At 37.9% G+C, this 576,716-nt stretch overlaps 11 protein-coding genes, 3 long non-coding RNA genes and 2 pseudogenes across 22 annotated transcripts; 9 read left to right on the forward strand and 7 right to left on the reverse strand.

Annotated features, from left to right (window-relative positions):
* The first annotated feature begins 672 nt into the window (after positions 1-672).
* Positions 673-71,974, forward strand: disp3 (dispatched RND transporter family member 3). Its single transcript, XM_051902247.1, has 21 exons — positions 673-996; positions 27,079-28,077; positions 31,789-32,008; positions 33,281-33,417; positions 38,420-38,554; positions 38,639-38,799; positions 39,695-39,834; positions 41,599-41,687; positions 42,269-42,433; positions 47,049-47,210; positions 48,532-48,663; positions 51,259-51,395; positions 56,492-56,665; positions 56,849-56,975; positions 58,721-58,896; positions 60,011-60,137; positions 60,221-60,366; positions 62,786-62,945; positions 63,195-63,308; positions 67,676-67,851; positions 68,800-71,974. Exons 2-21 carry the CDS (start codon positions 27,087-27,089, stop codon positions 69,142-69,144), a joined length of 4,014 nt encoding a protein of 1,337 aa, XP_051758207.1. The 5' UTR covers positions 673-996; positions 27,079-27,086; the 3' UTR covers positions 69,145-71,974.
* An 842-nt stretch (positions 71,975-72,816) lies between these two features.
* bmp1a (bone morphogenetic protein 1a) lies at positions 72,817-176,174 on the reverse strand. The gene is made up of 20 exons (XM_051902249.1): positions 175,962-176,174; positions 140,264-140,377; positions 138,916-139,056; positions 136,375-136,492; positions 130,916-131,094; positions 125,876-125,981; positions 111,666-111,790; positions 103,233-103,348; positions 102,501-102,603; positions 102,282-102,398; positions 100,932-101,077; positions 98,394-98,589; positions 97,887-98,012; positions 91,416-91,576; positions 88,437-88,617; positions 86,664-86,789; positions 84,173-84,300; positions 81,386-81,599; positions 79,262-79,512; positions 72,817-76,300 (listed from the first exon to the last, which is right to left on the reverse strand). Exons 1-20 carry the CDS (start codon positions 176,104-176,106, stop codon positions 76,163-76,165), a joined length of 2,931 nt encoding a protein of 976 aa, XP_051758209.1. The 5' UTR covers positions 176,107-176,174; the 3' UTR covers positions 72,817-76,162.
* Positions 176,175-186,130: 9,956 nt separating this feature from the next.
* kansl3 (KAT8 regulatory NSL complex subunit 3) lies at positions 186,131-216,352 on the reverse strand. 3 transcript variants are annotated; one of them, XM_051902543.1, is made up of 22 exons: positions 216,142-216,352; positions 215,289-215,574; positions 214,030-214,200; positions 213,741-213,831; positions 211,610-211,795; positions 211,378-211,509; positions 211,087-211,203; positions 210,782-210,880; positions 209,220-209,291; positions 209,056-209,130; positions 208,765-208,922; positions 208,619-208,682; positions 208,187-208,375; positions 207,216-207,372; positions 206,620-206,697; positions 203,547-203,726; positions 202,735-202,822; positions 200,369-200,496; positions 197,788-197,876; positions 197,454-197,661; positions 190,731-190,843; positions 186,131-186,736 (listed from the first exon to the last, which is right to left on the reverse strand). In XM_051902543.1, exons 2-22 carry the CDS (start codon positions 215,501-215,503, stop codon positions 186,734-186,736), a joined length of 2,613 nt encoding a protein of 870 aa, XP_051758503.1. In that variant the 5' UTR covers positions 215,504-215,574; positions 216,142-216,352; the 3' UTR covers positions 186,131-186,733. The 3 variants fall into 3 exon arrangements, with proteins under 3 accessions (XP_051758503.1, XP_051758504.1, XP_051758505.1); XM_051902544.1 differs by lacking the exon at positions 206,620-206,697 and having other exon boundaries at positions 216,142-216,351; XM_051902545.1 differs by lacking the exons at positions 213,741-213,831; positions 215,289-215,574; positions 216,142-216,352.
* Positions 216,273-222,243, forward strand: LOC127517223 (uncharacterized). 5 transcript variants are annotated; one of them, XR_007931213.1, is made up of 9 exons: positions 216,273-216,474; positions 217,338-217,472; positions 217,668-217,696; positions 217,790-217,910; positions 218,156-218,203; positions 218,329-218,388; positions 218,477-218,554; positions 221,830-221,864; positions 221,972-222,243. It is a non-coding gene; the product is annotated as an uncharacterized LOC127517223 (long non-coding RNA). The 5 variants fall into 5 exon arrangements; XR_007931214.1 differs by having other exon boundaries at positions 216,326-216,474; positions 217,352-217,472; XR_007931211.1 differs by lacking the exon at positions 216,273-216,474 and having other exon boundaries at positions 216,555-217,472.
* A 345-nt stretch (positions 222,244-222,588) lies between these two features.
* LOC127517224 (uncharacterized) lies at positions 222,589-224,327 on the forward strand. The gene is made up of 2 exons (XR_007931216.1): positions 222,589-222,978; positions 223,430-224,327. It is a non-coding gene; the product is annotated as an uncharacterized LOC127517224 (long non-coding RNA).
* A 1,279-nt stretch (positions 224,328-225,606) lies between these two features.
* On the forward strand, positions 225,607-227,382 carry LOC127517221 (small serum protein 2-like). The gene is made up of 4 exons (XM_051902548.1): positions 225,607-225,774; positions 225,880-225,962; positions 226,247-226,364; positions 226,831-227,382. The coding sequence occupies exons 2-4, from the start codon at positions 225,944-225,946 to the stop codon at positions 226,955-226,957; spliced, it is 264 nt and encodes an 87-aa protein (XP_051758508.1). The 5' UTR covers positions 225,607-225,774; positions 225,880-225,943; the 3' UTR covers positions 226,958-227,382.
* A 7,121-nt stretch (positions 227,383-234,503) lies between these two features.
* Positions 234,504-237,345, forward strand: LOC127517222 (uncharacterized). Its single transcript, XR_007931210.1, has 4 exons — positions 234,504-234,533; positions 234,826-234,910; positions 234,994-235,108; positions 236,690-237,345. It is a non-coding gene; the product is annotated as an uncharacterized LOC127517222 (long non-coding RNA).
* A 1,814-nt stretch (positions 237,346-239,159) lies between these two features.
* Positions 239,160-327,633, forward strand: antxr1a (ANTXR cell adhesion molecule 1a). The gene is made up of 18 exons (XM_051902546.1): positions 239,160-239,681; positions 252,569-252,640; positions 253,714-253,785; positions 260,009-260,090; positions 260,339-260,372; positions 260,817-260,896; positions 263,103-263,171; positions 264,614-264,694; positions 266,373-266,433; positions 268,280-268,378; positions 276,188-276,257; positions 276,402-276,480; positions 278,550-278,645; positions 289,592-289,633; positions 293,470-293,565; positions 298,377-298,544; positions 300,199-300,279; positions 325,173-327,633. Exons 1-18 carry the CDS (start codon positions 239,539-239,541, stop codon positions 325,578-325,580), a joined length of 1,833 nt encoding a protein of 610 aa, XP_051758506.1. The 5' UTR covers positions 239,160-239,538; the 3' UTR covers positions 325,581-327,633.
* Positions 327,634-342,450: 14,817 nt separating this feature from the next.
* On the reverse strand, positions 342,451-380,116 carry gfpt1 (glutamine--fructose-6-phosphate transaminase 1). The gene is made up of 19 exons (XM_051903298.1): positions 379,989-380,116; positions 374,631-374,738; positions 374,387-374,494; positions 372,031-372,156; positions 371,870-371,928; positions 371,650-371,781; positions 371,500-371,561; positions 369,513-369,592; positions 368,828-368,936; positions 368,196-368,359; positions 363,921-364,016; positions 361,835-361,932; positions 360,352-360,472; positions 360,111-360,268; positions 350,581-350,695; positions 348,034-348,161; positions 347,224-347,391; positions 345,321-345,482; positions 342,451-343,547 (listed from the first exon to the last, which is right to left on the reverse strand). Exons 1-19 carry the CDS (start codon positions 379,993-379,995, stop codon positions 343,503-343,505), a joined length of 2,046 nt encoding a protein of 681 aa, XP_051759258.1. The 5' UTR covers positions 379,996-380,116; the 3' UTR covers positions 342,451-343,502.
* Positions 380,117-390,336: 10,220 nt separating this feature from the next.
* LOC127517762 (GTPase IMAP family member 9-like) lies at positions 390,337-476,800 on the reverse strand. The gene is made up of 3 exons (XM_051903849.1): positions 476,733-476,800; positions 390,685-391,520; positions 390,337-390,344 (listed from the first exon to the last, which is right to left on the reverse strand). Exons 2-3 carry the CDS (start codon positions 391,301-391,303, stop codon positions 390,337-390,339), a joined length of 627 nt encoding a protein of 208 aa, XP_051759809.1. The 5' UTR covers positions 391,304-391,520; positions 476,733-476,800.
* LOC127517763 (serine/threonine-protein kinase pim-1-like) lies at positions 393,399-396,604 on the forward strand (annotated as a pseudogene).
* LOC127517948 (GTPase IMAP family member 9-like) lies at positions 409,624-410,466 on the reverse strand. The gene has a single exon (XM_051904186.1). It carries the CDS (start codon positions 410,464-410,466, stop codon positions 409,690-409,692), a length of 777 nt encoding a protein of 258 aa, XP_051760146.1. The 3' UTR covers positions 409,624-409,689.
* Positions 443,119-445,371, reverse strand: LOC127517949 (serine/threonine-protein kinase pim-2-like). Its single transcript, XM_051904187.1, has 8 exons — positions 445,194-445,371; positions 445,006-445,100; positions 444,768-444,818; positions 444,294-444,669; positions 444,029-444,205; positions 443,756-443,844; positions 443,508-443,648; positions 443,119-443,372 (listed from the first exon to the last, which is right to left on the reverse strand). The coding sequence occupies exons 1-6, from the start codon at positions 445,204-445,206 to the stop codon at positions 443,756-443,758; spliced, it is 801 nt and encodes a 266-aa protein (XP_051760147.1). The 5' UTR covers positions 445,207-445,371; the 3' UTR covers positions 443,119-443,372; positions 443,508-443,648.
* A 1,854-nt stretch (positions 476,801-478,654) lies between the features above and the next one.
* LOC127517765 (serine/threonine-protein kinase pim-1-like) lies at positions 478,655-482,535 on the forward strand (annotated as a pseudogene).
* A 6,835-nt stretch (positions 482,536-489,370) lies between these two features.
* On the reverse strand, positions 489,371-509,289 carry naa35 (N-alpha-acetyltransferase 35, NatC auxiliary subunit). Its single transcript, XM_051902814.1, has 23 exons — positions 509,162-509,289; positions 508,234-508,362; positions 506,523-506,556; positions 506,324-506,438; positions 504,942-505,016; positions 503,250-503,417; positions 502,241-502,307; positions 501,748-501,791; positions 501,581-501,631; positions 501,341-501,424; positions 501,132-501,246; positions 500,846-501,024; positions 500,703-500,762; positions 497,393-497,499; positions 496,610-496,676; positions 496,430-496,528; positions 495,882-496,060; positions 493,416-493,552; positions 493,250-493,317; positions 490,981-491,121; positions 490,730-490,852; positions 490,305-490,385; positions 489,371-489,621 (listed from the first exon to the last, which is right to left on the reverse strand). Exons 2-23 carry the CDS (start codon positions 508,352-508,354, stop codon positions 489,562-489,564), a joined length of 2,175 nt encoding a protein of 724 aa, XP_051758774.1. The 5' UTR covers positions 508,355-508,362; positions 509,162-509,289; the 3' UTR covers positions 489,371-489,561.
* agtpbp1 (ATP/GTP binding carboxypeptidase 1) lies at positions 508,835-554,070 on the forward strand. 3 transcript variants are annotated; one of them, XM_051902813.1, is made up of 26 exons: positions 508,835-508,908; positions 510,805-510,871; positions 511,051-511,181; positions 520,172-520,239; positions 520,349-520,412; positions 523,289-523,435; positions 523,623-523,754; positions 523,990-524,083; positions 524,223-524,260; positions 526,557-526,765; positions 526,868-527,045; positions 527,363-527,463; positions 528,347-528,463; positions 531,459-531,949; positions 532,431-532,514; positions 534,584-534,670; positions 534,778-534,926; positions 535,204-535,291; positions 535,393-535,537; positions 536,059-536,209; positions 537,881-538,061; positions 538,418-538,547; positions 538,641-538,772; positions 539,961-540,137; positions 549,885-550,054; positions 552,447-554,070. In XM_051902813.1, the coding sequence occupies exons 2-26, from the start codon at positions 510,840-510,842 to the stop codon at positions 552,619-552,621; spliced, it is 3,471 nt and encodes a 1,156-aa protein (XP_051758773.1). In that variant the 5' UTR covers positions 508,835-508,908; positions 510,805-510,839; the 3' UTR covers positions 552,622-554,070. The 3 variants fall into 3 exon arrangements, with proteins under 3 accessions (XP_051758773.1, XP_051758771.1, XP_051758772.1); XM_051902811.1 differs by lacking the exon at positions 508,835-508,908 and adding an exon at positions 509,597-509,823; XM_051902812.1 differs by lacking the exon at positions 508,835-508,908 and adding an exon at positions 509,652-509,823 and having other exon boundaries at positions 510,808-510,871.
* Positions 554,071-576,716: the final 22,646 nt, after the last annotated feature.

Below are 576,716 nucleotides of genomic sequence, written 5' to 3' on the forward strand. Positions count from 1 at the left end.
AACCAAATGAATTGTTTAAGTTGATTGAAGAAAAGAAAAAAAGTTGTGATAACAAATCATGAACATTATTTTTTTTACAATTTCTACCTGTATGACTCTGTCTCAGTATCTTCTTTTGTGTTCCACAGAAGAAAGCAAGTCATACAGGTCATTTTTTTGGGTGAACTATATTTAATTGTCATGAAAATAATGTTACAAACAATGTAAAGTCTTCCCTTGTGATCCTAAAATATGCCTTGTAAGATTCAATCTATTACTATTATCATGTGATCACATTAAGTTTAAAATGTTCTCAGTTGTTGCTCGTCCAATTATTACCTCATTATTACTTGATAGCTCTTTTCTAGTCTTTCATTATCTTATATATCTCCTCAAGTGTGTGCCCCGAACTGCCTCTCTCTCTCTCTCTCTCTCTTTTTCTCTAGGTAAGACCAAACCATCTTCATCTGTACAGGGGTTCACGTTTTCTTAATACAACAGCATCACATTAGCCACAATTTTTGCGTTTTGAATATACCAAACCATTCACGTATGTTCAAACGAGTAACATCAACCATGTTTTTGTCATTTTATCTTCCCTCCCAACGACGGAATTGTACACGAACATCTCTCCGGTCTCCCCCTCTCTATCTTGCGCTGATGAATCGGCTTGGATGGAGGAATGAACAAAGCCGAGAGAGCGAGCGAGCGGACGAGTACTGCTGAGGAGAGTGGAAGAGCGCGCTCAAGTCAGTGATGCTGTCGCCCGGACAACAACATACAGTTCAGACACACAAAAGAAGCGGTGCAAACAAACAGATGCCAACATAACGCAAAGACAATCCAAAAACCCCTTAGTGACTGAAATATAACGAGTCTTGTGCAATACTAAGATTTGATGAAGTAGTTTGTGGTGTTGTTTACATTAAGAAAAATAAGACAAGTGCAGTTCACTGCAGCGCTGTCTCGCTGGCACAGAGGAAGTGCAAACCTTCACGTCCATCCAGAGTGACTCAGGTAAGACTCTTTTTAATTCACTTCAGCCTTATTCAGTTTAAAAGTAAACAGGTTGGTATGATTGCAATCAGCCAAAACACTGAAATTAGACAAGATAAAAGAGTACAGAAAGTGTTCAGTTGTTCTCAAACCTGGATCACAAAGGTGTGATGTTTTCATCTCATCCAGCATCTCCAAAGCTGCTTCTCATCACTTTCCATATCACTTTTCATTGACTTCTATTATTTTATAGTAAGCTAATGGCATTTTTATTTTCTAAACCTAAAATCTAACCCTTCTAGAAACCTTTCTGCATTTATATATTTTCATAAACATTATATTTAGAATGTTTATCAAGCCTTATTGAAGGGAACCATCCGCTGGCCCCCATTATGCAGGTGATTTCTGGTTTTATGTTTGTGGAGACACTAGGTCTATAGAAAGTTCTTTAAAAACACACACTGCACATCTCCAGATCTGCAAACTCTCTCTCATGCAGAATCATTCATCCAGTGTGATCTAATAGACGCTGTGGACATCCGTAAGCAAGCGCTGGCAGTGTGCTCCAATCGCTTTATCTCTCATTCCCCTGCCACACACACATTCACACTCTCACGCTGCATTCGATAACATTTAATAGACCTACAAGAGGCAGATTTTTCTCTGGCTAGCTTTGTCTCCAGTACGTCTCTGTCATTACGTCTCTTGGAAACAGACGGGTGGTTATTTATACTTGTGAACTTTCCTGATTTGGAGAGAGACTGGTGGAATGAGTCACTGTTGTTCAGTCATAAAAGACGGCCGTTCCAGTCACCGTCAAGATTGATGCTTGTTTAAACTGTGGTGTTGCGCACTTCACACTTCAGTGGGGAAATGGAGAGTGAGATTCATACATGAGGTGGTGAAGGGGGGTGAGGAAAAAGGTGAGCAGAGGCAGGTGAAGAAAGAAAGAAACAAGGAAGGGGAGGGGGGCTCGACTATTTTTAGCTTCCATCTGATGAGAAGGTTATATAGTCTGCCACATAGACGTGAGATTCGGTTTATGTGCACATATAAACACAACACCTTGGAAATGCTTGGGACAGTATTATGATACATTTCGTATAATTTAAAACAATGGGGTTTTTGCATCAGTCTTATTATATTAATATTGATCGTTGCCGCTGCTTTATTGAATTTCCTTTATGAAGGGACTTCACTGTGCAAAAATCAATGTTTAAAACATCAGCATCCATAAACTCTAGTAGCCTACCACTGTGGAAAATGTTCAGGTAGTTGTTCAGATTGATTCTTTTTACACTGAATATATTTTATATGAATGCCTTGAGGGTCATTTCTGATGCGTTATGGATGGTCAGATGGATTGACGGTATATTTGATCATGTGCAAATCCACAAGTTGAAACTTTGACTAAAATGTTATTAATGTTCACAGTGGCATCGTTTCATCTCCCTCGGGAATTTCAGACACGTACATTTAAATCAGTTTGTACTGCAAGTGTGTCCTTTAAAAGGATAGTTCACCCAAAAATGACAATGATCAACAATGATTTATGGCTCAGGTCGTTCCAAACCTTTAGTACTTTCTTTCCTGGAACACAAAAGAAGATGTTTAGAAGAATGTTCCTGCTGCTCTTTTCCATACATGAAAGCATATATTGTAACCAGTGGTTTTCAAGCTCCAAAAATCAGCATGTTATCAGTATTATAATTAAGGCTGGGTAGTGACACAAATTACATGATTCGATTTGATTTTAATTCACAAGTTTGCGATTCAATTAAATTCGATATCAATTACTTTAGATATATATGAGATACAGTATATGACAAATTTTCTCAAGGAAAAAGACAGTGCATTAACAAAATCTCCTAAATCAAAATTAGCCATACAGATTACGGCGGTCACAAGCACTAATCACACGGTCAGCCAGTCCATTCAAAATAACTGCCTTACGCAACCCTAATACACTTGAGGGGAAATACTAGAAACATGGTCATTCTACCATCCACACCAGCAGTAATTAATATCACAGGAAAATATAAATAGTATCCCGGACGAGCCCCCATTAAATGTTACGATCTTTAAAGATCTAGGGAATGGAACATAACATTTAGATATCATACTCTTTTTTTTTTATTATCATGGTAAGGGGCATTACAAAGTTTTGTTCATTCATTACCTGAAAACAGCATAGACTAAAAGATCGATTCTTGGGATTTAAGAATTGATTTCGGTTCATAAAAATGAGAATCGATTAAAATTGAGAAATCAATATTTTTTTAGCCAGCCCTAATTATAATTGTGGTCTATGACTCTAATATGTGGAATTATGACTCTTCTGAAGCTATACAGTAGTTTTTTTCTTTTAAAGGAACCGACTGAGGTAAAGATTTACAGTGAAAAACAGTTTAAAGGGACAGTTCACCCAAAAATGAAAATTGTCATCATTTACGCACCATAATTTCGTTACAAAAACCTGTATGACTTTCTGTCTTCTCTGGAATACAAAAGAAGATATTTTGTGATTTTTTTTTTTTGTCCATGCAAATTATAATGATCACCAAAACTGGTGCCAACATTCTTTAAAATTTGGAAGGTTTTGGAATTTGGAAGGTTTGGAATGACGTGAGGATCAGTAAATGATGGCAGATTTTTTATTTTGGGGTGAACAATCACTTTAAATTTCAGTCTTTTCCTTTTCAGAAGACTTTGCCATTTTAGTGGTGTTCATTTTTGGGAGCTCATATTCCCTTTGACTTTTAATGTATAGTAAAAGGCAGCTTAAACATTTTACAAAATATCTCCTTGTGTGTTCCATGGAAAAAAAAGTCATACAGGTTTGGAACGACATGAGGATGAGTAAAAGATGACAATCTAAATCTCTTTGTGTGGCCCTTTGAGAATTCTGAAGACATTAATCTGTTTCTGCATGAACAGAATTAGAAATACATTCTGTTATATAAAGAGATTTAAAAAAATTATGCTAATGTGGAGAAGTGTTTTAAATTAAAAGTAAACAATAACAGTGTTTCAATACTCTGAGCTAACATCAATTCCAGTAAGTAATCCCACCTCTGTTTCGAAAATGCCAACAAAAACCCTGGTTAATATTTGTTTGCAGACTATAATAGTCACACCTAATCTAAATATCTGCATATTTGTTATTTTAATTCCTAAGGGTGGTTCTGCTGTTCTTGGCCTCCAACCCTGATAGCAATTTAAAAGTGAAATCATCCTGCTTCAGGTGTTTAGTTTAACTGGTTATTGATGATCATCCTGAGGGACATTAGAGGCAAAACAGAAGAAGACAGAATACGGCTTCCCTGATCTAAAAATACCATGTTTTTGAATATGGCAATGTTAATGTATTTGGACTATTGGCAGACTAAATCTGTTATGCTGCTGCTGCTGTAGGTTATTGCTGCTGCAGAGCAAGTATGGACTTGCTGCTGCCAATAGATACACAGACATGCTGCTGCGAGCATGTAAGATATGCTGCTGCTGCATAAATAGACATACATAAATCCCGTAGCAGATCTATGCAGGTGGAGCTGGGGGAGGTGGAGGGTTTCAGGGGAAGTGTGATAGCGTGCTGAAGGACTAGCTTACAGCAATTTCAGCAATAGCTTTTTCACAAGCCAATAAAATCCTGATGGATTCTGCCCACATTACTGCCTTCATAATATTCTGTTCATCTATCAGAATAGCATAATAACATACTATTACTGCAGAATATTATATATAGTATGCACTTTGCAAAATGGAGCACATTGCATTGGGTGCTGTATTGCAAAAGTCATTGCCACTGACTTGACCTTAGCTGCAATTGTTACCTCTTTCTTGCCTCATTATTGATCAGATTAGAAATAGTTAAAACGTTTTTACACAAAAAATAGATTCAAAATGTGTTTTTAAGTCAGAGACAATAACTGCCTCTACTGAGTTAAACAAGCAACATGGCGAGATCATGTGTAGTATCCTACTTTGAAATGTGTATTTTTGTATAATGTATTCTGTTTTGCAAACTTTTTTACATAGCAGTAAGTATACAGTCTACATTTTCATCAGACATCGATCATGTTGCCCTCTCACAATGTTTGATTCAGCAACTCTGTGTCTCTGTTATCTTTGCTTTGCTTTAATTATTTAAAACACTGCAGTAGTGAACAGTGAACTCCCAGATAACCTTAGATATTTCTAAGCCTTTTATCACGTGGAAGAAACTACTCTTCAAAAGCAGAACTTCTGTGATATGAAAGAAAAAATATGCTCGGTCTGTCAATGTAGGGCTCTCTGCGGGGCCGCAACCTTGACAGAGATTTGATTCCACACTATCCATCAGTCTGCTATGGCCTGAGGTTTCTCTCATAATGCTGAAAGATTCATTTTAACCTTTTTGAGAAACGACTAGAGCTCTCAGATCTGAAGCAGTGGGACACTCCAGCAAACTCCTCTGAAAACAGCCTGAGAGTCTTCATCATGAACAGAGAGCAGATACAGCATTGTTAGTCACAGCCTCAGGTGGAAAGCCCACATACTGTCTGATGCATATTCAAAAATGGCAACAGCTGTCTCAAAATGGCACACTCCAGTCTGATTGGCTGGCTGTATGCAAGTTCCAGGAGTTGTTATGCACAGTGTTTATCAGTTCATCGAGAAACAAAAGTTCAGAAGCCGTTACACTGCTTCCAAAAGCCGAACTAGGCCATGCTCAAAATCTAAACCTAACTTCTAAATTTTTTTTTTTTTTTTTAGTGGTACTGTAGTTTTTGTATTTTGATAAAAATGTACTTTAAATTTGACCAGTATTTATTGTCATCATATTCATTCATTTCAGTCGGAATATATTCCTGTCTGCGCTACTTGAGGCCCATATACTTCATTTTCCAGAAGTCCAAAAGTCACTCTTAAAAAAAGTTCAATGGGGTTCAATATAGAACCCTAGAGTTCTTGACTCAATTCTAAAGAACCCCTTATGCCAAAAAGGATCTATAGCTATTTAATTCATAAAATGTAATTACAATTAAAAATTAATTAAAGGGGACCTATTATGCAAAATTCACTTTTGCATGGTGTTTGGGCATAAATGTGTGTTGGCAGTGTGTGTACACAACCACCCTATAGTGATAAAAATCCAACCACTCCTTTTTTTTTTAAATCCCCATAAATCATAAGCAGTGTCTCAGAACAAGCCGTTTCCAGATCCCTGGCAATGTGACATCACATTAGCCACAGGCCCCGCCCACAAATGTTGACAGACACTGCCGTTTTAAAATAGAACCGCCCTGAGCGAGTTCACAGCCAGTTGTACAGTCCACCATTACTGCACTAACAAGAACATCTCCCAAGCATTTTAGGTGTTCTGTAGCTGGATGGATTAATCCAAATAGCTCTCTCCATTTACTCCCGAAATCTGAGCCGCTGAAGACGAGGTGGATTCATTTTGTTTTTTAAGATGATCCACCAAAAAATGCTCTACCGAAATTCGTCTGCGCGAATCATTTCACTGGTTTGTGAACAAATGTCAATACAAAAGGACACAAAACATAGATTCTCCAGAGTGATACTGGATACAGCAGTAATGAAGGTGAGAGCACTTTATTACAGTTCATCGGAGTTGATTTACGGATATAAAGCTTACCAGTTTATTAAGCACCACCCGAAAAGGCATAATGTCTTTATATATTTGTTTACTGTTAGTTGTAACGAGTGTTTCTGTGTACTTCGCTGTGTATGTTGATGATAATGCGAGAGAGAGAGAGTTTATGGATAATATTTTAATACACACTTGCACTGTGTTTTATTAAGCTCTTACAATGATTTTCTAGAGTGAAAATGGTCACTTCATATTTTGTGTGAAGTACAATAAACATTATAAAACTCATCAGTAAACATGCTTGTTCTAATATAGTGGATAAAAACAAGAAGACAATATAAGTTATAACCGTAATTAAACTAAACCATACCTGTTCTATCTCCATGCAGCATATATTCACAATTTCTGACATTATTGTGCGTCCTGACTGAATCCTGACACCGGAGAATCAGCTCTTGAAGCTGCTCTTAGGCCTTAGGCCGAGCACAGCAGCTCATTTGCATTTAAAGGGCACACACTGAAACGGCGCGTTTTTGCTCAACCCCAAAAAGTGGCAATTTTAACATGTTATAAAAAATTGTCTGTGTGGTATTTTGAGCTAAAACTTAACATACACACTCTGGGGACATCAGAGACTTATTTTACATCTTGTAAAATGGGGCATAATAGGTCCCCTTTAAATTAATTAATTACAACTAGATCCATAAAATGATCCTATGATGGGTACCCCTAAAATGTTCTATATACACCAATCAGGCATAACATTATGACCACCTTCCTAATATTGTGTTGGTCCCCCTTTTGCTGCCAAAACAGCCCTGACCTGTCAAGGCATGGGCTCCACTAGACCCCTGAAGGTGTGCTGTGGTATCTGACCCAATCGTCTAGCCATCACAATTTGGCCCTTGTCAAACTCGCTCAAATCCTTACGCTTGCCCGCTTTTCCTGCTTCTAACACATCAACTTTGAGGACAAAATGTTCACTTGCTGTCTAATATATCCCACCCTCTAACAGGTGCTGTGATGAAGAGATAATCAGTGTTATTCACTTCACCTGTCAGTGCTCATAATGTTATGCCTGATTGGTGTATGAAGCACCTGACAGAACCCTTTAAGTTTCTATATAGAACCTTTTCTTCTTATAGTGTATACGTCTGTTTATATGCTAGGTTGTGCATACAGTACACGTGATGTAAATTTCATCATTAGCTTAGTACACATGTACTGTATGCACACAGCCCAGTTTGTTAACCATGTGTACTCTGTATGCACAACTCTCATATGTGCCTTTTTGCGCTAATTAGTTGGTCTACAAGGTGGCAACACTGACCCAGCCCGTTGTTTCACAGTTGAAAAAAAAGTGGAACAACAGTCTACTGAAAACGCAACAACTAGGTGTCTGTTTTGATGAGCGCTTGTGTGAGGAGCTCATAAGATACACACACTTTAAAGGGGCTATATGTAAGAATTTTCATGTATTAATCACTTTTTTATTGCCGATGTGTACAGCTTGTAATGAAACTTAAAGGGGACATATCATGAAAATCTTGAATTTTTTTGTGTTTAAAGTCTCCCTGTAGTCGATAATTTTATCCCTTAAAACTCATCTTTGATCACCAAAATGACATATATAAACGTTTTTTCCTGTTAAAAAAAATTCTTCATGCCTTAAAGGGGGGGGGGGTGAATCACACAGTTTCTGCCAATCTCTTGTTAATCGTAAGTACCTATAGAGTAGTAGTGCATCCTTCATATCGCCGAAAAGTCTTTCGTTTTATCATATTTATAAAAGATACATACGCTGTACCGAGTCTTTCCAAAAATAGCCGAGTGCCTGGAGGCGTGTCGTTGTGGGCGGAGCTAAAGAGTGACGAGCACGCACAGCTTTTGTGTAGAGATCATCTGCAAGCTATCAATGGTCTGCTAAACAAATATATTTAAACGCGCAATACACCATCGCATTATCCCTGGATAACTTTTGAATCACTATAATGAATGTAGCGTATAGTGAATGATGAATAATGAATTTATAAATTCACTTCGTTCGTATTGTTTACATTATATGCACTTAGGCGCCGATTGCCAACAAAATAGACATTTGAAGCAGTTTTACTCACCACCTGCGCTTCCGACTCATGACCGGGATCATTATCGCTGTGACCGCTCCATCTTTCAGTTTCAAATGATCTGTAAATCCAGCGTAGTAGAACTCGGTCTTCCTGAGGTAAACGCTGCACAATGGAATAGCTTTTTACAACATCGGACACATAACGGTAATATGATTAGCATTTTGCTTGACTACGTTATCAAACAGCTAATAATGTGTTGCTAATGTTACTCAAACCATGTTCCCGTTCTTTATCTCAGAGTCAGACAGCTGCCTTCTAACAATCAGCATCCTTACAAATGCTTTGAACAACTTCGAATGTCAGTGGAGAAAGACATATAGTTCATCATAGCATCATAATACACCCACTATATTGCTAAATCTAGCCAATTTTTCATATCAACAGAAAAATATACCTGGATAACCTGGTTTCTTTTGAGACTCCCTTGCGCGGTCAGTTAATGATATGCTAAAGCCCGCCGGCACGTTGACATGATTGGTTACAAGGTAGATTGTGATGTCACAAACACCAACAATTTCAAACTGCGTTTTTGAGACTATCTTTAGATCACTGCAGTTTTAAAGAGAAAATACTCAGCAATGGTGTTGACTTATGAATTTGCAAATGGTTTGTCTTAAAGCATATTAAAAACACAGCATAGACATATAAACAACATCAAAAAATGGATTTTTCACCACGGGGGGGGACTTTAAGTGCTATAATCGGGTCCCCGGTGCATCTACCAACCCAGAAAATTTGAAAAAGGACAACCCAGTAACTTTGTTTTGGTAAGCCTTTCTCTGCTAGCTTGTGAAAAAACTAGCTGCTCAGATTTCTCTCCCCTTGTGACATAGAAAGGGGATCTACATAAATTTATCCACTAACCATTCAGAAACGTCCAGTTTCATTCTAAAAGTTGTAATTTCTTCCTGAGTCTCTCCATCAGTGTCCGACTTCGGTTTGAACAATGTAAGGCTGAACACTGTTACTGACAATCCTCATTTTCTCCAGCTTTGTTGTTGTTGAGCAACTGAAGTGTGAGCTGTTAAAGCTCTGCCCTCTTCTGGAAAGGGGGCCGGGAGCAGCAGCTCATTTGCATTTAAAGGGACAAACACAAAAATGGCATGTTTTTGCTTACACCCAAATAGGGGCAAATTTGAAAAGCTATAATAAATGATCTGTGGGGTATTTTGAGCTGAAACTTCACAGACACATTCTGGGGACACCAGAGACTTATATTACATCTTGTGAAAGGGGGCATAATAGGTTCCCTTTAAAAAATGAGACCTTCCCCGCCTTCCTACGTTGTCTATGAAAGCCTGTACACTGATTTTTATGTGAAGGACTTGGGTCATATTTTGCCAATTACCAATTAATCATTTTAATTACCTCATGTCGACATGATGCCAGTGAGTTGCAGTGCTGGTGCAAATATATTCACATCATTATGATCAGACGCAAGGGTTTCTGAATTCTACATATAGCCCCTTTAAACTCTAGTTTCAATATTTAGTTTTATTTCTCATAACTTCTGGAGAAAAATGGTACAGATACTGGACAAGGAATACATTGTCTAGTGCGCAGGTGTCGACCACCTGTGTTCATGCACACTATTAAATGGAGTATACTTTGAAAGGCTGTACGTTCGGCTGTGCACATATGCTAAGCATTTGCGTCAAAAATTAGATATACTTAGGGATTTACTCTCCATCTTGCACATAGTGTGCAAGCCTTTCAAAGCATACCATGAGTGTGGACATAACATTTGGGCTGCACATGGACTATCCATGGGTTTCAAAGACGTCACTTCCGCTATGCCCGCCGCCATATTTGTGTCCGAGATGGCAACTAACACAGCAGCGCTCTGTTGTACTGATGATCATCTTTAGCTTCAGCGCGAGCGCTCAAACAGCAACGCAAAACATTATCTACAATTGTGGCTGTCATATTAATAACATTTTAATTGTATACACTATTGTATTAAAATGTTGTAAATTCTAGTTGCTGTGTTTCGGCGTGTTGTTACAGGAAGAACGCATCCACAACAGGAGCTATTCTGACTACGTTACTAGTTCAAGTTCATGCGTGCATAATTTTGTGCAAATTTAAGTTGTAATATTATGCAAAGCGCTTCAGTTTATGGGTGTTCATCTCTTCAGCTTCAGTGCGCGTAGCTCAAACAGTAATGTTGTTATCAAAATGAGATGTTTTTAGAAAAAAATCTGTTATTGTTCGTGATCCTTATTTTATTTCTTCCAACTGTGTTTTGTCCCTTAAAGACATTTTTACAGTATGCCACGAGAAACATAGTCCATCGCCATACACCCGAGAAAGTGTTACCAAAAAATATGTTAATATGATGTTATTAACCAAAAAAATACCTAGCCTAAATGCAAACAAGTCATTTGACAACATTATTTAGACTATAAACAAACAAAATGCATGTGCCATGGATAAATAAAATTAAATAGCCTCCGAACGGACAATAAGGAAATTTTTAATAATTTTAATCAAACCATGTGTTGGTGAAAATAATACAAGAACAATATAAATGCTAGTTATTAAAAATAATGCATTAATGTTTTTGAAAAAAAAAAATGAAACAGTTTTAATATTACAGTAGTAGTAAACATTTTTAATGACTGTTAATCATTGACTGTTAATCATTGCTGTTTGAGCTGCGCACGCTGAAGCTGAAGAGAATCAAAACCCGTAAACTGAAGGATAATTAACTCAACGGAACACATCCTATATAAGATAATTCAGATATTTATACAAAATAAAAATAATATTACAACTAGCATGTGCACAAAATCACGCACAGATGAACTTGAACTAAGTAACGTAGTCAGTAATGTAGCTCCTGTTGGATGCGTTCTTCCTGTAACTCCGTAACACAGCAACTAAGCCCAAAGAATTCACAACGTTAAATTACAATAGTATATTATAGTGTCATGCATAAGAAGACAGAGCCAATCATAGTTATTAATGTTTAGCTTTGCTGTTTGAGCGCTCGCGCTGAAGGTATAGATGATCATCAGTACAAAGCTCTGCAGGTTATTTACCTCAACGAAACACATCCTTTATGAGATTAATCAGATATTTATACTACATAAATTAAATATTACGAGTTTTATCTGCGCAAAATGACGCAAATGCACAAGTGAAGCTTGAACTAAGTTATGTGCTAATCAGAATGTTTAACTCCAGACGCGCACTTCCCACAACAACACGCTGAAACAACAACACAGAGAATTCACAACGTTTATTACAATAGTGTTCTCATTATAATGTTATGTAAATGACAGTCCCAGCAGTTATTAATGTTGTGCATTGCTGTTTGGCTGCCAGTGGTGTGGTATGGTCACTTCTGAATGAATCCAACCATTTCTTCCGCCGATCTAACTCCTTTGGGATTGTGGTTCGGGGTTTCTCTGACGACTGTTAAAACAGCTAACAGCACCACATATCCCAGACATATTGTAACCCTTTTGTGAACCTTCTGAGAGTGTTTCGTTGGCCTTCCTCTGGTAGTTGTAGCTGCTAATGACCATAGACTGAAACAGGTCGCGCAGCTGTGACCGGACACAAATATGGCGGCGATAAAGCACAGTGACGTCACATGAAACCCATGAATATGTGCGAAGATCAGCAGACTGCTGATGGCAAAAAATACTGAACCAGACTGGGAAAAAAGTATACAGTACTTTTGTCTCACTGTTTTTTTTTTTTTTTCAGCATTTTGCACATATGCACGGCATTTTTAAGATGCCGTGTAAAGGTAAAATACTTTTTAAAATGTGTCTGTTCTTTTTCATTCATCATCGTCAAATGTACGATTGAGCGGCGTCTCATGTTTTTTTAAGACAAGAATGCATTCTATATGCATGGCCCCTTAATGCTGATAGTCTGGTTATGCAAGAGTCGACAAAACAAAATAGCATCCCTGTTTCACAAAATGACTAAAAAGGCAAATGGACAAGCTTTATGGCATTTTATTAATTGCATTTAGCATTTTCTGCCTACTGTTTGCAGTCAGAACAGACATGGGACTCATTTTATGACCCACCAGTTGTGAATCATTGCCCTATACGACACAAAGCACTGAACACTCCGGGTTAAAAACAACCCAAGTTGGGTTGAAAATGGACAAACCCAGCGATTGGGCTGTTTTAACTCAGCGGTTGGGTTACATGTTTGCCCAACGTGCTGGGTAGTTTTATTTAATCCAACTATTGTTTATATATGGCTGGCTTAAAATGAACCCAAAATAGGTTGGAAATTAAAAATCAGAGGCATAATTACTGAAGGCAACAATAATAATCAAAAGGTGAACATTTATTAATAAGCAGTTTAATAAATGTTTATTGTATTGCATTCATTATTATTCATTAAACTTATTAATAAATGGTCATTTATTAAACATATTAATAAATGTTCATTTAGTTGAGTTAAATAAAACTACCCAGCAGGTTTGGCAAACATTTAACCCAACTGCTGGGTTAAAACAACCCATTCGCCGGGTTTGTCCATTTTCAACCCAACTTGGGTTGTTTTTAACCCAGCATTTTTGAGTGAATGATGCAACAAAATATGACAGAAATGTAGGACTGCTTACTAGACACTTTTAGGGAGCGGCTGTTACCTTAAATATCTAGGTTCATTGTTACCAAAACATCTCAAAATCTGCCAAGCCTCTATCTTTTTCTGTCAATCACGAATGTTAATGTAGTTCTGTGACAGACAGAGAGCATGCTGGGCTTACACAGTGTAGCAAAAATCACAATGCCACGGGAGACGATACCTCACAACCTCACCAAACACAACATTGTGGTCCAGCTGATAACAGCTCATCCCCTCGCTGTCAATCAACAGCTGAATCTATTTAGATATCACCACTTGCACAGCAGCTAGGGAAAAAGAAATAACTAGAATCCCAACTCTCTTAGTATGAAGGCTTTTTATCACTGTATTGAACTACAGCTGTAAGCTACTGCACCATAAATATTACATTCTCTTTATTTCTTAGATGGAGAAGGATATGAAAACAGTTCTGGATGAAACCGTGGACAGTACAGAGTCTTTACTTTTTCGTAATAGTTTAACAAAAGCGCTTTTGGGTCAATTTAGGTCAACTGAGTATTTTCATAGCTGAATAAAGTGGATCATGACTGCGGCATCAAGGCAAATAGCGTAAAATTGAACAGTGACTTTGAATGTTTACTGAAGCATAAAAAATGGACTACTTGCAAAAAGATTCCTTTAGACCAGGCCAGGGTTATTATTGTATACTATAACAAAAACATCATTAACAAACTAAATGAATAGAATTACAAACAGTGGTTGAAAAATGAACTTAAATAAAATAATCATTTGTAAACATTAGTTTAAAACTACAGTATATTAGTTAACATAAACTAACAATGAATAATACTTCTAAAGCATTTATTATTCTTAGTTGATGTTAATCATTTATAATACATTATTAAAACAAAAGTTGTATCTTTTAATATTATTTAATTGACCTAAGCTAACACGAACTAACAGTAAACAAGTGTATTTTTATTAACTTACCTCAACAAGGATTAATAAATAATAAATGACTGCATCATTGAGTCAGTTAGTTGAATTAAGAACCAAATCATTCAGGGCTGCGTTTCCCATACAACAATGTAACTCGCTGCTAAACCACTGTAGTACGATGCATCATTGTAGAAACTAACTAGCTAATAACTGATTCCCAAAACCGTAGTAACATGGTCGCACCTCTGCTGTTTGAATCACGTCAGTTCAACAATATAGGACTGTCAGTAATGACGCCATGCGAAGGTGGTGGAGTAATAACTTCTGCTTGGCTAATTAATTGTTTGGAGAATGCAATTAATGTAATATTTTTATAGTTAATTTCAACAACAGAAAGCCATTCAATTTTTTTAATCACATTTACATGTAATTGGCGTACACTTTATTCCCATATGTATGCGGTTCATTCGGTCAGCAGCTTTCTCCACAATGTAATTTCTCCGAGATGCTGCATACTGAACATGACATCTCCTACTTCACTATTTTTGTTTCTCATCATTTTGCTTTATTTGATGTCATCAACATCAAATAAAGCAATTGGTGCCCTTGCGCATTCATGCACACGCACTGATTGTTGACACCCTAAATCATATCGACTGAAGTATATGTATTTCAATGAAGGAAATAGAATGTACTGCATGTTAGCTTGCTTTTTTGTTCCATCTTTTTAGGTTTGCATGTCATAGGCCTACTAACTGGAAACTATGCTTCCAACCACAGGTGGGAAGCCGTAGTTCCAACCACACAAGTTTGCGAAGCTGTTTGTGAATGTTTGTTGGAAGGTTTCGGAAACACAGAATCGTTAAACTATGCTGGTAACAATGGGAAACGCACCCCAGACTGGGATTATGATCTGGATAAACCAACCATCACTCAAAAGAACTTAAAATTAACAATTAATCAAATTAAAGTTTGGTCTGTTTATCACACCACATGTGGCTTAAAAATGAAATAGAAATCTGTTAATGAAATAAAAATTCAACCTAAATTAACATTGCTGAAAGTAACACTAACTAAACTGAAATTACTAGTATTAACATAATTAAAATAGTATTAAAATACAGACATTTGGAAAAGCAAAACTATCAAAATCTTGCTTTAGACAGCCTTCTGTTTTGTCGTTTCCCAATTTTCTCTGTCTTTCATTTTTTCAAGTCAGGAGGGAGAGAGAAAAAAAACCAAACAGGTAGAAATGAGCAGGTCTGGCCCATTTCTCAGCTGCTACTACAGTCCCAATGTCTTTCACGCATGGGGACCGGCAATGACAGCACAGCAACAGCAGAAGAAGCAACCATAATTAATGTGCTCATGATATGCTATATCTGCCAGTGTTTCAATTCTCAGAGCATGCATGCTTGCAGCAAATGGATGAAGTCTCAGGCGGCATTCAGTGGAAGATTATTAAGGGACTGTTTCCCACCTGATTCAGGCAGTAGAATTAAGCTATTAACCCTTTAACCAGCCACACTCACAGCAGACCATAGCACCATAGAGTTTTAAAATCAACATGAAATCAAAATACACCCTATTAACTAGGGGTGTGTAGCAAAGCTAATATTTGTATATATCCATAGCAATGGCAAAAAATGTTTCATATCCTGTATTTGGATAAAGCCAAATGTGGGTGGGGCTTAAACCAGGCGTTTTTTGCCTTTATTGAGTTAGGATAGCACAGAGGTCTCCAAACTCAGTCCTGAAAGGCCGCTGTCCTGCAAAGTTTAGCTCCAACTAGAGGTCGACCGATATATCAGGTCGGCCGATATATCGGGCCGATATTTGTCTTTTTTTAATATATCGGCATCGGCCGATATCCGTGTTTAGTAGCGCCGATTTAAAGCCAGGCACGACCGCGGGCAGCCCTGTGTTATTGGTGCGGTGGAATGTGCTGCTGCCGCATATGATTTGAAACTTTTGGAAGATTCAACAACAGTACTGGGAGATAAAGGTAGCCTAAGGCTTAAATTCTGATATTTCAAAGTCCTATGGCCATATATTTACTATATATTACTAGTAAACTATGAAGTGTTGCTTCACTTAGTGAAAGAAACAACGGATAGCACAGAACCGTCGGGAACTGGCATAATGCTACAGCTGGTTGAAGGTTCGCTTACTTGTAGTTAACTTTAAGGACTGTAGTCCAAAACTACCAGCAGCTTGCTTGCTAACATATTAGCCCCAATGTTATAAGTTCTGTTTTATTTTTCCTGTATCGCAGTCAGAGAATTTCACTCTGTGCTTGGGGTGGAGAAGGCGGCAGCTCTCACAAACACTGCAGCGTGATTGAGGGCTACGTTACTCCGACAAATATTGGCAATATTAAGAGGATTTGGCATTTCCAATTAATGTAAGCCTGTTACATTCTTCTAGTCTATTATTATTACTATTAGGTAAGCTACTTTTATTATTAAATTAATATTATAATAAATTTGCCCCGCAATAATTTCACAGCGCATTACCGCATAACTGACGTGCGGTGAGGATAATAAAAGATTAGGCAATCAACTCCTCTTTGTAAATGTTTTAAACATTTTTTAGGTCTATTATACAATTAATTAGACCTGTAATTAAAATTATTAACAGTCTATAATATTTCCTAACACTGCAGTCATAAATGAAAATTAAGAGCAGCTTTAGGCTACTTCAAGCACCAACTTTAAAAAAAAAAAAAAGAAAAACAAGCTGTTTAACACGAAATACTATTCTTCTCATTTGTTTCACTATATGTACGGGCAACAAGAGAAATAATGGAATAAATTAAGACAGTTATATACCGTTATCAGCATATTATGTTGAAATTCGTCTCTGAGAGAAAATGCTCCGTTAATGCAGCGTCAGGCAGCTCCGTCACTTTTACTTTCACTTTGAATACTGACCGAGGTTAATCTTTTACCGGCATAACTTTTCCGCAAAGTTTGCACGTTGCTTCTTGTGTGATATCCATTGGCTCCTCTTCTTGGTTGAACCCCGCGGATTTGTGCTACGCCACTGCACAGAAGTGTATGACATTTGTTCGGAAGCATGGGTTGATGCAGACAATAGCCGGGTTTTCATCCAACTTTGCATTAATGAAAATTCAGCGCAAGAATATGCGCATCTGCGTGTGTTTCCATCAACTGTGTAATGCGAAATGGACATCAGCCTAATAAAGTGATGTGTTCCGACCAATGACTATATATATATATATATATATATGTCGCACAGTTATTATCCTCATTAAACCTGTCTAACGTTAACCGTCAAGAATGTCAGAAATCACTAAGAGTTTAGCACTGTCCTTGCATACAAGGCTGTGCAACATGACAAAGTTTTTAATTGATTTTTATTTATAAAGCTGTATTTATTTTATTTAAATGTATATTTAAGTTTACATTTATGTTCCAACAAACTTGAAAAATTCAGCTTGATAAATGCTCTACAACTTTTATGTAAATCAAGTCAGTGTTCAATAAATGATGTTAAGTTTAGAAATGTTGTGCATCCACTTATTATTATTGTGACATTTTAGCATGCAAATGAAGGGGAAAACTTCAAGATATCGGCCCTAAAAATCGGCAGCACATATCGGCCATCGGCTGACCCTGACCTCTAAACATCGGCATCGGTTATAGAAAAACCCATATCGGTCGATCTCTAGCTCCAACCCCAATTAAACACACCTGAACCAGCTAATCAAGGTCTCACTAGGCGTATATGAAACTTTCAAACAGGTGTGTTGGAGCTGGTTGGAGCTAAACTCTGCAAGACAGTGGCCTTCCAGGACCAAGTTTGGAGACCCCTGGGAGAGTAGAACTGACAGAAGGCGAAGTGGGAGAGAGGGGGGGGGGTGAGATCGGGAAAGGTCCCCAAGCCGGGACTTGAACTTGGGTCACCCAAAGCACAACCACGCTACATGTTGGAGCCAGAGGTCGGGTTAGACTTTCTCATTGTCCGTCATTTTGATGGACAGGATCGAAAAATTCTGTCATAATCTATTACCCATCATATTTTAATGATAAGACTTTTAATAGCTTTTGCTTTCATTCACATTTTCATTTTTAATCATGAACTTACAGGATGAGCATGAGGGCAAGATTATGTACTGTATTCATTTATTTAGGCAGAGAACAGATGAACAGAGACTGTGCGTCACTTTTAATGTTCAACACCACATGAAGAGGATGAATGTTTGTTTTTACGCTAGGGGAACACTTTGTGTGAGTCGGTGCCTGAAGCACATGTGATATATGCCAATCTTGATTGGCTACCGCAGTCAGGTGACATCACAGCCATGCCGGCAGGCTATAAAAGGCCACCTAGAGAAAACGTTATCAGCTTCAGATTGTCTGAAGGAAGACGTACAGATATGCCTGAAGTATGGCAGTACAATGCAGCATCTCGTTCCCGTTCTCAGGAAACTGGGTTACATATACCTAGATGTTTCCTTTCAAAGTGGAACTCTTCACTGCATCATGGAGTTGACGCAATGGGAACGTTAATACCCATACTGAACAAATACCTGCTCATTGTGTTGTTGAAAATAACCAGCGACCTAGGCTGTAGCCAAAGATTGCCATACAGCGCACTGCTTGGTGGCACGAAGGGCAAGGTCTGTCGCACGTCTAGAGACAATCCCTCGCCTAAATCGAGATCCTTTAACAAGTCAGCCTGGTAGCCTTGCAACACCGACATAGTGCAAAGCCCCACCAGCCTGGCCCTGCCACCATATAAGCCTTACCAACAAGCCTAGATGTAGTCTGGCACAGCTTCGATGGCAGTGCTGGAGCCTTCCACGAGGATGCCGTACCAGGAGAGAGATCGCAAGCGAATTTTCAACCCAGGGCATACTCAAATACCCGTGCAGACAAACAGCCCCTTCACGTTTGAATAACTGTTACCAAAGGGGCGTGAACACGAGCCGAGTATGACTTCTACCACAATCTCACCACCTCATTATGAAGACTGGGGTGAAATGGAAGGCTCACTGGAGCAACACTCTTATGACCAGCCAGGAATCATCCAGTCTGCCCAGGGCTGATTCCTCTTTTACTGTCGACCAATCTAACTTTAATTTGGCCATGGCATGGGTCATAACATCAACCAGCTCCTCATATGTAGGACGGGGGAGGAGACAGACTCACTCAGCATATCCATCTCAACTCCCATCACATCTAGTTCCTTAGAACTAGATCGGGGCAATAACATGCTCTCTGCCAGATTGGAAGAAGCCGCAGAGCAGGCTTCCCAGTCTGGCCTGGGAGCAGGAGAGCTAGCGAGTGATGCATGAGAAAGAGATAAACCCATCTCAAGCTCCTCATCTAACTCTACCTGCAAACCCCACGACCGCGGGGCGCAGACGCCCTGCTCCCATCCCCCTTAGAAAGAGCCAGGCGACCAGAGAGACAACACACAGCTCATGTGTATCGTTGGGTGTTATAAATCTTTCACATGCTGTGACACATCTCCTAAAACTGCTTTTCATGGTTCTTTTTTTCTCCATAAACCATAAACACACAGCAAGATTTCACATGCACACAAACAAATGACTTCCTGAAGACAAAGAAGCTGATGATGTTTTCATTAGGTGCCCTTTTATACCCTGCCGGTGCAGCTGTGACATCAACTGACTGTGGTAGCCAATCAAGGTTGGAGTGCATTGCACGTGCTTCAGACACCGGCTCACGTGAAGCGCTCCCATAGCGTCAACTCCATGACACAGCGTAGAGTTCCACTTCACTATATAGACTGAATTTGGTGTGACGAGTCACCAACAATAAACAGATGCCCTGTTCTATTTCTTTGACACGTCCAGTCCAGACACAGTGTTACATCATTCGTCTTCTAGCTGGCTCCGAGACCAATTGGTCTGACCAGGTGCGTGAGCCGGCAACGCCGTGGATCACAGAGGGAGTGCTTGTGGCAGAGTCCTGCATGGGTCCTGTTTGATAAACCCGCACCCGCCCCGCACCCGCAGTTATTAACAGCACACCCGACCTGATATCCGACAGAAACACTAATTTTAGCCCGTACCCGACCCGACCCGACCCGTTTAACATAAAAACCACGACCCGACCCTCACCTGCATTAAATCTCCTTCATGACAGGTAGACAAAAATAATTTTCTCATGTAGCCTAACACAAGCAATAAAACCAACATTAGGCATTCTATATGTCGCTGCATTTACTTAAACATTGCATTAAACAACACAAGTAAAATAATAGAACAAAGAATGTTTTAGTAGGGCTATTTAACTGTAAGCTTAAAGCTAGTAAATATTTTAGCAGATTCACTCGGCATTTAAACACGGTTGTCTCTTCTGAAACTAAGCAGTGTTTACCTGGCCACTGATCCTCTTTGTAGCAGCGCGAAAAATATTCTAAAACTTTTTTTCAAATTGTGAATAGCCTATATTAAACACATAAAGTGAGCAAAGCGCGCTCCCTTTAATATAATCATAGCTTTCAATCAGATGCAGCGTGATTGGCTACAATGCTCAGTGCTGCAAATCGTGCTGTAAGCCTTTAACGGTCTTCAGACAGAGCGTGAACACAAATAAGCATGGGACCATTTGAAAGCAGCTGTCAAATGCACCGAATTGAGTTGGAATAGTCTTGGCTATTGGACCTGCAGTCCGCCCATGCCTACCGCGCGTCCGACCCGCACCCGCACCTGCACCGCACCCGACACGTAAATATTATTCCACCCGTTACATAAAAATTGCCGGGTCACGGGTACCCGCCTGCGTGCAGGAGCTTGTGGGCTGGGAGGACCTGCCCAGTGTCTTCAGGCCACCAGCTCCATCCAGCACAGAGGATCCCTTGGCTCCGCCTACAGCCTCTTGGCCCATCGCTCCACCTCGGCTCCGCTTTGGCTTCTCCCTCCCTTGGCTCCACTGGAAACCATCGGCCATATGGCTCCACCGGGCTCCCTCTTTCCGCCAGCGCCGCCTTGGTCGGACATCGTCCTGCCTGCACCTTCAGCTCCATCTGGCTCCGCCCTCCCCATGGCTCCTCTTTCGTCCTCTGTCCCACCATCTCCACCTCTGTCCTCTGGTTATTCGTCTCCATCCCGGACGCTTGTCGTCGCGGCTCCACCTTGGTCTCCTGTACCATCGGTGTCACGTGGGCTCTTCGGCCTGACAGCTCCACCAGTGTCTCCATCTTCGGTGGCTGCATCATGTCTTCCATCAGGTCGACTCCACCATGGCTCCTTCTGCCTTCGACTCCGCCCTGGGGCCACATCCTGGCTGGTCCCTGGTTCACCATCTGGCTCCTCCCATCCTCCACTCCCCCATGAACAGTTTTCAGTGCCCTGGACTATTTTTGTTGTTTCAGTAACACTTTACAGTAAGGTTCATTAGTTAACTACATTAGTTAACATGAACTAATAATGAACTGCACTTCTACAGCATTTATTAATCCTTGTTAATGTTAATTTTAACATTTACTAATACATTATTAAAATCTTGTTAACATTATTTAATGCACTGTGAACTAACATGAACAAACAATAAACAATTGTATTTTCATTAACTAACATTAACAAAGATTAGTAAATACAGTAACACATGTATGGCTCATGGTTAGTTCATGTTAGTTATTACATTAACTAATGTTTAACTAATGGACCTTATTGTAAAGTGTTACCGTTGTTTCTTGTTTTATCCACGCCCTCCTCCAGAGTCCCCTTCCTCTCTCTTCAGTTGGACTATTTACGGCGTGAGGACGTGCCTTTTTGGGAGGGGGTGTACTGTCATAGTTATGTTATGTTTCATTGTGTTTTTTCTCTGTGACCCATTTTCACAGTGTGTCTGATTAATCATTTAGTTCACCTGTTGTCTCATTTAGTTAACTCGTTAGTCCCTGTACATAAATACCCTTTGTTTTCCTGCATTCCTTGTCTGCTCTCGTCAATGTAATGTGTTTCATTTGGTATCCTGTATTATCTCCTGAGCTTTGGCATTAAAGACTAGTCTACTTAATCTTCTTCATTTTCATGAGTTTAACACAACCGAGTTGTGACAATTATCTGCAATAAATACAATACAATTAAGCACACATGTTTTCATAAGGGTTATGGAGAATAAAAAAAAGCTTTTTTTTAGGCCACTGGGACATTTATAACTGACAAAAGTACTATTCATTTCCTTAGGTGTAAAACGTTATTGAAATGTAAAAATACATAGTGCATCTTTAAGGGATGACAAGAGAATGTTTTTGACCTTACCTGCTGTAATTTCTCTTATGTAATTGCACCATGCAGGTTACTTTGATACATATAACACAAATGATAAAAAAAATATAACTGACATGTTGACATTTCAGAATATTTTATGCTGAATGAGTGTCTGCTCAGCTTCAAAATATAGCCCCAGTGAAGCATCATGGCTCTCAACTGTCAAAATGGACATTAACCCGGATTGCGCAAAGCTGCTGTGGTCAGCACCAGGGATGTGTATTGTGGTGAGAATGATAAATTGGTGGATTTGACACTGTAAGAGATATTACCCCCCTCTGATCTGGGGACAACTAATGTTTATTTAAGCGGTAAAGCAAATGTGCAAAGCATGCATAATGGTGCTGTGCTGTAAATAATGGGCTTCATTACCAGAGGTGTCAGAATGCAACATCTTACATTGTCTCTTAAGCTGTTTAGTATCATGGCTGATACAACAAATGGTTTGCAGGTTACATGGGAGTACTGAATTAATCATGACTACTCTCATTCTCTAGGATTTTCTCAACAACCTTAAGCTATATATCTCAGAAAGTTGGGCAACCACATTTTGCATGGTAAGAAAGATTCACAAATCATTTTGTGACAGATCTGGAATAGGAGGTGGATTTTCAAAGCAGGACAGAGTTTGTGGCACTTTTACTGTACATAAAGCTCTGAGATTTGCAGTTGGTCAATTTTTCCTTTGCAAAGGGTCACAGTGCACTGTATTGGTGTAAGAAATAGTGTAGTTTGACAATGAAAGACTAAGAAACAGTGACCATCATTAGCTTGTGAGGAAGATTTTACTCTGTGAAACCACCTGTACAGTCTACACTTATGTTGGAAAAAGCCTTGATATCATGTGGCTGTTTTAATTTGAGAAGAATAGCTACTAAACATAAAGTCCTTATAGAGAGCCCCCCTCAACGGCCGCAACCACAAGCCCCCCAGAGAATTATATTCAATTATCATGTGGTGAGACTTCCCAAAACTTCAAGCGCAAAATTATATTTATGAAAATATATACAGTATATCATATATTTTAAAACCTTTTTTTAAATGATGACAACATCTTCAAGGTTCATTGACTGTGAATGTAGCTCTAGATTTTCTCTTTCTCTCTTCCTCCTATCTGTCTGTCTCTTTCTCCCTTTCCAAAAATTTATTGTCAGCCTAATGAATTTGTGCTCTGCTGAGGCAGATGTTGAGCTCTCTGCCTACTGTGAAGACAGATGTTGGTTCCCATCCTCTTGAGATGTCACCAACCAAATATCCTGCTCAAAATAACCATCTTCTCCTGCGGAGAAACACAATATGCTGTCATGACTGAACTGAAAACTTCAAGACAAAAACCAATTAAAACTTTTTTAATAGTCGTACATTAATGAACATAAAACAGCTAAAATGCACTTATATCACTGATTAATATGTTTAATTAAATCACGTCATCATAGTTCTTGGATTTATTTTGTCCATACATGGAAAATTGAGAGAAGGAATACTGACAGACTTACAATCACCAGAAGATTATTTGCCACATTCAGTATGAATCACAGATGAATATTTCATTTAGATAAATATTTAAGGCATCATAAACCAAGGGAATGAAGGTCTGTCTTTCAATCTCTTTGGATATTTTAAACGGATTTCTTTCCCATTTTTCTAGCACGGCCACCTCCTACCCAGCAAAAATAAAACAATAATAATAATAATAATAAAAATAAATAAATAATTTTTTAATGTGTTTAATATTGTGGAACAAACAAAGGTGAGTAAATGATGACAGAATTTTCATTTCGGGGTGAACTATAACTTTTTGTTAACAATAAGCTGTAAAAAATCTTTTAAGATGACAAACGAATACTTCAAAATGAAGCGTCCATCTCATAAGAGCCCATTGAGCTTACACTAGAGCATACACCTGAGCTTAGCCTGCGGTGTTTGTGCATTGAAAGGTGACTTTTAAATGGCTCCTATCTCAGAATGCTAATTAATACCTCAACGGCTTATCAGTTTTCCAGGAGGGTTTATTTAACGCCTAAATCAAGCATCGATCCACCACAGACCATCTGATCCCAGGAGGAAAATCTTCAGATTCTCTGTGGGGCAGAGATACAGAGATGGAGCATCCGTACCTGTCTGCCTCCCCTCCTTTCTTTCTCGCTCTCTCTCGGTCCCTGGGCTCTATACACTGTGGTGAAAGTCAATGACTTCCTGGCCTTGCACTTGCACGCATGGCTCTGGGAGTAATCTGTTTTGAAAATGAAATGGTACCAGCTCAGTTTCATGCTGCCTCAGGCTGTATTGTACATTAGGCAGGACTTACATTGGACTACTGTCTCTCTCTGTCAGCAATTAGGCAGGCTTAGACGAGTTGAATGATTTAATTTTCAGTGACGCTGCCAACTGTGTGTCAGCTGCTGATAGCATGTTATCTCTGGCTCTCTGTCCCTGTTCTCTCACTCACTAGTTCACTCTGTCCCTCTTTGTGTGTGTGTGTATAAGACAAAGTGGGGTTTTTGACAATATCAGCATAAATTCTTATTTCACAGTGTAAATGCATTAAAATAACTTGCAATTAACACTGATGATTAATGAATTCCAAATTAACGTTAGTAAAACCTTTAGAGATTTTTTTATAAATACCTCTCTTTTAATATGTTGTCAATTAATTTTTTCATCTGATAAAATTGTTCAAAGTTTGTGTTGTCACTTACTGTTACAATTCCTATTTCATGTTCCTCTGTTTTGTTTCTTAGGATACTTATTTCGATATGTAGTTCCTGTTCTTATGGTTCCTGTGTTTGCATTGTTTCCTTAGTCCCTGGTTTGTTTCAATAGTTATCCTCATTAATCTCCTTAACTACTAATCACTTTCACCTGTTACTTGTTCCAGCCCTTGTTATCTTGTGTATTTAAACCCAGTGTTTTCCATGTTTTTATCTGGTGTTGTCCTTTATGGATGCTATGTGTGTGTTTGTTTGAGTTCTGTTTCTGCCCGTGTCTGGAATATTCCAGGAGCATTTCAGAAGCGAAGTGGCTGGATTCGCAAGACTGCGAGATTTGCCTGTCCAATGTTGTTTTCTTTGATTTTTCATGTTTTAAATAGCTAAATGGTTATATTTTGTCTGGTTTAATTGTGTTTATTGCTATGCCCTACTTTGTTTTGCTGTAGCCTACAGACTGAGTTAATACACTTAAAAGTCCAGTTATGGGGGACAAGGATAAAAGATTTTCAAGTTTTTCAACTTCGAATCCCTTGTCGTCAATTTCTGGCCTCCTAGTGATGTGAAATATGAGCGGGAGTCCACACAGGGTGATTATTTTGACTTTATTTTGTATTTCAACTGTGCAGCTTGGATGCGGCGTCCGTCAAAAATAGACTTGGTGTCTATCTTTAGCGAAGCGGCGCGGCTTCTGAAACGTGCTGCGGCTCGGCTGGTGTAAACACAAGCATTTGTTCTGGTGGCCGCGTCGGAGCCGTAATGCGCCGCAGATGGCTTTATACTGTCTGGATTTACTTCTGTTGTGTTTGTTTAAATAAATGTTTCTGCTGCACTTGGATCCATCTCTCCCTTGTTTCTGAAACAGCCACATTACAAGATGACTTAAAAGTATTTAAATTAATCAATTACTATAAATGTACATTAAAAATCTCACTATAAATTTAAAAAAAAATAGAGACAATCAAGGTGTGAAAATGATTTTTTTTTTTTTTTTTTTTTTAACCAGTAACTGTTTTCGTTGAATGCATACAGTTCTTGAAACTTCTGGAATCACAAAAGGAATCATGTTTAATTAATTTAATATATCAACACTCGCAGTTTCAGTTAATACATTTTTTTTTTAAACAAGCTTTGTCATAATTACAGCAGAAATACCAAAAATATCTGGTATATGGTAGGGGAGAGGGGTTTTGAATATTTTGTTGCCTTCAAATCCACTGCATTAGATAATACATTTCAGTTGAGTATCTGTATTCAGATGCTGCTAGATCTTTTCTCAAAGCTTACTTCACTTTTTGCAATAACTACCTTGTGTCAAGGTGATTCTTAGTGGATGCATTTATTATTTTTACAGGAATGAGAATGAGGAATTTTTTTTTAGGATACTGACAACTGGAGGAGAAAGCTTTAAATGTGCTAAATTATGATTAAAATAATATCACAATGCAAAACAACTTTGAATCCTCCCAAAAAGATTCCTGCAGATACATCCATATAGTATTCACAAGGCTCCCCTACTATGAAATCTCCTCACAGTTCAGTGAGAAGAATATATTATCGCACACACGCACATCTGGGTTCAGCATCTCATACCAGAGGCCAAACCATCTGCCAGCCTGATCGCTGGCCTGTGAGACTCGGTTCACTGTTTCCTTCATTTCCTTTCACCACTCACTACCCAGAGGCCAAAACCTTCCACTATTACACTTACAGAATGACAGATTTAACGGCTGTGTCCTTGTCTTAACAGTGTCCATCTGAGAATAACCTGCCACTCTCTATGGATGCTCCGTAAATCAAGTGCACTTTATCGCAGGATTCACCTGTCCGAACACAAACCGGAGCACACACAAGGCCGAAAGGCATTAATTTAAGTGTTTTGTGTCTTTGTTGTAGTGCCTGCCATGGATTCGGAAGATGAACCCTTGTTGCTCCAAGGTACCTGGAACCTAAGCGAGTTTGAAGAGCAAGAGGAGGAGGAGGAAGATGAGGAGGAGGAGGGAGAAGAAGGAACAGAACGAGCAAATGGAGATGAGCAGGTCTGTAAGGGTTTGTGGTGGGCTTTGGGCTGGGTGTACACGCAGCCCTGGGCCAGCGGGCTGGTTCTGGCTGTGGGATTTCTGGTACCCTTCACCCTCTCGGCTTATATGTTCCTTCACTGTGAACCGTTAGACATTGACCTTTCCTACAGCGCATTCGAGGTCAGGAGTCATGCCTCTGCGGAACGTTTTGACGCTCTCGCCATTGCCCTGAAAAGTCAGTTGGGGTCTTGGGACAGGCATAGGCGTGACGCCGAGGGATTTGACCTTGAAGCCAATGCTCTGAGGGACCTTTTGTTGCTCATGGTAAACAGAAAAGGGAAGGACGTCTCTACAATGGCGAATGTCACAGAACCTGCTGGGATCTTGGGGCAGACTGAGATAGGGATACACAATGACAACAGACAGTTTGGAAATGAGAAAAACAACAAGACGAAAGAGGAAAAGACTGACTCGACAAACCCTAAGATAGCGGCAAGCCTCAATTCTAGTGATGCTGATAATCACAGGAAGCCAGACTCACCCTTAATAAGGGAGCGAAGATTTGCAGGCTACTCCTACCTCCAGACCCAGGCCCTGTGGAGGATAGAGCTAGTTTTTGTGGCCCAGGGCGACAAGGATAACAACATTTTCACCCCCGAACGCCTTCACACCATACACCATGTGGAGAGACTTCTAATGCAGCACCCTCAGTTTCAGCAGTTCTGCTGGAAGCCACTGGAGGCATTGCGAGACTTGCCCCTGGGACCTTCCTTTTGCTCCCCTCCAAGCTCCCTCCTGTCCTACCTCTTTCCCAGTGAGCGTGCAGGGAAGATCTACTATGATGGAATGGGACCTGATCTAGCTGATATACATGGTAAGTCATCGGGGGGGCCAAACTATCCCACTCGCTACTAATGATCCAGTAATCCTCATTTATTTTAAATTTGAATATTTTTAAAGGGTTAGTTCACCAAAAAATGAAAGTTCTGTCATTAATTACTCACCCTCATGTTGTTCCACACCTGTAAGACCTTCGTTCATCTTCGGAACACAAATTAAGATATTTTTTGATGAAATCTGAGAGGTATCTGACTCCTCAATAGACAATTTAACCACCACTTTCAAGGTCCAGAAAGGTATTAAAGACATTGTTAAAACAGTTGACGCGACTACAGTGATTCTACCTTAATGTTATGAAGCGACGAGAATACTTTTGTGCGCAAAAACAAAACAAAAATAACGACTTTATTCAACAATATCTTCTCTTCTGTGCAGTGTTAATTTTGGCAGCCATTTTTGATTTAGTCTTAGTCTTTATCTTCAGACAAAAATGCTCCTTAGTCTTAGTCACATTTTAGTCATTTTTGCTTTTCATATTTTAGTCTAGTTTTAGTCAACGAAAAGTCATTGCATTTTTGTCAAGTTTTAGTCATTACTTTTAGTCAAGCTTAGTTACCAACATTAATTTTGATAGCTATTTTATATGTAGTCTTTAGACAAAATAGTCATTATAGTTTTTCTCTTTAGACCAACTCATTTAAGCATATGAAAAATTTGAATCAAGATAACAGGCTGTACTGACATTGCACTCTTAGCAGTAGCACTTGTGCAGTTCTACATATCCTCTTTCAGTGGTTCTCAAACTTTTTCTAGTGTCGTACCCCCTGCGGGATTTAACATCCTTCTGTGCACCCTCTCATATCCACTTACTGCAGTTACACCTTTTCCATTAAGGGACAATATTTGCCCTCTTAAATCGATTTTTCCAGTGCATTTTTTTTACCTTTATAAATACCTTTATAAAATAAATAATGCTTAAAAAATGTCAATAAATACAATGATGATAAAAACGAAGTGATACTTTTAAATATTACATTAAACCGCCAGTAGGTGGCGGTAAGTCACTGTTTTTATGAGTGAATCATCGAGTCATTCATTCTTTCAGTATCAAAGCAAGCGGCTGTTTTTATGAATGAGTCATTGAATCATTGACGATTCGTTCAAAGCCGCAGATTCGTTCACGAAACAGTTTGTGTGCTGCAGTTCTGCTGTGGCTTTTGTTGCAAAATAGAGCAAAAATACTGACAATACTGTTTAAAATGTACATCACTTAATATTACCCTTTTGTTTGTTTAAGTGTTGTATAAAATCAATGTCCCACTTGAAATCGTGTGGATATTCGGGAAACATTGCATTCTTGCTTGTAGCCTATAATATGATCAACGACAACAACAACAACAACAACAAAAACCCACCGAAGGGTATGTGTTTGTATCGAAGAGAGTTTTAATCTTAAATCTCTATGCAGTCTGTGTCTATATTTGTTCTTCATGCTAGTAAGTGCTAAATCCACACTTTTACAAAGGTATATTGTCGACAACAGCAGTAGCGGGATTTGCTGGCGTAGATGCATTCAGTTTTGACCGCGAAAGATGAGGTAATTAGACTGAATGTCGTGTATTTACGGCATTTTACCTGCTAGAAACACATGCTAAGTTTTTATGCTATTTTAAGGTGGAGTAGAATAAAATGTACGGCAAAACTCAGCATTTTGTTCGCGTACGTCAGTTTGAGAGCCACTGCTGTATATCAGCCTACATTTTGGTCACAGATTTAGTCAGCAAACGAGCAGCGCAATATAGACCGACTGAATGACACTTTAATTTAAGTAGAAAATCTGAAATGAAGATCGCTGAACTGCAGCTTACTTGTGTAGTGTAGAGAAAGCGCGTGTGCGTGGTTGCCAGATTGCAAAGATTAAGTAAAACGTGTTCTGTTAACAGAAACTCTGATGGGGGTTTAAATTCTGGAAATCTGGCAACCGTAAGCAAGGACGCTCGCAGTCTGTAATGTTTTGTCTCCTTTATTCGACAAAAACAAAAGGTGATTTCAAAAGAGTGATTTTGGTGAAGTTTTTAGTCCTTTAGCCACATTTCAGTCTCGTCTTTTTTCGTCAACGATATTGCATGTGTTGTTTTAGTCACGTTATCGTTAAACGACATTGGTGTCGTCTCTCATCGTCTAGTAAGTAGTCATGGAAAAAAAGGTCGTCAACGAACATTTTTTCGTCGTAGTTTTCGTTAACGAAATTAACACTGCTTCTGTGTCATTCTCCTACGCTTTTTACGTTTTCATCAAAAATATCTTACTTTGTGATCCAAAGATGACGAAGGTCTTAAGCTCATTGCAACACACTCCATCATTAGAAGAAGAAAAAAGACGGAAGGAAATAAGAGGGTGAGTAATTAATGACAGAAATTTCATTTTTGGGTGAACTAACCCTTTAAATACTGTATAGCAAATAAGCTCAGCTAAACTCTCTAAAACAGTATGTTTTATTTGATTCCCTGTTTACATGGTCTCTGGCTGGTCCAAGCTAATTCTAGTTGGTTTAGGTGGTGAAGATCAGGCTGAGCTGATAGACCACCTTGGACCAGTTTAACCAGGCTAAACTGGAATGGCCTGGTTTTCTAGTAGGGTTAGCCCTGGTTAACATATATCAGGGTTGTCCAATTCTGCTCCTGGAGGGCCAGTGTGAGTGTCTTATAGAGGTTGCCTGGATGTTTCTAGTGATCCTCAAGATCTTGATAAGGTAGTTTAGGCGTGTTTAATTAGAGTTGGAGTTAAAGGGTTAGTTCACCCAAAAATGAAACTTCTGTCATTAATTATGAGTTTACAACCCTCGTGTTGTTTCACACCTGTAAGACCTTCTTTCATCTTCAGAACACAAATTAAGATATTTTTGATGAAATCTGAGAGCTTTCTGACCTCCCTATAGACAGCAACATCATAACCAATTTCAAGGCCCAGAAAGGTTTTAAAAACATTGTTAAAATAGTCTATGTGACTACAGTGGTTCAACCTTAATGTTATGAAGTGAAAAGAATAATTTTTGTGCTCAAAAACAAAACAAAAATAATGACTTTATTCAATAATTTCTTTTTCTTCCCTGCTCAGTATTGGCCGACGCTGTTTATGTGAGCAGCACGATGCATGCATGTGATGCTGACGCAGGAGCCGGCCAATAATGAGACGGCGTTCTGACGTAGAACCCGGAAGCGCTGCACTGTGTTTACAATGTGAACAGCATAGGAGACTGACATGGAAGAGAAGAAATTGTCGAATAAAGTGATTATTTTTGTTTTGTTTTTGCGCACAAAAAGTATTCTTGTCGCTTCATAACATTAAGGTTGAATCACTGTAGTCACATGGACTATTTTAATGATGTCTTTATTAACTTTCTGGACCTTGAAATTGGTTATGACATTGCTGTCAATAGGGAGGTCAGAAAGCTCTTGGATTTCATCAAAAATATCTTCATTTGTGTTCCGAAAATGAACAAAGGTCTTTGGAACGACATGAGGGTGAATAATTAATGACAGAAATTAAATTTTTGGGTGAACTAACCCTTTAAGATCTGCAGAAAAGTGTCCAGGAGCAGAACTGGATACGCTTGACATATATTGTAAAAAGTAACAAATGGTGGTTTGATGTTCAAGGTGTTTCAGATGTTTCACAATTAATCCAACCAGTAACTGAAATGTTTGTCATAAAACACCCTGATTGTAGTATCCTCTATTCTCAGGTGCCCTGAGCTTGGCGATCACCCATCCACAGTTTTACTGGTATGTGGATGAGACTCTCACACCAGACAAGCTTCAGTCCTCTCTTCTTCGCAGTGAGATCCATTTTGGAGCTCCTCTCCACTCTTTCTACTCTCTTCAAGACAGACCTTTAGAACAGAGACGTCTCTTCAGAGACTTTGTGGTGCAGTATGCTGATATCCTTTCACAACAATCCACCAGGTGGGTGTTGAGATTGCAGTTGGTGTTGGTGCAGTAAATAACATAACAAGAAGGCTTTTTGTTTATTTGTCTGGTCTAATACCATGTATGGTTAAAAGCAAATTCAATTTAACAAACACACAAACCAGCGGATTCATCAAGAGATTCATGATGGCTTGTTGGGCATTAAGTATGGTCCTTGAAAACATGCAAAATGAACTTTATTTATCCCAGTTAGCAGAAGCTTTATTTCCCACCCTGTGTTCTTCAATTCTGTTTTTTTTATTATGAATAGCTTCATCTGCATATAATGTTAGGTTTCATAATGCAGTGGATGGGATTATCATTGCAATCAGAGCTACAGTTGAGTGTGATCAACAAACCATTTGTCTGTATAATGTTGTTTATTAAAATACATTTCTGTAATTCCAAACACACACAGATTTTTTTTAATGAGCCCTTCCTGCCATGGGAAATGTCTTCCAAAAGCAATCAGTCATGTAATATTTATATTAAAAAAATTCCTTCTTTTTAGTGCTCAACTTCAGGGCATTTTTGTTCTAAAAGTAATATAATGTATTAAATGAAAATTTAAGTGTGCATGAAAATGGTCATAAGACAGAATTTGCTTTCACAAATTTTATGTCCATATAACGGAGCCATCAACTTACAAGGACGATCTCAGTGACACAATGGTGATGAATCATGTCTCAGTCCTCCCGCTCTTCTGTGTGGCAGCTGGAGATACTGTTCACTTTACTAATGCAAAACTAATGAGTTATATATAAATGATTAAACACAAAATGGGAGTCTATTAAGCCACTAAGTATTCCTTAGTGTCAAAGACAGAAGTCAGTTAGTCAGATGTTTCGATTTTGGTTGTAGTCATTTTTGCAAATCAATCCCAGTTATGAATCACAGACAATGACCCAAAGCTTTATTACATCTGCAAAACACCCCTAATATACTCACAGCTGTCAAGACTGAATGTAGGCAGATGCTCTTCAAATGACAATCATTACTGCTGGTTTGACAATGGTAGGAAACCTAGAAATGAGCCAATGGTCAGGCGTGGAAGAGACGTTCATTGTATCTCTGATACTGTAATAACTCCCTTAAGAGCCCCCCGATGTAATTAAGATAATCTTTTTCCATCTGCTAATGTGTGCTCATTTTCTTTCTCATCCCCCTCATCTTCTCTTGCTACATATCGTCTAATATCAACCATAACCCCTGCTCATCTTGACTACCCTTCTTTCTCATCCAAGTTTCTGTTTTTTATTCTCTCTCTAGTAAAGTGAAGGTGTTGTACGGGGGTACAGAGTTATTTGATGATGAGGTGCGGAAGACCTTCCACAGTGACATGTTGCTGGCGTTGTTCAGTGGAGGATGCATTACTGTCCTTGTGTACGTTCTAACCTCATTTTCTGGTAAGACACTCAACAAGCATTCTAATCGAATAAACCTAAAGACACCATACAGTGATTTTATCCCAGTTAAGGTTGTTGTTGTTCAGTCGACACAGAGTAGAGATGCCTATGTTCATTATATAATTACGTTTACACTTCACTTAACTGCTTCCAGTTATTTTAGCTCAGGGATGGGCAACTTCAGTCCTGGAGGGCCACTGTCCTGTAGAGTTTAGCTCCAACCCTGATAAAAACTCATCTGCCTATAGCTTTTTTTAGCAATCCTGAAGACATTGATTAGCTTGTTCAGGTGTATTTGGTTTGGACTGAAGCTAAACTCTGTAGAACAGTGGCCCTCCAGGTCCGAAGTTGCCCATCGCTGTTTTAGCTGTACAAAAACAGTTTGTTATGTTGCTTGATGGTTTGCAGTGCAAATAGTTTAACTGTTTACTGCATTTTGTTATACATCTAGTTATTCACCCTGTGGCTAATGAATCAGAAGTCTTCAACATTCACAGGAAATACTTACTTCTGCATTGAAAAATAAGGTTAAAGGGTTAGTTGACCCAAAAATGAAAATTCTGTCATTTATTTCTCACCCTCATGTCGTTCCACACCCGTAAGACCTTCATTCATCTTCGGAAGACAAATTAAGATAGTTTTGATAAAATCCGATGGCTCAGTGAGGCCTGCATTGACAGCAAGATAATTAACACTTTCAGATGCCCAGAAAGATACTAAAGAAGTATTTAAAACAGTTCATGTGACTACAGTGATTCAACCTTAATGTTATGAAGCGACGAGAAAACTTTTTGTGCGCCAAAAAAAACTAAATAACGACTTTAGTAAACTATATCTAGTGATGGGCGATTTCAAAACACTGTCAAAAGTCACACCCCCCAGTGGTGAACCATGGAAATTTCGAAACACTTATGACGTAATGAAACCTCGTTTACTGAAATCACGTGACTTCGGCAGTTTGATACATGCTCCGAACCGCTGATTTGAGACAAAAGATTTGTAAAGCTTCGAAGCTTCATGAAGCAGTGTTTTGAAATCGCCCATCACTAGATATTATTGAATAAAGTCGTTATTTTGTTTTTTTTGGCACTCAAAAAGTATTCTCGTTGCTTCATAACATTAAGGTTGAACCACTGTAGTCACATGAACTGTTTTAAATATGTCTTTAGTAGCTTTCTGGGCATCTGAAAGTGTTACTTATCTTGCTGGCAATTGAGGCCTCACTGAGCCATCGGATTTTATCAAAAATATCTTAATTTGTGTTCCGAAGATGAATGAAGGTCATACGGGTGTGGAACGACATGAAGGTGAGTAATTAATGACAGAATTTTCATTTTTGGGTGAACTAACCCTTTAATATGTCAGAAGTTGGCAACAAGTGACTGGCTGCATCTGAACAATCATACTTCCCTACTATATATCAGGTAAAAAACAGTAAATGAAAAGAGTAGTATATCCGAATTCACAGAATAATAAAACAGTAGACAGAAAGTACCTGGATCACCTACTTTTTCCTAAGAGATTCTGAAGTGCGCATCTGATAGACACTTTACTATCCCATGAGGACACGGGAGTGAAGTGATTGCAACTGATGCTGGTAGGCCACATGACAGTGAAAACATAACAAAAGTAGTTAGTCTGGAGTATATTCATACTACACTGTCATTGAATTATTCACTCAACCATTCGTACAAACACACTGATCAATTCAGCAAGGAAACTCCACTTTATGTTGCTCTGGGAGAAACTGTTGGTTCTGCTTTTGACATCATATGGAACTATTGTCGTTGGCAGAGCAAACAGACAGTAAAAAGACAAAGTAACTGGCGATATTGTGTCTAAAATTTGAAAACTTTATTAATGCAGTCACACTTTCAATTGTGCTGTTGGTTTGAATACTGTGTCATGACTTGGAACTGCTCATGTGATTGAATTCTTAAATATTAAATATATATATAATTTCAAGTTGTGTATTATAAAAAAAACAAATTATCAATAACACATTTATAAATAAACATTAAATTAATACATGCTGTAAAATGTTTTAATTGTTAGTTCATTATAACAAATCTATTAATTATATTAACAAATTAAATCTTATTGTAAAGAGTAAAGTGCTAATTAGTTGAGACAGGGTTTCAGTCTTGCTAATGTTACCGGTCCCACATGATGGAACGCTGACTCTGCGTTGTGTGTGTGTGTGTGTAGAACAAATGGACACCGAATTTCTATGACTGGTCTATGGTTGGCTTTTACACTCGTTACACTAAAATATTGTTATAGATATAATGAAAGCCTTGATGTAGCCTTGTTTTTATGACTTGTGTTTTGTCAGAATTGCAACTGGATATATTTTCCTCATCTACAAATAGCCTCAGTATGCTTTGTGTCAACATTTGTGTCAACAGATGAGCTGCAAATTATTTCTGACAGAAAATTTGACTGATGTCTTGAACCTGCACAGACTGAGACCAGGCTGACTACCCACATATTTAGCAGCATGAGTTTACAACTTTGTGCAGTATGACTTAATTAAACACAGCAGTAAACATGTATTTCAGCTATTAGTCTATTAAAAGCACAAGAGGATGCAGACTTGAAGGTGTACTAACTGTGACATTGGTTGTTGAGCAATTCATCAAGTAAATCTTATTGATTTGGCCGTCTCACAGCTCCACAGCTGGTTTTCTTGGTATATTCAGGTCGTTATACTATTTTTGTCAGGACATTCCTAAAATGAGGCTTATTTTCTCACAGCTGCTGCATCAACAACCGTCTGGATAATGGAAAATAGAACACCACTTTTCCATGTGACATTTTTATAAAAACCTCAATGATGTATTTTAAAATGTTACATAACCTGACCTCTGTGCTTTATCTGTATATCATATAACCTTCCCTGAACCTTCTGAATTCATTTACGTGTCAGCTGCACTTGCAATGCACTACCTTGTTAGAGAAACAATAGAGAGCTCTCGAACGCTGTCGTTCCACTCAGCTTGTGCAGCAGTTTGTTACTGTTTGTTACAAAACCTTTAGCACTCTCTGTACACCACAGCACTTTCGGTTAATTCAGGGATAAAAGCTTGAAACCACAGAAAACATCTCCAAGTGCTGCAAAGCATGTGGGCCAAAAATATCTTGGCACTTTTGCGGTTGCTAATGGTAAATTGGTGACAGATATTTCAAATATGACAGAAAGGGCTTGGTGAACTCAAACAGACCTGTCAAGAATTGCCTGTGTTGGAGTAATTAACTTGAAGTATTGATGCTAAGTTTACATTTTTAAATAGCATGTCATCAAAATAGAGTTATGTCAATACTGACGTAATGGGGAGCCCAATCACCTCCAAGTGGTAACTAAATGAGCCAATGGACATTGGCCAGTGAGTTCCCATTCAGTCAGTCACGTTCGACATTCTTACAGTACAAAGCTGTTGTTGTAGTGCTACTGTTGCTACATTGCTGTTTTTTTTTTTTTATAGCAGTTTATTGTGCATGTAGCCATTCATTTTAGTGAATTGCCTAATTTGGATAGCTGATTTAAATAAACTGATCCAAAAGAAAAAGGTTCACTGATTCTTTCGAGTCTGTGCAGCATTTGTAGCAAAATTATGCTAAAGCAAAACAACATTTTGTAAAATTGTGCTGTTCATTACTGTCTTTGTTTTTGAGTTACACCATTGAAATGTTTGGTATCAGTGTGAGATTAAAAGGATTAAAGTGTTAGTTCACCTAAAAACGAAAATTCTGTCATCATTTACTCGCCCTCCTGTCGTTCCAAACCCGTAAGACTTTAGTTCATCTTTAAAAACAAAAATTAAGATCTTTATTAAGAGAGATTTATTATTTTTCTGTCCCTCCATTGACAGTCCACTTTGATGCTTCAAAAAGTTCATAAAGAGATCGTAAAACTAATCCATATGAATTGGGTGGTTTAGTCCAAATTTTCTGAAGAGACTTGATCACTTTATATGATGAACAGACTGAATTTAGGCTTTTATTCACATGTAAACATTTATCAACTCACACATCAGTTGTGGTAAACCGAAGCTCAAGCATGTTTTTTTTTTTTTCATGTGCAAGTACCAATGAGGTTCATCCTTGTGTTACGCAGCACGTTTGAGCTTCCACAAGAACCAATGAGATTAATTCTCATGTTACGCAGCACATTTGAGCTTCGGCAAGAACCAATGAGGTTCATTCTCGTGTGTTACTCAGCACATTTGAGCTTCAGCAAGAACCAATGAGGTCTGTTCTCGCACATCAATCAAGCAAGTATGGTTGAGCTTTTGTTTGTGTTCGCTGATCAATGTTTAAACGTATCATGGTTTCCACAAAAACTGCAGCACAACTGTTTTCAACATTGATAATAATAATAAATGTTTCTTGAGCAAATCAGCATATTAGAAGGATTTCTGAAAGATCATGTGACACTGAAGACTGGAGTAATGATGCTGAAAATTCAGCTTTGATCACAGGAATAAATTACATTTTAAATATATTAAAATAGTTGTTTTAAATTGTAATAATATTTCACAACTTTACTGTATTTTAGATTAAATAAATGCATCCTTGGTGAGCAGACTTTTCACCAAGAGAAACGTCTTTTAAAAACATTAACCCAAACTTTTAAATGGTAGTGCATATAACTTGGGTGTTTAAATTTATTTTAATTTACTTTAAGTGTATATTTTTTTTTATTGGTGGCTATTTTAGGTGTATAAATTTCTCTTTTTCTACTTTCTAGTTTTATTAAATGTGTCCAACTATCCCTTTAATTGTATATAGTGTAAATTTAGAAGTATTAAACACTGTAATAATAAATACTCTTCCGATTACCCATGCAGTTATCAAATTACATATATTTTAAAATAATTTTTTTGTTAGTAGCTTGTAGTGTATAGTTAACTAAAGATTACTGTGCTTGAATACTAAAAGTCACCACAGTGTCATTTCTTGATTTGGCATTATGTGTCATACCTATTTTGTTTCTCCACAGTGTTTCTGACATTCTTTGGCTTGGCCAGTATTGGTCTGAGCTGTCTCGTGGCGCTCTTCTTGTATCATGTGGTGTTTGGAGTGAAATACCTTGGCATTCTCAACGGAGTTGCAGCCTTTGTCATCATTGGCATTGGTGAGAGTAATAAAATATCAAGCCTTGAGCTTTCCACATTATAAATGAACATGTTCTTTACCATGTTCTTTTCTTTCCTTCTAGGTGTGGATGATGTGTTTGTGTTCATAAGTACTTTCAGACAGTCAGACCACCTGACTTGTTCAATGCAGCGTATGATTTACACAGTAAAGACAGCAGGCAGAGCCACGTTCCTCACGTCCTTCACGACGGCAGCAGCATATGCTGCAAACACCTTCTCACAGGTGCAGTCAGCGGAGCAGAATAAACATTTCCAGAAAATCAATTTTCAAAACAAAGATGTGCTAACATTTAGAACATTTTGAAGGCTGGAGTATGCCAGGAATAAAATCTACACTTTCATAGGATTTTATTAAGTTCACTTACAATGCTTGTCAAGTTTTCCTGCACCCAAAACAGTTGTATTTTAGTTTTTCTAAACCGTTTTCCACTTCTTTGGTGATTAGAGTTAAACAATCTATTTTTGCTCCTATACCTTTAAGACATCTCTATGTAAATTACCTCTGTTATGATTGGCTAACTTCGACGTACCAGTGTAATTCGTGCTTATCAGGAGTTGGTTGCTAAATATTACACAGGCATATGTCAATGTTCCCTGACGAATTTTGCTAGGACGGTCAATTTTAGACAATAACGTAATACAATTAATTACAACGAAAAGTATAACAATATAAAAAATAAATGTTTTAATCATGACCTCTGACCCATACATTCTGTATTAAGGGTTTTTCCTGCCATCAAAGCAGTTTAAGCTTTAAATGCGTGATAAAATGAGCCAAAGTTCTGAGTGAACTTGAGGATTCGTATGTGACCTCCTACTTTGAAGCTCAGGATCTAACATCAATCAAAAAATAAACACAAATGATGTAATAAACTGCAAGAACATGTAGAGCAGACAGTCAAACATTTCTTTATCTTTAAAGAAAGGTCTTATTTTATTCATAATAGCTTTTGTACCCATGGGGCTTTTATGTTTCTGTCACCATCTCATGTTTATTCAGTAGCGTATTGGTGTGATGAGAATCCTGCCGGTTAATTTATTTTAAAACATGCAAAGTGAAAAAACAATTCTGACAACACCTGACATGTGACCTTTATCTGTTTTGTATGCATCATTAGATCCCAGCGGTTCATGACTTCGGTCTGTTCATGTCTCTCATTGTGAGCTGCTGCTGGCTTTGGGTTTCCATTCTCATGCCTGCTGCCCTTTGCATCTGGACCCAGTGTGGAGCTGCCCATGGCAACGCCTGTCCCAAATGGTAGAGTTTTTATGTCTTTCCAAATGTCTTTTGAGAAATGTGCATGTTCTTTTCTTAGAATTTTTAAAGTTTTAATTTTAAAGTTAGAATTTTTAAAGTTTTATCACATTATTCATTCATTAAAGGTATAATTGCTGTATGACTTTCCATCTTCTGTGGAATACAAAAGAAGATTTTAAGAAATGTCTGTGTTTTCTTGCCCATACAATGGAAGCCAATGGTCACCAAAACTGTTTGGTTACCAAAATTCTTCAAAATATACTTTATGTTCTGCAGAAGAACCAAAGTCATACAGGTTTGGAATGGCTTGAGGGTGAATAAATGATGACAAAATTGTAATTTTTGGGTAAGCTATGCCTTTAAAATCATAGATCACCAAGAAATGCGAATTCTGTCATCATTAACATCACGTTGTTCCAAACCCGTATGACTTTCTTCCTTCTGCTGAACACAAACACAGAAATTTGAATGTGCTGATCACTCTTTCCCATGCAATTACAGTACAGTACATAAGTGCCCCATTATGCTATTTTAAACATTTGTAATTTTGTTTTGGAGTCTCTCACTGTAGGTTTACACGATCCAGGGTCAAAAAACACTTTCTCATAATATACATTGCAGCATCACCTCTTTTTTCACAGTGTCTGAAATGGTTTAATAAAGGATTCAGTTTCTCTAAACCCCTCCTTTCAGAGAGCCTGCTCTACTCTGATTGGTCAGACTAGAGCATAGTGTTTTGTGATTTGTCTTCCACTAGTGTGTTTCAGAAACCAAATGCTCATTAACATATCTTAATCAGTCCAGATATGACTCATGAGAGAAGTATCAATGTCTGTTTAATGAACAAATTTGTTATTTGTAGTTGTATCTTTTTAATTAATTGACCCTTCGTCGGGAGTTTGACTGACAAGCGATCTAACCAATAATAACGCCGAATCCGCCATTTTGTCCGACAAAGCAGTCAGGAGAAGATTAACCTCAGTGGACTTGAACTTGAAAAATGGTGTGTACTGACGTCTTTCCGCGTTTGAAACAACATTCCTTCTCATGTTCTTTCATGTTTATTTGATGCTATAAATTAACTAGTAGGAAGAGATGATCGGTTCACGAGCCGCTTAAGCTGAAGCGCTACAGTAATCTGTCACGACACATTAAAAAGCCACAAAACGGTTTTTATTGTTCAAATATCTTAAAAAAAAAACAGAATTTGAAAGCTGGGACTTTGTTTAATATCATAAGTATCCTGCTCTGTCTTGTCTGTCGACGTTTTGTCAGTGTCCTCTTTGCTCCGCGATGTATTTTTCACTCTGTGTGGCGTGACAGCGCCATGGCTTGTCGGACAAAGCAACAGTAACTAAGGGGGGCGTGTTTGTGTGATGGGTCATTTGGTTGATTCAATTCACAAAACAGGTCTGAATGATTTGTCCATGAATCAGATTGATCCAGTTCTCAAGCTAAATTCACCGATGTGAATCCTGTAACAGCTTACTGGATGGAAAGATTATTGGTGAATAATATTTTTGCACAAGTCATATCATGGACACTTTTATGATTTAACATTATTTTTGAAGACTGAAAACTTCAGTCCTCATTTATTGCAATTGCATGGAAAAGAGTGACCAGCATCAAAATATCTTCTTTTGTGTTCCACAGAAGTATCAAAGGCATACTGATTTGGAATGACATGAGAGTGAGAAAATGATGACATATATGGGATTTTTGGATAAATTATCCCTTTAACACTGAGATTGTTAACCCTAACAGGTGGACCACTCTAACTAAACTGTCCGCCAGCCCTAGTCCCCTCTCAGATGATGATGATGTTGCTCTAATAACTGTTGAAATGGAACCAGGTAATGATGAATTTATTTTGATAAAAGATTACAAAGACAATTTCTTATTTCTTAAAAATGTCATCAGTCAAATTCATGTTTATTTATTTTGTGTTTTGCTTTCTTTTTTTAGTCAATGAATCACACCTTTGCATACAACAATTACAACCAGGAGAGAGAAAAAGTATTATCAAGTTTATCCTTACGAAATCCTTACAAAAAAAACGAATACCTTAATCTGTTAACTTGCGTCCCCATTTGGAACCTAAATCTAAGAAATGGCATACCCAAATTAGTAGACTTATTTAAAAGAAAATATTTGGCAGCTTGTTGTCATATCATCAGAATTAATTAAATCAATTATAAAATTCAAAAACAGCGCCAGTGATTATATTGGGTTTTGCTTTTGACGTGACGCTCACATCCAGTGTAGGCAAATGTCAGCAAATAAGCGACTGAATCCAGTGGGTGGGGCCTATGGTGAGATGATGTATAAACTATTCATCGATGTCTATGCAAATTTATTTGCCTGTGTGACATCACAGATCCCGCAATATCAAAACAAGCCATTTTTGGAGCCTGATGCTTTGATTTCTGTCCAGGTGTATATGACTCTGAATCGGATGCAGCCCTGCTGTCGCTCTCTGTAGAAGCTCCTTTGTCCGTGTCCACTGAGGGCAACGTGGGAGTTGTCAGTGCCCACCTTCAGAGGCTCCTGAGGCACTGGGTGGCAGAACCTGTTGTCGAAAAACGGAAAACTATTATAGGTGAGTAACATTTGTGATAATTAGCAACATTTGTGATGATTATCTCAAAAGACGTGATGTGCTTTCACAGTACTCACATTAGTTAAGCATCTTTATTCATTTGCTCTCAGCCGTAGACAACGCACTCACAGACCGCCTACAGAGCTTTTATGTACTGTCTGTATGTCACGCTCAAAACTGCCAAGAGCTGACTGGATTCTTCTACTCTGATTGGCTGGTTTCTAAGCTACTTTCTTAAATTGTGGTACACAGGCTTTGAAGCCAAAGTCATGTACAATTAAGGTACAATAAATGCTTCAGCTGAAGAACTAGTTGCTTGATTTGCTAACGTTTTTGAGTTTCATGTAAAATATCATGTAAGAGTTTAATCTAAAACATTTGGTAGCATGTAAATGAGATATCCTTGAGCACACCTCGCTTTGTGTGCAGTGCTACAGTACTTCAGATTTACTCACATCACATAAAAACAAACTTTTGTTACTTTGCCCTTGTGAAAAAGAAGTAAACTTTAGCAATTAAATGCATTTATTTTTTACAAGAGTGGTTACAGTTCCTAAGTGTACAGTTCTTAGCTAAAATTATCTGCATTGTGAACCAGACTGTTGGGAATATACTATTCTGTTTGCTGCATGTATACTCTATACTCTCTAAATATAGTGTGTATGTATAGTATGCAAATTTTCTGTATGCATGGAATGATTGGATGACCTACTACACTTGATGTAAAATGTGCAAAATGTGCAGTGTGCAACAGAGCATGGGATACTGTATACCACAATGTAATGCGCTTGACATGACCTTCCATTTACAGTGTGATGGATGAACCGGTAATATCAGCTGTATCTCTTTCTTGACTCATTATTTGACCAGACTGCCAAATGTGGAGACATTTTTTTATAGGCTGTAATAACTGGATACCATTTATTGAATTACACATGCAATGCAATGAGGTCATGTGACAACAGTGTTGCATACTAGTGTTTGGAATATTTAGTGTAGAATAATGCTTGTACTTATTTGCTTTTTTTTTTTTTTTTTTAATGTTTGCAATATATAATACATACTGTGCAGTATTAATGTAGGCTAGTAACATTCTGCTTGCTGCATACTGCACATACACTGCTGTCTACTGTTTCTTAAAATAGTAGTACATTATTTGACACAGTAAAAAATATTTACAGATAAACTTGGAAATAAACATTAAATGTTTTCTTTTAGCATTTTTAATACAATTTTGTGCAAACCCGTCCTTACTTTTGGCAGTTTGATTAAATTATCAAGTCAAGTGCATTGTATTGTGGGATGCAGTACTGATGAAGTGTTCTCTGGTTGTATACTGCATATATTTGGCTAATTTAGTACATCATCCAGATATTATATGCAGATATTATATCCAGATATTATGGCTAGTATGCTGTAAATAACTTTAACATATTACCAGCAGTGTTGTTATTGTTAACTAAAAGTGAAACTAGAACTAAAACTATTACTTTTTTATTTTGAAAATTGAAATGAAGCTGATATAAAATAAAATATAAATATTATTATTTAAATGAAAAAAGGTGAAATATTGCCTTGGCAACTAACTGAAATAAGTTTGCTGAAGTACTAAATTTACTAAAAAAAAAAAAAAAGCACATGACAAAATGACTAAAACTTAAGCTAAAATAATTAAATTTTAACAAATACTGCAATAGTATAAATAATACTAAAATAACAATGATTACCAGTATTTACTTTGTAACTAAATCAGGATTGTGTCTGTCACAGTTATGTTCAGATTAGTTCAGTTCCTATCATGTCTGTATTAGTTCTCGTTTGATTCTGTGGTAACTAATTTGTTATTCATCACGTTCAGGTGTTTCGTGATTTAGTTCCTCATTTACTCTGTGTATAAATATCACCTGTTATGTTCATTCTGTTACCGGTTCTTGTTATGTTTACACGTTTAGGGTGTTGTTGTTATGATTGAGTTTATTAGTAAATTAGTTCCTGTTTATTCATCTTCGTCATGTGACGTTCACCGTGACCTGATCGATCTGTGGACCATGGATCCTACTCCCACCCAAAGACCCACCCCTGAGTCCTCGCCTTCTTCGCCGATCTTGTGTTGCCATCTTGATTCTCCGGTCCCATCCGAAGGCCTCCATTCTCTGATGTCCTGATCCCTTCTCCTCTGGTCAAGGCCAGTTCCCTGGATCCGTTGGCCCTGCTGCTTTCATCCAGCTCTTTGGCTCTGCTTTTGCCACTGTGTCCGTGTGGCTCGTTTGCACTTCCTCGGGCTTCGCCTCTACCAGCACGGCATGAAGTTGAGGTCTCTGCATCACATCGGGCCTCCTGTCCCAAGTCCCCATCTTGACTCGACAGCCCATCGACCTCGCTTTGGCTTCTTTCCCTCGTTGCCTCCGTGTCCCGACTGCCCTGAGATTCTGCTGGGATAACTCGTCTCTCCAGCTTCCGCCACGGACTTGGCGGTGCCTACACCCTCCACCCCTATGGCATCATCTGGCTCCTCCATTTCTCCGTCCTCCCCGTCATCCTCCCTCACTCCATAGTCGCCCCGGTCAGCCAAGTCCCTGTTGCCGCCTCAGTCCCACGAGCCAGCAGCTCAGCCTCAGGCTTTCAGGCCATCAATGTCACCCTGGTCCGTCAGCCTCTCTGCTCCGCAGGTTCCTCCAGGCATCGTGGTTCCGCCTCCGCTGATTGGTCCTAGGGTTTCCGTCCAGCCCTTCAGTCAGGACTCCGCCTGGATCCTCCCACCATCAGCACCACCCTGGTGCCTGTGGTTAGCAACTCCTCCAGGCTCCTGTTGGAGACTCCACCAGCTCCATGCCCTTCACCGAAGCCTCCACCCTCTTTCCTACTGTTTGACTATTTCTGTTACGGCGCGAGGTCACACCTTCTGGGAGGGGGAGCTTATGTCAGGGTTATGTTCAGTTTAGTTCAGTTCCTGTCATGTCTGTATTAGTTCTTGTTTGTTCCTATGGTAACTAATTTGTTGTTTATCACGTTCAGGTGTTCGAGAGTTATTTCTTCATTTACTGTGCGTATTTATGTTCATTCTGTTTTCAGTTCTCGTTACGTTTACACCTTTAAGATGCTGTTGGTATTACTGAGTTTATTAGTAAAGTCAGTTCTTGTTTATTCATCTTCGTCATGTGAGTTTCTACTACAAAGCCTGCTGGGCTCACTCGTCTCTCCAGGTCGGCCTCTGGTGGTCGTCACTCAGCTTCCGGCACAGACTTCTGGGATTCCGGCAGTGCCTACACCCTCCAGCCATACGCCATCATTTGGCTCCTCCCTTCCTCTGACCTCCCCATCATTCTCCTTCGCTCCACCATCGCCCTGGTCAGCCGAGTCCTCGTCGCCGCCTCAGTCCCACGAGCCAGCAGCTCAGCCTCAGGTTTCTAGGCCATCGATGTCGCCCTGGTCCGTCAGCCTCTCTGCTTCCTCCAGGCATCTTGGTTCCGCCTCCGCCGATCGGTCCCAGGGTTCCGTCCACTCCTTCATTCAGGACTCCGCCCTGGATGGTCCCACTGTCAGCGCCACCCTGGTGCCTGTGGTTAGCAACTCCTCCAGGCTCCTGTCCTTCACCAGCTCCACACCCTCCACCAAAGCCTCCACCCTCTTTCCTTCCGTTGGACTATTTCTATTACGCCGCGAGGTCACACCTTCCAGGAGGGGGAGCTTATGTCACGGTTATGTTCAGTTTAGTTCAGTTCCTGTCATGTCTGTATTAGTTCTTGTTTGCTTCTGTGGTAACTAATTTGTTGTTCATCACATTCAGGTGTTCGTGATTTAGTTCCTCATTTACTGTGTGTATAAATATCCCGTTGTGTTCATTCTGTTGTTGGTTCTCGTTATGTTTACACATTTAAGGTGTTGTTGGTATTATTGAGTTTATTAGTAAAGTCAGTTCCTGTTTATTCATCTTTGTCATGTGAGTTTCTACTACAAAGACTTTGCATTGTGACAGTGTCTAAATAATTGCACCAAAATTTATTTTAAATATATACCTTTATAAGACCTAAAGAATGCTTACACATGTATAAAGGTCTGGTAAATGATTATCCGTAAACGAACAAAGAGTACTGTAGTGAACTCATGCAAGTCACATTTAGATTTTTCTGCTAATGTACACACAATTTGTGCATGAGTAAGATAAAAATTTCCTGGCTGTTTTGTTTCAGACTCCCTGTAATTTGTTTCTTATTCTCAAGGTCAGTCTATTCACAGTTCAAACGAAAGAGCTATGAACTGCATCCCTTATGTGCCTGCGACAATGCAGTTAAGCTTGTATTAGCATGGTAGAGTGTAGCAAGAAATTTCAACAAATGCCTATTGTGTAAATACATATTTATGCAGCTGTATATGCATGTCAATAAGCTAAATTAGAGCCAGGTTTCTCTCAGGCCCCCACTGCTTTTTCCTCTTATTAGGTGAGCAGCCTGAGCAGTGTCGAAACAACGGCGGTATAATTATAGACTTGGAGACAGTTTCAAATAATACAGTCATGCATAATGTAGCAGGATGCATTTAAATCCCAGCATTAGCTTGTTGTGATAAATATCCTCCCCCGTCCACATCGCACATCTAATCCTGTCTGGTTTTTCAGGTGTGTATGTTTTGGTTCTGCTGGGCTCGGTGTGGTGCTGTTGTCTCCTGCGGCCGGCCAGTCACGCGCCTGTGCTGTTCCACAGAGACACCAACCTGCAGAGACTGCTGGACCTGCGCAGTAACCTGAGTGCTCAGGGGATCGCCTGCCATATGTGCTCGGGTGAGCCTTCTAAACAGTGCAGTACACTCTAATGGGTCATTGAAAACAATCGCTTGACTCATTTGTGCTGCATTATTTAATTAGACAACAGATTTTCTGCTCATGGCACAATACAGTAGATGAAGGCAGCGGGCAATGAGCCGAAACATGAGTAGAGACAATATTTGTGTGTCAGGTAATAACTTTAATCAATAAGCCATTACATAAGGGATAATATCTGCTTTGCATCAGGGTCTAGTGTCACCCACAAGGGCTTTATTTTTTGTTGTTATGATCGGGTGACTGTACATTACTCATCATACAGGAGACATGAAACTAGACCAGCTATGTAGAAAATTGTTTATATACTGTTTAGCAAAAATATTCAACCACAAAATGCCATCAATTGACCAGTCAGAATCAAGTTTTCCATGTAACAAAAGTGTTATGTAATGCTTAAAATATAGCAGTTGTTATATATTCAGTCATAAACATATGAAAACATATTAGTATTGAAGTGTTGACATTGAAAATCTGAGATTCAAAATCATGAATTTAACAATATCCTAGGTTTGTGTCAGTATTTTTTTAAAGAAATAAACTCTTTTATTCAGCAAAAATTGCATTAAAAAGACTTTGACATTGTTACAAAAATATATATATTTCACATAAATGTTGTTCTTTTGAACTTTCTTTTCATCGAAAATCTTGAAAAAAGTAACATGGTTTCCACAAAAATATTAAGCAGCACAACTGTTTTCAACATTGATAATAATAAGAAATGATTCTTGAGCAGCAAATCTGCATATTAGAATGATTTCTGAAGGATCATGTGACACTGAAGACTGTAGTAATGATGCTGAAAATTCAGCTTTCCATCACAAGAATAAATTACATTTTAAAATATATTCATATAGAAAACAGTTATTTTAAATTGCAATAATATTTCACAATATTACTGTACTGTATTTTTGATGTAATAAATGCAGCCTTGGTGAGCAGAAGAGACTTTTCAGAAACATTAAAAAACCTTACCGACCCCAAACTTTTGAACAGAAGTGTACATTTTTAGTGTACGTTAAACATTACATACTGCTAATGTTGCTCATGTACAATTATGATATCAAAAGAGAATAGCATGGTGCTATGATAAATACTATGATTAATGTAGTTGTGTGGTACTCTATACTCAGATTCAACGCTAATAATACTAGTACTAATATTAATGCTAATACTACAATGGTACATGCCTAAGAAATTCCACTGACTAGCTCTAAATTTGAGATATAACAAAAAATAAACCAGTACACACTGACATGTCCGACCTCTCTGTGTCTCTCAGGTGTTTTTATGGAGCGACCTCATAATCTGCACAGCACTGCTGATTTCACAAGCTCTACCTCAGGGAACCATCCCACAATTCCCTCAAACCAGTCCAAACCAGCATCCAACAGCACCGCACAGACGCTCGCAGGTTTGTTTCTCTGCTCTGCTGGGAGGAACGGGTGGAAAAACACCGACACCTGTTTTATCAAAACTTAATCAGTCTTTGATGCCTTCCCTGCTGCAAAAACCAGGTCATACCATTGAAAGGTTGTCAAGCTGGTAAACCGGCTTCAGAACATGGGTTAATCAGCTCACCCGGGTCCCCACCAGCTTAGCTAAGGTGTTCTACTAGCTCTAACCACGTTGGCCAAGATGGACATTTTTTTCCAAATGCTCCCATTAAATAAAATGTATCATTATTGTCTTCTGCATATTAATGTTGATTATTTTTCTGTTTATTATTATTGTTAGTAATAATAATAATATATTTATTTTAATATATTTATTACATATGATTTATTTATATTCTTATTTATTATTTATATATATATATATATATATATATATATATATATATATTTATTTATTTATTTATTTATTATATAATTATATATTTATTTTATATCAGTGATATCCGTTTTGATATTATGTCTGTTGCTTTCACTGGAAGTCTGACGGCTGTGCTGCAGAAAGCGGACAAAGAGAAACAAAGAGTCATTGCTATGGAAACTATACACTGTCTCATCTAGTTGCATTTGTGTAAACTGGCAGGTTTTAAGTAATACACTTTAATGTGTCCAAGCCGGGTGCAGACACGGTGTTCAAATGTTGCAGACCTTATTCTTTTACAAGTAGTTACAGCTTGTCTTGTTGTGAATCTTTGGTGTAAATTCACCTTAAACAAATGCACCTCAAGAACACCTCAGCAGTCCCCTTTGAAAAATATGTACATATATACATAGATGCCTCATTAGCAGCTGTTTCTATTGGCTGCTATACGTAAGCCTTATAATTTCCTGATCATTTACTCACCCCCATGTCATCCAAGATGTTTATGTCTTTCTTTCTTCAGTCGAAAAGAAATTAAGGTTTTGGAAGAAAACATTCCAGGATTTTTCTCCATATAGTGGACTTCACTGGGGTTCAACGGGTTGAAGGTCCAAATGTCAGTTTCAGTGCAGCTTCAAAGGGCTCTACATGATCCCGGACGAGGAATAAGGGTCTTATCTTAGGGTGAAAAACTTCATCTGATTTTCTCCTCCAACTTCGAAATCGTCCGATATCATTGTTTTACCTTTTTTTTTTTGTAAAGGGCATTTGGCTTAATCTTTGCACGTTCACTTTGTAGACACTGGATCGGTACTTCCTCCTTCGTCACAGGTGACCTTTCCAACGTGATTACATAATGCGTGGCGGATCGAGCAGTGCAAGACGAGCATTTGTGGTTAAAAACTATATACAATTTTATTTTTTTTAGAAAATGATCGATCGTTTCATTAGATAAGACTCTTATTCCTCGTCTGGGATCGTGTAGAGTCCTTTGAAGCTGCACTGAAACTGACATTTGGACCTTCAACCCAGTGAACCCCAGTGAAGTCCACTATATGGAGAAAAATCCTGGAATGTTTTCCTCAAAAACCTTAATTTCTTTTCGACTGAAGAAAGAAAGACATGAACATCTTGGATGACATGGGGGTGAGTAAATTACCAGGAAATTTTAATTCTGAAGTGAACTAATCCTTTTAACATGACATTAAAAAGTTGCCATAGTAAATGTAAAAACATTAAAAAGTACCATAGTAAAAACTTGTAATACTGAGTTAAAACACAAGCTGCATTTTTCAGGCTAGACCAGCCAATGCGCATGTGCATTCATGAGCGTGCATCTCAGAACACTGACTGTTTCTATAGCAGCCGGAGCTTCTAATGGCAGCTGCAGTCACGCAATGACTTTACAAACTGGTGATTGGCACTTATTCCGCCATATTGTGTGTTGCATTTCTCCCGTTCATAGTACTATGAGTGCACCATCTTTGTATATTTAAAGTGTATATCGCATGACATAATGACCAACTAGAAATCAGTCTGGTTTTAGTTTGACAGTAACTTTAGAAATTGTGTGCATAATATTACAAAGTGCATTTCAATAAATTTCTGGCTATATTCCCACAATTAATTAACCTAATGAACTTAATGTGCTTTGAAAACACAAGTTTTTATGTTCTTTTAACTGCAATGGCTTTTTGAAGACTATAAAGTCTGTTATTATGCAGTCTCTCCTCCCTGAACAGTGGCTGCAGTATCTGATTGAGGATATTTAACTTTGAATCGTCCCCTTACTAGTCATAAAACATCACTGTTATTATGAGGCACACACAGCTCTCACACATACAATTCTTCTCCCGTGAAATCCCAAAATAAAATGCAAACAAATGCACTCCATTATTTATGTACATCCCCTGACATACTGTTGCAATTTTAATTGGTTTATTAAATAATCTATTAAATCCATGTTTTGTGTTCATGTCTATTAGCTTTGAGGTAAAAAATGCTAGTGCAATCCTAAACATTGACAAAATCATGTTTTAACAGAAATACTGTATATGCAAAACATAATGAAGACTCATTCCCATCCTAATGTATACCGCCTAAAGCACAAAGGGTCAAGGGTTGTCAATTGAAGGGTCAAAAAGTTATGATTTTTTTAACGTTTTTGAGAGAAGTCTCTTTTACAATTCTGCAGGTGGTCTCCTTACTGTCTATGTGTTTAAACTGGAGATGGGCTCTGCTGTTCCTCTATATCGCTATTCACTAAGTGCCAGTGTACCTGCACCCTGGCAAGCATCATCGGCTGGGCACGGGGATGTGCCGTTCTTTCAGGTCTGTATGGCCACACACATTCACACAGACACCAATAAACACCAGGACTGCGTTCCATTCAGAAGAGAATTGAGAATGCCTTTAAATTCCATTTCTGTTCCTGAGTATGAGTTAAGTTTGAATTGAGGCAAATAGGATGCACAAATGTATTTGGAATTTAAGAAAGTAGAATTAAATTAACTAGGAATTTAAACATAATAGTGTTATTTTAGTATTATTTAGAATCTAAATATTACTAAAATAACACTGGTATGTTTAAATTCCTCGAAAATTAATTTAATGCTACTTTAAAAGCTAGTAATTTTAAAAGTGCTTTTGTCATTTTTATTAGGGACCAAGCACAGAACGTGCGTAGGCACCTGTTGTATCCATTAGTGTTCTTATTATTAGGGGCAAAGCACCGAATTCACCCTATGCCCTAATTTTCCATCATTACATTTTTTCCACTATTTTGAATTTCATGAAAAACCTACTTTTTCGAGCTCCTCTTAGACCCTTGCTTTGATTTTCATGAAAATCAAATAATATCATCTTCAGACCATGCCAACAAAAAGTAACGGAATTCAAGCTAATTATTGAATAATTTGCAAACAAATTTGACAAAGAGTACACTAAAGACGTGAGGCTTTATCTAAGGCTATTCCTGAGGGTACCTGCACAGTGCCACCTAGTGGTCAGAAGATATGAAAAATGGCTATTTTTGCTTATAACTTCTGAATAGTTTGACCAAAAATCAAGTCTCTTTAGATTTGGGGTGGCATGCCAAGTCAAACAATATCTAATTTTCACCGTGTCAGCCTTTTTGAATTTTGTCGCAAAATGCTATATTTCACGAACGCATTGGCGTAGCATTACAAAACTCGGTATGTGTGTTCGGCATGATGCCTTGAAGGTACTCAAAAAATGTAATGAATGCTTTTGATTTATTTTGCTTATTTTATTGAAAAATATGCAAATTTTCCTGATAGATTCCTTAAAGGCACAGTATGTTTTTTTCGCCGCTAGGGGTCCCTAAACTCTTCAAAACAATAACAAAGGTGTAGATTGATGACGCAGTGAATGAGCGTGGGCTTATAGAACAGTCATCATTCTGATGGATCTAATGTTTATGGCGAAATAATGTTTATGGATGAGTGAATGCATTCATGTTTTTAACATGACTGTGGTATAAAGTGGCCGAGAATCGCGGGCGCGATTGCTAATGAGAGACAGATATCATTGCCGCATGCGAGTCTCGGGATATATCTCTCCAGGACATTCTCGTTCACTGTTCCTTGCTGGTGGAACGATCTTCCTGCCTTTATCCGGAATGCAGAATCCCTGGCAATATTCAAAAGACAGCTGAAAACTCATCTCTTTCGTGAGCACTTAACCTCATCTTAAAAAAAAAAAAAAAAAAAAAAAATTATACCTAAATATTTATACCTATCCTTTCACTTCCTCTAACCCCTCTCTATTGTAGCTTATGATACTCTGAGCATTACCTAAGACTTGTATTGTGAGCACTTTTTGTGTCTATTTGCCTCGTCATGACGACTCGCTTGTTGTATTCCTCACTTGTAAGTCGCTTTGGATAAAAGCGTCTGCCAAATGAATAAATGTAAATGTAAATGTAAATATAAAGGAATGAGGACATTTCATTCTACCGAACTACTTGCAAAGCTGAAATACTACTAATACAGATCAGTTTATTTGATGAGTTAAAATTGTGAGGTAACACAGCACTGTTTCACTTGGTCTCACGTTACACTATCATACTAAACTGCATTGAAAGTTGTAATGTTATTCTATGTATTAGTTTGCTGTATGTGTATGAGACTAACAATAAGCTAGATCAACATTAGAATATCACACTGATGATATTCTAACATTTCATCGTGGTTAGCTATATTAGTCTTATGTAGCCTACATTTGCTTACCTTGTTTAACAACGTGCAAGAGCGGCGTCGGGTTCTGTCAAGTCAAAGTTGTTGCAAAGCTCTCACCATCTCGGAAACACCACGCCAATATTGTTCCTCGTTTTATTTCTCCTTTTGTCCCAAAGTTAGCTTGCCATGGTCCATAGTGTTTGAACGAAACAACAACAGCGTGCCTGTCTGTTGCCCTGGTTACTATGCAGTACAAGGAATCCAGGGATAACGCAGATATTACGTCACTGACAGGCGACAAGTGACAAGGGAGGGACGGGCACTATTTAAAATTGTGAATTTCTCTGAATTTACAAATTCTTGGAAACATTTAGGATGATGAAAGTACACAGCTGAGCGAAATATATAACACTGTGCAAGTGGTTTTTGGATATTTTAATATAAATATCTTACATATTTTCCCTTTAAGTCATACCGAGAACAGTGATATCCATTATGCCATAGTCGGTCGAACTTGCTGTCCGCCATTTTGAATTTACTTGAAAACCTACTTTTTCTAAAAGAAAAACCTACTTAAAACCTACTTTTTCTGAATCAGATCAATGCCAGCAAAAAGTAACAAAGCAACTAAGTTGATGGCATGATGCCAAAATGACTGTTGAGGCTTTATTTCTACAAGGCTTTGTTTGTGTGCATCACTGTCACCCACACTGACCACATCACATCAATTTGGTTACAACGCCACCTATTGGTCGAAAGTGATAAGCAATTAAAGGTGCAATATGTAAGAATTTTGCAGTAAAATATCTAAAAACCACTAGGCCAGTGTTATATATTTTGTTCACTGAGTACTTACAATATCCCAAATGTTTGCAACTATTTGTAAATCATGAGAAAATTGCAATTTTAACCAAAGCTCCGGGACATGTGAGGAGTCTCCTGTCAATTGCGTCATACCTGCGTTACCCTCGGTTTCCGGTTTTATTTTGTAGAAACCATAGAAAGACACTTTAATATTTACATGTTTTAATAGACAAGGGAACAACTGTTTTGATATATTTATAGACAGAAAACTAATTATTGTTATGTAGTTCAACACGTTTAGCCTTATTGTTTAAATCTAATTTTCTTGATTTTTTTGCGAGTACCATGCCTCAGAGAAAATCACTATTTTGTGAAGTAGCTAACATAGCATAATCAGATGCAGCTTTATTTTTAGTAACGGTAATACAGAATTTTCTCCATCATACAATACGTTTTAAAATTAATTGCATGCCATTTATCAACACAAGCCATCCAGCATTTAATATGATATTCTAAAATCGATCTATCTTACTGCAGTGTGCAACAGTGTCTCACAGCAGCCGCCGAGCGAACGCTCAGAGTGACGTTATTACATTTTCAACACACTCAAATGTATCTAATATGATAAACAGAGCTGCGTTACCTCATACTCATGACCGGAAAAACGGAAGCAGCACCGGCGACTGTGTCATAATAAAAGTTTATCTGCTCGCGGCGTGTGTTGCGCAATCGCTCCAGCGGCCTCGTTCAGCTCCCACAAAACTCAGTCCTGCTCTGCTTCATACTACAGTAATGTTAATAATCGCATCCATGAACATGATTTCTTCCCGAGTCCTTTTCCACCGGCCGTTGAGGTGAAGATTCTGCGCTCAAACTTGGCGTCATCAAGCTACGCCTTTGTTTTGAATAGGCCTCTAGCGACCTCTAGCGGACAGAAAATATTACATATTGCACCTTTAAGTCATATTACTACTTAAGATTTTTCAGCCATTTTGACTAAAATCATCTAAAATCATCTAAAATTGCAGTTGGTCTGATGCTCCAGCCATGCTTGCATAACTCATCATGCCTTTTTTGTGCTTGACCCTTTAATTGCTGTTTGCAGCTGTATTTTTAATTTTAAATTTTAAATTTTTATTTAGCTTTAATTTATTTTTATTTCAGTTTTACTTAATTTTATTGCTTAAACTTTTATTTCAGTTGCCAAGGCAACATTTCTTCAAGTTTTTCATCATTTGAAGTTTTTCATTATTTAATTTCAGGTTTATTTCAATTAATGAAAATTATTTTTTATAAGTTTTAGTTTTTAATTAACAATAACAACACTGTACACTCAACATAAGGACTTTCGTTAAAACATTACATTCTTCTGGTAAATAACCAGTGCTTGAAACAAATTTGAATTTGTATTTGTACATATTTATTTTATATTATATTTAATTATAACTTTAATTTTACTAATTTATGTAATATAAACACAGATTCAAATTTTGATATTTTTTTATTAAAAATTTGAATCTGAAAACAATGTGGTGAATATTTTGTGTGGCAAAAACAAAACCTTTTATGGGTTTTATGGGTTTATTTAATATTTTGACAGTATTGAAATAAATCTGATCAGTTGAGAATTGTTTTTTTTTTTTTTTTTTTTTACATAAGGGAATAATTAGCGAAATTAATAATTTTATTTAATAATTATTTAATTGCCCACTGTTTAAAGGCCCGTTCACACCAAGAATGATTACAATATAGATAACTATAATGAAAACTATATTAGCTTATAAGTGATTCCAAGGGTAATGTTCTTTTATATTCAGAAAAACTCTTTATCGTCCTTGCTGTGAACTGGCCTTAACTAATGAAATTTGTCTGTTGTGCAACTGTTGAGTTTCTCTGAATTGCAGTAAATTCTTCTTCCTGTCATTCCAGTTCAACATCCCGTGAGCCGTGATCAATTCAATTCATATTCACATAAATTAATTGGAAAAAAAGCCAACTATTGGTTTTTGCCTTACTCTGGCAAACATTTACACACAGAGGCTCGCATGACTGCCGGTTGAATATTCTCCATTAAGCAAAGAAAAGGAAACAACGGTTTCTACAAGCACAAACAGTTGTGTCGCGAGACAGCTGTGATAAGCCATTTTCTTGAAAACATAATTATGGCTGGCAAATGTGTTTTTCACATTGCTTAATACCTTCACTATACAGACAAAAACCATTACCGTCTGTTTGCTAATGCCTCGGTGACAAAACAAAGCTTTCAATATATACGTAATCTATTGCGACGCCTCAGAATTCCATCATCCTCGGAGGAATTTGCGCAGCCGTGTGTTCGTATCACCTCAGCATGCTTCAATTGCCCTTATAGCCCCATTCCATCTGAGCTGACAAACACTGATCGATGTGTTGTCACGGTAACAGGCCTACAGCAGTCCCCATAGCAACTTCAGCACGCGGATGACCGTGTGTGTGTCTCACGCCTATCACCCCCGCCCTCGCTGGATGCTTACACTGCGGTCATGTGACGGCGGCCGTCGCTGGAGATCAGAGTTTGAGTTCTACGTGGCTTCGGTTGAGCAGCAACACAGCAGGCGAGTGTGAGGGGGGACACGTGATGTTCACAGATGAGCCGTGACTGATTGAAATAATTTTTATTGCTTCTCAACTGTGCAACATTTAACCCTGTGTGTGCCCCATTTGAACAAATGCCTGAAAATGATCAGGGATAATAATAATCCAGTAATTGATCTCCTGTTTGTGTATGTTTTTGACAGGAAGCTCTATTTTGCCCAACACACCATCAGCCCGTACCCCAGTCGTGTGTGTGACGGGCCGCCGGGGTGTGTGTTCAGCTCTGGGCCTGATGGACCCACTCAGGGCAGCTTCTACGCCCCACTTCCTGCTGGTACATGTGTGGCTTTAAATATATTTGAAGTTGTTTGGTTTTACAACTGTAGTTTGTTATACCAGAACATCCCCTTGTGAAAAAGAAGTGCGCTTGCTTAACTGTGCATTTTCATGACACTTATGTATACTTTTAAAAAGTGCACTTTGTAATAATGTCAAGTCTTACCTTAAAGTACATTTTTAATCATGTTTTAATAATGTTTTGTCATGCTTTAAGAAGTACACATATTTTGATGTGTTTACTAACATACTAAAGCACATGTAAAGTACTTGATTATTATTTTAACTGTAGTTTGTTATGCAGTGTTCGGGAAAGTTACTTTTAAAAGTAATGCGTTACAATATCGTGTTACTCCTTAAAGTTACTAATTGTGTTAATTTTTTTTCTGTAGAAAGACAAACATAAATAGTGATGAAAGCCAATATTAAATGTCACAGATTAATATTTACTGACTAATCCACGTTTTGTAGAGGGTGTAAATTGGTAAATTGTCTTGTGTCGCATTAAAGGGGTCATATAATCCCACTTTTACAAGATGTAAAATAAGTCTCTGATGTCCCCAGAGTGTGTATGTGAAGTTTTAGCTCAAAATACCCCACAGATAATTTTTTATAGCATGGTAAATTTGTCACTTTTTAAGGGTAAGCAAACACACTCTGTTTTTGTGTGTGTCCCTTTAAATGCAAATGAGCTGCTGCTCCCAAGAAGAGGGCGGAGTTTCAAGAGCTTGTGTTAGCAGCTCTGATTTCCTCATGCACTTCCTCATTTCCACATTGAAGCGATGTGTTTGTGTAAAAAAAAAATTATCCATATTTAACAAGTTATGAAGTAAAATATCTATCTTCTGCCAGACCGCCTTCCATATTCAAAGTACGCAGAAAGTGTAAAACTCTCGCAGCTTACAAAGCTTACACTACGTCCTATGCCTTCCCTATTCTACTTACGGAAAAAGTATAACTGATGTGACACCAGTTTACACTTTCTTTGTAACTTAAATACAGAAGGCGGTCTGGTGGAAGCTAGATATTTTACTTCATAACTTGTTAAATATGGATATTTTTTACACAAACGCATCGCTTCGCTTCAGAAAGCCTTTATTAACACTCCGGAGCCGTGTGGAGTATGTTTATGATGGATGGATGTGGATGGATGCACTTTCTTCAGCTCATACTCATTGATCCCTATCACTGCCATTTTAAAGCTTGGATGCGTCAGGATATTTATTAATATTTCTGTGATAATATTCATCAGAAAGAAGAAAGCCATATACACCTAGGATGGCTTGAGGGTGAATAAAGCTCGGACTGATTTTTATTTCAAAGTGAACTAATCCTTTAAGTGTCTGAAAACATTACATTTAGTTTGCATTTCAGTATATTCTTTTAAAGTATATTCTTTCTGCAGTAATAACTCTTTTTAAAAGTATGCTAAAGTGTACTTCTTTTTCACAAGGGTCTACACATGAGTGACCTTATAAGTAACCTAAAAATATCTCCTACTGAGATCTGTTTAAAATGGGTAGTTGACAAACAGATGGCAGATATACACATTTAAAATGTACTGTTTTTCTTGCAAAAATATTAGGTTCTCAAAAAAAAGTAGATTCATGGCTGTGAAAGAATCAGTATTCCTTCGATATGCCTCAAACTTCTGCAGAAGATGCTGGATACTTTTCTTTTATGATAGTTTGCCAGTTGTTCTTTCTTTGTAAAGTATCAGATACATCTTCTATATCTGCTCAGCTCCTACCCAGATTAAGATCTCCAGGACATCAGGCTTTAACCCCTGCAGTGGAGGTGAATGTGGGAAACCAGCAGTCCGCCCTCTAGTGGACACTGGTGCCATGGTGTTTGTGGTGTTCGGCATACTGGGGGTCAACCGCACTCAGCGCTCAGACAACCATGTTATTGGAGACCTGGTACGACAGAATTTAACTATTTACACTGAGTGCAGAAATGAAAAATGACTTATTTTATATCAGTCACAAATTTACTAAGGAATTTTTTGATCTAGAACCTTATAAAGCCTACTGTACCATATTTGACGCACAGATTTCTAAGATGTCTTAATTATAAACCCAAAGCTTTGCTGAATAACCTGTTGCACATAATCTACTACATGCCTTCTGTCATCTAATTGATATTTTAGACTTTTTTTAGCAAGTAAAAGGCCTTTTGGTGTAATTTTAAAAACGTCCCCCTTCAGGTCATGGTTCACGTGTCTATGTGCTGTGAAATCTTTACTGATTTTAGTATTGAAGTTAACTTACTGGACTGAAACAACTTAGGTTTACTTGTTTATCCATCTATCTTTTTTTTTTTGTTGTGAATATCAAATATGATACATCAGGCTTTTGAGGAAGGTTTATTTGTTTATCTCTCAGTCATCATTATACATTGCATTATATGTTTTGCCCCCTCAGTACAAACTACATAGCTTTGATCATAAAACGAAGCATTTAATTATGACCTTACTAAGACATATTATTGTGAGATATAGAGTGACAACTAATATTTGTATGCATTTTATATATAAGTAGTCTCTATACTGTTTTGAAGATTTTATTGATTTACATTACAAGCTTTCAGAATGTCATCTTTCTTTTTGGCCATATAAATATCAGCAACTGCACAAAATTGAATATTTAGCTTAGTTTGCTTCTTTTTTTCCTCGAGTCTGAGCTTAATTTTCTCATCATACTATAGGAGCCATAAAATCAAATATGATACTCAACAAAAACTTTTTTTAATAGATTTTTTAAATATTTTGTCTAAAAGTTCATTAAATGGTTCTATTTAAAAAATAGATTTTTAGGACTTTTATTTTGTACGTCAGGATTTACAGGGTTATTTCTTTATCGTTTTAACTCTATCTTTTCAAAATGTTCAAAAAACGTTTTGTTTATTTGCAGGTTTGAATGAAAAACCCCCCTGATTTTTAATGTGGTCTCAGTCTGTACATTGATTGTTTTCCTTTGAAGCTGATTTATGAATTATTAATTGAATGATTGTTGACGTTCCTCCCCCTCAAAGGGCAGTGTGATCTATGATCCAGACTTTGATGTGTTTAATGAGATCGGGCACTTGTGCAAGCTGTGCAAAGCCATCAGTGCCAATACCAAGCTGGTGAAGCCTGGTGGAGCTCAGTGTTTGCCATCAGGTGAGGGAGAATCGTCCGCGAGTTCTTCTGAAATACCCTTTCAATCTGTCACAGTTTTACCACGTCCTGTTTCTCTCTTTCAGGAAACAGCCTCACATCCATTCTGCCCTTACTTCACCCAGAGTGTCACTCTCTTCCTGAGCCCAACCTCTTACCTGGCCAGCTATCCCATGGTGCAGTGGGCATGCAAGGTGGTAGAGTTCACTGGATCTCTATGGCTTTTGAATCAGTGAGTTCACTACTGCATTTCAGTAGTTCACACAAAAATGTTGTTGAGTCAAATGGACTAATTTTATGGTGCTTTTTTGCCCTTAAAAGCCGCTTTTCTACTGCAGGAACTTTCCCCAGGAATTAGGGACTTTGGGGTGGGACCAGGGTCTAAATGAAATTCTGGGTAAAAATTTCCCCCTCACAAAGTCCCTGCTTGCAAGGTAGTACTTTTTCAAAGTTCAGAACCTTTTGGGGGTGGGAATATGCTGATTGGTTGAGTTCATGAAGCATTTTGATTAGTTGACTCCACACAGCATTTTATTTCAACCACCATTTTTTAAAGTCTGTTGCGGTGCATGCAGTAAGAGTTGTTTGCTATTCGAATCAACAATGGAGTGTCAAAAGCACCGACTTCGGTACCAAGTCGGTACTGAAATTTTCATTTTTGTGACGCTTTAAGCGCTGTTGAGTGGATTCATAAACACCTCTGATTGGCCATTGTGTTCACGCACTCATCAGATATGTTTGTGATTGGCTACAATGATCAACGCTTCAAAAACATGTTGTAAATAAACATTAATGACACTCTTCACTGAGCGCTTACACAGATACACATGGCAGCGTTTGAAAGCAGGCCTGCTTTCAAATGCTCCTGCTTTCAAATTCAAACACTTCCGTGTGCTTTCAAACGCTCCCGTGTGTTGATGATTGTAGCCAATCACAGGCATATCTGATGAGCGAGTGAACACAATGGCCAACTAGAGGTCTTTACGAATCTGCTTAACAGCACTCAAAGCATCACATTTTTAAAATTCGGTACCTTTGACATCTCTACAATGGAGTTTAAAAATAAGACCGATGGACAGACAGTGAGGTTCAGGCTTTATTAAGCTTATATGTGGAGGACGAAATCCAGTGGGAACTGGAAAGTCACACGCAGTTCTACATCACCGGACTAATTTCAAGGTACCTTAGACCGCGATGGAAACGCAGACAGCAACAGGTCTGGGGGGAACAAAGTTCCTGGGTAATTTAAGTGGAAAAGCGGCTTTAGAGAGTGTGACAGCCAGTGTTGGGGAAATTTACTTTTAAAGGTAATTTAATTACTTTTTATAAAAAAAAAAGTATTGCGTTCTGCTACTTTTGTGTTACTTTTTAATGTTTTTACACATTTACAATCAGTAATGAGTAGTAACTGATTACATGTAATCCTAGATTACATAATCAGATTTCAAAAATTAATTAATTGTAATTAGATTATATTATATTTAAAAAAAAAAACTTGTAATCAGACTAGTTTTTTTTTTTTTTTTGATTACATGATTACGTTATTCTTACAATAGCAGTAAATTATTCATAATTCATTGATTCCCCCTACTACTTCTTTTTTATCTTTTAAATTTTCTTTTCTAAAAAGCCTGCTGCTTATATACATTCAGAAGGTCTTTCAGGTTTGTGGAATCGCTCACAGACCAGCCGCTAGTCATGTGACTATCACTGAAAACTGAGACCCACACACCATCTGATCACTGCATTTACAGAAATCATTTGACTTCATGTGTTTTCTCAACACTGCAACATTGCATATCTAATCAGCTCCTGACAAACACAAATATTATTTGAATTATTACTCAGTGAGTTATTTAACCAGTATTACTGTCTTTGGAAGGCTTTTGACTTTCAAACACATTAAAATGTACAAATTCACATAATTTATAATAAGAATACGGTCTGAATAATACAAATAAATAATAAAATTAAGTTCATAGTTCTCTGATGACATGCGGGTAAACAAAATATATTTTTAAAATATTTTTTAGTAAGTGTTTATTTTGATTGTTTTTATTTTAAAATTATTTATTATTGATTATTTTATGATATAATTACTTTATAGTTTTACATTAAATTCATGAACCCCCTGCAGCTCTTTCACAAACCCAGTCTGAGAAACCCTGACCTAATGTAATGTTTAATGCACTTCATGTTGCTGATAACAAAGAATGGAATATATTTTCTTTTTCTTTTTATATCAATATGGTACAAGATTATCCTATTCAAATCAATGTGATCAACGAGAGGTCAAAAGTAATCTAAAAGTAATCTAAAGGTAGTCAGATTATATTACCTTAAATGTGTAATGTAATGGATTACATTACTAACTACAATTTTTGCCATTTAATTTTGTAATCAGTAACCGACTACATTTTGTAAGCAATCTACCCAGCACTGTTTAAAATATATTATATTCTGAATAATCAGTTACTTGTTATATCAATGTATATATCAATACTTGTAATGCGTTACCCCCAACACTGGTGGCAGCATCATTTTTATAACTTGACTTCATACTCCAGGTTATTAAGCATTTTTATGCCTCTTTCTCATTCTCATTCCTAATTTTATGCCTCTTACTCTTTCTCATTGTCTCTATGATTCAGACCACCTACAAGGGAAAGTCTTCGTTTCAGACTCACTCTGATTTCCTCCAATGGGAGAGCTTCCTGCAGAAGCAGCTTGCATCACTCCCAGCGTCGTCTGCCTTGAGAAGAGGCTTCCAGACCTGCCAACACTGGAAACAGATCTTCATGGAAATTATAGGCAAGAGAGCAAAAATAGAACATGGCAAAGACAGAAACCAGCTTTGATAAAAATGGCTCTGCTTGAATAAATGAGCAATTTAAGAGCGATTAGTCTGAGGCGCAGACATCATTAACATGAGTGCTCATTAACCTCACTCTCAACAAATGACAATAATGAATCTGCATTCAGATTCTCTATTTATATTTCATTTACCATAGACTGACTCCCTCCCTGATCTCATCTTTATGCACTACCCCTTGACTGTAGGTGTAGAGAGCGCCCTCTACAGTCTCCTGCTGTCACTTGCCATCTGCATCGCATCAGTAGCTGTGTTTACTGCACATCCACTTCTGCTGCTGCCAATCCTGCTGAGCATTCTGGGTATGTCATACCTTTGCAAACATTGTACACTGTACAAATATTAACTATTAATATTATTTCTGTTAGTATATAATTTCAACCCAAAAATCACAGAAAAAAAAAAAATTATATTGCGCACAAAGAAAATTACGTCAAAATTTTACTCCGAAATTAACTTTGTGATGCCAAAAAAAATGTATGGATTATTCAAATTGTAAAATATTTGTACATAAATAAAATGTAACTGAAATAAAATGAAGTTGAAATTCTAAAATCACTAAAATACTCAAATTAAAATACAAATAAATTAAAGCTAAATAGACATATTTTTTTTTTAAAAAACTAATAAAAATGACAAAAGCACATAACAAAATTACTTAAACTAAAATGAAAACTGTAAAATACAAAAATAAAAGCTAATTCAAAATATTAATAAATACTGTAAGAATATATAAATGATTGTAAAATAACACTATTACTGTATATGAGAAACATTGGTAGAACAATTACAAAAAAATTAAATGAAAATAAATAGCTGCAAGCAGCAATTATCGGGGCCAAGCACAAAGAGCACAATAAGCCATGCCAACATGGCTGGAGGCGTCAGACCAGCTGCAACAACAAGCAAGTAACGACATTTTAGGATGATTTTAGGCAAATTGGCATTAGAAATATGATTGAAAGGTTTATCACAGTCGACCAATAGGTGTCGCTGTGACCAAACTGATGTGGTGTGGTTAGAGTAAGGTGACAACGAAACATGCAAAGTTTGGTGTCAATAGGGCAAAGCAGTGCAGAGATACAGCCTCAGAGTCGTTTTGGCATCATGCCTCAAATTTGTTGCTGCACTATACGAAAAAAGTTTTGTGACAAAATCCGTAACTTTTTGCCGGCATAGTCTGAAGATTATCTAACCCAAGGAATCTATTAAGACCAGTGTCATGACAAAAGGTTAAATTAATCAAAAGCTATCAGCATTTTTTAAAATTTCATTATAACATTTGACCAGAAGACTGGTTAATAAGGTCTCACAACCTTTTGAGTACTGTCAGGGCACGCTGATGACACACACCGAGTTTCGTAATAAGTTGACCACACCTAAAGTTATAAGCATTTGAATATTTGATTTTACCACTAGGTGGCGCTGGCTTGAAACTTCTCAGGCTCCTTCAAGACAGCGTGCTGATGACCCATACTGAGTTTCAGACCGATACGCTAATGCATAATCCGATATGGAAACATTGGATATCATTCGACTCATCATGATGCCCTGAATCTAACAAGACAAATTTATGATTTTTGGGCAAACCGATTAGAAGTTAAAGGCAAAAATAGCCATTTTTCATATCTCCGGACCAGTAGGTGGCGAAGTGCAGAAACGCAGCAGTTACCCTCAGGTCATGCTTGTGATGACATGGACCAAGTTTGGTCTGAATACAATAAAGCGTTGAGGAGATACAGCCTTGCATCCATTTCTGCAAGCGTAACATAAAATTCGTTCTTGGTTTTTCGAAAAATGGTTTGACAAATCGACTTGAATTCCATAACTTTGTGTCAGCATGGTCTGAAGATGATCTGGTTCAATTTTTGTGAAAATCAGAGCAACGGATTCATGACGTGCAAAAAATGTGTGAAATCGTCTTGAGCCAAGGATTTAGAGGAAAAAAAGAATTTTGTTTCTAGCCCTTATGGTTAAAAAGTTGGTGGCGCTAGAGGGTTTGAGTTAGATATTTCCTATGGTGACAGTTCAGACTGTACTCTGTCAGTGTGCCAAATTTCATAACTTTCCCGCAAGCGGTTCTATGGGCTGTCATAGACTTCCAGAGCGGAAACAGAAGAAGAACACCAACGATTACAATAGGTGCCTACGCACCTTCGGTGCTTGGCCCCTAAAAAAATCAAATGGACGACACCCAGATGCATTAAAGCAAATGTGCTTATAATAGCAATTAGTTACAATGCAAAAAATCTAAAACGTTTTTCTTTAGAGGATCTTTTTATTTTATTTTTGCATGAAATGTGACCTGGACATGTTTGCGTGAGAGTCGCTCTTTGATTTACTGTATCTCTTTGATATAGTTTACCACCATTTATTACGACCAACTAATTTTCATTGAGGATACTTAAGCCTCCCCCTTTGGACGGTGCCATCAAATGCCTGTTTCTTCCATTCTGTTGAATTTAATTGACTCATGTAATATGTACTGATGGTGAAAATCATTGCCTTTGAAATGTGCAGCTCTATTCCCATCTCATTTATATGTTAATTCAATATGCCAGACATGACCGTAATTTAACTTGCTTTCAGCCGGGAATATTATCACTACAAGTGATTACTCAGACTGAACGAATATACAAATTATGTGAAATGAAAAGAGACTCGGAAAATCATCCCACTTCGATGTGTCCAACTAAACAAGGAAATAGATTTCAAAAATGTGCAATGATGCTTGAATTCAAGTAGAGGAAGGAATAAAAACAGTGAAAAGGGAGAACAGAACCAGAGTGTTTTTGAGCAGTTTAAAGAGGACCTATTATGCTTTTTTACATTTTTAGTGTGTAACGTTCCTGTTTGAACACGAAAACGTTCTGTAAAGTTACAAAGTGCAAAGTCACTTCAAAGAGAGTTATTCTGTATGTCATTAAGCACTGACCTCCCTGAAACGCCTCCATTGTAGTCTTGAGTTTTCACAATATACTCATGGTTATGGTAAGGGGCGTGACATTTCCGTAACACGCTCGAAGCAGTTGACCAATCACAACACACTGGTCCAGCCGACCAATCAGAGCACATTGCACTTTTCGTAAGGTGGGGCTTCATAGAGACAGGAACTAGCTGTTGTTAAAGGATTAGTCCACTTTAAAATAAAAATTTCCTGATAATTTACTCACCCTCATCCCTAACAATAAGTATATAACAGTTAGTTCAAACTTTGACCTGTGGAGGGCAGTAATACACTTATCACCGTCTACACTGCCGGAATTCTAATAGAGAAGAAGAAGAGAGCTAGTTCAAGATGAGCGTCTATGGTTAAAACGTATATAATTTTTTATTTTTTTTAGAAAATGGCAGATCATTTCGCTAGATAAGACCCTTATTCCTCGTCTGGTATCGTTTAAAGCCCTTTGAAGCTGCACTGAAACTGTCATTTTGACCTTTAACCGTTTGGGGCCAATTGAAGTCCATTATAAGGAGAAAAATCCTGGAATGTTTTCATCAAAAACCTTAATTTCTTTTCGACTGAAGAAAGAAGGACATGGACATCTTGGATGACATAAGGGTGAGTAGATTATCAGGAAATTTTAATTTGAAAGTGGACTAATCCTTTAATGATGTCACGTGCAGGTGGATAACTTCTGCTAGATCTCCGCTTTTGTCGTAAGTTGAATAGGAGGCGTAGGACGTAGTGTAAGCGTTTAGAACTGCGAGTGGCGTTACACTTTCTTGCTAAGTTGAATATGGAAGGCAGTCTGGCGGAGGCTTGATATTTTACTTTATAAGTTGTTAAATATGGATATTTTTCTTATACAATCGCTTCGCTGCAGAAGGCCTTTATTAACCCCCCGGAGCCGTGTGGAGTATGTTTATGATGGATGGAAGCACTTTCTTGAGCTTCATACTGGTTGGTCTCGTTCACTGCCATTATAAAGCTTGGTTGCGTCAGGATATTTATTAATATAACTCCGATTGTGTTCATCAGAAAGAAGAAAGTCATATACACCTAGGATTGCTTGAGGGTGAGTAAAGCTTGGGCTAATTTTAATTTTAAAGTGAACTAATCCTAAAACTATTTTGGTGCGCCAAAAAAACAAAATAACGACTTATATAGTGATGGCCGATTTCAAAACACTGCTTCAGGAAGCTTCGGAGCGTTATGAATCAGCGTATCGAATCATGATTCGGATTGCTTGTCAAACCGCCAAACTGCTGAAATCACATGACTTTGGCGCTCCGAACCGCTGATTCGACACGCTGATTCATAACACTCCGATTGTCTTAGGTAACGAAACGAAGGTCTTACGGGTGTGGAACGGCATGAGGGTGAGTAATAAATGACATTATTTTCATTTTTGGGTGAACTCTAACCCTTTAAGTTGCTTATTGTGCCCAAGAACATGATCTATTTAAGTCCATATGTCATTTAACAAGAAACTGTGTTTCTAACCACAGCCCGAGCGCTGTAGTTCCAACCACACAAGTTTGAGATACTGTTTGCGAATTTTCATGGAACTATGGTTTCGAGAAACGCAAAACCATTGAACTATGTTGGTAACGACGGAACTTGCGACCATAGTTGGCTAATGATGCTTCAGGAAATGCAGTCCTCTTTTAGGTCCTCTATATATCTTGAAATGACTTAATAACGTGTGTGTGTTGGCACTGGCAGGTATGGTGTGTCTGGTGGTGGCGGTGATGTATTGGCTCGGGTGGGAGATGGGTGCAGTTGAAGCCATTTCTCTCTCCATATTGGTGGGCTCTTCGGTGGACTATTGCCTGCATCTTGTGGAAGGCTATCTACTGGCGGGGGACCCTGAAACTTCAGGACTGGCTAATCAAAGTTCGGTATGATTTACACTTTACTCCATTACTCAACAAATGTGTCAAAACATCTCCTGTGATGTTGAAATGGAACTGTTTTATGATATATTCACATCCCTAACCTTTTTATTGGTAGTGATCTGGGCACGTAACACCAAAGCTTGGTTGGATCCCAGTTTGGGACATCACTTCAGCTGTTAAGATGCTGGGATTTCCTCCCACCATTGTGCCCTAGAGCAAGGCACTGAACCCTGGCATGCTCCAGGGAAGTCATTTAAATTGGTGTAGTATAAGCTAGCCTGGATAATACAACATCTCCTACATTAAAAGCAAAATGTTTGCAGTCGTACGTGCCATTCTATATGGCATTATAAATAATAGCAGACAGAGAACTTAATGAAGCCCTGTTTAAAAAATGGATTATGACGGTATACTTGATGCATTATATTATAACACAGTAATAAAGCATTTATTATCATTAGATTTATAGCTACCTTTAGGTGTGGTTGTGCCTTGACGTTTTTACCGTGTCTACTATATGACTACCCGGATCTTTTACTCACATCCGTTTAACTCAAGACAAAAACTAAAACACACTGATTCATTCTGACTGCAGTATTATGGAGAAATCCTGCTGTTACTGAGCACAAACCCAGTGACTAGGAGAAATGTCAGCATACTGATGAGATAAACACGTCTGATCCTATATTCTGCTCTGTTCCCACCATTCCTTTCCTCAAGCTTCACATCTCTCTAGTATTGTGAATTTAATTGCCGACAGATTTACAAAACAGCTAAACATGATGATTCACACTTCTTGATTTAAAAGATAGTAAGTCTATCAGACATGACACCAAAGCAAGAGTCATGAAACAGAAAGAAAAAGACAAGGTGAGAGTGTTTTTTTTGCGTGAGGGGAATGTTAATACGAAGAGTTTTCACAAGTGTCATTCCTTCTGCTTTGGCTTACAGGACTCCTCCATCAAACGGCAGCTACGGACCCTTGAAGCAGCCAATCACGTGGGTGTTGCCATAGTTTCTAGTGCCGTCACTACGGTGATTTCAACCATTCCACTCTTTTTTTGTGTCATCGTGCCTTTCGCCAAGTTTGGTCAGATTGTGGCCATCAACACGGCAATTTCCATCGCGTTCACTCTCACGGTCACTACCGCGCTACTGGCGACAATGGGACCCGCCGACTTCACTCGGCCCCCCAGAGCCGTGCTCAAAGCTGCTCTGGCGGTCCTGATCATGGGTGTCTGCGGAGGTCTGCTTTGGTGGACCGGATCACAGTTTGCTCCTGACACACTGATCTAAATCACACGGCGAATCCCTCCTGCACCCGTTTCAGACCGAGGAACCTCATTCCAGGTGGATTTCAAGTGTGCAACTGTGATTTGTTTGTGAGTTGAGACAACATACGTGAACAAGAACTCATTAGGAAGCAAGTCGGGAAAAAATGAAGTATTTAACATATGTGGCACACTGTTAGAAATTAGGAAACCCTGTGTGTGAATAGTGAACAGTCTGCATGAAGGTAGCGAGCCCTGATAGACGTGGGAAATGATGTCGGGCACATTTAGGCGAATAACTCTTTGCTATCATAAATCGATCTGTCAGGGATTTGCATTAATGTACGACCAAAAGAGTTGATTATTCCTTGATGTTTTGTTTTTTATTCACAACCTGAACTGAAGTGACCGAAGTGATGTGAGGACATGTCTTACATTGGTTCAAGCGTGATGAAGCCCTGAAGTCCCTGAAGAGAAGAACATGAATTCTGTGAATTCATCTCGCGTGCGGGAGCAGGACAACACTGAAGGAGAAAGAAAGTCAAAGACGAAGCTACTTTTTCACCGTCCTTGAGGGATGTTGTGACAGCGTTGGTGTTTAACTCGAAAGTGAATTAATTGAACCCCAGATGTAGATGTCCCTACTGTACATTTTGGTTAAAGTCAACAAGAAATGATTCACAAGCCGTTTTAATTTTGCAATGGAACATATTTCTGAGTCATACAGGATATTAGGAAACACAGTAGGGCGGGATTTGGTGCACGTCCTGATTTTGCCGAGTTAGATGCCTTTCTGGGTCAACATATTTTGTTGATCCTGGAACAACATTCCTGTCTGAAAATTTAGTCCCTATCCCTAACCATACCCATAACTTATCCCTAAAATCAGAGGGAAATGATAGGTGAATAGCACAGATGTAAGAGCACCAAACCCTGGTTTTAAGCCTAATCTTGACATAAAGCTGTAAACTTGTCCCTCAAATCTGATTGGTTGATTGGAATTGCAACGTTGATCCAGGAACATGTTCCATCAGAAATCGATTGGATGGTGAAAAGTGAAAGTTTACCCTCCAGTTTATTTCACCCTATCGCAATGCTAAATTGCTAATTGGCTATCGTATAGTCCAAAAAGCCTTGGTTATGGTGGCTGAAACGGAAGAGGAAGGAAACTTATTTAACTAAAACTAAAAGTTAAAAATTAAAATGTTTATTTTATAGCTAAAATAAAATAAAATATGATTAGATGAAAAACTTCACTTTAAAAAACTTAAATGAAAATTAGAAATGTTGAAGTACTAAAATTACTAAAACTAAAATAAATAGAAATTAAAGCTAACAACAATAAAAATGACTATAAGTATGAATAATGAATAAAAGTATTAAAAATATTAAATACTATAATAGCATATGTAATACTATTATATTAATACTACATAATACTATATAATAAATTATAATACTGGAAGAAAAGGAACGTTTTTTTGTTTTGTTTTTTTCCAACTCAGTCTCATGAGAAAACAGCTGTTATACAGTTTGGTGAATTGGTGTTGAATTCATACAGTTTGAATTGTATGAAAACCTACAATTTTTAGAAAAAAGCATGAAGGTCCACCCCTAAGCCTAACCCTCAGAGGGGCGGAAGCAGATCATATGAAAATGTCTGAATAAGATTCATATAAAGTTGCCACCAATGCACCAAAACATAAAATAGTTATGAATTTTCATGAGTGCGTTGGTTTCTTCTTCGTATAACATGCTCAATAAGGCCAGGAATGTAAATAGGATCCATTCTGATTTTATGTTGACTTTAAGGAACAGAAACAAGGGGCCTTATTTATAAAATGTTGTGTAGAAACCATCCAACATTTGATCTTACGATCATTTCTAAAACGTGCATACGTGCGATTCAGAAAACGAACGTACGCACAAAAAAAAAAAACATGCTGTCTGCCACAAGGACTCTTTTCCATGTCAAAAACAGTTTTTATAAATATAAACGTAGGAGTGGATTTTAGCGTACGCACACTCTTCAAGTTCAAAGCTGTGCGTACGCATGTTTTATAAATGAGGTCCCAGGTCTCTGTTCCTCATAACAACCAACATTTTCCTACCTTAATGTAAGAGGTTACTGTATATTGTTTTGTATTTGTCAGAAAACCGTTGAGGAGAGTTGCAGTGCCGATCATATTTCAAAGTAAACATGATAAAAGTTGTTTTTTTGTGTCTGGACTTTTGATAAAAGTGTAAAATCATGGTGAATTTCATGCTGGCTTTTGTAAGATTCTGGTTAAACATTGAGTTCTGCAGAGTAATGCTGTGCTTCTGATGTGTTTTGTTAAAATTCCCAGTGAAACCACTGTTCGTATTCGTGTTTCTGCACACCAAACGGATCCACTTACCCTGATGTCTTTATCTGTTTTGATTGTTACCATTGATCTGTCTTTCAAAACATATAGACACACAAAGTCATTCAATCAACAGACCTTCAATCAGCCTGATCATTTGACCTCCTAACCGGCAGTCTGGAAATAATACAGCACTTCAGAAGAAATCCACAGACACTCGCTGTCCTCCTAAAAGCTCTCCACTGCGCTCCAGTGCCCTCTGCGTGCAGGAATTTACAAACCGCAAAGAGTTTATCTTCACAACACTATCTGCTTAACTTGGGTGGTTTTCTGCGACACCTTTTCAGGATAAAGGATTATTGTAGAGAAATATTCACATATTTAGACTTGCACACCATACAGTACATTCTGACAGTGAATCTCACAAAGAAATGTGCAGATACATTTTCATCTTAAAATTATGTAGAAAATCATTTTGCATCAAGAAAATAAAACCTATTTAGGATATTTTTTTTTTTTTTTTTTTGCCAAATTGTCATAAGCTAAGCTATGGAAGCTTGTTTCCGCCACTGAATAAAAAATAAAAAAAGGTAATTGTGACTTTTTATCTCACAATTACGAGTTTACATCACGACTCTTTTCTCGTAATTGTGAGTTTATATCTCACAATTCTAAGAAAAGTCAGAATTGTGAGATATAAACACAATTGCGAGAAAAAAGTCAGAATTGCGAGATGTAAACTCGTAATTGTGAGAAATAAAAAGATAAAAAGTCGCAGTTATCTTTTAAATTGTTTTAATCCGTGGCAGAAACAAGCTTCCATACTAAAGCACATTCCTTCACCAAATTCTATAATACAAAAATCCTGTGTGGACACAATAACAAAAATTAATTAAAAGATCATTTTAGTACAATAAGCATGATGTTTGATTACAATAGTAATATATACTGACAATGGTTGCATGGTTGGTTACATGTGCTTCATTTTCTTTATGCAAAATATATTACCTTAGCATACTTTTTTTTTTTTCCATTTGATTTCGGGGTGAAATGTGTCCCCTGAAATTTCCTGAGTCTCTACAAGATTCTCCACAAAAAGGCATGTGATGGAGCTAACATCAGTCTTTTATGGATACATCACAGAACATCATATTCCCATTACAACAGTAAAAAGTTTTTCACTATATTTCTAAATCACACATTTTCATTTGTAAGGGTTTTCGAACCAATCCCTGACTTTATTTAGCTCTTCCCATCAATTCTGCTTAATTTTTAATGTTGGAAATGGTAGATAGACATTAATAATGCACTGTGGTGACCATTCATAATTGATGATCTGTTATTTCACAAAGTCAATACTGATATGTGGTTTATTTAGAAATCCACAGTCATCAAGACAAGCAGGAAGCCAAACTTCATCCTCAATGTGAGCTCAAGACCTTGAAACCATTAGAAAATAATGAAATGCTTTTAAAACACGTAGGACTTTTCCCTTCAGTGTTCAGCTTATATTTGAAAAACCAGTTATATTACAAAAAGAAATCATTGAAAGCATTCAAAATTACAATAGAGTGCTTAGCCGAGTGTTTTCCTTTAATTTGCTTTCATACATAGTGCTAACTACTGTGATTTAATCTGTATATTTGGGCTTTTATTCAGTTAATTAAACGGTCAATCCACAATTCCTGAGTCTACAAGACAAAATGTGACATGAAGCATTTCAAAATGAAAATAACATTTTATGAAATAGATGCACTTGTTAACACTATGTGCAATACATAGGTGAAAATTAGCTATACAATATAAATAAATTGCATCTTTTGTCTGCAATTACACATAGCCTTACTTCTCATCAAGTTATCTATGGTTTAGTGTACTTTGAATACATTAATACATATTTACATACATACATATGATAAAATGCATAAACATGTACCAAGTCTTGTGTGGGAAGGCCGGTCAGGGTGAACAGATCAAGCATACACTATTATGCTGAGGTAACGTTTCATAATCAAACAGATCATTTGAAGCCCGCATTCGGCCACAAAACACTATTTCTAACAGGAAATAACATGGGCATTTAAAACATTAATAATGCTTAGGAGAATGTGCTTTGCTTAGCAAAATGTACAAGTGCTCCACTACTCTACAAAGCTATGCTAGGAAGCATATTCAAATACAGAGATGCGAAATTGGATATAGACGTTCTCTTGGACACACAAAATAAAATCCATTTGAAGAACTAGGATATAAGTTAGTTGATCTTGAGCGTAAGCGTAACCATCCTTAGCTTGCAAGAACATATATTGAGAGGCTTGAGGTGAACACGTGGCTTGAGGTGAACTGATTCAAAGTTCAAATGGAAGGCATTGGCAGAAACGTCTAAAACCTTTTAAAACCCCGAAATGTTTCCTCTAAAAACCATAATCCTCATCATTTGCCTTCCTGGATTTCATACACCAAAGTCAAACAGTAACCAAGTCCTGAAACGATTAAAATCTAGTGTCTTGAAATGATTCGGTTGGGGAACAACAATCAGATATCCTGAACCTGAGATTTAAAGGAGCTTTAGGTAAATCCACAAAGGCAAACAGGTGTGAAATGATATCATATGATGAAAAGAGCTGTTGAAACGGAGGAGACAAAGTCAACAGCCTTTGAAGGAGCTCTGCAGGAGAGAGAGGGAGAGGTAGGGAGCAGTGATGTCGACTGCATACTTGGAAACGGAGTGCGGGAACACTTCAGATAAAAAAAATCAACCCCGGGGACCAGACTATTCGGCACTATTCCGCACAGACTTGACATCTAACGTCCTCTTTTCCCAACTGACATTGGACGTCAATTGAGAAAGAGCCATTTCAGGTGACCGACATGACCGGGGTTGCAGGGCTCATTTGAAATAGCACCATCCCACCACTCTCCCACACGCTGAGGTACGTTATTGGTACAAATTAACATTTTACAACAGTTTTAACAGTTTTTCCCATAGTCAACAATGTAAGAAAAACACCTATCTAGCAATGGGGCACCTTAAGACTGCTAAAAAGGACAATTCTTTCAGGTTTTAACTCGAATCGTATTGCTGCACACACAACGGACCTTAGTCGGAGTAGACGCCATATTTAACCTGACGTGAATGAAAACAAGACTGTGAGGGACACTTGTGCGGATTGTTCAATAGTTTTTACTCTCTAAAAATCATTTACTCACCCTCAAGTCATTCCAGACACTTCTTTGTTCTGCAGAACACAAAAGAACATACAATCTTTGTCCATACAATGAAAGTCAATGCTGTCCAATGTTATGTTGTTTTGGACCATTATATGGACAAAACAGTTCTTCCAAATGGCTTCACAGAAGAAAGAATGCCATACAAGAGTAAATGATGACAGAATCTTCATTTTTTGGTTGAACTACCTCTTTAAAGTCATAGATCACGTCTATTTTCAAGTTTTTAGAAGTCTTCCCTGACTAAGGTCCATATACGCAGCTTTCACACTATGACATTTGTTACGAAAACAACTAAGAATTGTGAAATTTCCTGTCATATGGACTGCAAGGAAAGAGCCTGAGAAAGAGGAAAAAGGCTAGTAAGTGTTATTAGAAAACAGCGTTGGGGTGTCAGGACACAAGAGTGCCCACCAATTCTCATGTGATTGTGCCTAATTTGTTCATGATTGGCAAAGCACAGAATGAGCGTTACGAGGACAGAAGCATATTATCAGGACCTTGGGAAAGATGTGTGCTTAAACTAAGGACAACTGAAGCGAATTTTGAATTTTCCACCTTTCTGTTTTTATGCAAAAGCAATTAACAGCCATCAGACATGGGCCACGTTTCGTTTATTAGTCTTTTAATATGATAACTGTTTCTGGAAAACCTCCTGGAGAGTGATAATATCGGGCAGGGAACCTTCTGGACTACTGGCCAGGAAAAAGCGAGTTATTACAAATGCTGGTGCCATCACGTCCACATTTCCTTCTAGCTGTACCACATGCATCTCTTTGACATACAGTGTCATTTGCTCAAGTAACGACAAAGAAACCGGCCCACAATGGCCAACAAGACTCTTTATGAACAAGCAATGCCAATAATGTCAAGAAGAGACGGTTGTTTCCCCACAGTGCAGCGGTAAATCTCACGTTTCAAGGTTGGAAAACCTGTGAGGAACCCCGTCCCGAATGCCCTGCTCCACTCATTTCTCACTTCCTCTATCCAACTGTTGCACAGATGACTGGTTTGGTTGACTGCTCGGTTCTCCTGCAGGAGTTCCTCAGTGTATTTGTGTTTTTCAAACGCACTCTTGGCTCATGAAAGATGAAAAAAGGGGGGGTTTCCAGTAGCCGATCAACTACACCCACCCTCCCATACAATAATCCCTTTCGATTTCGCCCCTATATTGGTATCCAGCAACTGAATACATTCCACCCCCCTCCCCCCTCCACATCTTGCCCTCAATGTAATAATTAAAAAAAGGTAAAAACAAGGTCTACTGCGGAATGGCTTTACTCCTCACAGTCAGTAGGGGATGCCAGAACCCCTGTGAACTACTGAGGTGCGGTTGGCGTTCTTGCGGCTGGTCCGTCGAGTCTGGGTGTTCTTGGCGGCCGGGGGGCTCCGAGCAATAGGCGAGGCCCTCCCCCTGGGGCCCTTTCGCTTCCCCCTAGGCCCTGCACGGCCCCTCCCGGCCACTAGGGGTCACTTCTTACGGGAGTGGAGTGTGTCCTGAAACTTGGTGCTGGTGTAACGCACGTGGAAGCCCTTCTTATTGATGGTGTCATCTGAGCGGAATTTGATGACGATGGAGTCGCCAGCAGAATAGATCTCCTCTGGAGGCTGGAAACACAAAGACGGTGGCAGATGTCAACATTTGAGCACACTGGATAGAACTAATTCCCTTTTATTACATCAAACCAACCTCATCATTAGCAAATACTTTAAAATGTCAATTAACAGGATTGTTTTTAGTGTACTTCAGTGCCCCGGAGTAAGTCAACATTGAGTCAACAAGAGCCGGATAAACCATGAGCCGGAACTTGAACTCAGGTTGTCTGGTCACTGCCTACAAAGTACTGGCTCTGACAAACTCATATAAATGTTTAACATTTTAACCTAAATTCTTAATGTTGAGCAAATTTTTTGCAGGCTGAACGAGTTGAGCTAGTTGCTGAAAATCAGAGCCAGTCTACAGATTTGGGCCGGTCGGAGTTGACAGATTTCACAAAAAAATGATGGGCACAGACTCCGATTTTTCAGCTTCAGACTATGATTGCATCCAGTCTGAGGATAACAAACACGTCTGACATTTTGAGCCAATTTTAGAACGCATATTGTTTCCATTCATCTCTTAGCAACAAGGAGCATGATTCTGCACAAGACTGTTTTACAGATTGACTTGTAAAGTCTGGTAGTGTGTGATCCTCAGTCGTTTAGTGTAGAATGCCCTGTTTTTCTACGTGACCATTTACAAATTCAGCAAGTGTATGAAGCCTAGTATTTTAAAAAATCTGTTCCGATGTAGCTTAGCAATATGCTAGCATCAGAATATTTTGGAACCATGAGTTCCAGTTGAATATTTTCTGGGTTATTTGTGTGGCACAAAGTATTTTTGTGAGGATGCCTTCTTAAGTCCAAATTACACTTCAGTTTTGGTGCGAATGCTTAGAGTATGCGTACATTGGAACGGCAGGTCTTTCAAAAATTTGATGTGCGCAAACACGTATGCACACTACAAAGTTGCCATCATCTAATGCTATTTCTCTCCAGAAGTTCTGTCTGATAAAAATGTCTTTGTACTTGTTTAAACTAGAGCTGTGTGGATCTCTTCATCCCCTCACACAAGTGCTCAACAACACTGGTACAGTATCTGTTGTTGTTGCAGTCAGGAGTAGTTTGATGTTGTTGTTCCAAAACTTGATTGAGTCTCATCCGTTTATTTTTTGACTGTGAAACAACAAGCTGGGAAAGTGTTGCCACCTTGTGGACAAACTAAACTACTTCATGGAAAGTAATGTGTTGCATTACATTTGCGTTACTTTTTCTCACCCGGGCTGGGCTTGCTTGTTTGTTTTTATATCAACAAAAAAGTTCTATTTTTGGCAAATGAAAGGTCCTTTCACACCAAAAGTGAAATGAATAAGCCTCAGGCTGAGGGAAATGCAATTTCACGCCTGTACAATAGAGGGTGCAGCTCAAACAAACAAGCCTTTCAGCTGTGCTGCCATTCTGGAATACAGAAGAATAGGATGCAGGAGAACAAGTAAATGAGTAAATTTATGCTCACATTTAGTCTACAAGTAGTCTAGAATAAGCAACATGTTTACACAGCGCACACAACGCTTCTGTACTCACTCCTGATTTCTCTCAACATGGGGACAGGAGAGCTGTCAGTCAATAAATGGAAAACAAAGTAACTTGTGTTGCTTATTTGAAAAAGTAACTCCGATATTTTGTTGTAAATTTAAAAGTAATGCGTTACTTTACCAATTACTTGAAAAAAGTAATCTGATTACGTAACTTGCGTTACTTGTAATGTGTTACCCCCAACACTGCATACAGAGTTCGCACGGTTTGAAAAATCAGGTATTTGTGTACTCTGCTGATGATGAAACTTACATCATGCACACTGTACGAGTACCTTAGCTTACTCATAAAGACCGAAGTATATGTTGAGCTTTAGAAGGTAGCTGCCTATGTGAACAGTGGATAGTGAGACTGAAACTGTATCAGTTCCTTTGGGGTTTAAGCCCTAGTGCACAGAGTAGTTTCTACTGTGTAATGAACGGTCTGGAAGACGTTAAGAGCTTGAGCGTGTGATTCTTCTCTGAACAAGCCTAATGGGTTATTTTGGGCTGTGAAAGCCTAATGTGGCAGCACACTTAAGCTCATGTTGCTCGAGGGACATATTCCCTGCTGTTAGTAAATTGTCAGTTGCTTTGGATTAAAAGCATGTGCTAAATGGCAAGTTACCAAAACCTGATTGAGACAAATGCGCACTGTTTAACATCCTCTCGGTTCAAGTCAAACACATCTCTCAGTCGATAAGCAGGTTGCACCCAATGCCGGTGGCAGTATCAGAATATCACCTGATATACCCTGTCTAAAGTCCGTGTCGGACCTTCTCATAATTTCTCATTGAACCAAAGTAAATGTAATCATGCTGTTCTGTGACCTACGTGCACTGACGTTTTATTGCTCCTGAGATTTTGTATGTAACATACAGCTCTTATTAACTTCTGGATTGTGTCCCAAAAACGGGTCACAGGTCTGTTCTGTTGTAATAGGGTCATGGACAGCAGGGTAAATTGGGACTGTAAGGCCCAGTGAACAAAATGTCCAACAGCTCATAGAAACCAATCAAGCATAACTAAGTCATTAGAGTGAGAGAAGGCAAAGAAATGTGGTTCTGCATTTAGCTGGATTCATTTACACAGGGTACTGCTGGTGCTGTGTGACTGGTCACTGGAATTTTTTTAAAAGCTTCCCTATGGAAAGTTTGCATTTAGAAGTTTTGATAGTGTGGGCTAAAACTACTAAAGGAATATTTCACCTCAAAATTTACATTTTCTCATCATTTACTCACCATCATGCATTTTAAACCCATAAGACTCTTGACATGAAAGTGAGTAATTGATGACAGAATTGGTTTTTTTTTGTTTTTTTGGGGGGGCGGGGAGACTATCCCTTTATAGGTAACTTTTACTACAAGCTTGGATGTTGCCACAACTCTTGACATAAAATGTAGAAGCATTTTGATGTTTGTAGATTTTATATTGTAAATCTAGATCTGTGCTTTACCCCTGATCCACAGTAGCGGCCTAGTCTGGGTGATTTGGTGTCCGCCCCATCAAACAGCTCCATGTAATCATAGCCACAGTCGGCCTCCTCCTCAATTTCGAAGGTCTGGAAGATGAGCTCCACACCGTAGCCCTTCTCTGCTGTGATCACCCACTGACAGTCTGACGCCCCGGGGTAGTTATTATCACCAAACTGGGCATGAGAGTAGAGGTCTTTAGTTTTCACCTCCGCTTTCAGACGGCCTCCACACTCTGGAGAAGAGAGGAAAATGAACATGTGAGGTAATTCACAGGTAAGTCTGACTTTACAATCTCAGCATATCACTGTATATCAATAGTCTTGTGTAGCACCCAATAATATAAACATAGTCCTGCAGCTTAGAAACTAACTTACATTGTTATATTGAGATGCAACACATAGTGCTCTAATACATGCTATACATTTGGGATTCCCAAACTTTTTTGTCAGTCAAACATCTTTGACCTAAAATATTAGTTAAGGCCAGTTCACACCAAGAATGATAACTCTAAGATAAAGATACAGTTTTAAAAATCGCTCTACATTTAAAATAATAACGGAGTTATTCCACACCACAACTGTAATGATAACGGCACAGAGAAACAATATAGTTGAAATCACTGGACAATTTGTTCCAGCTAATGTACAATAAAAACATTGACAGACAATCAGAATCTACCTGACTTTAAAGAGCACTAGCATTTAAAGCGGCAGACGACAAAACTGCAGTGTGTGCTTATAGTAAACAGAACTTTAACGTGCGTTGGTGTGGACGCTAACAGAGTTATCATTATAGTTTATCTTGGTGTGAACAGGCCTTTACTCTTGACATGTTAAGATATTTAGATTTTAAGATAATAAACATAATAAACAACATATTTCATCAAGTGTTTTATTTGAGCTTTTATTTTAAAATTATTTATTTATTCTATTTTTTTATATAGTTTAATTAATTATTAGCTTTTTATCAACCTCCTGCAGTTCCCTCACGAACGAAGGGTTTGCGAACCCAGTTTGGAAATCTCTGCAATAATATAAAAGGTAAAGTATAAATTTAATAGGTTTAGCTCTAAAATATGACGTATGAATATATTAAAATACATTGAATATGAAATATAAATTTGAAAATATGAACTTATAATGTGTTACAAAAGATGAAATGTCCAGAAAGTCATTTTAAAATCTTTAACAATCATATTGATCATTACGAGTTTCACTATTTATGGTATGATCTTAAATCGCTTAAAAATGGTAGTCATAAACAGTCTATATCATGGCTGATGAACTATATTGCTTAATGGGAAAATTGTTTAGTTATTATTAATATTAGAAAATATCATTATTTATTGATCAATGCATCTTAAGCATCTTAACTCTTTCTCCACCATTGATGGAATTTTCTGTCATTTATGACAACGTTTCCCCACCATTGACGGAAATCCATGTTTTCACTGTTATACAGTAGGGGGCGCTATTACACATCTTCTGAAAGAGTACAGAATCTCCAGATCAAAACACAGGCAAAAAAGAAGCAGAAACAAGCGATAGAAGCACTGCTTATTCACATGTAAAATAACGCGATCATCAAACATTCAACAGCATATAAATCAAAACTGCCTCACGTTACTGAATGAAATGTCGAACCCACGACGAGGTACAGGACTGTGAAGCTTTGGAAATTGGGGGTGTTGATGGACTTGATCTACTCGATCTATGTTTTGATCATCGTTCTGAATCTAATCCAGATGTAGTCCAGATGAAGTCTAATCCAGATGAACTCCCCCATATTCAAGTGTTGATAAAAAAAGAATGCATGAAGCTAGATTTTTTTTTTTTTTTTTTTTTTAAATCAGAGGCTCTGTTCTTTCTTTTGATATATTCCATGTTCAGATATTCATACAACTAAATATTCTGGGGGCCATGAAATTTTTGTGAAAATGATCAAAAATTCTGGCGGTGATTTGCAACTTTTTTTTAAAAAGAAAAAAAAAATGCTGGCAGGGAATTTGGGAAAGAGTTAAAAAGCAATAAGCCATTTAACCCCTGTGGTTCAGTGATTTTAGGAATGACACAAAGCACTGCACAGCCTCTTATAGATGTGCTTACCTGCAGTATGGGAAGCCTCAAAGCCTTTCTTCTGCACTGAGTTGTCAGAAAAGAAGCGGATGAACATCTTGTTTCCAGTGGATATGATTGGTTGAGGTTTCTTGGCGCCGCAGTAGCGTCCGAGGCTTGGTGCTTTCCCATCCCGACCGTCGTAAATCTCAATGTGGTCATAGGCACATTCCAGATGAGGCTCCATGTCGATTTCATTGAAAGCCTGAAATATGTGGCTCAAGTCAAAGTTTGAACAGCAGACAGACACTCTATATAGTATTACTGAACAGGGAAACATCAGATTTTCAAGAATTATACAGCTGCTTGGTACAAGATTTCCGGATCGAGTGCCCGTGAGACATGAGCATAATTGTCACAAACACAAGGCAATGTAAGGAAAAAAACGCAAGGTCTAGAGATGTTTTTTAAATGTCGAACTACTTTCAACATGAGTGCTGTGTTTTTAGGACAGTGTGTCATCATTGTGCGAGATGCTGCAGTAGATACTAGACGTAAGCACAATGGTCAAACGCGTCCAGCACAAGTTTACATTAAAAAAACCTACGGAAAAGCAGCGCAGTGGAACGTGAAAATACGTTGAGTTTAAAAACATGAGACTCTCCAAAAAAGCTGCGAATGCTCTGCATACCCAAGACATTTTTTGAGAAAACGAGTTCAGGGACTGGCTAATTAATATTAACATCACTATAAATTCCCTTGTCATTTGAGGTGTAACATAAAGCTTACAAAATAAATGGTTGGAAATACATATGTAACTGTCCGTAAATTATTTATTTGCCAAATTTTCTGCAAATCTGTGCCAGTTACAGAGAAATTCGGATGAGCGGATCCATAAGAGTTTTGGCGTCTATGTTCTATTGTTATGAATTGTTCCAGATTCTCATTTGTTTGTTGGCATACGAGTATTTTCATGTGCAAGAAAAGCTGTGCGCGAATTGCTTGTCAAAGCAAAAAAAAATTTGCTGTTGCTGCCAGATCTCGATTACAGAAAATCGTATTGTATTTGAGGCAAAACTAACTCAACAAAATCAAATGTTTAGGTGTGTTCACGCCATGTCGTCATTAAGAGATTCCAACTCGTAAAAAGCATTCACGTCCTCGTAGAGCTCGTAATTACAGCTTGTAAACTGGGGATTTTCTGAGAGCTCCAACTTGTACCATGTGACCACTCTACCACCTGAGCGCTGCAGATTCATTTAGGTGTTGATAGTGTTGCCATAGAAACACATACACTGTAATTCCCAGTACGAGGACGTGAACAGCTTCGAGTAGAACAATCACAAAGGGACATGGTGGTGGAAAAAATTTGGAATGGGAGGAAAAAATATTTTTCAAAGCTTTTGCGTTCTCTCGCAAAACTTTTGTGTTCCCCTGAGAAACTTTGCGTTCTCTCGCAAAGATATTTGTGTTCTTTTGCAAAAATTTTCTCTCACAAAAAAATTAAAATCTGTGAATATGTTGCCAACTTTACCAAACTTGTCCAGTTCAGGTGTCTTTCACTTACGTCAAAACCATGCCTTGAACTAAGCACTGAACATATTTCTTTATAGTCCAAGTTCAAAATAAAACTATTAACCGCTCCATTGTTAACTTACAGAGCTGTCTAAACCACTGCCAGAGGGAAATTAAACAGGAAGTGTTTGTCCGAACTCACAACAGGTTTTGCGAGCGCACGCAAATATCTTTGCGAGAGAACACAAAAGTTAGCGAGAGGATGCAAAGTTTCTCAGGGGAATGCAAAAGTTTTGCAAAGAACGCAAAAACTTTGAAAACATTTTTTTCCTCCCATCCCAAATTTTTTCCACCACAATGTCCCTTAAGGGGCTCTGTAGGAATCGAGAGGTGGAGTCTATTCAAAAAACAAACAGATTCAAGCAACCCTATCACATATAGGGCTTTCCCATCACATAGTTTAGTCATCATAATAAATTAGGTATCATTCAAAAGCTTCATCCTATGAAAACCATTTTGAAACTGGACATAGCTTTATCATGGAAACAATACTTCAAAACATTTTAGCAGGCTCCTCCCCCTAGTGGGCGGTGTCAAGTTTAAAATTTTACAAAATTTACTGCACTATTTTATAATCAAATTTTTCCATAATCTTGACAAAACACATAGGTTTGAGAATCAAGGTTTCATATTTGGCCACTGTTTTGTGAAATCTATTAAGCGCCCAAACAAAATCTCACAGGAACCTCAATTTTGTGATACCAACTTCAAATTTGGAACCAACTTGGTTAGGCATATGACTTTGATTTCCAGCAATTTTGGAATCTAAATTATTTAGTAAAATATATATTTTGTATAAAATTAAAATGATTGGTTAAGTACATTTGCTTTACAGTAAATGTAAAGTTCTATAACTTTTTTCACACTTTCATTTTTTTTTTTTAAGTGCTTCTGCATTAATCTGCTGACCAACCTTAGGTCTGTATTTGTAAAGCATTCATGAATAACAACCATTTAAGTTCAGTGCTTTTTCAGCGGTAGGAAAGGGGGTGACAGTTAACTTGAAAATTTGGAAGATCAGAGAATGAATTTAATTTACTAATAAGGAAGGAAAATGGGCATACTTTTAAATCGAAACCTGCCATGATGTGTCTTTGTTGTCATCTCTGATTATGATCTGTGTCTTTGAGTGTGTCCTAAGCCAATTCAGCATACCGTTTATCTACTCTGTTTGGTTACGTCATGGGGAAAAATGGTAATGGGGGGCCACTGCTGTACATTACCCAACTCCTGTAAATATAGATGGAAAGAGATTGCACATACTATTTTGATCCGATGTCCTGGAGTGGTGGACAGGGCCCAGGTGCAGGCCTTCTTACTGGGGTATTTATCTGGCCAGTTGGGGCTGGTGATGGTCCCACTCACGCTGTTCACAACGTGATCACAACCGGCTGCAAGAGATACCAAGAACACGTGACGTCCAACACCGAATACACACACAAACAGTCTCATCCTCTTGCTCATCATATGAGCAACGTTCAAACTTCAAACGCTGAGAATCATTGTTGTTTTCGGCACAAAGAGCCCTGCATTTCCTAACCTTCTCAAACTACCTTTCTCCGCCATTTTCTTTCTTTTCTCCCAAGCATTACCACTCTCTTTCTATTTCTGCCCGCAAGAGGAAGGCGTTCTCTAAAAATATCCAGATGCTAGTTAGTGTAAGTGAGCTGAAATCAATGGTGAAGGTTTCTGAGCAGTCTTGTGCTAATAGGGGAAATAAAACAACCAGACTGCTGTTTGTTTGTCATACAGAAAACACAGTGATCCTCCAGACATACAGCATGTAATTCTGCTAGATTTGGTGAAACTCTTGCCAAAACCTTACCTAAACCAATTTCCAATCCTAATCTAGGGTTCTGGTTTATCTTTATATTATAAAATAGATAGTTTCAGCTCTGACTGGACCACACATCAGTTCTATATTGAAAGTAAAGGGATATTTCAGTCAAGAATGACAATCCTGTGCACATTTACTCGCCTCGTATTGATCAAAGCTCTCAAATCTTATAATGCCGATGATCTTGTGTGCATCATAATCGAATGTGCTGCAGCTTGAATATGTGGAATAAAGAATAAGATTTGAGAGCTATGACAAAGAGGACTATTTGTAATGAAAAACAGACTACATTTCAGTCCGTTCCTCACAAAGCTATCGTATCTCTTCAGAAGAAGCTCGGAATATAGCGCACAAGTATATTGACCATGATTACGGTAGTTTTATGGTGCTTATCTGTCCTTTTTAGCACTTGAGAGCTATGATCAGCTGTCATTGTATGAAGAAAAAAAGCATGAACATTCTTCAAAATATCTTTTGTGTCCCACAAAAGAGAAATGTCATACAGGTTTGGAACAACATGAGGGTGAGTACTGAACATTGGTGTATTTTATCATTTAGTCAGGGGTGCACATAACTTTTTTGGTCTGGTTCTCAAGGGAGCACCTGGAGATGTTGCTTGGTACTCACTATCTTCTTTTCTCTCGAACATGGTAGATGATGATAATGATTTTTTTTTTTTTTTTATTAACATTAATGACACAGACAACAGCAAGAATATTAAGGCAGGAACACACCAAGCCGACGCCGATGAACTAGTGGCGACGAAAGCAGACTGCGGGGTTGGCTCACGTCAGCAGCGTCTGGGTCCAAAGTTGCCCTGACACACCAAACCGACGCTCGACAGCCGACGGCCAAGTAGCACTTCCATTCTGCACCTGCGTAAGATGAAATGCCTTTCCGTACCAGCAGGTGGCAGTAGCTGAACAGCCAATCAGAACGATCAGATGGCCCAACTGACCGACGAGTTCCGACACCGACTCAACATGTCGAATCAGCCGAAAAAAAGCAGACGAGGACCAACTTCAGCCAGCGGTGCGGAACACACTGAGAAAACTTAGCCGTCCGACGGACAAAAACTGCCCGACGGCCGACCGTCGGCTTGGTGTGTTCCTGCCTTTAGGCTGCTGTCACTTTAAGATGGAATGCATGCACGGATTGAATATACTGACACACATCCAGTTTCTTTCTCAACTGTTCACTAATGACATAACCAAGAGAATACTTGCAGAGTTTTTTGACATAATTTTGTGTGTATGTGTCCGTTCAAGCGAAAGTAAACGCGAAAGAGGAATCAATTCGGTGTTCGAGCGCTGTCTGAAACGCCTCTCTCTCTCTCTCTCTCTGCGTGTGTGCGCTTCCGGTGTTGCACAAATAACATCTCGCGAGTCCCGATTTTTACCTCTTCTTCCGCTTTTAAAATCGTATGAATGTGTTAATTGGTGAGACAAAACACGTCCAAATCATAAACTTTCACTCTATGATGGTTAAACTTAGCAGTTAATCCGCGAATCACATGAGTGACGAACCGTTGGACCTTATACGTACGGATCATGGATTAACTGCGATCCGTTGCACCCCTAATAATTAAAGAACACACTTATCATCATGATTGCTATCTTACAAGAGATGGAGAAAAATCCTACTCCAGTAAGTAAACGTATCCCTGTGAGCCGGTCCCCAAAAATGTTGGTACTCAAAAGCACTTCCCTCCATGTTTTCTGGTGCGCATCGTTTATTTTTACCATGAACACGCACCTGCGTACCACTTATGTGCACCCCTGCATATAGTTGTTGCTACCATTTTATAAAACAAAACACTATGATTATACATGGCCTCTCATGACTTATTGCTTCAAAGCAACACTACCTCTGTGTGTATCCACTTATAAGATAAGTGTGTGTTTGTGTGTTTCACACCTTCCTTGCAGTCATGTTTATTCTCATGAAGTACGAAGCCACTTCTGCACTGACAACTGTAGCTGCCGAAGGTGTTCACACATTCATGCTGACATCCACCGTTCTCCTTAGAGCACTCGTCTTTATCTGTGAGAACAAATAACCAGATCTCAGTAAAACACACTCAGAAATTTTTTTTTTTTTTTTGTCCCCTAGGATGATTTAAAAAAATAATTATTTTAACAAGAATTTATAATAGCATTACAGTTTTTATTGTACTTCTTTAACAACATTTTCCTCAATTTTAAAATGTTGAAATGATAAATTTGCCAAAATATTACTATTCTGGGCTTGTCTCTAACACAGTGTGTTTAACTTCCCCTCTATAATAAATAAAAACAGACAATAAATCAAGAAAATTCTACTTTACACTTTTTTCATAAGAACTGTAAACAATCATTTAAAATTCATTTAGTATGTGTATAATTTGAATCAATCAGTGCTACTAAAGGCAGCAATTCTTTGCTATATATACACACTTTTATATACACATATTATATATACTACCTGTCAAAAGTTTGGAATAATATATATATTTATATATATATATGTATGTATTTTTTAAAGAAGTCTCTTATACTCACCAAGGCTGCATATATTTGATCAAAATGCAGTAATATTGTAAAAATTTTCATTTAAATAATTTTCATTTAAAACAACTGTTTTCTATTCGAATATATTTTAAAATGTAATTGAATTCTTGGATGGCAAAGCTGAATTTTCAGCATCATTACTCCAGTCTTCAATGTCACATGATCCATTTTTTTGTTTTATCAAATAAATGCAGACTACTTATAAAAACGTTAAAAAAATCTTAATGGCACCAAACTTTTGACTGGTAGTGTGTATACACACAGTATTTAAAAGAAACACCGTTATTAGAGGGTTAGTTCTGCCAAAAATGAAAATTCTGTCATTAATTACTCACCCTCATGTCGTTCCACACCCATAAGACCTTCATTCATCTTCAGAACACAAATTAAGATATTTTTGATAACCACTGATTCGAAACAAATGATTCGTAAAGCTTCAAGGCTTCATGAAGCAGTGTTTTGAAATCGGCCATCACTAGATATTGTGGAATAAAGTCACTATTTTGTTATTTTTGGCGCACAAAAAGTATTCTCGTTGCTTCATAATATTAAGGTTGAACCACTGTAGTCACATGAACGTTTTAAATATGTCTTTAGTTGCTTTCTGGGCATTGAAAAAGGGAGTGTTATTGCTGGCGATGCAGGCCTTACTGAGCCATCGGATTTGATCAAAAATATCTTAATTTGTGTTCTGAAGATGAACGAAGGTCTTACGGGTGTGGAACGACATGAGGGTGAGTAATTAATAACAGAAATTTCATTTTTGGTTGAACTAACCCTTTAAAAGTGTTGTCATCAATTCAAATTGTACAAATTTGCACAAGCATTTTAGAGATTGTCTGGCACTCAAAAATATTATTAACAAAGCAAATTAAACAAAAATAATTTTTATTTGTATGTTTTATTTGTAAGTAACACCTTACATAGCATAACACCTTATATTAATAAGTCGAAGACTTATCCAAGCTTTTCTCCAAAAAGTGAAATATGTCATTTCTATCACACATAATATCAAAAACCCACATCGCACGCTATACCAAAATGCACTTTTGAAAACAGCTACAATCAGATGCTGTTTTTTCCAGGTCATGCTATGTTTTGTTTGACATTTTGTTTTTTAAACTTCATAGCAGGCACTCACCTGAGAAGAACTGGGCCTTGAAGCCCTTCTTGGAGACAGTGTTGTCAGATTTAAACTCTATGCGCATGTTGTTGTACTGAGAGGTGATGGCCTCCGGTTTCTCAGCTCCGCAGAATTTCCCGTGCAGTCTGGAGTCGGCAGACAGTCCGCTCCTCACCTCAACAAAGTCATACTTGCACACCTGCACAAGAGAGAGCAAACCGGAGTCATACAGCAGCCTGCAGTTCACCTTTCAACCACTGCTGGTCAACAGAATAGTCCTTCTTGTCCAGCTGGTTGAGCTAAGTAACCCAAAACGCCTGTCTTTTCAGCAGGGTAATATAATAGTGGCATTACTTGCATTGTTTTCTGCTCTGCATTAATGTTTCTGCATTTCTGTATTAATGTTTATTAATGAATGTATTATTAGATAAAAGTGTCTGATAAATATAAAGTGTAAACGTTTAAATCAAAAATAGAGAGGGAAAAGAAGTGTGAAATGTTTGTTTTGTAAGAAACTGGATCGATCCTCCATTTAAGTGGCACAAAATGCTCCAAATAATCTATTGATGATCACAGCTTTTCATTGTGGTTCACAGCAAATGTTGTCAGTAATGGTTCACAAGCTGACTGTACAGTCGTTTCTGGAACAAATGTTGTTTTTGGCAATCAATAAAGCTGAGAGCATTCACACCTTTCACTGTTAAACCAGTGCCAGAACACTGAAGGAATGTTCCTGTTCAGTTCTACTGACAGCATTACCACAGACAATATCCACCCAACAAACAAAAAAACAATGGATGTCTACATTCCTGAGGGTTTAAAAGCAGAAACATGCAGCTTGTATTTTAGAAGCGCTTGTTTCCATTCTTACATACAAAAACGTGTGTTTTTGAGCATGAAAATCATCCTTTTAATGGTGGGGCAACTATTGTAAGTGGATGAACATCTGGTTAACTGTTATCACAGTAACTCCTGCGGATGGAGTTTGCTCCATGCAAACAGTACTTTGCAGATAGTTACATAACAATGATTTCTGGTATCCTTTTACATTTTAGTGCAGTCTCTTGCCCTATAGACTTTCAATATACAGCGATCAGGCATAACATTCTGAGCACTGACAGATGAAGTGAATAACACTGATTATCTCTTCATCACGGCACCTGTTAGTGGGTGGGATATATTAGGCAGCAAGCGAACATTTTGTCCTCAAAGTTGATGTGTTAGAAGCAGGAAAAATGGGCAAGCATAAGGATTTGAGCAAGTTTGACAAGGGCCAAATTGTGATGGCTAGACGAATGGGTCAGAGCATCTCCAAAACTGCAGCTCTTGTGGGGTGTTCCCGGTCTGCAGTGGTCAGTATCTATCAAAAGTGGTCCAAGGAAGGAACAGTGGTGAACCGGTGACAGGGTCATGGGCGGCCAAGGCTCATTGATGCACGTGGAGAGCGAAGGCTGGCCCGTGTGGTCCGACAGACGAGCTACTGTAGCTCAAATTGTTTAAGAAGTTAATGCTGGTTCTGATAGAAAGGTGTCAGAATACACAGTGCATCGCAATTTGCTGTGTATGGGGCTGCATAGCCACAGACTAGTCAGGGTGCCCATGCTGACCCCTGTCCACCACCGAAAGCGCTAACAGTGGGCACGAGAGCATCAGAACTGGACCACGGAGCAATGGAAGAAGGTGGACTGGTCTGATGAATCATGTTTTCTTTTACATCACGTGGATGGCCGGGTACGTGTGTGTCGCTTACCTGGGGAACACATGGCACCAGGATTCACTATGTGAGGAAGGCAAGCCGGCGGAGGCAGTGTGATGCTTTGGGGAATGTTCTGCTGGGAAACCTTGGGTCCTGCCATCCATGTGGATGTTACTTTGACACGTACCACCTACCTAAGCATTGTTGCAGACCATGTACACCCTTTCATGGAAACGGTATTCCCTGGTGGCTGTGGCCTCTTTCAGCAGGATAATGCGCCCTGCCACAAAGCAAAAATGGTTCAGGAATGATTTGAGGAGCACAACAACGAGATTGAGGTGTTGACTTGGCCTCCAAATTCCCCAGATCTCAATCCAATCGAGCATCTGTGGGATGTGCTGAACAAACAAGTCTAATCCATGGAGGTCCCACCTCACAACTTACAGGACTTAAAGGATCTGCTGCTAACATCTTGGTGCAGATACCACAGCACACCTTCAGGGGTCTAGTGGAGTCCATGCCTCGACGCGTCAGGGCTGTTTTGGCAGCAAAAGTGGGACCAACACAATATTAGGAACGTGGTCATAATTTTATGCCTGATCGGTGTAAGTCCATTATTGCAAACAGATTTGTTTTTGTGGTTATAATTACTTTCTGTGGTAATTGAGAACATGTCACTGATTGAACCTGTATGGACCCAAAACGTAGCTTTAATTTATCCAGCAATTATATAGTAGGCTGTTAATTTAAAGCTGTAAAAAGCTAAGGAAATCTTGCAGCTAATTTAAATATGTTTTAGTTGGTCGTCTAATTCAACAGACTAATAGCTATTTAAAAAACCCAGCCTGAGCCAACTGCCTCATTTTCTTTCTTAAAATCACTATTTTACTTTAGCACTAATGTAATGATTTTACTGTTATATTAAAGCAATGTTAGTGGCATCTATTAAAATCTGTGAAACATAAAATAATGAAATATAAAAACAGGCTGGAAGCCAGACGGTAACCCTTTAGCAGAATAGCTCTGTTATAAACCACCTGAGGCTTTTGGATAAAAATACATGAAACCAGAAAACTACCCTTCATCTTAACAGACACAAGCTTAGCAAACAAATCATGAGTCCATTCGTCATGTGAGCTGCACCAGGCAAAATTGCTGTAAGCTATCAGCAATGAACAAGTGAGAAAGCATGAAGGCAATTTGGAGAAGTTAGTCCCTAAAGCCCTGTGGTGATTCACACTATCGAGCTGAAATGAACCAGACAAACCCACCCCACGCTGAGGCAAAAACCTAGTGCTCACATCGTTCCCCTCAGTCTCGAAGACGTCAAAGAGCAGGGTGATGCGGTACTGCGTGGGCGCCACCAGCTGCCAGATGCAGTTCTTGTTGGGCGGATACTCCTTGGGCCAGCCTGGACTGGTGATGGACCCATTCAGCTTGGTGATGAAACCACCACAGGCAGCTAGAGAAAAAGACAACAGAAAAACGTCTATAAGACAAATGGCCAAAACAAATTTCAACAGGATTTTTCTTGCTCTTTTGAAACAGGACCAGGGGTCTCCAACCCTGCTCCTGGAGAGCCAATCGAACACTCCTGAACCAGCTAATCAAGCTCTTCATGTTTACTTGAAAAATACAGGAATATGAAATTCCCCTCATGCTGTTTATATAGTTTTTTTATGTAGAATGTTAGTTGGATGTTTTCTTTAAAAAGTCTTTTTATCCTTGGCTTTAAACTTCATCTGAAGGCACCCATGTGTGTTTATTTTGAGTTTCTGTTGATCGATCAAGAATCTTTTGAGAAGGAATCATGATGCATCGACAAGTTGACTTTTCCCCCTCTACCACTGTTTATATATTTAAAGGAAAAGTTTAAAAGATCAAAAGATCCAAAACTTCCAAACAACACTGAACCTCACTGACATATTTTAAAATATATTTTGTGTTTCGCAGAAGAAAGAAAGATATACAGATTTGGAACAACATGAGGGTGAGTGAATTCATTTTTGGGTGAACTATCCCTTTAAAGGGGTCATGACATGGATTTTCAATATGTTCCTTGAGGTTCACTTATAATTTCAACAAAGTTTTTGCATAAAAAAACAAATATATATGCAGAAAAACTACTTCCAACCTTCATTCTGACCCTCTGTATGAATTAATTCATTTTTAAGAAGCAGCTCCTTTAAGGGTCAGTAAACGGCCACTGTTATAATTGGCTAACGTCACTGCATAGGAAACAGTAGCAACTCTTGCTACTGAACGCGAGTAAGTGTTTGAAAACATTATCCATATAAAACCATAATTTACACACAAAGCATTAATCATCACTCCGAAACTGAACGGGCTTCAGTATACTGTATCCAGTGTAGACCGCGTCAGTGATTATAATGGCTTCTGTTTGCTTTTGACACAGCGCTCACATCCAGTGTAGGCAAATGTCAGCCGTTAAGCGACTGAACGCCAGTGGGCGGAGCCTATGGTGTGATGATGTATAACTATTTGTCGATGTCTTGCTCTCAAGGCAGTCATATGCAAATGTATTTGCCCATGTGACGTCACAGATCCTGCAATATCGGAATGAGCCATTTTTGGAGCTTGTTTAAAAAAATGCTTTGATGAGGACTTTTTAAGCTCTGAACCTTCCAGGATGTTTTAATGGTTCAAAGACCTCTTATATGTCAAAAGATCAAGGCAAATGTGATTTCTCATGTCATGACCTCTTTAATTAGGGTGACCACCTGTCCCACATTTTGTGGAACAGTACCAAAATTGGGAGCTTTGTCTATTACTTAAGGAATTTTAACCTACTAGCCTGTTACTCAGTTCATTATATTTAACAGACTGAATAGGTCCTATAGAGTAAATCACATTGTATCACTCAAACCTGGCCAAAGTGAGTGCCAGTCACAGAGCCGGTCACAATTAACAAAGCTTATTGGCGATTTAAAACATGTTACTCTGGTTTCACAGACAAGACTTAATCCTAGTCCCAGACTAAAAAGTATGTTTGAACTGTTTTAACTTGCACTGACGTATCTTAAAATATGTCAGTGCCATTGTTTTGTCTGAAGATGCCTACTGGTACTGTTTCTTTCTAAGGCATGTTTATAAGCTACTTAACTGTCCTTACTGAACTAAAGCCTAATCCTGGCTTAATCTAAAACCTGTCTGTGAAACCAGGCCCTTATAATCCAACTTAATGGCAAATAGGCTTTCCAACTCATGTAAGTCAATATTTACATAGTATAATAGTAGTAAATTTATCTCTCTCTCACATGTCCCGTATTGTCTGCATAGAAGTCCTATATGTAAATGAACAAAAATAACCTGGATTTTAATTCAGCTCCTGACTAACATGAAAAATAACACAGCCCCTTAAAAGAGGGTTACATATGGGTGTAAACACCAAACAACTCTTTGGAAACTATTTTTGTAAAAGTATATTATATATTTTATGCACAACACACCTAGATTACAAAGCACTCTTAAACTTTCAATTTATCAAGCTGACCAGCTTGCGGCTCATCTAAACAGGCGCATGCTGCACATAAAATAACAAGAACAGTCCTGTTTAAATTAAAATACACAGAGAACAACCTCAGGGTTCATATTTCATCAAACACGAAACTTTAGTGCAGTACGATCCAAATTAACGAACGGATCCCCTACAGCGATTTCCACTGAACACATGCGCTCGGGGAGAGATGTTTCCATGGCTACCATCATGCCGTTTAGAAGCCTTTGGACAGCCCTTGAAGTTTTAGCTTTGTGTACATTTAAGCTCTATCTGTCTCTATTCCCACAGGACCGTCGTGCAGTAAATCCTTTCTACATTGGCTGTTCTGTGAGAAAGAGTGGCACAGTCATTATGATAATGTTGGGTTTACTACTGATATGATAGCCACCGGGAAGCTGCGCTCAGCCACTCTTTCTTTTATCTAACGGAGAATCATTTTTCGATCGCTCCAGGCTGTCACGATTGAGCTGTTGAGTCATCTCAGTGCATGTCTGAACAAACAGATTTTTGCTCAATATAGCAGCTGCAGGGTACGTGCTGTCCTAGCACCTGCCTCGCGTATCCAGACATTAGTCGACGATATAATACGAGACAACAATTTACCTAAGAATGCTGTGACCTTTAACCCAAACTGTATGTTTTTGTGCTTGTTCAAGAAGAATATGATCCAAACTTCACAATTATTACCAGCCCCTCAGAAACACAGAGCAGCGCTTTGTAAGTGTCGTGCGGAGGAGGGTAAAGAAAGCCAGGCAAGCCTGCTGTCGATATGAGGAAGGTGCTCATAACTTGCTGGCAGCCCCAAGCCAATAGCACAAAACAGATGTCGGCAGTATGTCAACAGCGCAAGCAGGAGTAGTAATTATGAGGATGCAGTAGCACAGACTGTCCACTAGAGGCAGAATGAAGTCACTGCTGCTAGCTGCGTTAAAGTTTCTTAAAGAGGAAATGTACAATTTTTTATGTGTAAATACTTCTCTCATCACAGATTAATATGCATAAATAAGCCTTTTGTGGGTTGATTACCCCAAAAGTGTAAACATGCTATCAAAACTATCAAATTGTTCTGTTTGTTTAAGAAGCCTGAGCAGTTTAACTGCAATTTTCTTCTCATTTTAACAAATTCGTCTGTCCCTTGTCATACTGCTATGCTATTTTCGTTGCAGAGCTTCAGTGTTTATGTCTGAACGGCGGCTTATTATTGGTCGGCTCCTGCGTCAGCATCACACGTATGTGTCGTGCTGCTCACGTGACCAGTCAATACTGAGCCGCCGTTCAGACATAAACACTGAAGCTCTGCAACGAAAATAGCGTAGCAGTATGACAGGGGACAGATGAATTTGTTGAATAAAGTCATTATTTTTGTTTTGTTTTTCTGCACTAAAAGTATTCTCATCGCTTCATAAAATTAAGGTTGAACCACTGTAGTCACATCGACGGTTTTAACAATGTCTTTAGTACCTTTCTGGACCTCAAAAGGTGCAAAAGTCATTGCTGCCTATGTGTGGATTAGATACCCTTGGATTTCATCAAAAATATCTTAATTTGTGTTCTGAAGACAAACGAAGGTCTTATGGGTTTGGGACAACATGAGGGTGAGTACTTAAAGGGTTAGTTCACTCAAAAATAAAAATTCTGTGATTAATTACTCACCCTCATGTCGTTCCACACCCATAAGACCTTCGTTTGTCTTCAGAAACACAAATTAAGATATTTTTGATAAAATCCGGTGGCTCAGTGAGGCCTTCATTGACAGCAAGATAATTAACACTCTCAGATGCCCAGAGAGATACTAAAGACATATTTAAAACAGTTCATGTGACTACAGTGATTCAACCTTAATATTATGAAGCGACGAGAATACTTTTTGTGCGCCAAAAAAGCAAAATAATGATTTTATTCAACAATATCTACTGATGGGCGATTTCAAAACACTGCTTCATGAAGCTTTGAAGCTTTACGAATCTTTTGTTTCGAATCAGTGGTTCGGGGCGTGTATCAAACTGCCAAAGTCATGTGATTTCAGTAAACAAGGCTTCCTTACGTCATAAGTGTTTCGAAACGTTTCGAAATTACAATGGTTCACCACTGGGGGGTGATGATCTCTGTGAACTAATGATGGCCAGAGCGAGGCTTTGTGAAACACTGAAACAGTTGAAGCAAATGAGCCGAATTGTGTCGAGGCTTTGAAACAATCCGACACCCGTCTCCACGGTGACACTGGTCACTTGCACGTGTTGATCTGAAATAACCTTGACAACGATTCAGACAAGCATTGATGAATTGTAACGTACATGTGGTTTTGCAAAACAAGGAAATGTGTGGGGGAGTGGATAGTGTTCTCGACTGGGTTTGAATCCTGGTCAGAACAGTGTTTTGCTATAAAAACTCATGCAAATAAACACCTTTTACAAACCCATTGCAAATGTCTTATTGAAAATAAAATCTATAAATCATATAATAATATTGAATATTAAGTGTATGTATAAAATGCCTGCTTTTATCAATTTTCAGGGTTCTTAAGTAAATATTTAAGAACTTAAGAATTTTTCCAATTCCACTTAGTAAGTCTTATAAATGTCTTATGCCGGGTTCAGACTACACAACATCAACCCGATCAGCCCAGGGTTAACTTTGGGTCGACCCTTGACATTGGGTGTCGCAGTGATTTGTAAATGTCAATGGCCGTCAGGATGAAAAAAATCAATCGTTTCATCTTGTATAGTGTGCCATAGTGGACAACAACCGACGCCGCATCTGTAACACTTCATAACAGAAAGACTAGCATGTTTAATTTTTTTTTCAGTCCTCCATGACGGGTTCGGTCACATCTGTGAAGTTGACCGGTAAGAGCATAGAAGCTCTTCTGTGCACAGCTTTCAAACATGGTGAAACGAAAGAGAGATGATGGTATTGGTGCTGCTAGGTGGTATTATGCAATAGAGGAAATTTCTGTGGAGATATGGCAGCAATGCACCTGCCTTTATGATGTTTCCTCAAGGGACTACCACAATAAATGTGAAAAAAGATAAATGCTAGCGAATGATACCCGGTGAGTACTGGCATTAGCATTAAGCTAGTACAACCATTGTTTACGCTCTTGTTTCCGGTGTCATGAAAAATCGAGTCCCCCCCCCAGGAATCGGGTCTGCTTTAGGACCCAGGTGCCTGATCAAAAGTTATCACAATGTCTTGATGAATTATAACCTATTTAACTATTGTATGATGTTTATTGCATTAAGTGCACAAACAACATGCATGAAATATAAATCGAATGCCTATGTATTGCATAATAAAACAAACTGGAAACACAACCATGCCTAAACATTTTTTTTAATTTTTTTTTTTATAAGGATAAGGATTGTTGCAACATTCTACGTTAGATAATTTAATATTAATTTTACACAAAAATAGCAATGTGGTATAGTATATAATAATACTATAACACATTTTTATTAAATTATTGTCATGCTAAGTACACACAAACATTATTCATTTGAAACGTAACTGAGAACTATACTGGAAGCAAAAAGCATACCTAATATAATATAAGCTAAGCTAGCAGGCTAACCGGGTAGATGTATGCTATGCTATTACATAAGCTAACTAAAAACAGTAAGAATGAGAAATGCTTGATTTCACAGCCTATAGCTTCAGTTATAAGAATCATGAAATTTAAAAGACATTAATGGTCATTATAACGCATTTTAAACAATATAAATCATAACGTGATTTTGCAGGAATTGTAATTAGGCGCTAAAAATACTACCCATTAAAAATCAGTTGAACCAATGTGATCACTCGGGGTCCTAAAAGAGACACGATTCCTGGGGGGACTCCATTTTTCACCACACCGGAAGCTAGTCACTAATTTTGGCTTCTCAAAGACATTACACATATCATTAAAGTTGGCAAACGATGATTGGTCGGGAAGCAACATGTAGTCTGACATGTTTCTTGTCCACAACAAGAATTTATGAGTCATAATCTGAAACAGTGACTATCGTAACAGTCGAAAATACTGTGTAGTCTGAACCCGGCATTAGAATTTATCTTAAGGTATTTCTTAACGACCCCTGATCTGTAAAAAAAGTGATGTATTTGCCCTAAAACTATCACAATTTCAGAATGAATCTTTATCACCACACAGAGTGTTTGTACAGCTTTTCCTCGGTGCTACTGTATAATGGCACCATGAACATTTTAAATATGACACTGGCCTGTATCCAGCATACACTATTCACATACTAACCTTCGCAACTCCGTTTGTCCGCCGCCAGTTCATAACCAGGGTCACAGGCACACTTGTAACTACCGAGCGTGTTGACACAGCGTTGCTCACAGCGACCGTTGTCGGGTCTGGAGCACTCGTCCATTTCTGCAACAACAAAAGCAGCAGAACTTGATGAGTTACAGTATCTTAAAGGAACGATGATAATATCTGAGGAGATATTTAATGCTAATATTGTAGCACTAGCATTAGTGGCATTGTATGATTAAGACAAAACTGGAAATGGATAATATCAGGGCTTAGTTTTTTCTTTCTTTTTAACTCTTTTCTTTTTTCATCATATTGGCTTTTGGTAAAAATGTTGTATATGTGCATTCCTGAAAAGTCACTGGGGGGCTATGATGTAAAATTTCAAGCTATAAAGTAAAGTAAAATTCCGAGCTTTAAAGCTAATCATCAAACCTCTGAAATTTCCAAAGATAAGAGAACAGCAAATGCCAAACCTTACAGCAAAAATATACACCTCACCTTTGAAGAAATTAGCAGCAAATCCAGCTTTGTTGACAGAACCGTCAGACACAAATTTCATCCAGAGCTGGTTGGAACTGGATTTAATATCATCAGGTTTGTCATAACCACAGAATCTGCCCAACAGCGGGCTGCTTTCTGAGTTCCCATCTCGAACCTCCAGGTAGTCGTACGCGCAGTTATCATGCCTCTCAATCTTGAATTGAAAAGACAAAAGATAATGGAGAAAAAGGGAATGGAAAAACAACCTTTAAACCTGAAAGACCTAACATGTATTTATTTTCTTTCAAAGCAAGACATGCCATTTAAATTTGATGGCGACCAGCTGTGACTGTAACCAACCTTTTCATCAAAGTCAAGAATATCTTAAGAAAAGAATGAAGCAAAAACAAAACTGAATGTTTTTCCCATTTTCATTTAAATGGACAGATCTACAACTTAGTTTCTAATTCAAAAATCACAGAGTTTGGGTTTATTTACACCAGCTGGTTAGAGACAATCTAAACCAAACCCAGTGCAATGACATGACATATCAGAATCAGCCAAATGACACAAAAAATGATGCAATTACAGGTTACAATATAAAGCGATTAAAAAACTTCTCACAGCTTGAAAGCAGCTAGCAAGTATCAACAAAAATGGTGATGGACTTCCCATTAAAGTCAATGTTCATAAAAAAAATGTCATTACATTTGATTGACATTCATGCGGACACATGAACAGTGATAATATAATGTGAGCATTTCCATTTTAAAAAGCAGCTTGACCTATCAGCAAGTGAGTGAAAAATGATGCCATCATTTTTAAAATGTAATGAAATGGGGTTTTTTTCATAGAAAAAGTACTGTGCATAGTGCAACTAACTAACAATAAAATGTGTTGTCAGTTATTTAATTTTTTATTATTACTGAGTTGCAGCCCTATTTTCAATCCTATTACATGTTTATTTCTTGTTTAGGACACACTCTTACATTATTCCTAACATTACTCTAACGCACCCCTTTTGTGGGATTAATCGCACACTTGTCATGAAATTAAGCATACACTATTTATCTTGTTTAACACGTTCATTTTGTCATCATTTGCTATATATATGATGCATATACGTATTTGTATGCAGCATTTGGTTATCTGGGGTCCTTTTGGAATCTGCAAGTGTCCCTTTTTGCAAAGACACCTAAATTTACCTTGAAAAAAACCTGCAGAAAACAGTTTTCTGAGAATCACCTGGTTTACTTTGAACGTAATGAGTGTACACTGATCCATTCAGAATTACTAAACATATCGACACACACATGACAAATCATGTGCGATCAGTGCATCAAGAAGGCACATACACGGTTTGTTTGCGCATCAATATAATGGACTCACGCGTGCTTACTGTACGACTCCTGTACTTCACCGCAATCGTCTTTACCATGATTGCAATCCTCATCCATTAAAACTTTACTAGCGAGACGCTGGTTTGCTTTATCCAGCCGAGAAAAGTAGTTTGCGTATCATCTGGCCATACAGCAGTGGGATGTTTTGACGTTCCGTTCAGTCTGTATTTCACACAGCGCGATGCGTGAGGGCTCGCGCTCTTCAGAAACAATCACAGAATATGACAGAGCTCGGGTTAAAGAGCTGAATAGAAATTTCCGCCTACCAGGGTTACAGGAGCTTGAACCATTGTAGATAAACTCCCAACTTCTAAGATCATCTAAACTGTGTGACGTAAATTACGTTAATAACGCAATTTCACATGCTTCAGTAATTTATTTACGTTAAATTATTTTAACGCATTAAAGGATTAGTTCACTTTAAAATAAAAATTACCCCAAGATTTACTCAACCTCAAGCAATCCTAGGTGTATATGACTTTCTTCTTTCTGATGAACACAATCTGAGTTATATTAATAAATATCCTGACACGGCTCCAGGGGGTTAATAAAGGCCTTCTGAAGCGAAGCGATGCATTTGTGAAAGAAAAATATCCATATTTAACAAGTTATGAAGTAAAATATCTAGCTTTTGCCAGACCGCCTTTTTTCGTAAGTTGAACACGGAAGCCGTAGGACGTATCGTAAGCGTTTTGAACTGCAAAAGTTTTACACTTTCTTCGTAAGTTGAATACGGAAGGCAGTCTGGCGTAAGCTAGATATTTTACTTTATAACGTGTTAAATATGGATATTTTTCTTACACAAACGCATCGCTTCACTTCAGAAGGCCTCCGGAGCCGTGTGGAGTACGTTTATGATGGATGGATACACTTTTTTGAGCTTTAAACTCGTAGCCCTCATTCACTGCCATTATAAAGTTAGGAAGTGTCAGGATATTTATTAAAATGACTCAGATTGTGTTTATCAGAAAGAAGAAAATCATATACATCTAGGATAGCTTGAGGGTGAGTAAAGCTTGGGGTAATTGTCATTTTAAAGTATACTAATCCTTTAAGGATTTTGAATTAACCGCATGCATTAACGCGTTAATGTTGACAGCCCTAGCATTAACAATTTATTATGTGCTTATAATGCAGTAATAACAACCAATCATACCTCAAAAGACTGGAAGGTAAGGCCTACATGGTAGCCCTGAGTCACAGTGACCTTCCACACACACACTTTGTTAGGTCTGTAGTCATCTGGGTAGTTCGGAGACTGAATTTGACCATTGTCTTTCTTCACCTCCCCACCGCAAATAGCTGTAAGATAAAAGACAACAGTGTTCACTTTATTGTCTACATTATCATTTCTTTTTTTGTAATATAGACCTATAAGTACCAGAAGGATGCGGAGCCTGCAAGCATGACAGTAAAGCAAGGAAATCCCTTCTTTCACAACAAAAACTACTGGAAACTGATATTGTTAGATGTTCACCTAATGGAAATTCTCAGTATATCAGCTACGGCTGGATTTAGGTCTGCGGGGCAAAACACTTATTACGAATGAATTTGATGTTTTCTGTTGACAAGTTATTCTGAGCACTCTGGACTCGACAGTGACCATGAAATTGCTGTTTGCTTTGGGCTAATTTTGCCCACAACTTGCACCACAAAACTTTTTTGTCTTTAGAAAAAATGATGAGAAATGCAAGACCACTGCCACAGCACAATATTAAATATATGAATTGCATGAAAATGTCAATGGTATGAGCTCAAGGCACAGTTTTTTGATATTGTATATCATTATACTGGCATATCTTAAAGGATTAGTTCACTTCAGAATTAAAATTTCCTGATAATTTTCTCACTACCATGTCATCCAAGATGTTTATGTCTGTCTTTCTTCAGACAAAAAGAAATTAAGGTTTTTGAGGAAAACGGGTTGAAGGTCCAAATTGCAGTTTCAGTGCAGCTTCAAAGGGCTCTACATGATCCCAGACGAGGAATAAGGGAATAAGCATGACCTTTCCAACGTGATTATGCAATGCGTGGCACATCGCAGTGCAAGATGAGCAAGATGGTTAAAAAGTATATAAATTTTTTTTTTTTTAGAAAATGACCGATCGTTTTGCTAGATAAGACTCTTATTCCTCGGCTGTGATCGTGAAGAGCCCTTTGAAGCTGCACTGAAACTGACATTTGGACCTTCAACCCGTTGAACCCCATTGAAGTCCACTATATGGAGAAAAATCCTGGAATGTTTTGTTCAAAAACCTTAATTTCTTTTCGACTGAAGAAAGAAAGACAAAAATATCTTGGATGAGGGGGTGGGGGTGAGTACATTATCAGGAAATTTTAATTCTGAAGTGAACTAATCCTTTAATACATGTTTTCCCAATTGGAACGGTGGCACTTAAGCTGTACTAAACACAAGTACAATAGTGCTTCTTTATAATTTATTCATTGTACAATAGTACATATTTTAGAATATTTGATAGTTGTTGATATGGTTGACTGCTGGTACCTTCATAAACAGCAGAGAAGCCCTTTCCCACCCAGTTGCTGCTACTGCGGAACTCAATCCACAGGCGACTGTCTGTAGAGACGATCGGCTCGGGTAATTTATCCCCACAAAATCGGCCTGCATACAGAGGTACAAGCAAATTATTCAACATTAATTATCAAGCTTTGCTTTGACTTGTTTCATATTCTTCTTCTGAAATGTCAGAGGTTCATCTCAAACCTTTCAATGGTGCTTTCCTCCAATATCCATCTCTGATCTCCACATGATCATACCAGCACAAATGGCTCCGGTATAAATCCATAGATGTAAAGTTCAGAATGATCTTAGGAAATAAAACAAAAATAGTAAATTGTTACTGGATCAAAGTTTAAATCTGTGCAAGTGTAATGATTCCAAGCAGGAAAGAGGCTGATTGTCTATAACTAGGCTTCATAATTCTGAAATCCTCATTTCACCTTATTTTATCCGGCAAGTCAAACTGTGTGGAGGTAGTTATGTCAGATTCATTAAAAAGTCATTATTTTGATCCAGTTCTTTTTAATGATTCAATCAAACCATTCTGTAGAGTGTAAATTACTCCACTTTGAGCAAGACATTTGTTTTGGAGTAAAACTATATGGTGAAAACCATAAATAATCATATATGATCTGATCTTCAATCAGGCCGCTTAAAATTGCACTGATTAAAAACCTGTGAAAAGTGATACTGTATGTGAAAGGTAGTTGAAAAATGGTGTGTGGGGACACAGGTTAAAATAATGACTCAAAGAATCAGTGAATTACTTTTTTGAAGTTTGAAATGCATTCGAACAAACCGAGTAACAGAAATGATTGTGACTTCCCAACTCTATGTGGGACCAATATACAATATTCCATAAACAATCCTTAGGCCTAAAAACATTTCTCACAACAACAAATCAGAGTGATTCATCACAGCTTCTGGTGTCTTCACCTTTTCTCCTGGTGTGACTGAAATTCTCCATATGCAGTGCATATATGCTGAATAACCATTCGGAAAACCAGGAGAAGAGAAGTTCCCACTACTCTCCTGCAAACTGTCTCCACATCCTAAGAAAGAAAGAGAGAGAGAGAGAAAGAAACGTCATTAGCTGTCAATGCTCAAAAGGAGTTGAACAGTTCAATACACAAAAACAAGATGCGATTAGATACAAAACGGCCCACAAAGACAGTATGCTCCCTGTATATGAAACATTGTTGTGCGTCACAGAACACAACAAAGACAAAAGACCATGAAAAAGTCTGGATTGTCTTTCACAGTGTGCGCCTTGAGCACTTTGATGTTATGAAGCACATCTGCTTCTAATGTTACACACCTGCCTAATATACACAGCAAAGAGCAAAAGAAGGAAATAAAAGTGGTGCAAAATTCAAACTAAAAGATTTTTAGCTATATGGTGCTGTGTGCAATTAAAACGAAACAGCCCCACCATGGGCAGCGCGATGTATTAAATGTGTTGGTTAATTAAACGCTCTAGTGGTCACTGGAAATACACATGGCAAAGCAGCATTGCTTCATTAAATGCTAAAATACCAGCAGTTTCATAACATATTCAAATAACTAAACATGTGTAATGGATAATGTACAGTCTGCTTTAAGCTGGGGTCCTGATTACCCTTTCAGGTCATTATTGTGTGTCATAATGAGCAGCTAATGGTACATTACCCTGCTTATTACATGACAACTGACCAATAAATAAATAAATAAATGAAAATAAAAATGAAATGAATGAAAAGAATGAAATGAAATAAAAATAAAATAAAAACATTCGACCCCACATCATTACACTGTGTTCCAAATTATTATGCAAGTTACATATCAGTAAGATTTCAGTACAATAAACATTAAGTAAGATTTTACTTTTTCAAAGAAAGTGTTTGTTTGTTTTATTTTCCATGTCTTTTTAGATAACTGGTATCAATCTCAGACAGGTTTGAGTAGTTTGCCAGGTAAATGGAAACCCTACTTAGAGGTTGTTCCACAGTATTAAGCAAGTCACAGTTCTCATGGGGAGGAAGAAAGATCTTACTGAAGATGAAAAGCATGAAAGAGTGCAAAGTTATGCAAAAGGAATGAAAACATATTATATTGTGTGAAAACTGAATGGAGATTATCGAACTATCATAAGATTTGTAAGTAATTTACAGCACAAGAGAACTCGGTCAGATAATGTAAAGTGCTGGTTGAGAGGGAACACACGACGAAGAAGATAACTCTTAAATAAGTCTTTACTTGATAATCCAACGGGAAAATACAGATCCAGGCAGGAACACAACACAATGAACATACGAGACCCGACAATGAACTAAGGGAAGACAGGAACTTAAATACACAGATGATTAACTCAAATGACAGACAGCTGTGATGATCTGGTTAATGTCCATGGTGACAGATTGTGGCGGGAAAACGGAACAAAGGAGCACATGTGACAGATGACAAACCCAAACAAACAGAACGTGACGGTGACCGTGACAGATAAAGGCTTATTAATGAAAGTTTCTGTCAAAAAAAATTAATTGTATTAAAAAGACAGCTATAAAAAGCCAGTGTTGAGCAGCAAACAGGTATTTGAAGCTGCTGGAGAAGCTCTCCATGCAGGCTGGCAGTTGTGCGTAAAGATGAATTTTAGCCACTCCAAACCAAACCTCACAAAGAGAAACATTTACAGTGGGTGTAGAAATACATTTTCAAACAGTTTTATTGCTGTGGTGTTTTTTTGCAGCATGGGATAGTGCGTTGTCCTTAATGAAAATCTTTTTACTTCACAAGAAATCCTTCTTTTTATGCCATAGCAGAAAATGGCCAGTTTGAACTCCACATATCTTGCAGAAGTCATTTGACACCATCAGAGACCCTAAAGGTACCTTCCATCTCACTTCCCAATATTCCAGCCCAAATCATCACCCGCCAGCTCCTTGCTGACGTCGCAGTCTTGTTGGAACGTGGTGGCCACTCACCAACCATCCAGAAATCCATCCATTTAGACCATCCATTGTAGTACGGCATTAGTCAGTGAATAAAACTATTTAAAAATGAGTCTTCATGTATTTCTACACCCACTGTAGATGTTTCTCTTTGTGAGGTTTGGTTTGGAGTGGCTGAAATGCATCTTTACGGACAACTGCCAGCCTGCATGGAGAGCTTCTTGAGACTCCAGAGACTCCAGCAGCTTCAAATACCTGTTTGCTGCTCAACACTGGCTTTTTTTATAGCTGTCCTTTTAATACAATATAAATACTTTTTTTTGACAGAAACTTTCATTAATATTCCTTTATCTGACAGAGTTATCTTGTGCTCTAAATCACTCACAAATCTTATGATAATTCGATAATCTTCATTCAGTTTTCACACAATATTAGTTGTTTTCATGCCTTTTGCACAACATTGGACCATTTCATGCTTTTCATCTTCAGAAAGATCTTTCTTCCTCCCCATATTGCATGAGAACTGTGACTTGCTTAATAATGTGGAACAACCTCTTTAAGTAGGGTTTCCAAACTACTCAACAAACCCGTCTGAGATTGATACCAGTTATCTAAAAAGATATGGAAAATAAAACAAACACTTTCTTTGAAAAAGTAAAATCTGAATTGTACTGAAATCTTACTGATATGTAACTTGCATAATAATTTGGAACACAGTGTATATATTTATATTATATATATATATATATATATATATATACACACACACACACACACTCTTTACTGACCCTGTTTTTTTGTTTTTTTTACTAAAAATGCATATAAAACAGACTAATAATCACCAATTTAAAAGAGATCTTGGGACAGGGTTTAATGACTGATCATCTAGCAGCCAAGATTCTCCCTCACTTTCCCTCCTGAGGACTTGTAAATTTACCTTGCTTAGCTGTTTACACTTCTTATATTATCCACACGTGCTCTGCACACATGAGTTGTCAGTCATATAAAAGTAGAGTAGCAAGAGCAGAGAATCTTCAGGCCAAGTGTGGAGTGGGCTCAATGTTTAGAACCATTAACAAGCGGTCTGGCAAGCCACAGTATGTGACAGACACAGGCAAGGAATGCTGTGCAAAATATCTGCCACACTTACACCCTTTTTTTCCAGAATGTGATTTTCTGCATCCTACTCTGCATATGGCCACATCGTCCACACATGCTGACTGCATGGATACGTCATGTGACACAGGCTCCTCCACAACAGGCCTCAGTCAGAACTTTAAAAACTGATAGCTGTATTTGTAAATCGAGCAACAGTCCCAGATGAGATTATTTATGGGTTGCCTTTTTTCACTAAAGCCATGCTAAAGACAAATCTCAATATAAAACTGCTAAAAATTCCCATTGCAGTCCTACAATGTGTTTCGCAGGGTATCTGCAGCATTTTTCAAATCAAATTTAAGACTTTTTAAAGACCTTTTTAACATGTAATAAAATTAATGTATGTCCATACAGAACAACTCAAACAATCTCAAAATTAATCATGTCTCTAAGAATTTTTTGCTAGATTAAACAGGCTGCAGCACACTTTTAGTGAGGACTTGCCATCAGAAAAACAGGGTAACTAAGTTTTAAAGACAAGTTGTATATATTCAGTATATACATATGTATTGAAATTGGTTTGTGTATTTAATACTTACAAATACACTTATAAACAGAGATGCACATAACTTTTTTAGTCTGGTTCTCAAGGGAGCACCTGGAGATGTTGCTTGGTACTCACACTTCACGCGACACACTTATCCTAAAATCTGTCCTCATCACTTTCCTCCTGACTGCTCTCCTCACTATCTTCTTTTCTCTCGAACATGGTAGATGATGATAATGATTTTTTTATTTTATTTTACTAACATTAATAACAGACAACAGCAAGAATATTAGGCTGCTGTCAGTTTAAGAAGGAAAGTACGGACCGAGTAACTGACACACATCCGGTTTCTTTCTCAACTGTTCACTTATGACATAACCGAAGCCATTTCTCAATATGCGTTCTTGTCTGTACTTGTGTTCATGTGGACTTGTGAAAAGTCATCAGTCACTGCCCAAGTACTGTTCCAATTCAAAGTTCACATCTAGCCAAGTACAGTTAAAATCCCCAGATGTGTTCTTGATCCGCCCCTTTTATCAAGGATGCATCGAGAGGTGACTTGTGCGGACTTCAGACAGCCAGGTATCCAAGAATGCATCTCGCACTAACCAGCAAGTGTCAATAGTAAAAGAGAAAATGGGCATAATTTAAACATATTACTGTTTTTATTTAATAATATGTAATTTTAAGAGTTTTTAGGCGAGAATGTACTGGTTTAAAGCTCAAATTTGTGGTTTATTGATAAAAAATAGCGCCTATTTCGGAGTTGTGAGATCCAGGCGATCAGCGCTCATGTACCCAGCCAAGAACAGCATTACCTCGGCTAATTCTTCTGACGTTTTCATCTGGCTTTGATGTCTCTGTAGTGGTTAAACATGAGATATAATTCATCTTTTGTATATCTAACAGGCGATCTTTGGTCTTATAAATCTATAATTTGTTCCCTGGCAAATCATTTTGGCTGAGCCAGGCAAAGTGCAGTTTCATAACTTTATTTATTTAGGCTATTTAACTTTACCGTTGTAGCCTAGAGTGCTGACGATTGACTGAATTGTTTGCTTTATTTCTTATTGTATAGCTTCTTATACCTTTTACTTTTATAATGGCTATTATTGTTCATTAAAATTGACATTTAACAAAAAGACAGGGTTGTGTTTTGTTTGATTATCTTCACTGTAATGAAATTAAATATGAGTATGCTCATAATGCCTGAACCGCATATTAATATGTATAATATTTTTTAAAATGTAAACGAAAAGAGGCAAGGTTATGTTTTATATTTCATTTTGTTATATATACATGCAGCGAACATAATCAATGAACGCATTGTCTCAACTACATTTGTGAGGCTATTAATATGTTCAAGATTTTTTTTAAATGAAAATGAAAAGAGGCAGAGTGATGTTTTATAACATATTTCATTTTATTGTTGCCTAAAATATAGGCTACATACAAAGATAACCGGATTACTTGTAACCAGAGCGAGCTGAGTGACGCTATCAAGTATGCTGCTGTGCCATTTGCAAAATCACCAGACTTGCGTCCTCCTGTCCTAGGGAGTCCGTTCTCCTGAGTCGAACTTGCCAAGTCTGAACTACCAAGGACGCAAGTCCGAACTTTGCATACTTGGTATTGAGAAATGGCTTGAGAGAATACTTGCCGAGACAGGTATTTTGACATAATTTTCTGTGTATGTGTCCGTTCAAGTGCAAGTAAACGAGAATTCGGTGTTTGAGCGCTCTCTCTCTCTCTCTCTCTCTGCGTGCACGCGTTTCGGGGGTGTGATGGTGCGTTCACACCAGATGCGAATGAAGCTTTAAGCGCGAGTGATTTACATGTTAAGTCAATGCAAAGACGCGAACAGACATCCTGCGGCGCGATTCGCGTGAATGAGACGGCGCGAAAGATGCGATTCGCGCGAATGACGTGGTGCAAATTGAGTTTTTCGGGCGTTTGATGCGCATAACGCGTGATTCGCGCGAATCGCTCGAGTTGAAAAATCTGAACTTTGGCAAATATTTGCGCCACGTTAACCAATCAGGAGCTTGCTCTAGTAGTGACGTGATTACGAAGTAGCAAGCGGAGGCAGAAATCAGGAACAAAAATGGAGGACAAAATACAATGTATCTTTGTACTTTTATAGAAACAGGAATAAAAAGGATCTTGCTTGGACAAAGTGAGTGAGGAGGTCGTACAATCTAGTAAGTTGTAAAAAATGCTCTTTACTCAATTTGAGCTATATATATATATATATATATATATATATATATATATATATATATATATATATATATATATATACACACACATATTGAGACTACAAGCTAGCTAAAGCCGGCAAATTGAGCTTATTCGCCGTATTTTACAACTACTTTCCCGCTGACGAGTTGATGCGTTTATTCAGAGGAAGTGTGCAGAAAAGAGACGAGCCGCCTGGCAGAAGCCCCTCTCATGGTGCGAATTCGCATCTGTTGTGAAGTGAATTTCACGCGCGAATTAAGCGAGTAAACTCAAAATGTTCAAGCGTCCAACTACGCGCGAATAGCGCGGTTTTTCCGCGCAAGTCGCGTCTGGTGTGAACGCCCCATGAGGCTGTGCGCACAGATAACATCTCGCGAGTCCCGATTTTCGCCTCTTCTTCCACTTTTAAAATCGTTTGAATGTGTTAATTGGCGAGACAAAACACGTCCAAATGATAAACTTTCTCTCTATGATGGTTAAATTTAGCAGTTAATCCGCAAATCACACGCGTGCCGAACCGCTGGACCTTATCCGTACGGATCACGGATTAACTGCGATCCGTTGCACACCTAATAATTAAAGAACACACTTATCATCATGATTGCTATCTTACCAGAGATGGAGAAAAATCCTACTCCAGTAAGTAAACGTATCCCTGTGAACCAGTCCTCAAAAATGTTGGTACTCAAAAGTGCTTCCCTCCATGTTTTCTGGTGCGCGTCGTTTATTTTTACCACGCATGCGCACCTGCGTACCACTTATGTGCACCCCTGCTTATAAATACACTTGAATTAGAGGTTGACTGATACTGGATTTTCCTGATACAATAATAATGTTTAAAGAAGGAAATAAACTATTATTTTTCCATTACCAGTAGATATTAGATATTAATTACTGTAATTACTTTTCCCTTGAAAAAGTAAATTAAGGGATTACTCTTAGTTTTTCTGTAATTTAATTACTTCTGATGTAATTGCATTGAATACTGTATAGACTATTCTATATAAAACAATAGTGGATTTAACATCAAAACTTAACGTCTAATGTTAAAATATATGTTTTTAATGGAACCTTCTCCCTTTAAATACTTTGGTCAGTTCAAGAATAATTTATGCAATTTCATATTATTTATTGGAAAGAATTAAAAAAGCAGTTTCATGTCTATCCTTGTATTGTTCAACTGGTCAAGTTCGATATGGGATTTAGAAAGTAATTAGTAACAAGTAATGCAATTCTTTTTAGAGAGAGTGATTAGTACCGTAATGTAATTACACTGTTGAAGATGTAATTAGTAGCTAGTAATTAATTTTTTTTTTTCTTTTTAGAGTAATTTACCCAACACTGGCCATTACTAGTAAAATCTATATATTAATTGTATTAAATAATGTTCTTAGTCTTTCCTTCCTGTGACGGTGTGGCCCACAAATTTTAACATTGAACTAAATACCAGATACAGTTTATTATGTAACTAAAATATCTATAAAAAGACTTTACACGTAATGCAGGGCTTTTACTAACAAACAATGCTGAAATACAGCAGGACTCTTATTTTGAAATGTCTATGCTTTATTACTTACAGCTGCTTATTTAAAAAGATGAGGGATAAAATATGCACTCTTTCAACATATTACAACATGAACACCACAAAGTAAACATGGTCATAATTCATCAACAGCACTCACTTGGCATAAATGTGAGGTATTTACTGATTGCGAACTGGTCTGAAACTTCAAGCCTATACAACAGTTCTGCATTTTTACTTTAAACTTGTTTTAATTAATCAATTTAATTAAATCATAGCCTTCTAAATCATATTATGCCATGTCACGATTCCTGTTTTTATTTATTAACATTTTTATTTCATTTTACTGATTTATTTTTTATGACTTTAAATGTAATTAAACTGAACCCACAGGGACCCTGGTTTGCATTAAGGTTACACTCAGTGCCTCTCTCTAGTGTGTGTTTGAACATCTCTGTAAAGTTTACATGAAAAATGTCCTTTACTGCATTTAGTTGCTGTATCCTAGAAAGCAACTGTTCTCTTCTCTGTTTTATCAGGGAAAGAAGACAAATTACAAACTTCCTGTGCTTGACCAGTGTTTACTCTGCCTTCCTGAGCCCGGGAGTCACGGAGACCGTCGCCAAGATACCGTACCACATCAATTGTGGATGCTATGTTATTTCCAGATGACATAAACTTAAAGTATCCCACCCTCGTGCTATGAAATGGGGGCAAATGTCACTGAATGATCCAGTGAATGATTTTTGTCTTGTTTTCCAGTTATAGTTTTAAAGCTGTTTAGATATATTTTTAATGGAAAAAATACTAATTTACTTTACATGACATTGCTGCCCAGACCTGAATACTTGTAAAGTCAGAGATGTTTTCATGATGTGCTTCAAGTTTCCAATGACCCAGATTTTCTATCTCCACCATCTTTTATTCTTGTTGAGTATGACAGGAGCTTCACCTTACTTATGCAGAAGGATGTACCGGTTTACCTTTCTGTAATTCTGTACATTTTTATGTTGTAATTCTGTACATTTTCTTACTTGGACACTTGTAAAGTTTGCGTGCCTGTGCGATGTCTCCTTTGCTCAATCTGGTCCTCTGACCGATGGGCGGCCGAACTCCGTTCACATCATATCTTGGCAGAATGGTGTCCAAAAATATCCCTCTGTCAGAAAAACAAAAGGCAGCACTTTAATCAAAAAGAACAAATTGTTCTTGTTATTTTAATCCTCTGTCTATTATTTATTCACCATCTCTTGTTTCCTGGAATGTCTAACAATGCTCTCCACACCCACACACAGAATCATGGGTACTTGTATAAACACAAACGTTATCTCACATTTTAAGATGCAGTGGCAAGTTTCAGCAGATGTACAGAATGCGGCGGTTAGAACTCAACAGGCTGTAAAGTCATTTGTGGAGCAGACAACAATCCAAAGGGAATTCAAGCCAAGCTGCATTATCCATGGAAGCAGTCATGGAAGCTGCGGCCTGTGGCTCGCCTGCTCTTCGGTTATTGTTTTCAAATGTACCACTATGTACAATGTTGAACATACTTAGAGAGCTTTGCCTTGGACTCTGGACATCTTTGACTCCATTTGGTTGTAGGTGCTATAGTATCCGAGCCTCAAAATTAACTTCCAAAAGTACATCACGAATGATCAGACAGCACAGATTGCTGTTTGCATCTGGTGTTAATATGTATCAAATGAGTCTGCGACCACAAATGTGTAGGCTTTTCCAAAAGTTTCCAAAATGACCTAGCTTGTTACACATCAGGACACGTTGTGGACACATGCGTGACCTGTCCGGACCACCTCTGAATGTGGTTTGAGGGAACAGATCGCAAACTTTTCCAACCCAGCAAAACTACAACTGTGTTAACATCCAAACAATCAACAGTAGTCTGGATCATGGTGACTCAAAAACATTATAAAAACTCCAATGGTCTGATGACTTTACCACTGACACAAAAACAATGACCTCTCCTGGGACCGTCACTAAATCCGGTAGGTCTCATAGGCCTGAGACAGTAGCCGCTACACACTGGCAGCCGAAACATGACCTGAATCCACGTTCTATTTGGCATTAATCTCCTGTGTGATATCACTGGACTCTTGATTGGTTGCTCCAGGGTTTAGGCTTCCTTAGAAGTCATGACATCATGAGAACGTGGTTGTAAATATGCTATAAACAAAAGAAAAGTCGAGTAAATATGGATGAAATATGGAGAAGTCACATTCTCCAGTCCTGCTACTGTAACTTGGGCTGAAAAAAAACGTTTGCTCAGTTCAACAAAGAGTGATTCAGTATCAAAAAACCTGTCTCTTTTCTCGCACTTCTTTTCGTAGTTTGACACTCTTTGCTAGTTTATCGTCTAGCTTTTCACTCCACGGTGGCCAGCGAGGGTCTGCTCATTTGTTTGTTCCCATGGGAACCTTCCAGTCAACAGCAGGCATGTTCAAATAGGGAAGGATGGATTTCCAGAGCTCAACTACAAGCTTTATTTGAAAGAAACCAGCAGAGAAAATGCAACCCACATTTCAAGTAAATAAACAGTTTAGTGATTTAAATACGTGCTTTCTTCAGCTTTCTTCAAGTTAAACACATCAAAGATTTTTACAGCTACAAGAGACAGGCTAATTTTAGTCAAAACATGAATATATATCTGTGAATCCCATGAAAGCTTTTAAGATGAATTGCAGGTCATACTGAATGATGAAAATGAACCATAAATTTATTTTACATTTTAATGTATGGTAGACAACAATAATATAATAATTAATATAGTACATGTCATATTTATATGTATGTTTTACAGTATGTATATTACAGTAATAAAACTAAGTAATGAGACTCAATTTTTATAATAATGGGAATTACAAAAAAAGCTTTAAAAAGTATTGAGTTACAGTAAAAATATGGGGGAAATTCTATTTTCAATTGTTACAACGAAAAAAAAACAATGCTCTTAAAACAAGCTTCATTTTATTTATGTAAAATAATATTTTTATCTTTTGATTTTTGGGGTGAGATGTGACCTGGCCATGTTTTTGTAAGCTTCAGCCTTATTGTGGGTCTGTGAGTATAGAGCGGAACAGTAGATGTGTGGGTGAGTGCTAACACTCGGCTGGTGTCATCTCACACTGAAGACATACTGCAAGCTCTTTATTTGCTTTTGGCTCAACTTGCCAGTACCAGTTTCAAGAAGAAAAACCTCCCTGAGTAGGGTGGGTGGAATGGGGGCCAGGAGACAAAGGAGGAGGTCGGAAAACATGCCCCAGACAAAAAGCTAGGAGGGCTCACCCGCTTCTCGGGGAGAAAAGTTTCGAAGAAAAAAAACCTGAGGGAAGGCCATGAAATCCTCCCGATACAAGTGCAATCAAAGAACCTGTCTTCCCACGGAGATTTACAGTACAAGTACTCTCCAAACACAGCAGGGATGATGGGAAAAAGACAACAGGACTGGACAAACACGGCAACCAGTCAGAATGCAGGGACTGTTAGCTTCTCTCAAGTTGCTGTGAAGTTTCTGATGTCCTTCTTGTAAAGTCAAGATTGAATAGAACGATAAATCCATGTGACTTACCCTTTAATTTCTGGAATAACAGACAGAAAATGGAGGTACAGAATAGGAGGAATATATGAAAAGCTCAAAGTAAAATACAACCCAGGGGTTTCAAGTATAGTATCCAGTAATTATTTAATAATTATGGAAAGAAGCCCAGGATGAGTTCTGCATGTAGTCTATATCTGCTCTGTGCTATACTTAACTCTTGGGTTGAGTTTTCCAGCACACTCCCAGAAAATGGTTTACAGTAATCACTAATCAGAAAAAGAAACTAGTCCTTGTAGCACCCAGTCACCCAATCACGGCCCAAAGCACTCTGGGGGACCTCCCCAGGAAAAAAAAAGCTCTGGTGGGTGGGGGAGTAGCTTCAACCCACTGACTAAAAAAACCAACCCGCGACAACGGTGTAAAAGCAGCCCAATTCCGCAGGAAAACAGATTTTTTTTTTTTTTTTGCACGATTTTCAAAGTTGTCGGATCGCTGTTCTTCATGACTGTCTGGGGGACCATTAAGTTGCTGTTGTGCGCACATTACACAACTGATCGGCGATGGGGAGGTCACACATTACACAGCATTTCAATAGGAAGTATCGCTGACAACTCTGCCTACAAACTACATTTCACAACCAAACATATGCAAGAAGTGATAAAGGAAATAACGTGAGATCACGCGTGAGACAGAATTTCTTGAGCTAGACTGGGTTTATTCCTGTTAAAATGATAGCCCGCAAGAAGCTTGCGATCCAAGTTGTCTGTGCACTGATTTGCAGCGAAAAAGAAAAAAGAAGAATATGGAGGAGAGAATGGTTGCTTGCATGCTTGCTGATGTTTGGTTGCAGGTCTATGACTCCTCCCCCTGAACTTTCCCTTGCCCTGCATCTTGCTCTCTCATTGGCTGTAGATCGTTGCCGATGTAATATCCTGTCAAAAAACATTTCACATAGCAGGACTCGCAGACAGGTAAAAAGCAAGCGAAATATTTCATGGTCATCGGCAACGCACCAGCGCTTCTCTCAGATGGCGTCTTTGATCATACACACTACATGATTGTCACTCACGTGAACGAGCACTGATTTTCTGTTGGCGAATGAAAATTGGGGCTAAAATCATGCAAAGTGTACCTAGCATAAGGCAAGCGAGGTTACTAAAAACTTATTTCCACATTTCCTGTCTTTACTCTGAAATGGCTTAAACAGATGGGGTTTACACAAGAACAGTAGAATTTCAAAAGTAACTTCTAGTTAAAAATGATCAGGGCATGTTTTCCACTAAATTAACTTAAAGAAGAACGTTATTTTTATTTTTATTTTTTCCCAATTTTTCATTTAAATTCACCAATAATACAGCATTTAACTGCATATATGTTTACTAAAAAAACATTCCTTGAACAGTGCAAAAGCCATTGAATCGGCTCACAAAAATATACAAAAATGAATGTTAATACCTAAAGGCCCCGATATACTCAGAATATGAGACCAGCGGAATACTGTTAGCGAACATCCTGATGCCGCCCACTTTGCTGAGAGCAGTGTTTAGATGAATATGTAAATATGAGCTGCACACTTTCCTCTCAGTAACAAACTAAAAACACACAACAAAAATGGCAGCGGTGAGAAAACAGCAGTTCAGAAAGCATCTGATTATAGTGATGTGGATAGTGATGTTTGCACCAGCTCTGCAATTCAGCACTCCAGTAAAGTCACGTCATGTTTCTTTATATAGCACTTTATACAATAGATTGTTTAAAAGCAAGCAGCTTTACAGTATTAAACAAGAAAAAACAAGTGTCAGTGTCATTTTAAATTAGAATTACAACTTCAATTTATACAATAAAGCGGCTTTCCAGTGTGTTCATGTTATTACTTGTGGACGTCTGACCTCGATGGACTGAACAGAAGAAATGAAGCAGCGAATATTTCCACGTCAAAGAATGCAAAGCACCAGAGCTACACCTACCTATTATGTAATCACCACGGACTAATGGGAGTTTGAAAGTGTTTACCAGCAGGAGCGAACTTTTTTTGGGAAGTTTGCCTTGGCAACTCCCGAAACAAACTCCAAACTAGTGTTGTCAAAAGTACCGGTAATTAGGTACCAAGTCGGTACTGAAATTTTGAAAACGTGATGATACCAGCATTTCTGTAGTACCGGGAGTACCGAGTATCCGGGTATATTCGTTACCCACTGATAGGACTGTGGCAGTATTTACGTGAATACGACAAGAGTGAAGCACAAAGCTTTGTTTATGAAGAAATAATAGGTTAGCAATTAAATGTGACATCGCAGCCATGGAAACATTTTGGGTCGTGTCGAATGAGAGAGGTATGTGAGTACCTTTAAGCTTTGTCGGGTTTGTATTCTGGCAGCTCAAAATCAAACATAGCCTGAATGTCTTGCCCCTGTAGAGGATAAAACTCGCTCTTCAGACCTTTTAAAACAAGTGTCAGTTGCTTGTAACATCAGGAGATAACATGAAGATATTATAAAAGAGATGGTCTCTTTCCTGCTCGTGTCCCTCATCCCTCTCAAAGCGCAGAGCAGCAGGCTATATGATGCATTTGTGTGAAAATAAAAATTATTAATAAATAATATTTAACTTATTATTTAGGTTTCCATTATTTACTGATATATATTTTATAGTTTTACAGGCTGTAGTGTGTCGTTTCACTGACAGAATAGCTAAAATTAACGCACGTCTATTACAAAACGGATGTTTGAGCATTTATTTATTTCTTTTTTTTTATATTTCATAATTTATTTCATTGAGGTATATATATATATACACACACACACTCCAAATATTTATGTGTATGATTACCATCATATTCAATATGTTTTTAAAATAGGCTAGTTAAATAAAATAGTAAAATAGTTATAACAGATTTTCCTGTGGTACAGAAATTGGTACCAAGAACCATAAAATTTTAATGGTATTGGTACCGACTACTGGAATTTTGGTACCGTGACAACACTACTCCAAACAAACTTTGTTTTGGCCTGATTTTGTTTGAAATGAGCAAGAGGGAGATTTGAAGATAGACTGTAGAAAGAGAGATAGCTGAGAGACATTACAAACAAAGAAAAGGTCAGAGAAATATCACTAAAGGTTTATGATCAGGCAAGAGTTTTAGGACCTGAGTTGATATTAGAAAAGCTTTTCAACGCTGGAGAGACCGAAGCAGAAAGGCCTGAAAACGGATGCCGATATTGTGTTGTTTCTGCTCCATACGCGAGTAACATTGGTTTTGAGTGTATGGAGCTGGTGTGCTGCTGGCGACTAACAGTGAACACTTGCTTATATATACTCATGTACTGCATGTTCATTTTTTGTTTTTCCTTGTCTTCTTTGCATTATTTTTTGCAAAGCTTTATTTTGCTTCGCTTCTGCTATGATAAAGAGACAGCCACTCTTGCAGTGCGTGTTTTTGCATTTTGGGGGCGGAGCAATGAAGGGAGGGGTGTGTTTGTTTTAGTTGATTTCAAATATCAACAGTTCAACAATGATTGTCAAGAAAAATCGCTTACCGCACCTTTAAGGGCCAAATAAAGAGCACATTAAAATCAGCACAATCATTACATTGCTTCATTTTAATTCAGCAGCAAAATGCTTTGTCTGTTTGTAGCTAAATATTTCATATATGATATATAACAGCAGTTTAATATTTAGCAGTAAAACTACTGTATAAACGGGAATAGCAGGAGTTTTATTGGTCAGGAAGTTACGATTAAACCTTTTTGATTTTGATTAGAACTTAAGTGTTTATGCAAAACAGGACTGTTCTAACGTGTCTATCAACGAATATTATCCGCTAAATTTCCCCCTGGGTCAATGAAGTCTCTCCCTCTCTTTCTCTCTATCTAACTAAATGAGAGCATACATGGCTTGACAACAGACTCATTTAATTAAGCAAGGGAGGCAAAAAAAAAAAAAAAAAAAAAAAAACACCTAATAAAATAGCCAAAGAACTTCTAGTTGCATGAAGCTACACAAATATGCTCCTTAATGTATTATTGTAGTTCTTCTTTTCGAAGAAACAACAAATTGCCACTTGGTTTTAATAAATATTATGTTAATATAAAGTCAATTTCATATTCCTAATAACCCTGAAACTATGCGAACATCATATGGGACTGGAACATGAACTTACGTTGGAACCTGTAATCCAACAAGTATTAACAAAACTGCAATCTGTTCAAAAAAGCGATACAGAGGCCAAAAAAGAATAGAAGGGAGTGAGAGGGGGAAAACAAGAACAAAAGGAGAGGAAACAGATGGTTCTCATATAGAGACTGTGTAGACCTGTGTTTGCGTGTGCCTCGACTCATGTTACCCGTACTCTGGGGGAATGTTGGCTGTAGGCTGTCAAAACTAGTCAGGAAAACTTTTGATAAACACATGAAATGGGAATAACATTCTTCAATCCCATTAGCAGATCCTTTTGAGGATGATCCAAGACATCTCAGTCTACAGCTAACATTTCTTTTCCTTCTATATAACATTTTCTATTTTTTTTTCTTCAAGAGAAGATATAGGCTAAATCCCATTATACTGTAGTATGTGAGATGAGGATTAGTGTGTATTAAATTATAGTACTTTAAAAATTGTATGTAAAATGTTACCAATATGGTGTATTTTTGAAAGAAGTCTCTTCTGCTCACCAAGGCTGAATTTGTTTTATCAAAAATACTGTGAAACAGTAATAGTGTGAAATATTATTTCAATTTAAAAGAACAGTTTTCTATTTGAATATATTTTAAAATGCACTTTATTCCTGTGATGCAAAGCTGAATTTTCAGCATCATTACTCCAGTCTTCAGTGTCACATGATCCTTCAGAAATCATTCTAATATGCTGATTTGCTGCTCAAAAAACATTTATTATTATTATCAATGTTGAAAACAGTTGTGCTGCTTCATATTTTTTGTGAAAAAAAAAAAACATGATACAAAAGATTTTTTCAGAATTCTTTGAATAATAGAAAGTTCAAAAGAACAGCATTTATTAGAAATAAAAATCTTTTGTAATAATGTAAGTCTTTACTGTCACTTTTGACCAATTTAATTAATCTTTATAGTATATATGAATTACAATTATTCCCATAATTGTGCCAATTAGTTTGTATCTAAACATTTTAACTATTTAAATATTTTGAATTTTCAGATAAAATACATTTAAAAGTTAAAATCACAGTATAAAGTTACATTTACAGCATGAGGGCTTTGAGTTATCACAACATTGTCAAAACATTTTTACATTTACATTTTTAACATATTAACATGTTAATATGTCTTAAAAGTATGTACTTTCTCAACACCAGTGAAGTACATACTTCTAGTAACTAGTAATTTGCAAACTGAGATTCAGCCATACTTAAAGGTGTACTTCACCACTGGCAAAATGGGCTTTCAAAAAAACTGGGCTGCCTATACAGTGGAAAGGTGAAAAAAATTTAATCGGTGCTACCTGACTAGAGAAAACAGAGAAAAGGCTGTTGTCTTCCATTTTAGTAAATAGGTAGGAAAACTTCAACACCCATAATGCACTGGGCATATTGCCATCCAAGGCCAGTCCCACCAGTCTGCTATGGTTACGCTTACTAGAGTCAAACACCGCCACCTTGCATTATTATGAAATACTTCTTAGCAAACTTTTAGTCATAATGGTGTCGACTTTATTGTTCCCGGGTGAAAGAATTCAGTAAATGTTTAGAGGTAGTGAGTTACTTTTGGTTTCAGTGAAGGATCCAGAGCATTGTAGGCAGTGGCTGAAGGCTGCAAAGAATCGTAAATATGAAGTAAACGGCGTGAGGGAAAATCTGAAAAACCTCTGTATTTGTAGTCAATATTTCAACAAGGATGACTACGAAAACAGGCCAGGTTTCACAGACAGGGCTTAGACTAAGCCAGGATTAGGCCTTAGTTCAATTAGGATATTTAAGTAGTTTTTATAAACGTACCCTAGAAAAAAACATTACTGGTGTGCATCTTAAGACAAAACAATGACACTGACATATTTTAAGACATGTCAGTGCAAGTTGCTTTCAGTTAAAACATGCATTTTAGTCTAGGACTAGCTTAAGCCTTGTCTGTGAAACCGAGTGGACAGTGTTTTAGGTGAAACAGAGTGTGTCATCCGGTGGACTTTTGCTGACAAATAAACGTGAATTTCTCGGTCTAGGTAACATGAAGAACAAGTAAACATTGTTCATTTGCATATACTACCGACATTGTAATAACACAAAGCGGGTTAAAAATGGCGAAGTTACACTTTAAATTGTAGTCTAGATTAGCATTAGCATAACCAAAAGTGTGGTAAAACTTAATCTGGATTAGTTTTTGCTTGAATTTTGCTATATCTGGCAAAAACAATTCCAGAAACAAGTTAACGGGAGAAAGACGATTGAAAATGAAACAAAAATGAAACAAAGTGTCTTAAATAGTGTCTAACATAAAGCTAGCAGTTTTTTAGCTTACAGTCAGAACCACAGTGATAACAGAGTACACTTTGCTAAATGACAGGATAACTCTGTGGTTTTACAGACGTCATCAACAGAAATGAAACGTGTGTGTGTGTGTGTGTGTGTGTGTGTGTGTGTGTGTGTGTGTGTGTTCATCTGAGGATGAAAAATGAGGTCAGTCAGTCCACCGGGGCACAGTTCAGACACAGAGATGATAAAACATTTGGCATTAGTGTCGTTTATAGACAAATACTGTAAAAGCGCTTAAGCTACATTAATAACATCACGATTCAGTTAAATGTCTTAAGATTAATGGCTAAAATACTTTCTCGTGTCATATAGTGCTTAAATGGTGGTAGTAATGTTCTTTTCTGCACACATTTCTGCACAAATCTTTACTGTTATCTGTCTATATTTGTGCTGCTGCTGTGTCAAACTAAATGCTGGACCCTCAAAAACCAAAAACAGTGTGTTCCTCCTTTTCTCTGTGAAACAGTAAATCTGGTGGAAAGCTGAATAAAGCCTAATCTCTAACTGCCTGTCCAAGTTTATTGGCTCGATCACATGGTACTGGCAGTATGGTGGTATCATTCTGTGCGACAGTAGAAATGTGATTAACAGTGTAGAGTTTAATAAATCTATACCACGATACATATCTCAATGTGGCAGTTGGCAGGACTGTTTTACATTATTTACAAATGAGAATGACTAAAAATACGGAGCAAAGTGAAAATACAGAGCAAGATGTGTCCAAACTAGAAAGAACTTGTAAATAATCTAGCATAACAGTATAATATGTTTTTTCTTGTTGTTGTTGTTGTTGTTTTGATTTTTGCACTGGTGCATCAGACTTTCATTTAACACATTTTTTTAAACATTATATTCTCTCTCTCTCTCTCTCTCTCTCTATATATATATAACATTGTGATAAAATTTGGGGGTCAGTGAGAGTTTTTCTTTTGAAAAAAATTGATGCTTTTATTCAGCAAGGACATATTAAATTGATCAAAAGTAAAGACATTTATAATGTTACAAAAGATTTTTAGTGTTTTCAACATTGACAATTTCTTGATCATCAAATCAGCATATGTGAACCTGGACCACAAAACCAGTCATAAGGGGTCAATTTTTTGAAATTTATAATTTTTTTAATTTTTTTTTTATTGATACATAGGGCTTTCCATTGATATATGGTTTGTTAGGAGAGGACAATATTTGGCCAAGATACAACTAGAATCTGAGGGTGCAAAAAAAAAATCAAAATATTGAGAAAATCACCTTTAAAGTCGTCCAAATAAAGTCCTTAGCAATGCATATCCACTCACAAAAAGAATTTTTTGACATATTTAGGGTTGGAAATTTACAAAATATCTTCATGGAACATGATCTTTACTTAATATCCTAATGATTTTTGGCATAAAAAGAAAAATGTATAATTTTGACCCATACAATGTATTGTTGGCTATTGCTACAAATACCCGTGTGACTTGTGACTGGTTTTGTGGTCCAGGGTCACATATTAGAATGATTTCTGAAGGATCATGTGACACTGAAGAAGTAATGATGCTGAAAATTCAGCTTTGCAACACTGGGACAAATTACATTTTTAAATATATTACAATAGAATACAGTAAATTTAAATCATAATAATATTTCATAATATTACTGTTTCACTGTATTTTTTGATCAAATAAATGCAGCCTTGGTGAGCAGAAGAGGCTTTTAGACATGCATATATAGTAGCTGTGAAACAAAATCATTTCACTGCCACAGAGGCATGACAAGAAACAGGAAGTTAATTACATTAAGCTGACATCGAGAGATCGGATCATCAAGCAGAACTGAAGCTAGATGATGTCTGCACCGACCCCTTTCCACACACACGAAAACAGACTGGCTCGGATTACTCTAAGAACAACTGACAGGCACGTGAGAAGCACAATAGCGGGCTTGTGAAAGCTCAGCAGAAAGAGTGTAAGAGGAGAGAGATGCTCAGATAGCCATGCCCGCCTCAAACTGCTGATGCCACATTCAAAGGTCACCCTGAGAAAACTAATAAGTCTGAGTGTGAATAAAACAGAGACCATTTAAAGTGCCCCTATTATGCTTTTTCAAATATAACAGTGTGTAATATAGCTGTTTGTGAATCTAAAAGGTCTGCAAAGTTTTAAAGATCAAAGTTATTGTCTCCTATAAGAAAGAATCAATTGTGAAGTGCCTGAAATGAGTCGTCAGTAATTCCAGTCTCACTTCCTGATATGGAAAATCCGACACCATTGTTCCTTTTTGTATCGTATCACTGTTTTTTCAAGCGCTGAGGAAGATCCAGAGCGTTTAGTTTCCGAAACGCTCTATAAGCAGTGGAACAATCACAACACACCGGGCCACTGACCAATCAGAGCAGAGGAGGCTCTTGGAAAGCAGGGTTTTAGAGAGACTGAATCTTCAAACTAACTGTTTTCAGACACTTTGAGAAATGAGGTGATTTGCGATGTATATTATGAGAATATTAGGGTGTTTTCACACTTGGTCCTTTTCAGGGGTCTGAGCGTGGTTTGCGTGATTTTTGGCCCATATGTAAACACTTCAAACGATCTCAGACCCCTTAGAAACGAACCGAATAGAGACGGTTCGATAAAAATGCATAATCTGAACACAAACCACTCTGGGCTCACTTGATTTTTCCGTTTGTGAATTCCAATGTAGTTTGTCAGCATCAGATGCCTTCATTCAAATCAGCTGTTCATAATGGCTGCTGCTTCTCTCAGATCTCTACAAATTATTCGTTCATAACGTACACTTGTTTGTTGTGATTTTATGCTTCCAAACTGTGTAAGAGAGACGCGCCTGCATACGTATGTACAAAACTGGATTATCTGTAGCGTCTTATTGCGTTTAAAGTGTTAAAACACTCTAGATTCACATAAACAGGCTTTGTCTTAAGTGAATTTATCTGGGAAAGAAATCGTGTATTTAAAGTGACAGCCTAAAAAAAAAAAATCAGTAGAATCAGTATGCGTTTTATTCATAGTGAAGAATATGCAGTTTTATTTTTTCATTTGATTCATTTTCTTACTTCAGTGCTGCTCTTAGGTATACCTACTGTACATGGAAAATTTAAAGCAGTTTATTTCATTTGCATCTTTCTTTTATTGTATTTGTCCTTGTTTTTTTATGCTGATGTTATCATTGCCTTCTGCAATAAAAAAAAACATGATTCAAGGAAAACTATTCAAAATAAATATTATTTACAAAGATGGATGTGTGATATAGTGCAAGATGTATACAGATGTAACAAAATTTATATTTTTGTGCAAAAGATAAACAACTTATGCTCATTCATGTGCATTTGTAGCAATGTCGTTTTACAAAATAATAATAATAATCTTTACAAACAAATTTCTTGGTTAGTGAGGCACATACAATGTAAGTGAATGGGATCAAATTTTGAAGGCCATAGGGTCAAGCTATCAAACACTGAACTGGACTAGATCCAAAAAGCAACAGTATGAACACAAAGAGGTCTGAGACCACATTCCTACTTAAGTGGACCAAAAAAGGATCTGTGTCCTCTTTCAGAGACAGGAACAGTGTGAATGTAAAGAGAACTGGGTCCTTTTTCACTTGGTTCACCTCTTGGTCCACTTAAAGTGGTCTGAGTTTGGTTCTTTTAAAGAGGACCCAAGTGTGAAAACACCCTTAAGGTGTTTTTGACCTTGGATGCATGTAAACCTATTGTAGGAGACCGTCGAAACAAAATTAGGAATGTTTAAAAAAGCATAACAGGGGCACTTTAGTTATTCATGGTGAGGAATAATTGAGGAAAGCGAGGAATCCTCAACAAAAAAATAATTAATATTTAAAATTTTGAACTAAGACTATTACACATATAAAAGACAAAATTATATTTTAGTTTTGTCTGCCCGTGAAAAATTCACTCGAGTGTTATTGGTATTTGCCAGGGTGTTGTTGCACGTTAGCTAAGTGTTTTTGGCATGTTGTTATGTGGTTGCTCGAGTGTTCTGGGTTCATTCTAGGGCGTTTCAAGGTGGTTCCTCCCCCCTAAGGGGCCGTTCACATAGAACATGTTCTTGCATTTAAAAAAGGGAGAGCCGCAGAGCACAGAAATGCAAGGTCTTGAGATCCGTTTTTAACATTTGCAATTCTTTTAACTTAATGTGCCGTAATAAAACTGACAGTTGCATCCGGTCTCGGAGACATCTGTCTAGCGTATCTATGAACAAAACTATTAAAGAGCAGTGCAGTGGAACGCAAAAACACATTCTTTGTGAACCTGCACCAAAAAACAATTAGAACTCAGTGAAGGAATAGTTCACCTAAAAATGAAAATCATTGTTCCAAACCTGTGTGCTAATATTTTTTTGCTTGTGAGCACTAAAGTAGAAATTTTTGAAGAATTGTTACACAGCTCTTGCCATACAGTTCATAGTAACCAGGATTGAAAAAATAGGGGAGAAAACAACCCCAAAAAGCACAAATATAATAGTTCACACAACTGCTATATTCCTGAGCTCATATGATATGTGATTTTATATAGCTGATATAATATTGCCTCCTCCTGAAACTCATGTCCTAGCCCAGATCATGGTCACTATGAACTATTGTAATTTTGAAAGAGTTAATTCGGTTATACTTCATTTTAAGATGTCCGTTACAGTGTAATTCTACATTTAAGTACTGAGTAATATTAATTAACTGCATGTACTACTTACTATAGGGATAGGGTTAGGATTAGAGTTTGGTTTAGGGTTAGCTGCATGTAATTGTACACAATTTATAGTAATTACTATAGTAACTTCATGTAACGTGTAACAAGGTACAATAAAGTGTTACCAAATATTCTTCAAAAGCCTATATTCCATGAAAAAAGCAGCATACAGACTTGGAAGGTAAGTAAATAATGACCAATTGTTCTTCTTTATTTTTACTCTTTTTTCCTTCAGTGGAAGTCAATTGGATTTTTGTCTGTTTTATCATCTGCCAGGTGAAAATTAAAGTATAATTGTGTGGTTAATATATATCTATATATATATATATTATAGATATATAAGTAACATATATATGTATGTATGTATAAGATTTATATCATTTTCATGTCATTTATATTTAGTATATGATTAGTTAAGGAGTGGACATTATAAGTAAAATTATTAAAAAATAAATAAATAAATAGGACAACATTCCTGAGAGCAGATTCTAACCTGGAAAAGGTGTTTCTTGCGTAGTGCATGATGCTGTCGAAGTCATAGACCTCTCCGAGTGAGTCCACCTCACCAGGCTCCATCTTCAGGAAGTTGTACTCCTGTCCTATGAGATGAAACCAAGAATGAGACTGAGACAGGAAGTGATGTGAACTGTAAGAGCTCATACAGTAATTTTCAATAAAAGAGGCTGTCCGCTTTTTTTAAAGATTGTTTTTATGGATTCATCATTATTACATTATCACATTTTATGTATTATTTCATTATTCTCTTTAATACTATTATTATAAACCCAGCAAAAAAAAAAAAAAAAAAAAAAAGTAATGTCACTTTGTCAGGAGAATACTGCATTTTAAGTAAGAGATAATCCACAGCTAGCTGTGCATTAAATGATTTTAATGCACGACGTTGAGGCAAAGAACCACCTGACGCAAAGCGGAGTGCATTAAAATCATTTAATGCACAGCTAGCCATGGATTATCCCACTCATACCATGGTCATTTGCCAGCATTGACAACTTAAAGCTATTGATGTTTGCAGTGCAATATATTGGCGCTATTCCACTGCGTGGTACTACTCAGCTCGGCTTGGTACGGCATGGCTCGGCTCGCTATACTTTCGGTTTGGTTTTCCATTGCAGTTTAGTACCGCTTCAAAGTGGATGGGATAGACTGATCGTATAGTTGTACAGCCTCTACTGCCGTGGATCCGCTCCTCGTCTACCAACAAGTCTGCACCTCGTCTACTGACCACGATACAGCCATTTCTTTTTTCAAGTTGCGTGCGATGGTCGTTTAAAGCAAGTCATTTAAAAAAGTTGAGCAAACAAATGATACTACAGTGCCTGTTACTGACTATTTAAATCTAGCGGGTTTGGTGTCTCGTGTTTCAAATCCAATGACGCTGGTAGTGATGATTCTCTCTGACCAATCAGTGATCTGCAGTGTTTACACGTCACATTTAGTATCGGTACGGCACGCTTGGAACCTCAACCGAGGTGGTACTATTTAAGCGAGCCAAACCGTTCTGTACCAAACCGTACCATGCAGTGGAAAAAAAATTATTTGGGAGCATTTGTGCGAGTGCAAATAATTTTTGAGGTGCGACCTGTTTTCATTACTCTACAAAACGTTCGCTAATTACTGCACAGTATGTGCCTGCTGTGAGCTGATACAGTGACCTGTAAACCATTCTATCACACAACCAATTAAACTTCATCTTTATGTTCTTAAGTTTAAAGCAGATTTTAGGTTGGTTAATATAAGCCGTCAATCACTCCCGTTCAGTGCGCTTCGTTGTCACGTGACAGGGAGCTAGCGCGCAAAATATAGAGCTGAAGAGAGATGATGAAAAGAACAGTTACACAGGGCTCGACATTAATACTTTATTTTTTATATTTAAAACGTATAATACAGTTAAGCAACATTACACGACCAAGAGTCCTGAATAAAACCATCACGATTGAAAATGTAACACTGATTTCATACAACAGTTCATTGAATTGTAAAAACTAGTTAAAATTAAATCACTTACATTTTAGACGCAATAGTGGCTGTTTTTGTTCTGTTTCAGCAGCGAAAATAGCTCCAAACAAAGATCACAGCAGAGCCATCGCACATTTCATGACAACACAATCGTGTTTTCATTACTGAATGATTCAGCATTTTGAACGAATCGGTTGAGTCAAAGAATCAATGACCCATTCAGAAACAACTGCGTCATTATTGAATGAATCATCCGTTTGAACGAACCGTTTGAATGAATGACTCACTGACTCACTCATTAAGACGGCACTTGCCGCCACCTACTGGCGATTTAGTTTCATGACACCGTGTCCTAACCAGACGCGATGCCGCGACAAGCGATAAAAGGTATCTTTTCCATGTTAATCTGAGTTTTTGTCCTAACCAGTCGCGACGGCGACACGCGAATATTCTATTTTGGAAACGGTTTCTATTTCTCTGCGACGTCGCGGCTGGAACAGCAACACAAAGTATGAAAATGATAATATCAGGTACTGTTTAGTGCTTTATTTAATGTTAAAAGCGTCTAACGTGAGTTTGAATATCATTCTGTGTTTCCAGCTTTTTAGCTGTAATGAAAACAACACTGGCTAATTCACCTCAGATCTTGAAAATAAATAAATGGATACAAGAATGTTCAAACTGTCAACTCAATGCGCACAAACAAGTGTATTCTATGACAAAGATTGGTTCAGTCACTCCGTATGTACTTTAAACAATGTTTAAATTGTGTAATATTTATGAATTTTACAACATACGTTACTTGCCCATTTCATCGTGTCTGCTGTGCTCTTGCCGAGAGAGCCCGCCCACACTCTCTTCTGATTGGCTGTGGTTTTTGATTGATTTTATCGCTTCTCATGGTCGCGTCGCGTCTAGTATGGACAGTCAAATTACTCGCTGGAATCTTATCGCATCGCGTCTGGTTAGGACACGGTGTAAAAGTATCATTCTTTCCAACATTTCTTATTTGTATATTCAAAAAAATTAAAACAATCTCGTAACATTATTTAAAGCAGTTGTAATTTTTCAGTGTAAATTATTTAATTTGACTGGTAACAGCCCTATAGTGTCTTATGATTCTAAATGAATTTATTGATCAAATTTAAGAATTTAAAATGAAAGATGTTGCATTTAATAAGATTAGAATAAAAAGCCCTTTATAAAGGTAAAAAAAAATGCCCTTGGGGTAAATACCACAAATATGTAGATTTAAATACATATTGATAAATGAGATTATTGCTTCAGAATAAATTATATTTACAACACAAAAATCCTAATTTTTTCCAGACAAGCAGCTTTTTTATTTGGACAAGCGAATGACAAGGCTTTTTTAGTTGTGGTGCTCCTAAATTTTTGCTGGTGCTCTTACCTTTTTGAAGTTGGGAGCACCAGTGCTACCAAGTAAAAAAGTTAATTTCGAGCCCTGAAGGGTTTTTTTTTTTTTTTGCTTTTTTTTTTATTTTGTTTTATAAATGTGGCATTTCCATCACTCTTTTCTGATGCAATACTTCAAAATGGTGACAGAACGGTGATTAAACTGACTGGGAACCACCTGTACGTTAAACTGTTTTACTGCACACCTTCCAGCCAATCAGAATTGAGTACTCAGACAGACCACGGTGTAAAGATAACTGGAAAACCAGACTGCTACTTTTGATGTTAAAACCCCCCACCCCCCTGTGTGATTTTTGTTCAGTTTATGTCTCAGTTGTTGAATCTTTTTGTTCATACAAATACTTACACAGGAAAAAAGCAGTTTAAAGTGAAAGGACATTTCTTTTCTTTTTTCTTTTTGCTGAGTTTATATTATACTTCATATTTCTTATTATGTCACGGAGTATGTTCAGTAAATCAGAGCATTGTTCGTCCAGTATGCACTGCGAGAATTCCCAAGTATTCCTGGGTGGTTAGCATGGCGACACCACAAACACTGAAGCACAGCTCTTGTTTGCTGGCAATTATTATGAAAGACACTCCAACAATTTGCTTAAAATATTTAATGTAAATAAGAGGGTAAAACATTGTTACAAATAATATTTTTATAAGCTATATCATTAGCTTTCTAAAGCCACATTAATTTCTGAAAACACAGACATTTTTCAAGCAAATGTCTGCTGAGAATTAGTTTGCGCCATATAATGAGGATGTAATGAGATCCATTTCCACAGATGTCTAACGACAGTCATTCTTTCAGGATATCTTGTTCATTAATGCTGCCTAAATGGTGTGAAGAATTTTGGGCTGTACATCAGACAGATCTCTAGGTGCACAGCTGGCCGGATGTCAAAATATGCCACAGCTGAGATATTTCTAGGCATACAGGGACCGCAGAAATATTCGGACATTTAATTCACACGTAATTCAAATACTGAACTTGCATTAGATATAAAATGCCATAAAACAAATGGCTTCTGCAAACAAAATGAACTTTGCTCCATTTTTTGCTCAATTACTATTCATAAGCTGGTGTTTTGGTTATTTGTTGTGGATGTATGACGTCAGTTCTTCTTAAGTTCACACAGATAACCAGTATGCAGAGGAACCACTAACAATCTCACAAAATTTTGTGTGTGTATTGCTTTATCATATAAAGCAGCACAAAAATCATTTTTTGTGAAATGTTCTGCTTTGAAAAGTGTGTTATATAGCAGTGGCCAAAAGTGATTTTATTTTTAATGTCCCTACAAGTTCAATTAAACCATCAAAATATGAGGAATATATTTGATATTTTTTCAATATTTTAAATATGATAGAAAAAACTTGGTTAACTGACAAAATTACTTGGCAAAAAAGGCAAAGTACAGCTACAGGTTTTATTTTACTATGCCAAAAAATGCATAGAAAAACAAAAAGCTCACAGAAAAAAAGCATTCATTGACTATATCAGTTATTAATATTTTGCCTGTTTTCTCTTGTTTTGCCTGGCCAAAAATGAAGTCTGCACAATTTGGCAGGTTTCACTGCGTTATCACAAATAAAACTTTTGACTCCAAGCACAACTATGCAATATGCTTACAAAATCTTTAACACATTTTTGGCCACTACTCTATTTCTTTAAAATAAAAGCCATTTAGTGTGATATTTTGTTATAAAATGCAATTATGTATTTTATGAGTGTCAATACACTTGAGGCTGTATATTAACCATATTGTTGCACTCAACAGCCAGAGGGTTATTAGGTAAAACTAACAAATATTTTGCCCAACATTCATGATAAGAAATGAGTACACAGGTGGATTTTAGCTGAGGTCAGCTGAGAAGAATTTGTCTTATAAAGTGGGCCATGTTGCTCCATGCAAGTGGTGTAATAACTACAGGGAGCCACAATAATCAGGCTGTTTTCTCTGAAAGATGGTACAGAATCGATTTTATGCTTGTCGTTGGAGTGGACCTCACCTCTACAAACTATCATGACAGTATTTAGTTACATAACTGATCTTCGCACAGGCCGCTGAACCTCAAATACAGATCATTTTAGGCAAATGTGAGCAATATTTGACTGTTTTTTCCCTACCTGGCTGAATGTTGTCCCGTATAATACTGACATGATCGTCTCTGTCGGGTCGCGTGTGCTCATGCCAGAATCCGATAACGTGACCGAGCTCATGCACCACAATTCCAAACTTATCACAGTTCTTCCCGATGGATATAGCCTGTGGACCCCCTCCTCTCCGGCCAACATACGAACAGCACCTGCAGAGGTTCATCCACATCACAAACAATATTCCAGTTAATAATTCATGAAGCAAACGAACTGAAATATTAATCATTTCATTGGTTACAAAATGAATTAAATATTAAGAAAGAAAATCGAAATTGATAAACCCTCTTGTTGTCATTATCTTTCAGTCATGTTTGTCATATTGTTTTAGATGTGTATTGTGTGTATCAGGATGATTGGGTGAATATCACACAGATATGTCTGGGTTATATTTCATCCAAAAATTATTATAATTATTATTCATTATAAATTAGTGCTATCAAACGTTTAATTGCGTCCAAAAATAAAAGTTTGCGTTTACATAATATATGTGTGTGTGTACTGTGTATATTTATTATGTATAGCCTATATAAATACACACACATGCATGTATATATTTAACAAAAATATATTATATTTATATATATAATATAAACGATATATAAATATAAATATACATGTAAATATTTCTTAAATAAATACATGTATATGTGTGTATTTATATATACATAATAAATATACACAGTACACACACATATTATGTAAACAAATGTTTATTTTGAATGCGATTAATCGCAAATAATTGTTTGACAGCACTATTATAAATATTAATTAATTGCAAATGTTATTAATATTTATAGAATGAATATTTAGTCAGTATAAATATCAACTAATATTAATATTGTAATTAATATAATATTTAATACTTATTTAGTAATTAATTCACTGTTTTAGATATTAATTATAAATATAACATTTCTCATAAAGAAATGCCACATCGCCATGCCACACTTTTTGCTTCCAACATAATTTGCATTAGTTACCTTTTGTCAAACAAATACAGTAGTACCACAATGTATAAATAATTTATGCAAAAATCATTGTTAAAATACCTATTTTTTCATTTTACACTGAAGCATATGAGCTTTATTTCATTAAAATGTTCCGTTTAGAGTTTGAATTTGAGTGAAATACAGTTCTTATCTTGCATCATGTAACGTTTACGTGAAACTGGCCTGTTTTCGATCTCTTTTCAACAACACAAGCTAGCAAAGTTACAAACTGACAGAACACAAAGTGAACTCGAACAAAATGTCATGCATCGTTTGTTTTGTACGTTTGCTTAGAGCTATGTGTTGCAAAATCCAGAGAGAAACGGGGTGCCTGAGTGCGATGTCACAGCGGTACGACACACAAAACACACAATCAAACAATCCCTTTCTGAAAGCGCTGGGATATGTGGGAGAAAAACTGCTGAGAGCTCGCTTGCCTGCGATCTGCGCACACACATACAAACCCACATGTGCTGCCTGTGTGGGTGCAAAAGATCAGTCTTTAATTATGGAGCACCCAGCGGCTCGCTCCAGAAACTCTGCCTTGAACTTTGCACAGCAGACAGGAATCGCCTGAACACACACACACACACACACACACACACACACACACACACACACACTCAGGGGCTCATCAACTACTGCTGCCTGTAAAGGGGAAAAACTCTTAATGTTTCGGCACCTCCGCACACGCACACACACACACACACACACACACACACACACACACACAGATTGTGTGCCCATCATGGCCTGCAGTGGGACATAAAGGCCCCCTGTACTTCCACAGAACTCAAAATGCCTGGCAAAGTCTGCACAGTGGTATATTTTATAAAGTTTCCCCTCGCTGCCCGACCGCAATGGCATGTCTACTTAAACAGCGAGAAAGCAAACAGTCTGTTACATTTGTCTCTGTCAGTATGACTGACTTTCTTCATTTCTAAACAAGGAAATCATTAATCATTAGTTATGCATTGATCTCACTTTTAAATTTTAGCAGTATGAAGTATTGTATGCTCTTGTGATGCGAAGTGAATGTGACTTCCCAAAGGAAACTTTTTATTGCTCAGAGACGTTGCTCTTTAATACGCTTTCATTTCTGGTATCAAATTTGTTTCTCCTAAAATTCATTAAGAGCAGTAAAAAGGACACCACTGACTGTTATTACACCGTAATATATACATATTAACTAACAGACTAATATATGAATGGCACAGCTCTGATTATTTGTTTTTGAAGGATGATGAGAAATGGTCATATAAAAATCTCTGACTTGTATCTATTATTGTTATCTTGTATATATTATCATTATTATAACCAGTGTTATTTTACTAGTTATAATAATAGTACAAATACTATTACTATTTCAGTTTATACTTGCATGAATCGGTTAAATTTTGCTTTAGAAGTTTATAACGGCATTAACTGTCTATTGATAATTTGCCTTTGTATGCATTTGTCCCTCAACTGTTCTAGGTGTTTTGTTTTGTGTTTTTGTTTGGTTTTGTTTGGTGTTGCTTTGCTTTGCTTTGCGTTGCGTTGCGTTGCTTTGCATGTTTTGTTAGTGCTTTGTAGTTTGGTCTCAGTAGTTCAAATCATAAAAATAATATAATATGAATGCAGAATTTTGTATTTTAGTGAATTTAAAGGATTAGTTCACTTTCAAAAGAAAATTAGCCCAAGCTTTACTCACCCTCAAGCCATCGTAGGTGTATATGACTTTCTTCTTTCTGATGAACACAATCTGAGTTATATTAATAAATATCCTGACGCATCCGAGCTTTATAATGGCAGTGAATGGGATCAACCAGTATGAAGCTCAAGAAAGTGCATCCATCCACTAGTGTTGTAGTCAAGACCACCTAAACCGAGACCAAGTCGAGAGCAAGACCAGACTAGCACTCCTCAAATTCATCTGAAAGATCCACATTTACTGCCTGAGAAATGTCTTTTTTTTAATCAATAATTACAATTACAATAATAAGACACCATATAGAGCTGTTACCAATCAACTGAAATCACTAATAACAAAATTCATCTTTACACTGCAGAGGTGGAACAGAAGTTGCATCTGAATTTGTACAAATACAAATGCATAAATAATGTTGAGATTAATGTTTTAAAAATAAAATGTTGTTTATTGAACATTTGTAAAAAAAAAAAAATTCTATATATATATAAATATACATAAATATAAATATATATATATCACGTTTGCAATTGTGCTCATATTTGTGAAAACAGCCCTCTTTCTTGTGATGTTGCTTAATTATATCATACATTATAATATACATAGCAAGATCTTATCAAGTACTTTTTTGCAATCATATCTTGAATTTTGTGGGCATTTGTATTAATTATAGTGACATTTTTGACACAATCCCTTGTTGATTTCTGACCTGGCAGTAACAAAATAAATGAAATTAGAAATAAGTTATTCATTGCATTTGAAGCAGGAAGTTTTACATCCAATCAAATTAATGATGTTAACAAAAAAATCAGACAATGCAACGGCAATTTAGCGTTATCCCCGCAGTTGTGGTCTTGAAATAAAATCCTGAGTCCTTTTAGTCTGAGACCAAGACCAAGACAAGACCAAGACCTAAAAATGGTCTTAAGACTGGTCTCGAGTACTGCAACACTACCATCCACATCCATCTATCATAAACGTACTCCACACGGCTCCGGGGGGTTAATAAAGGCCTTCTGAAGTAAAGCAATTTTACGTTTGAGACCGCCTTCCGTATTCAACTTACGAAAAAAAGCTTGTTTCCTAAGTTGAATAGGGAAGGTGCAGGACGTAGCATAAGCTTTTTGAACTGCGAGAGTTTTACACTTTCTTCGTAAGTTGAATACAGAGGGCCGTCTGGTGGAAGCTAGATATTTTACTTCATAACATGTTAAATATGGATGTTTTTCTTACACAAATGCATCGCTTTGCTTCAGAAGGCCTTTATTAACCCCCCGGAGCCGTGTGGAGTACGTTTATAATCGATGGATGCACTTTCTTGAGCTTCATACTGGTTGATCCCATTCACTGCCATTATAAAGCTTGGATGCATCAGGATATTTATTAATATAACTCTGATTGTGTTCATCAGAAAGAAGAAAGTCATATACACCTAGGATGGCTTGACGGTGAGTAAATCTTGGGATAATTTGTGAACTAATCCTTTAAGACATTGTTGCTATCTCTTTTGAACCCAGAAATGTGAGATTCCTTTTTTTTTCTGAGCAACATTTTTATATTAAATTTGATCTCCATTTAATCTCATTTCTGTCTATGTTATATATGTTAAAGACTTGCCTTTATAGAAGTCAATAAAGAAAACATTCATTTTTTATTTGTCTATCCAATTAGTGGATTTTTTTTTTTTTTTGTGAAACCACAACACACTTTCCAAAATTAGGTTTTCTTTAACAGTGTTTGTATAATTGTTGTTATTAAAGGGGGGATATTTTTCACTTATGTAATATTTCATTATGTTATGAAGGTCTTGCTGCACCAAAGACATAATTTAGACATTTTGTTTTCATGACCATTTCCACCCTCTTTCTGCCCCTCAGGAAAGTTGCTGTTTTGTGACATAGACCTTTTTATTTTGTAAACAACCTTATAAATGATCAAGATAGTTCATATAATCATTCATCTTGACAGGCCGAGATTGCTGAACACTGAATATGCACTGATACATAGACGCAGACGCAAACTGCGTCTATTGTTGTTCATGATTTCCAAATGACACATTTTCCATAAATGGTCCGTGTGGTCTAGAGAGGGCTTTGAGTTGTGAACCTTCGTCAAACACGTATTTCAGAAGAGCAAAATAAATCCTGTTTTCCAGCAGACAGAAGCAGCTTTAGAGCAAACCCGACGTGCCAACACGGTATCCAGGGGGTTGATTTGTCTCCAGCGGATGTGATTGTCAAGCTGAGGTCTGAACTTCTGCCATGCTATTGAAGCATCTACGGGGAGCCATTGTGTAAGTATAAAACACACATGTTCAGGTGACAGTCCCGTGGCGAACAGTGTGATCCAGACGGCTGGTATTTCCTCAGCGAAGCGTAGAGTAATCGTAAGGTCAAGACATGAGGGCCCACACACACATAAACACACAAATCCGTCTGTTGGCACACAAAGCAGATAAGCAGGAACAGAGGAACAGATCGGATGAAGAGGATGGAAAACCACTTGAGCGATAAATCAGGAAGAGACTGAAAAGAAAGAGCAAAGAAGTGAAAGAAAAGAGTGAAAAGCACACGCTCCACATGAGCGAGAGAAGCAAGCTTGATTCCTTCCTGGAAGAGTCAAAGGTTTCGTCCTCCTGCTGTGGAAACTCTCTCACATTGACACAAGACAAGGACACACAGCAACACATACAGACCCCTGTGAAGCTCGCACACATCCTCTAACAAGCCCATTACGACACGCACACTTACCCACACGGCCGGTAGGTGAAGACGATGTAGCTCTCCTCTGTTGTTCTCTCAATGAACGTCACACATGTGTGTTTTTCCCAGTGTCTCATAGCCTGTCTGAATATGGCTCTCTGGCTACCTGTACAACACACACACACAGACTAGGAGTGAGCAGGGTGAGCCAACTTTTAAGGTGCAGTCACATTTGCAAATGTTCTGCAATTTTTCAGGGGGCAAAAACATTACAAGTTGCAAGTTTGTCACAGCATTAAAGGGTTAGTTCACCCAAAAATTAAAATAATGTCATTAATTGCTCACCCTCATGTCGTTCCAAATCCTGTAACACCTTCGTTCATCTTCAGAACACAAATTAAGATATTTTTGATGAAATCCGATGGCTCAGTGAGGCCTCTATTGCCAGCAAGGATCGTGTGTCAAACTGCTGAAATCACGTGACTTTGGCGCTCCGAACCACTGATTCGAAACAAAAGATTCGAAGCATTGTTTTGAAATCGGCCATCACTAGATATTGTTGAAAAGTCCTTATTTTGTTTTTTTGCCACACAAAAAATATTCTCGTCGCTTTATAATATTAAGGTTGAACCACTGTAGTCACATGAACTATTTTAAATATGTCTTTAGTAGCTTTCTGGGCATTCAAAGTGTTAATTATTTTGCTGGCAATAGAGGCCTCACTGAGCCATCGGATTTCATCAAATATATATATTTGATGAAACATAATATCAGAACACAATATCTTAATTTGTGTTCTGAAGATGAACGAAGGTCTTACGGGTGTGGAACGACATGAGGGCGAGTAATTAATGACAGAATTTTCATTTTTGGGTGAACTAACCCTTTAACTGTCTATTGATAATTTGCCTTTATATGTATTTCAACTCCCTTCAACTGTTCTAGGTGTTTCGTTTTGTGAGAGGAAAAAAAAAAAAAAAAATCACCAAATCACCAAAATAATGTGGAAGAAGTAAAATGTGATTGCATTTTGCATTTGCTCTTCTGAAACTCTTCAGATTACTGATTTCAGGAACAATGAAGACACTAGGAATGAGCAGACGGATTTTTTACTGTCCGCCAAAAGTGTGAAAGTCTAACACAACCTCTGATTATATATATATATATATATATACACACACACACAACCAACCCCCCTCCCCCGGACCCCACCACCGCAACACTGGCAGTTCTTGGTGATTTCCCACCGCGGTAGTAAAAAATTGCCACCGTCACAGCCCTAACTCTCAGAATAACTTCCCCTCCCTCTTGCAGCGACATCTCTGTTCTCTGATGATGTTTTTACTGGAGCGAGGGTGGGACAATCTGTCACTCACATGAGATTGTCCAATAGCAAACCACAACCATCCAATCAATTCAATTCACAACTGTTTCCAACATTGATAATAAATTAGAATGATTTCTGAATGATCATGTGACAGTGAAAACTGTAGTAATAGCTAATGAAAATTCAGATTTGCGTCACAGAAATAAATAATATTTTAAAGTATATTAAAATAGAAAACCATTATTTTGAATTGTAATGATATTTCACAATATTGCTGTTTTTACTGTATTTTTGATCAAATAAATGCAGGCTTGATGAGCAGAAGAGACTTCTTCCAAAAATACTGAAAATTGTAGTGTTTCCAAACATTTGATTATACTGTACACTGCCCGGCCAAAAAAAAAAAAAAGTCGCTGTTTGGATTTAAATAGGCAAATGCTTAAGAGTCTATTATTGCAGTGATTATTATGTTTCTATCTTGACTAAAAATTGATGCACCTCATCATTTTTTCCATCAAAAGGTGCATCAATTTTTGGTCAAGATCTTGAATTGACAATGCAAGAGGTGAGCACTCTGTAAAGTCTTCTCCAGCACATCCCAAACGCTTCAATGAATTTAGGGTCTGGACTGATGATTCTTCATGCTCCCTCCCAACCATTCGTTCACACTTTGAGCCATGATGTGTTTTCCTACATGGTTGTTTAAGAAACGAAAAGCTACACACTTCATTAATTAGGGTTAGAAAAACATACTAGAAACATAATGATCACTGCAATAATGATCCAGTCAGAGATTTTTGAGCATTTAAATCCAAACAGCGACTTTGTTTGGCCGGGCAGTGTACATCACAATAGGGAAGAAATTACTATCACAACTTCTGTTTCATGCCGACTTTAATGTGCAGTCACCATTAACACAATTTCAGCTATTTTTTTGTAGGCAAAAAAGGTCATTGTCTATTGTCAGTAGTGTAGTGATGTATGAAGCACAGCTCACACAGAAGTCCCTTTCAAACCGAGAAGCTGCATGTTGGTCAACGTGGCAAATTCGTGTGACTATCTTGAATTTGTTGCCAAATCTGTGCAGGGAAATAATTTTCAATCTAAAGTAAATTATGTGCATAAGGTCTGACTCGACTGGACTGACCGATTTTAGACATGAAAGTGTGATTTCTTCCACAAAGCCTTTTTACCTACAATGCAATTATCATGCAATCATACACTGTTGTTTTCCACTAGCTGTTTGTGTGTACGTGACTTACCACTGAAGTTCCCACTGATGACATAAGGAATGACACCCTCAGGCCACACCCTCTCAGGTCTGGACGTTGCTGCCCTCTTCCTGCGATGGGATCCCACACTGGATGCCGTATTGTTTGGACTCGTCTCATTGGAAAGTGAACCTACCATTTCCAACATCAAATGAACAGACGGTTGATTATGAAACCGTAAGTCTGGAACATCCTCATCACATCATCACAAGTTTCAAAGAAAGAGAGAGATTACACATCACCATTTTCAACTAAAAACAGAAAAGCTCTTATCCGTTTTGGCCGTTCATTTACATGACAATGGTGTTTTGGGGGCCTAATGAAAACGGGATTCAAAATTTGAGTTTTTGAAAACAATACCGTTATCGTCTCCATGTAAACTACAAAAATGTGAATTTGTGAAAATGGTGGCGTCATGTGCATGCATAGGCACACTGTGTTTCTTTACAAATTGACATCGCCATCTACTGGCCTGGCAGCATAATACAGTGATATTAATTGTTTTTGCGGATCCGTGTGAACAGGGATCATTTTGACATCGTTGTCGTCTGTACACGAAAAACGCAAAATGAAAAACTTTTCAGTTTTTAGTACATTGTTGTTGTGTAAACATACCCTAAATCAGGGGTGTCCAATCCTGTTCCTGGAGATCTGCCTTCCTGCAGAGTTCAGATCCAACCCTGATCAAACACACCTGTCTGTATTTATCAAGTGCTCCTGAAGTTTGATCAGGGTTGGAGCTGAACTTTGCAGGAAGGCAGATCTCCAGGAACAGGATTGGGCACCCCTAACCTAAATCAATGACATTCATAATTTTTAGTGCGGGTCCAAACATTTTTTGGGGCAAATAATTGACTTAAAATTGTCTACTGAGCACAACAGTACACTAATTCATATCTGTTTAAACATTTGCAGAATAGCATGCTTATTTCTACTGTTTTTCAATTTTGAATGCTAACTCCTACACACACACATATCGTACTGGTATACAGCTAAACAGACTTGTCTTATCTGATGTTGAATTCTGTCCCTTGTTCCCATTTTCTTCATCACCTCTCGCATTTTTTCTTTCCGACCTTCTGGGGTGAAAACATGATAAAACTAGAGGCTAATTATGAGAAAAATCGCTGTCATTTTGTCAGATTCCAACAGCAACCTGTTGCTGTATTTGGGAATGTGGGAACTGTTTCTTGACAGGCTTTTCTCTATTGGTTTAATATGACTTCAAGTTCTCTTCCTGAGACTCTGAGTGCCAATTAAGCCTGACACAAAGTTTATATAAACCATTCCCATACACGCAAACACAAACACTCAAACTCACACATACATACACACTTACCCGTATCGGTGTGATTCAGAATTGTGACCGTTCTCTGGGCTAAATTCACAATGCGGTCCACTTTAAACATGCGCATATCTTCCTCATCCAGCGCAATGTCTCCAAGATAAGCCACTGAAACAAACATAAAGATCACTTTTAATTTCAAAAGCAATGATTATATAGAGATTAGGGATTTACCGATACCGATACCAGTATCGGTATCGGGCCCGATACCAAGCTCGTGTACTTGTACTCGTACTCGTACTCGTAAAAATACTCCCGATACCAAAGACCGATACCTCACGTGACGTAACTGACAGCAGAAACAATGTCAGCCTCAGAGGTGTGGAAATACTTCAAAATTAATGATGACAACACACACATTGCGAACTGCATGCTTTCAATCACGGAATCGCGCTGAAAGACAGACCAGAAGCGCGCTCTCTCTCTCGCGTGCGCTCTCTCTCTTTCTTGCGCGCGATCTCAGTTCTCTCAGACAGCGCGCGATCGGTTCTCCTCGCGCCTGAATGGTCAAATGCACACATAGTTGTCAAAATGTCTATTGTGTGGAGTATCTCACGTAAATACAGTCGGTTATGGCTTAAGTGGACGTAAACATTTGGGTGAAAACAGGATATGCGTCAGTAGCCATGGATTCGGTCTTAAAGGGGCCGTAGACTATATTTGTCATTAATGTTAATAAAACAACAAAAGATGTTAAATAAATGGATACATGGTAAATAAACCTACTGTATCTGAAAAACAAGTTTATTTCATTTTTTTGTAAATTTCTTTTTATATAACAACAATTATATATATTGGTAATTATGCCCTTGGAAGGTTATTGGACACTGTGAAATTTTTGTTCTTTAAATTTGTGACAAGCACATAAAAATTATTACTTTTTTCATTAGAATAATAATAAAGAAGCTGTTCTACATTCATTAGTCTCACTGTGGTGTGCTTGGAAAACTGCTACATCACTAAAAAAAAAAAGAGAGAGAGAGAGAAAGAAATTAATAAATGTATAGGCATCGGTATCGGTATCAGTGAGTACCAGAAAAAAAAAGTATCGGTACTCGTACTTGGTCCTTAAAAAAAAAAAAAACGGTATCGGTGCATCCCTAATAGAGATGATTCATTTTTTCAAGTAATGATTATATAGAAAGTTTATGGTATCTATGTCACCAATATGGCATAAAATGGTTTCAAATCAAATCAATAATTGTTATCTAGATTGGTCTTGTTCTTGGTTTGGTGACAGGATCCTGACACTCATGTGTTTGCGTACGGCTTTGGAGTTGTTCTCTGGGCCGTGCGCTCTGAGGATGAGGGTGTTTGTCTGCTATGTTCTCTTCTGTCCTGTGTGTGTGCAGTTTTGTGTGAGCACATGGCTTCTGTCATGTTTTTTTGCCATGTGCTCTTCTGTCGGTCTTGTCTTGTGTTTGTGAGAGCACATGGCTTCTGTCATGTTTGGCTTTTTGTTTGTTTCTGTGTGCCATGTGCTCTTCTGTCAGTCTTTAGTTTTGGCCCCGTCCACTTGTTACCTGGTCATTGGTTCATTTGCCCCACCTGCTCTCTCTCGTTACCCTTCTCATTTCCTTTCCTATTTATACTCCTTTTATTCTCTGTCCTCTGCCAAATCGTTGTCAATGTTCCTTGTGTATGGATGCCTTGCCCGTGTGTCGTGTCAAACTCCAGTCTTGCCACTGTTGCCAAGTCTGCCGTTTTCCCGCGGAATTGGGCTACTTTTACACTGTTGCCGCGGGTTGTTTTTCTAGTCCACGGGTTGAAGCGACCACAACTAACAACAACTAATCCCCCACCCCCCAGTGACTGGGCTAGTTTTGATTAGCAATTGGGTGGGTTCTGTTGTGCAGACCCTGAATCCTGCTGCCTGGACAGTGTTTTCTCCCCATTGGAGTGGTTTAAGTTGTGTTTGGGTGATTTAGTCGGTTAGGCGCAGAAAAAAAATCCTTGTGACAAAGTCACACATTCCATGAGGGACAGATCGATACTCTGTGCCTCATGATCGTTTGGTCATACAGAAAAGAGTAATACCTAATTCGAAACTGGATCTAATTTTATTTGCGTAAACTTACATTAACATCAAAACGTTGCCTTTGTAAAATACAGAAAACACACAGGATGTGCTTTCTGCTGTCTTGGTCTCCCTGAACTGGAGCAAGTCATAAAAATGAACCGAAACTCAGCGTACAGGCTACTTGCCTCACAGACATGAGAACTATATCTATAGAAAACTTGGAATGTCTACTTCCATTTCAAATCGAAAATAAATATTCTTTGCTTATGTAATCCGTATGAAAGTTGTATTTCTCTCTAAAGGCGCATTCACTGTACTGAGATGTGACTCAGCATCGTCAACTTCATTTTAGCAGCTGACACTGACTCAGAAAACACTAGTAACACTAGATATTTTTTCCCGACACGGTCATAATCATTACTTTTGCAGGTGCTTTGCGGCAAGCTTTATGCGTGCACTTGAGCGCAGAATAGGCAATATATTACGCCTGTATATTAAAGGCACAATATGTAAGATTTTTGGATTAAAATATCCAAAAAACCACTAGAACAGTGTTATTTATTTTGTTGACTTGTGTAATTATGTTTTCCCAAATGTTTTCAAGAATGTTTAAATCCAGAGAAATAAGCAATTTTAATCAGGACACGGACCGTGTCTGTGCGTCGCCTATCTATGACATCATATCCGCGTTACCCTCCACTTTGTAGAAACCATGGAAACACCAAAGACGCTTTAACATATTATATGTTTTATTACACAGGTGAGCAACTGTTTGGATACATTCATTGACAGAAAACTAATCACTGTTATATAGCTCAACACAGTAAGTCTTTTTGTTTAAATGTTGTTTTCTTGATTTACCGCGAGTACCATGTTTTACCATGATTAATATCGATCTAGCTTACTGCAGTGTGCAGCAAGTGTCTCATAGCAGCCGCCAAGTGAACGCACAGAGTAGCATTATATCAACTTTCAACACACAAATGTATCTAATATGATAAACAGCACTGCTTTACCCCACATACGCTTGACCGGAAGAATCAGAAGAGCTTGTCTGCAGCATAATAAAAGTTACACTGCTTTCAAGACGTGTCGCGCTTGTCTCTCATTAGCAATCGCTTCAGCGGCCGTGTTCTGCTCCAATGGCTTTCAGCCACACCCTGCTTCATACTACAGTAATGTTAATAAATCTTTTATACATCCATGAATATGATTTCTGCCCGAGCCCTGTCAGATTCTTTTCCACCAGCTATAGACGTTAAGACAACACCTCCCATGATTCTGCGAAATCAAGGCGTCATCAAGCTACGCCTCTGTTTTGAATAAGTGACCTCTAGTGGTGAAAATTACATATTGTATCTTTAAAGGCTCATTAGTTTAGTATTCTCCTCAGTATATACAGTATTTAAGTAATTAAATGAATATAAACGTGCGATTAGTCAACTAACAGCTTAAATGAACGACAACTAGTAGACTAGAAAAATCTTTAGTCAGGGGCAGCCTAATCACTAACCTGAAGTATAACCAATTGTAATACTGATGCTTGCCTTAGTAAACACAACTAATGAATGCTGAATCAATCATTTGTACTTTACATAATTAATTTTGCATGATCTAAAAATGACAGTCTTTTTACAAATGCACATTAATTGTGCATTTATTTTTGTGATCTTATTCATAAGGTTTGTAGCGGATATGTGAAATCTAATTTATCATGTACATATCTTCAAACAGTTATTTAAAAACAACCCCCTACAAGCTTGCAGGGTCCAGTGAGCTGATAGAAACCTCGTTATTTTTTAATGATCATCTACCATACCATTTATAGCTGGGGTCATCACTCGTGCCATGATAAATAAATCATCCGTCAAAAGAGAGAAGCTGATTAGCATTAGGAAGTTAAGCGAGCTATGATGACAACTGTACGTCTCTAATGATCTACACAACAGGACGCTGGTGACCTACATGGAAATGGAGGCATTCGTAGAGTTTAATTAGCTCGTCAGGGACTAATTGCATCTTTGGAAGCATTGAGAGACTCAACTAAATCTTCAGATTCAAGGGCAGCTAATTAACACAAATGTGTGCGATGTTGGAATAAATGAATTATAATTGAATGGAAACATATTCTTCACATTAGTGGCATTTTTTTTTTCCCCTGAAGTCCACTTTTAAAATGCTTTCAGACCAGGGGTTTTGTTGCAGAGTCTGATTGTCATCAGAATTCAGTTTGTTTGGTTGGTCTGAAAGTGTTTTTCTGAATTCGAGTGCACCCCAGTGAAGCTAGACACAATCCTCCTGAAATCCCAACAAATTCCTTGAAATGCCACCCCCAAAAATAATGAAATAAGATATGTCTACTGTAAATTGTTTTGTATACAGAGAAGAGCTGCATGGTTAATTGTTAAAAGATTGCGATCTCGATTCAAATCTTATTCCTAGATGACAACAATTCTCCTGTGTCTATTAAACCTTTGACAAGTACGATCAAAGCATACGTTTAAATCTGCATTTGTTCTGCCACTGACCCAGAGGGAGCAGTTGTCATGTATAGGTATGAAACAACTTCACAAACAGTCTTTTCAACCACACTTTATCTATATTTCTGTCTTACAATAACTCATATTATCACAAAAGTACTGGGATAAAAGTTTATATTTCGGATATAAACACTGATGTCTATGGAAGTGATCAAAATCAAAAGTATAACTTGACGCTTCAAATAACAATTGTTTCGATTACATCGTTACACCACTAGGTGGCGACAAGTGACTGTTAAAAAATATATTTGTCATTGAATCATTCAAGAAATTCAATTCAAATATGCTCCTGATTTTTTTAAAATATTTACTTCAAATTATTTCATTTTTTTCAAATAGTCTGCAGCAATTTTGTTCGAACCTCTAGTATTTATTGATTTACTGATTGATTGATTGTCTATTCAGAATGGTGGGAGAATCATGATCTCTATTTAAAAAAAAAAAAAAAAATGTGATTCTCAATTTATTCAGAATTGTGCAGCTCTAATACAGATCACTTTATAGCGTGATAAAAATTATAAATATGAAGTGTGATATTATAGTCAATGTACTAAAGCCATAATAAATGAATGTTTTATATATATATATATATATATATATATATATATATATATATATATATATATATATATATACATATACATACACACACAAATGTACACACAAACTAAATATTAATATTCACTTTGTATTCAGTTAACATTGTATCTTTTTAACTATTTGAGTTATTAAATACATAATACATGTACCTGAAAAGAAACAATTTAATTCAATAAACTGATTCAAATTTATTTGTATAGCATTTTCGAGCTCACGAATAAATATTCTTTAAAGCGGTTTTACAGAGAACATTGCTTTAAAATCCCCAGTGAGTAAGCTAAGAGTGACAGTATATCTGCCAGTTAAAAGCACTGTGAAAAATACATGAAACCTTTTGAAACATTGAATGGTTTTCCAGAACTGCTCAAGATGTCATTGAAAATGAAAACATCATGCATGAACATACACTACTGTTCAAAAGTTTGGGTCAGTAAAATTTTTGAAGCAGCACAACTGTTTTCAACATTGATAATAATCAGAAATGTTTCTTGAGCAAGAAATCAGCATATTAGAATGATTTCTGAAGGATCATGTGACACTGAAGACTGGAGTAATGATGCTGAAAATTCAGCTTTGATCACATGAATAAATTAGAAACAAATAGAAAGCAGTTATTGTACAGTACATTGTAATAATATTTCACAATATTACTGTTTTTACTGTATTTTTGATTAAATAAAAGCAGCCTTGATGAGTAGAGGAGACATCTTTCAAAAACATTAAAAAATCTTACCAACCCCGAACTTTTGAACAGTAGTGCAAGTGTACATATGCACATTATGCACAAAATATGTCTCCAAGCAACCTTTATAAAAGCTTACCATGGAACCATGGTTTCTGCCAAAACTAGTTACTAATGTAAACACATAATGAATAATAATCCCATATCCTCCAAATACAATAAGAAACTTTCAGAAGTTATCGTTTTTTAGGTAGCAACAGTATGCGAAGTATCCAAGGTACTTCATCCAAAAAACATGGTATTACCATGGTAAGTGTCTAAACACCCAAGGTATTACAATGGTATGATGTCGAAAACAACTTGTATCTTAGTCATAAACACAGTAATGGATAGCCAAATACTGCACTCACTGTATCTTGTTTGGGCAAGAAAACGCTGCACAGTGTATAGTTAGCCAACACCTGGAAAGTAGCACACATTCTTTTACTTAATGGGGGTTGAAAAAAGAAATTACTGAAGAGAAAGACTTTACGAGACTCGTAACACAGGCTATTTGCTTCTATATGAAAAGTGGCTGTGACAGTGTGTGTGTGTGTGTAAGTGTGAGAGAGAGAGAGAGAGAGAGAGAGAGAGAGAGAGAGAGAGAGAGACCTGAGGCTGTTTTTTTTAAAAGCCTATGAACATTAGCATGCTTGCAAGGTTTACCGTCTATTCCAGGAGGCAGTGAGTAAAGAGGTAGGGCAAATAAAGTGTGCGTGTGTGAGAGAGAGACAGATCAAACAGACTCCAGCCACCTCATAACCCGGCCTGAGGCAGGAGGGCAGTAGGGCAGAGACCTGGAGCTTCCTGCACTGCACAATGAAGCCAATTATTCTTTCACCAAACAGCCTGCTGTCTGCCACTGTGTTGTATCAGGGTATTTTGATACTTTATACTTTATTTATTGGTGTCACACATGTAACACTGTATGAAAGTATAAACAACTCTGAAACTCTAGCCTGCCAAGCTATGATCTACTAATACCTTATTTCTAACCCGGTTTCCAAAGACAAGTACTTTGTCTGTCCACACTTACAGTGGGAATGTTGTGCAAATCAACTAAATAAAGGTCAATTAGAAAATATCTGAAGTTTGATACATAACTCTTCAAAAGTTTGGGGATTTTTTTTTAAGGAAATGAATACTTTTATTCAGCAAGGATGCATTAAATTCATAAAAAAGTGATAGTAAAGATTTTCATAATCTTACAAAATGATTCCTATTGTTCTTTCGAACTTTCTATTCATCAAAGAATCCTAAAAATAAAAGTATCATATCTTCCACAAAAATATGAAGCAGCACAACAACACTGATAATAATCAGAAATGTTTCCTGAGCAGCAAATCATCATATTAGAATGATTTCTGAAGGATCATGTGACACTGAAGACTGGAGTAATGATGCTGAAAATTCAGATTTGATCACAGGAATAAATGACATTTTACAATATATTCACATAGAAACAGCTATCTTAAATTGTAATAATAAATGTGGTTTTGATCAAATAAATGCAGCCCTGGTAAGCAGAAGAGACTTCTTTCAAAAACGTTTAAAAAAAATAAATTAAAAAAATCGACCCCAAACTTTTGACCAGTAATATATGTGGAGAAAAAAGAAACTCATACAGGTTTGGAAGAACTTGAGAGTGAGTAAATGATGAGAGAATTTTTGGGTGAACTGTCCCTTTAAGGACAGAGTACTCAATCTGAATCAAGCTGAAGAATCACACTGCTGTCTGCACTCCCCATCACAGCATATCTGCATAAAAGTTCTTATGTGCTCAGCTTTGTCGCATCACCAATCACCAACAGTCTCTGACACTCATGACGCCTCAATTTACTAACTTCCACAGGAAATAAATGACATCCGTTCATTGTGTACAAATCACTGTCAATGTAAATACTCTTTTGAAACATTTAATAAAGCATGACATAAACATCGAAAAAGCATTTTGTTAATATATACTGGTACCGGTTAGAAACATTTCTAATGTGATTTCATTCTGCTCATCACTGCTGAGCTCTCTAGGTCTGCAGACATACTTCACTGAACTCTTGTCTAAAAACAGAGCTAAAAACAGTTGACAAGAGCTGAAATGACAGGGTTTTACTTCTCAAACTCCACATCCACACAGACAACCACAGGCCATGAGAGGCAAAGAGAATCCACAGTGATGCAAATCCAAAGAAAACAGCTGCGAGAAGAACAGTCTGATTTTATCATAAATTGTATTGCATTAACTGGACTGTTTTTTAATTTGATGATTTAAACTGGATGGTTTTCATGACATTTGGTTCCATTAACAGACCAAACAGGCAAAGCGAACCAGATAGGAAACAAATCTTCTCATTGCGATGTCCTCACTAGTTCCACGCAGCATACATTGTGCTCCAAATTATTATGCAAGTTACATATCAGTAAGATTTCAGTACAATAAACATTCAGATTTTAGTTTTTCTAAGAAAGTGTTTGTTGGTTTATTTATCCATGTCTTTTTTAGATAACTGGTATCAATCTCAGACAAGGTTCTCAGGTAAATGGAAACCCTACTTAGAGGTTGTTCCACATTATTAAGCAAGTCACAGTTCTCATGCAATATGGGGAGGAAGAAAGATCTTTCTGAAGATGAAAAGCATGAAATGGTCCAATGTTGTGCAAAAGGCATGAAAACAACTAATATTGTGTGAAAACTGAATGGAGATTATCGAATTATCATAAGATTTGTGAGTGATTTAGAGCAAAGCAGAACTCAGTCAGATAAAGGCTTATTAATGAAAGTTCCTGTCAAAAAAATTAATTGAATTAAAAGGACAGCTATAAAAAAGCCAGTGTTGAGCAGCAAACAGGTATTTGAAGCTGCTGGAGTCTCTGGAGTCTCAAGAAGCTCTCCATGCAGGCTGGCAGTTGTCCGTAAAGATGCATTTCAGCCACTCCAAACCAAACCTCACAAAGAGAAACATTTACAGTGGGTGTAGAAATACATTTTCAAGCAGTTTTATTGCTGTGGTGTTTTTTTTTTTTTTTTTGCAGCATGGGATAGTGCATAGTGCATTGTATTTCAGAAGGCACTATCCTTCTTTTTATACCATAGCTGAAAATGGCTAGTTATGAACTCCACATATCTTGCAAAAGTCATTTTAATACCCTCAGAGACCCTAAAGGGACCTTCCATCTCACTTCCCAATATTCCAGCCCAAACCATCACCCGCCAGCTCCCTGCTGACGTCACAGTCTTGTTGGAACGTGGTGGCCATTCACCAACCATCCAGAAATCCATCCATTTAGACCATCCATTGTAGTACGGCATTAGTCAGTGAATAAAACTATTTAAAAATGAGTCTTCATGTATTTCTAAACCCACTGTAAATGTTTCACTTTGTGAGGTTTGGTTAGTGGTGGCTAAAATGCATCTTTACGGACAACTGCCAGCCTGCATGGAGAGCTTCTTGAGACTCCAGAGACTCCAGCAGCTTCAAATACCTGTTTGCTGTTCAACACTGGCTTTTTTATAGCTGCCCTTTTAATACAATTAATTTTTTTGACAGGAACTTTCATTAATAAGCCTTTATCTGACCGAGTTCTGCTGTGCTCTAAATCACTCACAAATCTTATGATAATTCGATAATCTGCATTCAGTTTTCACACAATATTAGTTGTTTTCATGCCTTTTGCACAACATTGGACCATTTCATGCTTTTCATCTTCAGAAAGATCTTTCTGCCTCCCCATATTGCATGAGAACTGTGACTTGCTTAATAATGTGGAACAACCTCTAAGTAGGGTTTCCATAGACCTGAGAACCTTGTCTGAGATTGATACCAGTTATCTAAAAAAGACATGGATAAATAAACCAACAAACACTTTCTTAGAAAAACTAAAATCTGAATGTTTATTGTACTGAAATCCTACTGAACTGTCACTTGCATAATAATTTGGAACACAGTGTACATACAGTACAACCTGTTTTTTTTTTTTCTAAATTCAATATACTTGAAATATGAATAAAATTTCAATAAAATTCAGATAAATAATGTTAGACGTATGCTTAAAAATAATTTGTTAATAAGGCAGGAAATAATAAATTTAAAATAAAAATAGACTAAACTTAAGATATATTCTCTGAAAACAGGTCTCAATATTTTATGCAATTTTGCTTCTCATGTAAATAATTTTGCTTTTAAGATAATATTAGATATTTGGTCCAATGTATTACGTGTCCTTAATTACTATGTAATAACATTTAAATTAATCTTCTGATACAATGCATTTATTGTATATACATGTTTGTTACACTGTACTTATATTTGGGTCATTGACGAATAAGGTTTTTAAAAGTGTAAAAAAACATAATGGAGATATAATTAATTTTGAAGTTTTATTAAGTGTTAACAAAGAGATTGTGTTTTTTTTTTTGGTTTTTTTTTTTATAAATCAATTAACACTGCTTTTGTCATTTTTTACAAGATGGACAAAATTTGTCACCAAAAAAGGTTTAACCAAAATTTCGGTTTCACCAAATGACACTTTTTGATATTTTCAAACAATGCTAATAGGCTGATTTCTAGCTAGCTAGCAAAAGGACAATCAAACATTTTATATTTAGTACAAGTTTTTGAAATATTACAACATTTTCCATGTTTTATAGCGGTTGTACCGAATGACCTGATGTTTCAGGACATGCATAGGAGCAAGTGAAAACATGAATTTTTCAAATAGTTAAAAGAGAGTTAATTACTTTGCTTCACGACCATGTGGTCCTTTGCAGGTGTCTGAATGATGTCACATCCTGTCACATGATACTGACCGCATGACTTGATCCAAAATAGTCCCTTTATATTGGTTACTCCGAATGACATCAATGAAATGACATAATTTTTCCGGACATTCTTTCTCATAACAAAGCAACAACTTCGCCAGACTAAAAAATATAAACATTTATTACATTTTAAGATATTTTAATCACAAATTAATTGGCTGTATTGGCCTTTGGACAGTTAAACCAAATGACTTTTTGACACTTCAAAATATCTTTATATGTAGCAAAATATAATTAAAACCTTTTGGATTCAGAAGAAGAGATCTAGTCGTACTACCTTACATACTTTAGATGTCATATATTTGTTTTTTTTTATTATTATTATTATTATTATTATTATTAAGGCCTTTGGACAAAAAAAATGACCCATTTAAAAATACCTGCATGTAATTACATCTATAATTACACTGTTAACCCATCCCTTTCACCTTAACCCATCCTTAAACCTACCCATACCACCAAACCTGTCCCTAACCTTACCCGTATCCCGCCTCAACAGCACAAGTGTTTTGCAATACAACATAAATACATTGTACCTAACCAGTATTTTTTATGTAAGTACATATTAGTTAAAAGTACATATTAGTTAAAGACACCTAATATAAAGAGTGACTAGATATTTACTGAAATACTAGAATTTTTTTTGCAATGCAGTTCACTCTCTCTGGGTCCCTTATATGAGAATAATTCTAGCAAATGACTTTATGTGAGGTTGCATTCTAACACTGACCAAAACAAAGGTGTAAATTCTCCCTGACAAGACCAGACAAGCTCAGAAGACAGATCTGGAGAAACATGCCAAGACCAAAAGATCCTCTCGCTAACCTTAACATCCCTCCCAAACACACACACACACACACACACACACACACACACACACACGGATAAAAGAGTGTGGATGAAAGAGAAGGAACTGACAGCGACTGATTACGCCATATAGCGTGGCATTAATAAATCAGACTGCAAAAGAGTGTGAGATCTCCAAATGGTTTCGAAACGTGTTCTAATCAGAGCCAGCTACCAGATGTCAGTGCATGGAGACGCTCCAGAGACCAAATACGCAGGCAGATGTCTTCCACTCTTTACTGCGTAAAATGATGAATAAATCCTTATCTGGCAAATCACAAACAATAGCTGTGTCTCATTTCAGAGGCTGCATCCTCCGGAGGTCGCATTTGAAGGTTGCATACGTCATTGAGGCTGTATCATTTCAGAAAAGTAAGTAGGACTCTCCGAATACGACCTTCGAATGCATCCTTCTTTCACAGGAATTCGGAGGATGCATGAGGTGTATCCTTCGCTGCTGCAGATAGCCCACAATTCTTTACGTCGCTGTTAACCGTCATTTATTTGAAAAAACGAAAATGGCAGCGTCGGCAGATGTACATGTACAAGCGAAAATGTGGTGTTTAAATGGAAGTAGTTTCAAGCTTGTTTTTGTTTTAAACTTCGTTCTTCTTAATATCCTCCTTTGTGTCTGTAACAGATATCTGTTGTAGGCTACATACACTGCAGCTCCTCAAACATTAACCAAAATAAAACAAGTAAATACATTTTCTTTTCTAATTACTTTCCAAATTTATAAATAATTTTCATTCATTCGACTGTTGTGAGAGCGCAATGACACTGCCGTGAACGTGTTGGCATAGCAACGTAATACTTCCTGTTTCCTTTCCTGCCCGTGTGTCCTACAAAGGACGTCTTGTTTAATTCTGGTTAAGGACACTCCATATACTGCATCCTTCACAGGATGCGTCCTCTGGAGGATGCAGCCTTCGAAATGAAATGAAATGAGACACAGCTAATGACTGAGTTTGGTCCATCCTGATCAGCGCTGAGAAAAGTAACAGGTACCACATAACATCTATGTGCTGCCTCAGTAATAATTTACACATGAATCATTTATGAATACATAATTTATCATATTGAAACAATCATATTTACAAGATGAGCACATTATTAACAACCCTTGCATCAAAAGATTATTTACTAACATCATATATGTAATTTTTTTAAGAACTTTATATATTCATACATTCCCTGTTTGTCTAAAATAAAATTATATTATTTACTAACATCATATATGTTCATTTTTTTAACAATTTTATATATTACAACTTTAGATGGTTGCATCAGAATCAGCTTGTGATGGCACAAATAAGCAGAATTACTTTGTTAAAATAAGTTCTTGCAATATATCTGGAAAACAAGTAAACTTTCTTTTCCCTATTTGTCCAAAATAAAATTATGTTTTCAAAACTTGTGAGACAGCAATGTGCTATGTGTATTCAATTCAATTCCTTTTTTTTGTTTCCTTAAAATTGTCTAATTATTTAGAAAAGTAATAGCAAAGTAATATTGTAAAATATTATTACAATTTTTTTTAAACTGTTTTCTGTTTTAATATGTTAAGATTTAAGTTATTCCTGTGATCAAAGCTGAATTTTCAGCATCATTACTCCAGTCTTCAGTGTCACATGATCCTTCAGAAATCATTCTAGATTTAGTGCTTAAGAAAAAAATATACATATTAATATCAATGTTAAAAACGTTGTGCTGCTTAATATTTTTGTGGAAACTGTGATTTTTGGATTCTTTGATGAATGGAAAGTTTAAAAGAACAACATTTATTTAAAACAGAATTTTTTGTAACATTATAAATGTCTTCACTGTCACTTTTGAACAATTTAATGCATAATTACCATATAAAAGTTTAAAAAAAAATAAAAAACGTACTGACACCAAACATACTTACACATTACTTGTGTAAATACATATGACATATTATATGATACATATGGAGAATATATATCACTCTTATAATAAGAGTATTGAAGTGCATTAGGTTGTATAAAGGAACCCAAAACAATCGTACGAGAAAAATCCCCCTTCACTGCCACCACTGAAAACCCAAACAAACAGTTGCTAGGCCACCACCCTCTGTTTGATCTCACAAACCTGGACTCCAAAGGCACCAACACCACCAATGCCAGCGACACATGGCACAAACAGACAAACAGATCGGCCTCCTCCAGTCCGCTAGAGATCCTGAATTCAACCTTCCCGAGGGAGGGATGCAATCCTCCATATCTCTACAAGCCCCTTAATCTAGCGTGTAATTGTGCCCCATCAGATGCCAAGACTAGCGAAAACAAGTGCAGCCCAACCTCCCTGGTTTCATTTCATTTCGACGCAGTTTACCCGTGTGTCCTTGAGGGATTCCCGTTTTAATCATCTCTGTCTCTCTAGCTCAAATTCCTCACCAACGAAATCACAATCCTCATGCTTTCTATAAACCAAAATGAAAAAGAGCTTATCGGAGAGCAAGGTCTAAACAGTCACAGAATCTCATCGCACGAGGCCTAAAAGGCTTTGCATTACAAATCTGGAACACAATGGCCATGAACTAATGAACTTCAGTGAATGTTCCAAAAGAGGGTCTATAAATGACACTGAGAAAAGATGTGGCGTATTTGATGAAGTGGAATAAAGGAGTGCGGTGGCAGATTGGGGTTTGCCGTTGGTCTTTATCCAGACACATTCATTACAGAGACACTCAACAGCTGCAGCAGAACCTCAGAAGCCACTGCATGATCCTGATTTAAGGTGTCAACCTAAAAAAGACAATGAGGAAAAATTTATCGTTGCGACTGTAAACCCTAACGCTCAAAATAATTAATTGGTTTGAGTAGGGCAAACTCAAATGAAACAATTTAGTTCAATCAAATTAACTTTTATGAGTATTTAGAACTTTCTTTTTCTTTTGAGTTCACAAAACTGACACATTTTAAGTAATCTGAATTGTTCATTGTTTTGAGTTTTATGAACTTGTTTCTTTTAATTTAGACAAACTAATTATTTACCTGAATTTACCTATTACCTAATTCACCTGAAACTGGGCTGGGATTTCTATTTCCCAGCATGCTTTGCCATGACACTTGAAAGGGAGAATAAATGCTAAAATTAAGTGTTATATAATTTTTTTGCGTGTGTGTGTGCAAGATTAATGTGAAGTGGGGGATTTAGTAGTGTTTAATGCTTTGCTATCCCAATTTTTTAAGAGTTTCTGTTATGTGGGTTTTTTGGGGGGGTTACCATCATGGTGACGAGTGGAGTATGGGCTTAGTTTGAGAACAGGTATTTCATAAGTGTCCTATAATGCCATACACTTTCAGCAATTGCTATGCTATGCTACTGTTATCAAAGCATTGTTACCAATTAGCCTTGCTGAATTAGCTAGTTATAGCTATCTAAATTTCCACTACTAAAAATATAACTTAAGATGTTGGCGCTGATAGCCTCGTGGGCAGCACACTGACATAACCGGCGACCCGGGTTCGAGTCCCGACTCGCGGTCCTTTCCCAATCCCGTCCCCCCTCTCTCTCTCTCTCTCTCCCACTTTGCTTCCTTTGTTTACGATTTTAAAATCTATTTTTTTTATTCCAGAAACTGTATCGTTTACATTGTTTTGCCACTAGGTGGCAACAAATGACTGTTAAAAATGTGTGCCATTGAATAATTTATTCAAGAGAATTTTCATACTGTAATGTATATGATGCTTCTGAAATAGAACTCAGAAATTGTCAAGTGTAAATATGACTCATCTTATACATCATTTACAGTCTGTACAAGTGTATGATTCAACTTTTTTTCCAAGGTCTAGTGTTAAAAAAAAAAAAAAAACTATTCTTAAAAATCGCAATAAATATCGTATCGACACCAAAGTATCGTGATAGTATCGAATCGGGAGATACATGTATCATAACATATAAGTTAGGACTACATGATAATTTTGTTTTAATTTATGAATTAACTTACTTAAAATTTTCAAGTTAAGAGCAATTACAATGTATGAGTACAAAATTGAAATCTGCCAGTTCTGCTTACTTAAACTTTGAATTTCTTAACTTAAAAAAATGTATATAACTGATTACCCCATTTTTTTTTTAGTTTTGCCAACTTATTTGGGCTTACAGGGATATGTGAGATTCATGTTCTTTTTGGCCTTTAAATATGCTCTTAGTCATTTTTTGTTTATGTTGTGTTGGCTGATATAAAAATCATCTTGGACTATACTGACACCTATTGGCATGGATGACACATCACACAAAAGCAAAGTTTATTTAAAGGGTTAGTTCACCCAAAAATGAAAATTCTGTCATTAATTACTCGCCCTCATGTCGCTCTACACCCGTAAGACCTTCATTCATCTTCGGAACACAAATTAAGATATTTTTGACTAAATCCGATGGCTCAGTGAGGCCTCTATTGAGAGCAAAGCCACCGAACCTCTCAAGATCCATAAAGGTACTAAAAACGTATTTAAAACAGTTCATGCGAGTACATTGGTTCTACCTTAATATTATAAAGCGACGAGAATACTTTTTGTGTGGAAAAAAAACAAAATAAAGACTTTTCAACAATATCTAGTGATGGCCGATTTCAAAACACTGCTTCGGAGCTTTACGAATCGAATCAGTGGTTCGGAGCGCCAAAGTCACGTGATTTCAGCAGTTTAGCCGTTTGATAGGAGATCCAAATCACTGATTTGAAACAAAGATTTGGCTGCATTTATTAGATCAAAATAGAGTAAGCCAGTGATATTGTGATTTCCTATTAAAATTTACTGTAATTGTTTTCTATTTTAATATATTTTAAAACTTAAAGCTGAATTTTCAGCATCATTACTCATTATGATCCTTCAGAAATCATTCTAATATGCTGATTTGCTGCTGAAGAAACATTTATGATTAATTTCTATGTTGAAAAATTATATATGTCTGACTTTATTTTTTACTGACTTTTGATACATTTTAGGCATCCTTGCTGAATAAAAGAATTGATTTATTTCTAAAAAAAAAAAAAAAAAAAAGTCTAGACTGTTTTGAGCTTCAGTTTTGGCCTGATTTTTTGGAAAAAACGTCACACCAGTTCCTTCTTTGAAATTGCTTGAAGTTTATTGGGGCCTTGATGGCCCCTTGGTAATCTGGGTTTTAAAAAACATGCAGTCGCCAAACGAAGACAATCACTGAAATTTAAACTAAAACCATCAGCACTTCCTTTGGCTGAATGAGGATATAGATTTAACTATCTCTACAGATCATCATAGGTAATACACACAATTAATAACAGCAAATTAGATTTACCCAAAATCTCTGAAAGCATTTGAAAAGGACATTTATTTTACAAAATATTTACTCGAATTCTACAAAGGCGTTTATCCACTGACAAAGCTATCAGTAGATTTTGAAATTGAACCAAGGAGTGGTAACACTTCTTTGTTACTCCAAGCCAAGATAGTTATTACCTGATGCCAGTGAAGTCAAAATGGCAGATTTATCAGTCTAAAACTGACACTCAGGAAGCTTAATTTTCCATTTAGGAAGACCTCAATATGTGAAAGGCCTTTTAATCATCGTCTCCTGCACATAATTCAGTGTCTGTCTGCTGTAATCTTCGCAATTATGACTGTCAATCACACTCTTCACCACCCATGGAGAGATATTTGTTGTTGGGACAGAGAGTAAAAGCAACTAAAACAGGACAACAGAAGCTTTACTGTAGATGGATTAGGTTTGAACACTTAGACTTGATACTTTTAATTGTGCCGCAGCACCAGGTCCAGCTGGGTAAACTTTCCTCTCATACGTTTTTCATTGCCTGGCCCCTCTTGACAATCACCTTGGCTCCAAATACAACAGCACTTTCATTAACAAAAGCCAGTTTGGCACCCATTTCACCTAGACTGGTTTCTATTCAAAGTCCTGAGGGCATAATATGTGAGGTCTAGACAGGTCTTAAAGTTACTACCCACAATATCAGAGGTTTCAGCTCTTCAGCATCTTTGAGGTAAACAGTGGGAAAGTCTAGCCTAGGGGTCTTAAGGTAGATGCATGTTAGACTACAAGCCTACTGCGCATGATAATACCTGTCATGGCTACTACTGAAATGTAAACGCACTATTCACATTCATGAAGACCTCGTCTATTAGGCTGCTCTGTGCTCACAATCTGGATTCACTTAATGTCTTCTTTAGGTGTAAAATCAAGCAGATAAAAGATAAAAGACCATAAATATGGTAAAATAATTTTTAAAAAGTAAAAAATATTTTTTTACAATACCACGGTTACATAAAAATTGGTCAATTGTGAGCTGGACATGGACAAGTGAGATTCACCCAGATAAACAATTGTCCAGAGAAATGCTGTTGATTTAGAGTGTCGAGGAAATATTTACAAGCATGTACAAATCCAATAATAAACTGACATTTCCCTGGTGGAAATGGCATCTCTTTTCTTGTAAGACAAATAAATTTCTCCTCTGGACAGACCCAGATGGTGTAAAGCATTAGTGTCAGGATCGTGAGGATGAGGGAATCTTGTAAACACTGCAGCCCCTTTACTCGTCTCTCCTGTAAAAACACTTCCAGCTGTTCTTCCTTAGCAAATGCTTACCTTGACATTTCCTGACACTGCAATTTGGATATCAGGCGACAGAAGCCCACGCGGCTACAGCGTTTGAAATGGCTAATCATAGTTTGTGGTCCTGACTAGACTCCAGCCATGGACTGGGGAATGGGCTTTATTCCCTAACAAGCTGTGTTGCCTCCAGGGATTGTCAGAGGGAGGCCAGGGATGAAGAAAGTGCGATAGAAGGAGGCGACTGTTTTCAGACGGCTAGACTCTCAGACGGCCTGGGGGGAATGATCGTTGACTTCAGAAGACACACGACCAAAGAGATGCCTGCCATTTGGAAAACAAACAGATCGTTCAATGCACTCATAGTCCTTCTTGATCGGCAAGTTAGTCGCAGAGCAGTCACGTGTTTTTATACTTTATCGTTCAAAACTTTTGGGTCAATAAAATGTAAAATCAGTACAATTCTATTTCAAATAAATGCTGTTCTTTTAAATTTTCTATTCATCTAAGAATTTTTGAGCAGCAAATCAGCATATTACAATGATTTCTGATGGATCATGTGGCTGAAGACTGGAGTAATGATGCTGAAAATTCAACTTTGCATCAATGGAATAAATTTATATGACCAGTGTTGGGGAAAGTTACTTTTAAAAGTAATGCATTACAATATTGTGTTTCTCCCTAAAAAAGTAACTTATTGCGTTAGTTACTTTTTATGAAAAGTAATGCATTATTTGCGTTACTTTTTCCCATCTGGGCTGGGCTTGCTTGATTGTTTTTTTAAAGGGTTAGTTCACCCAAAAATGAAATTTCTGTCATTAATTACTCACCCTCACGTCGTTCCACACCCGTAAGACCTTCGTTCATCTTCGGAACACAAATTAAGATATTTTTGATGAAATCCAAGAGGTTTTTTTATCCTCCATAGACAGTAATTTAATTAACACTTTCAAGGTCCAGAAAGGTAGAAAAGACACTGTTAAAATAGTCGACGTGACTAGAGTGGTTCAACCTTAATTTTATGAAGTGCAGAGGACACTTTTTGTGCGCAAAACAAAACAAAAATAACTTTATTCAACAATTCCTTCTATTCTGTGTCATTCTCCTAAGCTGTTTACGTTCAGCGCTTCCAGGTTCTACGTCAGAATGCCGGCTCAGTATTGGCCGACACTGTTCACATGAGCAGTAAGACGCATGTGTGTGATAATGACGCAGGAGCCAATAATGAGTCAGCGTTCTGACGTAGAACCCGGAAGTGCTGCACTGTGTTTACAATGTGAACAGCATAGGAGACTGACAGGGAAGAGACAATTTTTTTGAATAAAATCATTATTTTTGTTTTGTTTTTGCACACAAAAAGTATTCTCATCGCTTCATAAAATTAAGGTTGAACCACTGTAGTCACGTGGACTATTTTAACAATGTTATTTCTACCTTTCTGGGAGTTGAAAGTGGTAATTAATTCGCTGTCAATGGAGAAGTAAGACAGCTCTTGGATTTCAGCAAAAATATCTTAGTTTGTGTTCTGGAGATGAATGAAGGTCTTACAGGTTTGGAATGACATGAGGGTGAGTAATTAGTGACAGAAATTTCATTTTTGGGTGAACTAACCCTTTAATAACAACAATAACAAAAAGAAAAATGAATAAGCCTCAGGCTGAAGGAAATGCAAATTCACACCTTTACAGTAGAGGGCGCAGCTCAAACAAACCTTTCAGCTGTGCTGAAATTCTAGATTCCTGAAGATAGGATGCAGGAGAAGAAAGTTAAACACTCTTACTTCAGCAATAGAAAAAAGAAAGAAACACAAATGTGACGTTTATCTAAAGTCAGGTTTGCTTATTAGTATGGTTGAACTGGATCATCAAAGGTCAGCGGCAAAGACTGGTTAATAAAGTGAGATTAAACACATAAAGTAGGCTATATTTGTGTAATTTAACATATTTAATTATTACAGGTTTGTGTAAAATTCTGAGAATGTATTTCACTGTTCTTATTCATTTTGAGGAATACTGAATGTTTTCATGCAAGTGAGATGAGTAAATGCCTGCTCACATTTAGTCTAGAACTATAATAACATCATGTTTACACAGCGCACACAATGCTTTAGCACTCCCGATTTCTCTCAAAATGGAGACAGGAGAGCTGTCAGTCAATAAATGGGAAAACAAAGTAACTTGAGTTACTTATTTGAAAAAGTAACTCATATTTTGTTTTAAATTTAAATGTAAAGTGTTACTTTACTAGTTACTTGTAGAGTATTGTAAAGTAATCCGATTACGTAACTCGCGTAACTTGTACCCAACACTGCTTATGACAAATATTAACAGTTTTACTAAATTGTTAGTGCCCCAATATCCAATATCTACCTGCAATATATATCCAAAATAACCTATAAGAACATTTTTCTTTTGATTTATCTTTTGAGTAATTATTTGGAAAAGGTTTCAGCATATTCACCAGGTTGGGTCTGTGCGACTGCACGTGCACAATTAAACACACACACAAACATGTGCGTGTCTGTGTTAAATGGAAACAGTTGCTGTAGGGTAGCAGGGGGTCAGAACAGTGGCTGCGGTCTGTCTAACCATAACAAACCAATTACGGTCTACAAAGAGCTATTGATCCAACCATCGGCCAAGCCGCCCTCCTTTTACACACCAATATTAATGACACCTGATGAGCGGAAACAGCAATTAATGTCTTCAAGCAAGGGCTCTATGAGCAATTTTTGTACTAAATTTTCCTTTTTCATTGTATATGCTGCATTGTTTCGATCTGAATGTGTGAATAATGGCTCCTCCAACCATCCAAACACTTAACCACTCATCACATTTGCATTTTTAAAGCCTTAGTACTCTCCAAACAGTTATATGCATGTAAACAATCTACAGTTGACTGAACTACAGTTCAAATACATGCCAAAGGTTACATTATATTTGTTTACCCTCCAAAGTCACTGCTAGATTGATAGGATGAATTATTCTGAGTTATTTAAACGTGGCAGAGGTGTCGCTAGCTTAGTGAGCAAATGAACACCCGCTTTTCATGGTCAGTTTGCGTTTTCATTATTGTGGCTAATTAGGTGTGAAAGAGATGATTGGACAGAGCTCTCCCAAGTTTTTTGTGATTGTTTCACACCAACATCAAAGCATATTGCTCCATCTAATGCATCATACAGGGCTCATCTTTATTTAGAAGACAATGCGCACACTCTTGTGAGGCTAATTAGCTGAAACCTTCAGAGAATGTGGACAGACAAACTCAGGGACAGGAACCACTAGTACCCAAGTGCTAATAGTATGTTGGGAAAGCTATGAAACTGTAGCTAGCCAAGCTACAAGCTATAAACGAAATTGATGGCTTCAATGTGGTTTGCAGCTTGCTAACTAATAAGTTAAAACAACCTGCTAACAAAAAGTGTGGTAAATTACTTTGTAAAACTTGCTTGTAGCTTGGCTAGCTACATTGTCAAAGTTACGCATTTGACAGCTTATGTCGTTAGTAACTTGTAGTGTTGCTACTTCAACTTAAAAACCTCATAAATGTGTTTAAGGGGCAATATCTTTTTGAAAAAGTATGATTTAACTATAATTTATTTTAAAAACTTGTGTGGGAAGCTTCTTTGAAACTGTAGCTAGCGAAGCTACTAGCTACAAGCTGATTTTACAAACTTAAATTATGATCTGCGCATTTGACAGCTTTAGTGTAGTTAGCAACTTTTTGTTATCAACTCAGTGTTGCTAACTGTAAAAAGTTGCGCTTGAACACACCAAAAGGACTAAATGTAAGGAAGGACTGTGCGTAAGGAAATAACTGTCTATATCAGTTTGTACCAATAATCTATATTCATCATTCAAAAGGGGAAAATGAAACTAGGACTGTAGATATATCATCAATCATGCTTTCATCATTCCAGATGGCTAATGTTGTTATGAAAATATTCACGCATTGCAATGCTCAGGCAAGATGATGTAAAATTAACAGCCTTCTGTCTGTTCCATCTTTTGATGCTTTCAGCACTTTCGTTTTTATTCCATGCACCGACTCGCTCCCTAAACTCAACAGCCAATCAGAGTTCTCTCTTACTGATGGCCCGTCGCCGATTCAACATGCTGAATCGGGCGAACTGACGCCGACCTGACTGTGAATCCCAGTGCAAAAACTAACCCGACAGACACTCACCAACAGCACAACATTGGCCAACGGCCGAATGTCGGCTGGGTAACGGCTGTCCGCAAGTCGAGTTCCGGCGGAAGAGTGACCTCTGACCCGATGTATGACATAGGATGTAGGAGTAGCGTAAGCTTAGGTGAGAGTAGACGCCTCTCGCGTTTCAAATAAATAGGGCTGTGCAACAAACTCACGCTCCTCTTCTCTTACATCGATATCCTGACATTTCTCTTTAAAATTTCTCGTTTTCTAATTCATGATCGGTGTTTTGTTTTGTTTTATTCAATGTTCCGCATTTGTCAATACGTCATGCGTCGGGTCAGAGGTCACTCTTCCGCCAGAACTAGACTCACGTGCAGCCATTACCGGAAGCCAACGTTATAAATATGGATATTTTTCTTACAAAAATGCTTTGCTTTGCTTCAGAAGGCATTTATTAACCCACTGGAGCCGTGTGGATTACTTTTACGATGGATGGATGTGCTTTTTTGGGCTTCAAAATCTATGGTACCATTCACTCCCAAAGCTTTTTTAATTTAACTCAGACTGTGTTTGGCTGAAAGAAGAAAGTCATATACACTTAGGATGGCTTGAGATTGAGTAATTTTATTTTTGGGTGAACTAACTCTTCAAAAAGTGGAACTATTGTTATGCTAGTAAAAATGTGCTTAAGATATTACTATCGCTACTTCTAGTTAGATAGTTACTCTACAACACTGTACAGATCCTAATAGTAGAACTTGTAGAAATAAAGGGCACAGTACAGTAGACTACAACGGTAGCGTACTATAATGTTTACATGTAACAACCTAGATGTGTGGGAAGATATCTCCCTGGGATCAACAAAACATTTCTGTAGCATAAAGCTCTGGCTGAGTGCTGAAATTTGCCGAAACTGAAATAAAAGTTGACCTGTGTGACCTTGTGTTACAGAAGGCCAATGAACACACAATGAAATCTGCTTACCGCACGTATAACACCCACATCAGCGAAACGCTCTCAAGCCTGCTTAAACACTTCCCCGAGGAAAACATGCCTTACTCTTCAGATCACTTCATTACTCACTGCCTGCTCACATCAGTGCGGCTCACAAAGCCCTCTTTACACATATATAAACATCCGTACATGCTCATCTCTCTGTATACACACATGCTGAAGACATCTACAGGGCTCGTGTTGTTTGTTGGATCCTGCTGTGTCATTACTTGAACAAATGGTGTGCAATGCCGGAGGTGGCGAACAGGCTCGTACTAGTGAATTATGTGAGGAGCGTCTTGAGGGTGAAGTTTCTCTCTTTTTCATATTCTCTACTCATTTGCTTTAGAAGAAAATTGGAAAAGTGAGTGTTTATTGGCCAATTAATACAAAAACACAATACCAGCCAGACTAGATTTATGTTTCTCATGATCTAAAAAAAGTTCAAGTAAATGAAAAAACTTATTGTTCATGACTAAAAAAAAAAAAAAAAAAAAAAAAAAAATCACTATAACATAGGCTAAAAAATATTTGTAAAAAGTATGTTTAAACTTGGAAATAAACAAAATTTTCTAGAACTTATGATGTAAAATGTATAAGAAATATTTCAGATTCTGCACTGGACAGATTTTTTGCTTTAAATTAAAAACATTAAATTAGAAAAGAGTGCCAAATAGAAGCATTTTCACAGACTTTTGGACCTCACTCTACTTGGCAGGGGAGTTTGTGCTTCCGGGCAATGGATTTTTGTTATAACTCATTCAGCAGAAAGTAGCATAGCTTATATATCCCATCTTGGGACAAGAGAAAAGAAACAGGAAGTTGCTTCTTGGCTTAAAAACAGTATCACAACATATATAGGTTCTTAGAAATGGCAGATGAATGAAAACCAGATGTCCTCCTTCTCCTCCTCCTCCACATGATTGTTCCATGTTCTTCTTACCTCTCTTGACCTTCTCTTATCTGAGTCAAATGTACAAACTCAAGCTGTGTGCTAACATTCAGCTGGGTTTGAAACACTCACGCTAGCATTGTTGCACCACTGGAAGGTTACACCTAAAAGCAGTGACACACATACTTGTATGGACTACATTTATGCAACCTTTATAGTGTTTTTTGTTCTTTTTGAAGCTTGTAATTAAAGAAAATTAAAAAACAAAAATTATCCTCAGAGAAAGAAAGAAAGAAAGAAAGAAAGAAAGAAAGTGAATAACATGAGGGCAAGTAAATGATAACAGAATTTTATTTTTTGGTCAAATATCCCTTTAACTACACATTTGCTGCAGCATTTCAGCCGTTTTTAAAATGGCACAGCTTTTTTCAGTAACAAGCTACTTTTTTTCCAACAAAGAGCAGAGTAGCGTGACAAAAGATTATAGCCTGTCACACTGTATATTACATTATATTGCACAGCCTTACAACAGAGCAACCTGAGGCATTAATCAAACGATGTCTTCTAGAAGATTCCCCTCTCTTTCTTTAGTATAACTATGGGAGGTTTTATTCATTTTAGTGAATCGTTTGGTTTGGACTGTTTGCTTTAGCAAACTGTTTATCAGACATTTAATTTCCAGGAACTGCTAAAAAAAAAAGTATACATTCAAAAAGAAATAGATAGATGGGGAACTTGATGTTCCCATTAGGCCCTGTACAGTATTTTATTTTTATTTGTAGTGAAATAAATATTTAGTTAAATTTGTGCCATTAATCAGTAGGTTTTTAATTCAGTTGGGTAACAAATTTATATTGAGTAGTATATTATCTATTAGTATTAGAGTGTAAATGTGTGTGCAAATTGGTGCTGTTATTCTAATGTAGTAATAAAACTTGAATAACAGCAATAAAAACAGTGAACAGTACATATTTACATATTCATCTAATCATCACTCTCGGCAGCGTGGACGGCGTCTGGATGTTCATTAATGGTATATCGCTCCAAAGGTATTTCTAATTTCTTTTTATTTCTAAGCAAAGCAATAAGTTGCTGGCTGCAGTTCACCAAAAGGCCACTGGTGTCGCTATTAACAAGGGTTTCGGAATTCTACATGTTGCCCCTTTAAGGGGGGACACTACAGTTTTTTCATGCACCTGTCAATTTTGAGATTTTGAGCTTTTCATAAAGTGTTTTTTTTTTTCAGACTGGTGGAAAAAAAACATTCAAAATACACTTTTAAGTGTATCTTTTATAGCACTTTATCTATTTGCGTCTGTAGATTTCAATTACAGTAAATATCTTTAAAGGCCATTTTCTCAAAATGAGTTTTTGCTCCTGCAAAAGTCAGAAATCTCCACTTCAGCAGAACTTACTATACACCAAACTTTACAGTTTTATTCCTATCTATATTCTGAAGGTTTTTACAGAGGGATTCGTTAATATATAATTTGCCTGATTTTATACAACATTTTATTCCTAAAACAAATGGTGAAAATTAATTGTTTTTCTGGCTGTTGATATTTTTTTCTTATTTATGGAGTGATAAAAATAGATATCCAAAATTCCCTCTGTAAAAACCTTTGAATTTAATGTCAAAAAATTTTGAATTTTGAACCTGACTTCATCCAATATTCAGATATTTGTTCTAGAAATGTATGCAAATTAGTGTGTATTTAATTAGATAATGCCTCATTTGCATATTTAAACAACATTTCAGAAAACTTGTAATACAAAAAATGTTCAGCTGGAGAAGTATGGTGATATCTGTTACCCTATTCACCTGGGGTGTCTTGCCTTAAATAACTTTAAAAAAAATGTAGCAAATTTTGACTAAAAAAATGTAGCAAATTAACTAAATACTTTTAGTAAAAGGGTGACTGTACTGTAGTTGAACTACTTTAAATTTTTACTTGGTTAAAAATACTCTCTCCTATCTTAGATTAATATGCAAAAACAATGAATTTATTCCGACTGATGAATCCAAAGTGTTTACATGAACGCTAAATAAAGTGATCAGGTTGATGTGCAAGTTTCTATGTCAAAAGCTCCAAATCGGATTTGATCTTTTGACATGCGCACACTGCACGAATATACACAGTTTTCCGCCGTTGGCGCATACTAGACATCCTCCTTTTCTTTGTTTTAAAATGCAGACTTAATATTTATCTATTTCGGGTCCTGATTAGGAGACGACGAACACATGAAGACTGAATGCACGCTCGCTTTTCGAATTTGCGATAATTTTACAAGATATTTGTCAATGACGCAGCTCATGACCAAATCCTCCGCCATAGTCTTGTCAGTCATCTCTCCTTACCATCTTCATGTGATAAGAGAAATCTGACTCCTGCACTGTGCTGGGATTCTGCTGTATGGAGCAGAGCAGACGCTTTCAGGTTATAATTATAGCGTCTGTTCTCTAATTTAACTAAATGGTTTTTATTTCTATAAAAAAGCTAAACAACAGTGGGGGCAGTGCTGCAGTGGCCAAGTAATGTAATCATGTACACCGTGTAACACCGGTAACACCAACTACCACAGCAAGCCTATCTAACCTCAATCACTTACAAAAGCAGTGTCAGAAATGGGTTCAGACGTGCAGCGGGGTGATGTATGGTTCACGGTTTAGCTGCCAGAGGGGTCTGAATGTGCCACAGTCACATCAGCTGGCAGACAGACGCAGAAACCCGCAGGACTGGGCCATGCTGGCATGCACTGAATGACCTACAGTCTGCAGGCACACTCACCTCATCTCATCTCACTCTCCTATATCTAGCCCTCATTTTCTGTGATCCTTACCCAGAGGGCAAGAGGGAGAGGAAAGAGAGGAAATCTTTGGCGCGGTTACAGTTATAAATGTCCATTGCACACCAGCAGCGACGGGTTCAATGAACCAATGAGTGCAGACAGGAAATAACAGCACTAAGAGAGTTTGGGTGAATCCGGAAGCTTAAATGGTCTTACAAATTAAACTTTCTCATTGTTGTCCTGAGGCTGGATTATTGAAATAATGTTGACAGACAAAAGTTATGCAACACAGCTCTCCAATCCCTTTAGGAAAAAGACACTGCAGTCGGAGAGGCGTACAGTAATTGTGCGTGACTGCTTCTCATTCATTTTTCATTCCATAAACGGGAGAATTTATCTAGATGAACGCTCCAAAAGTTCCCGGGAGGGCTTTCAGGTTAGAAATACAGCCTTATATTTTTAGGCAAACAACTTCACTGTTCAAGTTCCTGAGATTCCTATAACACTGAGAGAGATTTTCCTTGCGGTCAGGCCATGTACATTTGTCACGGTGTCCTGTAAAAGCCATAATTAAGACTCACTGTTTTAGCTGAGATTAGTGGGTTTTTAAAATCACCATCTCAAAGCACTTTGAATTTTTTTACAAATGCAAAAAAGACATGGCATGGATCAAAAACCATTTTATTTTAAGGGAATATTCCAGGTTCAGTAGTTAAAGGGATAGTTCACCCAAAACTGTCACCCAATTATCCTATGATTTACTCACCGTGAAGTTCCCTGAAGTCTGCTGGAATCTAGTTATTATTGTTAATAAAGTTTTAAATATGGATATTTTTCTTACAAAAACCCATCGCCTCACTTCAGAAGGTCTTTATTAACCCCCTGGAGTCGTATGGATTATTTTTATGATGGATGAATTCATTTTTTTGGGCTTCAAAATCTCGCCTCCCATTCACTGCCATTATAAAGCTTGAAAGAGCCAGGAAATGTTTTAATATATCTCCGATTGTGTTCGTCTGAAAGAAGATAGTCATATACACCTAGGACGGCTTGAGGGTGAGTAAATCATGGGATATTTTTCATTATTGGGTGAACTATCCCTTTAAGCTCAATCAAAAGCATTTAATTATATGATAATGTTGATCACCTCAAATAATACATTTTTTAGCAGAAATATTAATGTAGGTGCTTTTATAAAAGTATAAGCTTCACATTTAAGCTTCTTTTCTACTTCCATTGTAAATGCTTCACCAAAAGCTTGGTTTTTATTTAAATCTAAACAATCTTGAACATGGAATATTCCAGGAAGTGTGTTTCCGTGCCACATGCATCACCAAACAGGATTGGTTTAGCCAACCAAATAGTCCCGCCTCCAATTTCACACCATTGGTTGAGCCAGTGTTGCAATGCTGGGCTGGTCGGGATGCTCAAACAAACAGCGCAATGTTTTGATAACAACAGAGAGCCACAAGTGCCTTACCAGTAGCTTACTTGAAGTTGTGCATAATAAGCTATAGGATAAGAAAGAGAATTTTCACTGAAAATATTACATCACCATGCATGAGAGTAGTTTTAACACTCTTTTTCACATACATGCCTAAAACTACTACATTTCACTCATTTTTCCAACAGATTCCGACTGTGAAATTGTTTGGAATTATGCAGAATCACTTGAAAAGTCATTAAATAACCACCAATCCTCCCCAAAAGAAAAATGAACCATGGGAGTGTATGATGTCACCAGCTGTGCATGTATGACAGTCTCTGGGCTCGGCCAGCAGCTCCAGCTGAACTGTCTGTGCTTGTGGTTTTCCACGCCGAGCTATGAGACAGACTCCGAAGACACGAAGAGAAGGAATTCAAGCACTACCACGTTTCTTGGTGAGTGGTGCAACAGGGAATCAGGTCAAAGAGTGCTTTATTAAAACCACGCTGGGGAAAGAGACGGAGAACAACATTTGCCATGTGAGAGCTACAGTCAGCTTTGCGGCCTCTCTGTATATTTGTTGTCTGGTGTATTTCATGGAATTCATAAATTATCACTTTTTACCTCAACAAAATTCATTCTATTTACTTTAAAGGATTAGTTCACTTTAAAATGAAGCTTTACTCACCCTAAAGACATCCTAGGTGTATATGACTTTCTCCTTTCTGATAAACACAATCGGAGAAATATTAATAAATATCCTGACACATCCGAGTTTTATAATGGCAGTGAACGGGACCAACGAGTTTGAAGCTCAAGAAAGTGCATCCATCCATCATAAACGTACTCCACACGGCTTCACGTGCTTCCGCCAGACTGCCTTCCGTATTCAACTTATGAAGAAAGTATAACACCTCTCGCAGTTTAAAATGCTTACGTGACGTCAGTTACACTTTCTTCTTACGGAAGACGGTCTGGCGGAAGTTAATTTTACTTTATAACGTGTTAAATATGAATATTTTTCTTACACAAATGCATCACTTCGCTTCAAAAGGCCTTTATTAACCCCCGGAGCCGTGTGGAGTACGTTTATGATGGATGGATGCACTTCAAACTCGTTGGTCCCGTTCACTGCCATTATAAAACTTCGACGTGTGAGGATATGTTGGTAACCAGACAGTTGATGGTAGCCATTGAAAAAAAAAAAAATCCACAGTATTTTTTTTCCTACTATGGAAGTCAATGGCTACCGTCAACTGTCTGGTTACCAACATTCTTCAAAATATCTTCTTTTGTGTCCAACAGATACTCATACAGGTTTGGAACAACTTGAGGGTGAGTAAATGATGACAGAATAAATCATTATACATGATAATCTTGCCTCCCAGTGAGTGTTAAATTCACCATGAAACAGGAGTAGCGACAGATCTTTTCTTTTATATTGTGATGCAGATTCAAAGAAAATGACAACGACAAAGAAAAATGTAAGGTGGGGACTTGCTTCTATGCATCATTTGTTGGTTGGATGTTGAGATGCGGGTGTGGCACTCAAGAATGGATACAAATGAACGCAGGGAAGTTTGAAGGTTTGAGTTTAAAGGGTTAGTTCACCCAAAAATGAAAATAATGTCATTAATTACTCACCCTCATGTCGTTCTACAGCCTGTAAGACCTTCATTCATCTTCCAAACACAAATTAAGATGTTGTTGTTGAAATCCGATGGCTCAGTGAGGACTCTATTGAGAGCAAAGCCATTCAAACTCTCAAGATCCATAAAGGTACTAAAACATATTTAAAACAGTTCATGTGAGTTCAGTGGTTCTATCTTAATATTATAAAGCGACAAGAATACTTTTTGTGCGCCAAAAAAACAAAATAAAGACTTTTCAACAATATCTATATGGGCCGAGTTCAAAACACTGCTTCAGAGCTTTACAAATCGAATTAGTGAATGTGAGCGCCAAAGTCACATGATTTCAGCAGTTTAGCCATTTGATTTTTTTGTCGTTATTTTGTTTTTTTGGTGCACAAAAAGCATTCTTGTCACTTTATAATATTAAGATAGAACCACTGAACTCACATGAATTGATTCAAATATGTTTTAGTACCTTTATGGATCTTGAGAGTTTGAATGGCTTTGCTCTCAATAGAGGCCTCACTGAGCCATCGGATTTCATCAACAATATCTTAATTTGTGTTCTGAAGATGAACAAAGGTCTTACGGGTGTAGAACGACATGAGGGTCAGTAATAAATTACATTATTTTCATTTTTGCGTGAACTAACCCTTTAAGCGGATTAAATGATTGGAGAATCCTGCATACGCCACCAGAGACATGTCTGTCATTTTCACGAGAAGGTCCAGTTTTTATATTTTAAAAATTTTGACATGGATGAATGGTTCACAAATAGATCTAAAACACACATTTAGAAAATAGATAGCGCGAATTTCCATTTCATGTTGACTTTAAAGCCAAAAGTGCGCTTCATTTTCTTCTACTGCAGTAATTGGTGGGTCCACTAGGTGGCAACGCTCACAGCTTTCAAGATCTAGTGGAAATTGGACAATGCAAATGAAAATAACAGAAGACAAAGGTGGCAATGACAACCATAGGCCCTGTCCTAAATGGCACCCTAAACACTCACGGCCTTCCTACGAGTCCGCACTTTCTTGACGTAACGTCGCTTTGACTGTCGGGAAGAAGTCTGCCGCGGAGCTCGCACCAGTGCGGGCTCAGCAGAAGTGCGCATCGAGGGCGCATATCGGCCGCAAAATTGACAAATGGGACACCCTACAGTCTCGTGGACCCTACAGACACACGCACGCGGCAGCCATTGTAAGTCCACAAGACCAAAAGTGCATAGAAGTGTGCAATTTGGGACAGGGCCATTGATATCTGAGGAGGTCAGAAGACACTCATGATTGTACGACTCCAGTATGAAGACGACAACTTTGTTATTACCATCAACAGGTGAGGTGAAGTATCACAAGTTGCACACATCGACATCAGCTCATGGTCATTTTGAGAATATTTTGAAGGCTTCAACACTAGACTGTGCATGAGACATAATGGCAAGCGAAAAAACTAAGTATACCCCAATTTTATTGGGATAGTATAAAGTATAGTATAAAAAAAAATTCTGTCATCATTTACTCACACTGCATGTCCCAAACCTTTCTTCAGTGGAACACAAAAGAAGAAAATGGGTTTTTTTTGTTTGTTTTTTATTTTTGTCCATACACTGAAAGTCAGCGGGGTCCAACTAGGTTGTTTTGGACACCATTGACTCATTGTACGGACAAAAACAGGTCTTCAAAATATCTTCTCTTGTGTTCCACAGAAGAAAGCCAAACATGATTGAATGAAATGAGGGTGCCAAAATTTTTGGGTCAACTATGCCTAAAATATTTGCAATCAATGCATCGCAATAGAAATGGATTTATAAACGAATAATACATTTTACTAGTGTTAATGTAATGTAATGTAATTCAGATCAGATATGTGGCAAGTTTTAGATGCAACTCTGTTTGACAGCATTAAAGGATTAGTTCACTTCAGAATTAAAATTTCCTGATAATGTACTCACCCCCATGTCATCCAAGATGTTTATGTCTTTCTTTCTTCAGTCGAAAAGAAATTAAGGTTTTTGAGGAAAACATTCCAGGATTTTTCTCCATATAGTGGACTTCACTGGGGTTCAGCGGGTTGAAGGTCCAAATTGCAGTTTCAGTGCAGCTTCAAAGAGCTCTACACGATCCCAGCCGAGTAATAACCACAAATGCTCGTCTTGCACTGCTCTGCGATCCGCCACGCATTACGTAATCACGTTGGAAAGGTCACGCGTGGCTTAGGTGGAAGTACTGCGGTAGGTCTCATTTTCACCTTCAACTTCAAAATCGTCCGACATCGTTGTTTTACCTTTTTTTGTAAAGGCCGTTTGACTTAGTCTTTGCACGTTCGCTTTGTAAACACTTGCTCAGTACTTTCGCCTACGTCACACGTGACCTTTCCAACGTGATTACGTAATGCGTGGCGCATCGAGAGCAGTGCAAGATGAGCATTTGTGGTTAAAAAGTATATAAATTTTTATTTGTTTTACAAAATGACCGATCGTTTCTCTAGATAAGACCCTTATTCCTCGTCTGGGATCGTGTAGAGCCCTTTGAAGCTGCACTGAAACTGACATTTGGACCTTCAACCCGTTGAACCCCACTGAAGTCCACTATATGGAGAAAAATCCTGGAATGTTTTCCTCAAAAACCTTAATTTCTTTTCGACTGAAGAAAGAAAGACATGAATATCTTGGATGACATGGGGGTGAGTAAATTATCAGGAAATTTTTATTCTGAAGTGAACTAATCTTTTAATGTTCTACCGTGTCTCTTTGGATGAAGTGTAAACAAGGTACATTACATCTGTGTTCCTGCTCCTCTCTCGTACACGCAGACCTCTCATCTCACATAATCTCTGCTACAGCTGGGCTGTTTGGGCCCCATCCAGAACCAATCCCAAACCCCGTCCTCTTCTACCACCCAGATCTGAGAGGGTGTGTTGTTTAGAAAGGCGAGCGTTCTCTAAAGTTATAGACATGTTTACTATAGTCCAATCAGGTCAGAGAGCAAGGCACTATGGGTATTGACATCATAGTTAAGGTATTAGGGGGGAAAAAAAGATTGGCTTCCAGTTCTGAGGGACTTTCACAGACAGAAATTAAGGGCATCACTTCCATAATCTGTTTGTTCAGAGATTGTGACATCCAAACCATTTAACATTGAAAACTTGTTTATAAAAAAGGAGATGAACAGCTGTGAATGAACGGATAATTGGTGAATCACATCATAACGGCCACTGAACTCTGACTCACAACAACCCGTGTAAATACATTGCTTCCTTTTTACGAAAAGTTCATGCACAAATTAAACAAACACAAATATGTAGAGAAAGCCAAAATATGGCTACTTCTCTTAGCTAAGCTGACTCAAATGATGCATGAAATGCGATAGCGAGGAGTCACACACCAAAACAGAATCGCTTTGGCTTAACGTCGCTGGAGAGCCTGAATCACAGAGTGACAGAACAATCCGGGAAGTTAATCCTAGTATGAGATCGACAGCCCCCTGAGCCTTTGCGGGTCAACCAGCCTAATCTGCCTGGAATACCAATTTCAGCTGGTGGGCTGCGTTATTGTCCTATAGCCACTTGTTAAGAGAAAAGTCTGTCTCTCAGAGGGGTGAAAATGTAAAAATGAACAGCCAAGGACTCCATTCAGCTGCAAATGAGGACAAGGAAAAAAGCTAGGCCTGAAAGAGTAAAAAAGAGGAAGATGAAAGAGAGGGAGTTGGGAAGGAGGTGGAGAGGAGTAGCAGACAAGTTAATAGAGACCAAGATCCCTGAGATTTTACACGTCTCCGGAGTGACCCCTGTGTGAGCTTTAAGAAACCTGGATTCATTCCAACCCTTCCACTTAACAGCGTAAAAACCAGTCAAATGTCATCCTGCAGGTGGCAAAACAAAGGAAATCCATAACATCCCACCACAAGCTGAAAATTACAGCCAATGTTCTGTAAAACCCTAAAGCTAAATTAAAGTTCTGTTCCTCAATTTCATAGTAGATCAGTTGCAGATCTCTTAAAGCGATAGTCTCATGTCGTTCCAACCCTGTACAGACAGGCAAGCATCTAAAATGTTCAGTTATTGATCACAGCTCTGAGTATAACGTGTAAATTCTACTCTCACAGAATAGCAAAAACAAACTTTCTCAGAAAGCTGTCCTCGTCTGTCATTGGCTGGCCAAAGAGATAACACCGCCCCGATCTCACGCCATTGGTTGAGCCAATTTTGCTCTTTTGAGGGTCAGGACGCTCAAACAAACAGCAATGTATTTGATAGCACCACAGTCACAGTGTTTAGCTACACTTTACAGGGAAATCAACATAGCAGTGGATTACTTAAAGCTGTCTCTGAATATTAAGCTGGGATTGGAGAAAGTACTTTAGCATAAACAAATGAACGCTTGTCACTTAAATATAAAGTTGAGGGAGGCACCTTTAAGAATCAAAAGACGCTTCAAGCACTAGTCAGATGCTGAAAGTTTGGCCATATTTGGGGCCATTCCTTCCTAGTAAACATTTTCAGCTGTGAAACTCAATAACCTCTTCTTGGCTAACAACAAAATAAGGGCGCTTGCCCTGACAACACGACATGTGAAAATAGTCAGTGCTTCTCCTGGGACCCAAAGAATTAATTACCTCCCTAGAGCTACTAAACCGTAATTATATCAGACATAATTGGTTGAATTTAGGTCAAGATAAAGTTATCCGCAGGAATATGTGGGTATACGGTACAAGTCTGGTCTAGCCATGAAATTGGGGACATCAGATAAGCACTTTCTCACTTTTTATAACTTTGGTTGCGTGCAAAAACGCATACAGCTATACTACACTTACTATGTATACCGTGCGCAGTATGTGAATTCTGTGACTGTCCATTTTCATTTGATTTTTACCATTTATTTACCTCAGATCATTTGATTGGTCTGGGTTTTCACATTTATAAATGCAAAATAACCAGATTTATGACACTTACTGAAATAACCAGGCATCTAATAAGGTCATGTGACATAACACTCTTACAGTTTCACATATTTAAAAAAGTATGCAGTATTAACTCTTAGTTTCTAGTGGTGGCACTGGGATCAAACAGATCCCCCATACTTCATAGGGCAACTACTGTGATGGATGACGTAGTGCACCTTGTGGAGGAAAATCGAGCCGGCCGGTCACTACGTCATTCAAAAGAGTGACATGGCAAAGGGGGGATGTTCCTACCCCAAAACTGAGAACACCATCTCGGGAATAAAGATTTAGCTATAGCAACCCAATCTGCAACTTTGTTGCAAACCATCCCGAAATCACAATGAGAAGTTACGTATCACTTGTATTACAATTTACAAAATGTCAAAGTTAAATAGTATACATTTTCAAATTCAAACTTGCGCGAAACTTCTTGTAAACAAACCGAAAAAACAACGAAGAAAAACTTTTCGGCTGTGATTTGACAAACGAAACCACAGCCAGGTAAATATTTTCGTGTCGGATGTCAAAACATCGCGTAATCTTTAAGACAGCGTTGTGTCAACAACATGTAGTTTGCGTAAAGTATTTTGCTGTTTACTGACGCGGTGGATCGCGTGTTTATTTTGCGCGGCTCCGCTGTCATCTACAGTTTTTAGTTCGCACAGTATCACAGCAGCCTTACGTGGCTCGCGCGAAAGCTTGCATCTATCAAAGCAGAGTAAACAAATGTCTTTCATGCTCACCAGCTTTGCAGGGATCTTTATAGTCGATCACATCTGATGGGCTGCTGGTCTCCACATAGTAGCCGGGATCAATCGCGTCCAAATCGAGCGCTGCGAGCACGGCGAAGCTGGAGAGCAGGAACGCACACCTCGCTGCGAGGTCCATGATTGGGCTAGTGGAGCAGGAATAGAGGTACAGACGGAGAGAGATGATCGGCGGAGGGTGGGAGGGAGGGCAGGAGGAAAAATGGGAGGTTTTAGGGGAAATGAGATCCCTCTCGAGGGCGGGTTTAAGCACGGCTCTGCCTCCACACACACACATTGTGTTCTCATAGCGGTGTGGTGATTTGTGCAGCTGGGCTGTGTGCCAGTGCATAGGTTTCAAACTTTGAAGAAGAGAGATGTTTGTGCTTCTCACACTGGTTTGTGACATGCCTCTGTGTATGCAGAGATCCAGGTGTATACTGTACGTTGCTCTATATGTTGTGTTTCCAGTGTGTGTGAAGCTAGTGTTCCCTGTGTAGGCTATATTTTGTTCTCCGTGTGCTGTTCTGTGTTCTCTCCATATATTGCATATGTTGTGTTTTCTGCATAGGAGCTCTCTGTTTGCTGTGAGTGCTGTGTGTATATGCCATCCACATGAACAATACTTTAATGGCTAAACGAAATCAGTATTGGGTACTTTGTGTTCAAATCAAGTCGAGGTTGAGATGCATAGTGTCCATTATCACTTTATCTAGCTCTTTGAACCACAAAATGAGGGTCACTGATTCGCTCACCTCCATAATATCAGTTCACAACATGCTTGGTCAAAATGGAGGATATCAAAAATTTGCAGATTTAGTAATGTATCTTTAATTTTCCCGATAGACTATTTTCCTTTTCAAGAAATCTGCCTTTTTTGTGGAAAAACCAAAGTAATATGGGTTATTTTAATATGAATATTGATTCGCATAGCCTAATGTGAAAAAAAAAAACATTGACTATGGCAGGACATTATCCTAAAATCTCAGATTTGGAGGTTTTTAATAATGGCTGAAATCCCTTTTCACTTCTGAAATTACTTGTAGACACATGCAAAGATGTAGACAATTCAAATATTTTAAATTAATATGTGTTTTGATGTTGAATATTTTCTACATATAAGAAATATAGGCTTTTAGAGCTGCACAATTCTGGATAAATATAGAATTACTTTGAATAGAGATCATGATTCTCCCACGATTCTGAACAGATAAACGAAACAAAATAACATGTAATTTACTAGAGGTTCTGACAAAATGTTAATTGCTACAGTCTATTTAAAAATGTTAAATCAATTTGAATGAATAATTTGAAGAAAATAAAACAGTTTGAATGAATGATTCAATGACTCATAAATACTTGTTTCATTACTGGCTGAATCATGCTGTGTTTGAAATCGCTTCCTATAGCCTCATTCACTATTCCTTACATTAGTCCACTAATATAGTCCACTTGAAGGAATGAATGAAAACGAGTGAGTGAATTCAGACACTGAGTGTGCCAGAATTCAGGGCTGCTGCTTTAACAAACTGGCAGCTCCAGTAGTAAGATATACATTTTTATCTTGAACTCTCTCATGGAAACTGTATAAACCTTAATTAAACAATTTAATAATCACTTAGAAATTCATTTATACATGTATGATATTACGCTGTAGCCACATTGGACCAGCACAGTTTAGAAAATGGATGGATGAATGATTCAGCTGCAGGCGCCATCTTCTGGCGAGACACGGGAATTAATTCGGCACGTAACTCTCACAGTGCATTGTGGATATTCTCTAGCTGTTGAGCATACATCAGCACTGCGTTCCATTCGGAAGGGCTCATGCCCTAATCCCTGCAAAGGGTTTACCTTCTGGAGTGAGAGCTTCGAAGGGATGAAGGGTGTAGGGGTCAAAAACCTTTTTTTGGAACGTACTTCTGCGTCATCTTAACGAGACAATCAAGGAGGAGTAGATTGTGCAAGCTGCGCCTTTTGTTTAACATTAGTTTATTTATTTTTGGTTTATCGCACAATATTGTATATTGTATCTGTGTATTTGAAACATTTGAATGGACTGATAAAGGGAGCTGTAGTAGCTGTCACTGTAGTGTCCATCAGTTGTACCCTTTGAAATCCTTCATTCCGAAGGGCCCTTTGAAGTGGCCAGTTTTGAGCGCTTCGGTTTGGAACGACCCTTCAATATGGCGGACATGATTATTTTAACTCTGAAGTGCCCTTCGGAGGGCGATATATCCCATTTGGAACACACCGCAGTTGTACACTCGTTATTGCAGTGCATTGTGGGATTGAATGAGTGCACTCGATATTAGAGCTGCACGATTCTGGATAAAATGAGAATCATGATTTTTTGGTTTCAAATAGAGATCACGATTCTCCCAAAACTCTGAATATACGACTAAACAAAATAACATGTAATTTACTAGAGGTTCTGACAAAATAATTAATTGCTTAATTGTGAATAAATTCAATGACCCATTAAAATATACTTGTTTCATTACTGGATGAATCAGTGTTTTGAACAAATCTTTTGAATTAATGATTCAATGACAAATACATTTTTAACAGTCACTTGTCGCCACCTAGTGGCGTAAGATGTAATTGATACAACTGTTATTTGAAGCGCCAAGTTAGTTTCAAGGTGGTTTGCTCTATTTTGATCACTATCGTAGACATCAGTGTTTATATAACTTTAATTTTTTTCTCAGTACTTCTGTGATAATAGATTGCGTGGGTGTTTGAATCGAGATCGCGAACTTTTTTACGATTAATCATGCAGCTCTACTCGATATTGTCCACCCCTACAAATGGCTGTCCTATTTAAGGGTATAGGGGGTGATTTCGGACACAGCCTCAGTGTTATTAGCAAATATTTACAAATGACAAACACATGACGAATACATTTTTAACAGTCACTTGTCGCCACCTAGTGGCGTAATGATATAATTGGTACAATCGTCATTTGAAACTGCTTTCTCTAGGTCAGTGGCAGTGCAAATGCAGATTTGATTGTTCCAGTGTGATTTTGTCAAAGGTTTAATAAACAGGCAAATTTATTTCATGTATATCCCTAGGGACAATATCCTGGTCGCAGGGCCATCGCTATTGAGGGGGAGATTATCGGTGACGATTATCGGTAGCGATTTCAACTGACGGGGAACCTCGAAATGCGAAATGTAGAAAGCTCACAGCCGCAATTATTTTTGCAATAACAACCATCTATTTTTTATGCTCATTTCTACATATTTTTAGTCATTTGATTTATTTGTAAATATTGAATTAGCCGATATTAATCATTGCTACAGAGTGATAATATCACATTGCGAATCCATCTCAGTAATGAATGTTATAGGTGGCATCACATTGCATAAACAACACACTGTCATTTGTCACCAGTCAACATACAAACTAACAGCACATTTCATACTGCGGAGGGATGCTTTTCATTGGGTTGGAGCGTCCAAGCATGTAATTTGTTACAGCTGAATGTTGTTCTCAATTACTTAGAATGTCTTTGCCATCAATAATTTTGTTGTTTTGTTGTACAGATATTACATGATCAATTTGTCTAGTTTAGTATTGCCTCTTTGTCTGGGAATACCATTCTTTATTCTGATTCTCTCATCAAACTGTATGGTTTAAGGCGGGTGGAAGTTCAGATACTGTCGCTAAACATAACAGCTTTTCTCACAATGTATGTCACTTATGAATACTTCCAGTATTTCTTCATATCTAATCACAATGCATAATACAGAAACCACCACAATCCAGGTACATAATAAACACTCTGGTTACCATCGATGGTGTTCTTTAAGACTACATTTGTATCTGCTTCTTTTCTTCTTATTAAAGGGGAATTCCATATTTTTTGAACCTCAGACCCTTTGTGAAGTGGAATAGTGGAATTCCCCCTGCATGCATCTGTTGGCATAAGCGCAGTTTCTGTATTTTGTATGTAATGATGTTAACTTCTGCTTAACATCTGACTCACACTGATTCCTCACAGTTCGCACGGATCTGATATAATATGAGATCCCAAATGACATTAAATAAGTCTTTAGTCACTTCCTTTCTTTAGAAAAATTCATCATAATGACACTCAAAGGAGAATCCCTCCTGCATTTGACTCCATGTCAAGAGTGAATGTTAAGTTGGGGTATCTAAGGAGTATTTCCTCCACTCCTTGTTAGCTATATGTTGACATAAATGCTTACAAAAGCAAGGTCATGGTTTCGATACCCGAGGAGCAAACATGTAGCCAGTAGCCTATGATGAAAAAAGCCTCTGCCATCTTAATACATGTACAACGCGTCCAAACCAGACACGACACGCGACAAAAGGTTACGCGAAAACACGAATGAATCAGTGATTTGAAACAACCGGTGAATGAATGATTCAATGACTCGCTCATAATGACAATCCCTTGTTGCCAACTACTGGCGTAAGATGCAGGACACTCAGCCAAACAAATTCAAAGACCTGAACAAACTTTTTTATGATACTATATATATATATATATATATATATATATATATATATATAACGGTTAGTTCCTATCCTTGATTCTAATTGGTCAATAGCTGTGTTTTATTCACGATAAAACACGACTATGATCGCTTCTGTGTATCACTATACAACACCCTTAGCAACCACTCTTAGCAATGTAAACTGTTTGTTCTCAGCTGATATTGTTCATTAAAGCTTACTGTATTATGTAGAAGAGTATTGTGAGAAAAAGATCGAGTGAGTGAGTTTATTACCTGCATTCAGATTTAGCATTTTCCTTCAGGTCAGTCCTATGTTCATAATAAAATATCTGTTTAAATGTCTGATGTATTATCCTGTCCTTTTAACAGTTAAGGGGTTTTCCTGTGACTGACAGCGCTAGTCAAAGCATTTGTCAGTTGCGTCTTGTTCAGTGTTCACAACAATTCAGTCTTTTCAATGTAAAAGTCTTCGCTACTGACTGACACACTCATAAAGACAGTCTTTGCCGCCATCTAATGGTGAAAGAATGTAACTTCTGTTGCTGTTCGTGGTCAGGGACTATTTTTTACAGTGGAAGGAAGGCTTTTAGCATTGATACATATTTTTGGCTTTAATATTTGTATTGTGTGGTAACGGTTTTATAAAAGCAATAAGGTACTCGAGGCTAGTGCTGTATCTTGAATAATTCACGGCTGAAGGGGTTGCAGGCACTCCGCTTTGCATACAGCACAGCCTCTCGTACCTTATTGCTTACATATAGGCCTATATATAATAGTAGAATAAGGAATAAGTAAAACCTGCTGATCATTACTTTCTGTGTGTCTGTCCTCAGTTTAATATATAGTTTATATTAAAACAAGTAACAAGTGAAGGGCTTGAATTCTCGGAAAATAGTGGTCATAATGTGAATACAAGTTCTTGAAAACATTTTATCATGATTTCAATGCGTCACAGAAATGTCACTGACTTTATGTGGAAAGACACTGATTGTAAACTATTTGTGTTTTCTGTGACTTCCCACATTGAGTCAGTGTTTGGACAATAACCAAACTTGAAATAAACTGTTGTTTTTTGTGATTATAGTCAAGTATGTATATCCTGTTTTATATGTGTCAAAGGGGAAAGCAAGGGAATGATCTTTATCCCCCCTCTGAAAGATTGTTATGCAAATCCACCGAGAATGTGCACCTCAAGATTTGATTTAAGTTTCATCTTAATCTTTCAGGTGGAAATGTCATTTCTAGAAAGCTCTGTTAGTCTGCGGCCGATAGATTGTGGAAGGACTGCAACATTTCTGAGATTAAAACCATCTTTGTGTCACATATCAAATTTCATTATGCAAATCCCCCACTGGAAACACGACTGGGAATTCTTTAGAAAGTTTAATCAATTTTTGTATGTACACAATCCTGAACATAATCTTAAAAGAATCACTCCTAGATGTCAAAAGGGATTTATAATGTTTGGAAGAGAAACATTGCAGTTTTGTGCGCTGTCCTGTCCTGCCCTGACCATCAGGAATGCCCCCCTGAACCCTCTAGGCATACTGTTGCAAGACTGGAAATGAAACAATGGCACCATTATATCATATCCTTTCAATTTAGTTAAGAAGAACATGATGGAAAACCAGGACAGGTGGTTTTAATAGTAGCATGCCTACGGGAATTTGTGGACTGAAAACAAGAGATGGAAGGAACAGGGAATATGGAAGACATGAATGCAGGGATGAAGCTGTAGCATTTCTGTAGCTCACACACACACTTCTATCTGAACATCTCTTACCATTCAATACTTAAACTCTTGACCCTTGAGCCAGTAGACAGACATCTAACAACCAGAATACCCTAGCAACCACCTAGGATTTACCCAGATTCATTTGTAACACGAATGTATGAGGCTTCCGATCCGCTTCTACTTATTTTAGCTGTACTGTACAAAAACAGTTTTTGCTGCTCGATATTGCAAACTGGTATTTGTTATCATATTTATATTATCCTAATCATAAACATACTGTTTTGTAGTGCATATAGTTTTACCATTTGGTGCACTTTGTTATTCTTATAGTTACAGTATTTCACAGAAGTGAGTACACCCCTCACATTTTTGTAAATATTTTATTATACCTTTTCATGTGACAACACTGAAGAAATGACACTTTGCTACAATGTAGTAGTGTAGTAGTGAGTGTACAGCTTGTATAACAGTGTAAATTTGCTGTCCCCTCAAAATAACTCAACACACAGCCATTAATGTCTAAACCGCTGGCCACAAAAGTGAGTACACCCCTAAGTGAAAATGTCCAAATTGGGCCCAATTAGCCATTTTCTCTCCCCGGTGTCATTTGACATATTAGTGTTACAAGGTCTCAGGTGTGAATGGGGAGCAGGTGTGTTAAATTTGGTGTTATCACTCTCACTCTCATACTAGTCACTGGAAGTTCAACATGGCACCTCATGGCAAAGAATTGTTGCTCTACATAAAGATGGCGTAGGCTATAAGAAGATTGCCAAGACCCTGAAACTGAGCTGCAGCACGGCGACCAAGACCATACAGCGGTTTAACAGGACAGGTTCCACTCAGAACAGGCCTCGCCATGGTCGACCAAAGAAGTTGAGTGCACGTGCTCAGTGTCATATACAGAGGTTGTGTTTGGGAAATAGACGTATGAGTGCTGCCAGCATTGCTGCAGAGGTTGAAGGGGTGGGGGGGGTCAGCCTGTCAGTGCTCAGACCATACGCCGCACACTGCATCAAATTGGTCTGCATGGCTGTTGTCCCAGAAGGAAGCCTCTTCTAAAGATGATGCACAAGAAAGACCGCAAACAGTTTGCTGAAGACAAGCAGACTAAAGACATGGATTACTGGAATCATGTCCTGTGGTCTGATGAGACCAAGATAAACTTATTTTTATTTTAAGCATGTGTGGCGGCAAACAGGTGAAGAGTACAAAGACAAGTGTGTCTTGCCTACAGTCAAGCATGGTGGTGGGAGTGTCATGGTCTGGGGCTGCATGAGTGCTGCCGGCACTGGGGAGCTACAGTTCATTGAGGGAACCATGAATGCCAACATGTACTGTGACATACTGAAGCAGAGCATGATCCCCTCCCTTCGGAGACCTGGCCACAGGGAAGTATTCCAACATGATAACGACCCCAAACACACCTCTAAGATGACCACTGCCTTGCTAAAGAAGCTGAGGGTACCTTAAACCCTATTGAGCATCTGTGGGGCATCCTCAAACGGAAGGTGGAGGAGCGCAAGGTCTCTAACATCCACCAGCTCCATGATGTTGTCATGGAGGAGTGGAAGAGGACTCCAGTGGCAACCTGTGCAGCTCTGGTGAACTCCATGCCCAAGAGGGTTAAGGCAGTGCTGGAAAATAATGGTGGCCACACAAAATATTGACACTTTGGGCCCAATTTGGACATTTTCACTTAGCGGTGTACTCTCTTTTGTGTCCAGCTGTTTAGACATTAATGGCTGTGTGTTGAGTTATTTTGAGGGGACAGCAAATTTACACTGTTATACAAGCTGTACACTCACTACTTTACATTGTAGAAAAGTATAATTTCTTCAGTGTTGTCACATGAAAAGATATAATAAAATATTTACAAAAATGTGAGGGGTGTACTCACTTCTGTGAGATACTGTATTTACACTAAGAAAAAAATCTGTAGAAAAACAAAAAGGTGGTCATTTTATTCCAGGACATTACCCATTAAATTTACAGACATTTCCTTTAACCCTAAAACACAACACAATGCAATGCATGACTCATAATACAGGTACACTGGCGTGAAAAATTCCTTCAAATTAACACAGAACATTGGACCCTTTGTACAGATTTTTCTTATAGTGTACCCAGGACCTAAAATTTGGCCTCGCCAAGTGCCAAAATGTGAATAGAAATCGGTGTTGACGAGTATATGAATATCAATCGTCAAACATTTTATGAATTCTAACAATGCACTGTTGTGAGAACATGAACGTGAACGTGAACGACTCTCGGGACAGTGATGCATCGTCACGAAATTAGCCATTTAAATGTTCAAGAGCAAGAAGATGCGAAAGGGAACTCACTCCATTACTTGCGCGCTGTTTGGGAAGTTTAAACATCCGAAGCGCGCATCCAGAAAACCGTGTCTCAGGCAGTGCTCGAATACTAAATTGAGCTCTTTTTCACGTTTTCTTGCAATTAAACAGACAAATTCACACAAAATTGTCAAAAAATGCCTGTCTCGATGAGTATCCTAGTAAACATAGTCGGTTATGTCTTAAGTGAACATAAACAATAGAGAAAGAAAATGCATGTGTACAGTATCAGTATATTGAATCCGTACATTAGTTCTTAAAGGGGTGGTTGATTATGATTTCACTTTTTTAACTTTAGTTAGTGTGTAATGTTGCTGTTTGAGCATAAACAACATCTGCAAAGTTACAATGTTCAAAGTTCAATGCAAAGGGAGATATTTTCTTTTACAGAAATCACTTTTTAAGGACTACAACAAACGGCTGGTAGGGACTACAACGAGCTTCTTCCTGGGTTAGTGACATCACTAACCCTAACATGTACATAAACCCCGCCCCCGAGAACACACAACAAAGGGGCTGAGGCCATGTTGGTCTGCTTTAGAGAAGAGGAAGAGCTGTTGTAGTAGAGTGTTGTTACCACGCCGTCATTTTACGCTGAACTGCTTCACAAACGAGGGTCAGATCATGTGAGATTCTCCAGCTTTGTTAAAGGGACACACACAAAAACGGCGTGTTTTTGCTCACACCCAAATAGGGGCAAATTTGACAAGCTATAATAAATGATCTGTGGGGTATTTTGAGCTGAAACTTCACAAACACCAGAGAATTATATCACATCTTGTAAAAGGGGCACTACAGGTCCCCTTTAAAGTGACAGCAACCTAATACTGTTAGACCAACCAGAAAAACACTGTTTATTTAATTTGTATCTTAGTTCTATTGTATTTATTCATGCTAGTGCATGTTATTTGATTATTTGTTCTTATTTTATTACTGACTGTTAACTTGTTTTACTAATAATGTTTATATGTATATTAGTTAGGCTAGTAATTTTAGCTGTGGTATTGACATTGGAATAGAGAATTGTGACTTTTAATTTAGGTGTCATAACTGCCTGTTTTTCATGGTTGGTAAAAGTCACTGACCATTGTGGCAGGTGTGGCAAAAAAGTTATTTTTAGGCCCCTATAGTGTCTAATGAATCGGAAGTCCTGCACACAAAATAGCTTACTTCTGCAATGACAAACATTTTGATAACCTCTGCCCTATGAACCTCCTAAACACCCCAGCAACTAACTAGGAACACCCTCATGTAATCAGTTTGAGTGCTTCACAATCATCTCATGTAATTTCTTCTTCTAAATACATGATGTTTTGAGGACACAAATCGCTGCATTAATCAGCGTCTATTATTCGGTTTCAAGCTTTTCAGCCTCCACTGGTTTCCCTCATAAGGGCAATAAACGCAATCAGCAATCAAAACAATTGTGACTTAATCAGGCAGACACATTATTATCCCTGTTGGCATAATGATAACAGTTATTTGAAGGACAGCCTTATGCTGTCATGAGGAAAACCATGCAAAAAAGCATTGGATGATTGATGCATGATTAATCTAAAAAATCAATTAAAAAACTCTCACATCATCTTTTAAACGTTTTGAGTTTATTATCTTTTTTGACAGTTTAGTGATCCATTTCTCTCAGGCTCTTTATGGCTGTAAGGAATTAAAGCTCAGGCTTTGCTGGGGTTTTGTGCAAAACATTTTAACAACAAACTATTTTTTGCAAAATCAACTGAATCAAATATTCTGTACTGGCAAAACATCTTTTTTTCTTCTGTTTTGGAGAAGAACCTGTTATATCTAAGAACAATAACAGTGATTGTGAATTTTTCCAACAAATCAGTATGTTCACATAAATATTTTGAATTGGTGTATGGAAAAATATATTAAAACGGGGAAAAAACAAATAAAAAATAGAAAATTGCCCATGACACTGCACAGCCAAAGTGCCACAGAAAAAGGAAAATAATACAAATAGACAAATGCATAAGTGTAAAATCAAGTCTTCGGTCCATGTGTGCAAGACAGTGTCTATAGAGGGCGCTCTTGCAGGTTGTAAGGCAAATCACCAGTCTGTAAATCTTTAAACCGGGTTTAAATCCATTTGATTCCTCTGGGTTCATCTGTTTGTGCTGTTGGATTTCAGTGATGGCCATTTCAGCTTCACATATCATCCGTTTCTGGTCACTGCAAGATAAAATATTGATTGAACACGACCATAACATACAATGCAGTTCTCTAGATGAGTGGTGTTCCAAAAGTGCTTATATTTCTTATAATGGCAATGGATTGTTTATTTAACCCTCTCGTGCTGTTTGCGTGGCAGTCAAAAATGGCTGATTTTTTTTTTAGGGTTTCAAGCGCGTAGCGCTGAGACCCTATTGTAACTGTTAAATTTTCCAAGGATCAGCATTCTCCCCTAAAAGTAATTGGGCAGACCAAACCGTAAGTCGTAGAGACTTGAAACTTTGAGGACTGGCAGTACTCTTACCGTCTACAACATCACCAAGGCTCACCCTGATCGGCCTGACGGGGGCGCTACAGCGGTCAAAAGCACAAAATGGCTCATAACTCCTGAACCGTTAGGCCCAGGTTCAAGTGTCTTATATCGTTGGAATCCTTGACTCAAGGTGGACAAGATGCATGTATTAATATCGGGTATTTTGGGTTTTCTTGGTGCAAGGGGGCATGATAGTCTATGAGGACATTGGCGTATCTCAAAAAATATGGCCGCCATCGGCCAATGAAGTTTGAGCACCTATTAGACAAGGTTAACGGAGGCCAACCGGAACGAAACTCAGTGGGCATGTTCGACTCATGGTCCTAGAGGTCTGTAAGAATTTTGAAAGAAATCGGCCACTAGTTGGCGCTAACGAGTTTTACGCCTCAGTAATCACGTGGTGTTTCACAGATTCACACAATATGCATATCATTTTAAAGGGTTAGTTCACCCAAAAATGAAAATTCTGTCATTTATTACTCATGCTCAGGCCGTTCCAGACCCGTAAGACCTTTGTTAATCTTCGGAACGCAAATTGAGATATTTTTGTTTAAATCCGATGGCTCCGTGAGGCCTCCATAGGGAGCAATGACATTTCCTCTCTCAAGAACCATAAAGGTACTAAAAACATATTTAAATCAGTTCATGTGAGTACAGTGGTTCAATATTAATATTATAAAGCGACGAGAATATTTTTGGTGCACCAAAAAAAAACAAAAAAAACAAACAAATTATTTAGTGATGGCCGATTTCAAAACACTGCTTCAGGAAGATTCGGAGCGTAATGAATCAGCCTGTACTCACATGAACTGATTTAAATATGTTTTTAGTACCTTTATGGATCTTGAGAGAGGAAATGTCATTGCTTGCTATGTGGGCCTCAAGGAGCCATCGGATTTAAACAAAAATATCTTAATTTGTGTTCCGAAAATCAACGAAGGTCTTACGGGTGTAAAACGGCACGAGGGTGAGTAATTAATGACAGAATTTTCATTTTTGGGTGAACTAACCCTTTAAAAACGTATGTTTTAATGGTTTTGGCTGAAAATATATATAACTCTGGGTGTGGTTGACTTATTTTTCACGGGACTTATGTCTTTAGTCTCCTGAAACCTTGCCGAGTCCATCGATACCAGACTTGCCAGGTTTTGCCTTATGGTTTGTGCAACGTTGTGATTTAGCGCTTAAAAAACTTTTGCGAATATCTTCGAAACCGTTAGTCCGATCGAGAGGAAACCACTGTAGGAAACACGGAACCTAAGTTGGTTTACAAAAATGTAAATGCCCTAATGTCAAAATTTAGATAGGAAGTGGCAAAAAAAATCCAATCAAAGTCTCTCATGTGTCATTTTTTATGCTCTCATATACATAAGTGTCAAAACGACTTCAAAACTAAATGAGATATTTTCACCAAAATTAACACGTATATGTAAGGGCACACTCTGAGGACACTCAAAAAATGGTGGAGATCGGGCAATAGGTGGCGCTCTAACTGTCAAAAAACCTTTAAAAACCATGTTTTTCCTTACTAAATTGCCTGTATTGGCTGTAAATGGTATTTCCATCTATGATCCAAGTGCTTACATGCTATAATAAAATATAAATATAATACCTTTTTACGCATGTGCTTAAAGGCCTTAAAGTGCTTGAACCCCGATGATTGCTGCTCGCAGCTATATTTTATTTATTTTTTTATTTCAATGAAATAAATGTACTATATTTTAGTTAGATAATGTTTTAATAATTTATATTTTTAGTGGATTTTATGGTACTAAATTATATTTATGGAATAGTTATGATCCATTTATTACCTGTTAACCACTTTTTAAGCATAGACCTGAAAATTAAATTTCCAACTTAAACTGTCTTGCTTTGGAGCACAGACTTAAGTTGGTTTTTTTAAAGACGACACTTGGCAAATTATTGCTGAAGTGAAAAAAAAGTGTAACTCAAAAAAAGTTTATTATTATGAAAAATGCACAAAAATACTATTTTAAAATTTTATATGAAATTTACATTTTCCAAAATGTTTTACTCAAAAACTGTGACAAAATCAAAGCCATAAATCTACAGAAGTTGTTTTCTAAATTTGAAGTTGCAATCTCAAACAATGAGCTTTCAGTAAGATTTTGTTTGGGCGCAGTACCAAACGTTTCCACTAGTAGAAATTCATCTCCCATTAATTTCCAATGCGCTCATTTGTGACAGTTAGGAGTACAAGTGTGACTATTTTTTTCAGGACCATTTAACCTTTTCGAATCATGTCCATGATTTTTTTTTTTACCAATTTCGTACCATTCTGATTAAGTAAAAAAAAAAAAAAAATTAAATTAAATAAAAAAAAAAGGTAACATTTTTCAATCAAAAATGACCGAACAGCACCAGAGGGTTAATACATGCCTACTTAAATTTTAGACAGTGTTTTTACTTTGTTTTTCACTCTGCCAACAAAAAGTTTCAAGTAAAGCCAATGCAATCAACTTTTGCACATCTCAGAGAAACTCACAGTAATGGCGATTCATTTTCAAATGAATCTGTTTTTCGATCAAATCTGTTGAGTGAATGATTCAATGATTGTTCACTAAAAACAGGATTATTTTTATTCAAATGACTCATAAAGATAGTCAGTTGTCACCACCTACTGGTGTAACGATGCAACTTGCAGAAAGAGTAACTTGAAAATAATTCACCACCACTTATGTTTTTAAAAATCTCGTATGATCACCAAGGCTGCATTTATTTGATCATAATACAGTAAAAATAAGAATATTGTGAAATAGTATTACAATTTAAAATAATTATTAGAATATATTTTAAAATGTAATTTATTCCTGTGATCAAAGCTGAATTTTCAGCATCATTACTCCAGTCTTCAGTGTCACATGATCCTTCAGAAATCATTCTGATATGATGATTTGCTGCTCAAGAAACATTTCTTATTATCAGTGTTGAAAACAGTTGTGCTGTTTAATATTTTTGTGGAAAACATGAAACATTTATTTCCAGGATGAACAGAAAGTTCAAAAGAATCTTTGTAACATTATAAATGTCTTTACTGTCACTTTTGATCAATTTAATGAATCTTTGCTGAATAAAAGTATTTATTTCTTTATATATATATATATATATATATATATATATATATATATAATCACTGACACACAAACCTTTGCATTCTTAGTCATGTGATGTTTCTTAAATACGCAGTGAAACATATCTACAAGTAACATTGTGGTCAGACACAATTAGTCAATAGTATTTTCTTATGAATCATAATATTCTTCAATGAACTAAATAATTACTAATACCTAAGTGATCCAGAGCAAAAGCGACAAGCATATAATTATGCTCTTCAGAGTGATTAAGCAAATAATTACACTTCATCTCTCCGCATGATCAATGAGACGGTTACTACAGCAACGCTAATTGCTCACACTGCACAGCACTAAAGCTGCTGATCGAACTGTGGGCTGCGAGTAAACATTATTTAACACAACAAGTAAAAAAAAACCTAAACGGACTAATCAATGTTAATGAAAATCCTGAATGACTCTGATGAGCTGCTCTTCTAATTTGAGATAAAGCAAAAGAAAGCCTAAAGCCAACTGTTCTGGTACTTCAAGCAAATAAAGTGAAAGAACAGACAGCAGTATTTAGGCGTGTAAGCTGCGGGTCACACACCTGGTGCTCAGGTGCGCTGTGAGAGGGCGCTGTCGCCCCCGTGTGGCTGAGAGCGGGAATTCTGCTGGGCTGCCCTCGCAACGTCACTGTGATGGTGGTAGGAGCTTTCAGCCCTGCAGACGACACACACATTACAGACATCGCAAACTTTAAAAAAAATTATTTGAAGACAAGAAATATGTTTGCCTTTTCTTTTCCTGAAATATTATAATTACAGGTTGCTTGGAAACGTATGTAAGATAATTTAAATGAAAATCATTAGGTGATGTAGGCCTAGCTGTTATACATGCAAACATGTTATTCTCTACTTGCTTATTAATTAGAATTAAATACAGCCTGTTATGTTTTGTCCATAATTTATAATGTGATAAATCAGATTTACCATGATAGCCTATTAATAAATGAATGTAGGCCCTGCAGGTGAATGCAACGGTCCCAGAATCATAGATTTTTATTTACTTTCTATATTAAGCCTACAAATAATCAAAAGCACAATTACTGATAACAGCATTAATATTTCTGTTTATTTAAATAGATGCATTTCATAGTTCATTTGCACTTTTATCCTGAGTCGCGACTCTGAACCCAATCTGATGAGAAAAGGTTAGTATTTTACGATTTTTAAAAGAAAAAAAAGTAGGGCAGGTTGGGGTAAGATGCCCTCCGGAGCAAGATGAACCCCCCAACCACCTTCATTTTTTTGTCTCCCACTCAGCACTTTTGATCAATGATTACACAATTTTTAATTTTGTCATTTCATCTGAATATCAACATTTGTGAGATTTAGTCAGTTGAAACAGTTTTGAGGTTAATTGATCAAATTTTGTTTTGTTTTTTTGTGTGTGAGTGTGTGTGTGAGTGTCTATTTGTTAAAGGGATAGTTCACCAAAACATGAAAATTATCCTATGATTTACTCACCCTCAAGCCATCTTAGGTGTATATGACTATCTTCTCTCAGACAAACACAATTTATATAAAAGTATCCTGGCTCTTCCGAGCTTTATAATGGTAGTGTATGGGGGACCCGATTTTGAAGCAAATAAAATGCATCCATCCATCATAAAAAGTAGGGATGCACCGATACCATTTCTTAAGGACCGAGTACGAGTACCAATACTTTTTTTCTGGTACTCACCGATACTGATGCCTATACATTTATTAATTTCTCTCTCTCTCTTTTTTTTTTTTTTTTTTTTGGTGATGTTGCAGTTTTCCAAGCACACCACAGTGAGACTAATGAATGTAGAACAGCTTCTTTATAATTACTCTAATGAAAAAAGTAATAATTTTTATGTGCTTGTCACAAATTTAAAGAACAAAAATTTCACAGTGTCCAATAAACTTCAAAGGGCATAATTACCAATATATATAATTGTTGTTATATAAAAATAAATTTACAAACAATACAACAAATACTATAGAGATACAAATTAAATAAACTTGTTTTTCAGATACGGTTTATTTACCATGTATACATTTATTTAACATCTTTTGTTGTTTTATTAACATTAATGACAAATATAGGCTACGGGCCCTTTAAGACCGAATCCATGGATACTAACACATATCCTGTTTTCACCGAAATGTTTACGTCCACTTAATCCATAACTGACTGTATTTACATGATATACTCCACACGACGGACATTTTGACAACTATGTGTGCATTTAACCATTCAGGCGCGAGGAGAACTGATCGCGCGCTGTCTGAGAGAACTGAGATCGCGCGCAAGAAAGAGAGAGAACGCGCACGCGCGCGAGAGGAAGCGCTTCTGGTCTGTGTCATTCAGTGCGATTCCGCCTATCCCGCCTTCACTAATCGATAACGAATTGTGATTGAAAGCATGCAGTTCGCAATGTGTGTGTTGTCCTCATTAATTTTGAAGTATTTCCACACTCTGAGGCTGACATTGTTTCTGCTGCTGCCGCCGGTGTCTCTGTGCACGGAAAATTCTGTCAGTTACGTCACGTGAGGTATCGGTCTTTGGTATCGGGGGTATTTTTACGAGTACGAGTACGAGTACATGAGCTTGATATCGCCCGATACTGGTATCGGTATCGGTGCATCCCTAATAAAAAGTACTCCACAGGGGGTTAATAAAGGCCTTCTGAAGCAAAGCGATCGGTTTTTGTGGGAAAAAAAAAATCCATATTTAAAACATTATTAACTATAATAACTAGCTTTCAGCAGACGGCCATACGCATCAATTTGCGGCGGAAGTCTGACCTCTGACCCGACGCAACGTCAAACGCGGAAGCTCAGAGGATAGAGCAAAACAAAACACGGGTCACGAATTAGAAGTCTAAAACGATACATTTCAAAGAGAAATGTCTGGAAATGAGAAATGAGGATTTCGATATAAGAGAAGAGGAGCTTCAGTTTGTTTTACAGCCCTATTTGTTTAAACCACGTGAGACGTCTAAACTTACGCTACTCCTACATCCTGCGTCATACATTGCTTCAGGGGTTACTCTTGTGGCGCAAGTCGACTTGTGCAGCATACGGTCGTCTGCCGGAAGCTAGTTATTTTAGATTACAAAGTTTTAAATATGGATATCCCATCACTTCCTTCAGAAGGCCTCTATTAACCCCCTTTAGCTGTATGGATTACTTTTATGATGGATGGATGCATTTTTGGGGGCTTCAAAATCGGGCCCCACATTCACTGCCATTATAAAGCTTGGAAGAGTCAGGATATTTATTAATATATCTCCGATTGTGAAGAAAGAAAGAAGAAAGTCATATACACCTAGAATGGCTTGAGGGTGAGTAAATCATGGGATAATTTTCATTTTTGGGTGAACTATCCCTTTAATGAGGGATTTGTGGACACATTAATGTTTTTAGATTTGCAGATTAAACATTATAGTTTTTATTTTGATGTAAAAAGATAAAATTAGACCCTTGGGGTCTTGGGCTAAGATGATTATTAATATTTCAAAGAATTAGATGTATATTTCAGACATCTTCGCTTTCATTAAAACCTCTAGGTTAGCTGAGTGAAATCATTCAATTTGCATAGTGTTGCTATTATGACACATCGTCAATTAACATATAGGCGATTAAATGTGTGAATATTCATATACCTGTACATAAGTCATAGAATAATTTTACCTTTTAGATGAATCTATTTTACTGGTATTCTGCTTTGTCTTTCATCCGTTATTAAAATATTATCAACTATATTGTCAAAATAAAATTTTAAATACACTACTTTATTTAGTATTTTACATTGTGGGGGGTTGAATTCTTACCCCTCTTTTAATATTTGACATTTTGTTCTATAACAACTAAATTAGCAAATGTTTCTATTTATTTTCTATAATAACACATTGGCTGATGCATCATCATCCTGCATATGCTACAATTAACTTGCTACAATTTAAAAGCAAATCCACATTGTTCTTAAGAGGGGCGTAGATCTTCCCTCATCCTACCCTAATCATAAAGGTCCACCCCTAAATATAACCATCACCAGGAAGTAGATCATATGAAAAAATGTACCAATATGATTGTATGAATTCATATGAATTAGCCACCAAGTGCTTGAGGTCATTTGTTCCTCATTAAAATCCCTTTGAATTAAAAGCATAATAAATAGTGTCCTAAAACATTGAGACACAATGCCACGAATCTTGCAAACTACAAAGGGACCCCGCAAACTCATTTTTCCTCATTAAAGCACTCAACTGTAAATATTGCTATTAGAGTCTACACGCTACGAAAAGATTTTTTTAATTACAAAAAACACGCTATGGCTTAATGACCTTTGTAGTTTTAGCTCCAGCAATACTTAATAATACTTTACTTATTAAAAATAAATCCCAGCTGATGTAGTTATTTAAAGTGTTACAGTCCAAAACTTGATCAAAAGGTGGTCTAAATGGCCACGGACCCCAGAACCGCCCCACTGCGGGTGTGTTGCATAAAAGAAATGCAAATATAAAATAATAAATGTAAAATAATATTTGGCACATCAATGATTTTTTTTACATTACATTGTCTTTTTTTTTTTTCCATGTTATGTATAATAAACCATTTTGTGAAAAACAAAGGCCATGCAAACCAGTAATCTAATGGCAGTAGACTTCTGGGTATGTGACTGCATTGTGTTGAGCTGTCAGCTGGGGGCGCTACAGTTTGAATTATGACTGTACGTTAAGAAATTCTAGGGTACAATCAGGGTTTTCTAAAGGTCAACATGTCAGGGTGAGTAATTAATGACAGAATTTTCATTTTTGGGTGAACTAACCCTTTAACAGTTTTATAAATTTTATGGAAATAACTGCTACTCAAGCTTCTGTCTGATTGCACTGCAAAAAAGTGATGTTCTTCCTCAGTATTTTTGTCTTGTTTTTCAGGGCAATTGTCTAAAGATTCTTAAATGTATCTCAATTTAATTGAGATGCAAAATGATAAAATATTAAGTCTTGTTTTCTGTGAAATTGATCAAAATAAAGTGAGTTTATAATTAAAACAAGAACAAATATCTGCCAACGGGCTCAAAATCAACTTCATTCAAAGGGAAGTTTTCATAACTCATTGACATTTGTTCTTGTTTCAAGTATAAATTCATTTTAATTTTTCAAGACTTAATTTTTTTACATTTGCATCCCACGTAAATGTATCTTGATTTAAAAATGTTTAGATATTTGTATTGGAAAAAATACTTTTTTTTTTGTTGTTTTGCAATGCATGCAACATTTATTCCATGAGTTTATGAATTTAAGACTTTCTGCTCTGATTTAAGAACTACTTTAAGCCCTGCAGAAACCCAGACAATATACTGGATACTACATACTACTAAAATAGTGATTAAGTATGCACAAACTTATTGTGTGCATATTTAAAGGCACAATATGTAATTTTTCACCACTAGAGGTCGCTTATTCAAAACAAAGGTGTAGCTTGATGACGCCTTGATTTCGCGGAATCATGGGAGGTGTTGTCTTCACGTCTACAGCCGGTGGAAAAGAATCAGAATGGGACTTGGGCAGAAATCATATTAATAGATGAGCTAATGTATTAAAGATTTATTAACATTACTGTAGTATGAAGCAGGGTGTGGCTGAAAGCTGTTGGAGCTGAACGAGGCCGCTGAAGCGATTGGTAATGAGAGACGAGTGTGACACACAGCTCGAGAGCAGTGGAGCTTTTATTATGCCACAGTCGCCGCTTCTGCTTCTTCCGGTCAAGCGTATGTGGGATAACACAGCGCTGTTTTATCATATTAGATATATTTGTGTGTTGAAAGCTGATATAATGCTACTCTGCATTCGCTCGGCGGCTACTATGAGACACTTGTTGCACACTGTAGTAAGCTAGATTGATATTAGTCATGGTAAAACAAGGTACTCATGGTAAATCAAGACAATGAGATTTAAATAATAAGATTTACTGTGTTGAGCTATATAACAATTAGTTTTCTGTCGATGAATGTATACAAACAGTTGCTCACCTGTCTAATAAAACACATAATATATTAAAGCGTCTTTGGTGTTTCCATGGTTTCTACAAAAAAAAAAAAACGGAAATTGAGGGTAACGTGTGTATGATGTCATTGATAGGTGTCCTGGTTAAAATTGCTTATTTATCTGGATTTAAACATTTTTGGAAACATTAAGGATTATTTAAGTACACAAGTCAACAAATATATAACATTGTTTTAGTGGTTTTTGGATATTTTAATCTAAAAATCCTACACATTGCGCCTTTAATTCAGTGAGTGCTGTCCATTTAAATACCCCGTTTATTTTGCATTTTGAATCCAATTGTTAAAACGTCTTAAATCAGATTAATCAGTGGCTGTTCAGACCAGAATTCTGCTTAATGCACAGTAGACACTGCCTAACATTTAAAAAAACAAAAAACAAACACAATTTACAGAACATTTGCATACTTGTATACAGTCTACACACTGCAGAAAGTATTCTCAGTATTGCATTTGACTAAACAACTATGGATTAATAATCCATAATTTGTTTTTTGGTGTTGTTTTTTTTTAATTTGCACTGCATTTAAACAACTTCTGCAAACAATAGAGAACACTCATGCATGCGATTTGGGAGAAAATGAAAACAGAAAACAGAATAATAATGACACAAAGAAGAGGTAGGAAAACCCGTTTGCTGTTGGGGATTTAATGAATGTCTTTGTGAGTAGAGCAAGCCTTATGATTTACATACACCTCATCCAACAGAAACTGGTAAACAAATAACAGAAATGAGAAAATAAAATTAAAACAGAAAAATGGAACATAAAACAACAGTGAGATGGTCACATTAAGCACACTGAATGAAGCTGGTGACGTGGGAATTTATCACAGCTGTCATTTCACAGCACTCCCATATAAATATTTTGGTCCTTTGGACATAACAGCAGTTTGAGTAAGAGGTCAACCCCTAGAATGCACTTAAATGAACAACTTATTTAAAAGTAGTTTGCAAGCAGAACTTAATCAGCCCGATAACTGTAGAAGATCACCCAAATAAATCTCTTTACATGCATAAAAAAAAATCTACAAATCTACACAAATGTTTATGGTACATATTTACATGCTCAGCTGGATGTTTATTGCTCTTTCAGAACATTTACCTTCCCAACACTTTTTTTTCTGGTAATCCTTTTCATGGATTCGACCTTTGAGCTTACTGCTACTCTAGCTACTCATCTTGGACGCCTCTGTTTGGAACGCTGTGTCATCAGTGGCGACGAGGACGTACCCGTGCTCTGACTGGAGACGTGAGCCAGTCCTGGCAGACTATTGGCTAGTTTGGCTAGGCCGCCGTTGGTGAGGAGCTGGTGGATCGCTGTGGTTTTGGTCATCCCGGAGCCAGTAGACACGACCGGCACCGCCCGCACTAGCGTCCCGCTGCTCGAGCTGAGAGAGCTCAACACCTGCCCCGGACACTGGGGCTTCCCTCCTGACACCTAAAGAACACGACACACAGACAAGATGGAAATATATGAGCATGTTTATTATAAAGGATGCAAAAACATGCAGATTTTAGACGAAGACATGTGTTTAAGCAGCATGCTGCGTGACTGGGCCGGCACCTGTGTGGTGGAGGGAACGCCTGGTGATTTCGTGTTGATCTCCTGCAGACTGAGGCTGAGGCCCTGCAGAAGACTACTGGCAGAGGGAGCTAAACACACACATACACAGAATCAAAAAGGATTCAAACTAGTGTTACTTTTGTCAGCTTTTTTTTCCATTTAGTCTAATGGCCTGTTCACACCGTGGACAATAATCAAAGATCACTCTTTAAAGCATGATGAATATAATTTTGGATTTTTCATCCAAGAAATAATCAACAAATTAATCAAAGTAATAGTTAGTTGCAGCCCTACTGTATTACACATTCATTTGAGCAGAATATCTCAACAGAGATGGCTGAACTCCAGCTTAAATTTTTGTCAGCGTTTTCAGATCATCTGCGCTTTTTTCCTCAGTGTAAGGAGAGCTTGTGCGCATTGTTGCCATGTTGCGAACATCAAGTAAAAGACGGCAGAAAATGTACCCTCTTAAAGAGATAGTTCTCCCAAAAATGAAAATTACCCTATGATTTACTCACCCTCAAGCCATTCTAGGTGTATATGACTTTCTTCTTTCAGACGAACACAATCAGAGATATATTTAAAAATATCCTGGCTCTTCCAAGCTTTATAATGGCAGTGAATGGGGGGCCCGATTTTGAAGCAAAAAAAGTGCATCCATCCACATCCATCCATCATAAACATACTCCACAAGGCTCCGGGGGTTAATAAAGGCCTTTCTGAGGCAAAATGGGTTTTGATGGGTTTTGTAAGAAAAATATCCATATTTAAAACTTAAAATAACTAGCTTCGGGCAGACAACCGTACGCATTAGGGATGGGCATTTTTGGCAATTTTTCATTTCGATCATCGATAGGTTTCAAAAACGAGTAATCGGGGGGCGGGGCATGGCCGTCATGGAGATAATGAAAATATCTGAAGACTGTTATGAAAATGAATGTTAAAAATAAAAATGCACATGAAAACCTGTCTATGAAAATATGAACACATGATTAGAACACTGTTAGATTATGATTATGATGCAGCAATGTTATTAAGAAGCATCTAAAAGGAATAGCTGTCTGAGGTGAATAGGTGCCATACTGTATTTTACAGTATGAAAATCACTGATTATCATAGGCGACGATTTATGTTTCTGCCACTCTCCATGAGAAAAGCACGTTGAGATTCGTGACAGGACAAAGTTTGAGCGCGTCCAAAAAGAAATCCGCATCCGAGCAGAGAGATTCGTGCTCGTGAATTATATGGATGCGCTCTCACGTGCGTTACAAATGCGCTCTCGACATTAACGAAATAGAAACTGCCTCAAATGGACTATAAAAATGAAAAGAAAGCCATGTCTGAAGGCTTCAAACGATTTTTATTGGTTGAAATGAAATGAGAATATCTTGTGTTTTTCCGTGGGTGCTCGGTGTCTCGGCGCCTATGCTGATGATTATTGTTAAATTAATTATGAATATAATTTAAAGGATATTTTAAGCACAAGATAAAAGCTTGGCGCTGCACAGCTTGCATTGAACTGTATCTTGTCAAAGTGAAGCCAGACATTCTCTCTCACGTGTTTTGACGCATGCTGTGGCAAGCTAAACAATCAGAGCGCCGCCCAAAGTGCTGCTATAACCAATCAGGAGTAGAAGAAACATTTCGATCATCGTTTACATGATCGATCGTCACTGTCACGGTCGAGTACTTGATCGCTGTTGCACATCCCTAGTACGCATACTGCGTAAGTCGACTTGCGCCACAAGAGTAACCCGTGACGCAATGTAGAGTAAGCTTTGACGCCTCTCATGATTTAAACAAACTCAAGCTCCTCTTCTCTTATATCTAAATCCTCCGACATTTCTCTTTAAAATTTCTCGTTTTAGACTTCTAATTCGTGACCGGTGTTTTGTTTTGCTCTCTCCTCTGCGCTTCCGTGTTCATCATTACGTCGTGCGTCAGGTCAGAGGTTACGGTTCCGCCGCAATTATAGATAATGTTTTAAATATGGATTATTATTTTTTTTTACAAGAACACATCGCTTCACTTCAGAAGGCCTTTATTAACTCCCTGTGGATTATTTTTTATAAAGGAAGCATTTTTTTTGCTTCAAAATCAGGCCCCCTATACAGTTTGGAAAAGCCAGGATATTTTTATATTTTTTTATTTTATATTCATATACACCTAGGATGGCTTGAGGGTGAGTAAATCATGGCATAATTTTCTTTTTTGGGTGAACTATCCCTTTAAGAGTAAAGCTCTGATTGGGTGATTTAAACTCTGAAGAATATATAGAGATTTTGATAAAGTGTGTATTTTTGAAAGTGCATTTTAGTGTTGCCTTTCTGGTCAACAATATTGCCGGATGTTCTCCACATACACAGTGAACTTTGCACAAGGCCATTTTTCCATTACAGACTAATTTTAAAAATTGCATGGGAAACTGAGATCTGATAAGTTATCCAGGTAGATAAGCCACTTGATGTTGCCAAGCCCTGATTGGCTGATAATTCAATCTGCTTCATTGGCTCACGGTGATCACATGTTAATGCCAAGTGTAAAAGCAGCCTCTGCAGGCAGAATTCAAAGGTAGTGGTACCTTGTGCAGTGGCGGGGGCCTGAGCCTGGACAGGAGAGGAAGAACCTGACATCACACTCCCCTGAAGGCTGTGAAATGACCCCTCACTGGAACCCAAAACTCCAGACACATCTGCCAAACCTCCAGACCTAAAAGAGCACAGGATATCAGCTCAGAATCAAGCCACCATAAACACAGATGCTGACATGATCTGACGAAAAATATATCTGAAGAAAAAAATATTAAACCGATCACATTCTACACTTTTTTCCCCACAAGTTTACAAGGGTCTATGTACAAGTGAAAAGTTACAAAATATAGTCTGAATGCAGTGTAATGAAGTTATGCAAGTGTGGGCACATTTTCTGATCTGATACAGCATGATGTTGCATAAATCATGCAAATGTCACAATAAAAACACAGATCTAAATCTATCCATTGGGCAGGGCTGCAATCTCATTACACAAGAACAGAAGCAGAACTGATCATTTCTTCAAGATTAAAGGCCTGTCCATACCAAGTTTAAAAGTCAGTGCAAAAATCTGGTTCATTTGAATGAACAAGAATATTTGCATGCCATAAATGCAACAATTTTATTTATGGTTCTAATCTCTTTTCCATCACACTGCGAATAAAGCTGGCTATACAGTAAGATTCATGCTTTTGCTCACCTGCCCAGAGCCACTGCTGTCACAAAAAAAACTATGACTAGGTGGTGTTTGTACAAACCCGATTCCAAAAAAAGTTGGGACACTGTACAAATTGTGAATAAAAAAGGAATGCAATGATGTGGAAGTTTCAAATTTCAATATTTTATTCAGAATACAACATAGATGACATATCAAATGTTTAAACTGAGAAAATGTATCATTTTAAGGGGAAAATAAGTTGATTTTAAATTTCATGGCATCAACACATTTCAAAAAAGTTGGGACAAGGCCATGTTTACCACTGTGTGGCATCCCCTCTTTTTATAACAGTCTGCAAACGTCTGGGGACTGAGGAGACAAGTTGCTCAAGTTTAGGAATAGGAATGTTGTCCCATTCTTGTCTAATACAGGCTTCTAGTTGCTCAACTGTCTTAGGTCTTCTTTGTCACATCTTCCTCTTTATGATGCGCCAAATGTTTTCTATGGGTGAAAGATCTGGACTGCAGGCTGGCCATTTCAGTACCCGGATCCTTCTTCTACGCAGCCATGATGTTGTAATTGATGCAGTATGTGGTCTGGCATTGTCATGTTGGAAAATGCAAGGTCTTCCCTGAAAGAGACAACGTCTGGATGGGAGCATATGTTGTTCTAGAACTTGAATATACCTTTCAGCATTGATGGTGCCTTTCCAGATGTGTAAGCTGCCCATGCCACACGCACTCATGCAACCCCATACCACCAGAGATGCAGGCTTCTGAACTGAGCACTGATAACAACTTGGGTTGTCGTTGTCCTCTTTAGTCTGGATGACATGGCATCCCAGTTTTCCAAAAAGAACTTCAAATTTTGATTCGTCTGACCACAGAACAGTTTTCCACTTTGCCACAGTCCATTTTAAATGAGCCTTGGCCCAGAGAAAACGCCTGCGCTTCTGGATCATGTTTAGATATGGCTTCTTTTTTGACCTATAGAGTTTTAGCCGGCAACGGCGAATGGCACGGTGGATTGTGTTCACCGACAATGTTTTCTGGAAGTATTCCTGAGCCCATGTTGTGATTTCCATTACAGTAGCATTCCTGTATGTGATGCAGTGCCGTCTAAGGGCCCCAAGATCACAGGCATCCAGTATGGTTTTCTGGCCTTGACCCTTACGCACAGAGATTGTTCCAGATTCTCTGAATCTTTGGATGATATTATGCACTGTAGATGATGATAACTTCAAACTCTTTGCAATTTTTCTCTGAGAAACTCCTTTCTGATATTGCTCCACTATTTTTCGCCGCAGCATTGGGGGAATTGGTGATCCTCTGCCCATCTTGACTTCTGAGAGACACTGCCACTCTGAGAGGCTCTTTTTATACCCAATCATGTTGCCAATTGACCTAATAAGTTGCCAATTGGTCCTCCAGCTGTTTCTTATATGTACATTTAACTTTTCTGGCCTCTTATTGCTACCTGTCCCAACTTTTTTGGAATGTGTAGCTCTCATGAAATCCAAAATGAGCCAATATTTGGCATGACATTTCAAAATGTCTCACTTTCAACATTTGATATGTTATCAATATTCTATTGTGAATAAAATATAAGTTTATGAGATTTGTAAATTATTGCATTCCTTTTTTATTCACAATTTGTACAGTGTCCCAACTTTTTTGGAATCGGGTTTGTATGAACAGGCCTTGAGAGTCTTTTTTTTTCTCTTCTGTACAATCTATCTGTTGTGTTAGATAAAGGTACCTTTGTGCACTGAGAAGCTCAGACAGTTCTTTGGCCCCCGACACCGTCTGGCCCACTGTGAGTCCGAGGGGTTTTCCTGACAAACCCACTGCACAGAAAAACAGGAATACAACTGTGAACACCTTGAGGTGGCAAGATACAATCTAAGACGACTTTTTCAAATTTTATGTGGGACTATGTACGACAAGATTTAATTATATAATGGCTTTACTGAAGTAGTACAATAACATTCAAAAATATGGGGTCAGCAAGTTGTTTTTGAAAATGAATACTTTTATTCAGCAAGGATGAATTAAATAATAAAAAAAAAAAGCATCACGGTTTCCACGAAAATATTAAGCAGCACAACTGTTTTCAACATTGGTAAAAATAATAAGAACTGTTACCTGAGTATCAAATCAGCATATTAGAATGATTTCTGAAGGATCATGTGACACTGATGACTGGAGTAATGATGCTAAAAATTCAGCTTTGATCCCAGGAATAAATTACATTTTACAATAAATTCAAACAGAAAACAGTTATATTAAATTGTAATAATATTTTAAAATATTACATTTTTTACTGAATTTTTGATCAAATGAATGCAGCCTTGGTGAGCATAAAATACTTTTTCAAAAACAAAACAAAAAAAACTCACCAACCCCCAACTTTTGAACGGTAGCATGTCAAAGTACTTAACTAATTAAAGTACTCAATCTGGCTGAAAATTGCTAAAATCAAAACTTTCCTCATTCTGCCTGAATGTCAATATGTCACACACTGTTTAATCAGCGGCTCAGTGGGCTGAATGAGGCCTTTGTTTTCATTACCTTCCTGAGCAGTGGAACCAGCCGTGCTTCCTGCCGCGTCTCCATGGGAGACGATGGTGACTTTAATCTTGGCTCTTTTGGAGGCTTTGGTGGGAGTGGGACTGGGAGTTTGTCTTCTCTTGAGGTGGAGTCTCACGTCGTCTCGGTCCAAACCCTCCACCTGCTCACTGGGCACCGGCACTGAAACACATGATGCTGAAGGGTTAAGCTCCAACAGTCTCCCACAGTCTCAAGCTCACTGAGGTGTTCACTAGGTGTTAATACAGACAATATGAAACGCTGCAGAGGTCTTTGGGTACAGATTAAGATGCTTTAAAAAGATTCTGACCCAAAATTAGTTTGGCGTCAGTGTTTTGTTTGCGTGAAAGACGCTTTCTGAACTCTCAAGACTGCTTGACAACAGGGGTAGGGCATACAGTTCATATGGACTAATAAATACACAATTTTAGTATGAAAATAATCTGGCCTTATGTATTTCTCATTGCTGCTTGTCATGACAGAAAAAGCCTTTGATGATGATCTTGTCTGTCTATGCAGTAGAAACCCGAACATTGGTGCAACATGACTAGAGAAAACAAAAAGGGCCAAAAACTTTGGCAAAAATTTCAACACCCATAATGCACTTTTGACTGTGCCACCACACCTCAACAAAAGACCTGGAGCTGAAAAAAATCTGATAGATGACACAAAATGATCATCCAGCAGACGTTGGCTGACAAATAAACGGTGATATCTGAATGCAGGTAACAGAGAGAAAGAGTACACATTGTTCATTTACCTACACTACTGACATTGTAACAATACAAATCTGGTTGAAAAATCAACAATTCATTTAGTATTTGCGCTTCCTAGTTCCTCGTGTAATTCTGCATAATCCCCAGTAAAGAGGCAAATTCTCTTCCTTAGTCTATTATTAAAAAGCCAATATGTGCAATCAAACTAAATCTAATTTCAGCCCAATGTGTCTAACATTAAGTTACGCCAAGAATTTTCATTGGTGCATCAAAGTTAATGTACCACTTATCTGAACCAAATAATACAATGGGAAAGATCTGTGGGGGTAAGGGGAGAGAAGTAAAATTTAACTCCAGTTTCAACATTGCAAATGAACCAATGTGAACGGATATGGACGGATATGGTCGACGTTGATATCTTAAGGCGTGTTCACACTTGGTTCTTTTGGTCCGGACCAAAAAAAAAAGAAAAAAAAAAAGAAGAAAAAAAAAAAAAGATATGTAGTCCTGGTTCGCTTTGCATTCACACTGTCATTTTTAACATTAAACCTAAAGCCCAAAGTATACTTCGGCCGTCCGCATTCGTGCACTGTCCACATGACGTCATTTTTGTCATCCGGAGGGCTCGCGGCAACCGCACACCCTGTCCGCGTGCAGCCCAAATTTCGAGGCCGTGCGAATGGTGCATGTGCAACAGCGCATGTGCAAGCAGGACAGAATAGTCCACTAGGTGGCAATACGCACAATACTGAGCACAGTGTGCAGTCGTCGAAGAAGAGTGTGTAAAGAGCGATTCAAAAACAAGACGAGTAAGCTTAGAAGCATATCCTTCTCCATCGTTTTTGATTCTTGTTCTCTTGGTGTATCTTCTAAACTGTTGCAATGTGGATGCGATTGTATTTTTCTTCTCCAATCCTGCCCAGCGAATGTCCCGTTGATGACACGATGTCTGGTAAGAGTATAGAAAAAAAAAAATGTACTGTGCGTGTGTCGAACTCTGTCATCCGCGCGCATCCGTTGTTAAGCGTACTTTGAAAGATGCGAGGACACGACTGCGCGCGAGACACGTCCGGGCGCGGAAAGTGAAGTATACCCGGTGCTTAAAGATACCAAAAAATAAATAAATAAATAAATACGAGAAAAAAACAGGTTATGCTTGAGCATTCTGTCATTTTTTGGAACTTGTGATGTCCTGTTTTTAGTCCGTGTTGCGTTTATATTTTAGTTGAACCACACCAGAGTTTGTTTGAACCCTGAAACGATTTAGTTCTCGGTCCACTTTCAAACAAACTCTGGTGCGGTTCAACTAAAATATAAATGCAACACGGACCAATAGTGTTGTTTGGTGCGCACCAGGGTTCGGATGGCTGTGTTCACTTATTCAAATGAACCGCACTAACAGAGCAATCGCACCAGAGTTCGTTTTAATCAAACCGAACCTGCCAAGTGTGAACACACCCTTAGAGTGTAGGGTAGCTGATACCACAATATTAAAAAGATAGTAGATTACATATGCATAACTTCTGCAATTAAATTTCACATAAAATGTTTTAAAATAATTACAAATAATTTGCAGATTATTCAATTAAAAAAGTATTTGAACTTCATACAAAAACTTCTTCTGTAATCTTATACATAGTCTATTGCACAGATATAGAAAATGCATACAAAGGAAGTAAACACTGTAACCGTCAGTGCACTCAGTAATCTGGCAAATCTTGTGTGCACTGGTCAGGTAACATCTTAATGAATATGAAATAAATATGACATAGCAGCAAACTAGATATAGGGAAGCACAGTTTGAAATCAAGGATTTAAATATGAGTCTTGGTATAAATTAAGTCTTTGATTGTTAGAAGGATCTGTGCAGGACATTAAACTATTACTCCTGTGAATCGGTGCTCAAGCGCTGGGTCCTCAATGCTTTTATCAGAATGGAAAAACGTGCTTGCCGATGCCAATAATTAAATAAAATATAGGCCCAGGCCCAGGCCCAGGCAGTGTATTGATCCAATAATATATTAAATGAGTTGATGTGTTGAAAGCTAAACAATGCACCTTCTCTGTTAGGGAAAATAAGCAATGACAAATGTTTTTAATATTATTCAGGAAAATGCCTATTTTTACACTTGCCCACCGATTTAAGGTGCATTTTGTCAGGAAGAACAAGCAGTCATTATTTGAAGCATTAACTACTGTTATTACCTTTTGCAAACACAAGCTGGTGAAACATTAAAAGGGACGTATGTGATACAGACATGACAGACAACTTTAAAGAAAGACATGAACAGGGCAGACAGACAAAAGACAGAAGGAAAAAGAGAGGGAGAGATACTCACCAAAGAGACATGAAGGGCTGCCAGGAGGAATGCTTTTCCTCACCAGCATATTATGTTTCATAAAAGCAGCAAACTGAGCTGTAGCGAACGGAAGACAAAGATGGAGAGAGTGAAGAAGGAAAGCAGAGGGGATAGAAAAGAGAGGAATCACACACAACATTACTGCTTGATGGGATCTGGGATTCTCATCAACATAAGGATGATGTTACTGTACATCCCAGATGGTTAACATCAGTTCTCTGATAAGCTTCTCAAGGGTTAACTGCGTAACCCTTGTCATTTAACATGCACAGGCAGAATATCTCAGGGTTAAAAGAGGCCCATCAGGCTTAAACATGATTTAGTGTTCAAGTTATGCAGATACACATAGGACACACTCTTAAAAAACAGAATGGAACAGATCACAGGGATTGTGAGGCAAAATTTTGACTAGTGGTTTTGTTACCAGTTTTATGTGCATTTGTAGCAAACAAGGCAAAAATAAAAGTAGCACCATTAATAATAGCACAGACAAAATGCGAAAATGCATCCAGCATGTAAGCTTTCTTAGGGTTCTGGGGCCGAATCTGTGAATTTGCACCTGGAAAGATACACACCTTGCGCTTGCTTTTGTGTGAGCACAGTTCCTGAGCGCTGCATGTGGGTCTTCAGTAGCTGTGTGGCAGTAATGAGACTGGATTTCTGAGCTGGAGAAAGACCGACGGTCTTGGGTTTGGGACTGGCTGTAGGACTACTGCAGACACTGGACATATCCTGGTGGAGAAACATTATCGCTTAGGATTAACTAAATTATCTACATGTTCTGATTGGTTTTAGGCATATTACTATGCATTTATGAGTTTTCTACGTAGTTACAGATAATCCTTTTACACTAACACTCACATTACACATATCTGCTGCTCTAGAGTGCTGCAGCGATGACGTATTTTTGTAGGACAACCCGGAAGTTAGCTGGTTCCCATGAGAAAAAGCCAATTAGAGTTTTCCAATGGCTGAGACTAACAAAAATTCATGATTCTTACATGTTTCTTTCATTACGATAATCTTCACACATGAACATAATGTTTATGAATTTTGAAGGCAATCATAAAACGTAAGCTATAAACAAACTACACTACAGTTGATCACTTGACTTCAATAAGATGTGAAAATATCATGAGCTTGTGTTAACCACAGATCTTATCTCAGGCATTTAAACCAAAAAGCCATTCACAAAAAAAATGGGGGTTGGCCAACAAAAATGTGTCATCTCTAGGGTTGAGTATCGAGAAGCGGTTCAATTTTTTAAAACCACTTCCAAATTTCCATGAACCGGGGATTCGATAACGATAACGACACGTGCATTTCAATTCTGTTTAATGATTCCTGTGCTCACATACAGATTTCATAGAGTAACGAGTTTCAATGCAAACAAAAAACTCATTCCAAAAAAAACGGGGGGGGGCAATGGAAGCAGAAATGCTAAAATGCCAACTTCATTTCCAGGTTTTAACCAACCAAAATATGTCATCCCTGCAGCACTCTATATCCTACATGTTTTACCACTTTCTTTTGTCTATTTTCTTACCTCTGAACCAGACGGGGAGATGGGTACCCTCACAGCAGGTGAAGAGGGTCTTGACCTCTCAAGGTCAAAGGGTAGCTCACGACGTGGCTTTTTCTTCTTCTCTGCATCCAAATCTCGTGTTTCACCTGATCCATGACCATGACTCTCAGTACGGGTCAAAACTCCTGTCAGAAAATCAACTATCTCGTCCTGAAAACAAAGGGAAAAAAGATTAAGTCTAAAGAGGTCACACAAGACAGAAATTTTTGCATTAAATCAGAGCTAACGTTTAAGGTCAGCTTTCCCTAAAAATAGACTTTGGCTGGTCCTGGCCTTTAGTCTCTCCCTGAATGACTTAAGAAATCTCTCTTGAGGAAGTGATTTTAAATCATGCTTCATTGACTTTGCTTTTAAATGATCATGGTGTAGGGAACACAAATGAAAAGTACTGACTTGAATGCAGCGATCCACCATGGTCTGGGTCAGGCCTTCTGTCTTCATCTTAGTGGAGTTGATCCTGCAAACAAAGCCAAATGTTTTCAACTAACCTATACAGAGTTATTACCCAGAAACATGCTTGAATGTCTGAAAACGCAAACCTCAAGTTGTCATCTGCCCCTCCGACAACTACCATGCTGTTATCAGCTCGAATCTTTTCCCTGAACTCCTCCATGTTCTCAGGACTGCACTGTAATGCGTTCTGACCAACCACAAACAGCACAGGAGTCTTCATATCCAACAGCGGATCATCAACATCCTGACAAACAGAACACAAACATTACAATTCAGCCAGCAATTTTTTAAAAGTATCTGCTAAATGATTTCATGTAGCTCATCATGACAAAGAGCAGTGTACACTGAGTGAGAAACTATGGACTGTGTTTCCTCACCCCTCGTGGCCCACTGACAGTTTGAAGAGGGAAACCCAAACACACAACAGCCGTCATGTACTCCATAAGGGACACCTGGACGCAAAAATAGACATCTATGAATTCATCAATTTTCAGCCAACTATAGATTACAAATTAGAAAAGTAATGTTGAGAGAGACTTACATGACAAGAGATCAATGACCCCACATTCCAGCCCACCAAGATGATTGGTTTATGAGGAAAGTGACTATGAACCTAGAGCAAATACATACAATTTATCTTTAAATATACTTCATTATAAAAAAGAAAGTAATTTATTTTTGCCATGTCAAAGATTATTTCCATGGCAAGAACACGATCATTTAAAATACAAATAACAAATAATAAACAAAAACTTGCAGCACTTTAGACACTACGCAAGATATTTTGATTTGATTCTTCTTAACTTTTTCATTTGAAATTAAAATACTTTTTTTCCTGGCGAGACCTTCTCCAACATTTATTAAAAAAGAAACTTTCTAAATCAAATGTTGTTTTCCCAAGTGATATTAAAAGCAGAACATTCTATTAAAATATGACTCACTTTATTATAAATGATCAAAATAAAACGGCATATTAAACAGCATTATATGAAATATGTCTAGTGTTCTGCTGTGTAAACATTTTTCCATACTTCACAAACTGGTCCAAATTATTTTCTGTGGTACTCGACACCATGTCACAAATAAATGCTCTCCATAGACATTTATTTGTACAAGTGATAAAGTAATATAAGAATACGCCTTTAATTTCATGTAATTACAAATTGCTAAAATAAAACAGATTTTGGACATCTAAATGGACAAGAACACCATTAAATCTATCAGGCATGTGATCAGCCAGGGTCTGAATTTCAACACATCATTTCATGTGTTGAAACATTCCTAAATTATTAGGTAAGATCTTTTGTACAAAGATAGGGCTATGGCTTGCATAATAGCTTACACAGTGCTGATTTCAAACTTTGAATTTAATTTAACTATTTATTTAACAGTAACAAAATAAGAAGAAAAACGCTATTCAGCTTAAAAAATACAAGATAGAAATAAAAAGATGAAATAAACAGTGCTTTAAGTTTTTCAGGTAGGTCTAACAGTAATATTGAGGTACAGAATTACAGAAAGTAATCAAATGTATAACAACACTGCATAGTCTTCAATGTATAAATTAACTACAAAATAATCCTTACGAATAAAGTTAGAAGAGTTATTCAGTCAAGAGAAGTGATTTACGAGTCAGAGAGAAGATGCAGTAGCAGTGAATCTCTCACACTGTTTGTGAAATTACAATCTCACAGAAATTTATCAAATTACTGATTTGATATGATAATCTGTGTGAATTAATTTACCCATTCAACCTGCATGCTATAGTGAATAAATGTTTGTGGGAAATTCCTACATTATAAGCGCGGAACATGTGGGAATTAGTAAAATGATGTGCAATAGCAAAGCCAAAATTCAGGCTCTGTCAGCTAAGGACAAGAGGAAAACCTATTTTCATTTCACATTCAATATAACAACAAACAATAAAGTAATAATTTATTTTACAGAAAAACTGTAAAATTACAATACCAATATTTATGGCTGTCTGATACAGGGAAAAAAAAAAAAAAAAAAAAAAAAAAAAAAAAAAAAAAAATCGCATCCCTGATTTATCTGCAAAGTGAAAGTGGTATTGTTTAGCTAGTGCTGTGTGTCATTTTATACCTCAATGACCTTTCCTCTGACTGTGCCGATCATGTGCTCTAAACACTGCGTGATTCCGATGTTGGCTCCACTGCCCACATGAACGTTAATGGGAATAACCTGAATCACAAAACAAACACAAAGTACAGACTTTAAAAATTACAGTTTTTTTTAAATCAGAAACTGAAGGGACTATGAATGCAAGAATGATAAATGATGCAATAGTTCATTCTCAAAATGACCTTACTCTCAATGTAACCAAGCCAACATCAGAAATTATTGTGGAGAACGCTAAATCAAAGTGTTTCGCTTATGATTTTGCATACCTTCCCTAGACAGGAGAGCTGGGATTGCCAGAATCTCATTCGACGAGAGGTAGAGAAGGCAGGGTTGGTTGGCCCTGATGGAGCTATCAGGATCAGTGGAGATCCAGGAAGTTTACTCTGAAAATATAAACATGAACACTCAGATTAGATTCAGAAAGCAATCAAGCTGTCCATCAGTAGTACAACAGACATTTTTTGTTAAAGACCTTTTTATTATAGAAATTTTCCACAAACATCCCTCTAATTATCAACAGGAATGAATAAACCAACAAAATAAAGCCTGGTACATACTGGTTTGTTGTGTGAGAGTACACCCACAGCAGGGTCCCATGGGCGCTTCAGGAGCAGAGAAAGAGCCTCAGCCCCTGCCGCTCCTGTTTTTACAGACGATGACAGCAACATCCTGTCAATCAGGGATGGTACCTAAAAGGGTAAATGTGGAGAGGTCATAAGAAAAGAATAAAAACAGTCTCCTGCTATGGAATCTACACACACACAGTGGTAATATGATAAGGCATCCCACCTTGCTTTTGAGTGTTTGCAGTACATCAAGGTAAGCCGCCAGCATAGCAAGACTCAAAGACTCCACAAGTGTGTTATGCAGCCACTGTGTCAGCTTTATGTCCCAGCCGACACTGGCCAGAGCATGGCGTACCTTATGAGCACATTTATCCACAGCTATCCTGCGTAGGACAGGTTCATTACAGGCCTGTGGAGAGCAGAGACATAGAGACTGAGAGAGAGCACGACCTGCAAACTTTCACAGAAGAATTTCTTTCTAATAGACTGTCACTGTCACTGCACTAGACTGTCACTAGGCTAGGCTACACAATGATAGAGTGAATTGTCAAACTGGTGGGTTGTGTTGATTGGTTAATGGCCAGCAGGGAGAAACAATGCTTAACTGCAAATAATAAAATCTAGCAATATAGTTATGATAAAAACAGACAGGCTTATCAACAATTAAAAAGGCAAAAAAAAAAAAAAAAAAAGATATTTAAGGTCTCTACGGTTTTCCACCAAAATAAAAGCTCTGATTCAACATTTGAAAGCAAAGAAAATAGGATATCCATAAATAGTAGGATTATAATTTTAAATTAAAATATATATATATATATATATATATATATATATATATATATACTTTAGAATCTAGAGTGACTTTTCCCTCTTTATACTAATGTGGAAATTGACTGTAAATCCACATTTTAGAGCTGATATTTTAAAAGTTTTGGACTCCCCCAGAGAGGTCATGTCTTTGTCATTCTTTATATTGCTGATGAGTTTGCCTTTTAAACTTGATAAGCCTGTCTGTTTTTAGGTTTCTTCGAGCGTTTTGGAGACGTTGCCACAGTTATTCTGGATTTAATCTGTCTCAATTTTTTTCTGTTTCTTCATGTAATCCCAGATGGACTCGATGATTGGTGAGTGTGGAGCATACCAGCTGTGTGTGTGTGTATAATATATATATATATATATATATATATATGTTTATACACACACATATACAGTAGTCAACATTTGAAGTGGATCAAAAAAAGTTAGTCAAAGTTGCCCTAAAACCTTTTTCTTAGGACAACTTAGTGCTTAGGACAACTTTGATTAACTTTTTTGATCCACTTCAAATCAGGCATAACATTATGACCACGTTCCTAATATTGTGTTGGTCCCCTTTTGCTGCCCAAACAGCTCTGACCCGTCGAGGCATGGACTCCACTAGACCCCTGAAGGTGTGCTGTGGTATCTGGCACCAAGATGTTAGCAGCAGATCCTTTAAGTCCTGTAAGTTGCGAGGTGGAGCCTCCATGGATTAGACTTGTTTGTTCAGCACATCCCACACATGCTCGATTGGATTGAGATCTGGGGAATTTGGAGGCCAAGTCAACACCTCAAACTCGTTGTTGTGCTCCTCAAACCATTCCTGAATCATTTTTGCTTTGTGGCAGGGCACATTATCCTGCTGAAAGAGGCCACAGCCACCAGGGAATACTGTTTCCATGAAAAGGTGTACATGGTCTGCAACAATGCTTAGGTAGGTGGTATGTGTCAAAGTAACATCCACATGGATGGCAGGACCCAAGGTTTCCCAGCAGAACATTGCCCAAAGCATCACACTGCCTCCGCCGGCTTGCCTTCTTCCCATAGTGCATCCTGGTGCCATGTGTTCCCCAAGTAAGCGACACACACGCACCCGGCCATCCACGTGATGTAAAAGAAAACATGATTCATCAGACCAGGCCACCTTCTGCCATTGCTCCGTGGTCCAGTTCTGATGCTCACGTGTCAGTTGTCCAGCCATCACAATTAGGCCCTTGTCAAACTCGCTCAATTCCCTACGATTTTTCCTGCTTCTAACACATCAACTTTGAGGACAAAATGTTCACTTGCTGCCTAATATATCCCACCCATTAACAGGTGCCGTGATGAAGAAATAATCAGTGTTATTCACCTTACCTGTCAGTGCTCATAATGTTATGCCTGATCAGTGTATATAAACACACACTTCATATAGGTTGAAGAAGTATACAGTCTAAGACTAGTATCATACAAGTCAGTGATAACATTACTTGGAGCATCTTTAAGAAACAGCATCTCATGGATTTGATTGATTATAAAACAGAGCTTGCGAGATAAACCCAGTTTTGAAAACTCACACCCTCATTGGCCAGTCTGCCAAGTCTTTCTGCCTGTAGGGCTTTTAATACTTTATTGAAGAGCTTGTTTTGAGCCAACGACCAGCCAGCCCTAAAACAGAACAGAACGGTCGTATCAGCAATATCTCAAACACATAAATCTCATGCAACAGTCAGACCATATAAATAACATTCCTGATAAAAACGAATGAACTGGGGTCTGTGTTGCTGAAAGATGCAACAAAAATATGAACGCCCTCATTCCCAAACATCTGTGATCTTGTAGTTAACTGACGGTAGTTTTTCTTACTTGTTGATGTGCTCTTCCCAATCATCAGGAGGAGGTGGTCCATCAGCGACGGTTCGTGCAAACAGAACATGGCGTTCACACTCGTTCATCACACTACGAGCTTTCTGATTGTCATAGAGAGGCATTGGAGTGGGTGTGACCGTCTCTACATCAATGGAAATGTCCGAATCACTGTAGTGGATAACATCACAACCCATTATATATTATCATGTAGTATCCCTTAACTGATAAATAGGTAACTAGCTTTGAAATGTGTAGGGCTCTGTGATTTCTGTATAACCTCTGTTTGCCCAAAAAAAAGGAATTTTCACATTTTCATTCGATTATATTTTATAAGATTCATTCAATTGTCTTAAGCCTTGTTAAAATTTTATGAATTCAATTGACACATTTGAACTCAAGAAGACATATTTGAGATGTACCCATAACAGATGTCAATTCCAAGTGTAAACAAGGTGAAAGGGTTAGTTCACCCAAAAATGAATCTTCGGAACACAAATTAAGATATTTTTGATGAAATCCGAGAGGTATATGACTCGTGCATGGACAGCAATATAATGAACACTTTTAAGAAAGGTACTAAAGACATCGTTAAAATAGTCAACGTGACTGCAGTGGTTCAACCTTAATGTTATGAAGAGACGAGAATACTTTTTGTGTGCAAAAACAAAACAAAAATAACGACTTTATTCAACAATCTCTTCTCTTCCCTGTTATTATCCTTACGCAGGTGCCACAGTAAGCACAGTGAAGGCTTCCGTGTTTATGTCCGAATGCCAGCTCAGTATTGGCCAAAGCTGTTCACGTGAGCAGCACGACATCACATGCGTGTGATGTTGACACAGGAGCCGGCCAATAATGAGTTGGTGTTCTGATGTAGAACACGGAAGCGCTGGACGTAAACAATGTAGAATGACACAGAAGAGAAGATTATTGTTGAATAAAGTCGTTATTTTTGTTTTGTTTTTGTGCACAAAAAGTATTCTCGTCGCTTCATAAAATTGAGGTTGAACCACTGCAGTCACATCGACTGTTTTAACGATGTCTTTAGTACCTTTCTGGACCTTGAAAGTGGTGATTATATTGCTGTCTATGGACGAGTCATATACCTCTCGGATTTCATCAAAAATATCTTAATTTCTGTTTCGAAGATGAACGAAGGTCTTAGGGGTTTAGAACGACATGAAAGTTCATTTTTGGGTGAACTAACCCTTTAAAGATACCCTGCTTCTGACAATCATCTAAAATAAAATACTCACACAGAAGGGTCCGGTTGCCGTCGAGGGGTGACGAACAGCATGCGGGTGGGCCGTGCACTGCTGGCATCCGGGTGGGCATTCCAGGGTTTGGCATAGCTGTGGTCAAGGAACACGAGGTCCAACTCTCGCTCATGAACCGACAGCTGGAAGAGCAGGGACGTTCCCATCCTTCGAGCCGACGTCTGGAAGTCTCTCTCTCCTCCAGGACGGAACATGGTCCCCTAGCCCCACACGGAGGCTCTGTGGTTCCCGCAAAAAAGGGACGCTTGCACCGTAAACATGAACCCTAGCATTAAACAATCCATCAGTATCAAGCAACCTGATAAACAGAACATTTGCACTTATGTGATGTTATTGTTATCAGTAGGTACTTTACAAAATTACAATGTATTAACAATGGAGAAATTATTATGGTAAATTTTTGTAGGTTAAAATTTGTAGGGGACTCTGCCTCTTAAACGTCAAGAAAGCTTCATAAACTGTTAGCAACAGCTTATGAGTCACAGCATACGGAAGATGTAGGTGTTGCAACGCTTAGCTTAGTTAAATGTTCATTTAACGTAGCAGTTTTAGTTGGTGGTTGACGCGCGCGTGCACGGGAAGCGGCGCTAGTCGCGAGGCTTCACGCATGGGCGTGTTTAAGGGCCCGCGCCACACAATCCGTCACATTCATGCCAGTTTGCTCCAGTTGAGCTTTTATGTCACAATAATCTACCTGAAATATCCCCAGTGTTACTTTACCTATGAAGCAATGCGTAGAAAATCTCAAACGTTTACGTGTCGTCATTACTGAGTTATAATATGGTCTGGCAGGCACTTAGCTTTGAGGCTAACTCATTAACTCAATACTCACTGTCCGCTATCACGCTCCTTTCATGTCATTTCGGTCCAAAGAACGATCTTCTGAATAATGTAAATAATACTGAAGAACTCGGGTTTACGAGACGAATAAAACAACAAACACCGACTGAAAATATCCACTCTATCAGTTACGGACGGCTGTCTTTTGTTATACTACCGCGCCACAGCGGATCAACGGAAAACCTGGACTGGAGTACATTCGGCGTCGGTGACTCGGTGTAGCTGATGGGGGCTACGTAAAACCCGGACTGGATTCACACTGTCACAGTGTTACACCACTACAGAGCACCCCCTTTGAAGTTGTTGTTGACCATGTTGAATTCTGGTGATTTGTTGTGATATTTTTCATATTGTTCATATTGCTTCTTTTAGTATATTTGGATTTCACTAAAATGTAATAACTATAATGAGCTATCCATTATTGGTTTAGCTAAAATGCTGGCTGTATAAAGGGGTAGTTCATCCAAAAATGAAAATTCTGTCATTTATTACTCACGCTCATGCCGTTCCAGACCCGTAAGACCTTCGCTAATCTTCGGAACGCAAATTGAGATATTTTTGTTTAAATCCGATGGCTCCGTGAGGCCTACATAGGGAGCAATGACATTTCCTCTCTCAAGATCCATAAAGGTACTAAAAACATATTTAAATCAGTTCATGTGAGTACAATGGTTCAATATTAATATTATAAAGCGACGAGAATATTTTTGGTGCGCCAAAAAAAAAAAAAAAAATAACGAATTATTTAGTGACGGCCGATTTTAAACACTGCTTCAGGAAGCTTCGGAGCGTAATGAATCAGCGTGTCGAATCCGCAGTTCGGAGCGCCAAAGTCACGTGATTTCAGCAGTTTGGCGGTTTGACACGCGATCCGAATCATGATTCGACACGCTGATTCATTATGCTCTGAATCTTCCTGAAGCAGTGTTTTGAAATCGGCCATCACTAAATAAAAAACGGCACGAGGGTGAGTAATTAATGACAGAATTTTTATTTTCGGGTGAACTAACCCTTTAAAGCAGGGATGGGCAACTTCGATAGTGACGACCCAACAAACAGAACGTTGGCACAACGTAGCTAACCCTCTAACAACGTTTTAACAACGTTGCCAAAAGGTTGCTATAACTACGTTACGTTGTGAAGGTTGTTACAGCGTTGTCACAATGTTGACATCTGACCACCGCTCAGTTCCATTGCTCAAGGTTGCGCTTGGGTGTCTGGACTACCACTGGACGACGTGTACTTGTCACTGCTTCCTCTGGAGCGCGGATTTTAAATTTCCACGACCGTTGAATCGTCTCTTCATCGAGCAAGGAAGAATATGTGAGTATTGCTTTTATTTTATCCCTAAATAAGATATGCAAATATTCAAACACAACATACACTTTCCGTGTCTAATGTGACATTTATTTGTCTACAAACTGAACGAAATAGAACAGAATAGTCGATAATTCCGGTGTTTGCGATATAATGTAAAATTTACCAGTGTAATGCTACCTATTTCTTTTAATTATGCAGATGAGAACGTTACAACGTCTACTGGTCAGGTAAATGACAAATATTTCAACATCACGCCAAAAGTTATAAGCCATAGTGAAGAAAAAATGACTTGAGTGATGAATGAATTTTCTTACTCATAGCTTTCAGTCAGGCGACTGGAGCAGAGACCTGGAGGGCAAAACACCTATAGAACCGCAGGACAGGCCTGACAATTTTCCATCTGTTTCAAACAACAAATATTACATCGCGTCTCAAAAAAAGGTAAACAAAATATGTGAGTAAAATGCACGTCCATATACAGCACCTGCTGCAGTATTTCAATCACTAAACAGTAGAGTACCTTAAAGAACTAAAACAGTGAGATTAAAAGATAAAAATTCTTTATAAAGCTTATTTATGATGCATACTATATACAGGTGAGCAGATGAGCCCAGAATATGTACGCCACACACTAACTGGGCAAGCAGATGAGCCTAGAACATAAATGCTCTCTCTCTTTTTTTTAGGCAATATCAACACCATACAACAGGCCCTGCTCTCCTCACCAAGAACAAGTAAGAATTTATCTAAAAAGATTTTTATTTTTATTTTTTGACTGTGAACTATAACTTTGTTGTCATTTGTCTGTAACAGCAGATAGTAGTATTATTAACAATATGATTCTGCATACTATTTTCAGCACCCAAGCCATCACGGACATGGAAAGTTCTTGACATCTTGCCAAGAACTGGATTTTTTGGTAAGCATAAATAGATAGGCAGATTTACACAATACACTATATATCAAAAATGGTTGTAATTGACTAATACTGTATGTCATTGATCCAGAGATGCTAGGGGGGACTATGGAGCAACTATACATACATTCAGTGATGCCACAGTAATTTAAGTAATTTCTCCTTTAAGGTAATCTTTCTTTTGGTAACACTTTAAAGGGTTAGTTCACCCAAAAATGAAAATTCTGTCATTAACTACTCACCCTCATGTCATTCCACACCCATAAGACATTCGTTCATCTTCAGAACACAAATTAAGACACTTTTGATGAAATCCGAGTGTATCTGATCCACACATAGGCAGCAGTGGTGGACAGTAATGAAGTATTTTTACTTCGTTACTGTACTTGAGTACATTTTTCAAGTATCTGTACTTTACTGGAGTATTTTTATTTTGAGCAACTTTTACTTTTACTTCACTACATTCCAAAGCAAAAGATCATACTTTTTACTCCACTACATTTCATAAAACATATCGTTACTCATTATTTTAAAATGAAGAAATCGTCACATGTTCAGAGACGCAAAAACGGTGTCCGAATCGTGCACGAACTGATTCTTTTCAATCATCCTGTTAAATCGGTTCACAAATCACATCAACAATTCATTCGCGAATTGGATTGATTGTATTGCAGCTGTTCTCGAGTCAAGTCAAGTCACCTTTATTTATATAGCGCTTTTTACAATGCAGATTGTGTCAAAGCAGCTTTACAGTGATAAATGGTATATAATTTTGTCTGCACAGCAGCTCTTAAAGAAAATGCTGTCAATGTAGGCAGATGCAAAGCACTGTTGAATATCAAATGTCAAATGATCAAGTGTCCCCAACTAAGCAAGCCAAAGGCGACAGCGGCAAGGAACCCAAACTCCAACAGGTGACATCAGGTGGCAAATAGGTGTTAAAATGGAGAAAAAAAACCTTGGGAGAAACCAGGCTTAGTCGGGGGGCCAGTTCTCCTCTGGCAAACAATGCTTTGTTACGATTCAGGTAGCTATCATAAGCCCGATAGGATCGCAACATTCAAAGTATTTATTCCAGTTCAATCCATCGTATTCATCACGCCGGTATGGATGGTTTGTTGAGGAACTGTGTTAACAAGTCAACAACTCACTGATTCAATGATCCGTTCAGAGCGACTCTCCAGTAAATGAATTTACAAGTCTGACTGAAAATTAGCCATGAACTGGGGGATCCTCTGAGTGCGTGCGCGACTGATGGTGAAAAGTAGGTTAGCCTACTAATGTTGAATTTTAGGATGAATTATTGTAACCGAAAATCCTATTTAGGTCCGTTGTTTTTGAACTAAATCTGCTGTAAAGGGCGATCTGTTTAAGCCCGCTGAAATGCTTTAATGCGACACGTCCACATCAATGTGTCTACAGATCGCGAGCTCGATTCAATCAGATGAAATCACATTTTAAAATTAACTTGCCGCTTCAAATAACGATTGTATCGATTACATCGTTACGGCACTAGGAGGCGACAAGTGACTGTTAAAATGTATTTGACATTGAATGATTCATTCAGAAAATTTGTTCAAAAACATTGATTCATCCAGTAATGAAACAAGTGAAATAGTTATGAGTGAGTCATTAAATCATTCATTCAAACCCATTTTTTAAAATTAATTAATTAAATATTTTTAAATAGACTGCAGCAATTAATATTTTGTCCTCTAGTAAATAATTATACGCAATTTTGTTTAGTTGTCTATTCAGAATCATGGGAGAAGCATGATTTCTATTTGAAAGAAACAAATAAAAATCTTGATTCTCATTTTATCCAGAATAGTGCACTTCTAACACAAATTAAAATAACACATGCACGTTCATCTTCCCCGCTGCTGCAGCAATTTTTTAAAATGTTATGTATTTAGCCCTATATGTTTCATCTGTTTTTATATTGTTTGTCAACACACATTACATATCTGAATCCACTAATCTTCCATCCATACTGACTTGTGCTGGCTATTTGACAATTCATAATCATTCATAATTATTTTGAGCAATAGGATTATATAAAATATATAATATAAAATAAAATTATATAAGTGGCCTATATAAAATTACAAAATAATCAGTGCTTTTTTTACTTAAGTACATTTAAAAATCAAGTACTTTTGTATTTTCACTCAAGTAAAATTGAAAAGGAGCACTAAATACTTTCACTTGAGTAATATTTTATGATACGCATCTGTACTTTTACTCAAGTACTTGATTTGTGTACTTCGTCCACCACTGATAGGCAGCAACGTCACTAGACCTTTTGACGTCCAGAAAGGCAGTTAAACATGGTTAAAATAGTCAACATGACTACAGTGGTTCAACCTTAATGTTATGAAGTGACGAGAATAAGAAAACTAAAATAACTTTATTCTACAAATTTCTCTGTCCCGTCATTCTGCTACATTGTTTACAATTAGCGCTTCCGTGTTTACGTCCGAACGCGGGCTCAGTATTGGCCGGCTCTGGTCACGTGAGCAGCACGATGCATGTGTGTGATGCTGACGCAGAAGCCTGCCAATAATGAGCCTGCATTTGGACGTAAACACTGAAGCTCTGCAACGAAAATAATGCAGCAGAATGACAGGGCACAGACAAATTTGTTTAATAAAGTTTTTATTTTTGTTTTGTTTTTGCGCACAAAAAGTGTTCTCGTCGCTTCATAACATTAAGGTTGAACCACTGCAGTCACGTTGACTTTTTTAACCATGTTTTCAACTACCTTTCTGGACCTCGAAAGATGCAATGATGTTGCTGCATTCGTGTGGATGTGTGGATCAGATACCCTCGGATTTCATCAAAAATATCTTCATTTGTGTTCCAAAGACAAACGAAGGTCTTACGGGTGTGGAATGACATGAGGGTGAGTACTTAATGACAGAAATTTCATTTTTGAGTGAAGTAACCCTTTAAAGTTTCATTTGTTAACATTAGTTTATGTAGAAGTAACTAACATAAACAATACATTTGATACAGTTTTTATTATTCATCTTTACAAATGTTAGTTAATAATATGTCTGTTCATCATTTTTTTCTTATTTGTTCACAGTGCGTTACGTACACCAATTGATTTTAAATATGAATTTGTAAATGTTGAACTTAACATTAAAATAAAATGTTGCAGAAGTATTGTTCATTGTTGCTTTATTTTAACTAATTTAGTTAACCAATGTTATCTAATGAAACATTAGATAATATTGGTTAACTAATTGGTTAACATCTTTTAAGAATGGTATACAATGGTGTACAATTTTTACAAAGTCGTAATTTGTAAGCCATCTACTAGTCATTTAACATCTGGCTTTGACAGCTAGTAGAGTATAACCATTAGATGTAAAATTATGTTATTAACACAAAATAATTCTTTTAAATTTCTGCAACACACCAAACATGGATGACAAGAGTGAAGGACAAGGTTATGGCTCATCAATTTTAAGGTAAGAAAAATAGAGCCTTTTTGCAAAAAATAATCAGAATTTTACCTTTTTGAGATCACGCGCACAGGACCTTTTAAGAAGACTAATTTCTCCTGTCTGCTCACTAGTCACTCTGGTCAGTCCCGGTCTGTCATGTCAAGCTCCGATCTGCTCTGTTCTCTGCCCAGTTTACCTGTGCCTGCAGTTCAACTCTCTCTGGTCCCAGATGTCTACAGGTTTCGGACTCATGCTTCAAGGTTTCTGCGCTTGCATCTCTCCTGGATTTGTTGATCTTTCCTGAATTCATTCTGGTTACCAGTCTTTTCACCTGTCCTTCGACTGTGCTCACCTGTCAGCCATGTACAGAGCCCACTTTTGTTCAATAAATGTTCTAAACTGCCTTTGCTGTTTATTTTTTATTTATTAAACTATATATATATATATATATATATATATATATACACACACACACATATATATATATATACATGCTGTCGCATATATTACATGCTTTTATAAATGCATACCTTTTGAAGGATAATTAGAATATCATATGCAGTTTTAATAAAGTTCAATTATGTAACCTTGTATGTCATTTTTACTCTTCAAAGTGTACATTTGCAGGTGTTGGTTATAATTGATTAATTTATTGCCCGTAAATAATAGTAAGTATAAACAATATATATATATAAAAAAGTATTATATAGTGATCTAATATCGAGTGATTAAAAATTAATCACGAAATATAACACGCAGAATGGGAAATATTTATAATCTACCATTAAAAAATAAGTTGTCAGAACGTCGTGTCGCAGTTGCGCAATGTTGCGTAATAACGCTGCTACAGCCCTGTGGCGTCTTACAGTTCTACGTTGTCACAATGTTGTGGGCACGTAGACCGCGACGTTGCCATAGTAGAAATACAACACGCCACAGACATTGCCACACTGACATTATAATAAACACTAGACGCCCTATTGGCCGCTGGACCGTACGTCAACGGCTCCGCCATATTGTGCGGGGCATCGTTCCCATAACGCGCATAACTGGAAATGAGAAAAACGCCTGCTTCGTGTGGCTGCTTGGGGCTGTACAAATCGCTGCACAATTGAAAACAGGGAATGACCTTTCACAGGTAAGACTGAACATTTGTTTCTGGTTGTATTTGGTCATTATATAATTATATTGATAGTAGTTGGCCACCGGAGTCAGTCAGCGATGTCGCTAGTTAGCTATGAAAGTTTTTTGAAAGAGTTTACATGATTTCTAATATAGTTTTAGCTTATCTTTTTTTATAAACTAAATTTCCTGAAGTTTAAATATGCATCTTTATTTTATTTAAACTGACTTTTATGACAAGTACTCGTTTCGGCTAGGTAACTGATATTTTGTGAATCTTACTGTAAAGTTAGTTGGCTAGTTTCTCACACATTGAAGGTTTCACAAAGACAAAGAGTTGAGGAGATAGTGGGAAATAGCTATAAGAAGTTTCCCGACTCATCTACAAAGAGTAGGTTTGTCTTCTTAGATTATTTAATAGTTTGCCATTAAATGGTGATTTGTTTATATTTTTATTTCCTTTTTAGCCCGTTGCAACCAGGGCTACACACGCCTCCAGGAAAGCTGGAGAGCCTGTCAGTGCACTGTTCTCACCATCTCCAAGAGATTGATGGAAAATATATAGCCTTTTGTTGTTATTATTATTATACCAATACTATATTATTATTGTAGTCACTATTTAATTTACTATTTTTATTATTGTCTATATTATTCTGCAATTGATATTACATTGTATTTGCGATTATTATTATCATAATACCAATACTATTATATTATACCACTTGAGATTATCAATCTAGTTATGCTGTTATATTCTTGTGTATATTCTGTAAATGTTACTACATATTCTATTGCTATTATTATAGTATTATTATACTATATGCTATTATCAATATATTATGATATTATTGTACTTATACTATTATATAATTGTACTATTCGTTACTATTTTATTTGCTGTATATTGTTTGTTTATTGACAATATATACTTTATTATTGACTATATTATTATATTATGTACTACATAAACTATTTCTTATATATAGTGTATAACAAACTATTTACTATTCTCACTTTCTTATATTTACTATTTGCATTGCACTGTAGTTGTACCATATAATTACCATAAAGGATCCATCAGTTATCTTTGTTATTGTGTGTTTTGGAATATCTATCTGCAAATATCTGTATCATTTTAGTGCTATAAAAATACAGAAAGCAGCCTGTGTGATTTGTATTTGATGATTTATTTCATTTTCTCAATGGTGGTCAATTCTAAGCTCAAGAAAAGCTAAAATTGGGTTAAAGACAGAAAATGCCTTTTCCACAATAAGAAAACTTTATTTCATTTAATGTGAAAATTAAATTATATCTCAGTATGGGCGTTTTCACAATTCTTATGCAAGAATAAAGCAGCCAAATACATGACAAGCCTGAGCTTTGACTATTTCTTATTAAAATAAATATTTTATATGTCTAACTATAGAGATTTTAAGTAACTAGAACTTTTTGTACACCACGTACATTATAAACCACTGAAATCGGTTGATAAATGTAAACGTTATTTTTGTTTTCATTCAGAAAAACCGCAGCTCGTCCGTTTACTTGCATTTGTTAACAGCTCAGTCTTGCCCCGCACAATATGGCAGACTCATTGACGTATCGCAGCAACAGGTCCAAAGAGGCCAATAGGGCGTCTAGTGTTTATTATAATGTCTATGTTGCCACAACGTAAATGTGTTTGCTGGGCAGTTGCCCATCCCTGACTTAAAGAAACACTCCACTATTTTTGAAAATAGGCTCATTTTCCAACTCCCCTAGAGTTAAACAGTTGAGTTTTACCGTTTTCGAATCCATTCAGCCGATCTCCGGGTCTGGCGGTAGCACTTTTAGCTGCAGCTTAGCATAGATCATTGAATCTGATTAGACCGTTAGCATCTCTCTTCAAAAATAGTGCAGTGTTCCTTTAATATAAGAGGTAAATCATACACAGTACACCGAGTTCATTCACCTTCTCTTTATTTAAAATCATGGTCATGGTCATACAGTGAAAAAGCCAAAAGGTCTGGCCCCTGAACACCAACTCTGTATGAGAAGGGGTTTGATGGAACCCTAATTTTCTTCACCCATGGTGGATCACAAAAGAGACACTTTGCAGAATGTACAAGCTGCTCTTACTTTCCACCAAGATCTGTGGGTTACTTTCTGTGCTTGCAAATGAATCAAACACATTGCAGTAGTGTATTTTCCTTTGTTAGACACATTCTACCTTGTTGTCTAACATTATCTCAATATCCACAATTTTGCTTTCATATATTGAGTATTAAAATTCTTGGTCTGGCTTGGCTGAACTAGCTTGTGTTTAAGGTCATAATGTTGGCTATTGAATATGCTAAGGGCAAAAAAAGAGTTCAACATTTGTTAATACACAGTGAGGAAATCACTTGGGGCTGACACAATCATAATATAATTGAGAAATCTGTAAGAATATCAGTTAACATCTGTTGCGAAAGTGATTGTGAAACAGCCTGCTGTTGATACAATGAAAAATACTTAACTTTAGATAACGATTTCACAATGAACCACAAATTCAGCAACCAATAACCATACAATAAGACTACAAATATTCACAAAAATAAATTTCACTCATTCTATATCCATAAAGGTACTAAGAGGCTCATCATGCATACGTTGAAGACATGAAACGTATTTTGCTGCACAAAAGTGCAAAGGTCTTCTTTTAAACAAATTGATCATCTGTGCTCATGTGGTTTGGCCAGATGCTCCGCCCTCTTCTGTTTTGTTTAAAAAGACCTAATGTGCTATGACTGCATTTCATCAGACCATCATCTGCGCTAAACTTGCAAAAATGGTAAGTTTAATAATACTACTCATCAATACAGAATTTATGCATAAACATTTACCTTATGTTATGTATACCATTCTTTTCTGTAAGTTTCTAATTTTCTCTTTACAGACATCTTTGGCTCTGGTTTTGGTATTTTGTGCCTTTGTCTCTTTAAGCGATTCTTACTGTTTCCATGAAAGATGTAAAAGCAGGTAAATAAAAACAAATACACATAATACCATATTTTGCACTCACATATTGTGAAAGAATATTTAATGCACTACTGAGACATTTTAAAGTCTTTTAAAATCAACATGAAGTCAAAATTTGGAATACAAGTGCATTATTCATTAGAGCGTCATGAGTTAATTATTGCCCTGCTGTTTTGCAGCAAAACAAATATTTAGGTGAAATATCAAGATTTATAAATGTTTCAAGGAAACTGTATATATAATGTCCTAACTATTAACACAATTACTTTAAATTTTTTATAAAGGGGCAAGATATTGTACGGATGCAGATGATAAATCCCAGCATCCAGTAGGAAGTACTTGGACAAACAACAGATGCATCCGATGCACATGCTCCTCCAACATGATGTCATGCTGTGACATGTAAATCATTTAACATGTTAATTGTGGTCAAAGTTTAAATTGCAACTTTACCATTACAAATATATTTGAATACATGACATACAAATTTCACATAACCATAACCACATTAACATAAAGACATTATGGAAGTAATAATGAAATAACATTTACTTAAGTCCTACTTAAGTGGATAAAACATGATTAAGTTTAACTAATGGCATTTAATATAAAGTATATTATTTCCTTAAGTACTTTTTTTTTTAAGTATACTTCTTTTTCACAAATGTTTTTCATGTTGCGTTCATCTTTTTTGTATTAAAACAGCTTCATATCACAGTTTTCAGGTGCTGTATTTGTAACACAATTTTCATTCATGTTTGCAAACTGAGGGATAAGCTGAAATTTATTTCTGTGATTATGGATAGCATTTTGTGCATTTTATAAGTCAAGAAAGTTCCACTAAAGTAATATGTGCTTTTTGTTGTAGGATGGGTAAACCCATAATCAAGACTGGAGGCTGCATTGTGAAGTATGATTACAGAACATGCACATTTAAAGTGTTTCATCCAGAAGATCCCACCATTATGTGTTCCTATGGTGCTGTTGGAAAATAATTTCCAATGATTGAAAATACAAATCAGTGATGTGTACGTATTTTGACTAAAATGAATATAAACTGCTTTTGGATCCAAACTGGATTATCAATTGTAATTAATAAACAACTAAAAAAGGTTAAATCTTGTTAACCAAAAGGTCTAGCATTCAAGGCTTTCCTTCTTACTTTTATCAAAGAAAAAGCTCTTATTTTTAAATTAAAGCTAATAAGAGAACATCTTATATCTGTAAAATTAGTTTATACCTAGCACTTGTCCATGTATAGAGGCCAATACATGCTGGAAGATAATTTTACTGTAAAATTACGAAAATATAAAATAATTTTGTAAGGAAAAAGTATGAATTACATTCCAGTTACCTTATTGTTTATGATTTGATTGTATTGTTTACTAATTAACCGAATTATTAAAATTACTAAATTGAATTAAGATTTTTGTGTGTTTCTAATGATTAAATAAAATATTCTCATTACACATCACAATAAACTTTTGTGTGAAAGGAACATTTATAACCCCACTTTTGAAAACCAAAAAGGAAAAAGAATACATAGTTTAAAGGGTTAGTCATTAATTACTAGGGCTGGGACAATATATCGATGCATCGCAATTCGTGGATCTTTTCTGATATTTACCAAATGCATCCCAAATCGATTCTGAGCTTAGTGTTTTAATTTCAAATTTTTAGGCTATTTTTTGTCCGCATGCTCAAATGCTCACGAAGAAGAGCGCTCGTGAGTTCGGCTGAGTCTGAGAATGTATTTACACCTCAGAATGCTTTTAGGATGCGAGATTAATGTAAACAGACCACTGTAAACACCCTTGTAGTTCGCTTCAAACTTTTCAAAATTTATGAATGATTATTTTATAGAAGATTCAAGTGGTGTGTGTAAGGAATTGGAAGGAAGCAGAGTACTGTTTCTGTCTGTTTCTAAAGCATGCAGTGCCATCTGCTGTTGAAAACTAAGCTCAGAATAGATTCGAGAGAGAATCGCGATACTTATGGAAAATATCAGAATCGATCCAGAATCATTTCTCGATTCGCAATGCATCGATGTATTGTCCCAGCCCTATTAATTACTCACCCTCATGTCGTTCCACACCCGTAAGACCTTCGTTCATCTTCGAAACACAAATTAAGATATTTTTGATGAAATCCGAGAGCTTTCTGACTCCTCCATAGACAGCAATATAATCACCACTTTCAAGGTCCAGAAAGGTACTAAAGACATCGTTAAAACAGTCGACATGACTGCAGTGGTTCAACCTTAATTTTATGAAGCGACAAGTCTACTTTTTTTGCACAAAAACAAAAAAATAACAACATTAACAATCTCTTCTCTTCACTGTCATTAACTTTACACAGGTGCCGCAGTAAGCACAGTGAAGGCTTCCATGTTTACATCCTGAATGCCTGCTCAGTATTGGCCAAGTCTGATCACGTGAGCACCACGACGCATGCATGTGATGCTGACGCAGGAGCCGGCCAATAATGAGTCGGCATTCTGACGTAGAACCTGGAAGCGCTGGATGCAAACAACGAGAATGACACAGAAGAGAAGATTATTGTTGAATAAAGTCATGATTTTTGTTTTGTTTTTGTGCACAAAAAGTATTCTCGTCGCTCCATAAAATTGAGGTTAAACCACTGCAGTCACGTCGACTATTTTAACAATGACTATGTTTATGTAATGATGGGCTGACAGCGTGAGGATCCATTTGCAGTTTCTTTATTGTAACAACAAAGCACAAGGCAGACAAGGGCAAGACAGTAGCGGAAACAGGAACAGGCTTGGGTCGAGACAGGCGGCAGAGATACAGGGTCTTACAACAGGCAGAGTTCAGGGCAGGCTGCAGGCAAACGTAATCCAGGAAACAGGCAGGGTTCAAGGCAGGCGGCAGAGGTTCACAGAAGATAAACAGTCCAATCAATAACAAGGTAACAGTCCACAAGAAAACGCTCAGTAGTGATCACCGGGGCAAATCAAGACTTCACAGTGTATGGATGCGTGTGTGCGTCTTAAATAGTGTGAGTGTGATGCAGTGCAGGTGTGTGCAATCAGTCCCAGGAATGAGGGCCTATGGGTAACGTAGTCCAGAAGGAAGTAACTCAAAACTCAGGTGATGGCTCCCTCCGGCGGCCGGGAGGGGGAGCCGCGGGAGCCGTATTCGTGACAGTTTACATGTGCACCAATAATGCGATTATTTCTCATAATCAGAGTAAGATCTTAATCGCAATAAGATGTTTACATGACACAAGCAGAACTCTTCACTCAGTTTATATGCAGTTTTCATTACTCTGATTATTCTCTAATAATACCACACTCAGATAGGCATACAGTATGCATGTTACCGGACATTGTCTTAATCTACTTACATCAAATTCAAAATACATTTTTATGGACGTCCTGGATATTTTTTGGCGCCACGATGAACACTGCAATGCCAGGTTTGCCTACGCTGCCGTCACATTCTTCGCACCGTCTGGAGCAGAGACTGCACAGCGAGTTGTGTTGACAGAGTTCATCGATTTGGTGAAGAGAAAACTTCTGAATAATGTCACGGAGTTCATTCGTGAAGTTGTGTGAACAGCACGGCATCCGTGTACATTCGAGCACATGCGCACTTTGGTCAGAGCAGGAATAATGCGATTAAGGCGTTTACATGCCTGTATATTGTGATTAAAATTGGCGTACACCACCTTTAATGCGATTATGCTTATTACGATTATAAGCTTAATCGCATTACTTTAATCAAAGTATTGCGTTTACATGAGGTAAAGTTTAATCGCAATATTGCCAAAATCCCATTATAATCGCATTATGAGAATCCAAGTAAACGCACTGAATGTCTTTACTACCTTTCTGGACCTTGAAAGTGTTGATTATATTGCTGTCTATGAACGAGGCACATACCTCTCAGAATTCATCAAAAATATCTTAATTTGTCTTTTGAAGATGAACGAAGATCTTACAGGTGTGGAACAACATGAGGGTGAGTAATGGGTGAGTAATTCAGGACATAATTTTAATTTTTGGGTGAACTAACCCTTTAAAGGAGATGTCTAATGCTCTTTCTTGCATTCTGACTTATTTACACTGTTAAAGAGTTGGATTCTCATGCTAAACATGGTCAAAGTTATTTCTGTGCCAAATACACTCCTATAGGATTTGTATAAGTTTCAGAAAGTTTTTTTCGAGTATGGACCTGTACAACATCATAAAGGGCAGAATTCCTTGTATGGACACTTCCCCAGGAAGAGCGCACGCACACATCAAAAAGAGCGAGAGAACAAAAGCGCGTCCCTCAACGTGCTTCGTTCGGGTTACAGAAGTCGTTGGCAGCACTGCACAGGACTTGCTCGAGAAAGATTTGTCATTTTGTTTTTAGACCACGAAATCTACAATGACACCAAAGAAGTGTTTTTTTTTTTTTTTGGTTGTGTGGGAAAGATAACCTTGTTCAGCTTCCCGAAGAACCCAGTGTTAAAGCTGCACTATGTAAGATTTTCTGTCCGCTAGAGGTCGCTAGAGGCCTATTCAAAACCAAGGCATAGCTTGATGACGCCAAGTTTGAGCGCGGAATCTTGGGACATGTGGTCTTCACCTATCCCAATTGTTTTCCACCGGCTGTGAGCTAGATGGCGGGAGAGTTCGAGTTAACAAACATAGCAATTCAAGCTGTTTTGTTTTTTTTATGATATAGGCTACACTGTAAACCCAAATAAGTTGGGCTAGTTTGAAAAATTTGAGGTAATCAGTTATATCAAATTTTTTGAGTTATGATGTTCCCAATTTTAAGTAAGCAGAACTACCAAGTTTTGAGTTTGTAGTACTCATGCATGTTAATGCTCTTAACTTGAAGTACTGAGTTAGCTAACCCATAAATTTTTTAGCAATTAACATAAAAGATTTAGTTAATTAACTTTTTTATTTTGAGTTCTTGCAAATCAAATGAGTTATTTACTTCACTATAAACTCAGAAAATGAAAATCCTTGATCATTACTCCAAGTAATAAGACAGACAAGCTGCATTAATCAACACATTTTTAGACAATATTGGACCCACATCTGAATAGCAGAACTACAGAAACGTGAGTTAGCCAGTTAGCAGGAGACAGACTGGTGTACGTTACACAACATAACATACAAAACTACGAATTTTGACAGATTGCTAGAAAATATAAACATGAATTATTAATCATACTTACAGGTTGAGATTCAGAGGAACAAGCTGGTCCAAATAAACGTTTTGTGAATCCTGCGTAAAACTCTCCAAGGTTTGAGAAGCAGTCGTCAGTACAATGACGGGAGCACAACAAAAGACTACTGCTGTGGTATTGTTGAAAAAATGAATTTTCCCTGGTGTCTGCGCACGTAATAAGTGGGTGGGCAATATTCTAATGTTTTGCTGTGACGTCACAACAAAACGGCTTGGGATTTGGTTTACAGACGACTCGTTTAATTGACTCTGAGTCAACTCTTACTTTTTAGAGACTATATAACTTTATATACGGTGCACTTTCAGATTTAAAACTTTGCAGGATGTTTTCATTCACTTAGAGCTATGTTACACACTACATGAAAGGTAATTTTCAAAAATCCATAATAGGGATACTTAATTTTAGCATTTACTCTCCCTTTAGAGTGCCATGGGCAAAGCAAGCTGGGAAGTAGAAATCCCAGCTAATTTGCTCAATTTAAGTTTGTCCTACTCAAAGCAATTAAGTATTTTGAGCATTAGGGTTTACAGTGTATTTCACACGTTTTTCATGTTATGTTTAAATAAGTTTCATAGGTTAGAAATGTGTTGTGAGTAATGCATTGTCCAAAGATGAGATGGCAAGTTTAAAAGTTGAGAACAGAGAAATACACTCACACACACATAACATATTTTAAAATATATATAAATGTATCTTTATTTGCAACAGCTAACAGCAATAATAAGACATTTCTGTTGTAAGAACAGCTAATCAGCCGATGGACACCATGCTGCATTGTCATGGGAACATCCCAGGTGAAGATAATGAAGAAATTACGTTGCTCCCTTCTCCAAGTGCATTCCAAACGGCTACATAATGGCACGCAAGTGCCCTGCTCACTCCAAGGAGGACTCTGCCCTTTGAAGGGAGCAGGGCATAGGGATGCTCCCTTCTGTTTGAAATTTGCCCGGTGTGTTAGTTGAATCCGTGACAGATATTTACAAAGCCACTGAATGTCATAATGTGATATTATACAATTTAAAATAACTGCTTTTTTATTTTAATATATTTAAAATGTAATTTATTCCTGTGATGGCAAAGCTGAATTTTCAGCATCGATTACTCCAGTCTTCAGTGACACATGATCTTTCAGAAATCATTGTAATATGCTGATTTGGTGCTCAAAGTACATTTTCGAAAGTTCATTTATTTGAAATAGAAATCTTATGTAACATTACAAATGTGTTTACTGTCACTTTTGATAAATGTATGTCCTTTCTGAATAGAAGTATTAATTTAAAAAAAAAATTATATATAAAAAAAATCTTACTGACCCCAAATTTTTGAACGGTAGTGTATATTGGATACACTGGAATGCTGCTGAGCTGTTGTTTGTTTTAACTTCAAAGTCCAAACAGCACTTTACTTAGCAGATAAGGCTGCTTTTCTACTCAAATTGTAGAGAATAATGAGTAGTATTTCTCTTCAATAAAACTGCAATTAGCTATATGCTACTAGTGTAAAGTTTTCTTAATGTTTTTGCAATATGACAGATCTTTTTTACCATGTCATGATCTTTCTGTAATTAAAAATGATCATTACCAAAGCATAAAAATATTACTTATATTTAAAATTTTAATTTTAATTTATAAATATTAAAAATATTACTTATTATTATTTATAATAATAATAATAATAATATAATGAAACTATATGTATTTATATCAGTTTTTCAAAATCATTTGTCAAATTAATCATTAACATCTTGCTCCACCCTCATCTGTTCACTTAAAAGCAGGCATAGTGATTTTGGCATCATACAGGTGCTGGTCATATAATTAGAATATCATCAAAAAGTTCATTTTTTTATTATAAATTATTTTTAAAAATGAAACTTTCATATATTCTAGATTCCCCACATGTAAAGTAAAACATTTCAAAAGTTTTTTTTTTAAATTTTGATGATTAGAGCGTACAGCTCATGAAAGTCCAAAATCCAGTATTTCAAAATATTAGAATATTTCCTAAGATCAATCAAAAAATGGATTTGCAAAACAGAAAAGTTCAAGTTCTTTAAAGTATGTTCTTTTGTGCACTCAATACTTGATCGGCAGGACATATTACAGCAAATGACTTGCTCCTAGCACAAATTACTGCATCAGTGAAGTGTGGCATGAAAGTGATCAGCCTGTGGCACTGCTGAGGCACTATTGAGCCTTCAGATCATCTGTATATTGTTGGATCGACTGTTTCTCATCTTTCTCTTGAAAATATCCCATAGATTTAGGTCAGGCATATTGGCTGGCCAATAAAGCACAGTAATATCATGGTCAGCAAACCACTTGGAAGTGGTTTTTGCACTGTGGGCAGGTGCTAAAGTCCTGCTGGAAAAGGAAATCAGCATCTCCATAAAGCTTGTCAGCAGATGGAAGCATAAAGTGCTCCAAAATCTCCTGGAAGATGGCTGCATTGACTTTGCACTTGATAAAACACAATGGACCAACACCAGCAGACGTCACAGCCCCCCTAAATCATTACTGACTTCAGAAACTTCACACTAGACTTCAAGCAGCTTGGATTCTGTGCCTCTCCAGTCTTCCTTCAGACTCTGGGACCATGATTTCAACATGAAATGCAAAATTTACTTTTATCTGAAAAGAGGATTTTCGACCACTGTTCACTGTCCAGTTCTTTTTCTCCTTAGCCCAGGTAAGATGCTTCTGACGTTGTTTCTGGTTCAGAAGTGGCTTGGTAGTCCTTTTCCTGAAGATGTCTGAGTGTGGTGACTCTTGATGCGCTGACTCCGGCTTGATTCTACTCATTGTGAAGCTCTCCCAAGTGTTTGAATCGGCTTTACTTGACAGTATTCTCAAGCTTGCGGTCATCCCTGTTGCTTGTGCACCTTTGCCTACCCAATTTCTTCCTTCCAGTCAACTTTGCATTTAATATGCTTTGATACATCACTCTGTAAACAGCCACCCCATTCAGTAATGACCTTCTGTGACTTACTCTTTTTGTGGAGGGTGTCAATGATTGTCTCCTGGACCATTGCCAAGTCAGCAGTCTTCCCCATTAGTGTGGTTTCAAAGAACAAGAGATACCCGGAATTTATACTGTAGGATGGTCATTTAATGAAACTCAGATGTAAATATTCTAATATTTTGAGATACTGGATTTTGGACTTTCATGAGCTATACGCTCTAATCAACAAATTAAAAAAAAAAACTTTTGAAATGTTTTACTTTACATGTAGGGAATCTAGAATATATGAAAGTTTCATTTTTTAAAATAATTTACAATAAAAAAATGAACTTTTTCATGATATTCTAATTATATGACCAGCACCTGTATAATCAGGTCACTGTCTGCAGAAACATGGTAAGGCCCAGTTATAATATTGCTTATGTTTATAGATTAATATATAGATTTTAGGATTGTCAATAGATTTTTTCACAGTTAATTACAGTATTCATTAAATGTGTCAGTTGCATGTGATATTTTACACTTTTTTTTTAAATACCTGTCGATGATAATTTGACCATACAGTCACTGCAAATGCCTTTATTTGTTTTAAAATTAAATTCACCTCAATACTGCCCTTCAGGTAAAACTATTTAAAGTTTAACATTGGATCAATTGCTTTATTTGGTTGTGTTTGTTGACTGTGAAGAGGTCTGTGGTTGTGGGTTTGTTTCTGTGCACTGTCCTTTCTCTGGTCAATGCTGGATGTGTCCACAAGTAACACAAAACACCAGGTACTTACACATAAACTTTCCTTTGCTTTATTGCATAACTAGAAAATATGACCAATTTTTCTGAATTCTCTGATCTTTGACAGTTCAGTTTTGCCAGGACTCAACAGATAAGACTTGGCATCCGGTTGGATCCACTTGGAGAAACAGTAAATGTATGGACTGTACTTGTTCTGCTAATTCCATGAGCTGCTGTGATGCGTAAGTATATATATTCTTGGTTGCACTTTATTTTACAGTACTTGCACTTTCAATGTACTGTACTTCAGTGTACTTACCAAGAAAATACTGAATAATTTAAGATAACTACATGGGTTAAGATTAGGTTTAGGGATAGGTTCAAGACTAGTACCTTGTTATTACACAGTTATTGTAATTACTACAATAAGTATATAGTATGTACATGTGAAACAGGACTGTAAAATAAAGTGCTACCTTCATTTTTATTAGTGACATCACCTGCTGTTGATCAATCAGTACAACAGAAGTGAGTTTCTAAAGTAAATGGGAACATTTTGGGAGGATTTAAAAGAAATGTGAAGTGTATAAAAAAGAAATGTGTGTGTAAAAAAAGTTAAAATTGTGTATTACTTGAGCTGTAAAGTTCAAAGCATGCTGAATCGGCGTTGGGCCGTCGGTGAGAGAGAGAGAACACTGATTGGCTGTTCAGCTTAGCAAACGAGAATAAAAGCGCAAGTGATAAAAGCGAGCAAAGAAGTCAAGACAGAAGGCTGTTACAACTTTATTTGAATGCATGAATATTTTCATAATAACATGAGCTGACTGGAATGAAGAAAGTGATCAGTGTGATTGATATTCAAAATGGCAAACAATATCTGCAGTCCTAGTTTTGTTTTCCCTTTTTGAATGACGAAAATAGACTATTGATGCCTGATATAGACAGATATTTACTTACAAGCAGGCGCATAACGCACATGCTAGTTGACAGTCGCCTTTAGTCCTTTTAGTGTGTTCAAGTGCAGCTTTTTGGCCGAGACGCAGTCAATGAGAGGTGACAACAGAGTCCGCTTTCGTCGCAGATAGTTCTTTGATGTCGGCTTGGTGTTTCCCGGGCTTAAGCTGGACTTGGCTGATGCTACATCTATAGCTTCCCTTGCTAGTTCTGCTCCCAAGGGCTTTAGAGGTTAGGGGTATTGAGCTAAGGTGAGTGTTCACGCTTCTAGGCACTGAAAGCTCTAATATCAATCACTTGCTAAGCATCTAGGCAGAACTTAACGTTCACCCTGGGCTCAGATCCCTGGGATGTTGTATGCTTGATTCGCTTGTGGTTTCTATCACAGCTTGAGGGCAGGCATTCCTTCAGTATGGTGCAGTGGGTATTACTGTTCCCATAGCGTCAGCAACTGATGCAGTGTCGAGGGAACATCTCTGGGTTACATATGCAACAAGGTTCCCTGAGAAGTGAACGAGATGCTGCGTCGCATTGCCATTCTTCAGGATGCCTGTGCGTGCTCCTTTAGACAAATCAAAGTTGATGACGTTTAACGCACGTGTCCTTTTATAGTCATACCGGTGCACTGAGTGACGTCATATGACTAGCTTGGCCAGTAGAATTGACGTGTTTACACACGTGCTTCAGACACCAGTGTGCACTAAAGGCTCATAGCATCAGCAACTGACGCAATGTCTTGTTCCCTTTTCAGGGAACCGGATTACATACTTAATACAGAGACATTTAACATAACACACATACATTTTGTGACACAATATTGGACTGATATAATACATACTAATTCCTTTTATTTTGTTTAATTTGTGTAGAATGGGGATGCCCACTCAATATTCAGACAAGTGCACAGTGGAGTACGATTACACTACATGCACATATGAAGTTTTTGAGAAAATTCCATGTCCTCATGGTGGTGTTGGTAAATGACGGCCATGAATTAAGGAAAGAAATCAATTGTCAGTTTTATCTGCTGATTTAAAGGGCAATAACAGAAATGTCCAAATGAACATGAAATGTGCATTACCAGGTTTTCAGATTTGTTTATGTTTTTGAAAGAAATCTCTTCAAGAAAGCTCATCAAGGGTATATAAAATTGATAATAAATGAGCACTAAATCAGCATATTAGAATGATTTCTAAAGGATCATGTGACACTGAAGACTGGAGTAATGATGCTGAAAATTCAGCTTTGATCACAGGAATAAATTACATTTTAAAATATACTCACATAGAATATTTTAAATTGTAATAATATTTCACAATTTTACTGTTTTCACTGTTTTGGCTGGTAAAGGCATACAGATACAGAAATTTAAATAATAAATTATATAAATTATGCAAATTCTCATTTATATTTTTAAATGTAAAAAATGTAATAAATGTGTATAAAATGTAAAAAAACAAAATGCATTTTGAATTTAAATTACTTGTACACCTGTGTTTATATAAATAAAGCTGAATCAATACAGTCTGTTTGTTGGGATTTTTTTTTTTTTTTACAGCACCACATACCAGTATTATCTTGACCCTTTCTTTAACCCTTTAAAGGGTTAGTTCACCCAAAAATGAAAATGTCATTAATTACTCACCCTCATGCCGTTCCAGACCCATAAGATCTTCGTTCATCTTCTGAACACAAATTAAGATATTTTTGTTGAAATCCGATGGCTCAGTGAGGCCTGCATAGCCAGCAATGACATTTCCTCTCTCAAGATCCATTAATGTATTAAAAACATATTCAAATCAGTTCATGTGAGTACAGTGGTTCAATATTAATATTATAAAGCGACGAGAATATTTTTGGTGCGCCAAGATAATCATCAGCTCCGAACCGCTGATTCATAACGCTCCAAAGCTTCCTGACGCAGTGTTTTGAAAACGACCATCAGTATATAAGTCGTTATTTTGGTTTTTTTTTGGCGCACCAACGGATCTTGAGAGAGGAAATGTCATTGCTGGCTATGCAGGCCTCACTGAGCCATCGGATTTCAACAAATATATCTTAATTTGCATTCCAAAGATGAACGAAGGTCTGACGGGTGTGGAACAGCATGAGGGTGAGTAATAAATGACATTTTCATTTTAACCCTTTAACCCTTATAATATATATTATAATAGTTATTTATGAAATGTTTTTGTATTATGCACTTTTTTGTACTATGCAATGTGTCAAAAACATCATACAGCTCAGATAATCATGTGTTATATTTCATTTGAAAGGCCTCACAGAGTAGAGTACAACAAACATAACTGACTTTGACTAAGGTTTGACTAAACTTGAGCGAGTTTTTGTACGTGAAGCCCAGCAAGACCCATGTGTAAATAATATACAGATGCAGCATTTATGTCACATTTTCGCTCGTAACTTCATGAAACATGCTCCAATTGTGGAAAATTGCACATCATTATTCACAGCAGATTCCTACGATTACATACAACATAATCCAATAAGTCAATCACGAGATATTCCTCATGGAATTATGACACATACAACCCCACAGGCACACAGACGCTAACTAAAATCAGCTTTGACATGGCATTTTCGATTATAACTTAATGAAAAATGCATAGATGGTAGAAAATGGCATATCATTACTTACAGTGGATTCTCCTGATTGAAATGAGTTCAAAATCAACATAATCCCTTGCGTTGACTACGAGATATTCCTCACGGAGAAACGATTTTAAATGCCGTTAGGGGGCATCAATGGCTAAACAAAAAGGCCTTCAATGCCGTAACTTTTGATTAGAATTGTCCTCCTACCTTATTTCCTTCCTGAATTATTGCATGTCAAATAAGAAAGATATGTAAAATTACAAAAAAAAAAAATATATATATATATATATATATATATAATCAGCATGAGAATGTCCAAATGTAATCTTTTTTTTTTTTTTTTTAATCTAAAAATTTAAAATTTAAAAACGTTTTCTAGATTTTGACTCTCCTTGCTATAGTTTTGGAGTTATGAGTTTTTCCTTTGGTGTATGTCACTCAGAAAAAACAACTCTAAAAATGTTTTCAGGGCTTATAAGGGGTTAACTCCATGCCTAAACTGTTAATGGTTGGAATTTGGTGGTTAATATGGTTAATGCAATGTGGTCAATGAACATCAACATTTTCACTAACATTTCTTACCACTAGATGGCAATAACAACCTTATTCACTCCTTGGCTTTCTTCATTGCTTTAAAAAAAGAGGATGGAAAGTTGTTTTGGAGTCAAGGGGCTAAGAGAGACAATGATTTTGCACTGTCTGGCAAAGACATGCTCTCACACACATTCTCAAACATAAACACACACAACCACACTCCCTCCCACACTCCATCAATCTAGCAGCAACTGGGGCAGCAGCGAGCAGAAGTGTGTCAGACTTTTGGGTGCATGTGCACATTTACATGTGTGTTCTAGAAACTTCTTTCTAACCAGAGACATTTTCTTCTTTTTTTCTGTAAAACATTCACTCTGCTACCACAGGACACTACAGAAGAACAAAGAAGACAAATTGAGTCTTTTTTGGAGAATGCTATTTCTAAATTAGGTTTCCACATACGGATTACGGATTGTTAAGGATCCTGTGGAACCTTACTTTTCTCTCATGGTCACTTTTTTATTTTTCCTGTAGTCCTGACTTTTGCTTGACTCAAACAGTGCTTTACAACATGTGCAGACTTTGGAGGATAGCAGTTTTGCTCTGTGTCAAATTGGTGGACACTGCGAATGGAAATACAGGACTTGTGCCGGAAAGAGGGACAGCATCTTCCTCCTGCTATGGGGGTTTTGACCTCTATTTTGTTCTAGACAAGTAAGTTATCCTGTTATTTGCCACTTCTCCTTAGCAATGCATGGTTATAAGCATGACAACACTCCATAAATGCATAAAGTGAAGGCTTTAACACATTAACCTGACAGAGAGACACATGTATAAATTACAAATGCACATGTAGAATTAGGCTTATAATTTAAATGCAGTGTATAACATAAAGCTTTTTCAGGGTTTGTTACAGTGAGGAAGGCTAAATTATGTGATGCTTCATGTATTAATGTTTTTAACCCATTGTTTTGGTGGAAACTAACTCCAAAAGTCACGTTTGTCCATTTAGGATACTTTGAAGATCATTTTAAAACAAATGCCTATGCCATTTGAACACTCACTGACTGAACTTACATTAGATGCAAAATAAGTGGCATCTGCTGACAAATGCTGCACATTCTTTTCTGAGAACTAACTTCACTTTTCTTCATCATTTTTGCTCAATGAATTAAATTAAAGTCAGTTCTCCTCAAGTTCACACAGGTGTCCTATCAGAGGATCCACAGATATAGATCATCACAGGGTTTTTGTGAAATAGTTTGCTTAAAAAGTGTGCTTATGCTAGCTCTCTTTAAAATAAATTTCATTTAATTTGATATTTTGTCAGTTAGTGCATAATGGCATAGACATAGAAGAGTTTACGAGAGAGAGAGAGAGAGTGAGAAAATGATGTTAAAATAATTGTTTTCTTCTGTAACATATGTTTAATCTAACATGAGGTGAGAAAATTGCATGTTTGGGGTCAATGCGGACACACTGGCTGGATGCAAGTAGTGCCCCCTGAGGGCAGTTTACAAATATGCAGCTCTGAGCCAAAATCTTGCAAGGGAATGATAGATTAAACAGCTGTTTTAAGAGGCTATTTGCCATATTTGCTGTATTAGTTCCACATAGGCAATTTAATAGAAAAGTAATATACTTTTATGCATTTTGACTACAAATTGAGGTTGGTTTAGTTTTGTTTGATAATTTGTTTGGCAACTCACAAGCTATGTTGACCTAATTTTGGCATGTAGTGTTGTGAAAGCCCTAGGACCCATAAGAACACATGGAAAGTCAATTACATACGGTTCTAAACTCAATCATCACACTGTGATTTTTACCTGCGCGCTGTACACAATATGAATACACACACATGGACATACAGTAAATTGGATGTGGGTCACAGTTTCCAACTATTTAGTTTCTACCAGTCTAAACTTTGGCTCTACTTGGCAACTTTTCCCTAGAGTGTTATGTTCATGTTCGACGAATGTGTTTTAAGTAAAAAATAACACAGCTGTGTTTCCTAATACATGTAAATCATTCGTCATGGGTAGACTGGCAGTTCAGCTGTGAATGTGATGTTATTGTTGGACAGATTCATATGGTTATACAGTGACATACAGCTGTATCTCAACCCATTTCCCCTTGGATCCTGAATGTAAATCAAATTCTGTTGGATCAAATTCATTTTCATTTCATTCATCCATTTTTTTTTTCTTCTTGAATATAACAATGATTATGTTATTGCATATTGGTGCAAAGAACATGTCATTCGAAAAAAAAAAGAAAAAACACCCGGTGTGCTTTCAGAGGTTCCTGTAGGCCCTTTTCATGTCTTTCATCATCTACAAGACTTGTGAAGTCAAAATATTATTGTCGTACTAGATACACAAAATGAAATGGGAGAATAAAGTTAATGAATGCAATGATGACAGAACATGCCACTAAAGCAAATAGCTAAGTTACATTAATTTCAGGATTTGCTGTCCCCTTTTCACTTTAAAGTGCCCCTATTATGCTAATTTAAAGGCTTCTAATTTTGTTTCGGAGGTCTCCTAAAACAGGTTTACATTCATCAAATGTCAAAAAACACTTTAATTTTCTCATAATATACATTGCACATCACCACATTTTTCAATGATTCTCAAATGACTCATCTGAAGATTCAGTCTCTCTAAATCCCTCCTTTCCGAGAGCCTGCTCTGCTTTGATTGGCCAGATGGCCAAGTCTGTTGTGATTGGTTACAGCACGTGTTGGAAATGAAACGTCCTTTACCATAACTGAACTTCAGCTTCATAGGCTTCCTAAAGCTTAGCGATTGTACATACTGTAAAGACAGTAACGATGGTGTCGATTTTATCATATCAATCCGAGCGTGAGTCCGATGATGGAATATTGATCTTTATTTCCAGGTTTAAATTATATTAATAACTCCCTTTTTATTGTGGCATTAAACTTTTAGACCCCACTGTACTAAGCAAAAGAGCAAAATCTGTCAAATGTTCTCAAAAGGCAACTTTACACAGCTGAGTTAAGGCTATTCTGTGCCTGCTCAAAATTCAAAGTAAAGATGCAATTAAAAAAGCTAGAGTAAATCATGCCTGCTCTCACCCACTTCAGCCCCTAGTTTCAAAGTATACAGCTGTAATTTAATTGTAAATACATGTATGCCACCTCTGAGCAGCATTAAATGTGACCCTGGACCACAAAACCAGTTACAAGTCGCACGGGTATTTGTGGCAATAGCTAACAATACATTGTATGGGTCAAAATTATCGATTTTTCTTTTATGCCAAAAATCATTAGGATATTAAGTAAAGATCATGTTCCATGAAGATTTTTTGTAAATTTTCTACTGTAAATATATCAAAAATGTATTTTTGTGAGTGGATATGTGTTGTTAAGGACTTTAAAAGTGATTTTTCTCAATATTTAAATTTTTTTGCACCCTCAGATTCCAGATATTCAAGTGTATCTCGGCCAAATATTGTCCTATCCTAACAAACCATACATCAATGGAAAGCTTATTTATTCAGAAAATTGACCCTTATGACTGGTTTTGTGGTCCAGGGTCACAAATAGTTGATATAAAGTCACTTAAATGCCACTTCAGAAGCACTTCTGTGCCACTTTTTCAGTATAAATTTGTCAAAATACAGTTAAATCTGACTTTTGCAATAGTTTCAGCATTATTTTGCGCGTCAGATTCATGTATTTTAAAAGCTATAGCAGATACAAACACAACTGGTCATAATCAGTCATGTGGTAAGACCGTCTATTTAGAGTCTTTAGCGGACAAGAGATGCAATGGAATGAATTTAGTATATAAAACAGGAGCCTTCTAGCTATCATATGATAATGCCTACCATTAAGTTCTGATTATGTTTAACATGGGTTAGTTTATCAACACATATCAGTCAGAAATGCCTGATCACTTGGATCTGAGTTATGGGAAAGTTGAGTTTGGTTGTTCTGTGGCTCCACTTTATAGCTGTGGGCTTGATGGTTTGGCTCCTGTGCTCAGGAGGGTCTGTGAAGGCCATTTACCGTTCTTCTCGATTCATTCAGCTCAAGCACTTCTGCAGAGAGTGCAACAAGAGTTTAGAAGCAGTGCTGGGAATAAAGACGTGTTATGAAACTAATAATATAACTCATAACACTAATGACCAGGAAGGCCTGTTGTTTTCTCTGGAATAGTTCTGGAAAATCTGGCTCTGAATGGTCAGTCTTTGATCAAACTAAGTATTTGACCATTGTCCCAAATTAAAATGCTTTAATCAGACACTTTCCAATGTGACGTCACTGGGACTGGCTATAAATACTCTTCATGAGCACTGGTTACATGGGTTCAAGGTGGGTGGGTGGGTGTGTAGCAGCACCCTAAATCTTTTTCAAAAATAGATGCACCTACACTACAGGGCCCTATCATACACCTGGCGCAATGCGGCAGTAGGCGCAATGCAAGTGTTTTTTGCTAGTTTCAGCCCGGTGCAGTTATCATTTTCACGTCCTGCGACACACTGTTTAAATAGCAAATGCATTTGCGCCCATTTGTGCGCCCATGGGCGTGCTGGTCTGAAAACGAGGTGTGTTCAGGTGCATTGTTGGCGTGTTGCTATTTTGAGGCAACTGAAATAAACTGCGCCATTGACTTTGGCCAGTGGCGCAGACTATTTCAGTTCACTATTCCATGGGCACACAAATGGGCACAAATGCATTCGCTGTTTAAACAAAATGTCACAGGACGTGAAAATCATAACTGCGTTGGGCTGAAACTAGCAAAAAACACTTCCGTTGCACCTGCCGCCGCATTGCGCCAGGTGTATGATAGGGCCCTAGAGTGTAGGTGCATCATTTTTGTTATTTAAAGACATGCATAAAGATAAAAATGCTTCGGTGGAATCCGGCTTGTCTCGTAGATGGTCTGCTCGCGCATGAGATCCGTTTCCTCGCTAGAGAAGCGTTCTGTTTTTCCGCTCTATGTGATTCGTCCAGAGACATGATCATAAAGTAAAAAATCATTATTCTGGTCATGGATTGATTTTTGTCATAATCCCAAGGTTAAGCTGATTATTATTCATGCAAACAATGCATTTTACGTTAATAAAAAACTCATGTATGAAGCTTAATACTTTTACTTATCCTAGGCTTGATTTATACCATGTCATCGATATTTAGGGCCCGAGCACCGATGGTGTGAGGACCCTATTGTAATTGCTTGGCCAATTATTCTTCTTCTCCGAAATGAATCGTATTTTTGAGGGCCTAAACATGCTTCCTTCGTGCTACGTTTCACGTAAAGGTATGAAATTCGGTAGACAGATGTAACGGCCCAATACCTACAAAGAAGCCCGTGTGTGCAAAATCTGTAAACCCAACAGGAAGTGAGATATTTTGAATTTTCTCTGCAAAATTTTGGCAGTTTTTGCCATTTCCAGACATTGTACTTAACGAACTCCTCCTAGAGCTTTAATCAGATCAACATCATATTTGGTCAGTCTAATCTGAAGGCCTTTGAGATGTTAAATTGCGAAGATCTAGAGTTTTTGCTGAAGGGCGTGTCTGTGGTGGCCTGGCAAAGTTCGATGTTTCACCATGAGTTGTAACTCGGGCATGCAATGTCCGATCTGCCCCAAACTTCACATGTTTTATTAGAGTCCTGACCTGAAGACATCTACATGGCAATATTCAGTTACAGTCATAGTGCCACCTGTGGGTAACAGGAAATTACATGTTTTACACTGTGATTAACTCCTCATAGAGATTTAACCAGAAGCACATCATATATGGTCAGTCTAATCTCAAGGCCTTCGTGATGTTAAATTGCGAAGATCTTGAGTTTTCGTTGAAGGGCGTGTCCATGGCAGACTGACAAAGTCTGATGTTTCGCCATGAAAGGGGAATCACATTTTTGAGGGCCTAAACATGCTCAAACTCATGAAGCTTTCCAGATGCGTCAGAAGTGGTGAAAATTTACATCTGATATGGGTTTCAGAATTAGGTGTAGCAAAATGCCTCAATAGCGCCACCTACAAAATTTGCAAAAGCGCCCCTGATGCTACGTTTCACGTACAAGTATGAAATTCGGTACACACATCTAACAATACCTACAAAAAAGTCTCTTGAAGCAAAATCTGAAAACTAACAGGAAGTCAGATATTTTGAATTAACTGCAAAATTTGTGCAATTTTTGCCATTTCTAGACGTTGTACTTTAACAAACTCCTCCTAGAGCTGTAATCAGATCAACATCATATTTGGTCAGTCTAATCTAAAGGCCTTTGCGATGTTAAATTGCAAAGATCTAGAGTTTTCTTTGAAGGGCGTGTCCGTGGCGGCCTGACAAAATTCGATGTTTCGCCATGAAACGGGAAGTTGTTGTAACTCGGGCATACAATGTCCGATCTGCCCCAAACTTCACATGTTTTATTAGAGTCCTGGCCTGAAGACATCTACATGGCAATATTCAGTTCCGGTCAAAGCGTCACCTGTTGGCAGAAGAAAGTAGGGCACTTTGAAATGACATTGTCATAATTCTTCTGTATTCATTCGCTTACATGCATGTCGCCCACTGTTCGCAGTTTTCCTAAGGCCACCGAGTGTGAGGGCCCTTTCATCGCTGCTTGCAGCTTTAATTATAAAATGTATCTGTACTTTTCTAATGACTTTCTAATGAGCTACTTTAACTTTATTTGAGTCAGGTTACATAATGATATTTTTAATTATATGAGTATTGGATACTTTATAATTTTTGTGACTTGCCAAATACATTATCCAAATGTTGCTTAATTTTACAGAAAGACCTTTAATACTTATTAATATTACAGTTTATGACCAAGCATTCATCTAATAATATCTGAGCACCATTACAGATTTTGAAATAATTTTCTTGGTTTTCTTTAGTTATCTGGCTCTGAACACCAAATCATTCTTGAGCAAAGGTTAAAAATAATGTGAAACATAATTTACCTAATGGTCGCTAGGCTAACTGCTATTGTTTTGAGCCAATATAAGTGAAATGTCCTCGTTGACCTGTTCCAGTTCTGAAATAAAAGCTGAGAGATGCGGTTGGGGGTGGGTTTTGTGCTCTCATCCATTCCCAGGAATTATCTAAACCTTTGGGTTAGGGAGGAACTGAATAATGTGACAATCCAGTCCAATTTTAGTTAAAATGAATAAGCAATCTTGGGCAGCTGTAGAAGGCTAGTTCATTAAGAGTTATAGCTATTTAAATAAATCCTTCTCTTTTACACTCTCGCACACACATACCATTTGCCTCTTGTTAAACCACTTCACCATCAGCTCCAGATGTTCCAAACTCTGCCTGCTTTGGTTGCTTTAGAGCCCGGGATCCCACTAACAATGGAAAAATAGTGAGAGAGGGAGAAAGACAAGCATAGAAGAAGGCGAGTGGAGAACAGAAGCAGTGCCTAAACAATTCAAATGCTTTTGCCACATTATCTCACATCATTTCATTGCAATTAATAATTCTAAACTTATAATGAGGTACAGTAGTTGGAGTAGCACCTTTAAAAGGCACAGTTCACCCAAAATGAAAATTCTGCCATCATTTACTCACTCTCAAGTTGTTCCAAACCTGTACATCTGTTGTAAGAAACAGAAAAGGAGATATTTTGAAGAATGTTGGTAACCAAATTTATTAAGCAAAGCAAAGTCAGTAAGAAGACATAATACCATAACCAATGCTATGTGACAAAAATATCCATATGCTATGGATACTGTGTGTTTTACGCTGTGAATGTATTGTGGATTTTATAGCACAAATGAAAATCTGTATTGACCGAACCAGGACCAGAACTTTTTTTTGCAAGAATGATATAACATACAGTACACTCACTTTTAAATCAAAATGTAACAATTTTTATTTGGTTTTAAATTAAGACAAAAAGACCTTTGTGAACTTGAGAACTGACTTCATACATTCACTAAAATCAGATTGGAGATGCTACTTAATTTGATATTTTGTTATCAATGAACCGTATTAAAGTGTAGCAAAACACATTTCTCCATTGTATTTGACATACATTGTACTCTAACAAATGAGTAAAGTATGGCAACAATGATTACATCTATTTAATAACTAATATAAAGTGCACATCTGAGTAATCTGCTATCACTTTGAGGTAGATCTGATGGCAGGGCCTGGATTTTTAAGCAGCTTTACCATGCAAAAACATGATCATCTGGAAGCAATTTTATTGTGGGCAGAGTTATACATTATAACAACAAGTACATGATTTGAATAACTCAATGGTCGTAGCTCTGCACTAGACATGGCATCACTGAAATAACATCTGTCACAGTGACAACTGCACTAATCATAATGCTTTCATGAGGTAGTTATACTGGAACTAAAACATTAAATGGCACCTATTATGCTTTTTTTTTTTTTGTTTTTTTACTTTTCATTTAGTGTGTAATATAGCTATTTTTGCATATAACCATATAACCAATCTAAACAATGGAAATTTACTAAGCACAAAGTCCATGCCAAAAGGACGAAATCTCTCAAAAAGAAAACACTTGCCTGAAACACTTCATTTGTAGTCCTGGAGAGTGCTGCATTGATAACGTATTTTTGTAGGCCAACCCATAAGTTAGCATCACCCTGGTTCCTTCATTTGCATAATGCTATGCCTACTGGCTGCTTTGGCCCATCCTCAAAGAACAATTGTGTAAGTGATTTAATTTTAACATTTAAATGTGGATGTCATAAGTGGTGAACATAATGATTACAATATATACAAACCCGATTCCAAAAAATTTGGGACACTGTACAAATTGTGAATAAAAAAGGAATGCAATGATGTGGAAGTTTCAAATTTCAATATTTTATTCAGAATACAACATAGATGACAAATGTTTAAACTGAGAAAATGTATCATTTTAAGGGAAAAATAAGTTGATTTTAAATTTCATGGCATCAACACATCTCAAAAAAGTTGGGACAAGGCCATGTTTACCACTGTGTGGCATCCCCTCTTCTTTTTATAACAGCCTGCAAACGTCTGGGGACTGAGGAGACAAGTTGCTCAAGTTTAGGAATAGGAATGTTGTGCCATTCTTGTCTAATACAGGCTTCTAGTTGCTCAACTGTCTTAGGTCTTCTTTGTCGCATCTTCCTCTTTATGATGCGCCAAATGTTTTCTATGGGTGAAAGATCTGGACTGCAGGCTGGCCATTTCAGTACCCGGATCCTTCTACGCAGCCATGATGTTGTAATTGATGCAGTATGTGGTCTGGCATTGTCATGTTGGAAAATGCAAGGTCTTCCCTGAAAGAGACGACGAATGGATGGGAGCATATGTTGTTCTAGAACTTGGATATACCTTTCAGCATTGATGGTGCCTTTCCAGATGTGTAAGCTGCCCATGCCACACGCACTCATGCAACCCCATACCATCAGAGATGCAGGCTTCTGAACTGAGCACTGATAACAACTTGGGTTATCCTTGTCCTCTTTAGTCCGGATGACACGGCGTCCCAGTTTTCCAAAAAGAACTTCAAATTTTGATTTGTCTGACCACAGAACAGTTTTCCACTTTGCCACAGTCCATTTTAAATAAGCCTTGGCCTAGAGAAAATGCCTGCGCTTCTGGATCATGTTTAGATATGGCTTCTTTTTTGACCTATAGAGTTTTAGCCGGCACGGTGGATTGTGTTCACCGACAATGTTTTCTGGAAGTATTCCTGAGCCCATGTTGTGATTTCCATTACAGTAGCATTCCTGTATGTGATGCAGTGCCGTCTAAGGGTCCGAAGATGACAAGCATCCAGTATGGTTTTCCGGCCTTGACCCATACACACAGAGATTGTTCCAGATTCTCTGAATCTTTGGATGATATTATGCACTGTAGATGATGATAACAATATTTGGCATGACATTTCAAAATGTCTCACTTTCAACATTTGATATGTTATCTATATTCTATTGTGAATAAAATATAAGTTAATGAGATTTGTAAATTATTGCATTCCTTTTTTATTCACAATTTGTACAGTGTCCCAACTTTTTTGGAATCGGGTTTGTAGAACATTTAGCATTGGTGTATGTTGATTCAGAGTTTGCATCATCTGAAGTCCACGTAGGGGTTGGCGTCATCTCTTTACATCTGAAGTCTTCATAAGAGGCTGGATCCAAACTGGAGCTGACGTACTTTCTAGTTACCTCGGGATGGGCATTCTGAGATAAAAACAGAAAAGCAAATGGAAAATAATTAGCATAGCTGCTGTTCATAACATTTCAAGCAAAGATACAGTGCGTGCAGAATTATTAGGCACGTTGATTTTCTGATCATATTTTTTCCAGGCACATTTCGTAATAACTACTATTAATTTTGTATTAAATCATTTATAAGTAATATATAATTGTTTTGGGAGTTCATTTTTAGTCCATCTTCTACCCTGAAATCCATTTTGCAGAGATGGACTAAAAACTCCCAAACTTACTGCCAGATTCTGGAAGATGAATTCTTCAAACTGTGGTACAAGAGGATGTGGTGCTGGTCCTTCAAGAGTCACTCTCAATCTGTCTGTCTATAAAGCCTATAAAAACAGTATTCATGTATTTTACAACACTTCAGCTTGTGATTTTTATTAAGTGGGGGTCATTTTTTAGGATTCTTTACCTAACCTAAGTCTCTGAGATCCTGACACCTTGCACTTCTGGAGACTCCTGATAGGTTGCAGATCTCGAAAATGGTGTTGCTGGAGACTAAAGGGTTCTTGATGGTTTTACACTTAATTCTAAACGTTAATTCTTAATTATTTTGCAGTTAACATGTGTCTTTTCTTCCCCAACTGTTTTTGTCTGACCCTGCTGACCAAATGAGCGTTTCACTGTCCATTGGTCATACCTTAACTGCAATTTCTAGCACTGCATTAGTATTGCATCCTTCTCATGAGCATTTAATAATTTTTGACTTTTCAGTCTGAGTTAAATCTCTTTTTTGGCTCATTTTATCTGTAAATGAAAATGTACCTAATAATTATGCACACCTGAATATAAGGCGTTTTCATTTTCAGCCTTCATGAACAATTATATATCACTTATAAATGATTAAATACAAAATTAATAGTAGTTATTAAGATTAATGTGGTTTGGAATTGGTAAGATGTGCCTGGGAAAAAATATGATCCGAAAATCAACGTGCCAAACAATTCTGCATGCACTGTATAGTCATGTGCTTTTGATTTGATATAACTGGAGTACAGGGTTATGAGATACTTTATGTGAATGCTTGGCTAAAGATATGCATCTTTAACCTAGATTTAAACTGGGAGAGTGTCTCTGAGCCCCAAACATCATCAGGAAGGCTATTCCAGAGTTTAGGAGCCAAATGCGAGATGCATGATGGATAGTAGAAGATAGAAGATCGGTTAAATACACAGGAGCTAAACCATTTAGGGTCTTAGAGGTCAGTAAGCAATACACTGTAATCAATATGGAACTTAATAGGTAGTCAGTGTAGAGATGATAAAACTGTGAAATTGACGTGCAGCCAAGTATGGTGCCCCATACTCAGAATTTGTGCTCTGCATTTCACCCATCCAAATGCACACACACATCAGTGAGTACTGAACACATACACACCATGAACACACACCCAAAGCAGTGGATCCATTTTTGCTACAGCACCCGGGGAGCAATTGGAGTAACACAAGTGTTCATTCACTCCCCCCACCTACATTTCCAGCCGGTACTGAGACTTGAACCTGCAACCTTTGGGTTACAAGTCTGACTCTCTAACCATTAGGCCACAACTGTCCCAGCATGTATATTGAAAATAACAGAGGGCCTAACACAGATCCTTGCGGCACTCCATAATTTACTGACGTTATCTTAGATTTTTCCACACATGAGGGTGTTCTGACGTAGAACCCAGAAGCACTGCACTATTTACTACATGAACAGCGTAGGAGACAGACATGGAAGAGAAGAAATTGTTGAATAAAGTCGTTATTTTTGTTTGTTTTTTGTGCACAATAATTATTGTCATCGCTTCATAACATTAAGGTTGAACCACTGTAGTCACATGGAATATTTTAACAATGTCTTTACTAACTTTCTGGGCCTTGAAAGTGGTAATAAAGTTGCAGTCTATCGGAGGCCAGAAAGCTCATGGATTTCATCAAAAATATCTTAATTTGTGTTCTGAAGATGAACGAAGGTCTTACGGGTTTGGAACGACATGAGGGTGAGTAATTAATGGCAGAGTTTTTATTTTTGGGTGAACTAACCCTTTAAGTGATAAAAAAAGCAGTTGCACAAAATGCACTCATACAAAAAATGTACAAAATACTCACAAAATGTGCACTTACTTCCTGTTGCGTGGCCAAGACCACAAGTAGTGGTATTTGGACAGGCCCAAAATCACATGAGGGGAACAGGGAATCACATGACATGAGCAAGAAACTATGACAAATTTCAAAATAAAAGACAAGAAAACATGAACATGAAATCAAACCAAACCCAAACACAGACGTGAAACTTTTTTAATGATGTTTTATTAACAAAGTTCATCATATCATTCCAACCAGCAGTCAGCAATCAACATGTCTACCCAATCAGAAGGAGTGGAGACCTATATATATATATGTATGTATGTATACCGTATACGCAATCGACTCACCTATGTTTCTCAACAGTTTTCAGCATCCCTCCACCACCCCGTCTCCTCACACTCGCCTGGTTACTTTCCTAACCAGAAATACGGGGGGAGTACTCTGGGTTCGGGCCAAATACCGAGCTCGGAGCCCTCTCCTCGGACAGCACGCCAAATATCTGATTATTTGTAAGTGTGAACTCGTAAAATAGGGTTCTGCTTTGTCTGTCACTGGTTGTTCAATTATTCAACTAAATTGTCAAAAGACAGTTTTAAACAGAATATATATATAATATTAGTATTAGTTACATTAATGACACTTTAAAAATATAAATATCAATATTAATAAGAATGATATCAAAAGTAATTTATACATTTTGTAAAATTTCAGCCTGCAGGGGGGCTTCTTGACCCAGTTAGTCTTACCCCAGTAGTCTTTGAATAATTTTACATTTTGTTAATTTAGGAAATGTTTCTGTTTCCATTAATAACACATCATCCAGCCCATACTAAACTTATATATAAATATGTTACAATTTAAATGTAAATGCACTTTGTTCTTAAGGGTGGCATCCTCCCCTATCTTACCCTATTTAAGTTTTTAATTTAATTTAATTTAAATTTTAACGTCAGATTCCAATGTGAGCTTTCAGTGAAATATTACTGTAATACTACTGTATACTACTGTTATATTTAAGGACCATGATTGTTGATCTTTGGCTTAATTCAAAGTCAATGGAATATTAACAGCTGGCATCACACTCATTCAGACAGCTGCTCTGGGAGGATGCTGGATACTTGAACGATTTCCCTCTGGGGAGGATAAAAATGTGTCAATGTAGTTTTTGAACTGCTGCTTTTAGAAAAAAAACTCTTATTCACACAGCTGTAAATCTCAAACTTTGGCTATTCTTCTCAGCTTGTGAATTTTTATTGCCCTCTTGATGTTCGACTGTAAGTGTCCAATATGTCTGTTTCACCCTGCAGATCAGGAAGTGTGCAGCATCACTGGAATGAAATATATAACTTTGTGGAACATCTGGCCCATAAGTTCATAAGGTAGGCAAAAACAGAGTCTTACAAAAATGTGTGAGTGTGCGTTATTTTTTTCTACTATACTGTATATGTGGATGAAAAATTTAATGAACAAACACCACCTCTCTAAATCACGTTTAACTAAAAATATATAGTTGCATCTATAATTTCTAGTTGGCTTAATAAAAGTTCTGTAAAGGAATTAATTGATTACACTACATTTCGATAGTCCATGCTTTAAGTAACTTTGCAACTGCATGTCAACTAAATCTCATTAGAGTATTAGTAAACTGTTAGGTTAGGCTTCGGTGTTAGCGTTCGGTTTAGTAGAATAATGCTGCGTTCCAGGCAGGTTTTTGAGCCCGTAAGTCACGACTTCAAACCACGACTCACGACTTTGTAGCGTTCCAGGCAAGTCAAGCCAAACTGCATGAGTTTAAACAAACCAGCATGGCGGACCATACAGGGCTTATACTCATTTACAATTATTTCTATCGCCAAAGGTGCTTACTCCTTGCTTTATTTGAGGGAAACGGAGGAGGAAAAAATGGCGCATAAGGCAAGAGAAGCTGTTATACCTTTTATTTTACGTTATTTTACCGTGCACTTGCATAAACAGCGCATCTGTAGGGGCTGCCATTGTTGTTTCGCGGGCTATGTGACGTCAGAGCGCGGAACTGGGAGTACATCGATCTAGTACGGGTTCACGGGTTGGAAGTCACGGGTTTGACTGCCATTCCAGTGCACTTTCACGGGTAGAAGGTTGGAAAAACACGGGTTACGGGTTGGAATGCGGCATAAGTTGACGTGCTTTCAAAGTTACTTATAGTCAGTAGAGGGAGCATCAAAATAAAGTGTTATCAGACAGTCTACTATGACTGGTAGTTTTCATTTAGTTGCAAAGTTACTTAGTAGAATGTCTAAAGTGGACCATGGAAATAAAGTGTTACCAAATATGCTTTTAAAACTATAACACACCATTTCAGTTATTTCAAAATAGTGGAAATCTAATTTGAATCAAAGTACAGTGCACCTGAAATTTACATTGAAATAATAATCTATCATGTTTATACATTATGATTTGTTATTGCATGTAGCCCACAGTTGCGGATGTCCTTCATTGTATTCTCCGATCAGGGCAAGATTTTGATGCAGCTTACAGAAGACAGGTGAGTAAACTTTATCTTCATTATTTACCTGTTTAACTCCAGCCGTTTGCTCAAACGCACCGTGTTCACTTTTGCAGTCTGGAAGGGTTTTGACCGTACTATGAGTTTGTGCCAACAGAAGTTTTACACTTTTGATACCAAAAAATAAATGAAGGCCAAATCTGTGAGAATCGATTATGTGACATTTAATGACCCATAAAGAACGGCACATCTGCTGTGAACATTCCCTGGTCTTGGCGATCGTCTCCAATCCTTAAAACAGCACTTCTATGACTTCAGTATGTGGCTCACAATTTCTAAAGTAATGTCACTTTTGTGAGCTGCCAATGCCAAAATTCATTGTGACTAAGGCTTTTCCATATGTCCAGAGAAGTGTTGGTTTGTCAATGAATATTATCCAGGGTATCATTTGTGGTTGTGTGGTGTACGTTTGACCATTTCATTTCCTATTTGAAAAGGAATAATGGTAAATTTCATTTTTTATTTTTGTTTATGGCTTGAGTATTTAATGCGACATGTGGTCAGCACTAGCCACGTTTACATGGAGCATTGTAATCGGCTTAAAAGTCCAATCCGAATGAAAATGCTCCATATAAACACCTCAATCGGAATAAAAATGCCCAAACCGAATGAAATTGTAATCGGTTTGAGAGTTCGGTTTCTATAAACCGAACAAAATAAAAAGTCTGCCATGTAAACGAGTTAAACCGATTACTTTGCGTCTGCGTCATCACGTCAAGCGGTCAGGGGTCGTCAGAATGCAAAATGTCGGCGGCAAAATTAAACTGGAATAAAACTGAAACAACACATTTATTAAATTCACTGAAGAAACTCAATGAATCATTACTACGGACCTTCATCCACACGCTTCTGCTTTACGGAGGAGGGAGGGGTAGTATTGAGATGCTCCTTAGAGATGCACAGCCACCAAACAGGTCAGCTTCCTGTTCCCGTCTTTTCCTCATACCATCCAGCAGTAATATGCTACAAATTTCACGCTGTTGCTTGATTAAGAGCAACACTTTACATAAAAATAGCGCGCATAAGAAATAACGGAACTCCATGTTGACAGGAATACAAGGCGGCAAACAGGACATAAGCTAATGTGCGCATGTCACAAAGTCATTCAGATTGAAAGCGCCGGTGCATGTAAACACCATATCGGATTAGATAACGTCTCATGTAAACACTCCACCGAATTTTTCAATCGGAATGATTTTAATCGGAATGACAAAAAAGTGTACATGTAAACGTGGCTACTGATGATGCTTTCATTTGATTGGCCAAACCACCCCAGTCTTCTGTACATCATTAATTCATAAAGAGTCAGCACGGCACTACCAGTGTTTTTAAACTTTAATCAAATTTTGACACAATCCATCACACTGTGCATACCATTATAAGCAGAACTAGACTTGTAAACAAACTTTGATGTTGGCTTGAGAAAGCCTGAATGAGCAGCCTGATTTAAAAAGCCAAAGTACATGTCTGTACGGTGTTCTGGAGCTGGCCCCACCACAATAAATAAATAAAATAAAAACTTTCGGTAACACTTTACAATAAGGTTCATTTGTTAAAGTCCCCCTGAAATCAAAATTTAAGTTTTTTAGCTTTTAGTATGAATATGTTAGCCTTAAGGTTATCAGTAAGCTGGTGCGTTCCAAAAAAATGACAAAATTCGCATTTAGGAGATATAAGCATTCAAAACTTACAGTCTCTCACTTCCGCTAAAATGGATCACGGATTTTCATGACATCGCATCGCACTTCAGCTTCTCGTCAGATCTTCTGTCCAATCAGATGCTCTCTAGAATATGAAGTCCCGCCCCCTCCTACACTATAGAGGGTATGCATGTGACGTCACCGTTGACCGTTACGACTGCGGTTACGCCCACTGAGTGGCACAAAGACTAAGTGGCAGCATTGGTTTTCAGCGTGAATGCCGCGAAAAACACACAAAACACATCCAAAACGGGAAAGAGCTTTGCGATTGACTGTGCAAATAGCTTTGACACAAAATCCGAGGTATATTTTTACAGACTGCCAAAAGCTACAGAAAAAAAGAAGCAAATGGATCACTGCAGTTCACAGATATAACTGGACTCCAGGCAGAGAAACATGGATTTGCAGTTATCATTTTGTGTCAAAATGTTGGATTTTGAGGTAAATCATACCGTATATATTGTATTGTTATATATTGTGTTGACAAATCATCAATTAAATATTTACCATCTTATATTCCGCATAATTGGGTGTTTTTAAATAAACACTGATAAGAACTACACAAGTTTTAGGGCTGGACGATATGACGATATATATAACATGGATAAAAGTGATTACTCAGATTTGAACCTACCTATATTGTATATTACATGGATAAAAGTGATTACTCAGATTTGAACCTACCTATATTTTATATTATATAAAATATTCATAGGCAGATTTGCTTTATGTATTTCCCCGGTGTTGAAATCAGGCACATATAAATGTCACTAAAACACGATTCCTGGCTGCATGCCAATATCCATGGATTAGGTTTATTTGACAAGTTGTAAGAAACACTTTCGAGCCCAACCTTTAGTGTAATCGTTTGTTTTCGCAGTTTCCCCTATTAAATCCAGTCATGCAGCAGGTTCTTTTGCCACTCAGTCCAGCCGAGGGAGCGTGTTCCGGCGGGAAAGTGACGTCGATGCATACCCTCTATTAACAGACACTGAAACTGCGGCTGAAATTGGTTATTTGTTCACATATTTAGTAGTTTCTACATGGTGAATGGCACATAGTGCACTATATAGAGAATAGGGAACGATTCAGACAGTGTAAATATGCTTTCCATTGGCACGAATGAAGTCCGTTTTCGCATTAGTGTCACGTGAACCGCCGCTGCACATAATGCTGTATTTTAAAGTGATATAGAGGGCATTAGGAGGAGAAACGGTTAGAGATTAGAAGGAAACTGAGGTTTTAACGAGTTTAACGGCTGAGCTTGTGGTATAAACAAAACGCTATTGGCTATTTTATAAAAGGGGCGGAGCTGTTCGATATATCCCGCCCTGTCTTCCTGTTTCAGTTGAAATTACGTCAACACACTGAATAATGCTGCATGTTATAAGACACTTCAGCGGGCCTTTAACATTAGTTAACTACATTAGTTAACATGAACTAATAATGAACTGCACTTCTACAGCATTTATTAATCTTTGTTGTCTGAATCTATCCATTATTTTCTTATTAGTCAATTATAGTGCCTTGCCAATTTAACAGCTTCATACTAAATCATACTAAATACTATATGAGGTATTTTGAAAATCTAAAAAATGCAGAAAGTTTTCTGTGATGGATAGGTTCATATGGGGGGAGGGGGTTGTTGAATTTGAAAATTTGGAAAAACAAAGATGATGAATTAGGGAAAAAGCAGGGCTTAAATTCATCGTTGCTGCTTTAAAGCCTCAATAATTTCAGGAGGTTTTAAATCTGGGGACGGAAAAACAGCAATATTGCGTAAATGTGATAATTAAACTTTAAAAGGCTACAATTTGATTAATAAAAACTCCAGCACTGCATGTTTCAAAGAAAAGACTTGTGCTGTTGTTGCATGCTCGTGCTTTTAGAGCAGTTGTCAATCACCAAATAGCCCATATTTATGCCAAGTGATTATTTGATCTACTGCTAATGAATAATAAATATTTTGTATAATTTATGTCATTTATATCATGGAGCTGTACCTGTAAATTCGCAGTTTGGCCAGAAAAGTTTTGATGGCATTTTCTTTTACACTAGTGTGCCGTGGAAAATTATCAAATTCCAAAAAAATATGTAAAAACAAATGCTACAAATAAGAATATATCGTCGCTGTCGGGCCAAACACCTCAATCAGCTCCCTAGCTCGTGAATCAGTATATCGTGTACACGAAAATCAGAACTTCCGTTTAGGGAGCATAATAGTGAGCATCGATGCTCACTGGTTTTCGACCGTAAGTGGACTGCGAAGTGGACTTCACAGGGTATTTCGCCATCTTAAGTGAGATTCCAATCCGAAGGGAGCGAACATGTTCAGTTCGAAGGGCACTGCGAACGGCATAGGGAATAAGGGAACATCGATCACTTCGCAGGAAGTAGAAAGGTAAAATCACCCAACTGTCGTTGCGCACCGCGTCACCAGTCAGAACTACGATGGAGCAGAGCCGCTGAAAGAGTTTTTAAACGGCTCTGCGATAGAGGAATTTACGTATGCGTTTTGAGTATTCATAAATTTAGTTATTCTTATACGAACGAAAGTATGAATGGTTATGGCGATGAGTGTTACATTTGCATATTTTATTGTATGAATAGGCATGACAAAGTAAAAGTGTTGAAAAGCTGAGGCTCTGTCATTTTTTTTTAAATTTTACTTTATTTACCTCAGGAGTGTTTACTATGCGGCTGCGCGTGGAAAAGAAAGCGCACGAGATGAGATCCAGACCATGGATTAAGAATACATTTATACAGTTAATCATGAGAATTTATTTTCATATGGCATGACAGTTACAGCTTCAAATCTGTTAAGAGTCAATTTTAAATTCGAAAGTAAATTATAATATCTACTTATTTATGTTATATCATAATCAGGGCGTTCCAAATGAGCGATTATTGTCAGCGAAGTCCACTTCAACTGATATACCGTGCTCAGGGAGTAGGGAGCAGTGAACACTGCGTAGGGACCCTGTCGAATGGAACGCAGCTATGGTGCATTGTGGGATTTTTTAGGGAGCAATCGTTTCAGTTCCCTGGAAGGATTCTGCGATTGAGACAGCCCTTAAAATGTCCGACTCCCTGACCAGTGCCCAGACTACTGAACTAGGGAGCTGATTGAGACACACCCTTTGTCTTTTTTATATATAAAATCAATGCTATCATCCTTAACTTCTGTATCTGGGTTTTACAAATATTTAACCAATACAAAGCATTTAAAAGAGGTTGTGACTAAACCTCGTAAATCCATTGGCTCCTCAAACTGTCAGTCAAAACTCATAACTCCTCCCCCGCCTACATTTAGAATGTGCCGCGCACAGTTGGGAGAATCTGGTCGTTTGCAAGCAAGGTTAAATAAAGAACTGATTTTTGCGTAAGTACAGTGTTTTCTTTACTCAAGAAACACTATGTCCATTAAGGCTAACGTTTTTTGTATTTTAAGAGCAGAGAATATTCTTTAGTTTGCTATTTGCCATCTAGTTGAAGCAAGTTTTAAATATGTGCATAGCACTTCATATTTTGTATCATGACTTATCAAAACTGTGCCGTGGCAAAAAAGGGGTAGGAAAACACTGATGTAGTGTTTATAAGCGTTTATTAAGCGTTTATACAATAATTCTGCTGTTTCACACGCGCCACCTACTGGCAAAGAGTGAATTTGAATATTCACCTTTATTTGACCCATATTTTTACGCAGTATACATACAGTGTTGAAAATGTGAAATGTTATTGACAAAATAAGTTTCTACATAAATAATTGGCAGGAAGCTAAAAAAAAAAAAAATGATCGGGTGTAGGGGGCCTATTGCAATGCTGTAGCCCAGGGGCCTTTGGTTGCAGCAGGTGAAATAAAGAGATGGATTTAAGCACAGCAGTACAGATTTAATAACAAAAATCAAAGATGACAAAATACTCAAGATTTCTCATGAATAACTTATGAACAGGAACCATCAAACACACGGACGAAAAAATGACAAAGGACTGAACAAAACACACGGCTTAAAACCAAACTCAAACCAATACAGGGAACAAGCAACAGGTGTGACTGTCAAACAATGAACAAATTAAAGCAAAGAAACTCAAAGAAAACCAGACCTAGACAAAACCCACCTGTAAACAGAAACGAACACAGATAACTGAACACATTGATAATAATAAAACATTTTTCTTGAGCATCAAATCAACATATTAGAATGATTTCTGAAGGATCATGTGACACTGAAGACTGGAGTAATGATGCTGAAAATTCAGCTTTGCATCACAGAAATAAATTACATTTTAAAAAAAGAAAATAATTATTTTAAATCATAATAATATTCCGCAATATTACAGTTTCACAATATTATCTTCATTATTACAAGCTTTTGGCTGGTATACTTACACTCCATGATCTCTGGAATTATTTAATTATTATTTAATGATTTAATTATTGTTATTATTATTATTGGCCATGATGTATTTTTCATGACTTTTTCATTGTGTGCAAATGTCAGGGACCAAATTCGTAAAGGTTTGGAGGAACTGAAGAATGTCCGGCCAGGTGGAGACACTTTTATGCATGAAGGCATTCTGAGGGTGAGTGAGCCAATAGGAACCATGTTCTGCAGTACTTCCCATCCAGCTATGACAAATAGCTCTAAATCTTCTTCATGAAGGTTATGTTTGGCCTGTACTCAGACTGATGGACCTAAAAAAAATTACTAAATCTTTCTCATCTTTCACAGTGGGGTAAATTTATTCCATTATTTCTAATCGCTGTGAATGTTTGATCTGCTTGAGATTACAATATTTCTGATGTTTTTCTTGTTTTTTGTTATTACTAGGCAAGCGAACAGATTTACTATGGTAACTCTGAGGGTAGGTACATTTAAGACACTATTTTGTTTAAAGAAAAAAAAAAAGCAGTTTAGACCAGTTTAAAAAATCTTAATTTTTTCATGTTTTATATTACTTACAGAAGATGGTTAAACTGGCTATAGTTGCAGGTAGACCAGTTTAACCAGTGTTGCCATGCTAAAACCAGCATGAAAGTGTCCAAAACACACCTTGTACTGGTACAAGCAACAAGATGGTCTTAGTTGGTTATTTAAACTGGTCATAAGCTTAACCAGTTTAGCTGGTTTAGGCTGTTTCGATTCAGCACAATTACGATTTATTCCCTTCTTCTTTTAGATATCAAAATTACTTTCTTGCTAGTTTCAGCATGTTGCATACTCTTCCTGTAAAACAGTTTCAAAAAATTATCAATCAGAATCTGCCATCAAGTTACAAACATGATAAAAACGTTGTGTCTCTGTGAAGGATACCGCACAGCCAGTGTCATCATCGCCCTCACAGACGGGGAACTGCACGAAGATCTCTTCTATTACGCTGAGAGAGAGGTAAGAATGATGAAAGACAGAAAGAAAGATAAGAGTGGGTGACAGTACCTCGTAAAAAAGAAGTTCACTTTATCATAATTTTAAAAATAGTATTATTACAGAAATAATACTTTAAAAGAATATACTTAAGTGTGAACTGGATGTAATGTTTTTCAGACAGTTGAATGTAAATGCAATTAAATGAAAATGTATCATAGTTTAAATTTATATTAAATTCAATTAGCTGAACTTTAGTGTTTTTTGACCCACTTAAGTAGGACCTAAGTACATGTAATTTCATAGTTACTTCTATTATCTTTGAGAAATGGTTAAAGTGAATGTACCGACAAGCATATATGGTAAACTAACTTTACTTTATACTTTAATGTAATTTCTATTGTAACTTGTATGTCTTGTATTTAAATATATTTGTAATTACACAATGATAAAGCTGCAATTTAGTACATTTAAAATGTGTTAGCTTTAAATATTGAATACAATAAAAAATCTAATCAAGTACTTTACGTGTACTTCAGTATGTTAGTCAACTTTTGTGTTCTTTTAAAGCATGACAAAAGTTTATTAATACAATGATTTAAAATGTATTTTAAAGTGAAACATTTTGACAAAGTGCGCCTTTTAAAAGTGTACTTATGTGTGATAAGAAACATAGTCATGAAAGTGGAGTACACTTAAATAGCCTTTTATTTTATTAATATTATATTATCTGAAAGTATAGTTTTTTTTAAGATTCAAAGTAAACTACAAGGGCACATTCAATACATTTAAGTGCACTTCTTTTTCACAAGTGGTGTCTTCATTGCATGCAACAATTTGACGCAACGCTTGCTGTGTTGTACACAAGGTGAAGATGGAGTCATCGGTGTCCCATATGAATTAATTTGCATACTGGGAGTTAGATCACACATTTCTTTTTTCTTCATCATCCTGTAACACAGAGGGTAACAATATTACAACATATTAACCGTTATGAACCATATATTTGGGTAAACAAATGAATAAGAAAGAATAGAAAAACTGAGCTGTTTCAAAGGATTAGTTCACTTCAGAATTAAAATTTCCTGATAATTTACTCACCCCCATGTCATCTAAGATGTTTATGTCTGTCTTTCTTCAGTCGAAAAGAAATTAAGGTTTTTGAGGAAAACATTCCAGGATTTTTCTCCATATAGTGGACTTCAAATGTCAGTTTCAGTGCAGCATTAAAGGGCTGTACATGATCCCAGATGAGGAATAAGGGTCTTGTCTAGCGAAACGATCTGTCATTTTCACAAAAACTATATATAAAAAATTATATACTTTTTAACCACAAATGCTCATCTTGCACTACTCTGCGATGCGCCACGTATTACGTAATCACGTTGGAAAGGTCATGTGTGACGTAGGCAGAAGTACTGCGGTAGGGCAAAAAACTCCATCTCATTTTCACCCCCAACTTCAAAATCGTCCAACAGCTTTGTTTTACCTTTTTTTGTAAAGGCTGTTTGACTTAGTCTTTGCAAAGTCTTTGCTTTGTAAACACTTGCTCGGTACTTTCGCATACGTCATGCATGACCTTTCCAACGTGATTATGTAATGCGTGGCGCATCACAGAGCTAGTGCAAGACGAGTATTTGTGGTTAAAAAGTATATACATTTTTATATTTTTAGAAAATTATCAATCGTTTCATTAGATAAGACCCTTATTCCTCGTCTGGGATCATGTAGAGTCCTTTGAAGCTGCACTGAAACTGCAATTTGGACCTTTAACCAGTTGAACCCCAGTGAAGTCCACCATATGGAGAAAAATCCTGGAATGTTTTCCTCAAAAACCTTAATTTCTTTTCGACTGAAGAAAGAAAGACAAAAACATCTTGGATGACATGGGGGTGAGTAAATTATCAGGAAATTTTAATTTGAAGTGAACTAATCCTTTAAATAACATAAATCATCAACATTTTTTACGTACAAAATGTCAGCTACACTCACTAAAATAAGTGTACTGTACATAAGTTTTCCCCATCTCCATGTTTTGACCCAATTTTCCTTTCAGCTTCAACCAACAAAGACATTATTCAGCATCTCTAATGATTAGAATTACCCAGCGTCCTCTTCATTGATGTCCAGCTTTGTTAGCCAGCGCCAAAAGCATGAGCTCTGAATAAGGCAGTTAATGGCTAATAGATTGCAGGTGTCTGAGGTGTTTCTGCTCTTGTGTTTCCCTCAGGCCAATCGCTCCCGCAGCCTGGGTGCCTCTGTGTACTGCGTAGGGGTAAAGGATTTCAATGAGACTCAGGTGTGTGTGTGTGTTGTGTTGGGTGGTAAGGTTTAAAACTGGATCTTGGCACTTATGCCAAAGTGTTACAAGGTTTCTGTAAATGATGCTTGGAGGTTTATGAACTTGCACTTGTTTAAGTGAATATATATATATATATATACACTATATTGCCAAAAGTATTGGGACACCCCTCCAAATCATTGAATTCAGGTGTTCCAATCACTTCCATGGCCACAGGTGTATAAAATCGAGCACCTAGGCATGCAGACTGCTTCTACAAACATTTGTGAAAGAATGGGTCGCTCTCAGGAGCTCAATGAATTCAAGCATGGTACCGTGATAGGTTGCCACCTGTGCAATAAGTCCATTCGTGAAATTTCCTCACTACTAAATATTCCACAGTCAACTGTTAGTGGTGTCATAACAAAGTGGAAGCAATTGGGAACAACAGCAACTCGTAAAACCACGTAAAATCACAGAGCGGGGTCAGCGCATGCTTTCTGCAGAGTCAATAGCTACAGACCTCCAAACTTCGTGTGGCCTTCAGATTAGCTCAAGAACAGTGGGTAGAGAGCTTCATGGAATGGGTTTCCATGGCCGAGCAGCTGCATCCAAGCCTTACATCACCAAGTGCAATGCAAAGCGTCAGATGCAGTGGTGTAAAGCACGCCGCCACTGGACTCTAGAGCAGTGGAGACGTGTTCTCTGGAGTGACGAATCACACTTCTCTGTCTGGCAATCCGATGGACGAGTCTGGGTTTGGTGGTTGCCAGGAGAACGGTTCTTGCCCGACTGCATTGTGCCAAGTGTAAAGTTTGGTGGAGGGGGGATTATGGTGTGGGGTTGTTTTTCAGGGGTTGGGCTTGGCCCCTTAGTTCCAGTGAAAGGAACTCTTAATGCTTCAGCATACCAAGACATTTTGGACAATTTCATGCTCCCAAATTTGTGGGAACAGTTTGGGGATGGCCCCTTCCTGTTCCAACATGACTGCGCACCAGTGCACAAAGCAAGGTCCATAAAGACATGGATGAGCGAGTTTGGTGTGAAGGAACTTGACAGGCCTGCACAGAGTCCTGACCTCAACGATTGAGCACCTTTGGGATGAATTAGAGCGGAGACTGCGAGCCAGGCCTTCTCGCCAACATCACTGCCTGACCTCACAAATGCGCTTCTAGAAGAATGGTCAAAATTTCCCATAAACACACTCCTACACTTTGTGGAAAGCCTTCCCAGAAGAGTTGAGGCTGTTACAGCTGCAAAGGGTGGGCCAACTCCATATTAAACCCTACGGATTAAGAATGGGATGTCATTAAAGTTCATGTGCACGTAAAGGCAGGCGTCCCAAAACTTTTGGCAATATAGTGTGTGTGTATATATATATATATATATTATATATTATATATATATATATATATATATATATATAGTCATTTTGTCATTTCTTTTTTTGTTTTTCATAGCTGGCCAAGATTGCTGACAGCAAAGATCATGTTTTCCCAGTAAATGACGGCTTTGAAGCTTTACAAGGTGTCATTGATTCGGTGAGTGTTTATGTAAATATTTTAATACAGTAAATTGTATTCTTTATGAAAATTTGTATTACTATGAGAAAATCACACTGTATTTTTTTAATCATTATATAAAATAAATATCATTCTGATAAAATATAGCCTATTATTGTAACATCTTTGTTTCCATCCATTTGACTTGTCAGATGTGTCTATTTGTTTGAACCGCAAGAAGCGTCTAAGCTTACGATACTCCTACATCCTACAACGTTTTAGGGGTTACTCTTTTACCGTGAATTAATGTGTACAGCCGTCTACCGGAAGCTAGTTATTATAGTTAATAAAGTTTAAATATGGATATTTTTCTTACAAAAATCCATCGCTTCGCTTCAGAAGGCCTTTATTAACCCCCTGGAGCTATGGATTACTTTTATGATGGATGGATGCACTTTTTTGGGCTTGAAAAATTTCACGCCCTCTTCAATTCCATTATAAAGCTTCATATATTTTAATATAACTCCGACTGTGTTCGTCTGAAGGAAGATAGTCATATACACCTAAGATGGCTTGAGAGTGAGTAAATCATGGGATAACTTTCATTTTTGGGTGAACTATCCCTTTAAGTTTTAAATTTTAATAAGGTATTTTTTACATGATCATTTGTTAATGCACTTTCTATGTATTACTTTTTGCCAAATTCAATCAATACTAAATGAAACCAGTTTCATAAATATCTGCCAGAATCTCCAGTAGTATGTATTTGGGATATTTTTAATGGCCATCAGTGGAGAAAGATGCTTTTCAGATGGTTTAGTTACAGAATTTACTAGCAGGCGCTAACATGGCCATGCCAACTAGCCAAACCTTGACCCCTTGGGTAAAAATCACACTAAGAAACAGTATCTTGATGTAAAAACAACAGAAGAATTAAAGGAAAACCATAGAATAACAAACAAGAATATTCATTGAGTCCCGTCAGAAGATGATGGATTGTATCAGTATCAAAATTCTAACAAAGACCCGCCATGCCCTGCCTGGACCTCTTTGATCCCACGGTCTGCTGGAGTCTGCCCAAACACGATCAAAGCCTCTTCACCATGTCCTTTCTTTCTACAATGAAAGCTAATGATTTATATTTCTTAAGCTCTGAAGGTGGAAGAAAAGAGGAGATATTGGGGTAAAGACTCGCCCATGCAGAGGTTGACTGTTTCATGAGCTGAGACTGGGGTCAGTCCAGCTGGCCTCCATCTGCTCTCAATTAGCTGCATGCTGAAAGCTCTTGGCTGAAGCTCAGGAGAAGAGTGTCATAAATCAGCAGGGACCTTGGGATCTGAAAGCATACTTCCATAGATGACAGAGGAAGGCGGTAGTCATGTAGTTCAAAACAACCTTGCCACACTTAGGTGCTGGTATGGTTGATGAAGGCTATTTCCTGGACGAGAGAAAGGAGACAGAGAAAGCAGATGTACATTTCAAAACAAAAATGCCACATGAAGATTGTCCTGTTGAGGCACTCGCAAGAGAGGTGTTGCTTCATTTGATTGGTGGATCCTTCAAGATAAAATAAACTTATTCTGAAAAAAAAAGTAAATGGAAAGTCTTCTCTACTATTTGTTTTATGAATTTAAGGACATGGAATTAAGTGATCAGTTAGTTTTAATAGGTCAGCCAACCTAGTTGTTTACCTGCTAAATTTCTTTCTATCCATCAGATCTTGAAGAAATCATGCATAGAGATTCTTGCTGCAGAACCTTCCAGTATCTGTGCTGGAGGTGAGTCCAGTTCTATTCTGCTCAATATCAACTGTTTGAGCCACAGTTTCAAGGTTTGTTCAAGAGTAGTGAACAATCCTCCAGACTAATAGGTTTGATTTAGTTTAATCAAAAGCCCAGAAGTGAGGTTTGTTTGTGTTTCAAAAATTTTTAACAACTAAAAAAATTACACATTTAAATTACACACCTTACTCATATAATACATACTTGGTCATACTTTATTTTAATAGTCCACCATAGACATTCTACTAACTATAAGTAACTTTGGAACTACATGTCAACTACTAGTCATTAGAGTGTTAGTAGACTGTGTGCTTAATATCTGCTAACACTTTATTTTGATGCTCTGCCAGACATTCTGACTATAAGTAACTTTGCAAGTACTTAGGGGCCATTTTCAACTAAAAAAAGAACTTTTTATGCGTTTTGGCCGTTCATTTACACAACAGTTTAAATGCACATGCGCATTACAGCACATATTCAGTCTATAGGCGCGCAGTGTTTCTTTGCAAAGTGACATCGCCAACTACTGGCCTGACAGCATAATACAGCGTATTTAGTCGTTTTCCCAGATCCATGTAAAAGGAATTGTTTTGACAACTGTATGCAAAAAACGCAAAGTAAAAACTTTTCCGTTTTTAGTCCATCTTTGTAAACGTACTCTCATTCTACTAACCCTAACACTAACCTAACACTCTACAAATACTCTAAATGAGATTTATTTGACATGTAGTTGCAAAGTTACTTATCGTCAGTAGAATGTCTGCTGTGGGAGCGTCAAAATAAAGTAGAATGTCTAAAGTGGACTATCGAAATAAATGGTAAACCATTACTTAAAGGTGCAATAGCTGGTTGAAAGTCTCCTCATATCCTGATAGCAATCACTATGTTAAATGGTCTGAAATGTATTTTTATAAATATATATAACACTAAAATGGTCATCCAGTCTTTATATTCAGTCCAAATGAAATAATACGATGTCCTGCCTGCCTGTCAACATCTGTTTTTACATACCCTCGCACACCCTATTCACGCAGACATCATACGTCATCAGCGTGTTTCATGCTATGCAGAGTTTATACAGACAGACGTCAGTCGCGGAGCACCATAAACAAACAGCAGCCACCTTTTATAGTTCCTACTGAATCAAAACAACGGGCTTATACTGCGTTCACATTAGAGGTCTGCGTTGGACTGTTTTTATCGTCTTGCGGGAGGCAAGGTTCTATTCCGCACCCACCCGCTCCCGCTTAAAATTCACTCTGTGTTCACCCACTTATAATGATTTTCTTCCCAACCCGAGAGCAGCTGTGTGTGTGCATTCATGTGTTTTCGAGGAGCCGTGGCTTTGGACAGCGATTTGCAGGGAGGTTGGGATCGCATGCTTTCAATGCTAGCAGGCTAACATTAGCATTTCCTAGATCACCTACTGCACCTTTAAATATTGTAATAAGGAGACTGAAAAGGCAGTTAAATTCAATTAAAAACAAATGGTAATAATATTTAAATGCATAATATTTAGTAGTAAGAACAAAAAATTTCCCCATGCAGATTTTGCAACGGGTTCAAATTCACCATGTTGACCAACAAAGTGACTTCTGTGCGGGTTGTGCTTCATATAAACGCTACACTATTAAAAATATACAACCTTTTTTTGCTTGTGAAATTTGCTGATGTGACCACACCTTAAATCAAAATATTGATGATGTTATCATATATTATGCAATTTTTTCCTCCTTTAGAAAATAAAACTTAAAATAAAAATTGTATTGATGGCTCTGATAAGTGTCTTTCAAAAATTGCTACATGATTTAACATTGTTATATGTTAACTTCCTGTTTTATAGAGGCATTCCAAGTTGTTGTTAGAGGAAATGGATTCCTTCATGCTAGAAATGTGGACAAGGTTCTTTGCAGCTTCAGAATAAATGACACCCTTACCAGAAGTAAGTACAATGAAATTCTGGCAATTATTTATTCACCCTCAAATCGTTTCAAACCTGTATGCTGTTATTTTTTCCATGGAACACAAAACATATTTTTTAAGAGTTATCGTTTTCATTTAAGGACAGTTCAAAGTGACCACGGACTGTCAAGCTATAAAAAGACATTAAAGAAGTACCTTAAACATAGAATGTGACTCATGTGCTTAAGTCTTCTGCAGCCATGCCATAGCTTTGTGCGGTGTACAGACCAGAAACAGACCTTCTGAGGCTCTCAAATAAAATGTAGACGTCAGGTTGCACGTCAGTAATATGAAACGTCATTGATTTTTCCAGGATCTTGTAACTTGTGCCATATTTGATTCGAGAGCTCGTGGTGAAGACTAATAGTTATTTAAGTTTCAGTCTGTTCCTCACTGAAAGCTATCTATCTGGCTTCAGAAAACTTCAAATATAGCACCCAAGTGATATGGACTACTTTTATGATACTTTTTGAAGCCCTTTGGTAACTTTGAACTGTTGTTTGATAGAAAAGATGTTTTGTGTTCCACAGAAAAAAGAAAGTAATACAGTTATTGAACAACATGAGAGTTTTCATTTTTAGGTGAACTATCTCTTTAAGCTGACAATGCTGAATTGGTTACTTACATACGTCTTGAATTACAAAGAACATGTATGCTGAACACATCACTGGCTTGGTAAATACTATTAAAAAGGGAGTTAAATGTTATGTGGGATGACAGCAGTCTTACATAAGACATTTCCGTGACTTCCTTGCATAATTACCATATGGTTGGAATGATTTGAGTCAGAATCTATAAACCCTTCTGATTAGCTATCATTTTTCCACCGAACGTCCCAGTAGACTAGTTTTCATAGAAACCCTGGAACGACCAACCATGCCAAGACAAATGCCAGTCCCATTAGTTTTTTTTTGGCTAATAGCAGTTTTTAAAGGCTACATTAGGAGTTTTACAGGATGGATTCCTGCCAAAACAAGGAGATATAAGAAAGATATGCTGCCACACAAGAGGCTAACAGAGTTCGCAAAGCCCGTCAGGCAAATGTCAGCTTGACCCCTTGCAGTTTTTACTGTAGGTCTCATCTTTAAACAGGATATGTGTCCTTTCTTGCACACTATAGTGTTGCAGAGCCTGGCGGATGAGTCATAGGCACGATGATATTAGACTAGTATGCTAGCAGAATACTCTATGGCAGTGGTTCTCAACTGGTTTGGCCATGGGACCCACATTTCCCCATGGTCATTAAGCTGCGACCCAAATTTTTAGGAATTTGATATAATTCCATGTGTTACGGTGCATTCACATAGGGTGTCTGCATTAACGCTTCTTATTTACTTTGAATGGGTGACGTCATGTGTTGCCGAACTGACTTGACGACATGCCCTCCGTCAAGCATCAACTTGATATATTAATATATGTATATATATATATATATATATATTTATATATTTATACACTGCTCAAAAAAAATTAAAGGAACACTTTGAAAACACATCAGATCTCAATGGGGAAAAATATCATACTCTAGCCTGTAGAGGTCTGAGTGTCCCTCCATGGATATGCCTCGCCAGACCATTACTGACCCACCATGCTGAACGATGTTAAAGGCAGAATAACATTCTCCACGGCTTCTCCAGACCCTTTCACATCTGTCACATGTGCTCAGGGTGAACCTGCTCTCATCTGAAAAGCACAGGGCGCCAGTGGCGGACCTGCCAATTCTGGTGTTCAATGGCAAATGCCAATCGAGCTCCATGGTGCCGGGCAGTGAGCACACAGACATATTCTGGGGACACCTGAGACTTAAATTACATCTTGTAAAAATGGGCATAATAGGTCCCCTTTAAAGTAGTTTCAAATTGCCATGAGCTTGTGTTGGAGGCAAAATATCTTACACTCTCAGAACAGACCTGTGACACATTTTGGGGTCACCACTTGAGAACCTTTTCAAAAAGCTTGGCCTTTACAAAAACAAAGAGCTGTTTTCTGCATCAGTGGCTAGCGACTGCTGCCAAGGTTCACATATGTCCCATTCATGATGGCACAAATTAATTACTAAGGCAGTTATGGAAAAGAAGTGCATGCATTGTATATTTGCCTGGCAACTTTCCTTTTGAAGTAAAACTATTAAAGTGCAAGTGATTCTATGTTGACATTTCATATGCCGCTATACTTTAATGGTATTAAACCTTAAGGGAGGGTCTCATTCGTTCTAAACAATCGTAATTTCATTAAAATTGCCGCTGGTTGTGAGATCAAAGCCCAGTCATCTTCCTTTAATCCTATTTTACAGTATCAGTAATAGGTACCAGCTTTAGTGCTTCACATCTTGCTTGTCCACGCTTTGATTAAAGCTGGACATTTCAAACGTGGCATCATGCTAATTGTTTGTGTCCCGATTAAGACCACAACATCCTGTTGATGAGTGTAACTGTGTCATGGAAGTAATTTGAAAAAAAAAAGGAAAACCTTTTTCTGTCCACCCTTCAGCGAACCAGTCCCACTTTCCCATCCTAAAGGCACATTTCCTGACCTGCAACAAATTTACTCCGACTTTGTGGAGGCCTGCTGTTTATTTACTCTTGACCACTGTAAACACTAGAGAGTATATCCTGTCGATGAATGATAACGTCCATCATGCACAACCTGTTTCATTTACTTGGAGCCCAAGGCTGATTGTAAGCTGTCGGAAAAGAACCCTGTGTGGTTACAGCGTGTTTAGTGTCTGACTTTTAGTCTGAAGATGTAGCTCTTGAAGTAGCCCAATCTGCATAATATTTCTCCTAATCAGAATATAAGATTAGTATTAATGCATCTAAAATTGTAGAACTTTTTAAATAGTATGATATAGGTTCTTGGATGGTATACAGTTTCATAGTGTACTAATGTGCATCTTTGCATGCTGATTGGGCTAATATTACCCATAACCCCTTGTGTTACTGAAGAGAAGTTTGTGATTGTATACTTTAGTTTTGACGTGAAAGCTAGCGTATGCAGTAGGGTTATAACTTTTTGACTTTTCAAATAAAAGATTTCCTGTATCAAAAAACGATGTACTTTTGCTTAAGAAGAATGAAAAAGGCCCTAATTCCTCTAAATTTAAAAAAAAAAGGTCACACCAGAAAAAAATTTGAACAACCATATAATAAACGTTATTGCTTATAAGTAAGTAGCACTTCTAGAACTGTTTAGAACTTTCTATAGAACTGTTTTTCTAGAACAATCCAAATTTTGGTATACATATATATAGGAGAGAGGGACAGAGATAGAGAGAGAGGGAGCTTTATGAGCAAACAACTCAACTGCTTTTTGATATTTGTTTCAGTAGCAATATATAATGTCGCACAAGGTAAGTGATACTACCTTACAGAAGAACAAAGCTATCTGAACCAATAATCTAGTGAGATTTCAGCAATCACATAGATAAAGAAGAAGTGTGCCTTGAGAAGAATATTCACTAGAAGAAAAGTGCAGAATGCCACTCCAAATGGAAATTATTTGACGGCACCAGTTTCTTGGAGCAGAAATCAAAGGAAGAAAGGAGCGAATATTGGAAATTCCCAAAAAGTCACAAAATTATAGAAATATAGTATAATATAATATAAATGTATTTATCTATTCATTATTATTATTATTATTATTATTATTTTTTTTTTTTTATTATTCTTAGCTTCTTCTCTCCCTCTGTCCCTTCACTTAGGGGTGTACTCACTTTTGTGGCCAGCGTTTTAGACATTAATGGCTGTGTGTTGAGTTATTTTGAGGGGACAGCAAATTTACACTGTTATACAAGCTGTACACTCACTACTTTACATTGTAGCAAAGTGTCATTTCTTCAGTGTTGTCACATGAAAAGATATAATAAAATATTTACAAAAATGTGAGGGGTGTACTCACTTCTGTGAGATACTGTATATTAGTTACATTTTTACCCTATTCTCCTCTAGTGTCTCGCCTTGAAGTGATAGTTCACCCAAACATGAAATTCTGTCATAATTTACTCTCCCTCAAGTTGTTCCACACCTGTATGAGTGTCTTTGTTCTGCTGAACACAAAGGAAGATATTTGGAAGAATGTTTGTAGCCAAGCAGATCTTGCCCCTCATTACCATAGTAGGAAAAAATACTATGGTAGTCAATGAGGGGTGAGATCTGCTTGGTTACAAACATTCTTCCAAATATATTCGATATAAAGTTATATTTGCAACTTTGGATGGAATATACAACATGAACACACAGCAGTTTGTAGTTGTTCCCCACATCTTTTAATAGAAAGTAATGAATTAATCTCCTGTATGTATGTATATAAAGATTTGTTTGTTTGTGCTTATAATTTGGTTGTTCCCATTTCTGCGGTAACCTTTTTTTTAAACTTAGAGGAATTAGAGCCTTTTTCATTGTTTTTAAGCAAAAGTTCACAGACTATGCTTGGTTATAAAAAACTGTCTATGTTCTACAGTACCCATGTACTTTCATGTTGATGATGAAATTTACGCAACGCCACCTTAGTGTATGCGTAAAAAAGTATTCTCTACACAATCTTATTTCAATCTCATTTCATTTTTAAAATATTTAATGGACATTTTTATCACTGTTGCTTGTTGAATTACCTTGGCATAGTTATGGGAGAAACTAAGCTTTTCAAAGCTTCAAATCAATTGAACCAAATGATTCACTGTTTCGAAGCATTAGAAACACCACACGCTGGTGACGCCTGCCGGTCAAAACAGTGTAAATACAACAAAAACTCATGCCAAACATGCATAAAAACAGCTTTTCCAACCCCATTGCAAATGTTTTATTTAAAGTATAATCTATCAGATGCAATTGACTAATCATCTAATACCATTAAATATTAAGTGTCTGTATAATATGTATTCTCAGGACTTATTTTGTTTGTTCTATGGATGGGTCAGCTAAACAGAGACTAACTACTATTATTCCTTTTAATTATACAAATACCTTATTAAAATGTCTACAAATGTATAAAACTCATCAGAGATTAGGTAATAGACACTTAGACACTTAATACTCAGGTAATAGCCATAGACACTTGTTCAATGATTCGCCGCTGGGGGCCGATCTCAGTGAATCCGTATGATTCATGGGTTCACAGAGATTGCCCCCAGTGGTGAACCATTGAAATTTCGAAATGTTTTGAAACAGTTATGACGTAACAAAGCCTCTTTACTGAAATCATGTGACTTTGACAGTTTGAAACACGCTCCAAACCAATGATTCGAAACAAAAGATTTGCAAAGGTTTCGAAGCTTCATGAAGCAGTGTTTTAAAATCGCCCATCACTACCTTGGCATTAAAGCGTTAGTTCACCCAAAAATGAAAATTATGTTATTTATTATTCACCTTCATGTCGTTCTACACCTGTAAGAACTTCGTTCTTCTTCAGAACACAAATTAAGATATTTTTGATAAAATCCGATTGCCAGCAAGATAATTAACACTTTCAGATGCCCAGAAAGATACTAAAGACATAAAAACAATTCATGTGAGTACAGTGGTTCATCGTTAATATTATAAAGCGACGAGAATACTATTTGTGCACCAAAAAAACAAAATAATGACTTTTCAACAATATCTAGTGATGGCCGATTTCAAAACACTGCTTCATTAAGCTTCAAAGCTTTACGAATCTTTTGCTTCGAATCAGTGGTTCGGATCGCGTATCAAACTGCTTATGACATAACGAAGCCTCGTTTACTGAAATCACATGACTTTGGAGCTCCGAAGATGAACGCAGGTCTTACGAGTGTAGAACGACAAGAGGGTGAGTAATTAATGACAGAATTTTCATTTTTGGGTGAACTAACCCTATAAATTACAGAAAACTGGTTAAAACTGCTTTGTTTCTAAAGGCACTCACACACTACAAGATAATCAGGCTGATTTTGGCCCCCTTCCCTTCTGACAATCCTAGGTAAAGTCCCGATTATCTTGATGGTTCTAAAGATTATCTTATCAGATTGTCCTGTGGTGTGATGTGTGTTAAGAGTGATAGAATCTGCTCAGAAGAACGCCGTGCCAATCTCAAACCAGAAATCCTGTTGTGTGAAGGGGAACCCCGAGGGCAAACACGCACGCACTCTGTAGATTGTCACGTGGAACAAAACGATACCCAATCAGAAAGTGAGCTGATGTAAGCATAACATGACTTCACCCAAACCTCCCCAAATTCTCTTTAAAAAGCAGTCCAAACACTCATCGCCCTTTCTTCTTGCCTGTCGTCCGCCATGTTGGTTTACTCTAATGATCCCTTCACGTGCTATCGGAATTATCGTAAATACGAGTTTCCTAGGTAAAAATTGCACATGAACGCCCTCTCAAATCTAAACTTGAATGCGATGAGCTCGTAATCACGACTTCAGAAGTGGGAAGTAAGAAATTTCCGATAGCATGTGAAGGCAGCATTAGGGTTAGTTCAACCAAAAATGAAATTTCTGTCATTAATTACTCACCCTCATGTAGTTGGTCTTACGAGTTTGGAATGAGATGAGGGTGAGTAATTAATGACAGAAATTTAATTTTTGGGTGAACTAACCCTTTAAGTCACGCTTGACCGCAAGAGATTTTGCAAGATTTCCCGTGTTCACAGTCGGAACTCTGGTTGATTGTGAATGCAATGTGTGTGGTGTGCCATCTTGGTCACATCACGGATCTCACACACTATAGGAATAAAACTGTTAAATCTTTGATTTTTTTTTTTTTATCTTCTTCTTCAAAGGTTTTTGCTTGTGTGCAGTATGCAACTGATGGTCAGTGAATGGACTGGGGGCAGTTTGCGGATGTCTAGGCTAGCTGTCCTTGACTTGCATTTCCTTTCTTTAACCTCAAGAAAATCCTCAAGCAATTAGATTGCATAATAAGCACATGAGCTCTTAAATTCATCCCTTAGGCTTGAGCCCAGTGCAGGCCATTTCCCTCTCAAAAGAAGGAAAGCCAAATTGCTAAGATGCAATTTGGTATCAACAGTAATTCTTACTGATTTATCACGCAAGTTGCAACCATGTGCACATGTCTTTGCTTAGTAGTAAAACATGACTCCCTCATGTGCTATGGGTAAACAGCCAGTAAAGCACAATGACAACAGGACCCTCTGCCAGAATTCAGATTCTTTGGGATTTGAGCCAACCGCCTACACCAACAAACACTGGATAAAGGAAAAAGCTGAAGTGTCATATTTGTAAATTGACCTCTGCATTCTTGCTTTGGCTGTGTCAGGTGCTATTGACAGGTGCAATTGACATCCTGTCTGTCTGTTTGATTTCTTGAAGTGTAGCAATGGCAAGATACAAAATAGCAAAGAATGTATCTTTACATCTGCAATCATTTGTTGCTTTTGGGTGTTTTTAGGCCTTCTCCAGCTTCTCAGTTGGAGGCCTTTGACAGTCAGAGGCTCCGGAGCTCTAACTCCATTTCTCCTGTTCTGTAATCCGTGGCCCACTTCTTTTCCATCTGGATATTTTAGGGTCACTAGCGGTTAAATGCCTTGCTTAAGAGCCCAATGCTGAAAGGTCATGGGAAGCTTCTTATAGCTCTGAGTATTAGCCACTACTAGAAGCAGTGCTCGTTAAATTTAAATGATAACATTCAAATTCAAGGTGATAAAAATGTAGTGGGGTATGTTTTCCTACAAGTAAAAATGATATGCAGTCTGTCCTCAACTAACCTCTTATGCAACAAGCAATCAAACAAAATAAATATGATGACTTTTAATGCAGTATTTTCCAGATTTGCAGTTTGAAATGTGATTCTGCATTTTTCTTTTTTATTAGTGGTGAAGCCATTGGTAGTGGAGGACACATATCTGCTGTGTCCAGCTCCTGTTCTTCGAGAGGAGGGAACGTAAGTGTCCCAGATAAAACTATTTGCATTCTTTCTAGTAACAGAATTTTAACTCTGACTGTATTCATGAATACTCTGACATGTTTTCATACTGAACGTAATGTCGTGTTGTCATGACTTTTTTTCCGATTATGTGTATTGCAGGGCAGCTTCCCTTTACGTTAGTATGAACGAAGGCCTGAGTTTTATCTCTAGTTCTGTTACTATCACCACTGTAAGCTGTGTAAGTATTATTCTGAATCATCTTTCTTTCTTTATTTCTTGTGTTTTTGTGTTTGAGAAACAATGTTGGGAAAGCTACACTACTGTTGAAAAGTAGCCAGTAAGATTTTTTGAATGTTTTTGAAAGAAGAGTCTTGTGTTCACCAAGGATGCATTTATTTAATAGATAATTAAGTAAAATATTGTGAAATATTATTACAGTTTACAATAACTATTTTCTATTTTTCTAAATCAATTTTTTTCCTGTGATAGCAAAGCTGAATTTTTAGCATCATTACTCCAGTCTTCAGTGTCACATGATCTTTCAGGGGCTAGTTGTTCAAAAAGTTTAATCTGGATCAGAATTATCTGGATTTGGAAATCCCATGTTTTGCTATCCAGGATCAGGTTATCCATCTTACTTTTGTGCTGCTTTTTCAAAGCAAAATGGGTTTGGATCACCCTGATCCAGATACACACTTTTTCGGAATACCAAATCTTGGATTACTTGTGCTCTACGGAGCCCCTAAAGGGACATGGTGATAGAAAGAATATGAGATGGGGGGGCATTTCAATACTTTGCATTCTCTCCGAAAAATTCCACGTAGCGATCACCCGAGAAACTTTGCGTTTGCTTGCGAAGAACTTTTGACTGGTTCATCTCTTATGATTGTGCCAATGTAGTTTACAAACAATGATTAAAAAAAACACTTTGAATTAAATATAATATTTTTGTTAGATATTTACAGCTGTTTGAGGATTATTTTATTGCACCAAATTCTCTTTTTTACTTTACAGTAGGTGTCCGAAATGCTAAATATGTAGCCTAATGTCTACTTCTAATTTATTACTTTAAAAGTTAACTAATCAAGAGCAAAATAAAGAATATGTATGTGTATGCATATTACATGATACAAATGTTGTATTTTTTTACCAGTTTTAAAGTTTAATTACATTTTTGTTCTTGAAATCCACCCTTCTTATGGGATCAGTATAATCCAGATATTTTGGATCAAATGTATCCCAATCTTACTAAAAAGTTTTTTCAGAATCTTTTTTTCCTTTTGAACAACCCATTTTCAAGATTTGATCCAATCCGATAGCCAAAATCCAATCAGATTACTTTTGAACAACTGGCCCCAGAAATCAGAATTCATGTTCAAGAAACATTTTTTACTATTATTATTTGAAAATTATTATGCTGCTAAATGAAGTGTGGAAAGTGAAGTTTTGAAGTGTGCGGGTGTGAAAGTTTTTTGAACTGAAAGCTTGGAGAACTACATTTATTCAAAATAGAAATGTTATGTACTATTATGAATGTCTTCACTATCATTAGCAATTTCTTGTAGAAAAGCTAGAAAAGTAGCTAACTACAATAAAGCTGTTTTAAAGGCACAATATCTTTTAAAATATAACATTCAGATTATATAAACGGTTTAGGAAAGTGTATTTTACATAAAATCACAATGTGACATTAAAAAGTGAATCTAATCAAACTGTACTGCTACACGTTGGAAGAAGTAGCTTGTTTTAGTTACTCCGCACCACTGGCAATCACAGTGCTTGAAGCAGCATTATTACTTGAATGGATTCTCTAGCTAACAGTCATTGCTGCAGCATTTTTGCTTTTGAAAATGCGGCCAAATTAATCAGTAAAAAATGCGTTAAAGGAAAATAACAGGGTCCAACTACAGACTGCGGGCTGGGAACTTTTGTGCAAACAAAGGATAAAAAATTAACTATTTAATAAATGGATTGCTGGAATGTCTGTAAAGTGGTGCCAGTCAAAGCTCTTTAGAAGAGCACAATACGTTTCCCACCGGCCAAATCCATAAGCCTCCCACAAGTCAATGGGTTGTGAGATCACTTGTAACTTAGTTCATCCCCTTGTTTACCCATCCCTGTCGTTATGCATCATCTGTTATTTTCACAGCTTACATGGAACCATTGTTTGAACTGGAGATTGGAGGACTGACGTCATCTTTTTATTCCATTACATTTTCCTAATGATTTTCTGCATGTCATTTGGATCTGATGTGATAACAAAAAATGGTCCTACTCAGAGTGGTGTTCATCTGTTCCTCCCTGCAGTCTGATGGTACAATCCTGGCCATAGCACTACTGATAGTGATGCTACTGCTGATTCTGGCTCTCCTGTGGTGGTTCTGGCCTCTGTGCTGCACTGTGGTAAGTCCTCTGCGTGGAACAGCTCAATTTATGTGCTAGTTTACTCAAGTAGAAGTGCTGCTACATATTAGGACTTATACGCAAATCTGCATCTGCAGAATTACACAGAAAACTCATGAAAACTTGATGAATGTGCATGTGCTCGAGTTTGATTTACCCACAATAAATCAAACATCTGGAAATAAAAAACAATGGAAAACAAAAATGCCATGTTCGTTATTTACAGGAATAATACATCAATCTCACATTAATATAATAATTAACAATAGTCAGCCAGCAATAGGGGCCATTCACATAGAATGTGTTTTTGCATTTAAAAATGTGACACATAGGACAGTGGAATGAAAAAGTTCTTTTAACTTGAACGTCACTCTTTTTAGGAAGCCGTGTCATGTGCAAGACGCTGCAAAATATGCGATATGTGAGTTCCCAACCACTTTTCTGGAGCCTCCCCAACACTGCATGTTTTCCATGTCTCCTTAATCAAACACACCTGATTCAGATCATCAGCTCATTAGTCAAGACTCCAAGACCTGAAATGGGTGTGTCAGACAAAGGAGACATGCAAAATGTGCCGTGCTCCAGGAACGTGGTTGGGAACCACTGATCTAGCACAGAGGTGTCCAATCCTGCTCCTGGAGGGTCACTGGCCTGAAAAGTTTAGCTCCAACCCCAATTAAACACACCTGACAAGCTAATCAAGGTCTCACTAGGCAAGGTGCTCTTCCAGGCAGGTGTGTTGAGGCAAGTTGGAGCTAAACCCTGCAGAACAGTGGCCCTCCAGGACCGAGTTTGGACAGCCCTGATCTAGCACTTTTACATAGAAAAACAATGAAAAGTAGCATATTGGAATGCAAATGTTTTTGGTTTCTGAGTGAACGGCCCCTATGAATTTAGTACTCTCAGTTGTTTCCAACACATTTTACAATATTTATAACCATTTCTTAGATACTTACAGATTTCCCCCCACAATCATTGTGGGAAAAAATGTGCAGATTCTGTGTGGGCCTATTTATTGGTTAGAAAACAATATACAAAAGATTTAAAATCATGTTATTTTGCACATAAGTATACAGAATGGACTGCAGCCATGTTATGAGGTGACTGAGAATGAACCAATAACAATTTGAGAAGATTTAATTGAAGATTTGGTCATTTCATTAAATGTGGAGAGTACTCATCTTTCAGAAAGTATGAATTACACAGAAAGTTATCCAATTATAGAAAACCACCCAATGCTTGGAACATCCCTATATGTCCAGATGATTTGCTTACATTGGGCTAAGACCGCACCCTCCTGATGCATATAAGATTCATGTGTTCATTAAAGATTCATATCTAACAAGCTTGTTGGATTCCTCTATTTCCAATAATTATTCAAATACAGAGAGATGACTTTAGCAAAACACAATTACCTAAAGAGACATTTTACACATCCTAGGCCTAGGGATGCATGGGCAAAGTTAAGAGATGGTTTCTTTAAAGGGTAGGGTGTAGACAAAATACACCTTTATTCCGAATTACCTTTGGTTGTTGCCATGACTTTCCAGGTTTGTTTGTTTTCACCATGTAATGAGCCTTTCTGTTGCTAACCTAAATTCCAGTGGTGTCTAGGCATTCTGTGCAGGTTGTGTTAAGTTAGTTTTCATGCCCTATTTGTCCTGTAATGACTTGTCAAGCCCTGACTGGGTATATTAGACCCACACAGGGTCAAGGCCACCTGGGATTTATGGACAGATTGGCCCGACAACTCTTGGATCTTATGCCACCTTTGAACTCTCAAGGTCAAATGTCAAAAGTCAAAACTTTCCTCATTACATTTCCAGCAATGGTACAGATGTGTGGGAACTTTTTTACACAAAGAAAGTTTCAACAAGAAATTAGGGATGATTAGAAAAAAAAAATAATTGAATTAGGGGTGGGTCAAGATGCTTGATTATGTGGCTAGACATCCAAAAACCAATCAGTGTTGATTAGTGAGGTTGACTACTTTTAGATTTTTTTCTTATTCAGACCAGACCGAGACCAGAAGAGGGTTGATTTTGAGTCAAGACAGAGTCCACATGCACCCAAGTCCATGTGCCAGCCACTGCTAGTGTCATTTGTGCTTAACATATCTTGATTCATGAGTTCACCCTTACATATAATTGGATATAGCAAAATGTGCGGTTCTTGAACGAATCGTTCTTTTGAGTCGGTTGAAACCGGTTCATAGGAAGTAACCGGTCGAGCCGGTTTACTAATCGAACTGAATCGAACTTTAGTTCCGGGCTGATGACGCAAGACGCACAAGCTGAAGTAGCACGTCTGAATCAAAAAGAATCGAATGAGCCGGTTCAACCAACTGTTGAAGTTTACCGAGGATTACCGAGGACTCAAAAAGAACCAAATGAGCCGGTTCAACCAACTGTCGAAGTTTACTGAGGGTTACCGAGGACTCAAAAAGAATTGAATTAGCCGGTTCAACCAACTGTTGAAGTTTATCGAGGATTACCGAGGACTCAAAAAGAACCGAATGAGCCGGTTCAATCAGCTGTTGAAATTTGCCGAGGATTACTGAGGAGTCTGATGAGTGAGTTGACGATACCATGCAAGCCTGAGGCACGTACTGGAAATATGCTTATTATAACTACTTTTATTAAATAACATTTTATTAAAACCTGCAAATACCTTTTTGTCGAGAGATGTAAATACATTTTACTATGGTTTATTATACATGCAGATTATATTTTAAGTTGTTATATGAAATCGATGAGTTAATTCTTTCTATACTTTAGACATGTAGGCCTAGAACATATCTGCGTTTGAGCATAAATATGTGTGTTGTAGTTGCGAATCTTATCCAAGATGTAGGCTAATCAATATTGGTCGGTCGTATCCGACATAAAGGATCCACAATCCAGTGAAACTGTGACCACAAACTTGTGTGAATGTGAATGAAATGACAGGCAATAATCATGTGTTCACACAAATAACTTTTTATTTGAATGTTACAATATGCGTTGACACAAATGACTTTATTTGAACGTTTCATTGATATAATATGACACTGAGCTGTTAGAAAAGAAATGCATAGTGGCATCATAGCATGATGACGTCAGGAACCTATGAATCGGCTTTTTGAACCGGTTCATTGAGCTGAACTGTCCGAAAAGAACCGGTTTGCGGAAATGAATCGGACTTTGCATCACTAATGCATATTTGGCATGATGTCCGGGGGGAGGGCACTGAGCTCTGAATTTGGCCCGAACCCAGAGTACTTCCCCTCTGGCTGGGATAGGAAATAGTTACGATGCTAGAAAACTGTTGTGGAATAGAGGTAAGTCAGCTATATATATACAGTGGGTACGGAAAGTATTCAGACCCCCTTAAATTTTTCACTCTTTGTTATATTGCAGCCCTTTGCTAAAATCATTTAAGTTCATTTTTTTTCCTCATTAATGTACACACAGCACCCCATATTGACAGAAAGACACAGAATTGTTGACATTTTTGCAGATTTATTAAAAAAGAAAAACTGAAATATCACATGGTCCTAAGTATTCAGACCCTTTGCTGTGACACTCATATATTTAACTCAGGTGCTGTCCATTTCTTCTGATCATCCTTGAGATGGTTCTACACCTTCATTTGAGTCCAGCTGTGTTTGATTATACTGATTGGACTTGATTAGGAAAGCCACACACCTGTCTATATAAGACCTTACAGCTCACAGTGCATGTCAGAGCAAATGAGAATCATGAGGTCAAAGGAACTGCCTGAAGAGCTCAGAGACAGAATTGTGGCAAGGCACAGATCTGGCCAAGGTTACAAAAAAATTTCTGCTGCACTTAAGGTTCCTAAGAGCACAGTGGCCTCCATAATCCTTAAATGGAAGACGTTTGGGACGACCAGAACCCTTCCTAGAGCTGGCCGTCCGGCCAAACTGAGCTATCGGGGGAGAAGAGCCTTGGTGAGAGAGGTAAAGAAGAACCCAAAGATCACTGTGGCTGAGCTCCAGAGGTGCAGTCGGGAGATGGGAGAAAGTTGTAGAAAGTCAACCATCACTGCAGCCCTCCACCAGTCGGGGCTTTATGGCAGAGTGGCCCGACGGAAGCCTCTCCTCAGTGCAAGACACGTGAAAGCCCGCATGGAGTTTGCTAAAGATGGTGAGAAATAAGATTCTCTGGTCTGATGAGACCAAGATAGAACGTTTTGGCCTTAATTCTAAGCGGTATGTGTGGAGAAAACCAGGCACTGCTCATCACCTGTCCAATACAGTCCCAACAGTGAAGCATGGTGGTGGCAGCATCATGCTGTGGGGGTGTTTTTCAGCTGCAGGGACAGGACGACTGGTTGCAATCGAAGAAAAGATGAATACGGCCAAGTACAGTGATATCCTGGACGAAAACCTTCTCCAGAGTGCTCAGGACCTCAGACTGGGCCGAAGGTTTACCTTCCAACAAGACAATGACCCTAAGCACACAGCTAAAATAACGAAGGAGTGGCTTCACAACAACTCTGTGACTGTTCTTGAATGGCCCAGCCAGAGCCCTGACTTAAACCCAATTGAGCATCTCTGGAGAGACCTAAAAATGGCTGTCCACCAACGTTTACCATCCAACCTGACAGAACTGGAGAGGATCTGCAAGGAGGAATGGCAGAGGATCCCCAAATCCAGGTGTGAAAAACTTGTTGCATCTTTCCCAAAAAGACTCATGGCTGTATTAGATCAAAAGGGTGCTTCTACTAAATACTGAGCAAAGGGTCTGAATACTTAGGACCATGTGATATTTCAGTTTTTCTTTTTTAATAAATCTGCAAAAATGTCAACAATTCTGTGTTTTTCTGTCAATATGGGGTGCTGTGTGTACATTAATGAGGAAAAAAAATGAACTTAAATGATTTTAGCAAATGGCTGCAATATAACAAAGAGTGAAAAATTTAAGGGGGTCTGAATACTTTCCGTACCCACTGTATATATATATATATTTACACACACCTCCTCTCGTGCTAATTAGGTTGATTATCTGAATGTGTTCCTCCCAAACTTTGTTAAAAAATCATATAAATCACCTGCACATGTACACTTACTGATGATTGGTATTTGTTATCATTACAGTTCACTTGTAGGTGCTACTGAATTACAGTGTTGTAGTACTCAAGACAGGACTCAAGTCAGAGTTCAAGACTATATATCTTGGTCTTGTCATGGACTTGGGAGCATGTGGACTCAGTCTTGACTCGGATTTGACACTCTTCTGGTCTTGGTTGTGACTCTGACTCAAATGAGCTGGTCTCAACTACTGGGTAATGCTGCTCTTCTACTAGTCTTAACTGGTCCTATCACTCTGAGCAGGAATCAAACCAGTGTTAACCGGTATGGGAGGTGTCAGTTGTGCCTCTTAAGTCCAGGGGAGGAAAGTTTACCTGCACAGCTCTTACCACTCACACTGTGTTTACAATGGATGTGAGTGGTGCAACATAACAAAAGACAATTTTAGTTAGTGAAGCTGTCAACACAATGAAATGCAACATGACAAATCCCTGACAGTAAACCGATGCACCATTCTATGTCTGACTTGCTCAAAGCATTTGCGTTACTTCTGGCATTAAGGACAAATTAATTTGCAATGGTTTCTTTGTTGCATCCTGCGTAGACACAGTGTCACCCTCTTAAACCTCACTCCCATCCAGGTCACAGCACCTTTGTATCTGGTCCTAGGAAGGCGCAATAACAAAGGCACTAAACAGCTTACCTGTATAATAGTTGGCCTATATAAATAGTTGTAAACATTTTCCACAGGACATTGTGCTTCTACTGCTTGAGACCCAAGCCTGGCCTTTCTCTTGATTTCTGAGGGACATATAATAATTCAGACTGTCAGTGAGGTCCAACTGAAGAATATCAGAAGAACTAGACATGTCTGGAATTTGTCTGGAAAGGCACAACAGGAAAAGAGAAGAAATGAGTCATTGCCATGTTAGAGGATTGTAAAGCTCTGGAGTGAAGTTCATGGAAGGTTGAATCAGCTAAACCAGCTAAAATCCTGCTCAGCCATGATCAGTTTCCATAGAGACCAGCTGTTGGCTATCATGGACTGAATTAGCATTAGCTTATTGCTATGTTTAAATAGCTTGGCTTTATTTATTAACAAAAGTTCTTTTAGACTTTAAAAACCATGTGTGTTGGTCAAGTTCAAACCTGCTCTGCAAAATGCCTTATGAAATGAATATTTTTACAAGTCTTGAAAAAGAAAACGGAAAAAGACTGTCTGCCACTTGAAATCTCTCTGTGAACTTCAAGGGGGCAAGGCTCTGTTTGGGGAAAGTTATCCTGTGTTACTATGGAAAATAAAATTGATTTGACCTTTAAAATAACAAGGAGGAATAGTGTCTATTCTCAATTTCATTAAGATCTATAAATTGCCAAGTAACCTAATGCTAACATTTTAATTCAGGTAGAGAGCCATATTTGCAGTTTGACACAACAAAACTGGAATGCTTCCTCTTTAATGAATAAAGCTGTTTTAAACAGCTTATTGCACACATAAGTTAATCGCTGTTCTAAACTAATGCGCTGCTACATTGTAACACGCACACACACCTACAAATTTGGATATTTAATTACAACATAATGTGTTTTGATGTGAATTTGCATGTAATAAAATGGATATGATGGCTAATTTCATAATTTTTATATCTCAACAAAGACAGGAATCTTTGTAGCACTAGTGCAACCAAAATGAAGAGTAATTGTTGTGCACTAGGTTAAATTATACTTTAACTGTATTTAATCTTTCTCAGCCAACGAAAATGTTGGGCAGATTTGTTGCACAGGCTTGTCTTAAACCAAATGAGCAGTATTGAAATAAGCATTATTGCTGATCTTCATCAGCAGAACAACAAATGTGTATAAAACTAAATGGTACCATCAACATTCATGATGACTTCTTCAATAGCAGTTTGCTTCTACCATTAATTCTTTAATTGACACTCCCCCAACTCTTCTTCTGGGGGCTTAAAGAAACATTTCTCACTGGTAATAACAACTTCATGAACAATAAACAAAGTCCAACAGAGGAGGACAGGAGGGGGCTTAGGAGGTGGGCACAGGGCAGGCACAAGGGACAAACACAGGAGCCAGGGCAGAGCAAACAACGGGAGGAACCAGGGCGCAGATGGGGAGGGGGGGTAGGGTGGAATCCCCAGCAGGAAACCCATGATGAAAGCCCATGGCAGAGTCGAGGGAGGGAGGGAGGGAGGGAGGAGCCATGGTGGAGACTTGCCAGACGGAACCAGGTTGGACTACCGACCAAGACTAAGCTGATGTTTATGGAGACCCAGGATCAACCAAAGAGTCCGGGCGACACTGAAGGTCATGGGGACCAAGGCCGAGCCACAGGGATGAGCAGCCTAGGCTAAGCCAGGGTGCCGGAGAACTGAGGCAGAGCTGGTGGAGCCCGATGGAGTCAAAGGGGTGGAGGGACAAAACAGAGCTGAAGGCCCAGATGTCCATGGCGAAGGCAGAGCGATGACTAACCAAGGCGGAGCTGGGGGGACAAGGAGCCACGGTCAAGTCGACAGGTCCACGGCCCAAGGTGGAGTGACAGGCACAGAGATTCTAGGATTCTAGGTGGAACAAACAGGTTGACAATCCAAGGCTAATGAGAGTCAAAGAGCTGATGAACTACCAACCCGAGGAGGGTCCACGATGTACCGAGCAGGTATCCTAGGAGCAGGCAAAGGGCTGATGAGAGGCAGTGCAGGCAGGGCTAAAGGGTTTCACATATGGATTTCCTGATTGATACAGGACAGACAGAAATCTTAGGAACGACCCTCTTGCTTGACACGGAACAGGCAGACATTTCAGGAACAGATCTCTTGGCCAGACTGTCCTCCAAAAAAAAAACGACCCTATAGGTCGTTTTTCAAGCACTTTATTAAGACCTATATTTACGTTTTAAAGTCATGCGCCCTCTAGCTGGCTTAAAAATAATGACAGTGTCGTGTTACGTCTGTCATCATGAAATGACGTATGACTGTCATTACCAATCAAAATGCATGTTCAGTTAAATGCAATGTGTGGACTTTTTACACCAATTGTTCTATTCCACTAATTTTTTTATGAACAACTACACCCACCCAACCCCTAAACCTACCCTTAGTGATTTATAGTGCATATACACTTTGAGCACATGCGTTCCCTGGGATCGAGCCCACGATGGCATGATCACATGATTGCATATTGTTATATATTGCAATGCTCTGCCAATTGAACTACGCGAAACCCGAAATATGACGCAGATAAAAGGGTACAATGCATTAAAATGAAAGTGTCCTGTTGTCGATAGGGGCACAACTTTAGTAAACGCTCCTATGGGTCGTATTTCAGGGAAGTGACAAACGACCTATGTAGGTGTATTGGTTGGAGAACATGTTGCTCTTGGCCGACGCAGAACAGGCAAACATTTCAGGAACGGCTGTCTTGCCTGACAATGAACAGGCAGACATTTCAGGAACGGCTCTCTAGGCCTACTCGGAAAAGGCAGAGGAGGTGGGAGTGGGAGGCAGGGCGGGAACACAGACATCAATAACTCGGTACTGGGTGATGAAACAGGCTCGGTGCTATTGTTCTCCATATCTTCAAACATAGTCAGGGGCTCAGAGTTCAGCTCATCCACACTCGCCTTAGCTGACGGGACAGGGCTCCCCTTATACTCCACCAGTGTTCCCTCAATGACCGATGATGTTGTCGGCTCACGCACCTGGTCAGACGTGTTAGGATCGGGCTCCGGGGCGATATGTGGCTCAGGTGTAGGCTCTGGCTCTGCATCTGTGGTGTGATTTGGCATTATGTCCGTCGGGGCGGTGGCGGCGGGTGGCACAAAGTGTGCTGCATGGGCTGTAGTGTGGTGATTCTCCTCCATCTCACTGATGGTAAAGGGGGACCCGCAGTGAAATAGGACCCCTTCCATGAACTCCTGCAAGCTCCCTTAAGGAAAAACACATACAGGCTGTCGTTGCCATAGTGGACTAGGTGGCATAAATCCAGGAAGGCTTGCATGTGTCTCAAGGGATACAATAGCAGCAGTTTTAGTTTTATTAAGAAAGAACTCAGGACTAGAAACATGAACAGAACAACCAGATAAAACGTGACGAGAACTGACCATGAACTGAAAGAAACACAGTGCTTAAATAACCAGACAAACCAATCAACGAAATGAATAACAGGCACGCAAATAAATCAAAAAATGAATAACCATGGAAATGAACTGAAAACTAGGGCACAGAACTAAAACATGTGACAAACCCACCCAAAACAGAAACAAACCCAGTGAGAAAAATAAACTTAAACTCAAAGGGAATTATATTTCTTACCCCACAGACAGATATTTTTTCTTCTTTTAAGCATAAACATTTAAATTTGATATATTTTTCTCAGAAAATAAGACTTAATAACTAAGTAATTTTCATTCTCAAATAAATGTATTTTGATTAGAATTATTCAATATTTGTAATGGAAAACAAAACAGAAAATCTTTTTTCTTTTTTTCTCCTTTTTTTTGCAGTGTGTTGTTGTTCATATGCTCTCACTCCTAAATACAATCATCTTGACTTGACGACATCACAGCAAGAGACCACAGAATTGTTTATAAAAACACTAATCAAATAATTTTTCCTTCAGTCCAAAGAGACAGCAAAAGAGCTGGAATTATTACTACACTCTAGATGTCTCTATCTTTGAAATGTTTTTCACATGATTCCCAGAATTCCAGATGAGTTTCAAAACAATAACAACATGTGCTCTTTCACAAGTGTTTGTGGATGAATATTATATCTTTTTTACACTCTTTAGCACTATTAGTATTAGTTTTCCAAAAATCTTCTTTTGGTTACTATAATCGGTGCCTGACCTGGAATTCCACAGTATTTTTAACTGATGTTGCCTTAACCTTTAAATTATCTTTATGCGTGTCTTTAAATTATATATACATGTCACATCATATACTGTAACCAAAGCTATAAATGGTCAATCTTTTTTTTGTGTGTGTTTTCCAGTTAGCTGATAGCTAATTAGCTGAACACTTATTAGTTAGTCTGCTAATTTCATACTACACACAGTTTATCAAAAGGATAACAAGAAATGTCATAATGCAACCAGCAATTTAATCAGAATTTACAAACAGCTGTTTCTTGAGGTCTAAAGAGGACAGATTAGTGAAGAACTGTTTATCTCATTTATTAGTAAAGAAATCAATATAGCAGTACATTGTTTAATTATAAGATTATATTCAATATAATATTAATAAGACTAATAATAACAAAATTATTATAATTATATTATAAAACTATTACTATTATTATTATTATTATTGATCAGTGACCCGTACCCAGAGGGTAATCTGGGCTGGAAAACATAACTTTTTTTTCACATGGCAGTATAGGTAAACTGAATCATGCATAATTAATAGATTATTATATGGTTGACTTTGTATTCCTGATGGTATTTTTGTTAATTACTGTAATGTACTTTATTGTTAAAATGTTGTTGTACAAGTGGCTTAAAGTAAATAATCAGTTTTACTGTTCTGAAAGACACATATCTGGAAAAGCTTAATGTTGAGATCTGCCTTATAGCATTTAGATATGGCCTCCAGATTTTTAGGTCATTTAAACTTACTTGTAAACACACTGAAAACGAGGAGGGGAGGGGTGCAATTCCTTAGCCATGTGTTTTTGTGTAACCTGATTTTCTGGCACACATTGAAAACATTACTTGGGTCCTTTGACATGTCAGTGGAAGAAAAAAACAGGTTTTTTTTTCGTTTTTTTTTTTTTCTTTGGAGAGCACGTGGTCTGACATGCCAGCATGAGTGGGCTCATGTGATATTGTTTATCTTTTCATCCTCTCTTCTCTTCTCTTCTCTCTCTCTCTCTCTCTCTCTCTCTCTCTCTCTCTGCAGATTATCCATGAACCTCCCCCACCAATAGTGGAAGATAGTTCGGTAAGAACTTTTGATTTATTGTAATAGCCACATGTCACAATCTGATTAAGCAGCATCACACTTGCATTTGTGTTGTCTTACTGAATATCAGCACGACTATGATCTGGCCATATAGTGCCTATAGAAAGTCATTATACCCTGTGAAAATCTTTACCTTTTGTCACATTACACCCTAGAAGATAAAATAAAATGTCTAACTTTTTTTTGAGCTGTACACTCTAAAAAATAACTGTAAAAAAACAAAACAAATTTACACAGTAAAATACAGTTTTCCATTGAAACAGTAATATACCATAAAACAATGCATTCTTGGTAATATTTGTTGTTTTAAGAAAAGAGGCCTATAGGCTACTTTCTCAAAAACGACAAATAACATAACTTAGACTGCATTGTAATATACAGAAGTAATGTACTGTAAAAATTCTGGGTAGAATTTTTCATTTTTTACTAGAAAGTAGCCTGTAGGTTACTTTCTCGAAAACGACAAATAATATTACTCAAAATGCATTGTTTTTACAGTATATTACTGTGTAAATTTGTTTCCTTTTTTTTACAGTTATGTTTTAGAGTGTATGTACACATTATAACCCTCATCATCAAAGTAAAAAAATTAAAACATTTTAACCCTTTCTGGAGGATTATTAAAAATTAATTAGTGAAACACCTTGTTCGGTAAAGTGATCAGCCCCTTAGAGTATACCATTATAAACTTGCTAAGGTGCCAATCAACTTCCAGATCAAACACCTGGCTAACTGCCCCACCTGACATCAATTTTAGTGGTTTTGATTACTTCAGAATACAACCAGCAGTTTCTTGAAGATTCCACTGTTAGTAGTGCATGGTACTGCAAAGAATTCACCATGGTTGGGAAAGTGTTTTCAAAAGGCCTCCGGTATAAAGTTGTAGAAAGACACAAGTTAGGAGAAGGCTGTCAAAAACACACCTGGAAGACTCTGATGCCATCTGGCAAAAGGTGCTATGGTCTGATGAGACCAAAATTGACCTTTTTGGACTAAACTCCAAGTGCTACGTTTGGCAAAAAGCAAACACAGCACACCACTCAAAACACACCATACCTACTGTGAAGAATGGTGGTGGCAGCATTATGTTGTGGGGCTGTTTCTCTTCAGCGGGGACTGGGAAATTGGTCAGGATTGAAGGAAAAATGGATGCTGCCAAGTACATTCAAATTCTTGAGGAAAACCTGCGTCCCTCTGCTAGACAGCTGAAGATGGGCAGATCATTCACCTTCCAACACAACAATAATCCTAAACATACCTCCAATGGCTTAAGGATAGGAAGGTGAATGTCCTTGAGTGGCCAAATCAGAGCCCTGACTTAAACCCAATAGAAAATCTGTGGATGGACTTGAAGAGAGCAGTCCATTGCCACTCACCGCGGAATATGACTGAACTTGATCAATTCTGCAAGGAAGAATGGGCAAATATTCCCCAATCTAGGTGTGCAAAGCTAGTACAGACATAGCCAAAAAGATTAATGTCTGTAATTAAACCAAAAGGTGGCTCTACGAAATATTAAATCAGGGGACTGATGACTTTTTCAACTCTGTTATTGTAGCTTTTCAGTTGTTTTTTTTTTGTCTGTTGCCTATTTATCTCAATTTTTTTTTTTTTGTAGGGCAAAATTTGTAAATAAATCTGGAAAAGGTTTTTTTTTTTTTTTTTTTTTTTTGAATTCAGGCTGTATGACAAATAAAGTATTTATTTCAAAGGGGTATGATGATTTTTTATAGGCACTGTAGGTATGCTACGTTTCGGACAAAAACTGGCTAGTTAGGTAATTTATTTCTTCCCTGCCAACAAAAATAATGCCAGAAGAAGCCAAAGCATCAAGGCTTGCCTGTCACAAAGCAGCACGCAGAATGTCAGTGGAGCAGAACAAAGGAGATTTCCCCTTTCTGCTCAAAGCTCCATAATCACGCCACCGCTCACATACTCTGGTCTGGAACACAACGAGCACAGACAAGTGGTGTGATACAAACAATGAAATCCTAGTGCTGTTGTACTAAATATCAGCACTTCCACATCCTGGAAAACTTGATTCTGATTGGTCAATTACAGAACTGAGCAGTCAAGTGATTTTGTTTATTGACTTTTAATCTGGATATTTCCCATGGCAACCTGGACCTTAGAATGGTTATGATGACTCAAACTTTAATATACTTTAATATACATTTTTAAATTTTAATATACTGTATATGGTCAGCATAAAACCTTGGTAGATGGCTGTAAGATTATAAGGCCACAGAACAAGGACTCAGTAAGTTGAGTGTTCATGCTATTTTATAAGGACGTGAAAGGTTTTTACAAGTCGGAATCTCGTAATTACGGTAATCCTGACATAGAGACAAACAGCTGGAAAAGAGATAACTTAAAACAGAGAAAGGCAAGTTGGATTTCAGATTACTATTAATACATTATTACTGGGAAAATGTGGCTGTAAGTTGTCTCTAAGTAAGCTGATAAATATCCTGGTAAGTAGTTGTGTAATAAGTGGGATAACGTATAGCCAGCCGGTCATTATCGCTTAAATAAACCCAGACCAGATCATGACGTAAGAGGGGTGTGGAGGGGTGTTGTATCACCCTAAAGGAGTTTATTTTGTGATAATGACTTTTATAGTTTTGCTGAATTATACTTTGGAAGCTAAAAGTGTTTACCAGATTACACCTAGTTCATGGTGATTGTCTTATTTAACTCTTGTTTATCTTGGATTAGGCTTAATCCGTGTTTATGAAATAATCCCTGAGGTCTCAATGTACAAATCCAAACATGAAAAATGTGTATTAAGAGCGTAACATTTTGATGTTATTTTGTAACAATGTTATTTTGACTTTAAACTCTTTCTGAAGGCCAGAATGTTTCAGCTATTTGGGAGAGACTTTGAACTCTGTAAAACTATCCAGATCTTTGTAGGCTGTTGTTTAACCGTACTGGCTCTGCTGTGCTAAAATGAATTAGTTCAGTCTGGCCTTATTAAAAACTTGTAATATGATAGCATATTTTTTATAAATCTTTCATTTGTGATGTCACTTTTGTAAGACCATAGGAATGTCATACGTGGAATGGCTGTGGGTTGGGTAATTTTCCCCAAAGGGTTTCTTTAAGTTACGCTAAACTTTCAGGATATAAGACGTGATGGGGAATCAAGTGGGTGGTCTGAAAGATGAAGGGAGGGGACCTGTTAACCTTTTTGATTAAGTATGGAGTCATTGATAGAAGATGGCTGTTCAAATCCCGAGGTCTTATTGTTAAACAGGGTTAAATTTCTTCAGAGCTGGAAAAATAAAGTCATAACTTCAGTGAGCCAAGCTGGACTTATTTTACTGGATCAGGAAGAGCTAGGGAGGGCGTAAGCATGGCTCGTGCCTTTCTGAGAGGCAATAAATGAAAAAGTCATGTTTTAAAAGAGTGAGTCACACCTCATTTAGGAAAATGCTGTGCCATTTGAAAAAGACCCAAAATAATATGTTATTGGAACAAACAAAAATCTTCACAATAGTGTTCTTGTTTCATTCAACAAGATGTGGATATCAGTTCTCAACATACAGAGAACGGAGAACCAGATTTAGTATGAAACATTGTGCGAAATCTGTAACCCCTACTTATTATAGTCTGGGTCGTATTTTATTTTTACCTTGTGTAGTTTTGTTCATGGTTTTCGAAGATGGGGATTTTGGCATCTTCTTAATTTGGCTACCTTAGTAATTTGCAGCAAAGGAAACTCTTTACCTGTTGTCCTTGAAGCCTACCAGTTGAGAACCATTGGGCTCTATATCACATATTCATTGCCTCATTGTTGTTTGCTCTGTAAGGATGAAGAAGAGGATGGAACTCCAAAAAAGAAGTGGCCCACAGTCGATGCGTCCTACTATGGAGGAAGAGGAGTTGGCGGCATTAAAAGAATGGAGGTAAACAACAGTTTTATTACTCACTAGAGGACACCAGCCACTAAATTAGCACACACTCAGTCACTTAACAGATGCTTTTCATCTAGAGGAAGAGGGCCGTGTCTCTGGAGGAAACTTAGGTTAAGTGTCTTAAGGGCGATAGATTCTGTCAGTAAATCTCCAGCTGACAGTTTGCCTCTACTTGGAATGAAACCACTGTTGTTTACATTACTTGCCAAGAGACTTCACCACGTCATAATTAAAGTCAGCAATGCTGCCGAAAGTGAATAAAAAGCCCACAGCTGTGATGAAAAACAGTTAATACAGAAGGGAAAGTAATGTTTGTCAAATGTATTGATTCACAAAAAGTATGCTTGAAATAAACCATATACTATGCAAACCTCGTCAACAACACCAGACAATTGCCATGACAAAAACAAGGGGAAAACGGTTTAATTCAGCCTACTGTAAAGGGTTTTTTTGGTCTTAGCTGGCTGCTAAGACTGGTGTAGTTTGCTGGTTTTAGATGGCTTTTGGACACCGGAGATAAACTAAACTAAATCACCTGAACACCAGCTTGACTGGGGTGGGAGACCAGCTAGACCACTTTAGGCTGGTTAAAGCATTTTATTTTTTTCATTAAATCATGGCTGCCAGTAAAGTACCAGTTTACAATAACAGCAAGACAGAGTTTACAATTGAGGAAAACAAGTGTGCGTGCATTATACAGCTCATCTGCTGTTTGGAATACTTCTTTCTGTCAAACATTCTCCCTCAATTACCAGCACTGCCAAGCTAGCAGTTTAATTGTCTCAGAAAATACACAAAAATGTGTATTTGAGTGAACAACATAAAATACACACATTATTGTCATTACTCCTGAGCTGACCTTGAAAATCTCAGATTTTTTTTTTTCATTTATACCTGTAAATGCCTCAGTAAAGGCTAAAAACATTCTGAAGGACCCCTCACACCCTGATTTTCATTTGTTTGACTCAATGGTGCTACAGGTCAATCAAAACGAGGACAAAGAGATTCAAGGACAGTTTCTTCCCCAGAGCCATAACTATCATGATCCCATATACTGATCCCACTCTTCTACACACATACACACACACACACATATACACAAACACATACAGCGATCAGGCATAACATTCTGAGCACTGACAGATGAAGTGAATAACACTGATTATCTCTTCATCACGGCACCTGTTAGTGGGTGGGATATATTAGGCAGCAAGTGAACATTTTGTCCTCAAAGTTGATGTGTTAGAAACAGGAAAAATGGGCAAGCGTAAGGATTTGAGCGAGTTTGACAAGGGCCAAATTGTGATGGCTAGACGACTGGGTCAGAGCATCTCCAAAACTGCAGCTCTTGTGGGGTGTTCCCAGTCTGCAGTGGTCAGTATCTATCAAAAGTGGTCCAAGGAAGGAACAGTGGTGAACCGGCGACAGGGTCATGGGCAGCCAAGGCTCACTGATGCACGTGGGGAGCGAAGGCTGGCCCGTGTGGTCCGATCCAACAGGCGAGCTACTATAGCTCAAACTGCTCAAGAAGTTAATACTGGTTCTAATAGAAAGGTGTCAGAATACACAGTGCATCGCAGTTTGTTGCGTATGGGGCTGCATAGCTGCAGACCAGTCAGGGTGCCCATGCTGACCCCTGTCCACCGCCGAAAGCGCCAACAGTGGCACGAGAGCATCAGAACTGGACCATGGAAGAAGGTGGCCTGGTCTGATGAATCACGTTTTCTTTTACATCACGTGGATGGCCGGGTGCGTGTGTGTCGCTTACCTGGGGAACACGTGGCACCAGGATGCACTATGGGAAGAAGGTGAGCCGGCGGAGGCAGTGTGATGCTTTGGGCAATGTTCTGCTGGGAAACCTTGGGTCCTGCCATCCATGTGGATGTTACTTTGACATGTACACTCAAAAAAATTATACTTTAAACTAACTCAAGTCAATTATGGACAGTGGTTTCACACAACCAACTTAGTTTTTATCAACATTAAAGGTTTATTTTTAATCTATGCAATATCCTTGTGTTGTGACAACACAACTGACTAAGGAAGAATCTATGTAAAATAGCTATGTCCAACCAACTCAATTCAATCATGGACAGTGGTTCCACATGATTGAAACAAGTAAAACCCAATAGAATCAACCATGTTAAACAAACTAGAATCAATTGTGTTCATTTAACTTGAATGAATGATTTTAGTTTTAATATTAATTGAATTATACAAATAATCCTACAATTAATGCTTATTGTTTAGTCTTGTGATTTACATAACTTTTGTCATGACATGTTCTGTGTTGGCAGTCTAGAAGCGATACTGGTTTCATCCAGGGCAGCATTTCCCAAAAGCATCGTAAGCCTAAGTTGATTGTACTTAGGCTTACGATGCTTTTGGGAAACACAGCCCAGAGCACTACCATAGTGAATGCTTTGTTATTAAAGTAATTTGAATTTTTGTTAGCAGGTCCTCAACCCAAGCACAAGCTCAACACTTCACCACAATGGTAACCCCAAAACTATTAACATAACAGGAACTTTTAAATACCAACATAATAGAAAGTAAACAGTCTCTCCATTTTCTCATCTTGCTAAAAACTGCTTAAAATAACTCTTTTTTTTCAACATTTGCTCTCCCAGATCAGCCCCTTTGCAAAGCATGATGGGAAGTGAAAGTCCTGTTTGATTGAGTCCTGGTTGAGTTTACTTGATTGAAACAGTTATTTTAATATGAAAACATCAAGTTAAGTCAAAAAGTAATAATTTCAAGTCAATTTAACATGAAGCAATTAAATTTGAACCTGAAACCTAATACAATGGTGTTGAATCAAAAGAAGTTGTTTAAATAAACAGCATCAAAAAATCATTTTTATGAGTGTACCACCTACCTAAGCATTGTTGCAGACCATGTACACCATAAAAACAAATTTGTTCAGTTTACTTAATTGTATTAAGTTGATCTTAAACCATTTAAGTTTTGTCAACTTAATTCTATCTGTGATCTGAGGAAGTGTACATTGTGGCACAAATAAAGTAATTGCTTTGTTTTACTGTTTGTGGCTTTATTTTACAATTTTATTTGCTGTCTTGTGTCAGTATTACCCCAACAATGACAGCAAATAAAATTGTAATGATCTTATTAATTTGAAAAAAACTTAACTGTTACCATTGTTGTGTTTTGCATGCTGAATGTTGATGTCTGTGACTCGAGCAAGGTTGATTACAGGGCACTGACTCAACTAGAGAGGAATCAACCCCCTTAAAAGTTTAATGTTTCACAATAGTGTGGTGTTTATGATATATATGTTAGTGATATGATCTAATAAACCAAAATTCTACACAAAGTCTAAATTAGTTATTGGTTTAGTACCAAATTATGTCACTTTTTAAAAGCAATATATTTAATATGTCTCTTCCTTTGAAATCACAAATAATTGTAATTTCCCACTTGGAAATCAATTGGAATCAACTGGAAGAGAGTTATAATAATGTAAGTGAAGTTCCAAGTGCACAACCAAAGGAAACGCTAATCACTAAAATGGTGAGAAGAAATTTTAGGAAATCAACATGAATTCATCCCAAACATTTTATTTGTATTGATAATTTAACATTCAAGATCACTTTAAGAAAATGAGTGAATGCAACTAAAGAAAGATAACTGCAGAAGTGGAGAAAATAAGTGAAAAGTCTATTAAGAATTGCCCCGCCTTAAAAACCTTTTGCCCCGCCCTTTTTTCTTTCTTTCTTTCTTTCTTTTTTTTTTTGCGTGACGAAATGGTACACAAACCAGTCAAGTAATTTTTACTTGGGTTTTCTGAGTAACAAAGCATAGCATGCAAACAGTAAAGATTACTAAATTGTTTTAAGTAAGTTCAAGAAATTCTTGGTCATTAAGTAAAGTTTACTAAAAAAGGTTAGTTAGAACAACTGTTAGGTTTTACAGTGTACACCCTTTCATGGAAACGGTAATCCTTGGTGGCTGTGGCCTCTTTCAGCAGGATAATGCGCCCTGCCACAAAGCAAAAATGGTTTAGGAATGGTTTGAGGAGCACAACGAGTTTGAGGTGTTGACTTGGCCTCCAAATTCCCCAGATTACAATCCAATCGAGCATCTGTGGGATGTGCTGAACAAACAAGTCCGATCCATGGAGGCTCCACCTCGCAACTTACAGGACTTAAAGAATCTTCTGCTAACATCTTGGTGCCAGATACCACAGCACACCTTCACGGTCTAGAGGAGTCCATGCCTCGACGGGTCAGGGCTGCTTTGGCAGCAAAAGGGGGACCAACACAATATTAGGAAGGTGCTCATAATGTTATGCCTGATCGGTGTACACACACACACACACACACACACACACATGCAGGGCATATTTTCACTCTACAATGAACAGTTTTAGTGCAATATATCTCTTCATAGTGCAATATTTATAAATACTTGATAAATACTTCAACTGTTTACATTTTGTACTATATGTTTAATATGTGTGCCGTATGTAATGTTTGTATGTTTTTGTTGTATATTCTTTTTCAGGCACCAAGGAAAGCACTTCCTAATTTCATTGTACATGGTATAATGACAATAAAGGCTTTCTATTCTATTCTATTCTAAATAAGCCTGAAAAGCATTTTCACATGTTGATAACAGAAAGGTTGTGGCGTAAAATGAATAAGAAATATTTCAGAGTAAAAATTGTAACGCTGATCATGTGAACTCCTCTGTGCAGAAGGTCAGATGTTCTTGCTTCCTTTAAAGCTCTTTGCATCATTGTCAAATCATGCTGAATAACATGATCGTTGCCATCATTTCAGGTCCGCTGGGGTGAGAAAGGTTCGACCGAGGAGGGTGCTAAACTGGAAAAGGCGAAGAACGCAAGAGTAAAGATGCCTGAACAAGAGTTTGAGGCTCCTCCTGCTCGCATCCTAAATAATGGCATGCGGAAACCACCAGGCCCTCGTAAATGGTACTCGCCTATAAAGGTGAGAAGAACAACATGATAACTAAAACTCAAAAGCATTTTGTGTTGAGAAATGGCTGATGTCGTGCTTTAAAGGGACATTTGGATAGTCAGTATGAAAAACTTGGTGTTGTTCGGTATGACATGCTAAACTCCACCTAGATCTAATCATATAAAATTCTTTTATAATTATTATTATGCATGCTGATTTTATGAGATCATATTAATTGGAATATATGTAAATACTCTCACTGCAAAATGAACTAATGAAAGTAAAAAGGTGAAAAAAAAATCCAAGAAATGTTGACCACCTTCCCCCAAACATTCACATAAATTTTAACCGTTAATCTTGTTGTTGATGGACAATGAACATGCCTCGCCTATATGTAAATTACCTTTGTTATGATTTTCTGATCTCTGTATTCGATTGTAGCTCACACTGTTGTTCATTAGGATAGGCCACGTTGCTGAGTACTGAATATGGCCCAAGACATACTCTACATAAGTATGTGACTGCACTTGCATCTAGCTACGCATGGTTAAATTTGTGTGTTGCCGTGTTCTGTGTCAGACTGCAATTTATAATATCTACATATTGTAGTCTTAGCTTTGTAGTCTTTCTTCTGTAAAACACAAAAGAAGATATTTTGAAGAACATTCGGGTCCAACAACAAAATTGGCCCAATCACTTTCAATGAATGGACAAAAACACTGAGAATGTTTGTCAAAATATTTTCTTTGTGTTTCATTGAATAGAACAGTAAGACTATAGGTGAGACTAATTCAGCTGACAGTTATACATGAGCAGCCCCCCACCATGCAGGTCTCCCACTGAATTAATATGTCTAAAATCATGACTTGAGATGTCAATGTTTATAATCAAGCGTCTATGAATCATAGCTCAGGGATTTGTAATACAGACCAGAAACTGTGGTGACCTCCAAGAAACTGGGCCTGTGAAGTCAGCACTTTATTACACTCAAAACCAGGTTTCCCTCATTTCACCTCTTTCCGTTCGCTCACTCTCAAAGATCCTGCCTTACAAGAGCTCAGAGCATTGCCAAAGCTTCCACCCCCCGTTTTTCATTCTTTTGGTCTGTGTATTTTTCATTTATCCCCTTTTTATTTGTTCATCTCTGTATCTCATGTGTCTGCCTGTTATTTGTTTATTTGGAGAGAGGCAACGTGATCAGTATGTGCAATTTTTGTGACCCAACTTCACATTTAAATCTTCTTAGACATTCTCTGTTCTTCACTTTCCTTCACCCATTAATTTTCTGTCACGTCTTTTGTTTCCTTTTTTTTTTTTTTTTTTTTTTTGATAAAGACAGCAGCTCTTGTGCAATGAGAGTTGGCTGTCTTGATTAGGAAGTTGGGACAAGGCTGAGGGACATTAGAATGCTGTTTCATATTAATAAGCGTGGGGAAGATAGCGAAGCATTATTTATTCTAAACTATGGCTTTGAGCTTTATCCATCTCATCTGATAATGAGACAGAGTGGCCACATGTTGGGTGTTGAGTTCAGCGAATCTCTTTGTTAATAAAACCCATTTGACAGAGTTTAGTGAATGATCAACACCTGAGGGTCAATAAAGACCTGAGTCAGACAAAACAAAAGCACACTTGCTTTTTTGATCTTGATTTTCATGTCTTTGGTGTGTGTGCTAATGTGCAGGGAAAACTGGATGCATTGTGGGTACTTCTGAAGAAAGGGTATGATCGAGTGTCCATCATGCGACCACAACCCGGAGACAAGGTAAGACTCTTCATTGTATATTGTATCGCAGAAAATTTTGTTTCTTTATCAGGTTATCAGAAGCAATTTCTTATTTTATTTTAAAGTAACTAAAATATGGAAATAAAAAAATTCTGGATACATGGATATATAGTACTATATTTGCTTCAATATTCAACTGAATGGGGTTTAATCTGTCATTAAATTATCTGCGAATAGTTTGAAGTGGTATCCATTTCACTTAATTTCTTTTTAAAGATGAACACACACTCAAGGACACTTGACGGACATCTTAACGGACTCATCTTGATTCATTTTTCACAGTCCAACTGAGCAATCTGCTAAATCACTGTTATAACTGTCAGTTAATTCAATATGTCTTGGCTTTACTGAAGTGATGAAAAGCAGAAATAAAAAGATGAATACAGCACTATTCTACAGCTTGATAGGAAATGAAAACCAGCCTCACACTGATAGAGCTTTACACAGCACGGATATAGATACCCTAGATCTTTGTTTAGTTTAGTTTCAAAGAGCTTTTTTGTAGTTTTTGGAGCTTGTGCTCACCATCCAATTTTGTTGACAAAAAAAAATCTCTTTTTGTGTTATATGTAGAAATAAATCATACGGTTTAGAACAGCATGAGGGTTCAGTAAATTATGATAATGTTTGGATGAACTATCCCTTTAAGTGTGCATATTTTCATTTAGTAATGTTTACTCAAACAAGGTCAACTTTGCTAAAAAATGTATCATCTTAGTCTCTATAGCATGTATTTGCTTTCACTCGGTGCTTCTTTTAAACATTCTTCTATCCTCGCTTGGATGGAGAACAACAACAGACCAAGAGTAAAAGCCCACCTGTTGCATGCTGAGTCTTCTGGACTAAGTAAATAAACAGAGGAAATGCATCATATATCCCAATTGAAGATGTGCATGAAATGAAATATGAAGTTCTTTAGGGTGGACTCGTATGATATTTCTTACTTATGCAACGGATGATTTGAAAAGTTGACTGCGGGTCAAATCCACTGCGAAATAGAGCTCATCTAAGGACAGGACCCCAAATACAATACTGTTCATAGACTGTTAAATATGGTTTGAACTGTTGGAGATGTAACGAACACTTTCGGGGCTCAGTCAGATCTCGTAGTTCAGAAAATGTACACTGGTAACTGATTCTATGATTTTTTTTTAACTAATACTTTTTTTTTTCCAGAAATTAATTATTTTTTTCAGCAAGGATGCATTAAATTGATCAAAAGTGACAGTAAAGACTTTTGCATTGTCACAAAAGATTTCTATTTCAAATGAATGTTGTTCTTTTGAAATTTCTGTCATTCAAAGATTCCTGAAAGAAATGTACTGTATCATGGTTTCCACCAAAAAAAAATTAATCAGAAAAACTATTGTCAACATTGGTATCAAAATTTTACCAGCATGTCCAAGAGAAAAAAAACACACTTGACTTGTCTATAGCAACATCAAGCATGGATATAAGACATCACCTCTCTCCCATCTGGGACTGTCTGACCACATTTAATTGTTTCTGACTCCGGCATACAGACCACTTATCAACAAGGTCAAACTAACTGCTAGAGCAATGCAAATGTGGCCAGAGGGGGCATCTGAGTGGCTGTGGGACTGCTTCAGTTGCACTGACTGGACTGTATTTATGGACGAAAATACTGACATCCATACATCCTCTATGCTATTTTACATAAAATGCTGCATTGACAATGTAACCACCACGAAACGGGTTTGCATGTTTCCTAACAGCAAGCCGTGGAGGACCAAGAACCTAAAACTCCTGCTGAATGCCCACAATTCTGCTTTCCGGTCCAGTGACATGCAGCAGTACAGCGCAGCCAGGATGAACCTGAAGAAGGGCATCAGGGATGCTAAAGCAGCCTATAGGCGGAGAATCGAGAACCTCTTCGGCAACTCTGATCCCCGCTGGGCATGACAGGCGATTCTTCACATCACTTGGCAGAATAACACCAGCAGCCTGACCAACAGCGGTGCTTCAGTGGCAGAGCAGCTCAACCAGTTCTTCAGCCACTTCAAGGTAGAAAGAACTGGGACTACCATCTACCCAGTTCCCGCCACCGACAGCCAGGCACTCATTATCCAGCCTGCTGGGGCAATACGCACTCTCCGTAAAATCGGCATACTGAAAGCAGCTGGTCCAGATGGCATCCCAGCGTGCATCCTCAGAGACAGTGTTGCAGGGTTGGGTGAGGTATTTACAAATATCTTCAACCTTTCTCTGTTGCAGTGCACTGTTCCAACCTGCCTAAAGACGTCCTTCAATAGTGCCAGTGCCAAAGCAGGCTGCCAAAACATTCCTCAACGATTATAGGCCTATTGCACTGACACCCATAATCATGAAATGCCTGGAGAGGCTGGTTCTGCATCACATCAAGGCTGCTCTGCCACCCACCCTGGACCCCCAGCAGTATGCATACAGGGCCAACAGGTCAACAGATGATGCTATCTCCACTGTCCTTCACACTGTACTTTGCTATCTGGAACTCCAAGGGACGTATGCACAGCTTCTGTTCATGGGTTACAGTTCTGCATTTAACACTATCTTACCCAGCAGTTGTTCTCCAAGATGATCTGCCTGTGCATTAAGGACTTCTTAACAAACCAGTCATAGTCAGTGAGGATTGGCCTGCATCATTCTTCTACTCTGACACTCAGCACAGGGCTGTGTGCTGAACCTGTTCTCTACTCTCTGTATACTCATAACTGTATACCATCTTATAACACTAACACCATTATCAAATTTGCGGATGACATGACTGTGGTGGGGTTGATCTCCAGAGGCGATGAGTCTGCCTTTAGAGAGGAGGTACAGAGGCTGACAGTGTGATCACAGAGAATAATCTGACTCTAAACATCAATAAAACAAAAAAACTCATTACTGATTTCAGAAAGAAACAGGATATTCACACACCATTGCACATCAACGGTGAGATGGTGGAGAGAATGTCCAGCTTTAAATTTCTGGGCAGACACATAACAGAGGACCTCTCATGGACGATAAACATCACGGTGCTTCTTAAGAATGCTCAGAAAGGTAAACCTGTCACAAAGGCTCATTCATGGTGTCATTCTACCTCTGCTACATTGAGAGTGTCATGACATGCTGGTGTGGTATGGAAGCAGCTCTGCAGTTGATGAAAAAGGTCCTGCAGAGAGTCATAAAGACTGTGCAGAACAGCTCCCTGCCCTGGACGTCATATTTATCTTCCGTTGCCTGCAGAAAAAGTCTCCGGTTACGAATGTAACCATGGTTCTCTGAGAAAGGAAACAAGACATTTCGTCACCAGGACACTAATGGGGAATGTCTCTGGCATGCCGGTGTCTGAAGCACGCGTCAAAACATGATAATGACATTGGCCGGCGACAGCTCATGATATCACTACCGGTGTGACCAGAGTGTAAATACATTCATTACATTCGTAACCCGAGACGTTCCCTTTCGGATGGGAACTCGCACTGCGTCCTAGGATGCTAATGGGGAACAAATGCCCACTCCGCCATGCTGAAGGAATGAGTGCCGTTACAAATGACATTATGTTGAGTGAATAAGTCAAGTTCCCCATCCTAGTGGTACGCACCAGTGGTCATCATAGACTCTATTCCCTATGGCCAGAAACCCTGGCTGTGAAGGGCAGCTTAGCACAGGGCCTGGTAAAAATACCTTTAAGGGAATATGGCCAAGGATAAAACATCCTGCCAGTCGCTGCTGGGGACGCACCCCTTTCGAGTGGTAGGGTTGTGTATCGAGAGCCGGTTCCATTTTAGAACTGGTTCCAAATTTCAAAGAACCGGGGATTCGATACAATGCACACATTTTGATTCTGTTTATCGATTCCTGACTTTTTTCAGTCATTCTCGCATGGTGAACGGCAATGGGCATTTTACAGTTGTATCTATCTGCTAGGACCTGCAACAAAGACCTCTCAACCTCATCACGCACATGCTCAGTTCATTACAATCGGCACTGACTTTTGCTTCAACACTGCATTAATCTGAAGGAATGCACCGTGTTTAAGGGGCCGTTCACATGTCGCGTCTAAAAAACGCGTGGAAAGCGCGGCCGCACCACTCCTTTCCAAAGCGCTTGCACTCCCGTGGTGTCTGTCGTTGCTATGCAACAATGAACTGCGCTCTCCAAGATGACGAGGATGTACCAGCATTAGCTTTACTACTAGATATATTTATGGAGATGAGAAATAAAACCCACCCTGTACAGCTATTATCAGCTGTTCGGCTAAGCTTTCGATTTTGTTACACAAAGGCCGAAGCTGATCGGTTGGTTCTTGTCACATGACCTGCGGTGCGCTTGCGGCATTCTGAAAAGTTTTCATCTCGCCACAGCATAAGCGCACCTGGAAACATTTGAAATAACGAACATTTGAAATAACGCGCCTACATTTGAAATAACGAACTTGCGCATGCAAAAGACGCGATATGTCAACGGCCCCTAACTCTCCCAGCCGCGAGTCCTGCTACAAAGCACCAGATACAGCTAATATTAGCAATAGCACCGTCTCACACTCAGGTACAAAACACAGATGAAAAGACATTCACCTTTGAATTAGAGCCGCATAATTCTGGATAAAGTGACAATCAGTTTTGTTTACTTTATTTTTTTAAATAGTGATCACGATTAAATACATTCGGGCAGCTACAGGACAACATGTTCTAGTTTATTTTAAATTAGCCTATATTAATTTGAATCATTCATTCAATCACTTTTTAAAAATGATTTAATTCTGTTTTATTCATAAATACTTGTTTAGTTAATGGCTCTTGACTTCATTCAAGAGTCGTTTTGAGCGACTCTTGAATGAATGATTCAATGAAAAATTAATATTTAAACAGTCACTTGTTGCCACCTAGTGGAGTACTGCTTATGTTACTGCTTCCAATAGCAACTGCCTGTTATATATTTTATGTTGTATTTTTTGTGTTATACCTAAATAGTTTTGGTTTGTAATTGCTTCTGGTCATTCCTTGTGTTATTTATAGCCTAAATGTGGCAAGAATAAAAGGTAAAAACATTATTCTTGAGGTATTTGCTCGTTTTTTCTCTCCATAAAAAAATATTGGAATCAACCCGAGATCGATAAGAACCGGATTCGATAAGCGGAATCGGAATCGCTTAAATTTAAACGATACTCACCCCTAACGAGTGGAGGTCTCATGAAGGGAGACCTAGCAACACTCAAGGGGGCTCTAAGAATGGAGGCCTCAGCAGAAAGACTGTCTGAAGCGAGAGGAGGCCTGGCTACATTCTACACTAAGGACTGTCTACCAAGGAGGCTAAAAGAAGCCTTACACTCGATACTGGCATCCACGCGGAGCCCTTGGGGCAGAGACTTCAGCAGGAAGACTCTCTAAAGTGAGAGGAAACCTAACAACACCACCTTCAGGACAGTTAACCAGGGAATCTACTGCCCTCACAGAGCTCTCAGAGCAGAGCTATAGCGAGGGGAAACCTAACTACGCTCTATGCTAACAGACCACCTCACTAAGGAGGCTCACAGAGAGCCATGCTACTTAGACCAGTTATCTAAAGTGGAGCTTGGGGAGCGGAGGTCTCAGCATGATGACTCTCTAAATCGAGAGGAAACCTAACAAAGCTTTCCTAGGGGTGGCTAGATGAGGGAGGCTCACGGCCCCCTAGCTGAGCTCACAGAATGGAGGCCTCAGCAAAAACGACTCTCTAAAGTAAGAGGAGACCTAGCTACATTTTGCAATAAGGACTGCTTACCAAGGAGGCCCAAAGAAGCCTAACACTCAATACTGGTACCCAAGAGGAGCTTTGGGGTGGAGGCTTCCGAAGAAAAACTCTCTAAGCGAGAGGAAACCTAGCAATGCCACCATGAAAACAGTAAACCAGGGAGGCTCCAAAAGAGAGCCAAGCACCCAGTCTACTGCTCCCACAGAGCTCTCAGAGCAGAGGTTTTTTGTTTCTTGAGTATCAAATCAGCATTTTAGAATGATTTCTGAAGGATGTGGCACTGAAGACAGGAGTAATGATGCAAAAAATTCAGCTTTTTTCACCGACCCCAAACTTTTAAATAGTAGTGTAGGACAGTCTAGCATCTGCATAGTGCACAAAAAAAACACTCAGAACACCTTAGCAACCACATTGCAACAGCCTAGCAACCTTGGCAGCAACTTTTGCATGTGCAAACATCAGTCACAATTTCTTCACAAAGTTAGGAAAACCAAGTGCATCAAATCTAGATTGAAGATACATCACATTGTACAGTGCAGTAACAATAACTTGATGGCTCCTACAAGCCTGTACTAAGAGCTGCTAAGAGCCAGGCTTTTCTCCGCTATGAAAAATGTGCAGCTTTATATTACCAAAGTAAAAGATGAGGTCCAATGTCAACAGACCCATTTGGACACCATGTGCAGAGGGTGTTGTCATTTATAAATGTGAAGCACAGTGCAAAACTCAGCACCCACACCCTCGTTTTCTCTGAGGAGCTTGCTTAGTAGCTCTAAATGTCATCCCCACTGTGAGTCACATTTGGCAAAAAATTTGGACCTAATGCTCTTAAAGAGATGTTTCACAAAATCACCAACAAATCACTTCCTCACTTTCTTGTGCTATCCTGCTCCATCGAGTTGATCAGATATTTGCTAAGTGATGTCAAGAATTTGTGCTTGCATAGAATGATTTTTATTAAAAGGACATGCACAGTGATACTCAACACAACTGACTACTCAACAAAGCAATCAGATGTCAAAAAAAAAGCTTAAAAGAGACCTGGGCCTAAAAGATCCAACAGAGAAACAGGGCAGAAACAATAGTCTAGACTTGTATATCAGGAAAATTATACAATTGCTTTACAAGAGGACAGCCAAAGAGGCGACACCCTCAGAGATTATAAAGTATGGTGACATCACAGTAGGAGGTTAAAACCATCACCATTTCACCACAATGGATGAATCCACTTAGACGCATGCCGATACCTAATGGAAAAACAGATCCAGATGCTCCAAAACTAAACAGTAAAAGATATTCAGTGATAATCTGGATGACTGAGTGTTCACAGGCCTTAAAAAAAATACTGTGACAGTACTATGGTGGGGTGATGTTATGGAATGGCAATAACACTATACTTTGCAGTATTTCCCATCCCCTAATCCAGGGGTGTCCAATCCTGGTCCTGGAAGGCCACTGTTCAGCTCCAGCCCCACACACCTGAACCAGCCAGAACCATACTAGAAACTTCCAGGCAGGTGTTTTGAGGCAAGCTGGAGCTAAACTCTGCAGGACAGTGGCCCTCCAGGACCGAGTTTAGACACTCCTGGTCTAATCTGTCCCGCCACAGTTTCATATTGAATAGAAAATATGTTTACACTTCTCATAATAACATTATTGAAATGGGTTTGTAAACCTGTTTGCACAGAAACTGCAGTTTTCAGCCAAAATAAAAGTTTAAAGAAGCAACTCTTGCAAATTAAGAAAATAAGACCAAAGTATTGTAATTTTTCTACTGTAGTGTAAAATATGAAATATTCATTTTTTAATTTACATTTATTTTACAGTGCAGTTGTATTACAATATATTATACATTTTATTTTATTAATAATAATTATTAGTAGTAACATATTGTGAATGTAATGAAGACTGAGACACTATATCATGACTAAAAAGAGGTTTGAGTCCACTTTTAAATGTGCTGTATGTAATTTATTTTTTATTTTTATTACTGTACTGAAGCACAAAAATACCATAATATGTTTGCAGAGATTTAGGAAACATGCTAAGTTCACATACTCGTTTCTCTGAAAAACAGTGCTACAGCCAGTTATTCTACTTTGAAATGTGCGTTCCGTGTCAGAATGTCTGTTTTTGTTTTGGTCTGTGTGATCCTACCCACTGCCAATTTACCCAATAATATTTCGACACTCCGGGTTGCCTGTTGGCGGAAAACAAAGCGTATTGCAGCCATGGAAGCCAGCAAACAAACTTGGTCACAGATCGCAGATAGTACCTGACCTAAAAAGCCTCGGCATCCATCTAAAAAGCTCTATATCCAGAGATATGTTAAAATGCGGATAAATCATGTCATCAACTTACAGTGTAAGGCTCGTTGCCTTCCATGGACTAGTTGCATGTGGCCGCCATTTTGGATTTTCAATCAGCGAGTGTATGCATATACACTTCCGGTTTCGCTTTATGCCGGTGCAGATACTGGGGAAAGCCGAAAATGATCTCTTATAGTTGTTTATAGAATCTGTTATATCACTTAAAATACAACTAAGATATATAGTACGATCACATGAGCCAATGGCATTTAAATGCATGCACGCATGGGTTAGTTAGATTAACGAACTCATGGTGCATACACATATACAATGACAATAATGCCTGTAAATATACAACTACGATTAGAGGTGTCTGCATAAAATGCCCTGTGATAAATTTATTTCCATAAATACTATTTTCTCAATTCTGCGCATATGTTTTCACTTACCCACATCAATTGCCTCATTGATATGATCACTACATATTTTACGATTTCTTTGCATCAATTATCTTTTTAGATAGGGCTGTGAAAAGATTGCGATTAATTTACATTTTTAACTGTAGCACAAACAGTTTAATATAGGTACGTTTTTTTTTTTTACCCGTAGTTTTTTGCTGCTTAAACGAGACAGATAATGATGTATGCAACAGATGCTCTTTGCTCGTCTCACTTGAACTAAATAAATGCAGTAATTAATAGAAACGGAAATACAAACACTGAAAATTATGCATTTAAATTACATTGGCTACTAAATAATACAGTTAGCGATAACAATGTTACCAAATAAAGTTACTTAAAGGTGCAGTAAAACCACTAGGCCAGTGTTATATATTTTGTTCACTTGAGTACTTACAATATCCCAAATGTTTCCAACTGTTTAAAAATTGTGAGAAAATTGCAATTTTAACCAAGGCTCCGGGACGTGTGAGGAGTCTCCTGTCAATTGCGTCATACCCGCGTTACCCTCGGTTTCCGGTTTTATTTTGTAGAAACCATGGAAACACCAAAGACGCTTTAATATATTACACGTTTTAATAGACAAGGGAATAAGTGTTTTGATATATTTATAGACAGAAAACTAATTATTGTTATATAGCTCAACACTTTTAGTCGTATTGTTTAAATCTAATTTTCTTGATATTTTGCAAGTACCATGCTTTACCATGCCTCAGAGAAAAACACTATTTTGTGAAGTAGCTAACATAGCATAATCAGATGTAGCTTTATTTTTAGTAACAGTAATACAGCATTTTCTCCATCATACAATACGTTTTAAAATTAATTGCATGCCATTTATCAACACAAGCCATCCAGCATTTATATGATATTCTAATATCGATCTAGCTTACTGCAGTGTGTAACAGTGTCTCACAGCAGCCGCCGAGCGAACACTCAGAGTAACGTTATAACATTTTCAACACACTCAAATGTATCTAATATGATAAACAGAGCTGTGTTACCTCATACTCATGACCGGAAAAGCGGAAGCGGCGCCGGCGACTGTCATAATAAAAGTTCCGCTGCTCGCGGCATGTGTTGCGCAATTGCTCCAGCTCTGCTTCAAACTACAATAACGTTAATAATCGCATCCATGAACATGATTTCTTCCCAAGTCCTATACCTATTATTTTGCACCGTCCGTTGAGATGAAGACCACATGTCCCAAGATTCCGTGCTCAAACTTGGCATCATCAAGCTACGCCTTTATTTTGAATAGGTCTCTAGCGGACAGAATTCTTACATACTGCACCTTTAAGCATACACTGAGTCCATATCATATTCCCATGTTTATTTATATCTGATGAGGATTGATACTTCAGTTGACAATAGCAATCATTAGATCTTCATGAAGGTCAAGTGTTCCACGCAGAAAGAGAAGGCAGTTTTTGAGCCATTTAGTCCCCCAGCTGTCAGAACAAAATCAGGAGATAATATTACATACTTGAGTGTTTTGTGTGGATAAAGAGATCAGCGTGAGTGTCAGTCTGAGAAGAAGGGGGTGGGGGAGACAACTCTCTCCAATATTTTGAATTTGGACTGCAGTACCCATTTCAACCACTAGCTGTCAATATTACATACCACACCTTTAAAGTCCAGGTACAAGTCAATGCAAAGACTTTTTAGGCCCTGTCCCAAATGGCACACTTCATATGCACTTTCGGCTGTGTGGACTTAAAATGGCTGCCGTGTGAACGTGTCCGTTAAGTCCTTGAAACTGCAGGTTGTCCCATTTGTCATTTTAAGTTTCAGAAGGTGTTCGTGAGTGCCCCCCTTGCTGTCGGTATGCGCCCTCGATGTACACTTTTGCTGAGCACACACTGAAGTGAGCTCCGCTCCGTCGCACTGCTTCCTGACAGTCAAAGTGGCATTACGTCACGAAAGTGCAGACTCGTAGGAAGACCGCAAGTGTTTAGGGTGCCATTTGGGCCTTACTCTGTTCAATTTGGACACTGAAAACAAGTTGGAACTCTTAGTTTTCAACTCTCAAAGTGTACCAGACTGATGAAACTTTAAATAAACAAAATAGTGGGACCAAGGTCCAACCCCCATAGTCTCACAAAATCCCATGGGAAGCACTGTTTTGATATATATACCATAGTACTGTATGATTACCATATTATTTAAAATATTTGAATATGAAAGAATATGGCATACCTTCAAAGAAGACCTTGGTGTTACTATTGGTACATATTAGGGGTGCAACGGTTCTCTGTAAAAAATCGAACCGTACCGTTCTCCACTTACGGTTCGGCACGCACTTGCACCGCAGTTCATTTTGAATGACGACACATCTGTATGGTTTCTTGAAAATAGCAATGTGTAAAACAGACAGAGTTCGGATAATGTATGTTTCAGTCGATGAATACGCATTCTGGCTTCCCAAAACGTTACAACAACGATGATGAAAAAGCGTGGACAAAACTGTCACTCTCTGTAAACTTGGTTCACTGCGAGTGCCGTATGCTCGAATATGACCCGTCATTTACGCCATCATCACCCGGGTGTTCATGGCGCATGAGCGCAGGTGAGACCTGAACAGCGCACGTTGCTATCTGTGTTTAAACTAAACTTATTTAAGCCATGCTAATTTAAACGTTCAAGAGCAAGACGCGAAAGAGAACTTGCGCAGTGAGAAGATTTGTGTGCGCGCTCATCCGAAGCGCGCACGCCCTTTATCTCAGACATCGCGCAAATACGGAGTTCTCTCATGCGTTTGAACGGACAAATTCATACAAAAATTATGTCAACATGCCCGTCTTGGCAAGTATCCTAACAAACATAGTCAGTTATGTCTTGAGTGAACGTATAACAGTTGAAAAAAGAGCATGTGTAACGTACTGGATCGTGCATTATGTCTTAAAAGGAAAGAAGCCTATTCCTGCTGCCTGTGTTTTTAATGTTAATCAAACAACAAATGACAAAGAAATCACTCACTGCTCTTGACTGAATAGCTTTTGTAACTAAATAATAATTAATCTTTATTTAATTTATACAGTGAAGATAACATGCAGTGTTATTTTATATTTTATTCATTTTCTGCACCTGAAAACTACTGTTAGATACCTGAAAAGCACTGCTTATTTTATTTGAATCTTTGCTCTATTGTATTGATTTGTGCTGTTGCTTGTAGTTTGATTATTTGTTCTTATTTTCTTTATTTTTATTTGACAGTCCTTTTTTCCCTGAACCGAACCATACCGAAACTGTGAGCCTAAAACCGTGATACAAACCGAACCGTGAGCTATTTCAACCGTTGCACCCCTTGTACATATTTCCAAAAAACACAATATTACTGTCCAAAACACATGGTGTTCCCATGGAATCATTTCCAAAGAAAGTACATTATGTAGCTCAAATCTCTAAAATGTTAAATGTTATTAGAGTTGCAATTATGTTTGATAAATTATATATATTTTTTTTAGGTTTGTGCTTTTTGGTGCAGTGTTAGTTAAATTGATCATAAAGGCGTATATTCAGAACATTACACCGGACAAACAGCTGTGAGCTGTAAAACAAACACAGACAGTTATGCTGCCGGATAGGGATGTTGTTGTCTGGCAAACCCATCAGAAGATTCCAGTATTTGAAGCCAGCTTTAAAATATGCTGCTTATATAATGGGGCACAGGAGGTAGAGGGAGTCTGAGCTAACTTTTTAGGGGGCTTTACAAACTTTTTTTTAATTTTTTTTTATAAAAAGCCATTGTAATCTTTCATTTAAGTAAGCATTCACTTCACCCACCTCAACTTGCACGTATGTGCATCATGACTGATTCCTCTGAAAACTGTATGTATGTACATCCACTGTTACATTTATAAAATTAATGACGAAAATGTTTGTTTGACAAACATTAGTAAAGACAAAATGAAAAATATGCATCATGAAGTGAAAGACAGATCATATTAACAGATACTATTTTTTATATTAATAATGTTTCAGTAAATGTTGAAATTAACATTAAAGGGTTAATTCACCCAAAAATGAAAATTCTATCATTAATTACTCACCCTCATGTCGTTCCAAACCCATAAGACTTTCGTTCATCTTCTGAAGATTTTTTTTTGATGAAATCTGAGAGAAAAGTTCATAAAGAGATAAAACTAATCCAGTTTAGTCCAAATTTTCTGAAGATACTCCATCGCTTTATATAATGAACAGATTGAATTTAGGCTTTTATTCACATATCAGTTGTGGTAAACGGAAGCTTCAAGCATGTTTGCTTGACGTGTGCAAGAACCAATGAGAATTAATGAATTAACCCTTTAACTAAGATTAATAAATGCAGGGAAAACTTTATTTTAAGGTGTCCTTGTTACAGTGTAATTATGCATTTAGGTACTACTAACATTAACAACGTACTTACTGTAGGGTTAGGATTATTGTGTTAGTTGCATGTAATTATATATAGTTTACTATTATTACTACAGTAAATATATGTAACGTGTGACAAAGACACTGTAAAATAAAGTGTTACCATGAATGCTTTAGAAGTATTTTTAATTGTTAGTTCATGTTAAAATTGTTAGTTCATGTTAACTAGTAATGCTGTAACTAATGTTAACAAATGAAACCTCATTGTACCCAGTAAATTTAGCCACTTACCAAAAAAAAAAAAAAAAAAAAAGCACAGTCAGCACTCCTAGTGGATGTGTGTCAGTGATGGATTTGTATTGGGACTACTTGCGTTGGTGTGTCTGACCCAGATTCTTGACATTATGATGACGTGAGTTCGGTGGTTGTGTCTTTTGGTTTACATAGCAACTGTGGTCATACATGTCTGTCTAGCTTTGAGTGGATCAAGACATCTTTCATTTTCAAAAAAGAAAACAAAAACAAAATGGGAAATGAACTTATTTAATTTAAGTTACTGCCAAATGCTTCTGTCCAACTAGGCAAAGTGGTCAAGTTGATGCTACATACAAAATCATTGAACAACATGGATCTTTTGCTAATTAGAAGCAGATGGTGTTTTATTGAGCCGTACAGTGATGCTTAGTGACTTCTAGACTTAAACTGCCTAATTACATGTAGGACCTCTATCTCCCTGTCGGGGTTATCATAGTTTTGAAATGAATTATTTTTTATTTATACAGTACCACTTTATATTAGGTGTCTTTAACTACTATGTACTGTAAAACAAATTACAAAATTGTTTGATACAATGTATTTGTTGCATTCATATATTGCAAAACACATGTGTTGCTATTGAGGTTTGATATGGACAGGTTAGGGACAGGTTTCGTGGTACAAGTAGATATAAGGGGTTAAGGGGTGGAAGTAGGTCAACAGTATAGTTAGGGCCCGAGCACCGATGGTGTGAGGACCCTATTGGAATTCCTCCATTTATTATTATTATTCTCCAAAGTGAATCGCATTTTTGAGGGCCTGAACATGCTCGAAAACTCATGAAACTTTGCACACGCATCAGAAGTGGTGAAAATTTACGTCTGTTATGGGTTTCAGAATTGGGCGGGGCAAAATGGCTAAATAGCGCCACCTAATGAAGTGCTACATTTCACGTAGACTTTGAAATTTAGTACACACGTTTAACAGCCCAATACCTACAAAAAAGTCTCTTGGAGCAAAATCTGAAACTGAACAGGAAGTCAGATATTTTGACTTGCCATTTTTTGCCATTTCCAGACGTTGTATTTTAACGAACTCCTCCTAGAGCTTTAATCAGATCAATGTCATATTTGGTCAGTCTAATCTAAAGGCCTTTGCGACGTTAAATTGTGAAGATCTAGATTTTTCACTGAAGGGCGTGTCCGTGGCGGCCTGACAAATTTCGATGTTTCGCCATGAAACAGGAAGTTCTTGTAGCTCGGGTATACAATGTCGGATCTGCCCCAAACTTCACGTGCTTTATTAGAGTAGTGACCTGAAGACATCTTCATGACAATATACAGTTACAGTCATAGCGCCACCTGTGGGCAACAGTAAATGGCATGTTTTACACTGTGATTAACTCCTCATAGAGATTTAACCAGATCAACATCATATGTTGTCAGTCTAATCTTAAGACCTTAGTGATGATAAATATCAAAGATCTTGAGTTTTCGTTGAAGGGCGTGTCCGTGGCGGCCTGACAAAGTCTGATGTTTCGCCATGAAAGAGGAAGCTGTTGTAACTCAGACATACTATGTCTGATGTGCCTCAAACTTCACTTCATGTGTGATAAGAGTCCTGGCCTAAAGACATCTATATGACAATATTCAGTTAGTCGTAGCGCCACCTGCTGGCAAAAGGAAATGGCATGCTTTACACTGTAATTCACTCCCAGAAACACATTTCAATATACCACGTACCAAACATGCAAGAAACATGTTAAATCATGCAGCACTTGGCTAAGTGCTAATGTATACGATTAACGCCACGAAACAGGAAGTTGTTGTAACTCAGGCATACAGTGTCCTGATCTGCTCCAAACGTCACACGTTTGATAATATTTCTGGCCTGAACACATCTATATCGCAATATTCGGTTATGGTCAAAGCGCCACCTGTTGGCAGCAGGAAGTGTGGCACTTTGAAATAACTTGGCCATAATTCTCCTGTATTTACTCGATTACATGCATGTCGCCCACTATTCACTCGTTTCCTAAGGCCAACGGGTGGCGGTTAGCCCAGGTGCGAGGGCCCTTTCATCGCTGCTTGCAGCTTTAATTGTAGATGTAATTACAAAAATTACAGATGTAGTTACAGTGTATGTTCTCCGTGCTTGTTCCTGGACTTTTGTTTCAGTTCCTGTTTCCTGTCATGTCTGCCACATTTTATTTTTGTAGTTGCTTGCTTGTTTCTAGTTCCCTGATTGTGTCCAGGTGTGTCTTGTTAGTCTGTTACCCTGTGTGTATTTATACTCTAGTGTATCCTGTGTTCTTGGTCAGGTCTTCTCGTTCTATGGCTGTATGTTGGTGGATTTTCTCAGTTTAGTTCATAGTGAATTAATTCAGTTCCGTTCCTTGTGTTCTGATGTATTTATTTTTTGTTATTTCATCATTAAATTTGGCTCCAGTTCTCCCTCGTCTCTAAGTTCACTCAGCATTACGTACAGACAAGTGCATTGTATCAAATGATTCATTTAGTAAAGACACTTAATAAAAATGGGTCCAAATTACCTTTGAAGTTGAAAGAGGATTTGCCATTTGAATTCAAAAACGTATTGTGATATCTTGTTTTAGCTAATGTTACGTGTAGGTGGTGTAGAGACGAGGCGAATACGGAAATCCACAATAATACGGGTATTTAATCAACAAGGAGCAAGTAACACAACCATACACATTTAGGACAACGTAAGAACTGACAAAGGAGTGCAGGGAGTGTGTCCAACTTAAAGGGAGTGCTGACGAGGACAACAGGTGCTGGGAATCCGGGGAGATGGCGGGAAGACTGATGAGGGAAGTGCAAACAGGAGTGCGGAACAGGAGGATACTGGGAAACGGAGTCCGGGAAGGCGTGGATGTGACATCCCTGGATGACCTACAGGCAGGTGCGGGGGGTGCAGGCGGGTGCGGAGGTCTCCAGGGCGGGTCAGGAGCCTTGGCAGGCCACGGAGGGTCAGGAGCCTTGGCAGGCCACGGAGGGTCAGGAGCCTTGGCAGGCCACGGAGGGTCAGGAGCCTTGGCAGGCCACGGAGGGTCTCCTAGCCCACCCCCATCTTTCCCACCCACAGATACCCTTCCCCCCCCAAAAAAATATTTTGGGAGACTCAGGGGTTCAGAGGGCTCGTGGGTTACTGGAGTGGGTTCAGCGGCGGTTGGGGTGGGCTCGGCGGCGGCTGGAGTCGGAGCGGGCTCGGCGGCGGCGGCGGCGGCTGGAGCGGCTGGCTCGGCGGCGGCGGCTGGAGCGGATTCGGCGGACCCTTGAGCGGGCTCGGTGAGGGCTGGCACATGGAAGGCTGAAACAAGGTCGAGGAGATTGGGAGCTGGTTCAGCCCAAAAGTCTATTAACCAGTCCTCCGTGTCCAGGACTGGCATCTTGGGCTGCACAGTGACAGACAACTCAGGAGACTCGGGCTGCACTGAGGCATTAAACTCAGGAGTCTGGGGCTGCACGGAGGCAGAAAACTCAGGAGACTGGGGCTGCACGGAGGCAGAAAACTCAGGAGACTGGGGCTGCTTGGCGGCCTTCTTCCTTTTCTTTGCCGGCTTGGGGTTTGGGTCCGGCAGGACACCAGGAGAACACCCACTGGTGGGGTAGACGGAGGAAACCGGCGGTTGGCGAACTGGCCAGGCCGCCTGTTTTTCTGTGGGGACTGGACGAGGAATACATGACTTTTCTTGAACCTCTTCAATTACAAAATCAGAACAATTCAGAAAGAGAATCAGATTAATTGTCTCGACTAGGGAAAAAAAACACGCTGGTTCAATAAAACGAATCATGTTCTCGCCCAGCCCCGCTAGAAAACAAGCGTTTAACGGGGCATCTGGCCAGTTCACCAAATAAGCAAGCTCGGTAAATTCCTCCACATACCTCTCCAGCGGGCGACCGTCCTGCCGGCATCCACACAGGCGATCCACCGCTGAAGCTTGCTGGGGAGGCTCGGGAACCAGGAATAATCCCATAATTGTTGTAGACTTCCAAAGGTTTGGTCAGTTCTTCTGTTACGTGTAGGTGGTGTAGAGACGAGGCGAATACGGAAATCCACAATAATACGGGTATTTAATCAACAAGGAGCAAGTAACACAACCATACACATTTAGGACAACGTAAGAACTGACAAAGGAGTGCAGGGAGTGAGTCCAACTTAAAGGGAGTGCTGACGAGGACAACAGGTGCTGGGAATCCGGGGAGATGGCGGGAAGACTGATGAGGGAAGTGCAAACAGGAGTGCGGAACAGGAGGATACTGGGAAACGGAGTCCGGGAAGGCGTGGATGTGACAGCTAAGCAAAAAAAGCCTTTTTATTTGTATTTTTCCCCCAATATAATATTTGCCCTCTTAAATTGATTGCCGGTGGCATTTATTAACCTTTTATAAGTGCAACTTTGTTCTGACCAACATCTTTTGTCAAATTATTGAATTTAAATTTATAAATTGTTTTTAAAAAAAAAATATTTTAACATCTTGAGTAGGTACTTATTTTGAAAAAGTAATATGTTGTATGTAGTATGAATGTGTGTGGTATGACTATGATTCGGACATACTACATTCACCATGTGACCTCATGTGATTCATGTGAACTACCAACATCAGTTGCATCACTGCCAATCACAAATCTTCTCCCATGGCCTCATGGGATAGTAAAGTTTCCATCAGTCTCACCGGAAGTAGTAGGTCATCCGGGTACATTTTACCTACTCTTTTATGACTACTGTAAATTAGGGCTGAAATGATTAGTCGACATTATCGACAACGTTGACAATAAAACATTGTCGACAAATATTTTTGTTGTCGAATAGTCTTTTGATCTCATATGATCTATTTGAAGGGCCTGCAATAACGCGGTTTGACCAGTGGGGCGCTGTAGCGCAATACTGTAATGCAGCCCTCCCTGATCGAATCCAATAGAAGAAGACACGGTTCTTCGGAGTGCATAGTGCAAACGAAGTCGAACCCGTAAAATGTCGGAGTTTAACATAGCATAAAGCATAACGTTTAGCATAACTACAAAAAATGCTGTCATGCAGGGCCACCAACTCTTATTCAAACTCACTGTTCGCCACACGTCCATTTTCTCACGCAGTGAAAGATACATAGCATAGAGCATAGAGGACACAGACAGCGCACCGACAGATAAGACAGATCAGGTTACTTTTGATATAAAACAAAGTTTTAACTTTTAAATTCTGTCAATTTTACTACGGGATTCAAAAAATACATGTGGTTTTGGCACTCTTTAATATGGAGTGACAGATCGCTGTAGCGCCTCAGGTCAAGTGGCATGTGAACCTATTATCTCTTCCTCTTTTCTGCTATTACAGCACGAAATAAACATGAATGAATATTAAAAAGTATGTTGAAAGATACAGTACAATTTACTGAAATGAATCCAGCTCTAATGTAATCACTTAATTTAAATTAGTTTCAACCGCAGAAAGACCGCAATAAAACAGCTTGCAAACAAATATGTGACCATAAACTCGATAGTTAGTAAAAAAGAAAAAAAAGAAATCTAGGGAGGAGCATTTTTCAGAAATGTTTGCACAATATTACATATTTATATTTTTACTCTTATTAAAAAGTTATTACAATTCCCAGACATAATAAAAACACAGTATGTCATTTTAACAGTATTTTTAACAAATTCATTAAAAATACACTTTCAAAAGCTGAAGTGATTTCCTTGTTTTAATTATTAGTTAAAGTATAACTCATTATTTTAACTAATTGCTAGTGGAATAATCGAACAAAGCATACTGATCAAGCAGTATAATAATCGATGATTAGTTGATTAATCGTTCCAATAATCGGTAGATTAATCGATTATCAAAATAATCGTTTGTTGCAGCCCTACTGTAAATTCGGACATACTTCTTTTGTCACATGCTGTTTTTCGCCTACTATGTAGTAGGGAAGTATGCAGTTTTGGATGCAGCCACTGTGTTTATGAATGGGTCACTGAATCATTAACTCAGTCGATTCGTTAAAAAAACTGAGATTCGTTAAGTAACAAAACACCGCTGTTGCTTGGAGATGCACAACGATGGCTTTGTTTTGAACTATTTTCATTTGCGAAATGGAGCAAAAATTAGATGAAAGGGTCTCAAAAATATAAATCACTTAATATTAACTTGTTTATTGAATTGTTGTTTAAAATAATATTTGCATTTGTACTGATATTCAGGAAAATAGCAGCCTTCCTTGTGTAATGTCATTTTTGCTCCAAGCCCCCTTTAATTTCTGATCCTGCTTTTGATAATCAAAATATTCAGGTAATTTACTGCCAATGAAACAACAGCAGCTCATGTTAGCCTATTTCACAAACATAATTACAAAACACAGAAAGTTCTCTGAAGTGTTGCCCATGACACAACTTTTTCACGCTTGCTCTGTTGACTGAAGGCAGGAAAACCATCGCAGTGCTGAACTACTGCATAGTATAGATGCATTTTGGGAGTTGTGTTTTTTATTCTGATTGTATTATACTACTATTCATGAGATTCGATTGGGTCACTCGCATTGGTCGCACACAGTAATTTTCAATCGCAAATTGTTGCAATGTGGAGCCCTGTCATAACTTCTCATTTGTTAATTGATTAGTTTGGTTCAGTCCTTTGTTCTCATCTATATACTGTATGGTGCTGGATTGTATTCCCTTTCGTCTTTTTTAACATATAATACATGGTTCGAAAGTCTGGCTCAAGAGATGAATTCAGACCATCCAACATTAACTGAAAATACAATAACAAAAGTATTGTTGTGCATGTTTATCATTTTTAGTTTTGTTAGTCTGTGTTAATGCACCATGGTATACTGTACGTCACTTCAGATGCGGATTCTGCGCCACCTTTGCAGTGTAAAGATGCATTGTTACGGTTGCTACAGCCCACATAAATCTTAACCTGTTGTCTGCGCACATGTCTATCATGTGCACTGGTTAAATATCATCAGTACTTCCTTTTCAACAGGAAAGTATTATTATGTTTTTTATTTTTAATGTGATCATTTTTCTATTCACTCTGAAGTTGAGCAAGTGGTGACAATAAGGACAGTTTGAGCAGAGCAGATGACAAAAGTCTAGGAATGAAGACCAGACATTAACAAAAGAAGGGATGTTGTTATTTAGCAAAAAACTGTAGGGTCTGGTGACTGTAAAATTAAAAAGAAACTACAGCTGGCTGCTGTCCCGGGTTACTTCTGAGAGAGACAGTGTGGAGACAGAGAGCAGCTTGCATGCGTCTGCAGATGAACGTTCTGAAATGAAGGCACAACCCTTGATCTCATTGTGCACCCTACGCAATGCCAAAATTGGTTTGCATACAAGAGCAATCAAAAAGTAAACACTAAAATGTACTAAAATCATAATGAACTTCAAAAGAAAAACAATATGCAAAATTATAATAAAAAGACAGTTTGTTTATAAATGCGTATTAAATTTGAATTCAACCCACAAAACACAATTTTTGAAAGTTCTAATAATTTAACAGAACCATTTGAATTTTTGTATATAATTTTTTAAGAGTTGACAAATTTGTTTAAAATTTTATAATTAACTGCAGACACTTACATTGTTTTAATAAGTGTATTGAAAGTTTGAATTTACTTACTGCCAAAGTCCCTTCAAAGTTCACCCCATCTATTTGGGAAACACTGAAATCGCTGTAACTGTTTGTTAAGATTACATATTAATGTGTCAAATCACAAGATCTGACAATAAAATTACGAACAAAGCTGTTTTAGCTCAAATCACAATGAAAAATTAAATTTTTCTGGCAGGACCAGCAATTATGCGTGCACATTTCAAGGTAACTAAACATGTGATTGATTCTTTTAACTAAAAGGCGGGACTTCTGTTCCTCCACATTTACTATTACTATTTCTTCATTATTTTGTTCTATGAGAGGTCGGTGTCCTCAACCCTATAATATCTATAACCCCAAAATATGCATAAAACTGCAGCAGGCCTATCAATTTCCCATCTGATTCAAACCATAAATTTTTAGATCACCACTCAAAAGAAGAAAACAATGATATATGAACAAACTGTAAGTTTTGGGCACTTGCGATCCATATACAGCACCTGTCGCAGTAATTCAATCACTTAACAGCGGAACATTCTAAAACGCCAAACGTGGCTTAACAGAGATATTTAAGGTGCAATAGGTGATTCTCTACAGAAACATTTTGTTGTTGTTGTTGTTATACTGTTTGAAAGTCTCCTCATATCCTAAACACTATGTTAAACAGTCTATTTTTATAAATGTATATCGTCTGTGGAAGGTGTAGGACCCTAAGATGTTTAATAATTATATTCGGACTGAATGAAATAATACGATGTCCTACCTGCCTGTCAACATCTGTTTTTACATACCCTCGCACACCCTGTTCACGCAGACATCATACGTCATCAGCGCGTTTCATGCTATGCAGAGTTTAGTGGCGTGCAGTGGTGTTCTGAAATGAGGCAAACAATGACCTCACAGTTTATTTATTTTTTATAAATCAAATGTAAATTCATGTCTGTTACTTGTCACATTTTCCTCATTAAAAGAACATTACTTAACATTACATCAAAAAAGAAAAAAGAAACCAAATACAGTTCTATTTTGTATTTTTACATCTCATAAACAAAAAAGTTAGTGTTTTACATTTATTCCAAAATAATAACTAAAGGCAGTAACAATATATTTTATTTGTGTATTGATTTCCAGCTGTTCTTTTTAATAGTCAACTTATTTCGGATCATCAGTCATGCTAGGTAAACACTGTCACAGACACGAAGATGTATCTTTAATTTCACCAATAGTGATTGCTCACTAAAACCCACAGCAGACATCATGTTTTCAGGTCTTTTCAAGTTTGATTTTGATGTGACATAAAGTGGTGATATCTAAGTGGGTGAGCCGTTTACTTGCTTTTTAATTAGTCTTCCCATTGACGCCATCATTTTGTTCATTCAGACTGACGCGCGGAACACTCACATAAACAAGAGGCGGGATTTATCACACAAACCAATCATATCCGATCATATCCAATCATAGCACGATGAAGGCATTGCCTCCACTCACATGACTTTCCCCCGTTCATTCTCAATTACCCCCCACAAAACCCACCGCACGCTTTAGGGGGTCTATTGATTTTCTATAAGGGGAAGGGAGGCACGAGAGACTTCTGCTGTAACTTTACCTGCGGGTGTCGCTGTTGGACAGTGTTCCTTTAGAAAAATTAGTGACTTGTACACCTTTTATTGTCACATTCTGTAATATTTGCGTTGTTTTATTTTTGTAATATGGATTATTTTCTCATCCTAATTTTTTGAGGAGGCAATGCCTCCCTTACCTTTTCGGAGGAAACGCCCCTGGCAGAGTTTATGTAGACAGACATCAGTCACAGAGCACTCTAAACAACAGCAGCCACCTTTTACAGTTCCAACCGAATCCTACTTAACAGTACAATGTCCTGTTGCACCTTTAAAATATAAAATTCAATATACACCTTATTGATGATGCATACTTTATACAGGCAAGCAGATGAGCCCAGAATATGAACGCAACACACTAAATTGCATGTTAAGTGTTTTCCTCATAATGGTTTTCTATGGGAAAACACTTAACTACAAACTTTGAGTTCCGTTCTGCTTGTCTGTACATAGTAGGTTTTATTAATTAAGTGTATACTGAATTTGGTCTTTTAATATCAATGTCTTGTTGTTACATTAGTACTTAGTACAAACCTGGTAAAAATAACTGGCATGCAGCAGAAGAAATCTTTGTTTTGTCCTCCAAGTGGGCGTTCCTATAAAGGTTTGATGTCACATGAAAACTAGAGCTATACATACCAAATTCTTTAATTTTTTGATGTTCTTAATTACAGTACATGCCATGAGCTCTTAACTGCATAAACTCTTTCAGTGTGTGTGTGTGTGTGTGTGCCTTTCCTGGGGCCAGTGGGGGAGTTTTTCATTAGTTGACAGGAAATTGGGACAGAGTGCACTAATTTTCCATAAGTGGTTCTAGCAAACAACCAACAACTAGCTTTTTCCTCTGTGTATCATTAAAACTTGTCTGGCATTTATAGCTTCCTACAGTTTAGCAGACAGAAAGAGCAGAAAGACGCCTCTCGCCCCTCTAGTCTACCTCTGGGTGTGTGCTTGTCATGTTGACGGTAAAGTCCTTCATGATTGCAGCCACATGCATGTGGAGACTTCAGATGAATGTCCCTGGCTTATTCACTTCATCCGAAGCGAAACCAGATAACGTAACACATTTCTCTTCTGCCACGTTGTCCTACATGATGGCAACAAAACAAGCCTCTTACGATTATCTCCTGAGGCTGATTTCCTCAGCTTCTGAGTCAGTTTTCTAATGCAAAATGACCAATTCCATGGAAAGCGTTTTGCCAGTCAATGTTACGGTTATTTTGCAAGCTCTGAGAGAAGAGTTTCAACTCAACACAAAGCCGTAGTGTTTTCATGATGAGGGGAGCAACTTGCCTGTTGGAGAATTTGACTCAAATTGTTTTGTTGTTGTTGTTGTTGTGTTTTTTTTACAAACCCATCGATGGGTTTATATCCGTAATTGGTCTGAAATCCAAGTAAACTGATTTTTTTTTTTTTTTTTTTTTGAATGTTTCTCAGTCTAAATAGTCATACTGGATCTCAAGTTTGAGATACATCATGATACGCAAAATCAAATTTTCCAGTTTTCTGTCCTCTCTTTCCATATGCTACTTTGGGTATTGTATGAAGAGTCTCTTTAAGTTGTGCAGATGCTTACACAGTCACTGTTACTATAGCAACCAATGTAGATCACCTCATATTGACAACACTGTCTAAAGAAACAGATCCAGTTTCATTACTTTCAAAATGACAGTACAGTCAGTTCTTAAAATCAAATAAACAAACAAAACAAAAAAACAAATCAGATTTGTGTGCAGCGTGAACAAACCCATAGAGAATCTATCTAATCTAAGGCCCAGTTTACACTAGTGTGTTTTCGTTTTAAAACGGTGCTTTAAAATGAAAATGATCCTCATCTACACTGGCGTTACCACAGCATGACAACAAAGCCAGCAAAGATTCAGTCTCCAAGTTATTGTTTACACGATCGTCAAGGATACGCAGAGCGAATGTGGGCAGCCACGCCATTGTTTTCAAAAGTCTCCGTTTCGGTCCGTTTACACTGAAATGCAACCCCAGCGTTTTCTAATTAAAACGGGCACTGCAGGGTTTTCAAAAGTCTCGGTTTTCGAGGGTCAACAGGCGTAACCGTAGCAAACGTTATGCATTTTAAAACGAAAATGCACTAGTGTAAACGGACCTAAATGTTAGCCACCACATAGCAATACCAGAGCACCCTAGCAACTTAATAGCAACATACTAAAAACTCTTTAGAATATGTTAGCCCCGAATAGCAATGCCCTGGTAACCACTGAGAACACCCTAGCAACACTCATAACATGTTATTCACTGTATAACTATGCATTGACAACCACCCAGAACACCCTAGCAACTGCGTAACAAAATATGCTAAAAACCACAAAGAACACAACACCGCACATAATACCCTAGCAACCACCTTGAACAACCTAACACCCTATTCACTACATAGCAACGCCTTGACAACCACCTATAATATGTAAGCTGCATCATAGCAACACCTTGACAACAGGAAAAACCATACTTCAGAAAAATTACATTAAAATTCTAAAATAATTTTTTCTGTTTTATCTTTCTCTCTCAGGGTCGCTGTATGAACTTCACCCGCATCAAGTCTAATCCTCCTCCACGGTATCCATCCTACAACCACCATTCTTCACCCATCTACACCCCCACACAGACCCTCAATCCACCCCCTCCACAGGGCCAGCTGCCCCCTCCTCCATGCAGTCCACCGGCCTCACTATCCTCCAGTTTTCCTCCGGTACCTTCTACTCCTCCTCCTCACACTATCAACCCATCTCCACCCATTACTCCTCCTCCATCCTATTCTCCACCCCCCATCTGGTCTTCATCCCCTACCACCCTCTACTTTTCTCCGCCCACATCTCTTCCACCATCACCTACTTCCTCCCTGCCCCCACCCCCTCAAGCCCCGCCTCCAAGCAGAGCTCCTCCTCCAGATCGTCCACCTCCACGGCCCTGTGTTTAATGTGTGTGGACTACTATGAGGGCCTAAAGACAAGGACTGGAAGTAAACAGGAAATATAAATTTTCCATACCCTCCTCAAGATTCCGTTGCTGTGTGGCCTAACGCAATAAAACATGACTCACCTGTGGCATCAGCGGGTTTTGCTCCTGTGAAAAGAACAATGAAATGGAACACAAGTCACCATGAAACTCTACAGGGAGCAACACTCAGAATCACATTGCAAAGAAACAAAAAAAAAAATCACGTACGAAGCTCCCGTTTCACAGCAGGAGCCATTTGTGAGTTTAACCAAGCTTTGAGAATGGAAGTGGCTGGTTCCATTAATGGATTCATGGATGTTTCACAATTGCACGCACATGGGACCATCTCATAAAGGAGATTTCCACGAAAGAGGAAAGTTGAAACAAAGTAACATTTCAGGAGCTTTCTTGTTCAGAACAGTTGAGAAAATATATGCACGTTTTTTACTAGTATACAGGTCAACTTCCTTAAATAGCAAACATTACAATGGGTCTCATTCACTAAAAATTACACATGGATTATGCATACTTAAATGCACAGGAAATCTTTTCACAAAAATGCATATACTATGCACACGATTGGTTTTTAACCTTCTAACGTTAATGAGTTGGAATTATTCTAAATGAAAAACTTGCCCCTACTGTAATTTGCATAAACACACCCATCTCCATATAAGGGTTATATGAACAATGGAAGTGTGCAGCATACATGTGACTTCAGATGGTTCTAAATTTTATAAATTCAGAATATTTTAATGATAACATATTGATGAATCATGATTTCTACATGAAAATATTCATACACTGATTTTACGCACAAATATGCATATATCTGTGGTTAGTGGATGAGACCCATTGTCTGAATTATTCTTGATGTATTTTTATTCCATTGATGGTGAAAAAAATCTGTTGTAACAATCTTTTGAAACGGTTTTCTTTCAAACTAAATGCAGTTGCAAAATACAATCATTTTACAAACATTTTTTGATAAAATGCTTTGCATTTTTGGAAGGCAAAAGACTTGCTAATTCAGGTCATTGACATTTATTTGTGCAATAGTGATTTTAGTGGCTTTGATTGGGTTGAGGGTTGTTGGGGGGGGGGCATGTTGCTTTTTGAATTTGAATTTATTAACAAAGTACCAGACCATGATGAATTAAAGGGATAGTTTACTCAAAAATGTAAATTCACTGACCCTCATGTCATTCGAAACACATTTTTTGCTGAATTATTACCTTGGATGGATGATGTTGAAGAGACTAAGATGTTTATGGGGATGGACTTGAAACATCAGAGAAAAATCTTAAATGTATGTAAACTATAAGCAACATCACCTTACTTTTTGCACATGTCACAGTTGTAATGGTGTATGGGTGCATTATTAAAAAAAATAAGTACAAATTATCATACTTTACACATGCTGTATGTATAAATCTCTGTATCCCTGTGTAGTTTTCCTTTTTGTGATTTTTTTTTTTGTTTAATTTGTTATTATTGTGGCATGATTGCAATTTTGAATCATGTAGAAGCAAAACAAAAGATGACATACCTTTTTCCCAGCAGGAGTTCTAAAGCCTCTGCATTTTATCCACCATGAATAACCACAGGAGAAGATTACAAATAACTTTTCGCATTGGAAATTATTTTTGCCAAACTATTTACAACCCAGAGTCCAATGTATTTGATATATAAGTTTGTTTTTGTTCATAATTACATGCTGTATATATTATTGTCATAATACATCACAGTGTCAGATTCCACAATCCTTTGCTTCTAAAGAGCTCTTGTCATTTTCCGTTGTACTCTTGAGTCTAAGTTATTGCGGTCCCACTGTCAGTGTTGTGTTTATATGACTCCAAAACTCTGTTATGATGATGGTTTTATGGGTAATTAACATCAGAGAAATCATATATGCTTTTAAAAGGAATCATGTAAATGAATCTTTCTCCAAATGACTTGGATCATGACTGCATTATTTTTTACTTTTTTAACACGTTCTTTTGTTTTGAAATAAAATGTTGTCATAAAAGTCATAGCGGTCTTACTGTTGCATGTGTTTCATGGATGGCGCGCATGGAGTTTTAAACAAAGGAAGAATAACTGCCTTGTTCTAATCGTTTTGTTTTAAACCTTTAAAAATAATGGTTTGATCATTCTGAAGTCATATTTAAGGGAATGACATCATGAAAATGGTTTTACCACATGGTTAAAACAGAGGTAAGTTTGTTTGTCTTACAATGTTTATATAATGTCAAGAGTCTAACTCTCATGGGAAAAATAAATCACATTTACAGGAAAAAAGTGTTCTTGGCATAAAGCACTAGAAACTGACTATAAATAATGTGGTGTCATTTAAAAGGACATTTATAAGACAATCTTGCACTGATTTTCAACCCTGTAACATTCAACCCCAAAACATTTTTAATGTACAGTAAAAGGGTTGACATGTCTTGAAAGAGTCACAGGATTTGCTTGGATTTCTGCATAATTTGGTTGTAAAATATAATCTGATCTTATGTCTGAACAAAAAGAAATAAACAAAAATGATACAAATAATTTCTTCTTGTTTTTAATCAGACATCTCAGGCAGCTCGGCCTTCTTTCCTTAACTGATCCCCTTTAGACCAGGTGTAATTTAGTCCAGACAGCCGCAGTCCAGAAAGCTGGCGTCTCATGAGACAGAGACTAAAAACCACGCTAGCCATCATGGATGTGTCCAATTTCAAAAGAAGTCAAAAGCCAGTTTTTATTCATTGTCATAAGCACAAGCCCAGCCAGGTTTGGCATGAAATGTTTCAAGTGCAGCCAAAGATAAACAAATTAAATTATTCTGGAAAAATACATTTGGATTAGTATGCATTTTCTCCAGCAGTGCAGTGGGACCTGTGTAACCTGTTTTGTGTTCAGATCTATTACAAAAGTCTAATGTGATGTTCTGTGTAGATGGTGTTAATTCAACTTTGTCTCTGTCTTTCACCCTGATATTTATGGGGTTTTTTTTTTTTATCCCACCGTTCCCTCTCCCTGGAATTTAAGTATGAGTCAGGGATATAATAGGCATATTTTTATTGCATTCATTTTTATCCCATAATTTTCTGCACAAAATTAACGTCAAATTGACACCCCTAGTTTAATGTAGGCCTGATGCTCATTGTATACGCACTTGAGTCTGCCCCTTTAAAGTCGGCATGAAACAGAAGTTCACCTTTTCCCTATTGTGACGTATATTCGAGTGAAAAGGCTTCTCGAACGAGAAATATAGGGCAGGACTTGATTTTGTCCATCAGGACTTGATTGGATAGTTGTGGTTTGCATTTGGTTGATCTCATGTGAGTGACAGGTTGTCCCGCCCTCGCGCCGGTAAACACATCATCAGAGAAGAGAAGAGATGTCGCTGCAAGAGGAAGGGGAAAGTTATTTTGGTTACAGCCACTGCACATTCATTTAAAAAAAAAAGCTGTGTATGGATAAATCATTTAAATAAACATGGCAATATTCCACAAAAAATAAGAACTGTCCATTTTGATTTCATGGTGACTTTAAAGGTGCATTCAAGGGCTGCGTTTAATTTGTTTATGTCCTTCCCTCGCTAACTTCCCTCTGTCTCATTCACTCGGATGTACGTCATTGCTTATGCTTCACACTTATTAGTGCCCACTACTGGCTAAACCCGGCATTGTGTTTAAATGGAACGCCCCAAGACCTTGATCACTTGGACTCCACAATGGAGCTGATTTATTATTTACAGTTTTTTTTTTCTTATGAATTTGTTTTACGCACCATTCTATAGGCCTGTGTGTATGCTTGGGCTGTTGAATAAAATAAAAAATTACACGAAATGATAACAATACAATAAACAATAACTGTCAGCTTAAGTATTATTTGGATAAATGTCAAAATAACTCCAGATATCATATTGTGACATTGTCACACAGGACACATGTTGTACCGCTCAATATATATCACAATGATTTTATATATATTTGAGTTTTAATAGGTTTACATGTTGTCTTTTTAGTCCATTTTATTCCTCTTACTTTAATGCGTGTATGTCTTTAAATGAGTCTGGGTCTGCCTGTCATGTGACTGATCACATGACAGGAATCAGGAAGTAAGCCAGTATAAAGGAGGCAGCATGGCAAACAAACGAGGTCACCAAGCAAAACGACTACAAGCTGGATTGAGGAGTTGTATTTACAGACTTAACTTTCCAGCGCTTCACATCACCTTCACTTGGATTAACACTTCTGTGGACTTTGTATATACACACCGAAGGACACTTTCACATTGGGACTTTCAGCACGCTACTAGGACTCTTAAGTAGTGATGGGCAGATCGAGGCTTCATGAAGCAGTTGAAGGAAATGTACCGTAATGTGTCGAGGCTTCGAAAGTAAAATCTATCAAATGCAATTAACTAATCATCTAATACGAATAAATATAGAGTGTCTGTATAATGTGTTCTTTTATCAATTTTCAAGGCTTGTTTCTCTGTTCCATGGCTCAAGCTAAACAGCAAATAAGAGATTAATAACTACCATTATTCATTTTAATTATTCTAATGTCTAATTAAAACATCTAAAAATGTATAAAACCATAGGGTAAAGTCCATAGACACTTGTTCAATAGTTCTCAGTGAATCTGCATGATTCATGGGTTCACTTTATCATCGCACTCTACCGGTGAACCATTGAAATTTCGAACTGTTTTGAAATGTTTCGAAACAGTGACGATGTAATGAAGCCTCGTTTACTGAAATCACGTGACTGGCAGTTTGATACACACTCCAAATCACTGATTCGAAACAAAAGATTCATAAAGCTTCGGAGCTTCATGAAGCAGTGTTTCGAAATTGGCCATCACTACTCTTAAGGACTGTTTTAGGGTATGGTGCTAATGGACTCCACGCTTTTAAACCGCTTAAGTTATTCTAGTTTTATTGTGTTGTTTTAAGTTCCATGTGGAAATTGTAAATACACTTTATTTATTTACTTTATTTCTGTCGTCTGTCTCATCTTTTTAAACACTCCAAAAGCTGACACAGTTTAATCTGACCCCATTTTAATACATGTAAACTCGACCGATTGGGCCGATCGTTACGATATCATACACTAGAGTTGTGTGGGGTGGAGGGTAAATCACATAAAAGTGGAGTTAAATGCAGCCGAGGTTCTTTAGCTAGCATTACCATCACTTTTTTCGTGTAGTTAAATTACAAATACCACAACGGTATTAAGCGCTGCACTGCCATTAATTGACGTGGTTCATCATGATCGTCTCTTGAGTTTCACCACACTGATAATAGTGAGTTTTAGAAAACAGTCTACACAATAAATAATTCTCTTACCTGTCCAACAAAAAAGAAGCAACTTGGGCATCATTAAGGATTTTCTCTGTTATCAGATCTTGCGTATGCAGTACCAATGTTTACACTCATTTTTGTCTGGTGTTTTCTCACAGGAAAACTTTTCGATTATTATCTTCTCTCTGCTGTTTTCAATAAACTATTACTTAAAAGGCAACAAGCCCACTATAATATTTACATTTATGTTCCTGGCAGATGCTGCACCCAAAGGAAAAATAGTTGTGGCTAGAGAAACACCCAAGGGAGTTAAAGTGAGCTCAGACTTGGCCGTAAACTGACATTTTACCCGTACTGACAAAGTGACCGTATACAAAATGGGTGGCATGCCAGAGATGTGTTACTGTGAGTGACAGGCCATTGTTGGTTGACTTTCTTTGTTTAGACATTCGGTGGAGTTTGCGTTTAGCGTCACACTCCCTGACCCACTTTCTGCTCTAGCCAATAAAGCAATCCAGTAATCAACAACAACGGCACAGACAGTTTCAATCTATCCGCACTGCCAAGATCCTTTGAGTCGGAGCTTAAACATTTCTCTGCTCTTAAAGAACAACATTTTCAAAGGACATATACAGCTCAGGGGCCGTATTCACAAAACATCTTTAGGCTAAAAGTAGCTCCTAACTTGGCGATTTAGGAGAAACTCTTAAAAATAATGGGCGTGTCAGTCCTAATTTTAGGACTCTTGCCGAAGTGATAGTGTCTAAGATTATTTCACATAGCATTTTAGCACTAAAACTAGCTCCTAAATCTGTGAAACGTTAGGAGTAGTCAAGAGGACTCCTAAGTCACTAAGACCAAATCACAAACAATCCTAATGGCCGTTGCTGCCAATCCACCTCAGCAATCCACCCAAAGACACTGTACACCATTGAGGCAGTAGCGATAGAGCCTTGGGTGCTGAACATTTTCTTCATAAATGCAATACATGTTTTGATTTATAGATTTGAATCTATGATAAAATGCCAAAAATAAATCTTTAATAAATAAATAAATGTCTGTGGCAGTTGTTCTCATGAGTTCACACTTACAAATGATCGAATAGAGTAAAAAAATATAATAAGCATATTTGGCATGTTGTCCAAGGGGATCAAGGACTCCAAGCTTAGAATTTAGCCCAAACCCAGAGTTCTCCCCTGTATCCCCAGCCAAGAGTGAGGAACGGGGTGGCGGAGGGATGCAGAAAATTGTTGAGGTAACTATAGGTGAGAAAATTGTTGAGGTAACTATAGGTGAGTCGGCTCTCTGTGTATATATGTGTATATATACCTCCACTTGAGGTATATATACCTCCTCCCCCATCAGCCAATCACTGTGTGCATAGTTAGTAAGCGTGTTGGCATCATTCATAGCAACGAGGTCAACCCCGCCCTTTCTCTTAGCTTAAGACTTCTGTCTATTCCTTAGTTACTGCTATTTAGGAGAACTCTTAGTGGTAAGACCATAAAATGTTTTGTGAATACGGCCCAGGTCATCAAAACTCTTTGGCATCAAATGAGGGGAAAATAAAGTTAGTCTATCATAGTAAATCATAATACTTAAAAGTTAGCATAGCATTTTTGCATGCAACCCTGGTAATATTTTCACCCTTTGTGAAAATAAAGTGACATTCCATAAAAGTGTGACAGACATAAGGTAACATCATTTAGACTCTTTGTACAGCATGACAGAAAAATTTTGATATTACAAAAAGTTTTCCCTGGTGAATTTGCCAACTATGGACAAACTGTATGCCATTACATGCACTGATTAAGTGCTACACTAAGTGACTCAAATATTCAATGTTTTTTTTTATTATTATTATTTATGTACAGTGATTATTTTAAAAGACTTCTAAGAATTTTTTTGCAGATATTTGTGTAAAATTCTTAGTACAGTCACTAAGGATTTTTTTTAATCATAAATCTACTTTAAAGATCATTTTGATAGTTTTAAGAAAGTCATACAAAACTCCAGTTCCCTTTCAGTCAGTCAAGTTCGACGTTACATCAGAACTGAACTGACAAATTAGGATCTCGCCTGAGACCCCAGTCACCTTGGAATGTAAAGTAAACGAGCGAATGAACATTGGCATGCAAGATTTGCAACGCGCACCACAAGCAGGTATTTAAGGAAATACAAGAGGGTATTTAAGGAAGATTGCGTGCATTCACACATTCAAGCTTTTGCTTCGGAGCGGAGCGTTTGTTGTGCTCTACAATCATCAACAAGTGTTTACGTTGGAAGAAGCTCTTCGGAGAAGTGTTGGTGTGATGACACGTCATCGGTGGTCGCTGTTTAAGAGAGCATTTCCTCTGCATTATTGCAGCCTCTAAAAGATAATTTCCAGCTGCTACTGCAGCTTTCCTCTGCAGACTGTAATAGGTGTTGCAAGTTGTGCTGCAACCATTCCCTGTGCGCTTCAGCACTTAAAAGAGCCTATTTCCCTAAAAGAGCAAGCACGAGTATAACATTGCGTCTTTGCGTCAATCCACCTGTGTGTTTCTGGGTGCGGTCGGTTCCTAGCCCCATCTGACAGTAATGATCACTGTCTCACGTGCCTGGGCATTAAGCACGCTGAGCTGGAGTTCATGGATGAGTCATTTACCCATTGCGGGAAGATGACCATTGCGATGCTGCGGTCAAGACTCGATTACCTCAAACCAGGTGGAGTCCCCTCTGCTATGCCCCGATCTAGTTTCTCCACCCGGGGAAGATTTACTTTGGTGAACAGCCAGGCGACCTGAGGATCACAGTGGGGACTTTCCCGCCGAGTACGTCTCCATGGGCCCCTCTCTCCTCTACTGCACTGAAAACTGTGGAGCTACCGGGTGAGGCTGCTGGTCCTTCTCATGGGGGACCTAGCGTTTCATTCGGGGCTCCGGAGAGTAGAGTTGATCAAGTCTGACCCAGAGCTGATGGCCATGCTTTCCCGGGCCGCTGAGAGCGTCGAGCTCGGGTGGAGACCTCCACCACGTCCCGAACGCCTGAGGCTGGACGACTGGTATCTCGGTGCGGTACATGCTGATCAACAGCATCCCACCCTATTGCCTTTCCTTCCGGAAGTGCATGAAGAGGTTACAGATCATGGAAGGCACCTTTTTCTGCCTCCTCTGCCCTCACTACCCTCGATGGTGGGGTGGCCAAGGTGTACGTGGAGATCCCCCAGGTGGAACGTGCGGATGCAATGCAATTGTGTCCACAAAGCACTTTCGCCTGGAGGGGTAATCCATGTCTACCATCCAAGGCCTGTAAGTTCTTGTCAATGCTTACGGCCAAGGCTTACAGAGCCACTGCACGGCAGGCATACTGTTGTCTCAACAGATGCTTCCACCACCGGCTGGGGTGCCATTGCAATGGGCATGCAGCCTCGGGCTCCTGGACAGGACCTCGTGGCACATCAATTGCCTCGAGTTGCTAGCAGTACAGCTTGCTCTGCACCACTTTAGGTTACTGCTACAGGGCAAGCATGTGCTGGTCCAGACGGACAACACTACGGCCGTTGCGTACATCAACCATCAGGGTGGTCTGCGCTCCCGTCGCATGTCGCGACTTGCCCGTCATCTCCTCCTTTGGAGTCTGAGGTCGATTTGCGCTGTTCACATTCCAGCTGAGCTCAATCATGCAGCTGATGAGTTCTCACAACAGCCCACACAGGCGATTCCACCCCCAGACCATCCAGCTGATTTGGAGCTGCTTCAGGGGCACACAGGTAGACCTGTTAGCCTCCCTGAACACGTCCCACTGCCAGTTGTTTTACTCCCTGACTGAGGGGTCCCTTGGCACAGATGCGTTGGCACACAGCTGGCCTCGGGGCCTACGCAGGTATACGGTTCCCCAGTGAGCCTTCTCGCACAGACACTATGCAAGAATCAGGGAGGACGAGGTCTTGGTAGTTGTGCCATACTGGCCCAACCGGACCTGGTTTTCAGAACTAATGCTCCTTTTGACAGACCCTTTCTGGTGAATTCCTCTAAGGAAGGACCTGCTTTCTCAGAGACAGGGCACCCTATGGCACCCATGTCCAGACCTCTGGACCTCCATGTGTCATCTCTGGATGGGATGAGGAGGATTTAGGTGGTCTACCCCCAGCGGTGGTAGACACTATCACTTCGACAAGAGTGCCGTCTACGAGGCGAGCCTACATTTTAAAGTAGAACCTGTTCGTTGAGTGGTGTTCTCACCGAGAAGACCCCTGGAGATGCGCAATGAGAGCTGTGCTTTCCCTCCTGCAAGAAGGGCCGGAGCAAAGGCTTTTACCCTCCACCCTGAAAGTGTATCTTGCCGCTATCGCCGCACATCACGATGCAGTAGATGGTAAGTCTTTGGGAAAGCACGACCTGATCATCAGGTTCCTGAGGGGCGCAAGGAGGCTGAATCTTGTACCCTTTTGGGACCTATCTTGGGTCTTAGAGTTCTTACAGAGAGCGCCCTTCGAACCACTGCAGTCAGTAGAGTTTAAAATCCTGTCTTTTAAGACGGCGCTCCTGACTGTACTGGCCTCTATTAAGACGGTAGAGGTCCTGCAGGAATTTTCGGTTGACGAATTGTGCCTGGAATTTGGACTGGCCAACTCTCACATAATCCCTGGGCCGGATACATGCCCAAGGTTCCCACCACTCCCTTCATGGTTCAGGTGGTGAACCTGCAAGTGCTGCCCCTGGAGGAGGCAGACCCAGCCCTTGCTCTGGACCATATGCAGAGCTTCAGGACCTCAGAACAGCTCTTTGTTTGTTATAGAGGACAGCAGAAGGGAAAGGCTGTCTCCAAGCAGAGGCTGGCCCACTGGATTGTGTACGCCATAGTCTTGGCTTACCAAGGCCAAGATCAGCTGTGCACGGTGTTTCGATAACAGACATCTGTAGAGCTGCGGGCTGGGTGACACCTAACATGTTTGCGAGGTTTTACAATCTCCGTGTAGAGCCTGTGTCCTCCTGTGTACTTGCCACAAGTAGCCAGTAACGCTGCGGACTTTCTCTGTGGCTGCGTTTACACTTGGCATTAATATGCGATCACTGTGATCCGATCAAGCAGATCAGATCACAGCGCATTTACACCTGTCCACATCAAGTGGCTTCTGTATCTGGATAACCGATCGGATCTCTCTTTCCTGTGCAAAAAAAAGAAAGAAAAGAAAATAGGATGGCTCCTGTGCTAAGTCGACCTGAAGTGGTGGGTTTTCTTTTAAAAACCATTTTCAGTTGCGGGAGATTTTACAAATCTCATAAAATGAGGAGGATGAGGATGCTGCAATTAGTAATAAGGTGGACAGATGCCGTAATGGTAATGGTACAAAGAAACATATGGGTCCGAGAACGTTGCCAGCTGTGGTGGGAAAAATGCGCGTTCTTTACAGAAAACGAATGGTTCTGCAACTTTCGGGTGCAAAGGCAGACTTTCCATTATATTTGCGATCTACTCCGCCCTCGATTGTATCGCAAAAGCACGCAGCTACGTGCAGCGATTCCCGTGGAGAAAAGAGTTGCACTGGCCCTGTATTGGTTTGCTACAGGTGACTGCTTCCGCACAATTGGTCATCTCTTCGGTGTCAGCAAAGCTATAGTTTGGCAATGTGTGCATGAGGTGGCATCCGGGCTGAAATCGCTCGTTTGTCAACACATAAGCATACCCACTGGAGAGAGACTGAATGAGATGACGTGCGGGTTTGAAGAGAGAAGTGGCTTCCCTCAGTGCTCTGGGGCCATAGATGGGACCCATATCCCAATTTTATTCCCCAGAGACAACGCATCAGACTATTCAATAGGAAAGGCTGGCATTCCATCCTACTTCAAGCAGTTGTTGATCATCGAGGCAGGTAAGATTGTAAACATTCATCAATAACACATAAAATATTACTGTAGACTTTATCAACTGCATGTTGCCAAGTAGCTATCGTGAACAACATTATTTTTTTAGCACTTTGTTGTACTTTATGTTGTGTAATGAACAATATAGCTTATTACTTTTGGATGAGAACATAACTAGAGGATGACATCACTGGTTTCTCTAGAGCTGCTTTATAGCTGAATTGATCTTTTTACATAATTGATGTACTTTACAGTTATTGACCAGAACTGAATCAACACTGAACTGAATTCCGCTGAATGACAATAGTGTTTTTAGAACTGATTTACAGCAGAATTAATGCATTATTGATCATTATTTTTGATCATTATATTCTTGTATATCACTGTAAAGCTGATCTGAAACAATCTGTTTTGTATAAAGTGCTATATAAATAAAGGTGACTTGACTTCTTACTTTCAGGTTCACAAACATAAACACTGGATGGCCAGGCAGCGTACATGACGCACATGTGTTGCGGAACTCTGTGATATTTGATCTTGCAGAACGTGGAGAGCTTTTTCCAGCCGTAAGTCTTATGCATTTTACTCAGTATTTTGGAATTAAATTATGTACTATAGTCAGCAAAAGTTTCAGAGTAGTAATTCATTGTAACAGTAGCCTTTTTTTTTTATATTTACATTGTTTAGGTGACAAAAAACATATCAGGAACAGCTGTACCCTTGCTGTTACTGGGTGATCCTGCTTACCCGTTGTTGACATGGCTCATTAAACCTTACCATGACAATGGAAACCTAACAAGGGTACAGAAGTACTTCAACCAGAGGCTCAGCAAGGCATGAGTATCTGTTGAGTGTGCATTTGGCAGGCTAAAAGGAAGGTGGAGATACATTAGAAAGCAAGCTGATGTACATCTGGAGAATGTTGCAAACATTGTGACTGCTTGCTGTGTCTTCACAACATTTGTGAGACACAAGGAGAGAGGTTTGAAAATGAGTGGTACAACCAATGTGACTACACTTCTGACAGTCCTGATGTCATGGACAACCACAATGTACTGTGTCCGAATCACATTAGGGAAGCTCTAACAGCTTTCTTTAGCCAGGACCTGTAATGTGACTAATCAAGTAGAACAATTAGTACGCGAGTTAAATGTACACAAAAAATAAAGTTTGACTTGGCTTGGCTTGTTTTTCAAATTGTGTGGTCATGGCCTTAGCTAAAGCATCAAAGCTGGCTTCGATTCTTGTACGTGGTCTTTTCCCACGGATATGTCCACCTTTCAGATAAACAAACAAGTTTGAGCATGCTAGTTATAAGCAAATGCCAAGGACAAGTTGTTTGCAAAAGTCACTTGGTTGGAAAAGTTCCATTAACTCAGCTAAACTTAGCAACAAAAATGATGTTAACATTTGACTTATGCATGTGTTATTCTGGTGGACTAACCTCTTCCGCTTGGTACAGTTTGGTGGCTCGCCTCTGTGGAGCCATCGGTTATGCCAGTCTCAGGAGTGTCTTCAGTGGTTCTGCAGTCTAATGACTCCGCAGCAGACCCTTCACCGGCAGCTGCAGAAAGAAATACATTAGTTTTGTAACTTTTTAGCATTGCAAGTTAGCTTCTATGAATATACAAGAACTAAATCGAGAAGGGCATACTAGATGTCATCTGTACTTTTATGCAAATTAGTAATTAATGCAGAATTTCATTGTGTGACTATTAATTTATAGATTTAATTGTTACTCTGCTCACTTGATAGAATGTGTGCACAATGAATCAGTAGATTAAATTGTTGCCAAAACATTACATGCTTCAGCTACAAATGTAGCCTTATAGCAATATGGTCAGCTAACAAGCTAGCAAAACATTCTTGCTTTACACTTACCTTCGTTATGTCCTTCCTCGTCCTCTGGCGCAGCTGAATCATAAAAAACATGGGTCATGGGTCAGTCACACAATACAGCATCCAGCTCGGCAAAGTTGTCCTTCCGTTCCCGCTGCGGTTATTAGCATCTTTAGCTTTTTAGTAGCTAGTCTTTAAATGTTTAATTTTTCTTTGCATTGGAGCCAGGTTCTGTCATAACCATGTTTGCGCATTTCGTCTGCTAGACCCTCATATATTGTTTTATTTCTATAGCTACTTTCAAGCTTAACTTGAATGCTCGCATCGCTCCACAAAGATATTAATGTCCGAGTTTCACTAGCGCTCCACGGCCTGGTGTCCTCCATCTTTACTGACAGTTCGGGAGAGAGAGGAGGGGGAATAATGACAGTGGGCGGGGTTTTGTGTGACGTCGACCTGTAAATGCAGACAACACGGCTGGATCGCGTTTACATTATGCTAAGATCCGATCACAATGCGTCCTCGACTACCTCTGAACCAGGACACGTTGATCGGATAACATTCCGATCACAAACCCGTTTACACTTGTCTTTTCAATGCGTATGTGGACAACATCCAGATACAGGTCGCATGTTAATGCCAAGTGTAAACGCAGCCTGTGTCTCGCTTGCAGCGCCATTCCCCTCTTAGGACTGGATACATGAGCTTATATGCTCTACAGGTGAGTTCCCCACCTGGCAAACCCTGCATGGAGTTCCTCCAGCACCCTCGGCAGTCAGATGAGGCGGAGACGTCAGATGCTAGGTATAGCACTTGTGTTTATGTCCAGAAGGCCAGCCCCTGTGCTAGACTAGGTGCCCATGTGTTGTGATTCCCTTTGGGTGATCAAACATGTGTAATCTTCCATGGTATGGTTCCCCTGTTAGCAAGCCTGTGTCTTTCCCTGGCAGAGCCCACTCTGCTTTCTCTGCTCGGTATTGACTTCACCCTAGGTGGGCTGAATCTACCACAGAGACCTTCCTGCCCTGTTGGCCAGTCCATATGTGTAATTTCCACATGATACCTCCCTATGGGCAGGATGTGGTCTCTGCAGCATCCCATAGGTATCTCCATAGGTATACTTTTCCAGTGATATTCAATTGTCTCACTGTATGGGTCGAAAGTAACAGCAGTGATTGACACTCTCTCTGTGTTAGGCCCTGACCTTTCTCCACCCCAGCGGGTGCGGGGAGTAAGCAGCTTGCGCAGGGAGAGTTCTGAAGAGTTGCAATTGTGGCGTTTTGGTAGGGATCCAAATTCGTTAGTTCATTTCTGACGTAACACCGAATGTGACTGACTGAAAGGGAATGTCCCGGTTATTATTGTATTATTGTTATTTCCCTGAAGAGGGAACAGAGACATTACGTCCCATCGCCACAATTGCTGAACCACCATTGAATGGCCGGGACACACCGTCTCGGCTCCTCAGCGCAAACCTGAATGTGCAAATGCACAGGATCTTCCTTGTATACCTACTTTGCGGGCAGGGTGTGCAATTCAAATCTCGCAGTTTCTCATCACTTAGTTTACACTCAAAAGTGATTGGGCTTTCAGGCGAGATCCCAATTCGTCAGTTCAGTTCTGATGTAACGTCTCGGTTCCCTCTTTCAGGGAACGAGGGTTACATTATTAACCGAGACGTTCATGTAGATGTAAACTATACCTTGAAATAATATCAAAAGCAGCAGTCTAGATATTTAAAATGTAAAAAATCTGTCAAAACATAGTTGACAATGACAGTAACAGTTGACTGGACACATTGTTACAATGATATCCAAGCAATTTATATGTGAAGCTCTCTTATGTTTCAACTTGCAAATAAATATAGTTATTTTAGTAAAATTAGTGAAACGTCCTTTAATCCTTCCTCATCTTGATTTACCCTCAATGCACGCACACACATGGTCATGAATTATTTGCCATACTCACACAGTAGGGTCACAAAGTATTTTATTTGAGTTGGCACTACAGGGTAACTTAGTTGACAGGTAACAGTTGACAATTTCACCATTTTGTCTAGTAACATAGTTGACAGAATTTTTGCAGAGATTAATAAAATGAAATATTTTCATATTTGAAAGAAAGTTAAATTTAAACTCAACCTATTTTTCTAAGTTATTTAGATTGAAGAAATAAATATAGATGAACTTGAAATGTATCCTAAATTATAGAATTCTGTGTGATATTAGAAGAATATTGCATGGCTGGAAAAGTCTCTCAGCCAATCAGATTCGAGAACTGTGTATTGCCTGTTTGGTAAGACTACTGCAAAATTACAAACTTTATGTAATGTGAAAATAAATTAAAACAGCTCGCATAATATTTAGTTTGACCTTAACATAAGGGCAAGCACCTCCTTGAAAAATAAGAGTTTTATGCCCTATTTTGTACTCTAGTAAAATGACTCTAGACAAAGCATTTTTCCCCACAGTATGACTTGGCCAAAGTTGAATGAAAAGCAACCAGAGAGTTAGAAAGACTGAATGTTTCATTAACTTTTTGATCATAATTTTAAATCCTGTACACACTGCCCAAACACAGAGGCCGGACAACCTTTTTTTGCACTACAAACTGGGGGTGGGGGGAATGTTGTGTGTGGATGACAGAACTGATCTGGAAAACATAACTTACCACACAATCCTTTAAGGTGAAAAGATAAAGCTACACATATATAAGATGCTCTTGTAAAATCTAAAAGCAATGCAGTTCAATGCTCCACAGACCAAAGAGCAATACTAGTATTTTAGCCTGTGAAATATTTAAAACCCTTTCCATGAGCTGGCATAACAGAACTGTAATTGTACCTTCATAGCTATTGCCCCATATGCCCCTTCTTCAACCTTTGGTTATATGCCATTAATAGAAGATATTTTTGGTTAACGCTTATCTGATGCTTTGAACAGAAGTTTCAGATGATATAATCTTTATTCATGTTGATTTTATGCACAACATAGTAATGTAATCATGAAATTTAAAAAAAAAAAAATCACAATATTTGAATCAAAGGAAGTACATAAGCATTTTAATCCCAAATAAAGTAGTATATAAAATATAACCCTTCTATACCAAATAAAAACAAAACATAAGTGAAAGACAAAACACAAAATGGTCCCATGGAAACAATCAAAATGATGGTGGCATTGTATGGGGCAGGCTCTATGTAACATAGCATACTTCATGTTCTCGGTTTTTCTCTGTCATTTGGCAGTACTACTGTAAACCGTAGACACATTGTAACAAGGCCTCTGAATTTCCTAAAATAAAGGAATCAAAGAATGGAAGCCAGAATGATCATCCATATATTTGAAGTACACAACTAAAGTGTTAATCTCAGTAACTGATTATAAATATTACACTCATATAGTAACTACCGATACAGTTGAGTCACCAACTGCAGTGATTCACTATCACTGTGTTTAAATCATTTTTATGAAATGACTTTTTTTTTTTCTTTTTTTTTTGTGGAAACTAATAGGTAGTATTTCAAAGGCAATATTCAAACATTTCGTTCTCTTCATCATGCGATGTAAACATTTCATTTCATTTAGAAATGGCTGACTGTTCTTTTAAAAGGACAGTAGATTTCCTTGTGCGAAATTAAACCGAACATGACCATTTCTATGACCCAGTTTGACAAAAGCACATAGAAATTTAATTAAAATGTAGTCACATACTGTAAATCAGATCATACATTCACTTCATATTTGACCCTTCATGCACATGCATCTACAGGGGCTGTAGTCATTTTGCCTTCCTTTCTGGCAGGGATTCATTCAGGTCTTTGCAACAAGACTGAAAAAACCTCTAAAAGTAAGTATCATGATCTTTTTTTTTTTTTCCCAGCATTTATTAATCTAGGTCATTTATAAATATACTATTATCAACTGTTAATTCATGTTTGTTCAGAATACATTAATTAAAGTTAATTTATATATCTTTATTTGTTAAAAATGTATTAGTATACTTAGAAATTAACATGAACCAAGATTAGTAAATGTTAATAAAAGTACTTAACCTTATTGTAAAGTATTAGCCTACTATTTTAAAAACCATGAAAGTTATATATTAATATCTCAAAGCAATGGATTGAGAAGACAGGATGTCTAGACCAAACTCTAGTGGACATCAGAATTGGTTTAAAATTCAGACAAAAGCAATAATGTATCAATGCCCCTAAAGGCCACTGTGTGCTCTGAGTAAAGAAGGTTAACTATGGAAATCCCTGTGGATATGAAAATCCAGATGATTAGAGGTCATCCCGGGAAAAACATGCTCATCAGTAACAAGTGCATCCCCTTAAATAGCAGCAAACCGGATAAACTAAATAGTGTGCAAACTACCACTAAGCACTGATTCACAGTTTTTTTTTTTTTTCCCCTCAGTGCCACATATCACTAGAATCCTGCTTTTTTTTTTTCTCGTATGGAAAGCAGCTAAAGGAGAGTTTTGAGCCTCTTTTGTTACTAAAAGCAAACTGGAACACCATCTTTGCTACACAAATGCATATGTGTATTTGATGATAAGTATCTAGAAGCCTTTCTGGGCTAAACAAATATTATGAATAGAGCAAAAAAACAATAAACAGCCCTTAGACAAACTTGTTATAGGTTTAGGTCTAGTATCGCCACCCCATACACGCCACCAGTAAAAGACAAAAAAAAAAAAAAAAAAAAAAAAAAAAAAATCACATTCCAGTCAACAGCAATGATATGAAGCCAGAATCATGCTCTGAGATGAGATATGATATAGGAGGTACACTTCAGGTTCTTTAGGAACGTTATATGAAAGCTGGCATGTATAAAACTCATTGTCTTCATGTTTTGATAGTCTGTACTTGGGAATATGTGTGTGTGTTTGGGGCATCGATCAGGAAGCGTTTACTCAACAGTCACAGACTTGGCCAGGTTTCTTGGACAATCAACCTGCATGGAACAAAACAAAACAATGAAATATTACTACAATTTTCTATTTGGATATATTTTAAGATATATTTAAAGCAGGATTTTCAGCATCATTATTCCAGTCTTCAGTGTCACATGATCCTTCAGAAATCATTCAAATATGCTGATTTGCTGCTCAAGAAACATTTTTTTTTTTAAGTATCAATGTTGAAAACAGTTCTGCAGATTTTGTGGAAATTGTGATATATTTTTAAGGATTCTTTGATAATAAAACGGCATTTCAAATGGATTTTTTTTTTTTTTTTTTTGTATCAAAGGCCTTTACGGTCACTTTTAATACATTTAATGTGTCCTTGCTGAATAAAAGTATTCAATTTCTACAAAAACAGAAATCTTACTGACCCCAAACTTTTGAAAGGTAGTGTATTTTTATGTCAAGTATGAGAAATATACATTTATATTTTTATATATACATTGCAAGTCTTAGAAAACTGTGTGGTCAGTGTTTCCAAATATCTTACACATGCTTGGGAAGAGATGTACGGCAGACTGAAAGTACACTCACCGGCCACTTTACCAGTTCAACTGCTCGTTAACGTAAATATCTAATCAGCCAATCACATGGCAGTAACTCAATGCATTTAGGCATGTAGACATGGTCAAGAAGATCTGCTAAAGTTCAAACTGAGCATCAGAAAGGAGACGAAAGGTGACTTAAGTGGCTTTGAACAAGGCATGGTTGTTGGTGCCAGATAGGCTGATCCGAGTATTTCAGAAACTGCTGGTTTACTGGGATTTTTACGCACAATCATCTCTAGGGTTTACAGAGAATGGTCCGAAAAAGAGAAAATACAGTGAGCAGCAGTTCTGTGGGTGAAAATGCCTTGTTGATCCAGAGGTCAGAGGAGAATGGCCAGACTGGATTGAGCTGATAGAAAAACAACAGTAACTCAAATAAGCTCTTGTTACAACCGAGGTGCAGAAGAGCATCTCTGAACACACAACATGTCCATCATTGAAGCAAATGAGCTACAGCAGCAGAAGACACACCGGTGACACTCCTGTCAGCTGAGAACAGCAAACTGAGGCTACAATTCACACTGGCTCCAAAATTGGACAAGATTGGAAAAACGTTGCTGATCTGATGAGACTCGATTTCTGCTGCAATATTCTGATGGTAGGGTCAGAATTTGGCATAAACATTATGAAAGCATGGATCCATCCTGCCTTGTATCAATGGTTCAGGCTGCTGGTGGTGTAATGGTGTGGGGGATTTTTCTTGGCACACTTTGGGCCTCTTAGTACCAACTGAGCATTGTTTAAGCATCACAGCCTGAGTATTGTTGCTGACCATGGCCATCCCTTTATGACCACAGTGTACTCATCTTCTGATGGCTTCTTCCAGCAGGATAACGCACATGTCACAAAGCTCAAATCATCTGTCATCACCTGGTTTCTTGATCATGACAGTGAGTTCACTATTCTCAAATGGCCTCCACAGTCCCCAGATCTCAATCCAATAGAGCACCTTTGGGATGAGGTGGAACTGGAGATTCACATCGTGGATGTGCAGCTGACAAATCTGCAACAACTGTGTGATGCTATCATGACAATATGGACCAAAATCTCTGAGCAATGTTTCCAGCACCTTGTTGAATCTGTGTCATGAAGAACTAAGACAGTTCTGAATGCGGGTTCAACCCACTACTAGCAAGGTGTACGTAATAAAGTGGCTGATGAGTGTATATCAGTGAGACAGGAAGTGAGATGAAAGCGAGCACTTAAGAGACTCACATCAAATCCGCGGAGCACAGCGAGGTGGAAGGAGAGCAGCTGTAGAGGGATGACGCTGAGGATTCCCTGCAGGCAGTCCACACAGTGAGGCACTTTGATGGTGCGGCTGGAGTTGTTGATGGTCTCATAGTCGTCCTTATCGCAGATTACGATTGGACGGCCCTACAACAGCAACATAACCATATCCTCTTAAACAGCAAAAACTGCAGAGATAACTAGGGCTGTACAAAAATAGCAAGCTTTTTAACAATCTTCAATCTATTCCTTCTTAAAGGGTTAGTTCGCCCAAAAATTAAAATAATGTCATTAATTACTCACCCTCATGCCGTTCCACACCTGTAAGACCTTCATTCATCTTCGGAACACAAATTAAGATATTTTTGATTAAATCCGATGGCTCAGTGAGGCCTGCATAGTCAGCAATGACATTTCCTCTCTCAAGGTCCATTAATGTACTAAAAACATATTTAAATCAGTTCATGTGAGTACAGTGGTTCAATATTAATATTATAAAGCGACGAGAATATTTTTGGTGCGCCAAAAAAACAAAATAACAACTTATTTAGTGATGGCCGATTTCAAAACACTGCTTCATTAAGCTTCGGAGCGTTATGAATCTTTTGTGTCGAATCATGATTCGGATCACGTGTCAAACCGCCAAACTGCTGAAATCACGTGACTCTGGCGCTCCGAACCGCTGATTCGACACAAAAGATTCATAACCCTCTGAAGCTTCATGAAGCAGTGTTTTGAAATCGGCCATCACTAAATAAGTCGTTATTTTGTTTTTTTTGGCGCACCAAAAATATTCTCGTTGCTTTATAATATTAATATTGAACCACTGTACTCACATGAACTGATTTAAATATGTTTTTAGTACATTAATGGATCTTGAGAGAGGAAATGTCATTGCTGGCTATGGAGGCCTCACTGAGCCATCGGATTTCATCAAAAATATCTTCATTTGTGTTCCGAAGATGAACGAAGGTCTTACGGGTGTGGAACGGCATGAGGGTGAGTAATTAATGACATTATTTTCATTTTTGGGTAAACTAACCCTTTAAGCCGAGGCCATACTAGACTTTGAGCACACAGTACATTTGCGTTTACTGCCTCCTGCATTACGTATGAATTAGGGGTGGAACGGTTCAGATTTTTATCACGGTTTTAGGGTCACGGTTTCGGTATGGGCTGTGTTCAGTAAAAAAAATAGGACAATTGTCAAATAAAGATAAAGAAAATAAAAACAAATAATCTAACTACAAGAAACAGCACAAATAAATACATGAGAGCTAAGATACACATAAAATAAACAATGCTTTACAGGTTTTTCAGGTATCTAACAGCTTTAAGGTACAGAAATTGATTAAAGTAATTAAATATAAAATAACACTGGATATAAACTTCAACACCCAGGTGATGTCGGCGTAAGTGACTGGTCATAGAGCACACAGCACATCACTGAACATTTGTTTACAAAGAGTGACTGTTTTGTCCATGTTCTTTTGATCATCGCTGTTGTAGCGTATTGGGAAAACAAGAATGCATATCCATCGACTGAAACATACATTAGCCGAATCCGTCTGTCTGTTTTCCACGTTATTGTTTTCAACAAACCATATTATAGATGCGTCGTCAGATTTGGGATGAACCGTGGTGCAAGCGTGTGCTGAACTGTGGGTGGAGAACCGAATGGTTCGATTTTTTACCAAGAACCGTTCCACCCCTAGTATGAATGGAACAAAAAGTGTAGTGTGTACTGAATTGTGATTGGACTGCAACTTGGTTTACAACGTATTTAATCATTTTACCTAAAAATTTTAACACTATGCTATATCTTGCAAGCAGTGACAGGACATGCAAATCTAGTAATGATAAAGGTGGACATCTGAATGGCTCTTACCTGTCTTGCCACCACCTGCTGCAGTGCGTTTTGGCACTTGGTGTACGTGTGGTCTCTCATGATGATCATTATGACAGGCATGAGTTTGTCCACTAGAGCCAGCGGCCCATGCTTCAGCTCTCCAGCCAAAATCCCCTCTGAATGCATGTACGTGATCTCCTTAATTTTCTACATGACACACAAACAAGAGCAATATCATGCTACCTGAGAAGACTGACTAAACAGGAACTATTAGACAAGACAAGACAAAACCCAAAACAAAACACAACTGTTACGTAATCATAATTAGGGAAAAAAAAATAGCTGCATCACATCTTTGGTTCAAAGGCACATTTTTGTGGTCAGAGTTGGCTTAATGCCTCAATGACAGTTCCCCCATCCTCACTTCCAGTGTAAGTGGGGTTTTTTCTTAACCAACACAGTAAAATTGCTTCCTCTGTTTATTTGCGGTTAAACTAAATAAGGCCAAACTTCTGGAAAATTCTAAAGTCCATCAGTTAAGATTTTTATTTTCTTCCTTGTTCTTACTTTCCTAGTAAGACTTAAATAGTCCAGGTCTAATCATTGACATGAAAAACATTTTTTGAAAAACATTTCCCCTGTTTCCACTTGCACATTGATAGCTGATCGCATGTGAACTGAACAAGCACAAATTAAATTTGAGAGCTATGGTGGAGAGGAAAATTAGCAGTGAATAACTGGGGTCTATTCTTCCCACAAAGCTATTATATGGCTTCAGGAGATTTGAAACAGGGGCAGGAGGGGAGTGAGTGATAGATGGGTGAAGAAGGAGGGAAGAAGCGGTCTAACCAAAGCTCCCTCCAGGCAGGTGGCGTAGTGGTAGCCTCGGCCCATGATGAGAACACTCTTCTGTTGATACAGCTCAGTTGCCAACTTCTGTATCTCATCGTCCAGACTCAACACCTCCTTGATCAGATCTAGAGAAAGAGAGACACAAGTGTACAAGTGTAGTTTGTAAATGAATTTGTGCTTTTGTACATTCACACATTAAATATTTAGTATGGCAGAAATTAGTGTACCAATTACAGAAAATCATCAGGGGCCGTATTCACAAAACATCTTAAGGCTAAAAGTAGCTCCTAATTTGCCGATTTAGGAGAAACTCTTAAAAATAATGGGCGTGTCAGTCCTAATTTTAGGACTCCTACATTTTTGCTCTAAGAGTATTTCACAAAGCATTTTAGTGCTAAAACTAGCTCCTAAATCTGTGAAACATTAGGAGTAGTCAAGAGGACTCCTGAGTCACTAAGACAAAAATCACAAACAATCCTAATGGCTGTTGCTGCCAATCCGCCTCAGCAATCCACCCAAAGACACTGTACACCACTGAGGCAATAGCGACAGAGCCTTGGGTGCTAAGCATTTTCTTCATAAATGCGAAAAAATATTTTGATTTATAGATTTGAATCTATGATAAAACGCCCAAAATAAATCTTAAATAAATAAAAAAATATATAAATAAATGTCTGATTACCTGTGGCAGTTGCTTTTACAAGCTCACACTACAAAATAAATAAATAATAATAAGCGTATTTGGTGTGCTGTCCAAGGGGTTCCAGGGCTCAGAGCTCAGAGGAATTTAGCCCAAACCCGTATCCCCAGCAGAGAATGAGAGGAACGGGATGCAGAAAACTATTCGGCTCTCGTCTATACCTCCTCTCGAACTGAAGATTTGAACGCGCTCCTCGCAAACTTTGTTTATAAAACATCATTTGTCGCCTGAATTCCTCTCGAGACGCAGACATGTAAGAAGCTGACAATTAGCTGAACATACTAGTTAATTTAGTGACACTTAGCCTACATTTTATTTGAATATGGCTACATTTTTATTTTAAAATCTTTATTTGAATATGGCAACATGATAGCTCATTCTACAATATTTCTATGATTAAATCGCTGACAGAGACTCCTCCCCCATCAGCCAATCACTGTGTGCATAGTTAGTAAGCGTGTTAACATCATTCATGGCAACGAGGTCAACCCCGCCCTTACTCTTAACTTAAGACTTCTCTCTATTCCTTAGTAAAAGTTTGTCTCAGCAGCTTTGTGAATAGCTTTTAAGAGAAAACTCTTAGCTAAAAACTTTTATGGCCATTTAGGAGAACTCTTAGTGGTAAGATAAAATGTTTTGTGAATACGGCTCCAGATAAGTAGTCATGTTTCATTATGTTATGTTGCATTAATGAAGCCTCAAAAATGTCTTGCGAAAATCTAAAGATTTCTTGAGTCAGAGCTAAATGATTTTCATATATTTCTGTTGTTGTTGTAATGAACAGAAGCTGTCAGAATATGTAGTGATGATTAATTCAAGATTTCCACAAACAGTACGACTTTTTAAAGTTCATAGCAGCACATATGGATGTTCACAAAGGGTAATATTTTTCCCTCTTGTTTTGTGTTGTTGACAAAACAATTTAACCTTGGTTTTTTAATGTTATTAATTATATATTTTTCATAATCTATATGATACTTTTTATCTTATTTATCTTACTATATATATATATATATATATAATACTGTACATGTACAGTAAATGATTTATTTTATGTAATAAATGCAATTTTGATTTTAATCAGTAATGTAATTTTATGTTTCTGGCCAAAGGATCCATTCAACTGAAATATTTAAACCAAGTTTTTTTTTTTTCCCCTTCAAATGTTTGCTTGCTCAGTTTAACTAACTTGCAAGAATCTTTTCAAACTGCTGTTCTACCACAACAGTAGTTGAACTTCAGAGGAAACAGCAGATATAATATCTGCTGCAGCACCCCTTGTGGCAAGGCTGAGAATACGACACATACATGTGTACACATTTCAGAATGCAACTATGTTCATGTACTTGCATACATATGTTTTGGGCCAAAGACTGTAAATACAGTGACCAAAACATGTAAGCATTAATGGCAGAATCAGCAGTTTTTAGCATGAATAGTAAGCTGGAGTGCAGGGGGAACTTTAGTAACTGGCTGCCAACACATTCCCGACCTCATTGGCTTGGAAGGAAGAGCGAAAGAACTGGAGAAAGGAGAGGGAGGGGGGGCGCCCCAGCAGACACTTGTGGTCCAATAAAGACTTCCAACAGTGACTGAGAGAGCTGGCCGAGGCCATCTGCTCCTCCCTGCACACCAATCCGTGAACACAAGCACTTACACGCTCTATGACATCAGCATCTCACCAACATAAATGTACACAAAGAGCAAATGTGTACAAAAAAAAGAGGTTTAGAATTCATATATTGTGACTTATGACTGAGATCACACTAGCAGCCATTCTTGCAGAATTCCAGATAATTCTAAAACAGTCACACACACACACACACAGCTATACTTGTGTTTACCTGGCAGCACTTTGAGGCCTTGAATGATTTCTCGCCTCCGTGGCTGTACAGAGATTCTGTCATCACACATCAACAGGGCGAACATGATGAGAGCCACAAACTGACTTGTGTATGCCTGCAATAGACAAAACAAACAGCACAAAATAGAGTTCAAATGAGCTCAAATGCAATTTGTTTGTATTGTTACAGATGGGGGTCAATCCTATACTCTGACCCACAGTGGTCTGTAATGCCTGAGACAGATCAGACATGCAAATATTTGTTATATTTATTGAATAATCCACAATACCTGTCACCCAACATGCAAACTATGTATTAGAGTTTCTGCGGAACTACCCCAAACTGCAACTAACAATCAGATGCATCAGCAAAGACACATCAGCAAGACTGTTTAGAGTTTCATTTTCACTTTGTTCTCTTTGAAACAGACAAAAAAAAAAATAGATTTGATATAACCATTTAAGAAATGTATAAACATGGTTTATACATTTCCCATCTCATGATTTTCCATTTATATACTTTTGCGAATATATTAATTCAAACACTTTTGAATTGAGAGAACTTGGGTTGCCAAAGACACTATATTGTATTTCAGTCTAAGAGGTGTTATAAAAAATATAAAGAAAAAATAAAACAAAACTGTTTTGGTTGAATGATTTGCCAAACAAGACCAGGGGAAAGAGAAAGGAAAGGTGAATAATGTTCTATCAGCTTCCTATTTTTCTATCCGTCCCAATTTCTCACACGCGCCTTTGATCCCAAAGCCTCTGTGGTTGTAAATCACTTTAACGGCATTCCTCAATGCATACGTTGTCACATTACATGTCTAACTGTAATCCAGCACTATGCTATCATCTTTCAGAGCATATTAAAGCCACTCTCAGTCAAATATGAAGCACATTTATGAAGCATTCAGGACGTCTGACAACATGCTCTGGCTCACTTAAGGTTCTGTGAGTTCACGCAAGATATTTCCAGTGACAGTAGAGGAGCCATGGACAATACACCCACCCTGACAAATCACTAACACATGAGAGCTGATCCATCGACATTACTGTGTCGCTTATTATTTGCAGATGCTTTTCATCTGTGAAGGTTCACTACCTGCAGTGACAGAGCTCCTGTGCAAATCTGAGGTTAAGTAGCTTGGTCAAAAGTTTAATAGTAATTAGGGTTGACAGAATATGATCTTGGTAAGCTGATAGATCTCATTAAACCAGCAACCTTTTTGTCTTTAACCAATTTAAAATAGGCCCAATGCATAGTAATCAAACCCTCCACAGGTTTTGTTGAAATTAAAAACCCAAACCTGCAAACCTGAAGTTAAATATAAAACAAAAAAAGGAGACAAACTCAACTCAAAATCATTCTGTTTGCTCCCAATGAACTACTTTGCAGTGGACAGTGGTGTACTGCCAACCAGTCCATGCAACATTGAGTCACCAAAGCGAAGAATTACTGGCTGACTACAAAGGCTGAGAGCCCCATTTGGGACCACATCATAGTTTAAAAGTTTGTTTCCTCCAGCTTTCTCCAATGCAAACAAACCTTCTGGCTATTATAATAAGGTGTAATACTTAAACTCTAAAATGAAACTTCTAGTTTGAAAGTGTATATTTGTTGTCTGTTCATGCAGAGCAGTGAAAGCTGAAAGCAAAGTGGCATGACAGGAGATAGAAGTAGCATGGGACTTTCACAATGACTACGCATTTTGTGACTTTTTTTCCTGGCAGTGCGACTGCGACTAAATTTGTTAGAGGTCTCAACTGGTGCAACCACCATGTTGCCCAACTGATACGAGCTGCCATTTCTGTTGCATATGAGAAACATCAAATGGCAAACGAAAGCAGAATGAAACCACGCCACTCGTTTGCGCTGCGCAGTGTCGACCATTTATCAGCTCTGAGCAAGCTCAGAACAGGTACTCACAAGCTAATCTTTGATCAGTTACTAAACAGTGCTAGGAGATCCAGTGAGAAGCATTCAAATTCAGTGCAGATTTCTCAGTTATTAACCATAGATATCAGCTCCAAAAGCATTGACATGGAAACCAGGAGAAACATTGTACATTGAGAAACATTGAGAGAAACATTGAGAAAGCTTTTCAATACAGAAATCACCAACATTCACCATGGATTTAATGTAGTAACGTTAACTGTAACGCTATTTCGGCAGAAATAGTCAAATGTTTTTACATTAGGGTTTGAGAGTGAAATTCAAGCATTTTTCAGGGACTTTAAAAGCACTTCACACTTTTTTCAGCACTCCAAAGCTCTTAACATTGTTATTTTAATATATATATTAAAAGTTATTTTTAATGTGATGACCAAAAACATTATTTGTTCAAACACTGTTCCCACTTGTAAAACTAAAAGTTTCAAGACGTAGGAAAATTAAGACTTGGTGGCAAACAAACACTTTTATTTAAAAATGAAAAAGACATTACATTACCACTATAACCAGTAGATCATGGCAGAGGAGCACTTTTTGGCTTATTAGCCACTTCCACCTCTATTTTGTTTCCACACATTTTGCTTTTGAATTTATATTTAGACATTATGAAATCACTATCATAAAATATCAAATCATCAATTTTTGTCAAAGTTTGAGAGATTTGCTATATAGTTTATATACCATTGTAAGAGAATATACAGTACACAAATCAAGTTATGTATCAAAATTTTTATACAGAGCTGTGCGATAATACATTTTTAACTTTTTGCAAAGATATAAACAATCATACAGCCAAAATTTTATATAAATATATATAGCTTTACATGAGTGTACTGAATGTATGCAGGTAAAGTAGGATGACAGTGATTTGCTGTGAGAAAGCGAAGAGACACCACAAGGGACAACCATTTAGGCAATGACAAAAGTTAAGCAGAGTAACTGTACGCACATGAGCAGTGGTGTAAAGCGGGACTACCAATGGGAGCACAAGAAGTGCTACAGTTGGATACCATTGAAAAGTTCCAGTTCTACTCGTTTCAGTGGCAGCTGAAAACAAAGAGGCAGAACAGAAAATGGATCTGAAAACAGTGACACTCCATAGGGAAGCACTGATGTTTTTATGTATGGAATCTTGGAAGGAAACAAAGCTTGCCACAGCAGGAATATTCTGGAAAAAAAGTTGCCTCATGGGAGAGGGAGGACTGCAATCACAGCAAAATCAGGCAAACCAAGCAATATGTTACATCTACATCCAATACAGTGGCTCACAAGATGGGCTGGACATGAGCTAACAGGCTCTAAGCTGTGCTACAACTGGTGCATATTGGTGTAAGTGGGGGGAAGGAAAAAAAAAAAAATCTGTTGCCTGGAAAACATGACTGCAACGAAGTTTGACCGGCAGCTTAACATTACATTTAGGATGTTTTGGTCAAAAGAGTGAAAAAAGAACTGCCGTCAGCTAGACAATCCCATTTCTCAGTCAGAAGAGAGTTATCTTCTCCCCCAACTTAAACTTCCCAATTTTGCAGTTGCAATCCAAATTATTACAGCTGAAATCTGGAAACCCAGGAGCTCAACACTCCAAATAGTTGTGGGTGTGGGTTTAGAGGTTCTCCCTGAGGGACTGCTCTGGTGCTGTGTAGACATGGGAGGATAGTGAGCAACTGCCTGCATCTGTGGAGCAATCCAACAATTCTCAAAGGTCCCAACATTTTAAAAATGTGGTTTAAGGGTAATTTACACAAGCAAGAAGGCCAGATAACTTTCGACTTAAGAGAGCATGATTGTGCATGTTTGGTGGGTGTTATGTAAAAAAACCCCACCAAAGTCTGACACTTCATGACCCTGATCTGGAAAAACATGAATCTGGAACCAAAAGGTAGGAGGATAAAAGATGGATGGATGGATTTCTACTTTCATTGATGGATAGATGCGAAAGTCAGAGTGTCATTCTCTTTGTGATGAGAGTTCCAGTTGGGAAACAGCTTCCAGAATGATCTTAATCCCTCCAAAGGGAATTTATTTGAGACTCTCGAGAAATTATTACGATGACAATGCACCACAGGAAACAGACCACCATTTTACAGTGCAACAAAAAGTCGCCTTTCCACTGTCGGGCCAAACCATTCCCATTCCGATCCAGCCCAGCCGGTACAGATATGGTTTCATTTTCCACTGTGGGGCTGACAACAAAGCTCTTTGAAATCCTCTTTGGAATCAATACAAATGCGTCAGTCATTGCCTTGGTAACGTAAGAATTTACAGATGATATGAGATGTAAATAGCGACCAAGTTATGGAGGACGATCAGATATTTACTTTAATTTTATTAATAACTTGGGTTAACTTCGCTCAAATAGCACAAATAGCCAGCTACAGAGAAACTAGCAGCCAGCCAACAGACAAGTGACCAATCCTGAGTGGCGACGTCACTACACGCATTCTAGCCAACTGTGCTGAGAATTCCGGGCCAAGAATGGTTTGTAATCGTTCCATGCCAAACCAAGCTCGAGTAATTGATTTCCAGAAATTGTACTCCCTGTCACCACAAAATGGCATTATGAAGCTTTTACCAGGACAGACACCCCTGGGAAGAACCTGAGGTGCCTTGCTTAAGGATACAGAGTTGATGGCCCATGGATCACTTCTTTGAAGTAGCAACAACCTGATTACCAGGTTTTTACCTTAAATCACAACATGACTGTATGTTTATCATTAACATAACCAGGAATCTTGGATCTGCAAAAGTGGGCATCAATGCCAGAATGACCTAAATGAGATTTTGCAGTTGACAGTACAGGATGAACAAATACTAAGACCATCTTCTTTGGAGTAATATGAAAAGTAAAAAGGGTCCATTTGGACTTCATACAGACTTTAATATGACCTAACAAACAATCTTTTATATGATCTCTGCATATGTTCACTGCTATGCGAGTATAAATCCAAATTTTTATGATGTGAAGCGGGAGGTGGGGGGGTTCTTTTAAAACTTTGTAACACCTGGTCATTAACAACCTTTGGGAGTCTCTCACAACCTCATCATAATTATTTTTGAAAAACAGAAACAAATAAACCACCGATGAGGGTTTGATCCACAACTGTAGAGTCCTGTGTTTCATTTGAAACCTGGAACATATCCAAGGGAGTCTGTAACATATCGTTTAAACTCAATGAAAATGGCCTGCCCAGAAAGTGGAACTAAATACCAGTGCAGGATTTTGGCAGATGTCCCGTCTCCTCACCCTCATTATTTCACTCATACTTATATGAGCAATTATATCACCTAATTCAGCCTGCAGGCATCCATGTTTCTATCCTAATGAAGCTCTGTCATAAATCAATTGCAGATCTCGTCTTTCTTGCGTGACACATGTTAGCAGTGAAAAAGGACAATATAGGGGTAGAAAGTAGGGGTAGAGAGGCTAGAGCAGCAAGATTATGAAAAGTGCAGTCTACTTTGTAGTCGTATTTCTTCTCTCCATATTAATATCTCTTATCCAGCAAAGTCCAGCTGCTCCTCAGACTCATGATTCCAAAAGCAGTTTTTTCTTTTCACATATTTGTTGTGACTTCATTAGACTTGTATGCAGTTGTCAAAGCAATGGAAGAGTGGTTGAAACAAATGCTCCCAGACCTATTGAGCTGTAGTGGTCATGAAGGAGACACGGGTTTGAATCTAGAATGTCATGTAACAATGGTTCAAGATGGCATGGGACGCTCAAATGTTCTAGTTGTCAATTCTTATCCATTTTATCACATTCAAATCAGAAGTTTTCAACTCAACTATCTCTGTTAAAGGAAAACAAAAGAAAATCTCTCAACTAATATTGTAAACTACATAGGGAGTCAATAGTAGTGCTGGGCGGTATACCGGTTCATATGGTATACCGGTTTCAATTTCGACCGAATTCAATAAGACCGATATGTATTTTTCAAAAACCGCCATACCGGTGTGTAGCTAAAACAGCTGCTGTATCTATTCAATGGCCATGAAGTGCTATGTAGAGCGTATAGAGAGCGGACTTCTATTAACTGCATACCCTTCTTACACTAATAGAAACAACTTTATAACACAACAATAAATAACTCACAAACAATCTGTCTTTAATACTGCAAATACCATGTAGAGCCATATGATTTCCGCGATGCAGAAAACACGGATGAAATCACGGAATCCAGTCACAAATAGAACTTACTGTATAAAGCTGAACGTCACAGATTTTGGCAATTTTTGGATGAATAAATCAAAAGTCGGGCTGTACAATCAATCAGATATCGATACGGACTAGTGTCTGTGAATATTAAATAATTAAATTATTTGATTACATTTTAAACTTAATTGTTAGCTTTATGAACTGATTTGGTTACAATTAATTTTTAATTGTCCTTACAATGTTTATATAATATATTCCCTGTACTCCTGACAGTAAAATATGCAAAAATAAAGGTCCAGTGCAAAAAAACGTGACATACTGTGAAACCGCCAGAATCTTAAAAAAAAAACGTGATAGAGATTTTTGGTCAAACTGCCCAGCACTAGTCAGTAGGTAATTACTGTAATATTGAAGGTTAAAAATGACCAATTTATATAGAAATGCTTAAATTATACACAACGAACTTTTTATAATAATAAAGTTATAATACTAACTTCATAATTACTAGGGTTGGGTACCGTTCACATTTTAACCGGTACCGGTACCAGTATCAGTACCTAAAATTCAGTGCCTTTTTTCGGTACTTTACTCTCTGTGTAATAACAAAAACATTTATTTCAGTGAAGAAAAATAAGTACAAACCTCACAATTTCAACATTTTTTTTATTTATTTAGAATTTTTACACACTAGACAAAATAAACTGTTATGTGTGCGCTGTAGTATGCATGAGAATGTATTACAGCGGAGAATTCAAATGTCACGAAAGAGTTTCTCGCGCTTTCCTTCACTGCTGTTCAGCTGCGATCAGACACATGTGCCTCAGCAGCACAGTAGCACAAAAGTGTTGTTTCATTTTCCCCACAATGCTGTCAGAGCTGGAGTTTGACTAACACCACATGGAAAATATTGTGACAATGTTTAGTATGTAACAACAGGCAGAGCGCGCATGAGAGCGGTTTCTTTGTGGAACGCCGCGATGAGATTAATAACACTCGCAACGCGGACCATAGATCATATACGGACTGGACTAAGTGCGTTTCAAGTTTTTATACACATATTGCATATAGCGTTGTCTCAGTTTGCATCTAGTTTTGTGAAATGTAAGCACACTTCAGAACGTTTAGCATTGCCCTGTGTGTTGTGTTTGAACAAGTTGCTGGGGAGACGTTGCATGGTCTCTCTCTCTTATGTACCTTACTCTCGTGCCCAGATGCATTCTCAGGTACTGAAATTTGGCACTGATTGATTTAATGTGAATCTGTACTTGGTAGTACCGACGTAATTCGGTCGGTGCCCTTAAAAGTACCGAGTTCGGTAACCAACCCTAATAATTACATAATTATGTTTGTACTCCAATTCGTTGTACATATCCAAAAAAAAAACAAAAAAAAAACAAAGCACAAAGCTTATTGTGATTTATTGGATGGGAGGTGCGCTACAATATTCTGTTCCTTCATCAACTGAAAACAGCATAGACTAAAAGATCGATTCTTGGGATTTAAGAATCGATATCGGTTCATAAAAATAAGAAATGAATAAAATAGAGAAGTCAATATTTTTTTACCCAGCCCTACTGCAGCATATTGGACATGTTTCTTGAACAGTTTCCCTGGCTATGGGATAGCTGCAGGTAATTTAAAGCACATAATGAGGGTTATCATGTGGGCCGTTCACTTGGTAATACAAAGTGAATTGTTAAAAGAAGCACTGGATGCTAGCAAATTGGTGGAAATGGGTTGGAGAATGGTATGAATTACGAGGAGGTTTGTAGGGGGGTCTGACACCCCTAATTTAGTCTTAAAATTCCAAAGTATTAACTGTTAACAGTTTAAATCCTCCAAGCTACATATGGAACATTTCAACACCATTTTCAAACAATATTTCAGTAACCCAAAAAGTTAGAGCACAAGAAAGTCAGAGTGTGCATTTTCAGAAGCTTGCGAAAAGAGTGGGAAATTCGGCTTAGGAGGTAACCGTAGAAACTGTGGGCTGCTTGAGCATTAGTATCAGTATTAGATGGTGTACATATATATATATATATATATGTGTGTGTGTGGGTGTGTGTGTGGGTGTGTGTGTGTGTATGTATGTACACTATATTGCCAAAAGTTTTGGGACGCCTGCCTTTACGTGCACATGAACTTTAATGACATCCCATTCTTAATCCGTAGTGTTTAATATGGAGTTGGCCCACCCTTTGCAGCTATTACAGCTTCAACTCTTCTGGGAAGGCTTTCCACAAGGGTTAGGAGTGTGTTTATAGGAATTTTTGACCATTCTTCTAGAAGCGCATTTGTGAGGTCAGGCACTGATGTTGGCTCACAGTCTCTTCTCTAATTCATCCCAAAGGTGTTCTATCGGGTTGAGGTCAGGACTCTGTGCAGGCCAGTCAAGTTCCTCCTCACCAAACTCGCTCATCCATGTCTTTATGGACCTTGCTTTGTGCACTGGTGCGCAGTCATGTTGGAACAGGAAGGGGCCATCCCCAAACTGTTCCCACAAAGTTGGGAGCATGAAATTGTCCAAAATGTCTTGGTATGCTGAAGTATTAAGAGTTCCTTTCACTGGAACTAAGGGGCCAAGACCAACCCCTGAAAAACAACCCCACACCATAATCCCCCCTCCACCAAACTTTACACTTGGCACAATGCAGTCAGGCAAGTACCGTTCTCCTGGCAACCGCCAAACCCAGACTCGTCCATCAGATTGCCAGAGAGAGAAGCGCGATTCGTCACTCCAGAGAACACGTCTCCACTGCTCTAGAGTCCAGTGCCGGTGTGCTTTACACCACTGCATCCGACACTTTGCATTGCACTTGGTGATGTAAGGCTTGGGTGCAGCTGCTCGGCCATGGAAACCCATTCCATGAAGCTCTCTACGCACTGATCTTGAGCTAATCTGAAGGCCACACGAAGTTTGGAGGTCTGTAGCTATTGACTCTGCAGAAAGTTGGTGACTTCTGCGCACTGTGCGCCTCAGTATGCGCTGACCCCGCTCTGTGATTTTATGTGGCCTACCACTTTGTAGCTGAGTTGCTGTTGTTCCCAATTGCTTCCACTTTGTTATGATACCACTAACAGTTGACCGTGGAATATTTAGTAGTGAGGAAATTTCACGAATGGACGTATTGCACAGGTGGCAACCTCTCACGGTACCATGCTTGAATTCACTGAGCTCCTGAGAGTGACCTATTCTTTCACAAATGTTTGTAGAAGCAGTCTGCATGCCTAGGTGCTTGATTTTATACACCTGTGGCCATGGAAGTGATTGGAACACCTGAATTCAATGATTTGGAGGGGTGTCCCAGTACTTTTGGCAATATAGTGTATGTATATGTAACCTTTTTTTTCTTTTGATGGCAGATGACAAAAAAAAAGAGTACTTGATAAATTAAGAAACAACCAAAAAAGCAGAACCCACCTTAGTGCTAGCCACACCAATTTCTGGGCCAGCGTTGATGTGAATGCCACAGTCTGTTTCTCTGGAGATGGAGCTGCCCACAGTGTTGGTGATGCCGACTGTCAGAGCTCCTCTCTCCTTACAGTAGCGCAGAGCCAGCAGGCTGTCTGCCGTCTCTCCTGAACACACACATCAGAGTTCAAATGCCTGTCTTTTATTATAAACATAATACACAGCTTCACACACAGACACATGAGCTAACCTGACTGACTGATGAAAAAGCACACATCATCTCGGAAGACAGGCGTGTTTCGATCCAGGAAATCACTGGCCAGCTCCACCATGACAGGAAGTTCAGTCAGTTCTTCCAGTACCTGACGTGTCTAAGCAGGAAACAGCAGCAAGAACCAGTTATGTGTAATCAGACATGACAATAAAATGAAAGTAAATGTGATAAAGCCATTTTATTTGTCATATATAATTTTTAAAATCATTTTATTGTTTTTCCTCTGAAGTCAACTTATGACTGTCACAGCCTTTAAAAAAAAAGTTCACAATAATATTCCATTCTTTTTAGAGAAATTTCGCAAGTAAAAAGTGTTTATTGTTTATAGTCAATAATGTAGCAGTGTACGAAATCACTTTCAAGCCAAGCAGCTTTCTGTTGGCCAACACGGCGAATCTGCGTAACAGACTTGAGCCTATCACAAAATCTGAGTGGTGAAATCTTGTGAAATTTCAGATCATGTGGATATCTATTGAAATGACTGGATTCCTCCTGCAAAGATTTATTGAACAATAAATGAGACTTTTTGTACATTCCCTATGTGCATGTAAAATGAATAAAAGCAGGTCCAATATGCTGCGCTTTCCCCTCTTTCAAAAGCAGCTCATTTACATAACATTATATTGTTTTTGCAGTTTAGTGTCAGTAGATGATCTTTTCAAAACGGCAAGGAAAAGTTTTGAAAGTTACAGAAAATGTTGTTTCATAGCACACTGAACTATAATTTCAAAAGATCAAGGAAAAAATTGATTTCTCCTTATATAACCCCATTTAAAAGCTGGATTTAAACTTGTACACGTCTCTGTCGCCCCTTCACACCTGACAACAACATGTGTTTCATATCCAGACAATCTTCAGCTGGACTGCATTGTCACTTTGGATTCCAAGTCTCCAATGTGATCGGATTCAAATATTTCAAAATGATTTCTGTCATATGAGACAATAAATAAGATATCTAGTCTATTGCATTTCCCTATTTAGAAACTGTCTTACGTGAGACATGAGTGAAGACTCAGCAAATCACGCACAGAGAAAGTCATATGTTACTTATAATACTTTTTCATATATTTACTTTTTGTTTAACAATTTGGACAAATAATTTATTAGCCAGTAGTGTTCTAATAAAGACAGATAAAGGGAGAAAGGCTGATGTTCTCAGCACTGTCATGTTAAAAGTCCAGCGGCTATCAAAATATTATGCAAATGACAAAATCCAAATTACAGAGTAAACAGAAAAATTTATCGGGCAATAATTAAGAAATAATTTATATTATATTGACATTTCAGCCATTGGTGATATATTAGTTGCTCACTAATTGAAACTTTTAAAATAAATGTTTTCATGAACGAATTATCATTTACAGCCCCAAATGTGGCGTCACAATGTGTCTTCAGTTCAACCCATACCAATGTCAGGTGTGAAGTGGGCCTGTATTTGTTTGTTTAGTGATGTACATACTGCAACTCCAGCATGGTAACTAGTCCCACAGGCGATCATGATGAGCCTTCGACATCTCTGGATCTCTTTAATGTGGTCTTTCAGCCCTCCCAAGATCACTGCACACACACACACACACACACATTAAGAATATCCAGTAAAAAAGCAGAAAATCCAGGAAAAAAAAAAAAAAACAGCTATTTCCAGTAAACTTGCTATTAATCACTCTACTGAAATCTGATGATTTGCTCATGAGTCCAGTTTTATGGACAATGATGCATTAAATTGATCATTCAGTTTTACCAAACTCAACACAAAGTAAGTGTAAAGGAAAACATCTTAATGTCAGCTAGGGCTGCACGATTATGACAAAAATCATAATTGTCGATTATTCCCTTGAAACTGTAATTGCGATTATTAATTACGATTATTACAATTTACATTGAATGATGTTATGAATAGCTTTATATCATTGCTTGAAGCAATAATCATGTTTTGCTTGGTCTGCTCAAAGTCGCACTGGATTTTCTCTTTAGCGTAAGGTTGAGAGGTCTGTCTATCACTCTTTTCCATGTTTGTAGAGTTAGTTCATGGAGTAAATATATAGGCTGTGGTGTTGTCACGATACTGGAATTTCTAACTTCGATACGATACCTGAAAAGTACCGATATTCGATACCATTTTCGCACAGGGGAAAAAAACAATGTATATAATGTCATATAGATATTTTTAATATTTCTTTTTTTGTCCATTATTGAAAGTCTAGGCAATCAAAAATTTCTTCTGAAGAGATCACTTTATATGATAAAGCTTTTAAGCTTTTTTCATATATAAACGTTGATCAGTTACCATTACAATTATCTCACAAATATTTGCTAACTCAATGCATTTGATTTTACAGTGGGGTAATTTTGTTGCAATATCTTACACACAGCACAAGGAAGCTTGATTTCAAATGGTAAACTGAATTTAAAAAAAGACCGTAATAAAATAAGAACAAATGAACAAATTACTAACAATAGCACAAATAAATACAATAGAATAAAGATAGAAATTAAATAGACTGCTTTCTTTTTTTCAGTTAGGTCTAACCGTAGTAATCAGGTAAGAAACTTAATAAAGAAACAAAGCAATCAAATGTAAAATAACATTGGATAATATTCATTGTAAAATGAAATACAGATTAATCAATTAAAGTTACAGAAGTTAATCAGTCAAGAGCACTAAGTGATTTTCTCTTTGTCTTTTGTTGTTTGATTAACATTAACAACATAGAAAGCAGCACTTTTATTCGGCTACTGTCCCTTTAAGACATGACGAACGCACGGACACATTCTTTCTGAACTGTGGGCATTGTGACATTGTTTCTGAGTGTATTTGACCATTAATAAACCGCGAAAAAGAGCTTATTTTGGCACTTGTATGTCAAAGGCGGCTTTACTATGTGTCTGCGCTTCGAAATTCAGACCCGGTCACACCAACACTATTAAACCGGAGAGCATGAGACGATTGAATGAGAGGAGGCGCGTGCGTCTCAACTCGCTGTCAGAGAGGAGAGCAAGAACGCGCAGCTGGTATCGGTGTATCGATACTGCAGGAAGGAGTATTGGTATCCTTTCTGATATTTCAGTATCGATACATATCGAAATATCGATATTTTTGACAGCACTAGGCTGTGTACACGGCTTTTTAAAAATGGCGGGTCCTGGTGTTTGACATATCAGGGTACACCTATGTCACTGGTAGCTCTGTGCTTTTGTGCTGGGTTAGATTTTTTATACTCCGAAGTAGTCCTGATTCGCCTCTCGCAACGGAACATGCTCTAAACAGACCTCTTAAACACGCAGAATAATGTAAGTGGATATTTTTCCTTGTAATCGCGCCTTTGAACGATTACGAAATCGTGGCATCCGTAATCGTAAACGCAATTAGAAATTCGATTAATTGTGCAGCCCTAGTGTCAACTGGTAAATGTTTGGAAATACATATACCATTCGTGTTAAATCCATGTAAGTGTTTCTAAGGAACTTCCCTTGTAAATTCCCTTGAAACTTTGCCCAGATCTGGTTGGGAAATGATTCACTGATCTGAGCACAGCTGGTCTCACCTGTGTTGTTCTCGAAGTTAACTCTTCCTCTCATGGTGTTGACCACTGACTCTGGCTGCTCAAAGATCTCCTTCTGCATGAAGGAACTGAAGTTTCCTGTTTGTAAAGAAGAACCAGGGTGATGTTAGTAAGTGGTAAAGCACATTAGAATATTGAAGAATGTTGTGGTGAAGCATGAAATGGACTTCATTCTGTTGTCAATTATGTCATATTTTTGAGGAAATATCATCTGGAACTGTTCTCATCTCAAATGGCATCCGGGAGGCGTTATAAGCAATGACTGAAAAAATCATAAATTGCTGATTACAGACAGTGTCTTTGATAGGATTAAGAGATTTTAGCCACTGACGCCAATCAAAACCAAAGCCCTTCATTTTCTGCTCAATTATAAACGCTTCATTAATTATTTTCTCACAATATTATTGAGAAACACAGCAAGAATGCTATTCCCCCGAATTTAGGTCATGAGAATTGGCTTTTCTCACACATAAGTCAGATGAAATTTAGGGGGGTGAGGAGAAATGGGGGAAGAAGTGGATGGAGGGATGGAGGAGGAGCAAAAAAGGAAGAGAAATACAAAGCAGTGCACATCTGAAGCAATGCACTTCCCTCTGGTGGCCATAAAGCAAGTTGCACATTTGCTCTCTGACACATGGCAACTTCACAAGCTCAACAGAAATATAGACTGCTAGTCTCTGCCTCAGTCCTCAGTCAATCAGAATGCTCAACTGCAATGTCACTTCCAGGAGTCAGGGTGCACAGATTTTCATCAGTTCACTTAAAAGGTAGAGTGGACCGGACTGTATACTGAACTGAAAGCTGCTTTTTGACATGTAGGTGGCAGTGCTCCCTGACAGGAACTACCTGGATGGAGACATCTAAAGAGGAACCTCAGCAGTATACAACCACAATCTTTCGTCGTTTTCACCATTTTTCTAATGACAGCTTTCTGAAACATTCAATTCGATGCAGGTCAGATGTTATAAACGACAGTTATAACATCACATCTAAAATGTCAGAAAGGTATAAAATAAAGAATTTCCACTGTAAAGTATCCTGCACAAGTTGTGCTTGTGAAGGTGTATTGTGTATATTATATGTAATATATGATGTATTCAAGGCTTGACTAACTTTTTTGCTCACCAGCCACTGGGGCTAGTGGTTTTCCAAACTTACCAGCCACAATTTTACATCGATACCATAGGGGAAAAATGCCACATAGATATTTTTAATTTTTAATGTCTTATAATTTGGCAGCAGGTATATTAGGCTGCTGTCACTTTAAGACCTGACACACAGATCCATTATACTGTTACACATGCGTTTTCTTTCTCAACTGTTTACGTTGACTTAAAACATAATTTACTGTATGTACGTGAATACTCCCCAAGACTGGCATTTTGACATTATTTTGTGTGTATTTGACTGTTTAAGCGCAATAATCAGTAAAAAAATAACTAAATTTAGTACTGAGAGGCGGCTTCATGTGCATGCACTTTTGGTGCGAGTAAAAAAATCTGCAGGAATGAGTAAAATTATACACAAAACGCGCAATCCCATGACGAAATTCAAACCCTGTAACACCAACAATATTCATCTGGAGCAAATGAAAAGAGTGAGTGAGGGGAGGCGGGTTTTGTGTGTCAACTCACTGTCGAAAAGATGAGAGAGCGAGAAAGCTCAGCTGGTATCGCGTATCTATTCTGCGGAAAATGAGTATTGGAAGACTTTATATATTATATATATAAAATGTATATATTACATATAAAATTCAACATGCCAAAGTGGCTAGTAGGAGTGACTGCGTTACACGCCACTGCTGAAATACACCCGCATTTGGCGGGCATTAATGTCAAGCCCTGCATGTATTACATGTATCTTAAGACACATTTTTTCCTGTTTGAGAAGCTGTTTCACTCGGATATACATCACAATAGGGAAGGAAAGACTATTATAACTTTAGTTTCATGTGCACAAGACATGAATGGCCCATTCCTAGACATTTCTAAGATGCATTTGATTAATATTATTAAATAACATTAATAATTTCTGTTTTAATTTTTCTGATTCCATCTTAATGCTTTGATTAAATTTTAATAATCAAAAAGGATGTCTATTGGATCTATTGAATTCATAAAAAATAAGAAAATTACTAAAATTAACAATAATAGAGACCTATGAAATATGTTTTTTTTTTTTTTCAGAAATTCTGTGTTCTATCTGTTTTTTATTCTGTGTTTTATAATTTAACACACATTTATTATCAAAAACTATGGTAATCAAATGAATGCATATGAATGTATAAAAGCATTCAATTAAAACATAATATATAATAATGTCATATTCCTTAAATATTGTTTTAATAAAATGTATTATTATTCATATTGTTATTATGTTTTGTGCAAGAGCGAAGAAAATTCATGTGTGACCGAAGAGATTTACACTTGTGCATTACTTAGATTTACTCTTGTGTTACAATAATGCTCTCTAAACATTTGGTGCTATAATAACGGCATAATCAATTCAACACAATCAATTCAAAGAGCAAGAAAGAGTAAAGAGTAAAGTGCAAAGAGACAAAGGCCTCTGCTAAACATTTGCAATAATTTACTTCAAAATGACACAAAGAAAAATTAAGCACCTCCTACAGCTCCTTTACCATTAGCTAAAACAAGAGTTGCTTATGTGCAAAAATGAAAAAATGTTCATGAAATGAGGATTAGTTCATGCAGTGAGAAATGTCCCATTTCAGCTATTCAATTTGTCCAGATGTTTCAAAACAACGTGATAGTGGTCCAAAAGGCCAAGTTTTCATGTGAAACTGGTGTGCAAATCAATGTTTGAGCAAATCAATGTTGAGTTGTCCTCTTTGACACTCTCTCTGATTTATGCCAGTCATTTCTCTCTTTCTCTCTTGTATGGCAAGAGTAAATAAAAAAGCTGTATTAAGAAGCTTGTCCTTAAACATCCTGTAAACATGTTTAACAATGCGAACTTAATGTGGGTCACACAGGGTGTGGCTGGTTCACAGCCAATCATCTGTGTATTTCTTCCATGCCATTTCTGTAAAAGGAGATTAATCACGTCTAAAAACCTCTTCGATTTCTAAGAAAACGTCACTCAATCACGTCAGAGGAGTAACCTCAGACTATACAGGGGAAATACGATCAACAAAAAGAAAAATTTTTCAAACATAGCAAATAATCACGTGTGCATGTCAGTTTCTGATTATCCTCATATGCTCTATGCTCATCAGCATAAAGCGCCATCCACACCAAGAACGATAACTATATCTATAAAGGTTTAATAATCGTTTAATTCTAAGAGAATAGGGAAGTCCACACCACGACGATAATGACACAAAGGAATAATATCGTTGGAATCAATTTCAGAACTATTTTCTTTTCCACTTGATGAATGATAAAAACATTGACAGCCAATCAGAACCCACCCGAAGTGCTCGAGCATTTAAAAACGGCCGACAGCAAAACTGCAGCGTGCTTATTCTAAAGAGAATATTATCATCTGGAAGCTAATATAGTTATTGTTATAGTTACTGCTCTTGGTGAGAACAGGCCTTATGTCTGATCACATTCTTGCCTGCCAATTGAAGTGACATGTTTGCAGGCTCGGCTTATCTGTGGTTTTAATACATGATATTAGCAGTAATAAATGAATGGTTAACTTAACTTAACTGCTTCCTTTGAAAGCTCCTACCTTGGAATTTTATTTCCAGCAAACTGAATAAGACTAGGGCTGATTATTGACAAATTTCACAATTCAAACTGATCCGATCTGGATATATATGTACAGTACATGTCAATTTTTCTCAGGGGGAAAAAAAATGTCTCAACTAATGCTGTAAACTATACAGGGAAACCTGTAAATAAAAAAAATTAACAACTGCTTTTTGTACAATATTTAAATGCAGGCAGTTTTTATAATAATAAAGCTCCTCTCTAGAGTTATTTAGTTTAGTTGACTAACAAGTTATGGTCATTGAATTGCTTTTCTGAGGTGAATGTAACGTTAAGTAACAATGTTTACAAGCCGTTTTACTAACATCTTTCTGCAGTTGAAACACTGATTGAGTGATTATATGACACATGATACATTTCGGTAAGTTCTACTGTGTCTTTCAACATACCTTCTGATGTTCATTCATGTTTATTTCATGCTATAAGTAGTAAAGAGGAAGAGCCAATCAATCAGGTTGGAACTGGTGATTTCAATCAGCTCTTGCCATTTTTGTGTACAACATGCATCTGTCCTTACCCTTCATGATCTGCTGCAGTTCCATCTGAAGGGTCTGGATGGCGCGGGCCGGATGGTCTCCCGCTGTGCGCTTGATCCGATGAATGGAGAGGCGGCCGTCACTCACAGCCGCAATATCATCGTCCTCGAGGAAGATGACCCGATTGGTGTGCTCGATGACAGCACTGCAGTGACAAAAGCACAGTCATATAAATAAGTTCTGTCATGAAACTCTAGATGGCGCAGGCTGATGGGTCCTTAACCCCAACCTGATGACAATCACATCATTAACTACAGGACAAAAGCTGATTCGTTTCTGCTGTATCTGTAGCTGATGAGCTTGCAGCTCAACATTTACATTCACAGCAGTGTGTCTGTGTATGTACTGGCAGTAGCAAGTTTCTATACTTGCTCTGCAGCAGCAGCAGCATAACAGATCTATTCCACCAAGACCAAATACATCAACACTGTCATATTCATTACAATGCTAAACTCCTCAGAGAGTTGTCATGATAGAAATGCATTTAAACACCTATTCTGTGTAAATCCACTCGATTCTTCTTGGGTTTTGCCCCATTATTAGAAAATGCATAATATATGGATAAAACCAACAAAGAAAGTGAATGGATGAAATGAAACAGAAAGGAATGGACCTGGCATCAGATGCGAAGTAGTATTCCACAGCTTTCTCATCCACGGGAAATAGACACGTGTCCTGGTCCATCCTGGGCAGAGTACTGCAGCTCTTTTTATCTTTACCAGCTATTTAAAAGATACAAATAAACATTACCACTCATTATAGAACATAAGGAAATTTAACAGAAACTTGCATCATTTTTGTTTATTCTGGGTAACTCTAAAGAGAATAGAATTATATTTATGATGTTACACTCTAAAAAAAGCTGGGTTGTTTTAACCCAAATTTGGGTAAAATATGGTCAAACTCAAACATTGGATTCAATTTTTAAATTAAATTTTCAACCCAATGGTTGGGTTTGTTGATATTTGACCCAAATTTGGGTTGAAACAACCCAGAATTTTTTAGAGTGTAGTAAAAGTTGCAAACTACACGAGTTATGCATAACAACATACTCAAATTCTCAATACTCAAAATCAAATTTTACTTTATTTTTGGATTTCTGGACCTATTTGACAGAAACACTTGAAAGGAAATTACTTCCACTGAACAGACATGGGCCAATGGAATCTGAGGATGTTGCAGGGCACACTTGCTTAATGATTGTACAGCATATATGTGTCAGTTATTTGCAAAAATAAATTGTGCTGAATGCAGTGTGAGGTCAGTGTGCCTTATAAAGGCAGTGCGTGCAAACTCACAGGAGCGATACAGAATAGGGATGTGATCTGTCGAAAGCTTGTGGTCACTTCTAACTCCAATCAGTAATGGACCTCCTCTCCTGGATGAATGCAGAGAAATAACCGTTTGAGTTAAAATTTAGTAATTAAAAGTAGTACCGATAACCAAGAAGTTCATATTTTTATATTATAATTTTCATATAATCTGTACTCCCAGGAAAATAGAAAATCTAAGATGCACTGATGAAACTGATATTTTAGTAGCTCTGGACTAACTATAATTAGCAAACATCAGTCCTGACTCTTCAAATGTTTTTATTTTTTGTGTAAGGCACCACAATACTTAGTAACAGAAAGGGTTTAACAGAACTATGACAAAACTATGGTTTATCTGCACTTAACAACTCATTAACAACAAATTTATATTCAAGTATTTCATGCATAACAAAGAAATGCATATATTCAACCTTTAGTGCATGAGGAAGGTATATAGACTTTAAGTCACATGTTTTTTCAAATACATAATAAATAAAATACATTACAAACCTCTAAAAAAATGAAAAACAAAAGTGCATTTCTCCCAAGGTTTTTTTCTCCATTTTAACACCTATTTGCCACCTGTTGGAGTTTGGGTTCCTTGCCGCTGTCGCCTTTGGCTTGCTTAGTTGGGGACACTTGACATTTGATATTCAACAGTGCTTTGATCTGCCTGCATTGACACCATTTTCTTTAAGAGCTGCTGTGCAGCCAAAATTATATACCAGTTATCACTGTAAAGCTGCTTTGACACAATCTGCATTGTAAAAAGCGCTATATAAATAAAGGTGACTTGACTTTCATGTGAGTTTTGTTGTGTTAAAACTTGACGCATTTTTTCCTCCTCTCGGAATCTTTGCTGAACGTGCTTTGCAAATAGCAATGGCATTGTCCTCTGCTGCCACCGAGTAAACGTCCAGACCGACGAAGACATGTTCAAAGGTGATGACGCAATGAGCGCGACACAGTTTTAAAGCTGCAGTCACTTGCACTCGGAAAGCGGATGAATCTCGGACAAATCAGACTGATTGATTTACCAGCAAGTACTTTATCGGATTTTATTTATTTATCGGAGCAATAAAAATGACGTCATTTTCACCCATATCGCCCGATAATTTATCTGTCCGATAAATATCGTGCATCCCTAATTAAAAGTTAATATGAAAAACTTTTTTTTTAAAAATCTGATTTGGCTGATTTGCTTTTAGCTGTATTGTAATATCATACTGTTGACAGCTGTCAAACAATTGGTAAATATTTTCGTAGTCAATGCATTCAGCCACATCAATTCAAATCATATTAAAAAAGTCTGTTTAAAAGGTGTTAATTTTATTGGAAAATATTTTAGACACTTCAGTTGATTTCAGTTTTGAGGCACTCTACATGGGAAAGATGTCAATGGTTTCCTGGGTAAGGAAAGATAAATATATGTACAGAATTATTCTTGCTTCAAGTAAAAAAGCTATTACTAGATGCTGGTATAAACCTAACCCGCCACAAATACCGGAATGGATTGACATTGTAAGAAGTATTTTTATTATGGAGAAAATTACTTTCTGTATAAATAACCAAAAAGATATGTTTGTTGACTTTTGGTCCAAATGGATAGAGTTTATAACCCCCATTGAACCAAATGATTTTAGGACGGCACACTTGGCATTGCTTGCCGAAGCACAACCAAAACAATGTTCTTCCACAAAATGCAAGCAGTTTTGTTTTTTACCCGCTAGAGGGCCAAGAGTTACACAGTGTACTACAACTAGTTAATTTTTTTTAGTAAATGTTGAAATTAACATCAACTAAGACATTTATTATTTTTCAGTGTTAATTCATGTGAACTAATTTAGTTAACTAATGTTAACAAATTGAACTTTATTGTAAAGTGTTAAATCTTCACCATACCGCAAATGACTTGTTAAATGTCCCATCTTGTTTAATTTCACTGATAACAGGAGCTCTGCTAGGGACTTACCTGCTGCCCACTGCCTCTCCTGGATAGTGCACACTTTTGAAGACAAGGGCAAAAGCTCCTTCCTAAACAGAGAAGGCATTTATTACCACATCATTCTCATTATTCATGACCTTTAGATCCTCTTGTCAAGGTGACAGAAAAGGTGTTTACTAGTTGCTGGGTGACTTGTTCCACGAGGGTAGCGAAGGTGATGTCGCTCTCCCGGTTGTCATACATATACTTCACCAGCTTAGCGATGGTCTCTGTATCTGTCTCAGACTCAAACTCGTAACCTTTACTCTCCTGCACACAAAAACAGAAGCGGTCAAAATACTGACATATGTTGGTTGGATGAATGAATGGATAGATGATGCCAAAATGTTTTACTTGCCAGAAACTTCTTCAGGTCTTTGTAGTTGGTGATGATTCCATTATGGATGACAATAAACTCTGCAAGCAAATAAAGTAATCACAACTATAAATTATCCAAAATATTCTTTCACAGATTTGTGAAACTAAATACTTATGAAAAGCAGGCTGTTGGTAACAGACCGTTGTTCTTGTCTGATCTTTGCGGGTGGCTGTTGACAGGGCTGGGGACGCCATGAGTGGCCCATCGAGTGTGAGCGATTCCCAGGTGCACGTCAAACTCCACCTCAAGATCAATTTCCTGTTGCCCTGTGGAACAGATGTTCAAAAACAAACTGCTCATATCATATTTCAAATAAATAGTGGCGCGATCACACTAAGGCTAGAAAATAGAAATATTCTTTATACAAGTATGCATGCACTTGGCCAATGCACTGCAAGTGTGCGACTCATACATATGTCAATAATAAAGAAAATGGAAAAACCTAGTTTAAAACACATGTTCTTCGAAATGTACTCTTTTATATTCAAGTTAGTTACATGTTTATATCATTTTCAGAAAGTTCACCCGTTAAAACCTCTTCACGGTCACCCACTTTTTGAGCATAAATATGAACTTGAATTCATGAATGTTTCAGCATACAGACCTAAGGTCTCTTTTTAAAGAAGACCCTCAGCAGACTATTGCAGGAGCAGTGTTAATTTCGTTGACGAATAATTTCTGCCATTATATGTCAACGATATTTTTTTACAGAAAAAAAAAAAAAAAAAAAGAGAGACGATGACTAAATAAAAACCAGCTTTGAATGACAAAAACTATGACGAAAATCTATTGACAATTTTGTCAATAAATAAAAACAAGATGAAAATGTTAGGGAGGGACGATTTGGGAAAAGATTCAGTCAGAACTGATGTCCTCCACTGTAGATGCGCACATTTGAATTGTAACGTGCTGATCTACCCAGTGGGACTTAACCTGGCATAAATTTTCAAAAATGTAAATGTCTGGGAGAAAGGGAAGAGTAGACATATAGATAGTTCTGAAAAAGCGCGATGACACAAAAGAGAGCTCAATTCAGTCCGTTTTCTGTTTGAATTGAGCCGTCTTTCACGTCTTTGCGCACCTGAACAGAAAAATACACACAACATTATTGTGCTCTGAATTTGAAGTTGAAATCACAAAAATTTAGCCCGCTTAAAGGTTTCAAAGTACCATTTTGCAATGTCCAACTTCAAAATATATCACAGGATGAATTTTGAGTGTTAAAGGATTAGTTCACCCAAAAATGAAAATTCTGTCATTAATCATTCACCCTCATGTTGTCCCTTCGTTCATCTTCAGAACACAAATTAAGATATTTTTGATGAAATATGAGAGGTATATGACTAGTCCATAGACAGCAATATAATCACCACTTTCAAGGTCCAGAAAGGTACTAAAGACATCGTTAAAACGGTCGACGTGACTGTAGTGGTTCAACCTTAATTTTTTGAAGTTTTTGTGCACAAAAACAAAACAAAAATCACGACTTTATTCAACAATATCTTCTCTTCTGTGTCATTCTCATACGTTGTTTGCGTCCAGCGCTTCCAGGTTCTACCTCAGAACGCCGACTCATTATTGGCCGGCTCCTGCATCAGCATCACACGCATGCGTCATGCTGCTCACATGATCAGCTTTGGCCAATACTGAGCCGGCATTCGGACGTAAACCCGGAAGCCTTCACTGTGCTTACTGCATCATCTGCGTAAGGATAATAACAGGGAAGAGAAGAGATTGTTAAATAAAGTCATTATTTTTGTTTTGTTTTTGCACACAAAAAGTATTCTCGTCACTGCAGTCACATCGACTGTTTTAACAATGTCTTTTTTATCTTTCTGGACCTTGAAAGTGGTGATTATATTGCTGTCTATGGAGGAGTCATATACCTCTCAGATTTCATCAAAAATATCTAAGTTTGTGTTCCGAAGATGAACAAAGGTCTTACGGGTGTGGAACGACATAATGACAGAAATTTCATTTTTGGGTGAACTATTCCTTTAAGCTTTTGAATGCTAATTTATGATGATTACTAAAATATGTGCTAGGTAAAAAAAGGCAATAAAAAAAGCACGCCAAGTGTCCTTTTACTGGCAATTTTAATGACTCATGTGGTGTAACCATCAAGTAAAAAGTAACAAAAATAAATTTACCTTACACCATAAATACATGTGAATGTGCACTTCCACAGTAAAAAGTATTTTTACAATATCATGAATCAATAATTTATAAATATCAATGTTTTTGTGGGTCACACAGCACATGACTTTGATTTTAAGGACAAACTTTTTTTTTTACATATTAATAAGCAGTGAAGCAAATTTGTTAAAGTCGCATTTTGAGAATGCGACACATTGCATTGTGTTGTGGTGTGCGCTGTGACACATTTCGAAACACATTAACATGTGAAGTTGAGCTTCTAGAAGCGCTTTTTTTATAATGGAATGGAATGCGTTTTGGGCCTTAACCTGAACCTGAAAAATGAGCACCATTACTTACTATGGATTTCCTCATCCAAGGCTTTCACTTTTCCTGTTTGTTTGATCAGTTGGATGCTCTTGGAGTTGGTCTCCCATTCCTTACTGTTTCCCCCATCAATGCCCACACCTGCAAGCCAGAAAGAAAATGCTCTTTTCAAGATCAGTGGGTCCTGTACCAGAAGAGCTAATTGTGTTTTGTATGTGTGTGTGTGTGTGTGTGTGTGTGTGTTTGTAATCATTTCTATGAGCCATTTGTTCCTGACCTGCGGAGTCATAGCCACGATACTCCAGTCGTTGCAGACCTTTGATAAGGACCTCAAGGATCTCACGGCGAGTGCGAGGCACGTGATAATTCAGATACGCAAAGATGCCTTCAGAGAGAAAAAGAAAGTGTGTTTTTCATTATGGACAATGCAGTAAAAACTCTTCTGTTAATTTGTAAATTCAGCAATTAAATCAAAGACTATAGCTGGCTGCATTTCAGTTCACAAACTAGAAATACTAAAAATGCGATTTCAGATGTAAATGCCATTTCATCATTTTTACAGAGATGAACCTAAAAGGTATTAATATATCTAGATACTAATTTGAAAATGTGAAAAAACTGGTTTGTGTAGACTGATAGGAGTTGTTAAATGGCTGATACAAAGATCTTAAAAAAAAAAAAAAAAAAAGTTGGCTGATGTAATATTGTGGCAAAGTGCACAAACACACTCACAGTTGGTGTTATATTAAAAGATACACTGTGTAACTTTTTCTTAGTTTAAAATTAACAAAATTTAAATAATGATGTTAAATAATAATGTTCCAAAACATGTTGTTGTCTTACTCTTATTCACTATGGTAAGCCTATTACAAGTGTTTATATTTTAGACCTGTTAGGATGGTTTTCACAGGAAATTGTGTACATACGTCATTCACCCATGCACGTCTCTTCATATTCGTGAATAGAGAAAAGTTGCTCTGGCTACTTCTTTGACACACATATTGTGTGGGAGTGGCATAGTTTAGTTGTCACAACGAGTGAGAATGCTGACATGGTGCACGCTAAGGGTAAAATAAAAAAAACGGATCCACGAAAACGGCTAAAAACAGTATTTTGCTGCCAGGTCAGTGGTTGGCAATGTCACTTTGTAAAGAAAGACTACGCACCAGCGCACATTCTTTTACAGAGCATGCACGCCAAATTCGTGCCTGCCATCACCGTTTTTACAGATCCACGTTTTTGTTGTTTACATGGACATGATAACGGTATCATTTTCAAAAACTTGCACTTTGAAACCCGTTTTCAAAAGTTTGCATTTTCAGGCCCCCAAAAAGCCATTGCATACGCATAAATTTTTTTCCATTTTTAGTTGAAAACAGTGTCGAGTAAACAGCCCCTAAATCTCCAACCTCCGGGGAATCACTCGTTTTAAAAAGATGCTGAATAGGAGAGTCTGCTGGCAAAATGATAACGTGACAGAGCTCAACACTGGTTTGGCGGAGATGACGTTTTTATTACTCAACAGGTGAGTAAGGTATTTTACTGAACAGATAAATTGTAACATGTAGCTAGGGCTGCACGATAATTGCAATTAACCCGAAATCAAGGTTAAATCGATTTGGCTTAGTGCGATTATGAAATCGTAAAGGCTGTGATTTATTTTAATGCGCAGCTTGTCAGTGAAGCACGGCTCTGTGATCAGCAGTGTTGGGGAAAGTTACTTTTAAAAGTAATGCATTACAATATTGCGTTACTCATTAAAAAGTAACTAATTGCATTACTTTTTATAGAAAGTAATGCTTTACATTACTTTTGTGTTACTTTTCCTCATCTGGGCTGGGCTGTCTGTTGGTTTTTATAACAAAAAAGTTCTGTTTTTGGCAAATGAAGGAAAGGAAATGCAAATTCACGCCTGTACAGTAGAGGGTGCAGCTCAAACAAATAAGCCTTTCAGCTGTACTGACATTCTGTAATACAGAAGAATAGGATGCTGGAGAACAAGTAAATGAGTAAATATATGCTCACATTTAGTCTAGAATAACCATCATGTTTACACAGCGCACAACGCTTCGGCACTCCCGATTTCTCTCAACTTGGGGACAGGTGAGGTGTCAGTCAATAAATGGGGAAACAAAGTAACTTGCGTTAATTATTTGAAAAAGTAACTCAGATATTTTTCTGTAAATTTAAAAGTAATGCGTTACTTTACTAGTTACTTGAAAAAAGTAATCTGATTATGTAACTTGCATTACATGCAGAGCTGAAGCACAACCAAAATAATGTTCTTCCGCAAAATGCATGCAGTTTTGTTTTTTAACCACTAGAGTGCCAATAGTTTCATAAGGTGCATCTCAACTTGAAGGCTGCGTCCTCTGGAGGTCGCATTTGAAGGCTGCGTACATCAAGGTCTAATTTAAGAAAAGTAACCGTAATAAAATTGACATTCCTTGTGAGGTGTAAAATACTGTAATTTCTTTCTTACTTTGCAATCTAACGTTCACTTTTCTTAAATGAGACCACCTCGATGACGTATGCAGCCTTCAAACACACCCATAGTGTACCTTTAAATGGAAATATTTTTAAAATATTAAAAAAAATTGTAGAATTTAGTAAAAACACCAGTTATGAACAAACATTAAGTAAAATGAAGAACAGTACATTTATAAATTAACATTAACCTATGACTATAACAAACAATAACCTACTTGTGCAGCCATATTACGTATATATAAAATACAATTTAATGACAGAAAATTAGCTAAATTAAATTAACAATTAAGGCAATATTAACTCAAAATTCACAAACGCATTTGACAATAGAAAAAATAGACCCATTATTCAAAGAGGTCAGTAGATTTCAAAACTCAAACAAGCTATTAAACTGCTAAGCAGGCAGTTATAAGCCTCTCATAAAATGGCCAAATATTGGTCTAGCCAATTAATTTTCCATATATCACCCTATAACAGTCAGAGTATTTGTAGTGAATTATAAAAATAAGCTATGTAAATTAGGCCAAATTCATCCGGCAATGGCTAATTAAAAGCGCCTGTACTAACTAAGGAGAGTTTTTTTTTTTTTACTTTTTCATTGAGGAGCAGATATGAACATGATTAAGAACACATATGCCCTCCTACTTTTTAAAAATCTGTTACACTCGGATGTACATCACAATAAGGATTAAAGAATAAAAAATCTGATGCTACTTCCGATTCATTGCAAATTTAATGGAGAAAAAAAAAAAAAAAACTAATTCAAGTGAGAAAAACTGGAGCTTTCTTTAAATTTCCATGAAAAATTATTACAATTAAAAATATTTCGGTGTGTAAGTCTTTATCATGGTTAACAAATACAAAACATCAACTGCCTTTGCTATTCCTTGGAAAACTGCAGTGTCTCTAAAAACAGTGACAATCAGTAAAGAAAGCGAAAGATTCTCCCTGATGAAGTGGTAGCTAGACAAAATAAAACAAAAGCAAACAAAGTGTGATCTGGTATGAAAGTGGCATGTTAAAGAAGACAAAACTGGTTTGACACCTTTTAAATAACCACTGAGGAAATGCGCTAGAAAGATGCCAATCTACAAACACATTGCCTGCAAACAAGAAACTGATACTATGGAACGGAGTATGTCATTAGGAAAATGAAGAAGCCTGATGGAAAGAAACATCCATCTGTGTCGATACACATAGTCAGAACAAAATCAATGTTAGGAAGGAATCAGCTCAGCAAAATCTAATGTGAACAGTGAGATAAGGAAATTGAAAATAAAGAAAATTAGGGGTATAAAGGTTCATATCTTCATAGGAAATAAATGTACTCCAAGTACAGCACTATGAAAGGACAGAAACGTCACAGTAGCACCATTCAGTGGTCTGCATGTGGGCATTGCATATACTTGTGTGTGTGTGTGTGTGTGTGTGTGTGTGTGGTAGTCAAACAAGGCTCTGCTTTATTAAGACAGATGGCTGGCTAAAATGAATAAAAAGATGGATTGTTAATATAGTTTCTTTCCCCCACATCTTCCAAAAAAATTAAACCTGAGGCCTAAATCAATCAAAAAGATGTTCTTTAAATATACTTTTACACTACCGCTGAGAAGTTTGAGGTCTGTAAGATTTTTTTTATGTTTTTCAAAGTCTCTTATGCTATGAATTTATCTGACAGCAGTAAAAACTGTGATATTGTGAAATATTATTATAATTTAAAATAACTGTTTTCTAATTTTAATATACATTTTAACACGTAATTTACTCCTGATGGCAAAGCTGAATTTTCAGCATCATTACTCACATGATCCTTCAGAAATCATTCTAATATGATTTGCTGTTCAAGAAACATTTCTCATTATCATCAATGCTGAAAACAGTTTTCAAATATTGCTGCTTAATATTTTGTTGAAATCGTTTTTCTTCAGGATTCTTTGATAAACAGCTCAGGTAAAAAAAAAAAAAAAAAAAAAAAAGGATTTATTTGAAACAGAAATCATTATAAATGTCTTTACTGTCTGTCAATTTTGATCAATTTAATGTGTTCTTGCATAAAAAGTATTAGCTAATTTCCTCTTCAAAAAAAAAAATATTTTTCTCTTCCCAAACTATTGAATAGTAATGTAAACTTTAGGGGGATAATCTTATAAAAAGATCTATACAGTATGTAAACTATATGTGCATGACCTTTAGAGTATTTCTACATGATATACTGAGCTCTTCTTTCCCCCCAAAAGAGCAAAGAAATGCTGTTTTCTATTTTAGACCCTGGTGGAACACATCTGGTCCAAAACTTTAGTCTATTAATCACTTTGTGGCGGCCAAAAAGAACAATCCCTGCCGTTCGTCATGGTTGTGTCTGCAAACCCCTGAAAGTCTTGTCTATCTTAAGGAGCGGTCATACAGATTTGGCTTATCACAAAAAACCTCTGGGAAAAGAACTTCCAGCTGGTCATTCTATCTCTCTTTATCACTTCCTTACCTCTTCCACAAGGATATTCGAGCCCTTCTCTTAAAGTTTCTATATGTAACTTAATCTTTAGTGTGTTTCTCTTTGGCTTTGACATAAGCAGTCAGTCTGTGATATTTGCCAGCAAACCAAACTGGAATTAAAGGTGTGGTCCTTTAAAATGAAGTTTTGTGACCTGTTCCACTGGAAAGAGTGGTCTGGTCATCTTCAAATAATGGGATATTTGATGTCGAATGAATAAACACTATGGTAAACAATATTTATCTTATCTAAAAATTACACAGTGTGCTTTAAGATAATATATTTATAATCTAGATGGTTTAAACAGAGTCAAGGCAACAAGAAATGTACAACAAACTCAATACACATAACTTTAAATATAACGTAAATAAATTAAGGACATGTCTATCTAGAAAACGTTTTATCATCATAACAGCGTTCGTAGATGCGATGTGATGCCCAAAAATGCTGTCTAGGTAGGCGGCTCACTTCTGTAGAATTTCAACACAGCCTCTGTCGGATGCTAAATGCTAGTAGATTTTCCCTCGAACGGCTTTTCTATCTCACTTTTTCAATACAAACGTCTTTAATCAATGGCGCGTGTAATTTAAATAAATGTCACGTATATTATCAGTGTAAATATAACATAAAAAATGTAATTTTCATTGCCATACTCACCACACATGTCTCCGTTTCTGCTGCCTAGAGCTGTTTAGTTCCTCGTTCTAAATCGCTGTCATTCAAAGCCCGCCCACAACGTATGTTATTGGGTGAGAAAGAAGGCTGCGCCTTGATCTTGTGACCGTTGATTGGCTGATTCGGCTGTCTGTCGTTCAGTTACCTGCCAACAGAGGGAGTTTAGACGTGGCAGCAGGATGCGAGTCTGCAGTGTCGCGGCCAGTGATGTCAATTGCATCGTCTTTAGTAGATTGCTTTTAACAAAAACTTTTGAAGAAAAATATCTTATGTTGTAAATATGTTAACGTTGTGTATTTCAACGGGATTTTATATATACACACACACATATATATATATATATCCAATCTATGCATGTGTGTGTTTTTGTGATTTATGAGGAAACAAATTGGTATAATGAAATGGGTATTACACTGGTATTACGACGTAAACATGAAATATGAGGACATTTCATGAGTCCTCATATTTAAAATAGCTTTAAAAATATACTAAACAATGTTTTATTAAAAATGTAAAAATGCAGAATGTTTTCTGTGATGGGTAGGTTTAGGAGTAGGGGTAGTGAAGGGGATAGAGTGTACAGTTTGTACAGTATAAAAACCATTACGCCTGGAATGTCCTCACTAAGATAGCAAAACAAACCTGTGTGTGTGTGTGTGTGTGTGTGTGTGTGTGTGTGTGTAGATATGTATTTATTTACAGGTGGCCATGGGGCTCTAAATGAGAAGACTGTTTAATAGTGTATGAACACAGTGCTGTATAGTGAGAGACAATCCATGGCTGGGTGTGAATTACACGATTTTAACCCTATAAGCCCACTATTACATTTGATATATGAATTTCTAAGGCCTCTAAATTACCAACATGATCAAAACTTAGTTGAATAAACCTGTTGTACACAATCTACTTTATGCCTTCTGTCATCTGATTGATAGTTCATACTTTTTTTTTTAGCAAATAAAAGGCCTTGTAGTATAATTGTAAAAATGTCCCCCTGCAGGTTGTTGTAGCATGTTAAAGCTCTTAGTGGTTCTGATGAATTGTATTCTCCACCAAAATACCTACAGGACAATTTGCACATCTTGGAATGTTTACTCTTTTTAAAACTGTAAAACGTAATGATATCTGTAATACATTTATGTTGGTTCTGTTCTGTTTACCCTAAAGGGTTATCGCTGCGCGCGCTGCTCTCCCTTGCTATAGGCTGCATGGATGGGCAGTTCTTGCCCAGAACAGAATCATACCACCAATCTAAACCGTATGCTAATTGTCAATCATCTTTGATGATAGTGGTCCTGATAGAACTTCAGTCAGATGCATTTTCACTATTAGAGATTTTTCACAGAAAATTGTGTTCTGCTCTCTTTCAGGCTTGCTGGCTGTAATCTCACTGCTCAGGATTGTGAGATTGGCAGCAGCTCTACAATCCTCAAACTCTGTCCTGAGAGAGCTGGACCTGAGCAACAATGACCTACAGGATTCAGGATTGAAGCTGCTCTAAAGAGTCCAAACTGTCAGCTGCAGATACACTGAGTTCCTCTTGATAAGCTGAGATGTTAATTGCCCCACCTCACTGTTACTCCAGTGATAGTAGGCTGGTGTTCACATTGAGTTGCTTGCAGCAAGATTTTCAGACCCTAATATGCACTGTGATCCTCCTGTGATGGAGTTCCTACTTTCTTGAGGTTTTTTTTATTTACATATTTAAAAAAAAAAAACATTCAAAATGCTTTCCATCATTTTAGAATTAAAAGTGAGTTGAGTGAAGAAAGGTCAGAATGAGGAGATAATTGTGACAAATGACTGAATCAAACAAATTTCACAAGTCTACAAGTCCATTTTAAAAACATTTTATTCTAGCTTCATGGATCTTTTTTTATCAGCACTTGAATGTGGGTAAGTTAACGTTACATAAAAAAGGTAACATTTTAAACAAAAATCTGAGAAAACCGCATTTTTAAGACTTAACACGGATCAGATTCAGAACGATAATCAAAACATAAGTAGACAGAGTCCATCAACACCCCCAAAGCTTCACAGTTGTTTCCTACAGTGGCCGAGAGAGCTCAACACGCTGCAACTGAAGAAAACACATGCGAATAGAAAAAAACGGCAGCAAATAAAGAAAAACGTCTTCATCAATTTGACAACACGTGCTGCAAAAGTTCACAATGCACCCAAATACAGAAACACACTGCAAAAGTTCACAACACAACCAAATACAGTCTTTACTGCTTTACTAGCGATAAGAGGAGAAATAAGTGATAAGACTTACATCGCTTCTCTTGTGGCTCATTTACTGAAAATTACAACCAAAAGCTGCACAATGTGGCATCTTATATTATATTCCGAGTTGTAAAAATTGCAATAGGTCAGTGTCAGTAGCTCACCGAGTGCAACCCTTTGACGTCATCGACATAGAAATAACTGTGCACCTAAACAAAATGGCGCCCCCATTGTCTAAATATGTCATGGATTTTTTAAATAACGTAAATCTTTCATGGGTTTTCTACTGCATATTTCAGTAAGAGACATCATTTACATTATATTAAGCCATACAAGTCTTAATACCAGGGGTTCCCTTTAAGAAAAAAAATCATGTTTTGTCACGTATTTCATCTTTCCTAAAAATTTTATGACTGGGTAATCAACGAGTAGTAAAAGTGTTCTGTCACGCGAGAACAGCCCAATCAATTCGTCGTAGAACAAAATTACCATCCAATCACAATTCGTTATTGATTAACTTGGCCCTAGTGAAGGCTGGATAGGCGGAATCGCACTAAATGAAACACACCAGGGGCCGGATTCACAAACATCTTCAAAAGAAAGAAATTAAGAAAATTCTTAAGATAAATTCTAAGAAGTTCTTAAGAATGTTCCTAGTGCAATTCTTGAAAAATTCTTAGGAAGTTCTGAAATATTTTCTTGAGAACTTAGGGCAAGATCTTAATTTTTTACTTAAGAAGAAAATGAAAGGCGTTTATTTGATTGAAAGGGGGTAATTGCTGAAGACTCACTGAATGAAAAACACGTCAAAGCCTGTCACTGCCTGTAGATTAGGCTACCATAGATATCATAATGAGCGCATAGACTATTTTCGTTGTGGTTGTTTGACGGGAGCTAATCACTCTGTCATGTTTTTAATGGACCATTAAAATCGTTATTCTTTCTCAAGATGCAACGTTCTTTCCCATTCATTTGAACACTGTCTTTTTTGCGTTCTCTCTAGAGTGAATGCGTCCTGTATCTGTGTGTGCTGCCTCGCTAGTTCTAGTTTACGGAGTCCCGCACATGACATATGCAGGAAAAAAATAGTAGGCTAAATCATGCTTCATGATTTACTAATTCTTTCCCACGATTTGCTAAATCGTGCACACTGTTTAAAAATCGAGGAGACGAATTAGTAAATCGTGCTAACGTCTTGTGCCGTTCTCCGTACAAGCTTGAGTGAGCGCATCATATACAGGTACGCGCGAATGATCAATAGTGTAATTTCAGGGCCCGTATGTATAAAACTTCTCAGAAATGCTCTTAAGAATAGTCTTAAGTTTTGACTTAAGTGTCAAAAAATTCTTAGTAAGGAGTAGGAATTTTCTAAGAGTAGGAGACTTTTATAAAGAAGCTAAAAGCAACTTTTAGTAAAGTATAAGACTGATTCTTATGTGCTGACTGAAGTCGCACTTAAGTGTTGTGAAGTAAAGACTACAATGATGTCAACTCAAAATGGCCGTCCTCAACCTCTGAATCAGCCAATAGCGAGTCTGCAAGGGTGAAGTCACAGCAGCACAACACCGATAATTTAATGTTATTATAAAAAAAAAAATCATTGAAAAAGACTCTGAAACATTTTAATATTTTAATTTATTTTTAAAAATAACTTTTCATTGTGCAAAATGATCACAAATTAGTATTGATGGTGTGGAATCTTTTTCTATTGATATATGTCTCCTCATTTACAGTTTGTGGGGGAAATTTTGAGTTTCTGTATAATTTCCATATGATTTTACTTATATGCTTATGGTTAAATGATTTTGTTATTCTCAGAAGTGTTTAAGTATGCATTCTTTGGGTGACAAGTGGAAAACACTGAAGTGGTAAACATGTTCCTAATATGGTAAAAGGACAGAGGCTTCAGCCTTGGAGGTCAGAGATATAAAAGTGAGGGGAAGCTTTCGTTCTTTGTCTTACACTCTGCAGCTACTTGTGTTTCTGTATGACTGTCTGACCTTTCTTGCAAGAAATAAAACCTTTAAAGACAGTTGGATGTGTTTATCTCTTATGCAGTAGAGTCAGTGTTGATTTTTTGCCACAACAAGTTAGAGCAATGATGTAAACATGAGTTCCATCAACGGCTCCAACAACTCCAGGGAAGCCCACAGTCAACATAAAAGTGGCTTGCTTTTGCCGCATGGTTTGATGGTCAGTTGGAAAGTCTATGAAGTGCCATAGAGCAGTGGCCAAAGGTGATGTCCAGCCATATGAAAATTGACATCTTCAAGCTTAATTCAAATATTTTTTAAAAATGTGTTAAAAGATGTAAGCATATCGTGTAGCTGTGCTTGGAGTCAATTGTTTCATGTGTGATAATGAAATGAAATTTCAAATTATTTCAAATTATTTTTGGCCAGGCTGTCATGCAAAGTAATTATGAACACATGCAAAAACAAGAGAAAACCGACGAAATATTAAAAACTGATTATGTTGTAGTCCATGTCATATTTTAAAACATTTAAATAATATAAATATAAACATAAAAATAAAAATATTTTCCTCATATTTTGATGGTTTAAGCAAAATTGTAGTGTCATTTAAAAAAAAAAAACCCTTTGCACATCAATTTTGGCCACTATGTTTGGTGTGGTAAGTTTACACAAAACTAAAGAGCTCAAAAGAATATCACTGGAATGAAGGTTTATGACTGGGCAAGCGCTTTAGGACCGCATTACAGTTTTTTACGATTGTTTACACACTAAAATAAAAATTTCCACACAATTTGCAAAATTCTACTCCAATGAGCAAAACACCTCCACAGATTTGCACAACATTACACACAATGTCTGCTTGACCCTTTTTGCAAAACATTACACACAGTGATTTGTAAAACTCTACACACATTTTCACACCTTAGACACAGATAAGGATTGTGAGGTTACTTCCTTGTCATTACAAAGCCCCGGATTGCCAATGACCACACTAATGAACGAATTGGATAATCACATCCACCAGGTGTGGAAGCACACATGTGCTAATTTGAAAACGCAGCACTCAGGTGTGCTATAAAAGACAGCAGGTGAGTTCACCTGTCTTCAACAAAAATGGAAGGAGCTAGAAGAAGAAGAAGAAGAAGGAGGAGGAGGAGGAGGAGGAGGAGGAGGAGTGAGAATGAGAGGGGGAGCTCAAAGAGGAGATGAAGGAGGTAGAGGAAGAGGAGAAGGAGGTAGAGGAGGAGGCCCAGGTAGAGGAAGAGGAGAAGAAGGAGATAGAGGAAGAGGCCTAGGTAGAGGAAGAGGTAGAGAAGGACTTGACGAGTTGATAGAACCTGAACAAAGAAGATGAGGACCAAATTTGATTCAAGAAATCCGTGCAACACTTATTGACCATGTTATCAACCATGGACTGACACTGATGGAAGCTGGACAAAGAGTTCAACCAAATCTCAGCAGAGACATTTCGGATATTTCATCGAGAAAACAGGTAAGTTAACCACACAGTACACTGAAACTGAAGCTTGCTGTACTTATTATCAATATTGTTTACTGTGACATTTGACAGTAGGCTGCATGTGTATTTTTATATATATATATATATATATATATATATATATATATATAATATTTTATATAGGATTGAGGGTCGAGGACACCAAGGTGGAAGGGGCCCTATGTTCACTCGTGCACAAGAGGCCGCCATTGTGAACATGGTTTTGACCAATAATTGTATCAGGCTGCGAGAAATCCAAGCCAATATCATCAATGATGACCATATTTTCAATAACATCCAACGAGTCTCTCTGTCAACATTAGGTCGAATCCTCAAGAAAAATCAAATATACATGAAGCAACTGTATCGGGTACCATTTGACAGAAATTCAGAGAGAGTGAAACATCTGCGCAATGAGTATGTGGAGGTATGTATTGTTCATCTTACTGTGGTGTGGTATTGTGCACTGCTCATAATGTTCTGGCACAAAAAAATACTGTGCAATAGATAATGAATAGCATCCTATTGTCTTTTACTGTGTTACTGTGTTTCAGAGAGTCTTGCAAATGATGCTGTAGAAATTCAACATGAATTTATGTATGTGGATGAGGCTGGATTTAACCTTGTGAAAACAAGAAGAGGGAGAAATGTAATTGGACACAGGGCAATCCCCAATGTGCCAGGGCAGCGAGGGAGTAACATCACCCTTTGCGCTGCTATTACACAAAATGGGGTCCTCCACCACCATGCAAATCTGGGACCCTATAATGCAAATCTAATACTTGCATTTCTTGACAGATTGCATGAGATTGTCACAGCATTAAACCAAGCGGACCAGATGCGGTACATTGTCGTTTGGGACAATGTCTCATTCCATCGGACTGCTCTGGTCCAGAATTGGTTCCATGAGCACCCTGAATTTGAAGTCTTATACCTTCCCCCATACTCCCCCTTCCTGAATCCAATAGAAGAGTTTTTTTTTTCAGCATGGTGGTGGAAGGTATACGACCTGCGGCCCTATGACCGTTTGCCCCTCATTCAGGCCATGGAGCAGGCCTGTGATCATATCGAAGCAGCTTCTGTGCAGGGGTGGATTCGTCACACGAGGCGATTCTTCCAACGGTGCCTTGCCAATGAAGACATAGCCTGTGTTGTGGATGAAATCTTATGGCCTGATCCAGCCAGACAGAGAGATGATGAATAGTTACAGTATTCTTGTTGCTTTTACAGTAGTTTTTCTTCAGAGTCAAAGTGTATGTACTTCATGCTGTAATTTTTATTTGTCTACAGATTTTATTTGTTTCATTGATTTCATTGTTGGTTGATTACTGTAACTGATTATGGTAAGAAATACTGTAATACTAGTGTGGTGTTTGGATAATTGTGATTATATTTTGAAAAAAAGAACCCGGTTTTCAAAATTGCGTGTAAACAATTGAAAAAAACTGTAATATTAGAAAAGTTTTCCAGTGCTGGAGAGAGCTAAGCAGGAAGGCCTGAAAACAGACGAGGAGGCTGCTTTGATTCCTTATCATGTAACATTAAGTAACACTAGGTTTTGATTGTCTGGAGCTGCTGTTCTGTTGGCGATTAACAAAAAACTCTTGTTTGTATTTACTCTTGTGTATTGTACGTTTATTTTTTGTGCTTCCTTGTTGTTCGTTCATCATCTGCGCTTTATTTTTCGTGAAGCATTTTATTGCGCATCAGCTGTGATAAACAGACATCCACTCTCGTATTGCGTGTGTAACAGCGGCCAAATAGTGAGAGTCGTGCAGTTAAACTACAGCACACTGACGACCGTTAGAGAATGAGGTGTTTAACGTCATTGTTAATGCACTTGCCTCATGTGCCAGCAGTGATCGGGCCGGGGTTTGAGACCGACTTGGAGCAGGGTGATTAGTATTGGAGTATAAGTTTTGGAGGCGATGCAATGAAGAGAGGGGTGGGTTTGTTTAGGTTGATTTCAAATATCAACAGTGTTCAACAACGAATTTGAGAAATCGCATACAACACCTTTAAATGTATTGAAATGCATTAAACATATTAATTATTGTTTAAGTAATATTTATTAAATTTATTTAAAGTTATTACATTTCTTATTAGGTCAGTTAGAAAAAGAATTGACAATCAAGTTTATATCATAACTCCAATACATCATATCTTCATTGGAAAGTGTGTGTCTCCTCTTCTTTGCTGCCATCTTGTTACTCTTAACTAGGTTAAGAGACCTCTCCAGCTCTCCTAAATAATTTAGGAGCTAAGACCTAGTCTTGACACTTAGGAACCTTTATGAATCACACTTATTCTTAAGTCTAGGAATAAGAGTAAAATTACGTCATTCTTAGAATTTTGACACACTTAAGACTAAAATTTTACTCTGAGCGGCTTTATACATACGGGCCCAGACTTTAAAATGCTCGTCCACATTCAGGGTACAAGTAATATGTATTAAATTTAGCTAGCTAGTGTTATGTTGTATGCTTAATATTTGAAATGACCTAATAAATTCATTGAGCATTTAAGACAGGATAACCTCCAACCTAACTTTAAGAAGTTATTTATGATGATTTTTAATAACATTCTTTTCGGGAATTTGAATACTTCTTAAATTTGATCTTAAAAACAATCTTGCGAAAAAAGATAAGAACATTCTTAAGAAAAGTTTTTGAGAATACAAAATATTCTTATCTTTTTTCTTAATTAGCAGTTAAGAAGAATTTTATTCTTAAGAATGTTTTGTGAATCCGGTCCCAGAAGCACTCTTGCGCCCGTGTGCGCGCACTCTCTTTCCTTGCGCACGATCCCAGTTCTCTCAGACAGCGCGCGATCAGTTCTCCTTGTATGATCAAATGCGTACATAGGTTTTTTTCAAAATGTCCATCGTGTGGAGTAGCTCTTGTAAATACAGTCGATTAACAGCGGATGCACTGTTGGGTGGACACAGCACAGGCCGGGGCGGTTTTCTTGGGACACTGTAGGCCGCATTATCCCAATAGAGTACCTCAGGGATGACGTGTTTTTGTAGGCAAAACCCGGAAGCGAGTTAGCATTTTAGGACTTCCGGTTCCATCGCACTAAAGTCTATGGGTTTTTTGAATGGGTTTTTGCTAAATTGCCTGAAATAAGGTCTGTGGTTAACAAAGCCTCTAAATATTATCACGTTTTGATCTATGACATAAAACACACCAGTTATAACCCACTTGTGATTTTTTAAACCTTTATTGTGTCTTAAAATCGGCGGTTGCTAACAAATTGCTAAAAGGGACTACTTCCTTTGGCGGGGACTTTATACGTCATCATGACAAACAGGACATTTGGACAGCATTTCTCATGAAAAAGTGGATAAATATTCATACACAGCGCAAATCATAATCAGCGAGCATGTTTTTAAATGTTGTTTTTTATATAAAGTTTGAGGAAGCTTGGTGGTGGTGACGTTGATCCGCGACCATGGTGTCCTGTAGTCCGTTTATATAGCCTACTGTTAGCTTTAGCTGATGACTTTATTTAGGCTTCAAAATGTATAAATGTTGTGTTAACTTGTAAAGATTATCTTGATAGACAAAACGTGTAAGTGTCATAAACCTTTGTTAAACACAGAGCTTATTTTTTGCGATTTTCCAAAAGTCTATGGGAAAAATGCATAGGCTTTCGATCGAGGGAAACCCGTGCGCCGCTAACTTCCGGGTTGGCCTACAAAAACACGTCATCCCTGAGGTACTGTATAGCACAATCCCTGACAACTGTCAGGTATCGGAACATTGTTGCGGACCAAGTGCTCCCATTCATGGCAACTGTGTTCCCTGCCGGTGATGGCCATTAACAACATGATAATGCATCATGCCACACTGGCAGTGGTTTGAGGAACATGATGGTGGATTTCTGTTAATGCCTTGGCCTGACATAGACCCAATCAAATATACGTGGTTCAACTTGGAAAAGCAGGTTCGGGCTACATCAGCACCACCCTGCAATCTACGGGAACTGGAGGACCTGCTGTTGACATTATGGTACCCCAGGAGACCTATCACCACCTCGTCGAATCAGTGCCTCACCGCATGGCTGCTGTTTTGTGGGCTAAAGGAAGCGCTTCATGTTATTAGATATGTGGTCATAATGTAATGGCTCATCGGTGTAATTGTGTGTATTTGACCATTCAAGAACAATAAGCTGTAAAAAAGAACTGAATTCAGGATTTCATACATCTGAGAGGCAGCATCTGTGCTCATGCTTCGGCTGTGTCCATCAGCACGAGCACAGCATTGAGTCCTTTTTTGCAGCTTATTGTGATTAATAACACTCTAACGTGTCAATAACGTTAAGTAGTACAGTAAAGTTTAAGAAATGTAACGCTTTAGAATATTGTTTTTTTTAAACATGTGAATCGATTAAATTTGGCAGAAGGTAAAATCGTGATTCATATGTGAATGGATTCCCCCCCCACCCCCAATACAATCATCGTGTAACGGCCTGAGGTATTGATACCATTCAGAGCCTGATATCTGATGATATTGATATTTTTAATTTCACATTATTGAATATAGTGAACATGTGAGCATACATCTTAACATTCAGCTGTGATAGTCTGAAGAAAATTAAAAACACTTTACAAGGACACACAAACTCTTTAATCTCCTGCATCATATAAACACACACAGACATCAAGAATCAGTGTATGAATGTCAGCAACGGTGACATGATTCATGGTGCAATGCATCCTGGGTGCACTATACAAAACTCATCCATGGCTCCCAGTATGCATTGCAACATTAATTATTTTACCGTTGTTGAGATTCATACAATGATTCTTAATGTCTGTGTGTCTAAAGTGATTCAGGAGTTGTTGGTTATATAATGGTAAACATTTGGCACCCTGTGCTGCCATGCATTTCACTTTTTTTCAGTGTAGGCTATTCATGTTTTGAATATAAACAGGAGCATAAGAATATTAAACCTAGAACAACTGCTCCCAAACCTACTGCCTCCCATGAATGCTGGTTTTTATCCTCATTCACGTTCTTGAATCTCTTTTCCATCTTCATGTTTTCTTCTTCTTCCAACCTCCGTCTCTCATCTTCCTCTCTCTGCCTCTTCAGAGCTTCCTTGTACATCTCATTTGTATAATGTTCTCCTCCGTTCTCCATCACCATTCTTACTATCTTATCCAGCAGTTCATTAACCTGTGTTGGATTTTTATCTTTGTTACTGAAAACATGATATCTGGATTTACACTGTCTAACAAGCTCTTGAATCTGCCTGTTTTCGGTCAGAAACTCCTCTATAGGTTTATCTATCTGATCTCCTCTAGTGAACAGAATGATGGAGTAATCAGCAGCTTTTTCTCCAAAGTTCTCCTGAATCCATTTCACAGTTTTCTTCTCCTCGTCTGTGAATCTCACGTCCAGTCTGATGACCAGCAGAAACACATGAGGACCAGGAACAGACATGTTAACACATTTCTCAATCTCATCCTTCAGTTGTTTTTCACTGATTTTTGTATCAAACAGTCCTGGAGTGTCGATCACTGAGATGCTTCCACCTTTCACCTTCTGCTGATGTTTCTGGCATGTCTTAGTCACAGATTCAGAAGACATTTTTTTTTAATCTTTTTTTTTTTTTTTTTTACTTTACACACAAATCCAGGAATTGGACACACAAAATGCAAAATGCTTCACATCTCTTGCAAAATGAAGCACTGCATTCAAAATATCACAAACACATCTCAAAAGCAAACATTTGTCTTACGTTGCAAACACCTTTGCCATAATATTCTATTTTTGGATATATCATATACAGACAGTTATTCAAAACCTAAAGCTTTTCTTTCATGAGCTCATATGTACATTTCTGTACAAGATCGGTAAACACGAAAGCAAGATTGAAAACAAACTTTTTTTTTTTTTTTACTGTAAGTTGTGAATACAGTATTACACAGTACGAAAGAAAAGAAACACATAAACCATGTGTAGTTGGACAGAAACAATGGTTGTTTGAAAAAGGAAATCAAGACACTTCCTGTTAGATTTTTGTGTGTTACATAGAGAATTGTGTGTTGTGTTTTGCAAAAAGTGTTTTATGAAATTGAAAACTGAGTCTCAGGCTGAGAATTAGTGCATGGTTCTGCAGATTTGGTGTGTGGTTCTGCTGTTTGAGAAAATTCAGCAAATTCAGAAGCAAATGACTTTGAGATTTGATGAAAATGGGAATTCTAGGAGAGCAGAGAGTGATTTGCATGTGGGTTTGAATGGACAGTTTGCAAAAAGAGTTGTAGAGCACTGCCACGATCTCACTCACACAGTAAAATCAATTTAATATGGTAAAGAATAGATTTACACCAATAAACCTTTCACAGTACAACATTAACACGATAAAATCAAATCTATTACATGTTAAATAGACGCCCTCTACTGGAGAAACTAACAATGTGCCAAATACACTGACGGCTATAGAAGTTTGGCCACATGTAGAAATGTATATGGAAGCTATACTATAGTAATTTATAGTAAATACTATAGTGTTCTTGAACCATACTATAGTAAAGTACTTGAATTAATTTGTTGTGGTAATTCTAGTTGCTGTGGTAATATAGTAATAATATAAACAAATTACTTTACCCAATAGTACTGTTTTCTACAACTATAAGTTTTCTACAACTATAGGGTATTTAATACTACAATACACTACAGTTTACTGTAGTAAAAACTAAAGTATACTACAGTATTTATTACAGTTTCAGTTCACTATAGTTAATACTACAGTATGCTGTCATTCATTCAAAAGTGCTGTAAATACTATATATAGAGTTTACTACAATTTACTAGCTGTATGGTTCAAAAACACTATTTACTATAAATTACTATCGTATTTTTTCATGCGAGTTGTTTCCTCCACCAAATAAAAAATAAAAAAGGTAATTGCGATTTTTTATCTCGCAATTCTGACCTTTTTTCTCCCATTTCTTTCTCAGAATTGCGAGATTTAAACTCGCAACTTGATTGTTTTATTACACTTTTTTCTTGCAATTGCGAGTTTATATCATTCAATTCTGACTTTATATATCGCAATGCAATTGCGAGGAAAAATTAAGAAATGTGAGATAAAAAGTCGCATTTACCTTTATTTTTATTTAATGGCGAAAACTAGGCTATCAATTAGCCTATATTTGTTGTAATTTCAAACCAGACAAAAATAGGCTAACAGCAACAACTCCTATTAGTAGATTGCATTCAGCAAATATATAAATTATATTTTTTGGACTATGATATATTAGGAAAAATATCTATCTTACATATTTTAATATATTTCAAAACATCGAAAACACCTGGATAATGCATATTTATGTGCATATATTAAGCATTTTTAATGTATGTAATATTTGCCTTATCTCACTGTTCTTAAAAGATTTTGGACCTGTAAACCATGTTTTATTTTTGAAACATACACTTTTAATATCATATTCTATTGACGGGACTGATAGAGAATCATTAACACATTATTGAGACGCTCAAAGCCGCTGCGTGTGTTTGTGTCCCATGATGTCATAGAGCGCGTTCGAATAGAACGCGCGGGGTTTATAACGCGTGACATTCTTACACTCTTTGTGGGTTTGTTGTAGTGGTCGAGAGTGATTTTTCACAGCGATGGGACAGCGAGTTTGTAAAGTGAGTCCGATGATTGGCGAGGTGTACGATGAACATCCAAGTACACCCCCAAAACCCAGCATCAACACGGCGGTTCAACATCCTCATCCTCGCGATGAGACCCCTGTTGGTGCTGGTGAGGGAAACGGCCAGGAGAGGAGGGTGGTGGAGAGAGGAGGAGGAGGAGAGGAAGGAGGTGAAGAGGAGGAAAGGGTGGTGATGGAGATAGAAGGAGGAGAGGAAGGAGGTGGAGAGGAGGAGAGGAGGGTGATGGAGAGAGGAGGAGAGGAGGAGGAGAAGGTGATAGAGAGAGAAGGAGGAGGAGGTGAGGAGGAGGAGAGGAAGGAGTCAGGGAGAGTGCAGGAGAAAAGAAAGAGGAAGAAGAAGTGGTGGAGGAGGCTGACCTCTTTCTTCAGAGCTGCCAAAAAACCTCCTCCAGAGAGCAGCTCAGGTCAGGGAGAGGTGAAGCTGCAGCAGGATGAGGGAGAGAAGAGGAAGGTAGCATGGGCAGGAAGAAGTAGTGATGGTAAATGACACGACCATCTTATGAGAATATAAATTACTACATTTCTACTTTGATCATGTAAAAACGTACACTATCAATACAATCACACACAATATCAAATATCAGTAAATATTATACCAAAATCCACATCGATGCCATGATGAGATCTTTACTCCACGATGTTAAAACATGATTACATGTCTATATGTACAAATGTTAAAATTGTAAATATTCAATATATTCTCTATTAAATTTGATAGGAAATTTATTGTAGTTTTAGATTAAATTTAGCATGTCACAAGACCCTCCTCTCACGACTGTGAAGTGTCATGTTATTTTATCTTTTAATAGACTACATCTTCAGCCGCTACAGTGTTGGCGATCAGCTTGGGAAAGGTGGTTTTGGTGTGGTTTATGAAGGGAGACGTTTGGATGATGATCTTAAAGTAAGTAAAAATAAATAACACATTAACAAGCCAGCAAATGTTTGCCCTGTCTTATCATCATCTTCTACTCTACGTCCTCTTAGTGTATCTTTTAATTTTTTTCATTAGGTGGCTTTGAAATATGTCACGAAGACCAGGGACACAAAATGTTTATCAATTGTAAGTACATTACACTATAAAACATCTCATATTAATAACAAATCCAAACCACCTCCATCTATTAATGATGAAAACTGTTTGTCTTCTAGCCTGATCATCCAAACCCCCTGCCAAGAGAGATCGCCCTCACCATCCTGGCGAATAAAGGTCCCAGCACGCCAGAGATCATCAGGCTGCTGGACTGGCAGGACCGCCCTGACCACTTCGTAATGGTCCTCGAATGTCCCTCTCCTTGTGAGGATCTCGTTCAGTTCATGAAGCGTCACGGTGGGAGACTCAACGAAGAGAAAACAAGGCAAATCATGCGGCAGGCGACTCAAGCGGCAAACATGTGCTGCCTTCGTGGAGTACTCCACCGGGACATAAAACTGAACAATCTGCTAATTAACAGTGAGACATCCGAAGTCAAGCTGATTGATTTCGGATGTGGGGACATATTGAGGAGTTCGCCATACAGGTCATACTCTGGTATGTGTTGTCACCCAAAGCTGCAGTTTGGCACTTGATGAGTTACGAGGTAAATCAAACTTACACATCAGACAAAATCTCTTTTGTCCAGGCACAGCAGTGTACTCCCCTCCAGAGTACTATGTGAGGGGGATGTATTATGGCAGGCAGGCGACGGCATGGTCACTTGGGGTTTTGATGTTCGTAATGTTATGCGGACATTACCCAAGTGACTATGACCTGCTGCTCCTTAAACGGAAGCTCTGGTCCAAACCTGGCTTGTCAACAGGTGAGATCTAGAATTAATCACTCAGAATCATGCAAAACATCTTAACATGATCAAATACAGTAGTTGTAAAGTTTAAAGTAATAATCAGACGTCCCTCCCATCTTCCTGCACAGAATGCTGTCATCTACTCAGGGCTCTCCTGCAGGACAAGCCAAGTCGACGACTTGGACTGGGGCTAATCCTGTCCCACAACTGGTTTAAAGTAGTGAACCTTAGATCGGCTAAAAATAATTGATTTTCTCATGAGAAGACATTGCCGAGTCTTATTTCTGTTTTGTTTCAGGTCGTCACATAAGGCCACTCCAGTTGGCGTCTCTCATAGCAGCTTGGCGTCTTGCGGGCTGCAATGGGAGACGCTTCCATCCCTCCTCTCGCCTTTGCGTCTTGCGGGGCGAGCAAGCCTTGTGTTGCGTCTTGCGACTTGGCTTGAGGGAGCAGTATTTGCGTCTGGCGGTACTGCTCCCGGAGGGCTGGGAGACGCTTCCATCCCTCCTCTCACCTTTGCGTCTTGCGGGGCGAGCAAGCCTCGTGTTGATTCTTGCGCCTTGGCTTGAGGGAGCAGTATTTGCGTCTGGCGGTACTGCTCCCGGAGGGATGTGTACATACTTCTTTTGGTTGCCCCTTTTTGTTTTTTTTCCTCATCTTGGCCACTCTGTTCCTGAGGTTCCTGTCACAGTTGTACGAATGCCAGAGTTGTCTGTCTCCACCTCCACAACATCAGAGCTTCCTTCTCGACCACCTTGATGCCAGCTACAGGTACTAAATAGGTTTCCAGACCTGTCTGTCAATGCCTCCTCAATGCCAGCGCTCCCAGCAAGTCCTGCCACAGGCACCCTAATGGTGTTGTTGCCTCCACAGATATTCCTGCAAAGCCCCCAGCCAGAGCAAGCACCAAAGGCCATCTGGTCCCAGATATTCCAGTCATTCCAGTCTGTCGAACCTCAGAGATTCCTCTTATGGCCACTCGAAAGGTTTCTGTGATGGCCAACTCATGTCTGCTCCAGTCACTCAAGAGGTTCATGCCCAGGTTCCTTGTCTTGGCTAGCTCTCTGTCTCAACCGCCCTGATGCCAGTACTCCCAGTTTTGGCAGCCCCAGTGATTCCTGCCACAGGCACTTCAAAGGCTCCTGTTGTTGCCTCAAGGTCGTCTCAGTCACCCTGGTCTCTAAGCTTCCTGTCATGACTGCCTGGTCCTAGACGTTCCTGTCACGGCTGCCTCAGTAGCTGTTCAAATGCCAGATCTCGTCCCAGTGGCAGGTGTTCATGTCATGGCTGCCCCAGATGTCCAGGAATCAGAGCTCCCCATTTCATCCACCCTGGTGTCAGAGCTCTTGGTGTCCAACCAGCCAGTAAAAGTAAATCTGAATTAAAAAAATCTGAAATTAATGTTTACATTTCATCATTTTGGGGACTCTATACTTACTAATGCAGGTAAGTAAAAGTGAGAGACAATAAAAGTGTTTTAACAGAATTGATTTACAGGAAGTGCCTTTTGACTTGTGATGGAATCACCAGATGCTGCTCGCTCACGGATCATCGAGTAATGGAGGGAACATGATATCAAGTTACATGTTGTATACCTTTAAATCTATTTATACTGTAAAATCTTTAAGACAAAGATGTAAAATATTCCACAACATTACTGATTTGGATTGATTATATGTTTTAAACAAATAAAAATGCAGCATAATTTCTCTAAATAATGTGAAATGTAGGGACATTTTAACAAAACATGGTTATTTATAAAATGGTTTTTTATAATAACATATTTCCATTCTGTTTGTCACACCAAAGGAAACAAAGCATACACCATAAACAAAGCATAAGACAAGTTTATGTTTGGATAAGGTCTTTATTTTCTTTTGTCTTTGAAACAAACAAAAAAAGTGCAAAAGACAAAAGTAATTATTCTTAATAATAAACAAATGATTAAAAATGAGTTTATAAAATGTACTTTTTATAAAAACAAACAGGGATCTTACACATTAAAAGTGCACTTGCTAACTTTGTCTATTTCAAAAAGAAAATAAATAACATTTTTTGACAAATCCGTTTTTAATGACGTACACATGGCATGCAAACTCCAGTCTTATACAGGTAAACAGGGCCTAAAATTAACAATTTTAAAATTAACCAAGCACCAAATGAGAGTAAAAGCGGTGTTGATGAGTATATGAAACGGTGTCAATCGTCAGTTGGCTGGTAACATTTTTATGAATTCTAACAACACATTGTTGAGAGAACATGAACGTGAACAAACATGAACGACGCTCGGGACAGTGTCATCATCACAAAAGTTTAAGCCTTGCCAATTTAAATATTCAAGTGCAACAAGACGCAAAAGTGAACTCAATTCGTTACTCATGCGCTGTGTGGGAAGTTTAGTGTGTGCATTTTGTGCAAACATCCGAAGTAAACATAGTCGGTTATGGCTTAAATGAACGTAAACAGTGTACAGTATCAGTATATTGGATCCGTGCATTTGGTCTTAAAGTGACGGCAGCCTAATATTTCTGCTGCTGCCTGTGTTTTTAATTTTAATCAAACAAAAAAGGAAAAGGAAAAAAAAAAAAAAATCACTCTAAAAAAATCTAAAATGTTGGTGTCATAAATGGCTATTTTTGCAAAACCAGTTTAATGGCCAGTAAAAAATATTTAAGTCACCGGCCACTGGCAGTTGTGGCAAGAAGTTAGTTTGCCCTACAGGTAAGTGTTCCAGAAAAAAACTGTTCAATTCTACATCAGGGTATTGTTTAAAAGCAAACAGTTTTAAATGAAAATACGCTTTGGAGCGTTATGAATCAGCGTATCGAATCAGCGGTTCGGAGCGCCAAAGTCATGTGATTTCAGCAGTTTGACACGCGATCCGAATCATGATTCGATACGCTGATTCATAATGCTCCGAAGCTTCATGAAGCAGTGTTTTGAAATCAGGCATCACTATATAAGTCGTTATTTTGTTTTTTTTGGCACACCAAAAATATTCTCATTGCTTTATAATATTAATATTGAACCACTGTACTCACATGAACTGATTTAAATATGTTTTTAGTACATTAATGGATCTTGAGAGAGGAAATGTCATTGCTGTGAATGCAGGCCTCACTGAGCCATCGGATTTCAACAAAAATATCTTAATTTGTGTTCCGAAGATTAACGAAGGTCTTACGGGTGTGGAACGACATGAGGGTGAGTAATAAATGACATTATTTTCATTTTTGGGTGAATTAACCCTTTAATGGTTATGATTAACCTCAGTATCAAACTGTGTCTCAGATGTAAAGCTATTAATGAATGTGGATAGCAGCTCAAATTTAGTTTTGGAAGAATTTCATGAGACATATTGAGATATCTGACTTTTGCATGCAGATTTTCGGAAACTTTAAGGTAAGCGTGAGATTACGCTGTCTGACTTTAAGGAGCCTAATGTTACTAATGTTGTCCTTCTCTTTTGTTTCCCATGTATTTCCGTGAATGAATCTCTGAGGGCCAGGCTCTGAGTTTGAATTATTAAAGTGTGGTTCATTCAGAAGGCTGTTCACTGTAACTGCAGCTTGGCGTGGATCGACAGATTTACTTTGCTTTGTCCCCAAGCTCATTTTATGATTCTTTTGTTCTGACAATGACATTACCATCTGAGTTAGTCAGATAGCCAAGCCATGGACATTTTATATATATATATATATATATATATATATATATATATACACACACACACACACACACAACTTACAGGCTCTGTTCCAAAACCTAGCAAGCTGCCTACATAGGTAGAACTGAAAAAAAAAAAAAGATCTACAAAGACATACACAACAACTCAAAAATACGCAGTGCTCATTACATAACACATGAGACTTAAGTCTTTAAGACTTAAGTCACAAAAGTCTTTTCTGTTGAGATAATCACATTATACATTTTACTATAAGGTAAAAATGATTTATTGTGTAAAACAGTCTAATATAATTTATATACTGAAATGTATTGGAATGGAAACCATTTAGCATAATTAGAATTAATTATCCATGGGTGTTATATATTTTTATGTTTATTATGTGTCATTTAGTTTACCAACATGTTAACAGACAAACTCAACTGAAATCAATTGCGAGTTGAGTGTCCCGTGTTTGGATGACACACATTTCAAATCCATCTTCCAGTTATCCAAATCCAGTTATGATGCAGCTTTACTAAGCAAGGGAGCTCACTAGATTTTAAAACAGAACCCAAGTGTCCAAAACTGCAAGTATGTGAACTCTGACCTGGTGAAGTGCGCCAGCGTCCCAAGCCCCACAATTCCTGTTAGGCCGTGCAAGCAGAGCAAGATGGCGCCAATGAAGACATCAGCTCGCAGGATGTACTGCCAAATGACAAAATAGAGCGCCAGCAGCACTGTGGCCCCTGTGGCGATCAGATTCGAACCTGTGTAGCCCTCGCTCTCCTGTAGGTTACCCCTAACTCCTGAGGAAGAGAGACTGACATGAAGTCAATTAAGAAGTTTTTACAAAACAATAAAAGGATCTCGCCAGACTCACCCCCGTACACCCTCAGGACCTCAAGACCGGCCATAAGAAACAGCAGACACACGTCTAGAGCGAGTACTTGTGATGCTTGACTAAACAAAAACATCTAAAACCCCCCTAAAAACAGTTTTTAATATTAAAAATTAAGTACTCACTCTTGTAGATGATCATGGAGAGGGTGGACAGGAAGTAAAACACACTAAAAGCTGCAGAGAGATACAGCAGGATTTGGAGCAGCACAGATGAGAGCTGGTGTCGATTAAGGCTTAAAACATGCCAAAGTATTCTCATGAATACCTTATGAGTATATGAATGTGGTAATTAAACATTAGACTACTATAAATCTAATTATTAATTTATTTTTATGAATTTGAATTGTGTTAGCAAACAGGATGAAGAAATGCATATATGAATGTAAGGAAGTAGAATAAATATTAATTGAAATGAAAAGTAGTTAAATATATATATATATATAACAGTTGTGCTGCTTAATATTTTTTATAACCTAAGATACTTTTTTCAGGATTCTTTGATGAATAAAAAGTAAAAAAAAGAAAAAAGAAAGAAAAAAGAACAGCATTTATTTAAAATAAGTCTCTTTTGTAACAATATACACTACCGTTTAAAAGTTTAAGGTCAGTAATTTGTTTTTCTTTCTTTTTTTTGAAAGAAATTAATACTTTTATTCAGCAAGGATGTGTTAAATTGATAAAGAGTGATAGTAAAGACTTTTATTGTTAGAAAACTGTTTTTAATAAATGCTGTTCTTTTGAACTTTTTATTCATCAATGAATCCTGAAAAAAGTATCAGAGGTTTCAAAAAAAAAAAAAAAAAGGATCATGTGACACTAAAGACTGGAGTAATGATGGTGAAAATTCAGCTTTGATCACAGAAATAAATTATATTTTAAAGTATATTAAAATAGTAAACCATTATTTTACATTGTAATAATATTTCACAATATTCCTGTGTTTTTTTCTGTATTTTTGATCAAATAAATGCAGCCCTGGTGAGCAAAAGAGACTTCTTTCATAAACATTAAAAATAGTAATGTTTCCAAACATTTGACCAGTTATTTCTATCTTATCTTCCCTCTCTCTTTTCCATCCATCTATCCATTCATTACTGTTCATGGTTATTCTGTGAATATTCACAAAGGATACAACATTGTTGTTTTTGCCTAAAGGGAAAACACAATTACATTTAACATCCTAAATAAAACAACCTAAAAGAATCCAAATACGCTCACTGAGGACATATTACATGAAATCTGCTGAACAATAGCTTGTAATGCATCATACTAGTATCTATTTTCATGCAACTAGTACTTATTTTTTAGATACTAGTATCTATTCTATTAAGTACTAGTACTTTTTCATTATTTACTAGTGCTTATTCTTTAGGTACTAGTATCTTTTTAAAGATACTAGTACTTATTCCAATAGTGTCTAGTATTTAATTATACTTAACTTGTTAAAAAAACTTAGAACTAGTAGGTAATAACCTACTTTTTTTTTAGTTACTATTTTTAGACCAAATATATCATGAATTTAATAGGTAGGCTACTAGTAATTTTTAAATTTGCATTTCTGCTTTACTGATGATAGGACATGTAAATAATGACCACGTTATAGAGGATGATCAGATATTTATTTTAATTTTATTATTAATTTGTGTTTACATCGCTCAAATAGAGCGCTTAGCCAGCAACGGCATTCTACCAGCACGATTAGACAACCGTTCCGAGAATTCCGGGCCGAGAACGGTTTGTAATCGTGCCGTGCCGTACCAGGCTCCAGTGGAAACACAACTGGAACCATTCCTTACCATTCTAAGAACCGTTCGACCCAATGGTGGAAAAGCGGCTATGGAGAGCGTCACTTCTCTGCTGAAGATTAAGAGATCATTATGAAAAATGTAATGAAATTAAACACATTTACAAGGCAGGAATAAACACTGCTGCTGCAGTAAAAGTTTGAGAAGGCAAATGAAAGAAAATATCTGAATATCAATGCAAGTGAATCTAAAAAATAGGCCTAATAATTTATATAGGTTCACAAAGAGCTCAAAAGTATACACATAAGCTTAATTTGTTTAAAAGCTTTATATATTAAAGCATGTATTATATTTATTTTAATTTAAAAGCGATGTTTAATATTGTCAGTTAATACAATAATTATGTAAGCAATAAGGTACGAGAGGCTAGTGCTGTATCGTGAATAAGACTTATTCAAGATACAGCACTAGCCTCTCGTACCTTATTACTTTTATAAAACGATTACCACACAATACAAATATTAAAGCCAGAAATATGTGTCAATGCAACTTTCATGAATTAAACTTTCACCAAAAGCCTTCCTTCTGCCGGGAAAAATAGTACCTGACCGTGAACTGCAACAGAAGTTACATTTTCACGCCATTAGATGGCGGCAAAGACTGTCTTTATGAGTGTGTCAGTCAATAGCGAAGACTTTTATATTGAAAAGACTGAATTGTTGTGAACACGGAACAAGACAACTGACAAATGCTTTGACTAGCGCTGTTAGTCATGGGAAAACCCCTTAACTATTAAAAGGACAAGATAATACATCGGACATTTAAACAGATATTTTATTATGAACATAGGACTGACCTGAAGGAAAATGCTAAATCTGAATGCAGGTAATAAACTCGCTCACTCAATCTTTTTCTCACAAAACTCTTCTACATAATACAGTAAGCTTCAATGAACAATATCAATTGAGAACATACCGTTTACGTTGCTAAGAGTGGTTGCTAAGAGTGGTTGCTAAGAGTGTTGTGTAGTGATACACAGAATCGCTGGGTGAAGCGGTCATAGCCGTGTTTTATCGTGAATAAAACACAGCTATTGACCTTACTTGTTGTAGAGTTAATGAAAGTTATCATGAGCATTGTAATGTTTAAAGCAGATGTCTTAAAGGGGTGGTTCAGTGTTTTTTTTCTAGGCTTGATTGTGTTTTTGGGGCGCAGTTTAACATGTCTTAATGCTTCGTTTTTTTAAAAAAGACGTATTTTTCATATATTTTACCTTTATTCTACACCTCTATTTCCATTCTCATATGAACGGCTCGTTTGACTTCCTGGTTCTATGAAGCCACTCCCTCCACAATACGCAATGTGCTCAGATTGGTTAGCTGGCCCAGTGTATTGTGATTCGCTGAAGCGTCCGGAAACGCCACGCCCCTTAACATTAGTTGTTACATGTGCTTCAGTGGAAATATAAATAATGGCGTCTATATTGCTGTATCAAATTGAGCCGAATCAGATCCAGATGAAGAGGGTCAAGCAGAACCTCTGCAATCGCGGCTTTTAAAGGACGTTTATGAAGGGTATTTCATTTAGTATTTGTGTCAAAGTGTTTAGATATGCTGTCACTGCTGTTTGTTAGCTTTCAATATACAGTTTTATCCTGATTAAAGCTTTACTGTAGCCGAATACATGACTGAAGTAGTAGCATTTTTGTAAAGGTAGCGTATAATTTATAGCATGAACAACTGTTTGTCTATAAACAAAGTTTGTTGGCGTTTGTTGAAGTATGCAACAGAATTTAGCTAACTGGCTAGCGAAGCAAAAACGCGTTGGTCTTTGTTTACGTCCTTGATGCAACCAAAAAATAGCAACAGAACTACACATTTAAAAGACATGTACAAACAATAAAACGTACTTACAGTTTGGGGGCGATAAACAGCAGCTTCTGCTTTTAAAGTGGGAACTGTTAGTTTCAGTAATAGCCATCCAGCATTGAACTCGTGTAGATTCTGGAAGCTGTCTTCCACGGCGCATCCAGTGTAGAAAATATCACAGATTATTATAATGGGTTCTATTATCTTTTGACGCGTCGCTCGCGTCCGGTGTACACAACTCTTCCGCTTCCATTATGCTGCGCGACATGGCCTCATGGCCTCGCCCACTTTGTTGCGTGTTTTGCAGGGTTTATGATGTCACCAACCCGGGAAGAAGCTCGTTGTAGTCCAAACCGGTCGTTTTTGTAGGCATTAAACTGCCATAACTTTAAAAAACAATATCTCCGTTTGCATTGAACTTTCAGAGCTGTAACTTTGCATATACTGTTTCTGCTCAAGCAGCAACATTACACACTAACTAAAGTTAAAAAAGTGAAATCGCAATGAACCACCTCTTTAACAAATGTCAGTAAAATATTCTGTTATCTCTAAACTGCTTTAATTTGGAGCGAGAGATACAGGGTCAGAGGCTTTATTGCATCAGATATATACAGGTGCTGGTCATATAATTAGAATATTGTAAAAAAGTTCATTTTTTTTATTGTAAATTATTTTAAAAAATGAAACTTTCATATATTCTAGATTCCCTACATGTAAAGTAAAACATTTCAAAAGGTTTTTTTTTTTTAAATTTGTTGATTAGAGCATACAGCTAATGAAAGTCCAAAATCCAGTATCTCAAAATATTAGAATATTTACATTTGAGTTCCATTAAATGACCATCCCTACAGTATAAATTCCAGGTATCTTTTGTTCTTTGAAACCACACTAATGGGGAAGACTGCTGACTTGGCAATGGTCCAGGAGACAATCATTGACACCCTCCACAAAGAGAGTAAGTCACAGAAGGTCATTACTGAATGGGGTGGCTGTTTACAGAGTGATGTATCAAAGCATATTAAATGCAAAGTTGACTGGAAGGAAGAAATTGGGTAGGCAAAGGTGCACAAGCAACAGGGATGACCGCAAGCTTGAGAATACTGTCAAGTAAAGCCGATTCAAACACTTGGGAGAGCTTCACAATGAGTAGAATGAAGCCGGAGTCAGCGCATCAAGAGTCACCACACTCAGACATCTTCAGGAAAAGGACTACCAAGCCACTTCTGAACCAGAGACAACGTCAGAAGCATCTTACCTGGGCTAAGGAGAAAAAGAACTGGACAGTGAACAGTGGTCGAAAGTCCTCTTTTCAGATAAAAGTAAATTTTGCATTTCATGTTGAAATCATGGTCCCAGAGTCTGAAGGAAGACCGGAGAGGCACAGAATCCAAACTGCTTGAAGTCTAGTGTGAAGTTTCTGAAGTCAATAATGATTTGGGCGGGCCGTGACGTCTGCTGGTGTTGGTCCATTGTGTTTTATCAAGTGCAAAGTCAATGCAGCCATCTTCCAGGAGATTTTGGAGCACTTTATGCTTCCATCTGCTGACAAGCTTTATGGAGATGCTGATTTCCTTTTCCAGCAGGACTTTAGCACCTGCCCACAGTGCAAAAACCACTTCCAAGTGGTTTGCTGACCATGATATTACTGTGCTTTATTGGCCAGCCAATATGCCTGACCTGAATCTATGGGATATTTTCAAGAGAAAGATGAGAAACAGTCGATCCAACAATATACAGATGATCTGAAGGCTCAATAGTGCCTCAGCAGTGCCACAGGCTGATCACTTCCATGCCACACTTCAGTGATGCTGTAATTTGTGCTAGGAGCAAGTCATTTGCTGTAATATGTCCTGCCGATCAAGTATTGAGTGCACAAAAGAACATACTTTAAAGAACTTGAACTTTTCTGTTTTGCAAATCCATTTTTTGATCGATCTTAGGAAATATTCTAATATTTTGAAATACTGGATTTTGGACTTTCATGAGCTGTACACTCTAATCATCAAAATTTAAAAAAAAAACTTTTGAAATGTTTTACTTTACATGTAGGGAATCTAGAATATATGAAAGTTTCATTTTTAAAAATAATTTATAATAAAAAAATGAACTTTTTGATGATATTCTAATTATATGACCAGCACCTGTATAATATATATATATATATATATATATATATATATAATGTGTATATATATGTATATGTCACTTTAATCACAGTTGATTGGTCCAGTTTTGGTTTGCGATATCTAACCCAGTATAAAACCTGCTCCGGAGCTGTTTAGCCATGTAGCGCAAGATACAATGGTGATGAACAATGCTAAAAAACAATTTTTTAGTTAATTATTTTGCTCAAACTAATCTCAAACTTACCTGTGTAGCAACTTAAAACTGGCTTCATGCAACAGGCCACATGTATAAATGGGCATGTGATTCCTTTTCTACTTGTGATCCGATCGACCAAAACGCATCTTAGTACCAGATGTAAACAGGGCCTCTGATTGCGGTTGGAGCTGAACTCTGCAGAACGTTAACAAGCAGCATTAGCTTGCCCTGCTGTAAATACTGAACTATATATCTTTTAAATGCGAGTAAACTAGCACATAGGTAACTTCAAGGCTAACATATTAAAAATGATTTCGAAATTCAATCGTCTTTCATCAAACCTAGTACTGCTGTGTCTAATTTATGCAACAGTGAAACCATTTTATTGGACATTAAACCATTCAACATTATTTGTTTTTCTCTCTGTTCAGTTTGGGTCATGGAGGAATTTGCAGGATCACACCATGGACTGCGAAAAAGTAAGTCCCCACGTAGACACACACAAACACGTCTGCATACTTAATGCCATTACTCTTCTGATCTTCTGTCTTTAAAACTGTGTTATGCTGGATTTAGAGTTTATCCTTATTCTTCTCTGTGTCAGATTTAACAGACTTCTGTGATAAACCAAAAAGACGCATTTGGAAACACACTTAAAGTCACATTATGACATATACCCCCGGTTTCTTAAAATATGTCATTGCCATTGTTTTGTCTCAAGATACACCAGTAATGTTTTTTTCTAGTGAACATTTATAAAAGCTGCTTAAATGCCCTAATTGAACTAAGGCTTTATTCTGGCTTTGAAACCGGCCCATAAATTCAAAATTATCAGAAATAAAGTCAGAATAAGGAGATATAACTGATAACTGAATCTAACAAATTCTGATAAAGTGCACAGAAAGGTTCCTCTTCAATGGGCTGTGAAAATCAACCTCCAAAGTGCAAATAAGAGATTGATCAGATATTCTGTCACTGCTAATAATACGAATAAATCACTGGACCCTTCAGAATATTTTGTGAAGATGCAAATAGTACTGTAAGCTATGTTGATCATAATGAGCAGTTCTGATTGGCTATCGCAGACGTACACCCTCTGTCAGACAGGAGAGATGCCAATAAAGCTACTTCAATCTGAATTTGTCAATCACTGATCGATTTGCTGAGTTTTTCAAACAGGAGGAGACCACAGACCAGATCTTCAGACTAGTAGTATGACTGTAAAAATAATGCAAAAACTGACACTTCAAATTAACATAACAAAACATAAAAACAAAACCAGTCTCAACTTTGACAAAACGTAGTCTCTAATAATGTCTAAATATATATTCAAATGCAAAGTCTAATACAATTTAATTATGCCTGAAAGCAATTTACCACGTATATTTATATATAGGGCTACATTCATTTATTGTCCAGAGGCCACAAATAAAGTGCAAAAAGTCCAAGGTGCGCAAAACGTTTGCCGGACACTGATGTACCACCATGTAGGTAAATAGATACAATAATACATAAACATTATAAATGTACCAATAATCTATTCAAAGTTTTAAAAATTCAAAAGAGCATATCATATATATTCACATAATTTATATGTGAATAATTAAATCTTACAAAAATACCAAGCAATATGAAGACAAATGTCACATGATTGAAAATTGAAATAAATCACAATGACATGGTTTTATAATATCTTTATCACTATATGAATCAACAATCGTAAGTTATTTAAAAAAAACAAAAAACATTTAAGATCAGATCCAAAGATCCATCTCTGTAAAAGTCTCCGCCCCATATTACCATCCCTACGGGATTGTGTTATATGCTCAATAACTACAAAGTTTAGATCCGAGATTGAATGGGACATTTCATTAAAGTGATGAGCAACCAGAGATTTCTGGTCTTCTGATTGCACCCATATGTTCAATAATGCATGTCTTGATTTGTCTGTTTGTCTTGCCCACATACTGTTTTTCACATGTACAAGATAACAAATAGATCACATTGGTAGAAGCACGTCACAAATTATTTAATCTTAAATGTACAATTCGTTATACAACTCAGAAAAGAAAAACATCTTCTACAAATGTAGGCTACATACCGCCAGTGTTGGGTGTAACGCATTACTAAGTAAGGGATTACTGTTCATTTTTAGGTGATTTAATTACAGTTACTTATAATGTACTTGCGTTACATACTGTAAATTAGTTCAACAGTTCTGTTTAAATCAATATTGAATTTAAAATCTAAATTTGTCGTCTAAAGGTAAAAGTACGGAGCCCGGCACGTCACCTATAGGAGAAAAAAAAATAATCCGTGCTGACGGTTTTGCAATCCGTTCCCTCAGTTTATAAACCGTGCTCACGAATTCTTAAACTGTTCCCTCGGTTTAACAAACCGTGCCCACGGATTAATAAGCCGTACCCAGGAATTTCCAATCCGTGCGCTCAGATTTTGCAAACCGTACCCTCGGTTTTTAAATCCGTTCCCACAAATTCATTTTAGAAGAACAGCAAACTCCCCCAGGTGAAAAAATACTATAGTAAATACTATAGTGTTTTTGAACCATATATAGTAAATTGTAGAATACTGTATATATTATAGTATTTACAACACTTTATTATTGAATGCTACAGCATACTGTAGTATTAACTACAGTGAACTGATAAACTGTTATAAATACTGTAGTATACTTTATTTTTTACTACAGTAAACTGTAGTGTATATTTTAGTATAATATACTCTAAAGTTGTAGAAAACTTAGTAGGCTACAATATTGGGTAAAGTAATTTGTTTATATTACTATAGCTGTTATATGATCACAGCAACTACAGAATTACTACAATAAATTAATTCAAGTACTTTACTATAGTATGGTTCAAAAACACTATAGAATTTACTATAAATTACTATAGTATTTTTTTTTACCTGGGCCAGGTACGTGTTAACAAATCTTATTGTTTTCTTGTGTATTATTCATCAAATTATATGAACTGCAATGATTCTCTATCAACGGAATGGGAATACAACGATTTAAGAATTATGTGTGTCAAAATCTTGTGTTTATTTGTGATAATCTTAGCACTTTATTATCTTAGCACTTATTATTGCCTAATAAACCTGGCATTGTGTATTATGACTGACTTTTAATTTCTTTGTTCCTCTTTTATTCTACTTCTACTTTCGCCAAAGCGCCACCCAACCATTTTTTTTTGGATAACCGAATAAAGCGCTTATAGGTGAATTAAGGGTGATTGGGACAGTTTATGAATTTCCGCCTTGTGCAAGGTTTCTTGCCATAAATTAAAAACATCAGCCCAACACATAATACATTTCTGTAATACTGAAGATGCTAACTATCCATTTGAGGAGGAAACAATGTTATATTATAATGAAGGGATGCGTGACATACACTTTTCTGTAAACTGAGCCAAAACATTTTTTTTTTTTTTGGTAACATTTGGATGATTGGGACACAACGTTTGGTGATTCAGATAGCACATCTTTCCATTGATTTAGGGTAGTGTAAACATATTTACTGTATTGCACAATGTTCCCATTCAGAGCCTGATATCTGACGATACTGATGTTATTAATTTCAGATTATTGAATATAGTGAACATGGGAGCATACATCTTATCATTCAGTTGTGATAATCTGAAGAAAATGAAAAACACATTTTATACACACACACACACAAAAAAAAAACTCTTTAATCTCCTGCATCGTGTAAACACACACAGACATCAAGAATCAGTGTATGAATGTCAGCAACGGTCACATGATTCAGGATGCAATGCATCCTGGGTGCACTATACAAAACTCATCCATGGCTCCCAGTATGCACTGCAGCATGAAACATGTTACCGTTGTTGAGATTCATATGCTGATTCTTAAAGTCTGTGTGTCTAAAGTGATTCAGGAGTTTTGGGTCATATAGCAGTAAATGTTTGGCACCCTGTGCTGCCATGCATTTCACTTTTTTTCAGTGTAGGCTATTCATGTTTTCAATATAAACAGGAGCATAAGAATATTAAACCTAGAACAACTGCTACCAAAACTACTGCCCCCAATACTTCCATGATTCCTGTTTTTTTATCCTCATTCATGTTCTTGAATCTTTCTTCCATTTTCATGTTTTTCTCTTCTTCCAACCTCCATCTCTCATCTTCCTCTCTCTGCCTCTTCAGAGCTTCCTTGTACATCTCATTTGTATAATGTTCTCCTCCGTTCTCCATCACCATTCTTACTATCTTATCCAGCAGTTCATTAACCTGTGTTGGATTTTTATCTTTGTTATTGAAAACATGATATCTGGATTTACACTGTCTAACAAGCTCTTGAATCTGCCTGTTTTCGGTCAGAAACTCCTCTATAGGTTTATCTATCTGATCTCCTCTAGTGAACAGAATGATGGAGTAATCAGCAGCTTTTTCTCCAAAGTTCTCCTGAATCCATTTCACAGTTTTCTTCTCCTCGTCTGTGAATCTCACGTCCAGTCTGATGACCAGCAGAAACACATGAGGACCAGGAACAGACATGTTAACACATTTCTCAATCTCATCCTTCAGTTGTTTTTCACTGATTTTTGTATCAAACAGTCCTGGAGTGTCGATTACTGAGATGCTTCCACCTTTCACCTTCTGCTGATGTTTCTGGCATGTCTTAGTCACAGATTCAGAAGAAAAGTTTTCTTCAAACACCTTTTCTTTCAGGATGGTGTTTCCTGATGCACTCTTTCCAGCTCCGGTTTTACCAACCACCATTATCCTGAGACCTGACATGACTGGAGAAGATAAAAAGACAAATGGTATTAACATGTTTCAAATGCATGTCCCGTGACTGCTAGTGTTCAGATTTCATTGAGACCGTCTCTTATTTCATTACACCCTGTCACTTTCATTTAATGCCCTTGACTTTACAAGTCATGATTCAGTTTTGAAAGATATTAATACAAGAATATATTTTTGACTAGACAACTGATATCTACAATGATGATCAAAGATATCTACAATGAAATTTTGTCTAGTCATATTTCTATGGATTTACATTAGAAAAAATTTTCTAACATCAACGCATGTGAAATTCATTTCACAACAGGTGCAAATTCGCGTCATGAGAGGGGCTCTCCCTCTCCTTTAAATATGTGTCCCTCAGACTCTTCCACTTCTTTCTGCACACTTCCTCTGAATAAACACATCAACTCGTCAGCGGGAAAGTAGTTGTAAAATACGTCAAATAAGCTCAATTTGCCGGCTTTAGCTAGCTTGTAGTCTCAATATGTATACAGAGCTCTAAGGTAACATTTTTCTTTAGGAGCACTTGTGCTAATAAAAAAAATTTAGGAGCACTTTCTGATCAATAACAGACACTAACTTTCCCATTACAGGGCGATATTTGCCCCTTTTAAATTAATTTCCACAGGCATTTTTACCATTATAAGAGCAATTTTTTTCTAATCTTATTAAATGTATGCATCATATTTCGTCAATTTCTTAAATTAAAATAGAAAATTTGTTTTTAAATGTTAAACAATAAATTCAGTTAGAACAATAAGACCCAATCAGAAATCAAAATAAATCATCAAAAATCTTTGCACTGCAGAAGTGGCACAGAAGCTCCATCTGAAGTGGTTTTTAGACACATTCATAGACTGCTTAATGCAGCTCATTGGTAAATAATGTTGTACGAATGTTTTTAAATATAATTTTGAATTTAGAAATGTGTAAAAAAATTAAACTTTAAAAGTTTGATATTTTAAGTAAAAACAGTCTATGTAAAGTGTAAATATGAAAATAAATGTATTACATTTACCGCCAGTAGGTGGCAGTAAATCTTAATGTGCGAGTCATTCATTCAGTCGTTCAAAACGCAGATTCATTCATTCACCATTGCTTGGAGATGCGCAACAGTTCTGATGTGGCTTTGAAACTATTTTCACGAAATAGAGCAAAAACAGACATTATTGTGTCTAATGTTAAATCACTTAATATCAACTTGTTTATTGGCCTTCAATAAGATCAGTAAGTATTGTAAAGTAATGCGACTGACACAGAGCTTCAGTAATGAGACATACTCAGTTTACTAGGTACTGCAGTGGTTATACAAAGTAGGAGGAGTCATAGCTTCGACTGCGGAGGCCGGAGCGGCACTTAAAGAAACATTGTCAAAATGACAATACATTACATCTCCCCTCCTAAGCATGAAACAAAAACCATGCTAACATAATCACTTTGTATACTTATAGAGTCATTACAAGTATTAAACATTGCTGTATTTGTTCTTTAACTCTGGAATTTGCATAAAACTTGCATATCCAAATATTAAAGAGATGTTAGCACATCTCGTATGCAACCTAGTCAATGTCACAATCTATCAAAACAATGAACTGTTGAGCATAAACATGTGTAACTAGGAAGGAGAGGTTGCTAGCACATCAGTTCCACAAGGCGTCTTTACCACACCTTTCCCTGACTACAAGCAGAGCCTGTCAGGAGGCTTCACCACTCTGCCTCATCTGGTAGTGTACTGCCCAGTTGACAACATCTGTTTAGCAGTCCTGAGTTCTGTAGGTGATGCTTGGGATGAACTAGGATGATCCACAGACTTTGGCTCCTCGACACTCACTGGCTCTGATGTCTCTGTCTATTGATCATCGTTAAGCCCATGACGGGATTCGTTGGCAGCTGCTGCGCTCTTGCGAAGATGCTGAATGTTGCGACGGTACTCTCTACTTCCACAGTCAACAACATAAGATCTTGGGGCACAGTGTGATCTCATAACAACTCCAGGAGACCATCTGTGACTGCCGGGATGTGGTTGCATCCTTACTTCATCTCCAGGCTTCAGCGCAGCACGAGGGCCACTTGTGGTTGTAATAAAGCTTCTGAACGCTTTTGCTTTCATCTAGATGCTGTTTAACTTTGAGGGGGTCGTACGCTGCTGGTGTGAGCAGCAGACGGGCAGCAGGCAGGTTATTGCGGGGATGCCTGGCCATCAGCAGCTGAGCTGGTGAAAGGCCTACTGACTCCAATGGCGTCATTCTGTAGTCAAGCAGTGCAAGGTATTTGTCTGGTGCCTTACACCAAAGTTTCTTAACAGTCTGGACTGTGCGCTCTGCCTCACCGTTGGAGTGTGGCGTATGTGGGGATGATGTTTTGTGAATGATTCCCTAACTTTGACAGAAATCCTTAAACTCATCCACTAAATATTGTAGACCATTGTCTGTTCGAAGGATGGTGGGGATTCCATGTCTGCTGAATTGAGCCTTTAGCTTTTCTATGACAGCACGACAATGTAAGCCCTTCAGCTTATCCACTTCAATGAATTTTGAGTAGTAATCCACCAGCAGAACATAATGGTTTCCTTCAAACTCAGACAGGTCAGAAGCTACTTCTTCAAATGGAAGATCGGGCGTTTCTGTTGGTTTAAGTGGTTGTCTAGGCAACCGGTTCTGAAAGTCTGCACACTTGCCGCAGTTCTTCACCATTTGCTCGATTTCAGAGCTCATGTCTGGCCAGTATAGGACCTCGCGAGCTCTCTGCTTGCTCTTCACTATTCCTAAGTGAGACTGATGTATAAGCTTCAGCATATGTTTTCACATGGAAGGGGGTACAACTATATGCAGGCCTTTATAGACAACACCATCAGCAACGACAACTTGGCTTTGTGAGTCTCAAAATGGCTGTACTGCATTAGGCACATCACGCCTGTGGTCTGGCCAACCTTGTCAAATTGTTTGTTGAAGACAGCTGAGCTCCTCCTTTGTGCAGTCCTGGAGCTCTGAATATTTCTGCTCACTGACTGAAACAAAGTTGAGCATGGAGACACACTCAAAGCCTTCCATCTCTGGCTTGTTTTCGGGTAACTGAGCTCTAGATAGTGTGTCAGGCAGTTCCATATCCTTTCCTCGTCTGTACTTAACAGTCAGATCATACCACTGCAGGCGGAGGTGCATTCTCTGTATGCGCATGGGGGTAGAGAGCAGTGGCTTTCTGAAAATATCTTCCAGAGGCTTATGGTCATTGTACACTGTGACATGGTTTCCAAATATGTAATTGTGGAACTTGACACATGCATGAACATTGAGAGCATCTCTTTCTCAATTTGTGCGTAGCGCGTTTCTGTATCTGTCAGTGACCTGGATGAGAAAGCAACTGGAGGACTGTCCTGTAGTAAGACAGCACCAAGGCCGTTGCTGCTGGCATCACAGAAGATCTCGACAGGCTTGGACGGATCAAAAAAATGTAGCACAGGGGACTTCGTGCATAAGTCCTTGAGTTCGTCAAAGGCTTGCTGTTGTGCTGGTTACCATGCAAATTCAACATCCGCTTTCAGGAGCTGTCTTAGAGGTGCATCGACTTTGCTGAGGTTTGGCAGGAATTTTGACAGATAGGTAATGAAACCTAGGAAACGACGAACACCATCCTTGTCTGTTGGTGTTGGCATGGACTTGACAGCCTCTATTTTCGCCGGGTCTGCCTTCAGACCGACTGATGTTATCAGGTGTCCTACGTAGGGCACAGAAGATTGCTTGATGTGGCATTTGTCGAAATTGAGGCTCAGATTATACCTTGTTGCTCTGTGAATTACTTTGCGGAGGGTCTCATCATGTTCCTTTACTGAGGGTGCTGCGATGAGAATGTCGTTCATGACACTTATTGCTGATGCCCTCAAGCATCTCATCCATAATACGCTGGAAGATATCTGGTGCGCATTTCAGGCCAAAAGGTAGCCTAAGCCACCTAAATCTACCAATGGGTGTTATAAAGGTTGTCAAAAATGATTATGCTTCATCTAGTTCTATTTGCAGGAAACCAGATTTTGCATCCAAGACTGAGAAGACTTTAGCACTAGGCATTGCGGAGACTACTTCTTCGATGGTGCGCACTGGGTAATGTTCCTTCTTTATGACCTTATTCAAGTCAATGCAGATCCTTATCTTGCCATTACGGACAGCTGCTACCATTGAACTCACCCACTCGGTCGGTTGGCTGACTTTTGTGATGTATCCATCTTTAACCATCTCATGTAGTTTCTTTATTATTTTCTTTTTCAGTGCAGCTGGTTGACGGCGGACAGGATGGACTACACCTTTTGCATCAGGATCAATTTTAATTGTGTATTTGCCTGGTAAAGTTCCAGTAGTGCGAGTCAGCTCTGGGTAATCATCTAGCCCAGCTGGCACGTTTTGATGTCGTGTGACCGGAATGTGTCTTGTTATTTTCTTTAGTAGGCTGCAATGCATCAAGCCGCGTAACTAAGCCTAAGGCTTTCGCTGTTGCACCGCTGAGCACATTTTCTTGAGAAATGTCCACAATCTCAAATTCTGTTAATATCTCAGCATCCTTGTATTTAGTCAGAAGGTCAACCACAGCTATAGGCTTCAGCTGGTGGTTACAGTACGACTTCAGCACTCGATTAGAGCATTTAAGCTCACCATCAAGCAGGAGTGCCTGATAACTACTTAAAGTCAATGTGTTACATTTTGCACCAGTAACAATTCTGAATGGCACCTTCTGAGACAGAATTTCAATGTCTGCTGTCCATTTATCATCACTGTGCTCATGTGTTTGTGTAACATTTATGCTCAGCATCTCCTCATCTTCTGTTTCTGATTGCAGCTGCACACTGACTGTGTTTACTGATCTTTTTCGGCATACTACCACCCAGTGGTTTGGTTTGTGACAGTATGAGCATACAGAGCCTTTTGCTGGACATGTTCCTTGATTCCACTTATGTTGTGGGTCTTTGCCACAACTTGGACAGTTTTTTGGTCGGTTTGCATGCATTTCTTTCTGCACAAATTTTGTCTGATTTTTCTGATAGGTTTTCTTGTTTGCAGTTTGGTATTTTGCTTTCACCTTTACTGCTTGCACTTGAGATTCTTCTTCTCTGACTATTTTAATTTGCTTCTGTGACAGTTCAAACTGCTGGCCGATTTCAATTGCTTTTGGTAGCATTAAATCTTCCCCTTTGTCTAACAGTCTCTCTTGGACGCGCTTTTCTCTGACACCCGCTATCATCGCATTGATCAACATATCATCTGGATCGCCATACTCACAATACATTAGTAGGAGTCTCAAGTCCTTCACAAAGTGATCAAAACCTTCCGTGACTCCTTGTTTTCTTTGTTTAAAGCTGTGTCTGGCTATTCTCTTATTTTTCCTCAGCCTTATATAATTGGCGAACTTGTCCAGGACTTTAGACGGGTCATCTTTCTCACCTTCGCCCCAGTACAGCGTCATATATATCTCTCTGCCCTGCTCACCGATCCACGTGCCCAGCCAACCTGGACGCTGTTTTGCTGTTTGCTCCCATAGCAGGCGAATGTGAAGACGAATGTGACGTGGCTCAGAAATCTTTCGAACTCTTGGTACAAATCTGGAGCATCCCAGTCGATCTTAGGGTGATCAAACTGTGATGTCATACTTTGCTTATTATCTGTTCCTGACAGACTTCTGACACCATGTAAAGTAACGCGACTGCCACAGAGCTTCAGTAACGAGAAATACTCAGTTTACTAGGTACTGCAGTGCATATACAAAGTAGGAGGAGTCATAGCTTCGACTACGGAGGCCGGAGCGCCACTTAAAGAAACATTATTAAAATGACAATACATTACAAGTATCACATTTGCAATCATGCCAATACTTGGAGAAACAGGAGTCTACTCGTGTGATATTACTTAACTTAGGCTACATATTAGGCTTGCTGCGATCTACGGTGTTACCGGTGTTCAGCCGTAACACCGGTTATATCACTTGCCCACCGTGACCGTGGCACCACCCCCATTGTCGTTTTGATTTTTTTATAGTAATAAAAATAATTTAGTTTAGTTAGAGAACAGATACAGTTAAAAACTGAACGCTTCTGCTCAATTCAGAGAGAGCTGAACGAGAGTCGCAGCAGGAGTCAGATTTCACCTCACTTCGCCCATTTTGCCTCACTTCTCTGAATGACGATGGATGAAGATTTGGTTGCAAAGCGAAATGTAAAAGCATATTTAAGCGAGTTTGTCATTGTACTGATTTTTTTTTGTTGTGTTTTTTCATTAAGAATAATAATGAACCCACCCACCATTGAAGCAATTGGGGGGCTTGAGCCCAGGCGATTGGCCATGCAACGGACAGTTTGATGGTGCTCTAGTGCCACCTATTGATGGAGATTGAGGACAAAGACAAAACAGCTCTCCTTGACTCCCCAGTTTCTACCACAGGCATGTTTGGCTCCGTGGTGGACAATTTCCGCCCTGCTAAGCACTAACCATTTCCAAAATGGCAGGGACCCCGCCCTAAAAAGCCCAAGTAGCCCTGATGTTTTCAGCACAAAGATGAGGAGACTGAGTCCGGCTAAGGCAAGACCACCCTCAAACCAATCATGTTTGACTTCCAATCCCCTGTTTCGGGCATTGGAGGCACTGTGTTTGTTGCTGGTGCTGGGCCCGCCCCACCAGTAGTGTGCACACCCAAAGGAAGTTCCCATGGTCCACAGTGAGTCAGGCTTTTACAGCTGCTACTTCCTCGTTCCAAAGAAGGATGGCTTTTGAGATGTCTGAACTGCATCCTGATAAGCTGGCCGTTCAGAATGTTAACCATGAAGCAAATCCTCTTGCAGATCTGCCCAGGACGCTTACTTTCACATCCAGATACACAAACAAAATCTCCCCAGCCAACGACTCTCATTCCTAGGGGCAGTTTTCAACTAAGCCCAAATGCGGGCCTCGCTTTCGCCAGAGCATTCTGAAAATCCAGAGACTAACAGCATCGTTCAACATTAGGGATGTCTTTCCCCTCAAGAAGTTTCAGAAGTTACTGGGCCTTATGGCAGCAGCCTCCTCAGTAGGTCCCTTAGGCCTGCTTTATATGCGGCCATTCCAACACTGGTTGAAAGCCTGAGTCCCACAACGAGCGTGACACAAGGGCAGCCTCAATCTCAAGGTGACCCATGGCTGCATCAAAGCCCTGGTCTTTCTTGAGCCTCATACTCGTTGGTCCCATTCATTGTCATTACAAAACTTTTATGTGTCAGGATATTTATTAATATAACTCCGATTGTGTTCATCAGAATGAAGAAAGTCATATACTCCTATGGCTTGGGGTTGAGTAAAGCTTGGGGTAATTTTCATTTTAAAGTGAACTAATCCTTTAAGTGAAGGCGGTGCACGTGCCGGGCTCCATGAACACGGGAGCAGATGTGCTGTCCCGGAACGGACCACCTCCTCCTATGAAAGCTCCACCCCCAGATGGTTCACATGATCTGGAGCATCTTCAGGGAGGTGGATGTGGATCTCTTAGTATCGAAAGAGAATTCTCACTGCTTGGTGTTTTTATTGAGGGAAAAGGATGCATTAACCTACAGGTGGCCCTGTTTGCACCTTTATGCCTTCCATCCGGTAGCTCTGCTCCCTCAGGTCATCAACCGAACCAGGGAGGACAGATGCTTGATTCTACTGGTGGCACAGCGCTGGCAAAACCAGCAGCTATCAGCTGCCCCGTGACCAGTCCCGCTGAGGAGGGACCTCCTTTCCCAGGTGGGAGTGACAATCTGGCATCCCCAGCCCGAGTTGTGGAGCCTCCAGCTATGGCCCCTTGATGGGAATTTCCACGCCTTTTCCGAGAGGTTATGAATACAATCTCAGATGCGAGGGCGCCCTCCACTAGGTGCCTATATGGTCAAAAATGGTCTAATGTTCCAGCTGGTGTTCTGCTCGGAATATAGACATCATATCTTGTGAGATCACATCGATACTCTGATTCCTACAGGAGCTGTTGGGTGGGGGACATACCCCTTCCACACTCACACTATCGCAGCAAACCGTGCTCCTTTAGTGAGCCATTCAATTGGTTAACACGCTAGAGAGGTAAGTAACGCTAGAGATGTCTTTGTTAGCCGCCATTTCAGTCCCGCATGTAATGCAGCTCACTGTCACCGAAAGTGTATGGGTTGATGATGTAATACTCTGGACAAGTTTTCATGTGCGCATCCGTTTTTAACATCTTGACTGTCGTACAGTCTGACATAAATAACAGCTGAGATCACACAGTGTGACATGAGGATCATGAACGTACAGTCTGACAAGCAACAATCGTAAAGGACTATTATAAATCGCACAGTGTGCACCCGGCTTTAGTCGTTAAGTTTCTCAGAGGGGACAGGAGGCTGAATCAACCTCACCCCCACATGGTTCCATCATGGGACCTGTCCATAGTCCCGAAGGCTCTTCAAGGCCCTCTGTTCGAGCTGCTTGCAACATCACTGGCTCTTAATGCATCATGTTTCCTTCTTGAGCATCAGTGAATGTTTGCAGCTTTTGTAATAATTGTGTTTGAGTCCCTCAATTGTCCACAGACTGAGAAGATGGATCTTAAAATCATACAGCCACAGCTGAAAAGGGTTCAAATATGCAAAAGATGCTGGAAAGCCAAAGAATATGCAGTACCTGGAGGATTTTTCTGAAGAACAGTGGGCGGTTTAACTGCTCAGGACAAACTGACACATGAACAACTATCACAAAGCAAAAAAACAGTCATGGATCATTCAGGTAACAACAGAGTATTAAGAATCAGTAAACTTTTGAACAGGGTCATTTTCAGCTATTATTTGTCTTGTGGACTATGTAAACATCTGTTGTGTGAAATAACTTATTCGGGACAGTACTGAATAAAAAATAAAGTTTTATGATCCTTATTTTGTTAAAATGATTAACATTTTTGCATATTCTGCAAGGGGTATGTAAACTTTTGAGCACAACTGTACTTTATACTTGTCTATTTTTGTCACTTTTTTATAGTTAACATTTTAAAATGTTATAACAGTGATTTGATAATGTCTAAAAATAAATTCAAAAGCAAACGTGGGGGAAAAAAACTAAATGAGGGAGTGGAAATGGCTAATGAGCCAATAAGTGCTCCTCTGCCAACATCTACTTGTTATAGTGGTAATTTAATGTCTTTTTAAATTTTAAAATAAGTGGGTTTTTTTTTTCTTCAAGTGTAGATGTACTTGATGTAGTTTTCCTACATCACGAAACTTTTAGTTTCACAAATGGGAACAATCTTTGAAGAATGAACAAAAAATGTTTTTGGTCATCACATTAAAAAAAGAAACAATTAAATTGGGTAATATTCAGATTTTTGAGCTTTGAAATGCTAAAAAAGAAAAATTTGTGTGAAGTACTTGAGAGTCTTTGAAAAGCATATGAAAAGGTGTGTCAAAACAGTGTCAAAACTATATGTCAGGGGTCTCCAAACTCTGGCCTGGAGGGCCACTGTCCTGTCCTGTAGGCATACTAGAAACTTCCAGGCAGGTGTTTTGAGGCAAGTTGGAGCTAAACTGTGCAGGACAGTCTCCAGTTTCTCATCTTTGGATGCACCACACACACACTTGTTGTATTTGTTGTATTATTATATATATATAATATATATGTGTGTGTGTATATATGTATATACATATATAGATGTGCTTGTGGTATTAGAGAATGGCTGCAGCAGCAGCATGTATCAGGATCAGGAATGAAATAAAGTATGTGGGAGTAAGATTTGATGAGTTTGCCATACCTAGGATTTTGGTGAATTGATGCCACTGGTCTTTTTCAATCGTTAGATCATTGAAATTGTCCTGTAAGCTGTTGATAGTTTGATTGAGCTCTTCAACTGTGTTCTTGTAATTCTTTAACTGGTCTCTCTGTTCTGTGATGGTGCTGTGCTGCAGTATGATGGCGACCATCAGAAGAACACAAATGAGCACGAGACACACTGTCGTCAACGCCCAACATGTAAAAACAGGAAGAAAACACACAAATCAATTATGAACAATTCTATATTATTACATATAACACCTAAAATCAGCCTTCGTAAGTAACTGAAAGGGCTTTTTAAAGAGTGTACTTTTCAATGCTCTTTTATAATGACAATCATAGGAAACTAATGTATGGTAAAATATGTAACCAAGAACATGCTGAAAAAGTAAAAAGAAAAAAAAACTTTGTTAACTAAACACTGACGCATTGTTCTTAGAGAACAATGACTAAAATTTGATGTAATATTTCTTTGTATGTAATATTCCTCAAAAATTAACACCATCTCTGCTTCAGAATAAACTTTCTGCTTACTGCACTTTTCCTTCAGCATTTCCTTTGCCTATTAAATCATTTTATTAATTTGTCTATTCATTAAAATTCATTTGAAACATGCCAACCTGTAACACATCTACAGCCAACATTAAGAATTAATGACCATTTCTACAGTAATTGCAAAGAAAGTGAGAGCGAGAGAGTCTATTTGTCCCTCGTCAGCAAATAATCTCGCATTCATGTTATTTTTTTACTAAGCGGTACCTTATAAACCACCCTATAATAAAAAAAAAAAACAACCACTCCTCATTTTTTAATTCCCATAAATCATTAGCAGTGTCTCAGAACAAGCCGTTCACAGATTCTGGGCAAAGTCCACATCTGCTGACGGACTCTGCCGTATTAGCATAGACCTCGCACTGAGCGAGTTGTACACAGTGTGCCATTTTCTCCAGGCCATAGCAGCTGTAGCGACAACGTCTTGTAAGCAACTCAGGTGTTTTGTTGTTGGATGTGTAGGAATCGAGGATGAACCAGACAAATGAATCTTTCAGATGATTCTTGCAAACATAACTCCATACAAGTCTTATCTCAACATTGAAGACCCAAACTCAGAGAAATTAATTTACGATTCTAGTCAGTCTATGAAACACCTCCCTGCTAAGTACTTTTATCGCCATGCGTGCTTCCTGGCTGAGGTAAGAGGTGTCAAACTTAAAGGGTTAGTTCACCCAAAAATGAAAATTCTGTCATTTATTACTCACCCTCATGCCGTTCCACACCTGTAAGACCTTCGTTAATCTTCGGAACGCAAATTGAGATATTTGTATTTAAATCCGATTGCTCCCTATGTAGGCCTCACAGAGCCATGACATTTCCTCTCTCAAGATCCATAAAGGTACTAAAAACATATTTAAATCAGTTTATGTGAGTACAGTGGTTCAATATTAATATTATAAAGCGACGAGAATATTTTTGGTGCGCCAAAAAAACCCAAAATAACGAATTATTTAGTGATAGCCGATTTCAAAACACTGCTTCAGGAAGCTTCGGCACATTATGAATCAGCGTGTCGAATCCGCAGTTCGGAGCGCCAAAGTCACGTGATTTCAGCAGTTTGGCGGTTTGACACGCGATCCGAATCATGATTCGACACGCTGATTCATTATGCTCCGAAGCTTCATGAAGCAGTGTTTTGAAATCGGCCATCACTAAATAAGTCGTTATTTAGTTTTTTTTGGCGCACCAAAAATATTTGCGTCGCTTTATAATATTAATATTGAACCACTGTACTCACATGAACTGATTTAAATATGTTTTTAGTACCTTTATGGATCTTGAGAGAGGAAACGTCATTGCTCCCTATGTAGGCCTCACGGAGCCATCGGATTTAAACAAAAATATCTTAATTTGTGTTCCAAAGATCAACGAAGGTCTTACGGGTGTAAAACGGCACGAGGGTGAGTAATTAATGACAGAATTTTCATTTTTGGGTGAACTAACCCTTTAAGCCATTTGTAAAGACCAAATGGTCGAAAAGACAACGCAACTGGAGCCACAAGTAGATAACACCAGAGTCTTTGATTTCCAGATCAAAAGAGACAGAAAGACGTTGCAGCCCTGTTTCTTTTGAGTGACCTCTGAGTGACAGTTGAAATCCACAGGAAAAATCACAGAGACTGTTTTTACAAATAAACTGCATCAAATTGATCCAAAACAATTTGAAACGGACTTATCAAACATCTTTCAGCTGCATAATGCTATATCATGTCTACACATTATACATGTGATAAAACACACACAATTTATGTAATTGTTATAACTATTGAATGGGTGATTGAAAGTGTGCCTTGTTTGATATGAATTTAAATCTCTTTTCCTAATTCAAAGTTTGGCTTGAATGAAATCTGTGTAAAATGTATCAGATTCTTTTATAGAAATCATGGCTAAATTGTATTCTCTGCCGCGAGCGGGAATTTAAGAGATCAGGAGATAACATTTTGTCACGAATGTGGCTCCCTCGGCCCTTCCTCCGGACCACCGGAGGGAGCCATCACCGGAATACTGATCAGTTCTCATTCGGACTACGTTTCCCATGGGCCCTCATTCCTGGGACTGATTGCACACACACCTGCACCGCATCACACTCACACTATTTAAGACACACACACACACTCACACATCGCGAAGTCTTGATTTGCCTTGGTGATCATTTCTGAGCGTTTTTCTGTGGACTGTTTACCTGTTATCGATTGGACTGTTTATTCCCTGCGACCCTTTGCTGCCTACCCTGATCTTTGCCTGTTTCCTGGACTGTGATTGTTTTGCTGCCTGCCCTGATCCTTGCCTGTACCCTGATTCTGTTTGTCTGCCGCCTGCCTCGACCATTGCCTGTCCCTGTTTATGCCTCTGCCTTTGCCCTGTCTATTCTGTAAGTCCTTTTAATAAAATAGCTGCAAATGGATCCACATTCTGTCGACCCATCATTACACATTTAATGTAAGTTAAGGGGAGGAGAAAGCCACCTTTGAAACAAAGACGATACCTGATTGGTCAGAACTCCTCAAAGAGGTGGGACAAACACCTAAGTTTAAATAGTCAGATCAGAATGACAAATTCAGAATAAGGATCAGTTGGAAAAAGAAGAAGATGAATAAGACAAAGAACAGACGATAATGGGCAGACAAGCAGTTTCATTCAAGCTATCCAACTTATTCTCGTATCACTCACTTTTCCTTTCTTTTACTTTAACTTTCTTTTCTTATTCCGTTGAGAGTATTGTGTTATAAGTTAAGTTTTGCCGCAAAGTTTAATCAAGGACCCTACAGTCTTTTGCTGACTCAACTTTAAACTTCAGCCATGAGGGAGACTCCATTTGTTGCCAGCACACCAGAATGTGATTGGCTTTCCCACAACATCAATCTGGACCCGAAAGGACCTGCAACAAATCAACTAACTCTTGGAGAAAATTCCTTTTCTCCAAGCCAAGGACACCGACAAGGGAATCCGCATTCAATGACACGAACGACAAGCAAGTACCTCCAGATTCTATAGCTGAACTGGTGCATTTGATATGAAGTATAATAATCCTGCCTAAGCAGTGATAAAAGGGTTAAATTAATGATTGCTGGTTCGTTCAGGTCAGGTCTTATGAAGTGCATATTTTTCTAGAAACTTAATTGGGATTTCATAATTTCTCTTAAAACTCTTTTCTCACTTCCTTTCTTTCTGCAACTTGTATGAATGTGTGTGTGTGTTTGTGTTAGATATTAGTTTGTGTTAGAATAATCAATAAAGTCTCATGTAGATTTTTAAAGAGAAGTGTCTTGTGTTATGTGCTGAAGAATTTAATGCCTTAAACTGCCGATCTAATCTGTTGTTACCTTGTTAATAAATAGTGTCATATCCGCTATAATAATAAATATTCATATCCGCTGCAGAGCTTAGTTAAGGCCCATGCAAATGAACTCTGGACGATTCAGTTGCTCGGTCGTAAACTAAGTGACTCTTTTAAAATTCCTTTTAAATTAATTAATAATTTCATTTGAGCTGATTTGTTTACAGATGTAAGAGTAAACATAAGTCTTGATGTACTCCCGACATCAGAGCCGCTGAAGACTCAGTGGATTAGTTTTATTTTTGAAGGGAATGCGCCCCCACGTACCTAAATTCGTTTATGTCTGCGCAAATCATTTTACACCAGACTGCTTTGTAAACGAGGGTCAATACAATGGGACAATAGAAAACAGGTTTTGCTAAAAAAATTTTTACTCAAGGATGGATCAGTACCATCTGTTCGTGATCCATCTTATAGTCTCTGGTTCGATACTGGTTATGGCAGTAATGAAGGGGAGAGCATGCACTTTATTATAGTTCACTGGAGGTGATTTATGGATTTAAAACTTACCAGTTTATTAAACTAAACTATACCTGTTCTATCTCCATGCAGTATATATTCTCTTGGTCTGTAGGTCTGATTAAAACTGAACACCATTATTGACAGTTTCAGACATTTTCAGCGCTTGAGATTGTTCTGTTTGTTTGTTGCATGAGCTCTTGAAGCCCCGTCCTCTTCTTGGAAGGGGGCTGGGAGCAGCAGCTCATTTGCATTTAAAGGGACACACACAAAAACGGCATGCTTTTTCTCACACCCAAAAAAGTGGCAATTTTAACATGCTATAAAAAATTATCTGTGGGGTATTTTGAGCTAAAACTTCACATATACACTAGGGACATCAAAGACTTATGTTACATCTTGTAAAAAGGGTCATAATAGGTGTCCTTTAACGTTAGATCTTTCCTTTTCTTGGAACAAAACAAATGCTTAATGTTGATGTTACGTGTTGGTATTGTAGAGACGAGGCGAATACGGAAATCCACAATAATAAGGGTATTTAATCAACGAAGGAGCAAGAAACACAACCATACACATTTAGAATAACATTAGGGGAGTGCTGACGAAGACAACAGGTGCAGGGAATCCAGGGAAATGGCGGGAAGGCTGATGAGGGAAGTGAAAACAGGAGTGGAGCAAGGAGGATCCTGGGAAACGGAGTCCGGGAAGGCGTGGATGTGACATTACCTCCCCCTCCCCGGAAGGCGTGTCCTCACGCCTCAGATAAAACAGCGGGGAGGGGGGGTGGGCGCCCTGGAGACCTACAGGCAGGTGCGGGGGGTGCAGGCGGGTGCGGAGGTCTCCAGGGCAGTACTAGGTCCTTGGCCGTCATGGGGTCTGAAGCCGTGGGCGGCCACGGCAGGTCAGGGACTGTGGGCGGCCACGGCGGGTCCGGAGCCAGGGATGGCCACGGCGGGTCCGGAGCCTTGGCAGGCCACGGAGGGTCAGGAGCCTTGGCAGGCCACGGAGGGTCAGGAGCCTTGGATGGCCACGGCGGGTCAGGGGCCGTGGGCGGCCATGGCAGGTCTCCGAGCTCACCCCCATCTTTCCCACCCACGGATACCTTTCCCCCCCAAAAAAATTATTTTGGGAGACTCAGGGGTTCAAAGGGCTCGTGGGCTACTGGAGTGGGTTCAGCGGCGGTTGGGGTGGGCTCGGCGGGGGCGGCGGGAGCCGGGGCGGGCTCGTGACAGGCTGGAGCGGGCTCGTGACAGGCTGGAGCGGCCTCTGGGGCTGCTGGAGCGGACTCGGGAGCACGTGGAGCGGACTCGTTGGCAGCCGGGGCGGACTCGTTTGCAGCCGGGGCGGGCCCGGTGAGGGCTGGAGCGGGCTCGTGGGAGGCTGGAGCGTGCTCGTGGGAGGCTGGAGCGGGCTCGGCGAATGCTGGAGCGGGCTCGTGGAAGCCTGGAGCGGGCTCGTGGAAGACTGAAGTGGGCTCGTGAACAACTGGAGCGAGATCGAGACTTGGGGCAGGTTCAAGGAGGCTAGGAGCAGGTTCCGTCCAAAAGTCTATTAGCCAGTCAACCTCCCTTGGCGAGGGCTCAGACTGGGCGACAAGCTTTGTAGGGGGTTCTGGCTGCTCAGGGAAGGCGTGGATGTGACGGTTGACGAGTGTTCAATATTACTCTTAATAAAAAAACAAAACAACAATAAAATAGTACAATGACCAACTTTTATTAATAAAATGAATAACTAAGACTGATAATATGGTATACCCACGTAACAAATAAATGAAAGTTCTTACTTTAAAATGAATGCTTAGTTTGTGGTTCATTGTTTTAAGAAAACACATCAAACAATAAAATAGTACAATAACGAATTTGCTTATATTAAACTATAAACTTTTATTAACAAAATGAATAAGACAGATGATATACTAGCATTGTAACACAAATAATAAACAAAAAAAGATCTTGGGATTTTTCCCTTACTTTAAAATGAATGCTTAGTTTGTGGTTCATTATTATTTTTAATGAAAACACAACAACAATAAAAAAACAAGACAAACTCATTTATATTAAACAAAGAAATGATACTTTTATTAACAAAAGTTCTCTTGCGCTTTTGCCTCCACGATCGTCCTATCAGTCATCGTGCCTCATGTTAGTCACGTGACTCCTGCGTTTAGTGTCATGAGTCAGGTTTGATATTCTCCCTGTTTCTCTTTCTCCTGTCATTATTGCTACTTAGACTCAGCTGTTTGTCATTGCAATCAGCACTCACGCTGATCTTCTTCACTCTAATTTTCTCTGCTACTTCTCTCTGCAGTTTTCTCTAATCTTTGCCAGATTATTATACGTGTTTTCTTACGTGTTACTCGGCTCTTTATGCTTACCAGCCTCCATCTAATGCTCTTCGTATTGTTAGTCTTTAGTCTTAGTCTTAATCTTGTCTGTTTGGTTCCGCCGTGTATGTCATACCTGTTCTCTGCCTATTCTCCCTGCAGCCTGAGATCGTTTGGTCACCTGCCATCTGTGGTGCTGTGACTTCTGGTTCAGGACTGAGTTACCACGTTGCAGCGAGCCCTCCGTCAAGCTCGGGATCTCCTCTTTTGTTTATTTGGACTTTTAGTGCTACTGCTACTTCTCTCTGCAGTTTTCTCTAATCTTTGCCAGATTATTATACGTGTTTTCTTATGTGTTACTCGGCTCTTTATGCTTACCAGCCTCCATCTAATGCTCTTCGTATTGTTAGTCTTTAGTCTTAATCTTGTCTGTTTGGTTCCGCCGTGTACGTCATACCTGTTCTCTGCCTATTCTCCCTGCAGCCTGAGATCATTTGGTCACCTGCCATCTGTGGTGCTGTGACTTCTGGTTCAGGACTGAGTTACCACGTTGCAGCAAGCCCTCTGTCAAGCTCGGGATCTCCTCTTTTGTTTATTTGGACTTTTAGTTCTCCAGCTGCGAGCATCCAAGAAGCTGGTGCTCAGCAGACTGCCTGTGTTTCTCTCTGAATTATTAATAAACTGTTTCTGTACTGGCCATTCGCTTCTGGGTCCTCTGCCTTCTTTGACAGAATAATCTGGCCAACATGGACCCGGTGAAGGAGGCACCCATTTGCTCCGCTGTCGAGCTGCAGGGAGCTATGTTAGGCAGACACGAGGAAGAGCTGTCCGCTGCCATGCACACCGTGGAGAATCTCGCTGCCCAGGTCACAAAATCGGGATCAGCCGAGCCCTCCGACCTCCAGCTGTGCCTCCGAACCTAGAGTCAACAACCCTCCTCGTTATTCGGGTGAGCCTACTGAATGCAGAGCATTTCTAACCCAGTGTGAGGTTGTGTTCTCCCTTCAGCCTTCCACTTACGCTGCGGACCGTGCCAAGGTTGCTTTTGTCATCTCTCTGTTGTCTGGGCGAGCGCGTGACTGGGCTATGGCCGTCTGGGAGTCGGATGCAGCATGCTGTGAGAGGTTCACCTCATTCGAGGAGGAAATGACCAAGGTATTCGATCGGTCAGTCTACGGACGCGAGGCTTCACGTCTGCTTGCTGTGCTGCGTCAGGGGAGGCGCTCCGTGCCCGACTACGCCATAGAATTCCACACATTAGCTGCCACATTTGAGTGGAATGAACCTGCCTTGATTGCACGCTTTTTAGAGGGCTTGAATTCTGACCCTAAGGATGAGATTTATGCTCGTGATTTTCCCGCTGGCCTGGATCAACTGGTGGAGCTGGCAATCTGGCTGGACAAACGTTTTGAGTTGCGCCGCCGTGCACAGGGCGTGGTTGCTGAGCCACCTGCTCCCCTGACTGCACCTGTTGTCTCCTTTGAAGCTGCGCAGTTTCCTGAGCCCATGCAGGTGGGAGGGATACGGATTTCACCTGCTGAGCACCAACGTCGTATCCTTCATAGGCTCTGCATGTACTGCGGCCGCTCAGGCCATCTTGTCGCTGTTTGCTCATTAAAAGAGAATGCTCGCCAGTAGAAAGGGGAGTACTGGCGAGCGCAACGTCGCTCTCCCCTTCTGGAAGAACTCGACCACTTTCCCAGTCGTTCTCTGCTGGCCTGGCTCTTCTATCTCCTCAATTCGGGAGCGGAGGGAAATTTCATTGATGAAGCATGGGCTCTAGAGAGAGACATTCCTTTGTGTGACCTTAAGGACCCTTCCACTGTGCTGGCTCTAGATGGCAGTGTGCTGTCTAAGGTCCATAGAACCACCGTTCCGGTGAGTCTCACCATCTCTGCCAATCATCAAGAGACTATTTCTTTTTTAATTTTTCATTCCTCTGTCACGCCTGTAGTTTTAGGTCATCCTTGGCTCGTACAGCATAGTCCTCAGATTAACTGGGCAGAAGGAACCATTTTGTCTTGTCATGTTAAGTGTTTAGTCTCTGCTGTTCCTGCTGTCTCTTCTGTGTCTGTGTTTCAGGAGGAACCCGGTGATATGTCTGGAGTGCTGGAGGAGTACCACGATCTGCGAGCTGTGTTAAGTCGTTCCCGGGCTGCTTCTCTTCCTCCCCATCGACCGTATGACTGTAGCATTGAGCTTCTTCCCGTTACCACCCCTCCTCGCGGGCGATTGTATTCTTTATCCGCTCCCGAACGCGAGGCCCTAGAGAAGTATCTAGCAGAATGTCTTGCCGCTGGAACCATTGTTCCGTCTTCCTCGTCCGCCGGTTCGGGGTTCTTCTTGGTGAAAAAGAAGGACGGTTCCTTGCGTCCCTGCATAGTTTATCGTGGGCTGAACGACATTACTGTTAAGAACCGGTACCCTTTACCAATCATGTCGTCGGCCTTTGAGATCTTGCAGGGAGCCAAAGTTTTCACGAAGCTAGACCTCCGTAATGCTCATCATTTAGTGCGCATTAAGGAGGGCGACGAATGGAAGACCGCGTTCAATACTCCCTTAGGGCACTTTGAATACCGGGTTTTACCGTTTGGGCTGGTCAACGCTCCGGCTGTTTTTCAAGCCCTTGTTAACGACGTTTTGAGAGTCATGCTCAATATTTTTGTTTTCATGCACCTGGACGACATCCTGATTTTTTCTCCGTCTCTCCAGGTGCATGTCCAACACGTCCGTCGTGTATTACAGCGTCTCCTGGAGAATCATCTCTTTGTAAAGGCAGAGAAGTGTGCTTTTCACGTCAGGTCTGTCACGTTCCTAGGCTCGGTTGTATCAGCAGAGGGAATCAGGATCCTGCTAAGGTTCGTGTGGTCATTGAATGGCCTATTCCTGAATCTCGTACTGCGCTCCAGCGATTTTTGGGTTTTGCAAATTTTTATCGCTGTTTCATTTAAAATTTTAGTCAGGTGGCGGCTCCCTTGACCGCGCTCACCTCGACTAAATCTCGTTTCGTCTGGTCAAAGTCCGCCCAAGACGCGTTTGATTATCTTAAGAGATCATTCACCTCTGCACCCATTCTAATTACACCTGGTCCTAACAGACAATTTATCTTAGAGGTAGATGCCTCTGATGTGGCTGTGAGAGCGGTGCTTTCGCAGCGCTCTCCACTCGATGAGAAGGTTCACCCATGTGCATTCTTTTCCCACCGACTCTCGCCGGCCGAACGTAATTATGACATAGGGAACCGTGAACTTCTAGCTATCTGCCTGGCTCTTGGAGAATGGCACCACTGGCTAGAGGGGTCCTTTATACCTTTCATTGTCTGGACTGATCACAGAAATCTCTAATACATTCATTCTGCTAAGAGATTAAACGCTCGTCAAGCTCGTTGGGCTCTTTTCTTTGGCCGTTTCGATTTTTCTATTTCCTTTAGACCCGGTTCTAAGAACATGAAGCCTGACGCCCTCTCTCGCCAGTTTGGTTCGTCGGAGAATGCCTCAATCACGGAGACTATCTTGCCAAGCTGTTGCGTGGTTGGGGCCGTTGTCTGGAGAATCGAGAAGCTGGTAAAGGGAGCACTTACTCATGTCTCAATACCTCGGCGGTGCCCCCAGGGCCAATTGTTCGTTCCTGAGTCCGTCCATCCTGCTGTCCTTCACTGGGGGCATTCTTCCAAATTGGTCGTCCACCCTGGGGTGAGGGGCACTCTTGCTACGATAAGTCAAAGATTTTGGTGGCCCACGAGGGCTCGCAATGTTCGCCGTTTTGTTGCCTCTTGTTCCATTTGCGCCCAGTAATTCTCCACCAGTTTGCTTAGTTTTGGAGGGAGTTCTGCCGGCAGATTGGCGCATCTGCCAGTCTGTCGTCAGGGTTTCATCCACAGACTAATGGGCAGGCCGAACGAACTAACCAGATTCTTGGTCGCATGCTTCGCACTCTGGCTTTTCGTAACCCCTCATCCTGGAGCGAGCAATTGCCATGGGTAGAGTACGCCCATAACTCGCTTCCCTCATCATCCACTGGGTTATCTCCGTTTCAGTGTCTCGGTTACCAACCACCTCTATTCTCTTCCCAGGAGACAGAGGTGTCCGTTCCCTCGGTTCAAGGTTTTATTCAACGCTGCCGACGCACCTGGAAGAGGGTGAGAACCGCGCTGTGCCAAAACAGAGAGCGCACACATTACGCCGCTAATCAACGTCGCGTCAAGGCACCTAGATATATTTGTGGCCAGAAGGTGTGGCTTTCCACCTGTGATTTACCTCTGCAATGCACTTCTCGTAAGCTGGCACCGCGCTTTGTTGGTCCCTTTTCCATTGACAAGGTTCTCAGTCCGGTAGCCGTAAGGCTCAGATTACCTCATTATCTGCGATGCGTTCATCCTGTTTTCCACGTAGCGTGTATTAAGCCTGTGATTCGTGCTCCCTCCCGACCCACCCCCTGTCCTGTTCTTGTCGAAGGTTCTCCTGTCTACAGGGTTAGTATCTGGTCGATTGGGAGGGGTACGGTCCCGAGGAGAGAAGCTGGATTCCAGCCCGGGACGTCCTGGACCGCTCGCTCATCGAGGACTTTCTTCGCTCACGCCGGTCTTTTTCCTCGGGAGCGCCAGGGGTCGCTCGTCGGGGGAGGGGTACTGTCATGAGTCGGGTTTGATATTCTCCCAGTTTCTCTTTCTCCTATCATTATTGCTACTTAGACTCTTCGTATTGTTCGTCTTTAGTCTTAGTCTTGTCTGTTTGGTTCCACCGTGTACGTCATACCTGTTCTCTGCCTAGTCTCCCTGCAGCCTGAGATCATTTGGTCACCTGCCATCTGTGGTGCTGTGACTTCTGGTTCAGGACTGAGTTACCACGTTGCAGCGAGCCCTCTGTCAAGCTCGGGATCTCCTCTTTTGTTTATTTGGACTTTTAGTTCTCCAGCTGCGAGCATCCAAGAAGCTGGTGCTCGGCAGACTTCCTGACATTCAAACTCAGACTTTACTTGATAATCCACAATGTAACAAAGGCAAAAGAATGTACACCACACCTATCCACTGATGTTAAAGTCCCCCTGAAATCAAAATTTAAGTTTGAACCCCCCTGACCATTCGGTTACAAGTCAGACTTTCTAACCATTAAGCCATAACTGCAGATTTACCATTAGTAACGTGATGCACAATAAGTTAGAATGAAGGCTAAACTGAAATTCACAGCATTTCAACAGCTTCTGCTCCCGTATTTGAAGGCTGATATTGGATCATTGAGGGTAAACGCCATATTATGCGACTACGCATTACTTTTCAGAGAGCTTACGACCTACTATCTATGTTCTGCCTTAAGACCAAATGGTGCAACCGAATAGTTACTAAGTCTCTAGTGTGAATTTTATGTTCCAATTTAAGAAAGACCTTACGAATGGCTGGTGCAACCCTACACTGTAAAAAATAAATGTGTTTTTACAGAGAAAAAACAGTAGAATTTACCAGTAATAACACATTTTGATAGGAACAGGGAAATTCCATAAAAATGCATACATTGACACCAAATGTACATTTTACCTGTTCTTCAACTGATTATATGTGTTACTGAAAAAAATGGCATTTTCCTTTAATTAGAAGTAATTGTTATGTATTAGTAACCTTACATGTCCTTAAAAAACGTTCATAAATAATGTTTTTTCAGAGTTGGGGAAACAGTCATAACACATTTTGATCAGAACTGTGAATTTCCATAAAAACGCGTACATTGACACCAAATGTAGCCTACATTGTGTCATCTATTTTACTGATTATAATATGTGTTACTGGAAAACGCGTAATTTGTGGTGGCACGGGTGAGTACGTCCCCACCACGTTTCAAACACCTCACTGCACGGATGTACCCAATAACGATTTTAGGTAGCAGAGCAGCGCATTCATATCATTCGTTTGTTAAAGAGGCGATCGGGCGCTGGAATGTGTTGTTTCTGAAAACATACTGAGTGCTCGTTGCCGCCGTTATCAGTGACTGAAGGCAACAGTCAGTGTTCCCTTGTGGCGTGCACAGTTCACGCAGAGGAGCGCTTAACGCTATTGCAGAGACCCTGAATTTGTTGTGGTGAATAAAATGCACAAAAATGTGTTCGTATTCTTGATAAACAATCATGGATTAATGTCTTTGGTTTTTATGAGATTTAAAAAAAAAAAAAAAGAAAAAAGAAAGAAAACATGTACGACGTTGGATTCGAACTAAGAAGCTCAAACGTTTTCGACGAGGATTCAGCCACCAGCCCGTTGAAGCTCACCAGATTATAAAAAAATGAGATCTATCAATAAAATAAAATCAACATATAATTGAAATTGATTTCTGTGCATCATATTATTTTTTTCTGCAATCGTTATTGCACATATTTCATATAACACCTTGTTGGCAGAGGCCATTTATATTAGCTCCACCTACCAATGTGTGGTTAGCGTAGACAAAAATAAAAAATTACAACAAACTACCTAAAGTCTCAGCTGGCGTAGGGCGTAGGGTGTAGGGCGTGAAGCAATAGATGTCAGCCTTTGCTACAAGCGACCCGAGTTCACTTCAAATCTGCCTTATGCCGAACTCATTCTCCTCTCTTTTCCTATCACATATCACATATCACATTGAAAAGACATTAGTTTTTTAATTAAAATGAAGGAAATATTTAAAAATGTAAATAAACATTCCTCGTGGGTATTTACTCATTAGGCACAAGAGATCACTTCCGTTGTCAGAGCGCGTTCAGACCTCACCAACCGGATGCTCAAGGCAGTTGGACATAGTGGTGTATTAGAGGTAAAAAATGATATAAATACTGTTCGGTTTCTCACACAAACCGATCGTTTCGTGTCTTAGGACATCAGTGTGTTGTCACGAGCCGCAGGGTTTAATTTGGATTTGTCTGTGCATGTTTTTTTTTTTATTCTCATAGATGGTGTTACCGTTTCAATGCATTATACGACTGACAGACCGCAACGGTTGGAGTTAAAAATCATCATTTGTGTTCTACTGAAGAAACAAAGTCACCTACATCTTGGATGCCCTGGGGGTAAGCAGATAAACATCAAATTTTAATTTTTGGGTGAACTATCCCTTTAAGCCTTGATTCGTGTCACATTTTTCTTACAGCATTGTTTAAATCAAAACTAGCGACGGCCTTCGTTTACATTAAAGACAGGACAACAACAATCCAGAACACGGTATGCAATTACCAGGAAATATTTTGTATTTTTGAATTTTAAATCGTCTCCAAAATCAGAACGAGGTCTGTGGTACATTGTCTAAATTTATCTGTAGCAACCCAAATTTAGCTACCCTCTCATTGCGTAAAACTGTTTCTTTAAAAAAAAAGAAACATTTCTCAAGGACACGTGGAGTAATGCGCGAAAAGGACACATGGAAAATGGTATGCATGTTTAACCTCACTTTTACTTCTAATTAAAATTCTTACAATTGAGATGTGTAACCATTCTCTCTCTCTCTCTCTCTCTCTCTCTTTTTTAAGGGACCAAGATACAGAATGAATTGGAGTTGTACTCATTGGTCTGTCCAAACCCTTGTGTGTAGAAGACTTGCAATCCAATGATATTAATTAGATTTGTTGATGTTGTGTTTTATACAGAGATTTATAGTATAATGATGTTTTGAGTTGTTTGCAGGGTATTTTGGGCTTTGCATATTTGTATTTATTTATTTACTTTAAATGGATTAAGTTTAAATGTTTGAATTATTTAATATTTTACTACGTGTTAGAACCTAATGATACTTTTAAGCAATGTACAAATGTTGGCTGTTTTTAGTTTTTAAGATTGATGTTATTTACAATAGAAACTGTATTGCATTAAATGAAAATAAAGGGGGACCAATTAATATTGATTGTCTGTAATTAATTCATTTTTGTGAGTGTGACATATTTACTTGATACATTATAACTAACAGCCTTAAAACATCAAAGATAGAAAAAAAATGTCATAGCTTAATGTAAAATGACAGCTGGAAGCCATAATCATGATACCATATGTATGTTATATTTCAAATCATTGCAAATCATTTTTACAAGTAAAGCATTTAAACTTAGGGTGGAATTTTTAAAATAAAGTGCTGTACATGTAATTCTAAATTATGGTCCATTTCAATTCATTTTTTTTAAATATTGGCTGACACGTTATTTCAATTTACAGTCAAAATCTGTTAAACAACGATTTAAAGCTTATTTCAGTTTACAGTCAAAACATGCTTTCTTAAGTAATGGGTTTACATGTTATGTATATCTATAGTCAAAATTGGTTTAGTTAAGTAACTGTTTAACCATGTTTTTTACATCTACAGTTAAAACATGTTTCATGAAATAAGGGTTCAGACATGTTATTTACATTTTCAGTCAAATAATGGTATTTAATTTAATGGTCTATGCATGTTTCTTAATTACACAGACAAAACATGTCATTTCACTTTAAGCATTTTTTTGTATTGTATAGTCAATGTACCATCTCTCATGTTGCTGTGTAAACATGTTACTTCAGTTCATGGTGTATCACCGTTATTCCCATTAATGGGACGTTTGGCACCCTGTGCTGCCATGCATTGCACCTTTTTTTATGTTTTTACAGTGTACCCAGGTCTCACACACTTAATGAGCATTGACACCCTGTGATGAAATAATCGCTCATGCTTACCAGCCGCTGCTTTCCCAGATAGCAACATAGTGTGGCCCAGATCTGGCCCACATCTGGTACATGTGGATTACACACGGAGCAGATGTGGGCCGGATCTGGGCTGACACTATGTTGCTGTCAGGGTTCTCAGATCGGCTTGGGTTGGATTAAAACTTCATGTTCTGTTGAGTTTGGAAAATTCTTAACACAGTAATCATCAGAATATCCCTTCTCCTGTCTCTGAAAATGTCCAGATTTTTAAATCTTCTTGCAGACAGTCATTTTAGGTGCATTTAGTCAACTAGGTGACTACAGCACATTGAAATTATACATAACTGTGCAAGCAGTTCATTGAACCTTGCCCAACCCTGTTAAATCTGTAATTTCATGATATAATGATATTGATGATTAATGTTGCATTTGTAAAAGTGAGAAAGAGTTGTTTTTTGATTGTAAAGTTGTCAACAGATTTTGGGTGGAACTGGCAGAATTTATCTTAAAGTCAATGAAAGTTAAATACTATTTTGCATTAAAGTACAAAAGTAACAAAGACCTAGAATTCTGTTACAATGGAGGCAAGGACGAGGTGAGGATCTAAATGCAGCAAAAGTTTAAAACATAAACAAAGACAATCCAACCAGGCAAGCGTAAACATAACCCTAACCAGGAAAGCAAACTGCAAAGGCAGCGACTCACAAAAACACAGGGCGATATATACAGGGAAATTAACAAGATGACAAGGAAACAAAAAACGCCTGAGGGAGCAATAAAGACCTAGTCAGGGTTGCTATGGTAATAAACAAGTGAGCTAACACAAACAAGGGAAACAGGAACTTTTTTTGTTTTGCAAATTAAAGATTACAGATATTAAGATATTATTACAGATATACAGAGTGGCCGTTACACCTCGGGTGTGCATTAATAATTCAATGGCCCAGACTCAATTATTCTGCTTATACTACGGTTACCACACCTCAAGACACTGTTTCAAGACATTTGTCAGGTTTTTGTCCTTGAAAACACTCTTTTGTGTGGGACTAATTTCAAAACGTCATTTTAGAGCTAGTAACGGAGGCTTGAGCCATTGATAGCAGACTAATACAGTTATTAACGCAGTTTATCTACCTCAAGAACAGCACCGTTATTACCTCGATGGTGAGAAATGTCATATATCTTTTAAGTTGTTAAACTATTTTACTGTTTAATTCGTCAGAGCAGTGCTGACAACATGTTTCTGTGCGAGCGTGTGTCTGTACCAGTGTGTGTGTGTGTGTGTGTGTGTTTGAGAGAGAGAGAGAGAGAGAGCAGGGGAAAGAGAGTATGACCTTTCAGGTTATAATAAAACGTATTTTGTGGCAAAAACCATGACAATAATTTGACGTTTTTATCCTATTGTTTACTATATTTATTTGCTTAGTCAGTGTCGTTGTGGGTTTTGTTTCTTTTGCTGTTGTAGGTTTTAGGTTGTAAGGACCTTTTGAAATAAATGAAATCAATTTCTCTTTTGCGAGATTACTTCCTCTTCTTGGCTGGGTTACGTTCCTCTGTGTCGTAAACTCTAGCGGCGAGGCTTCTAAACCTTGAATTTTTAGGAGCATGGTATTAAAATGACAGCCGCCACATTTATCAATGTACAATCATTCGTAAAATGGGATTGGCAGCATACAAATGTTTCATGAATCACACTTGAACCCTGTCTGTTAAGATGTTTTCTGGTTTTCCCATCAACACACAAACACAGGTCCACATACTTAATGCTATTGCTATTCTGATCTGTCTTTCTCACTCTGGATCCAAACACAGCACTCACTCGTCTTTCTCTGTCTGAAGCAAAAAAAAAAAAAAACTGCAAAATATCTAGCTATTATCACAACTGTAATGACATAACCGTTTGAAGCACTAAAATATGCATTCAACAGTGTTTTGTTGTAATGTTTGGCTCACTCTGTGTTTAACAATATTGTCTTTGCAAAATAACGCTAGAAACAATTCTGAAGAAAAATAAATAAATTTTAAAGGGGAGTGCGTGCGGCAATGCAACGCTTTTTGCTAGCCACCACAAGAGGAAAAAGAGCAGAAGAAATGTGTGCATGTGCGAATGACTTGAGCCCTTGAAAACAATGTCCACTAGATAGTGCACACGCGCCGTCTTTCTGTGCTCACGGACAAAGGAGTATACTTAAAGGGGCTCTATGTAGGAATGACAATGTATGTCATAAAAGCAAGATGACAACATAAGTTATAACTGTAATTAAACTACCTGCTCTATCTTCATGCAGCATATTCTCTGACTCTGTAGGCATCTTACAACAGTTCCCACACGAGCAATTAATAGATTATCATGACAGAATATGTTAATCAATGACTTTAGGATAGTTAACTCCACACAAAGAGAACCCAAGAGGTGAAACTCTGATGCTTTTTGGGTAACAGCCACTAGGTGGCGCTTCGGTAGTGCAGCAGCCATTTTGGGGTGAAAATGTCAACTGGACAACAGAATCCATCACATCTTAAGGCAGGAACACACCAAGCCGACGCCGACGAACTAGTGGCGACGAAAGCAGACTGTGGGGTTGGCTCACATCAGGCGCCAACCCAACGGCCAAGTAGCACGTCCGTTCTGCACCTGCGTAAGATGAAACGCCTTTCTGTACCAACAGGTGGCAGTAGCTGAACAGCCAATCAGAATGATCAGATGGAAAATTTCTCAAATTCAGTAAATTTTATGACACCTACAGTAACGTTACTGCAGCGGCAAGAAAATAGTAGCCTAATAAACAAAGCAAATTTTCTGTTATGTATGTAAGAATATAAATATATTAATATTTATTTTGCTATTTTATGTAGCCTATTTTATGATCAAAACCATAATACGATAAATTACGATATATCCTATATGATATTTTAAATAAAATATTCCTGTTGTTTAAAAATATTACGTTTATTGTAACGCAAAGCAAACTAATGATTTTTATGTGACCGATGTCTTTGAGAATTTCTTTAGCTAGCCTATATAGGCTATTAGCAATTTACCAAAATATGATAGGCCTGTTAAATAGGCAGCTGGATAAATTTGCTTTAACATAAAATATTTTACCTGCCATGTAAAAAAATTACTGTGACAAAAAATCTCATAAAACAACAAGAACAAAAACTTTTCTGTATTTGACAGGCTCTTTCACTGACTCTATCCAATTTATTTATAGGCCTACATTTTGGTGACTTCTAATTTTCTAAAGATTCACCATGAATTACTGAGTGACGAACTTTTCCCAGAATGGTCATTAATTCATTTACAGGTAACTGCATGATTAATCATAAAATATCATCACGAAATACTTCACAAATGTTATTTGTAGCACTGTAAAACCATGCGAGGCAGTAATCCTCTCAAGACAGGTTTTTTAATGATCCACAAGCTTACCCTTATGAAAAAGAAGTATACTTCAAGTTCATTTTATCAAGTATACTTAAGTAATGTTCAAGTATATTTTTATTCATATAGTAAGTATACTAGTATCAATGTTCTAGTAGTAAACTTGTAAGTGTACTATTTTAATACCGCTTGGGACTAAATTGGCCCAATTGAAGTATACATTTAAGTGTATAACTGTAGCAGTATAAACTTTCTCATTTGTACTGCATCTGTCTTACAAGTAAACTTATAAGTATACTAGTAGTTTACTATTTTAATACTAGTAGTGCATTTTTAGCTATATGAAAGTACACTTTGAAATATACTCTCAGTAAACTACTAGCCTAGTTTAGTGCAAGTATACTTGTAAGTTTTCTTTAAGTGAACATAACATTACACTTATGGTTTACATTTTATATTATTTTTGCACTTTAAGTATACTACTGTGTTCCTATTTAAGTATTATTTTTATACTTGAAATACCTTTAACTGTACTTGAACTCATACATTTTTTATTCTAGCTTCATGAATCCTTTTTTATCAACACTTAAATATGGGTAAGTTTCATTAAAAAAAGGAAACATTTTAAACAAAAAGCTGAGAAAATTGCATTTTTGTCAAAGACTATGTCTGGATGGGATTCAGAACGATGATCAAACACAGATGGAGTAGATCGAGTCCATCAACACCCCAAAGCTTCATAGTCCTCATTCAGTAACGTTAGGCAGTTTTGATTTATATGCTGGTAAATATTTGATGATCGCTTTATTTTACATTTGCGCGAGTAATCTTCTCGCTTGTTTCAGCTTCTTCTTCTCCTGCGTTTTGATCTGGAGATTCTGTACTCTTTCAGAAGATGTGTAACAGCACCCCCTACCGTATATAGCCTGAAAATTCAGTCAATGGCGAGGAAAGAGTGAAGTAGATTTGATGTAAATTCCTATGTACACTACCAGAGGACTAGCCTACACAAAAATTCAGATACTCAGAATTAGGAATATATCTGTTTTCTTTATAAATCAATATTTTCAAACAATGTACTTTTATACTATTCTTTTATAAATTTACTTTTAAGTAGGCCTATATCTCGATCAAAAGACTGAGTCCAAGTACAGGCCAAATATACTTAGACTTTTCTGTCAGTATAACCCTGCTGAAAAACACAGCATGCTGGTAAGGTAGGTTTTGAAGCTGGTATGCTGGTTTAAACTGGTTTATGCTGGTCCTAAACTGGTCCAGGACCTTACCTACCTTTACCAGCATATGCTGTTTTTTTCAGCAGGGAAGTCAAGTATACTTAAGTGCACTTTTAAGTATATTTCTCAGAAGTACATAAAGTATATTTCTGAGAAGTATATAAAAAGTAGACTGAAAGTATACTTTCTTATTTTTAGTTTAAAAAATAAGTATAGGCTACTAATAGCACACTTGAATAAACTTCTTTTTCGTAAGGGTACGTATTAAATATGATTTTTATTTATTTATTTAGCCTGTTTATTGCATCCTCAAATGTTGACTCCAAGCATTTCTACTCATCTGAGGCTGTTAATTTTTGCATAATTAGTACAATAACATATATAGGCCTATCATAAAACACTAAATCACGTGTAGGCTTCAGGTGAAGTAAAATCCTTCATTAGGTACATCTGTCCACTAGGTGGTGTGTTTCTCAAAACAAGTCATACCTGCATCCCAATGAATGTACATACTATCCACCCTATCCGCCCTAAATAGTAGGGTGACCAGACGTCCCCATTTTCCAGGGACAGTCCCAGTTTTTGGTGTTCTGTCCCTGGAAATGTCCCCGTTTTATAGCTCGTTCAAAACAACCCGCATATACATTGCAAAAAGCCCGACGAGCATACAGCAGTGTGCTGGAGAAATTGTGTAGTGATCATGTTCTCCAACAGAGGGGGCTGTGCAGCTACACTTGGTCGCGCGCGCGCCGCTACTTCATGAGGAACGGAATCTGGATCTGGACCACAGCAAAGCGCCATTATCGTCAAATAAATAGATAATAACAAATTAGATTTTGGTGATATTTTGACCACTCAAATAGGAAATGTCCCCAGTTTCCATTTCAGAAATCTGGTCACCTTACTAAATAGGATTGAATATTACTAATGTCACACACTATTTAGTATGGATAGTATTTGCATTGAGACACAGATATACTCTCGGTAAAGTTAGTGACAGCTGGTTCTAATCCTGGGGAAACACTTTCTGCTGAGGCTCATTTGATAACATTGGGGCATTAGACTGGTCCTTAAAGTAAATTAGATTTTCTGAGATGCTTTCAAACTTTATATAGACTTACAAGAGCAGCAAAGCGTGTACTCTAGATAAACAAATTGTATGCATGAGCTGGTATTGGCGCAGTGAACTTTGTGGTTGATTGTCTCTGTTTTTCACTACAGTGAGAGAGAGAGAGAGAGAGAGAGAGTCGTGTCCCTTCAGTTCATTGGGCCTGGTGTACATAAGTGAGTGGGAAAACAAACCAGAGAAACAACAGTAGACTTCTTCCTACACATCTTACTAAATCAGCTCTACAAGTGTTCGCCATATATCTCTGTAAAAATGTTAAGTATGGTATTTTATGTGTTTGAAGCCTATAGATTACATGCTAAAAATCAAATGGGGTAAAGATATTTTTGAATTCAGCATGTCCATGAAGCCTCTTTCTTGTTACTTTTCCTCACACCCAATGTGCTCACTGCTCATTCCTGATCATTTTTGTTGTTGTTGATTTGGACAGTTGGCTGCTGTAGACCTCTTGGTGCCTAAAGTGGGGGAGCTTTTGTGGATCCCTGACTGCGTCCAAAATCACATGCTTCACTACTATAAAGTAGGCACTGCTAGGTCACATGATAATGACAACATTGCAAATGTAATAAGTCAGGAATACATTTATGCTGCACACATTCAAACTATATAGAACTGACTTTTTTAGCGGTCACAAGTACTTATTCAAAACAAGTACCCACTCAAGAGAGAATGTGATTTCGGACGCAGCCGATGAGAGACGAGAGACTAGAACTTCTCAGTCAACGACTAGCACTGTAAGAATCCTTTTTAGAAATATACTAAAAAACAAAAATGATGTAGAAACAATTTTCACTCAGAATTTGCTAGTGAATTTCACAATTATTTAGATTTATTTAGATAAACTTTATTAATCCCCGAGGGGAAATTAAATTGTCATGGCTGGTCAATACAGTGTATGTGTCTTTTTTTCAGATGATGCACACTTTCACAGATGTATTACTAGGAACTATTCCCTCACATACATTATTGAATCTACTTTGTTATTTTTGCTTTTACTGATGCCATTAGTGCAGTGGTTCCCAAACCTGTTCCTGGAGCCCCAACACTGCACATTTTGAATGTCTCCTTTGGCCTTGTCCCAAAAATGACACACTTCATGTGCACTTGACAAGACCAGAGGGTGTCCCATTTGTCATTGTAGTTTTCAGAACGGTGCTCACGAGTGCCCCTATACGCCCTCAATGCGCACTTCTGCTGAACCCGCACTGAAGTGAGCGCCGCTGCAGACTTCTAGCCGACAGTCAAAGGACGCATTACTTCACGAAAGTGTGGACCACGAGGGCTTTGATTTTCATTTGGGACAGGGCCTTTGTCTGACACCCATTTCAGGTCTTGGAGTCTCTACTAATGACCTGAATCAAGTGTGTTTGATTAGGGAAACATACTAAATGTGCAATGCTGGAGAAGCTTCAGAAACAAAACACTTTTATGAAACATATTCATCTTCTCTATTATGCATAGGAGCAGATATTAGTTAACAGCCTCCCTAAAGTGTGTAACAAAAAAAAAAATAAAAAATCTTTTTATTATTTATGATCAATATTGCAAAATCATTAATCACATTTAATACCTGCAAAATAAAATCATTCTCTTTTATAAAATTGTTTCTTTATGGAATTAAATAAATATTCAATGTTAAGATTTACATTTAGGTTTAAGTTTCAATTGAAGGAGTGCAATATGTCAATTTTCATTTATCAATTATGATTAATCTATGTGCTGCAAAACCATGTCTTTTATTGTTTTGAATATCAAGCATAAAATATACAATTTTACACAAGTTGAAGGCACTGTATGGTAACATTTTTGACTCATCAGTAGATCTCTGAAGGCTCTGAAAGCAACCTCTGTGGCTGTTCAGATGAACTAAACTCAAATTATTTGCAAAAGTACAATTATTTATTTTCACATCCTTCGGAAAGCAATATCGCCAGATGCTAGTGTTGCTACTTCAAGCCAAGATGCAAGAGGCTAAAGCGGATGGATGGATGGAGACGCCACTGGATTCAGCCCACAGACACACAGATGAACAGATGACACTTCTGGAGTGACCGCTCTTCCACCTGGAACAAATAAAACAGAAATGAGGTGAGAAAAGTTGCAGTTTCTCATTTTTAGGTGTAAATTATGAAGTGACGTTGAAGAGCTTCAGGAAACCGCATAGAGTTCAATATACTCATAAAATGTTTGTCATTTACCGTCAGTACTTCTGGATGTTTCCATCTCAGTAATTTGGTCCTTCATCTCATCCTGAGCTCTTGTTTTTGGTGGATTTTTTCATCAAACAGAAAGAGATGTCACTGATGTCACTTCTGGAGTGGCTGTGACCGGTCTTACACCTGGAACAAAAGACAGAAATGAGTTTTATTGCTTAAATTCATTACACTTTGAACAGGTGAGATGTTCAAAATACATCTTAAATAGTTTCTAGCTTATGGCTCAGTACCTAAAACCATTCGTGGTAAACAATCCTTTCCAGATCAGGCCGACGCTCAGGCTTCTGCTGCAGAAGAGAGCAGATCAAATGGCAGCAATCTGTGCAGAAAGATGGAGAGATGTCTGATTATTACCGTAAACTTTACATCCACTCCACTGAATCCTTATTCTAAGATCTTCATGTCAGAAAGCCGACAAATTCCTGCATTATCTATACGGCCATCTCCTATAAAGCCTATGAAGTTTAGCATTAGAATTGTACTTGAAGTAATAAACAAATCACCTTCTGTCAAGCCCGGTTTGTACCAGGTGTTCATGTTGATTCTGTACAGGTCAAAAGTATCTGGAAAGTATCCGCACAGCATTCTGAACAAGAGGATCCCCAGAGTCCAGACCGTCGCAGGCTTTCCATGAAACTCGCCCTTCATCCTGTACTCGGGAGGGCAGTACATCATTGTGCCTGGAGGAAAAAGAGTTTGTCCCATGTGTGAGTCTCTAGCGCAGCATGAGTTCACTGATTCACAAGAGTTTTGAGAACTCTTACACACCACAGAATCTCGTGTACGCAGATTCTGTCAGTAGATCGCCGCATCCAAAGTCAATGAGTTTGACTTCGAGGTTATTAAAGTCTATCAGCAGGTTCTCCAATTTGATGTCCCCATGGTAAACCCCACGGCGACAGCACACATCAGCGGCTAGTGTTGCCCCCCACATGATGAGCCGAGCAAAGTTCTCGTCGATGCTGCCGCCGTTGCGTTCCACTAAGCGAGACACATCCATGCTGTGCGAGAAACGCTCGAGGACCATGACGTAGAAGTCCTGCTGGTCTTGCCAGTCCAGCAGCTTGATGATGTCCATCACTGGACCTTTATTGGCCAGGATTGTCAGAGCGACTTCTTTGGGAAGGGGCTCGGGATGATCAGGCTGGAAGAAAGAAACATTATATGATGTTAGATGGTTTTAAACAGGGATTTAACTCAGTTTCGATTGAGTTTGTCTATTGAAAAATCACTTATTCTCACAATGCTGATACACTCCGTGTGTTTTGTCTTTTTGACAAATTTCACTGCCACCTGATGGACAAAACAAAAAGCAATTAATGTGTGTAGAGGTCGTATCATAAATTTCAAGCGAGAGTTTAAGTTCTAACAGATCAAGAGTCCTAAAGAGTGAATATATGATACAGGTAGATGGCTTACGTTGGATAAAGTGAGATAATTCAGATCAAAAACCATTTGCTAAGTAAAAAAGACGTCAGACCTTCTGGCCATCCGCCAAACGAGTGCCTTCATAGACAGCACCAAATCCACCTTGCCCCAGCTTACGGCCAATTGCATATCGGCAGCAAATGTTGTCTATTAAATGATGAACAGAACAAGACGATGTTTAGTGGTGCTGCTTTGCAGATATTGTGAGATTATTGTTGGGGACTGTGTTAGGAAACTCACCCTCAGGTCTCATGTTCACTTCATTACTGTCCAGCGGTTTCGTCAGAGGAGACGTTTCACCTGCTGTCAGACTGACTGGAGCGTCGTGAACATGAGTTTGGAGCTCTTCGAGCACCAGAGGCTCAGCAGCGGGAAGGACTCGAATAACACCGGCAGGAGGTTCCTCGAGATCAATGACCTCTACAGATCTGGAGATGGACTGTAGAGACTTTTGATCTGAAGAGGAGAATATCAGCACAAGAAGTTAGCTAGCAGTCAATTAACTGGTAAAATACTGATTTATTGGGAACAGCGACGCTTTGATATTAAAGTAAGTTACTAATTGTTCATCTATTGATTTTTAAAGTGCAAAAAAGTAGAACTTTATTGATTTTTACACTTAATTATTATAGAGGGTCTGTTTAAAACCATCCTATAGGGGGCAGAAAAGTTCCTGTTACTCATTTAGGTGTAAATTATGAACTTGAAGTGACTTTATAACATAGTTGTGTCATTTACCGTCGGTACTTCTCCTGGGTGTTTCCGTCTCAATATCTTGGTCCTTCATTTCACCCTGATCTGAGCTCTGGTTTTTGGTGGATTTTTTCTTCCCACCGAAAGAGAGCCACTTAAAGAAGTTGCCCCCTTTCTTTTTCTTCTTTTTCGGGCGCGAGTTGGGAAGCACGTCTCCCTCTCCCTCAGCAGCATCAACAGGCTTCTCATCAGGCCGATGAGGATGTTGTTTCTCCGCCGTGCTGCTGCTGCTGGGGTTTGGGTCGTAAACCTGCTCGCTATCCGTAAAAGATCGTACTCGTGAACTTCTCTGTCCCATGATGAACCACTGATGGTATCAATCAATCAGACTAGAGCAGCTACAAACCGAATGAGTGAGTAAAGTGTGAAGAGTTGTCTGGTTTTACACGCGCGACACTGTAAACTCACTTTGACGACATAGTGGCTAACAGACACAGCCTAGCATAGGAGTTTAATTTGAAAAACAACATCAGAACAATGTGTAAGCTAATATTATACCATCCACATGCTTATAGAATTACATCTGAATCTAATGACTGCAATAACTTAAAAAAAAAGAGGAAAAATTGAACTGTGCACGGTTACTAATATTTTTAAATATACAAGTATGTTGGAAATAAATGTATTATATTATCTGTTAAATACATTTTGTTGAAACAACATTTGAAGTGAGCACATTTTTAGAAAATTAGTCTACATATGTTTTAATCAGTTGTGGAATCCAACCATTACACATATTATCTATTGGCTTTCACTTCTTGTCAGTATAATTTCTTTGCTCCACATCAGGTACATAAATTCATCAACTAACCGTTCAGAAGCGTCCTGTTTCATTCGACATGTTGTCACTTCTTCTCGAGTCCCTCCATCATTGTCCACCTTCGGTTTGAACATAAAAGGCTGAACAGTTTCTGACATTTTCAGTGAGTCTGAGGTAATCGGAGCCGCTAACAGGAGCTCTTGAAACTCCGCCCTCTTTGTAGGAGCAGCAGCTCGTTTGCATTTAAAGGGACACACACAAAAACAGCGCGTTTGCTCACCCTCAAAAAGTGACAAATTTAACAAGCTATAAAATATTATCTGTGGGGTATTTTGAGCTAAAACTTAACATACACACTCTGGGAACACCAGAGACTTATATGACCCCTTTAATGAACAAGTTTTATTTTCATCATTTTATTTATTTTGTACTCTTATAACACAAGATGCTTTTCAGTTTTGTAGCTGATTGTGACCAAATATCTTTTGTTTGTTTTTTATCAGCCCTGCAAAAAAATATGACCTATGCAAGAGTGTATTCTGTTTACTGCTTAGTGCTTACTACACCACAGGAGGCTGTACTGTACCAACCAGGGGACTAAATGCCACTAGGTGGAAAAAAACTGTAATTTGCACTACTGTCTGTTCAAAATAAATGAAAAGTAACCTAGAATTGTGGATTTGTTGCTTTTCCGGTAACACTTTAGGGTCCAATTCTCACTATTAACTAGTTGCTTATCATATTACTAGGACATTGGCTGTTTATTAGTACTTATAAAGCACATATTAATGCCTTATTCTGCATGATCATATTCTACATCCCTTAATCCTACCCAATACCTATATTTAACAACTATACTATTATTAAGCAGTAATTAGGGGTTTATTGAGGCAAAAGTTAAAGTTAATAGTTAGTTAATAGTGAGAATTGGACTGGTATGAACATTTTTTCTATTGTACCGAACTCATATTGAACCATGACCCCAAAACCGAGTTACGTACCAAACCATGATGTCTACCATTACATCCCTAATAATTATATGAACAAAACTATCATATGTAAAATGGTGGGTAAACGTGTACTTACTCTTTTTGATTTTCAGTTGGGGTGCTGCGTGCCCTCCTGCAAATTTAGCAAATTAAAAAAAAGTGCAAATTGCAGGTGAATGCGTAAGTATAATACCAGTAGCCTATATGCATAACTGTCAGGAAATTACAGGTTTTTTTATTCGCTTTGGTATTATTTTCACAAGTATGGTGTACATTTTCAAAACTCTTAGTACTAATATCACAACAGATCATCAAAAATGCACTTTTTTCAAACGTTTCAGCATATTTTCAATTGTTTTAGTACAATACACAAAATCACAAAGTATCCTTTTCACAATACAAAATAAGTGTTTCATCTATATAAATGTTTCATTCACAGTAACTGCCTTTCATAATGCTATTACTGTCAAACTTTTTATTTGCATCTCTTCTCGTTCAGTTTAATACATTTGTCTATTATTTAATCCAACTGGACTTGATTAAATGATTAATCAATGAGTCATTTGGTACACCTATAGATTTCTATAGATTTAGTTTCTTTAGGCATAGATCCTATAGAAATTATTTGCAATTTCCGATATGGATAACCAAATGTAATGAATTATAAGCAATTGTCTTAGATGATGACCACAATTTTCAAAGTGTGTGTGTGTGTGAGGTCCTGGTAAACACTGCATTGTGAACCAAATGTCCCAAAAAAGATGGTAATACCAGTAATTTTAGACCTTGTTTGGACTTTTTTTTTTGTTTTTTTTGTCCCCATGAGGAAAACGGCTTATAAATCATATGAAATAATATTTTTATAAAATGTAAAAATGCAGAAAGTTTTCTGTGATGGGTAGGTTTAGGGGTAGGGTTAGTGTATGGGGATAGAGTTTGATATTACAGGGGTGTAATTATTTCTGAGGTGGCATCTGTAACCTGTGTAATTATTTCAGCATCAAGGGTGATTTGAAACATGTATCTTGCATTGTTTGCTATTGAATTAACTGAATGTTGAAAGTACTAAACTGAAAGAAGAACATACTGTTGTGTTTTGGTGATTAAACCAAATGTTCTCATTACATATCACAATGATCTTGTGTTTGAAACAGTGATTATGTAAAATGAAAATATGTACAGCTAGAATGAAAGCATGAGATCAGGATTTGAAAGAATGACTAGCTGTGTTACAAGTGTGATCAGTTTGGATTTGGTTGGATTTCACCCTTGTTGCTGAAATAATTACACAGGCTACGGATGCCACATTAGAAAATGCACTTACATTACCTAAATTACATAATTGACAAAATCCATAATGTTTGTAATAATATCTATTCAGTGTGTTATCAAAAGGTGTAAAGTATGACACAGTCGTAAGATTTTGTGTAGAACAGCGTGTGCTGGCAATACAGTAAATGTTCTCACTGTAACATATGACTGAATTTATACTGTAGTTGATCTTTACAGATGAAGGGTGAGTTACAGTAATGAGGCAGTCTCTCTCTACCATGGTAATGCCGCTAATCAGTCTTATGTTATACAGTCAGTTATACAGTCACTCTATGCTGCTCTGTTAGTGGGGACATTTGGTTCACAATGCAGGGTTTACCATGACCCCCACACACTATATCAGCTGCTTTGTTTAAAAAAAAACAAAAAAAAAAAACATACAATTTACTGGTGACTTATTTTAAAAAACTGTTCTATTGCGCTTCTGATTTGGCAGTGAAATCCTTCACATCTTACGCACCCAAAAACGGCGAATTTCACTGCCAAATCAGAAGCGCAATAGAACAGTTTTTCAAATCAAGTCACCAGTAAATTGTATGGCTCCTACAGTAAATGTTGTATGGTCTTATATATGTTTTATTTTACCAGTTGTGGATTAACCGTTCAACCATCTGAGGTAACGTAGTTAGCCTACTTTGAGTATTTCCATATTATGCAACTTTACACATTTATTAATAGTAAATTAATAATTAATAAATTTAAGATCATCATGTTTGCAGCGAACAATATCTTTCAGACCTAGTGGAGTAATAGTAATAATAGTATCTAGGTCTGAATTGAAATATATATATATTGTACATTTTAATGGATCACGCTACAAATTTTCAGAGTTAAATTAACTCTATTTTGAGTAGAAATTTAACACTGCTCAACACTGAAGAGTGTTACTAGAGTTTAACACTACAGGAAAATTAACTCCGATTAGTGTTAATATTTCACTTATGTAGAGTTTATTTACATTTGTAATAGTGAAAAATTCTCTCAAATTTTAAAACCCAATTGGTGTTTTCAAAACAGAAAAGAAAACAAGTTCAACGACATCACATTTAAAACATTTATTTAAACGCTGTCAGTCTCAAGAAACATACACGTATATGCACAAAAATACATCACATCTGCATGAAATGACAATACATCACTATATGCAGTACAGTCAACATCTTTGTTGTACACTGTGGTCTGAATGAAAGTGTACATCTTGTGTAGAATAGTGTTATAAGTGGTGCCTAAAAACAAAGTGTGCCTTAAAAAGTTAGTTCACCAAAAAATGAAAATTCTCTCCTTAATAACTCACCCTCATGTCGTTCCAAACCTATAAGGCTTTTGTTCATTTTCAGAACACAAATGAAGATATTTTTGATGAAATCTGGGAGACTTGTCACTTCATTGACAGCCTACACCACTTTCAAGGCCCAGAAAGGCAGTAAAGACATCATTAAAGTAACCCATGTGACTCTGGTGATTTAACTTCAGTTTTATGAAGCAATGCAAAACGGGACGTGCGTACATGAGAGCACCACGACACATGAGTGATTTGTTGAAATGAAAGCAGTCGTTGTTGTGTGAATGCGTGTATAAAGTTGAGGTTAAACCAATAGAGTCACATGGATTACTTTAATGTCTCATTACTACCTTTCTGGGCCTTGAATGTGCTAGTTGTGTAAACTGTCAACAGAGGGACAGAAATCTCTCAGATTTCATTAAAATATCTTCATTGGTGTTTCGAAGATGAACGAAGGTCTTACGGGTTTGGAACGGCATGAGGGAGAGTTAATGACAGAATTTTCATTTTTGGGTAAATTAATCCCATTAAAAATTTCATCAAAGGCATCAAGAGAAGAGGCTGACTTGCATGGAATGACATGTTGATCAAGAATGAAGAACTGGTGAACTGAATTCTTCTTCCCACAGCATAGGGCTGAGCACTTCCCTATGATGCTCCTCAATGCTTGTTTCACTCTGAGAAAACCAAGCAAATTGCAGAGGACTAATATGTTAAAGAAAACTACAAGAAAATTATAATAAAAATAATAATAAATAAAAACAAACCTTCTAGAAGACAAGATATCCCTATTTGAGACGTAGATGCCTTTTCTGGCCTTGACAAGACAATCCTTTTCCTGATGAACAACAAAGCATTTTAAGATCAACACTGCTTAAAGAATGCTATATGAAGTTAATCCTTAGTCACATTTAAAGGGTTAGTTCACCCCAAAATGAAAATTCTCACCCTCATGTCGTTCCAAACCCATAAGACTTTTGTTCTTCTTTGGAACACAAATTATGATATTTTTGATGACAGAATGCTGTCAGATTTCCTTCCATAGACTGCCTTTGCGACTGACACTTCATAAAGTTAAAACTTCATAAAGAAAAGTCCATAAAGACATCAGAAAACTAATCCATATGAATCGAGGGGTTTAGTTCAAATTTTCTGAAGAGAATCAATCGCTTGTTATGATGAACAGATTTAATTTAGGCTTTTACTCGCATGTAAACATTGATCAGTGAACATAAGCAGAAGCTTAACTGAACCTTAATAACGCACAAAAACAAACCTCATCCGGAAGCTCAAACGTACCGCGTAACACACGAGAATGAACCTCACTGGTTATGCAGCACGTAACCAGCACGGTTCTTGTGCGTTATTCAGGTTCGGTTGAGCTTCTGCTTATGTTCGCTGATCAATGTTTACATGCGAGTAAAAGCCTAAATTAAATCCGTTCATCATAACAAGCGATCGATTCTCTTCAGAAAATTTGGACTAAACCACTCAATTTATATGGATTAGTTTTACAATCTCTTTATGAACTTTTTGAAGCATCAAAGTGTCAGTTGCAAAGACTGTCTATGGAAGGAAATCTGACAGCATTCTGTCATCAAAAAGATCTTCATTTGTGATCTGAAGATGAACGAAAGTCTTAGAACGACATGAGGGTGAGTAATTAATGACAGAATTTTTCATTTTGGGTGAACTAACCCTTTAATGCAACACCATGGCAACAAAACTGCCATGAAAGATGACACAATGAAATTCTCATTTCATTTTGTACCTTCAAATGATACTCCTTGTTCTTTAGCAATGCCTCTCTGTATAGTTTTGATTCTCCATGGCAAATATCTGGTGGCACTCTCACCAACATAGCAATGCTCCTTAGAAAGACAAAAGCACAGAAAAAGGAGGGGGAAAAAAATGTTTTAAAATCCAAGAGCAAAATACACCATTTAAAACTTGTCAAATAATTAAAACTTAAAAAAAAAGGAAAAAAAAAAAGAAAAAGTGTGATACTTACCTAGCCATTTTTGAAAAAGGGGTCACTGAGATACAGGAACAACACCACAATTACTCTGGCATATTTCTCATTCACCTTCCTTGGTTGTGATGTACTGCAAAATAAATTAAAAAATGTGTATATATATATATATATATATATATATATAAATAAAAGAGATGATAAAACTATAGTGAAAGATCATATACACACAGTTAATAATAAGAAAATTACCCATTCTTTTCTGTCATGTCAGCTGACAGGATATTGACAGTTTTTCTCGTTTCATCCCCCAAAGATGTAGTTTGATTCTATTCATTTATTATAAGCTCCCCACCAGATTTCTGCAGTAGATTCCACCAGCTTAACGATTAAAAAAAAAAAAAAAATCAAAACAAAAACATAAATATGGTATGTAAAAATACTACTTCAAACAAGATTTATACATATTCTTCTAAATGTTTAATCATATAAAGATCAAATTAATGTTGGATTTTTAAATTGATTTATTAGTTTCAACAGTCAGTTTTTTTTCTTTCCCCCTCAAATGAAATAAAAACGTGTTGTCCACCTTTTTTAGCTTCATCTTCTAGCCTCATTCGTGTACTTGAAAACCTTTCTTCAATAATGAGTGTATCCTGTGAGTCAGTGGAGTCAAAGGATGAAGACAGGGACTTGTTTGAGTGCACAGGGGAAACTTGTTAATTAAAAAAAAGTTCAGCAATATGTGCTATGCCATGCCAGTAACAGTCACTCCTAACAAAGAGTCTGAATTTCAAAATGCGTTACTTGTACTAACACTAACATGTGCCGCTCTGCTCAAGTCAACTGATTGTGTATGTCTAACAACAATAACGTAAAATAGCTGTTCGTGTTACCGTAACCATTGCAGGAGGTTAAAGTGACGAGAAACAAAAAAGCGGGTATTTTTAAGAGACTTTCCGCCTTCCCCATCACCTTCTTCGTTGCTCAGTGTTGGGCCATGTTAACGCTATCCCACAGCACCATCTAACTAATGTGTCTTCAATAAAAATGCAATGGTGGCATTCGACAAATAGAATTTATGATTAACTTAATTGGACACATTTAATCTGTCGGGAGCTGAACAGTAGCAAATATATAGTTTATATAACATTCGAACGGTTTACATAATATAATTTATTCTGACATGTTTTTGTTCTGTATGTAACGTCGTAAGACATGCTAAAACATTTCAATCCACAACGACATTACGTGCTACACGTTTCGTTTACATTATAAATGTTGAAAACACCAGCCACAGCCCTACCTGCAAGATTTCGACCATCAATACATAAAAATGTGTCAGCTTACCCCCTATTGAGACGTTAGATAATTAAACGTTTTTAAAAAAAACTATAAACACAATAAACGGATACACCCAACTACAGCTGAAAGTCAAATTAAGTAAGATTACTGACATAATTTAAACTTTATCATTACCACGTGACATTGTGACGGAAAAAAGCACATTTCTCCAACATAGGCCGACTGACTAGCAGCGAAGTTACCTATTCGATATTTCCGAGTTTAAACCAAATTACACCAGATCAAAAAACTACAACTTATGCATTATTATCACAATTGTTAACATCAAATATTAAACTTACGTTTTAATAAGTTAATTAAAAGAGCTTACCTTTTAGTGCGAGGCAAAAGAAAATGGCGACGAGAGAACTAATGCTCAGGTCTTCGGCGTTGGCTTAAGGGGCGGAGCTTAACAGAGTAAATTTAACGAGGCAGAATTCAACTCTGATTACTTTCACCAACACTAGGAGGTATTTTTCACTGTTTGTTGTTAAATTAACTCTTTAAGAGTAAATGCAGATTAACACTGTTTGATTAACACTGTTGATGATGCATTGCTGTGTCCGTTATCACATAATTCCCACTTTTTGACACTTTTGCTTTAACGGACATTAGACAACACTGCAAAATCAAGCTGTTATATTCATATATTTATTGTCCAACATTCCCAAATTTTCTGATGCATGTCCTTAATTTAATTTCATATGTTGGCATTAATTCAGTGTTTATAATGCTAATACTTGAACTTCAAAGAATTTTAACCCAAACTGACTGGGTTTCTAGAGAGCAAAGGTTTTGTGAAAAAAGTGGAAGACTTAAACACAAAGTGTGTAAAATAAACTGTTAAAAGGATTTGATGATCACTAGTGATAGTATTTTATTCTGTGTTGTCATCATTCAGGTTGGATTTCAGCTTTAATGTACGTTTTTTTTAACAAAGCAGCTGATATTGCCATAGAAACTAGTGGATTGCCGAGTCGGTTCCACCACAAAATGGCGGAAACGCAGGGCCGCTGCTGGGCGCCGGTGTTGCAATGGGCCGTTCTATTGAGTGTCGCTTCTTGTTAGTGTATATTGTTTGCTACTCATCATGAACACTGGCAGACTGCGTTGCTTCAATTTCTTTAACACTGCAACTAAACTCTCACCTAATGGTTAAGGGACATATTACATATAACAACATTAAACTGTTTTATATCACACCTCCGTGTCCATCACCCTGCGGATTACGCCATTTTACAGAGTAAATTGCGATTATGTCATGAAATGGGAAATATTAACCTGTTAACAGCGATTTTCTGTGTTCATATATTTAAATAAAGGGTGATTATTTTAATAAGTACCGCATTTTTTTACTCGTCTTACTCAGCGTGATGTAGCTATGCATGCAGTTATATGCCCTCAAAATTCAAGATACACTACGAGTTTTTGTCATATGATAAGATGTAGTTGTATTACAATATCAGTGCCGTTTTCCCCAAATCTGCATGTTCATTTAACTTATTGCTGAATAAACAATGTGAGTTATATTTTAGACACAGTATTGTTAATATTGTTTGTTTTTTTTCTTTATTTCGCCAACGAAAATTTCAAAATTATGAACAGCAGAACAGAGCCCTGTGCAACAGACAGAAATGTTTTTGTTACTGACTGAATCCATGTTTAGAACGAATCAGTTCAATGATTAAATGACCCATTCAATAAAGACTGTCACTTGCTTGCTTCCTGAATGAATCAGTCACTTGAACAAATCGGTTGAATGAATGACTCACTCACTCATTAAGACTGTGATTTGCTGCCACCTACTGGCGGTTTAGTTTCACATTTAAAGTACATTTTAATTAAAAAGTTAAAATTAGAAATAAATCCATATTTAAATATTGAATTAAATTTATGAAGACAAATTGTAAATGCTGTGTAAATATATTAATGCCACTTCTCATTCTGTGTCACTTCTGTATTGCAAAGATGGATTTTGTTGATAATGATTTCTTTTGATTGGTAACAGCCTTAATGTATAGGCTGCTAGGCTAGTATTAATGTTTATTTCTTCAGGTCTTAAAAAGGTCTTAAAAAGCCTTAAATTTGACTTAATGTGCAGCAACCCTAAAAAGAAAAACTAAATAAACAAAGTAAAAATTAATTTGACTGATACATTTTTTCCCCAAGGATTCTATAGATATCACGATATATCTATATTGTGAATTATTTTGGCCACAATAACCGTGGTGTGAAAAATCTAATATTGTGAATGTGTTAAACTGTCAAATAAATAGTAATAATAAAAATGACTCAATTTCTGGAAAGGTGTCATTTGTTTTAAAAGGTTTTCCCAAAACTTTGAAATGGTCAGAAATTTGTTGACGTACCATTGAAGTGTAGCTGCAATATTAATGTTGTTCAGAACATTATTTTATGATGACATTTCAGTTCAATCAACATCACATTAACATAGATCAAACAATATTACTAATGATTATTTTTGTTAATTTTAATATTGATTCAACAGCAGTGATGTAGAATCAACACCACAGTGTAACATTGATTCAACAATATTACCATTGATTGTTTTTGTAAATTTCAATGTTGCTTCAACATCAGTGATGTAGGATCAATCATAGTGTAATGTTGATTCAACAATATTACCATTGATAATTTTTCGTTAATTCCAATATTGATTCAATATCAGTGATGTAGAATCAATCATAGTGTAATGTTGATTCAATAGCATTACCGTTGATTTTTTTGTTTACCATTGTTTCAACATTAAATGTGGGTGCAAACGTGATATTGAACCAACATCACCTCATAATGTTGATTCAATGATATTATCATTGATTTATTGTTGAAATCTCAACATTGTTTCAACATTAAATGAGGGTGCAAAAGTGATGTTGAAAAAATATCACTTTGTAATGTTGAATCAATATTATCATTGATTTGTGGTTGAAATCTCAACACTGCTTCAACATTAACTGACGGTGCAAGAGTGATACTAAAGCAACTTCACTTTGTAACGTTAATTCAATGCAATTAGCGTTGATGCATCAACACTGACTCAACATTGTTTCAATGATTACATGCTATCTGGGAACCGTCTTATAATAGGACATATTTCAAATTTCAATACTCTGAAAACTGGCTGGCAAGTCTGGAAATAGTCCAGACTAGTAAAATATGTACATGTTTATAGCATGTCAACTAATATGAGTAAAACTAAATGACTTAACCTCGGCTAGATCAAGTCGCTCTTCAAAATGCAAATTCATCGTCGGAGTCCTGCTCTTCTTCAGAGGAAAATTAACACCTCTCTTTAGTTTCATACAGATTACATTGCAGGAGAATATTTGTTTTAAATTTGAATTGTTTTATTTAAAAGTAGACATTTCAGTAGACATTTCATTTTATGTGCTTCATGTTTGTGTGATAAGTATTTGCTGAGTTTCAGTTCATTTTTGTGACGTGTTTCAGAAAAATGCTCGGTAAGACTGAGACAGCTGAAAGCGCACCCTGTTTATTTTCTTTATTTTCCAAAAGCACAAGTTTTTTTGTTATTGAGAGTGTAACACAAATAAAAGTACAGTTTCTACATGATGTCTTACACTTATTTGCATGCCCAAAAATGACTGAGTATTTGGTTTTGCTGTTGTCACGATCACTGTCTGTTCCTGTCAGTTCCTGGACTCCACTTCCCATAATCCTCCCTTCCAATCACATGCACCAATCACCAATTGCCACACACACCTGCAGATCATTACCTGGACTATTTAAGACACACACACACACACACACACACACACACACCGTTTGCGAAGTCTTGATTTGCCGTGGTGATCATTACTAAGCGTTTTCTTGTGGACTGTTTCCTGGTTTCCGTTTGGATTGTTTATTCTTTGTGATTCTCTGCTGCCTGCCCTGAACCTTGCCTGTGTACTGGACTGTGTTTGTTTGCCGCCTGCCCTGATCTCTGCCTGTGACCCGATACTGTTTGTCTGCCGCCTGCCTCGACCATTGCCTGTCCTTGTTTATGTTCCTGCCTTTGCCCCTGTCTACCTGTGTAAATACTGCTCTTAATAAAGCTTGCAAATGGATCCCCGCTCTGCCGACCCATCATTACAGCTGTTATGAGGAAAAAATCCAGCAGAATGTGCCGGCGCGTTCGTTGACCCCAGAGTGAGGTCAAGATGATTGACAGGGCAGTTTAAACAGTGACAAGATACATGTAACTAAGTGACAGAGATGACCGTTAAGGACACAATTATGACGAAGTAGTATGTCCCAAAGCTTTCTCCACACTCAAAAGTATGTATTTTTTTAACAAAAAGTGCATATTTTAGGGCATAATAGAAGTAGGCAAACTGGGACACAGCATGGTTGATATTCTGGATGGAAGCGGTTGAGTATTTGAGGAGGAGTTGAGACGGCTGGGGTGCATGGACGTTTAGCCGGGGGCGGTAGGAGTATTAATTGTGAACTATGAAAATAATTGTCTCTTATTTTGTCTTTTTTCTGTTTCTATGGTTTTTGATTTCCCTTTCACCTGTGTCTAGTTTAGGTGCTTGTTATCTCTTGTATTTATGGGCCTATGTTTAGTTTGTCTTCTTTATTTAAAATGTATGTTTTTATCTAAAAGATACAAAACTCTACCATACAGTTGAGATGTCAGTTTATTGTAAATCTTGCTTTACATTTGCAGTACTACTTTATGGACTTTTTTGAATAATAAACATACCTGTAACAATGTTAGTAAGTCTTAGATACCTTCCATAATTATCAGGGTCCACATGAAATTGCATTTATTTAAAAAAAAGGCTGTTTATAAATAAATAATACATATACTTTATATTGTGGTGGTCAATATAATATCCAGGCCTTTTTCATTGATTTTATTCATAACATATTTGATAAATTCAGAAAATTTCAGTAAATTCAGCAATAAAAAGCATTTTACACAAAAGGAAAATTTTTCACAACAGGAATACTACAAGCTTTGTAAAATATCTAGGTCCATTTATCGTCAATAAATTCTTTTCTTTCTTTTTGTGTAATTTTACTTGTGATACTAGATGTTCAAGTTTTTCTACTTGTTTTGGTTTGGCTGACAGGTACAACCAACCTTTTCAAAGTGCTTTTATACATGTGTTACTGTGTAAGCACTCTTTTACGCTCTGCTGACACGGTCTGTGTGAAACCGGCATTAGACCAAAATCATACACTATGTTGGTGTTTGAACGCAAATAGCTTGCTTGATTTCACACGTTGTGAAATGAATTACCACTATTTGCAAAATGGACACTATTGCTGTCTTCTTCTACATCAGTTTTCTCCTACATGCAAAATCGCATACCGTCAAAGTACTACATCTGAAGAAGAACTTAGTTCACGACCAATAATAAATGAAACAGTTTATGTTCTATATGAATGTATATGAATGCAATCCAAACATGCTGCATCTGCCATTTTGGCACTGCAATGTAAATTGTGTTCCTTCCACACAATTTACAAGTCCTCTCCTAAAGCCTCATGGAATAGTAAAGTGTCTTTGTACGTATTTCAAAATATCGCCGGTAGTAGGCCATCCAGGTACTTTTCAACTACTTTTTTTATGAATTGAGACATACTACTCTCCTAATATAGCCTATTGTTTTTGCCTGCTAAATAGTAGGGAAGCTGGCATATTATTCCTCCATGCCAAGAGCAGACAGCGGGGTAGACAGTAGAGGCAGTAGAAGATCTTCTTTCTTTTGACTGATTTTTTTCACACTCAAAGTAAGGTCTACCATACGGTTGAGAAATCAGTTAAATTAGTATTTTAACATTAGTTTCTCTAGCTGCTATAAATGTGTGTTTTGGCAAAACATGCAAGAGAAACTGTGATCCAGTGAGAATGATAAACACAGTCTAGGGGTGTGAATCTTTTGGTACCTCATGATTTGATTCAAATTGATTCTTGAGGTTATGATTTGATTCAAAATCAATTTCGATTCGATATATGCATAGATTTGATTGTAGTTTGCTGTTTTGTGTTACTTTTCTTATTTGACTGCAGTAGATAGTTTAATACGTCTAGAAAAATTTATTTTGTTTTTTCTTAGTCAACACAATTTTATTAAACAAATGTCATTTAAGCTGACTGCAGTCACTGCACACATGACTGGCAGTCTTCTGTAATAAAGCAAGGCACCCTTGAGACAAATAGAAAAACTACTTAGTACATAAAATTCCTTGATACAAAAATAAAACTTTTGCATTTATAAAACTGGTAATTTAAACAGTCGCCTTCATTATCTTCATCGGGATCAGCCGAGCCCTCCGACCTCCAGCTGTGCCTCCGAACCTAGAGTCAACAACCCTCCTCGTTATTCAGGTGAGCCTACTGAATGCAGGGCATTTCTAACCCAGTGTGAGGTTGTGTTCTCCCTTCAGCCTTCCACTTACGCTGAGGACCGTGCCAAGGTCGCTTTTGTCATCTCTCTGTTGTCTGGGCGAGCGCGTGACTGGGCTATGGCCATCTGGGAGTCGGATGCAGCATGCTGTGAGAGGTTCACCTCATTCAAGGAGGAAATGACCAAGGTATTCGATCGGTCAGTCTACGGACGCGAGGCTTCACGTCTGCTTGCTGTGCTGCGTCAGGGGAGGCGCTCCGTGCCCGACTACGACATAGAATTCCACACATTAGCTGCCACATGTGAGTGGAATGAACCTGCCTTGATTGCACGCTTTTTTAGAGGGCTTGAATTCTGACCCTAAGGATGAGATTTATGCTCGTGATTTTCCCACTGGCCTGGATCAACTGGTGGAGCTGGCAATCTGGCTGGACAAACGTTTTGAGTTGCGCCGCCGTGCACAGGGCGTGGTTGCTGAGCCACCTGCTCCCCCGACTGCACCTGTTGTCTCCTTTGAAGCTGCGCAGTTTCCTGAGCCCATGCAGGTGGGAGGGATACGGATTTTGCCTGCTGAGCACCAACGTCGTATCCTTCACAGGCTCTGCATGTACTGCTGCCGCTCAGGCCATCTTGTCGCTGTTTGCTCGTTAAAAGAGAATGCTCTCCAGTAGAAAGGGGAGTACTGGCAAGCGCAACGTCGCTCTCCCTTCTGGAAGAACTCGTACCACTTTCCCAGTCGTTCTCCGCTGGCCTGGCTCTTCTATCTCCTCAATTCGGGAGCGGAGGGAAATTTCATTGATGAAGCGTGGGCTCTAGAGAGAGACATTCCTTTGTGTGACCTTAAGGACCCTTCCACTGTGCTGGCTCTAGATGGCAGTGTGCTGTCTAAGGTCCATCGAACCACCGTTCCGGTGAGTCTCACCATCTCTGGCAATCATCAAGAGACTATTTCTTTTTTAATTTTTCATTCCTCTGTCAGTCCTGTAGTTTTAGGTCATCCTTGGCTCGTACAGCATAGTCCTCAGATTAACTGGGCAGAAGGGACCATTTTGTCATGGAATTTGTCTTGTCATGTTAAGTGTTTAGTCTCTGCTGTTCCTGCTGTCTCTTCTGTGTCTGTGTTTCAGGAGGAACCCGGTGATATGTCTGGAGTGCTGGAGGAGTACCACGATCTGCGAGCTGTGTTCAGTCGATGACATAGGGAACCGTGAACTTCTAGCTATCCGCCTGGCTCTTGGAGAATGGCACCACTGGCTAGAGGGGTCCTTTATACCTTTCATTGTCTGGACTGATCACAGAAATCTCGAATACATTCGTTCTGCTAAGAGATTAAACGCTCGTCAAGCTCGTTGGGCTCTTTTCTTGGGCCGTTTCGATTTTTCTATTTCCTTTAGACCCGGTTCTAAGAACATGAAGCCTGACGCCCTCTCTCGCCAGTTTGGTTCGTCGGAGAACGCCTCAATCACGGAGACTATCTTGCCAAGCTGTTGCGTGGTTGGGGTCGTTGTCTGGAGAATCGAGAAGCTGGTAAAGGGAGCACTTACTCATGTCTCAATACCTCGGCGGTGCCCACAGGGCCAATTGTTCGTTCCTGAGTCCGTCCGTCCTGCTGTCCTTCGCTGGGGGCATTCTTCCAAATTGGTCGTCCACCCTGGGGTGAGGGGCACTCTTGCTACGATAAGTCAAAGATTTTGGTGGCCCACGAGGGCTCATGATGTTCGCCGTTTCGTTGCCTCTTGTTCCATTTGCGCCCAGTAATTCTCCGCCTGCTGGTCTGCTCAGGCCGCTCCCTATTCCGTCTCGTCCTTGGTCCCATATTGCTGTGGACTTCGTTACAGGGCTTCCTTCATCTGCTAATAACACCGTTGTTCTGACGATTGTCGACCGTTTCTCTAAGGCCGCCCATTTCGTTCCCCTTGATAAACTTTCCTCCCCTAAGGAGACTGAACAGGTAATGGTCGAGCACATTTTTAAACTTCATGGGCTTCCCTCTGATGTTGTTTCTGACAGAGGTCCCCAGTTTGCTTCTCAGTTTTGGAGGGAGTTCTGCCAGCAGATTGGCGCATCTGCCAGTCTGTCGTCAGGGTTTCATCCACAGACTAATAGGCAGGCCAAACGCACTAACCAGATTCTTGGTCGCATGCTTCGCATTCTGGCTTTTCGTAACCCCTCATCCTGGAGCAAGCAATTGCCATGGGTAGAGTACGCCCATAACTCGCTTCCCTCGTCATCCACTGGGTTATCTCCGTTTCAGTGTTGTCTCGGTTACCAACCACCTCTATTCTCTTCCCAGGAGACAGAGGCGTCCGTTCCCTCGGTTCAAGCTTTTATTCAGCACTGCTGACGCACCTGGAAGAGGGTGAGAACCGCGCTGTACCAAAACAGAGAGTGCACACGTTACGCCGCTAATCAATGTCGCGTCAATGCGCCTAGATATGTTTGTGGCCAGAAGGTGTGGCTTTCCACCCGTGATTTACCTCTGCAGTGCACTTCTCGTAAGCTGGCACCTCGCTTTGTTGGTCCCTTTTCCATTGACAGGGTTCTCAGTCCTGTAGCCGTAAGGTTTAGATTACCTCATTATCTGCGACGCGTTCATCCTGTTTTCCACGTAGTGTGTATTAAGCCTGTGATTCGTGCTCCCTCCCGACCCACCCCCACCCCATAAATGTGCGCTATTCATTAATTGCGAAGCAGTCTGATGTGCTGCTGGGTGAGTCTGTAGAGCACGCAATAGTTGGCCCAATTGAAGTATACATTTAAGTGTACTATAAGTGTAGCAGTATAAACTTTATCATTTGTACTGCATCTGTCTTACAAGTAAACTTATAAGTATACTAGTAGTTTACTATTTTAGTAGTACATTTTTAGCTATATGAAAGTACTTTGAAATATACTCTCAGTGAACTACTAGTTTAGTGCAAGTACACTTGTAAGTTTTCTTTAAGTGAACATAACATCACACTTATAGTTTACATTTTATATATTATTTTTGCACTTTAAGTATACTACTATGTTCCTGTTTAAGTATTATTTTTTATACTTGAAATACCTTTAACTGTACTTTAACTCATAATTTAAAAAAAAAAATTATTCTAGCTTCATGAATCCTTTTTTATCAACACTTAAATATGGGTAAGTTTCATTAAAAAAAGGAAACATTTTAAACAAAAAGCTGAGAAAATTGCATTTTTGTCAAAGACTATGTCTGGATGGGATTCAGAACGATGATCAAACACAGATGGAGTAGATCGAGTCCATCAACACCCCAAAGCTTCATAGTCCTCATTCAGTAACGTTAGGCAGTTTTGATTTATATGCTGTTAAATATTTGATGATCGCTTTATTTTACATTTGCGCGAGTAATCTTCTCGCTTGTTTCAGCTTCTTCTTCTCCTGCGTTTTGATCTGGAGATTCTGTACTCTTTCAGAAGATGTGTAACAGCACCCCCTACCGTATATAGCCTGAAAATTCAGTCAATGGCGAGGAAAGAGTGAAGTAGATTTGATGTAAATTCCTATGTACATTACCAGAGGACTAGCCTACACAAAAATTCAGATACTCAGAATTAGGAATATATCTGTTTTCTTTATAAATCAATATTTTCAAACAATGTACTTTTATACTATTCTTTTATAAATTTACTTTTAAGTAGGCCTATATCTCGATCAAAAGACTAAGTATAGGCCAAATATACTTAGACTTTTCTGTCAGTATAACCCTGCTGAAAAAAGTGTATGTGTCTTTTTTTCAGATGATGCACACTTTCACAGATGTATTACTAGGAACTATTCTCTCACATACATTATTGAATCTACTTTGTTATTTTTGCTTTTACTGATGCCATTAGTGCAGTGGTTCCCAAACCTGTTCCTGGAGCCCCAACACTGCACATTTTGAATGTCTCCTTTGGCCTTGTCCCAAAAATGACACACTTCATGTGCACTTGACAAGACCAGAGGGTGTCCCATTTGTCATTGTAGTTTTCAGAACGGTGCTCACGAGTGCCCCTATACGCCCTCAATGCGCACTTCTGCTGAACCCGCACTGAAGTGAGCGCCGCTGCAGACTTCTAGCCGACAGTCAAAGGACGCATTACTTCACGAAAGTGTGGACCACGAGGGCTTTGCTTTTCATTTGGGACAGGGCCTTTGTCTGACACCCATTTCAGGTCTTGGAGTCTCTACTAATGAGCTGATGACCTGAATCAAGTGTGTTTGATTAGGGAAACATACTAAATGTGCAATGCTGGAGAAGCTTCAGAAACAAAACACTTTTATGAAACATATTCATCTTCTCTATTATGCATAGGAGCAGATATTAGTTAACAGCCTACCTAAAGTCTGTAAAAAAAAAAAAATCTTTTTATTATTATTTATGAACAATATTGCAAAATCATCAATCACATTTAATAGCTGCAAAATAAAATCATTGTCTTTTATAAAAGTATATTATAATATTCAATGTTATTATTATAATAAATATTCAATGTTAAGATTTACATTTAGGTTTAAGTTTCAATTGAAGGAGTGCAATATGTCAATTTTCATTTATCAATTATGATTAATCTATGTGCTGCAAAACCATGTCTTTTATTGTTTTGAATATCAAGTATAAAATATACAATTTTACACAAGTTGAAGGCACTGTATGGTAACATGTCTGATAACTCAACAGTAGATCTCTGAAGGCTCTGAAAGCAACCTCTGCGGCTGTTCAGTTGAACTAAACTCAAATTATTTGCAAAAGTACAATTATTTATTTTCACATCCTTCGGAAAGCAATATCGGCAGATGCTAATGTTGCTACTTCAAGCCAAGATGCAAGAGGCTAAAGCGGATGGATGGATGGATGGAGACGCCGCTGGATTCAGCCCACAGACACACAGATGAACAGATGACACTTCTGGAGTGACCGCTCTTACACCTGGAACAAATAAAACAGAAATGAGGTGAGAAAAGTTGCAGTTTCTCATTTTTAGGTGTAAATTATGAAGTGACGTTGAAGAGCTTCAGGAAACTACATAGAGTTCAATATACTCATAAAATGTTTGTCATTTACCGTCAGTACTTCTGGATGTTTCCATCTCAGTAATTTGGTCCTTCATCTCATCCTGAGCTCTTGTTTTTGGTGGATTTTTTTCATCAAACAGAGAGAGATTTTCTGAACCGATGTCACTTCTGGAGTGGCTGTGACCGGTGTACACCTGGAACAAAAGACAGAAATGAGTTTTATTACCTAAATTCATTACACTTAGAACAGGTGAGATGTTCAAAATACATCTTAAATAGTTTCTAGCTCATGGCTCAGTACCTAAAACCATTCGTGGTAAACAATCCTTTCCAGATCAGGCCGACGCTCAGGCTTCTGCTGCAGAAGAGAGCAGATCAAATGGCAGCAATCTGTGCAGAAAGATGGAGAGATGTCTGATTATTACCGTAAACTTTACATCCGCTCCACTGAATCCTTATTCTAAGATCTTCATGTCAGAAAGCCGACAAATTCCTGCATTATCTATACGGCCATCTCCTATAAAGCCTATGAAGTTTAGCATTAGAATTGTACTTGAAGTAATAAACAAATCACCTTCTGTCAAGCCCGGTTTGTACCAGGTGTTCATGTTGATTCTGTACAGGTCAAAAGTATCTGGAAAGTATCCGCACAGCATTCTGAACAAGAGGATCCCCAGAGTCCAGACCGTCGCCGGCTTTCCATGAAACTCGCCCTCCATCCTGTACTCGGGAGGGCAGTACATCATTGTGCCTGGAGGAAAAAGAGTTTGTCCCATGTGTGAGTCTCTACCGCAGCATGAGTTCACTGATTCACAAGAGTTTTGAGAACTAATACACACCACAGAATCTCGTGTAGGCAGATTCTGTCAGTAGATCGCCGCATCCAAAGTCAATGAGTTTGACTTCGAGGTTATTAAAATCTATCAGCAGGTTCTCCAATTTGATGTCCCCATGGTAAACCCCACGGCGACAGCACACATCAGCGGCTAGTGTTGCCCCCCACATGATGAGCCGAGCAAAGTTCTCGTCGATGCTGCCGCCGTTGCGTTCCACTAAGCGAGACACATCCATGCTGTGCGAGAAACGCTCGAGGACCATGACGTAGAAGTCCTGCTGGTCCTGCCAGTCCAGCAGCTTGATGATGTCCGTCACTGGACCTTTATTGGCCAGGATTGTCAGAGCGACTTCTTTGGGAAGGGGCTCGGGATGATCAGGCTGGAAGAAAGAAATATTATATGATGTTAGATGGTTTTAAACAGGGATTTAACTCAGTCTCGATTGAGTTTGTCTATTGAAAAATCACTTATTCTCACAATGCTGATACACTCCGTGTGTTTTGTCTTTTTGACAAATTTCACTGCCACCTGATGGACAAAACAAAAAGCAATTAATGTGTGTAGAGGTCGTATCATAAATTTCAAGCGAGAGTTTAAGTTCTAACAGATCAAGAGCCCTAAAGAGTGAATATATGATACAGGTAGATGGCTTACGTTGGATAAAGTGAGATAATTCAGATCAAAAACCATTTGCTAAGTAAAAAAGACGTCAAACCTTCTGGCCATCCGCCAAACGAGTGCCTTCATAGACAGCACCAAATCCACCTTGCCCCAGCTTACGGCCAATTGCATATCGGCAGCAAATGTTGTCTATTAAGTGATGAACAGAACAAGACGATGTTTAGTGGTGCTGCTTTGCAGATATTGTGAGATTATTGTTGGGGACTGTGTTAGGAAACTCACCCTCAGGTCTCATGTTCACTTCATTACTGTCCAGCGGTTTCGTCAGAGGAGACGTTTCACCTGCTGTCAGACTGACTGGAGCGTCGTGAACATGAGTTTGGAGCTCTTCGAGCACCAGAGGCTCAGCAGCGGGAAGGACTCGAATAACACCGGCAGGAGGTTCCTCGAGATCAATGACCTCTACAGATCTGGAGATGGACTGTAGAGACTTTTGATCTGAAGAGGAGAATATCAGCACAAGAAGTTAGCTAGCAGTCAATTAACTGGTAAAATACTGATTTATTGGGAACAGCGACGCTTTGATATTGAAGTAAGTTACTAATTGTTCATCTATTGATTTTTAAAGTGCAAAAAAGTAGAATTTTATTGATTTTTACACTTAATTATTATAGAGGGTCTGTTTAAAACCATCCTGTAGGGGGCAGAAAAGTTCCTGTTACTCATTTAGGTGTAAATTGAAGTGACTTTATAACATAGTTGTGTCATTTACCGTCGGTACTTCTCCTGGGTGTTTCCGTCTCAATATCTTGGTCCTTCATTTCACCCTGATCTGAGCTCTGGTTTTTGGTGGATTTTTTCTTCCCACCGAAAGAGAGCCACTTAAAGAAGTTGCCCACTTTCTTTTTCTTTTTCGGGCGCGAGTTGGGAAGCACGTCTCCCTCTCCCTCAGCAGCATCAACAGGCTTCTCATCAGGCCGATGAGGATGTTGTTTCTCCGCCGTGCTGCTGCTGCTGGGGTTTGGGTCGTAAACCTGCTCGCTATCCGTAAAAGATCGTACTCGTGAACTTCTCTGTCCCATGATGAACCACTGATGGTATCAATCAATCAGACTAGAGCAGCTACAAACCGAGTGAGTGAGTAAAATGTGAAGAGTTGTCTGGTTTTACCCGCGCGACACTCTAAACTCACTTTGACGACATAGTGGCTAACAGACACAGCCTAGCATAGGAGTTTAATTTGAAAAACAACATCAGAACAATGTGTAAGCTAATATTATACCATCCACATGCTTATAGAATTACATCTGAATCTAATGACTGCAATAACTTAAAAAAGAGGAACAATTGAACTGTGCACGGTTACTAATATTTTTAAACTGGAAATAAATGTATTAAATATATTATCTGTTAAATAAATTTTGTTGAAACAACATTTGAAGTGAGCACATTTTTAGAAAATTAGTCTACATATGTTTTAATCAGTTGTGGAATCCAACCATTACACATATTATCTATTGGCTTTCACTTCTTGTCAGTATAATTTCTTTGCTCCACATCAGGTACATAAATTCATCAACTAACCGTTCAGAAGCGTCCTGTTTCATTCGACATGTTGTCACTTCTTCTCGAGTCCCTCCATCATTGTCCACCTTCGGTTTGAACATAAAAGGCTGAACAGTTTCTGACATTTTCAGTGAGTCTGAGGTAATCGGAGCCGCTAACAGGAGCTCTTGAAACTCCGCCCTCTTTGTAGGAGCAGCAGCTCGTTTGCATTTAAAGGGACACACACAAAAACAGCGTGTTTGCTCACCCTCAAAAAGTGACCAATTTAACAAGCTATAAAATATTATCTGTGGGGTATTTTGAGCTAAAACTTAACATACACACTCTGGGAACACCAGAGACTTATATGACCCCTTTAATGAACAAGTTTTATTTTCATCATTTTATTTATTTTGTACTTTTATAACACAAGATGCTTTTCAGTTTTGTAGCTGATTGTGACCAAATATCTTTTGTTTGTTTTTTATCAGCCCTGCAAAAAAATATGACCTATGCAAGAGTGTATTCTGTTTACTGCTTAGTGCTTACTACACCAAAGGAGGCTGTACTATACCAACCAGGGGACTAAATGCCACTAGGTGGAAAAAACTGTAATTTGCACTACTGTCTGTTCAAAATAAATGAAAAGTAACCTAGAATTGTGGATTTGTTGCTTTTCCGGTAACACTTTAGTTTAGGGTCCAATTATCACTATGAAGTAGTTGCTTATTAGCATGCATTTTACTAGGATGTTGGCTGTTTATTAGTACTTATAAAGCACTTATTAATGCTTTATTCTGCATGATCATATTCTACATCCCTTAATCCTACCCAATACCTAAACTTACAACTACCTTACTATTATTAAGCAGTAATTAGGAGTTTATTGAGGCAAAAGTTAAAGTTAATAGTTAGTTAATAGTGAGAATTGGACCCTAAAGTATGAACATTTTTTCTATTGTACCGAACTCATATTGAACCATGACCCCAAAACCGAGTTACGTACCAAACCATGATGTCTACCATTACATCCCTAATAATTATATAAACAAAATTAAACTATCATATGTAAAATGGTGGGTAAACGTGTACTTACTCTTTTTGATTTTCAATTGGGGTGCTGCGTGCCCTCCTGCAAAGTTAACAAATTTTAAAAAAAAGTGCAAATTGCAGGTGAATGCGTAAGTATAATACCAGTAGCCTATATGCATAACTGTCAGGAAATTACAGGTTTTTTTATTCACTTTGGTATTATTTTCACAAGTAAGGTGTACATTTTCAAAACTCTTAGTACTAATATCACAACAGATCATCAAAAATGCACTTTTTTCAAACGTTTCAGCATATTTTCAATCGTTTTAGTACAATACACAAAATCACAAAGTATCCTTTTCACAATACAAAATAAGTGTTTCATCTATATAAATGTTTCATTCACAGTAACTGCCTTTCATAATGCTATTACTGTCAAACTTTTTATTTGCATCTCTTCTCGTTCAGTTTAATACATTTGTCTATTATTTAATCCAACTGGACTTGATTAAATGATTAATCAATGAATCATTTGGTACACCTATAGATTTCTATAGATTTTGTTTCTTTAGGCATAGATCCTATAGAAATTATTTGCAATTTCCAATATGGATAACCGAATGTAATGAATTATAAGCAATTTGTCTTAGATGATGACAACAATTTTCAAAATGTGTGTGTGTGAGGTCCTGTTAAACACTGCATTGTGAACCAAATGTCCCAAAAAGGATGGTAATACCAGTAATTTTAGACCTTGTTTGGGCATGTTTTTTTTTTGTCCCCATGAGGAAAACGGCTTATAAATCATATGAAATAATATTTTTATAAAACGTAAAAACGCAGAAAGTTTTCTGTGATGGGTAGGTTTAGGGGTAGGGTTAGTGTATGGGGATAGAGTTTGTACAGTATAAAAATAATTACGCCCCTGGAGAGACCCTGTAAACCACATATACCAACATATGTGTGTGTGTGTGAGAGAGAGAGAGATACAAAGAAATTTGAAATTTGTGAACACAGAGCAGGACAGAGTACAAAGAAAAAGAAACAGTCAATGACTGTATAACATCAGATTGATCAGAGATGCATCAGAAAAACGGAGACAGATGGCATTGTTTTACATTATAGTATGCCATGTGATACTGTAAACTGTAAAAGGCATTACCATGTTAGAGACTGCCACATTATTGTAACTCATCCTTCATCTGTAAAGATCAGTTATAGATTCAGTCATATGTTACAGTGAGAACATTTACTGTATTGGCAGCAAACTCTGTTCAAACTGATCACACTTGTAACACAGCTAGTCATTCTTTCAAATCCTGATCTCATGCTTTCATTCTAGTTGTACATATTTTTATTCTACATAATCACTGTTTCAAAACACAAGATCATTGTGATATGTAATGAGAACATTTAGTTTAATCGCCAGAACACAACAGTATGATCTTCTTTAGTACTTTTAACATTCAGTTAATTCAATAGCAAACAATGCAAGATACATGTTATCCTTATGTTACCCTTGTTGCTGAAATAATTACACAGGCTACGGATGCCACATTAGAAAATGCACTTACATTACCTAAATTACATAATTGACATAAAATCCATGTTTGTAAGAATATCTATTCAGTGTGTTATCAAAAGGTGTAAAGTATGACTCAGTCGTGAGATTTTGTGTAGAACAGCGTGTGCTGGCAATACAGTAAATGTTCTTACTGTAACATATGACTGAATTTATACTGTAGTTGATCTTTACAGATGAAGGGTGAGTTACAGTAATGAGGCAGTCTCTCTCTACCATGGTAATGGGTTAGGGTTAGTCTGATGTTATACAGTCAGTCCTTACAGTCAGTTATACAGTCAGTTATACAGTCACTCTATGCTGCTCTGTTCACAAATTTCAACACCCCCTCTCTCTCATAACTATATATTATATCCCCGAACTCTAAACCTAGCCATCACAGAAAACATTCTGCATTTTTACATTTTATAAAAATATAATTTTGTATGATTCATAAGCCGTTTTCCTCATGGGGACCAAAAAAAAAAGTCATGGTAAACCCTGCGTTGTGAACCAAATGTCCAAACCAAAAGGATGGTAATAACAGTAATTTTAGACCTAGTGGGGACATTTGGTTCACAATGCAGGGTTTACCATGACCCCCACACACTATATCAGCTGCTTTGTTAAAAAAAAAAAACAAAAAAAAACAAACATACAATTTACTGGTTAATTGATTTAAAAAACTGTTCTATTGCGCTTCTGATTTGGCAATGAAATTCGCAGATTTTGGCTGCGTAAGATGTGAAGGATTATAAGGTCCAGTTAGTATTTTCAGCCCATGATGGCGGCGGCATCTAGTGGCTGTTACACAAAAGGTATCAAAGTGTCGCCTCTCGGGTTCTAAGCTCTTTGATGGAATCCTTCACATCTTAAGCACCCAAAAACGGCGAATTTCACTGCCAAATCAGAAGCGCAATAGAACAGTTTAAATCAAGTCACCAGTAAATTGTATGGCTCCTACAGTAAATGTTGTATTGTCTTATATATGTTTTATTTTACCAGTTGTGGATTAACCGTTCAACCATCTGAGGTAACGTAGTTTGCCTACTTTGAGTATTTCCATATTATGCAACTTTACACATTAATAGTAAATTAATAATTAATAAATTTAAGATCATCATGTTTGCAGCGAACAATATATTTCAGACCTAGTGGAGTAATAGTAATAATAGTATCTAGGTCTGAATTGAAATTATATATATATATATATATATATATATATATTGTACATTTTAATGGATCACGCTACAAATTTTGCAGTGTTAAATTAACTCTATAAGAGTCAAATTTAACACTCGGCCCGAGTGTATTTGGTCCCACTCAGAATTGGTGATAAATTGACTCGTCATAGTGTTAAATTTTCAGAGTTAAATTAACTCTATTTTGAGTAGAAATTTAACACTGCTCAACACTGAAGAGTGTTACTAGAGTTTAACACTAGGGGAAATTAACTCCGATTAGTGTTAATATTTCACTTATGTAGAGTTTATTTACATTTGTAATAGTGAAAAATTCTCTCAAATTTTAAAACCCAATTGGTGTTTTCAAAACAGAAAACAAGTTCAACGACATCACATTTAAAACATTTATTTAAACGCTGTCAGTCTCAAACATACACGTATATGCACAAAAATACATCACATCTGCATGAAATGACAATACATCACTATATGCAGTACAGTCAACATCTTTGTTGTACACTGTGGTCTGAATGAAAGTGTACATCTTGTGTAGAAGTGTTATAAGTGGTGCCTAAAAACAAAGTGTGCCTTAAAAAGTTAGTTCACCAAAAAATGAAAATTCTCTCCTTAATAACTCACCCTCATGTCGTTCCAAACCTATAAGGCTTTTGTTCATTTTCAGAACACAAATGAAGATATTTTTGATGAAATCTGGGAGACTTGTCACTTCATTGACAGCCTACACCACTTTCAAGGTCCAGAAAGGCAGTAAAGACATCATTAAAGTAACCCATGTGACTCTGGTGATTTAACTTCAGTTTTATGAAGCAATGCAAAACGGGACGTGCGTACATGAGAGCACCACGACACATGAGTGATTTGTTGAAATGAAAGCAGTCGTTGTGTGAATGCGTGTATAAAGTTGAGGTTAAACCAATAGAGTCACATGGATTACTTTAATGTCTCATTACTACCTTTCTGGGCCTTGAATGTGCTAGTTGTGTAAACTGTCAACAGAGGGACAGAAATCTCTCAGACTTCATTAAAATATCTTCATTGGTGTTTCGAAGATGAACGAAGGTCTTACGGGTTTGGAACGGCATGAGGGAGAGTTAATGATGACAGAATTTTTATTTTTGGGTAAATTAATCCCATTAAAAATTTCATCAAAGGCATCAAGAGAAGAGGCTGACTTGCATGGAATGACATGTTGATCAAGAATGAAGAACTGGTGAACTGAATTATTCTTCCCACAGCATAGGGCTGAGCACCTCCAGCGATATCTTGAAGATGCTCCTCAATGCTTGTTTCACTCTGAGAAAACCAAGCAAATTGCAGAGGACTAATATGTTCAAGAAAACTACAAGAAAATAATAATAAATAAAAACAAACCTTCTAGAAGACAAGATATCCCTATTTGAGACGTAGATGTCTTTTCTGGCCTTGACAAGACAATCCTTTTCCTGATGAACAACAAAGCATTTTAAGATCAACACTGCTTAAAGAATGCTATATGAAGTTAATCCTTAGTCACATTTAAAGGGTTAGTTCACCCCAAAATGAAAATTCTCACCCTCATGTCGTTCCAAACCCATAAGACTTTTGTTCTTCTTTGGAACACAAATTATGATATTTTTGATGACAGAATGCTGTCAGATTTCCTTCCATAGACTGCCTTTGCGACACAATGAAATTCTCATTTCATTTTGTACCTTTAAATGATACTCCTTGTTCTTTAGCAATGCCTCTCTGTATAGTTTTGATTCTCCATGGCAAATATCTGGTGGCACTCTCACCAACATAGCAATGCTCCTTAGAAAGACAAAAGCACAGAAAAAGGAGGGGGAAAATTTTTTTTAAAATCCAAGAGCAAAATACACCATTTAAAACTTGTCAAATAATTAAAACTTAAAAAAAAGAAAAGAAAAGAAAAAGTGTGATACTTACCTAGCCATTTTTGAAGAAGGGGTCACTGAGATACAGGAACAACACCACAATTACTCTGGCATATTTCTCATTCACCTTCCTTGGTTGTGATGTACTGCAAAATAAATTTAAAAATATGTATGTATATATATATATATATATATATATATATATATATATATATATATGAGATGATAAAACTATAGTGAAAGATCATATACACACAGTTAATAATATGAAAATTACCCATTCTTTTCTGTCATGTCAGCTGACAGGATATTGGCAGTTTTTCTCGTTTCATCCCCCAAAGACGTAGTTTGATTCTATTCATTTATTATAAGCTCCCCACCAGATTTCTGCAGTGGATTCCACCAGCTTAACGATTAAAAAAAAAATCAAAACAAAAACATAAATATGGTATGTAAAAATACTACTTCAAACAAGATTTATTTATACATATTCTTCTAAATGTTTAATCATATAAAGATCAAATTAATGTTGGATTTTTAAATTGATTTATTAGTTTCAACAGTCAGTTTTTTTTCTTTCCCCCTCAAATGAAATAAAAACGTGTTGTCCACCTTTTTTAGCTTCATCTTCTAGCCTCATTCGTGTACTTGAAAACCTTTCTTCAATAATGAGTGTATCCTGTGAGTCAGTGGAGTCAAAGGATGAAGACAGGGACTTGTTTGAGTGCACAGGAGAAGCTTGTTAATTAAAAAAAGTTCCGCCTTCCTCATCACCTTCTTCGTTGCTCAGTGTTGGGCCATGTTAACGCTATCCCACAGCACCATCTAACTAATGTGTCTTCAATAAAAATGCAATGGTGGCATTCGACAAATCGAATTTATGATTAACTTAATTAGACACATTTAATCTGTCGGGAGCTGAACAGTAGCAAATATATAGTTTATATAACATTCGAACGGTTTACATAATATAATTTATTCTGACATGTTTTTGTTCTGTATGTAACGTCGTAAGACACGCTAAAACATTTCAATCCACAACGACATTACGTGCTACACGTTTCGTTTACATTATAAATGTTGAAAACACCAGCCACAGCCCTACCTGCAAGATTTCGACCATCAATACATAAAAATGTGTCAGCTTACCCCCTATTGAGACGTTAGATAATTAAACGTTTAAAAAAAACTATAAACACAATAAACGGATACACCCAACTACAGCTGAAAGTCAAATTAAGTAAGATTACTGACATAATTTAAACTTTATCATTACCACGTGACATTGTGACGGAAAAAAGCACATTTCTCCAACATAGGCCGACTGACTAGCAGCGAAGTTACCTATTCGACATTTCCGAGTTTAAACCAAATTACACCAGATCAAAAAACTACAACTTATGCATTATTATCACAATTATTAACATCAAATATTAAACTTACGTTGTAATAAGTTAATTAAAAGAGCTTACCTTTTAGTGCGAGGCAAAAGAAAATGGCGGCGAGAGAACTAATGCTCAGGTCTTCGGCGTTGGCTTAAGGGGCGGAGCTTAACAGAGTACATTTAGCGAGGCAGAATTCAACTCTGATTACTTTCACCAACACTAGGAGGTATTTTTCACTATTTGTTGTTAAGTTAACTCTTTAAGAGTAAATGCAGATTAACACTGTTTGATTAACACTGTTGATGATGCATTGCTGTGTCCGTTATCACATAATTCCCACTTTTGGACACTTTTGCTTTAACGGACATTAGACAACACTGCAAAATCAAGCTGTTATATTCATATATTTATTGTCCAACATTCCCAATTTTTCTGATGCATGTCCTTAATTTAATTTCATATGTTGGCATTAATTGAGTGTTTATAATGCTAATACTTGAACTTCAAAGAATTTTAACCCAAACTGCAATGTAAATTGTGTTCCTTCCACACAATTTACAAGTCCTCTCCTAAAGCCTCATGGAATAGTAAAGTGTCCTTTGTACGTATTTCAAAATATCGCCGGTAGTAGGCCATCCAGGTACTTTTCAACTACGTTTTTATGAACTGAGACATATTACTTTCCTAATATAGCCTATTGTTTTTGCCTGCTAAATAGTAGGGAAGCTGGCATATTATCCCTCCATGCCAAGAGCAGACAGCGGGGTAGACAGTAGAGGCAGTAGAAGATCTTCTTTCTTTTGACTGATTTTTTTCACACTTAGTGAGAATGATAAACACAGTCTAGGGGTGTGAATCTTTTGGTACCTCATGATTCGATTCAACTTGATTCTTGAGGTTATGATTTGATTCAAAATCAATTTTGATTCGATATATGCATAGATTTGATTGTAGTTTGCTGATTTGTGTTACTTTTCTTATTTGACTGCAGTAGTTTAATACATCTAGAAAAATTGATTTTGTTTTTTCTTAGTCAACCTAATTTTATTAAACAAATGTCATTTAAGCTGACTGCAGTCACTGCACACATGACTGGCAGTCTTCTGTAATAAAGCAAGGCACCCTTGAGACATATAGAATAACAGACTGTGTTTATGTGAATACTCCACACAGTGTGCATTTTGACATTTGTGTGTGTATTTGACCTTTCAAGCACAATAAGCTATGAAAGAGAACTGACTTCTGGATTGCATGCATTACAGGTGGCAGAAAGATTCATATGTGAATCGAAAACATGATATCTGGATTTACACTGTCTAACAAGCTCTTGAATCTGCCTGTTTTCGGTCAGAAACTCCTCTATAGGTTTATCTATCTGATCTCCTCTAGTGAACAGAATGATGGAGTAATCAGCAGCTTTTTCTCCAAAGTTCTCCTGAATCCATTTCACAGTTTTCTTCTCCTCGTCTGTGAATCTCACGTCCAGTCTGATGACCAGCAGAAACACATGAGGACCAGGAACAGACATGTTAACACATTTCTCAATCTCATCCTTCAGTTGTTTTTCACTGATTTTTGTATCAAACAGTCCTGGAGTGTCGATTACTGAGATGCTTCCACCTTTCACCTTCTGCTGATGTTTCTGGCATGTCTTAGTCACAGATTCAGAAGACATTTTTTTTAATCTTTTTTTTTTTTTTTTTTTACTTTACACACAAATCCAGGAATTGGACACACAAAATGCAAAATGCTTCACATCTCTTGCAAAACGAAGCACTGCATTCAAAATATCAAAAACACATCTCAAAAGCAAACATTTGTCTTACGTTGCAAACACCTTTGCCATAATATTCTATTTTTGGATATATCATATACAGAGAGTTATTCAAAACCTAAAGCTTTTCTTTCATGAGCTCCTGTGTACATTTCTGTACAAGATTGAAAGTAATTGTTGAAAAATGCACGGTAAACATGAAAGCAAGATTGAAAACAAACTTTTTTTTTTTTTTTACTGTAAGCATTTGTGGTTGTGAATACAGTATTACACAGTATGAAAGAAAAGAAACACATAAACCATGTGTAGTTGGACAGAAACAATGGTTGTTTGAAAAAGGAAATCAAGACACTTCCTGTTAGATTTTTGTGTGTTACATAGAGAATTGTGTGTTGTGTTTTGCAAAAAGTGTTTTATGAAATTGAAAACTGAGTCTAAGGCTGAGAATTAGTGTATGGTTCTGCAGATTTGGTGTGTGGTTCTGCTGTTCGAGAAAATTCAGCAAATTCAGAAGCAAATGACTTTGAGATTTGATGAAAATGGGAATTCTAGGAGAGCAGAGAGTGATTCGCATGTGGGTTTGAATGTACAGTTTGCAAAAAGAGTTGTAGAGCACTGCCACGATCTCACTCACACAGTAAAATCAATTTAATATGGTAAAGAATAGATTTACACCAATAAACCTTTCACAGTACAACCTGAACACGATAAAATCAAATCTATTACATGTTAAATAGACGCCCTCTACTGGAGAAACTAACAATGTGCCAAATACACTGATGGCTATAGAAGTTTGGCCACATGTAGAAATGTATATGGAAGCTATACTATAGTAATTTATAGTAAATACTATAGTGTTCTTGAACCATACTATAGTAAAGTACTTGAATTAATTTGTTGTGGTAATTCTAGTTGCTGTGGTAATATAGTAATAATATAAACAAATTACTTTACCCAATAGTACTGTTTTCTACAACTATAAGTTTTCTACAACTATAGGGTATTTAATACTACAATACACTACAGTTTACTGTAGTAAAAACTAAAGTATACTACAGTATTTATTACAGTTTCAGTTCACTATAGTTAATACTACAGTATGCTGTCATTCATTCAAAAGTGTTGTAAATACTATATATAGAGTTTACTACAATTTACTAGCTGTATGGTTCAAAAACACTATTTACTATAAATTACTATCGTATTTTTTCATGCGAGTTGTTTCCTCCACCAAATAAAAAATAAAAAAGGTAATTGCGATTTTTTATCTCGCAATTCTGACCTTTTTTTCTCCCATTTCTTTCTCAGAATTGCGAGATTTAAACTCGCAACTTGATTGTTTTATTACACTTTTTTATTTTTATATCATTCAATTCTGACTTTATAACTCGCAATTCTGACTTTATATATCGCAATGCAATTGCGAGGAAAAATTAAGAAATGTGAGATAAAAAGTCGCATTTACCTTTATTTTTATTTAATGGCGAAAACTAGGCTATCAATTAGCCTATATTTGTTGTAATTTCAAACCAGACAAAAATAGGCTAACAGCAACAACTCCTATTAGTAGATTGCATTCAGCAAATATATAAATTATATTTTTTGGACTATGATATATTAGGAAAAATATCTATTTTAAATATTTAAATATATTTCAAAACATCGAAAACACCTGGATAATGCATATTTATGTGCATATCTTACGCATTTTTAATGTATGTAATATTTGCCTTATCTCACTGTTCTTTAAAGATTTTGGACCTGTAAACCATGTTTTATTTTTGAAACATACACTTTTAATAGTATATTCTATTGACGGGACTGATAGAGAATCATTAACACATTATTGAGACGCTCAAAGCCGCTGCGTGTGTGTGTGTCCCATGATGTCATAGAGCGCGTTCGAATAGAACGCGCGGGGTTTATAACGCGTGACATTCTTACACTCTTTGTGGGTTTGTTGTAGTGGTCGAGAGTGATTTTTCACAGCGATGGGACAGCGAGTTTGTAAAGTGAGTCCGATGACTGGCGAGGTGTACGATGAACATCCAAGTACACCCCCAAAACCCAGCATCAACACGGCGGTTCAACATCCTCATCCTCGCGATGAGACCCCTGTTGGTGCTGGTGAGGGAAACGGCCAGGAGAGGAGGGTGGTGGAGAGAGGAGGAGGAGGAGAGGAAGGAGGTGAAGAGGAGGAAAGGGTGGTGATGGAGATAGAAGGAGGAGAGGGAGGAGGTGGAGAGGAGGAGAGGAGGGTGATGGAGAGAGGAGGAGGAGGAGGTGAGGAGGAGGAGAGGAAGGAGTCAGGGAGAGTGCAGGAGAAAAGAAAGAGGAAGAAGAAGTGGTGGAGGAGGCTGACCTCTTTCTTCAGAGCTGCCAAAAAACATCCTCCAGAGAGCAGCTCAGGTCAGGGAGAGGTGAAGCTGCAGCAGGATGAGGGAGAGAAGAGGAAGGTAGCATGGGCAGGAAGAAGTAGTGATGGTAAATGACACGACCATCTTATGAGAATATAAATGACTACATTTCTACTTTGATCATGTAAAAACGTACACTATCAATACAATCACACACAATATCAAATATCAGTAAATATTATACCAAAATCCACATCGATGCCATGATGAGATCTTTACTCCATGATGTTAAAACATGATTACATGTCTATATGTACAAATGTTAAAATTGTAAATATTCAATATATTCTCTATTAAATTTTATAGAAATTTATTGTAGTTTTAGATTAAATTTAGCATGTCACAAGACCCTCCTCTCACGACTGTGAAGTGTCATGTTATTTTATCTTTTAATAGACTACATCTTCAGCCGCTACAGTGTTGGCGATCAGCTTGGGAAAGGTGGTTTTGGTGTGGTGTATGAAGGGAGACGTTTGGATGATGATCTTAAAGTAAGTAAAAATAAATAACACATTAACAAGCCAGCAAATGTTTGCCCTGTCTTATCGTCATCTTCTACTCTATGTCCTCTTAGTGTATCTTCTAATTTTTTTCATTAGGTGGCTTTGAAATATGTCACGAAGACCAGGGACACAAAATGTTTATCAATTGTAAGTACATTACACTATAAAACATCTCATATTAATAACAAATCCCTGTTTGGAAAACCACCTCCATCTATTGATGATGAAAACTGTTTGTCTTCTAGCCTGATCATCCAAACCCCCTGCCAAGAGAGATCGCCCTCACCATCCTGGCGAATAAAGGTCCCAGCACGCCAGAGATCATCAGGCTGCTGGACTGGCAGGACCGCCCTGACCACTTCGTAATGGTCCTCGAATGTCCCTCTCCCTGTGAGGATCTCGTTCAGTTCATGAAGCGTCACGGTGGGAGACTCAACGAAGAGAAAACAAGGCAAATCATGCGGCAGGCGACTCAAGCGGCAAACATGTGCTGCCTTCGTGGAGTACTCCACCGGGACATAAAACTGAACAACCTATTAATTAACAGTGAGACATCCGAAGTCAAGCTGATTGATTTCGGATGTGGGGACATATTGAGGAGTTCGCCATACAGGTCATACTCTGGTATGTGTTGTCACCCAAAGCTGCAGTTTGGCACTTGATGAGTTACGAGGTAAATCAAACTTACACATCAGACAAAATCTCTTTCGTCCAGGCACAGCAGTGTACTCCCCTCCAGAGTACTATGTGAGGGGGATGTATTATGGCAGGCAGGCGACGGCATGGTCACTTGGGGTTTTGATGTTTGTAATGTTATGCGGACATTACCCAAGTGACTATGACCTGCTGCTCCTTAAACGGAAGCTCTGGTCCAAACCTGGCTTGTCAACAGGTGAGATCTAGAATTAATCATTCAGAATCATACAAAACATCTTAACATGATCAAATAGAGCAGTTGTAAAGTTTAAGGTAATAATCAGACGTCCCTCCCGTCTTCCTGCACAGAATGCTGTCATCTACTCAGGGCTCTCCTGCAGGACAAGCCAAGTCGACGACTTGGACTGGGGCTAATCCTGTCCCACAACTGGTTTAAGGTAGTGAACCTTAGATCGGCTAAAAAAACATTTATTTTCTCATGAGAAGACATTGCTGAGTCTTATTTCTGTTTTGTTTCAGGTCGTCACATAAGGCCACTCCAGTTGGCGTCTCTCATAGCAGCTTGGCGTCTTGCGGGCTGCAATGGGAGACGCTTCCATCCCTCCTCTCGCCTTTGCATCTTGCGGGGCGAGCAAGCCTCGTGTTGCGTCTTGCGCCTTGACTTGAGGGAACAGTATTTGCGTCTGGCGGTACTGCTCCCGGAGGGCTGGGAGACGCTTCCATCCCTCCTCTCGCCTTTGCGTCTTGCTGGGTGAGCAAGCCTCGTGTAGCGTCTTGCGACTTGGCTTGAGGGAGCAGTATTTGCATCTGGCGGTACTGCTCCCGGAGGGCTGGGAGACGCTTCCATCCCTCCTCTCGCCTTTGCGTCTTGCGAGGTGAGCAAGCCTTGTGTTGCGTCTTGCGCCTTGGCTTAAGGGAGCAGTATTTGCGTCTGGCGGTACTGCTCCCGGAGGGATGTGTACATACTTCTTTTGGTTACCCCTTTTTGTTTTCTCCCTCATCTTGGCCACTCCATTCCTGAGGTTCTTGTCACTTTTGTACGAATGTTGTCTGTCTCCACCTCCACAACATCAGAGCTCCTTTCTCAACCACCTTGATGCCAGCCACAGGTACTAAATAGGTTTCCAGACCTGTCTGTCAATGCCTCCTCAATGCCAGTGCTCCCAGCAAGTCCTGCCACAGGCACCCTAATGGTGTTGTTGCCTCCACAGATATTCCTGCAAAGGCCCCAGCCAGAGCAAGCACCAAAGGCCATCTGGTCGCAGATATTCCAGTCATTCCAGTCTGTCGAACCTCAGAGATTCCTCCTATGGCCACTCGAAAGGTTTCTGTGATGGCCAACTCATGTCTGCTCCAGTCACTCAAGAGGTTCCTGCCCAGGTTCCTTGTCTTGGCTAGCTCTCTGTCTCAACCGCCCTGATGTCAGTACTCCCAGTTTTGGCAGCCCCAGTGATTCCTGCCACAGGCACTTCAAAGGCTCCTGTTGTTGCCTCAAGGTCGTCTCAGTCACCCTGGTCTCTAAGCTTCCTGTCATGACTGCCTGGTCCTAGACGTTCTTGTCACGGCTGCCTCAGTGGCTGTTCAAATGCCAGATCTCGTCCCAGTGGCAGGTGTTCATGTCATGGCTGCCCCAAGATGTCCAGGTATCAGAGCTCCCCATTTCATCCACCCTCGTGTCAGAGCTCTTGGTGTCCAACCAGCCAGTAAAAGCAAATCTGAAATAAAAAATCTGAAATTAATGTTTACATTTCATCATTTTGGGGACTCTATACTTACTAATGCAGGTAAGTAAAAGTGAGAGACAATAAAAGTGTTTTAACAGAATTGATTTACAGGAAGTGCCTTTTGACTTGTGATGGAATCATGCACCATAAACAAAGCATAAGACAAGTTTATGGTCTTTATTTTCTTTTGTCTTTGAAACAAACAAAAAAAGTGCAAAAGACAAAAGTAATTATTCTTAATAATAAACAAATGATTAAAAATGAGTTTATAAAATGTACTTTTTATAAAAAAAACAAACAGGGATCTTACACATTAAAAGTGCACTTGCTAACTTTGTCTACTTCAAAAAGAAAAAATAACATTTTTTGACAAATCCGTTTTTAATGATGTACACATGGTGTGCAAACTCCAGTCTTATACAGGTAAGCAGGGCCTAAAATGAACAATTTTAAAATTAACCAAGCACCAAATGAGAGTAAAATCGGTGTTGATGAGTATATGAAACGGTGTCAATCGTCAGTTGGCCGATAACATTTTTATGAATTCTAACAATGCATTGTTGTGAGAACATGAACGTGAACAAACATGAACGACGCTCGGGACAGTTGACGGGCCAGTGTGTCATCATCACAAAAGTTTAAGCCTTGCCAATTTAAATATTCAAGTGCAACACGACGCAAAAGGGAACTCAATTCGTTACTCATGCGCTGTGTGGGAAGTTTAGTGTGCGCATTTTATGCAAACATCCGAAGTAAACATAGTCGGTTATGGCTTGAGTGAACGTAAACAGTGTACAGTATCAGTATATTGGATCCGTGCATTTGGTCTTAAAGTGATGGCAGCCTAATATTTCTGCTGCTGCCTGTGTTTTTAATTTTAATCAAACAAAAAAATCACTTTAAAAAATCTAAAATGTTGGTGTCATAAATGGCTATTTTTGCAAAACCAGTTTAATGGCCAGTAAAAAAATATTTAAGTCACCGGCCACTGGCAGTTGTGGCAAAAAGTTAGTTTGCCCTACAGGTAAGTGTTCCAGAAAAAGCTGTTCAATTCTACATCAGGGTATTGTTTAAAAGCAAACAGTTTTAATGAAAATACTATTATATATGTAAGATTATTAATTGTAATCAAACTTGGATTTAAAGATATGGAAACTGTAGTCTGTTGCATAGCAATAAAAATCTCCGACAGCCTGTCAGCTGTAGCCACAGAGAGGTTGTGAGTGAGGAGTAAGCACTAGAAAAGAGAACAAGACACTTACTCAATATAAAGCACACTTAATAGTGTGCATACATCTCATGAGAAACCAGGCTAAAGCAATCACAAAACATAATGGATATGAGACTTTAATGGTTATGATTCACCTCAGTATGAAACTGTCTCAGGTATAAAGCTATTAATGAATGTGGATAGCAGCTCAAATTTAGTTTTGGAAGAATTTCATGAGACATATTGAGATATCTGACTTTTGCATGCAGATTTTCGGAAACTTTAAGGTAAGCGTGAGATTACGCTGTCTGACTTTAAGGAGCCTAATGTTACTAATGTTGTCCTTCTCTTTTGTTTCCCGTGTTTTTCCGTGAATGAAACTCTGAGGGCCAGGCTCTGAGTTTGAATTATTAAAGGATTAGTTCACTTTGAAATGAAAATTAGCCCAAGCTTTACTCACCCTCAGGACATCCTAGGTGTATGACTTTCTTCTTTCTGATGAAGACAATCGGAGAAATATTAATAAATATCCTGACGCATCCGAGCTTTATAATGGCAGTGATAGGGTTCAACGAGTATGAGCTGAACGAAGTGCTTCCATCCACATCCATCCATCATAAATATATGCTCCACATGACTCCGGAGTGTTAATAAAGCCCTTCTGAAACAAAACGATGCGTTTGTGTAAAATAAATATCCATATTAAACAAAATATAAATATCGAGCTTCCTTGTTTTTGGTCAACCAGCATAATTAAAAACATAATATTAGTAAAATAATACAGTAGCCTAATAATAATATTCGTCCACTTCTTTATGATAGAAATGCTACAGCCACTGTAACGTCTTGAACAAGAATTTGTGGACATCAAAACATTTAAACTCAGAGCGAGGGTTTAAACTTTTATTAATGTATTCTCCTGTGTAAGCGTAGATTTAAGAATGATAGCATTATGCAAAATTATGCTTAAACTGTCTAATAATGCGGTTCATGGATCCGCATCTGTGGAATGCTCCACTTCCGGTATTGACAGCCCTACAAATATATTTACCATGGTTCATAACGCACTGCATAGCACATTAAAATAACTGAAATTATAATATGACGCACATCAAATCAGGCAGATGCGTTGCTGGTGGTCAAATTATTAACGCAGCGTTAAACGTATAAATAATCTCACCCTTAATCTCATCCCCGCGTGCATGCGGGAATGAATAGCGTGTCGCGGAGGGAGGGCATCTGAACTCGACAGAACACGTCTGAACTTTTTTATTATTATTCAGTAAATATATTTTTTTGACAGGGAAGCTGTGCGCAAACAGGAATATATATTCATTCATACTTTTTTTTTTAAAAAGCACCCCAGAAAAAAGGGCACTTTCTCTCAAGGAAGAAAAAGGGCAGGTGCTCAAGCCCCCTTTTATGTCAATGTGTGCACGTGCCTGCATCCCAGTATCGCAGGCTCGTCAGTAGGCTACACTTCTTGTATTTCGGCCACACCACAAGGTGTCACTGTGGCCTCAACGCTTCGTCCTCGCCTACTCTGAGCTCGATTGCTATGTCTGAGGTAAACCACGCCCTCCTCATTACCCTACGGACAAAGAAACGTAATACATAAATGTAGAAACTAAAGAAATGTAGAAATAAAGAAATGTAGAAATAAATAAAAATCGAAATGAATAAATGTATAAATAAATAAAAGAAAAAATAAATAAATGTGGAAAAAATAAACATATATACATAAATAAGGAAATGAATGTATAAATAATAATAATAATAATTATTATTATTACTATTTTTATTTTTTTTTTTTTGCTTTTCTGTGTATATTTATATATTTATTTTTGGTTTTTTAAATTTCTTTGTATATTTATGTATTTATTTATTTTTAATATTGGCAGGTTTGGGATTCCATAGACTCAAGCCGTTTCTCAATATGCGTTCTTGTCTGTACTTGTGTTACTTTCCAGCGCCTCCTAGTGAACAGGAGTGACGTCATTTTATGTTGAGGCTTAAAATTAATGTCCAGGCAAATATAAAACAAATTACATATATATTATACAGAATACAAATGCATTTAAAACCATTACTTAAAAAAGAAGAACAAGAAAGCAAACTCATCATTTCCACACATTTTAACACGTGGTGAAAGTAGACTCAGTTATATATAAACTAATAATAATAATAATACACTTGCAACTTTGTGCTTAAAATGTGTCTAAAATGCAAAATAATACTTAAAGGTGCAATATGTAAGAATTTTGCAGTAAAATATCCAAAAACCACTAGGCCAGTGTTATATATTTTGTTCACTTGAGTACTTACAATATCCCAAATGTTTCCAACTATTTGTAAATCGTGAGAAAATTACAATTTTAACCAAGGCTCCGGGACGTGTGAGGAGTCTCCTGTCAATTGCGTCATACCCATGTTACCCTCGGTTTCCGGTTTTATTTTGTAGAAACCATGTAAACACTAAAGGAGCTTTAAAATTTACATGTTTTAATAGACAAGGGAACAGCTGTTTTGATATATTTATAGACAAAAAAACGAATTATTGTTATGTAGCTCAGCACGTTTAGTCTTATTGTTTAAATCTAATTTTCTTGATTTTTTGCGAGTACCATGCTTTACCATGCCTCAGAGAAAAACAGCTATTTTGTCAAGTAGCTAACATAGCATAATCAGATGCAGCTTTATTTTTAGTAACAGTAACACAGTATTTTCTCCATCATACAATACATTTTAAAATTAATTGCATGCCATTTATCAACACAAGCCATCCAGTATTTAATGTTATTCTAAAATCGATCTAGCTTACTGCAGTGTACTTCACCGAGCGAACACATAGAGTAACGTTATAACATCATTTTCAACACACTCGAATATATCTAATATGATAAACAGAGCTGTGTTACCTCATACTCATGACCGGAATAGCGGAAGCGGCGCCGGCGACTGTGGCATAATAAAAGTCCCGCTGCTCGTGAGGCGTGTGTTGCGCAATCGCTCCAGCGGCCTCGTTCAGCTCCCGCGACACTCGGTCCTGCTCTGCTTCATACTACAGTAACGTTAATAATCTCATCCATGAACATGATTTCTTCCCGAGTCCTATCCCAATTCTTTTCCACCGGCTGTGAGGTGAAGACGACATGTCCCAAGATTCCGCGCTCAAACTTGGCGTCATCAAGCTACGCTTTTGTTTTCAATAGGCCTCTAGCGACCTTTAGCGGACAGAAAATATTACATATTGCACCTTTAAAAATAGTTAAAAGTAAAAAAAAAAAAAAAAAAAAAAAGTTGCATAGGGCCTGCAGTATAAACAGCTTGTGAAAATGAAAACATTAAATTCAATAATAAATGTTAAAAATAGTTGTTAAATGCCATTTTATTTATCTTATCTTTTTATATTTATGTTGTTTTATTTTTTGTAAAGAGCTTTTATAAAGTCTTGTTATAACACAATAGGCATATTGTTTTGAACTGCTTTTACAATGGTTACTATTAATAGTGTAATAGTTTTTGGTGAATTGTATTAAAACCAGACAAAAATCCTAATAATCAAACTAAATCATAATAATTATTAATCTAATAATATTAACTCTAATGAGCCAAAACAAAATCAAACAGATGACCTGAACGCCAGTCGGCAGATGATGACAACGAGGATTAGCCGTCTGTTTTTTCACTCTCAGTCACCATAATGAACAAGGCTTTGTGCGGCGCTGAAGCAAGGCTCAGTGGAAAAATAGATCTCACGTTAAATTCTTGTACAGAGTATAAAACACAAACAAAATGAAGGAAAGTCTTCACAACACTTATTACACCTAAAATATAAGTTTAACACACTTATTCAGCCATTATACATGCTATTATTATTATTATTATTTATTTATTATTTTTTAAGGTTTTTCACAAAAACAGCACCAAAGCATTCTGGTGACTTTTGGTGTAGCAGGCCTATTTAAGACATTAAGATTTTTTTTTTTTTTTTTTTTTTTCACAGGGAAAAAACGTTTAAATATATTTAATTTTGGTGATCAAAGATGAGTTTTAAGGGATAAAATTATTGTCTACAGGGGGACTTTCAGAAAACAATGTGTGGCTCATGTTTTCTTCTGAAACCTCTACTCGGAAAACGCTTACCTAAATTGCATTACTTATGAAACTTGTCAAAATAACGGACAATGTTGCACTGTGAGCAACAATTTGACCAAAAAAAAAAAAAAAAAAAAAAAAAAAAAATTCCCAGGATATATAATCAGAACAATTCAACACTGGAAAATTCCTAAAGAACACAAATGTGGAACGCACAAAAGCTTTAATCATTTTATAAAGATCTGCTATCTCTCACATATATATATTTTTATCCAATTGTTCTTGACTCAGTACAACAAAAACATCAAGTTGAGATACACTCAGAGACCCATGTCTCCTGAAGGATCTAAGGATTCTTAATAGCAACCTGTCTGTAGCTTGAAGACAGCGGCCATACATCTATGTTGGATTTGAGCTGGTTAGATGAAGTACAGGACGAAGTCCAGATGAAGTAGGGATGAAGTCTGAGGTTTGAAACATGTATATGCACACTGTAAACCCTAACGCTCAAAATACTTAATTCGTTTGAGTAGGACAAACTTAAATTAAACAAATTAATTCAGTTAAATTAACTGTTATGAGTATTTAAAACTTTCTTTAACTTTTGAGTTCACAGCACTGACATATTTCAAGTAAACTAAATTGTTTTGCCCATGCTTTGCCCATGGCACTATGGCACTAACTTAATATGATTGAGTTGAGTTGCAGCAGATTTCTAATTCCCAGCATGCTTTGCATCAGACTGTATAAATGTTGAAATTAAGTGTTATTTTGTGTGTTTTTGCATAAGATTAACATAGAGAGACATAAGTTAGTGTTTAATGTTGTGTTATGTTGGGACTGACAGGGTGTTCTGTTAAGTTAGTTTTGTAGGGTTACCATTCTGGTGAAGAGTAGAGCCTGTGGTTAGGTTGAGGATGGGCTGCAAAACTTTTAAGACCACATATACTGTATGTTGTTTGATTACATACGTGCAAGTATATATTGACAGTCTCTTTGATAGTTATAATAGCATGTGTTTTTTGCTAACTAACATTTAACCAAAATCTGAATGTGATGTTTATGTAAATTAACTATATGTACTTGAGTGGGGCGAGGCTGAGAACCGTGGGAGCGAAGGAATGCCAGTGATGTGATTGTTAATGAGAGACACCTGTGCACCACACTGGCCTTGCTCCACCTCCACGGCTCTCGGCCCCGCCCCACTTGTCACAAAAAAATTAAGTTCTACCAACTTAAAAAAATAAGTTAGTTAACTTAAATGTTTTGAGTAATAAGTTTCCTCAAATGTTTTGAGTATTCTGAACTTATTGAGTTTTACAGTACAACTAAGCTTATTCATTAAACCCTGATCTTTTTTTTTTTTTAAACATCACTTCATCTCCTGCTTCCTGCCTCCTCTGTAAACCTGAAGTTTTGGATACCAGACAAAACACAGTTTTGTTAAAGGATTAGTCCACTTTTAAATATACTTTTCCTGATAATTTACTCACCCCCATGTCATCCAAGATGTTCATGTCTTTCTTTCTTCAGTCGAAAAGAAATTAAGGTTTTTGACGAAAACATTCCAGGATTATTCTCCTTATAGTGGACTTCAATGGCCTCCAAACGGGTGAAGGTCAAAATTACAGTTTCAGTGCAGCTTCAAAGGGCTTTAAACGATACGAGACGAGGAATAAGGGTCTTATCTAGCGAAACGATCGGTCATTTGCGAAAAAAATGTAAATGTATATGCTTTATATAAACAAATGTTCACCTTCTAAGTGCTTCCGCCAAAACCGCATTTCTGTATTCTCCAAAAAGTTTACACTGTATGTCCTACGCCTTCCCTATTCTACTTACGGAACGAACGCAGCGCCAGTTACATTTTTTCCGTAAATTGAACAGGGTAGGCGTAGGACATACAGCATAAACTTTTTACTGCTTACAATTTTGGATACCAGACAAAACAAATGTCTTCTGATGGGATCTGGTAAAGAGACTGGATCCAATATTTCTGACGTGGAGATTCAAACATTTTTGTCAGCAGGATATAGACACGATCTAACACTCTGAATACACTTTGTACGCACCTTGTCAAACCTGGACCTGATGAGCGAAGTGAGGGTTAATTCTGAAGACACAAAAAACAAAATATGCCAGAAAGGTTTTCTTTTTTTCCAATTTAATACAATATTAATCAAACAAAAAATAAAATAAAACATGGTTTGCGAACTGTTCAAACTAAACCACTGTGAGTCCATGTGTATAAACTGTACCATTACAGTTATGAATATTCACTTATTCTGTGACTGTGATGACAGTTCATGTAAACGAGTTCCTGGACACATGATTGATCTCATATGATCTTGACTATGGGGAAGTATTTGTGCGCAGAGAAGTCAAATTCAGGAAGGGCCTACAAAAAAGAAGGAAATGCAATGAATTTCACAATATCTTATTTCATTCATATGCAAAATGTTTTTTTGGAAGGAATTCCAAAACTGAACCCAACCAAGAAGAAATCTGCAACATTGAAAAAATTGTAATCCCTTTTTTGGAAAAAGCAAACCATCTACAGTTCTGAAAAAACTTAGACTAATTATTCAGTGCAAAAATGTACTATTGAATTGTAAAATTATAATTGTCCCACTGCTGAAACAATTGTAATAACTGATTCAGCATTGGGACAACAGGGGCTTTCACACTGGAGGAACGTTTTCATGGTTCCTATTAACTAATGGCAGAAGTACCCGCTTTTTAGAACATTCACACTACAGGAACTGGGAATGATTTTAGTTCTAGGAATGCCTTTTGGGAGAAATAATGGCTCTAGGCAGATGAACTTCTGATCATGGTCAAGCAGGAGTTGAAATATTGGATATAATGTTCAAATTAATGTTTAGTGTAACATTTATTCTGTTGCAGACTCTCTCTCAATAGATGTCTCTTTTAAGTGAATTACTGAAAAAAATATATTATTTTTTTACAAACTGAGAGACTTATAAGAGAGAAGTTATAATGTTTTGTCCCTGGTAACAGAGACAGTCCATAAAGCTTAAGTTGTACTGAACCCAAAATCTTCATATAAACATTTTGTACCTTGGTCTCCTTCTTGTGTCCTCCAGCCAGCAATTTCATTACAACAATATTGGGTTTGGCCACTTTAAGGATGCGGTTAACCTACAACAAGAAGCAGCATATCAGTCACTTCTATACAAAATATATAACTAACAATGTAAGCAGCACTATATGACTTCACAATTTGAAGTCATATAGACATAGATAATAATAAGATAAGATTCTTGAGCAGCAAATCAACATATTAGAATGATTTCTGAAGGATCATGTGACACTGAAGACTGGAGTAATGATGCTGAAAATTCAGATTTGCGTCACAGGAAAAAAAACAAAAAAACATTTTATATATTAAAATTGAAAACCAAATACCAATCTCTACAGAGTATATTTCTGTTAATAAGAGTGGTCTGGCTCACAGAGCATTAAAAGGACTGTTTGAAATGTACCTCTGCATCAGGGCTGGTGACGTTTTCAAGTATGAGTTTGGCCTGCTGGAAATGTTTACTGGCTGCCATATAGAGATCCGCTGAGCGAGGAGGAGGATTGTACTTCTTCAAATCTGACATTTCCTATATTTACACACACACACACACACACACACACACACACACACACACACACCCACACACTTTACTTTAATCTTTGCACAGGATACTTGCAGTAAACATCATTTTGAAGTGAATAAAAGCAGTGCTACCTTAAACTGGATGTAGTGTACTGGTGGAGGTGTGACGACACTGTTGAAAGGAGCGAATCGATGCTCATAGCGAACCTGCTCGCTGTCCAGTTCAAACTGAGGTTTGCGCACCTTTCTGTCCATATCCAACGCTATCATGGTCTGCAGAAATAAAGACAGTCAGTACCAGGGTTAAAGGCATGACGCTCTTTTATTTATTTTTTTGGCCGATCTATTTGTTTATTCAAAAATACATTAAAAATGCAATTCACACACATACAATGACTTGAGTCCACCCCTTCTATGAAGAGTATGTTTTTAATTTCGACGTTAAAAGATTAGTTCACTTCTAAATGAAAATTTCCTGATAATTTACTGACCCCCATGTCATCCAAATGTTCATGTCTTTCTTTCTTCAGTTGAAAAGAAATTATGTTTTTTGAGAAAAACATTCCAGGATTTTTCTCCATATAGTGGACTTCACTGGGGTTCAACGGGTTAAAGGTCCAAATGTCAGTTTCAGTGCAGCTTCAAAGAGCTCTTCATGATCCCAGACGAGGAATAAGTCTTATCTAGAAAATGATCGGTCATTTTCTAAAAAAAATAAAAATGTATATACTTTTTAACCACAAATGCTCGTCTTGCACTGCTCTGCAATGCGCCACAGACTACGTTGAAAGGTCATGCATGATGTAGGCGGAAGTACCGCGTTAGGGTGAAAAACTCTATCTAATTTTCTCTCTAACTTCAAAATCGCCCGATATCGTTGTTTTACCTTTTTTTTGTAAAGGGTGTTTGGCTTAATCTTTGCATGTTCGCTTTGTAGACACTGGATCAGTACTTTCACCTACGTCACACATGACCTTTCCAACGTGATTACGTCATGCATGACGGATTGCAGAGCAGTGCAAGACGAGCATTTGTGGTTAAAAAGTATATACATTTTTATTTATTTATTTTTTTTAGAAAATGACCAATCGTTTTGCTAGATAAGACCCTTATTCCTTGTCTGGGATCATGTAGAGCCCTTTGAAGCTGCACTGAAACTGACATTTGGACCTTCAACCCGTTGAACCCCAGCAAAGTCCACTATATGGAGAAAAATCCTGGAATGTTTTCCTCAAAAACCTTAATTTCTTTTCGACTGAAGAAAGAAAGACATAAACATCTTGAATGACATGGGGGTGAGTAAATGATCAGGAAATTTTTATTCAGAAGTGAACTAATCCTTTAAAATTCATTCATGCAAAGTCAAAATTGTGATTTAAATAAACTAAATTAATTTAATGGTAGGGTAGGCAATTTCACAGAGGCTAGCAATAGCAAACTAGCTTTGAAAGCATAAGATCCCACCCTCCCTTCAGAGCGTCTCCAAAGCCACGCCTCCTTCAAAACACTGCAAAGCGTCACGAGAGACAGCATTTAACTTGTGTCTGAAAGTACATTACATTACGCTAATAATGTCAAAACCACATAGAGCTCTGACTTATACCACCTGACTGCTACAGATTAATTTCGCCACTGATAGTGTTGATACACCCGAGTCTGAAGACCTCTTAATTATGATAGTTATGACATGCCATGAACGCAGCATAAGCTCGTAGTATTTTCAGCACTCTCTTTAGTTGATTTCTTTGCTTGATGCAGGCCAATATTTTGATCTTTGGATACCTTTGGATGACCAGGATGAAGGATGTCTTCCGACAAGGTTGTTTAAGAAATGAGAAGCTATTCACTGCATCAGTTAAGGTTAAATCACTTGTTGCCAGCTGAAAATATATTAATCGCTGCAGTAATTATCCAATTGAAGGCTCTTCCCTATTCACTTAGTTAAATCTAAGTGTAGCTGAAGTATAGTTGAATTTGAATTTGTCTCATATTTAATGATGTTTGCATCATTGATCATTATTTTCTAGTGTATTACTGTGAAGTAAATATTTAACATTTTGTTGTTATTTAGGATGTGCACATGTATTCAATGTGTAAGTAAATTTTAGTCAATCAGTCATCTTTTCATCAACGTTTCATGAAAATGGTATAAAAGTTTCTCAGAAACATATGAAACTAACATGAGTACAAAGAGTGCATTTTTAAGTACTTGGTATGTTTAAACTAGATTTTTCCTCCATCATGCACTCTTATTTGTCTCTAACCCACCAATCAAAGCCTGATGATCGTGATTTATTTCCATCTGAATATTCTCTGTCACAAATATGTTACACTACAAAAGTTGCAAATGCAATGTTGACAGCGTTGTGTACTCCAGTGTGTGTGTATCAGGTGACATTACCTTGTACATGCCAGCACACATGTTCTGGTAAGCTTGGCTCATGGTGATCTCTTTACTCAGAGGACGAGCTGAGGAGACAATGGAAACACAATGAGTGAGTCAGACTCAAACATCACAATCCAACATAGCAACTGTAATCGTTAAATAAACGTCGGCCAGGGAGAACCTTTCTTCTTCTTCTTGCTCTTCTTGCTGCTTCGTACTTTCAGCTGCTCCTCCAGGATTCTCTCCTCAGCCATCTGAGAGCTGTCCGCTCGACTCAATGTGGACATGAGCCACGCATACAGGAACTCCGAAAGATACCTGAACATAAATGGAGAGAAAGATGTATCATTACTTTTTAACCTTTATCTGACTCTCAGAATTTAACAGGCTGTTTTGCTACTGTCCCTTAAAAGGGAAATCAATGGGGCAATCAACTGTTTGGTTACCCATATTCTTCAAAGTATCTTCGTTTGTGTTCAACAGAAGAAAGAAATTCATACAGGTTTGGAACAACTTGAAGGTGAGAGTAAATGATGACAGAATTTTCATTTTTGTGTGAACTATCCCTTTAAGACTATATGCAAATGACCTATGTTATGATCGGCTAACTTCTTCACATGTGTAATACTAAATCTAACATTAATGTGCTAGCACTTTGGACTTCATTTAGGGAATCTTTCAGGTAGGCACCAATATTGAAACTGGCTGATACTGATAAACAGATAATTATATTAACATATTTACATATATATATAACATATATTTATAATTTTAACATATTATATTCAAACATATTTTTAGCATATTATGTTATAATTATTAAACTATTATGCTATTTTAAAGGTTCCTAATTTTGTTTCGGAGGTCTCCTACAATAGGTTTAATGCATCCCAGGTCAAAATATAAATTCTCTCATAATACACATTGCAGATGGTCCAGTCGTGTTGTGATTGGTCTACCGCTTACAGAATGTCTTCTTCAGCACTTGATACACAGTGATATGAACAGTAACAATGGCGTCAGTTTTACCGCATCAATTTAGGCTTGAATTCTTATCCTCTGGAAGTACAGGCTAAGTAGATTTGCTTTCACAGCTCAGAAAACAGCATCTTCTCGACATGAAGACAAAATCTTCCAGGCCTCAGCTACAACTACAGTGTTTGAGTGTGGGTCAAAGTAGATGTTGTTCACAGGTAGCCAATTAAGACCATAAACCGGAATTATGCAAATTTGTTACAAACCTACATAGGTCCATGCAGCAAGTAAGGCTGGAATTATAGAAGACTCATTACAGGCAGTTCAGAATTGATTCTTTCTTTTAGGAGATAGATCAAAGTGCACAATAACTCAATTTTTGAAACTTTGCAGACTTATTATATTCACAAACAGCTACAGTTGCAAGAAAAAGTATGTGAACCACTTGCAGAATCTGTGAAAATGTTAATAATTTTAACAAAATAAGGGAGATGATACAAAATGCATGTTTTTTATTTTTTATTTAGTACTGTCCTGAGTAAGATATTTTACATAAAAGATGTTTACATATAATCCACAAGACAAAAAAAAAAATAGCTGAATTTATTAAAATAACCCCATTCATAAGTATGTGAACCATTGATTCTTAATACTGTGTGTGGTTACCTGGATGATCCACGAGTGTTTTTTTGTTTTGCGATGGTTTATGAGTTTATGAGTCCCTTGTTTGTTCTGAGCAGTTAAACTGAGCTCTGTTCTTCAGAAAAATCCTCCAGGTCCTGCAGAGTCTTCAGTTTTCCAGCATTTTTTGCATATTTGAACCCTTTCCAGCAGTGACTGAATGATTTTGAGATCCGTCTTTTCACACTGAGGACAACTGAGGGACTCAAACACAACTAATAAAAAAGGTTCAAACATTCACTGATGCTCCAGAAGGAAACACGACGCATTAATAGATGGGGGGTGAAAACATTTGGAATTTGAAGTTCAAGGTAAATTTTTTAATTTTTTTTTTTTTCTGAAGAACAGAGCTCAGTTTAACTGCTCAGGACAAACAAGGGACTCATGAACAACCATCACAAAACAAAAAAACAGTCGTAGATCATCCAGGTAACCACACACAGTATTAAGAATCAATGGTTCACAAACTTTTGAACTGGGTCATTTTAATAAATTCAGCTATTTTTTTGTCTTATGGATTATATGTAAACATCTTTTATGTAAATTATCTTACTCAGGACAGTACTAAATAAAAAATAACATGCATTTTGTATGATCTCTCTTATTTTGTTAAAATTATTAACATTTTCACAGATTCTGCAAGTGGTTCACATACTTTTTCTTGCAACTGTATATTACACACTAAATGAAAGGTAATATATGCAGGTAATATAGCATAATAGGGGCACTTTTTAATATGCTACTTAATTTTTGGCATAATTGTTCATTGGTCGCTATCTCTTCAAATTAGTCCTAGATGATGATTTAAATGTGAAAATAGGTAGAAATAATTAAACATCAAATATTGGCTGGTGGATATCCGATAACAGTCGATATTGAAAAGGAAAAAAAAAAAACAACAACATGCTAATAACCATTAGTATGTTCTGTTTTGTGCCTGTGCATTCTGATCTGTCTATAGCATTAAAAGCTGTTTGTTTAGCTGTCGTACCAGTAGATGTAATAATACTCATGCATGCTGTAGAGCTCCAGCTCAAAGCCGCTGAGCAGGTACTGGATCATGATGCGCAGGTTGTGATAGAGGATCCAGGTGCCCAGACAGGCTAAATGCTGCCTTTGAGGCTCCAGCTTCATCAGAAGACCGTGAAGAGCAGCGTCCACCTTCTCAGCCTAAAAAACAACAAATACACTCAATGATGCTGTACAACTGACATGATGGCAACCATGAAAATGTTGGTTGATTGAACTTTCAATGGATGGACAAAAATGATTTAAAATACATTCATTTGTGTTTTGAAGATGGGTTTGGAACGACATAGTGAACAACATTTTTGAGTGAACTAAACCTTACATTTACGCATTTAGCCGATGCTTACAAAAGAGGAAGAAAATCAATTAATCAAATTCATCAAACCCTTTAAGTTCTTTGTAATAACAACTTATGAATCGTTAGGAATAAGACCAGAGACACTTTTTAAGAAAGTATTAGGGTCAATTTTTAATTCGTTGATTTGAACCAAACTAAAAACATCTACGCACCTCATCCTGAAGGGTGGCAAACTCCTCCAGTATGTGACCCAGTTTGTCTCGCTGGCGTGCTCTGTTGTGTCCGTGAATCTGGATAAGGCTGCAGAATGGCTGTGACACAAAATAACTTATCTAATCAAAAACACTATTTCACCTGTTACAATAACATGTCAAACAAAATGAATCACAAACCCGTGTGCAGTGTGTGACAAAGGAATCAATGTAATCTTTAGCCTGGTGGTTATTGTTCAAACTGCATCTGTGAAAAAACAAAACAGCGTTAAATCAGTGTGGGAATATAATGTTATCTTAAAAGAGTCATGAAATGAGAATTTAGTAAGATGATAAGGACAGGCAGGGGAAATACTAAAACATAAGACTATCAGAAGACTAAAAATAACATTAGTTAATCTCGGGAGCTGTAATAGGAAAAAAAAGGGTAGGAATTTTTTTCAAAAGAGTTCAACATATAATACTTATTTCATATGCAAAAATGTTACCCAATCATAGCAGTGGACATTTACATTGAATTCTTAAAGGAGACATGCCCCTTTAAAAGAAGTGTTTAAATCAGAGGGCTAAAATCATAGTGGAAAATGAGGTAAAACTTTATTTTACAGTATCCTTCTTGCACGTTACATGTAGTTACTATAGTAATAACTATAAATTATGCATTATTACATGCAACTAATTCTAAACCACATCCAATCCTAACCTTAGTAAGTACATGTAATTAATATACTCAGTACTTAAATGTATACTTAACACTGTGTAACTGAAAATGGTCTTTTATTTCTAAATTATGACAGTTTTTGATGTAAAAATCTTTCTAACATTATAAATGCACCTCAGGAAACATTATAAATTAAAAAAACAAATACAGCAACTTAATGACCCCTTTAATGAGATGTGAAATTTATAAGCAACAAATGAATTAATGCGTAAATAATATAGTGTAAAGATATAATCACTCACTTTGGAGAGAGGACAGGTGGGCTGACAAAATAGCGCAATGCATCTTTAATCATATCCTGCATCAGATGAGTCCCAAACACCTTCTTATTGTCAATCAGAAATGTGGTCTGCATCACACAAACAGACAGACAGACAGAGAGACAGCAGTCAGGTGAGTGTTCAGATTATCTACATGCCAAGACCAACCATCATATCATTCTGTTGCTGTGTGTAACAATTTATCCGAGACCAGTTTATATGTGATATAGTTATGTGCTGAATGTGTTATTCGTTAATAATTAAGCATTTAAAAATACATTTCTTGACCAGAGAAGTTTATTATTTTTTATTTTTAAAGTCATGGCAGCAGCAAGGCTATCTTCATGTTGAGAAAAAAAAAAAAGTGAAGTCATACAATTAAAAAAGGATATAGAAGACATTTAAAGTCACCATGAAATCAAAATGGACAATTCTTGTTTTTCATGGAAGGTAGCAGTGTTTTCTTTTATAAATGATTTTTTCCGTGCACATCATTATATTTTAATAATTCATGTGCCCTCATAATCTTTAATCAAAATGAGGGATGCACCGATACCATTTTTAAGGACCGTGTACGAGTACCGATACTTTTTTTCTAGTACTCGCCGATACCAATACCAATACCAATGCCTATACATTTATTAATTTCTCTCTCTCTCTCTCTCTCTCTCTCTCTCTCTCTTTTTTTGGGTGATATTGCAGTTTTCCAAGCACAACGCAGTGAGACTAATGAATGTAGGACAGCTTCTTTATTATTACTCTAATGAAAAAAGTAATAATTTTCATGTGCTTGTCACAAATTTAAAGAACAAAAATTTCACAGTGTCTAATAACCTTCAAAGGACATAATTACTAATATATATATAATTGTTATATAAACAATTTACAAACAAATTAAAAACAATACAACAAATACTACAGAGATACAAATTAAATAAAATTGTTTTTCAGATACAGTAGGATTATTTACCATGTATACATTTATTTAACATATTTTGTTGTTTTATTAACATTAATGACAAATATAGGCTACGGTCCCTTTAAGACCGAATCCATCCATACCGACACATATCCTGTTTACACCCAAATGTTTACGTCCACTTAAGCCAAAACTGACTGTATTTACGTGATACACTCCACACGATAGACATTTTGACAACTATGTGTGCATTTGACCATTAAGGCGCGAGGAGAACTGATTGCGCGCTGTCTGAGAGAACTGAGATCGTGTGCAAGAAAGAGAGAGAGCGCACGTGAGAGAGAGCGCTTCTCGGTCTGTGTCATTCAGCGCGATTCCGCCTATCCCGCCTTCACTAATCGATAACGAATTGTGATTGAAAGCATGCAGTTCGCAATGTGTGTGTTGTCATCATTAATTTTAAGTATTTCCACACCTCTGAGGCTGACATTATTTCTGCTGCTGCCGCCAGGTGTCTCTGTGCACGGAAAATTCATGTCAGTTACGTCACGTGAGGTAACGGTCTTTGGTATCGGGGGTATTTTTACGAGTACGAGTACAAGTAACGTACATGAGCTTGGTATCGGGCCGATACCGATACTAGTATTGGTATCGGTGCATCCCTAATCAAAATAACTTCCCCTCTTGCAGCTCTTACATCTCTTCTCTTGACATGTTTTCCTGACACGAGGGCAGGACAACCCGGTTCTACACCTTTCAATAAATAACCATGTGTGAATCTTGAATGATCTAAACTGCAACTAGTAAAAACAACTTGATCATATCTAGATTTGAAATTCCTAAAAATGCATGTCGAATCCGCAGTTCGGAGCGCCAAAGTCACGTGATTTCAGCAGTTTGGCGGTTTGACACGCGATCCGAATCATGATTCGACAAGCTGATTCATAACGCTCCGAATCTTCCTGAAGCAGTGTTTTGAAATCGGCCATCACTATATAAGTCGTTATTTTTATTTTTTTTTAGCGCACCAAAATATTCTCGTCGCTTTATAATATTAATATTGAACCACTGTACTCACATGAACTGATTTAAATGTTTTTAGTACCTTTATGGATCTTGAGAGAGGAAATGTCATTGCTCCATATGTAGGCCTCACGGAGCCATTGGATTTCAACAAAAATATCTTAATTTGTGTTCCGAAGATGAACGAAGGTCTTAAGGGTGTAAAACGGCATGAGGGTGAGTAATTAATGACAGAATTTTCATTTTTGGGTGAACTAACCCTTTAATATAACTTATTTCCATGGCATTCATCCCATTCCACCTGCCACTTGTTTATTAATATTTGAGTTTATTACTGGTCTGAGATCAGAGTAAGGTTGTCACGGTACTAATTTCGTTACCAGAGCAAAATCTGTTGAATTAAGTACTTTAAAAAACTGTCCCGTTTTGTCTCATCCGTTGGTTATCACTGTCAATCATCACAGCTTCTGATTCAATTGCGCAATGAAATATGGTTGTATGGTTGTCTATCCAGAAACTTTGCAGTGTGCTTAGCAGCATGAAAAACTAAACTTGTATTCAGATTGTGAATGGGTAATAAACAGAAAACAAGAGAGAATCCTCCCTTTATAATCACTAAGGCTGTCAGTCTGTAAAGCGCAAGCTCACTGAATTCTTCACTCTCGCCAAAACTCCCGTTATAATAAAAAATTAATTGTACAATGAATCTCATTGACATAGAGTTTACACATTGATGGTAATAATGAAATTATTCACAAGCATCAGACTCATGTTCAACAAAACAAAAACTTGTGTTTTCATCAGTTAAGCGGATTTTGACATACTGATCAGCACCTCTGATTGGCCACTGCGTTCATGTGCTCAACAGATAGGATTGTGGTTGGCTACGATGCTCAATGCTTGTAATAACGCGCTGTAAATAGAAACCTTTTATTCAGAAAGCTCTCAAACAAACACAAACAAAAGTTTTTGAAAGGAGCATCTATCAGCAGGTACAGAATATGCCCGGTACTCAGTACTACCGGTACTGCAAAAATTATGGTACTGTCAACTTTTTATTTTTAGTACCGACTGGTACCGATAGTTCTGGTATGTTTGACGACCCAAATCCAGAGGGTGGAATATGACACTCTGAAATATCCATGTTGAGAGCCTCCTTTGCAGCAAAGATATTTATAATTATGGGGTGGTCAGTCTTTACAGATTCAAGTGCTTGAAGGCACGATTTTAAGTTTGTCCATTTTCTATATATTCCAGATCTATGAGTAAAGCACAAGCTTCAGCTGTAAAGAGAACTTTGTCCTCTTGACCAGAGAAGAGATTTATAATGTCAGATGAAGTTGGTCTTACCTGCAGCAGAGATCTAGACAGCACACATGGAGACTGCTCACTGAATTCACAGAAGAAATCCTGAAACCGCAAACACACTCAGCAGGATTATTTCTCTCTAATACTACCAGAGAATGCATGTGTTAATACTGAGAGTTATTTACCAAGATGCTGTGCAGGTTGGTTATGTTGATGACCTCACAGACATTTTTAATGCGCTCAATGAGTTTGCTGAAGTAGTTGACCATCTCTTCTCTCTTAATGATCTTGGCGTAGCGAGGGAAAGTGGGCGGGAGCAAGCGCTGGTTAACCAGAGGCTCGAAACCCATCATGATTGGGTGATCTGGAAAAAGCATGGTGTGTACATTTGTGGAATTACAGGGCTATTGCTCTGACAAATAAAATGAAAAATTAAATAAACATGAACTTTCTTCACATATAGACTGTTACCTCCTTTGGTTGTGTCATTCTGTGACTGTATTCCATACTGTATGGTGGAGTGTATCGCGGGCAGTAAGTCAGCAGCCTGAGTCATCAGCTTCTGTGCTTCGCTGACAGCACTCGTCTTAAATGTCAAATCAACCAATCAAAGATCAGATAATGAACTGATGAATCTTATGGTGAAGCAATATGCTTGAGTAAATTTAATAGTGTCATACCTCTTTTTTAGTGAAGGAGATGAGTGCGCTAAGCAGCAGGCGAGTGAATTTAACACGACTGAACAGAGCCAAGCATTGCTGATGCTGAAGGCAAAAGAGAAAGATGATAATCAAAATCCTCAGAATTTCTGTACAGTGCTATTGTCTGGCTGATAACACACCACAATTTCATCCAAACCATTCACACATCTCTTTATCTGAAGTCTTCTATTCGGGGAAATGATTATATATCAGTCTTACATCCAGCTCCACCTCAGGATCTCGTTGTTCACCCTGTCGACTGCGTGTACTCTGTAAAAAAAAAAAAAAAGAAAGAAAGAAAAAGGAAGAAACACATTTAACAAGGGGGGGATAAAAAGGATAATCAGAGAAGAATCATGAAAAGTCTTGAGATGGAGTCACCATACCTTCACTTTCCTCTGAAGTTCATCCTCAACATCTTTAAGCATTCCTACAGAAATTTTAAATGGCGAAATGAAAATGTAAATATATTGCACCGCTGCATTATTTTAATGATAATTAAGAACATTTACCCTCAAACTCTTTTTACTGTAGTTCATCTAGATGTTTTATGTTTTGTTTGTTGTATACTATCTTTCAAAATTTTGGGTGTTTTTTAAAGTCTCTTTTGCTCACCAAGGCTGCATTTATTTGATCAAAAATACAGTAAAAACAGTAATACTGTGAAATATAATTACAATTTAATATATATACACAACTCTTTTCTATTTTGATATATTTAAAAATGTAATTTATTAAAGCTACATTTCCATTACTCAAGTCTTCAGTGTCACATGAGCCATCAGAAATCATTCGGTTCAATTTAATGCATTCCTGCTCATGGCAATGAAAAATAAATAAAACAAAAAAGTAAATAATAAATTTAAGATTTACACTCACCTGTCACTCTCAGATCTGTTACGTTATTTGCCATTTTAAAGCCATAAGTCATGGCCTGAAAATCTTCCTGTGATTGAAAAAAAGAGAAAAAAAGAGAAAAATTCATATTCACTGAATAAACCAACAGCAAAATTTAACACTGCAGTAAATACATTACACTGAGTACATAAAAATAAATGTTGACTAACGGCCACACAGTAACTAAATATTTCCAATGGTCTTCCAATTGGTCATTGATATATTACATATCGTCAGTAATCATACCAGACATTGTCATAATTTAAAGTGCCCCATTATGCTTTTCATATATTACCTTTCATTTAGTGTGTAATATAGATGTTTGTAAATGTAAAAGATCACAGTGCACAACAAATGGAGTTATTGTCTCCCAAAAGAAAGAACCACCTGAAATGAGTCATCAGTAATTCCAGACTTACTTCCTGAAGACGTGAACATCTACTTTGACCCGCCCTCAAACAGTTATAGCCGAGACCTGTAAGAGTTTGGTTCGTGTTGTTGACATGTCGAGAAGACGCTGTTTTCTGTGCTGCCAAAGCAAATCCTCTTTGATGCACTTCCAAAGGATAAGGACTTGGGCGTGAATTGATACAGTAAAACCGACATCATCATTACTGTTCATATCACTGTGAATCAAACGCTAAGAAGATCTGGAGCTTAAATTCAGTATGGTATTTAGTGATGGCATTTTTTTCCCCCGACACGTGCTGTAAGCGGTAGACCAATTAGACTGGGCCATCTGACCAATCAGAGCAGAGTAGGCTCTCAGAAAGGAGGGGTTTAGAGAGACTGGATCCTTAAACGAACCTGTTTCAGATGCTGTGACAGAAGAGGTGATGCTGCAATGTATATTATGATCTTGGGTGCATGTAAACCTATTGTAGGAGAACTTCAAAGCAAAATGAGGAACCTTTAAAATAGCATAATGTGGGCACTTTAATAAAACAACACTATTGGGACAAGAGTCAAATAGAATGTAAATGTGTCTTGCCTCCTCAAACACAGCGGCTTTGTTGACTTTCTCGCGGGCGATGTCGCAGATCTTGAGGATACCCAGAGCGAAGGCTTTAAGAGCAGGGTCTTGAATAAGATCCGGATTATGAACATATAGACATGTAAACACAGTCTGAGCCAAAGAATGCCCCTCCAGCCATGTGATCTGAGACAGATGAAGACAACAGTGAGCGAATATTCAATACAGCAAATACACTGGTTATTCAACACAGTCAGTAAGCTCAAATGCAGCTTTTTTCTGGTGGAGGGCAGTCAGCAAAACTATGAAGAACACTCAACCAGCCAATGCTTTCTTTAGTATACACTACCATCAAAATGTTTGATGTCTAAGATCATTTTCTATTTAAATATATTAAAATTCATGTATTTATTATATAATTTATTCCTGAATTTTCAGCATCATTACTCCAGTTTTCATTGTCACATGATCCTTCAGAAATCATTCTAATATGCTGATTTGATTTAAAGCTGCAGTCCGTAATTTTCCTCTTTGTCGCCATCTCTGTTTGAAACCTGCAATTGCAGTTGTTTGCGGAATTATCTTTACGGGGGTTGTGCAGCGGCACGGCTCCTCAGCAGCGGATGAATCTAATGCTTGCTGTCAGTCACCGCACCAGTATGGATACTGTACTTCGAAATCACAGATTGTAGTCTTGAAGTATGACCAAAATAAGAATTTTCACCAGAGAATGTCATCTGAACAAGTAAGTAACATGTCTGCCACTTTTGTTCTGATCAACTGAGAAAAAAAAAGCATTACAGTAAATCGCGCTACCAACGGTGATTAAATCTAATGATCGCTTAGCTCATATCACATCAAACAGTGCAAATTATTATTATTGTTATACTTTGTTCTCAAATTGTTAACGTTAACAACATCAGCATTGCATGACTGTATATTTATTGTGTATTAGCGTTATGTAGAGTTCAATTTCTGGACAGTCTAATCTCTAACGTTAATTCGTCATACCATACAATCCGCCATCAAAATGATGAAGAAAAGGCTATAAATGATCCGTCACCTGCAGCATCCTCACATGATATAGCCTACTAGCTTGGACTCGTTAAGACGAACGACTGCATGCTCGAATTTCCCACGCCTGTATTATAAAACATTATTAAAAGCTTACCGTTGTGAATCAGGCTAAGGTAAGGAGATAGTTTTGAACACTGGCTGGTTATGTACTTGCTCAAATTGATTCTGGATCATTTTTAACCAAAAAAAAGTTACAGACTGCAGCTTTAAAGAAACATTTCTTCTTATTATCATCCATGTTAAAAACAGTTGTGCTGCTTAATATTTTTGTGGAACCATGGCCATTTTTTTCGTGATGCTTTGATGAATAGAAAGTTCAAAGGAACAGCATTTATTTGAAATAGAAATATTTTGTAACATTATAAATGTCTTTACTGTCACTTTTGATCAATTTAATGCAACCTTACTGAATAAATGTATTAATTTCTTTCCAAAAAATAAAAATAAAATAATTTAACTACTGTCTTGTTGAATGCTTATTTTTCTCTATTGTATATTATTATTATTATTATCATCATTATAATTACAGACACATTATTATTATGTTTTTTTAAATCAGTTGATTGTTTTACTTTCCAATTGATACACAGCTTCATGAAACGCAATTTCTGTGTTTGGTGACATCATACTGACCAGACAGCAGAAACATGTGTCCATGATCCCGATGAGCTCAGGAATACTCAGATCCTTCACTCGTATGGCCTCATCCTTCAGAAAGAGAGAAAAACAAGAAGGAATAAGAAATAGGGGAAAAAATTACATAGAGAGAGAAAAAGAGAGAGTACACTTTCAGTACAGTGCAGTTAATTATCCACAGATGAGACAAAACATTATGACCTGACTAGTATGCTGTTGGTCCTCCGTGTGCTGCCAAAACAGTGACGACCCACCGAGGCATGGACTCTACAAGAGCCCTGAAGGTGTCCTGTGGTATCTGGCACCAAGACGTTAACAGCAGATCCTTCAGTTCTTGTAGGTTGTGAGGTGGAGCTGTCGTGGATCGAATTTGTTGGTCCAGCACATCCTACAGGCGCTCAATCAGATTGAGATCTGAGAAATTTGGAGGCCAGGGCAACACCTTGAACTCTTCATCATGTTCCTCAAACCATTCCTGAACAATGTGTGCAGTGTGGCAGGGTGTATTATTATGCTGAAAGAGGCCACCTGTCCACCAGGGAACACCACTGTCATGAAGTGGTGTACCTGGTCCGCAACAATGTTTAGGGCATGAATGGCTGGACCCAGGGTTTGCCAGCAGACCATTGCCCAGGTCATCACACTCCCTAAGCCGGCTTGTCATTGTCCCAGAGTGACCCAGGTGCCAACACTTCTCCAGGTAAACAGGTAATCCACGTGATATAAAAGTAAAACGGGACTCATCAGACTAGACAACCTTCTTCCATTATGCTCTGATTGGTCTGCTATGAAGCCCCATATGCAGCAGAGTGTGATGCACTGTGTGTTGTGTCAAATTCCTCTCATAACCATCATTAAAATTTTTTGTGACTTGTGTCACAGTAGACCTTCTGTTGGCTCAGACCAGACCAGATAGTCTTTGTTGCCCTCACGCATCAATGACCCTTGGGCGCCCAACACCCTGTCGCCAGTTTGTGGTTTATCCCTCCTCAGACACACTGCTGGTAAATTCTCACCACTGCAGACCAGGAGCAACACACAGCCTTGCCGTTTCAGAGATACTCTGACCCAGTCGCCTTGCCATAACAATGTGGCTCTTGTCAAATTTGCTCAGATCTTTATTTCTGCCCCTTTCTCCTGCATCCAACATGTCGATTACGAGAACTGATTGTTTGCCTAGCATCTAATCTAGCCTTCTTAGGAGATGATCAACGATAATCGCTTCACCTGTGACTGGTCATAATGTTTTGGCTCATCAGTGTATATATTTATACTTAAACTCACTATATTCAGGTTATTATTACCATTACATCACTTCATGAGATGAAATAAAATATCAGGAGCGAGGATAATGTGAAACAAGCTCTTTCGGGTGCTACCTTAACAGCCTGTTCGAAGTTGAGGATTTTACGGTTGACTTGGTTTCCGATCATCCCAGCATCCATCTTCGGATCCATCATCTCGATGGCTGACATCGCCTCAAACAGACCAAACCTACAGGAACATGAGCATTACGTATACTGAATGAATGCGATGAATGTTGAATTACATGTAAAAAACTTAAATAAATATTCTTACAGTTTGTCATGGAGCAACTCGCCAAGTTTGAGTTCTGCAAAAAGAAACACATTTAATCAGCAAATTCAGTTTTTGTACAGCATTTCACTACAAGATTTATCTACACATGACCCCAATAAAACATGGCTGATGGGACCAGAACTGTCCAAAAATCCCTGTTCGCAATAACACAAATGTATTCAGGTGGCGCAGTGCTGGAGCTGAATCATGATGTGGTCGAGCTCACATGGAAAAGGAAGTTAATTTTAGAACTCTTAGTGACCATAAATGGCAAAACTAACAACATCAGGAAAAGATATTTCTGCAGTCAATGCCTCATTGAGCTTTTAGACAATGTATCCTACACGCAATCAACATTTCACCAAAGCATTTGGGGAAAAAAAATGTTAATGCAAGACGCAATTTACGCCTTATGAATCACAAATCACTGATCAAAAGCATTGGCTGTAATGGGATATAAAGTCTGCATTCTGTTTAGGAATATCACTATAAAAATAACTGCCATTGTAAGGATACATGGACTTTTTTGGCTTGTTTTTAAAAAATCTGGTTTGAATATTAACGTACGTTACATAATGCATGTCTTTCTCAGGGCTTTGTGGAAAATGGCTATTCTGAGAAAAGACCGTCGTGATCATTGCCAGTGACATCGACTGTAGAGTTCAGCCAATAAAAACTCACAGCTATGTCATGCCCATGATTCTCTTATAATAAGCCATTAATATGAAATGCATACACTCTTGGGCAAAAAAAAAAGGCTAAGCACTAAGTTTTTTAACTGATTTAACCACAAATTATTGGTCAGGAAATTAGCCAAATTTAAGCAAATGCATTACTTAAAAAGCCATTGCTGTCTCAGAAAAACATCAAAGATTTTGGCAGTTTTTGGCAGAATATGTGAAGTTGTGTGTGGAGTGATGAATCACAATTAAAAAAAAAGAGTTGCATGGTGAGGCTCCAGTGCGGCGTCTTCGAAAATCTGCTGAGAAATATAGTTATAAATGCATCTCTACCACAGTGAAGCATGAAGGAAGAGTGTTATTGTGTAGAGAGCCTTTTCAGCTGCTGGTATTGGTGAGCTGCTTCACTGCGAAAAGTCATTCAGAATGGTTTGCTTCCCACAATTGAAAAGTTGTTATCTAAAGATGGTAATTTTTAAAGGGGTCATTGATTGATAATGATTTCACTTTTTTAACTTTAGTTAGTGTGTAATGTTGCTGTGTGAGCATAAACAACACCTTCAAAGTTACAACGCACAAAGTTCAATGCAAAGGGAGAGCAGAAATCGCTTTTTAAGGACTACAACGAGCTTCTTCTCGGGTTGGTGACATCACAAACCCCAAAATTTACATAAACCCTGCCCCCGAGAACACGCCACAAAGTGGGTGAGGCCATGTTGGGCTGCTTTAGAGAAGAGGAAGAGTTGTTGTAGTAGAGTGTTGTTGCCATGCCGTCATTTTACACCGGACTGCTTCACAAACGAGGGTCAATTCAACGCTGGATTTGCGCAAGTCTGTGAGTTGGGGAAGGCTATTTCCTGCTAAGTTACTTTATCTTTAGTATTTGTGCAATTCTTGCTAATTTCCTGATCAGTGATTTGTGATTAAAATGGTTAAGACCATTAAAAAGACCACTAAATAATAATTATTTAGCCATTTTTGGCTTGGCCCATTTGTTTTGCCCAGGATTGTACATGGCTATAGACACACACCTTTACAGGCTCCTTTAAATTCTTGGGTGACGTCCACCCAGTTGGCATTGTTTCTCATCTTCTCTGGGATCCCAAGACCCCAACCTCCTTCCTCCTCCTCTACCGATGACTTCATCACCATGGAGACAGCTACGAACACAAAAATATACATGCATTAGATTAGAGCAATCTTTACTAAGAGATGCCAGGAACATCACGTACAAGCACATATTAATATGACAAATTAGGGAATATAAAATAAACAAAGAGATCAGGAAAGACAGAATACTAAATTAATAATACACATGATTAAGTAAACAATTTAACAACATCAAGACAGACTTCAGACTGAGCATGAGGGCCACTTCAACAGTTTGCATGATTAAAATTAAGTTTTTTTTTTTTTTTTTTTAATAACTGGGCTTCAGCACAATAGATGAGTGAGTTACCAACATAGGCACATTTTGGGGCAATATATGTACCACATAATGCTGTCTCAGTAGGCAGTTCACTAGTTTTTAAGTGCAAATCAGGCATGACAGACCATAGGCACAGACATCCAAACAAACTGGGTTGGTTAACTGTACTAATAAGTGCACTTGTAGAGAAGAAGTCTTGCACAATATGACTCATGGTCACTGTACTGCAACCTCCATTTGTTGTTACTGGTTGACGACGAATCATCTTTGAATTCAGGTGAGTGTGCGTTTTAATGGATGTAGTAGGATATTAATTACATGTTTGATTTGGTGAAATGATTAAAATAAAGAAACAGCACTGATGTGTCAAACTGCACATGAACAAATAGCCAATGACATTAGCGAAGAGCGATAATTGCTAAGCTGTCTAACCCCTAACATATATCATTACTGCTAAATATATACTTTACAACATTTTAAGTACATATTCATTAACAAAAAGACCTTCAAAGGGTAAATAAATACAGTACCTTTAGATTGGCAGTCTTTCTGTGCTGTTGCAAATATTCAGCGCTGCCGCAGCGGACGCCAGTGAATGACATCACACTTCGATTCGCATTCTGGGACATGTAGTTCTGAGCTTTGACGCTGTAAAATAAATAAGAAATAAAGATATTTGTTATAACGTGTTATTAAATAAATACATGTATTGAATAAAAATTAAAAGTAACTAATGATAACCAATAAATGATAACCAAATCACAATTGGGAGATTTTCAATAAAATAATTAATCAATATGTTTTTTAAACGTGTATACAATTTCTAGATTTTTATATTATTATTATTTATAATATATTTATTTACCATATATTTTATTTTTTAAATAAATGACAAATGGTTTCAGTTTTTTTTTTACTCACGTCTGTCGACGTTACGTTACGTCACGCTAAAATAAAGCCGAGCTGCTTGAGGACGCTGATCTGTAAGCCATCTGTTCGCCAGACTCAGATGTGACACATGATGTGCAGATCATGGCTTCTGCTCCAGGTCTGTTACTGGACGCGCCCTCACTTCCGAGTGTGTTGGGGGTTAGAGTAAATAATAATAATACCATCAGGGGGCTTGTGTCTGTGCTGCCAAGTGAACGCGCTGTGAGGAGTTCAGATGGCGCAGGTCTCGCATGCTTTAAAGGTTGGTACACGCATGTATTTTTATTTCTCCTTTGGTGTGTTGCTCATACTGTGCCAGTGACAGAGATCAGCTGCACTGTTAGCAGATATGTGCTAACAGCAGAGCTTTCTCTGTAGGACAGGTGGATCTGACATGATCATGAGTGGACTTCACACAGGAGGGGTTTTATCAACTTAATATTTAATAATGACATTGAATTAATTATTCATTAGCTGATCTGAATTTCACTGTAATATATGGCCAACCTCCTCTGATAGCCTAATTTAATTGGAGTGGACTATACTTGCACTATTACTGGCCTTGGCTCAAAACCTAATGTGCTCCCTACATGGATAGCTTTTTTTGGGGGGAGCCTATAATGCCCTAAAATGGCTGTCTAAGTAGAAAACTCAGTAGGTTTTCATGTCCAAAAAAATGCTGTCTGTGTGGGCAGGTAGGCTATGATACACAAAAATATTGTTTATGTTGGCAGCTCTCTAGAGTTTGATGCTTAAAAACTGCCTTTGTGGACAGCAATGCCTAAAAATATGATCTAGGTAGGAAGCTCAGTAGATTTTGATGCCCAAAAATGCTCAGAAATAGGCTTTGAAACCCTAAATGCTGTTTATATTGGATGCTCTCCAGGGTTTGATGCCCAAAAATTAAGTCTTGATAGGCAGCAATGCTATAAATGCCTATAAAGCTCAGTAGATTTTGATGCCCAAAAATGTTGTCTAGTTTGGCAGCTCAGTAGGCTTTGATGCACAAAAATGTTTTCATCTAGCTGTATAGGTAGCTTGCTCGCTAGGTTTTGAGACACAGCCGTTGATCGTTTTTGTTTTCCACCCTTGAATAAGATGCTTATGGTTTAAGACTGTATGAATTAGCCTGTGTTGCTGTATAAGCTCAAACTTATTTTAATGCATTAGTGTGGCTTGATACTGTTTATAAGTTAAATTTGATTTTCTGTATAAATGCATTTCTACATTTTTTCCCTCTCAGCAGTCAGTTTGACGTCTTATTGAATGTGAGAAGAAATGAATAAACCCAAAATGGCAGCAGAAAAAAGGTTAGTCTTTATTTCCAACTCATACACACACACACACACACACATCAGCTAGATTACGCAGCTCGATATGCAATTTACATAGATTTTGACTGCCTGATGCTACCTAAAGGGGTGTGAAACATCTGTACTATGTAGTAAGCTTTGTCAATGTTTACTTTCCCTGTTGTGATGGTTTCCAGTATTCCCAGTGCTTCCCGGGTGCTGATGTTGCTGAGTCAGCTGGAAAGACTGAACGAGGAGCCCAGAGTCTCTGATAAGGATGCCGTCCGACAAATCACAGGCAAAATCCTTCACCTCATCCAGACCCAAGGTGACCTGACACACGTATACACGAAACAAATGCATTCATACAATGAGTGGGATCAGCACCTTCAAACATGCACAATAAACTCCCGGTCTTTTTGTGGAAAATTCAGCAAGTAAAAAAGTGCCCCTATTATGCTTTTTCGCATACCTTTAATATAGCTGTTTGTGAATGTAAAAGGTCTGCAAAGTTTTAAAGTTCAAAGTTCACGACAAATAATGTTATTATCTCCGAAAAGAAAGAATCAATTCTGAACTGTCTGAAATGAGTCGTCAGTAATTCCAGGCTCACTTCCGTAACATATCTATGTAGATTTGTAACAAAATTGAATATTTCAAGTCTATGATCTTCATTGGCTGCCCTCGAACGACATCTACTCAATACTGTAGTTGTTGCTGAGGTCTGGAAGAGTTTGTTTTGTGTTGTGGACATGTTCAGAAGATGCTGTTTCCTGCACTGCAAATCCACTTTGATGCATTTCCAAAGGTTGAGGACTCACACTGGAATTGATACGGTAAAACTGATGCAATTACCATTCGTATCACTGTGTATCAAGCGCTAAGGAAGATCTGGAGCTGTAATCCAAGTATGATAATGAGCGTTTGGTTTCTGACACGCTGTAAGCGATAGACCAATCACAACAGACTGGACCATCTGACCAATCAGAGCAGAGCAGGCTCTCAGAAAGGAGGGGCTTAGAGAGACTGAGTCCTTTATCGAATTGTTTCAGACACTGTGAGAAAAGAGGTGATGCTGCAATACATATTATGAGAAAATTAATTAAAGGGTTAGTTCACCCAAAAATGATATATCTGTCATTAAGTACTTACCATAATGTCGTTCTAAACCCGTAAGACCTTCTTTCGTCTTCAGAACACAATTTAAGATATTTTTGATGAAATCTGAGGGTATCTGATCCACACATAGGCAGCAACGACACTGCACCTTTTGACGTCCAGAAAGGTAGTTGAAAACATGAATAAAATAGTCCACGTGACTACAGTCGTTCAATCTTAATGTTATGAAGCGACAAGAATACTTTTTGTGTGCAAAAACAAAACAAAACAAAAATACCGACTTCATTCAACAATTTGAACCGTTGTCATGCGTAGTGAATTCAATGCAGGCTTCTGTGTTTACATCTGAATGCCGGCTCAGTATTGGCCGAAGCTGAACACGTGAGCAGCACGACGCATGCAAATGATGCTGATGCAGGATCCAGCCAATAATGAGCCGGCATTCGGATGTAGACGCAGAAGCCTGCATTGAATTCACTACATATGACAACGGTTCAAATTGTTGAATAAAGTCGTTATTTTTGTTTTGTTTTTGCGCACAAAATGTATTCTCATCGCTTCATAACATTAATGTTATTGATTAATTTTAACCATGTTTTTAACTACCTTTCTGGATGTCAAAAGGTGCAATGTCGTTGCTGCCTATGTGTGGATCAGATACCCTCGGATTTCATCAAAAATCTTAATTTATGTTCTGAAGATGAATGAAGGTCTTACGGGTGTGGAATGACATGAGGGTGAGTAATTAATGACAGAAATTTCATTTTTGGGTGAACTAACCCTTTAAATTTAAGTGTTTTTTGACCTTGACCAAAACAAAATGCAGAACCTTTAAATATAGCATAATAGGGGCACTCTAATAATCTGTTAGCAAACAGTGATAACTTCCCATGCCTTCAAAAAGCATCCAAAAACTTCTCCCGTCAACTTCTGTGTGGGCTTTAAGTAAATACTAACGTTAACCAAAAGCCAAAAAGCTATTTAGACATTGTTTTAGGCTACTGTTGAATGGAGTTCATATGAACTTTTGGCAGCAACATAGTAATCTATCGCCTTTTAACATGAATGTACTAAAAGTTTTGGCAATAATAGCAAATAACTAGATTTGAATAGATTTTTCAGGGTTGTCTTGAATATCCTGATCTCCTCAAAAGTTGGTAGTAGGAGTGTAATATGAAACACTCAATTTTTACCAACAATTGGATAAGACAAAGTCCTGGTCTTGCGTCATTCAGAAATATGTCACTTATATATATATATGTATGTATGTATATCTCACTTAAAAATGGAGACACACACACACACACACACACACACAATATATACATAAGTATGTATATGTGTGCGTTCCATTTAAGCTTTTAATTGCCTCCATTTTGAAGAGTTTGGAGCATTATGGGAAACAAAGTGTTCATGGTCCATAAAATTAAATTTAAATGTATTAAAATATGTTTGTACAATTGTATTTGTATGTATTTGTGTATGTTGATAACTAGAGCTGTACGCCAGTGAAAGCTGTAGTGAAAACAAACAATTGACTTTCTAAAATCATTTTTGTGCTGCCTTTAAAAGGATTTACTCATCTGCCACAATTATGTAAAGTCTTATTATATTTGGATGCTTTTCTCAGCCAGTATTAAAATACGTGATTATTTCTGATGAATTTGATCAATCATAGGGCATCATGTAAATAATTCAAGTAAAATTCAAATAAAAAAATCATATTACCAAAAACACATCTCAATATCAGGTGGGAACAGCCTGATCTTGCTCAGATGCTGAGGAGATCAGCTGTGAAATGTGACAGCTCTGGGATATCCAGCATTCGTTCGCTCTTCCCCCTGACCCCCGCTGACCGTAACCATACACCGCATATGCGTAATATCTCTACTGTCTGCACAGTGACCCCCACACGATGCCATCAGCAACTGAGAGAAAATATAGAAATGTTCCCACGTCTCTGAATGGTCGCCCCTTGTGCTCTCCCTCCCTCTCTCTCTCTCTCTCTCTCTCTCTCTCTCTCTCTCTCTCTCTCTCTCTCTCTCTCTCTCTCTCTCTCTCTCTCTCTCTCTTTAAGTTCCCCTTTACATTCTTGGCCATATCCTCACATGCTCATGACCGTCATTGATCTGTTGTGGGCTTTGCAGGCGTGTGTGTTTTGACTGACAGTGGGAGGGGTCTGCGTCTATGTGAAATATGATTACACCGGTGTAGAATTTCCCCAGTATCAGTGTTATGGATGAAGCACTGGAGTGTGTTCAGGTTATGAGAAGAGGCATAAGAGTGGGTTGGATACGCGTTAGAAATAAAAATGGAATATAGAAGCCATGCCAGAAGGAAGACAGGCGGGTTGTGTCGGCCCTCGTGCAACCCTGGTAAGATTAGATCTTCTTACAACGTCTAAACTTTCCAAACAATGCTTGAGATATCTGATGATCAGTCAGTGAGTAAGTTTCACACTGAACTAAGTAAAAGTGTAGTAGCCCCTCTGATAAATTAAATTTTCATCTCTTTTATAATTTTAATATATACTATATAGCAAATGTCAAGTGCTTTGAACTATTATAAAGGTATTATAAGGATTAACACCATGAATTTCTGTAAAGCTGCTTTGAATGTGTATTGTAAAACAAAGCAATACAAATAAAATGTACTGGACTATTATTGAATTTTATAGTAAGTTATTTATTTTAAATTCTGTTTTAGTACTTTAGCCACAATTTTTCATTAAAGTTATTAAACCTCAATAATATTATCACATTTTAACTTTTTTTTTTTGTAATAATTAATTTGTATTAATAAAACAGATTAACTGCAACAAATCCACACTCAACTACATAAATCTGTAGATATCTCTAAAATAAATGTATACCATTTAATACATCTTTAAATATTTAATAGAAATATTTAATTGATTTCAGTATCATTTAAAATTTTATTTTTGTAATCTTAATGGTGCATTATCAGTAAAAATATTATTAAAATTATTTAATGAACTGTCTTATTGAATGTCATAGTAAAAGTAGTTTTTTTATTTCTTTTTTAGTAGTAGTTAATAGTAATTTTTCAGTAAAATTTGACTGAAGTTTCTAAGGCAGATGAAGAAAGCTAAAGTGCACTTGAGATTGCATAAATGTCAAAATGTAATTAATTTATGAACTTCTGGTGATTATATGAACTAAGACTGCACAATATTGGAAAAAAACAGACATTACAATATTTTGTTTTTCTGCTATATATATTGCGATATTAAAACCGTTTCACCAGATGAATAGCTCTACTTGGAAAGAGTTAATCATTCTAGAATGATTGGTGTGATTTTGTTGGGGAGTGAATCTGCATAGACAATAATAAACAAATTACAAGCATAGATAAATACAATAGAATAATGATACAAATACTTTAGCCTATGTTTTTCATGCAAGTCTAACAGTATTCAGGTACAGAAATTGAATAATCAAATGGAAAATAACACTGCATAGTCTTCACTGTATAAATTATGCATAATTAATCTACAAAAGTGATTTTATCTTTGTATTTTGTTGTTTGATTAACATTAATGACACAGACAGCAGCAGGTTTATTAGGCTGCTGTCACTTTAAGAGCTAATGCACAGATCCAATATAATGATACGCATCTGTTTTCTTTCTCAGTTGTTTATGTTCAGCTCTGTGTGCGCGCACAGAAAACTTGTTCAGTTCAGTTCTCTTTCACATTTTCATGCACTCAAATGGTTTAAAATTGCTTGAATGTTTAAACTGACATGACTTAAAACACGTGCAAATGATGAACTTTCACTCTGATGGTTAAACACGTGCGATTCGATACATATGTTACTCTGTACTTGGATCCGTTTTGAAATGCATTTAGGTTTTTCTCTAATCTTTGCATGTGTCTCTTTGGTTACTCCATGTCCATCGGAGAGTTCAAAGTGATTGAATTTGAAACCATGCGCCGCCTCAGCCTGACATGTGTACTCTCCAGCCTTCTGCCATGTCATCAGATTCTGCACTTTTTATTTATGCGTGTGTACATCTAGGCTGGGATATGTTACAAGTTCATTTGCCATTAATGTTAGATGGAGTGGCTGTGTCTCGTGCGGGTGTCATTTAAGAGGGATCTTGGCATGCATAACTCAAGCATGCTGATATATTTAACGCTGGCCAAAGTTCTTGTTCTTCACGAGGTGTTGACTTTAGAAGTTCCACTGCTGCATGTTCTTGAGTGCTTCATTTTTTCAATTTCTCAAGTTGTTTTTAACGTGACTTTGCAGTCTTTCGTCTGTCACTAAATAGGTGTTGAGTTGATAGATGCTTCTTTTGTACTTTCTGTCCTAATAATAGAACCAGTAAACATGCGTCATTATTTTGCCAAAGGTTTAGTGTCATATGCAGTGTGCCGTTTTAAAATCTTAAATTAAAGATGAAATTTGTGGGGAGGGAGGGGAAATTATTATTAAATACTTTTTTTTTTTAATTAAGTCAATATCACATTTATACACTACCATTCAAAAGTTTACACCAAAGGTTGATAAAAATCAGTAATATTGTGAAGTGTTTTAAAACTGCATCATTACTCCAGTCTTCAGTGTCACATGATCCTTCAGAAATCATTCTAATTTGCTGATTTGCTGCTCAAGAAACATTTTATATTAATATCAATGTTAAAAACAGTTTTGCTGCTTAATATTTTTGTGAAAACTGACTTTTTTTTTTTTTTAGGATTATTTGATGTATAAAAAGTTCAAAAGATAAATGTCTTTACTGTCACTTTTGGTCAATTTATGAATCCTTGCTTAATAAAAGTATTAATTTAATTTAAAAAATCGTACTGACCCCAAATTTTTAAACGGTAGTATGTAATAAATAAATAAATACGTATATGCATACATAAATGCTACATTAATTCCATGAATAGCATAGTTTAAGCAAACTGTGATCATAAAATCTAATTTAGTGTGTCGAAACCATTTAATCTGAATTAAGCTACTATTCAAAAATAATGCAAATAATGCAAAGCTAAGATTCATCTGTTACTGAGGCAGATCCTCTCTCACACACACACATACACACGCCTCTCTTCTGGGCGAATGCCATACCAAAACATCTCTGCCATTCAAGGCCTGTGTCATAATAGTCCCTTTAACGCTTATGTTCCCAAGGCTTCTGCCAAGAAGACATTTCTTGAGTGATACATGGCTATTGGATTTTAAATGTTTAAAATGTGATGAATATGACAATCTAAATGTGTTTTAGAATCATATTTTCAGACGAAATGGAAAAACATTTCTGGGGGAAAAACAAATGTATAATTCTAAACTTCTCATTGGACACTCAAGCCAATGAGAAGTTATGGAAACCATATTATAAGTCTTAGTGCATTTTAATTGATCTTAAATTGCAACTCCTAGTGGATGCTGGTGGTACAGTAGTTTAGTTGTCTAGTAGGTCACCAGACCAATAGACTAGTCTGTCTTTGAACAGGGAACTTGTTTAGTTAATAATTAACACAGACATCTTGTGACCACCCCACATCGAGTTTGGGTCACAAAAATATTAAATTATTTGTATATATTTTAGTTTTTATCTACATATGTCTATTTCTATTTGTCTATGTATATATATATATTTTTAATTTAATGTATTTTAATGAGTTTGCATGTAAGCAATAAGGTACTCGAGGCTGTGCTGTATCGTGAATAAGTCACGGCTGAAGGGCGTTGTTATGCAACTCCTTCAGCCGCGACTTATTCACGATACAGCACTAGCCTCGAGTACCTTATTGCTTTTATAAAACGGTTACCACACAATACAAATATTAAAGCCAAAAATATGTATCTATGCAACTTTCATGAAGTAAAATCACTAAAGCCTTCCTTGCGCCTGAAAAAATAGTCCCTGACCGCGAACAGCAACAGAAGTTACATTATTACGCCATTAGATGGCGGCAAAGACTGTCTTTATGAGTGTGTCAGTCAATAGCAAAGACTTTTATATTGAAAATCTGAATTATTGTGAACACGGAACAAGATGCAACTGACAAATGCTTTGACTAGCGCTGTCAGTCACAGGAAAACCCCTTAACTGTTAAAAAGGACAGGATAATACATCAGACATTTAAACAGATTTTTTATTATGAACATAGGACTGACCTGAAGGAAAATGCTAAATCTGAATGCAGGTAATAAACTCCCTCACTCGATCTTTTTCTCACAATACTCTTCTACATAATACAGTAAGCTTCAATGAACAATATAAATTGAGAACATACAGTTTACGTTGCTAAGAGTGGTTGCTAAGGGTGTTGTGTAGTGATACACAGAACCGTTGGGTGAAGCGGTCATAGCCGTGTTTTATCGTGAATAAAACACAGCTATTGACCAATCAGAATCAAGGACAGGAGCTAACTGATTTATAATGAACAATTGAGCTGCATTTTCTAAATTCTGGGTGGCAGTTGAGAGAGTAGAGTTCCCATGACAACTGCTACGCATCCTCAACACAAAAGACTGCTGGAGTAACCACTAACTCTTCTCTCTCTCATTTATTGTTAAGGTTAGTTAAATTCATCAAACTGTTATTTACATGCTTTAATGTCCAACTAATTTGTTTCAATTGATTTATTTTATTAATCATTTTAAAGGGTTAGTCCACCAAAAAATTAAAATTCTGTCATTAATTACTCACCTTCGTGTCGTTCCACACCCGTAAGACCTTCATTTATCTTCAGAATACAAATGAAGATCTTTTTAATGAAATCTGAAAGCTTTCTTTCCCTCCATTGACAGCTACGCAACTACCACTTTCAAGCCCCAGACAGGTAACTTAGTAAAGACATCATTAAAATAATCCATGTGACTCCAGTGGTTTAACCTCAGTTTTATGAAGTGACTCACTCGAGTGCTTTGTTTGCACAAAAAACAACAACAAAAATATTTACCACTTTACAAAATATTAATCTCAGAAAGTGGTAAATTATGGTTTTTGGGCAAACAAAGCACTTGCGTTGCTTTATAAATTTGGAACGACATGAGGGTGAGTAATTAATGACAAAATTTTCATTTTTGGGTGAACTGACCCCTAAAGAGAGTTTCGTCATAGAGAAGTCCATTAGTTTATCACTTACCTGAGTCATTTGTGAGTTTAGGGTTGATGGTGAGGAAATTTTCCCACCGGTTAATCGATGTGTGACAACACTGGTTAATACCGGGATTGGGATGGGACATTCCCTGTTTTGCACCTCTCTTTTAAATCGCTAATTCAAATACACACGGCCGCAGGGTCATTCGTAACGGTCCGGAGCAAAGCGAGTGTTTTCAGGTAATTCCTATGGAAGTTGAGCTTATATGAATGAACTGAAAATGGTCCGTGCCAATAGACGCTCCGTTTTGAAAGCCCGTGCGCATTTTACTTTCGCTTTCAAATTAGCGCCAATTCAGGGGCGGCAACTGCTTGAAGGGTGGGTTATTATTCTTAATGAAAAACACAACAACTAGAAAAACACAACTAATCCTTTGCAGGTTCCCTATTAGCACTGGTTTTAAATCCAAAATATTGCAAAAATTAAAAAAATCTTCCGCCTTCATCTTGTCAGTCAGCTCCTCACTCTCGTTCAGCTTACACTGCATTGAGCAGATGTGTTCAGTTTTTAAATGTAGTGTCTGTTTTTTAACTAAACTAAATTATTTTTATTACTATAAAAAGTTAAAGCGATGGTGGGGCGGTGCCGTGGTGGGCAAGTGACGTAACCGGTGTTGCGGCTGAACACCGTCAACACTGACTATCGCAGCAAACCTACACGAGTTATTTTATTTTATTTTATTTTATTTTATTTTATTTTATTTTATTTTATTTTATTTTATTTTGAATCTTGTTTCCTCCTATTGAATTTATTTGGAAGCTTGCTTCCTCCCAAATTAAAAGATAAAAGATAATTGCGAGTCAGAATTGTGGGATATAAACTCATCAAGTCGAAAGTACTTTTTTTTTAGTTTATCTCACAATTCTGACTTCATAACTCGCAATTGCAAATTTATATCACACAATTCTGATAAATTTGAGAATTGCGAGATAAAAAGTCACAATTGGCCTTTTTATTTTTTATTCAGCGGTGGAAACAAGCTTCCTTCTATTATTTTTTTTAAGAACAACTGTTGAATCATGGGTTGTATGTTAACAGTATGTTTTTCCATGTTTTAGAGAAGACCCGTAAGGAGGTGGTGTCTAAAGGCTCTGGTGGAATGGAGGTCATTCTATCATCTCTCGAGGTACCATCACTCAGAGCTTTAGGCTTTACGCTGCCATGAAATCACACTCATTTTATCTTAGCTCAAGTTGAAGTGCTTTTCAGCTCCTAATTCACTTGATTCTGTACAGAACACACAAGATTTGCAGACCACTCTGAACATCCTCGGGATTTTGAACGAACTGTTGAATGTGGGTGAGTTTCAGTGTTGTTATTGTTAACTAAAACTTTTAAAAAATGTAAAATAAAATGTAAATCTTAGATGAAAAATTGGAGACTTAAAAAATGAGAAATGTTACCTTGGCAACTAACTGAAGTTAAATAAGTTTAAGTTGAAGCACTTAAATTATTTAAACTAAGGGCCAGGACTTCACCAAGCTGACAGTCAAACGTTGGGCCGTCAGTGAGTGAGCGTCTGTCAGGCTAGTTTTTGCAGTGTGTTCCACACATCATTTACAATTAATGCCTGGGTATTCATAAGCTGACGTTTTCGTGACTGTCCAAAGCACGCAAATATGAGTAAGCGATTGGTTGTTGCTAGCTGTAACATTCTAACACCATATTTCACACTGTACAAGTTTGGCACCGCAATGTGGGGAGCATGGTTTCAAAACCCCTCTTCTAAATTACAAGTGTGAAACTTTCCTTTACCCAGGGTTAAAAGCGGTGTTTAGAATGACGATAACCTGGGGTTAAGCGCAGTGTGAAAAACACTTTATAGTTATAGCAAAGACTGGAAGAGTTTGGTTTGTGTTGTCTACATGTCGCTGTGAAACAAAATCCACTTTTCATGCACTTCCAAAGGATGAGGACTTAAGCTTGAATTGATACGATAAAACCTACTCCATCGTACAAGTGCTGATGAAGCCTTCAGAGCTGAAATTCAGATATGGTAATGGGCGGTAGACCAATCACAACAGACCAATCCGAGAAGAGTAGGCTGTCTGAAAGGTGGGGTTTAGAGAGATGGAATCTTTTATCAAGCCATTTCAGACACTGAAGCTACAGTGTATATTATGAGAAAATTAAAGTGTGTATTGACTTAGGATGCATGTAAGCCTATTGTAGGAGACCTCCAAAACAAAATTTGGAACTTTTAATGGTGCAGTATGTAGTATTGACTGCTAGTGGTGGAAATGGGTGTTGCAGTCCAAATTCAAAATATTGGAGAGGGTTGTTTATCCCGCCCCCTCCTCCTCAGGCCCTGTTTAAACTAGTGTGTTTTCATTTTAAAACACATAACTTTTGCTACGGTTATGCCTGTCCTTTACACTACACCGGTGTTTTCAACCCTCGAAGACGAAGACTCTTGTAAATGCTGCAGAGCCTAACTAAAACGGGGTCTGCAGTGTTTTTCAAATTCTCCGTTTTCGAGGTTCGAAAACGCCGGGGTGGTGTAAACGACAGGCATAACCGTTGCAAAAGTTATGCTTTTTAAAACAAAAATGCACTAGTGTAAACAGGGCCTGAACTGCAGTCTTTGCTGGCTTTGTTGTCACTTTTAGCAGCCATTTTGCAGTTAAACTCTGCATTTTTTTTTTTTTTTTAATACTGCAGCTGCCTATATGCACAAGAGGCAACTGTTTACACTTGTACGCGCATGCCCAGTGTGCATGAACGGTCATGTGACATGCGTTTTCGGGTCATGTATTGTAGACTGAGATCGTTTCTAAAACGCTGAGGAAATGCCAGTGTAGACGAGGATCGTTTTCATTTGAAAACGCCGGTCTTCATTGGCTGCCCACGAACAACGTCTACTTTGACCTGCCCTCAAACACTGTAGAGGGCTTTTCACACTTGAAATGGTTAACCTTAGGGCTTTTCACACTGCGCTTAATCCTGGGTTATATTCGTTCTAAACACCGCTTTTAACCCTGGGTAAAGGAACATTTCACACTTGTAATTTAGAAGTAGGGTTAGCACCTCTTTTTACCCGGGGTTATGAAACCCTGTTCCAGAGGAGGGTTAGCACCATTTTTGCGCTGTTAACCCCGCATTGCGGTGCCAAACTTGTATGTCAAATGCTGACAGAAAACGCAACAATTTGAGTGAAGAAGAGACCATTTCATTCTTACCTTTATGGTCCAAAATGTTCATTCAGTATAAACTCGATAGTACAGTCTCAATACGAGGATGCGCAAAGCTAGAGCTATGTAAACAGGTCACGTGCTGCGTTTATCCAATCAATGACACTGGCACCGCAAATATGCAAATAAGACCATAACCCAGGGTTTAGGAATGTGCAATGTGAAACGTCAGTTTATGCATACCCAGGATTAATTGTTAACCCCGGGTAAATTATGAGCAGTGTGAAACTTGAGGCAAGATATCCCAGGATTCCGTTTACCCCAGGTTTACAATGACCCAGGGTTAACTATTTCAAGTGTGAAAAGCCCTCCTTTGTCATTTCATAACCCTGGTTTAAAAAGTGGTGCTAACCCTTCTTCTAAATTTAGAAATTTAGAAGCGCAGCGTGAAAAGCACTTAGTTTTAACGAAGACAGGAAGAGTTTGGTTCTTGTTGTTGACATGTCGCTGTGAAATAAAATCCACTTTGATGCACTTCCAAAGGATGAAAACTCTAGCTCGAATTGATATGGTAAAACCTACTCCATCGTTACTGTTTGTACAAGTGCTGAGGAAGCCTCTGGAGCTAAAATTCAGATATGGTAATGGGTGGTAGATCAATCACAATAGACTGACTCATCTGACCAATCAGAGAAGAGCAAGCTTTCTGAAAGGAGGGGTTTAGAGAGACAAAAGCCTTTATCGAGCTGTTTCAGACACTGTGAGAAAAGAGGTGATGCTGCAATGTATATTAAAAGAAAATTAAAATGTGTTTTGACTAGGAGGAGACCGCCAAACAAAATTAGGAACCTTTAAAATAGCATAATAGTGGTGCTTTAAGTGGCACTCCTAGACTTCCATGAAAAGTCTAGACACTAGAATCAGCTCAGAGAAGCTGTAATCAGGAGACTTCAGTCAAAACAGTGTGTTTCTGAAGGACAGAATGGCTGTGTCAGGTCTAGCGTAATGTTTCTTTGACTCTAACTGCTGTACTTGCTGTGGTAGGTGGAGGCCGTAGGACCGGAGTGTTTGTGTCTAAAGGAGGAACAGCGATTCTGCTGCAGCTGCTAGTGAGCTCCAGCAAAGACCCTCCTGCCAATGAGGAACTAATGCTTCTCATTCATTCTCTACTGATCAAAGTCGGCCCGAAAGGTACAAAAGACAGCTTTGCTAACCCTGTAAACTAAAATCAGAATACACAATATTTGGTACAATCCAAACACCTTCTTGTAAGTCTAGGTTTATTATTTATCTATTTGAATCTGTTGAAGTTTGATTAAGATGTCAGAAATTGCAGTGGACAAATGAACAATTTCCAGTGACATCACTTCCTCTTCAGACAAGAAGTTTGGTGTTAAAGCGCGTCTGAACGGGGCTCTGAATGTGACTGTGAATCTAGTGAAACATAATCTGCAGAACTTCAAGCTGTTGTTGCCATGCCTGCAGGTGCTTCGGGTCTACTCAAGCAACTGTAAGTTCACTCGCATTACATTTTAGGTGCTCTCTGTAGTAAATTTACAATGAGAAATACCTTTGCAATATGCTGATATGAAAAAATATGATCATATATATATATATATATATATATATATATATATATATATATATATATATATATATATATATAAAATCACAAAATATATATCACAAAATATAACATTCGGAAGGTGAACTTCATCAAGATTTTCTGTCTTTTTTTTTTGTAGCTGTAAATGCAGTGTCACTGGGAAAAAGTGGCGCTTTGGAGATCATGTTCGAAATTATTGGACCCTTTAGCAAAAAGAGCACCACTCTGCTGAAGTATGTAGTGCGTGTTCTTGTTTACTAGATCTGAGAAGGATATAATGGACATTTTGTCTAATTGTTGCAAGAATGATATTGATAATTAATTTGACTTTATTTTTTCTTGATTTATTTATTTGATTTTTTCCCAACACAGGGTGACCTTGGACACACTGGCAGCATTACTGAAGTCTGGTAAGATGCATCCTTTGGATGAATCTCATAAAAAAGAACGTCAATATTAAACACCCATAATGAAGCCCATATGACATGATTTGTGTATGATTAAATTTTCATTATAGTTTTAGTAATTTCCGTTACTTTAAACGGAATTACTTTAAAAATAAATGGAAATGGAAATTATAAAATTATATAATTTAAATCATGAAGTATTTATAAATTGTAGTAGTTTGTTGTACTTCCTTGCATGTATGTATTATAGTAATGATAATAATAGGAATAATGCAAAGAAAGAACATTTTCCAGATCTCTTGATTTTTACTTAAAATAATTATATATTTATACACCTGTGCATGCATATATATATATATATATATATGCATGCACAGGTGGTTCCAAGTCAGTTTAATCACCATTCTATATTAATGTGCTGCTTTCATTGAAGCACACACACACACACACACACACACACACACACACACGTCACTTACACAGAGAGATCAGCGATTGCGCTGCACACACAAAGAAACATTCAGGAGCACAGAAACTTGTTGTCAATGCTGCTCCGCAACTTTTATTAGTGAAATAGCTTCACTACTGAATCGTTACATTATATTTCTCAGCAATGAGGGAGTAACATCGCTGGTTTTGAAGTAATTAAACTCACAGCTTCATTGTTTGTAGAGAGAGACGCTGAACAGACGCAGGTCATTCACACATGCGTCTCTCTCTTTCTGTCTCTCTCTCTCTCTCTCTCTCTCTCTCTCTCTCTCTCTCTCTCTCTCTCTCTCTCTCTCTCTCTCTCTCTCTCTCTCTTTCTCTCGATAGTTAATTCAAATAAATGCTTTAATTCGTTCATTCAAATTAATGTAATCTTACGCACTTATCTCTGTTTCTGATTTAAATCAGCCAGAATGCTAGATCTAACAAGCCGTAGCTGATGAAAATAACCTCATTTTTACCCTTCCGGTCATTTTTACCGTTCCAGCTTTAACTTGTCAATGCTGACAAATGACCATGGTATTAGCGGGATAATCCATGGGTAGCTGTGATTAAATGATTTGAATGCACTCCGCTTTGCAATGGGTGGTTCTTTGTCTCCACATTGTGCATTAAAATTGTTTAATGTACAGCTAGATGTGGATTTTTCCTTAGATATGGTAATGTTGTGATTATTACAATTTAAAATAGCTGTTTTCTGTTTTACTATATTCTTAAATGTTTGATTTATTCATGTGATGTTAAAGCTGAATTTTCAGCATTATTACTCCAGTCTTCAGTGTCACATGATCCTTCAGAAATCTTTCTAATATGCTGCTCAAGAAACATTTCTTGTTATTATCAATGTTGAAAGCTGTTGTGCTGCTTAAAGGGATAGTTCACCCAAAAATGACAATTATCCCATGACTTAGTCACCCTCAAGCCATCCTAGGTGTATATGACTGTTTTCTTTCAGACGAACACAATCGGAGATATATTTAAAAATATCCTGGCTTTAAGTTCAAATAAAAAATATTCAAATAACTAGCTTCCAGCAGACGACCATACGCATACTGCCCAAGCCAAAAGAGTAATCCTCTGACGCGATGAAGGAGTATCGTAAGCTTATACGTCTCTCGCGGTTCAAACAAACTCAAGCTCCTCTTCTCTTATATTGAAATCCTCTGACATTTCTCTTTGAAAATTCTAATTTTTCGTGACCTGTGATTCGTTTTGCTCTATCCTCTGCGCTTCTGCATTCGTCATTACGCTGTGCGTCGGGTCAGAGGTCACTCTTTCACCGCAAATTGATGTGTACGGCCGAAGCTAGTTATTATATTTAAAATTTGGATATTTTTTTTATAAAAACCCATCATTTCACTTCAGAAGGCCTTTATTAACCCCCTGGAACCGTATGGATTACTTTTATTATGGATGGATGCATTTAGTTTTTTTGGCTTCAAAATGTGGCTCCCCTTCACAATCATTATAAAGCTTGAAAGAGCCAGGACATTATTTAATATAACTCCGATTGTGTGTCTCAAAGAAAAAAGTCATATACACCTAGGATGGCTTGAGGGTGAGTAAAATCATGGGGTCATTTTCATTTTTGTGTGAACTATCCCTTTAAAAGAAATGTTATTTTAAATAAATGCTTTTTTTTTGTAACATCATAAATGTCTTTACAGTAACTTTTGACCAATTTAATGCCTCATTGATGATATTCATTATACACACACACACACACACACACACACATCCACTACTTTACACCTTGTTGCAGAGCTGTTAATTATGTCCGTAACAGGTCTTTCTTGTGTGTGCTCTTTAGGAATGAATGCCCGTCGGGCGGTGGACAGAGGATATCTTCCCACGCTACTTACAATCTACCAAGATTGGCACCGCAATGACACACGTCACCGCCACGTGGTCATCCGCAAGAGCATTCTGGGATGCATCAAAAACCTCACTAACATTAAGCTTGGCAGGAAGGCCTTCATCGACTCCAATGGGATGAGGATCCTTTATAACGCATCCACTGTATGAAAGTTTTATATAAAGTTTTATTTTATTGGTAATATTATTGGAATGTGCCAAACAGCTTCAGCACAGTGTAAAGATATATTACTGTGATGTGTTCAGGAGTGCCTGCCCGTCCGGACACTTGATCCACTGGTCAATACCTCCAGCCTAATTATGAGGAAGTGCTTTCCAAAGAACCGCCTACCACTGCCTACCATTAAAAGTGTCTTTCTCCACCCGCTGCCACACGTACCAGCTGGTGGACCAGTGGCGCAGCTGTATAACCAGCCGCCAGGAGGTAAAACACACTCGCAGGTGCCAGAAGGGGGGTATTTTTATTGGTCTTGGTACATAATCATTCTGAATCTCAACTTATGGTCAAAATGAAGTCAAAATGCACCTTTCCTGTTATTATGCAGGTGATTTATCAATCCTCAATGGACAAAATCAAGTCCCGTCCTTAAAAAAAAAAAAGAAAAAAAAAAGTCAGCTTGCAGAAGTAAAATTGGTTGCAAATGCTTTTTCTTTGTCCTCCACTCACTTCAGCATAGAGTGTCAGTGTTGTTTGATGTGAGTAGCATCAGTGGTAAGAGATCCCTGTGTCTTCTGTGTTAGTGGATGATGTAGTTGATGAGAGCGATGAGAATGAAGCTACAGAGGTCGACACAGAAAATGACACCGAAAATGAGGAGGATGAAACCGGTCACAAATCACAGGTAATGGTGGTCTCATTAAACTTCAACTGATGTGGGTCTTTTAATGGCTGATACCAATATTTAGAGAACATGGTGACTAATGGAGATTTATAATGTGATATCTAATATTTATATGGCTGAATCTCAAAACAAATGTCATGTTCCCCCTACATACTGTTTTTGCAAATTTGTCACCCCAATTCTCATTATTGTAATTATTAAATAATAGAATTTTCTTTGAAATTTTTTTCAAATTTTGAGGTGAAAATGACCCAAGCAGTTTTTGTGTGGTTCACAGATACAGTACAAATACAGTATAACAATATCAAATGCGATACAATCAGTGATATTTTAGTATTCTTTATATACTATTATAGTATTTATTAATATTTTGAATTAGCTTTTATTTTTGTTTTTTTTTTTAAGTTTCATGTTAATTTATGTTCATTTCTTTTGAAATTCACCATTATCAAATCACATTATAAATTATTAATAAATTAAAATGATTAAATTCATAAATAATAAATTACATTTTGGTACCATTTAAAGTAAATAAAGTCATTTTTAGTAAGTTCTAGTAATTTTTTTTTATGTTCTTTTTTTTATTTTTTTTTATATATATTTCTATTTATCTTTAATTTAGCTTTATTTCAGTTTTAGTACTTAAACTTATTACGTTTTATACTCATTATTATTTATTTCAGTTAGATGCCAAGGCAACATTTCTCATTTTCATTTAGGTTTAAGTTTTTCGTCTAGTATTTATATATTATCATGTTTACGCGATCCTATTCAATGAATACTTGTTTCTACTCGTTGGCCTAAATGGGGGTTTAGAATATTTGTAAAAGAGCCATCAAAGTTCTGGAAAATTGATGTTCATCAGGTTTGTTATGCACTACAGAATGATGACATAGAGACAGATATCAACAAACTGCGGCCCAGACAGATCAGCATACGTCCATTTGATGAGCTCAGAGTCTACGAGCATTTCTGTCGGGAATTCACCGAGAATTTTGAGGTGAGGACATTTCCTATTAACTGATGAAAGGTCAGTAAAAATGCATGTAAATTAAAAATGACTGATTGCAAAATAGCAGACACAAAAATGCTTGATAAAAGGTTTTAAGAATTTAAGTTAATTTTGCTCTTTTATTTCTCCATAGCACAAACATTCACATCTTAAAAGGAAACTCATTTCTCTTGGGGCATTTTCAGACCTGTAGATCGTTTGCTTTGTTCCGAAACAGGGACTTAATTTGTTACAATGTAGCATTTTCTTCTTGGTTCAGTTCGCTGTCACAAGGCAACATTTTAAAGCGTACCAAAATGTGTGTATACAAGTCACATATGAGTAAAACTGGCCTCTTATTGGTCAGAGTTTCCTCTGCGTCATCCATCAAGATGGATTGACAAGTTCACTCTGTGATTCATCTTAAGAAGGCTATGAACAGAGGTATATAGTAATAAAAATCATTTAGTTCAGTTAGAGTACCGACACTACAATTAAAAACTGAGGCCCTGTTTACACTAGTGCGTTTTCGCTTTAAAACAGCGTTAAAATGAAAACGATCCTCGTCCATACTGGCGTTTCCACTGTGTTTCAGAAACGATCTCCGTCTACACTACTCAATCGAAAATGCATATCACATGACCGTTAATGCACACTGGACATGCACTTACAAGTGTAAACAGTTGCGTCTTGCGCATGTAGGCAGCTGCAGTATTATAAAATGCAGAGTTTAACTGCACAATGGCTGCTAAAAAGCAACACAAAGCCAGCAAAGCATGCAGTTCCATCTCCATGTTATTGTTTACATGGTTGTCGAGGCTGGTGTGTTACAGAGCCGATGAGAGAGATGGCTCTGGGCTGCGTTTCCCAAAAGCATTGTAAGTTGATTATATAGCCAACAAAGGTCTCTACGATCAATTTAGGCTTACGATGCTTTTGGGAAATGCAGCTCTGGTCTGTTATTGTCGTGTTCTGGTAGCGTAATGTGGTCCATTTACACTGAAACACAACCCCGGTGTTTTCAAACTAAAACGAGTTCTGCAGCATTTTCCAAAGTCTCCTTTTTGAGGTCGAAAACGCTGGCGTAGTGTAAACAACAGGCGTAACCGTAGCAAGTTATTTAGTTTTTAAAACAAAAACGCACTAGTGTTAATGGGGCCTGAATGTGTCTGCTCATTGCAGCGTGAGCCGAACAAGAGTCGCAGCACAGACCTGCAGCAGGAGTCAAGGTGATGATACACGGGGCAACTTTTTGAGCAATGTTGCCATCAATGGGCAACCTGGTGAGACACAGGGCAACTAATTAGGGCAACTAATCAGAGAGGAGCAAATCTATTGCCAACCCAATAAATACTTTATTATTAAACACTTGTTTAGCACTTTATTTCAACTTTTTAAATATTTTCTTCATTTTTATTAAATATAAATGCCTTTCTGATCGGATTTGTGGTGGGAAAGAGTGAGTTTGGCAAAAAGCGGATTCGAACCCCGGTTGATCGCGTCAAAAGCTACTTTCACGTGCCATACTCCCTACGGCCTACGCCACTGCAGACGGTACATGAAGCATGTCTTTTTAGCATTTAACTAAAAATATTCGATGGCTAAATTACAGCCTAAGTACATTTAAATTGGACATCTGTTGGTATTTTAAGCATTAAATGAGGTAAATTCCCTGTTTTGAGTTGACAAATGATAACTTGCCAGTGTAAAATGATATAAGTTCACGCTCCTTTTCTTCGCTCCACTGCCCCTGATAGGCCGCCATCTTGTTTGAATTTTTTCGGCAATCTCCTAGCCGGTCATGTGATTGGCTGCTAGCATTCTGATTGGAGGATCTCAAAAAATTGCCCACTACCTATCTAAAGTATCCAGATAGAAATTCGTTGCTCATTCTCAATGGGAAAGTGCCCAAGCAACATTGTTTGGCAACATTGCCCGGCAACATTGCTCAAAAAGTTGCCTCGTGTATCATTATCTTCAGATTTCATTTATCACGAGAGTCAGTGAGGAGCTGACTGACAAGACGATGGCGGAAGATTTGGTTTTTAAAGCAAAAATGTAAAAGCACCTATTTGGCAATATTTTGGATTTAAACCCAATGCTAATGACAACCTGCAAAGGATTAGTTGTGTTTTTCTAGTTGATGTTTTTCATTAAGAATAGTAATGAACCCACCATTGAAGCAGTTGCCGCCCCCGAATTGGCTCTAATTCGAAAGCAAAAGTAAAATGCGCCTGTGCGGCATTCATAACGGTCCGTGTCCACAGGCGTGGAGCAGAGCGAGCGTTTTCAGTTCATTCCTATGGAAGCTTAACTTTCATAGCTCGCTCCGCTCTGCACCTTATGTGACAGTGCAGTTCGAATTAGCGATTTAAAAGCAAAGCGTAAAAAAGGGGAAAAACTCCACCACCTCACCAAAATTTCCTCACCATCACATCCCTAGTACAATCAAGAACTAACTGATAAAAATTATATATATTTAATTATATTTAATTTATATTTAAAATTAATAATGTAGTTGGTTAGAGTGGGAATCAAGGCTTCATTGGGACAGCATTCTTGCAATGTATAGAGAAAAGCAGTTACACAGCATTTTAAGATGAAGAGGTGCTCTTTGTTTTTCAACTGCGGTAACTAATGTGTCCACTCAAAGAATCAGACAATGCTGCTTGTTATAAAACACATTTCCCATTATGAATTATGATACCACTTAGTCCGTTGGGTCGGATTTCTTTCTCACCTCAACCGAACCGCCCCAGAGTTCATTTGCAATCGGGCCGAGAACACCTCGTTCAGGCGATCTCAGAGCCATTGTTTTGGTGTGGATCTGAGCACGGTTGCCGTGTTCATGTGTGCCCAAGTGAACCGAACTAAGGGAGAAAATGCACCAGGTTTCGAAACAAACACTCCAAACGAGCCAGGTGTGAAAAAGCCCTTTTGAACGGTAGTGAATGTCATACTGAAAAATCATCGGGGGTGATCACTGTTTCTTTTTTGTTCTCAGGACAATGATTTTGAAAGCCCAAGATCTGTCATTCCTCTATTAAGCGTCAATCCAGAGCTTCATCGTTCCATCATCATTCCCACCACGCCGACATCCTCAGGGCCTCAAAACAGACGTTCCCCACAGGGGGACGCTCTGCTACCCAAGTCAGATGGATCACCTCTGGAGCTGGACAGCATCTCTATATCAAAAAGCCCAGATGGCAAATCGGACTGCGATCTGGTCTATAGTTTGGGTCGTCTGGTTCTAGATGGTGGCGTGAATGGAGGCTCTGTGGATGGGCCTCAGGAGGAGGGTGGGGAACAAGCCGAGCTCGAAGTGCCAGACACAGCGGCACTGCTGCCACTGCATGACCCTGACCTCTACTTAGAGATGGTGAAGAGTACGCGCTCAGTGCCTGGCTACACAGAGGTGGCATACCCAGATTACTTTGGGCATGTGGCACTCAACCTCCGTGAGCCCATTCTAGAGAGGGTTTATGGTGTGCAGAGGTACTACACAAATATTTTACTTTTTTTTTTTTTTTTGCTGTTAAAAATAATACTTGAAAGCGTAAACAAACCCACAAATTCTTATTTAATTCAGTGACGATATTCCAAACCTGTTGCTTTTTTTTTTCTTTTTCTGTGGAGCACAAAGGGAGATGTTCAGCTGAATGTTCACGCTGCTCTTTTCCATACAGCAAAAGCCAGGGATTGTCAAGATTCAAAAACTCCATAAAGCATAATAAAAGTGTCTTGTGAACTATATTCCAAATCTTCTGAAGACATATGAAAGTTTTATGTGACGATCAAACCGAAAATTTAAGTTATGAGCTTGATAACTCACTGAATGTTTTGTGTGGAAAAGAACGTTCTTCAGAACATCTCATTTTGTGCTCCACAGTAGAAAGAAAGTTAAGAGGCTGAGTAAATGATGACAGAATTGTAATTTTTGAATGAACCATTCAGTTAAGACATTCTTTTTCAACAGAATGAAGATCTTCCAGGACATTGAGAGGCTCATTCACCCCAGTGACATCCTCGATAAAGTCGTATATGACTTAGACAATCAGAGGTCAGTGTGCAATTTTTACAAAGGGAGTGTCTGAAAGAGAAGTAAACTGTCTTGCTATGATGAGCTAAACAAATTCAAGTGTTTTTAATACAATATTCTTAATTACAACATTTATTTTGATTCAACTAAATAATAAAAATATTAATGAAAGGTCCTTTTGACTGAAAAAATGTAAAAATATAAAATATTTTAATTTTAGAATTTTAGATTTTTTAGTCATGTAAAAAATATTTAAAAATTAATAATAATTATTATTATTATTATTATTAGGGGCCAAGCACCTATGCTTTTGTTAGTGTTCTTATTATTATTCTTTACTTTTTTTCCAATCTTGAGTCTATGACAACTGCTTGTGGGAAAATGATGAAATTTGGCACACAGATTTAGAGCACATTCTCATCAGTAACCACAGTCATTTTTGAGTCCCTAACTCAATGCCTCTAGCGCCACCAACTGTCCAGATTTTCACTTAACGTTTATGCTAATAACTTTTGAACCGTAAGGGCTAGAAATCTTTTTTCCTCTGATTCCTTGGCTCAAGAAGATTTGATTTCCGAAAAACTTTTTTGAACTTTTTCCTAGACAATTCGTACGATTTTCATACAAAAATTGTATCACATCACCTTTAGGCCATCCTGGCAAAAAGTTATTAAAAGCTTTTTGATGAAGAGCATGCCACATTGCATGTGAGGCTATATCTCCGCAATGTTTTTGCCTATTGTGACGAATCTTGGTACATGTCATCACAAGCATGACCTGAAACTACATGGTGTTTCAGCACAGTGCCACCTACTGGTCGGGAGATATTAAAAAATGGCTTTTTTTGCTTATAACTTCTGAACCGTTTGCCCAAAAATCATAAAAGTGGTCTCATTAGATTCAGTAATGCAATGGTAGCCAATTTTCTCATGTCGGCTATATTGAATTTTAAAGTGAAATGCAAAAATGGGTCATTGGTACTATGCCCTGAAGGTACTCTTAAAGTTTCTAGACAGCGCCACCTTCTGGTCAAAACTTGAAAATGACTTTTCAAAAAATGCGAATGGCTTTGGATTAATTTAGCCTATTTTAACGAAATTTGAGTTTCTTTGAGTCATACCAAGAACAATTATGCCATGTTCGGTCGAACTTGTCTGCCATTTTGAACTTTTTTGAAAACCTACTTTTTCTAACTCCTCCTAGACCTAGATTTTCACCAAAATCGGCTCATATCATCTTCAGACCATGCTGCCAAAAAGTTATTAAAGCTTTTTGACTGACCAAACTGTTCTCAAATAATGCTTCCAAAAATTTGATGGCAAGGTGCCAAGCTGATTCTGAAGCTGTATCTCTGCTAACTATGTATTTGTCATTGTCTCCTCACACTGATCTCAAAACATCAATTTGGTAACAGCGCCACCTATTGGTCAAACACCATAAGCAATGAAATCATATTACATGTGACTGAATTTATCTATGTACATATATTTTCAGTCATTTTGACTAAAATCATATAAAAATGTCTTTAATTACTTATTGTTGCAGTTGGTCTGATGCTCCCAGCCATGCTAGCATAACTCATCATGCCTTTTTTTTGTGCTTGGCCTTATTAATTGCTGCTTGTAGCTATATATATATTTATTATTATTATTATTATTATTATTATTATTATTATTATGAATGTTTAATTATTTTAAATTTTAATGTTTTTTAATTATTTTTTATTTTATTTTTGACTAGAATCAACACCCATTATCTATCATGGAGCTGCATTTTGCACAATCGTGAAATAACACAGATTTTATCATCTGGTGTATATCAGTATATCAATAATTCCACTTTTCTGTTTCTTGGTAGAAATAGAATGGATGAAGTTGAAAAAAAACTGTGTTCATAAACTAACACTTTAATCTGTGTTAGATTTCTTTTTTTAACTAACTGCTCAGGTTTATGGGATATCACAGATATGACATGCCTCTGTACTGAATTGAATTGTTTCACACAAACCCAGGCTGTCTTTGTTTCTCTGAGTTACTCAAAATATGTGAATCATCAGTGTTAATTTATTTGTCTGTTCAAAACTGTTTCAGTTGTCCAGTTATTGACAACGGGGAGTCTCTCAAGTTCAACTCTAAATTTGAGTCTGGAAACCTACGGAAAGCAATACAAGTCAGAAAGTATGTGCAGAATAAACATTTTTGTTGTTGTATGAATGTGCTTTTCATAAAATGAAGAAGCTGTTTCTTATTTTTCCATTCTGTGTATTGCCTGTTTCTTTTGGCAGGTTTGAGTATGACTTGATCTTGAACTCTGATATCAATAGTAATCACTATCACCAGTGGTTCTATTTCGAGGTGGGCAATATGCGTCCCGGAGTTCGTTATCGATTCAATATAATCAACTGTGAGAAGTCAAACAGCCAATTCAATTATGGTGGGTCATTTCAAGCATTAGTACAAAAACATACTCTACTCAAGTTCACAAACACAGATGTGAATAGTGATAGTTACATTCAAATGTCTGTGTCATTAAACTGGATTATTAAGTAGTGTTATGAATTGTGCTAGTGCTAGAATGTCATGTGTTACTTTGGATGTTGTACAGTATTCAGCTACTTAAATGCACTCGGTCAACCCATCTTTAAAGTCAGAGTGGGTTTGTCAGGTTTTTGTCTGATTTTTGCCTGCTGGTCTTTCCTGTGGTGTGACAGGTATGCAGGTGCTCATGTACTCTGTACAGGATGCCATCAACGGCAGGCCCCAATGGGTTAGAACAGGATCAGACATCTGCTACTACAAGTAAGTACCGGCCTTTTATGTTGTATACCGTTGCATTGTAGCCTGTAAAAGTGCATTGATTTGTAGGTTGTCATGCATTGACCTCTATTCTTATCACCTAGGAATAATTTCTCACGAAGCTCCATTGCAGCCGGAGGGCAAAAGGGCAAATCATACTTCACCATGACCTTCACTGTGACCTTTCAGCATAAAGATGATGTTTGCTACTTTGCCTATCATTACCCATACACCTACTCGATGCTGAAGGTACTATACAAATGTACCCTCCCTAAATTAATGCAACATCTGATGTACAGTAATACATGAATGTGTCTTATCAAGAAGCACATTAGTTTGAATAATATTCCTAAACTCACATACTTCTATATGTACTAAAATTATGTACTTTGCTGGTAATAAAAGTACCACCACAGTTGTACTTTTGACTATGTAGTAAGCCGGTTTGGGTGCAAAAAGTTGTGTTTTATATAACAGACTACACATTATATACTGTGATGTGCTGTAACAAACTTTACCTTAACATTCAGCATTACTGTTGGCGCTGTGGACTAGTGGTTTAGTGTGCATGCATTCTCTTTTAATATACCAATATTAGCCCAGTAAGCATGCATACTTCAGAAATTTACCAGAAAATGGATACCATCAGGGGACATATGGCATGATATTTTCAATATACCTTGATTTTACCATCATCCTAATATTGCATGCAATATAGTAGGATAGATGCAAAGTGGGATTCAATTTGATTTTGTTCCTTATTTGTTTAGATGCATCTGCAGAAGTTGAGTGCTTTGCGTACTGCTCAGATTTACTACAGACAGGATGATCTGTGTGAAACGCTGGGAGGAAACAGCTGTCCCCTGCTCACCATCACAGCCATGCCAGAATCCTCCAGCAATGACCATATCAGCCAGTTCAGTATGTAACACACACACACACACACACATAGGTACGTCACTGATAAACATACAGCCATAGCAATCAGTTTGGTGCAGGGGTGCAAAACTTAGTTCCTGGAGGGCCACAGCCCTGCAGAGTTTAGCTTCAACCCCAATTCAACGCATCTAATCCAGCTAACTACTTTTCTGCAAACTACAGGTATGTGTGTTAGATTCTTGCATTTTTATGCACTCTTGCATACACACTCTTTAGCAGTCGCTTTTATGAACGCTCATGAACGCTGTCACATGCTTTCTTATGCAAGCTCACATGCACTCACTCTCATGAACACACTCACATGCATCCTCATGCACGCTCACATGCACTCTCTCTGATGAACGCTCTCACATGCACTCACTCTCATGAACGCTGTTACATACTTTCTTATGCAAGCTCACATGCACTCACTCTCATGAACACTCATATGCGTGCTCATGCACACTCACATGCACTCTCTGATGAACGCCCTCACATGCACTCACTCTCATGAACGCTGTTACATGCTTTCTTATGCAAGCTCACATGCACTCACTCTCATGAACACTCATATGCGTGCTCATGCACGCTCACATGCACTCTCTCTGATGAATGCCCTCACATGCATGCTCACATGCACTCACTCTCATGAACGCTGTCACATGCTTTCTTATGCAAGCTCACATGAACACTTACATGCATGCTCATGCACACTCACATGCACTCTCTCTGATGAACACCCTCACATTCATGCTCTCATGCACTCACTCTCATGAACACTGTTACATGCTTTCTTATGCAAGCTCACATGCACTCTCGCTGATGAACACTTTCACATGGATCCTTTTGCACGCTCGCATGCACTCGCTCTCATGAACAAACTCACACGCATCCTCATACATGCTCACATGCACTCTCTCACATGAATGCGTCCTTGTGCATGCTCACATACACTCTCTCTGATGAATACCCTCACATGCACGCTCTCATGCACTCACTCATGAACGCTGTCACATGCTTTCTTATGCAAGCTCACATGCACTCACTCTCATGAACACTCATATGCATGCTCATGCACGCTCACATGCACGCTCACATGCACTCTCTGATGAACGCCCTCACATGCATGCTCACATGCACTCACTCTCATGAACGCTGTTACATGCTTTCTTATGCAAGCTCACATGTACTCACTCTCATGAACACACTCACATGCATCCTCATGCACGCTCGCATGCACTCTCTCTGATGAATGCTTTCATGCACATGCTCGAGTACACTTTCTAACATACGCTCTCATATGCACGCTCCACACAATCTCTCACGAACACTGTCATGCAGATTTTTTGCTCCCATGCAATTTTGCATGCTCTTTCACATGCTCTCTCATTCATGTGGATCGATTGTCGATTTCGATTGTCATTTCAACCTCTCATGCACTCTCGCATAAACCCTCTCATGCACACGCATTCACGAACACTCCCACATGCACTTTCTTATGCATGCATTCTTGAAAGCACTGGCTTACATGCTCTCATGCATTGTTGCATGCACTTTAACAGCACTCACTCAGGCAGTCTCCCATGCATTCTCTCATGCACACAGCCCATAATGCGATTGTCATTCCAGCCTCTGTGAATGAGTGTGGCTCACTCAGCTATGCTGTGTTTGTAGGACGCCGTCCAGTGGTGTTTCTGTCTGCGCGGGTGCATCCTGGAGAGACTAACTCTAGCTGGGTGATGAAGGGCACTCTGGAGTATCTCATGAGCTGCAGTCCTCAAGCCCAAAGTCTACGAGAGAGCTACATCTTCAAAATCATCCCCATGCTCAACCCTGATGGGGTCATCAATGGAAAGTATGTCAACAAACAACAAAATCACCTCCATGTTCCATACTGGTTCTGCAAATAAACGGAAGCTGTTTATACTGTTGATGACGCTGTTTTAAAAAAAGTATTCACCTCTTTCCTTCATCATTAGAGTGCAGCACAAACCAAGAATTTTATTATTATACAATTACATTTTAATACATATATGATATGGGCATGGAAATATACTGCATATTAAAAATAATGTAGATATTAGGATATTTTTTGTTAATACTCTTAATGAAAGTTATCACGCAGTGTTACTGATATTAGAAAAGGCAATACTTCTTCATGAACTTTATCTGTAATCACATATTTCCAATCTTTTTATGCTCACGATGCAGTCATCGCTGTTCTCTGAGCGGGGAGGATCTGAACAGACAGTGGCAGAGCCCCAACGCCGAGCTGCACCCCACCATCTACCACGCCAAGAGTCTCCTGCAGTACCTCAGAGCTACAGGAAGAACTCCACTGGTAAGAGAGCATCATATGATGAGATGAGAGAACTCTGTTTAAACTTTTTAATGACACCAGCAGTGTGTTTGTCTGTTAACTGTGTGTGTTTAGGTGTTCTGCGATTATCACGGCCATTCACGGAAGAAGAATGTTTTCATGTACGGCTGTAGTATTAAGGAGACGGTGTGGCAGACCAATGTCAACACCAGCACCTGTGACCTACAGGAGGACCTTGGATACAGGGTAACACATCTGCACAGTTATATACTAACCATTGGAAATCTTTTTGGCAACTTTGATGTATTATTTAGGTATAATCTGGCATTCACAACTCACAGCTCCTTCTCAGTCCATTCAGACCATTTATGAAAACTAACCTGAAAAATTGGGTTATTCACATGTAATGCCCACATTACATATAACTGCCCACATTTACATATTAGAGGAATTGGTCACCCAAAAAATGGAAATTTGGAAATGCTTGTGCACGACACAAAAGAAGATATTTGATAGATGTTTCAGGTGTTTTTGTATGGATTAAATTGATGCTACCTTTGTGTCATTTTTAGAGCTTAAAAAGTTTTGGGTGCCATTAACATTCACAATATGGACAAAAACAACTGAACAATCTTCTTTTCACAGAAGAATGAAATTCATGCGATTCTGAAATCACATAAGGGCAAGTAAATGACAGAATTATTCTTTTAAAGAGGACCTATTGTACCCTTTTACATAGTCTTGATTTTGTTTTTGGGCTCTACTAGTATAGGTTTTCATGCTTGAACGTTCAAAAAACACCTTATTTTTCACTTATTTTGATGTTGTTGCAGTACCTCTCTTCCCAGTCTGTTTAGTTTCTCTCTGTATGAAGCCCCTCCTTCTGAAAAGCGCAATGTGCTCTGATTGGCCGGCTGGACCAGTGTGTTGTGATTGGTCAACTGCTTTGACTGTGGTATGGAAATGTCACGCCCCTTAGCATAACCGCGTTAGATTCAGGGTGGGAAAAAAAGTCTCTTGGGCATGGACATTGCGACAACACACTACTAACGCAACTCAACCATGCCCCGCCCCTTCATATTGTGTATACCTTGGGTGGGAATTATTTAAATTAGGAATATTACGACATGTTCATTCCCAGAAGAAAACTCAAGGCTACAATGGCGGCATTTCAGGGAGATCAGAAACAGTAATAACTCCTGCTGGAGAGATTTTGTGCTTTGTAACACTAAAGAAAGTTGAACATATATTCTAAAAAAAGGCATAATAGTTCCTCTTTAAAGGCAGTGTAACAGGAGTTTTATTCTAAGAGAGTGAAAAATAATCGTAAAAAATTGAGAATATAGAAAAGTTAACTCTTTTATCAGTGTTGATCTTTTCATGTAAGTAAGTTGAAGAATGTAAAAGCCACTTCTCATGTTCTCTGTGTTTTAGACTCTGCCTAAGCTGCTGTCTCAGATGGCTCCAGCGTTCAGCCTGTCCAGCTGCAGTTTTGTAGTTGAACGCTCCAAAGAGGCCACGGCACGTGTGGTGGTCTGGAGAGAGATCGGAGTGCAGCGCAGTTACACCATGGAGAGCACCCTGTGTGGCTGTGACCAGGGCAAATACAAGGTGAGGGAGGGCTGGTTATTTTTACACACAAACTTTTACCTTAATATAACCTTACTTTTTTTTTTAAAACATCTAAATATAACTGAGATTGCTGGTAGAAAATGAGTTCTGCTGAAAATTACCAATAATATCGGATTACCAAAACAACACCAGATAAAGAAAAAGTAGTTCACATAGGATATAAATTAGCATTTGGTTCTTGTTATTCAGTTATTTCATGATCAGAGAAGGGGCAGAAAACAATTGACCATATCAAACGGGGTTCTTGCGTCATGTATGCAATGAGAAAGCATTTTTATGAGTACAGTCCAGGGATCAATGATTGCCCAGGGTCAGTGTCTGAGTTTCTGGCCTGTTTATTGAACTATCACTTGAGTGCAAATATAAGTTTATTTAGCCTTAGCAGAAAAAAATATCTTTCTTAGGTCAGAAATAAACCGATCAGGCATAACATTCTGAGCACTGACAGATGAAGTGAATAACACTGATTATCTCTTCATCACGGCACCTGTTAGTGGGTGGGATATATTAGGCAGCAAGTGAACATTTTGTCCTCAAAGTTGATGTGTTAGAAGCAGGAAAAATGGGCAAGCGTAAGGATTTGAGCGAGTTTGACAAGGGCCAAATTGTGATGGCTAGACGACTGGGTCAGAGCATCTCCAAAACTGCAGCTCTTGTGGGGTGTTCCCGGTCTGCAGTGGTCAGTATCTATCAAAAGTGGTCCAAGGAAGGAACAGTGGTGAACCGGCGACAGGGTCATGGGCGGCCCAAGGCTCATTGATGCATGTGGGGAGCGAAGGCTGGCCTGTGTGGTCCGATCCAACAGACGAGCTACTGTAGCTCAAATTGCTCAAGAAGTTAATGCTGGTTCTGATAGAAAGGTTGCTGACCCCTGTCCACTGCTGAAAGTGCAAACAGTGGGCACGTAAGCATCAGAACTGGACCACGGAGCAATGGAAGAAGGTGGCCTGGTCTGATGAATCACGTTTTCTTTTACATCATGTGGATGGCCGGGTACGTGTTCGTCACTTACCTTGGGAACACATGGCACCAGGATGCACTATGGGAAGAAGGCAAGCCGACGGAGGCAGTGTGATGCTTTGGGGAATGTTCTGCTGGGAAACCTTGGGTCCTGCCATCCATGTGGATGTTACTTTGACACGTACCACCTACCTAAGCATTGTTGCAGACCATGTACACCCTTTCATGGAAACAGTATTCCCTGGTGGCTGTGGCCTCTTTCAGCAGGATAATGCGCCCTGCCACAAAGCAAAAATGGTTCAGGAATGGTTTGAGGAGCACAACAACGAGATTGAGGTGTTGACTTGGCCTCCAGATTCCCCAGATATCAATCCAATCGAGCATCTGTGGGATGTGCTGAACAAACAAGACCAATCCACGGAGGCTCCACCTCGCAACTTACAGGATCTGCTGCTAACATCTTGGTTCCAGATACCACAGCACACCTTCAGGGTCTAGTGGAGTCCATGCCTCGACGGGTCAGGGCTGTTTTGGTAGCAAAAGGGGGACCAACACAATATTAGGAAGGTGGTCATAATGTTATGCCCGATCGGTGTATATTTCATGCTAGTATGTGAATGCAGCCAAAAGCGCTTTGCCAGTGTTTGCTTTACTTGTGTTTGGGTATTAGCTTCTAGCTACACAAGATTGGCTTTGCGCATTGTTACATTTGCAAAATGAGTAACCAACTTCAAAACGCTGTGATTTGTGTACTTGTGTAAAGTGTTTCTGGCCTTGCTCTTATTGTTCCTGGTGTTATCTAGTAGTCATCATGGAAATTCATTTCTCACAGGGTGTGGGAATACTAAACAAAGAGACAAGAAACTTTCAAAATAGAACACACAGTAACCCCATGTGAATTCTGTGGAAACAGAAAAAACATGACAAAAAAAAATGGAAATTACTAACACAGGATCAGTTTTAACAGTAATGTGGTTTGTTTGTGGGGTGCAAATAAATGTTGTTCAGTCTGACATCAAGGTTCTTGGCTTTCTGTGTGGGTGAGATTAAACTATCTAATCACAAGATCTTGGCAGGGCGGTTCTCAGCTGGAATGAACAACAGCTTAGTTTTTGATAAAATTCAGCCTTCTGAGATGCCACGCTTTAACCCGTGTAAGCAGTTCTCACTGTATTCATTTGGCACTGCAATTCAGAGTTGCTGGGCTTCATAACCCAAGGTTAACTTTATTTATTTATTTATTTATTTTTTTTTTTTATAAAGCATCTATAGCTGTGCATTTGAAAAGAATGATATGAGGAATGTTTTCACCAGTTCTTTTGTTCTGGAACAATGCTGTAAGCCTTTCTGCAATCCTACAAGTCAAAACATCTTTATCACTGGACTTCATGAAGTGGAAATGATTATACTCATAGCCTGTCCAAAATCAACCTGGTGTCCCTAGTACCAGAGAAATGACGAGAAAAAAGTTTGACAGATTATTCTTTTGACTATTTTCTACATTTTAGAATAACAGTAAAGTCACCAAATCTATGAAATAACACAATTGCAATTATCTAGTTTGTCTAGATTCAGCTCTGCTTACTCTGGTCTCTCAATCACTTTGAGCTTTTTCATTCAAAAGCATGAAAGCACAAAGCTATTTTGGTCCGTGTACTTTTGTGTCCATTAATTTTTCTATTTTTAAACCAAAAATGAAATATGAAAGATGTGGTTCTTCTTTAATAGTTTTAACACTGACAAATTGTATATTGTCAGTATATTGTATATATTTTGTTGAAAATCATAGAAATATACAACTTGTTTTTTTTTTTTAATGTACTGTATATACACTCTTAAAAATTAAGGTTCAAAAGGGTGTTTCTGTAGCAATGTCATAGATTAACCATTTTTAGTTTCCCAAAGTTCTTAAAAGAACCTTTTTTTCTTTGTGTGAAGAACTTTTTAATAATCGAAAGAACCTTTTTCTACTATAAAGAACCTTTTGTGCAATGAAAATCTTCCAGAGATGTTAAAGGTTATTCATGAAATCAGAGATAACAGTAAAGAAACTTTGGTAACACTTTACAATAAGGTTCATTAGTTAACATTAGTTAACATGAACTAATAATGAACTGCACTTACACAGCATTTATTAATCTTTGTTAATATTAATTTCAACATTTACTAATACATTATTAAAATCAATAGTTGTATTTGTTAGCATTAGTTAATGCACTGTGAACTAACATGAACAAACTATGAAAAGCTGGATTTTTATTAACTATTGTTAATTAAGATTAACAAATACTGTAACAAATGTATTTCTCATGGTTAGTTCATATTAGTTAATACATCAACTAATGTTAACAAATTAACCCTATTGAAAAGTGTTACTGAAACTTTTTATTTTTATGAGTGGAAATGTTAAATTTAGAATGGTAGTGTTCAGATAAGCCACGTATACAATGCAGCTGAATTCAGTTGTCAATTCAAAACAAATTAACTCCTGAAAAATGCTGGTAGTGACACATTTACAAAAATTCCACACAGTGTGTACAGAACCAAAATCAACAACTAGTTGTTAATGATGTATTTTAATGTACATCAGAGATGTTTCTCTCTTCTGTACAATAGTATGTATGGAAATGGAATGTAACTATGGTTACCACAGTGTCAATCATTGCAATTTCAGGAGTCGTGTTCCGTACACACATGGAACGATAATTTAGGGGACTCGCTTCTGCATTTTAAGGCCCACTGAAGTGCCTTGGAATGTGTTGATGTAATTTCCATGGAAACAAGAAGACAGGGCGGGACATATCGAACAGCTCCTCCCCTTTTTTAAACAAGGCAATAGCTTTTTGTTTATATTACAGCTCAGCCATAGTCGTTGAGTTCGTTAAAGCCGCAGTTTCCTCCTAATCTCTAACCGTTTCTCCTCCTGATCTCCTCCATATCACTTTAAAATACAGCATTCTGTGCAGAATTCAAATGGGTCTGATACGTTTTGTGGTCTGCGCCAACTCGATCATATGATCCACTCCGTGCTATCGTGTCTCTGGACCGGAGCAGACTGTGCGCACTGCGGCGGTTCACGTGACACTAACATGAAACCAGACTTAATTCGCCTCAATGGAAAGCGTATTTACTCTGTCTGAATCGTTCCCTATCCCCTATATAGTGCACTATGTGACATTCACCATGTAGAAAATAGTAAATTTGTGAACAAGTGACCGATTTTAGCTGTAGCTTCAGCATCTGTTTATAGTGTAGGGGGTGGGACGCTTCAGATTTTAGAGAGCATGTGATTGGACAGATTATCTGATGAGAAGCTGAAGTGCTGAGTGATGTCATAAAAATCATTGATCCATATTGGTGAAAGTGAGAGACTAAGTTTTGAATGATTTTATTTTTTAAATACAAATTTTGTCATTGTTTTGGAGCACTTTAGCTTATAGATAACAGCAAGGCTAACATATTCATACTAAAAGCCAAAAAACTTCAATTTTGATTTCATGGCGACTTTAAAAGTGGTTGTCACTACTGAAACTTGACAGCGTGTACGTGGCCTATAGATACCGTAAAAGTATCTAGAATCTGTAGATGTACACTACCATTCAAAAGTTTGGAATAATTAAGATATTTTTGGTAACACTTGAAATTAGGGAACACATTCACTACTAACTAGGAGTTTTCCTTGAATTAACTCTTAAATATTGCTTTATTGATAAGTAAGGTAGTTGTAGTGGTTACGTGTAGGTATGGTGTAGGGTTAAAGGATGTCGTTTATATGGTCATATGTGCTTTATAAGTACTTATAATAACCCAATATGCTAGTAATATGCATGCTAATAAGTAACTACTTAATAGTGAATATGTATTCCCTAATCTAAAGTGTTACCTTTTTTGGAATAAATAAATAAATTAAATAAATCTCTCATGCTTCCCAAGGCTGCATTTATTTGATAACAATGCAATAAAAGCAATAATACTGTGAAATATTCTTGGAAATGCGTCAATATTGGAAGTGAGAATGGGTTGACATTTAAAGGGAGCATGAGGGGAAACAACCTCACTCGTCACCAAGTTGAAACAGGTGCCCTGCAATGTTTTTAAAATTAAGTTATATCTCTGGTTCCAGAGATATTGCTCTGATTCGAAAGTGCAGGAGAAACCTAGCCGAAGAAAGCTAGCAAATCTGACATTTTTAAAAAATATATTAATATTTATTACAGGTGCGCATAAAAAAAGTCAAACAAAATTCTTAAAAGATCCTAATATTTTATTTTGTGCAGAGCATGTACGCTTCTAAATTCAGTTTTGGTATTCAACATAGCATTTAAAAAATACAGCCACTTTTTTTTTTTTTTTTTTTTACTTTTATCAGCATGGTTAAAAGAAAAAGGTTGCAAAAGTGCATGAAGCAATTTTAATGTAAGCATGGTATGTTCAATTATGCCTTTTACATATTTTTACAAGAAGCACTAGCATTTTGTAATGCAACATCTGGTGTACACTTTAGTTTAGGGTCCAATTCTCACTATTAACTAGTTGCTTATTAGCATGCATATTACTAGGATATTGGCTGTTTATTAGAACATATAAAGCACATATTAATGCCTTATTCTGCATTTGACCATATTTTACATTCCTTAATCCTACCCAATACCTAAACTTAACAGCTACCTTACTAACTATGAATAAACAGTAATTAGGAGTTTGAGGCAAAAGTCGTAGTTAATAGTGAGAATTGGACCCTAAACTAAAGCGTGGCCCAACATCCTAAAGAAGTCCATTAGAGATGCAAATCTGTAACCAATTTTGTTTCTTGTACACCAAATTTAAAACTAAAAATAAACATATTGTCTTATTCATACCACTGCTTTTTACAACTGTCTTGATAAATTATGTTTAAATGTCAGTAAATATAAAATGACAGGTTCATGATGAATGTGAACAGTAGATGGCGCTATAGACCATCTGTGAAAGATGCAGTAGTCTCAGGTCTCTGATAGTGGCTCACAGTCTTCTGTCTGTAGGACACATAATGGCGTCTCTGTGAGTTCAAGTAACATGGCTGAAGCTTCTTTTTGTGTAGCATCTGAATTTACCAGTGCCATGACCAACTGAAAATTTACAGTATCTGGATTAGTGCTAGAGTACAGTAGAGTTTTCAGTTCACTATAAAAATGTATGCATACCTGTGTTGGAGCCGTCTCCTAGCGGTTATATTCTCTAACACACATGTGTCAAACTCCACTCCTGAAGGGCCGTTGTCCTGTAGAGTTTAGCTCCAACCAGCTCCAAAACACTTGCCCGTAAGTTTCTAGTAACCCTGAAGACCTTTATTAGCTGGTTCAGGTGTGTTTAATTAGGGTTGGAGCTAAAGTCTGAAGGACAGTGGCACTCCAGGAAATGAGTTTGACTAAAATATTGAGCCAGGGTGTTCATGTGGCCGGTGAGTGTTTGAATCCAAATCCACAAGCTTACAACCTTTTCTGTCTTCTTATTTACTGTTTAATACTGTTTGTATAAGTAGTAAGTACTAATGTTTATATTTGTTTTCCTTCCCCTTGTTATATTTTAATTCCTATTAATTTAAGTTTAATTTTTGACAAAAATGAAATCACAAAGTCAGGTCCACAATGCAGGTTATTGTCCCTTTTAGACTGGAAGAGACAGTCTGACTGACAAGTCAAGCAGCCAATCACAGTTCATTTTCTTTAGCAGAAGGTTGAAATAGTTCAAAAAACAATAACAGACATGGGGCATGGGGGGAAAGACATTTAAAAAAACATTTAAATAGTGTCTCAGCAGTCTCTGTGAACAGTTGTACTGAAGACACTAAAAAATTGTGTTTAAATATTGTGAGCAGAATTTCTGCTCATGCAAAAGTAATTCAGTAAGTGCTGTTTACTTCATAGACAAAACCCAGAAAACAAAGCTGATTTGTGAATGTGTGTACTTGCTTCTAAGTGCCTCAAACAAAACCCTTTCAAAGATTTGATGCCATTAATCACAAACTTTGGAAAATCCAGTGATTAATTTTTCATCAGAACCACTCAACCCAGTGCATTGCAGACACGACTTTGCTTCCAGGATGACTGATAAAAACCACCTGTGTGCCCTTCCTTGAGGAAGTTGTTTACAGCCCGTCAATCAGATTAGATTTCGCCAAAATGAGAAAGTATTTTTCAGATTTGTGTGCAATATGCATCTGGGATCAGACGATTAGTGCTCGGCCTGTTTTAGTTAGTTCCACACACACATCAGATTATTCCACCATGTGAAGATAGGTGGTTCACTACAAAAATGATTTATTTTTTGACCATTTATTTTATTATTTTTGTTAGGTATTTTTTTTATAATATTTATGAACTTTCTTTAATATTGAAGCTAGTTTCTGCCACAGAATAAAAAAAAAATGAATTGCAACTTCAATCTCAAAATACAAATTTTTTCTTGCAAATCTGAGTTTATATTAATTTATTCAGTTTATATATCAGTTTATATCGCAGTTATGAGAAAAAAAAGTCAGAATTTCTAGATGTTAGCTTGTAATTGTTAGTTTATAACTAACAACTCTGAGAAGAAAAGTCTCAATTGTGAGATATAAATGCAATTGCACAAAAAAAAAGAGGCAGAATTGTGAAATATAAAGTCGTAATTACCTTTTTTTTATTTTGTTATTCTGTGGCAAAAAAAAAAAAACAGAATTCTGATGGGGGAAAAAAGTCAAAATTGCGAGAGGTAAAGTCGCAATTGTGAGAAAAGAGTTGAATTGTGAGATAAATAGTCGCAATTACCTTTTATTTTTTCCATGGCGAAAACAAGCTTCTTTGATTTAATCAACAGATTTCATTTTAGTTTTAGTTTTGTGCACGATAACCCTGGTGACCCAAAAAGATAAAAAAGTGATATATATTATTCTATTTAATGAAAAGCTGCATTTCAGGTTACATTCATTTTTGGATTATTTTTTTTAGAGATTTCTACCTTCCTGTGTAAAAAAAAACAACCAAAAAACTGAAGTTGGCTTCTAGCATGCCACATTTAAAATGAAATCAGGAAGGAGATTCTGATCAGATCAGGCAGTCACAAATAATCTCACATACATCTTAATGGAATATTGTGTGTTCAGTGAAAGTCAAGCTCAATCAACAGCAAATTCTGGCATGATGTAGATTGCCACAAAAATTCGTTTCAATATTTGTCCTGCCTTTTACTTTATCCTTAAAAAAAAAAAAGCTGTGGGTTACAGTGAGGCACTTACAGTAGAAGTAAATGGGACCAATTCATAAATATTTAAATACTCTGTGTTTCAATAGTATAGGCACAAGTCATAAACAATATGTTTGTTAACATGATTTTACTGTGACAAAATCGCTTGTATACCTTCTATGTGTGAAGTTATATCCAATTTTACAACTTTATTGCCATGGCAGCATAGCACCTAAATCCTACAACGTCAATAAAATTGATGTTACACATTTATAGCTTTAATAACGCACAATATTTAACAGAATAATAAGTGATTTTATATCATAAGCTTCACATTTCTACATATAAGCTTTCCAGAAGTTGGCCCCCACTTCCATAGTAAGTGCCTGACTGTAATTTTGATTTGCTTTTTTTCTTTTTATTAAAGAAAGGAGGTATGAGTTGACACTCTGCTTGTTACACACGCAGGGAGCAGCAGCACACAAACATGCCAAATATTAAAAATAAAAGGATTTTATTTTTAATATTTATTTTAGCAGCGTAGCAGATCTAGTCCACGAAGACCAAATACATTAACATTGATGTATTTCATAACATGCTTTTTTTTTTTTTTTTTTTGCTCACCAGCCACTGTGGCTAGTGGTTTTCCAAAGTTACTAGCCACTCATCATTTTCGCTGGCCACAATTTTGACAGCGATACCATGGGAGAAAACTGCCATATGGATATTTTAATACTATCTCATAATTTGGCAGCAGATATATTAGGCTGCTGTCACTTTAAGACTATAACTGACTCGCCAAGACCGGCATTTTGACATTATTTTGTGTGTATTTGACCATTTTATACGCAATAAGCAGTGAAAAAGAATTCAATTTATTACTGAGATGCGGCTTTATGTGTGCGCACTTTGTGTGTGAGCATAAAATCTGCGGGAATGAGTATTATTATGCGCAATATTAGTATTGGAAGCTTTTCAGATATTTCATTATCGATATGTATCGAAAAATCGATATTTTTGACAACACTACATTGCACTTAGTTTATTATTTCAAATGCCTTTTCAAAAGACTACAGTTGAAAATTATATTATATATAATATTTAACAAGGAGTGACTGCGTTACACACCACTGCTGAAATCCACCTGCATTTGGTGGGTGCTAATGTTAAGCCCTGTATGTATGTATGTTATGTATGTATGTAACTATAATATATATATATATATATATAACACACACACACACACACACACACATACAGTAGTCAAAGTTGTCCTAAAACCTTCTTCTTAGGACAACTTTGACAACTTTTTGATCCACTTCAAATGTTGACTACTGTATGTATATATATATATATATATATATATATATATATATATATATATATATATATATATATATATATATATATATATATATATATATATATATATATGTGTATATGTATATGTATATATATATATGTGTGTGTGTGTGTGTGTGTGTGTGTGTGTGTGTGTGTATATAACTAATCTTGTACAAATAGTGCTTGTAACAGGTGATCTGTGTGTGTGTGTGTTTGCAGGGTCTCCAGATCGGTACAAATGAATTGGAGGAAATGGGCGCTCAGTTTTGTTTGGCTCTGCTCAGGCTAAGACGCTTCACGTCCCCCTTAGAGCTCCACAACCACAACTCCCATCTAGTGGACATGGACAACGACCTGATAGACACACGCAGCATCCCCAACATCACCAGGTACACGCACACACACGCCAGTACAATGACCATATCCAGCTCAGGGACGTCCTGTTATTGTGCTGCCGCATGAACCAGCACAAACCGTAGAAGACGCAACAGCTGCCATATCGAATTTCAATACAACATTAAGCAGCTCGGAGCCCACAATGTTCAGAACAATAATAGCCCTGATGTCCATGATGTCAGAAGCTTCTAGATTCTAGAAGCTTCTTGAGAACGTACTTTGGCCCCTCCCAACTTGTGTATTTCTGTAATGGATAAGAACATACACACACACACACACACACACGATCTTGCAGCCCTCTTCTAATGGCCGGCACCACTTGAGGAGATGTCGGTCACATGGGGCTCAGCGCACTTGAGTGAAGAGAGAAGCACTCTGCTCATTATAGTCATCTAATCACCTGATCAAAACGCCCGCTAATCCACTTTGAGTCTGCCCCCCCTCCCCTCGGCCCGTCTCGCTCGGATCCAGTTTCTTCCCCCTCACACCATTAAAACCATTAAAAACCCACTAAAACCAGCCAAACCACCAGACCACACATTAAACCATTTAACTGCTTAACAAGAGGGCCATAAAACCATCATCACTCTTAGTAAGGTTATTGTGTTAGGAGAGAGAGACACCGAACGAGAGGGATGCAGAGAAATGCCTCCTCTGCCGCCACATGAGGTTTTCGACCGCTACCCTACAGGAGTCGTTTGTTGGTTTTGTTGTATTGACCGGTCATTTATTATAGCTCAAACTTAGGGTTAGAGATTTGAACAACCCCCTAACCTAAAGTATTAAACTGTGGCTCGTAACTCGTTCTGCACTGTTTGTGCTACCAACGTGAATGATACCTCAAATTGTGTGGCTTGTTAAGGAGAGGTGGGAAATCCCATAGACTTACTTTGAAGGGGGGTGCCGAGCTATATATAGAGAGACAATTACCATAGAGACTTGGGAGTGGGCTCTGTTTACTTGGTCCACAATGCACCAACGATCATGAAAAAACTGGAATTATCTGGTAATTTTTAAATTTAAATTTCTAAGCTTGTCATGAAAAGTATATGTATATGGACACAGGAACAATTTTTGTTATTTTAGCTGTTTACCAACATATTCAAGGTACATTTATGTAATAAATATGAGCTTAAAGGGTTAGTTCACCCAAAAATGAAAACCGTCATTATTTACTCACCCTCATGCCGTTCCACACCTGTAAGACCTTCGTTCATCTTCAGAACACAAATTAAGATATTTTTGATGAAATCCGATGGCTCAGTGAGGCCTCCATTGCCAGCAAGATAATTAACACTTTCAGATGCCCAGAAAGATACTAAAGACATATTTAAACAGTTCATGTGACTACAGTGGTTCAACCTAATGTTATGAAGCGACGAGAATACTTTTTGTGCGCCAAAAATAACAAAATAACGACTTTTCAACAATATCTAGTGATGGGCGATTTCAAAACACTGCTTCATGAAGCTTCAAAGCTTTATGAATCTTTTGTTTTGAATCAGTGGTTTGGAGTATGTATCAAACTGACAAAGTCACGTGATTTCAGTAAACGAGGGTTCGTTACGTAATTTGATAAATGCTCCAAACCACTGATTTGAAACAAAAGATTCGTAAAGCTTTGAAGCTTCATGAAGCAGTGTTTTGAAATCTCCCATCACTAGATATTGTTGAATAAATCCAAATTTTCTGAAGAGACTTGATCGCTTTATATGATGAACAGATTTAATTTAGGCTTTTATTCACATATAAACATTGATCAACTCACACATCAGTTGTGGTAAACTGAAGCTCAAGCATGTTTGCTTGGCGTGCAAGAACCAATGAGGTTCATTCTCGTGTTACGCAGCATGTTTGAGCTTCGGTAAGAACCAATGAGGTTTGTTCTCGCACATCTAGCAAGTATGTTTGAGCTTCTGTTTATGTTCACTGATCAATATTTATATGTGAATAAAAGCCTAAATTCAATTTGTTCATCATATTAAGCAATCAAATCTCTTAAGAAAATTTGGACTAAACCGCTCAATTTACATGGATTAGTTTTACGATCTCTTTATGAACTTTTTGAAGCGACAAAATGGTAGTTGCGTGGACTGTCAATGGAGGGACAAAAATTTCTCAGATTTCATTTAAAATATCTTCATTTGTGTTTTGAAGATGAACGAAAGTCTTACAGGTTTGGAACGACATGAGGGTGAGTGATGACAATTTTTTTCATTTTTTTGGGGGAACTAACCTTTTAAGGTGGTGTTAATAGAAATGAGGTTAGCTGTTTGTGACTTATGGGAATAAACTGTTCTGTTGTATCGGTTTCTGTCAAAAGATATGATCTCACCTCTCATATACTCATCTTAGCTGACATGTGTCTGTGTGTGTTTCCTGCAGTCACACCACATATGTGTTGGATGAGGATGAGCCAGCGTTCCTGGAGGAAGTGGACTACAGTGCAGAAAGCAATGACGAGAATGACCCCGATCTTGACCCCGATCTCCAGGATAACCATGCCCTCCTGGACCCCAATTCTGACTCAGAGTTCAGCCACCAAGACTCTCTTAACTGAAATCGTACCAGGCTCACTTTAGTGTAAGGCTTTAGCTCAACTCATCGGTCGTTTGCCTGTGTTACATGTCACCTGTGTTCGCCTAAACGCCTACTTCATAGAACTTGTTCACAACACTTGCTTAAATTAGTATAACCAAACCAGAAGATCTGCTTTCTGATAGCAAACATAACATAATAATGCGGAAGGTCCTTTTGAGATCATGACGCATATAGATGCTTTTCAAGCTATATCACTCTAAGTAATGTTACATAGAAATCAATCTTGAACTTGTCATTATTAAATCATCCTCATGTTGTTTCAAACCTGTTTGACTTTCATTCTTCTGTGGAACACAAAAGGAGACGTTGTGAAGAATGTTCACACTGCTCCTTCCATACAATGAAAGCATACTGTAACCAGGTGCTGTCAAGGTTAAAAAAAAAAAAACACTATAAAAGCATTTTTGTGCTTTAGTCCAGATCTTCTGAAATGTAATTTGCTTTAAGTTACATTTTATGTTCCACAAAAGAAAAAAAAAAAAAAAGTAATACAGATTTGGAATTTGAGGTTGAGTAAATGACAGAACTAGTGCTGTCATATCAATTAATTGCGTCTAACATAACAGTTTGTAAATATATAATATATATATATGTGTGTGTGTGTGTGTGTATGTTTACAAACTTTTATTTTAGATGCGATTAATCGATTTGACAACACTAGACAGAACCCACAAATAAAACAATCTAAAATGTGTAAATGTAATAAAATTATACTCAAAATTATACTCAAAAAAACAAACTACATTTAAATGTTATGTGCTTAACAGAAAATATAAAAGGTCATCACCATTTCATAAATACCTGTGTTTTCTAAAACACTAGATTTACATCTTTTTAAGAACAGATGGTACGGCTATAATCCTGATTCTGAACGACGTATGGTCATCTAACAAACCACAATGTCACCTAACTTCACCATGAGGATAGAAGCAACACCTCACAGTACAATAATGCAATCTAATGAATGTAACATCACACTTATTCTCTTGAGAACACTCACCTGTGTGCTTTCTGTGGCATCCTGATAGGATCACCATGAGGTCGCAGTGCTAGATCTGTAATGTATTTGTGTGGGTGCGTGTTCATGGCACATTTTGTGGCTGCATTTTCTTTTTAAGTGAGGGAGCTTCTGTATTTTAATTTAGATGTTAATATTTCTTTGTTGCATTTGTATAATTAGTGCATGATTTTTGGAAGTTGCCTTTTTAATTTATTTTATTAGTTTTATTTGTTTATTGGGAGAAAAGAAAGGTAATATGATTTTGACAGTTGGTGTGCTTGTTTGTATTTGTTTGATGTCAGCAGTTGGCCAAAGTATGTATGTATGGGGTAGAGAAAATAGTTTGGTTGTGTTTGAATGTTTGTCAGTCTTTGAAATTATGGGTAATAAACAACTAAGTTAAGCTGATCCATTTACGTTGCATTTGCACTTATCTTGTGTATTTAAATGACTGAATATTTGCCTCCCAAAAAACATATAAAAGTTTCAAAAAGTTTGGGGTTAGAAATATTTTTTTGTTTTAGTTAATACTTGTATTCAGCAAGGACACATTAAATTGATCGAAAGTGACAGTAAAGACATTTATAATGCTACAAAAGATTTTTATTTAAAATATTCTTTCTATTTATCAAAAAATATAGCAAAAATATTAAGCAGCACAACTGTTTTCAGCATTGATAATAAGAAATTTATCTTGGGCACCAGATCAGCATATTAGAATGATTTCTAGATGATCATGTGACACTGAAGACTGGAGTAATTAATATAACTGGAGTGATTTTAATTTGTAATAATATTCCTGTTTTTACTGTATTTTTTGATATGCAAACAAATATAGCTTCTTAAAAACATTTGAAAACTCTTACCGCCCCAAAACAGTATGAGTACTAAGAAATTGTTCACAATTTTTACTAGGGATGCAACGTTTTTTTTTTTTTTTTTTTTTTTCTTTCTTTGCCTATTCCGACAGTGATATAACTTTTGTCATTAAAATAGATAACTGTTTTGATCATGTTTTAAATTAGCAAAGTTCAAAAAAGCATGCATTAAGGTATCAAATCATCTTCACTGAATATGGATTGGATCTATTTAACATTCAACAGGCCAACATAAATATGACAGAACAAAGATACATATGAAATAAACAGTGCTTTTCAGGTAGGTCTAACAGTAGATTTCAGGTTCAGAAATTGAATAATAATGCTGCTATAAATTAAATGTATATTAATCCTTATTAAAGGTACAAAAGTTTAGTCAAAAACCGTGAGCAATTTATTTATTTATTTATTTAGGTCTTTTGTTTGATTAACATTAAAACAGACAGCAATGCAGCAGTAATATTAGGCTGCTGTCACTTTAAGAGCTGCACGGATCCAATATACTGATACACACATTTGCTTTATTTCTCAACTATTTACATTCAGTTAAGCCATAACCGACTGTGTTTACTAGGATACTCGCCAAGATGGGCATTTTGATATAATTTTGTGTGAATTTGTCCGTTCAAGTGCAAGAAGATGCGAAAGAGAACTCAATTTAGTATTTGTGCGCTGCCTGAGGCTTTCTGGGCACATGCTTTGGATATGTGCGCAAACAAAACTTCTTGTGCTTGAATATTTAAATTGGCAAGACTAAAAAACACTTGCAAAGGATAAACTTTTGTGATGATGCAGCACTGGTCCAATCAGGACAATGACAGTTCACAAGCATCCCCGCTATATTTACAAGTATTTAATTATCTTACCCAGAGAAAGACATTGGATTATGCAACAGACATTATACAACTCAGCGCCTTCACGCAGTTAATTAATCAAAACCATCAGTATCGGCCTTTTTCATGCTATAGCCGATATGCCAATGGTTTTAAATTGATCAAAAAACGGCCAATAAATATCGGCAGCCAATACATTGGTGCATCTATAATTTTTTCTGATTGACCATATGTTTAAATATTCCAGGTTCAATACAACTTGGACAGTATCTGTGGTACGGTTTTGATTGCCACAACCAAAAATTGTCATCTCTGTTAAAAAAAAAAAAAAAAAAAAAAAAAAATCTTGTGTACAGTAATGGAAGACGCTACAGTTAGGGACCTAACCAGGATAAACATTAAAATTGGTGATAGACTGATTATATATCAGCCAGGCCACTTAAACAGATGATATTTGGCCATTTCAAGATAACTGGCCGATAAGCATGCCAAAAATAATGGCCAATGACCATCTCTGCTAGTCTGATTTCCAAGTTCTTTTAACAGCCTTGCCAATAGATACTGCACAATTTCTTTTTTCAGATATTTTTAGTTAATCTTGAGTAAATATTAAGTAAAATAAATTAAGTTAATTAAATTCACAAATTTTGCTCATTATGTTGTCCATCCATGTAGGCTGGTACACTAGTTAAAATGCACACTGTTTGCAAATATTATCACAAGACTTAAACATTTTACATAATAACATGAAATTACAATAACTGTGATGAAATGTGTAGCTCCGGTCCTGGTTGCTCATTTCAACAATCCAGCTTTGTTATATTCCACAAAATAGCTTTGACCTAAAGGCCTTACGCAACAGAGAAACAAGCGTCTATTCACCATTATCAGTGAACAGTTCGCATCGTTAGATTTGTTGCATGTCATTGTTATATGAGAGACTGTATCTCATAGAGCAGGGCTTTTCAATCTTTTAGATGCCACGGACCCCCAAATATGATCATCCTCATGAGAGGGAACTCCATCCAAAAATTTAAAATACAGCTATATATGTATAAAGTCCCAATTTATACACTGAGAATTAATATTATAAATGTGTCAAATATTCGGAAAGTATTTCGTTTCTATTACGTTATATTATTTTTTCCTACTCATTATAGTAGCTACTGTAATTTATGCATTTATTTATGTATTAATATAAACATTGTTATTGATTTAATAACTTTTTTATTTTAATTACATTTATTTAGTTAAATCTTTTTATTATTTATTTATTTTTACATTTTTTTTCAGCACTTTTCCACAGACCCCTTAGTACTCCCCAAGCCCCAGGTTGAAAACCCCCGTCCTAAAGGACGGATGTGACAATGAACTTGCTTAATAAAGTTTTCATTTAAAAAAAGGTGTCCTTAAAGCTGCAGACTGCAAGTTTTGCCTCTTTGTCGCCATCTCTATTTGAAACCTGCAATTGCAGTTATTTGCAAAATTAGCATCTTTACATGGGTTGTGCATTGGCACGGCTCCTCAGCACGGATGAATCTAATGTTTTGAGGAGAATGTGTGGCTGTCAGTCACCGCACCGGTGGATACTGTCCTTCAGAATCACAGATTGTAGTTTTGGAAGTATTTTCACCAGAAAATGTCATCTGAACATGTAAGTTACAAATCTGGAACTTTTGTTCTGACCAACTGAGAAAAAGAAGCACTACAATAAATCACGCTGCCAATGGTGATTAAATCTAACAAGCGCTTAGCTCATATCACGTCAAACCATACAAATTATTATTATCGTTATACTTTGTTCTCAAATTGTTAATGTTAACATCAGCATTGCGTGACTGTGTATTTAGTGTATATTAGCGTTACCTGTAGATTTAAATTTCTATACTTACAATCCGCCATCAAAATAAGTTTAATTATTCCAGCTAATGTTTATGTAAACAGACGTGACCTAATGACGCAAAGACAAACGGCGGCATGCTCGAATTTCCCGCGGAAATCTACCAGTACCACTCAAATTATAAAACATTATTACAAGCTTACCGTTGTGAATCGGACTAAGGTAAAAAGATTTGAACACTGGCTGGTTATGAACTTGCTCAAAAATTGATTTTGGATCTTTTTTAACCAAAAAAAGTCACGGACTGCAGCTTTAATTTATTTATTGTGTGGTAAGCATTTTATAAAAGCATACAGGAACCTGAGGTCAAGTTGTATTGTGAATATAGTTAGGGGTCAGCACGGCCTCTTCAAACTTAACTAACTAGACTTTACATAGTGAAAATCCCCTACAATTACATTTATAACACACAACAGAAGTTCATCTGTGCAGAAAAGAGTGCTACTGCTAAAAGGATGACTGTGACAGCTTTACAACTCAAATAACACATAGTTTTGTATGGTAGAATTAATATAAGTGCTTTAACAAAATTACAGACTTCACATTTATGTTTTTAAACCCTCCTAAATGCCTTGCTCATAGGCTTCCTTTGTACGTGCATTACTGCAAAAGCTATTTTAGCTTGTTTTTACAAAATGCTGTCCATAAAGCTTAACTTGTTTTGAACCCGGAACACTGTGGACAAGTGGATGGTCAGACAGGAAAGAATAAAATGAGTGAATGAACAAGTGGGAGCAGGAGACACATGTCTTAAGCAGCGGAAGAATGTTAATCCACAGTCGGCATGCCAAACGAAACCTCCCGTCTTTTCAGCTCCATCACTTCCTCTTTCTTTTCAGCATCCCTTCTACAGTGCAGAAACAAAGACTCAATCCCAGCTGGCCCTCAAAGACAGCTGTATTCACATCAGACCCCTAATTAACCACGCCAATACATTTGACATGCATATGTCAACACAATCTGATGCTCTCCTGACTATTAATTTAAAAACCATTCATTGGCTTTCATGTAACTCCATTCATTGTGCAGATCTTTATCGATGTTTTTCATGAGAGCTGTTTTTCTCTCTTTCTTTCTTACTCGTTCTTGCTTGAATATAGTTTATATATATGTGTGTGTGTGTGTAAGCTATCTATGCCAAAAGATACCTTTCTCATACAAAGAACAATCACACACATGACTCAGGTTGTTGCTCCACTACATAAATAAAACCAGAGCAAAATGATGATGCATTCCTTTATTCTTAGGACAAGTGAAAACAGCATTAAGCCAACATAACCATGTTTTTCACCATCAGTCAAGTATTTTTCAAGTATAGTGTAACAGTTAAAAAAAGGAATGCTGCAAAGATTGTCTCTGCCATCACTTACATATTTAGTCTGTCACAACCCAAATGAATTCTCAGAAAATAGGGGCAAGGTATCTTCCTCTTTATAATCAAACACACCTGATTTTACTCATCGGCTTGTTATTAGAGACTCCAAGATCTGAAACAAATGGGTCAAATAAAGGAAATGTCTAAAATGTGTACTGTTGCTATGCCTCCAGGAACAGGGTTTGGAAACACTGGGACATGTTTCTCACTTTATGTGTGAGAGGTTGTGGGTTCAAATCCCGGATGAGCCCCCAATTTATGGGTGAATTCTAATTGGAAGTGAGAATCCCCATGTCCTGCTCACTCTGAAGGGTAACGCCATTGAACAGGAACTCTGGAGGGAGCAGGACTATTGTGTCAAATAAAGTTTACTTGGTGAAGGGACCAATGAAAGACATGCCTTCTTGCAGTGACCTTCAAAGCCATAAAACATTGTTTTGAAATTGCTCTGTTACAACCCAAATTATTTCTCTGAAGGTGCTAGGGTAGGGCTATTCTGCACCAGTCCAGGAATCTCACTGTCCTGAAGAGTTCAACTCCAACCCTAATCTAACACACCTAGACAAGCTAATCAAGGTATTGAGGGTTACCTGAAAATTACAGGAAAGTATGGACTGTGGACAGTGGCTCTTAAGGCTTTCTAGAATGCATGTTTGAATACAAAAATTGTTAACCCTCATCAAACACACCTGAAACAGCTAATCAAGCTCTTCAGGATTGCTTAAAAAACACATGCAGGTGTGTTGAAGTGAGTTGGATATAAACTTTGCAGGACAATGGGTCTCCAGGAGTAGGATTGAAGACCTCTGTATTAGGCAGACTTGTCAGTGGTGCACAAGACATCATGATGTAGATGACACGGTTACATTGTTAAGTTTTTGTTAGCCTATCCGAGGGCTGGACAACTCTGGTCCTCGACATCTACTTTCCCGCAGAGTTTAGCTTCAGAGTTTATAAATGAATGAGGCATTTATAAAGGCCAATTGAGGGAATTTGGCCAGGACACGGGGCTACACCCCTACTCTTTACAAGAAGATTTTTTTATGACCACAGAGTCATAAAAGTCTCATCTGAAGGACGGTGTTTGTTACAGTATAATGTCCCCATCACTATACTGGGGCGTTAGGACCCACACAGACCACATATACCCCACATATACTGCTATTGCCAGTTCGGAGTTGGTTCAGCTTAGCCTTCTAAGAACCGGTTTGCCTTTCCACGGGCTAGAGAGCCAGCACAGATCCAGGTCTTACGTCACTGTATACGTATCATCTTTTACAGCAACGCTAGTGCGGCTGCACCAAACAAGATGCATCGGCTTCTTGCAGACCGATCAGCGCGTGACATCAAAGCACAGCGAGAGCGATCCAAAAGCACAAGGAGTCAACTGCTCTACAAACGCTCCTGCAGACCCGTGGCACTCCGATGTCATACGCCGATCGGTCCGCGCAGCTCCGATGCATCTCGAACAAGCCTTCTATCAACAATGGCGGACGTTGCGTTACTATTGATGCTCATGGCTTTGTGAACCTACATCGGCATCCAAACACGGCGAATCCAACGCGTTCGTGCAGCTCGCCGTACTTTGTATAGACGGAGATTACAGTCGAGCTGCTATTAGCTCGATTAGCTGCTATTTCAAAAATGGCGGTCACAAGTTTCTTGTTGGTCACAGTATCCCCGTCCCCAGGCCCTAGTGCAAGCGGTTCTTACTTCTAGACCAGCATGTTTTTGTGCTACTTACCAACCACTTTTCCTGGTTCAGAGCTGGTGCTTTGGGTGTCAAAAGACAAAGAACTGATTTGAAACTAGGCTCTGGCTCTGAACCAGCAATCAAACTGCCTTGGTGGAAAAGAAGTAATAGTGAGCACCCTGTTGGCCTCACTAACACCTCTTTCAGCAGCAACCTAGTTTTCCCTGGAGGCCTCCAATCCTGATACTAACCAGGCTCAACCCTGCTTAGCTTCAGTGGGAAACCAGTTTAGGTCTACAGGCTGATATGTCTGTGGCTCAAGCTCTGCCTGTAGCTTTCTAAAGCCTGAAACACACCAAGCCGACGCAAACAAACTAGTGGCGACGAAAGCAGACTGCGGGGTCCAAAGTTGCCCTGACACACCAAACCGACACTCGACACCCGACGGCCAAGTAGCACGTCCGTTCTGCGCCTGCGTAAGATGAAATGCCTTTCCGTACCAGCAGGTGGCAGTAGCTGAACAGCCAATCAGAATGATCAGATGGCCCGACGGGCCGACGAGCTCCGACGCCGATTCAACATGTCAAATCGGCCGAAAAAAAAGCAGACGAGGACCAACTTCAGCCGACGATGCAGAAAACTTAGTCGGCCGACCGTCGGCTTGGTGTGTTCCTGCCTTAAGTTTGACGTCATTTGCCTCCGTCGCTTTTCCAATGACGTACGGGTCGCATTGACGGGAATATCCGATCTGTCCGCTTACATGGCAGATGCAAATGCACGTATCCGATTCATATCAGTAGCTGAACAGCCAATCAGAATGACCAGATGGTCCGACTGACCGACGAGCTCTGATGCCGATTCAACATGTCGAATTGGCCGAAAAAAGACAACGAGGACCAACTTCAGCCGACGGTGTGGAACACACTGAGAAAACTTAGTCAGCCGACAAACAAAAACTGCTCGACGGCCGACTATCAGCTTGTTGTGTTCCAGGCTTAATAATCCTAAAGACCTTGATTAGCTTGTTCAGGTGTGTTTGATTGGGGTTGAAGCTAAGCTCTGCAGGAAAGTTCATCTCAAGGACCAGAATTGCCCACCCCTGACCTATCCAGTTAAACCCACTAGAATTGGCACTGCTGCATTGTTCATTCAAAACATGGCATAAAATAGAGAACAATGCAAACAGATATTGAAGAATGCATTTTTGGATTCCGCTATGCTGCTTTTCCACTGTTGCACTATGTAAACATGCCCTAGACCAGACGTCTTCAACCCTGCTCCTGGGGACCCACTGTCCTGCAGAGTTTAGCTCCAACCCTAATCAAACACACTTGAACCAGCTAACCAAGCTCATTAGGATCACTTGAAAATCACATTGGTGTGAAATTCAGGTGTGCTGAAGCAGTTTGGATATAAACTTTGCAGGTCAGTAGGTCTCCAGGAGCAGGGTTGAAGACCAGTGGTTCCCCAGCTCTGGTCCCCGCTCTGCACATTTTGTAAGTCTCCCTTATCTAACATATACCCAATTTAGTTCATCTGTTTAATAGAGCTCCATGAAATGAGTTGTGTTCTGATTAACAGGTTCCCTACACAGTGTTTACTCATCTTGATTCCCTGACCAAGGCATGCTATATATAACATACATTAATAAAGCTAATTTGGTTATATTAGATATAATATACTGGAATTGGGTACCACTGCCTTAGATCATGGATGCAAAATACTGCTTGATTTGGTTTAGGCATTGTATATAATGGATATATTTCTGTGTGCATAAAGCACATTAGGTTATGGGTTCAAAATCCACAACCATCCCCAATTTACTGTTGTACATTGTCTCCAAAAAGTAATCTGACCCTCAAGCCACTCTTATCTCTTTGGATAAAAAGAAATCAAACCATGTGGCATATGCAAATTATGTTAGACCTTTTCTCTGAACAAACTATTTCGAGCCACTACAGATGTTTATAATGGGATACACTGTATTCATTATAGCTTCATAAACACATACATACATACAGTAGATAAAGCTGCCCTAACACAAAACCTGCTTCACCAATAATACACACACGCACTTACTCGCTTAAATGCAGATGTCCTCTATGGATGAGTGAATTATTTAGTTGTATATGAAAGAACATTATTGACTGATTATCTGCGTTCTGAATTATTAATTTGTGAAGATGCTGGTCGGGGGTAGGGTGTGTGTGCGTGTGTGTGTGTGTGTGGGGGGGGGGGGGGTAGTTTATACAGTACATGATGTGTGTGTGTGCATATCTTGTAAAAATAAGGTATGCGGTGGGAAATATATAGAGGTAAAGACGGGAAGATGGGTAGAGGTCAACCACAGGAAGTGAAACCTGGTACCAACCAAGATCTACAGAAAAACGGTGACATTGCATCCTTTACATTTAGACCAATATTGAACATGGACATCGGATACAGGAGGGGATGTGCAGGACAATCTCAGGCTATAAGATCCCATTATTTATTATGTGCTGTTGATTTTCATCAAAAAAAAAAAAAAAAAAAAAAAAAAAAAAAAAAAGGTATAGACAGACAGGCTTTTAGTTAATCAGAAGTAAGGTAGAAACAAGCTCTGTAAAAGCTAGGATTTCAATACCAAGATTTACAGACAACATAAGGTCAAAATAAAATCACAGTAACATTATCAAACTAGATTTGAACAATGTTTTAAAGAAAATGAGTGACCTTGCAAAATCATGCATCTGTAATAGTAAAGCACACTTCTCAATAAGCAGCAGGATTTCAGGATTCATTCATTTACATGGCACATATGGAGTAGGAAGAGGTTTCATTTGAGCAAGTCTTAGTAAACATCACTAATTAGCTGATGACAGTTAATTCAAGGAGTGCTAATGTTGAAACTGCACAGCATCACACATGAAGCCATGCCAGGATAACATCTTGTCCCTGATTATGAACTCATGACGAACTCTTCAGTTTGTATCGAGTCAACAGGAACTATATGCTTCAACAGATTTGACAAACGACTCTAAATCAGGTGTGTCCAATCCTCCTGGATGACCACTATCCTGCAAAGTTTAGCTCAAATCCTTATTAAATACACCAAAACCAACTACTCAGTCACTAAAATTACTACAAACGTCCAGGCAAGTGTATTTGGGCAGGTTGGAGCACAGCACAGGGTGTTGTCAGGACAAACTAAGCACTTCAGGGGCCCGTTTCAATAAGGAGGTTCAAACTTGAACTCTGAGTTGACTTACTCTGAGATGGGAAACTCTGAGGTTTTTGGTTTCAGAACAACTAAATTGAGTTAGTTCAATCTACTCTGAGTATGTTGACTCTGAGTTAAGTGCCTGCACCATGACTATGAAAAGCCATAATCAATGGATCTCCAATATTACGATTCACCATGGCAACAGCACCCGACAAAAAGATGTCTGCATAATGTACTTCCAAGTTAATACAAGTTTAATTCTTATCACTGTTATATCAGAGATGAAAACTGGCAGAACGGTAAGTTATTGAACTAATATTCATTTTCATGGTATCCCACGGGCAAAAATAAATACATTTTTTTTAATAATTTAAGTTCATTTTTCTTATTTTGCAAATTATCAGCCGATGGGCTAAGAAACTATAGCAGTGGCTATTTACACTAAGTGGGAATAGCCTACTGTCTTAGTGATAGATGCTATTTACAGTAAGTGCAAATAGTGATATGTTCTATTTACCATGTAAAAGTAGCAGTTCTTTGCAATAAGTGTAAATAATAATTAGATGTTATTTATACTCTATATTGGCAGATATTTGCACATCAGTATAGGTGAACATTAACATGCAATAATAACAGAGTGTAAACGATTATATTTATTAAAATATTATACTACAGGGCTGTAGAATGCTCGAATCTGATTGGTTGACCAACGTTCTAAGGTGTGCAATTATTTTCAGGGAAATGCATGGCTAAAGTAGTTCTAGCAGGTCTTGACCGCATTGCAGTTCCATATCACTGCGCCAAATGATTTCAGTTATTTCAGTAGATCCTTACAACCTACAACCAGGGGCATAATTTCCACTGGGGACAGGGGGGACATGTCATGACATTCCATAGGCATAATGGTTTTTATACTGTACAAACCGTATTTTCTATCACCCTACACCTAAACCTACCCATCACAGGAAACTGTGCACATTTTTAGTTTCTCAAAAAAAACAAACAAAAAAAAGTCACAAACACACACACTGCCCGGCCAAAAAATAGGTCACTGTAGACTTTACAGAGTGCTCACCTCTTGCATGTCAATACAAGATCTTGACCAAAAACTGATGAACCTTCTGATGGAAATAACATCACAACATTTATTTCCATCAAGAGGTTAGCAATTTTTGGTCAACATCTTGTATTGACAATGCAAGAGGTGAGCACTCTGTAAAGTCTACTCCAGCACATCCCAAAGACTTACACTGAGGTTAAAGTCAGGACTCAGCAGTCAGGTGCCCATTCATGTGTGAAAATGATTCTTTGTGCTCTCTGAACCATTTTCACAGTTTTAACCCTGATGAATATTGTCATCCTGGAATATGGCCATGATACATATTCCAACATGGTTGTTTAAGAAAGGAAAAGCTACACACTCCATCTTTAAGAGTTAAAAATGTTGTCAAATATATAACATGCTAGAAACATAATCACTGTAATAATGATCCATTCATAGATTGTTAAGTATTTGCCTATTAAAATCCAAACGACCTTTTTTTTTTTGGCCGGGCAGTGCATTTCCTTAAAGACCATATGCACTGCTTAAAAAAGAAAATAAAAAGATTGTTTCCATTTCCACTTTAGTAGTAGTACTAGTTTTAAACTTCAAGTTCATTGTTTCAAATATAGGTGTTAAGTGCCCTAACAGTGTCACACAACGGAAGGGATCAGGCAGGTGAGTAGTATAGTGTTTATTGAAACATAACTGGAACAGAAGTGCAGACATGGTGAGTAGATATCAATATGTAGATAGACAGATGACTTAGCTTGTGGTAATAAATCTCTCTTGCAGATGCAAGGAGCAGAAGTAGACGACGGGCTGATGATGGATGGCAGATGGCTGAAGACGGGTAAGGATTCCAATGAACAGGTAAGGAGTCTTGTTGTGTACACAAGCCAACAGACGTATAGACGAGACCAGAACATGTGGTGGAGTGAACATGGAGTTTGAGTAGGGTGAGCTGATGAGTGCTAACGATGGTGATGGCTTGCAGGTGCAGGTGATTTATGAGTGAGTGATCAGTGGCAGGTGAGGATCAGAAGGGATGCTGGACAGTGTAGTGTGGGGAAGGTGACAGAGCTGATGGCTGACAACCAGCAGGTAAAAGTTGATGAAGATGGGGCTCATGTTGATGCACATCTTTCTCCAGGCTGAGGGCAGCTTTTACATCAGAATGAAGAGGGCCAGCAGCAAAGAGTCCCTGAACTTAAGAGTTAAACTTAAAAACATTCCCTTTGCCTTATAATAAACAGGCACAAATGAAAGTTGTTTTAATGTACGCCGCATACATTAGTATTGGTGCCAACTAAAGCCTGGGACAGCTATAGACGTCAGATTTGTGTAGGAAAAAACATAACATTACCATTAAAATGCTCAAAAAGTATTTAGGGTTTTTAGACTTGGCCACGACATTAAAGTCCCCCTGAAATCAAAATTGAAATTTTTTAGCTTTTAGTATGAATATGTTAGCCTTAAGGTTATGAATAAGCTGGTGTGTTCCAAAACAATGACAAAATTCACATTTAGGAGATAAAAGCATTCAAAATTTACAATCTCTCACTTCCTCTAAAATGGATCCCAGATTTTCATGACATCGCATCGCATTTCAGCTTCTCATCAAATCTTCTGTCCAATCAAAAACTCTCTAGAATCTGAAGTCCCGCCCCCTCCTACACTATAAACAGACGCTGAAACTGTGGCTGAAATCGGTCACTTGTTCACACATTTACTAGTTTCTATATGGTGAATGGCACATAGTGCACTATATATGGGATAGGGAACGATTCAGACAGTGTAAATATGCTTTCCATTGATGTGAATGAAGTCCGTTTTCGCGTTAGTGTCACAAGAACCGTCGCAGCGCAAGCTGTCTGCTTCAGTCCAGAGACACGAGAGCACAGAGTGGATCATTTGCGCTAGTCAGTGCAGACCACAAAACGTAATGGACCCATTTGAATTCTGCACAGAATACTGTATTTTAAAGCAATATAGAGGAGATTAGGAGGAGAAGCGGATAGAGATTAGAAGGAGACCAAAGCTTTACCGAACTCAGATGCTCTGGCCGGGCTGTGATATAAACGAAATGCTATTTGCTATTTTTAAAAAACGTTCCAAGACACTTCAGTGGGACTTTAAAATGTGGAATGTGGAAATAAGCCTGCTACCAAAGCTGGAAAAAATCCTAAAGGAAGCACTGGATACATCGTTATATCGAGATATCGCAATATAAAAATGCAACGATATCGTTGATGTAAATGATATGACTCGAGACATCCAAGACTCAGCATACTGTATTTATAAAGTATAATTCACCCAAAAATGTAAATTCTGTTATCATACACTCACCCTGAGTGTATGTTGTTTCAAACCTATCAGAATTTAGTTTTTTCTTCCAAACACAAATTCTGAGAGATTTCTGTCCCTCCATTTAAAGTCAATTCCCCTAAAACTTTAAAGATCTAAAAAAGGTCATAAAGGCATCGTAAAAATAATAAATCGAGCAGTTCAATCAAAATCTAAGTCTTCTGAGGAGACACAATGGCTTTATGATGACAAGATTTACAACGCACATACTGTAATAAACACGGATGTTCAAATGTACATCTGTGCATGACAAGTGAAAACGATATTAGGGTGAGTAAATGAAGAGAGAATTTAAATTTTTGGATGAACTAATAAAGTTTGGGAAAAGTCATTTTGACAGACTTTGCGATTAGAACTGTGACTGATCATCGGAAGCGCATGCGCGCTGGAGCGGCTCTCCTCAAAGTGAAAGCACAAACATAATTTAAAGCAGCACTCCTCGAACTGAAACTGTATCGCACTTTTAGTTTTGGTAGTATGATGATTTAAAGCGTTTTAGATATTTTATTCTTATCATGCAAGTGCATTAATCTGTGTTGTGCCTGCATTGAAAGCAAGTGTACTCCGTTAGAAAACAATGAATGTTTACAGAGTTTCAGTAACAGTACTACATCAAACTACTATATGTAATGTTGAATATAATGTATAACAATGCAATGGGGCAATATTTGTGGGTCCTGATTATGCCAAATGTCTGATTTTACCAGTAAAAAGGCCTTAGATTATTTAGTATAATTCTGTATTTTCTAGTTCAGTATCATACATATTTATTCTGGTTTCACTACTGTTTGACTGCTTTAAGAAGTTCTCTTTTAGGTTTCAGCTATCCTAATTCTAATTTCATAGTAAAATTCAGTTTTATTGTTCAGTGACACCTAGACACTTGTTGATTTACATACAGAAGTTTCAATTAAATCTTAAAATATTGTAAATTCTTTATTAAGTTGTATGTACAATAAAGTTATTAAAAAATTGTTAATGTTTTGGAAATAAATCTGTTATTTAAAGTTTCATTTTTTAATTTTGTTCAAAATTCAGTGGTACGTATCGTTAACCCAATACTGCGATACATATCGAATTGTGAACTGAGTGTATCGTTACACCCCTAGTAGCTGCAGCCCTAATTCACATACAAAGTCAGTGGCTAGCCATTTGCTGAAATTTCAGGATGTTTACATAAAATGTATCACTCTACATCTTGGTAAAGGAGCCCAAAATTACACCGCGTTCCAAATTATTATGCAAGTGACATATCAGTAAGATTTCAGTAGAATAAACATTCAGATTTTAGTTTTTCTAAGAAAATGTTTGTTTATTTATCCGTGTCTTTTTAGATAACTGGTATCAATCTCAGACAAAATAATTTGCCAGGTTTATGGAAACCCTACTTAGAGGTTGTTCCACATTATTAAGCAAGTCACAGTTCTCATGCAATACTGGGAGGAAGAAAGATCTTTCTGAAGATGAAAAGCATGAAATGGTGCAATGTTTTGCAAAAGGCATGAAAACAACTAATATTGTGTGAAAACTGAATGCAGATTATTGAATTATCATAAGATTTGTGAGTGATTTAGAGCACAGCAGAACTCGGTCAGATAAAGGCTTATTAATGAAAGTTCCTGCCAAAAAAATTAACTGTATTAAAAGGGCAGCTATAAAAAGGCCAGTGTTGAGCAGCAAACAGGTATTTGAAGCTGCTGGAGTCTCTGGAGTCTCAAGAAGCTCTCCATGCAGGCTGGCAGTTGTGTGTAAAGATGCATTTTAGCCACTCCAAACCAAACCTCACAAAGAGAAACATTTACAGTGGGTGTAGAAATACATTTTCAAACAGTTTTATTGCTGTGGTGTTTTTTTTGCAGCATGGGATAGTGCATAGTGCATTGTATTTCAGAAGGCACTATCCTCCTTTTTATACCATAGCTGAAAATGGCTAGTTATGAACTCCACATATCTTGCAAAAGTCATTTTAATACCCTCAGAGACCCTACAGGGACCTTCCATCTCACTTCCCAATATTCCAGCCCAAACCATCACCCGCCAGCTCCCTGCTGACGTCACAGTCTTGTTGGAACGTGGTGGCCACTCACCAACCATCCAGAAATCCATCCATTTAGACCATCCATTGTAGTACGGCATTAGTCAGTGAATAAAACTATTTAAAAGTAAGTCTTCATGTATTTCTACACCCACTGTAAATGTTTCTCTTTGTGAGGTTTGGTTTGGAGTGGCTGAAATGCATCTTTACGCACAACTGCCAGTCTGCATGGAGAGCTTCTCAAGACTCCAGAGACACCAGCAGCTTAAAATACCCGTTTGCTGTTCAACACTGGCTTTTTTTATAGCTGCCCTTTTTTAATACAATTAATTTTTTTGACAGGAACTTTCATTAACAAGCCTTTATCTGACCGAGTTCTGCTGTGCTCTAAATCACTCACAAATCTGATGATAGTTCGATAATCTGCATTCAGTTTTCACACAATATTAGTTGTTTTCATGCCTTTTGCAAAACATTGCACCATTTCATGCTTTTCATCTTCAGAAAGATCTTTCTTCCTCCCCATATTGCATGAGAACTGTGACTTGCTTAATAATGTGGAACAACCTCTAAGTAGGGTTTCCATAGACCTGGCAAATTATTTTGTCTGAGATTGATACCAGTTATCTAAAAAGACGTGGATAAACAAACAAACAAACATTTTCTTAGAAAAACTAAAATCTAAATGTTTATTCTACTGAAATCTTACTGATGTGTCACTTGCATAATAATTTGGAACGCGGTGTAGTTACTGAATAGATTGTGATCCATATGCACTGCTTAAAAGAGAAAATAAAAAGATTTTGTTTCCATTTCCACTTTAGTAGTAGTACTATTTTTAAACTTCAAGTTCATTGATAATGTAGGTGTTAAGTGCCCTACCAGCAGGTAAAAGTTGATGAAGACGGGGCTCATGTTGATGCACATCTTTCTCCAGGCTGAGGGCAGCTTTCACATCAGAATGAAGAGGGCCAGCAGCAAAGAGTCCCTGAACTTAAGAGTCATCACAGGGAAAAAACACAATATGTGATAATTAGAAGAATTGTTTACTTTAGTTAAGGCAGTCAAGATTGTTGCTTGCCAATTTACTTGAGCTGACAACTTCCCAGAATCAAGCAAAAGTGCAGTAGAACAAGGAGCTTTGGCTTTTGACTTTGGCAAACACCAGTGACAAAGTTCAAATAAACATTCCTTTTGCCTTATAATAAACAGGCACAAATGAAAGTTGTTTTAATGTACGCCGCATACATTAGTATGAAACAATCTCATCCTGAAGTTACAATAGTTAGCCTACTGTTTCTTGAGCATTTCCCCATTCCACTTCTTAAGGTGGCTGCACCAACAATCCCTGGTCCTGCTGCAGAGGAAGGAGGAGTGAATTAATGGTACCAGCTAAAGCCTGGGACAGCTATAGTCCCTATTTAAAGTCAGATTTGTGTAGGAAAAACATAACATTACCATTAAAATGCTGAAAAAGTATTTAGACTTGGCCACTACATTACATTAAGTGTGAGTGATTTTTAGAGCTGTCCCCTAATAGGCTTAGTTGCAGAAAAAAAAACCCTTGTGGCGAAGTCACGCAGTTTGTGGTAACTACAGTGTTTCAGGCAGAAAATCCAAATGTCATCCATCAACCTCAAATATGACTTATCACTTGAAACATGCAAGTAGCAACTTTACATGGCCGCTCACTTAGGGTGACCAGATATATATATATATATGCATGTTATAGCAATATATATTGTTGTTATATAAAAAAGAAATTTACAAACAAATTACAAACAATACAACAAATATGATAGAGATACAAATTAAATAAACTTGTTTTTCAGATACAGTAGGTTTATTTATGATGTATACATTTATTTAACATCTTTTCTTGTTTTATTAACATTAATGACAGACAAATTTTTAATTAGGCTACTGTCCCTTTAAGACTGAATCCATGGATGTAATATACTGACACATATCCTGTTTTCACCCAACTGTTTACATCCACTTAGGCCATAACCCAGTTGTAACGAAATTTAAGGAAAGATGAAATACGGGACAAAACATGATTTTTTCTTAATAAGTCGGGACACTAAAAATAGAGCTGAAATACGGGACTGTCCTGGGACGTCTGGTCACCCTACGCTCACTCTAACGTTAACCTAGATAAATGTGCACTATTATTAGGCGTGTAGCATGCTTACTGCAGGCGCCGGCACGATCACTTGCATTTCTTCTTGATAACAGTGGAAATAACTTAAAATACTATCGTCATTTTTGGTCATACAGGTAAGAGTAATACATCATTCCAAAGGGTCTACTATTATTTGTAAACTCAACATGTATAGAAAGCTTGAAATTACTACTTTTAAATGAACCATTTAAAATCTAAAACAAATACTCTCTGATTATGTAATTTGAATGAAATGTGCATATCTCTCTAAAGGTCCATTCACTATACTGCGGAGATGGCGAGGCAGCATCGTCAACTTCACTGACTTCATGACACTGACTCAGAAAACAATAGTTTATTAATAAACAATTAAAATGTCTCTGTGCTATTTTTTTCCGACACATTCATAATCATTACTTTTGCCGGTGCTCTGTGGCAAGCTTTATGCGTGCGCTTGAGCGTAGAATAGGCTATATTAAACACTCATTATGGTTTAGTATTCTCCTCAGTATATATTTAAGTAATCAAAGAAATATAAACATGCAATTAGTCAACTAATCTGACTTTAGTCAGAGGCAGCTCTACCCATTTTACAAATACACGAGGCACCCAAAATTATCAATTAATCATATACTATTTTACACCATGGTGCAGCATTTTCAAACTTGTTTCCTATACTGAATAAACAGACCACAACAACCATAAATAAATAACTTGACAAACAAACAGGATATCTGGTATCTCAATTCTTGGAGCCTGAGCAAATTTCTTCTTTTTAACCTCAGTGCCTTCCTCCTCTGAGTCAACATCCTGACTATATATAGGGTTTGGTCTGAAACAAAAAAATCAGACAGCATGATGGGCAGAAGCAAATAAAATTTGATTAGCTTCTTTATTATTTGTTGATTTAAATATCATTACTTCGACCTCGTTTTGGTCGACCATCAAACTCCTCCTCTGACTTAATATCATTTTTGTCACAGTTGTCTTTTAAGTATCTCCGCAGACTTCTTTGGGCTTCGTCATAAGTATCTGAAAACATTCAAAAGACACACTTAAGATAATTTGGGGGGGTGGCGGATTCTGCGTTATGATTGGTTAGATCGCTTGTCAATCAAACTCCCGGCGAAGGGTCAATCGCCATTTTGTCCGACAAAGCAGTCAGGAGTTAAAAGATTAACCTCGGTGGACTTGAACTTGAAAAATGGTGTGTACTGACGTATTTCCGCATTTGAAACAACATTCCTTTTCATGTTAATTCATGTTTATTTGATGCTATAAATTAACTAGTAGGAAGAAATAATCGGTTCACGAGCCGCTTAAGCTGAGGCGCTACAGCAATCTGTCACGACACATTAAAGAGCCACAAAACGGTTTTTATTGTTCAAATTTCTTAAAAAATTACACAATTTGAAAGCTGGGACTTTGTTTAATATCATAAGTATCCTGCTCTGTCTTGTTCTGTCGACGTGTTGTCAGTGTCCTCTTTGCTCCGCAATGTATTTTTCACTCTGTGCGGCGTGACAGCGCCATGGCTTGTCAGACAAAGCAACAGTAACTAAGGGGGGCGGGTCTTTGCGAAGGGTCAATTGTTTATTTATCATATCTATCTTTGTTCTGTTGTATTTATGTTGGCCTGTTGAATGGTAAATGTATCAAATCCATTTTCAATAAATTGTTTGATGCAGGAACAAACTAATATACCTTAATGCATGCGTTTTTGAACTTTGCTCATTTATAATAATAATAATAATAATAATATAGGCCTATTGTTATATTGTAATTATTCTGTAGTGATAGAATAATCACTACAGATTCTACACCCCCCTTTTTTTTTTCTTTTCTTTTTTTTTTTTACTTTTGAGCCCCTGCCCCTGACAAACTCTCTGCATGGGCCATTGAATTGATTTTAATTTTTAACATACTTTGATGTACTTGAAGTGTGCACCAATCCCCAAGAATAAACAAGTATCGACTTAGATCAGGACTCGGTATGGGCAGATACTTGATATTAAATAACACGGATTTTGGGCACAAAAAAAAAAAAAAAATAATAATTCAACAATTTCTTCTCTTCCGTGTTAGTTTCCCAACACTGTACATGTGAGCACCACAACACATGCGTGTGCTGCTTATGCTGGAGCCGGCAAATACTGAGCCGGTGTTCTGACATAGAACTCGGAAGCGCTCCACTGTGTTTACAACATGAACAGTGTTGGAGACTGACACGGAAGTGAAGAAAAAGTTGTTTTTTTCTTTTTTTTTTCTTTTTTGTAAGTTGTAGTTGCATTGCAGTCTATGGAGGGACAGAAAGCTCTTGGATTTCATCAAAAATATCTTAATTTGTGTTTTGAAAATGAACAAAGGTCTTACAGGTTTGGAATGACACAAGGGTGAGTGATTAACCCTTTAAAAGCATTCAGCCAAGACACATTGCTGTTTTCACCTGGTGTTCACATGCATCTCCTGTGATCAGATTTTGTCATTCCCTGCATCAGTGGATCTCAACTCTGGTCCTGGGGACCCACCGCTCTGTACATTTTGTAAACATGGCCAATGAAATGTCAAATCACCAATAAATTCTGTCATGGTATCATTATGTATATGTAGTTATTCAGCTAAATTTGGGCCTCTTAGAGAAGAACAAATCATTCTGACCAATCATCAATTAAATGAATTTAGTCACTGTCAAAAACGTCTCAGGTTACAGATGTAACCCTGGTTCCCTGAGTAGGGAACGAGACGCTGCGTATAACGCATTGGGAACCTTCTGCGTGTTTGCGTCATTGAAGCACTCATGTATCTAACCAATCGCGTAGCGAGACGTCAGAGGCGGGTGACGTCACGGACCAGGAAACTATAAAGCATACCCGGATGCAGAGATCGCCAGCTTCTGGGATAAGTCTGAAGCAAGCACTCGCAAGTATGCTGGGGGTACGGCAGGAGACGCAGCGTCTCGTTCCCTACTCAGGGAACCAGGGTTACATCTGTAACCTGAGACGTTCCCTTTCGTGGGAACTGTCGACGCTGCGTATAACGCATTGGGAACGCAATCCCAGCTGTGCCGTAACTTCACGTACTTGCCAATGTTAGCTTGACAATATAGAAGACCCCGGAGTGGAGCCGACATCCAGGTTGTAAAACCTAATAAATGTGTGCTGGCATGACCATCCAGCTGCATCACATATGTCATCAATGGAAATTCCAGACATCAAGGCTTTTGATGCCGCCATACCCCTAGTAGAATGGGCACGGACATTCAGTGGGGAAGGCTGTCCGGCCGCTTCGTATGCAAGTGAGATGGCCTCGACCACCCACTTGCTCATCCTCTGCTTCGATGCTGGGCCCCCTTTCTTAGGGGACCCATAACAGACAAACAGTTGATCTGATTTTCGCCACAGGGCAGCTCTGTGGACGTACGCATCTAGAGCCCTCACTGGGCAGAGCAGATTCAGCTTTTCCTGATCCGAATTCCCAAAGGGAGGAGGGTAAAAGGCCTGGAGCACAATAGGGCCTGGGACATTGGTGGGGACCTTCGGCACATAGCCAGGTCTAGCATGAAGAAATGCCTTCACCATTCCTGGGGCAAATTCCAGGTAAGATGGAGCAACTGAAAGTGCTTGTAAATCTCCTATCCTTTTCAGGGAAGTGATAGCGAGTAGGAAAATAGTTTTTAGAGTGAGGAATTTTTCTGGAACCTCCTCTAATGGTTCGAAGGGAGCCTCGGCTAACCCTTGCAGTACCACGGCCAAGTCCCAGGCCGGAACCCTTGTGCGCACTGGAGGCCTCAACCTCAGTGTACCACGGAGGAAGCGTGTGACGAGGGGGTCTCGTCCAACCGAGGAATCCCCCTCAAGAGGAGCATGATAGGCTGAGATAGCCGCAACATAGACTTTTAAGGTAGAAGGGGATAAGCCTTCTGAGAATTTTTCTTGAAGGAATCTTAGCACAAAGCTTATGGAAGAGTGGACAGGGTCCGTATCATTTTGTCTACACCAAGTAGAAAATAAATTCCATTTATAGGAATATAGCTTCCTCGTGGAGGGAGCTCTGGAGTTAAGGATGGTCTCCACAACCTCAGTTGGGAGACCAGCATCTATGAACCTGGCCCCCTCAGAGGCCAGGCCCATAGCTTCCACAGTTCTGGGCGAGGATGCGTTATCGTGCCGCCCGCTTGCGACAGGAGATCCTGTCTGAGGGGAAGCTCCATTGGGGAGCCGTCTAGTAGGGACACTAAGTCCGAAAACCATATCCTGGTTGGCCAGAACGGGGCTACCAGTATCAGGCTGGCCCCCTCCTGGCGTACTTTCTCCAGAACCCCCGGGAGCAGAGCGAACGGGGGAAATGCGTACAGACGTAGCCTCGGCCACGTCTGTACCATGGCATCCAGACCCAAAGGTGCTGGATGTGTTAGGGAGTACCAGAGTGGACACTGGGTTGACTCTCCCGATGCAAATAGGTCGACTTCTGCTTGACCGAAATTTCTCCATATGAGGTCCACCACTTCCGGGTGGAGCTTCCACTCCCCGGGCCTCGGCCCCTGTCTCGACAGGGCGTCTGCTCCCACATTTTGATACCCCGGGATGTAAGCTGCCTTTAGCGAGAGCAGCTTCCCTAGGGACCACAGGAGGATCCGACGGGCCAAGTAATATAGTTGGCGAGACCGCAGACCCCCCTGATGGTTTATGTATGAGACCACCGACATGTTGTCCGTGCGGACCAACACATGGTGGTCTCTCAGGTCTGGGAGGAAGTGTTTCAGTGCTAGAAATACCGCCATCATCTCCAGCCGATTTATGTGCCAGGAGAGCTGATGGTCCTCCCATAGACCCTGAGCTGAGCGACCACTCATGATCGCCCCCCAGCCCGTGAGGGAAGCATCTGTCGTAAGCATTACACGACGACCAGAAGTCCCCAGCACAGGTCCCTGGGACAGGAACCAGGGATTTTTCCACATGGCCAGAGCACGAAGGCATCGCCGCGTGACTTTGATCATGCGAAAAGGATTTCCCCTCGGAGAAAACCCCCTGGTCTTGAGCCACCACTGTAAGGGTCTCGTGTGCAGAAGGCCAAAAGGTATCACGTTGGACGCAGCTGCCATCAGACCCAACAATTTCTGAAACTGTTTTACAGTGAGTGACTGGCCTAATTTCACCCCTTTCACGGCTGCGAGAATGGAACTCACACGAGCGGGGGACAGATGCGCCCGCATCGTGGTGGAGTCCCAGACTACACCCAGATAATTGGCAGTCTGAGCCGGAACTAGCACACTCTTTTTGGCATTGAGCCTCAGCCCAAGCCTTTTCATGTGGGACAGGACAGCATCTCGATGCTGAGCTGCCAGTTGCTCTGATTGAGCTAGAATCAACCAATCGTCGATATAGTTTAGTACACGGATGCCCTGGAGTCTCAATGGAGCCAGGGCTGCATCCACGCACTTTGTGAATGTGCGGGGTGATAATGACAGGCCGAACGGAAGAACCCTGTACTGGTAGGCTTCGCCCCCGAAAGCAAACCTGAGGAACTTCCTGTGAGAAGGATGGATGGACACATGAAAGTACGCAT

The sequence above is a fragment of the Ctenopharyngodon idella genome, chromosome 8 (genome assembly GCF_019924925.1).
Source record: "Ctenopharyngodon idella isolate HZGC_01 chromosome 8, HZGC01, whole genome shotgun sequence".
NCBI lineage: Eukaryota > Metazoa > Chordata > Actinopteri > Cypriniformes > Xenocyprididae > Ctenopharyngodon > Ctenopharyngodon idella.

Coding starts and splice junctions, on each gene's coding strand:
- disp3 (XM_051902247.1), top strand. CDS start 27,087: ATGGATTCGGAAGATGAACCCTTGTTGCTCCAAGGTACCTGGAACCTA. Junction 32,009..33,280: donor CTTTCACAACAATCCACCAG/GTGGGTGTTGAG, acceptor TTCTCTCTCTAG/TAAAGTGAAGGTGTTGTACG. Junction 62,946..63,194: donor GATCTTCATGGAAATTATAG/GCAAGAGAGCAA, acceptor CCTTGACTGTAG/GTGTAGAGAGCGCCCTCTAC.
- bmp1a (XM_051902249.1), bottom strand. CDS start 176,106: ATGGACCTCGCAGCGAGGTGTGCGTTCCTGCTCTCCAGCTTCGCCGTG. Junction 91,577..97,886: donor GGACAAACGGAGTTGCGAAG/GTTAGTATGTGA, acceptor CTTTTTCTCTAG/CTGCCTGTGGTGGTTTCATC. Junction 79,513..81,385: donor TGAGGCTTCCCATACTGCAG/GTAAGCACATCT, acceptor TCTCTTCTCCAG/AGTGTGGAGGCCGTCTGAAA.
- kansl3 (XM_051902543.1), bottom strand. CDS start 215,503: ATGTTCCGTCCTGGAGGAGAGAGAGACTTCCAGACGTCGGCTCGAAGG. Junction 213,832..214,029: donor TGGGAAGAGCACATCAACAA/GTAAGAAAAACT, acceptor GTTCTGTTTTAG/GGCTGGCTGGTCGTTGGCTC. Junction 211,204..211,377: donor TACTCTCACACAACAAACCA/GTATGTACCAGG, acceptor TTATATTTTCAG/AGTAAACTTCCTGGATCTCC.
- LOC127517221 (XM_051902548.1), top strand. Junction 226,365..226,830: donor ATGATGTCATGCTGTGACAT/GTAAATCATTTA, acceptor TTTTTGTTGTAG/GATGGGTAAACCCATAATCA.
- antxr1a (XM_051902546.1), top strand. CDS start 239,539: ATGTGCAGACTTTGGAGGATAGCAGTTTTGCTCTGTGTCAAATTGGTG. Junction 239,682..252,568: donor CTCTATTTTGTTCTAGACAA/GTAAGTTATCCT, acceptor TTCACCCTGCAG/ATCAGGAAGTGTGCAGCATC. Junction 260,091..260,338: donor TGCATGAAGGCATTCTGAGG/GTGAGTGAGCCA, acceptor TGTTATTACTAG/GCAAGCGAACAGATTTACTA.
- gfpt1 (XM_051903298.1), bottom strand. Junction 368,360..368,827: donor TACTTCGCATCTGATGCCAG/GTCCATTCCTTT, acceptor TTGTCACTGCAG/TGCTGTCATCGAGCACACCA. Junction 360,473..361,834: donor GTTACCATGCTGGAGTTGCA/GTATGTACATCA, acceptor TTTCCTGCTTAG/ACACGTCAGGTACTGGAAGA.
- LOC127517762 (XM_051903849.1), bottom strand. CDS start 391,303: ATGTCTTCTGAATCTGTGACTAAGACATGCCAGAAACATCAGCAGAAG.
- LOC127517948 (XM_051904186.1), bottom strand. CDS start 410,466: ATGTCAGGTCTCAGGATAATGGTGGTTGGTAAAACCGGAGCTGGAAAG.
- LOC127517949 (XM_051904187.1), bottom strand. Junction 444,670..444,767: donor ACACGGAGTGTATCAGCATT/GTGAGAATAAGT, acceptor TCTTTCTTCCAG/CCTGATCATCCCGAGCCCCT. Junction 443,845..444,028: donor CAAACCGGGCTTGACAGAAG/GTGATTTGTTTA, acceptor CTTTCTGCACAG/ATTGCTGCCATTTGATCTGC.
- naa35 (XM_051902814.1), bottom strand. CDS start 508,354: ATGGTGATGAAGTCATCGGTAGAGGAGGAGGAAGGAGGTTGGGGTCTT. Junction 496,061..496,429: donor TTGCCACCCTTCAGGATGAG/GTGCGTAGATGT, acceptor GTTGTTTTTTAG/GCTGAGAAGGTGGACGCTGC. Junction 490,853..490,980: donor TACACTACATCCAGTTTAAG/GTAGCACTGCTT, acceptor GTGTAAATATAG/GAAATGTCAGATTTGAAGAA.
- agtpbp1 (XM_051902813.1), top strand. CDS start 510,840: ATGAATAAACCCAAAATGGCAGCAGAAAAAAG. Junction 523,436..523,622: donor GATCAAAGTCGGCCCGAAAG/GTACAAAAGACA, acceptor CTTCCTCTTCAG/ACAAGAAGTTTGGTGTTAAA. Junction 531,950..532,430: donor AGGGTTTATGGTGTGCAGAG/GTACTACACAAA, acceptor CTTTTTCAACAG/AATGAAGATCTTCCAGGACA.